This window comes from Gambusia affinis, linkage group LG12 (genome assembly GCF_019740435.1).
Source record: "Gambusia affinis linkage group LG12, SWU_Gaff_1.0, whole genome shotgun sequence".
NCBI classification, from domain to species: Eukaryota; Metazoa; Chordata; class Actinopteri; order Cyprinodontiformes; family Poeciliidae; genus Gambusia; species Gambusia affinis.
Window position 1 is genome coordinate 6,061,415 of NC_057879.1, and position 573,204 is coordinate 6,634,618.

The following is a 573,204-nucleotide window of genomic DNA, read 5'->3' on the forward strand; positions in this document are numbered from 1 at the left end:
TACTTCACAGAGTTCAGTGTGCGCTGCGCCGGGGCTTCTGGGGTTGAGGTTTAAAGATGCTGAGGAATGTCTGTCAGAGTTTGCAGCACACCAGGTGCCAGAGTTTATTAAGCCGTCGGCCGGTCGGTTGGTCGGTCGGTTGGCCGTGCGCCCTGAAGCAGGTTCCCTGTTTTCAAGGTGCTTTGCTTACACAAGGTCATCCTAATGCTCCACAGGACCTTCCAGCAATGGGATTTATTTCACCACAGTCAGCGTTTGTACTTTCAGAAGAGGGAGGAAATGGCTTCGGTGTTTAGCATAAGGAATTCAAAAAGCACATGTAGGGGCAGAGGAGCAAATTAAATTACCTTATTTTCTTCTGTTCGTTTGAAGTCCGTGAGGAGGAGTTGAGACTGGAAGGCAAAAAGGAGGGTGAGGATGAATGCAGGGAACAATAGAGCAGAGAGGCATTACCTCAACGCTGCCTCTAACTCCCTTACCAACTCAACGTTTCCACCTACTGGCGGCTTCGTGTCACGGCAGGTTACACGACTGGCATTGCTGACTTGACAACATGGAAGTCGGTTCATAAAATGTCTGTTGCGGTGTAATAAATGTTTACTGTTAAAATAAGTAAATAAAATGTATCCCTGAAAAACATATTTCCAAGCGGAGCAGTTTGGCAGCTCAGAACCACCGGTGTTTAAAATTCATACAATTTGAAAGACGGAGCGGTTCTGAATATTTGATGGGCTGGGCTGCTGCCTGGGCCGAGTGCAGTGCTTTTCTTTCATGTTGGGATAAAATGATAGTTTGATTAGTTCTGTTCTCCAAAGATAACTCTTAAACTGGCCAGTTAGACATGGAGCCGTTGCCAGATGAGGAATAAAGCTGAAAAGAAGGGAGAAACCCTCAGTATACCATCCTATACAGATGTTCTATGTGAAAACAAAAAAATACTACTTAGAACTGGTTATTTTACATTATGAATGAATCAAGTGGCCTGAATATTACAGCTCCTTGTCTCTTACATAAGACATTTGATTCTTGTCCTCTCGAAGCTTTCGCTTTCGCTCTCATTTTTTCCCCCTCATTTTTCAAACATCCGAGTGTATTTTCACTTGTATGTTTCAGATCTTCAAACCAACTTTTCCCATAAGAGGATAAACCTCAGTAAATACAAATAAAGCAGTTTCCGAATGATGATTTCATTTGTCAAAGGGTTTAAAAAAAGTTGTCAAAACTAACCTTGTGTGAAAAATAAACTTTTCATGCATTTGCAGTAGCTGACAATCAATCTTTGTGAAAATGTTGAGGAACTCTGACCCACTTTTCTTGGCAGAATTGCTGAAAATCATTGAAGTACTTCTGGGCATAAATGTTTAAGGTCTTGCATGGTAGTTCAGACTTTAATTCTGCCTCCCTTTCATTTTATCCATCAATCCATCTATTTTCTATACACCCTTTGTCCCTAATGGGGTCGGGAGGGTTGCTGGTTCCTATCCCCAGCTAACGTTCCGGGCGAGAGGTGGGGTCACCCTGGACAGGTCACCAGTCTGTCGCAGGGCAACACAGAAAACAGACAGCTGGAGAACCCGGAGAGAACCCACCATGCACAGGGAGAACATGCAAACTCCATGCAGAAAGACCCCGGGCCGGGAATCGAACCCAGGACCTTCTTACTGCAAGGCAACAGCTCTACCAACTGCGCCACTGTGCAGCCTTCTTTCATTTTAAGTTAGTTAAAAAAAATTTAAAGTTCCTTAGAGGTGAACTTGCTTGATCTTAAGCCAGGATTATCCGAAGTGCAGCTAGGGGCCCGTTAGTGGCCCTTGGACTGATTCTGTGTGGTCCCCAAATGCAGTTCAAGAATGATACACATCTGGTCTGTCCGGCACAAGTAGTAGATGGAGAAGGAGACTTTTTATTTTTGGAAATGTTAAGTACAGCACAAAGTATTTGTCTTTGTAGAACCACGTCTACTCAGAGACTTTTTTCTGAAAAGCTGACTTTGCTGTGACCAAATCAGCTTTTACTGAATTTATTAAACTTTTGAAAGAAAGTGACCTAAATTCTGTTTCTATAACTGAGAATAAATTTGTTCAGTTGAACCTCCATGAATTCAAAAACTAGATGAGTGTCTTTTAACCCCCCTCGCGATGCTCAGAAGGAGTGCGACAGATGTCACGGTCGGACAGCGGGGAAACGTGGCAGAGGGAAGACGGGTTGTCCTGTCAGACCGTCAGTTCCCGAACCCACATATGATAAAAGAAACTCATAAAAGCTCACACGGGTTCTGTGCAACCCCACCTCTTAAGACTGCAGGAGGCTTAATACAGGAAATGTGCAAAGTCTATTTCAAGTTTGGATCTTCAAGGAGTAACAACCCTTTTCTACACAAACAAATAAAAGAGAATTGGACTACTTTATCTGCTTTGTTTTATTTATTTATCTATCTTTTTGGCCCACATGACAAAAAGTTTGGACACCCCTGGCTAAAGTTCAAGTTTGATGGCTCTCTCTGTTGCCGTTTGAGATCTTTAGCCTACTTCATGTTAACCAACTGGTTCTATCGGAGAAATTTGTCCATTTACCAGGTCATACAGTAATCAGGTCTGGATAGAGAAATTAAAAAAGAATGTGGTAATAAAAGTTCATTCACAATTCAACACAGGTGGCAGTTATATTTTCATAGTAATGAATGAAATCAACTTATTTTGCACTTACTCCGGTTGTCTTTGTCTGACGTTGATACTCGTTTTACGACCAAAAAAGGAGTTAAAACATTTTCACTCCAGCGTGAAATCTGTTTTTAAACTAGAATCACATACAGGGAATTTTCCTCCGTGCGTGTTATGACATCTACTCTTTCTTACAGTGGTACCTTTTTTCTGCTTCTGGGTTAACAAATGGTTCACAAAATGTTAAAACGTCCAAATTCTCCTTCCAAAGGCACCGTTTTTTAAACTCCGTCTTCGTGGGTTGATATATTACTCCTCCCGGGGACCTAACATAGGCTCCGACGACTGAGGATGAGATACTCCTCTCCTTTCTGCGACTCTCTCGCATCCTTCTCGTCTTCTCTCCAACTCTTCGGGGACTCCAGGTCTTATCACAGGCATTAGTAGGGGCTTTGGCATAGCGCAACCAGCTGCTCCTGCCTGTAAACAAATCTCCCGTTGGCAGAGTTGCTCATCATAACCCATGTGAAAAAGTGCAAGAGATATCACCAGAACGCCACGCTGCCCAGGGGGGAGGAAGGCTTTTGAAAATCTAAGTTTTAACAGGGGAAGAAAAAAAAAAAAGAAGAAGTAAAAACAGACCCAAAAATACAGTACATTGCAAGGATATTTGTAGCCTTTGAAAAATTCACATTGTTTGTCACTTTACAACTACAAACTTCAAAGTATTTTATTGGGATTTTATGTAGAGGAAGAACACAGAGTGGTAACCTTGTTGTGAAATGTTTGGTTTGGGTGTGGAAAACTATTAAAAGAGGCCAAACGATAAAATGACGTAGTGATGTCACGGTTCAGCAGGAACTGTGAATGTTGACTAATCAGGTTTATTTTGAGGAATTTGAAAATGAGGCCAAATTACCTTTCAGCTAATTGAGATTAGTTTAAGAAAAATTTATGCTAACACTTGTGTACATTGAAATGACTAGTTCACAATGCATAGCAGAAGAGAAGATAATATTATTTTGATAAAGTATGTTTCATTAAAGGGGCAGTGTTATGTATTTTCTTAGACAAATAGTGCCATTTTACTTCACAGTCAAGGAACTTTGCCGTTTTCAGTCGATATAAAATTGTCTTATATGTCAAACATGACCTTAAAGAAATTTGACTTTGCAATTTGGCACCTTGATATAGGGCTTCTGTCTCTTTAAGAAGCTCCTGCTTGTTCCAACGCTCTGCCTTCATCACGTCATCCCAAAAATGTCTTTCCATTATGCAGTTTACAGCTGTTCTTAGGAGAGTTGGACTGAGAAGTGGTTCGTACGATAAGTAGAGCAGACTTGCAGGTCTTGATTGCTGCTGCCACTAGTCTGCAGGAGCTGAGTGGGAGAGTGGCGGGGGATGGCTGCTGTGTAATGCGGACGCTTGGCTGGGGCTTTAGGTGTGTAGGCGGAGCTTTGTGAGAGCAAGCGTTAGGACACTGAATGGTTGTCACAGGAGATTAAAAGACTTCTTACACATGCATGGAGGAATTAAAGCAACACTCCAGGTCTGTTTTTGATGATGGAATAACATTTCAACATGATATAAAGCTCAAAAATGTTAGACATAACAAGAACCGTACTTTTCGAGCCTTTGGAAAGTGAACTTCCACCCCAATCTCAAATCTTCGCCTCCAGGCCTTTTTTGTTTTTACCTTAATTCAGTTTCCGTCCTCGGCAGGTCGCCTATCCTGCTGAATAAAATCGTCCCCACAGCATGTTGCCACCTCTACCATGTTTCGCTGTGGGAATGGTAAGGTTGCTTCTCCTTCACATATAGGCATGTGAAAAACATTCAATTCTGCTCTCATCCGACCAGAACAACTTCTTCCTCATGTTTTTGGTCTGTATCCTCCATCGCTTGTGGCAAAGCGCTTCTTATGCTCATTTATTTCCACAGACACATCAATAAGCTAATAGTAGGCGGTAGTAGCATGTTCCTACAGCAGCTCCCTTCAGTGGTAGCCAGCAGTCCGGCCCTTTAGAGCGGGCGCCATCTGTAAGCCCAGGACCCCACGCCAACCTGTTAGACCGAGTGCATCTGGTACCAGCACCAGCTGCTGGGCCACAGCCTCATGTTTATTCATCAGATATGAGCCCAGTAGCTGTATTTTCTCCTGATTCTGGGCAGGATCGTGGTTTGTGAGGCCTTCCATCATTACGGCGCTGCATTAAACCAAGGCAGACAGGTATTACTGAAGCCGTCGGCTGTGAGAAATAAACTACTCCTCTGACTGTGATAGAGTACAGTCCAGCTTGTTCAGCATTAGGATTGGGCTTCTTCTACATCTTCTTTTTTTTTTTTTGTATTAATGAGAATTTTGTTATTCACAGGCAGCTTTGGAAATGTGTGTGTGTGTGTGTGCACTGGCTGAGATTTAATATGTACATGTGTGTGTTTTCTCTCTCTCTCTGTAAAAACACACACATGCAAACCTTCACACACGCCCAGGTCTTAACCAGCCTGATATATATAAATATATATATATTTTTTTCCTTCTTTATCCAAGCTCAGAGAAATACATTGATAAGCAAGTGCATGCACACACCGCAGTGTGAAATTGGGTCAGCGGTGGAGAGTGGGCTTTAATGCTGAGCACATACGCTCTCTAAAACTGATCTGCATATTCATGTGGGTGGCTATCAGAATGACACACACGCGCAGCTACAAGCGCGCACATAAATAAGTACACGCTGGCGCGAAACTTATCCATCCCACACACGTGCCCCTCTCTCTCTCTTCCTCTCTCTCTCCCTCTCTTGCTCTCTCTTTCACTTACATGTAAAACGCACGCGCACGTCGACAGCAGGGGCACAAAGAAAACGCTGAATCTCATGGATATTGTAGCTGTCAGGGAGCTACAGGGGGCATTTATGTTCCACTCATTCTAATTCTCTGGCTAAAAAATGAGCTTCTTCCTCTCCCAGCGGTGCTATGCCAATCATTTTTCCTCCTTTTTTTTTTTTTTCCCCCACTTCCCTGCCTCCACTTACGGGGTTGCTAAGCAGTCTGGGAAAGTTTAGGAAGGTCTGGAAGAAAACAGCAAAAGGAAAAGAAAGTAGAGTATAGAGAAATGTTTTTATTTTATTTTATTTATTTCTCTTTTTCTGTCCATTGTCTCCATCTTCTTCTCGTCTTCATTCCCTCCTTTCTTGCGTCCTTCTCTAGCGCCTTGATTCCCTCCTTCTACTTTCCTTTCTTGAGTCTTATATTTCTTCCCCCCTGCTTTTTTGTTGTTAATATAATGCTGTATATATCAAACATAACTTTAAAAAAATTTGACTTTGTAGTTTAATGCCTTGAAATTGTGCCTTTCTCTTTCACCCGGTGTGCTTTCTCATCCAGCTGTTTGCTAATTGCTGCTGGCTAGTCTGAAGGAGCGCTGCTCTGTGAGACGGAAGCACGGTGGCTTGGAAACTGCAGCTCTGAGGAGGAGCTGCGTCTCGAAGGCGGGGCTAGGTCAAAAAGTTGCAGCGAATTTTTTATTTTTTTATTTCTTGCATCGAGTCACGTGATCAACAATCTGGATGTTGCCACTGCCGAAAACTTGAAAGAAGAAGTAGGCAGGAAGTCATTGGAGGATGTTGGCATGGCATGTGTTTATGTGTTTTAGTGACTTGTCACGTGAACAAACTTATTCATGTGTGATTTTAATTGTTTTTTTTGTTTGTTGGTTTTTTTTATGGAGACATTGCAATTGCAAAATTGTGCTTTTTGACAAAGTTTTGCGCACATTTATAATGGAAATGTTGCTACATTGTCCTTCCTTCTTTAAGTTCTTACATTTCTATTCCTCTCTTTACTTCCCAGCTTCCTACTTCCCTGTGTTTTTCCTTCTTTGTTTACTTCCTTGTGTTTCTTAAATCCCTCATACTTTTTTCATCCCTTTTAGTTTTCCTAAGTCCTTCCTTCCTTCACTCCTTCTTTCCCTGCCATATTCCTTTCTCCCGTGTGTCCTGCCTTCCATCTTTTTGCTTCTTTGTGTCCTTTTCCCCTTCACTCCTTCCTCCCATTCTTCCCTGCGCTCTTCCTTTCTGTCAACTTCTGTATTTTCCCGTTTCCGTGTCTTTATGCAGAAATAAACGCAGTGAGTCCAGACTGAATTGTTATTTTGTGGATTCACAGAGCACCGAGAACTGTGGAAATTAGAGTCTGAGAAAGTGTGAAACTTTCTCATCAAAAACTTGAAGGTCCCCTCTTTTCTCCCTTTATATTCCACCCTCCGCCCGCCCCCCAAGGCAAATCGTGGCGGCCATCTTTCAGAGGGAAAGCACGGTCCGGCTGACGCCGCCCGTCCGTGCAGAACGGCTCTCATTACCGGAGAATTTGGGAGTGAGCAGCAACATTGTCAGAAGTCTTAGAAGTGTTCACACTTCCCTCCCAACTAAAAAGATATTCACACTCTGAAAAGTGGAGAAAAGGAATAATAATCACCATTCGGCTGTAGACTGATTGTGCCGCTGAGCTGTGAAGAGAGTTGGAGAATGGCAGAAGCAGAGTGAAAGGGAGGAGGTGAGAGAGAGAGAGAGAGAGAGAGAGAGAGAGATATGCAGCCAAATAAGAGGTCTTCTCCCTGCGGATATGCTTGTCAAAATTCCCATACTTTGCGCTTCTGACTTTTTTTTGTGTTTTTTTTTTGCAATGAACAACAGTTTTTTTCTGACAAAGCATTTTCCTCACTTATTTGCAGACGGAGGGGAGGAGAAGGAGCTCAAGTCGAAACGTGAGAAGCTGAAAGGATGCAACAAAGGATTCGGAGCCCAGTAAGCAGATAGCTCAGAAGGCCGCTGGGGGCCAAAAAACAGAGAGAGAGAGAAAGAGAGAGGAGAGAGGAGGTGTGGATGGGAGCGGAGGGGGTGCTTGGTGGTGTCTTTTGAAGATGGAGATGGAAGGAGAAAGAGGAAGGAGGAGACGCGGAGAATGAGACAGAGAGCGCGTGTCTCCTGTGGATGTGTTAGGGGACCAACGCGGCGAGGCCTGAGCATGTGATTTATTTCAGAATACTAATGTCCCTTTGATCTCTGCTGCTAAAAAAGAAAAGAAATGCCCTTCCGGGATTGTGGGCACACACTGGAGCGCAAACACACTCTCACTCTCAACACAGGCAGATGCATGCATGTACCGCACACGCACCTACATCCTCGCAGTCGCATTAATATTGTTGCGTCCCCTCGACTGACTGCTGAATAGGGCTCATTTATGCACACACACACACACACACACACACACTCCAGGGTGTCTAATCTACTTTAACTATCATCAAATCCTCAGAGATCCAATTACAAAGATAGAGGGATATTTGTTTTTCTCTGTACACCCTAAAAGACTAATTAAATTTTCATGTAAAGATGAAATTATTTGATACAACACAAATGTCTTTTCATTTTCATAATCGTAACGTAATACGTTTTAATTAGGAGTCCTGTCACCGCTTCTGCTTGTACAAGCTGTTTTTTTTCCCCTCCTGGCCCACTTAACCTGAAGGAGAGGCAGAAACAATATACGGGTGTAAACCCAATCTGTTCCCAACGCGTTGTTCTGAGTCAGGGCTCGGAGAGGTCAGAGGTCATGCGGGTGATAGTCGGGACCCGGACTGAAGACGCCCGTAGACGATGAAGGTTTGGCTGCGAGCAGGAAAAACGGCTCGGACCCTGGCCGCCTTTCGTTTCTGCATTTCCTCCGACGAAGCGCCCGGAGAGCGGCGTATTGACATTTTGTAAATGTCAGGTTGTTTATTGTGAGGTGCTTTCAGTAGGGGACGTAATGACAGTATAAAAATGTTCAAACCTTTGAAGGGAGCGAGAGAAACAATCACAGTGGCAGCTGTAACTAAGTGAAGCCAGAGCATTCTTCTTCCACCATCCCATTTCTCAAAATTACTGTAACATCACAACCGCAAGCTTCAGCTTTGTTGACATTTTATTTGATCAACGCAAAGTAGAACCTAATTGAGAAGTGGAAGGAAAATTACACTTTTTCTCTCTCCAGTTTTAAAAAATACTCGAGAGCAACTACGGCTGCTCTCAGTTGTGAAAATCCACCTTTCTCTGAGTTGTTACCATAACATAAAATGTACACAACTGACTTTGTATATACTGTAAAACTGTTTCCCGGCATGTTTGTTGTACGATATCGGGAATCCTGTGTATGAAAGCTCATAGTTTGCGTTTTGGTCTCAATCCCCAGCTGATCAGCGCCGACGTTAAGCCTCCTGAAGCCTGGCTCTTCTGACGCCCTCTCCCAGTTTAAACACAGCTTCTCCTTTCCACCGTAGCAGGCTAGCCTGCTGCTAGCCTGTGCGCGCTCGAGCTGAAGGACCGAATCAAAGCAGAGGTTTAATGAAAACAGTGCGCTGCCTTAGGCAAAGCAAGCCAAAATAAGGCAAGGAAGCAAAACAAGACGTATACGCTGGAGAGGACAAAGGAGACCAACGTACAAAAGACAAAGTCAAAGGATGAACTCAAAACCTAGCAGACACATTCACAGTAAGGGCTGAATTTGTCTAAGTTGTGTTATTCTCTGGTCTGGTGTAGCGCTGCCACGAATCCTTAACCCCAACCCAGACTGAGTCAAACTCCAAGATGGCATTTTGGTGCAAACTTGACAAAACCTGAAATATTAACTCGATGCGAAATGTTCATCATAGTAGTGAAGCTTCAAAGTAATCGTTCAAGTTCTGACTGACATAATTCAGTTTGAATTTCCAGTTCTGGGTCCTCAGTGATCTCCTGTTTCGGTGTAAGATTTCCCCCACGTCAGGCTTGATGAATCTCTTTTAATAGCCATCAACGCAAGAGCCTGCGGTATTAAATGTACAGCCGGTGCTTTGATTTTCAATCTATAAAAAACAAAACATCCTAGAGGAGTGTAATTCAATATAAATTGTAATCCGTGGGCCGATGCTTCTGTTCCTTTAGACTCAGAAGTTCCGGGTTGCTGGGAAATTGCAGCACCGAGAAACCCGCTGCGTCAGGAGAGACGCCGCGGACAGCGTTCCGGGTTTGGACGGTTGTCGACAACAGTCGCGCCCCGGATATGGAAGTGGAAGGTTGTTTTTTCTTTATATATATTAATATATAACATTATATATTAATATATTCGGTTGTTGCTTTTGACATTCGCGAGACGTCTCTCCGCTCGGCTCAGGCTCGAAATAGCAAGAGGGTTAGTCGCTGCTATTCCTCCGGCGAGCCACTATGGTCTCGGTTGATGCATGGTATCTGTCAGCCGGTCCCCGATGTACGCCTTCAGCGGCGGCGTGCTGCCGCAGCTGCCGGCCGGCCTCCTCTGGGTGTTCAACTCTGCTTTTCACTGCAGGCGGCAGGTGTAGCAGCTTGGTGATGCCACCTCTCATGAGGGGCACCGCCTCCACTCGGATCGGGAGGCAGATGTGGTCCCACGGCACAGAGAGCTAGAGAAGACCCATCTCTGGAACTTCCTGAAGCGTTACTGTTAATATAAATAATTCAAACTAAAAACTGGCTGGAGTAACACTTCACCGTTTCGAATTAACATTTTACAGCAATGCCAACTTTTGTCACTTCTTATGAAACACGGTCCAAGGTATTCCTATTACACTATTCTTCCAAAAGTAAGAACACACGCCCCTGACTTAGAGGTGTCTGGAATCATAATTTATGGAATCCCAAAGCCAGCAAAATGCACCTGGGAGTCCAATTAAACATATACAATCAACCTGATCCAAACTACTCTCTTGCTTTCCAGGTCCCTAGAGTGCGACCTATTTGATCGAGTGCGTGACGAAAAATCTTTTCAGAGTAATTTTTTTTTTCTTCTCCCCAGGTTTCACTGGCGTGTTGAATATTTGATGTCTTTTCCCTTTCCGCGGGTCTATCTGTGTTTGCTCACCTTCGTAGAAACAAGTTAAGGTCTGAGCCAATCAAACAATAAAGCAGATTGCATTTCTGTGAAGATCCAATCTTTTGATTGGCCCTCGCTTTTCGGATAGATTATGGACGTGCTTGATGTTGCGCCTTGTTTTGACTCGGTTAATTATGAATCATATGCCAAAGCATTGAACAGAATAAAAACGGAGGTCAATGTGTTCTTGTGAAATACCTTGCTGCCCCGTGCTCTCTCATCCCCCTAACCATGAGGTTACTCTACCACAGGCCATCTCTCTCCACCCCTGGCATAACGCAGAGATTACATTTGGCCCAGATTAAACAATTTGGCCCAGATTAAATTCAAATAAAACAAATGTTTATCTGCAACTTCTTCCTTGCAACAACCATTCACATGTCAATCAGGGCAAATCAATGGACCAATGGATCTGACACGTATATTTTTGGGTTGTAGCAGGAAGCCAGCTGTTCTACCTTGTGGTCTTAATTTAACCTAACTAAACTGAACTCAAATTTAATGCAATAAAATAAAATAGATAGCTAAATAATTCAGCTGGTGACTCGTTTGAGTACCTTCGCTTGACAAAAATCACAGATTAGACAAGGGAGGAAGTGGGACGTTAGACAACAGAAGAATGGACAGCATAAAACGCCTTTGTAATTCTGAGAATATGAAGGTGTTTTGTTTTGCTCACTTTTAGTTTCTTCCACATTGTTTCTAGTTCATACTACATGTGGAATAGCTAAGAGCTACTTTACATACTGAGAAGTTGACAACCCTACAGGAATCTGAGAGCCCCCTGCCCCCAATTTGGCTCACTCTCTTCTTCTGACTCTGCAACATGTGAGAAAAGCCTGCACATGTCAGATAACTTCCAACTATATTGATGAAGGTACAGACCTCATGTCATATTACCTGAATTACTTAGACACTCAGTTGTGTTGGCCCTATTGCTAACAAGCTGAAAGGGGGCACATCGCCCCCTATCATTATGGAGTCAGACATACTTGAGGCGAAATGGATTCCCATGAAATGATTTAATGCTCATTCAAGGTCAGCAGTCCAATTAAATGAAGTTGAGCTGAAGCCATAGCTCAGCTGTGCATGCAAATGTTCTCCTTTTCAGTGTTTCTGTAGGGAAGTAGCACCTTGATGCTAGTTTTCAGCAGGTAGACTGTTAGCTAGCATGGCTGTAGCTGTACTATTTCCATTGGCCTTGTTTACTTTTCTAATAAATGAACAGTAAATAACCTTTAGGTGAAACAATATTCAAGACTTAGCTCATGTTTCTTACAGTGTTTATGTTGCTAACTCTACGCTAAGCTAATACCTGCTCGTTTTAGCTAGCACACCTAGCAGGCTTCTTTTGACAGCCAATATTTATAATTTGGGAGAGGTGTATCTTTTGACAGTGTAGTGGAAACATTGGCTCACTCTCAAAACCTATTTGGAACTTTCTATCTTTAGCATTATATTTCAGCTCTGGTTAAGTTATTTTGAGTGGATCTTCAGAAATTATTGAGTAAAGCAAAGAAGAGGAAGAGGAAGCTGGCATATTTGCTCAAAAGGTACATTCAGCATCTCCACTGATTCAGTAGAAACTTTCGGATGTGCTAAGGTCATTTATAAATATGGGTACCTATAGTTAATCCAATCATAATTCAATTTCTCGACATAAAGGTATCAAATTGGATTGCAAAGCCGGGTCAAGTTAATTGTGCCTTTTGCGCATGTGCTGTCAGAATTGCCATCAGGTGCTTTCACTTCGTATTAATGGTTTTCTTTGACAATTTTCCTCATTTAAATTCAGAGCCGAGCAGAAGCAGGGGAGGCGATGAGAGGAGCAGAGCGGGAGAAGGTTGGAGGGCAGTTGGAGGAAGAGCGAGGAAGTCGAGCAGCTTGGGGAGGAGCGGGGAGCAGCCAGGGAGGAATTACCTGACGCCTAAAATAAAAATCAATTTAAATATTTCAGCAAGGCTTTCACCAGAACCCAAATTCCCATGGTTAAAAGTGAAATTTGTCTCCCGAATCAATCAGTTACATTGAGGCGATGGAAATAGGAAAACTTTAAGGAGAGGTAGAACTGGCAGGCTCAGATAACAATTTGCAAACTGAAATAGGAAAAAAACGTCCTGATGACTGCAGTGAACTTTGCAAGTAATACATAGAACAACATGCGTTCCTCCTCTTGAAATAGGAACTGTCCATGCACGTTACAACAAAGTGATGCTCTGCTCGGCACGTTCCTCTAAGGCAGGCACTGGATTTGCTTCTTCGGTCCCGGCCTGTCCAGAAAGAATATGAAGACACAGAAATGCAAAAGCTGCTAGCTGTAGCTTCACATGCAGAGACAGCTCATTTGAAACAAGGTTTCAGTCCTCGTTTTAGATCTTCCTAACCAGAGAACGCGTCCTCAGATGGAGTCACGACTGAACTGCTGAACAGCTTGCTGAACGTGGCCTAATTATGCTACCCTTAAAGTAAGTCTTGTGGGATTCTGTGCGGATGAAACGCTGGGTTGGAATTGTCTTAATCAGATGCGCCAAGCTTTTCAGAGACCAAGCCGCCTCACAGGTTTTCTTTACAGGTTTTTACTGTCAGGAACATCAGTCACCGAAACGAGGTGATGTAGGCTCTCAAGTAGGTGTATGTTTGAGAGGGATTGGTTTAGACATAGGGATAAGGTGGGAGGCTTAATCTTTGAGTGAACGCTGCATGTTGCTCTCCACAGAGCTATGAATAAAAATATGTTCAAGCAAAATTGGAGTGAAAGACAGATCTGTGAGAGACCTAGTTTTTCACCACAACACAAAATCCGAAGAAAGGGAAGCAAGTGAAATGAATGCATATCTATAATTATTGGACAGATGCATGTTTGGCTATTTTCATGTCCGTTGTATATATATGTATATATATATATATTGGTCTTTTTCTCAACTGTTCAACAACTGTCATAATTGCATTCAACTGTCATACATACAAGAAGTCAATGGTGGTGAGATTAGACCTTAATCGACTCAAACTGATGACCGTTCATTCTCCTCCAGGATTTTCTGCGGAAGAGAGCAGAATTTATGGTCTCAAAAATGACAGAAAGTCATCCAGGTTCTAAACAAAAGCATGATGTACTTTCTCTGAAATGGTGAGTTAGGATTCATCATTCACCAGAATATTTCCTCTACGGTCTTATTGGTCATCAAGATGTATTCATCATATGTTACATGGGCCTTTGTGGTTTAATCACCTTAGAAATCTAGATGCCATTTTTGCCCTGCCTGTTTCTCACTGTTAAATCATGAATAGTGGCTCTGACCGAGGGACGTGAATAATAAATGTGCTCTGTATAGTTTTGGTAGGCTGGTCACTTCAGAGGTTCCCCAGTATTCTGTTTTGTCCATACACCATGCTCCAAATTATTATGCTAGTGATATTTTCTCAGATTTTCTTAAATGGTTAATGCAAATGTAACATTTTCAAGTCATGAACTATTACAGTATAAATAAAATTTTACTGAACAAAGCTCCCCATGAGAACAATATATTTTTCAAAAATAAAAAAATCAAAATAAACTGTTCCAGATTATTATGCACAGCAGATTATCTAAACATTTTATGGATTATATAAACTGCAAACGGTCCTTCTTTGAATGTGCAGCATTAAGTGGTCACATGTACTAAAATCAAAAGCTGTTTCAATCAAAAACATCTTAACAAACGAGTTACACGTTAACATAGAACCTTCTTTGGTATCAATTCTTGATCCATTGAACTTGTGAGTTTGTGGAAAGTTTCTGCTTGAATTTCTTTGCAGGATGTCAGAATATCTTCCCAGAGCTGCTGTTTGATATGAACTGCATTAGACCCTCAGATCTTCAGATTGAGGAAACTCCAAAGGTTCTCAATAGGGTTGAGGTCAGAGGTCAGAGGAGGATGGTGACCACACCATGAGTTTCTCCTCTTTCATGCCCATAGCAGCCAATGACACAGTGGTATTCCTTGCAGCATGAGATGGTTCATTGTCATGATGAAGATGATTTTGCTACTGAAGGTTCATCTCTTCTTTTTGAACCATGAAACAAAGTGATCAGTCAGAAAGTCCATATATTTGCTGAGGTCATTTTCAGACCTTCATGGACTCTGAAGGGTCGACCAATGATTCTCTCCCCATGATTTGGCCCATAGCATGACTCCACCACCTCCTTACTGACGTCACAGCCGTGTTGGGATGTGGTGACCATAAACCAACAATCCACTACTGGATCCATCTGGACCATCCAGGGTTGCACAGCAGTCATCAGTGAACAAATCTGTTTGAAAATTAATCTTCATGTCCAGCTGGACCCACTGAGACCGGTTCTGCTTGTGAGCTCTGGTTAGGGGCCCAATAATACACAACAAGCCTCTGGAGGATCCTCCACCTTGAGGTTCCAGAGGCACCAGCAGCTTCAAATAACTGTTTGCTGCTTTGTAAGAGCATTTTAACAGTTAATCCAATGAATTAGTCTAACAGAACCTTCTTCATGATGCCTTTATCTGTACAAACCATCTTTGTTCTGAATCAGCCACAAATCTCTTCACAGTACAACAACGCTTCAGTTTTCATTAAATATCTAATATTTTCATACCTTGTCATACAGCACTACACTGTCTGATGATTTTCATCAGCAGAGATTCTTTCTCTTTCCCAGATTGCTTGAAACCTGTGGCCTGTTTAATAATGTGGAACATCCTTCTTAAGTAGATTTCCTTTAACTGAGGTCATCAGACAAACTAACCAACCAGCTCTCTGAAATTAACTATAGTGATTCAAAGAGCCCTGACACACAATACCATCTATAAATTCAATAGCACAACAAAGAATTTAATCTTTATGACTCTCGAATCCAATTTGCATAATAATTTGGAACACCGTATATGTTCTGTAGTTCACTGGATCCCCAAGTCCTTTAAAAATGGTTTTGTTCTGCTTTTTACACATTGTTTCTAACCTGTTCTTTTCTGTACAAGTATTTTTTATTTCTTTTGTTGCTCTTGTGGCCTTTATTTGACAGTGAATTGTCAGAAAATTGGGTAGTGAAAGAGAGGAAGACATTCTGCAAAGGTCAATGCACCGGGGCAGGAGCCTGTGATGGGCACATAGTGGACTAAGGCCTCCATACGTGTGTCTTGCGCCACCGCTGCATCCCCGTTTCTAACCTGTTCTTGAATCTCGACACCAGGATTTGACGTGTTACTTCTCCTTAAGTGATTTATTGATTCTGCAGGTCTGGGGTTAATCAGACACTAAGACACTACGTTTTTGCCAGATATCAAGGTTTCTGATGAATTATCCGAAACAACTGTAAACCCACAATCTAAGAAAGTTGAAAGCTGTACTGGGGCAATCAGTTTTGTAGTTCAGCCTTCTAATAGAATAACTACTTGATCAAATCTTTGTCGAATATATTGTACTCAATTAGCGAATTCTCTTGAACCGTGGAATATGTAAAGGAAAACTTTAGTAAGAGCAGTGCAGAGAACATGAGAGAATTTCAGCAACTGAGTCAGGAGTGAAAACTGTGAATCTCTTTGTTTCAACATCAACTAAAATGGTCGGACCACTAGGGAGGGCACAGATTCTCTTAAGAAGTGGATAACTACCAGAGGGCCTGTAGACTAGAGACAAAAAAACAGCGTTTGTATAAAAATAATACCTTTATTGAAAGTCTGCATATTTTCACCAGCTGAAGACTGCACCACCTACTGCATTAGCTTTTCTTTCAGCAGACGTGGAATACTCCCTCTGTTTTTGTACATGATTGACGTCAGGATAGGACAGTAGATGGGTATGCGATCTGTCATGGAGTATAAAGCTGAGCAAAATGGGCAGCTCTTGATTTACTGATTCATCTCTCTTGAGATGGATCATGATCAAAAGAAGGAGAGAGAAACAGCTGAGAGGAAAGTCTTCTGTTTCATGGCTGGATTTGGCATTGGAGATACGGTGAGAAACTTTGCATCAAGGAAGACTCAGAGCCTCCTCTACCACTTTGAAAGAAATCAACTGAGGTATTTCGAGCATATTTATGCAATGCTTCCCATACCCTAGTTCCTTGTACAATTTGCTTCGTACAGAGTGGCCATTGAAAAACGATTGCTTCCTGGAAGCCCAGTCTCTGTTGAAGTCTTAAATTGTACCTTATTGCTAATGTTTGGCTGTGTCGTGTGTAATGCACCAGTTCAAGGCAGTGAAGCTTACCGGAAATTTTCTGCACTGTAAACAACCATCCTCTACTGTGGAGAGTAAAGTGACGAGCAAAACAACATGGCTGTTAATGTTAATTCAGCATTTGGAAATGAGACCAACACGGACTGAACAGCTCTATTCACTTCCTCCGCTGCCATTGCCAAAGCTACAGACAGACTGCAATTATAAAAAATGTGATGCCATCATTCACAATTTCTCCTTCAGTTCCCTGGTTGACCCTGTTGAAATTCTACCAGAGACAATCCACTTCAATTGGAAAAGAACCAGTGAAGAGAGATTCGACTGGAGCAGTACTGCATAGAAAGGCAATGACCCGGCTAACTTGGGGGAGAACCCTGGCCAGATCCAAAACTTGCTGGAAGGGCTGCATAGATTTGTTGGAGACACTTCAGGGCTACATGAAAACACCTTTAAACCCATGTTTTTGTGAGAAGCTACAACTGCAAAGATACTTTCACTTTTGAATTTTAATGCTGGCTTTAGGACAGTAAAGCAATCCCAACCGTGGCAACCCGGTGGTGGTGACACGTGGACGTAAAAGTCTAGTAACGTATGCAGAAACATTACCATAAAGAACCTTATGGGTGCACACGAGAACCTTGATCCTGGTCCTGTGCTGAACTGGTAGTTAATGAAGAGTAATGCATTGGACCCCATATGGAAGTCAAAAATATTGCAGAACTTTCACCGAGAAAAGGTAATGAATGAAATGCAATAATCAATACAAGAACAGATGAATACATGAATCACATTTCCATCTGAGCGTTAGAAATGATACACCTGAGTTTGCCAGTGTTCCTCCAGTGAAAAAAGAAAGAATAAATAACATCTTTCACATATTGTTAAAACAATACAGGACCATCAAAAAATGTATTTTTAATAGGAACCGAACTCAAGTGGTCAGAAAATGAAGGAACCAAGTTGTCTGGGGCAAAGATAAGAACCTGTGTTTATTCTTCATTCAACTGGAGAAAATCATTTTTCAACCTTCATTTGCTTGATTTCATATACCATTGTATAACAGATAGCTTGGAAATTGAATGGGGTTTAAAAGTAATTAAAACCTGAGTATCATCAGCGTAGTAATGATAAGAGATTTCATTAAAAGATTTTAAAAGACTGCATAAAGGAAGTAGACAAAGACAAATAAATTAGGCCCAAAAACAGAAACACGGTAGAAGCAGACCTTGAGTAAAAATTGGACTGGGCAATACAAATATTTCTGAAAGACTCAGTTTCCCAAGCATTACTGAGTGATCCCTGATACTAAAGGGCTGAACATAAATCTGAGATTTACGTCCAGCTAACACCAAAGACTCTCATTTCCACATCATCAAACCGTTAGTCACTCTAAGGAATCCTGACTGTTGAATACGCTCTTCAAAAACCAGACTGAAATATGGCTGAAATATTAAAATCATCAGAATCCCACGGTCATTCTGTATAATTTTGGCCAGGAAAGAAAGTTTTGAGAAAACCCTATAAGTATTAGGACAGAATGAATCTAAAGTGGAGACTTTTTAAGAAGAGGAGAAATACACCATTTTTGAATGATGAAACTTGACCAAAATTTAGGGGGTAGCTAATAGATTCTACAGTACAAGGAAAAAGGGCTTTAAATAGTGATGCTGGAATAATACCTATAGCAGAAGATGTTGAAATCATTCTGTCCTCACATTTGAAGAAATGACTTAGAGAAATTGAACTTTTTTTATATACAGTGGGCTAGTTGTGGGAAATCAAAACCTTTTTCAAATGCAGGAGGCTAGTTGGCTTCCACAAACATCCAGTCTTCCTACATAGCTGCTTCATAGAGCCAATCTGGTTTTTCCCTTCAAGGTACAGACTTGATAAAGAAATTTTCATCTAGAATTTCCCCAAAATGTTTGCTAAAAACATTAGCTAGACAATCAACATCGTAACTGCCGTGTCAAGAAAAATCAAAACCTTTCAGCAAAAGTGAACTAAATTACAAGAGCCAATGAAACGATGAGTTTTAGATAATTTCATGCTTAAAGACAAATCAAAAAGGATATCAGTGATCTGAAATAAAAAATATCCTCTATATAAATATTTGAGATTTTAAGTCTCGCTAGTATTGACAGATTCCAAGTTGTCTCTGGTGACCTCCCTGGTCCTGCAGGTGATGACACGAGGTTATTATATGTTTCAGCTTCAGATAAAAATATTTCATAACCAGGTTTCTCCAATTTGTCAGAGTTCTCTGCCACACATACTCCCTTATGTCATAAACTACCTTATTTCACACATAAAGTTGTCTCCCTCGACCAGCCCACCTGGTTTTCCCTCCCCGGCATTATTTAGCTACGGTAACATACCGCCATCTGGTGGCCGCCGTGCTGAACTGCAGCCAGTGGGCTGAGCTGGACACGTGGCCTGAACATTGCCCTGCCCCTTTGTTGTGTTTCACTTTATGAGGAAATAGAGCTGAGATGGTCCGCGAGGAGTTGACGTTCCGTCTGAACGACGAGGAGTACAAGAACTGGCTGAAAGCGGGACGCTGCCTGCTCATCCTGAAGGACGGCCTCCTTCCGTTCACCGACCAGCAGCTGAGAGCTTTCCACGGAGATTTGCTCAACCACTATCCTCCCCTGCGGAGACCTTGCGAGACCTCTTCCTGTAAACCCAGAGGAAATACGGTAGGATCTGACCATTTATTCCCGTCAACGTACTCCATTTATTACTTCCCACAGTCAGTGTGTTTCATTGGGTTTCCGTACTGGTAGCTTGTCTCGGTATGCAGGGTGTGTTCAGAGTGGCAGAGAGTTATCCTGAAACACCACAGACAGCCAGATGGCACAATCCACTGGACAAACTGTTTTCCCCGTTACTGGAGGACGGACCACTGGGAGCTGGCCAAGGTAGACCACACATCACTCCATCCACTCGCAAAACGTCGCAGAAACGTATGCTGAATCAAACTGCTGAACTTCTTCATTTTCATGCCAGTCTCACCTTTGATGGTCAAATTAACGCACCGCGTCACAGTTGTGGGAGGGACTCCAAAGTTGCTTCCCAAACTTTATTCCTCCACTTCTTGTGCTGACAATTTGTGTTGTCAATAGATGATTGTTGAGCATAAAATGACTCATTTATTGCAAAAATATCTCCCCGAAAAGATCTGAATCTTCACCATCGCATGGAATTAACTTAGCTTTAGCATAGTGAAACTTAGAGGGTTTGGTTAGAGTGAAGATGTCTCCATGATGTTCGTCACACACTCCTATTGAGGAGTGTGTGACTGCTGCCAGTGCACAATAACAAATTTTGCTGGATGATAAATTATAATTTCAGGTGCACAGTCACTCTTGTTGGAAGGTTGGATGGATTTTATTTTATTTTTTCTGGGATGGAAAACAAAATTTTGAAAAAGCATTTAGATTCCAATCGAATGACAATGAAAGCAGATCTAAAACATATTACTTAAAATCAAATTATAAAAATTGCCGGATACAAACAGCCAAACACCTTCATTTGCTATATTCATATTTAAAAACATTTGTTAGTTCTGTATTATTTTCAGCCAAAATGATTAAGAGGCATCTGAAGAGCCACTTGTAGCAGCAGACTCCTGAGCTGTACACATAGAGGCTTATTATACTGCAAAGTTCCGCTAGATGGCAGTATTGCTTTTATCTGAAATAAAAAACACGCGCAATGTACTGTAATACCTATTATAATTTTTTTTTTTTTTTAAGCGCCACAGCTATTTCATTGTTTTAGTTTTCTAGAGGTTCTGCTAAACTAAGGTAGAAATTATTAATTGTGATGAATCCGTTATTGGAATGATTAACTATTTTAGTAATTAAGTGTTAAATCCTCAAGTGGTATTATTAAAAAAATATATACTCACCCAGTTCAAAGTCACAAAAGGAATCCTATTATACTGCATTTTAAGCAATAAAATGTCTAGTTTCTTATTTAAAGAAGGAATCTAATGAATTATTTATTTGCCTATTTTAATATATTTCTTAGATTGTGTAAAAAATGTTTAAATGTTCAACAAAAAATCTGTAGAATCTGCAAAACGGATAACTACTTTTTCATACCACAGGAAGTTGCATAAAATATCAGCACAACCCCCCCAAACATATTTACATCCATTCTGAGATAAGAAGAGTACAAATGTAAAACACACGTTTCAGATTTTTCAGAATCGCGTGTGTGTGTGTGTGTGTGTGTGATTTTTTGCTCCACTTCAACACACCGGTAAGCACATAGCAGAAATCACTGCCTGGACTCAGAGGACGTGAAAACAAACCCGAGACAAGACGCTAAGCACAACGTAAACAAACATCTCTGACAGGATCAGGACTCATCACTGCTGAAGACACGGAAACCACGGCGACGGGACGCGTTCTGGAGCAAAGAGAAGAAAAAAATAAACGCCTTGTTTCAGCTCGACGTCAAACCACCTCGAGTCCATCAGGAAGGTTTGGACTTTGTGTTCCACGTGTCGGGTTCCCACGCTCCTGCTGCTCTTGTGTGTCTCCAGGCGTACATGCCACGAGGTCAGACTAAGGTGAACCGCGCCGACGAGTTCGACGCCTCGGCTCTGCTCAACCTGATCAACTACTGCGACTGTTTCAGCTCCGTGGATCCAAAGCTGGTGAGACAGGTGAGCAGTGGAGCAAAAAAAAATAAATAAGACTTGCAATGCGGCTTCATGTCAGGAGTAAAACCGCGTCTGCTTCTGCTTCCAGGTGATTCAGTGCAGGAACGAGCTGATGCACTCTTGCGAGTTTCGGGTGACGGACGACTGGATGAGGCACTACAGGACGGCTCTGAGGCACTTTGTGCAGCAGCTGAGCTTCGTGCCCCACATGCTGACCGTCGGGAGGCAAATCGAAGACGTGAGTTTGCTTGGAAAACAGCGCCAGCTCCACCTTTACAGCTGCGCTGCCATCGCAAACGTGCGCCAAACTGTTGAAAATGTCAGGAAAACGCAATTTAGCGATTGTTGTGTTTCCAAGAAAGCTGCAGTTTGTAACTTCTCTAAAAAAATAAAATAAAAAAAGTCCACTGACCATTTGGTTCGGAGAAAACATTCCAGTTCCTGTTTTGAGTTCCCCTGCCTTCCCGCTCAGCTCAGACCCTCGACTGGCCCTGACCGCTAACACAGTCTGAGAATCACATATCACGATGCTTCACACAATGAATGATTGCTTCAGTTACAATTCTACATATGCGGTACGATCCTCGTAAATCATCAAACATAATCGCCTTTCTGATTTTATTCTTCAAACGCAACTTCTTTTAATAATCGTCTGCGTTTAATGCTATCCACCATTTTATTCATCACGTTATTCATTTCTTGATCTGCTTTTTATTACATCAACTCTTTGCATAATCATCGATAAATCAAGATACAAGATTACTTATGTGTCTCGGGTTTGTGTGATCTGTTTTCTGCGTTAACCTGGAAAATCTCACCACTCTATGCCAGTTTTCACAACACTATATATATATTTATATATTTTGTGATCCAGATGCTGACCGTAGATCTTTCGATACGTGTGTTTGGTGTCGACCGACTGGACTCCGCTGGCCCGTCAGCCGACTCGGACCCTGACTCGCCAGAGTCCGGCGCCGAGTCGGTCAGCCGGTGGGAAGCCGAGCTGCTGCGGGAGATGCTGCGGGAGTGTCTGCATGCTGCCAACGAGGAAGACGAGGACGCAAAGGCGCATGTAGGCGGAACAAAAACCATCTGTTTTTTCTCTCTTTTTTTGTTGTTGTTGTTTTTGAAGAAGACGTAACGAACGCGTGACACACGTTTCCCCCCCGACTCTCTGTCTGCTCCTCAGGACGCGGAGCAGCTGAAACGGCTGCGGGGCTTCCTCCAGGCAAACAAAGATCTAGGAGAGGAGTTCTCCTCCGAGCTTCAAGCTATCGACTCTCTGGAGGCAAAAGGAGGAGAAGAGGGTTAAAAGAGAACCAGAGAATGAAATACACTCTATGTGGACTTATTGCTATGAACAAGTTGGAGTACATAGTTTATTGTTTCGACTGTATGCACTTATTAAAACGGGAGGCAAATTCTAAATGTAAAATTTTTTTTTAAGAAAGAACTTTAGCTACCAATAATATCAACGGTCTGTTTGTACAGCTAGCAAAAATATCCAAAGATAACGTTTTTGTTTCTTTATATAATTTACTGTTTTAATATCAAATGGGGCTTGACTTAAAGGGCTTTTTTTTTTATATGTTTTATGTTGGAGAAGGCTATTAGTTTATTAGTTTATAGTTTTTCTCCATCTTTAACTACAATAATCCTCCATTACGACATTTATGTCTGTGGTTTTAGCAGTGATTTGATTCACAGCTTTGAGTGTTCAAACAAGGTCAAAATCCAACATTCAGGTTCAAATAAAACGTAGAAAAATGAAATGTTTGGTCCGTTGTTTCTTCGCTGTGGTCGTGGTTCTCGGCAATAAACCTGATCCTGTTGGGAAAAACCTTAAATCAGGGTATATATATATTTATATTCATGGTCTGAACCTGACCCGAAATTCAGGCCAAAATGAATGGCTTTGTGGTCGGATCGGGCCTCTGCGGCTGGTTCATTGACAGAGCGCACAATGTGTTAATCTATTTGTAGTCTTAAGTAGAGGAGAAAAGAAATAAAGGTTGAGAAGTTTATTAGGCTGTAACAAGTGCTGCACAGCCACTGCTCTGACCAATCACACATCTCAGGAGATGGAGCAGGAAGACGTCAAAGAAAAACTAAAAAACAGGACAAGTTACACGAATCACAGCCTAAAAACAAACGTGGAAATAGATTAATTTAAATAATATGTCAGGTTTACTTCAGGCCCGCGTCTATAAATACAGTTAATTAGTTTTGGTCAGATTGGAGACGATGCTGATGGGCTTGGGTTGGGTCAGGTTAAATTTTTATTTTTTACATTTTTTTATTCATGATATAATTGGAGTTCCTGCCAAGAAGAGTAGTCAAACATGCAGCCAGTATTAAGATGGGAGCTTGTTGAAGATGTCGTGACATGACATCTTCAGAAGGTTGACGTGACGAAACACCAACATGAGCGAGTCTTTATGAATATCTATGAAGCTTCATTTGGTAAATAATGACACTTTTATTGTAAAGTTGCATTAAAAGTCCATTAAAAGTGCCAACTTTGCATTCTTTTGTGAATAATGACACTTTAATACAAAAGTTATCACTTCTAACGGACTTTCAGTGCAACTTTTAAAGTCATTATTTGTCTTTATTTATGGAATGACACTTCATGGCAACATTCATAAAGTCTCCTTCGTGTTCATGACAGTGTCATGTCAGTCTTATGCGCATTCCCGTCAAATAAAGTGCTACCACGCTAATAATCTCTAGTTGCAGACCTACAGTTCGTATTTATGCCGCAAAATTTCTTCATCCAGGTTCCTTAGAGACGGAGGAACTTTTGATCAATGTAGAATATGTGAAGTTACACAGCAAAATGACACGGCACCTTATAAAAAGAACCCAATACACAAGAGCACAATCCCAGAGCGTTGTGCTCTGGGTTTTTTTACTCAGATAGAATTAGGGTTTTTGTGAAGCAATCATAAATCATAAAAAGCTCCGAATATCAGCCAGTTTTGACCAAAACGGTTCAGATGTCCTCTGGAAAAATATTTCATCCTTCAGCATCATGGCGAGTCAAAGCATGCTTTCAAAGTGGGGGGAAAAAAACAAGGAAAAAAAAAAAACAACTTGTCAACTTTGTCTTTGTTGGAGGATAATTCATATTTTTGGAATGAAGAACTAAAGGTTTCAGAATACAAAAAATAGTGATGGATTTTGGAGAAGCCTTTGTTGAGGTCAAGATGTGTGTTGGCTGTCAAACTCCGACCAAAGACTATAAAAAACTGAAAACACAGGAAAGGAGAAAAAAAGAGCTTCAACAAACCATGAGATAAAAAGTGTGAAAACTAGAATACTTTTAACACACTTTGTTTTGTTTTTTTGTGTTTTTTTTTTTTTATCTGAACTGAATCGGTGTGAGTTTCTTTCCAGACACAGTCCTGCTGTCATCATGTTACATGGTAGCAAACGTCCGTTTCAACCGGTGCGAGTTCACTTTGGCACGACTCTAAATTTAATGCTTCATTTTGAGTTTTGAGTTTTTTTTATTTTTTTATTATTGGTTACAAACGCAACGACATGGAAGTGGATTTTATGGTTCGGACCGATTCTAGATCGATCTTTATACTCCGTTCCATCCTGTTGTTGCTGTTTGTCGTGCCTCAGAGGGCCGACCTTTTTTCAGGTGAAAAGTTGTTTTGTTTTTTAACTTTAAAGCGTGTGAGCAGGCCTGAGGCGTTCAAATGAAACCACAGTTACTATTGATGTTGTGAAGCCGCGGGCGTTGGGTGGAGCGTGGGGGTTGCTGGTTGTTTGTCCGCTTCGGTGTCTCGTTCTGTTCGCCTGAATCCTCTCCTCTCTGTCTGAGATGCACATAAAACATGCCGCTAAATCATTGCGTTTTATCCACATGTTTAAAACACAAATCAAAGACAGATTGGGTAAAAAAAATTCTTTTTTAAATCAATTAAATTTGATAGAATGATTAAGTTTTTTTTTTTTCTATTTTTTTTTACAAAATATTCACTTAAGCCTCCAAAAGAGAAAAAGCAAAAACAAAAACGAGAGTAATTGTTTTTCTGCTCCACCCCGTGAACTCCTTATTGTGGTTATATAAAAAAAAAAAAAAATCATCACATGCATGCTGCAGTTTTGTGTCTGCATGACAGAAAAGTGTGAAAACCAGAAAAGCTTTTCCTGCCTCTATAACCTTTCGCACACTATCAGTCTCTCTCTCTCTCTCTCTCTCTCTCTGGTTGTGCAGCAGAGTGCCTTCACCTCCACCTGCAGAGAGCGCGGCAGATGGGCACCTGGCTCTGAGGGCGCCATGGAGACGGAGGGCGCCGCCGTTCGCTCCATCTACTACGGCCGTATCGGGAGCAAAGTCACCGAGAAGCTGCTGGAGAAGTTCGGACGCGACGGCAGCTTTATGCTGAGGGACAGCGAGACGGTGCCCGGGGCCTACTGTCTGTGCGTGAGGTGACGTCTCACTTTTCACTTTTCACCTTACAATGTTGGAGGGGTGTTTTTTTTTTTTTGTTTCTTTTATTGGTTTTGATCTAAATGTACAAACCAGACAGACTTTTGCTGATTTTTGCCTGGCGTTTTGCTCTTGGCAGCGTTTTCTCTGTTGGTTCCACAGATGCAGCTTAAGACTCTGCCTTCACGGCTTTTTTCTTTTTTTTCTTTTTCTTTTTTTTTTTTTTTTGCCGTTTCTCGATTTCAACAGTTTTCTCGCATGTTTCCGATACAAGATGCTTAGCAGAAATGAAACGTGTGTCCGTGGAAGCTCTCGCTTCGCAGCTTGGCGCCCAGACTCGAGAAATAAACATAAGGAACGGAACAACAAAAGTTCCCAGGATGCAGGCAGAAATGACTGACGGCCAACGAAAGCCTTCTCGCCAGCCGTGATCTCGCCGTTTTCATTTTTTGTCTACGACAGCACCGTCTCTGCCAAACCGCTTCGTTACTTAAGAACGGCTCAGTTTTCTGTAACTGGAAGCACTGAGAATATTTTTAGAGGTTATGTAACAGTGGCAGCAAAACTCTCTGAGAACAGGCGGCACAACAACAACAAAAAATCTAAGTCCTTTTTTTATTAATACATCAGGCTTCGTGTTTTTTTTAATTTAGTCAAATCAAATTCCTCTGACGAGACCTTCCTGGCTCATGGTCTTCGGGTGTGACGACGTGAAGCGCTTTAAAGTAAAATGAGGCTTTTTATGTGTAATTATAGGTAGCATGACCGGAACGTCCCCAACAACGGAGCTGTGAAAAGAAATGGGCGAGTCTCTGACTAATATTATAATAAAAAATAAAATCTCTTCAGCTGCACTGCCAAAAAACAAAAAGCACCATAAACATATTTCTTCTTTTTTTTTTTTTTTTTTTTTTACTTCTTTTTAACATCCAACTTACACATAAGCCCCCAAAATTGATTCATATCTCTATCAGATTTAGGTTTAAGATCATCTTTTTTTTTTTTTTTTTTTTTTAGCGACATGTTTTCTTCTGGCTGGCAGTAATTTTTACGTCTCGGAGCGACCCAGACACAATCTCGACTTCAATCTTGTTCCGTATCTGCGGAGGGAATCAGATAAACTCTCAAAGTCCCCGCAGAGATTACGACTCATGAGAAAGCGTTTGAAAGTTTTGATGCCAAAAAAAAACCCATCTTTCCAATGATCATTAAAATCATTTTCAATGTAGAATTAAAAAGTATACTTGTTAAAAATACAAAAAGACTCATTACCGTTTTGGTTGAAAGTACGGAAGTTTGAAATCCAAATCTGTCTAATTTCACATCTAAAGTATCCTGAATAATTTTGGTGAATTGACTGTAAATCTTTCAGCTCTTTAAATAGATTCCAATATACTACCTAAAAAAAATACAAAAGTAATAAGTAATCAGCCTCTAAGCCTGATTGTTTGTTGTGCTTCTTGGTTATGAATCTTTGATGTCGACATGGGGGAATTTTGTCTAAATGTTTTGCAGAATAGTTGTATTTTTATTATTATTATTATTATTATTATTATTATTATTAGTAGTAGTAGTAGTAGTATTAATTGTAGTGCGCCCATCCGGCCGTATGGCAATCAAAACTATTGTCTGTGGATTTATCACGTTCCCTTCGTGACGTGTCTTTGGTTTACTTCAGTCTCAACGAAGATGGGAAAAACGAAAAGCTAGACCCGCCGAGAGAGGGAAAAAATGAAAACAGAGCAGAGAGCTGTGAAACCACATGCGACAAACAACATGTGCACATGTCACAACAAGGCCTCTCCAGGAGATCCTTTTTGCGTATTTTTGCTCTTTGCCCTGCTGCATAACTCTCGATTGTTCCTGACGGGCGAAATCCGTCCACAGAGCATGATACTGCCGCCACCATGTTTGATTGTTGGTAAAAATGTGATTTTTCTTAGATGTTGTGCTAATTTCGCATCAAAAGTTTCACGTTTGTTAGTTTGCTGGATACTTTTCCAAAAGAAAAAGAAAAAAAAAGATCCTGGGATGCATGGAGATGTTTACTAGCCGCTGTGAAACGGGTCTTTGCGTCCTTTATGGCCTCGAACTTCTCTTTGTTGTTTTCAAATCGTGAAATATAACCAGTCCAGGAGAGCTCTGCAGCGTTTCAGATGCTCCTGGTTGAATCATCAACCCTCCGTTGAAGTCACGCCGGCAGGTCAACCACTTCCTCGACGTTCCCGGTTCTTTCTTGTGGATGCCGTCTCTCACTGTGGTTTACTGAAGAACCAAACGCTTAGAAATGACCTTTTGACCTTTCCCCGACCGATAGGTGGTAGTGAGTTTGGTTTTCGTCTGTTCTTGGATTTCTTTCGGGAGGTGTTGCGTTTTTAGACACGTGTCAGTGTGCCGCACGCGTCCGTTCTGATTTCTTGACTCGACATCGACGTGGTTTTCCTCAGTTACTGCTTTATCTGAGGCCAGGCTGGTTTCCATGGCTTCTTTTCATTCACATTTGAAATCAGTACTCTAAAACTGCTCTTTGCATCAGATGTCTTTACTTGTCTTCAACATTTAAATTTGACAAAAACTGAAAAGAGGAAAAAAAATCTGGACGAGCAAATACTGGTGTAAAGGGAAAAACATTCTGAATACGTTTCTAGACGAACAAAAAAAAAAATCAATGTTCAGAAAATGTGAGCAATAAATGACTCCAGTTTCAAATCACATGCCGCTGCTCCTTTATGCAAATATCACTAAATCACTTAGACTGGTGTATCACAGATTAGCCATGTTTTAAATCACAATGTTACGCTTCAAAAAGACTCTCCGTTAGTTTATTTCTCAGCACTCGTTTCTGTCTTAGGCGACGACGCGTCACTCGGGGATTTATGAAAAAAATCCCCCAGAGTTATTACTAGAATCAAAGTTTAAATTTAACACAAGTTGTACTATTAACTATTTCGGGTCAGAAGATACTTCCTGATGAGAAATGTCAGCACCAAACCGGACAAAAAAACAAAAACAGAACCAAATCGGACATAATTCGCTTCTAATGATCTGGATCTGAAACACTTTTGAGCGACGAACCGAGAGCATCTCATCGGTCGATAAGGTGAAGCTCTATGAGCTTCAGGGCGTTTTGAGACGTTTTATCTCTGCTCACGCTAAACGATGAGATGGATGCCGTCCATATAAAACCCTCCAAAGAGGCTGAATGGCGCTCGATGTCCTCAAAGCTCACCGTTATCGATAATATGAGCAACTCCACCAGAGACACAGAGGACGTCTGTCTAAAAATCTTTCTCACCTCAAACAAATAAATACGTCGCCACTTTCCTAAAACAATGGCCTACGTTTTTTTTTTGTTTTTTTTGGTCTAAACTAATTTTGGTCAAATCTTTTGCCTTGGTCAAACCTGCAGAACCAACCCACTGATTTCTGACTGTCGAGTTTAATCAGCGTTCAGTCCGTCCCGCCTCTAATGGGTGTTCACGGGTCGGACCAGGAACCAGAAACTGTTTTGTTTGCTTGTTTGTTTTTTCCGACTCATTGCCTGGCTCTTCGCAGAATCCCAATAAAACCCTAAAGAAAAACGATTGTTTTCTACACTAGGAAAATATTCACAGTCAAATCACAGAGATTAAGTAGAAATTAAAATAATGTTAACGTATGTGAATCTGCTCATTTAGGAGCTGCAGCCAGGTCTCGTTTCTGAAGAAATCGACCACACAAAAAGACAAAAAGAAACTGAAACCCCCTCAACCCCCCCCCCCAAAAAAAAGTGTTGAAAGCACTGATTAAAATTAAAAAATATTGCGGTAAAAAGAGAATGTTTCAGGCGAAAGCGACAGGGCTGAGCAGAGCGACTGATGTCTGTTTTCACAGTGAGTGTGCCCCGAACATCAGTGAGTCACCGTCGGCCTCAGATCCAGATAACGTGCTAGTTTCAGACGTTTTCTTATTTCGGTTTCGCAGAAGTGGTCTGAAAGCAGTTTCTGTTTCACAGGAAGGCGCCCTTCGTACACACCTACAGGCTGGAGCGCGGCGGCGGCGGCGGCGGCGGCGGCGGCGGCTGGTACCTCCAGGTGGGTGAAGATCAGAGGAGCAGGTGACACATGTACAGACTCTGAAACACCGACCAGGAAGTCAGTCGCTGTTTCCACTGATGTACACAAACGCTGCTAAAAAAAAAAAAAAGAAAGAAAGAAAAGACAGCTTGTTTCTCTAAAGATTTCTTCTGGGTTTTTTTGTTCAAAAAATAAAATCACAGAAAATTAACTTCCATAAATAAAATGGAACCAGAACTGATTTAATGAGCCATTCGCAGTTTCACTGTACTGGCCTTGTTGCACTTAGACTTTCATGGCTTAGTCTTTGAGACCAGCATATCTTATTCAATTTAAGGTATTTGCCAAATTAATCCGACCTTATGTGGAAGGGTAACCCTTGGCAACGGCCGCCATCAAGCCTGTGTGATAACTGGAGACGAGTTATTTACGTCGCTGTGGAGGAATTTTGACCTGTGTATGCTCATGGTGCTGCATTTAACTCAAGATTAAAGTCCTTACTTTGACTAGACCACTCCAAATTCTTCATAAAGTCTGTGCTTTGATCCACTGCCGGTGTGCTTTGGGTCATTGTCCTGCTGTGTAATCCCAGGGAGATTGGGCTTAAAGGACCAGTATAAAATTGACTTTTATTGAGATCTACATGATGATGTAATGATCATCAAAAACACTCCTTTCATGCATGTTTGAGAAATCCTTTTATCTCCATGGCAACCAGTCAGCTGTGCAAAACGCCTGGGTGGACCGTGCGCCAACTTTGAGACGCAGTGTCCAAGTTTACAAGCTTCCGCTTCACAGAAAGCAGTGACTTCCCCTCTCAGCTCCCCCAGACTAGCCAGCAGCAATTAGCAAACACCTGGTGGAGCTGCTGCGCTGAGCTCATTAAAGGAGCTATGCTTCGGTGCAACGCTGGTAAAAACGTTGTTAAAGGGTTAAAAGTGGGGCTAGATTGTGATGACTTCCTGAAGGCGGAGTTTCAGAAAAAGCAGGAGCTTCTGAAAGAGACAGAGCCCCAATTTCAAGACGTTAAAAAACAAAGTCAAATTTCTTTTGTCATATTTGATATATACTCCTTTCTATTGACAACTGAAGGTAACATAGTTGATTGCGGTATAAAATGTCAGTATGTGGCTGGAAAACACATAATGCTGCACCTTTAAAGATACAAACTGAACATTCTGCATAAGTAACACAAAGGCTTCTGGGAACTCAGCAATCATCTGTGTTCCCACATGATTGGGAACATAGATGATTGCTGTGAAACCTGTTGCATCTGGTTTCACACCAGATTCAACAGGATGCACATAGCTTCACACATAGTTTCTCTTCTTGGTCGTTTTGTGTTTTCCCGGATGAGTTGTTGATGCTCGTTTGGAGTCATTTTGATAGTCTGGCCACTCCTGGGAAGCTTCTCCAAATCCTTAGAAATGTCATCTATCAGTCTTTCTGTACCGATAGATTTCAGTGACTTTGTTCCTCAGTCTGAATCTCCTTCAGATTGTGGCATGAGGTGTTGCTTCTTGAGATCTTTTAGCCTACTTCATGTTGTCAGGCAGGATTTGTTCAACCAACCTTCATATGTAGCACTGATCTGGGTGGATGTATAGAAATACACAGCAAACACACAAAATCTCACCAAGGACTGTTGGTATAGACTCAAATGTCTTTATTATACTTGAATTAAGACAAAGCCAACTTACAAGTAGCTTCTTAGCAAGATAGGAGTTTTTAAAGTAAATGATCCCATAATATTTTATATCCAAAAAGTTCTAGTTTCACTGGCAGATAATTACACTTAACATGGGAAAAAAATTTTGTTATAAGTGCCAGAGGAAGTAGTACTTTTTCATCACTATTAAGGAATTACTGACTTATGAAAAAGCTATTTATCGCTGAAAAGTTCCTTGTTAGTTAGTTTAGTCACATTTAATGTGTCCTCAGATATTTGCACAACAAAAATTTCTTGGTAAGATTTTGTGTTTTTTCACTGCAGTCTGGCCCGGATGTGTTTGAGGATTTGAAACATTCAAATTAAGTGCGACAAAAAAAAAAAAAACACGACAAGTCTGAAAGGGAACCAAAAAGATTTTCACAACAGTTTGAATATGTGTGTGTGTGTGTGTGTGTGTGTGTGTGTGTGTGTGTGTGTGTGTGTGTGTGTGCGTGTTTAACAGGATACAAGAGGAAGACTGCTGAGGTTTGGGACTATTGAGTCGCTGATCGATCACTACAGAAGCCACCCGACTTCCCATCAAGGCGTAGCTCCCCTCATCCTTCCTCTGGAACGAGCGACGGTACCGAGCAACTGGATTCAAGGTGCGAAGCTAAACAGATTTGAAAGCAAAAAAAAAAAACAAAAAAAAAACCCACCTCCACTCACTACTGCATGCTATTGTTGGTGCAGACTGACTCCCATGCATGATCGATATGAGTCAGAGATTTCTAATGGTTTTGATTTACAAGAGAAGAAGAGATAGCATCTGCCTCACGTCCTCCTGATCTCTTCCACCATTTCCTTCACCGCAGGACTCGTCTACATGGAGATGAACGGCGGCCAGTCTGGCCAGTGAGACCCCGTCGCCACGCCGACCGCTCTCGGATCATCTTCTTCCATCTGTTGCTTCAGCTGAAACCTTTCCATATTTATTTTTGTATTTTCTGATATACATTTTGAAATAAATGTAAATGTTCTGGGAAGATCTCTGAAGAGTGTATGTTTTTTTGCTGGTGTGTGTGGTGAAGTTGTTTCTGCCTTGAATTAATGCAGCGTAATTACGGGGCGTAATCCTTTTGTCTGATCTCCTGTGGTTTCCTCTCTGCAGACCTGCGTTCTTTATCTGAGCTCCATCGCTGCCTGTCTGCGCGAGGCGGCTTCGGCTCGCATCCCCGACGCTTTTCTTCAGATTTCACAGCAAAGGGATTTCCTGTGTGCTTTAGCTAATGGCTCTGTTTTGAACCTCTTTATGTCTGCGGTTCACTCTCCTCCATCTTATCTGAAGGCATCAGAAAGGCTACAGCAGTGAAGGAAGCGGAGGAGCGCACGGCGGGTGCACGCGCGCGTGCGAGCTGCGGGACAAGCTGTTTCACCGCAAGAGTTTTAATTGTTCGTTTGTGCACCACAAGCCTCCACTCGCTTGTGGTATCAGGTAAAACAAAACAAAACAAAAAAATTTGAAGCTTTTGCATTGGACTGCTCGTTTGCAGGGCATGTGTGGTTTTATTTACTTCCTTTTTGTTATATGAACAAATTAATTATCGAGGTGTTGAATTTGTCACCTAAACTTTTAGCTTTTGCTGCATGCAACTGGCATTTAATACAGTAAAGAATTTCACCGGACTTTTTCCCTTTTGTTTTTTTCCTTGTAAAGTCCCTTGAGACATTTTATTTTCCAGAAGCATAAACATGTCAGAAGTCTCCAAATGGTTCAAATTTGGGGTGAAGAATTTGCAATAAAATGTTGTGCCGTTGTGTTACCCCACACCACTTTCAGTTTGTTGATTTTGGCCCCCGGTCTGTGTAAACATTTTGGACACCACTGCTTATTTTGGACACCATTTTGGACACTAAGAGCTTATTTACATCAATAGCTTTTCAAAAAGAATAGTCTAATATTTTTTAAATAAAGCCTTTTCTGTTTTATTGAACATTGTAAGGAGTACAAGTTTTGCAGAACATCAAAATAAACACTGGAACAATCTCAGCTTAGAACACACGTGCAAAAATCAAACGACAAAACACTCAAAACATGTGCAAACAAACAATATCCGATATGTAACAGAGTTTGTACAACTCCAGGTCAGTATTTAGTTCCAGTTTATTTTGCCATCGCAGCCCTTCTCTGTTGGCTTCTCAGTAAAAGACGTAAAACCTCCACTGAACTACAAAAAAATCCTCCACCATGTTTCACAAATTGCTTGTGTACCGGTGGCCTCTGTGTGTTGACAAGGGTTTAAATTACAATGTTCTAAAGTAATAGACAAACCCAGAAGTACTGCGCCCGATCGTTTTAACTGAGCGTATTGTTTTATTTCAGATCATCTCAGTCATTTCTCCTTGTGGAGTTTTTCAAAATTAACCTCTAGCCAACAGGTTACTTTAAAATTGTTTTTTTTTTTTTTTTCCCCTTGAGGAATAATCTACTAAAAGAGTGTCAGGTTTGATACGTCTCTACGGGTTTGGTTACGTCAAACATTTAAACATGCGTCTAAAACTAAACCCTTAAAATGTCTTGAATTCATTTTAAATAATGTACATTGGCCTTAAATACACTGTTGTTGTGGAAGGATGCTTTTATCTCATATTCTATGTAGTTTATTTCTCTAGTGAGACTTTTCTGTCAGGCAAAAGTTTGACTTCTTTATTGCACTCTGTGACTCGAGGCTACCGCTAACTAGCTGCTAATAAACCATTGATAGCTAGTTAGCTAGCTCTCTTGCGTCTACCATTGGTAAGTGTAAATTAAAGTCAGTTTGCCAGATTATATTTGCCACTGGCTCACTTCTGTTGCCAACCCGTAAGAGGCTGCAAGCATCATGTGCTAAAAAAAAGAAGAAAAAGAAGGCCTAGCGCTATTATATAAAATATTCAGTCTCCTTTTGTACATTTCTTTGGAGATGCAGGTCTTAAATTTCATTCATAGTGGTCTTAAAACATCTTCACTTTTCACAATTTCAGTCTGTAAATAACTAATTTTTTGCTGCAAAATTCACAATCTTGCATGTCGTTTTTCAGATTCAATTAAAAATCTGAATTATTGACGGGATTTTAGCCCAAGCGTCACAGAAGAGGATTATGAATGTATTTAAATACAGTTTCTGCATAAGCTGTTATATATCTGCAGCATTATGTGCCCTCTACATACGTGTGCTGGCTCATCAATGTAAGTATGATACAGAATGACTGGCAGTCAATACACGCCTTCTCCCTGAACTGTTTTAATGGGTTGTTGCAGGCGGCTGCTCTGCGTCCTCCACCTCAGTGATTTCTTCCTCGGCCTTAGTTGTTGGAACAGGATGGAAGAACTGCAAACACAAGAAGAAGAAGAAGAAAAACATCAGAACCAAGACACTAATGCTTATACAAAGTGGGCTGCATATTTGGAGCTGGGAGGAAAATCACAAATGGTTCCCAAAATAGTTTGCAAATTAAATTCAGAAACGTGTGATATGATATCTTTTATTCTGATATGCTTAAATATAGTCCAGGGCAATAAAACTAAGGATATAACTTAAGGATTTGTAGTATACACACAATAAGAAAGAGCTGTTGTATTTAAATTCCTGTAAAACTTTGGAATAAGTTAAATAAGTGAAAACAAAGTCAAACTTGAACACAATTTAAAAGGAAATACAAGGAGGTAATTTTCACAAGATATAGACGTATGGGTGAGAGTTAGCACAAATGTGCATATATAAATTGAGGCTAATGTGTTTGAGTGTGTGGGTATGGATGTGTATGGTTAGACATGTAAAAAAAAAGAAGGAAAATTAAATAACCTATGTTCATTTTATTTTTAATTTGATTTACCGTAATAAGAAGGGTCCATCTGAAATTGTGTGGGTTTATGGGGTAGGAGTTCATAAGTTTCCTACTTCTTCCTACCCCTTTTGGAGAATGTCAAGATTATTGTGGTACAAAAATGTGTGTTTTTACATTCCTTGTACATGTGTGTGATTTTATACTTCTATCATTCTAGAAATAAATAAATGAACTTTATGTCAACTTTATATTTCTAGGTGTTTTCACACCTGATAGACTCGGTTCGACTGGGGATCAAAGTTACAACAAGTTACATTTTTCTTCTGGTGCGTTTCGCTTTCACACTGCATTGTGTGAAAAACCTTTGAAAAACTGTTCTCCACATCGCCTGTGGTGGCGCTGCACCCACGACGACACGAAAACATCAGAAGAAGACACAAACTTTCTCATTTGGAAAATGTAAACAGAAATAGAATAGTGTCACATCTTAGTGGTTGTAGAATGTCTTCTGTTTTGTCTGAAGACCACAAACCATTTCTCCAGATAGCGCTAAACAAATGCGTTTGATTTGGTTGTATTTACCCACAATGCCCTGCGGTATAGTTCGCTGCCTGCTTTTTGTAGCGGTCTGTGAAGGCAGCAGTGCCGTGGCGCGTTCAAACCGCGCCAGAGTTTGTTTAATTTATTTTTGTTAAATATTCAGAAGACCTGCTATCTGTCAGGAAATGGGTTGGCGAAGACGAGGAAGGACGCAGACGGACCCAGGGTGAGGTGGAGAAATAAGTTTAATGAAGTCCAACAAGAACATAAAGCCAGGAACCACAGGTGAGTGACGAGACACGAACAAGAACTGCGGTAAATAATCAATAACATGACAAAGACAAGGATGCAGTGGGGAGCAAGAGACAGCTGGAGGTGGTAATGCATCTAAAAGTTGTTTTGCCAACCGCCATAAAAAAGGGAAGAAGAAGAGACAGCTAGAGCTAATAAGGGGCAGACGACGACAAAGGGACTAAATTAACTGATAACACACACACACAACCCCACACGTTCCTTTTTCTAACTCAACACAATCATACTTTTTTTTGGTGCCTCACTGTCTATCACATAAAATCCTCATTTTAAAAAAAGCATTTTCAAGTTTGATTTTGTGAAAATAAAAATAAGTAAATAAATATTTAACCTTTTCACACGGGTGTGAAAAACCTTTGCAAAGTATGAGCGTGTGTGTGTGTGTGTGTACAGTATGAGGACGTGCTTACATTGAGCGGATCGGTCTTTTCCAGGAAATGTTTGTACTTGGCGGGGGGACGAGGAATCGGAGGAAACAGAACTTTGACCAGCCTGAGAGACACAAGGTACGCTTTAGGAAGATTTTGAATCCATATTTCAAAGTCACTTTATACCAACTTTGTTATGACATGGAAAGCTGACACATTTAATGCTGAAGAAAGAAAAAAAAAAAACACCAAGGCTTTCTTTATTACTTAATGAACTCGTTCTCCTTTAACTTCCTTCCTCTTATTGGCTACTTCTGAACATCTCAAGCGTACGTTTTATGAGGAAAAAAAACAGTCTGGTGAAGGCTCTGGCCTGTGGTTTTCTCACTTAAAAAGACATTACTCACATCCTTCTTACTCTTCTTTGAAAGAAACTTCACAGCTTCTGCAAACTTAAAGGCTACCTCTGTTTTTTTTTTTTTGCTTCATAATTATGAGAAGTCATGAGTCAGCTCGGAATTAGTTGAACAACAAGGAGATGAAAAACGGCTACAACGGGTCATCGGTCTACCTCTGATGGCGCAATATCAACAGCACGGCCAGGAGGATCATGGGGATTCCGAGCGAAATCAAGGCGATTACGAGAGGATCGAGTCTGTACGTTGGCTGCTCCACCGCTGCATATGCACACAAACACACACACACACACACACACACGGTGATGAGTTATTTCACTGGAGACGTCGCTGCACTTCAGCTTGAAGTCGTCAGAGTGAAAACAGGGATGAATCGACAGTCAGATTGTTCAATTTGAGAAAATAAAAAAATAAAACTTACTGACTGTGGGGCTCCACTCGCTCCACTGGGTGCACCAAAAGCAGTTGGTCGATATCTTCGTCCTCATCCTCACCCTGTAGGTGGGAGCGGCAGCATTTGGCTCTACGTATTGCCGCTTAGCTGAAAATTTTCTCGGTTTTTCCTGTTTTGAGAAGATTATTTTTCGTTTCAGGTGGTTGATTCAGGTTGAGTTACACTGTGGCTGGTGTGCAATTTACAGTGATGTGAAAAGTTTTTGCCCCCTTTACTGATTTCCTATGTTTTTCCATCTTTGTTGCACAACATCAGACCAATTTAAACAGTGAAAAACACCAATAAATAAAGAATGCAGATCTTAAATTATTAAACATGACCGATTATACTTCCTTAAACGAGTTAGGATAAATCAATGTGCTACAAAAATGTTCTTTACATTTTTTTTTTTGCACAAAATCATTCTTGGATAAGATTTTAGTTTCACAGTTCTCCCTAATTTGAGTTTCTTTAAGATCGAATAGCTTTAGGGTCTTTGTCACTTTAAATCCTTTCAATGAAAGAAGCTGCTGCTGGCCACGCCCACCAACTCATCGTTTGCGCCCATGTGTGAAAATGGGTGCACAATTATACAACTGTGAAAGTTGAATAGTAGCGTTTGAAAAGCAGAACTGGAGCCTCCTGCACAATCAACAAGAGTGCAGCAAGTGGTTTCTGGAAGTGAAATCAATAACTCAACACTTTCCTTTTCCAGCAGCCGTTGTACAACACATACAGCGGTAAAACCAGCTGACCAAACAAACTGAAACTCAACTTGGGTTGTCAGTTGATGGGCTGGCCTTGGTTAGGGTTGCCACGTGAGTGGAAGCAACTGCTGATTTGTGGCATTACATTATTACTCATTTTCCAGACCCCAAAAATTTTAACTTGTTGCCAAAAAAAACAGCCCATGTTTTTAAAGTACATGGGCTGTTTTTAGAAACGGTGGAAACCGAAGTGGAAGTACTAAAAAAAAGTGCAAAATGTGAATTTTGCATAATAGCTCTCCTTTAAGAGAGAGAATAGTCCAAACCTGCATGGCCCTGTGAGAAAAATGATTGCCCCCTGCTGCTAAACCATAACTAAACTGTGGTTTGTCTGACACACACTGCCTCTAGCCCAGTGCTTCTCAATTCCAGTCCTCATGCCCCCCCTGCCCTGCATGTTTTAGGTGTTTCCCTGCTGCCACACGCCTGGATTGAATCCATGGGTGATTAACAGGCTTCTGCAGAAGAAGGCCATACAATCATTTGGATCAGCTGTTCTGAAATAGAGGCACATGTAAAACATCCAGAGCAGGGGGTCCTGAGGCCTGGAATTGAGAAGCCCTGCTCTAGCCACACCCAGCTGATTACTGCCGCACCTGTTCCCAACCAAGACATCAGTTAGGACCTCCCTGATGAAGGGAAGAACACCAAGCGATCCTCAACATCCACACATGATGCTGAGGAGGAAAGAACGTCAAGAACAAATGAGGGAAAAAAAAAACAGTAACTAAACATGGGACCGTGGCGAAGCTTCCCAGGCAGGCCAACCAAAATTACCCCGAGAGAGCAGTGAGGGTAAGTGAGAAAATAAATTTAATTTATCTAGAACCTTTTTCAGACAGCTGTCACACAATGCTTCGTGACAAAAATAGTAAAAAAAAAAAAAAAAAAAACAGTAAAACCAATGAATACACAAAGAAAGAATCAACACTGAGACACCAAAGTGTGACAAACATGAAAAGATATATTCAATTAGAAAGCAGGCAAACACTCTTTCATACCACTCTGTAGACACTTTGAGACAGACATACCTGGTCGCCGAAGTCCAGCTGGTAATCAAAACAATGTGATAGTAAATTATTGCTTGGCACATCCCAGTTTACGTGAAGGTTCCCGTCCCGGATCGATGCATCAACGTTTGCAGGAGGATCCGGGAAATCTGCGGCCAAACCCAAATAACCAGACGTTAGCGTCGAGCCCGAAATGACTCAAAACGGGAAATTTGTTTCCAAGAAAAACGATGTGAAAAGATAATCGGGTTTAAAAGAACAGTCAAACATAGGCATTTCACTCCAAACTTGCATGACAGTAATCTGATTTATTTATGGGACTCAGTCCCTTCTAATAGCTGCCCAGCCGTCTGAGGGTCATTATAGATGGAAAAGCGGGTGGGGAGTGGAGTACAATTTGTGTCAAAAAACTCAGAGCTTTCGAGATTGAGCTCAGTAATTTTCTATGACAAAAAACAAGGAAGTTTGAAAAGTTAAACTTCTTTGGAACTTGGAAATGTTTTTGACTTTGGCAAGTCGAAAATGTCTGACCTTTTCTAGAAAATTTCTGGGTTTAATGTAAAACTTTGAGGTTTTTTTCTAGCACATTTTTGTCTTTTGAAACTCAAGTTTTCATGTTTTTCTTTTTTTTTTTTTTTTTTTGTCCTAGAAGATTCCTGAGATTTTCGGGGGCTGAAATGTATTCCTCTTTATGGCCCTAATAGACCATAGACCGTTGTATGGAAGAACATTAGGGCCACAGGGGAAAAAAAAAATTTTGGTCTCAATTTTTTTTCCAATTGACCTAATATTCTTCTTTATCATGAAGGGTGGGTAATTATTAAACATATTTATGGTTGTGTATTTTGACTTAACGCAGAAACAACTCTCCATGATGATGGGGGGGAAAAAAGTATCAGTGTTTTTTTTCTCTGTTTTTCCCACCATAGATACAGCAATACATGTTAATATTTTTTTAAAATGTGATTAAATGCTGTCATTGTGATCTGCTTGGGGATAAAACTGCTCCACTTCAACTTTAGAATGAGTCTCATCAGTTAGTTTTGATTTTATTTGCTTTTTTGAGCAGTATTTTGTGTTTATGGGGCTTTGACTGCAGTTGGGAACAGTAATCAGAGAATCTATTGCCAAAAAGAGTGAAATGAACTTAAATTTTCATATTTAACATCTCTTTTATCATCTCAGTGCATCACTGTGCAGCCACTATATAATTTTGACCAGACAAAAATGTGTCATTGCAGCTCTCAGATGCTTTCATATTCAAAGTAAGTAAAGTTTTGAAATAACAAAAAAAAAATTATAAAACTGCGTCAACATGAAGCAGAACCAACCAGAAATAACTCCTTTGCATAGACAAGCATACACAGGAAGAGCTTTTCTACTTCTTCAAAATCTGGAGGTTTTAACAGGAAGGTGTTGCTCCATCAGCAGGGCGTCACAAGACGAAAGCTTTTATGTTCCTAAAGCCCAAATAAGTTCTGATCTCTGACATTACGCCCCGGGTTGTTAATAAAGTGCCTGGTACAGTCCAAAACTGTCAAGTTTTATTCAGGTTACAGTGTCAACACTTTAATCTGATCATTTCCTGTGAAAGACGACTCATGTTTTCAACTAGACAAAACAATGAGGTGCTATTTTTAGCTGTGGGACTCTACCGTCTGGTGTGGAGTAAAAATTTAGCAGAAGTGGAGTTATTAATGACACTAAAGGTGTGGCTCAGGTATGATGGGTGCTTTCCTTTCTTAAAATTCTCAATTCGGGTTTTAAATTCTCCTTTTTAAAACCCCTGTCATCAGTCCTACGATTGCTTTTCTTAATGGTTTTTTTTTATGTCTCAGAAAACAAACACAGATGGATTTGGACTCATCATATTTTCATCAACATAATCTTATTATCTTGTTTCAGGTTATTCAAATCTGTGCTTTCAGTACTTTGCAATACTCTGCCAATAAAAGAGCTGAGTGACACAGACAGGAAGTGGAGAATGAGTCTGCTGCTGGCACTAACTTTAAGGACTTTGTAAAAGCAGGTTTGGACGTTGAAGTTTTCCTCAATGAAACTACAAATGTTGGTGTCTTTCATTGGGATCTTATGTGACTGACCAACACAAAGTAGTGCATAGCTATGAAGCGGAAAGTGAAGGATGAACGGTTTAGAAAGTCTCTTCAAGGATGTACGGAAGAGGAATGGGGCCACTGGGGGGAGAATTCTGAGATTAAAGTCAGAATTTTCCGAAAAACTTATATTTGTTTTTGTTTTTTATTTGGTCAGTGGCACCTGTTCTCTTCCGTAGGTATCTCTCCATCTGCTTCACGCATTTAAAAACTGATGTTTTTAAATTATTATTTATTCTAAACTTTCCTCAAGCTCAATCAGATTGGAACCCACAGAATGTGCAAATGGTTATTTTCAAGTCTTCTATCAGACTATCAATTGGATTTTGGTCTGGACTTTGACTGGGCCAATCCAAGGCGTGAATAGGCTTTGAACTATTCTGTTGTTGCTCTGGCTACAGGGCTCAAGGTCGTCCTGCTGGAAGGTGATCATCCAACAGGTTTCCTTCCCCATCTTTTTTTTTTCCCCCACCAGGGGGTCCTTTTTGTGGGCTCTAGTGTCCCTTTTTTTTTTTACATTAGGCTGACAGGAAAGGGGGAAGCAGAGGGGGGAAGACATGCGGCAAATGTCGTTGGGTCCGGGAATCGAACCCGCGACGGCTGCGTCGAGGACTGAAGGCCTCCAAACGTGGGGCGCGCTACCCTCTACGCCACGCCCCACCATCCCCATCTTTACTCGCATCAATCTTTCTGTCAACCAGTTTCCATGGAGATGGGCCATTCAAGGACTGAACTGTTAGATATTCAAATATATCGCTTTCTCTCAACTCCTGAGCTGCCTGCCTGAGATTCCTGATCTTCACGGTGCTGTTTGTTGTCAAAGAAATAATTTTACAGTGTACTCGGTCAGAACAGTGTGTGAATTTGAAGATTACTCAATATATCCTCGTCGAACTCGGCGGTGTAACGCGTCCTGGCGCCACGCTGGATCACGTCAAAGTCGACGACTACAGACTTATTCTGGCCGCCATCGATTGTCCAGGATATGAAGCCAATGGCGTTCGCTGAGCTTTGGTTCCGAGAATCGACCAAGCGCTTATTCTCAAAGAGCCTGTAAAGAAACAAACAAAATCAGCCTCACAGTCGCGTTTCACGCGTTTCTAAGTTCAGGGGAGTCTTAATGTTTTCTGTTTGGAGCGGATTACAGTGCCTGGGATTACCTGACAGAAACGGACAGCTGAGCGCCCGTCTCCAGAGCGCGGAGCGACCAGGAACAGTTGAGTTTGTTCGCTCGGGACATCGTACAGACGACAGACGCCCCCTCCAACTCTTCTTCTCCGTCATCGACTAAATCCTTCTCGTCCTGCAAATGAATGGAAGAGGAGGAGATTTAGGAGAAACTAAAACGTTATTAGAAACTAAAATGTCGCATGTTAAAAGCCACAAGGGGATTTTGAATATGAAAGAAAATTTTGGTGTTCTTACAGAACAGGTGTCGACGTCTGGATCATAGTCCGCGAGCTCTGGTAGAAGAAAATAACATAAATCCAGATTTAGAACAAGCGCGAGAACGTTCTTCATTACGTTCACTGGAGGTTCACGTAGCTCATCATCATGTCGGTTCATGTCTAGTTTCTAGAAACATCTTGGTACACTTGAAATGAGACAAAACTAACTTACAAGCAACTTTTCAGCAAGATATAGGAGCTTGTTTTAAGACAATAATTCCTTAATACTGATGAAAAAGTTCTAGTTCCACTGGCAGGTTGTCACTTTTAAAAATGTCTTGTTATAAATGGAAATGATTGTCTTTTTTTCAAATTAATATAAAGGAATAATTCACTTAAAAGTTTTACATCTTAATGAAAAGTTAAGTTTTGTTTTAATTCAAGTGTATTAAGCTATGCACTTGAGTTAAGTGCATATTTTAATTCAATTTTTGGTCTCTAAACAAGACCAAAAATATTTGGTAAGATTTTTAATTTTTTTTTGCAGTGAAGCAAGTTTGATTCAATGTGCCATTCTGAATTCATCAGCTCTGTGTTATATCTTTAAATCCTCGTTCTTTGGAGTGTCAAAAGGAAACAAAATTCTGTGATTCCCTCCTATAGTCACGCATATTTAGTTATAATTGCGAGTAAGTTGGAATGTGTAAGAAGACACCCACCACTCTGTGAGACCCGCAGCAGCAGGAGAAAGCTGTACCACAGTACTGGAAGAGCAGGAGAGAGCTTCATAGTCGGTACAAAACTGCCAAAACACAGATATCAGATTCACACGACAGATGTAAGGAATCCTCATCGATATTAGACACTTTTACCTTTTCGTGAGTAAGCGAATACCTGGTTATGTCCATCCAGACATGAGTTTCAGCCTCAGATTTTGGGGAGTCGTTGGACCACAAGCAGCAAAGAAGCGACTGACTGAGTTTATTGCGGGTAATTTCCTGGCTATTTAGACTTCCCCTTTTTAGCTTCCCTCATACACAGCCTGACTTCTTGTAAGCCACCTCAGAGTGGGCGCAAACGGATTTAAAGAAACTGCTTTTCTGGTTTCTGTACTGGTTCTCTACACGATGCCTTCAAGGTTTCAGAAACTCCGTTTTCAAGCACAATTAAGAGACACAAAGAGTTATCTGGGCTCCACTGCGTTTACACACACAGCTACTTCAAGAAATGGACACAGCTGTGACCTCTTACTGTACATATCAGCTCATACCTTAGTAGAAAAACTTAACAGAGCCTTCTGCCTGTTAAGCTACAGAAAAACGATTAGATAAAGAGTTAATAGAGTGTCATTACCTCCTTCTGTGTCTCTACGATGCCGCTGAATGCATTTCTCTTTCTGCCAGGAGACAACGAGACGATTTTGGGGAAATACGAAACATGACGTCACCTACTGTACAAAGCTTCAGGAAACCAAAAGCAGGTTTTCTTTTTCTTTTTTCTTCCCCTCATCACTTTGTTTTTTTTGTCACATTGCTCACTGTGTACGCTGCGCACATCTTAGTACTGGCACACAGTTTTACAGCTTGAAATGTGAACATTTCGTGGAAAATGCTCTAGAAGAGCAAAATGTACATATTTGGGTTTTAATAAATTAGAATTTTTTTTATGTATTTAATACAACTGATATTGTGAAGATATTTTTTTTAAATGTTTGTATTTTGATTAACAATCAAACCCCAAAATTCTGTTTCTCGTAATATGTAAGTATTGCAATAGATTTTTATTATATTTATTTTTTTATATAAAAAAAATTTTTTGCTAAAAAAAATTAATAAAATGCGGTGTACTGTATATGCATTTAGCACATAGTTGGGACTCCTCCAGCGGTGTGGCCCGGAGGTCAACAGCCCACTTTTTCTCATCTTCCTGTTTCACAAAACCCCACAGACTCTAACCAGGTCAGGCCAGTTTGCTGGTCAATCAACCTGAGTGTTTGGCGAACGGTTGCCAAGTCTTGTTGGAAGATAAAATCTGTGTCACCATAAAGCTTTTCAGCACAGGGAAGCGTGGCGTGCTCTATAACTTTGAGGTAAGACTTTGGACTGGGGGGAAACTCGGCTTCATTTCTCTTCAAATCACTGCTGGACTTCAAGCAACGTGGATCCACTTATCCACTCTTCCTCTGGCCTGACCTTGGTTTAGAAATTAAATAAAAACTTTACCATCATAATCTGAAACGTGTGACTTCGGTATACCGAGGAACACTCCATTTATAGCTTTCCCACTTTGTTACACTTTTGCACAGAACTCTGAGGACAGACCAGCATCTCTCCCATTGACCTTTGGTGACCCTCTGACGGACAACTATCCAGTCAGCAGTCTTCTACAGGTCTCTGTTGGCTGTAACATTTCTATGTTCAAAATCGACTATATTTGGGACTTGAGAAATTTTTATATTTTCTGAAAAAAAATTATTTTTTTGGATGGGGAGAGGATTTATTAGCTGTAACCCATAATCATCTAAATTAACTAAGTAAATGCTGATTGAATTTATATAGATGAATCTTTTAGTCTGAGATTATTATTTTTTGAATGAGAAGACTTGAATCATTTGCATTTTTCAAAATATTTTAATTTATTAACATGCACCAGTGTATGTTTCTGAAACTAATTTTAATTCTGACTTTAACAACAATAGCAATAGTTCTCAGTAGGCTTTAAGCCATGGCATTTTAAGCAAGCTAAGCTGAAGTTCCTAATATTGAAAACACTTCAGAATTGTTTTTATTGTATTCCTCTTAAAGTTTCAGAGGTAAAACTCCACTCAATGCCATCGTCAACACTATTTGGATCCTAGTAAAACAATTCAAACTGTGCTGCCGTGTAGTTTTGCAGTTTTGTTCATCGTTCACCAGATTGAGGGTCTAGTTTCTCTTTACATCACACATTTAACCGCTGTCTTTTTTTACTCGGTTGGAGTAAAAAACAGAGTGTAGGAGGCATAGTTAAAAGGTAGCTGAAGGAAATAGTTTTGGGCCAAGTGCAGTAAAATGTGGCTTGCCATTGGTCCAAATCTGGGACATTCAGTTGGTTTCCACTTCGGCTAAGCTGTCACAAAAAATGTCAAAAACAAAAAGATCAAATGAAGTTCAGCGCTGCTACGGAAAGTTAAAACTTGCTGATTGCTGACCTTTTATATTATGTTCCCAAACAGTAAAGTTAGGACGCGGTTTATGTGTTGCTTTAATCCTACCATAGACTTACCACACGTTGCTGGATCAAAACTCTTGAGCTAAAACACGAGTTTGCTGCTCTTATTGCATTACTTTCCTGTTTTTTAACCACGAGAAGAACTTTAAATTTATGCCTGTCAATAAACCTTTTTAATCGCTGTTTTTCTCCGTCTGAGTCTCTCCAGATTGAAATCTCGGATCTCTATTGAACACTAAGCAGAGGGAAACTGCAGCCCATTTCCTTGCAGATCTCTCACGAGCTCAGATGATTAGCTCTGACATCTTGCTTATTGCTCATGTAAGCTAGACGTATTTTAATATCACAGCCAGGTGGCATGTCTGAGAAATATGGACGTAAGAGACTTTCTTAGAAAAAGTAACTGTAAGTTAGTCAAAGGAAAATCTTCTGCTCACGAGTTAAGGTGACGGGTGCAAAGTGACCAGGTAGAGATAGAGGGATGAGACTCACAAATGAAATAAAGGGAGTAAATTTGTCTCGTTGAACTCCACTGAAAATGTGCAGTTCAGTTTTGTTGTAATTGTATTAGACTAAATAGTGTGTAAATGCTTTATGAATGTGCTTTTTATGGACTATGCAAAAATAACATCTACTGTAGAAGAACCGGAAGACACAGTAAACTGAGAGTTTTTCTTTTATTAAAACTTACTCTTTTTTTTAAGCTCACCAGTGTTACTTTACTTACATGTGAAAATGACAGCCTCCTGTTTCCTCTTGAGGAAATGACCAATTATTGCATTTTAGTCCATTTCTGTTGAAACCTCAGGTTTCTCTGACAACCCATTCCACAAACAGGAACCATAATACTGGTGAATAATAAATGACTAAAACTATATGATCATGCAAAAGGTTAAAATAAGATTCATAAATACAAATGTATGAAAAAAACAAGGGAAACAGCAAAACAAAATGCTGTTTTTCTCCGTGCCAGAAGAAAAACAACGAGTGACTGAGGGTCATTGCGCGTAACACAAACCCTGTCAATTCTAGACACTAACAGGTCCCATAAAATTGCAAAAAAATCCTTGGGGGACAGCGGAGTACCTGTTCGAAATTCTGTGAAAGAGTTGTACGGAGCCTGGTGCTGGAAGCCCATTGAAAGGCTGGTTTTAAACTGTGTGATTGTGAGCGTGAGTGGGAATAAAAATACTAGTAGGTAATTCATTCCATATAACACAGTAGGAGTGTAACCGGTAAACCTTTTATGGATGCAAACTCGACTACAAACCAACCTGTTTAGGATTGTATTTAAAACATATCAAATACAAATTTATTGATGGAACTTGACGTACTGTCGTCTTTTGATTGTTGATTCTATGTTGCATTGTGTTTCTGTGTTTGATTTGATGTAAAGCACTTTGAAATACCTTGATGCTGAAATGTGCTAGACAAATAAAATTTGACTGATTGAAGCCCTAAAGTGGAAGTTTCAAATGGAGCATTTGCTAAATGCTATAGGACTGTGGCGCATGCTAACGAAGACGGATATGCTAACTCCGGACGCTAGAACACAAGCTCAGGCAGAATTCGATAGACGGAGAGAAAGAGCATTTTCCATGTAGGCCTGTCACGATAAGAATTTTTTTTTTTTTTTTTCCCCCACCAGGGGGTCCTTTTTGTGGGCTCTAGTGTCCCTTTTTTCATAGTAGGCTGACAGGAGAGGGGGGAAGACATGCGGCAAATGTCGTCGGGTCCGGGAATCGAACCCGCGACGGCCGCGTCGAGGACTGAAGGCCTCCAAACGTGGGGCGCGCTAACCTCTACGCCACCGGAGCACGCCCCACGATAATAAATTTTGCTGAGCGATTAATTGTCTCAAAAATTATTGCAATAAACAATAATATTGTTTGAAGAGCTTTGTACACTGATTTAATGGAAATGACGTAATAATGCAATAGATACACTTTATTTTCAAAAGAACACTTAACACTAGGACTGATAAACAAAACAACCAAAGACTAAAATAAAATGGATTCTCAGTCTCCATTAACAAAAAATGCACTTGAATAAAAACTAAACAACATAAAGCCAAAGTGGAAATAAATACTGCATTCAACCAAAAGAGTGCAGATTATGAAGTCTGTATGCCATATTGCTCTTCAGTAATCATTAGATGTAAATAGAGAAAATGGGCACATTGACTACCTGATGCAATAGTTCACACTACATGTTAGTTCACACACCTACATTTTCCCCTTAAGACAATCTTAGAGTGTCAGTCGTTCTCGATGCAATTTGGTAACAGATCATCCTGTACTGTGTGGTGTGTTACGGTAGATCGTTGTGGCCGCTCCGATCTAAATCAGGGGTTTTCCTCACTGGGAGCTTAACGCAGCCTGTTGAATGTGACAGGCAGCCAATCAGAAAGCACGGATTCTCCTCCATGTTTTCTGAGGGGAAATTAGGAGCGGAATCTGCATCCCGAAGTCCAGCGGGTTGCGGTTTAGTAACCATGATTTGTGGAAACAACATTAATGTTTATAAAACATTTCGTGTTGATGAACCCGGCAACTTTTCAGCTGTTCTTTGTTAACGTGACATAAATAAGTTATAATGATTTTCATTCAGTCAGGACGTTACGCTGACACTAGAGCCACATGTATTGCAGGTAGATTGTAGTAAAGAATTGATTAATGCCTGGTTTTAAAATCAGTAAACTGGACTTGGAGCCATTATTTTGTGCTCGTTGTTGGACACCACACGGCACGATGGAACCGTTATACCTAGGATTTCTGTCTCGGGTAATGTGTGATCTCTCAGGTTTTGAAAATGGGCCAACAATCGGCCGACAGCTCTAAGATGGTGTAGTGTGAACTGAGCATTAAACTAAGGAAATGAGGAAGGGAGGGTCAGTGGAGAGTTGAGCCTTTTTTCATTTAGTGTCATCAACAGAAAGAGAAAATGGCCGGATGAGACGATGAAGCCGATAATTAAAATGAGGTCGATAGTTTTAATTTACGATTAATTGATTTATCGTTTATCGCGACAGGCCTTTTTCCATGTTAGTGCTAAATGTGAGTACACCCCAGTTGTATTTAACAACAAGCTGTCAAACTCCAAAAGAGGCTTGGGACATGCTAAAAGGACATTTTGAGAGAGACACTTTAGCAAATAAACTGTTCTTGAAGAACAAATATTTTAGTTGTGAAATGAAAGAAAACGAAAAAATGTGCAGTTCAGTTTTATTGTAATTGTACTAAATTATATAGTGTGTAAATGCTTTATGAATGCGCTTATTATGGACTATGCAAAAATAACATCTAGAACAGGGGTGGGCACGCCTGGTCCTAAAGGTCTGGTGTCCTGCAACCTTTAGATGTATCTCCACTTCAACACACCTGAGTCAAATAACGAGGTCATTAGCAGGACTCTGGAGAACCTGACTACACTAGGGAGGCGATTCAGCTGTTGGATTCTGGTGTGTTGGACCAGGGAGACATCTAAGAGTTGCAGGACACCGGCCCTCCAGGACCAGGATTGCCCACCTCTGATCTAGAAGAACAGGAAGACACAGTAAGCTGAGAGTTTCTCTTTTATTAAAGCTTACTTATTTTTTTTAAGCTTACCAGTGTTACTTTACTTACATGTGAAAATGACAGCCTCCTTTTTCCTCTAGAGAAAATGCCATTGAATAGCTTTGTGTAGTTTTTACCATGTGGGGGCAGCACACTCCACACTTTGATTAAAGATACTCTACTAGTAAAGTAACAAAGGACTTCTTTCTCCTTATCCGTGGCGGGAGACTCACTTCCTTGAAAGGTCCATGCGACAACATTATAGCTTTTAGACTTCAACCCAGTTTTGCACCATCTAAATCGTGTGACAATAGAAGTTCAGCTGACTGCTTCTGGCTCGTAAGTTGTTAACCTGTTTCTACTTGCTTTCTTTGAGAAATCCTGCTTCAAACGACATAACACAAAGCAACGACATCAAGATATTCAAGATTTCAGACGGTTGAAGTTTAGTATAGTGCAGCACCAGTGTATGTAATTATCGCAGTAATGGCCGCCAAGGAGATCCTGACGTGCAATAAAACAAAACTCATCGATGTTTTATGTGGAGATTACCAATTTATCCTCAACAAAGTTCAGGAGAAGAAGCTGATAACTTTGAGGGAATACAACAATCTCAAGAGCATCAACAAAGAGCATGTGGAGGGCCACGTTGTAGAGATGGTGGACAAGGTCATGAATAAAGGAGAAAAAACCTGCCAAAACTTTCTGGAGCTTCTGCAAACCGACGACATTGCTGAAACCTATCCTGACCTGGAGAACATGAAGCTCCATGATGTTTTACTCAAGCCGGTCCAAGCTACTTCACCTCACAGTGGTAATAAAAAATGCTGGTGTTGCATTATATAGTGTGTAAAATACAGTATAAATATACTGTTATAGGGGTTGAGTAAAGAGATTTAATTCGTACGGTTTTGCATTCACTCTTAGCAGACAGGGTGCCTGAGACTGAAAGGTTGAAAAAGGTGAGTTTCTTGTGTGGAAACGGCACAAAGCTGTGACTAAGCAGGCTAGTTTTACCCTGGATTTATTAAAGATAAGAGGTTTACCTGCATTCATTCAGGTAACTGATGATCTGTGGGTTGAAATGAATTAACTCATTGATGTCATAATTCATCCATTGACATCTCAAGATAATGGGGTTTTTAAATAGTTATAACATGAAAACAACCCTGATTTCCCAATTTTTTATTTTTTTTTTAGTTTTATCATTTGTCATTTCCTTTCCTTTAATCGGGCCGTACCGATATTGCTGATATATTGTTCAGCCTTAATTAAAACTGTCCTGATTATGCCGGACCATAAAATACCGTACTAAACCGCACCAATACATCCTGTGCTGTTCAATAGAAACAAAGCAGTTGATGTGTTTTGTGTGTGATGTCGTCAACTCCCATTATTTAACTTTTTTACAATATTCAAGTTTTCTGGAATGTACCTGGATATATTAAAGAGGTTTACAAACTCAGAATAGTATAGAAATTTTGATTAGAACCTTTTTTTTTTTGCTATAAATTATACATTTGAATGTGTCACATTGTCTCTTGTTTTAGGATGAGGTTTATGAACTCAAAAGCGAGCCTGTTGGTCTCTGCCTGATCATAAACAATGAGAATTTCCACAGCCTCAAACAGAGAAGGGGGACATACAAAGATGCCGGTACGTTCTTTTCAGTTTGTTTTTCAAAATGTAACTATTGTCATGTCTGGTCAGTTTTATTTCCTCTGTTTAAAAAAAATCCTGCAGAGAGTCTAGCAGAGGTGTTCAGCTGGCTGGGCTTCAAGGTGCTGATGTGTAAAGACCAAACCAGGGACAAGATGGAACAGATACTGAAGGTAGTTGCCTCTTCGTGATGAGGAGAAGCAACTCCAGCTACTGGAGTTGGATGTTCAGGAATGGCGGTCGGCTGCCTCTGCTCCCCAGCAGCCGGTTGGGCAGCCTGCTGCATTCTGAGCCACGGTCATTAGGAAAAGTTTATGGGGTCGACTCACAGCCTCTTGCCATTAAAGAAATTAAAAGACATTTCTAAGCTGCCAGCCCTCACTGGGAAACCCAAAGTGTTCCTGATTCAGGCCTGCCAACACGAGAAGAATGTACAACAAGGTGTTGCTGAAAGATGTGGAGGAGGATAGTGCAATCTCCATTCCTGAGGAATCCGATTTTCTAGCCATTTCCACTGTTGAAGACTACGTATCTTTTAGACACCCAATAGATGGAAGCTGGTTTATCCAGTCGGTGTGTAAGCAGCTGAAGCTGCACTGCCCTAGGTAACTCATTATGTCTACTAGACAAATGTTTTCCGTTTTGTACTACTAACAGTATAACCATTGACCTCTATGTGTTTGATGTAGGATCTTTTTCTGTTCTAGTCCATATCCAGTTACGGTGACAATTTCCCTAATTTCAGTGGTGAAGACTTTACTTCCATCCTGCATCGAGTAAACCACATGGTGGGCCAGCAGGAGGGCTCCGTCTGTGTTGGCCTGAAAAAACAGGTTCCTGAAGTGAAATTCACTCTGAGGAAGAAACTCGTTCTGTCGCCACGTTGCACTTGAAGTCCGACAGCGCCTGCAGAAGAGTGTGGCTTTAAGAACATTCTTTATCTAAATGCATGTATAGTGATGTATTTTTCACTATACATCTAAAAAAATTATATGTGTGTAATTTTCTTAGGATACTGGATTTTCCAATCTAATATTAAGTCTCAACTTTTGTTTTCCTCTACCAAATTTAAAAGAGTCAAAGTCAAAAGTGTGGCCGGTGATGGTGGATGTCTGTTTTTATTTTTTTCTGCTGTCTCCTTTATTAAATACATATAAATACACATGCCAAATAAACAACTGATCTAAATATCAAATTCTGGCACACAGCTAAATTTTCAATTTTAACATATTCATCATGTTGTGAATATGTATTATAAGCCTACATGTATAGATTTAAGTTACATAACATGAAATCCCAATAATAAACCCAATGTTGCTCAAGTGCCTAAATATAATTTGCAAACAATAACAGAAATAACATAACTTTTATTACCGTCTTCAAATTTAAAAGAAACGTAACCAATTTAGAAAAGCTTTTGATTTTCATTAATTTTATTAATTTACAAATATTTGGCTGTAGGAAGGCTCACCTGTGGAGGTGCAAACCAGACTTACACAAGTTCTGTCAGGAGCAATGGGACCACAAAGAAAGCAGACCAAAGTCAGACTGCTTAACCTTCAAAATACAAGAGAGGGGAAAAGAAACTGGTGGGGGAAAGCTGAGAAATGTCCAGTTGTGGCCAAATGCACGGTTTGTCTGAACTTTGATCAACTAATGGCTCTCCAAACCTCCTTTGTTTTTGCATGGATTTTGGTACCAGCAAATGGTCAAATCCCGCACTGCAGATGTATTGGATCGCAACAGCATAATTACAGTATTCATATCACAAAGTTAATTTTAATAGGTGGATATACCTTGCCCAACACAATTTTTGTAACATATCATATTCATTTACTCTCATTTTCTAACAGAAATGTTTATTTTTAGAGCTCTCTGTGTCTCGCCGTTACTTTTACACCAGTTCCTTGCTTTTCCTAATTCATTTTAATTAGGAATAATACATTTTTAGCATCTACATATATATATATATATATTAGAAGAAAAAATATATATGTAAATGCTTTATTAATGTTTAACTAAAAACACACAAGCAAAAAAAAAAAATTTCTTGTCCTTTAATTGACCTAATACATGAAAAACTCGGCTTATCATACTGTATATCCGGATTCTACTGCGGCTGCGCGCTGACAAACGGCGTCATTACCATGACAACCCAAATTTGCCTCAGAACAGAAGCTGGAGAGGACGACGCAACTCAACCGTTGTTCGTGAGGAGTTTGTAAAACTGCTGGAGGGAGAAAGGGCGATAAAATAAAACTGCGTCAATAATGGAGGAGGACGATGTTCCTACAGAGTCCCAACCGGAAGAAGAGTTGAAAGCTTCAGATAAGGCAGCCGCTGAAGAGTCTAAAAGTGACGACGAGTCAAAAGCTTCAGACCAGGTTGTCCCTGAAGAGTTCAAATATGAAGGGTCAAAAGCTTCAGAGGAAGCTGTCGCTGAAGAGTTCAAAGTTTCAGACGAGGCTGTCGCTGACGAGTTCAAATATGAAGAGTTCAGACGAGGCTGTTTCTGGAGTGTCCAAACCTGAAGAAGAGTTAAAAGTTTCAGAAGAGTCTGTCACTGACGAGTCCAAACCTGAAGAAGAATTAAAAGCTTCAGGAGAGGCTGTCGCTGAAGAGTCCAAACCTGAAGAAGAGTTAAAAGCTTCAAAAGAGACTGTCACTAACGAGTCCAAACCCGAAGAAATGTTAAACGCTTCAGAAGAGGCTGTCAATTTCTTGACCTCCATAGGTAAGTTTGACATTCAAACGTCCAGTTCTGTTAAAAAACAGCAAACACGGGTTGGGAAAAACATTACAAGAGGTGTTTGGTGGTGTCAGCTGTGGCTTGTGTGTTCTGCCAGAGCCCGAGGAGCTGCAGAAGTGTGTGTTTTCAGAGTCTCTGTTGGTGATGTCTGATTGTGGCGGAGTCCTGGGGGAGTTCAGTGTGTCTGTGGAGTTAACACACAGAGCCCTGGAGCCCTGCGTGATTCTGCATGCTCGGAGCCACGGAGCTATCGACGGCTCTCCCTGTGGAACAACGGTGACCGGTGAGATCAGTTATCCATCAGGTGATCACTGATGGTTCCAGGTGTGCTTTGTTGCATATCACTGTATGTCTTCTCTTCTACTATTGACTTTTAAGCTTACTTAACCGCTGACCTGGAGGTCTTGGAGGAAGACTACAATGAGTATGTCAAGGTGAGCCCTTTAAACAGCACCTCCTTTCAGGGACGACCCAATCCTCTTTGGGGCCCTATGCAGATTTTCATTTGTGGGTCCCCCCACAAACCATACAAACAACATGGGAACTTGGTTCAACAACAGATGCTCCATCATTCACATGTCAGCCTGTGTATCAATTATTAGTGCTGTTTGTAATTAACTTTCATGGTACCAGTGTTGTTATAAAAGTTGTTTGAATTTTGAAATCCAAGGTGGTATTTAAATGTGCCACATTTAGTTTTAAATACTTAAAACTAAAACATTTCCCAAACTGTGGAAGAAATTAGCCTATGTGTGATAGCATTTAGTTTGCATTATTCTTTTTTTTTTTTTTAAATCAAGCTTGCTTTTTGCTCTTGGGGGCCCCCTGGTGATGTGGAGGCCTTAAGCAGCCACTTAACTTAAATGTGCCTACTTTTAAGAATTAACCTAAATGTTTATAGCAAAGTTTATTGTTTTAACAGTTTGCTTATCCTCTCTAAAAACTTATTTAGCTCGACAGTTACAATGTTGAGAAGAGGAGTCACATGGTGCAACGTGACAAACAGATGGTGATCAACAAATTCACTGCCATGGGAGAGGTAAAAATGAACAATGTCGCTTCTCATGTTTTCAGTGCCTTTGGAAAACTATCCATACAGTTAAACCTTTGCACATTTTGTCATGTTAAAACCATAATTTTCAAAACATTTCTTCTGTTTTATAAAACAGAAGAAATGCCAAGTGTTATAAATAGTTTTGAAAACATTTTTAGCATCAACCCGTCTTTGCGGTGACACCTGGCAGACAATAGGATGCCTTCGGTTGTCAGATTCCCTTTGCCTGCATTTTTTCTTGGTGTGCGTGTGAATGAATGAATGAATGTGAGCGAAGGACGTGACCGAGGAGGAGTGCGTGTCTTATCCCATGTCTGTCCTGCGCGGCCTGGTCACCGAGGGATCCAGCATGCTATTGATGCGTCTCATGGCTCTGAGGAAGAAGGTTCCAGAGAACATGGTCTTCATCATCTTGGACCAAAGTTTACGTATAAATCAGACCACTTTCGTAAGTAACTACAGCTGTGACCGTGCGCCAGGAGAACGTTAGCATGTCGGGGTAAACTGTGATGTTTTGTTGCGTTTTGGTGCGCAATCAGAGTGAGCTGGACATGAAGAAAATACAGGTTCACCGTGAGACCGTAGAGGTGTTTGGGCTTGAGAGGATGGTTGGTTCCGCTGATGCCGACCATTCCACATGGCACTGCTACTTCCTTGATAACGGGTGAGTTCACGATGGTGATTAGGACGAGTACCGTATTTTCCACACTATAAGGCGCACCTGAAAACCTTCAATTTTCTCAAAAGCCGACAGTGCGCCTTATAATCCGGTGCGCCTTATGTATGAAAAAAGTTTTAAAATAGGGCATTCATTGAATTTGTGAACATACACGGAGTCAACTGCAACCCCTGAAGTCGCCGTGTCGCTTGACGCTGAAAAGGCTTTTGATCGGGTGGAGTGGGACTACTTATTTTACATATTAAATAAATTTGGATTTGGCCCTAAATTCATCTCTTGGGTTCGGGTACTGTACTCCTCACCTATGGCGTGTGTTCGAACAAATTCATTATATTCCTGTTACTTCCCACTCCATCGCAGGACAAGACAGGGGTGCCCTTTATCCCCTCTTTTATTTGCGTTAGCAATTGAACCGTTGGCGATTAAGCTGCGAGCAGAAGATGAGGTTAAGGGTATCTACAGAGCTAATCAGGAGTACAAATTATCTTTATATGCTGATGACCTCCTGCTGTATATATCAGACCCTTTGGGTTCCCTTCCCCATGCTCTTACCATACTTGAACAATTTGGCACTATTTCGGGTTATAAATTAAATTTACATAAAAGTAAATTATTTAGTATAAACTCTAAAGCCAGGAAGATTTCAATTGTAAAGTTTCCTTTTAAAGTTAGATCAGATTACGTGACCTATTTGGGGGTCAAAGTTACTCGCAAATATAAAGATCTTTTTAAAAAGAATTTTGTACCACTTCTTGAAAATACTAAACTAGATTTCCAAAGGTGGAGTGATCTGCCACTATCGTTAATGGGCCGTGTCAACTCTATAAAAATGAACATATTGCCCAAGTTCCTTTATTTATTTCAGTGTATTCCATGTTACATCCCAAAGGAATTCTTTGTGACACTAGATAAACACGTTTCAGCTTTTATTTGGAATAGTAAATCCCCCAGAATTCGTAAAGATTTTATGCAGAGACCTAGACCTATGGGCGGATTAGCTTTGCCAAATTTCCAGTCTTATTACTGGGCAGCAAATATACGAAACATGCTATATTGGATGAGTGACTTTTCTACAGAAACCCCGTCTTGGCTTCAGATTGAGTCATCTAATTGTGGCCAGACTAGCTTAGCTGCTTTGTTGACCTCTGCTCTCCCGTTAGAGGTTTGTACCTATAAATGCAACCCTCTGCTATATAATTCCCTGAGAATCTGGGTGCAGTGTAGGAAAAGATTGGGACAACATTTTATGTCGATTAAAACTCCTATCTGTTCAAATCATATGTTCCCACCTTCTATGTCTGATTCTGCCTTTAAAATTTGGAAAAGAAATGGACTAAGTGAAGTTAAACACCTTTTCATTGATGGGATTTTTGCTTCGTTCACACAACTCATGGAACAGTTTAATATTCCACATACACACTTTTTCCGCTATTTACAACTGCGGCATTTTGTGAAAAATAGATATCCCACATTTCCTGAACTGCCTGAAGAAACAGCTCTGGATAAAATCATAGGTATAAATATCCATCAAAGGGGGGCGATTAAAAAGATTTATACCATACTGCTAGATCTACAATCTCCTTCTTTCTCCATTATTAAGTCGGATTGGGAGACAGATCTTGCAGTTACATTAACAGATGAGCTCTGGCAATCCATTCTTCACAGGGTTCACTCTTCTTCAATATGCGCTAGACATGGACTCCTTCAGTTCAAAGTCCTGCACCGGTTGCATATCTCTAATGAAAAGCTAGCTAAGTTTTATACAGGGACTGATCCCTTATGTAATCGATGCAGGTCAGAGGTCGGCTCCCTTATTCACGCTTTCTGGGCATGTTCCAAACTTCACACCTATTGGACATCTATATTCAATACATTCTCAGAAATATACAATGTTACATTTGAACCTTCTGCTCTAACTGCAGTTTTTGGAATCATACCCCCGAATATTTTCCTCTCCAAGTATAATTCAAATACAGTAGCTTTTGCTACGTTGATTGCGAGACGTTTGATACTGTTGAGGTGGAAACAGAAGGCCCCGCCCACACATGAACAGTGGCTTTCAGAGCTCATGAGGTTTTTGCATTTAGAAAAGATGAGGTGTACACTGGCAGGTTCAACTGCTAAATTTATCAAAACATGGCAGCCATTTTTACAATACATGAAAACATTCAAGATGAGTATCTTATCATAACCAAACTACTGCTATATTCTTTTAGTCAGCTATGAACAGATTTTTGGGTTTTCATTTGTCTTTATTTATTTTATTTTATTTATTTTTTTTGTGTGTATGTGTTTTTTAAGCTTTTACTTTATTTATTTTTTTTTGTGTGTGTGTGTTTTGTGTAAGGACAGCGCTGTATAAAACCTGAATGCTGTAAAGAATATGCTGTGAAAATTGATAAATAAAATTTAAAAAAAAAAGTAAAAATGTGCAGTTCAGTTTTATTGTAATTGTACTAAATTATATAGTGTCTAAATGCTTTATGAATGCGCTTATTATGGACTATGCAAAAATAACATCTAGAACGGGTGGGCACGCCTGGTCCTAAAGGGCTGGTGTCCTGCAACCTTTAGATGTATCGCCACTTCAACACACCTGAGTCAAATAACGAGGTCATTAGCAGGACTCTGGAGAATCTGACTGCACCAGGGAAGTGATTCAGCTGTTGGATTCTGGTGTGTTGGACCAGGGAGACATCTGAGAGTTGCAGGACACCGGCCCTCCAGGACCAGGAGTGTCCACCTCTGATCTAGAAGAACCGGAAGACACAGTAAACTGAGAGTTTTTCTTTTATTAAAACTTACCTTTTTTTATTTTTATTTTTTTTAAGCTTACCAGTGTTACTTTACTTACATGTGAAAATGACAGCCTCCTGTTTCCTCTTGAGGAAATGCCATTGAATGTATAGGTTTTTTACCATGTGGGGGCAGCAAACTCCACACTTTGATTAAAGATACTCTACTAGTAAAGTAACAAAGGACTTCTTTCTCCTTATCCGTGGCGGGAGACTCACTTCCTTGAAAGGTCCATGCGACAACATTATAGCTTTTAGGCTTTAACCCATTTTTGCACCATATAAATCGTGTGACAATAGAAGTTCAGCTGACTGCTTCTGGCTCGTAAGTTGTTGTTGACCTGCTAACCTGTTACTACTTGCTTTCTTTGAGAAACTCTGCTTCAAAGGACATAAGACAAAGCAACAACATTACGATATTCAGGGTTCAGACGGTTGAAGTTTCATATACCAGCGTGTGTAATTATCGCAGTAATGTCCGCCAAGGAGACCCTGAAGCGTAATAAAACAAAACTCATCGATGTTTTATGTGGAGATTACCAATTTATCCTCAACAAAGTTCAGGAGAAGAAGCTGATAACTTCGAGGGAATACAACAATCTCGAGGGCATCAACAAAGAGTCTGTGGAGTACCACGTTACAAAGCTTGTGGACAAGGTCATGAATAAAGGAGAAAAAACTTGCCAAAACTTTCTGGAGCTTCTGCAAACCGACGACATTGCTGAAACCTATCCTGACCTGGAGAACATGAAGCTACATGACGATTTACTCAAGCCGGTCCAAGCTACCTCACCTCACAGTGGTAATAAAAAATGCTGGTGTTGCATATTTATACTGTTATAGGGGTTGAGGAAAGAGATTTAATTCGTATGGTTTTGCATTCACTCCTAGCAGACATGGTGCCTGAGACTGAAAGGATGAAAAAGGTGAGTTCCTTGTGTGGAAACGGTAGAAAGCTGTGACTAAGCAGGCTAGCTTTACCCTGGATTTATTAAAGATAAGAGATTTACCTGCATTCATTCAGGTAACTCAAGAATAATTTAGATTAAAATATTGTTATTGTTGATTTCCCAATATTTTTTAGAAAATAGAATAATGTAGCTTGCTACAACAACTAACTGGAACTATTGCTTTATGAACATGCAGGTACTTCTAAGTAAACCAGAATATCACCAAAATGTCAGTTTAATTTGGTAATTTTGTTTAAAAAAAGTGAAGGTCATAACATTATCCTTGAATTTTAAGTTAGGTTTGCCATGCTGATTTTTTTTTTTTTTAGTTTTATCATTTGTCATTTCCTTTCCTTTAATCGGGCCGTACCGATATTGCTGATATATTGTTCAGCCTTAATTGAAACTGTCCTGATTATGCCGGACCATAAAATACCGTACTAAACCGCACCAATACATCCTGTGCTGTTCAATAGAAACAAAGCAGTTGATGTGTTTTGTGTGTGATGTCGTCAACTCCCAATATTTAACTTTTTTACCATATTCAAGTTTTCTGGAATGTACCTGGATATATTAAAGAGGTTTACAAACTCAGAATAGTATAGAAATTTTGATTAGGACTTCTTTTTTTTTTTTTGCTATAAATTATACATTTGAATGTGTCACATTGTCTCTTGTTTTAGGATGAGGTTTATGAACTCAAAAGCGAGCCTGTTGGTCTCTGCCTGATCATAAACAATGAGAATTTCCACAGCCTCAAACAGAGAAGGGGGACAGACAAAGATGCCGGTACGTTCTTTTCAGTTTTTTTTTAAAAATGTAACTTTTGTCATGTCTGGTCAATTTTATTTCCTCTGTTTAAAAAAAAACCCTGCAGAGAGTCTAGCAAAGGTGTTCAGCTGGCTGGGCTTCAAGGTGCTGATGTGTAAAGACCAAACCAGGGACAAGATGGAACAGATACTGAAGGTAGTTGCCTCTCTTCATGATAAGGAGAACCAACTCCAGCTACTGGAGTTGGATGTTCAGGAATGGCGTGTCGGCTGCCTCTCTGCTCCCCAGCAGCCGGTTGGGCACGGCGACGCCTTCGTCTGCTGCATTCTGAGCCACGGGTCATTAGGAAAAGTTTATGGGGTCGACTCACAGCCTCTTGCCATTAAAGAAATTAAAAGACATTTTGTGGCCACTAAGCTGCCAGCCCTCACTGGGAAACCCAAAGTGTTCCTGATTCAGGCCTGCCAACACGAGAAGGATGTACAACAAGGGGTGTTGCCGAAAGATGTGGAGGAGGATAGTGCACCGTCCATTCCTGAGGAATCAGATTTTCTCGTCGCCATTTCCACTGTTGAAGACTACGTATCTTTTAGACACCCAATAGATGGAAGCTGGTTTATCCAGTCGGTGTGTGAGCAGCTGAAGCTGCACTGCCCTAGGTAACTCATTATGTCTACTAGACAAATGTTTTCCGTTTTGTACTACTAACAGTATAACCATTGACCTCTATGTGTTTGATGTAGGATCTTTTTCTGTTCTAGTCCATATCCAGTTACGGTGACATGGTTTTTTTATTTCTCCTAATTTTAGTGGTGAAGACTTTACTTCCATCCTGCATCGAGTAAACCACATGGTGGGCCAGCAGGAGGGCTCCGTCTGTGTTGGCCTGAAAAAACAGGTTCCTGAAGTGAAATTCACTCTGAGGAAGAAACTCGTTCTGTCGCCACATTGCACTTGAAGTCCGACAGCGCCTGCAGAAGAGTGTGGCTTTAAGAACATTCTTTATCTAAATGCATGTATAGTGATGTATTTTTCACTATACGTCTAAAAAAATTATATGTGTGTAATTTTCTTAGGATACTGGATTTTCCAATCTAATTTTAAGTCTCAACTTTTGTTTTCCTCTACCAAATTTAAAAGAGTCAAAGTCAAAAGTGTGGCCAGTGATGGTGGATGTCTGTTTTTATTTTTTTCTGCTGTCTCCTTTATTAAATACATATAAATACACATGCCAAATATACAACTGATCTAAATATCAAATTCTGGCACACAGCTAAATTTTCAATTTTAACATATTCATCATGTTGTGAATATGTATTATAAGCCTACATGTATAGATTTAAGTTGCATAACATGAAATCCCAATAATAAACCCAATGTTGCTCAAGTGCCTAAATATAATTTGCAAACAATAACAGAAATAACATAACTTTTATTACCGTCTTCAAATTTAGAAGAAACGTAACCAATTTAGAAAAGCTTTTGATTTTCATTAATTTTATTAATTTACAAATATTTGGCTGTAGGAAGGCTCACCTGCGGAGGTGCAAACCAGACTGCACGGTTTGTCTGAACTTTGATCAACTAATAGCTCTCCAAACCTCCTTTGTTTTTGCATGAATTTTGGTACCAGCAAATGGTCAAATCCCGCACTGCAGTTTGTTAGATGTATTGGATCGCAACAGCATAATTACAGTATTCATATCACAAAGTTAATTTTAATAGGTGGATATACCTTGCCCAACACAATTTTTGTAACATATATTAATTTACTCTCATTTTCTAACAGAAATGTTTATTTTTAGAGCTCTCTGTGTCTCGCCGTTACTTTTACACCAGTTCCTTGCTTTTCCTAATTCATTTTAATTAGGAATAATACATTTTTAGCATCTACATATATATATATATATATATATATATATATATATATATATATATATATATATATATATACCTTAGAAGAAAAAATATATATGTAAATGCTTTATTAATGTTTAACTAAAAACACACAAGCAAAAAAAAAATAATTCTTGTCCTTTAGTTTAATTGACCTAATACATGAAAAACTCGGCTTATCATACTGTATATCCGGATTCTACTGCGGCTGCGCGCTGACAAACGGCGTCATTACCATGACAACCCAAATTTGCCTCAGAACAGAAGCTGGAGAGGACGACGCAACTCAACCGTTGTTCGTGAGGAGTTTGTAAAACTGCTGGAGGGAGAAAGGGCGATAAAATAAAACTGCGTCAATAATGGAGGAGGACGATGTTCCTACAGAGTCCCAACCGGAAGAAGAGTTGAAAGCTTCAGATGAGGCAGCCGCTGAAGAGTCTAAAAGTGACGACGAGTCAAAAGCTTCAGACCAGGTTGTCCCTGAAGAGTTCAAATATGAAGGGTCAAAAGCTTCAGAGGAAGCTGTCGCTGAAGAGTTCAAAGTTTCAGGCGAGGCTGTCGCTGACGAGTTCAAATATGAAGAGTTAAAAGTTTCAGACGAGGCTGTTTCTGGAGTGTCCAAACCTGAAGAAGAGTTAAAAGCTTCAGAAGAGGCTGTCGCTGACGAGTCCAAACCTGAAGAAGAGTTAAAAATTTCAGAAGAGACTGTCACTGACGAGTCCAAACCTGAAGAAGAATTAAAAGTTTCAGAAGAGACTGTCACTAACGAGTCCAAACCCGAAGAAATGTTAAACGCTTCAGAAGAGGCTGTCAATTTCTTGACCTCCATAGGTAAGTTTGACATTCAAACGTCCAGTTCTGTGTTAAAAAACAGCAAACACGGGTTGGGAAAAACATTACAAGAGGTGTTTGGTGGTGTCAGCTGTGGCTTGTGTGTTCTGCCAGAGCCCGAGGAGCTGCAGAAGTGTGTGTTTTCAGAGTCTCTGTTGGTGATGTCTGATTGTGGCGGAGTCCTGGGGGAGTTCAGTGTGTCTGTGGAGTTAACACACAGAGCCCTGGAGCCCTGCGTGATTCTGCATGCTCGGAGCCACGGAGCTATCGACGGCTCTCCCTGTGGAACAACGGTGACCGGTGAGATCAGTTATCCATCAGGTGATCACTGATGGTTCCAGGTGTGCTTTGTTGCATATCACTGTATGTCTTCTCTTCTACTATTGACTTTTAAGCTTACTTAACCGCTGACCTGGAGGTCTTGGAGGAAGACTACAATGAGTATGTCAAGGTGAGCCCTTTAAACAGCACCTCCTTTCAAGGACGACCCAATCCTCTTTGGGGCCCTATGCAGATTTTTCATTTGTGGGTCCCCCCACAAACCATACAAACAACATGGGAACTTGGTTCAACAACAGATGCTCCATCATTCACATGTCAGCCTGTGTATCAATTATTAGTGCTGTTTGTAATTAACTTTCATGGTACCAGTGTTGTTATAAAAGTTGTTTGAATTTTGAAATCCAAGGTGTTATTTAAATGTGCCACATTTACTTTTAAATACTTAAAACTAAAACATTTCCCAAACTGTGGAAGAAATTAGCCTATGTGTGATAGCATTTAGTTTGCATTATTCTTTTCTTTTTTTTTTTTTATCAAGCTTGCTTTTTGCTCTTGGGGGCCCCCTGGTGATGTGGAGGCCTTAACCAGCCACTTAACTTAAATGTGCCTACTTTTAAGAATTAACCTAAATGTTTATAGCAAAGTTTATTGTTTTAACAGTTTGCTTATCCTCTCTAAAAACTTATTTAGCTCGACAGTTACAATGTTGAGAAGAGGAGTCACATGGTGCAACGTGACAAACAGATGGTGATCAACAAATTCACCGCCATGGGAGAGGTAAAAATGAACAATGTCGCTTCTCATGTTTTCAGTGCCTTTGGAAAACTATCCATACAGTTAAACCTTTGCACATTTTGTCATGTTAAAACCATAATTTTCAAAACATTTCTTCTGTTTTATAAAACAGAAGAAATGCCAAGTGTTATAAATAGTTTTGAAAACATTTTTAGCATCAACCCGTCTTTGCGGTGACACCTGGCAGACAATAGGATGCCTTCGGTTGTCAGATTCCCTTTGCCTGCATTTTTTCTTGGTGTGCGTGTGAATGAATGTGAGCGAAGGACGTGACAGAGGAGGAGTGCGTGTCTTATCCCATGTCTGTCCTGCGCGGCCTGGTCACCGAGGGATCCAGCATGCTATTGATGCGTCTCATGGCTCTGAGGAAGAAGGTTCCAGAGAACATGGTCTTCATCATCTTGGACCAAAGTTTACGTATAAATCAGACCACTTTCGTAAGTAACTACAGCTGTGAGCGTGCGCCAGGAGAACGTTAGCATGTCGGGGTAAACTGTGATGTTTTGTTGCGTTTTGGTGCGCAATCAGAGTGAGCTGGACGTGAAGAAAATACAGGTTCACGGTGAGATCGTAGAGGTGTTTGGGCTTGAGAGGATGGTTGGTTCCGCTGATGCCGACCATTCCACGTGGCACTGCTACTTCCTTGATAACGGGTGAGTTCACGTTGGTGATTAGGACGAGTACCGTATTTTCCACACTATAAGGCGCACCTGAAAACCTTCAATTTTCTCAAAAGCCGACAGTGCGCCTTATAATCCAGTGCGCCTTATATATGAAAAAAGTTTTAAAATAGGGCATTCATTGAAGGTGCGCCTTATAGTATAAATACAGTAGATGAAATTTTACTTGCAATAAATAGGTTCCACATGTAAAAACTACTGTTAGAAATCATTTTGGAAAATGATCTAATTGAGGTTTTAGTTTACTTGAAATGTGTTTTTTTATTATTATTATTATTAGTCACTTGGCCAGCAGAAAACAGGTGGGATCTCCAGTCACAATGAAGGTTATACAGGAGCTTTCAAAGAAAGGCAGAGGTAAATACTTAAAGTTCTGACACCTTCTACACGACCTCTTCCATTGCTTTAAAGAGCTAATGATCCGTTCTTCACAGGATGTTTTCATGTATGCTTTGTCAGGTGATAAAAGAAAATAATTTTCCAAGTCTTCTGAAAGGATATTTGGTTATGTGATTCTGAATAAGAGATCTTTCAACAAGAGCCCTCTCAGCTATTTTAGTTTGTCGTCATATCTCAATTTTATCAGATTCCCGTTGTTCTATGCTGGTATCAGAACCACAATCAACAGAAACAAGGTGTAAAAAAAAAAAAGACTTCTTAATAATACACAATTATGTAAATTACGTCACTATTCATTCTATTTATGATTATCTCATAATGCATGAAAATACAGTGTACTCCTGCCCATTTGTGATTCTATATTTGTGGATCTGCAGATTTTTCTATGAACTTCAAGTTATGTGCAGAAAATTTGCCTGTGAACATTTTTAACATATTCACATATTATTCACATATTCTGCGAATATGTAAAAAATAAAAATAATGGCCTAAGTAATTTTTTTGCCAAAAGTCATTTTTGGGGAAAAAATAAAAACCCACCTTTTTCCTTGCAAAATATGTTTCAGGCAAAAAAAAAAGATATAATAATAAAATAAGAATAGTAATAATAATAATAAATACTTTGAGTCATTTAAGTTTGTTTTCACTCTGTGTCAGGTCATATAAAGATCCCGCTGGCCTGGCAGGAAGACATGCAGTTGTACTCTCTGTATTTGGATAAAAAGGTAACCCGTGATGTTTCTACAAAACAAAAACTCATTATCGGACGCTTATTTATTTAAAGTCGGCCGAGGTAATCAGAAACCTTCCCGAAGAACAGAAGAGTATTAATTGTATCCCTGTTTCCCACTGTGGCAGGACTTTCTGAAGGTAGAACACAATTCATACCTGAGGCAGCACCCAGAGCTCCGAGCCCTCCTGTCCGATTTCATACAGGACTTGCTGATTGTGAAACCGGACAACATCTTCCAGTTTGCTCGCGAATACTTCCCTCCTTATTCCACCTACCATTCCCCGGAGTCTAACCTGAAAACCCCCTCACCATGACGCACTTCAGCAGGAACATCGCCCACACCTAAGAACATTACTTTCTTGCTCGACGCCTGTCAATGCTTTTATGTACTTCATTGTAATTTTTAAGTGGTTTACCTTATTTATTCATGCCATGTTGCATATTTAATGTACGAAGGGAAACTTTAAAATTGTAGACTTGGTAATCTAGGGGATCTAAATGAAGAGATTTGTTTTAAATAGAACTGAGTTCTTCTGAGTTCATGAGTTCTGGGTTAACTATACGGAGGAAGTTTCTCCATACCAATAGAATAGACTATTCTATGGAGTATTCTGGATTATTCTGGCTTGGTTTTTTTTGCTGTAAAAATGAGTCAGCTATGTTGTGCATGACATGTTTTCCTAGGGAACCTGAATTTTCTGAATAAATTGACATGCACCTAATCTGAATACATTTTTCATCGACAAAGTAATCATTATTTTTCATACAAGTGATGTGACCTTTGAGACGAAACGCAAACAACACATCCGAATAAAAATAAAGCAGTACAACTGATATGAAATACTGTGTATTTAAAATGCACTTAAGATGACGTCTGTTCATTTCTAAAACTAAACTAAACCGCATGTTAAAATACAGTTTTTAGAGTAAAAAATTCTACTGTATTTGAGACATTTTGTCAAAGTACTTTCTAAATTGCAGAATATAAAACCCTTAATTGTGAAAGCACAATTTCTAATCTATTTTGGACGGCATATATGCATATCTATGAATAGTCCAATTAGATATTCATACTCCAGGCAGATTTTAATCTAAAATTATTTTTCATTCAAGAGGTTGTTGTGTAAGACAGGGAATGTCATTGGCATCTAACAAAAGATGAGACAATGTGCAGAGGGTATTGCTTTTAAAAATATTTCTGTTTATTTCCTTTTTAATAAAAAATTGCTTGTCAAAAATAATTTATGCTCTACTCGGTTGTTATTGAGTATTATTGGCATAACAGCAATCAAATCCTTCCTGCAATTGTTGACCAACGTTTTGGATGTTACCACTGGCATTATGAAATGTTGTCTTTGGTGATGAGGTCCAAGTCTTTTACTTTGAAATGCTTCTTTTCTGTCACCCTGGTCTTTATGTCTCCTCACAGAATCTCCCTGAGATTCAAGGCAAGAGTCAGACTGGTACACTATTAATCCCAGTCAAAAGCTTTAATCACAATAAAATGATTTTTATGCTGTTTGTCACCTTTGGAATTAGATTCGAAATATTCTCAGTGTTGAGACACTTTCTTCTCTTCATATTTAAGGATTTCTGTAAAACAACTCTAAAGAAATATTCAATTTAGCTATTCATTAGTAATGAATTGTGTTGATTTCAGTTTGTATAAATTGAAATATTTGTCTTTTTAATATAGCAATAAATTAAAGATTGGTTTCTGCCTATTCTCTTTTTTCCTCATTTCTGATTTTATTTTCACTTAAGATGTAGATCTAGAAAACTTTTTACCCATTTAAAAAAGTTTCTACTAAGATGTACCTCAAATATTACACACTTTCTTGATAACAAAATGTTGAACCTATTTTTCCTTTATCTATGATGCCACCTTGATAATCGCAATAAGACCATTCTGATATCGAAAAATTTTAATACTATTTTTGTTTTTACTTCAGACAGCATGAACTAAATACGTTTCTCTTTTTTAAAAGGAGTTTTTAAATTTACATCCCAAGCAAATGCCACTCACAACATGGCGGCGACCTTGACGTACTTTCTGGACGTTTCTACGTCTTCTGACCCTCTGATTTCACAACGCAGAAAAGGAAACGCAGAGCGTGCCTTTATCATTAAAAAGCCTGCAGTGTTTCGGTGAATATTATGAACGTTTACCAAGCATTCTAAACTAAGTTGTCGTAGACTAATTTTCTAAAAACAAATAAATCAAAAAGAGAGAAAAGATTGAAAGAAAACGTCACGTAATTTGAAGAAAGCGCGGCAGGAATCGCAGCGTTGGATGATAATGACGTTCTGCTTACAGCTCAGTCGAAACGTTCGCTCATTTCCTCTGAAAGTGAAACAAACCCATTTCACTCAACGAGAAGCTGCTTAAAGTACCACCACCCAGTTTGAAACTTTGTGTTTTTGTTTCAAGAAGAAATCCCCCCCACCAAGTTATCAACTTCTGAAGAGACTTTTCTTCTTTTCGACGCTTTTATTTGACCCTGTCAGCCGTCGGCTTCAGTGAGTATATTGGACTTCGTTGGTTTCAAACTTCGCCACCGTAGCTCTCCTGAGGTAACAAAGTTTTTAAAAAAATTAGGTAATGAGAGGCAATGATAGCTGGTGCAGTGTGAAAATGTTTTCGGTCATTGAAATAGTTTATTTTTTTAGTAAGGGCAATTTAAAGTTTATTTGTTTCAGTGACGACATTACGACGTAAGCTGAATTGTTATATGTGTAATATTAATGTAAAACATTAAATGTTTTATTGATTTAAATTAGCAAACTACTTTTTGTTCAGGATAGAACTATAGTTTTTGTTGCCCTTTACTTACAGACGCACTAACAGTAGTACAAAAATAATCAAGTTACATACGAAAAAAACAAAAATCCATAGCGGCCTCTGTCTGTTATGATGGAGTTAATTGTCTTGATGCGGAAGTAATCCTGTTTTTCTTTCCAGTTTCGCTGTGCTGTATTTTCATGTTATTTCTCTAGGAGCATACCAAATATTTAGTTCAAGTCAGAAGTTACTAAAAAAAAATCTAAAATTAATTCATCACAGAAAAGGGGAGTCAGTAGAGTTCTCACTTGCTGGAATTTATCACTCTGATGGAAAATAAAGAGACATATCCTGTTGGGACCTTTTCACAGACTCTGATTATGTTTTTTTTATTATTATTATTTCTTTTTTAATCTTTATCCCCAGCAGCTCTAGCTCTAACGACGGAGATGGACAGGACACTGCTGAACAAAATTGACGAGGGACTGGAGTCCACAGAGGTAGAGGAGCTGTGCTTCCTGTGTAGCGACATCATCAAGAGAAGGCAACTTGAGGACGTAAGCGGCACATGTTTGGAGTTCTTAAGTGTGTCTGAAGTTTCTCTCCTCAGCATCTGTGTGTGTGTGTTTTTTTTTTTTTTTTTGTTGTTCTTCATCCCGCAGATCAAGTTTGCAAGGGACTTGTTCCTGAAACTGGAGGAGAAAGATTTCTTGAACAGTGCATTCCTCGCTGAGCTGCTCCGCACCATCCAACGAGAAGATCTCTTCAACCAGCTGAAGAGCGACAGCAGTGAAAGGGAGGAAACGGACGCCTCTCCTGCTTACCTGTCTGAATACAGGTAACAAGAGCACCAATGATCAAGTCGTACTTGATTTTTTAATGGTTACAGTACAAAAACCCCCAAAACATTAGTAATTTGTGTGGTCCACTATTGTCTGGAAAACTCTTAAGAAGGATTTAAAACCCCCAGCCTCCAGGTTGTGCGTTACGGCCCTGTGTTTGGTGTCACAGTGCAGCGCACAGAGCTCCTCCTGCAGCTCCACAATTCAGATGTTCTGCTGCACAGATTTGTGACATTTATCTTAATATTAATAATTATAATGCCGTTTAGCTGCACAACTTCACGGACTCATTCATTCGTGGCTGTTTTCATGTTTATTGCTCTGTTCATATTAGTCTTGATGTTTCCAATGTTCTGGATAGCTTGATGTACTTCACAGGTAATATATTAACTTGACATTAACAAAGACGTAGCGGGACGGATCATCCGGGAAATGATGGACAGGGAGAGACTGATTAAAACTAATTGGAGGTCAGACACATTCTGGGTTTTATGTCTGCTTATTTTCAAGCCCAAATGCCAGCGACTATAAGAAAAAAAAAGCCCATAGCTGCTTATAATAATCGGACTTGGCGACAGAAATTCAAAGTTGTTATACGCATCTCCCTCCATTGTTTACATTTCTGTCGCATAAAAACGGCGATCACTCGATAAGACGCGTAGAGGAAATAAAATAAAATTCCAAAAGAAAATAGTAACACACAGTAACGCAAAATGATTTTGATAAGTAACTGTAGTCTGAGTACTGTATTTGAAATAGCAACGCGTTATATTACTCGTTACTGAAAAAAGTGGTCCGACGTCAGTAAGGCGTTACTAAGTAAGGAAGGGAGGAGGAACAACACTTAGACTGTCTGAAGATGCTAAGTCATATATATTTAGCAATAAAGTGTTAGTCATACATTTATTTATACATTTATAGACACGCCTGTGATATTTCTGTGTGTTCCGGTGGCCATGCGACAATATTTTGTTGCCTATTTCATTGTTGTTGCATAAAGGCACAACAAGTCTAAGTTTTACGATAAACAGCAAAGTTACACAAGGAAGAAAACGGACACAAAGAAAGGAAAGTCAGAAAGATTCAAGAAAGGACAAGAAAGATAGAAAAGGCACAGTAAAGGAGGACATAACAGGAGGATGGAAGGAACTAAAGTCAAGAGAAAAACTACAAAATGAAGAACACAAGAAAAAGGGAAAGAAAAGCAGACACAGAGACCTAGAAAGAAAATACTGAAATCTAATTCTACACATTAGAGCAGAACTGAATAAGTTTCGACTTGTTTTATTTGAACTTGTATGCTCTCACCCCAAGGTTGATGCTGTATAAATTACACATGGATTTGACCAACAACTATGTGGAGAAGATGAAGTTTCTACTCGGCGATCACATTGCCAAACGACAACTGGACACCTGCAAAGTGAGGAACACACCCACACGCTTTGGACGTCAACTTGCCACGCTTGTCATTCAGGATAGCAAACAACTACCTCAAATCACCACTTAAGCAATAAATCAGTTATTTGATTAATCGGATGATAAATTAATTTGAGCTCCCATCATTTTGAATCGCATGATTTATTGTTTGTCTCCATTCTCTCTCTCTTTCTACCAAAAACTGGATGACAAAAGTCTCCAGTCGGCCTCAACCTTTATTGACTCTTGTTTTAAAGAGCTTTGTTTTGTTTACAGACTCCACAGTTCATTATATTTAATGTCTAGTTTACTGATTTTGGATATTTAAAATGTAAAGCTCCACTGTTAAATGGCCAGTAGAATTGAAAGGCGCCTGTCCTTATAGAATGTGTCCTTGCATTATTTATACACTTGAAAACGGTCTCAAAACAACAATATGATCGTTTATCGCAATAACGTCTAAGATGATTTATTGTCCAGCTAAATTTTCTGTTGTGACAGTCTTGTTGGTGGAAGGGGTTTAGTAGTTTTCATGAAATTTGTAAAAATCTTAAATAAAAATAAAAAAAAACCTTCCTCTCTCTGAATATTTCAGACGGCTTTAAACGTGTTTGCTGAAATGGAGAAGGCAGGTATGATCACTAAAAACAACGTCGATAAACTCCACAAGCTCATGATCGACATTGAGAATAAACCGCTGGAACATACTGTCAAAAGGTTCAAAGACAGGCTCCCTCCAACAGGTAAACATCAGCACTGTGACACAAGTTTTGTGATGAAGATTGTTAGCCTTAATGTAAAATCGGTCCATGTGGTTTTCAAAACCAATCTGACAATACGCTCTTTCTGTGCAATAAGATGTTCATTTTAAAAGAGAAATCTGGAGATATTTACTTTTTTTTTTCCTGGATTATTTCTAAAAAAGAAACAAATGAACATGTCATTTAAGGATTATGATAAGAGAAATAGTAGTTTAATGATAAAAATCAAATATATTATGAATCAGCTGACATTTAGGTACTGTTTATTAAGATTAAAAAGAGACTAAATATAAGCTAAATCTACAGACTACCGTACTTATCAATGCAAGGGTATGAATTCATTTTAAGAGCTTTGGTAAGTAAAGCTGATTCAGAATCTAAAAGTTATCAAAAGTTGCCAAAGAAATCGATTGAAAAACCTACAGCTATATTTGGATCTGTTTTGCTAAAAGGAGAAAAAGAAACATGGTGGCAACAGATGAAAGCAAGAGTTTCAGAACGTCCAAGCCTGTCAGCGTTATTTATCACAGCAAAATTGGAAATACAGCCCCTTGTTCTGTCATTTGGACCCTAACCAATGCATCCATCTCTCCAGCCTCCGGGGAGCGTTTAGCTCTGACATGCAGACAGTCTTCCAACGTTTCCATTAATGGGCTGAAAGGTGACAGTTCCCTTCTGCCACCAGGGCTTTGGGGTTCAAGAGATTCCCAACTTGACTCTGATTGCATCCAAATTACTGATGAACAACCTCAATGCTCCACTGTGGTGTTTGAGGAACCCTCCAGAAGCTCTACCCTTGGAATTCAAATGTATTGTACTTTGCAGATGGAAAAAAAAAACAGTTTACCAAAGTAAGAGGCTAATTGGCAATTTGATCATTTCAGAAGGAATAACCCTCTCTTCATGGTCAAAAGGTTCTTGCTGTCAGATTCTCTGTCACTCAACTCACCTATGAGAGCCAAAGACAGAGATGGCACGCGTGACTTTATGACCCAAACCAAAGAAGACTTTTAGTGTAACGGGTAAAAACAAGTTGCTAAAATCCGGAACATATTGCCAAATTAGGACTTTCTACATGGTATTGTAGAAATTGAACACATCCAGCTGTACTTAATCACATTATTGGCGTAGGCAATTTGGTGCAAAAGTCAGGAAAACCTTCATTGCTTTGGAAACGCATCGTTTTGTGAAAGCCATTCTAATAACTAAACCAAACATTTATTTAAGCTACTAAATCTTAGAAAACAGAGTGCTTGTATGCGAAGGACCAAAGTACAAAGATGTATTTCTGCTGCTGTATTTAAAATACATGAATACAACGTATATCGGTTTGTCTTTCAGGTGCAGAAGGAGGTGTTAACAATCATAACGGACAACAGGCGAAGGCGCCACCCGAAGACGTAATTGACTTGAATAATCCGAGTTGGTTCTTCTACCATTTGTTTGTTCATTTCAGGCCTTTGTCTCAGCTGGCTCTGTGCTTGTGTCCTGTAGACAGACGAGTTCTACAGTCTGACACAGGATCCTCGAGGTTTGTGTGTGATCATCAACAACGAGGACTTCAAAGGACCTAAATACAAAAAACGTCTTGGAAGCAAAAAGGATAACGGTAGGTTTTTCTAGTTTTTAAATAGCTTTCGGTCTTGATTTACGTATTTATTTTAAGTTTTATGTGTTGCATTTAATGGCCTGTTGCAGTCATGGATCTAAATGTGCTTTGGTTTGGATTTTTCTCCTATGTGATGCAGAAAATCTGAGCAATCTGTTCAAACGCTTCGGCTTTGTTCCGGAAATACACGAAGACCTGACAGCCGATAAGATTACAGAGACGCTCAAAGAGCTGTGCAAGAGGGACTTTTCTAAAGACGATGCTTTGGTAAGGGATTTAAAAAAAAAGATTTTCTATTTATGTGTTTTAAATAGTGTAAATCACATACACTCACATTTACCAGCTAACTTTAGTAGCTACCTAGACCACCTTCTTTGGAACTGCCTTTAATGTCCATTATGTAAGTTTTATTTTTTTTAAATATGTTTTTTTTTACATATTTCTTTAAACTGCCACCATGTCGTTACAATACTGATAATCTGTGAAAAGATTGGTTTCCTACATCTCCTCCCTAAACAACCAATCAGAGCTAAGGGGAGGCTCTTGGCTCACTTGGATTGGTTGTTTCTAGTCAGCACTGAGAAGGTAGAGGAGTTCAATTTTTTCACAGATTATCTGACTCATATCATACTGTAATGACAAAGTGGCAGTTTCAACAACTATGGAAAAAAAGGAATAAAAGAAAACTTCTTTATTTTTATATAAAATTTGCATACTGCAACTTTAATTCCTTGTACGTAGATTAAACAAGAAACATTCCTGAGAGATTTTTGCTCCATTTTGACTTGATAGCATCACACAGTTGCTGCTGATTTGTTAGCTGGATGTTACCATCTCAAATCCACTAGGTTTATTTGATTAGTTGTTGCAGTTTAAGCTAAATTTATCTAAATCCAAGTCAAACTAGGAGATGATACACCTTGGAGTCATCCCCCGCCCCCGTCTTCTTCCTTATCCTCTGTAAGGTGGTGTGTCTGCTATCCCACGGAGAAAAAGGTGCCATCATCGGCATCGATGAAAAGGATGTGATGCTGGAACAAATATTTGAGTCGTTCAAGAATGTTTCCACCTTGTTTGGGAAGCCCAAGCTCTTCTTCATTCAGGCATGTCAGCAGGAGGTGTCTCAAAGGACAAACCGGGAAGAGCCATCCAAAGAGACGCCATCCAATTCTGTCTACTCGGATGCAAGTCGTCCTTCTACGGATGGAGACATTTTGATTGGCATGGCCACAGTGCCTAACAGCATCGCTTTTCGGCACACGGAAAATGGCTCCATATACATCCAGGTACTCTGCCAGGAGCTGAAAAATGCAGCTGAAAGGTGAGACGTGTTTTTTTTTTGTGGCACAGTGTTCACTCCAGTAAACACAAAGGCCCGGTATAATTTTTGAGTGATTTTAAGCAACTTAAGCCAGGTTGAATTTGTCATTTGTTGTGATTTTATTGTTTTTTTATGGAGTAGTCCGTGGAAAAATTAAGAAAGGGAAAAAAAACAAAAAAAGTGTGTGTGTGTGTGTATATATACAAAAATCAATCAAAATATCCAGAAAAATCAACTTGAAAATGTTTCCAGTCTTCCTGTTTTGGAGCAACCTTGGTCTTCTTTACTCTGTTTTGGTGTTGTGTTGCCAAGTTGTACAAATCAAGTTGCGTAATTTTATTTTTCCCCACCTTGGGGTCTTTTTTGTGGGCTCTAGTGTCCCCTATATGACAGTAGGCTGACAGGAAACAGGGAAGGAAAGGGGGGAAGACACGCGGAAAATGTCTGTCGGGTCCGGGAATCGAACCCACGACGGCCGCGTAGAGGACCCAAGGCCTCCAAATGTGGGCTGCGCTATCCCCTACGCCACCACTGCACGCCCAGATTGCGTAATTTTTTAATTTGTTTTCTTTTTCTTGTTTTATTCACAGCCCGGAGAGAGATGACATACACACCGTCTTAACGCGTGTGAACAGGAAGGTCCACAGCCATTTTCAGATACCTAGTAGGCAGATGCCAGAGCCCAAATACACTCTCACCAAGAGGCTCGTCTTGAGATTTGTTTGAACTGTCTGGAACCGTGACTACGTATTCGATGATCTGATATGCGCTGGATTCTAGTTTACAAGTGTGTATGGGTATGAGTCTTTGAGTTTCTGAATGGTTCTGTTTGTTAGGTAAATTTTTGCATTTTGGTAAATCAAACATAAAAGTTGTCATAGAATCACATATTTTGAAATTTAATGAAATAAATCGAAAAGGAAATGAAAAAAGGTCCATCTGTGTTACTTGTTTCATTTTCATGGAAGAACTGCAGTGCTGGTCACTGATCGAACACAGTGTAGCAATGGCAAAGATCTTCCAATTCACTGTGTTTATACTTTAATACAGTGGTGTCAAATCACAGCGCCAGAGGATTTGTAAAAAGAGTTTGTGGAACAAAGTCTCAGGAATGATCAAAAATGATGTGTTTAGCATTTTAGATTAAAGATATAAAAAATGTTTTGATCACATCCATTCATGAGTGAGATTTCACTTTTTGTTCCATGTTGCACAGCATTCTGAGGGAAACCAAGAATTTACAGGAGGCACTGTGATGTCACAGTGACGCTGCGTTGTCACGGTGTTTCTGTCACGTCACAGTGTCTCTGTGATGTCACAGTGGCTTTTGTGATGTCATTGTGCAGTGTCACAGTGTCTTTGTGATGTCACAGTGTCTCTGTGATGTCACAGTGTCTTTGTGATGTCACAGTGTCTCTGTGATGTCACAGTGTCTTTGTGATGTCACAGTGTCTGTGATGTCACAGTGCCTCTGTGATGTCACAGTGTCTTTGTGATGTCACAGTGTCTTTGTGATGTCACAGTGTCTCTGTGATGTCACAGTGTCTTTGTGATGTCACAGTGTCTCTGATGTCACAGTGCCTCTGTGATGTCACAGTGCCTCTGTGATGTCATGGTGTCACCTTCTGATGTCACAGATCCAATAATTTGAATGTAAACCTCAGATTCTAAACAGGGAGAAAAACAATGCATAAACTGCTGAAATACGTGCATTTCTCTTTACATTAATTATAAAGAGATTAATGGAAAATGTCGCACTTGGATTTTGCGACTTCATTTGCTTAAGAAACTGAAACGAGCTTGTCATATTCCCACATACAGAGCCACATCTCAGTTTTAGACATATGTAGGGTAAAAGTTTGATAAATCACAACTGTGTTTTCAATCACTTTGTGATCAAACAATTTATCCCAGGTTGGTCTTTAAATTATGTTTTTATCAGGTCTGTCTTAATCCAAAGTTATTTAAAAGCCAGTCCAAAACTTTAACCTTTTCAGCTACAGATGATCAAATGTAAACAATGTTATGTATATGTGTAGAATCAAGTGCCATGTGGATTCTGCAAATCAGATACTGATTTCAGTATCCTAAAATGCTACAGTCGCATAATAAGAGCCTGTTTGGGGAGAGGTTGTGCCGCCCCCTAGTGGAATTGTACCCTGGATGGAGAGGAGTCAAAAAAACCATATCCAGAAGCCTAAATGTGTATTTGATGGATTTTAAGCCCAAGTACAACATGGGATAAACTACAGAGTAATAACAGATTCACTGGTTTATACTTAAAATGGCTCAAATCGAAGCGCAAAGTAAAAAGAAATCAAAGTCAAGAATATTGTTACTGCTGTCGGAGGTAAAAGAAGGAATAAACCAGGGTGGGCTGCTCTGAACCAACCCTGCTAATGTTAATGTAGCTGACCCTGGGGCGAACATGAGGCCCTGTTGCTCCCTCTGCGGGTGTGTGTTGGGTGTGTTTCACAGATTCCTCCGGACTCCACCCAGCAGCCGTCCTCTCTCCACAGTTCGTGGAAAACCTTGTCGCAGCTGCTACACATCGGGCCCGACTGCTTCTCTCTCTCGAGGACTTAAAAGCGACCAGTCTTTTCTTGTTAAGGGACCGGAAGTGACCACCCGGAGGGAGATAACCGTTGGAATATAAGAAGCAGCTGGACGCTTCATAATTTGGTAAGTTGAACCTCATAGTTTCCATGGCAGCTGATGGGGCCTTATTGGGCTGCATGTTCACGGTGGAGTCAGTTTTGATATTATGGTGTCGGTGAGTTTTCTGAGCGAACAGCGCCTCAGTGATTCACCTGAAAGGCTCGTTTGTTACTTCGGGTTTGGCTCTCGGAATCAGGGTGGAGGAGGACGCTCGAGCCTTCCGACTCAAACTTTTATCAGCCATGTTTTTGAGCCACGGTTCAGTCGAAAATAAAAGTCACTTAAGAAGTTATTCCTTTGACAGCAGCTGTTTAGTCTCCTTTCCTGACACCGTTGTGAAATAGGCAAAATTGTTTATTTGATAGATTTAATAGCTTCATTTTTGCTTCTCGTGTGAATCTATCTGTTTTCCACCTTCTTCAACTCAACGTTTTCCCCTTTTGTTTTTGGCACACGTTTGGACTCATAGCTGGGGACAGAACTGTTTTTTGTGAAAACAATAGGGCTGGTTTCCTGAAGAGCCACAGTCAGTCATGACATCACGACTCTGAACCTGTTTGCTGATCTGTCTTAGATTAGACAACACCTAAGCAGAGTATCTTCATTTCTGAAAGCATTATTAGCAAACAAATATAAGCTGAGTAAATACAACATATAATTTTCATTAATTATAAAAAAAAACCTCTCCAAACCTCACTTTGAAAAGGTAACCACCCACCATGTTAAACCATGAATTATCTGAGATTAAAAACAGTATTTTGAAAGATGAGTATGGTTTCTCTAGCTGCACCCAGTCCTGATCATTACCCTTACCTAATCTGTAGGAAAATATATATATAAGTAGATCTAACAGTGTTAAACAGGCTGAATGAAATTACAAATAAAGGCTTACAGAGCCATTATCGTCAAAACATGGAGGAGTGGTGAATATCTTAGACCTCGCTCACCTTTCAGTATTATTATGAGAGCACATTGGTAACTCATCCAGGGATTCACTAAAGAACCTGTGACCACTAAGGAACCACAAGTCCACTTGCCTGAGTTGAGGGAGAATATAGCATCTATTTATATAATCCTGAAGGTGAATGTCCATTCATCAGTTTCTGACCCTAAGCTGTGTACAGCAGGACAATTATTCAAAAGATGCCAGCAAATCCACCTATGACTGGCTTAAAAAAAAGAAAATAAAGGAAACTTAGTTGGTTCACTCCATAAAGGACACGGAGGTGGGTAGAGTACCCAAAAACTGTACACAAATAAGAGAAGAACTACTTTAACTTATTTTCACTCAAGTAAAAGTAAAAAGTAGCCGACCAAGAAATTACTGTTTTACCCGAGTACGGAGAAACTGACCGATACATCAGTTATTTAATGTTTACAAATTACACCGTCGAAGAGACCAAAATATAAAATTATGTACAGTAAAGACCAAACGTTTGGACACACCTTCTCATTGAATTCAATGAGAAGGTGTGTCCAAACTTTTGATCTGTACTGTAGAAATCTTGGTATTTCAAAGGCCAAACTGATGATAATTTAGATAAATAACATGATTACAAAATCATAATGTAAGACACAAGAAGCCTTTTTCCACACTCATTTCTTTCAATACGAGACATCAACAAAAACTGCGTGTGTGTGTCTAACTGGTGATACTCTAGTTTTTTTGTTTGTTTGTTTTTTAAACAAGCTTGTTCTTTATTCAGTGAAGTTACTCACAGTGGGTAGAGTATCCAGAAAGTTTACTCAAGTAAAAGTAAGATTACTTCTAAAAGTTCTTTTTTTTTTTTTTTTCCCCACTCAGCCATTTGTAGCTATATGCTATCCGAATCTTTTCATAGCTGCTGGTATTTATTATGCCGGATTTCCCTCTGCTAATATAATAAGGAGTCCAACACTATAAGAACTAAACTAAATTTCCAATGGGGAAACTATGGCGTTGTCCTTATCAGTTTAATCCTCAGTTATGTACATTGCAGCTTCATGGACATCAATCTTCCTCTACAAGAGAAAAGACACTCCAGTCTAGTTTCACCAATCTATCCTCCCCCGTCCCCAATATGCAGTCCCAGACAACACAGTAGCTGCATATCCTTTGACCATATAATTGCGCAATTTCACAAAACTGCAAAGGAAACACTTTTTTTTTTTTTTTTTTCACTCCACACAAGTCGCATGATCAACATCCAGATGTTGTCACTGGCTCAAACCACAAAGATGAAGTAGACGACAGGAAGTAGTTTGAGGACCATGGTGGGGCATATTTTTTAAATGATTTATTAGGTGAACAAAAGTATTTACGTATGATTTAAATTTGAGTTTCTTAATGGAAATAACCTTGTGAACTATATCTCAAAGAAACTTTATCTGAGTCTGTAGACAAACGTGTAACGAGAACAATCATAATCCTACCTTCTTGTAGTCGATTAGAAAATTATTTCTGTATATTTTCTTAAATTAAACACAGCTTTAGCAATTATCCCATACCCGAATGATCATTTCTATGCGGCATTGTATTACAGTAGCCTTAAAGATTATTGTTTTGACTGGATATTTTAATAATCTTAGGAAACATGGCTGATCGTTTTAAAAAAAATGATATTTAATCAGATTGAGGAAATGGATTTTATTCCGCGGGAAGTAGGAGAGTTTTCTATTAAAAGTTGCACATTCGTTTGTTCCTGAGTCATCGTGACTCAGAACCGCATGACTTCGTCTTATCGCGGTGCTTTTATTTAAAAACGACAACAACAAACAGAAAACCCTCATGAAAACTGACGGATATTGTTTTCAACGAGCTCGAAGCTCCACCCTGCTGCTAAGACACGCCGCGAAACCTGACGCTCCTCTCCGTCCGATTGCAACAACCAAGGAGCGATCCTGGGTTCCAGCTCCGCAGCTTGTTCTGTGACCGCGCTTTTCCAGTTCCAGCGACTGTTTTGTGTCCGATGGTTGCCTGGGAGCGCACCATGTGACGTCACGACACCTGTGTGTGTGTGTGTGTGTGTGTGTGTGTGTGTGTGTGTGTGTGTGTGTGTGTGTGTGTGTGTGTTGTGTGTATTTTCCCCCTAAAAGCCCTGTTAAAAACGAAACCATGATGCATTTAGACGGCAACATGTAAGTAGGAAAACCACCCACTAATGTGTCTTTTTTATTCGGTGGCTCTGCTTGTTAGTTTAAATGATATTTCAGGCTTTGCAAAAATAAAAAATAAAATTCCTCCCCTTTTTTTTTTTTCTTTTAGGAGATTTATTGGAGTGTCCATGTGTTTTTAATTAACCACATGCTTATTCGAATCCACATCCTTTACGATGTTTCCCAGCGTGTTGGAAGTGTTAAATAAAATATTTACACACACAGTCGCACACAGCTGGGTTTGAGTTGGACTCTGTTTTTTATAAGTTGTTTATATTTAAATATTTGGATTAATTTTGTCTGTAGGGAAAAGCAAGGACCATACCGGTTTATATTAAGAGTGTCATAATAATACAGCAGGGTCTCATGGGGGGAAATCCACTGCTGGGAATGGCTGATGGGTTCCAGGTTTTCCCGGTAAGGCCAAACTTTGTTCTGCTTTCCTCTGAAGAAGAGAGGGGCGAGGAACGAAGCGTGACGTAACGCACAGAGTCTGCTTCTAGTTACACATGAATGTCAGCCAGAAAGGAACATTTCTATACATAAAGAGTCTATTTTCAGTTGCTGTGTATGCGAGCTCCCACTCCTGATAGTGTCCATGAGAGGAAGAGGGGTGGAAGATGTGATCATGGTAAAGGAAGAGAGTAATGTGCTAAATTTGGGTTGATCAATATCAACATTATCATTGCAATACCATATTTTCATAGTATCGCGCAGGTCTAGAACTGGACGATAAATTGGTTTTAATGACTTTGAGGAATTTTAGTTTTTTTGAAGATTTAATATTTTGGATTTTTTCACAGGTTTTTATATTAGCGCACTTTTGGGTTTTCATATTTCAGAGTGATGTCAACAAGACCGCCATCTTGTTTGACAAGCGTGTTTTAACAACGTCTGTTCATTTGGACTTTGAATTCAGATCAACTCTATAACTCAGCGAGTGACCAAGGGTCATTGCGCGTAACACAAACCCTGTAAATTCTAGAGACTAACAGGAACCATAGAATTGCACAAAAATCCTTGAGGGACGGCGGAGTCCCTACTCGAAATTCAATGAAAGAGTTGTAGGGAGCCTGGTGCCGGAAGCCCAGTTTGAAAGGCTGTTTACATTGTTTTAAACTGTGTGATTGTGAGCGTGAGTGGGAATAAAAATAGCAACAGGTATTTTGTTCCATATAACACAGTAGGAGTGTAACAGGTAAACATTTTATGGATGCAATTCGACTAAAAACCAACCTGTTTAGGATTGTATTTGAAACGTAATCAATTACAAATTTACTGATGGAACTTGACTTAATGTTCTGCTTTGATTGTTGATTCTATGTTGCAATGTGTTTCTGTGTTTAATTTGATGTAAAGCACTTTGAAATGTCTTGATGCTGAAATGTGCTAAACAAATAAAATTTGATTGATTGATTGAACTCTGACTCTATTACAGCCAGGCCAAGACTTTTTTTTCAAAATCACAAGAATAGAATTTTATGAGAACTTATTTATTTATTTTCCCAGGTCAGACCGGGGCTACCCACCTCAGGAGGGGCTACCCACCTCCACCTTCTTACGGCTTCTGGCGGTCCTCAGCCGGGTCAGCCTTGGCTCCCTATCCAAGCGGCCCAAATGCCCCTCTTCCCGGGCCAGCCAGCGGGGTATCCTGCCGCTCCGCACTCCAGGACAGCTCCTGCAGCTGAGGACCTCCGGGATCGGGCTACCCACCACCAATGCCTCCAGTCATGCCCCCCACCATCCCATCAGGAGTTCTGAGCTCAGGTAAGAGGCCGTTTATTTTTACTGTTATCCGGCAGAACATGCAAAGCATTTTAGTTCTTGGAAATTGTTCACATTTTATCAACAACACAAAGCAGTGACGTTGTTGAAACGGTGTCCTTTAAAGTCTTAAAATGTCTTCAATTTATGAAACAAAATAGAACTTTAATCACAGGTGTTTTATATTAATATACACTTGTAAATGTTTAGTTTTTTTCCCCCCAGGACTTTAAAGTTTTGAGTTGCAAGCACATAACTTAATTGCAATCTGTGACTTTAGCCAACCGCTAACTAGCTGCTAATCTACCGTTGCTAACAGACTAGCTAGCTTTTTGTGTCTATCATTGGTAACGGTGTCGACAGGGAACAGAAAGTGATTGCCACTCGAGCTGAAACCCGACACTCGACAGCCACAAATAGGTCAACATTTTTCGACTTTCTCGTGTCGAATAGCAACCGCCAAACAAAATTTCAGATGCACGAACGTCATTGGTCACTTGGCTACGATAGCATATTAGGGATATTGTAGATAGAAAAAAAAGAGGAGTAGATTTCTGGCAAAAAAAAGAAAAAGAATCTGAAATTTTCTAGAAAAACAGATTGATCTCAGAAATGTTCTGTAAAAAAAACATGGAGATTTCTGAGTTTCAAAATTTCCAAAAGTCTGAAATTCGTTTACTAGCATGTTTTGTTTTGTTTTTCCTAGAAAATTTCTGAGATTATTATCAAAAGTTTAACATTTTTCTTGCAAGTTTTTTTCAACTTTCAAATTCAGAAATCTCATTGTTCTAGAAAAATTCTAATTTTTTTTAGTGTGGAAATTTGCACTTTTTCTTTTCTATCTGCAATGGCCCTAATATGCCATCAGACTTTGGCTGGAGGACATCGTAGAGGCCCCATTGGAAATAAACAGAGGGGAACCGACATCGCTTTCCGTGTGTGAAGCTGGGCCGTTGTAGCGCACGAATGTGCTATGTGCTCAATATTTCTCTTGTGAGATTGATCTCAGAAATTTTCTGTAAAAAAACATGGAGATTTCTGAGTTTGTATTCCGCTGTACTCGGCTGCGTCGCATGTTTTGTTGGCATCTGATCCAAATGCATTTCCTTCATCTCTGATTTTAGTGGCCTTATTTTGCTTTCTATTTCTTCTTCTTTTCATGAATAAAACAGACGAGGAGTTCGCGGCGAGGGGCAGCAACTGGGACGACATGAGCATTCGGCATGCCTTCATCAGAAAGGTAAAGAATGGGTGAGAAAGGCCAGGCCTGGCTCTCTGACGAGCCACAGCTGTTTCTGTTTTACGCAAACATGCTGTTTCGTAGGCGCAGCGTTTTCAACACAGCTGCTCTCCAGCTCCAGACGAAATAGTAACACTTACTTTGCTTCTCTTTCAGTCCCATGTAAATCTAGGTTTATCAGATGCTTGTCTTTAAATGGAGTGCATTTCTTTATGAGGGTTTTTTTCCTTTATACTCCCTTTGGCAGGAGGCCTGGAAACTTGGCTCATTTATAAGATGATATTGCATTGGAGAGACGCAAGAAAGTCCAGCACTGACTCAAATTTTATGTTGTTTTTTTTAGATTTTTTTTTTTTTCTGTTTCAATCAAGAATGAGTATAGAAGAAATAAAAAATCCTGTTGCCTGTTGAACTCTCTTTAACCTTTCCTTGCTGCGAGTGAGTCTTGTTTTGTTGGACTTCCAGATAAGGTGAAAACTCTTCTAACTGTTGAGTTACATCTAGGAGAAACTTCCTGCTTTATGTCTAAAGCAAAATAAGAACTGCTACTTCTACTCCAGTATTCTAATTAGATTTATTTACGTTAGATTTTTAGGTAATATATGTGGCCCCTATTCAAAAATACAAATTTATTTATTTTTGTTATCAGACTAAAATGAGCTAAGCCCAGTGGTAGAGATGCTAGGCCATGTCTTTGAATTAAAAATAGTTTAAAGCTGACATAAAATTTGAAAATATAATGTTTTTGGAAGACATTATTAACAATACACAGACACCAACTATATAGTCTAAAAAAAGGAAAACATAAAAAAATCCAATTAAATTAAATATGATTTTTTTGTACTGTAGTGGTTTCATCCTGATGAAAGTCTGGGTTATTGAGTTTGTGTGAATAACAAAATAAAAGAAACACCCTTTCACCAAAGAGACTTTTTAACTTGTCCTTGTTATCACTGTTATGGGTTTATGTATATAAAACAATCTGTAATAAATCTATGATATAATTTAAGCCTGGTGACCCACCAGGCATATAATACACCAGGAGAAACCCTAAAGTTGTCAACTTTTCTTTCTTCTGGACTGCTAATGTTGTAGAGTTTCATGTCAAAACTGAAGATGATAACATGAAAAGCTGATGAACAGTGGTCATACCACAGGCACTGAGTTACAGTAACGTACACTAAGTGCTTTAAGTGCATCAGCAAACCATTAACAGGACGTTATATTATTCATATTTCTTTATGGATGACACTAAGTGGCGTTTTTCATGTTGTCAGATGAACATCATTGTACATCCCTCCAATGTTATTTTTTCTCACAAATTACAACTTGCGAATCATTTTCACGCAAACTTTTACTTCGTTTTTTTTTTTTTTCCTGTAAAACAAATCGTGACCTCTTCTGATTGGCTCCTCTTCCAGCCTGCAGTAGAACGACTTCCCTCTGTGTGTTTCAGGTTTACATGATCCTGGCCTCCCAGCTCCTCGTCACCACGGCCATCGTTGCCATATTCACCTTCGTGTGAGTACGCAGTTGCAGTTTTTGTTCATCGCCGCCTGTTGCTAACCGCCTGTTGCTAACCGCCTGTTGCTAACCGCCTGTTGCTAACCGCCTGTTGCTAACCGCCTGTTGCTAACCGCCTCCGTTTCCCCGCAGTTCACCGGTCCGAGATTTTGTTCGGAAAAACCAGGCTGTGTACTGGGCATCATAGTAAGTCTTCCTCTTTATTTTTATATGCTTTAAAGCAATACGTTGGACGAAAAGTGACTATTAATTATTGTTTGTTTCATTTAAAGTGCTGTATATATCATCACCCACCTTGTGTTGGTTTGCTGTAAAGGCCCACGGTGAGTTTTATAGGAAAATAAACATTTGTGCAAATAATCTCCACTAAGTACTAAAGCCGCCCTGTTTGTGCTTTACTCCTTCAGGAGGAAGTTCCCATGGAACATTATTCTGCTGCTGCTCTTTGTGAGTTCATCTTCTCACAGTTTGTCATCTGAAACAGGAAGTAGCTTCTTGGACTCGCCTAGAGTTTTTTTTTTTTCAGATTCAACCATTGAAGCGCTCTACTTAATAGTTTCCAGGTTCATGCTGGAGGTTTAGCCGTGACTCAGCGGCAGCCTCCCTGCTGACAGTTTGAGTGTTGCAATGTTACTTCGTTATCTCTGTTTTATCTACTCAACCGGCGAAACGATGCAGCTTTTTCACATCTTGTCACTTTACTACAGAGATCGTCTGGCGACAAGAGAAAAAGAAAAAAAAAAAAAAAAACTCGTCACCCCAACTTGTTACAATTAAGTTGCGGTCATGAATTAAAGCAAGTCGTTCCCACAAGTTATTAAGTCGCGGTCACATTTTTTTCCTTTCTTTTCTCCCATGTATGTTGCTTTGCATGTGGATGCATGGGTTTTGTGTTTTTTAGAATTGAGTGTAATAGGACAAAACTAAATTGCACGTTCTTGTTCGGGAAGTGGAATAAAACATATTCATGACTGTGAATGCAATCTGAAGGCCATATTTGCCCTCAATGCAGCAAAGCAGCACTCGTTTAGAGATGCAAATGTTACATAACTTTTTAAAAAAAATGTATATAAAGGTTGAATTTTTATAAATATCTGCTTCAGGAAATTTGATGTCATTTTTAAAGAATCCAATTTTCTGTGTGTTTTCAGAGGATGATGTGGCAATTTGTGGAAAATCGGGGGTGGAAAGCACATAGTTTCCAGTTTAGCGTAAAAAAAAGAGAAATTGATGTAAAAATAGCATTACTTGTATTTTTAGAATTGCTTAGACATTATTAAATGTATTAAAAAAACCCTGATAAAACCAGCATTTGTTATTAAATTTCTATTTAAAGCTGTAAGTTCTTGTCAGAGTTCAGAAACTATGGTGTTCAGATTCTAACCTCCTGAGTTTCTGGACAGAACAGCCAAAGGTTTCAATGTCTAGATGTTCAAAACAGAGCAGCAATATACTAAAAACATAACGCATTCAGATTATATTATTACAAAAAAAAGAAAAGTCAAACTGTCTTGAACTTCTCTTCCACTTCACAACCGTGTACAACTTTGTGTTTGTTGAAAATAGAAAAAAATCTTAAAGAACTAAGTTGAAGGTTGTTGTAAAGTGACAATAATGTTTTAGTTTTATGATCGGTTAGATTCTTCAGCGTTTATTAAAAACTTTGTTGTTCATGCTTTTATTTTTTTTCCCCCCTGATCTCAGACTCTGGCTCTGTCTTACATGACTGGAACCATCTCCAGGTATGAAAGAAAAAAAACAAACAGTTAAAGCCTGTTTTTATCCTGAGTACTGATCCAGTTTCTTTCCTTTTGTAGTTATTACAACACAAAAGCTGTGTTTCTGGCTCTCGGGATCACTGCTGTTGTGTGCATCGCTGTCACAGTCTTCTGTTTCCAGACAAAGGTGTGTTTGTGGGTGTGTGTGCGTGTGTTTTTCTGCTTTACGAAACTGGTTCAGGAACACATTTCTAACCGGCCGGTTTCTGGTTTCACCGTCCAGGTGGATTTCACAAAGTGCCAGGGCCTCTTCTGTGTCCTGGGGATTGTGATGTTTGTGACCGGCATCATTACGGCCATCGTGCTTTCCTTCAAATATGTGAGTCTGAGCATAACGTCAGGGTAAAAAAAAAATAATAATAAAAAAAAAATAATCAAAAATTCAAAAGCAGAACTTAACGACGTTTGTCTTGCAGATTTATTGGCTTCACATGCTGTACGCGGCGATAGGCGCCATAGTGTTCACTCTGGTGAGTGTTTTGTTTTTTCTTTCCTGTTAAATAATTCCTTCTCTCCCTTCCTGCTCTTCTGCTGTTAATGCATCTGTGTGTGTGTTTGTAGTTCCTGGCATATCACACTCAGCTCCTGATAGGAAACAGGAAGCACTCCATCAGTCCGGAGGAGTACGTCTTCGCCGCTCTGTCCCTCTACGTTGACATCGTCCAGATCTTCCTGTTCCTGCTGCAGATTATCGGCTCCGTCACCAAATGAGGCCGAGCGTTCCGGATGGCTGCTGGAAAGCAACGCGTTGCTTTTTTTTCTCTGTTACAACTTTTACTTTTTTTTTTTTTTGTTTGTTTTTTTTGGATAAAAAAAAAAAATCATAGCATAACATTTATTAAGCTATTGAACCAATGCAGGGATAGAATCAAGTGGCTCAATCTGATTTTTGTTACCATGTATGGAGATACGAAAACTACTTTTATACTTGTAATATACATATTTATACTATGCACTCGTCATCTAGTGATGATAAACACCTCTGTTTAAATTCCACAGTTATATCGAGGGAAGCATTATTGATTCATTTAAAAAACTTTTCCTTCCTTTTTAATAAGCCGTATGTCGAGAATTCAGTTAAACAAAATAAAAATATTAAAAAATTATAAAACATAATGTAACTGCCGTCATAGTTCAGTGTTGTCTACAGATCTGTTACATGTTCTCTAGATCTATCCTGGGATAATTTATAATGTGTTTACAGAGGCACTGGCCCAGGGCTACAGTTTTTGAGGGCGCCTCCCAATTTATTTTATTATTTTTTTAATGAATGGATGTTTTGCAATTATTTGTTACATAAAACGTAAGCTGGCCCAAATTTGGGGTTTCTATGAGTATAAACAATAGTCACGTCTCGGATAAGTTATAGTCGATGTGTTTGGGAAAAATGTTTAGTTATTATTGGATTGAAGTTTCCTTATGAGGCATTTTGTCTTCCAGTTGAATCTCACAGGGTATGTCGTGCCTCGAAAAAAATCATCAGCTCATTTTTTTCTGTCATAACTCTGGGTGTGTTTACGTGACATTCACTGTAAATAGCTGCTGTCTTTATTTTATTAAATTTTTTTCTTTGCAACAACTTACTGACCTGAACGTGCCATTATAAGCAACATCGCCTGTATCCATGGCAAAAAAATTTTTCCCCCTAAAACTACTTCATTACGTAAGGTGTTGTAACTCAGTCTGAGTGAGCAGGGTGGAGTTCCCCCCCCGCCCCCCCCCCCAAACAACCGGTGAAATGTTTCAGCTGGAGAAAAAAAAAAAAACACTCCTGATTTACCCGACCGCACCCAGCTGCTGCTCCGGGCCAGAGCTGCATGTAATTCTTTTATTAAAGCAACAGAGTCAAACACTCCGCATGTAAAGACCACATAGTTGGTGTAAATACACCTTTCCTGAAGATAATGTGTTTGCATTTTCATATGAAATAAACTGTTTCCTTTTGTTTTACACCAGGTAGTGCTTATTTTCATGATATAGATCAGTTTTTCTCCACTGCGGCTTAAGGCAGAAGTTCTCGCGTCTCCCGGGGCGTGACGGGGTTTACACGTCACCGGTCCAGCTTGGAGTGCTGGCGATATCGACTCCCGTCGTATTCGCCCTCGTTGGATCGTCTCATCCTCTGCCTGATCTTCAGCTGCTTCAGGCGGTTTTTGTCCACTTGTCTCTTGGCCAGAATGAAGCCGATGATCCCCGCGGGGAGCCCGATCATCCTGGAGGAGAGGGGGAGATATTTTCGGTCAAGCCGAGGAGGTCTGCTATCGTCAAATTCACCAGAAACTACCATTTCTGTACAATTACCTACTTCCTGTCCGCCACTTCGTTTCTTTAAAGCTACCACGCAGATCAAATCCAACTTTTACATATAGTTTGTCGACTGTAAAACTACATGTCAGGGTACATTTTCAAATTGGTTTTGTCGAAAAGTGTTGCTTTGTTGAGATGAAACCCTTTGCGATTAAAAGCGCATGATTTCGTGCTCGAGTGAATCTGGTGACATCACAAGATTGCCGCCGGGCCTGCCTTCCACCAATGTTGAACTTTTCCCCCCCTTTTTTCATTTTAATGTCATTATTGTAAAAGTCTCATTTGAAGCTACTGTGATAATCTGGGATTTCAGACAGTTGTGATGATGTGTAAACGTGGAAACAAAGTATTGCTTTTTCAACTGAAAGCAGCTGATTAGTAGGCCAGCAGCCATTAGCAATAAATTAATTAATTGCTTGATAAATTAAAACGAGCTTAGAAATTTCCATTTGCATGATTTATTGTTTTTCTCTTGTCACCAAAAACTGGTTGACTTCAGTCTGTTGTACTGGCCTCAACCAGCCCTTTAACCCTTTTCTTGAAGGATAATTTTGTTCAAAGAGACTTAATCCATTTAAGAAATGTATCTTTGTTTTATTTTGTAACGTATTGTTGCATTGCCATGCCATTATCATCCTAATACTAGAAAATTATCTCAAAACAACAATATTGTCGTTTACCTCAACAACTTCAGGGACAATTTGCCGGCCAACAAAATTTCTTATTGTGACATCATCTTTCTCTCTCTCTGCCCCGCTTTTTATCCGTACGGCCAGATAGAGAGGAGAGTGAGCTGGATTAGCATACTGATACGTGACAGAAAAATGGACACATAGTTCTACTAATGATGAACGAACTGCAATTTCTTCATTTCTCAGTAATATATTTGGGGAAAATAATCAAGTCTTTACGTAGAGTAAAGAAGTGCCGCAGGCTCACCAAGCATATCCTAACTTCATCATAGGGTTCTTGGCCTTCCTCCTGGGGATATACTCCGGCTCTTCCTGCCCGAGTCTGTCTGCAACCTTGTCGGCCACATCGGAGCTCTGTGTCGGCTCGGTCCTGGAGCTGGACAGCCCGGCGGTGGGGGTGGCATGAAGCCGCAAACGGTGGCACAATATCGGGGTCAGACGACCGAGGAGCCACCGGCAGGAATCTCCGTGAAAAGCTGGAAGACGAATCCAGGTTTTAAACTTTGCGCAAAATCTATTATCACGGTTTCTTCAGCAAAATATATTATTTTACAGCAGGAACAGGAATTAAATCAGTTAAAAACAATACAAACAAGCTGCATAACTAATACATGATAATACATGATGTTACCCTGGCAACATCTAGTCCTAATACAAAAAAGTATACTGTCTGTCCTGAATGTACCCCAGTTAAGGACGAAAAGGTTTTACCTGTCAGAGATGCCCTGAGTGCCGTCAGACAGGAGGCAGACATGTTTGTTGAATAACAAATAGAAGAAGACACGCATGCGCTTTTCTGTCCAAACGTGGACTTACCCCACCTGGTGGACAATCATCATAAATTCATCCTTTATCGAGGAAAACCTTTTAAGAAATTCAATTCAAAATCAGAGCCATTAATTTTATGGACTTATCATACACAAAATGATACTTTTAAGTAGTTACTGCAGTTTACAGCTTATTCCTCAGTATAATACAAAATGGAAAGAATTCAGTTGTTTTTTTTTTTTAAGGAAAAACACACTTTCTAAGTTTGCAAAGCCAAAAATTTGCTAGAAAAAAACAAACCTGAAATTTTCCAGAAGAAAACAAATCAATTTAAGTGTGAAAAGTTGAAAATCGGCTAGAAAAAACTCAGGGTGCAGAATAAAGTAAAATAGGATTAAGCTAAAAAGAATAAAATAAAAATAGAACACATTAAAAATGGGATAAAAAGTACAGATGCATAAAGGAAAATACATGTATAAAACTAAAGATGAAACTAAGTTTCAATCACCCAACTCTAACGCCTGGATAAAGTATCACTCTTAATGAATATATGAATTATATTTAAATATTACTGCACTTTTATCAACAAATTTTTTTGTCAATTTTTTTTTATTTCAAATTTTCCAGAGGTCGACACTTTGCTCGACAAAACTAAAATTTTAGTAGAAAAAAATGTTTTCTTTTTATTTAATTTAAAAAATTCTCAAAATTTAAAGTTTTTCTATAAAAAAAAAAAATTTGGACACAAAACGTTTGAGGAGTCGAAATTTCTAAATCAGAGGTCAAAAATTTGCTTGAAAAATCTGAGGAATTTGTTAGAAAAAAATTTTCTAAAAAAAATTTGTCCAAAAAGGGGAATAAAAAAAAAATCACAGTAAAAAAAAAATCTAAATTTCAAGCATCCAAAGTGATCAAATATGCTTCGGGTTCATTCTCCAAAAAAATGGACATGGAACTTACTTTTCACTTCTAAAAGTTATGAATGTCGACGCTCTCCAGAAGAGACACGAGCCTCAAAAAGTGACTGTTGATTAAAGTGCTGTATCTACATATATTGATAGAAAGTTGAATGGAAGGATGAAAAAAATGGATTAAGAAGTCTGCTAAAGGACCACAACATGCAAATGCATCTATATATGTGATTGCATTCCAACTTATTAAGAAGCAAGATTTCTACTAAACAACAGAGTCACTGCTTACAAAAAAGAAACAAACCAAAAAAATAAAAAATCACGACACTTTATTTAGAGAGCACCAGAAGGTACGTACAAGAAAGTCAAGTTTTTGTTTCAACAGAAGATACAATCAGACAGTAGAACAACTAACAGTCAAGTTTACAGGCAGAACATTTCAATCAAAGCGTGGTGAGCAGATTAGCAGTCATTTAGTGTGCTTCATTAAAAAAAGAGAAAAAGAAAAAGACGTCTACAGTATTACAAAAAAAACAACAGGACAATGTCAACAAACACGTACATGTTTCAACTTCAAACAGCAACATGTGAATGCATACTAGCTACGTTTTCCTAGGACTTACTACTGTATAAATAGAAGAAAATCACAAATGTTTTTTTTTTTTTTTTCTAATAGGTGAACTAATAGAGATGTTGGCAAATTTAGACGAACATCCATTTTATCGTAGCCGTTTCCTTATTCTGGGAAGATCAACAGTCCAGTGGGATGTTCTACTGTCTTTCCTATTTTGAATAGCGGAATGGGTCAAACTAATGACCCTTTTCTAGTCAGCAGTCAATCTGAAAATGTTATTACAAAAAATTATTCTGTTGCAATTAGAACGCCAATAGTTGCAGTACATCAATCTGCTTGAAAAATCTGTGAAGTTGATTTGACAAAGAATTTTTGATGAGCAAATTTCTAGAAGTCGAACATTTGATCTAATTTTTTTCTAGACAAACTTTTTTTCTTTTAGCAAAAGTAAAAATAAAAAAAACTTTTCGAAATTGATCTTTTATTTTTAGAAAATCTTTTTTCTAAAACTTTTGAAAAATAGTGTTGGAAAAAAAAACTTACATATTTTGCAGATGTTTTTGTTTAATTTTTTTCCTAATCTGTGAGATTATGCTACTGCAATAGAAGCAGTATATTGTATGACTTTTTTCTTCTTCTTCTTTTTTTTATTTTTTTTTACGCGTGGCGTCGTAAATGAGTATTCTCTTTTTGTCCGATATCGCTGCAGGTCTCGTCAGACCTTCCTTAAGATGCGAAACTTCACTTTAGTGTGAAAACAGGAAAAAGGAGACTTTGTCTTCAGACCAGGCCAGTGACTTTGTGGTTTAATGTACAGCAGTTCTGCTCCGTTTCTCTACTAGTTTGTCTGTCTGCCTGTAGAGCAGGAAAATAAACAAGCCCCAGAAACGTCGTAAAGCTGGCAGCTCTCAAACACTGACAATGGTTTTTTTTGTACTTATTATTATTTATTTTATTTTTTTACTCTGTTAGAGACAACAAAAATAACTGAGCTCTAGACATGGACGGACATGTTGAGTTGCCGTCTCACGCCGCCTTTCAGGTGGGAACTAAACACAACAATAAAACAATAACAACATGTATCTATGCGTGTGTGTGTGTGTGTGTGTGTGTGTGTGTGTGTGTTTCATGTGCCTAAATGGGTTTTTCCCCCAATCCTATTTCCCACTTTCAACATGCCTGCATGTGTGTTAACATGTGTGTGTGTTTCTTCAGGTTCTCCTTTGGGGTGTGTTTCCCACGTATGTGTTCTCTATACACAGCACTGCGTAGAGGTTGGAGCAGGAGCGCGGGTGTTGTCCCAGCAGCCGACCCGTCTGCAGCAGCGCCGCCTGGCCCGTCACCGCCACGTCGCCCGTCCGCCACGCCTCGCAGTAGTTGGCGGTCAGGCGGGTGCCCGCCGCGCTGGAGCCGTGCCACACCAGCTTCTCCGGCCTGCAGGGGGCAGAAGGGCGAGGATTGTCAGCGTCAGAACCGCTTCAGGGAAGAGCTAGCAGGTTCTTCCCTGAAATGCTCTCCCTCTTACGTTTTCATCAGCAGGACTGCTAACAATATTTGAACGGATTATATTCACTGTGGGATTTCTAAAGAAAAAAAATTTCCTCACTATATTTTAGTGAGGAAACTAAAAATAATTCACCTTTAGCTCAAAGAAACAAAAAATCACTCTATTCTCTTGTTATTAAATGTAACTTATTTAATAAGTTGCCTGTTTTGTTTTTTATTAATTATATACTTGCTGTATTTTCTTATTTACTAAGTCAGTTATTTACTTGCCCAACTTATTTATTTGTTTACGTTTGTATTTACCTGCCCTACATACAGTTTCTGTTCAGTTTGTTGCTTTTTTTCTTCACTTATGAAGAAAAAAGTGGCACATATGTTACCTACATTTTTTAATCTTCTCCATTCCTTACTCATTTAGTTCCATATCTATTTACTCACTAACTTGCCTTTTACCCTTCTACTTATGAACTGGCATAATGACTATACTAGCAGTGCACTAATTGCAATTTTCTGGCCAAACGCAGATTACAGATTTTTAAAAAGACTGACTTGCCAATACCAAATTATTTTAGTCTGAAATGTTGCTAAACATAGCAAGAAAGTTGCTGACTTGGTAACAGTGGGAGGACTATTGTTAACTGAAAATGTGCAGACAAGACCTGGTGGGCCGGTCTGAAAAGGACAGTGGGTCTTTAGTGAGATATATAAGATTGGTGGATAAGATCAGCTTCACATGTATTGACCGATCGTCAATCACGAAATGAAAGAAATCGGCCCAACAGATCGACTGCTTGATAAATCAGCACACCCTTAGACCATACTATGTTTTTCATGCAATTTTCTATAACTTTAGCTTTGGAAAAACTTAATTTTTTCTCACTATTATGCTTCAGTTCAATAATCTGGAGTTAAAAAATGTTGGTAATAAAAATGACTAGTCTGGACAGTTGATGTCTTTAATCTTCCACATATACTACCTCACATTTTCTCTGCCTCTGGTTTTCCATTGGCAGCATCTCCCTGGTTGCTAATGCTAACATCCACTCACCATGCCGGGTCAGTCATTATGTTGCGTCCATCGAAAGAATAAATGGGTGTCAAAGGATTGAACATGCCCGCATTCTCAGAGAATATGGAGGTCCAAGTGCTGAACAATATTTGCCCCTGAGAGAAGTGGGAAAAAAAATACATTTGAAAATACAATGAACTTAAAGCAGTCATTTTAAAAATATATTGTACAAGAAACCAAAAATCCCCAAAAAAAAAAAAAAAAAAAAAACCTGGACTAAGGAGAGCATTTCCTCACCCTCAGATTAACCACCGGCAGGTTGTTGCGGTCAGCCTTCCGTACTATGGTCGCCAAGTCCTGTAGGTGTGATGACAGGAAAGCCCTGTAGGTGGCGGTAAGCCCCACGGAGCGCGCCTGCTGGTAGCACTGGAAGTCTGCCCCGCGGATGCCGCGCATGTCGCCTTTGAGCGGAGCATTCAGCGCCACTAGATGGAGCTAGATTCAGACAGGGAGGCAAAGAGGAGGGGAGGTAAGCGGTAGAAAAAGGCGATGACGACTCACCGCGGCATTTGTTCCACTCACTCCAGGTAAGGACTCAATGGTCTGTGGCAAGATGTTGTAGCTGGGCTGGTATCCCCTACTGCCCTCCTGCAGTTCCTGATCGACAGAAACAACAAAAACAGTTGGTTTACGCAGCCTGACGTCACACCTGCAAGGTCCCGCCCCCATCTTCCTGCTGGAGCGCAATAAGCTGCTCCCCATCAACTACCAAAGCTTAATTTAGCTGTTAAGTTGACAACATAACACGTTAAACCTTAAATGTAGGCTTCACACACACACACACACACACATATATATAAAGCTACGCAGTGTTTTTGCCACACTATGACAACTAAATAACAAGGTCAGTAAAACGTTTTAATTAAGAAAAAGGAATAGTAAGAGAGATGGAAGTAGTTCAGTTATTCTAACTTGACTTTGACAACAGTAACACGTAGATGTGACGTGGAATTCGGTGTGTTTTGGTTCAGGTGTTTAAATGAGCTAATCCACCTCAGCTGTGTTAGATTAGCTAATAGCAGCGGTAGCTGATCTACCACTACGGTCACTTATTATTAATCGCAAAATAAACAACCCTATAAACATAACACTGTAACGGACTTAATGTTTGTTTGTTTTTTTGGTGTTGAATCAATTGCCATGGCAACGAGTCTGCGCGTAGCCGATACAGAGAGCAAGAAAAAAGTGGTTCTGAAGAATTTTTAATGGTTCTATGGTGCCATTTGTCCCCTTCCTGTGACTCACTGAACTAAATTAATAATATCTACATCTCCAGATTGATTTTAGTTAAAAAAAATTTCTACCACAGCAGCGCGGCTATGGGTAGCATGTAAAAGAATCGTCCTTTTGCCCTCCAGCGTTGTGCGCATGTGCAAAAGTTTCAGATAAAAACAAAGAACACGCACTGGGTCCGCAGAGAGTGTGTGTACGTGTGTGTTGGTATGTACCTGGCTGTGAACTCTTTGTGGTCTGCTCCAATCTCCCGCTCTGCTCAGAGCCTGAGACGCTTCTGATGAGGAAGCTTCATTTTGAATCAGCTCTCCAAGCTAAAAAACAAAACAAACACATCAAATGTGAGGATGTTTATCATTTTTTGAGCAAAGTGTTTTGTATCATCACAAACAGACAGAAGCTATTAGCAGCCACTGTCATTGTGAAATTATGGGAGAATTATTGAACTTATCTAGCAAAATCCCAAATGCACATTCAGTCTCACAAAGAATGGAGGATAAATGACTAAAGCCACAATCTTAACAAAATAATGTATTTTATGAGACCAACACCAATTATTGGATGACTGGGGAGGGAATAAAAACACAGGGTATTTATCATTTTTTTCAGAATTAAAGTCTGAAAGTTTTACATTTGACTTTTGATGCGACTAATGGGTAAAACCCAACAGCGGCATTTTTTCAGCTGTAACTCGCCAGCTAATGCCAAGCGTACAGATAAGACTGCAGCTCAGAGGATGGTAAATCTGCGGCACAAACCTGGATTTTGCGCCACCCGTTGCGCGCCCTGACGTACAGCTCCCCCCCTCTCTCGGACACGTACACCAGCGTTCCCTCAGCGACTCTCTGGTCTCTGGTTTCTCTGGTGAGAGCCTTGACGGTCTTGAAGGTCGTCACCTGACCACACACCGTCACAACATCACTGCCAGCGCTTTCCGGTGCTTTCCGGCTCTTTGGATTAGCCATCTTACCAGGTTAGCGTAGCCTGGAGATCCTGGTGGACCGGGAGGACCGGGAGGACCAGGGACACTGACGTCTGAAGAGAAGATATGCAGCATGATTACAGACGTAGTCCTCAGTTCCTCCTAAATCTCTTTGTGTCAAACTAACCGGATCCATATTCGGGGGCCGGTCCCGGGGGCCCAGCAGGGCCAGGCGGCCCTCGGGGCCCAGGTCGTCCGAGCCCGGGAGCTCCGGGTTGACCAGGGGAACCAGCCGGACCTGGTGGACCTACAACAGACTCCCCCTTTGGACCCTGAAGGACGATACATCGGCACCAACATTGGTATCGGAAGATATTAAGCATTTGTTAACACATCGGTATTGGCCCAATAAATACAGCTGGGCCAATACGAACAACCGATATTTATTTCCATCTTGTTGCTGTCTTTTTTTTTTCCCTCAAAGGTGTCAAAATAGTTGAGAAATACATAGAATATCAGTAAATATTGGTTACCCAACCAAAACAGCAACATTAATATTGGATATCGATATCGGCCCAAATTTTGCGTCTCCAGTTTTGGATAAGCAGCTGCTTCGATGTACACCCTGCTCAGGTTCATCGTCATTTTTCAAATGGCACAAATGTTTTGAAATTTGGTGTTAAGAATGGAATGAAATATTTCTCCATACAGTTCGATCATCGGAACGCTCCGCAAGTTCTGGCGACTGGCGTAACCAGGGAACAAAACCGAAGTTTGATTTGTTTTCCGATTCAAAGCTGAACCCACCACAAGTCCAGATTTTCCTGGAAGTCCTGGAGGACCGGGCAGGCCCGAGTCGCCCTTTTCTCCTTTTTCACCTTTGACCCCCAGATCGCCTTGAGCTCCCTGAGCGACAGAAAACAGTCGTGCAAAACTAAAACAACGTTTTAACAAGATTTTATGCTCAAATCAAACGTTGGATGTTCTAATTTGTTTTTACTGCAATAAAAGAAGAATTTATTTGAAAGTGTTTTGATAACATCCTTACTGGGTGGATGCGATCATAACAGCGGACTGTGATGTACGCTTAGCACATGGAGCTAACAGGCTCGCTGTTTGTCTTCCACATTCTGATCACCTGAAGTTGCTAAACTTTGTCTAAAGCAAATCTCAACTCGTTTTCTTTGCGTGTTGCTCTGAACAGGAACATCAAAAACGTGACGGCAACAGATTCTCCTCCACTGTTTCATCTGATCATATCTGTTGGAGGTGTGCGAGACGGGCTTCCACTCACCTCTACCGCATCAGGTAACGGGGGTTCTGCCGTGAACAACAAAGAAAGCAACAAGATGAAGGGATGCAGATTCAGAGGCTGCTGCTGCAGGAAAGAGACGGGTCTTACCGGGCGTTCCCGGCTCACCAGGCATCCCTTCGTCGCCTTTGGCTCCTTTACGTCCCACAGAGTCTCTCGTTGTCACCGACTCCTACACACACACACACAAATATACATAGACACATCAATAACCGAATTGCTCAGGTTGTGTGCATGTGTTAAACATACTGCTGGACGTTAAACAGGGTAAAAAGGGTGTCGATAACGTTGCTGCCAGCCCTGAGAAAGAAACTGATTAAATCCAAGAGACACATGCTCAGTTATTGAGGTTAACGCACGGGGGGATGAAGCACAAAGGTTTTACAGCGCAGGTCGAGTTAAAAACGGTTTGGAGCTAGATCTGCTCCGGGGTTTTCCTCAGAGAATATGAGCTGCCACTTTGATCTCAGAAATGTTCCTTTCAAATGTAACACTGGTTTTACGTTACTTTATTAAAGAGACACAACGTCTTACAGCATTTGGTTATCAACATATGGATCCAGTCGCAGTGTTTCTCTGCTCGTCAGGCTTTGTGGATATGCCATTCGGCCCGCTACGTTTTTCACAAAGAATCCCTTTCCGAGATGCTAAAACGGTTAAAAAAACCAACCAAACAAACAAACCCCGACACCAGGAAGAAACCTTATGTATCTACCCAACAGTAAGTAAATCAGAGATGGAGCTCCATCGTTTTTGCAACAACCTAAACAGATTATTACATGTCATGCAGTTTCACTCTTTCAGCGACTGATCAAAAACGAGACGATGAACCAACTCTGATTTACATAAAACACAAGATATGTTCCTTCCCTTCATTCCTCGTCCTTGAGCTTTTGAGGAGGAAAAGAGCAGATGAGCTACGTAGTGACCAGCATGCCCCCCGAAACACCTCGCATTAACATTTGTCTTTAATGACTGGACCCGGCTCAACCATCCACAGTTATGCAGGAATTGATCTTTCTGGTTATGTTTTGGACTAAAAAAAAAAAAAAAAAGTTTTCATATTGCAGGGAATCTGTGCAAGACAAATGTTAAAGCCTGATGCCATCACACCACGGCTACATTCACGTGGCTTTATCAGACACTGTTAGGAGAACAGGAATGGAAGGCGACAAGGAGGGAAGGAGGCACCAGAGAGGTTTCATGCTTTATTACAAAAACAAAACAAACAGAAGCCCACACACCACCAGAACCACCAGATGGTCCCACTTCCAACAGGAAGGAACCATTCAGACGGTCCGGCTCAGACTTACTCGTCCCAGTTTGCAGTGCGGTCTGGGGCGCACCGGGAACACTGTCTTTTGGGTTCAAAGGAGAGCAGTGTGAGCAGAGTTTCATTTCAATGAAGCTTGAAGAGTTTCAACCGAAAATCCAGAAATCTAAACACTCTGCATTGTTAAAACACTCGTTCATTTTCTGTTCAGTCGGGCATTTAAATGCTCAGGCATGTGAATTTAAACTAATGTAGCATCCTGCAAGGGTAAGTAACTAATTGAACTGGCAATAACAACCGGTCTGTATATTATTTCTTTGCTGTTAAGATTTGAGGAAGCACTTTTACTTTGGTGCAACAAAATTTTTCGTTCTGAAATAAAACGGAAGAAAAATAAGTTTTCATTTCAGGTGAAACTGTGCAATACGAAAATATTGGGAACTTTTTCAAAAGTTATGTTGCAATATTAGACATTATATTTACCCAACAGATAAATGAGAAACGTATTCAGTGTTTTACTTTTCCTCCAGTTCAATGATAGGAATTCTTTGGTTTCAGTAAAATCAGTGTCATAAGCTAACACGTACTAACCTACAATTACATTTAAACAAAAAAACAACAAAACAGAATGAAACAAAACTAAAGAAATGCAGAATAACTATCACGTTTGATCATAAATTGATTTGCAGTAAACTCTTGCTAAGTAATAAAAAGTAAATACAGCACCCTCAGCATTTCTGGAAACGCCTGCAAAATAAGTAGAATTTTTTTATTTTTTTTTATTGAAATCTTACACTAAAAGGAAAGAAAAAGTTCATTTTATTCCAGTACGGAAAAAGAGAGCCCCCAAAAAATCCACATTTTATTTTGGGGTAATTGTGAAATCTCAATTATTTGCACAGCTTACAGTTCCTACATAATAAATGTAACTGTGGAAACTTTTAACGTCATAGTTTGCTTTTTTCACGAGTTGATCACAACATCAGGGACATTTATTTGTAATGTTTATCGTCCTATTTTCCTAAACTAGACAGACATTATTGTACAAAAGTATTTGCCTCGTCACCGAAAAGAGTCTCTTCTCACAGTGTGAAGTTAAATCAGTGATCTCTGAAGGTTTGGAGGGCTTTCATGCATCAACACCCTCTTTCATCTGATTTTATCAATCAGATTTAGGCCAGAAACGGCAGGATTGACGTCCAGTCGCATAACTCAAGAGCTCTCAAAGTTTATATCAGTCCTACACACAGCGCAGAAGATGGTAAAGGAGGTAAAATTAAAGTTATGTATGTAACTTCGGTTCTATGAATCCCGGCTGACCGCCAGAGGTTCTCCGTCACTCAGAATCCTTGCATTTTGCGAGAAGATTCTGTAGGAACAAAGCCTCGGCTGACGTCATGCTACATGGCCTCCGATTGATCATCCGTCTCTGATTGATCATCCGTCTCTGATTGATCACAGGTGTGACTCTGTTGATATTACTGCTCAAACGGCACATGCCTGCATGGAACATTCGGTGCTTTCAGCACCGCCCCCTGGTGGTCAGTAGGAATGAAACAGAACTCCAAACTACACACACCAGGAACGTCAGTAACCTGTTTTTTGGTGTAAAGTTACAATACTATGATACTTACTGCGCTTCGTAATGCAAGAAGAGGCAGATAGAATAATAAAGAAGAAATCATTATGTAACATGTTCCTTTAATCATAAAACTTTCACATAAGCCGTGATCACTGCATACTCACTCCATTTAGACCGAGAATTCTCCCTGGTGGACCAGGAGGACCCGGAGGACCCGGAGGACCCTAAAAAAAAGAAAAAGAAAAAGAAATATTGTTTCTGCATTTGTTTTAAAGCAAATCGGTCCTTAAATCTTTGAATTGCTCTGAGTTTACGCTAACCATATATTATTATTAATCTCTGCTTGAGTGTTCCTCCTTACCGGCAGGCTGACAGATTCTCCTCGGTCGCCTTTCCTCCCCACCATACCGGGTCGCCCCTACAACAAGAGACAGCAGCGTTTACCCGTCGGCTCGAAAAACAAATGTAGGAGCAGATTGTAGTTTTCACAGTGCCGCTGTCCGCGCCGTACGGTCAGCAGGTGTGTGATTATATAAAACCACTCACTGGGCGTCCAGGGAAACCATATTCTCCTTTTTGACCAGGATGTCCCATCGGTCCCTGGAATGAAAGGCCCTCTGTTAGACAACGTTAGAGTCAGGATTGTCAACTTCTTCTTACAATGACATTTTAGGAGTGTAACCCCGGTAAACTTTTAAAATATTAAACTTATTATAACCTCACCACAGGTCCTATGGGTCCTGGGAAGCCTCGGTCGCCCTGGGAGACCACAAAGCAGTACAATAAAACATGAAATTATGGAGTAAAAACAAAAAAGTACATTGATTTATATGTATATTTATATGATTAGCATTTATATATGTGTATATATACCTTGTAACATGGCACAGATGAGACAATTTTTTCAAAAAGGTTTTTTATTTTAATGTTCAGAAACGTTTCATCACAATCTGGTATCCATCATAACTTACGTTGCTTTTCTTCTCATTTTCTTCCTTGAATATTTACATTTCTACTTTAAATGTATTTCGATCAGCTGATTAGAATGACCAACATTCAATGAAGTGTTGTAATTTTATTCTATTCTAACAACAGAAGTGACGGCAGTTCTGAAAGAAATTCATCTCGATAAAGCATGAACATAAACAAGTTGCTTAAGTTGTTGTTTTAAAATACCTTTGGGCCCTTTGGCCCCTGAGGGCCTCTTGGTCCAGACAAAATAGATCCATCTGCAGCAATTGTCACTCCAGGTTCGCCCTTTTCTCCCTGTAGAAACAAATAAAAAGCAAAAAAAACAATAAAAATAATACAAAAATCGCAATATTTTCAAAAATATTTACGACCGATACTCAAAGAAATTGTAATATTTCATGCATGATTGGTGTTGCTCAGCAGACACCCAGCTGGAATCTCAAATATCCTACAAACAAAGAGCTATGACGTTGCACTGACAACAACACTCTTCAGTGTGGACTGCTGAGGGAAGGAGGCAGAATCATGGCGATTCTCACAATCAGTAAGATGCTTCAAAAGGAAGTGAGAGAAAACACAAACGGCTATATTTTCCAGAACCTGTCAGGATGTTCATTCAGGATGTAAAATCTTGTTGCTAACCTTCTCTCCTGTAGCTCCATCAATACCTTCAGGGCCTCTGTCTCCTTTTGGACCTCTAGGGCCCTGGGAAAGGGAAGAAAATCACTAAATTGTATAATCTAAAAAAAAACACAAAGGTCTTGAGAGAAATAGCAAGAATGAAACAAGTATAAAAACATCCAGGGAATTAGCTAAAAACATTTCTATGCAGCAATGTCTTCAGCTGCTTTTGAAAAGAGCTAATGTAGTCTGTGCAACCCGAGGACATCGGGACGAAGTTATTGACCGTCTTGAGTTTGAAGGTTCAGGAAGGACGACCATAAAACTGGAAGTTCGGCCATTTTGGAAATTCTACTGCATGTAGCCTAAATGAAATGTATGAAGTAAATTCTTGTCAAGTTAAGCAGCTGGTTTACTGAAAAAGATACGGATGTAGATTTACTGATGTAGCAAACGGACTTTCATGCAGTCAGTGAGCCAGAGAGTCGGTCGGGCCAACAGGCTCAGCACACAGTGGAGTCGCAAAAGGTCACTTACTGGAAATCCGGCTTGTCCTGGCAAACCTTCAGGGCCCTGGAGCAAGACAAACACACACAAATACACACTCATGTCCGTACAGGAAAGGCAGCGGGTCTCGGTTATTTATCTATTCTGACAAAGCCGTAGCATTAAACTAAACACCAACGGCAGCAGTCTGGTTACGCTTTCATAGTTCTGAAAAAAAAAAAAATTTTAATTAATTGATTATTTCCATTGCTTATAGCTGCTGCAAAAACATGGAGTACTTTTTTTGATGTTGCAAAACCCTCACTGCATAACGGTTACCACTGTTTACATGTGTAGCCAGAGAGCACGCACCCTGGGCCCCGGGGGTCCTCTGAACTCTGTGACGTTTAACATCCCATCTGCAGCGTTCTGGAGCAGCTGCAGGCAGAACACATGATCAAAAACACAAAGCATCTTTTAACGGCTTCACCAACAATATGACAAACGTATTACAGCAAAAGTAGTACATTTAATTAATTTATTTTACTTTATTTATGTTTTTTCAAATTTGTGCTTTAAACTGACGGCATCCAAACACAAAATGTTGTCAGAAGAATTTGAGTTGAACTTCGACCCTTGTAAATTAGTCATACTTCTTTGGAGTTTAAGTGACATTTCATTTAAATAAGAAGACCGGGTGTGTTTGTGTGAACGCCTACTTCCTGCAGGTTTGCAGCAGGTCCTGGAGGTCCGGGAGGCCCCGGCGGTCCTACGATACTGAACCCGTCAGCACCTGGATCGCCCTGCAGCGCCAATATTTACATTTATTAAAACTGTGCCTGAGAGCAAAATGCTTACTTCCAACAGGCTTTTATATTTTTATCAGACTGCAGAATTTGACTTGTGCTGCATAAAGCATTTATAATTGTATCTAATCTTCCTACCTTTGGTCCTGGGCTGCCTTTTTCTCCTTTGGACCCCTGTTTGAAAGAAGAAAGAAGTATCTTATTCTACTTAACATCAACTAGAATGTTTTGGCAACAACCACAGTACAACTACTAGTCTGACTAATGGCAAGGCTTTGTGCAAACAGATCAGTAGAGATTAGCTGGAATCCCTGGTAAGGATGTGTAAAACACCACAAAGTAACCTAAATTTCCCTTTGGGTTTGTTCAGAGAGAAAAATCAAAGAAATTCTTACAAAATCTCCTCTTGGATTCCCTTCTTGTCAACAAGCACTTTGTAAAACTTCCAGGAAGGCACGTTTTCTAATTCCATAAAGTTTCACAAGATTGGGACACAGATTGGGGGACACACACACACACACACACCCGCACACGCACACACACAGACACCTTCTTGAAATCTAACGAGATTAGTCTCAAATGTTTGTGCTACCTTTGTATTAGTTTGTGCGGCTGTCATTTTAAAGATATTAAGAAATGTTTCCAGAGGTCATGAAAGGTCACCAAGCCCCCCAAACTCGCTTCAAATCAGGTAAAATTCACCTCGCGCCGGTTCGTGCAGCAAAAATGTTTCGTTTGTGCCAGTATTGTTTTAGTGATAATAATAAACATGCATCCAGAGAAGTTTGATTTTGAATCTACTACGTCTGCATTGATGAGTCCGTATGTTTTGGATGTCCTCTGTGAAACTGGCTGATGAAACATTTTCAGTTCCTTTTTCAGTTCCCACCGTACCTCCGTTGTAAAAAACATTCAGAAAACCAGTTAGTCGAACAAAGACCTCAGAGCGTTGGGAAGGGGAAACAGAGCCACACCACATTTAGGTTGTTTTCACATATTCTTTATATTTTTCATCCCAAATCCAACTGGAGCCTCTGTTACTGAAAATATTGGTCTCATTTCACAGAAACATCAGATCCCAATTCTAATGCCTTCATCAGATCACGTCTGATAGTTGCCATGGAGACTTGACGACTCCAAGATTCATCACTGTGGTTTATCTAACAAAGTGTTTCAACATTTTGATTTTTTTTTTTAACCTCACTTCCCATTCCGCTGCCTGTGAATGGCGACCAGTACGAGTCACGTCCTTTTTCTGGCCGAAGCAAATAATAGCTTGAGGTTAACTAAACATAAGTTCCTAGAAAGTCTGATCAACTCAAAAACATTAAGTAGAAGAGTAAAAAAAAAAAAAAAAAAAAAAATTGTTTCAGTTGATATTTTTAAGGGAATTTAATAGTTTTTATAGTGTGAGACTTTGCACCAGCAACCAAAGACACATTTACTTACATTTACTTTTACGTATCTTTAACAGGGCGATCCAATATCAAAACATTGCTTTTACTGCCGATAGCTGGTATTTTATGTATATTTTCCACCGGGTCGACAGCAGACATCGCCTCTCTGCGTCAGTACAACGACCCAGAATCCTGCGTGGCATCAATATCATGTTCAACGTGCCAACCCAAAACACACACAAAAACGGCAACAACGTGGAAACTAATATCATACGTCAACGTCTGCCCAGTTTTACTCATCATACAGACGCCGTGTTAACGCGGATACGCCGCGCACGCCCACATCGCCATGTTACTGCTGATGCTTACTCTGGCACCTGGCAGTCCTGCAACGCCCTGCAGGCCGTCTGGTCCTCGTTTCCCCGGTTCCCCCTGCAATGACAGAAGTTACAGAGTGCAACATCCAGTGAATGTTATGCATTTACCTGTTTGCCTGATGCAGCAAAAATAATACGCATATCTTTTGTAGACAATGTTCCAGTTCAGCTTGATGAGCTGCCATTTGTTCGTAAGTGGAAGTGATGCGGCTTTAAAGGGATTTTCTTCAGCTTGGATAATTTGGTACACCAATTATTATGGCACGGAATTCACTTGATATAATGTCTGAAGCCCACTGAACAGCTGAGGGAGAGCAAATTGTTTACAAAAGAAATGTGATCCATTCAGGTTCAGAATGGCCCCACCTTGACGAAAATCCCAGGAACTCCGGGTGCGCCATCCTCACCCTGAAGGCACCACAAGAACACCGTCACCAAAGCAGCAAATCATTTCCCCAGCCACAAACTGGATTTTATTGAGATTTTCTCTAACATAGAATTGTGCATAATTGTGACGTGGAAATGAAGGGGGGGTGTGGTCTCCATCTTTTCACAGTAGAACGTGGGACAGATTTGTGACCCGCCGCGGTGAACGCATGAACAAGTCGGCGGAGCGGAAACGGAGAGAAATGATCAAATCCGCCAGTTTCTGAGAAAATTTGGACTTTAGCTAATTTTTTTTTTTTTTTGTAAAATATGCTAGTTCAAATCGTGAAGAAACCATGGCATTCTTTAAATATCAGTTTCAGAGGTTTTGTGTGTAAATTGAGCTTGTTTACAGAGTAAATCTGAGCCGAAGCTGATTAACATACCGGGCTTTATCGGCTATTCACAATGTTTTTGTTTCTGTTTTGGCCAACAAGCTGCAAGTTTGAAGCAAACGCATCACTCAACCCACAATGGTGATGGGCATTAGAAAAGAAAGAGGCTTTGGAGGTGACATCCACTGTAAAAAAGAAAAGAAAACAACACAGAACTACTTATAAGAGGAAATTTATGTTTGCAGGGATATTCTTCATCTTCCCAGGATAAGTTGCAAGGTTAGGGAGAAACTATCAGAATCTTGTTTAATGGGTACCAATAAATGGTCACATCTTCTTCATTTTGATTTTGTTTTTTGACATCCATTTATTTGACATTATTGAAAAGCTTTGAATAACTCAAAACGCCCCTGAGAAGACTTGCTCAAGGTTTTGACGTGGCCTGTCACGTTTGCATTCAGTCGTATTTTTGCCCTGATGTTCCTAAATGAAATTCAATGCAGTCGATCGCCTCGCGAAAGCAATCGGCTGCTTTCACAAGGCAGGCTGTTCTTTAACAGGTGAGAGCTGATCCTTCGCCGCCGTGTCAGTAATGATGCAAAAGCTAAAGTCGCACTGCTGCAACATTTTCTCATTTCAACAGCCTCAAACTGCATTTTTGTTTAATTTTTCCCCTCCAGGGGGTCTTTTTGTGGGCTCTAGTGTCCCAGTAGGCTGGCAGGAAAGGGGGGAATGAGAGGGGGGAAGACATGTGACAAACGTCACCGGGTCCGGGAATCGAACCCGCGACGGCTGCGTCGAGGACTCAAGGCCTCCAAATATGGGTTGCGCTACCCTCTACGCCACCACAGCACGCCCCAACAAACTGTGTTTTATTGAGATTTTCTCTTACACTACAATGTGCAACTCCTTATCAGCCTGTTTGTATTGATCCCTGGAATTTATGTCTGTTGTTAATAAAATTGTGTCGGCAACATGTTGAAAGTGCGAAAAAGTCGAGGCGGTGCACATATGAAGAGATTACCGGTGGTCCAGGGGGTCCTGGTACGCCAGGAGGGCCCTTGAAAAACAAAAAGAAAAGATTTACCACATCGTATTAAGGACGCACACACACAAACATACAGATGATTTACACTGACCTGCGGTCCTCTCACTCCTGTCCTGATTAACAAGTCGCTCTTTCCAGATCCTTCCATATCCTTTGAAAAAGAAACAAAGAAAACAGTCTTGTTTATAAAATGCTCTAATGTTGTGAATGAAGAACCCACTCTTCTTTTCTAATGTACCCTTATGTTCATCCAGGTCTCAGTTCATTTCATTCCTTATGCTAGCAGTTGTTTATATGGTCTGTGTTTGACATAAACTACGATCACCTCTTCGAGGACTTTGGTTCCTGGAGGGCCAGGTGGGCCAGGGGGTCCTGGTGGGCCTGCAGGTCCCTTTCTTCCTGGTCGACCATTGGGCCCTCGGAGTCCAGGAGATCCTGGTGGGCCCGCATCTCCACTTTCACCCTAAGGAGACAAAAGGCACACAGATCACGAAGGCTGACACATTCAACAGAACAGCTGTTTTGTTACTCACCCAACAATGCATTTGGGGGGAAATCAACACAGTTTATTCACGTGAATCACGTCCTGTAACTGTTTGAAGTTAATTCATTACCTTTGGTCCAGGTGGTCCGGGTATCCCTTGGTCACCCTGAAGGTATAAAAATACAACATGAACAAACTAAACCAAACAAACAAACAGACATTCCTTTGTGGTGACGGTCAACATCTCTTCCATCTGCCTTGTTTACTGACGGCCAAAAAAAAAGAAAAGCAAATCAAAACGGTCTAGAAAACAGTCAAATCTATTGTGTGCTGTTATCAATTTCACAAAGACGACCGTACCTTTGGTCCAGCACCCCCTGGTGGGCCCGGGGAGCCATCTGCCCCTGCAGGACCCTGGATGCAAAAACACAACCAGCCACAAAATAAATGGCTGCTAAGGAACAACGAGAAAGTGAAAAGTAGCACAGCGCATGCTAACATGGAGACAAAGCTCTCTGTTGATCCCTCAGGCTTCCCAGCTGGGATCAACACCGAGTTTCACAGAGAACAGAGGAAGGGAATAACGACAGTAGCTTTTATGGAGACATGAAATCATCCATGGGATTGTTACACTGAACCACATGCAAATCTAGACCGCTACATGACTTAGCTACATGTAGCATGACGGTAGCGGTGTTAGCAACTGGAGGGGCGTGGATAAGTTCTTCATCTATCTAGTATTCAGCCATGTTTGTCTACTGTTTAATGCAATCCGCCCACCTGTCCATGCAAAGGGTGACATGCGCATCCCTGAAGGTGCCATTAACGGCAAAAGTTTCAAAGGTTTTCGAGTAGAATGTGCTGCTCCGGGTAGTTATTAGGACACGAGTTGTTCATTTCACAACAATATTGACGTTAAACAATATTCCTCCATTATTCAAGCAACATGACAGTGTAGGAAAATTATTCGGATGCTAATCTGCCCTGCCAGCAGTTCATCTATACCAGATAAGACTTATCTAGGTAGGGTTCAAACTGTGCCAGCGTTAGCATAGCCACTGTTTGTTCTTTCAATTGTTCATGAACAAAAAACAGGAATAGTGGATCTTATTTGCTCTTCAATATGACGCATCACAATAAAAACAACGTTTTCATGCTTCCTGTTTTACGTTGAGATCAAATGTGCAAAATAAAAAAAAAAAAAAAAATGAACCACAGGAATCAGTTTGATTTGAACATAAAACTGAAGTTTACCTGAAAGTTGTTTCAGGTAAACTTCCACTGGGCCCAGATCTCCACCAAGAGACGCAGCCACTGAAATCAGCCAGTTCTTATTCATAGAAATTGTTTGAACTTCACATCTTGGGGTAAGCCCCTCCGTTACTCAGAGGCTTTTATCTCATATGACCAATCCTGATTGGCTGTCGATTGTGGTGCCTGATGTGCCCATTTTATAGTGACAAAAAGTCAGAATGGATGCATGTCCAGTCAGCAGTTAAAGTCAGCACAGACGGATTGCAGTAAAGACAATGAGTGTCGACAATGTTAAGTCATTATCGCTTGACATTTGAAGCAGTGACACTAAAGGGCAAATATCATCATATTTTAGAACCGCAAAGGTAATCTTGAAACTGTGAAACGAAACTAAATTACAGAACGCCCAACGTGAAGAAAGTTTTTGATGTGAAATCTACATCGCGATTCTCCTTGGAGAATGCTGAAATGACTAAAATTATGACCCCGTTTTATGGAAGAATTGTGAAATGTTTCTGTTCGGCGATCACTCAAATGTTCAGCAAGAATATTTTCTGAGGCACAATGCAACAAGAATGCAAAGGACAGGGGACTAGACCTCTCTGTAGACGTCAGAAAGCCACTGATCAGTGAGGGAAAAGAGACTTTAATCGAGTTTTTGAAGAATAGAAAGAGATTGTGTGATCTGATACATCCAGATGGACCCTGTTACAAAGTGATCTGCGCATCACTGTCAGTCAAGTCTTGGTTCCGGACGATTAGGTACCCAAAGAATGAGTTCACCAACTACCTGAATGCAAAATAGCACAATGTTCTTCCATCAGTGGGTATTGGGTATCATTGGGGGAGCGCCTAGAAATAGTTTGTGCTGAGGTCTGAAGGGATCTTCTTTCATATGACACCAACCATGTTTAACTCTCTCCAAGGTGTTGACCTTTTTCCTGACTTCCTCACTGGACAAACCACTACATTAATCTCTGTTGTATGAACTGACGTTCAAACCGGCAACATTACTATCACTGCTTTACCTTTAGGCTTTGTGTCCTGCACAAACCTCCATTGTTCTTGGGAAATGTTTGACTGCATATTTGGCTGCCGTTCTTGACTTCAGAAAGGAAAATGAACACAGCTCAGTCGCTGCAATCCCAAAAAACGAAGAGCTGTAAAAAATGATGATACAGGCCCCCCGAGAGTTTGAATTTGAAAATCAAGCAGAGGCATTCAGCAGGAATTTCATCACTGCGACAAATGTGTCGTCTTCATTACGTCTTTACGGAGTTGGGGCACGCTACTCATGCACTGGATTGCACCTCTGTCATTCATTGTTCCCTTATTCCTGGATGAAACCAGGCCAGTATACCTCGCCCGAGCCCCAGCCAGACTCAAGCCCAGAACCCGAACCGACACCGGAGGCGGAACTAAAATCAGAACCGGAACCAGTGGCAAGTTTTGTATTGAGAACTGACGGCAGCTCTGGACTCAGAGCTGAACCAGCAGGCCCAGAGCCACTTGAGTCATCCTCAAATATCTGCAAGAAAGTAGAGCAGACAGAGAAACGGCAAGAGTGTAGGAGATGGATGGACAGGAAACATGAAGTTACAATAGGATGGGGTGACAGTAAAACATGGATACCACAGAGATGACAGAGACAAATGTAGATATAGAGGTTATACACAGAATCAAACGTCAACGTGGTGGCAGAACCTGTATCTTGATTGGAAATACAATGAGTGAACCATTTTTAGATTTACAGTCTGATAGATATAAAACATGGATGACTGAACGCAGTAGTATAGACATACACAATTTATGTTTTTCTACTCGTATCTAAATGCATCGTAAGTTGACAGGTGACCTACTGGGATGCCCTGTTCGCCTGGAGGTCCATCACTGCCAGGTGCACCCAGGGGTCCATTATAGCTGGGGATCAGTTCTGATGACAGTTGGGGTGCAGGAGGCCCGGGTGGTCCCGGAGGCCCCGGAGGACCTGCTGGCCCCTGGAAATCCAACAGAAATGAAATCATCTCAAATCATCGTAAACGTTTATTCGTCTTTGGCTCTTACCCTGATGAAAATACTGTCGGTGTCCAGATCCTCAAAGCCAGAACCAAGGGCATCTGGTCCATACTAAAACACAAATACGATGTTTGCTTTAATTAAAAATATGAAGGTCATTTTACAAACCATTTGTAAAATGTAATCATTGTCTGCTCACTGGGACATTGCGGGATCTGGGAGGTCCTGGGGGTCCCGGGAGACCGGGGGGGCCCGGCAAACCAACGCCTGGGTCGCCCTGTCAACAGAGAAGACATAATCCAAACATTTACTTTTCCTGTCTTTTATCTTGTTAAATTTTAATTAGGAGACTTAACATTTTTTGGTTAATGCCATTAATCTTTTTTAGATGAAATGCTTTGCTAAGAATTAAATCTAAAACCTAATCAATGCCAGAACAGAAACAACCTTTAAGTTCTCCACTTATAGTAGTTTAGGTGTTCTTTTTATCTTTGCTAACTTTGAAAAATATTGCAGATTTCAAATTAAACATGTGTTATGTACAGTCTATAAAAAGTGCAGCTGGTTATTCCACTCCTTAATCATTTCACACCTTTAATGCTGGTTGCTCAGTCTTTAAGGTAAAGAAATTCTGCTTCTACTGCTGGACATTTCTGGCCAACCATGTGCAGAGTTGGGTATTAACTAGCTAAATTTACTCAATTACATTTACCTGAGTCAAATTTTATTTTTATTTTTTTTGAAAAAATTCCCTTTTAGGAGTATTCTTACTTTATTTATAATTGACTAATGTTATTATAAAGTATTACTTCTCTTACTTGAGTAAGTAACCTACTACCCACTGAATGAAGAACAAATATGCTTTCATCAAACATTCCCTAAAGACACATACTTGCAGTTTTTGTTAAAGTTTCATAAGTTGTTTTTTTTTTGAAGAAATTGATTTGGAAAAATTTTCTTCTGCCTAATTTTGTTATTTTTTTGTTACTTCTATCAATTATTGACATTTTCGTCTTCAAAAAAAAAACAAAAAAAAAAACAACTAAATTTCCACTTTATATTTTTGGCCATCTGATGTAATTTTTAAATATTAAGGGATTGATCACTTGATCAGTTACTCAGTACTCCAGTAGACTTTTTACCAAATGGTGTTTTTTTTACTCTCACCTGAGTAATTTCTTGGATGGCTACTTTTTACTTTTGCTTGAGTACTAATATTTTGAAGTAGTGCTACTCTAACTTGAGTACATTTTTTGGGTACTTTCTACCGACCTCTGGAAAATGGTGGTACAAACTGGTGTGGGGCAAATGGACTCTAAAACCATCACTGATGTGATTTCTGGACAGTACGAAATGATCATATTGGGCCAGTCTGGAACATATGCAAACAGTACTGAAAACACATGCAAATGTTGCAGTAAGCCTGGGATCATTTGTAGATGCACCTTGTCTCCTTTAGCTCCAGCCTCTCCGCTCAAACCTGGAAATCCCTGTTGTCCTTTTTGACCCTGACGGGAGAATCGTATCTCCGTTACTCAAACGTCCTAAACAACAGCAGTGCAAACACAAATAAAGCAGAATTCCAAGTATTAAGATACTCACCACTTCACCTTTTTCACCTTTTCCTCCCTGCAAAAGGCGAAAGTGAAAGATTCGGAAGGTTAGGAAAAAAATGGCCAAACAACAAACAACAAAACTCTTATAATTGTTTGAGACTTGCAAACTGTTCTGAAACCAGTTAACACACAAGACTACAGTATTTTGTGTATGTACTGCGACAAAGGGTGCTGCATTAAATACTCTAAATTACGGAACAACTGAGAATTTAGGGATGAAACTTCAATACGAATTCTGCTCTGTTCAGCCGCACAAAGTGAACGACTCTTCATCAGCGCAAACAAAGCATCTGCATAGCAAAGCACAACATTAAGTCAAGTTATGCATACATATGAAATATATATTTCAGAGTTGTGATGCTTTCAGGAAAGGCTCTGTGGCAATGTGATGTACCTGCTGCTCAAATGGTGTGAGATGTTTGGGAAGCCGAAGGTATTTACTTAAAGCAGCAGATCTTCTTGCGCAGCTGAAATGCGAGTTAGTGAAACAAACGAAACCTTCTGTCCATCGCTGCCTGGTGTTCCCGGGGCTCCAAGAGGCCCTTGTGGCCCAGGTTTCCCACGGCCCTCTTTGTGTACGTAGCGAGGTCCCGGAGAGCCAGGAGGCCCAGGAGGCCCCGGCGGTCCACGGTCTCCTGGTTCCCCTTTCAAGCCAGGCCTGATGAGAACCTGTACATTTCAAGTCTTTAGAGCCTAAGTTTATATTGGCTAAACTGGAATTCAGTCTGTATGTGTTTTTATATGATTGAGACAAATAGGTCACTGACAGAATAAATAATTAAAAAAAATTCAAAAGTAATTCAGTGGGTATTTTCTAATAGCAAAACGATGTGTGTGCTCACGTGTCCAGGTCGCTCTCCTGCCTCTTCTGTTTGATGAGACTCTGGACACACAACATGGTGTATGCGCATAATAATTCACACATCATAAATAAATCAGCAAAGAAATAAAGAAATGAATAATAAATGAAAGTCCAGCTGCTGATTTTTCAGACATTATAAAATGAGGCCTAAAGTGAACAGCTTGTAAGTCTTTCTTTGCAGTACTTTTACTTATGGGTAAAATTAACGATGCCGAGCAAAAGTTTTCACATTTTATCACATCGTAAAAGTTCCAGATAGTCTGAAAAGTGAACTTTTAAAAAAATATGCCACAACTTGTGAGACCAACATTTTTGCAACAGTCACAGAGACAAGTCATTTGAGTTATTATGACTCTACCAGGGTTTCCTATCTAGAGATTGCAACATTTGCCCTCAAGTCCAACTAGATGGGGAGTGACTAGATAGACTTGAAACAGCTGATTTCATAAGTTAGATTTAGGTCCTAACCTTTTGTGGAGTATTCCAACACTTGAATATGTTTTAGCTCGTCTCCCTCGTTTGTGCTGGTTTCAGTGGTTTTGAATCGCCTGACAGGTTTACCATCAATCCGTCTTCCCATAAAATACAACCAGCTGCTGCTAGAAGTGTCTCCACCTCCATGTTTCACTGTGGGGATGGTGTGTTCAGGGTGCGGTGCAGTGGTTGTTTTCTGCCACAACGATTTTTTTAAATATGCCAAAAACCACGACTATTTCCTCCTCTGAGCAATGCACCTTCTTTGAGTGTTTGCCACGGCGCCGAATGGCAATTAGGATTTTGTTTATGGCTTTCCTCCAGCTATTTTTCGCTTCTTTCTGCCCTTCTTCTGTGAAGCCCAGATTTCTGGAGTGAAGAACGAATAATTCAGTGTTAGAGTTCTCCTGCCTGAGCTGCGGTTTTCTGCATCTCCTCCAGAGTGGCCACGTTGCTCTTGGCTGCTTCTATGGTTGACGCTCTCCGTTACGATGGACAACTACGTCTCGGAAGGCTTGCAATCGTGCCTTACTCCTTCCGTTTTCAGGTGTCGAATTGAACAGTACTTTTTGGGATCTTGAAATCTTAAAATATTGGTTTCAAACGAGGAAGATGACTTCCACTTGCAACTAAAGTAAAGTGAACTAAAACCAAATGTGACTCACATTCTTTAGATTTTTGTTGTGAAACACTTTAAAAACCATGTGCCATTTTCTTTCCAATTCACAATTGTACGTTACCGTGGGCTGTCAACCAAATCTCGACAAAATTCACTAACGTTTGCAATGTGACATAATGTGGAAAATCTCTGGCATAAATTCTTTAACGAGGCGGCCTATTAAGAAAGTGAGGCTCCCATGTTAGAAAATAAATCATTTCCACTGGTAACATTAAGAAGTCTCTTTCTCACCTGTTATCAGCAGATCCCCATTGGCTGCTGTTGGAGTCATGTGACCAGAATACCCATCAAGCTCCACCTCTGGTAAAACAGTGGGCGGAGCTTCAACAGGGGAGCTGCCCTCAGCCTCCGGAGAGACGACCTTGAACAGAGAAGATCGTTAAAAGTGGATTGTTGTTGGTGAGCTCAGAGGTTCTTCCTGTAGGAAGCAATAAATAAATAAATAATAATGGTAGTGAGAGAAGTGACTATCCAACTACATTACACATGATTTCAGTTAAGACAGTGTCAGATATTACCAGGTTTCTTATATGAATGTTCATAAATTCTTTCCTACATCTGTTTACAAACAACAACAACAAAAAACCTTCAGAAATAAGGAATCTGCTGGGAGTTAGGAGATCTAAAGTGTAGATTAACTACTGCAAATGTTTAAAACCTCCTTAATATGTAGAAGCTACTATTCTGCTTTAGAAAGAAAGTTTCCTTTGAAGATTCACCCTTTATAGTTGATTCTGGGTTTGTTTTGGGTCAAACTGACTTCCTGCCTGTGGGAGAAGCAAAGAACAAACATGGAGAGAAGAGAGCCACCTACTGGCCGTTTGACGCCATCTCCCCTTTTTCTGGAGTCCACCTCTGTCTCTCTGTCATCCAGAGGATCGTCTCCGCTCGCATACCCCGAGGCCTGTGTTCAGCAGAAATTTAACGTTTGTTGAAAAAGGTAAATGTTGTAGCGTACCCCTCAGAATGAAGGTTTGAGGCTTTACTGATGAACAGTGAGGTTTATTGGAAATAAACCCTTAGTTTCACTGTAAGAGCTCGTGCCTTTGTCAAGCGGGCTGCAAATAACAAGACACATTTTAACGACACTGTTGAAACTAAAGCTGCCGTTCTGTGATACAGTATACACAGGGGAAGTTGTCTTTTCAAAATAAACGCCTCAAATCCAAAACCAGGAGTCAACAATGTAAATAAAACGAAGTAAAGGCAATAAGAGAATACAGCAAATAAAGAATTGAATTTGGTGTTATTTTCAGATGTCATGTCGAGAAACAATTAAACTATCGCTATGCAAAAAGACTTTAGATATGCCTCATTTTTTGGATTTTGCATAAAAGATTGCCGAAAGTTAAACAATTGTTGCACAAACAACATATCTGCAGATAATTGTAATCACTGATCCAATTTTCAGCCTTTGCGTACGACCATTTTCACTCCTTTGCAACAGTTGTATTGGCAAATAACAGACGTTGGCAAATAGTTGTATAGTTGCGATTGGTCAGTTTCAGCAAGGTACACAATCACGCAATAATACTCTGACTGAGAATAGCTAATAAAGTATGAGAATTTAATATCAAAACATCAAAATATCTATTGTCAAAGTAAAAGCTTAAAAGAACTCATATTTCTTTGTGTGCAAAGCGTAAAGAAATCGTCCTTGCTCGTAATTTTGCCCTGCATTTGGTTTTTTTCCACTTACTGATTTTTTGATTTTTTTTTACTTTTCAAAAATCACACAACATCAATAGTTCTTGAACAGAAAAACAAAAATAATATCAACAACTTCCCGGTAAATTGTTGATCCACTAGAGGGCGCTCCAGCCTTACATGCCCGCTGGTTCTAGCCCATATATCTGCTGTGTTTGAGTGACTCACATACAGATCGTCCTCCTCACACTGCTCCTCTGCTGCTCTGGGATCATCCCTTATGATCATCTGCTGAACAGAACCCTGAAGATGGAAATACATAGAAAATAAGACAAAGCTACTGTTGTCACACCAGCTACTGACTTGCGTAAAAAAAAAAAAAAAAGGAGAAAAATGCCATCGCTTCCTTACGGTGATCCCTATCTAATGAGGGAAAATTATTTGGATTCGATTTCTCATTTGGATTATGATTTACCTTCACAAACATGAATTTGACAAGGAAACCTGTAATTAGTAATTATTTGTTGGGCTCCTGTAAGTGACTTCTGTTTCAGAAAAATTGTGCACTTCTTTTTTTTTTTTATTAACGGTTAAACATTGGGTTCTTTGGTAACAGAACCAGGAGGGAGACTCAGACGCTTTATTCTGGAGAACCCCGAAGCACTTCCAGGTCAGAGGGTAAACAGTTCTGGGTCTGCCGGCAGCAGAGGCAGAACTGCTGCTTTACTGTACTCCAAAATGACAAAAATTTGTATTTTACGATCGCATTTGCTTATGTAAAATGTGCTTCCAGTAAGGTTTGCTAATCTATTTTTGACTTTTTTTTTATATGTGTTCAAAGTATGATTACATTGCAAAGAAGTTACATAACATTTCCTGTTGTAAAGACGTGACTTTGCACAGATAGCACCTGATTTATGCACAGCCAGTGAGATTCATAGACGGCTGCTGTAAAACTGGTCTTCCATTGTTTCAACTTTTAAATCCCGCCTCATCAATAAAGTAAAAGCAAAAGAATATATAGCAAAATGTATACTAGTTTCACATATTTTCAGAGATATTGTTTTTGAAGTTTGATATTTTGATTTTCTTCTGTTTAGAAACTGCATTTTGAAATTTCCATTCGTCTGTTCCCACTGCTAGAGAACTAAAGAAAAAGAACTGAGTACAATGTGGTTTAAGGCCATGTACAGATGAAATAATTCAAGAAGTTAGATATATTTACATGTCCATGAAGCCTGTAAGTGTCTTATATTCTTAAATGTAAGAAATTCCTTTTCTTAAAGTGTCATAAAGAACATAAATACTGTATCACATAACCGACTGCTTTTCTCTTGTTTTGGTCAGTAGATTGCATAAGTGGCGGTGCATTTTGTGAGAAAAACGCAGAAAAGCCATAGGTTCCTTTCATCATTAATCATCACATTTACGGTGCCCCAGTCCATAAACGCGCTGACTGGAAAAGGACGCCATGCCACACGGTACCGGTCCACAGCACCGAGAACAAACCCGCTCTGTGACCTAGATAGAGCCGAGTTGACAAACTGCTGCTGAGTGGGCTCACATTCTGCCTCTCATGCTTCATGTAGCCCATTGAGGAAGTCAGGCCACTTTGAACAAATGCTAAATGAAGTGATAATGACTACACTGGCTCACCACGGCAACAGGAATGGATCACGTTCAATTGGTAGCCAAGTTGGTGTAATATCATGGCTAGGGCTTTAAAAACCCGCCTATTCTAAATAATGGATTCACACGCGTTGTTGGCCATTTCACAATCTAAACAATCTTGTTATGAAATCAAATATGTTTTTTTTCCTTTGTGGAAAACTACTTAGGGGTTACCCTAACTGGCATAATCCAAGCCCTTGACTGGACCACAACTAAGACATGCTGACATTTTGGACTTCCTCGTCTGTTATCGGTTTACTCCCCCGTGGTTCTTTGCTGTCCTCTCCTGCCTCTCCCCGCTCTTCCGTCCTCCGCCTGTTTTTATTTTTCCCCTCTCATCTTGCCCTCTCCCCGTCTCTGATCTTCTGAAACATGCAGGACAGAACGGGCAGCAGAGGCAGTCCCACCGGGTGCATGGGAATCTGTGGAATGCCGTTCCCGGTTTTCGGAAAAACTTAGCAGTTAAATTGACTGTTTGTAAAAAAAATTTTTTTTTCAAAGAAATGGCGATGTTATTGGTTAATAAGGTGCGTAAGACCTGTAATGTCTTTGACTGTATTTAAAGTGCCAGTTCCAGCGGCAGCTGGAAATATATAGGATGGATCTTACATACATCTATGTCTACATAAAATATTTAGATAACTATTACTAGAAAACCATTAAACTGATCAAATTCAACGGCTATTCCTCTGAAGGCAGGAAACAGGCTGAAATTTCCATATTGCTAAACATTCAGATGCGCCTTTTGAGACGACTTTCATTTGATATCCACAATAACGAAAGGCATCACTTTCTGTCTCCGCGTCCAGGATGGCGGATGAATTAAAGCCAGAACAGAGACGGGTTAATTGGACCGAATGCTGGAACATTTCCAGAGGAGAGAGACGAAGTTTCAGCTCTGCAGCATGATAATGAGAGGCCCATGGGCACACAAACAGTGACACGTTCGCTATCTTTATTTAGAAAAAAAAACATTTTTGTAACCATTCAGCAGATATATAAAAGCAGAGAAAAACACACCAGCTGTATGGATAATGTGTTTTACTCACCTCAAACTTATCGAGGCCTGTGCTTCCTGCGTTTGCGACAAAAATGCCAGAGTTTTGTGAAAAGGTGAGTTTCTCTGGCCTGCGATGGAAAGTCGTCCTCTCAGCCTCACCGCAGTCCATATAAAGACGCACCTGGTTATCCTCCACCGCCAACTGCGGCACAGGAAACGCTATTTAATACAAATATATTTTACTGTTTGTGTTCTTTTTCTTTCTAATCCACTCATACATTCAGTGTTTTCTATGTGTCATAAAATTCAACAGCTAAAGGTCTCTGGCTACTTCTTTATCTTTGTTGTGTGCCACATCCAAAAATAACAAAGTGTCATCTCCATTTAAAATTAATATTAAGCTAATTTTGAGCTTAACCCCCCCTAAGAACAATTATCTAGTAATCCTAACCCTAGATTTTATTATCGTAAGAGAAGTGGCTGTGGACTGCCTGCTCTGTGTCGGTGTAGTAAAACCAGAAGAAAATGAAAAAATATCTATCTCTGTTACTTATTTCACTCAAGTCTAATCAAACATCTTTCATAGAAGACCTGCAGTGCTGGTCACTGATCGTCACATGGAGGATAAAAAATTGACTAGTTAGTACAAAAAAGGATTTCCCATTACTTAAAAATGCTGCTTTGTGCGGCCATCTTGGACTCTTTAATACAGTGGTGTTGCTACAGGCCAGACGCCAGGCAGAGGATTTGATACAAAGAGTTTGTGGAACATGTCAAAGTATCAGGAATGTACTCATCAAAGGTTAAAGATAAATGTTTTGATCACATCCATTCATGAGTGAGATTTCACTTTTTGTTCCATGCTGCACAGCATTCTGAGGGAAACCAAGAATTTACAGGAGGAACTGTGATGTCACAGTCACACTCTGACGTCACGCTGCCGCTCTGAGACGTCAGAGTGCGAAACTGTGACATCAGAGTGTTGCACTGTGACGTCACAGTACCACTGTGACGTCACAGTACCACTGTGATGACACAGTGTCTCTGTGATGTCACAGTACCTCTGTGATGTCACAGTACCACTGTGATGTCACAGTACCTCTGTGATGTCACAGTACCTCTGTGATGTCACAGTACCTCTGTGATGTCACAGTACCTCTGTGATGTCACAGTACCACTGTGATGTCACAGTACCTCTGTGATGTCACAGTACCACTGTGATGTCACAGTACCACTGTGATGTCACAGTACCTCTGTGATGTCACAGTACCTCTGTGATGTCACAGTACCACTGTGATGTCACAGTACCTCTGTGATGTCACAGTACCTTTGTGATGTCACAGTACCACTGTGATGTCATAGTGCCACTGTGATGTCATAGTGTCTCTGTGATGTCACAGTGTCTCTGTGATGTCACAGTACCGCTGTGATGTCACAGTGCAATGTGGTTGTCTTCACAACATGAAGTTCTTAAAGGGCCAGTCCTTTTGCCAAGTTCCACCATTGTGGTTTTGCTTGTTTGAGAACAAATTGATCCATTTTGACCTGGGATGTTTCACACCAACAATGTGTCAATCCACTCCTTCCAGTGCTTTTCCCTCCAAGTGGGGGGACTGTGTTCTGACTGTGTTCTGACTGTGTTCTGACTGTGTTCTGACTGTGTTCTGACTGTGTTCTGACTGTGTTCTGACTGTGTTCTGACGAGTTCAGGGTCTAAAGCAGAACTTGTTCAACAAAGAGTGCATAAACTCCTGTAATTTGTTGGGTGATCTAATGAAAGCAGCAGAATATACTTTCTGGATTTTGACACTAAATGTTGTCAATTCGTCTGATTTAAAAAAAAAATGTATTTGTTATAAAATTATTTTGCTATTTTTTTTAATCACTTTTGTCAGACAAAATTGGTGTCAATCAACTCGACCATGTTTGTGCTGGTTTGTGCAACAACTCTTTTGGTTTGTGCTGCTTTGGTTTTGAAGATTTGGATGGAATTTGAAAGGTCACTCTGATGTCATAAGAAGTGACATCAGAATGGCCATGGGAAGTCTGCACCGTGTCAGTGTTTGTCAGTCTGTCAGCGCCAAAAGGTCACTGGACGACCTTTTGACCTTTAAACTTTCATGAATATCTTCAAAGCCACAGCAGCACAAATAAAAAAATTTGCTGCTCAAACCAGCACAAATGTAACTCAAATGTTTGACAGCATTTTTGTCTGATTTAAAGAAGGTGGGGGGGCAACTTCACTCAGTTAAGTTAGATTTTATTATCTTAAAAGAAGAGTATTTATGTATGTCAGAAAGAAACTGGTAAAAAAAAAAAAAGAAATTCATACAACACGAGCAACTAAAAACAACTGACAGGGATTTAAAAAATGAAGACGACTATTTTCTTTAGCGGCCCACCGTGAACCGTGTCCACTGGTCTGTCATGTCTGGGACGCTGAAGGCAGCAGCTTTGTGGCTCTGGGACGCCTGCTCCGTGTCGGTGTAGTACAGAACGATTCGCTGGAGGCCTCCGTGGACCGGCGTAAGGGCCAAACCCAGCTCCACTACCTTCTGATGGGCGTCTGTGATGGCAAACAGGACGCCTCCTCTCTGGGAGGTCGGACGCACCTGAAGGGGACGGAAAGAACAGGGACATCAGGGACGCTGGATGACATATTCATTTTACATACATGAAGATTTTAAGCTCAAAAGCACTTAATAAAGGAGGGACACTGTTTAAAATCAGTACCCTGCTGACTCCATCCAATAACAGAACGGAGTTAGAAAGTGTCTCGGCTTCGAATCGGTACCGTGACAATGATGGCAAAGTCCCTGTAGAAAGGCCCGGGCACAAATGTCCGCGTGAGTCGGCCGACGTTGGCGTTGCTTCCGAAGCTGTACGCTGGAAACCCCTGGAAGCCGTTAGTGAAGAAGACGGCGGGAGGCAGAGGGATGCCAATCAGATCCATCAGGTCCAGACGACTTCCTGAAGCTTTCTCTGACGGAGACAACGCAAAGGTGAAAAGGTCAACGACACAGAGCAACTCTGGGCGAAAACCCGATGATCCATCACCAACTGCTCAGTTAGGGAAAGGAGGCGTTGACGTTTTTACTTCAGATGCAGACACTGACGCCTCGTGTTGTGTCGAAGACATTTCTAACAGCTGTGCAGATCTGTCTGCTGCCTTGCTAATTCATCCCGGAACGTGGGACTAAAAGAGCAGAAGTACGCGCGAATCGCTCCGACGCGGCTTTAATTTGGGCTGACCTGATCAGGAGGACCACGCATCGCTGCCCTGCCTCACACAGACATAATCCCTCCAAACAGAAAAGCACGCACTGTGTGTGTAGTAATTAGAGTATTCTCGGTGTGTGTGTGTGTGCGTGTGTGTGTGTGTGCGCGCATCCCCTCTTTGTCCCCTTCCCAAGGAGCCCGTCTCCCATAGCAACAAGATCAGCATTCTGGACAGGCTAGCCCCTTCATCCTATGTTTCTGTCACGTGCACAAACACACACACACACACATGGAAAACTCACACTCTAGAACACACACAAAAACCAGACCAGACCAGACAGGCCAGCATTCGCTTGTCTCTAATTCATCGGTCCTAACGAGTGGAAACCAGTTTGATTAGAGGTTTGTGTGCTTGCGTGTGTGTGTGCTTGCGTGTGTGTGTGGGCGTACTGCTGCGCATCACTCACACAACTACATGTTTAAAAGTTTATTATTGCCAACAGAGGTGGAAAGAGGTGCAGACAAAGTCCACGTGCATAAACTAAAACTCTCCTAAGACCTCACACCTCCAGTCCAGATGTGCAGGCCTGGAGCTTCTGCAATGGCCAAAAAGAGCAGATGAACTCCGAGAGACCTGAGGTTTTTGACCAGCCTGACCAGCGAATAGTTCAGTTTTGCTCCTGTGCTGTGAGGTCATTATTTTATTTATTTTTTATTTTTTCCCCACCAGGGGGTCCTTTTTGTGGGCTCTAGTGTCCCTTATACCACAGTAGGCTGACAGGAAAGCGGAAAAGAGAGCGGGGAAAACACAAGTCTATAAAGATCACGTTCCCTACGTTTGTGTCATCATCAGATTCCAGCAGAGTTCAGTAGTAACCATGGTCACATTTACTCAATTACATTTACTTGAGTAACTTATTTTTAAAAAATTCACTTTCAGGAGTGTTTATACTGTGCTGTACTTTTTACTTTTACTTGATTAAAAGTATGTTGTATTAGTGCCACTCCTACTTGAGTCCAATTTTTGGATACTCTACCCACCTCTGGGTTCTGGCAAATCAAGATCCAGTGGTTGAAACGAGGAGTTTTAGCTGTTTACTACTCTGGTTAAAACAACGCCAAAAAGGAGAGGCAACAGCAACAACCAAGCATGTCAACACAAACATGCCACTGTCAAGCAAAGTGAAGGATGATGGGCTGCAGTGCCATTGAAACTCCTCAGTATAACGTACTTGAATATCTTCAAATGGTAAAGCTTGATTAAATCTGAGTGATAAAACCAAACAAACCCCCATCAAATCCATGAAAGAATGGCTAGAAGAACAAGAATCAAGGGCGATCCAGAGTGAAATCTGGACTTCAACCTGATTGAATTGCTGCAGTGGATCATTGGGAGAGTTGGGCAGGAATTGAGATCTGTAAACCTCAGTGAGTGAAAGAAAAGCTTAAAAAATCTTATTGTGGGCGTCCTGCGGTGGCGATAGCACAACCCGCGTGTGGAAGCACGCGGGTTGAGTACTCGATGCGGCCGTCGCGGGTTCGATTCCCGGACCTGACGACGTTTGCCGCATGTCTTCCCCCCTCTCCTGTCAGCCTACTGTCATATAAGGGACACTAGAGCCCACAAAAAGACCCCCTGGTGGGAAAAAAATAAAAATCTTATTGTGAATAAAATTAAACATTTCCAACTCTGTAAAACTCCAAAACTGTGCCTTGTTATGTTCAGCATCTAAGCATTTAGTTTCAACTGTAAATATCAATATAAAAGGTTTTATTTATTTGTTTTAATTCCTTCCTTGTAGTTTTCATATTTTCTTTGAGGCTGGAAAAATCTAGCCTCGATTTTATCCTGGGGCTTCTTCATTTCTACACTTATCCATACTTATAAATAAAACTCCACACTTTTACAGATTTTTTTAAAGGACTATCTATCAAGACAAACCGTTTCTACCACCAACTATTAGAGCTTCTTTGATTTAAGCATCAGCCATACTCATAGCTCCATTGTGTGTACAAACCTCTGAGCTATTTCTGATTATTCGTTTTGTCGTTGCCAGTAAATATCTAACGCTCACCCATCCCCAATGCTCCATCCCTTTCACCATTGATTCAGCTTCATTCTCTGGTTTCCAAACACCAAGCAACCGGATCTGTCACTTGTCTAATTACAAATCTGGGGTCATGTTCTACCCTTGTCACAGTCCCTCCTCCTGTAGCTAATCCCTGTCATGTTGACCACATGAAAGCTTCCATCAGCTTGTTGAGTCTTGTAAAAACCAAAAATCACTGACTCCCTCAGTGTGGCCGTCTATAACCTTTTAATCCCTCTTCGACCCTGGCTGCCACATAAAAGCGTCCAGCTGCCTGAGCCACTCTCTCAAGTTTTCTTTTTTTGAGTCCGCAGATTTAGCTCGGACCACTTCATGGTCGACGTGTGTCACATACCTCGAATGCTCCCAGATCACCAAACACACTGGGAACATCGTCATTCTAAAAAAATATATATCAGCACACAACCTACAGATTCAGGACTACTTGGTGTGATGCTACTGGATATCTGACTCGATGCGAGCTAACTTGTAAATAAAAGGCTAGGCGGACAGACAAAATCAAGAATGTTAAACTGGCCATACATATACAGTTATTTAAATGTATGGTCCAGATTTTCTGGAGAATCTTTCTTGGAAGTTGTTGGCAATGGCCAATGAGGAAACTCAAGGAAATCTTAAACGTCAGTCAGATGAGGGCCCCGTTTCCAGCTGAGCTTAAGTGACAATGCTCGTATATGTGGGTTATGACACTGCTACCAATACATATTTGTACGATCAATGCTTTTTAAAGTTGTCCCTATGTTATGCTACAGTTATAAATGGCGGAACATGATGGCTGTATCAGCCCCTTACTGATTTCTGCTATTAAATATTTCAGATCGCTAAACAAGTTTAAATATCATAAAAATCTTGATTTTCCAAATCAAAGGTTGCCCACCTCACTTAATTTTCCCAAATCATATTGCTGCAACAGTACAGTCAAACCTTGTAGCATTATGAAATGTCTCATCACACAACCTGACATAGGCTAGAAGATCTCAAATTGCAACTCATCAAGCTTAGATGTAAAGAAATTCAAGAGCAGATGAGAAACTACATCGTTAACATGCATCGGTCTGGGAAGGGGTTACACTGCAAAAACACAAAACCTTACCAAGCATGTTTGGTCTAGTTTCAAGTGTAAATATTTCAGTACACTTGAAATAAGACAAAACTAGCTTACAAGTACATTTTAGCAAGCTATCTGAGTTTGTTTTAAATCAAGCTGCTTAATATTGATGAAGAAGTTCTAGTTCCACTGGCAGATTGTTTCACTTACAGGAAAAAAGTCTTAATATAAGTGAAATATAGCACTATGGAACTAGTGCTTTAAAAATCAATACCAAGGAAATATTTACTTAAAATAAGCTCATATATCTTGCTGATGATATAGTGTTTTTGCAGTGTACAGAGCCATTTTTTTGCCTTTGGGGCTCCAGCGAACCGTCAACAGTGAACCTTTCCAGGAGGAAGAAACCTGCTTCAAAAGTGAACTCAGTAAGAGCCTAGAACATCATTTAAAGCACCGCATATCCCACTTTACTGATGGTCAGTGTTTATGATTTAATTACTGGGCAATGGTGGCCACTACTTGAGAGTGCCAAAACCAAAATCCCAGTTGACCAAAAAGATGATGAAGGCTTGTCTCATATTTCTCACAAACACCACCAACGTCTTCTTTAGGCATGGAGGTCCAAAACTGCAGGACCCCCCCCCCCCCCAAAAGATCATTGGGTCATTTGATCAGTGGGATGACTTTGCCAGTGTCTTACTGACTTTACCTTTGGTTCATGAGACTGAACTGTTCAGAAACGTTTCACTGGGCACAAAAGCCATTCACAATCACTCACCACTCTTCCATTGTTTCAGTGGTTTGTTCTCGGACCTGCCTTTGGCGATTCCACCTGAGTTCGCCCTAGAAGACGATGTCAACGTTTTCTTATTGTTGTGGGAAACTAAATCCCCCGAGGTGTGTGGAGCAGAGGACGGCGTAGTCCACCCTGTCCCGGTGTCCTCCACATGGTTCGCTGTCACCGCGTCCTCCTTTGTCCGCTCTCCCCACTCCGACGGAGTCCCCTGGGTGGTGGAAGGCTCCTGGGGGGAGCTGGTCGGAGAGGAGAGGGGAGGAAGAAGAGTGGTGGTTTTTGGCTTCGCCCAGAAAAAGTCCCACCACTGTGCACACACCGGAGAGGCCAGGAGAGCCAGCGCAAGACAGAGGTGAACAGCTCCCATCCTCTTATCCGTGGTGAGATTGAAGGCAGTCCGATCGGTGACACACCGTGTTATTTTGACATCTGCAACAGGTGAACGCAGGATTCAGAGGGAAGTGAAAATCCAGGAGAAGATGTCCACAAAAAAAAAAAGAAGAAAAAAATTTCCAAAATGTAATTGACTGAGTTCCAACTCCTTGTTTCCTAGTTTCTCTTCTCTCTTCCCTTTATCCTTTCTTCTTCCTGTCTTTTTAATGACTTATTTTTCTGCTGCAGCCTCTTGCTCCAACTCTCTGAGGTCTCCTCCCTTCCACACCTCCGCACGTCTTTCTCCCAGTGTAATTTTCCTGTCGACTCCTCTAGAGGGGGGCAACGCCACGACTGACTTGCTTGGCTCTTTTATCTCAGATAAAAAATAAAAAAAAAGATCTGCAAACTGATCTATAAAAATTAAAACCAGGATTTAAATGTGTGAGAATAAGAATCAGGGGCCAGAAAAAAGAATGACAGACAATAACTGTGTCCTTTTGTCAAATCTGCACGAAATACATGAACCGAGACGTGTGAACAATTGAATTAGAAACAAAATTGCATTCTCAAAAGAATCTGCAGCTTAGGGTTGAGTGTCATCCAGCAATCTGGCATTTTTGTTGGGTATCATGTATCTGCATTCTTTTGGAAAAAAAATAATAATTAAAAGGCATCTACTGCATTTTATCTTGGCTTTGATAAAAGTCAAATTTATCAGTCATTTCATGAAACCTTATAGATGGATCCTATGTCAAAATAGACTAAACCCCACAACACTAATGCAGCTATAAGAAATGCATTGCCTAGAATATTCAAAAAATATGGCAAACGATGACATTAGAAGTAAACACATTGGTTTCTGTTCCTTCAGAAACAAAAGCTTGAGTGGAATTATCTATAAACTACAACCTCTCTCTCTGTGGCGGAGCTTAAAGATTACGCAGCAAATACAGGGGCCCCACGCTTCCCGATTATGACAAAGAGACGCTTGTTCGGTCGCATTGTGCTTCCGTAAATGTTTGGCGAGATCCGAGATGAGGGTCCGCAGCGCTGCTGAACGTTTGACACAGAGTGGAAGCGTTTGCTGAGGCTCAGGTCTGATTGAGTGTCATTGTCAGACCACTGTGGGGGAAAAAAAAAACACCTGGTGGCAACATGGAGTAGGTTTAAAGGGAAAGTCGATTTAAATGCTGATGACGATTGTGTGTTGCTCTTTCAATTCAGTTGGATCTCAGCTTAAATGGGGAAGACTGTGTGTGTGTGTGTGTGTGTGTGTAATTCCTTAAACATAGTTCAATGAAAAATTATTTAGAATTATTAGAATGCAAAGCGCAGTCATTCATTGACTTTTGCTAAGCATATCAGCACAATCTAAAAACACAAAGCAGGTATTTACTAGAAGGAATCTCCCTCATTATGTGTCCCCTCTTCTTCTTCGTCTTCTTTTTTTTTTTTTTTTACACTTTGACCCTATTAAAAGGACTTCTGGATTCCTGAAGGAGTAACCCCCTTCACCCTTCACCTTTCATTTACTGACTGGTTTACCTAGCAACCACCTCACAAAAAACTCTAATTGGTTTAGTGTCACAGCCAATCCAACAAAGGATGGGGGCGGGGGGAACTCTGGAAAATAACATAATGTCAGAGGAGAAAAGGGGAAAAAACTAAGAATATATCTTACAGATAGAGAATAAAATAAACAACGATAACAATAAAGTAAGAATAAATTACATCTTTTCAAACATAACAAGTCAAGGGAGAGCAAACATCTTTCAAACCTCATTTTTCTGACCATAGAGTCTTCAAATAGCCAGACTTATCAAGCACTAGTGTGTAGTGCAGAATATAACAATATAAATTTCAGTTAAGCCTCAAATTTAAGTCTTTAACTTTTAAACGGGAAAAAAGTGTATGTTTGCAAACCTGAGAACATGCCACTCATATATGTAGAAGTTTTGTAACAGAAGGAACATCCACTTACAAAAAATGGTATAATGATGAAAGGACCTTTTGTGGAGCTGTTAAAACAAATATCTTGAGACGTCAGCCACAAAGTTAAAACGTGGGAGTCAAAGGATTCTTCTAACTGGAAAATGACCCCAATCATGATGCATAATTAAGGAAAACAAAGTCAGTGTTTTGCAGTGAAAAAAACAAACTGAAGCTACTCACTTTATCGCAACACTGAAGGTGTTGTTCACGTGTTCTAAATCTCTGCTGCCACCGTGTGGACAAAATCAGCAAAACAGTCATAAATGAAAACTCGTCTGAGAGCTTCTGTCATAGTTACAGTGTTTAATTTTGTTGCAGAAATTGTTAAATATTTAAAGATTTGATGTAAAACTTGTCGCTGTTACTCTGATGACTGAGCAGAATCAGTAAAACCTACCTGTACAGAGAGTTTAGAGGCTTGAAAGTTAAGTGCAAGTAAAAATCACGTGTGAAAAAAAAATGCATATAAACACCTCTTATGAGTATATATGGTCAGCAAACTCCAGTGCTAACAAAAATATAAATAATAAACATCCAGTCTAATAGAAATGATCAATTCTGGCCCAGAACATAATTTATAAAGCAACTCAAGTGAAAATTATGTTTTTTTCATTAGCTTTCTATCGCGAGGATTTATTTTTGAAGAACTAAATACGACTCTGAGGATTTTATTTGACAGAAATGAGTTTTCCTAAAATTGTTTCTGCTATTTTAAGAGTGGAGAAAACCCGTGATTAAGACATGTGTTTGCTGTGTTTCGATCTCTGTGTTGTTGTGCATGTCTCACGTCAGCCCAGGTTGGCTGGACAGACCATGTGGGCCAGTCCTCTGACTGCAGGGTGGCGTGCACAGGTTAACAGAGGCGGCCTGTTCTCACACTTGGGTCAATGAAGCCTGTGTTGCCACTCTGTTTTCTCTGAGATTTCTTCCTCCTTCCTCCAGCTATCCTTCCTCCCGAGCTGTTTTCGAATCGAGAAAATTTGTGAACAATATTTTAAACGACTGGCCAAGACAGTCCAACCGCACCAGATAGCATTAAAAAAAAAACCCAAAAAACCTAAAAAAGAAAAAAATAACAACAGTGTTCTGTTGAAGTTGTTCTCTACAAATACTTTATTTAGATTTTTTTTTTTTATGATACCAAAATGGCAGCACAAAATAGAAAATTGAAAAGAAGCAGAGATTACAAATACAAATCTGAAAGATTTTGGGGAGATCATGTAGTCAAACCCCCTTAACTGTGATAGGGGTTAAGCCCACCCACATACGGAGGCTTTAGTCCTTTGACGCGGCCGTCGCAGGTTCGATTCCCAGCCTGGTGACTTTTGCCGCATGTCTTCCCCCTTCTCTCAATACCCTCTCTCCTGTCAATTCACTGTCAAATAAAGGCCACTAAGGCCAATAAAACCTTTAAAAAAAACAACCTCTGATGCTCCTGAGTAAAATGATGCTAACGGGATTTGGCAATGATCTAATTTGTAATCAGATGATTTCTGACTACATCTCAGGACGGACCCACCTGTTTTCTGAAGGATTCAGAGGTTTGTTGGAGAGCAAGTTTGTGGAAAAAGCTTTTACGTCACATGAGCTCAGCACCGAACTTTTTGGCTTTCACCTAAAATCTCGCAGGGGGAGGGGGGTCGGAAAACAAATTTGCTATCAACATGGTGACGCATGGTCGCATTATGATGTAGGCATGCTTTCTTTCTTCTTCCACATCACAGTTTGTCATTATTCTGTGTTGGCCTGTCATTAAAAAAAAAAAAAAAATCCAAATAGCATTTATTGATGTTTTTAGTTGAAAACATGAGGTTGAAATACTCCTGCTAACCACCGCATCAGTCAGAATCAGAGTTACGATCTCAACTTACAGGAAAGTCCTGCATTTGTCAGATGTGCTGAAATGAATTGTTTGTATATATCTAACAAAATGTTAAGAGTTTAACTTGTCTGACTTGTAAGTTAAGGCTCAATCCCTGAGAGGCGGTACTGGAGCCGTCAGTTTGGGTTCAGTGGTGACTGTAGGAGAAGGTCGGCATCTGACTGTTTGATCAATTCTCCTTTGTGTCTCGGACAGCAGGTGGCAGACAGAGTATCTGTGGAATGTGGCAGATGATAATAGACGTGCACACACACACACACACACACACACACACACACACACACACACACGTTTGCACGCAGGCAGACATTTCCCACCATCTTCCAAGAACCTTCAACCAACTTCTTGGGAAAAAGAAAATAGTTTCAAATCTAGCAGAGGTGTGGACCATTTCAAGGCTCAACCGCATCTCATTTCCTCTATGTGCACTTAGCGAACGCGGAATCAGATTTAGTGAAAATTACACAGGGAGCGCCACAAGTTTCTGTACTGGAGACACAAGTGTTTATGTTCTTCATGAACTTGTACTGAAGACGGTTAAAACATCTGGATGGAGGCAATAAGAGCTAAAAAAAAACAAACAAAAAAAACCAAAAAAACGTCCCAAATAGACTGTAAATAAACTATGATTTAAAAAAGTAAAATTATGTTTTCTAAGGTACATATTACATAATCTAGAAGCACCGATAAGAATTAAAAATCTTTATGATGCAGCAAATGCACATGAATTTTAACAAGTTCTCATAGATTCATGTATTACATAATGTCCTGACGTTTGGGAAATACATTTTAAAACAATCTCAAAACCAATTTTCATAATGACACAATAAGTTTGATAACAGAGCAGCCATTTTGTCTAAACGTATTAAAACAAATACTTTGAAGTTTTCAGGGATAATCTCTTTTCACGTTTCTCGAATAATGTTTATGGTTAAAAAAGCGATATTCCTCCAAAGTTTGGTGCCTAAACGATGTTCCAAATCAGGCCAAATATTGATCAAAACAAAAAAATGTGAACTAATTTCAGTAAGAGCTTTAGATATCTTTTAACACTTTCAGCTAGAAATGTAAATCTCTGGAATTTGATGAAGGGCTGATAAAAGATAAAAAACTGATAAAAACACAGTCATTTTTGGCAAAGGTCGGACATAAAGGACATTAATTTATGCTATTGGTTCGTAATAATGATAAAATACAAATGGCTTTCAATATTTGCAGGAATACATAATGTCTTGATAACACAGTGCAGCACCCAAGAACTCCGTGAACGTCCGGCGAGGACTGCATTGCTTGTTGGGAAAATTTGACAGAAAATCTCTGAGCAGTTTAGTAAAAACCATATTTCCATTCCTGGGTCAGTCGTTTTGTAGGGAGCTTTTTAGTTTATTTGGAAAGACTAGCGGAGGCAAAAGAACAGGAAGGATTAGAGAGAAAAAAGAGGAAATGGTGAGAATAAAAAAGTGAACGTCACAAAAGGTCATCATAGGAAGAGTGTGACCCCAGGGTGGCATTAACTCAAACCCCTGATCTGCCCACCCACACATAACTGATCCAGCAGCTGCTGACAGACGTTTAGTCATTTCTCAGTTGTCTACTTTTTACTTTTACTAGAGTAACAATATGTTGAAGTAATGCTACTTTTACTAGAGTAACAATATGTTGAAGTATTGCTACTTTTACTAGAGTAACAATATGTTGAAGTATTGTTACTTTTACTAGAGTAACAATATGTTGAAGTATTGCTACTTTTACTAGAGTAACAATATGTTGAAGTATTGCTACTTTTACTAGAGTAACAATATGTTGAAGTAATGCTACTTTTACTAGAGTAACAATATGTTGAAGTAATGCTACTTTTACTAGAGTAACAATATGTTGAAGTATTGCTACTTTTATTAGAGTAACAATATGTTGAAGTAATGCTACTTTTATCAGAGTAACAATATGTTGAAGTAATGCTACTTTTATCAGAGTAACAATATGTTGACGTATTGCTACTTTTACTAGAGTGCAATTCTTGGCTGCTCCTCTGAAAATGACGATATGACTTTGGCCTGCAAAGACTGTCGTCGTCAAGACAATAACGAACGACTGAGCTAATCCAACAAATGAACTTCTGACTTCGGCCCACACAGCTGCCATACAGACACAGTTGCACTCAGTGACTCACTGTAAGGCCCACTGCTTAATGCTAATGGATGAGGGCAGTGTTTGGAGTCAGCGGGAGGTCAGGAGCGGACATCTGCTGAGAGACGTTTTCCATTAGATCAAGTGTCGGCGTTTGCTGCCTCTGGCCTCGCCATCCAAACGTCCCTCATCCTCTCACTGTTGAATTCTTGTCGCTTTATTTCATTAAAAGTTTTCACGCACTGCTCCTGTGCAGGTGGCAAAGGTCAGGAAATGTTTCAAGTCTAGATATAATGGATTATGAAAATTAAAATCTAGAAAGTGATCAGCAGTTTTAGATTTTATTTCCTGATTCAGTGGGCAAATGTGTTCTTCCTTTCTCTCTTGTGTCAATCTTTTGTTTCTCCTCTACTTCCTTCCACACTTCCTCAGTCTCTCCTTTTTCTTCTTCTATTCTTTTCCCCCTCAAGGATTTGGGAAACATTTATGCCTCCTTTCCTTCCTCCATTAATGGATTCTTGCTTCCATTTCTTTTATGTGTACTTCTGTCCTTTCTTCACTCCTGGTCTTTGTTTCTCTTCCTCTGTTTGTTAGCCTTCACTTCTATCTGTCTTTGTGTTTCTTTTGCCTTCCTTCTGTCCTTTCTACCTTTAATATTTTGTTTCTTCATTCATTCGCTCCTTTCTTTTCTTCTTTCCTGTATGTTCGCTTCCTTTTTTCGTTGTGACATTGTTTTTCTTCATTCCTCCTCTTTGTCTCTCCTTCATTGTGTTTGCCATTTCTTTGAAGTTTCCTTCTTCCTCTTCCTTTTTTTTTCTTTATCATATCCTTTATTCCTCCTTTCCCTGTCATGTGTCCCTTGTTCCCTGCCTCCCTTCCTTCTGTCAGTGGTTTTTACAAATCCTGCCCGCTACACCTACATCTGCCATAAAATACCTCTATAGTTTTGAATACTATATTTTAATTTGACTATAACCGACTAAAAAGTCTTAATGTTAAGATTTGAAAAGTATGTACACGTACAATCACACAAGTAAAATGCAAACAATCACTTTCAATGTAAATGAAGATTACGGCAAAAATATTTTTACTACTTCTTATCTGCAAATGAACAAGAGTTCCTGTTAATCCTATAAATCTTTTTGATATGCAATAATATAACACCGTGTACACGTGCAATCATTTAAAGTGGCTTTAAACTCGGCTGTAAACAAATTCATTTTGACTGATTTACGTTTTCCCTTCACACATCAGGCACTGGATTCTTCCACCGCAGCTCTCAGCGTGTGTTTGTGCGCTGTGTGATGTTTGATCAGCTGTTAGGAGTTGATCAGCCTTTTCATCCTCTCCTCCTCCTCCGGCACGAATTGTAACGAAGTTGTTAAAAGCTTCGTTCAGGCCACGCAGAACATGCATCCTTAACCACGGCCGTGAAATGGCGTGGGAATCCCACGAGGAAATAACAATAAACACAAACGTTTTGCGCCATTCTCCGTTTCTCCTCGTCGGCGCTCCGTATTGTAATTTTGTGTCGTAACCTCGGAACGGGAAGTGGGTGAGTGGGGAGGCAATGAAAGGCAACCTTTGCAGAAATGTGGCAGGAAAACATTAGCTCATGCTTGTTCCACAGTCCCGCTGGCAGACGTCCATCTATTGACCACAACAGGAACGAAACCACAAAATGCCGCATTGTTGTTGAGAGCCGGAAGTAGAGTGTCGCACACGCTGCTGTGCCGCCTTCCTGTCTGCGGACTGAAGGCACGCGCAGGTGACTGAACACTGACTAAATCAGCATAGGATCTGTTTATATACAGAGAAAGACTAAGTATTCCTGTTAGCTAAACACGTTACATTCCTGTAGCTCAGTGATAGGTTTTATGAATGCTCAGTTTATAACACTGCAGCGAAATGTTGACAGTCGGTTAAGGACGCGGTATTTACAATGTTTATGACTGGAAAGAGGGCGACGCACACTTGATAGAAAACACAAGACTGTAACTACACCATGTCGTTTACTACATAAAAAGAAATATGAGCTGTTCAATGCGAGGGATTATTCTCAAATTTATTCCACAGGACTTTATCTGACCCGTCTGTCTTCATAATGTTTGTTCTTTAAAACTTAAAGGTGTTCACACAAACAGCAGCATTTATACTGAGATTTAATTTAAAATATATATAGACATAATAGTCCTAAAAGTAACGCCACATCATATTTAGGATTATCCAGTTGATTTTGGTGGAACTCATATCTGCAGCAAAATGCTCCGGATTCATTTTATGAACACGAATCAAAAACCATTTATTACTTTTCCTCACCTCCTAGTCCATGTGTGTGTGTGTGTTTCCCTTTGTGTAAAACTGACTGAATGTCACAGCAGAGCTTTTTCTAAAACAACGTAGGTATTTCTTTTTAAAATTGCCAATAGGAATATGAATCAAAATTTGACTTTAATCTGATTTTAATTCCCTGAACATTCAGTGGATTAAAACGTGACGCTCTCTCATCTCGTCTTACAACCAAACATAAACAGATTCTCTGAAGTGTTTTTCTCGTGAACGTCCTTCTACCGCGAGGGAAAACGTTTCGAGTCAGTTTTTCCCAGGAAAACTTCCTTCCCTCTGTAATGACTTGCCGTTTGGCTCTTTATGATGAGTCTGAGATCGCCTGGCGGAGTGCTGGTGTGACTTTACAAGGAATGGTGTCAAACACATTTGTATAATTCTTATTAAAAAATAATATAAAATGAAATAAAGTCACTCTGCATTCTCATCTTTTCCAGCTTTGAATCTCAATCAAATTATGCACCTGTACCGTTCAAAATTTCCAGTTCTCTGAAAGGACACTTGGTGAAATCTGGGCAGATTAGAACAAAACAGCAGGATATTTTCAACTCCCATCATCACGTTGCACAAAGGAGTGAAAGGCGGGTTTGATCAAAACTTCAGTCAGTAAAGAATCTTTTCTCACGATTTGATTAAATCTGGCATAATTCAGATTTGCTGCCGAGCTTTGGATCGCTGTGCAGCTGCATCACCCTAACACACCTCGCAGTTTAAAAACCGATTCCGGAACGTTCTCCTTCAGGATCGTTTGATGGAGAGTTAGAGCAACTCTACCGTCATGTCTGGCTGTCGGTGTGACGTTCTGCATCTCAAAGGCTGTGTTAGTTTTACGCCTGACGTCATCGGGTGCACAACTTCCACAAAGTTAAGACCGCTGTTTCTCCAGTCCAAAGAAGAACCAAAGTTTTTGTGCATCATCGAGAGTTTCATGTGAGCTACGTCTGTATTGTTTTTCACTGGCTTTGGATGTTACACAGACGCCATGTTTGCCTAGACATGTTTAATTATGAGCTGAACATAACTGAGTCAGGGGAGGCCTGCGGTGCCTCAGATGTTTTTTTTTGTAGGGTTTGTTTTTGGTGACCTCCTGATTTATTGATGCGTTGTTGGAGTAATTTTGGTAGACCAGCCAATCCTAGGAAGATTCCTCTCTGCTTCTTGTTTTTTTGTTCTTCATTTGTGGACGACAGCCACTGCAGTTCCCCGTGAGCCTTTTCAGGCTGTCCATCTTCTTCGCCTGTTCCTGAATTTTCTCAGACAGAGTGATGAAGTGAGTTTATGGTTAATGAGTTGATTCATGATTAACATAGAGCTAGCTTGGTTTGGATAGTTTTTCTACTTTAAATAAACTAAATCACAATTAGAACTGTAAGGTTTTTTCATATTTACTTCAGTTTTTTATTTTATTTAATCTTTTATTTGGAAAGGCAAGTTACAATTACATTGTACCATTCAACTTCCAACACAGTAGAAGTATGAGAAGGAATAACATAAGCTGATCCAGGTTTTTACTTCAGTTATTTGTGTTTGGTATTAACATTTCTTTGATTATCTGAAATATTTATGTGTGAATATGAAACGAGTGTAAAAATTCCCACTTTATCAAAATGTAAGAAAAGCGGGAGACACATCTAAGAAACTTGTTTATGTGTTGTTTACACAAGAAAGGTGAATCTCAGATCCCATCACACAAACGGAACAAGCACTATTTCAAACAATTAAAGAATATTTTAAAGGCTTAAAGTTGCTGCGAGGCCGTCTTTGCTGAAGCATCGAGAGCAGCGAAGGCGTTCCCACTGATGACGATTCATACACAACTCTTCAGAAGGAAACCATGGAAACAGCACAGACAAACAAAAACAGACAACCACTAGCATCACCGGTGGCGTTTGCTGTGCTTCGATAACATTTCAAAGCGGCTGTCTTCATAACACAATTAGGTCAGCCAATAAACGACGATGGTTTTCACTAGCATCGTTTTTATTTTCACCCCAGGTGCACAGCGGTTTCCCCTGAATGCTAGTAGCTGGAGAACTCCGCGATCTCTACGGGGGATCACGTCATGGAAAGTATGAAGGAGAGCAGCAACACAAAAAGAGACTTTATTTTCTTCCTTCCAGAGAGAGAGAGAGAAAATGACTTTCTGTTTTCACGTCACATTGAGTTATACGTTGTTCCCCATAAAGCAAGGACACCTCTTACAGTTGACCCATTGTGTCGAAACGTGTTCAAACCAAAGTGGGTTTGGACGAATGAGCGCATTCCAGACTGAACGGCATCGCAGTGTGGGTGTTCGGTACGCTGAGGATTTTTTGGTGAAGGTTTCTTCCATGTAACTCTATGAAACGGTCGTCTGCCAGGTTACTCAGTCGTAAAACGCTGAAGGGAGCTTAGAGGGGTTTCTCTTCCTGCGACATCAGAGACCAAACAAGGTTGGCGGAGAGAAGGAGAAAATGTAACTGCTGCCTTGATCCAAAGGAACACTAACAGCAGTGAAATACTTTGCAGGAAGAATAATTGGGTTTTTTTCCCCTTACTGTACAGGGGCCAAAACAGATGCCTGCTGGGCTCACCTTAGAATCAGTTGTATCGGCTAAACACGAAATCCATTCAGAGCAACTCAACCGACTGTAAATAGAAAGTGAAGGTGCCTACATCCAGACAAAAGGGTTTCCTCTCTGTTCTCTTAAGACGGAGATCAAGAGTGAAGCCAGACGCGTCGAAAAACCCAAATATTAAAATTCCGCTCTCGGCCCAAATCATGCCACAGGTTTCAGAAGAAGCGACATTTAAGGTACGAATCAGAGAAAATGTACATCTGTTCACGCGAAAGCACGTTTCCTGATTGTTTCGTTAAAAGCTGCCCAGTCTATGTAATGAAAACACTACATTTTAACCAAATAATTTTGGTTAAAGTGCAAATATCTTAGTGCACTTGAAATAAGACAAAACTAACTCACAACTGAGTGTTCAGCAAGATTTAGGAGCTTGCTTTAAGTAAATAATTCCTCAATATTGATGAAAAAATGCTAGTTCAATTGGCAAATCGTTTCACTTACAACATGGGAAAATTGTCTTGCTATCAGTGAAATAATCTGTCAATGAAACTAGCAGATTCTTTAATCAATATTAAGGAATTGCTGACTAAAAATAAGCTCTTGCATCTTGCTGAAAAGTTACCTACGAGTTAATTTTGTTTTATTTCAAGTGTACCGAGATGTTTGGGCTAGAAGTTAGAGCACAAAAACGTTTGTGTTTTTGCAGTGTTCTTTTGTTCATGGCAGGGTGATACCATACACATTCCTTCAACAAGAACTGGTTGCACAAGTTTTAATTTGTGCATAAAATTAAGTATAAATTTAATAGGCCTAGTATTAAATGAAGTTTTACGGTAGGTCAAAATTATAACTTCCAAATTTTACCAATAAAGTTACACGAAAGCTTAGTAAATCTTCCTTAGCACATTTTAACCCAAGGAAATGTTTGTTGTTGTCATGAGCGAAGATTTGGCGTAATTCTGGCTGGATTTTTAGACGCTCTCCTTTGCTAAATGATCAGAGTAAATTCAAATGTATTAGTTTTCAGACTCAACTTTTAAGAATAGTTCACAAATTTTAGGTCACGGATTTTCAGAAATGTTCTAACGTGGGATTGTGGGTAAAACATCCAGCTGTTGATTGGAGATTAAACTGAAGCTTTTGGACTAACATGTCTTTTATCGTCGTCTCCAAATAATTTAATGGTTTTCTTGCCCAGTCATGAAACATTTCTCCAGCAGTCATTAGGCTGCAGATCGCACCAGAGCAGGGCCTTTTTGGATCCTCACTCTACTAGGAGTCTGTGTGAACTGGCTTCACTGAGATGAATGATGCAAACTTTGACACGATTAGTTAATAAGGACAATGATAAATAGATAAAGCGAGGAAACTTATACGTTTTTGGAAAGCTCATGTATGCGGAGCATCTGTGCCATATGCAAAAAGCCCAAGCCCAGCCAGAGATCTACACACTCAAACGATCTCTGCTCTTTCTACCAAGAAGAGAGGACGAATAACATCCAGAGTTACAATAAAAACCCTGGATAGTTAAAGAAACAGTGCAAACAAGACACTTTAAATGATCAAATACCCAAACATTTTAAGTTGATTTTTAAAAGAAAAAAAAAGGATGATCACAAACTATGAAAAAGGAAAAGTTTAAATAAATAATACCAAATTGAAAGGAAATTCAAGCGGCTATGTCATCTAGTAGCATTCTCTAACTTTTGAATGTCAAAACATAAGAGAAACTTTTATTCTTGAGCTAGATTTAACTCTGCTGAACATCTCAAAGTTGCCAAAGTGGTAAAGGAAATTGACAGTGACATTTTTAGTGGCCGTCATTTTACATTTTTTAAAACCACTAGACTTTTCGTACGCTGCATGCAAACAGTTTCAAGGCTTTGACTACGTCTAAACTTCTGGTAACGCATTACTCTCCACCGTTGCAGGAATGGCGGTCATGAGGTGCGGTGTGAGGTGGTGAGGCAGACCCAGGTACAAAATGAGTAAAAGATGATTTAATGATGAATTCAGAAAAAAAAAAAACAATCCAAAGTCCAGGCAGGACAGATAAAGAGCAGAAGGCTAAGGCTCAAAAAAACTGGTAGCAGCTGGAACCTCAATGGACGGCAGTAAGAGACGTTAACCAGACGGTATGACAAGGACCCGACGAGGAACAATGAACACAGGTGGGATTAAGTACACAGAGGGTAATCAAGGAACGAGACACAGTTGGGAACAATCAAGAGTAGACAAGACGACATGGAAACCTAAATAAACACACAGAAAAAACCAAATCCTTACAATGGCAGAATCTGTGCATATTAAATTAACATTCTGTCGCCTTCACCTGTGTATGGATAAGCAATGCTGTAAAGAACAATAAATTTAATACAATGACTAATTTTGTGAGGCATACAATACTCAATCATCTCCATCCCTCTAATCTTTTTTTTGTTGCCTCCCCACAGATAAACTGAAGTCTTTCATAACGAAAACATGATATTTGAAACAAGGATGGAGAGAATCGCAGAGAAACAGTTTCAAACGCTAAAATCTAAACTCGTCTTTTGATGATGCGGCATCAGTTGTTTGAGGCTCCAGTGATTTACTGGTTATTATTATTATTATGATGATGATGAACCTTCTCTGTGGTTTCGAATGACTTTTCTGGATCGAACTCATGATTTGCAAGTCACAAGGTAACAATGAGTTTCTTTAAGCAGGTTGTCGAGCTCAGGCAATGAAGAAAACTATTCCTGCCTGCACATGTGAATAAATCTCAAGTACTTAAGTGGAACCCTCTTTTTTTCTGAACAGGTTCAGATGCTTTCTACGTAAGCCTGTCACAATAACTCATTTTACTGGACGATAAATTGTCCCAGACGTCACTGCAATAAACGATGACATTGTTGTTTCAAGATCAAGCAATACAACGGTAATGGCAAAAACCTTTTCAGAAAGGTTAATAAACTTTAAATTCTAATGAACATCTAACACCGGAACTGGAAGACATTTCAAATATCCAAAATAAATAAACAGAACAATAAATAAAATGAATTGTGAAGTCTTGGCCAACAAAATTATCCTTCAAAAAAGGGTCTAGTTGAGCCCAAAACACCAGACTGAAGAATTTTACCATCCAGTTTTTGGTAGAAAGAGACAAGAGAAAAAACGATAAATCATGCAGATGAAAATGACTGAGCTCATTTTAATTTACCAGGTGACTGATTGATTTATTGCTTATTGTGACAGGCCTGTTTCTACAGAAGGAGTCTGAATTGCTATGTCCTGGATGACCGAGAATCTAGGCTGGATATTCGTCTGAATCAGTACGGAGCCATTACCAACATCTAGAAAACTTTCTTCATCCTTCAAAAGGCAATATTGGTCATCAGCAAATCAACAGATGTTTCTTAGTTGGTGGTGGTGGGAAAAACCAAACCGTTTGCCATAAAAGTTCTTTAATGCAGGGATTACGTGCAAACCCATTAGTTCCATTTAAAGCACTGAATGTGTTTGGACCGTCTTCAGAAAGAGAGTTATGGCAAATATAAGTTACATTTCCAATGCACGTCTTCTGCATATCGATCAGTTAGTTATGCACCATCTCTTTGGTTCTGAAAATCCAAGGTGGAGAACCTGACCGCTTGTATGATGTGAATGACAAGTGTAATCTGTAGTGTTTCCTGAAGGTGTGTTCATTGAGATTTGAAGTGATCTTACAGGCTTATAAAGTCAAATTTACATTATAAAGTTATCTAACTTTACCAGCTCTGCCAGCAATTGTGGCTGCAAGAAAGCCAGTGAGAATTGTTTACTCTTGTGCTCAGCAACCATGCTAGCTACTTTTTTTTGCTGATCTTTCAATTACAAACATTATATTACAATGAATTGTTTTTGTCACTTCATAGCTTGGTTTGAAGTGACACAAACAGCAGCGCAGTAAAAAGGGGGTAACTCCGAACGGCGTTAGCTTACGAGCCAAACACTTCACCTCCCACCCTGGTGTAGTGTTTGCCTTGTCTGCCACTTCCAGCTACCCCACGGGAGACACACACACACACACGAACACACGCACCCATGCACACAAATAAGACAAAGGAGATTAGAGGAAAGAAGGCCCATGGCCAAACAAACAAACTATCACTCTCCCGCGGATCTGTAGAAGAGGAGCACCACAGTATAGGGTGGAGGGACGGTAGGGGGCCACTGAATGATCACTCAACACACAGTGGTGAGTTATATCACTGATATTATTATGGAAGTGTGAGAAGATTGTTACTCAAGGGCAAGAATTATTGGAACCTTACCCCTGTCAATTTAACAAACAGAAAAGAAAAAAAAAAACCCTGCACTTTAACAATCAGTGTTATCGCCTGGAAGTAGATTTTCTGCTGATTTCAGTGGGATTCTTGCTTAGACAGCCTTTAAAAGACACTTTATGGAGATTAAAAATAACTTTTTAACAAGTCATAGTAAAATATGCTAGTTAGCAATGAGAATAGAGCTAACAAGCTAATGAAGATGTCCATGGATTCTTGGAAAAGAAATTTAAGATAAATTTTAATCTGTCGCTGTACAATTTTTTTTCTTATACAAGCTTTTTATTTGTATTTTTTATTTTTATTCATTCAATTACAATTTAAAATGAACATGTCACAAGTCAACACAAACAAAAGTTTTGAATGAAAGGGAGAAGACTCTTATATTTTCTACTTCTTCTCCAAACGTCAACCACCACAATCAACCAAGGATCAATCAGTTTAATAATCTGTGAACCATGAATAATCTCCTCACACATTTGTTACAGCTGATACGCTTTCAAAACGGAGAGAGCATTTCCTACATTCGCTGACGTACATCAAAGATCGTCAGCGTAAGGAGTAACATTTCACGCACCCGCTAATTTTCCACTTAGGCACTTGCTGATGTAGAGAGATGATGTAAAGAAAGAAGAAGTGGCAGGAAACTCACCCTCCATGAGCTGCTGGGCTGCAACCATCCTGCACAGCAGGGCGAGAAGAAGGGCAGGAGGCCACCTGTGGAGATGCAGCAGACACACACCATGAGGGTTGGGGTTATACTTCAAGGTAAATTTAAAACACCAAAACCAAAGGAAAAGTCAATGTTCTTGATTCGAAGTGGCTTTTCGTGGGCTGCGATTGAAACTGACGCATACAAATCAAAATACGCTAATAATCCCAAGAGGGTTCTGAAGTGTTGTAGCCATACAAAAACTTTCTTAAAGTCGTTACACTGAAGAACCTCACACGCCTTACAATAAAAAACAAAGGATGTCTTCTTACCCTTGACACATTTTGCAGAGTAAAACACAAAAATGCTGCTTTGGCAGGCAATTCCAGCTACATGTGTGTGATGAAAGTGCGGCAAACTCTGTGCTCCCTCTGTTCGTGCAGACCTGAAGTCTCACTGCAACCTCTCTCTCTCTCTCTCTCTCTCTCTCTCTCCTCCTCTCTTTCTCTCTCTCTGCACAAAGACTCTCTCAGTTTGGAGCAGAGTGACTCCCAGGAACCATGGACTAGGGAAATCTGAGTCTTAAAAAAAAAAAATCACCCCCCCTGTATTTCTTCAACACGCTCAGTAGACCCTTTCTCCTAACCTTCTGCTTTAGATCATTTTATGGCCGTTTGAGATTATATCATGTAAACTTTTGGTGATTGAAACTTATTGCTGTAACTTTCTTTGTTGTCTTTACTTGTTTAAACATCCATTGACTTAGGTAAGGAAAAGTTTGGTGAATCCTAATGTTAAGAAAAATTAATGCGTTAAAGTAAAAATTAGGGTCGACCTTACTGTTTGGTAGCTCTAATGGACAGATTTTGTCTTGGTAACCTAATCCCCAACTTCATTGTGTATTCAACCAGTTATTGATCATCCATGACCACAGGGAAAACAATGACTTTCCCAACTTTGTCTTAAAAGGGCTCATTTTATCTTTACTTTGGTGAAACAGCTGGACCAAGACAAACTCAGTAATTTGTGCAAACTGCGTTCTATAGATATTAAAAAGGATGGTTTGGGGTTTTGAAGTAAAAATCTAGTAAAAAGTAATTTATCCTACCTGCAGTAGAGATCAGTCTTTGCATTTTCTTTTTTATGTGAATGTGGATTAGATGGTCCCGGAGGCTAAAGCTATCTGCTAATCTGTCGGGTACCAAAACCAAAATGGTCTTCTGCCATTTAGAAACAACTTTAAAATCCCACTCTGATTTATGGGAACACTATTTTATTAACATTTGAACCATTCTTTCATTTGCATTGAATGTTTATTTACAAAGGAGAGACAAAACTTTGAAGTGAGATGAAGGCCGGAACCAGTGCGCCAGCAATTGTCTTCCTGTGTGAAACACGTGCCGATAAGGGAACATGTTAAATATTTATACATAAAACAATGTCGCAAAAATAAAGACAAAGGGATTTGTTTATTTTTGCAATCTCATACTTTGCTCTGAGTGAAAATGTTTTCTATGTTCACCTTTCTATACGAGTTTCCCACAGACCCATCATTTATTGCATATTACGGATTGCCCACATTTCTCAACTTTCACAGTCAATGGCTATGGCTGTTCAATGCAAATGTAGCAGATCGGTTCATAAAAAAGGTGTTAGTTCAAATACACTGCTGTAATATTTTTGAACTTGGAGATGAAGTCTACTTTGTTTTCAGACTAGTCATGAGCCCCAGCCTCCAGGACCAAAGAATCTGGATCTACACTAAATGGAGAGACTTTAAATAGAATCACACTTAAAAACAACTCGACCCATTTTCCTTGTTTACAATGAATAATGTAACAATTCCCCATGTAAAAACATGCAAACTGGAAAAGGTGAAGCTTGTACATTCAAAGTAACTATTTGTTAATTTTGCTGTAACGTTTTCTAAAAGATAAATTGAAAACTAACATTGTTAGTTTATTTTTTATGGTGCCTGCTGTCTGGCAGTTCTCTTGACCTTAACATATTCTGTTGTGTTGTCGGTAATTTAGAAAAACAAGTGCAAGATTTTTTATTTTTTTTGGATCAGCAGTTTTTCTATTCGTATTCCACCAACTCTTCTTGACTTTTTCAGATTAGAATCACTGCACGTGTAACCAAAACATAAATTTAGGCTGGATTACGGTACGTCTCATATGTACTTCACCGCTCAGGATATCCAACAGGGTCTAAGCTTAAGATGTTTAAACGTTCCCAATCATTTCCTAATCAGCTCTATCTGTTTAATGCTGTACTGAAAGGTTACTTGTTTACATGTATGATTTTTTTTTTTTAGCTGAAAATTGAATCAATGGAGGGTTTGAATCTGTCAACTGTGGAGTTGACCGGTAGGAAAGCTTAGTTGGGTTTCATTGTCCAGAATAAGTGTTTTTAATCCCTATACAAAAGGAAGTTTGAATAGGTGAGTGTGGCACCTGTATAAATTATATCCTAAGTCTTTCACAAAAAACAAGGTATTCAGAGGTCCACAAGGTCAGCGGGGAATCTGAGAAATAATCCATCTCGGTTCACGCCTCACTTTTAGAACAATGCTGGAATGATAGAGGCTCAGAAAAAGAGAGGATCCCACTGCCCTCTTTTCTCCCTGCAGCTCTGTCTGAGGGGAAGTTTTATTTTGCATCCAGCTCAGAGGCGGGCGGAGACACCAAGAATTACTTGGAGGTTTACTCCGAGGTCGGTGGAGACTGTGGGAGAAAGAAAAGAAGCCGTGGTAGACACAAGACATTGTCCTGCCCTTTACCGAATACTGTGCTGTCCTTGTTCGTAACTTTTCTCCTTAGCTTGGAGACAAAGCCAAAAGTAAAACATGTTCCAAATTTATTTTGGAATTTTTTTCCTGTTGATCGTTTCTGCAAAACCCACCATCTTGTGGAGCTTACCATCACTGTGAGAGCTGGTAAGGATTCACGGTTTTCTAGTTGTATTTACCAAACGAGTTGATGTTCGCCTTCTTGACAATTTCTACACACACACAGAAACAATAACAAACAAAAAAACCCTAGTCTGGGTTAATGTTGGGAAAGAATATTGTGACCCAGTTTGCTCTGTTTTTTTTACACTTATTGGCAAACAACAGAGCAGTATGTTTATATATTTATAATATAGTCTGTCTCACTTATTCATTTGATTTTCCACAACAATCTAATTTATCAAAAATCCATCTGAGCCGTAATTATCCTCTACTTAAGCGAAACCTACTTGCATACTGTAGAATTAGTTTGGTGAAGAAACGTCAACGTAAACAATTTCATTTGGACTCCACACAGAAAATTCCTAAATGGATTAAAATTGAACATTGAGAGTATTGCTAGCTGATCAAGATTTGTGTCCACATGTCTCATACATGCATACATACATAATTTTAATTCTAATTACCAGTTTTAAATCTGAGGAAAAGATCGAAGAAAGGAGGAAAATATTTGAGGCCTGGCAGATTCTGGTACCAGAATACAATCACTCATATTCCGAAACAAACGAGCGTTGGTGTTTTTACTTTCTTTGGATTTAAGAATCAAATCGGTAAAAGAAGGCAGGCAAAACCAACAAAGGAGACCGATAAAGAATCCCACATGATCTTTAGGCGTTTATCTTCACAGTAACTTGCCAAAGTATCCATACTCATTTTATGCTGCCTTCAATTTTGCATGTTACATTAAGAAATGAGCAGTATATTTCATATAGTGCTCATTATAGTCATGAAATAAAACAACGTATATGTTTTATGCTGTACAATGGGAAATGGTTTTCTATCATTTTAATAAAATTGCCACTACACTTTTTTTCTTTCTACACTTCTGTTTTGGTGGTTGAAGTTACAAAACAAAAGCAACAAGCAGGAATGCTCGGGTTCATAAAACCTTTTCCATTCACAAGCCAGTGTTCAGAGAAGCCATCTTTTTACCGCTTTCGTTTTTCACGAGACACAAACTCCGTTTTACTTCATGCCTGTTGTGCCTTTTCTGGTTTCATAGGCCAACATCTTCAACGGCACAAGAACACAAGTGTCAAACTTTAGTTTCTCTCGTGAACCTTCGCCACGGATCTGCGGTTTAACAGACAAGCTGTCGGGCTGTGATTGAGACGGCGATCACGGCATGTGGCTGTGTAGGTTTGCTATTGTCGCTTTGTGCGTGCTGACCCAGCTGATCGCTCTCTGAGGCAAACAGGAAGCCATTTATCCCCGGACCATATCTGCTGCCAGCTCTGACGTTTTCCCTCTGCTCCTTTGTGATCCAAACAAACAATAATTATTTTAGGATTAAATTGATTTTCGGAGACTGAGCCCAGGCCGGTTACGTAAAGACTTGACCACCATCCAGCTCTTGTCCCGGCGGGATCAGGCCACCTGCTGGAAATGGCAGAAAATGTTGCGAAAAAGTCTCAAAATGTCACAGGAAACGTGTTGCGGTTTAAAACTTTATACATAAAAACGTAGACTTCACTAAGACTGACATTACATTTTAAAATTGTAATTATTTTTGATTAAAATCATAAAATGCACCCATTACAGAAAAACTTCAGGTTTAGGGAAAAAAAACCCAAAAAAAACAATTGAATAAAATTAACTTAAAACATGAAGAGTAACTACTAACGAGACAAGTGGCTTTCTAACAAAAATACATCGAAAAGATTTGCTAATATACAGGAGAGGAAATGCATATGCTGCATTCTCATTTTGCCACTTAGTCATAAAGATAACAGTCAGAAAAGGCAGCAAAAACCTCAGCGAAGAATTGACAAATCCAAACTATTGATTAGCTCATCGTCAATACTTTTGCATGCATTCTCTGTAACGAAAACCTTTTGTGAGATTAATCATTTTTTGAGAAACTCTATGGTCTGAATACAGTTCCAAATACACCTGGAACTGGCTCTTAAATAAATAAGAAGTTTAGTTTAGTCTCCATCTCACTGTGAACTTATAGTAGCTAATGGTGGACGCAGACAGCAGGATGTTCTTCTCCAGGAAAACGGTCGTTGCTGGATCAGACACCGTCGATGTGAAATGTCAGTTCTTTCAGAAATCATACAAGATGGGGTTTTTTTTTCCCCCCAGTGTGGCCACATGATGGCGGAGCGAAAACAGCAGCAAAGTGAGGAGCGATGGAGAGTCCCTCCCCTTACAGCAGGACTGCAGCACTAAAACAGCGGCTGGATCTTGTTTTTCCGTCTGCGACGGTGTGGCAGGAGAGATCTGTCCCAGCATTAAAGCCGTGCAGTTTGTCAACCTCCAGCCTGGTTTCCGACTGCGCCGCCATGTTTTCTCCAGATGTGAAATGAATGAAAGCTACTAGGCGCTAAGAGTAGATGGTAATGACCTCCCGGCCTCCTCCACGAACCAGCAGCACCCGGTCCAGGCCTTCCATTACAACCTCCAAGAACTCCATGTCTGAGAAACGCAGCGTGGTTAAGGACAAATCGTACACATCAGCTGGTTTATCCAATTTCTAATCAGCTTCTATGCACCACAAACCTGGAACAAACTTCCAGAAAATTGTAAAACAGCTGAAACACCGAGTTTCTTTAAACCTAGACTAAAGACCCACCTGTTTAAAGTTGCTTCTGCACTATAATAAGTGACACAGCAACAACATTTTGGTGTCATGTTTCAGTTGTTGATTGTTGCGTTTTCATGATATAAAGCACTTCGAACTGCCTTGCAGCTGAATCGTGCCAAACAATATTTGATTTTATTTTGAAGGTTACACTCATGCTTCCACACATTATCAAATACATTTTCATATTAAATGACAGACTGACAACGCAAAAACATGACTTCTAGGTTAATAATCTCTAAGTTGCCCCGTTGTGCGGGTACAAGTCTAGTTATTTGTCTAGTGTGTCTCTGTGTGGCCCTACGATGGACTGGCAACCTGTGCAGGGTGTACTCCGCCTCTCGCCCAATGGCTGCTGGAGATGCGCACCAGATGTGGTAAACGACACGGACGTCATAATTAAAAAGGATACAGTTCTCATCGCCTTTCTTGTTCTTCGGTGGGCCCGGCATGTTGAGCAGGACCAACTCGGAGTCTTTGGATTTCTTCTTCACCACCTCGTTCAGCTTCACAGCTGTGTGCATCCGCCGCACATTCGCCTGGTTGCTGCAGCGAAATCGCATTAATAACCGTGTCGCTAGGTAAAATTTTGGGCTAAGAGGCTACGATGCTGTAAAGCTGGCACCGGCGTCAAGCGAAGCGTGCATGGCCACAATTCTGAATATACTGTTTTGTTTTTTTTTTTACCTGAAGTGAGTTTTTAAAGCTACCATCATGCACCGCTCCCTCCCTTTGAGGCGAACTGAATTACACAGGCATGCATGCAACAGTTTCAGCGCATGCAACCAAAAAAAAACAGAAAGACGGGACAACTTACAGATTCTCCCACTCACTGGGGGAAAGGAGCCAAAAAAAAAAAAAAAAAAAGGAAAAGCACAATCATTCAAAATTGTTACCAAACTATTATTCTTTCACAAATATTTGAAACTGGAAAACTATAAATATATTGAAAAGGCAGTCCTTGTTAATGTTAGAGGTTCAATGGACTGAAAAACAAAACGGTCAAAATCCAGTTAAAAGGTTCATTAAGACGCTAAACATGGGAGCTGAACCGCTTCTATCTGGGGAGCGATAAGGGATTTACATTTTTTTTTTTTTTACATCATGTTCTGCTGGTTCTACTTACGGTTTCATGTTGAACATGTCCTTAACTGCCATGCCTTCTCTGTGCTTGTTCCTCTCGTTCAGCAGCTTGTCTTTGGTCCACGTCATGTGGACGTGCTCGGGCGTGGCGCCGGCCGCTTTGTCGCTGCTCGCAGAATGAGATGCCGTGTTGCGGTCGTGAATCAGCTGGGCCTAAGAGACACGCGGGAAATAGAAATTTGTGTCCCTGGAATAATTAATCAAGGCATCAAGTGGTAAGTAAATACAAATACGGAGAGAGAAAAAAAGACCATCTCTGTATGTGTGTAGAGTCTGTTATGGGAGGAGTCATAGCGAAGCAGGTTTGATGAAGACAGACAAAAGTTGTTGAGAGTACATTGATCAACGTTGATTGCTGTAAAGAAGGGAGAAGTTCGGTCAAATAGGCCCCCGTAAATTAGCTGCAGAGCTAACAGGAGATTCAAAGTGCTGAACCGCACAGATTTACAACGTTCACCCCGAAACAGAGCACACGGCATCCACAGACCCCGTGTATTTTGTGAGAATGGAGATGAACGGTCAGATTTTCTGTGCACCATTTCTCCATTATTTTGCAGATGCTTTAAAAATATCAACAGAAGTCTAAGCTTATACGTGTGGGCGGAGCGTATTTTTGGAGGAGCGCTGCCAGACTCGACGGCCACTGTAACTACAGTACAATTACGCAGTTATTTATTGCAGTTAAACCTCCAACTCCAGAGCCTTTACAGAAAATCTTACTGACTTTTACTGTTCAAAAAATGACAACGATTGAATTAAAGTTGCTATATTGGCTGTCAAGAAGTATTTCAGTAGCAATAGCTGTGTAGAAATTAAACGACTGCCACCAATCAATAGTGTTAATATAGCTCTTTTACAAACCAATGGTTGCCAAGCGACAGGAGGCATGTTTACAGTGCGACGCACTAATTATGCAAGATCAGCACGTTTGGCTGCAGCAGGATGAACAAAAATGGAAAATATTTTGCTCAATAAGCATTTTTCCTTTAATGCTACAGCTAGAATTAAATAGTAACAGCCAACAGAAAGAATAACTACAGCTGGGATAGTTGTCCCTGTTTAAAGTTGCTTGATGGGAGCTTTGTCCCCCTCTAGTGGCAGCTTTTTGTTTTAGCTAGCAGTGGATCCCAAACCTTCTAGTCCAAGCAACCCGTGTGGAAGGTTTACTTTAAAAAATAAATCAGCTCAAAAATATCATTTTAAAATCACTTAGGTTTTTGTTGTGTCAAAAATCTCAAGTTTTTGTGGTTGTTTTTTTTTTTTTCTTCTTTTTGAGGTGAGCAAATGAATTAAGCATCGAACAGAAACTGCGCTTTCTTAAAACAAAGTAAAAGAAGTCGGCATCTCCGAGGGTCCCAAAAAGAAAAAGCAGAAGTAAAGCAAAATGTTATTTTTTTTTTAAGAACAATAAGCTTAATTTAAATTAAAAAATCCAGATAACACTACCGAAACTCAATGTTTCTAAATTATCTGCATGAAATCAAACTTCAGATTCACACTGCCACTCATCCTGTCACCAAGGAAACGCTGATGTATTGACAATATTACCAAAACACTGGGTTGTATCGCTAAACAATACCAGGTCTTGAGCCCCCTCTGTCATAACATCTGGCCTCTTTTAGTGGGTCTGTGAGTGACCCACAGTTTAACCCCTTAACTGTCATGATGACACCGGTTTACTAGTCGGCTCACATGGAAAACACATAAACGGACGAGAGAAAGCCGATATAGAACGATCATTTTTGGATAAGAAGATCACCCAAAACCAGCAGGAACCTGAAACTGCTGACACACGCTTGTCGAAGCCCTGCAGCTGGAATGACTGGATTATGTTGGCGAGGAAGAACGGGATGAGAAAAGTGTGGAAGGAGGACACTGTGGATGGTTGCGACAAGCTGTTTAGTTAGCTTGGCTACCTCATCCCCTGGAATGCTCTGAGTATTGTGATGTTGTTTTGTTTAACTTTATGTAGCTTTGTAACTGTAACAATAATAATGGTGACCTTTGCAAATCTGTTTTAATTTCTTTTTATTCAACCTTTTCTATACCTGCAGTTCCAGTTAGACACTAAGTCCCATTCCAAACACAGACCTGTTTTAGATTTTTAAAAAACAGAAGAAAATAAATATTACTTCTGATACGTACGGTATTTTTTACTTTTCAACGCAAAAATAATCATGATGCACCATTTACCGTTTCTACATTACATTTACATTAAAGTGTAACAAACTGTTCGGAGTAGTTCTGATGCAGTGATACGCTGTGTTGGTGTTTTGAGATGAAAGCTTTAGGCAAACCACTGAAACCAGTAGAAAAAGCAAGTCTGGAGGCCTGAGATACTACAGTGTATAAAAGATGCATCAGATATATTTATGATGATGATTCACTTTGGTAGACTTTAGCAGTTTTACTGCCTGTGCGATCGTACCTCCCTCTCTCTCTCGGTGCGGGACAGCTGCATCTCTTTCAGCATTTGGGACCTCTGCTCCATCTTCAGAGTCTTTTCGTACGTGAAAGCCGAGATGTCGCTGTCGTGCTGCGGAAACATACAGAGCACCTTCAGATTCAGGATGCAAGGCAACTAGCGGTATTAAACTGTTGCTATGCTGAGTTGACTAAAGGAGCGACTGGGGCGGCACCACGTTGTCTCACCATCTCCACCACCTCCACCTCTGCGTCCAGGCGCAGCTGGTACAGAAACACCTGCAGGTCCTTTTTCATCTGGATGGAGTTGTCCTTCATCTGCGCCACCGTGAAGATTCGCATTTTGCATTTCCTCCACACCTACGAAAACACCTGCAGTGAGAAGCTGCTGATGGCGTTTGGGCGTCCTGCAGGTGAATGGGTCACAAAAGACACACGACCTGTGGCGAGAACGCACCTTGTGCTGCATCAGCAGGAAGGGCAGCAGCATGAGAAGCCCGCCGTCGTGGACGATCCACCACACGTCAATAGCGCCCCCCTTCAGACGATCGTGGTTGCTGGGGAAACGGTCGATGTTCTTCGCAACCAGCAGAGCCTGGTGGGCTTCTGTCGTCTCTCTCACCGTCTCTGGAGGTAGAGGAATATTTTTAAATCAGCCTAAATATCTAAACAAGTTTAGATATTTAGCTGCTAAACGGCTAAATATCTACTGCACTCATTTCATAAACCGAAGCGCCTGCTGTTGATGAATGGTTCAGAAATTGTACAGGACAATTAGGCTGTCTTCACACTGCAGAAGACAGCCTAATTGTCTTCAAATGTGACCTGAAGCTGAACAGCCAGGTCTCATTCATCCGACCTGAACGTCACTGAGACTCGACAAACTTTACCATTCTGTCCTGATACGTGCAAGCGGGAAGAAAAACAACAACCATGGCGGACCATGATGAGGATTAAGTTGTTCAAGTGCTGCTCCGGTTGGACAACAACTTCAAAATCACAAGCTGTGCTCCACCGTTAGCATCCGTGTTTACTTCCACAAACACTGAGCATGCTCGCCACGTGTGACGCTATTGTGCCCCCTACTGCGCATGCGGGACACTTTCAGATCGTTTGCAGTTCAGTAGATATAGGCGATCACTTAGAGGTCGCATATATTTTGCAACGAAATCCAATTTGACAAAAAAAATTGGATGTGGATCACTTCCGATTTGAACAGCAAACGTCGATGTATTTTATCAGTACTTGTGAACTGATAAAATACATTTTATCTAGTATTGTACCAATCTAGTATTGGTAGGAATAACAGCTCGCGGAGAGAAGGCAGACAAAATATATTTTTACAGTTTTAACACAAAAACGATAACTTCTCAATTCTAGAGAAGTTATCGTTTTTGCGTTAAAGGCCGAAGGGGATCTTTTTTTAGTATCTGGTCAAACTGGACGAAAATGTAAAACCACTCATCTCCATGGAGCAAAATATGTCTGTCACATAAAAATACCATCATGTTTCAGAATGTGTCCCGACTTCGATGCTGGCAAACGTACACTCTTCAGTGTGTTTTTCTCCAAACACAAACAGAACGGGTCTGTAATACTTCCTTCTCCAAATTAAAAAATGTGAAAATAAAGCAAACTGCACGTCTGCGTGGTTTTTAACCTATGAAGTTCCTTTGAGCCAGGGAGTCTCTGGCCTGCTTCCAGCCTGCGGGCCAAGCCAGGAGGACGGCGTTGTGTTTCATTCCCCCCAGTCCCGCTGACTGGATCAGAATGGAGAAACCGTCTCGCAGGCTGGACGACACAATCACGTGGGAGAAGCCCTTGGTCCGCTCCGTAGCCATGGCCGCTTTCATGTTCTGCGGGAGAAAATAAAATCCAGGTCAAGGATGGAGTGATCATCTGTGAGCATTATTTGTTACAGTACTTTTGCCAAGTATAACAATTACCTTTACTTATTTGTACTGAAATCGTTAAACACATTTCACACAGCGTGCTGAGTCTCTAAACTCAGAAACGTCAGCTCACCTTTCCACCCTAAGAGCAGACTATTAGCCATGATATTCAAAAGACAGAATGGATGCGTCTCTTCTTGCTCACTGTTGCCATGCGGATGAGGCAGAGTGGTGAATCGGGTTGAATTTAATGCAGGATTTGCATTCTGCCAGAATGCAAATTTCCCACTGCATTCACACGCAACATCTGTCACACATTTCCTCAAAACTGCATGTTGGGGTTAATGAGAGTAAGACTGAGGAGGAGGAAGTTTTTGGCCTCATTTAGTGGCTAAAAAAACAAACATGCTTTTGTACTTCGCTCTATTTCTAATTGACTTGGACGTGGAGTAGTTTTTGACAGATTGTTTACTGCTACAGGGAATGATAGAAGTACACATTTTCCTTGTTTTCCACATTTTTTCATATCACAACCCATCCATCCATCTTCTTACATAGTATGGTTGGGAGGGGTGCTGGCGCCGATCTCCAGGGAGACATTTTGGGCGAGAGGCGGGAGGTCACCTTGGACAGGTCGCCAGTGCATTGCAGTGATATTACAACTTCAATGTTTCAACGTTTTTTGTTTTTTTTTTAACAGCATTTTATACAAGAGACCAACAGAGAATAATTATGTAAAAACTTCAACTTTTTTTACAACAAAGAATCTGAACGATATATGAATTTGTATTCAGAACCATCTTTCCTGCAAACTGCCGTTTTAAGTGCTTTAAAGCTTGTAATTTTCTATTTGTCTTCCTTGCACTAAACTTCCTATTGTTTAACTTGTCACAGCACTAATAACTGCAGAAGCAAAGGGTGTTCTGTTTTTGTTTTGTTTTTTTTGTATATAATATGCACTTTCCAGAAGTTTCTCTTTCACTGTGCCAGTGTTTAGACTTTGGTTAATGTTTACAACTGCAATCTGTAACAATGACAGTAAACCCTGACCCTTCTGGTGGGATGCCATTTGTTCACCAATGTTCTCTAAACAAAAAGGCCGTCGCAGCACAGCTGATTTAGAATCGGACGAAATTATTTACTGGCAGGCAGTTTGTGAATAAGGCAACATCTGAAGACTCGTAGGTGTTCTTGATTTTATTTAGGGGTATCAGATTAAAAGGGGAATGGATACATTTCAGTTTTTAATGTTCATTAATAAAATATTCCAATCGAGCATGTCGATGCTTTGGGTTGTGATGTGACGAAATGTGGAGAAGTTCAAGGAGTTGGAATGGATTAGCAATTCAGTGTTACTTGCGTATAAAAAATAAAAAAAGGTCCAAATGGATACAAAAAAAATAAATAAATAAAAGTTTTTACATAAGAAGCCACAGCAAGCCAAACAGAAGAGGCACACCTGCTCTCCAGCGATGGCGTCCGCCTTGCGCGTTATGTACGTTCCCTCCAGGACCGAGCCGACGATGGTGAGTCCTTTACCGGCTTTAAGTTGTGAGGTGAAGGACAGGAGACGGGGATGCTTCACCTTCAGGTCAGAGTTCAGTTTGCACAACACCAACAGCTGTGGTCTGCAAGAAAAAAAAAAAGAAAAGAAATTTGTTGAGTAGAAGAGAAACACCGTAAACACATCTGTGCATTAAAGTTGGAGTGACTCCGTGTAGACGTAAGGAACGGCCACCTCCAGTTTTTGGTGTGCAGCGGCACTTCCTCCAGGCGAATGAGAGCATAGCGTGCTGCGTTTAAGGACAGCCCTCTGATCCCGTCGCCCCACTCCTTCACAGCCCTGCATTAAACAGGAAAGAATCAGCTCTCCACTCAAATGTTCATCTCTAAATTATTTTGATGTTGTAATGAACTGCACTTCACTAACTGCAGGACAATCTTAAATCTTAAAGACCCAAAATAAAGTGAAGGTCTATATTTTTATCCTGTCTTTTCAGGATATGTTCAGTCGGGCCTTAAAGAGGAAAAGGCTTCATTGTCAGAACAAAGCTCTCCCCGTCGTCCACTGGGACATCAAAAGTCATCACTGAATCCTTGGTTATAGCCATTTTAAAATAACATCTTGGTCTTGAACTTCTGAACTCACCCTCTGTATTCGATGTATTTGTAAATAAGGCCAGCGATCAAAATGGCACCTATGGCGTAATACCAGGAACAGATGAACATGAGGGAAAGACAGAGACTCATGCCTAAGAAGGACAAAGTCCTGCAAGAAAAAAAAAGTCAAAATTTATTACTTTCATAACGTTATGTCCTTTGCACTCTTTTTAATGTCAAAATCCTGAAGTTAACCGTGTGTTTAAGACAGATTTATCTACAGTTGTTTGGCTGTCAATATGACAAATCCAAAAAAACAAACAAACCTGAAACTAGAAGGTAAGAAAGGAAGAGGGCTCAGAGGATAAAGAAATGATTAGGGGAAACAAAGGATGGAACAAAACACATGTGAAATGCAAAAAGGAAGAATGACAGGAAGGGAAGGAAGCAGGAAAAAGGAGAAAAGGAAATACAAGAGTTGTACATAAATGGTGCATAAGAGGGAAAGGAGGAAATGAGAACACAATGGAAAAATGAAAGAAAGGAAACAATAAAGGCACAAGAGAAGGAAAGACGACGGAAGGGGGGAAGGAAACAAGAAGAGAAAGACAAGAAAAAATGCAACAGAGAAGAAAAGGAGACGATAAGCAGAAAGGAAGATTTGAGACAAAAAATATGGGGAGTAAAAGGAAGGAAAGACAAGAGGGGAGAAAAGAACTAAGATCTTTAGGAAGAAAGGATGTGAGGAAAGATGGCATTCAAAATGTTTTCCCACTGGGTGGAAACCCAGAACTCTGAGTTACTTCGTCTCTCACCAGTGGTAGAACTTAAAGCGCGGTCTCCAGTTGGGAGTCCGGAGCAGCGTCTGAACGGCACAGGCCAGGTTGACAAACAGGTAGCACATGAGAAAAAACCTAAAAGCACAAACCACACGGAGAGTTTAGTGATGCAAAGTACAGTGAGCAACACGGAAGGGAAGGTGGGGAGACTTCCAGCAGCGCACATGGAGAGGATGGGGGCCACACTGTCCAGAGAGGCAATGAGGATCCCAATCTCACAAATCCCAACCGTGAGCAGAAGAGCCCAGGTGGGCTCTCCGTTTCTCTTCCCATGACCAAAGACCTGAGAGAGACAGAAACACAGAAGACAAGAGATCTGATGAGGTTCCTAACAAAGTACTCTGTTGCTTCCAGGTCAAGGCTCTGTGGTATTGTGGAACATTTACTATTATTGGTGAACCAATTGCAGTTTTCTGGCCAATCAGTGATTACCAATCTTTAAAAACCCTGACCTGCAGATTTACATTTTGGCTGGTACCGATTTCTTTTGTACACAAGCGAGAAACGAGTACCAGTAACTTTCTAAAACAAGAGAGTTAGTGGGTTGGTAAGAGTGGGTGATTTTTTTAAATTTGATTTTATTTTTTTTAAACAAAAACACAGTGAGCTGCTGGTGGACGGTGCTGGCGTCCCTTCCATAGGACCTCTGGGGAAACCCTGTATCCATTTCTCAAGCAAAAACATATTTCTTGCAGCAGTTGATCATCGTCTCTGATGTATGACAGAAACTGAAAGCCGAATAGCATTTAAAAAAAAAATTTAAAAAGTACAAGGTATCTTCCTATCTCCAGATGGCCGGGCGGCATCAGGACTTTCCTAAGAAATCTGAGAGATTTGGTTGGTCAGCAATGTAGAATCAATTATGTGAAATAAATTTTAAAAAAATACGTGAAGATAGGGTTGGGGTTCTGGATCATCAACTACGAAAATCCTGCTAGGTGGAAAACTTGTAACCTTTATCAGAATCAGAATCTCTTCAAGTAAAACTCACACATCACCTACCTGCAGGAAGGGGATGATGCCGTCACGGGCGATGGCCTGCAGCAGACGGGGGGCGCCAGTCAAGCTCTGCAGCCCCGCGCCGCAGCAAGAGAAAAACGAGCCAATCACAATCACCCACGGGGACGGCCAGGCGAGAACACCAATCACTGGCATCGTTTTCACTGAGAAACCAAACCTGGAAGAAACCAGAACGTACTTTTGAGGTTTGCCTGGTCTTCATATTTTCTAATAGCACAACTGGATTTTAGCAAGGCAACCAACCTATAATAAATACTGCTTTGTACACTGGTTGCCTTTAACTTTTCCCTTTTCAAATCTACAAAAAGCACCAAATACATGCTGCAGCCAACACCATTTTTTCTGCACAATAGGATAAGGGTTATCTAAACGTTGTCTTACTTGTCTCTCAGCACCACTCCTTCGATACAGGCTCCAAACAAAAGAACAAAGGAGATATCTTATAGCGACATTAAGGAACTGTTACTGCCTGGTGGCTAACATATGGGCTCCACAGAACAAATGAGAATTACAGCAACGTCGAACGCAATCCATCAACATCAGCAGCAGAAACTCATGCAGAGGATACAGAGGAAAGACGTGGTGAGAATTGCCAAAATAGTTCCCACTGGGATGGATCGCTGAGCGTCTCTAAGATCACCAGATCGGTTTGAACCAGCCATGATCCCTAAAAGGAGGACATAATAAATGTACATGTATCAGAAGAAAGTCCATTTGAATGATTCTACATTCAAGATATCATATTTCCCTTATTAATTATCCTTTTCGACAACTGAGCCTGAACTGATACCTGTGACAGAAGGGAAGTAAATCCCGACTAACAACGTGAAGTATGTGGTGATGTCGTTGATGACATAGTACTGATCTTTGCTTCCAGCTTTGACTGAAGGCGATCTGGGGGAGACTTTCTTCTCTATGATCATGTTGGCGTCATCATAGTTGCTCCACAAGTTCTCTAATGAGCAAGCAAAGAGAAGAACAATCAGTAGCACTGAAAACTTCAGCCGATATTATTTATTATTTGGTATCGACAATCAGATAAGAGAATATTTGGTTTTTTAGTCTCTCTTTCTCACCTTTGATGACGTCACTCCGAAGCCCAGGTATGGCCACAATTTCACTCATGTTGTTGGATTCAAAGAAATCGCAGGTCGAGTTGAGGCCGCAGAAAAGGTTCGTCACCAGTTCCGTCTTTTCGCATTTATCAAACATTTCGTTTTTCAGAGCGCGATTCCCCAACATACAAACGCTGCGAAGAAGAAATGGCAGATTGTAGTGCAGCCGATGGAGCCCGGGTTCTTGATGTCAGGAATCTTTCTATGTCAAGCCAGCTTTTAACAAAACACTGGCTTTGAAAGGTTTTAGGAGAAGCACAATCTCAATAAGTACCAGTTAGTGTTACCACGTTGTATTGCACTTGTAATAATTTATATCTCCTTTAATCTTTTGCACACACAGTGCTATCAATATTTAGTAAGGTATTTGCTATAGTGAATGCATAACATGCTTACATACATTTTGTTATTGAAGCTTAGGAGCATAAGCGCTTGGTGAAGTCATAATAAATATCTTTCCCAGAGTCAGAATCAGACTTTGTATGCAAATGAAAATCCAGCCAATAGTATCCGTTATTGGTTTCTTGCGTTTGTCTTGCAAATAATTAGTGCCAACATTTCTGTGAGGACCAGTAAAACAATAAGTCGTTTAACTGACATTTTTACATTGACAAGCTCACATCTGGTCAGCGAAAGAGATTTCTCACAACCAGCACACAATTTACAAGTACAATCGTTTCCATTTTTATTCTTTGGGGCACTCACTTAAACGCTGGTGGCTCGATCAACGTCTTGGCGGCTCCCGCATACGTGGCCATGATGGAGAGGGCCACGCAGGAAAGAAACACTAAAGCCAGTTTGTTCACATAGCTGCAGACAGAAAAGAACAAGTGCTGAAAAAGTGCCCTTGGATGATCGTTTCCGTGCTTTTACGGCCGCGGACACTCACTTCACCCCAACAAACACGACTAGAGCCATCAGGAGGAGGCAGCACGTCCCGTAGATACGCATGTCGTTTTCGTCTAACACTTTCATCGCATCAAAAGGAACGATGTACATCTGGGAGCAGACGAGGGGGGAAAAACAAACAAAAAACAGAGCCAATGAATCGCAAAGCCGCAGCTGATGACTGCAGATGAAGCTGCCACTGCGGGCGGATCTACCAGCAGGATCTCTATGGTGCCCAGTATGTACAGTGATCCAGCGAAGGTGGTTCCCAAGTAGAAACAAAGACCCACTGCTCCTCCGAATTCTGGTCCCAGCGACCTGGAGATCATGTAGTACGAGCCGCCAGCTACAAAGAGACGAAATTCACAGATATGTTTATGATAGTCGGCAAAAAAAAAGACGATGGAGGTAAAATTGTTTTAAAAATGCTCCCTTGATCGGACCGTCTGTCACAGACACGTTGTCATGATCGGTGTCTGATGGCGCGTGTGTGCGCTAGCTAATGCTAATTTAAGAGTCACAGAATGATGAGCTGTACTTTATTTTGTTCTCCAAGCCTGTTTTAAAGCTTAAACAGGTAATTAGAATTGATTTTAAAAAAAATGTAAAAGCATTTTCAAAAACTTGGCGCTCTAACCGGCTGATACTGTAAACCCGCTTTCTCAGTTACATTTTCTTATTTCATGTTTGATAAGTGATGTAACGTTTTCTTCTCAACTTCCATTTCTCAAATAATCGATTAGTTATTGATTCTGGTAGAGAATAGATCCAGTACTCCAATTTCAGTTCTGTAAATCTGAAATCTTTTATCCAATTAAAGTTAAAGAATTGAGGCTTCAAATAAATATTCATGAAGGCAGATTAATTTTATTCAATGATTTTAAGAATGTTAATAAAAAAATTTGAATAGACTAATCAATTAACACCGGATGTTTCCTTATATCCCATCAGCTACCCAGAAAGAAACATCCCAAATAGAAATATTTTCAAAAATACCACCCTAATTTATTATCCAACATATCTCGAATCACTATATTCGAATCGTTTCAGTGACTGCTACAACAAATGTTTCGCTATGTGACTTAAGTATCATGTATTTGCAGTGTTTTTTTTACACTTCAAGATTTATATTATCCTTACGTATTCCAAAAGCCACAAATGTAAATAATTTTCAGTGTAGCTGCAAATCCCAGAAATTGATCGTGGCAGAAAAGGATGTAATATCAAATGTCTGAAAAAGACGTGGATTCAATCTACCTGGTACAACTCCGTTAGTTGCTATGGCACTCATTGAGATGGCGGTGAGTAAAGTCTGAAGGACAGAAGACAGATGTTTAGATGTAAACAAAACAAAAATATGATCAAGTTCACCAGTAACTCAAGGTCAGACATTTTACCACCATATGCAGAACAGAAATGTGACAAGAACAGCTAAGGATTTAAATTAAGAGTACTGTTGATGCTGATAAGAAGACAAGATGAGCTTTACTAACATATTTACGCGATTCCAGAGATGAGCAGAACCGACATGTTCTTCTATAATTGCAGAGGCAAGTTATAACTGTAAAAAGCTGCTTTCATCAATTCACAGCATTAAGCCTGTCACAATAAGCAATTAATCAATCAACTGATCACATGATAAATAAATTGATTTAAGCTTGTTTTTTTAACTTCGGTTTGAGTTTTAGTCTTTTCGTTATTGTGGGGTTTGTTGGGTGGTATTTAAAAGATCTTTCAGCTCCAGTGTTGTATTCTTTACAAATTAAAATGTAATGGTCTTTGAGAAGGCAGACTTGTATTATTATGGCATTATTGATATAAAGACTTAAAAATGATCTCAAAACAACACAATTTATTGTCCAGCAAAATCTGTTGCACAATTATACACATAAAGTTACTGCCTGGGTGAGTGTGAGCTAAACGCATGTCTCTTTGATGTAAATCTTTAAAAAATTGGACTAAGAACTCCAAATTTTTAATTCCATCCTCAGATCATAATTAAGAATGGCATAAAAGTCACGTTGCAATAGAAATAAAAACAAAACATTTGGGGTGATTTAGAGTTTCTTCAGTTTTAGACAACACATGCCCCCCCTCTTTGGAAGTGGCTGATTTTTTATACATGTTATTACTTTTAAAATGTGGTCACATCAAAGAAGTGTACATTAACCATGCTTTAAAGCTTAGTGACTATCCTTGATGTGCCAAAAGCAGCTCCGCTGATTTAAGGAAGCATCAGAAGCATGGGGTGTTTATACTGATGTTGTGTTCACATTGCATCACGAGTCCCGCTCAAGTTTATTTCACACTTTTCAAACACTCAGTGCTCTGTTTGGCCATCTGCAGCTGCTGGATTACAGGACTTTAAAAAAAGAAAAAGAAAAAAACCCCACAAACTTTCTGTACTCTTTGTGAGGAATTCTTCTGAGCCCAGCCGTGAACTCAACGCAGGCGTTCGGTGTACATGAGGCTTGGCCTCAAACACGTGACGGTCAGCGAGTTGGACTTTATGGAATGATGCAAGCGGGGCACCCCAAAAAAGGATTCTGAGAAACTCACACAGACGCAGCACATGGAAACGATGGCTAACGATTCTAGGATCCCTGCTGTGCCTACGATCCAGGTCAGGCGGAGGAAGAGGATGACGCCTAAAATGTTCTGCATGCAGGGGAGATAGACCCCAATGAAAGTGCCCATCTGAGGAACCTGGAGACAGAAACACATACAAACACGGGAATGTCATGATTGCACTAAAGATACTCATCTGGTTCCTTCATTATACTGGATTCTCCATGGCATGGATTTATCGATTTGGGAGCTTTTTCCCGTGGTACCGACATGAACGGTCCTCTATTCAAATTCAAATTCAGAAATACTTTATTGATCCCACATCGTAGCGAGTTATTTCTTGGGGAGTTACCTCATTTGAACATCTGCCGAGTAAATCAGACCCAGAATATGGACGCCGTGACAACAATGTCCATATTCACACCATTGACACATTTTGGGAAGCGATTTGGAAAACTGTTCCTGGCCCTTAAGGTAGTCATTAAAAAGGGCAGCTAAACTCATTGCAAACTATATTTCACTAGAAGACTGATTCCTGTATTTGTAAATATTGGGTATTGGCCAACAGGTAGACAGTAAGTCTTATAAGTAAATATGGGCTCAGTGGAGGTTCCCTGGTCTGAGTTTAATCATTTAATTCCAACAGGTTCGCCGTGAGAGGGTGAGTAATCTATGATCTTTAGTTTACTAATATTTTTTTTAAAGCTAATCTTTTAAAGTAGAAGAAACAGTTTTCAAATCCCAAAGTAGAGCAAGAGTACAAGGATCGGTAAACTTTATATCAAGGAAAATTCTCTGAAGTAGAACCGTTTGTCTTTCTGCAGTGCAGCCAACTTTACTCTGTTCTGAAGGACGTTTATCCATTAACTACAAGACCTTCCAGGGTCATAGCACATTTCCTCCAAGCCATCTTTCAACACTTCTGTATTCTCTCTTCATCAAAGCAATAAACTTGGTTTGACATATTTAAGCATTTTTTGTGTTCTAATCCAAAAGCTACTTGCACAGCGGCTAAAAAAACCAAAACATAAAAAGTTTATTCATGACAGGTTTGGGATGAGCAGCACATCATCTGTGATTATGGTGCAACACTGGACCACTATACATTGCATAAAACCTAATGTTTTAATAGACGTCAACCAAAATTTTACTTTAAATTTGAATTATAAAAAAAGCTCTCAAATCTATTTAATGCGTTTTATTTTTTTTGTTTCCAGTTCCTTTCTGGTTATTGATATTTTCATCAGCTTCTTCACTCAATAACTTAAAAGTGACATTACTGCAAGCTAAATGAATGAGTGATTAAACACACAAATTACAACAGTAAAGACCTTTTAAAAATCAATTCCCTTTAAATCTGTGGGATCGCTGTAAGGCACCAGTTTCTCTCACAGACAGGGAATTTCTCACAGGAGTAGCTTCTTAAATTCAAACTACATAAAAAAATAAAAATAAAGTTAGTCGATGCTCGTAAACACTCACAGCATGAAAAATAAAAAAAGCTCAGGAGGATGACTTTTGTGCTCCAACAAGTAAAATATAACCTTTTGGCAATGCGTTTATGACAAGTCTTATGAAGTGAAAGGCTACCATAAAAGAACACACCTCGTTCCTTTAGCACAACTCCATTAGTTCCTTTTGGTTATGGTTCTGTGTTGTAATGAAGCCAGATCAAAGTCTACTCCTGACAGAAACAGACGGTAAGATGCAATTCTAGAATCACTTGGAAGCAAGACTTCATGTTTATACTGTTGGGTGGGTATGACCGGGTCCACTGTAATCTAAATGTGACTTTACTGGGTTAGCAACTCGTTCACTTTAACGACGGAAACTTCTCGGTACTAAGAATCTCCGTACCATGACAGCAACCCTCCTGACCCCATCTTCAGCCTCCTCGTGCTCACGTACGCCCTGGGTGAGGTTGGTGTAGTTGGCCAACTTGTTGAGAAGAGACGCCACCATGGGGGTGCTGTCCATTTCCTCCTGAAGGCGAACAGATCAACGTGTGAGAGCAGAGCTGAAACAAATCCAACCTCTGAGAAATCAAACGCCAGAGCATCGGTTACCTCGTACAGGGCCATGTTTTTGCCTTCATAGCTGCAGTCCTCGTTACTGCTTGAGTTAAGGAATGGAGTGGACTCTTGGTGACTTTCATCTATCAGAAACATTCAAAAAGAAAAAGAAAAAAAACAGCATGAGACGCTGACAAACTAACAAGAAGCAAGACAGGCAACAGAAGAACAAGCTGTAAGTTGTGTCCTACTTACATTGGTACCTGTATTGGCATTGACATTGGTTGTGGTATATCTATTGATTTTCAGCTCTGAGTGGCAATCTTTACCTACACTTCTCTATATATCTCAGTTCTTGGAATCTTGTTTTTTCTATTTACGCGTTTCCCTGTTGCTTGTGTGTTCTGATCTCATCTTTTTGGTCTGGATCTTGATCCATTATTATGCTGGGCTGCATCCCTGGTTTGCTTACATTTCTGTTTGCTTGATTCCCAGGTTGTCTTACATTATGTCAGCCATTTTGGTCCCTCACAGCTGCAGCCAGTTCAGCAACTAACTCTCCAGCTCAGATCTTTCAGTCGGTGTCTGTGTCAGAAACCTTCAGCATGTCCACTTGGGCCTTGTGCTTTTTTTTTCTTGAATAAAAGATGACATTTTCCAACCGCATCTCTCTTGTCTCTTCTTTGCATTTGTGTCCTATTCTACACTGTTTTACGAATTTTTCTGACCTAGAATAAATGTAAAAAAAAAAACAGGATTAGGGTACTATGGACCCATGCACGGATACTCTTACGGCCATTACAAGTTCGAGTTGACCTTTGCTGCATGTCTTACTCCACTATTCAACCAACTTTCCTATCAACTCACTGTCAAAGGCACTCTGGGTCCAAAAGAATCCTTTAAAATACGGAATAAAAAAAAAATATCAGACTAAAGCAGTGCCTGCATTGCAACAGAAGAATCATAATCCTTCCATCTCCTATTTTCATCCCACCATTACTTGTGAATAAGACACAAAGATATTCAGGTTTCTTTCCTGTTACACAGAAAATTGTTACAACCTTTTCTTTTGCAAGCTAGTGCAAAAACTAGAATGGCCCCTTTGCTTAATGGGAGACTTTTAATAAGATCTGACAAAAAAACAATGATAAATTTGGTTATCATTGGTTTATCACTTTAGCGTTCTAAAACACTAAAGTAACATTTCAAAGACAAAAAACAACCAAACTGTTTTAAATTGTCATGTTTTTAGTATCCTGGGTGATAGAAAAGGTTAACCAAAAGAGTAAATACAATTACAGTAATCCATCTTTAAACATTGATCTATATCCATGACAGTGTAAAATAGCAGTTCAAAAGCAATTTTAAACACTGCATTTGATGGATCTCAGTGTCAGTAATTTGCAATTACATGGTGTGCGACTATCTGAAGAGCTTCTGGCGCCAGATTTCTTCAAAACAGCACAGCTTCATCTTTTGTCTCTTGTTCCAGCGGTCTCACACTGTTCAATTTGGTAAATTATCTGGGTCACACTGTCACCAGTTCTTCTTTATGCATCCATGCAGCTCTTCATTATAGATCAGGGACTGAAAACCGAGCCGTGAACAAAAACCTGTCCTGGTGATTTCTGAGAGACCCTGCTGGATGCAGTAATAAGACAAATAAGAGTGTTTTTGTTTTTTTCAATTATTGCTACATTTTTATTTTTTTATTTTTATTTTTTTTTACTCTAGTCTGGTCAAATGTTACTGAGGTTTGTGCATTTTTCTGCTACTTTTATTTGATCCATACCACAACTATCCTAGATTAAAGTTTTTAGGTGATTTCTCAGGTCTGAAATTCTCACCAGGTGATTTTTTTTATGTGCACTGAGATTTCTACAGTGAAGCTCCTTTCTTTATATATACATATATATTTTTATTTTTTTATTTTCCATAAATATGCTTTCCAACACTACACTGTGCTTATTGCATCTTCTTTCCTTTATAATAAGCAGCATGCTTACTTCTGCCGTATATGTTACGCAACATGTAAGAAACATGCTACTTACGTAAGTAACATATTGCGAATTTAGAAATAACTTCTAAATATTTACGTATTTAGAAAATTGTGTTCTATGTTTAGTATTAGGCATCTAATCTTACCTTAAAGAGACTTTAATAAAGAAAAAGAAAAAAAGCTAACAAGATATTGGGTATAAAATTTAGAAACTAAAAATAACTCAAGGAACACGGGCCAAATCACCTCTAGGTTTATACAAAAACTATTAAATGCTTTCACATAACTTATTTAACCTATATAGCAAATAATTTAAAACAAGGTCAATTATAGTCACTCAGTCACTCGCCGTTTTTCACTGCGCGTAACGGAAACCCTGTAAATTCTAGACACTAACAGGAACCATAGAATTGCACAAAAATCCTTGAGGGACGGCGGAGTCCCTACTCGAAATTCAATGAAAGAGTTGTACGGGGCCTGGTGCCGGAAGCCCTTTGAAAGGCTGTTTACATCGTTTTAAACTGTGTGATTGTGAGCGTGAGTGGGAATAAAAATAGCAACAGGTATTTTGTTCCATATAACACAGTAGGAGTGTAACAGGTAAACATTTTATGGATGCAAAAGCAAGAACCCCCCCCAACTTGATGACTTTGTGTTTCTGTGTTTAAATTAATGTAAAGCACTTTGAAACGCCTTGCTGCTGAAATGTGCTATACTAATAAAATTTGAGTAGATTTTATAGTCACTACATGTTAATATTTCCACATGACCAACTGCAGGTTATTTATACAATCAATTCATCAAGTTCACGTACAATGCAGGATTCCCTTAAAGTCAACTGTTTAGTATTGTAACCATCCTTGGATGTAGCATCCTCTACGCTGGCTTTTTCCTTTTGTATTCCGCTTCCAGAAAATGAAATGACTGAATCGGTAGATCTGGAAACCAGAAGTCATTTAAATGTACAAAACATACAAGCCTTAAATTTCAGTAAAAGAAACACACAATGTTTTTGTATACAACCAAACCGAAATTTCCCATAGGCTCGGAGAACTTTTCTAAATCTAAAACTCCAGTAAAGGACAAACATAGATTGATTTTCTAATGTCAGCAGATTGCAGTGAATTAAATGGGAGGAGAAAAAATAACCCTATAGTTTGTGGCTGTGTGCCTATTGTGGAGCCATGATGTGAAATACGCTGGAGTCACACAGGTGTAAGTGTGAATGTAGCAAAGGAATGGCAGGAAGGAGGCGGGGCCAAAGAGGTTGGCGACATGTTACAGTCATAACAATAACTGAGCAATAAATCCGTCGTAACCTTCTGAACCGTAATCAAATCAATTTCAGTACCTCAAACACACTCCATGAGTGAGGAGGTTCAATATGTCTAAAACCTTCATTGACATCCTGATTTCTTTCCCCTCTCTCTTTAGACTAAGCGTTGGAGTTTATGTAAATAGACTTCCATCCATCCATCCATCCATTTTCTTACACCCTTCTTCCCTAATGGGGTCAGGAGGGTTGCTGGTTCCAATCTCCAGCTACGTCCCGGGCGAGAGGCGGGTTCACCCTGGACAGGTCGCCAGTCTGTCGCAGGGCAACACAAAGACATACAAGACAAACAACACACTCACACCTAGGGAGAATTTAGAGAAACCAATTAACCTGACAGTCATTGTTTTTGGACTGTGGGAGGAACCCGGAGAACCCGGAGAGAACCCACCATGCGCAGGGAGAACATGCAAACTCCATGTAGAAAGACCCTGGGCCGGGAATCGAACCCAGGACCTTCTTGCTGCAAGGCAACAGCTCTACCAACTGCGCCACTGTGCAGCCCGTAAATAGACTTTAAGAGAACAAATCTTCTCTAAACATTGCATCAATTTCCAGTCACTTGGTAGAACAGGCAGAAAGTGGGTCAGAACGAAACCTGATCTAAGCAGTACCCTGTTAGAAAATGATGGTGCTGAGATGGTGTTTATACAGTTAGCATCTTGCCTAATCAGCACTTGGCACTGGAGACTGAGGGTGTGAATGTTAGTGCACAGGCTGAGACTTCTTCCCCCACCAGCATGGCATGCAGTAGAAAGTAAGAACCACATCCCATGAGTCAAGAAAATCACTAGCTTTTGATTGGACCAAATTCTAAATTATCCTTCAAAAAAAAAAAAAAATTTATTTGGATTTTTTTTTTTAAAGTGTCATAATCCTCTGATTTCATGATGAAATTTAGATTACAAGTATATGTATTTTATATTTCCACTTGAGAATTTGAGTGTTTAAAATCAACTCGGTCGTCTGTTTTGTTTAAAAACCTTTGGTTATGCATTGTTAGTGCATATTTTTTTGCTTTGGTGACAAAAGATTGATTACTTTGTTCTACTATGTATACTGCAATTTCTACTCTTTTTTTATTTTTTTTAGGAACTTGCATTCATCAGCTGCTGAAACAGGTGCAGCAAGAAAACAAAGTTGGTCTTTTGTTTTCAGTCAACATAATACAGAACAAAACAAAATGGCTGTATTAGACATGCAGTCCCAGACAAGATGGAAAAATTAATTAATGTCATAGTCCTATTTTCTTTTAATAACGAGGATCCATCTAAAAATATAGTATGAGTTTAAAGAGTAGGAGTTCATAAGTTTCTTACTTATCGTTGTCCAAAAATATGTGTATTTTGCGTTCCATGTTAAAGTGTGATTTTGTACTTCTATCATGTTCGAAATAAATAAAAATAGTTTTGAAATTGTGTCTAATAGCATTTTGCTGATTCGTACACACCCTGAAACATGGACACGAATGACAGAGGAGCTGCCAGGCAAGCTAGTCAGCATAAAACAATGAGCAGAGAACAACTCAGTCTGTCACTTGACCTCCACTGACTGGTAATACCAGTTTCCTTTATTCTGTGGACTTCTTGAATGACAGTTTCAGTGTTACAGTGCCTTGTGGTGACATTCATGTCCCCTGAACTTCACATATTTTGAAACTGCAGCCACTTTATTACCTCCAGCAGAACCCTCCCACCATGTTTTTGTTGTTGTTGCAGCTTTCTACCAGGATCTCTCTATATTGACCTCTATCTTCACATCAACCTTGACTAATTGCCCCTAAAAATATTGAAAAGATTCCCTACGGAACTATAGTGTGACATTTCCACTATCTATATCATTTTGCTTTTTAACCCATCCATCCATGCCCACTTCACTGTTGCAGGGAGATGGTACCTGTTGTTAGCAGTCAATGAGTGAGAGGCCGGGTGCAGCCTGGATAGGTTCCCATACATACTGCCTGCAGCTGAGGAGGTTTATTTTTGATCTCATCTTATCGGAGCACCTTCATTGCTCCAAAGCTTGAGATATTGTTTTATAACATATCCCTGCGGGCTGCACAGTGGCGCAGTTGGTAGAGCTGTTGCCTTGCAGAAAGAAGGTCCTGGGTTCGATTCCCGGTCCGGGGTCTTTCTGCATGGAGTTTGCATGTTCTCCCTGTGCATCGTGGGTTCTCTCCGGGTTCTCCGGCTTCCTCCCACAGTCCAAAAACATGACTGTCAGGTTAACTGGTCTCTCTAAACTCTCCCTATGTGTGAGTGTGTGTGTGCATGGTTGTGTGTCCTGTATGTCTCTGTGTTGCCCTGCGACAGACTGGCGACCTGTCCAGGGTGAACCCGCCTCTCGCTCGGAACGTAGCTGGAGTGGAACCAGCAACCCTCCTGACCCCATTAGGGACAAGGGGTGAATAGAAAATGAATGAATGAATGAATGAATGAATGAATGAATGGATGGATGGATGGATGGATGGATGGATGGATGGATGGACGGACGGACATATCTCTAACAGATCCCCAGCTGGACCCTTGAATGCATTTGCTTCCAATAGATTTCATTTATGGATGTCAGTGTAAAGGGGGGGATGAAAGCAAAAACAATGCAGGCTAGACTTTTCATATTTATATTTGCAAGCAACATGCACGATTTGCCTTGCACTACATTATGTTGGCCTATGGACATCCCAATAAAATACACTGAAGTTCATGGTTCGTGACAAACTGCACATGTTCTCATGTTGGGTTACATTCTCTGGGGATCTAATCATTTCGGCTTTTGTCAGGTTATTTGTTTACACGACAGGAAGTTTTGTAGCAAACTCTGTTGTACAGGAAAAGCATTTGAAGCTCATGAACGGAGAAAAAAAAAGATCTACGTAGGTTAAACGTGTTTTATGAAAATTGCTTATGAAACTTCTTTCATGAAACTTTCATGGTAGTTTAAAGCTTGTGACAAAGCTAAAACAATCACTTAGGACTGCAATAACCAAACACATGGGCCCTCCGCACAGCCACATCATCCAAGCTCAGCGCAAGTTCCAGCTGGTTGAGCTCTTTAAACTCTTTCCTCTGTGTGTAAAGCATGTGCATGTTATGGCTTGTGTTCGCCAATGTCGGAGGCTTTCCGTTTGTTTATCCTAACTCACAGAATCACTCTCTAACTTTATCATACGTGCACATTTTGTCTTTTCTTATCTCGGCACATCCTGGGAGGGATGACTCTTCTGTTTCAGCAGAACCATCTTTCAGTTTAGTTTAACACCAAGCAGGTATGTCGTCATACCAGGAAGATAGAGCACATGACACCAGTTTTAAAGTCCCTCCACTGGCTCCCTGTCGCTCAAAGAATAGACTTTAAAATACTGTTGTTAGTTTATAAATCACTGAATGGTTTAGCACCACAATACATTAAAGATTTGCTGAACTCTCAGGTTCTGGTTCTGGTTCTGCTCTGCCTCCAGAACCAGAACCAAACGAGGAGAAGCAGCATTCAGCTTCTATGCACCAAAAATCTGGAACAAACTTCCAGAAAACTGTAAAACAGCTGAAACACTGACTTCCTTTAAATCTCGACTAAAAACCCACTTGTTTAGAGTTGTATTCGAAACGTAATCAATTGCAAATTTATTGACAGAATCTGACTTAATGTTGTGTTTTTATTGTTGATTCTATGTTGCATTGTGTTTGATTTGATGTAAAGCACTTTGAAATGCCTTGCTGCTGAAATCTGCTATACAAATAAAATTTGATTTGATTTTTGATTTTTACCTGGCTCGGGCTCCGGGGAGTTAACATCCCCCGCTTCCTGGAAGACGTTGTCCAGGCTGATTGGCCTGCTGTTTCCAGCTGCAGCTCCACTGTTGCTGCCGTCCCCCACGTCCTCAACTTTTACCACAGTGAAGTTTGTGGGCATCGTGGTTCCTCTGTCAGGTGTCCGAGGATTACAAAAAAAAAAAGAAAGAAAAAAAAGAAGAAGAAGAAAGGAAGTGGGCAGAGGCTTGATGGAAGACACCTCTGCCACAAAGGATGATTTCCAAAGAGAGTCCAGAACCCTTCCGGGGAGCCGGTGAAAAGAGTTAAATCTCCAGTGTCACCACAACATGGCAAATATTCCAAAACCTTCTATTTGGAAACGTCCTCTAAACTAGGAGGCGAAAGTCTTGCTTCCTGCCCATCAGACAGACCAAAGTCCTCCACTGTAGTGTCGTAACTCCTTGTTGTTTTCCCTCCCTTTTCCCCCCGCTCCCTGAAGACCTAAAATTGCCCCATGTGACCATCTATTTACCATTTGAACAGCGCCCTGACATGCAGAGAGCACTGGAGCTCCTCCCTCCACTCCAGCCGTCTTCTCTCTGTCTCTCACACCTTTGGAATGCCAAAAACCACAAAGTCTGACTCCACTGTGACTCTATAAGAGCCAAACAAGTCAACAGTTCATAGGAGAGTGACAGAAATCCCTCTCAGAGAGAAAAAACACAAGTGAAAACGTTGCTTCTCCAATCCAGATGCTTTGCTTTATACGTTTTTCCTCTACCTTCGGACTAACAAATTTCTTCTTGACTTCTGTCTTGTTGGGGAAAAAAAAGAAAAAAAAAAGAAAAATGGGTGTTAACTTTTCCAGTGCATTCTGGGTAATAGTGAAGAGCTACTGTTCACCGTAGAGAGACTTTCTCATGCCAATGCACAACTATAGCCTTAAAGGAAACACCTTGAGAGGAACAAGAACCTTTCTTTGCATTAATAGCACCGGTGTAGATTACAATGGACAAGCCACGAGGGAAAATGAGGTTGAGAAACAATGGACAACAGTAAACATGAAGTATTTTTACTTTGTGAGACTCATCTCTGCAGTGGCACTTTTTTTCCCTTGCAGCTTACGTATTTTGTCGTGCTGGACACAGTGTTATTTAGAGCAACGAGGGCATTAAAAAGTGATCATGACTTACATAACAAAGCTTGTACTTTCCACTCTAGAAAAAAAAATCCTCATTTGGCTTTTTTTGTTGTTTTTTTGTAATGTGTTTTACAAAATCGTCTAATAAAAGAGAATTGTTTTTGTTTTTTTTGTTTTTTGTTTAAAACAGTGTTTAGTTGCCACATATGCTTTATTTCTGTGGCGTTCATTTTAATCTTTTGATTACTTGGACTCCCTGGAAGATTAACTTGATATTGTTTATCACACACTGCAAAGAAAAGTCTAACCAAGTCTTTTTTTTTTGTCAAGTTTCTATTGGGAATATCTTAAAAACTTGAAATATGACAAAACAAACTTATAAGTACCTTTTCCGCAAGAAACAGGCAATTGGTTTAAGTCAATTATTTTATATTGTTGAAAAAAGAGCTAGTTCTATTGGCAAATATTTTCACTTGTAACAAGGCATTTTTACCAGAAAATAAGTAAAATAATCTGCCAGTGAATGTAGTACTTTTTCATCAATATTAATAAATTATTTACTATATTATTTACAAGTTTCTATGTCTGAAAGTTATTTGTAAGTTAGAAAACTTGAAATAAGACAAAACTAAGACATTTCCACTAGAAACTTGACAAAAATACTTGATAAGACAGTTTGGGTTTTTTTTTTGGAGTGTATTCTTGCATTAATTTACATAATGAATTGGACATTCTTTCCATTGCAATTCAACAGAAAACCATAACTCTGCAATGTTGCAGCAGATGTGTGTGCAGCCTGGATGATGCACACTAAAACTGAAACTAAACTGCAAAATCTGTCTGTATAATTCAATAACATAAGCTATATTAGCCCCAGTGTCACCTTATTCACGTCATCATTCGGTGTCTATAGATCAAATGTTTGTATCTCTTATTACCTGTAACTAATCAGTAAAATTAAGGAGAAGAAGGTTAAACAATTTGGCCAGGACAGAAATGGAAAATCTCCTTTTCACTCTTATTATCATTACCCTTGACTATCCATCCATTGACTACATAAGCAAGGTCATAGCAGGGGCTGGAGCCTAACTCCAGAGGTCATTTGGTGGTGGTACGGGAGCCGCCAGACTTGCCGGTCCATCACAGTATCCGAAAATGTTTTACTGAATGGATTTCATTTTTCTGTCTCCCCATCTTGTAGCTGCCTTGCGTTTCAGTCAGGTGTTGGTTTGGAGGTTTTAAACAAGGTTCCAAGTTATTAGTAGTAGTTCACTTACCTTTTTTAGAAAGACACCATGCCACCACGAGCTTGTTGAAAATGTCAACATGGCCTGAGGTGGCGGAAACTAAAAGCTAGTTTGAGCTACTTCTGTGTTTCCACTCGGCGTTACTATTGGCTAAGCCTGCTGGGATAATTGTTAACTACAAAACTCTTGATGCTGCTGCACAACTAAGAGACCTTAGTTACCTAAACAAGAATCACAAAACAGAAGCAAAGAATTGGAAAATTCATTGTGAATTAATGTATTAAGCAAAATATTAGATTTATGGGATTCCCTCTCAGTTTGCCTGAGTTTAATTTTATGTAATGTAGTTTACGTAGCCTGCAGACGAAATGTCTGTCAACGGAAAAATGAAAACCGATTGTCTCAAATATCTGGACACAAAGGAGCTTTATAATGGTATGAGGAACTTCAACAAAAGGTTCCCATTTTCAACAGGAACTACGTGGTTATAGATGACTTCCTTTAGTTGTTTTACACTCAAAACATCTGTTTTGACACAAAACGTCAAAACTCCTGCAGTTTTTCCCACTTTTCTGTAGGTTTTTGCGAAAGCAGTCTCCAATGTGGCCTTTTAGTTATGTATATATCATAAATCTTTAAGGTCAGTCAAATAACTGCTCGGTTATCAACAGCAGAGGGAGCTGTCCATCTACAGCAGCCAAACTTGATTAAATTAAAACACCAGAAACCAAACAGATGCCAGATAAATGTCAAATTTACAGCAAACTATATTAAAAACCTAGAATCAAAGGGTAGAAGAATGAATGCAAATAAGCTTTACTTAAATCAGAAGGTAAGAAGTAACAAAGTCTTCTCTCCAGGGTAGAAACAGTTTTAGCTCAAAATACAAGAATGTGTGCCGTCTAAAGATGTGTGTTTTGAAAGCAGCAGAAGTTCATATATCTTTGCTTTGCTGAAAAATACCAAACATTCCTCCACCTCATTAGCGTTTTATCACTTGGCCCACGACTGAAATACCACAACTTCTCATTCCTGGACAAAACTGCCATTTTATCCTCCTCAGGTGGCTTTAGAGTGAATCTTAGAAAAAAAGAAGAAAAAAGTAAAAAGGAGCGAGGTGGAGGTGAAATCAAATCCCTTTAGCAAACAGCAAAAAGGTCAGTGCTGACGCAGGCCGGGGAACAGGGCGCCCTCCCTCCAGACTGTATTCTTAAGTGGCTATAGATGCTATTTGTAGCATTTTACCTGTTTACCGACTCCCCCCACTCCAAAACCAGGTAGCTGCGCAAACACGCTGGAGGGTTTGGACGACGTCTCGTGTCATCACTCCTGGGATAAATTTCAACTGAGTCGCTGCTGTGCCAGACCGCAAAACGCAATATCGGGAGCACCAAGTCTCCTGTGCATCAGGGCATGTTTATTTCAGGGCGTTCAAGGAGATTTAAAGCAGGAATCCGTTAAGCAATGCATCACTTCTACAATGGCCAAACTCTCTTAAAGGTTTGTTCGCTAGAAAAATGTTACCCTGGACATCTCCAGATATTTTATCAATGGCTACTTTATCAAGTATGTCAGTTCAATTACTTGCTGAGTAATTGAACTAGGAAGTAGTCCTGCAAGGACTAGCAGCTGTGGGAAACTGCTTTACCTATTTAAATGACATGCTTTATTTAATAGGGAGGAAAACATAATGATAAATGTGAAGGATGTGGAGAGAAAGAAAATGTTGAACACGTATTGATGAACTGTAAAACATTTGGACCTGAAAGGGAGAAATTGAGAAGAATGGTTGGAAGGACAGGTCAAGAACAGAGACTTAAAGGAACATTGGGAAATGAAGGAAACATAATGGATATTTACAGATTAAGGAAAGCATCATTTATTTACCTTCAGAATACAAAATTAAAAATAGAATTTGATAGATGTAAAGTAATGTTGCTACACACCCGTGTACAGTAGATGGCGGGATGCACCTTAAAGTTGCTTGCGATCCGCTAGTGACGGCCAAATGAAGTCTTGTGAAGCAGTGAAGCTTCCCAGCCCATTGCTTTGCCCAAAGGTTCATTACTCAATGCTTCAGTCATTTCTCACTAGTAACATCAGCTGTTGAAACTGTGGCGGCCTTGTCACTCAGATAGACACACTTAAAAAAATTTAGTAAATGCAATATTGTCACAAAGTTTTAGTCCAACTTACTCGTTACTTTTTTAGTAACAGGAGAGTCAATTAAATCCTATTTAACTAATCTTTTTTAGTTATTAAAATTATTTGTAGCCATTCCTGATATATGTTGACTGTCAGTGGCTGTTTTCTTCCGTCATTGACTGATTTGACAACAGACATTTGTTTTAGCGCAGGGGTGTCAAACTCCAGTCCTCAAGGGCCGCTGTCCTGCAACTTTTAGATATGCCTCCGCTGCACCACACCTGAATAGGATAATTAGGTCATTAGCAAGGCTCTGGAGAACTGATCTACACAAGGAGGAGGTAATTAAGCCATTTCATTCCAGTGTTTTGTACCTGTGGCACATCTAAAAACTGCAGGACATCGGCCCTTGAGGACTGGAGCTTGACACCCCTGTTTTAGCGTATTCAGAGTGTGGTGCTTGTTGGGGCAGACAGTTTTCTTTGAGTTTTGATTTGCCTCCTGAAAAACTAAAATTCTTCTAAAATTCTTTTTCTTGGATTTCTAGTTGGCTCTGATCCCTTATATTTTTACTCATCAGCCAGAATTTTACTCTTCCGGCAGCTTTAAGTCTTTTTCTGCTGTGCAAGACTGATATATTGTTGCAGAACAATTTCAAGAAGGTGAGGATGTTGGAGGTGAAGGGGTTAATTATTTTTATTTAAGAATCTTGTGAGCGATCATCTCGAAGTCTTCCCAGATGTCATATTTTTTCTTCTTGGTGGCTCCATTTCAATCAAGTTTATTTGTGTAACACTTTTCAGGAACAATGCAGTATCAATAACATACATAATAAAAAACAATATAATATAGAAGGACCTTGAGTTGAAGCTTCCATGTAGCAATCATTTAGTGTATTTGAATAAATTGTAAATAGTGCCAGAAAGAGTTTAGTTTTCAAACCATACTCCTGCTAAGAATTGACTTTATTTTATTGATAATTTAATAGTATTTCTCTTTCTAAATCCCACTGACTGCCAGTTTTTCTCACCAACACTCACAACTAAAACTGCTCTCTTCATTAAGGGGAAAAAAAATAAATAATAATGTATACATTGTGTACCTAATGAAACTTTGTTTGTACTCAGTCTACCGTAACCAAGCAGTCTGAAAACTGGCCTGCAGTCTGAAAACTATTCTTGGTCTGAGTGGAAAATTTTGTTCCTTAGGTGGATCAACAGCGAAGGATCTGAGTGGAAGAAGCAAGAATATGAATCTTGTGGCGCTGTGGGAGCCAGTGACCCTCTGCCACGCTCTGCTGGCACTGAAAGTCTCCCTGTGGGTTACCAATAAAACAGGAGGAGAGGGATGCCGAGCCCATAATATCAGTTTGGGACCGGTAAGTGAGTGTCAGTGTGTTTGTTGTGTGGGCGGTAAGTGCCGATTCAGCCAGAATTAATATTTCTCAAAATACATTTAAACTGCAAAACAAGAAAAAATAAATAAAAAATGTAAAAAAAGCCTTGCAGTGCAACCTGAAACGGTTGAAATCAAACTGTCAGCAGTTTGAAATGAGACAAACATGGCAGGTCACTCAACAAGTAATAAACACTGTGGAGGTAGAGGAAATCTACTGGTTAAAACAAGACGCAAGTGGAGGATAGAGTTTGACAAGAACAAATTAGAAACTGAAGTGATGCCTCAAATTTAATTTCTGAGTAGGTTACCTGGTAAACAATAACAGCTAACTTTTAGCCAAGTTGGTAGATTGTTAAGGCTCTCCCATATTTCATCTAATGTGTCAAAATCGACTCTCATGGCGTAGCTGAGTCACAAAAATTGGGTGATCTCGTTAACAGGAAGTCATTCATTTCCCCTTCTTGACACCAAACCCAGGTCGCGCTGTTTGGCACAGAGGTCTGTGTGAGGTGTTCTGTGATTGGTTAGAAGTCTGCCGGGGTGTTTTATTTTTTTATTTGACATTTTGTTGACATTGTGTTTCAACTAGTCCTGTTTTGACAACTTTTAGGGTGCGTTTATCTTTTGCAGCGAGGAATTACATTCATTTGTACGATTTCAGACAAAATACCTACGAAGATGATCGAGCCGATGGAAATTGAAACGTTGGTGCTCACGGAGGAGGTTGAGGCACTATCCACATGACTGTTTCGTGACATGAATGTGGCGTGACCTACCCTGAATAGCTGGAGGGGAGTCCCCAGGTGGTCTACGCCATGTTTGAAAAGTGTGTGTGAATACGAACGTTTCGCAAACCACCTGACCACTCATCGGCCATTCAGTTACGCTTAAAGTTTAGGAGAACCTTCAAGATTTGTTTCCAAAAATAAAACACACACTGTAAGTTTATGTTCTTATTCTCTTTATCCAATGTCTACAATTATTGTATATACTCAAAAGGTTTCAGAGAGCAGGTGGTGCCTTTCTGTAGCATTCATTGGGCAAGAGCCAGGCTGCCAGTCCAACACAAGGAAACACAGAACAACCATCCATATTCACACGCACACAGGCACCTAAATGAGTTATTAATCTGTTAGATCTAGATGAGACTAAGACAGATTTTGTTTTAGCAACGTCCCAGATGGGTTTGGCGTGAAACGAATAATGAAAATATGGAACAGCATCTCATCCTAGTAGCTAGAGGCTGTCCAAAGACCCTGGGAACATTGTTAGAACGCAGTTGGCTTTGAAAGCGTGGTTTTACTTTTAGGACGGACGTTGCATGACAAGAAATATTGTTTAAAAACGCTCGAGCCATGTCAAACAAACAGAGAAGGAATTGTCCGTATCAAAAGCCTCTATTAGAGCAAGTGGAGTGACACAACGACTAACCAGGGTTGACTTTGAGAAGCTTCCAGGTCGGTTTCTTGTCATGAGAAAGTGGAGCGAAACAGTCCCCAGATATAAATACACCTCCACCATCAGAGATGTCCGTGGTGGGAAAATGAATACTGTGTTTCGCCACCAAAAACACAGCTGCTAAGTATGTTAAAATAATAACATCATCTATATCTGTGAGTGGTGGAGAGCGGAGAGGAGGTAGTCCAACCACACGTTCTCTCACACACTCACCATAGCCATTGTTGGCCCACGTACATGGTGTGTGTCCGCCCTAACGTTAACCGCCGGCTCAGCCGACAGCAAAGCGTGAGCGTGATTGCCCGAGACATATTTAGAAAAGGACTGCCCAGAACACATGCACAATTATGCATTAGTCCGCAGAGGTGTATGTGCACATAAACACGTGCACGTCTACACATGCACGATGGTGTGCTTCAAGCCTGACCAGCTGCGCTCAAATTTAAACCATATCTCAACCCCCCTGCCACCCTCCACGCAACATAATTGCCACGTCTTTTGGACATTTCTGTGTTTTAGTGGCCAACACACACAATCAAAAAGACTTTATCGCTAAAACTGGGTACATGGGGGTATGTTGTTAGCCCTATGCAAACACGAGGAAGCCGTGTTTATTCACTTTCTGTGGAAAGAACATACATTTTAGAGCTATAAGCTGTAGGCTTCGCGTAAGCAGGTTCAACATGCAAAGATTCAACGAAGGGTCCCAAAGATACACGTCATTCCTTTTATTTAGCTTCAAATAATGAAATGTTCAAGGGATGATGATGTATAATTTCAAACTCTTGCCATATAAAGAAACTTAAAAGGTTGTCTGAGAGATTTAAGTACAGTGCAACATTTGGTTCCAATTTCTAAGTAGATGCAAATACTGTGTTTTCACTTCCTTTTTTAAAGGCTACCTTTAAGCTGTAACAGTATTTTCTGAGTTTATTAACTATCAAAGAAATTTACCATCAGTGTTTTTAAAGTAGATTGAATTCAATGTGAAGAAACAAAATCACAGAAAAATTTGAATTACAAACGCATTACAATGTAATGTTACCAGGTTGCAGTGTGTTGCAAAAGTGTTTTGTCCTCTTCAAATTTTCACATTTTGCCACATTACAACTGTAATCTTCTATGTATTTTCTTGAGGATTTTACATCATAGACATAAGTAACTCTTAGCTGTTAAAAGGAACGATAAGTATACATCCATAAGAGTGAAAATCTGAAAAGCATGTGTAAATTATTGGCTATTCTAGTCCTGTTTTAAAACTGTACCTCAGCACCTCTGAGTAGGGTTGCCACCCATCCTGTAAAATACGGAGTCGTCCCATATTTGGCCACTAAATGTGCGTCTCGTATTGAACCGATAACTGTCCGATAGAAACGCCTATCATGCACACATCAACACTAAGTTTAACAATAATGACCAAAATAAAACACAGGAAATATTAAGGTCAGCTAAATTGTCGTGGCGGTAGCTAACAGGATCCCTTGAACGCTGCGGACCAACCGACGCTACCGTTATGGTAACAAAGAGACGGACACTGCGCAGCCGCGGTGAGCTGCTATCAACCCGCGTCTTTTTAAATTACCACCCGCCACTCCACCGTCCTCTATTTAATTTTGTATGTGAATGTCTGTAAATAAGCAGTAACGTTTAGAATAATGCACTGATGAATAACTTCTCTTGGGCCTTCTCCCTGCTGGGGGCTAAGCACCCCTAAAGGTCAGATCCTAGAATCGCCCCTGGTGTAAATGAAACACAAAACAGGCATCCGTACTGTCAAGGATTTGTTTTGGTCTTCCAAACGGCTATCTTTTTTTTTTTTTTATTTTGCTATCAATTTCTCAGTTTCTTCAGAAGATTTAGCTACTTCGTCCTTGGCGAGTTCAGCATCCTTTAAAATCCCTCAGCATCCACATCCTATGTCTAACATATTCCAACTCAGCCTTTTCTCTTACAGAGAATCACAAGCATTACCCTACATGTACACTGTAGCCTTATAAAACTAACTGTAGCCCACTAAAGGAGACTTGATATCCTTCCTCTTAAACAAGTTAATATAATTAACAAGATATGCTACTTACATGTTCTGTGCAAAATAATCCTCAGATAAATGAGTTTTTACCAGCTCAGTTCTGCCTATTTTGAGCTCATCTCAGAATGAGCATTTTTTTGGGCTCTGTCACTTTTATGCAAATGAGCTGTTATTGGTCCCACCCCTCCACCCCAGCTCCATGTTTACACATTTGAAAATGGCTACAAAGAGATGCGAACAGCCGTACATCTTTGTGACTTTATGATCGGGAGGATTTTGGAATGACTCGTTTTCTGATAAAAACTAGAAATAATAACTGAAAATGGCTGGATATTTTTTTTTATTCTTTATTTTTTGGAAAAAATACAAAAATCTGATATTTAGAAAACAGACAGTTTAGTTTAATTGATGAATTAATTGATTTAATCGATTTACATTCGCTTGACCGGTCACCCACTTGCCTGATAATGCGCCATTTTCTTTCTTTATTATATAACACTGGTAGTCTCTGTTGCTACTTTTCTAAGCAGATTTGTTACCTTTCTGTTGAATGGAGACGTGACGAACGTGAGCATCTAAATAAGCCTGTGTCTGACGAATGGAAACGCTAATTGAAAGGTTGGTTGAAATGGATCCGTTTTGATTGATGAGTTGGGCAACTGACCAGAGGGGTCCTTGTGCCAGTGGCTGCCCCTGCAACAGGGTCTTGTGAATTTTAGCAGGGCTGCGCTGCTCCCTCCTCCAGGAAAACCTGGCCCATGACCAGTCAGCACATTTTATTCTAGATTTCTTTACGCGATATCCTTCACATTCAGTGGGAGGCCACGTCCACTTCAAGCAGGCTTGTGTTACTGTTGCAACAGCTGTACTTGTCTTTCTTTTTTTTAACGCAATCTCCTCAATGTCATACACACTTACCCGCATGGATCATTTTATAGTTTTGCAGAGTGATTTTGTTTGGGGTGCTTGCCATCTGTCCTGTGTTGGAGAGCTCCATCTGCAACAAAAGTTGATCAAAGGAAGATTTGTGAGCCAAGACCTCAACACATCTGAGCCAGAGGAAGGAGAGGAAATGCGTCCCGGGACGATAAGAGAGCCTCAGCGATAGGATCCTCAAAACACAAAGTTGGTCTTTGTGCATGTCGGCTACTGCCACAGCGAGGGGAGGGGGGATGAATGCTTTTACATCTCTTCACTCGCAGGGCCGAGATCAAACGTCGCCCGCTCTATAAGCAGAGGCGATAAGAAGCGGCGCAGGAAGATGAAACCTTTAGTGTAGAGTTGTGATTTTCGTCTTAATGGACCCCTTAACTGTGACACTATAAATTGTATTTGAGACTTTAAATATTTTTGAAATCCGAACAGCTTAGGCGTGTTTTGATTGGTGATGTTGGGTGCTTTAAAAAAGCCTCCAAAACAAACATTTTTGCACTCTGCTTCAAACACACAAAAGCAGCTAAAAGATAAGATCTCCCCCTTGGCCCTGGAGCAGCCGGCTTTCTTTACCTCTGCGGTTCCCCTCAGTTCCTGGAAATACACAGAGTTCTCCACAATTTGGTCTGCAGCTGAGCTTGACACTTCTGAACCTTATACCAGGCAAACTAAACGGTGGGACGGACAGATGTTGGTGTGATATGATTGCACATTTAAAGTTTTACATATACAAAAAAGAAAAAAATAATACACAACTGTAATATACACTAAGAAGTGAAGTGATCTATTCGCCTTTCATTTGGGGTTAGGAGGATGTAGCCTTGCAAAAGCATTTATACCCATTCAGGTTCTTTCTTTTTTGATCACATTAAATGTAAAAACAAATTTGATTAGGCTTTTATATATATATATATATATATATATATATATATATATATATATATATATATATATATATATATATATATATATATATATATATATATATATATATATATATATATATATATATATATATATATATATATATATATATATATATATATATATATATATAAATTTTATTTTATTTTACAGGATATACTGAAATAAAGGAGAACACGAAAGTAAGGTGGAAGAATAAGGATATAATGAATATTTAATAGATAAAATGCTGGAGTCCTGAGTTGTTTTGGAGTTTGATTTATTGATTCTGTGAGTGAGTGATACGCCTGGTCTTTTTGAATATGATCATTTCCAGGGAAGTTAAATATTTTGCATCAAACAGAAAAGTTTATTGATTGATTGATTGATTGATTCGGTGAGACTGATGAAACATAAAATAATGTAATTTTACCAAGATTTTAATTCACATCTCTACTAATAATCTGGTAACTTCAGGAAGTCATTTGTTGTTGTTGTTGTTTTGTTTTTTTTTACAGTAAAAGAGGATACATATAAGTGCGAAACGAAACCATTTATGGCTTTATTTTTTTTTCATTTTTATTTATTTCGAATATGATAGAAGTGTAAAAATCGCACATGAACAAAGAAAGCAAAAGACACACATTTTTGAACCACACCAACCTTAACATGCTCGAAAAGGAGTACGTGAATATCCTACCCCTTAAACTCAGGCAACACTTTCAGATGGACGCTCGTTGTTAAATAGTAAACTTCGTCACTACAGACTTCATGTCAGTGTATCTTACAAACTTCCATTCATCCTTTTTTATTATATGTTATACTAGATTTTAACCCTCACTTTACACAAAGTTAAACGGATCTGTCGGTGAGTATCTGAACTATGAAAAGAAGTGACACAAAGAGGTTTGAACTCTTTTAATCGTGACTCTGCCATGCACGTTCCTGGCCAGCCAGGATTAAGCAGAAGCTGAAAAAAATATAGTGAAAAACATCAAATATGTTACAATTTTTATACAAAACTGACATTAGGGTAGATTTCTCGATTTATGAAAAGAAATGTGTTCGTTGCAAATATATATATCGTTGCATGCAGGTTGTTTGACTTTCATGATTTAGTACTTTTTTTTTGTACAGCCTCCAAAAATTTGAAAAAGAAATTAGACAGAAATAGACAATAGCAAGCATGTTTTAAGCATTATGTACAACAACACTATGTACAAAATATACAATGTGCCTTTTAGCCCATGTTATGTTTCCGTTCAGAAGTCAATCACTGTAACCTGTTTAGTTATAAGTGGACAATGAATAACTGAACATAATGAGAAGTAACTAAAAGTGGAACTTCTAAAGATAAAACTGACATGTATTTCCTTCATATATCCTCGCAGTCAGAAGTTTACATATACTCAATAATGACATGAATTTTACACTAATTTAAGACTTCTGACGATTTATTTGAAGCTTTTCTCCAGCAAGGCTAAAATGTATTTATACACCCCACTTTATATTTGGATAAAGATTCCTCTATACAACTTGTATAGTTTGTTTATGTTGCTCTCCTGTCATGAGCTTGGATTTAATTTGATTGATCAAGAGTTTAAAACGCCGTTATGCGTCTACATTTCGTTGGCCCTGGGGGGCTAATTCATCTTCACTGTTGTAGTAGAAAAGGTACAGTATCATGCAACCACCGTGCTTAACACATGCATCTGCAACACCATCTTTGTCTTGTCTGACCATAGAAGCATCCAGCTTGTCCGTTTGGCCAGCCGAACAGTGAATTTAGGCTCCAAGGTGTCGACTTTGGAGCAAAACTTTCTTTCTTGCTTGTGGGCCGAGTTGAAAATAAACTTAGCTCACTGTGAACAGCGATGCTGGTGTTCCAGGAGGCACTTGAGCCTTGGCAATTGGTGATTTCCGGGTTGGTACTGGAAATCTTTAAGACATTTCCTTTCATCCGAAGGCGACACTTTGAGTCAGATGTTTGAGGCTTGGAGACACCTGAGTGTTGCGTCTGATTTAGGAAGGATTTCAATTAGAGTTTCCTGAGTCTATGCCAGGAAACGAACCAATTTAAAACTGAACTAAAACTCTTCTAAAACAGAGGAGCGGTTGAACGTCCAGTCGGAAAACAATGCAACTTGCTAAGGATTCTTGTGACCAAATAAGAACGAGGAATCTGTGTATTAGAGGCTGAATGCATAATGTTAACCCAGTGGACTAGATTCTTGTTTGGACATTTCAAATAAATCTTTAACTCCTCAAAGTTAATAAGTAATTCATGCCACTGGTGATCAGAAATGCATAAACTGTGTTTAAGTTTCAAAAACCAGTCCTACACTAATGGAAAAAGGTATGCGTATCTGCACATTTTGATTATCTCAAACTTTAATTTTAGATAGCTTGTGTAACAATGCTTCCTCCTTTACTGCTAGTTGAGTCATCCCCCCCCCCTTATTTAGTTGCTGCATGTCGAAAAAGGCTTAAGGAGCTCTGAAATGATCTGACTTAAAGTGACATCAGGCTTTAACCTAAACGCCTAAAATTACATGCTGGAATGGTGAAGCTATCTGGTTGCGTAATAGTTATTTTTAAGTGTTAAAAAGCATGATGTCACAATATCACGGCAGCCACAAGTGCATTGTGGGCACACGTGTATTCTGTGGCTAACTCTGAAGGTTCAGACCAGAAGACTTTGAAAAACTATAATTCTAGAAAATCCTTCGCCACAGGCTGACTGGAAAGCAGTTCACTGATGACCTAAGAAACAAGCGAATCCTTACGGAAAAACACACGTAGAACTTCAAGCGTTTGAGTCAAACACTTGGAGCGTTATTTACTCCGGGGCAAAATTATCGGTTTTCAATTTCACGCTGGGTGGGCTTCTCAGATACGATCGCCGGTACTTTGTCCTTTCTGGTCTTTTTCCTCAGATGACTGCAAAAACTCTGAAGGCTTTTCCTCCTGTGGGGTTCAGTAAGCTGAAAGCACACGAGTCAGAGAGTAAAAAAGACATTCTGTCGTGACACATAACAATGTGAATGTTATGCACTTGAACAAAGTACAAATGTTGTTATTAATCAACAAATGCAACTGAAAAATGTAATTGATGGCCACTCTAAAAAGACTGGCAATACCGTTCTTAGGTTTCTTTGTAACGGACTTGGCAGTATGCCATTTCAGCTAAAGTTAAACTTTTTGCTCAGTGTCTTAAAATTGATTGCCAATATTTTGGGAAGTTCACCAACACAATGCTGCATCCCTCGAGGATGATGTTTTCAGGCTACCAAGCGAACCTCTTTCCAATTTCTTTGAATTTCTTGCTTCTTCCTCTCAGATTGGGCTTTCAGTCCATGTTAGCAAAAGACTTATTTCATATTTCTCACCAAAACACATCCATCCAAAACACAACTTGGTACATGTTTCCTTCCTGAATGGTATTATTACTAAATATTTGCCCACTTGCACATAATTGTTTGAACAGATGATTGTAAGTTAAAGTCATTTTACTTATATAGCACTTTGAACAAGTCAGTTCAAAGTGCTATACATAAATTAGAAAGAAATACGAACAAAGCAACAAAACCAAAAGAAAGACAAAAAGGTAAAAGTATAAAACTACATATATTGGTTCCCCATGTAAGAATAAGAATAAATCGTCCATTAGTTATAATCTATTAGGGGTTTCTCTGGATTCTTGCTCTGATAAAACTAAATGTTGGTTCTCCATGTTTGACTCTATTAGTAATGTTGAGAATAAATAGATCTGTGTTTTCCTTCTATCTCTTTTAGCTAGTTGCTAAGCTAACCCTATAGGAAATGACGTGAGGAAATGCAAATGAGAGCTAAGGTTAGAGGAAATGACACACTAGGAAACTGTAGCTTAGATAGAGGCTAACGAAGGAGATCACAAACTATTCTTGATTGCCATTTTGTTTTGCTAGCTCCTAAAGGTAGCATGTCAGAATTCACCGGCTGTATTTTGTTACTTTTTGATATTTTGCTAAGTAACGTCTGTTTCTACGGTGTCTGCAAGTATCTAGTTTCAACGGTACGGTCGTTAGCTTCATATCCCGTTCACGTGAGTCCCTGGAGATCTGAAGATGACCTACCTCTCTGAGTTGATCCCGTTCTGGTAACTGCCACTGTACTGCCGCCGTGTGTCCACTGGCATCACATCAAGGTAGCCGCCTGACTCACTCCGGATTACTCCTGCGTGGATGGCTGCTCTGCAGATACTAGATTTCTTCACAACATATTATAAAGCAAATTACTAACCGTTCTGTAAAAGGTAAAAAAGGAGAAAACAATAACAATGAACAGGAGTTACTGATGATGGAAACACTTACATCTGTGTAGTACTTTGTTCCAATGACTCGAGCTCCACTATCATGCAAACAGTTCTTGGGGCAATACAACCTGGAAAAAGGTATAGTCGTAGGACATTTCCTGATGTTTTTACAACTGACAGCAAGAAAGTAGAGTGAGTGAATTAATAATCACCTATGTAAGAAGTTGCACTTATTTTCCCATTTCTATTTTGTTTTCCTTTTCCTACTATCTAGACGGAAAAGGGGGGAACGAAAAGGACACTGATTTCTCCACAGTAGCTTCATAGCAAACCTCAACTTTGACCATTTGGCTGTCGCCATCATAGTTTTTCTCCATGTGGTCCCACCTCAAAGAATGTGATGAAAGATTCAGGGATTTTTTTTTTTTCCCTCCCATGGAAAGCACTCCCGACGTCTGAGCTCAACTGCGTCTCTTTCCTGAACCGAGCTATTGCTGCCCTTAGCGCCTCATGGTTTTTCTTTCCAGCTGAAGTTACTGTTGTCCCGGTGGTTTAATTGTGTGTCTTTCTAGAAGACAAATTGTGACTCTGTCTGCTCTTTATTTTCCTTCCCAATAAAGGTTGTCGTTCGCTGTTTCTGTGTCCTGATCTGTGGCTCCTCCACTCTGTCCTCACATGCTTGCTAAGGATGAGGGGTTGCTGCAAGGTCAATTACTCTGTAATCCGCCACCACTCATTTTTTCTTTTTAGACATTTGGAACCTGGATTTGACTGCATATAATGCAATTTTATTTTGACTTTATGATGGGATTATATTGCAATGAATTGGACTGATTTGAGTTTAAGTTCAACTCTATGAAACTGAACCTGTTATGTCATTTAATGGCATACATTTTTTTAATGGGAGCAATATAAATACATTTTATTGTAAACAAGACGTCTGCCAGTGTGAAAGTGATGGCTAGAAAACAACATGCAATTGATATAAAAGAGTCGTACCTGGGACAGTGTCGAACGGGTTTCTTGAAAGGACAGAAAAGTGACACTGTTGTATCGCATCTTATTGCTTTTACTGGAAAACAAAGCAGATGCTGCTAAAAATAGTTCTGCAGTATGTCCTTATGCAAATAACAGCAAAAAATTTTTTAAATAAATCATTCTTACCAGGTACTGATTCCACTTTGAAGGAATTGGCACTTCTATTTTTCCTGCAAAGATGATTAAAGGCTAGTGACCGGTGAGCAGGATGGTACTTAAACAAATACAGGATAAGAGATTTCGTAGACGTCCATATGGGCACGACGTTAAATTTCTTACCCAATGGATTGGACACCGTTCTTGTATGATTTGGTGAAAAGTTGTTTTCTACCCAGTCGGGTCACATCCAGCCATCCCCCGTCATTGTCAATGACCCCAGAGTGTAGCCCAGCTCCACACACACTGGATTGCTGAAAGACGAGTCAAAGACTATTTTAGTCTTTACAAACGAGGTGTTATAACACACAGCAATGGTATTGGTGGTTGTCTCCAAGTGAAAATTCAGAGTTTTTATTGGGATTCTAGTAGCAGTTAACAGCAACTGGTGACTCTTCTCTCATCTTTTGGCATAAATGTAAGCTAATTGATCCTGGAAGATAAAGCTAATAAGACCACAATGTACTTCTAGCAGCTTAAAGTAGAAACTCGAAAGTATGGCAGCAGTTTGTATAAGAGATATTTTAGGAACCTCTCAACTCTGATATTGTTTCCCTTATGTAGTCATTTCCAAAGAATGAAATTATAATTTACAGAGGAAATATATTCTGGAGGCGGTGTACCACCAATGTTCTTCCTGTGTGAAACGTGCTGAAAATGCAACATATATCCATCCATCCATCCATTTTCTATACACTTTGTCCCTAATGGGGTCAGGAGGGTTGCTGGTTCCTCTCCAGCTAACGTCCCGGGTGAGAGGCGGGGTTCACCCTGGACAGGTCACCAGTCTGTCGCAGGGCAACACAGAGACATACAGGACAAACAACCATTCACACACACACTCACACCTAGGGAGAATTTAGAGAGACCAATTAACCTGACAGTCATGTTTTTGGACTGTGGGAGGAAGCCGGAGAACCCGGAGAGAACCCACCATGCACAGGGAGAACATGCAAACTCCATGCAGAAAGACCCCGGGCCGAGAATCGAACCAAGGACCTTCTTGCTGCAAGGCAACAGCTCTACCAACTGCGCCGCTGTGCAGCCCGCAACATATATATTTATATATTTTTTCTAAGAGCATCTGTCTAGCAAAAAAATTTAAAATAATTAAAAGACTATTCTGTACTTTTCGCTTTTAACACACTTTATATTTATACCAGTTACTGTGAGAGGAAAAGCGCTTTCACATTCTCTTCTTTTCACACACCAAGATCACTGGTGGCAAGCTGCCTCTCACCTCCATATCCTGTGCATATAATCATCAGTAAACTGCTGTGACTTAGTGGAGATTATTTCAGAACAGCAGAGGTTGGCTTTGGTGTTCGTCCCTCTCACACAACCTGCTGACTTCAGCTTCTGGGTACCAATTAATCTGGATTTACTTTTCTAGATTTGAAGACACCAACAGAGTCATCTACTGTACCTAAGGTCAACTGGTTACAACCTTTCGACAGAACTTCACTCCAAAATACATGAACTATCTCAGCTTAAGTGACCACTCACCATGTCGTAGTAAGAAGTCCCAACTACTTTTCCAGGCCGCTCAAAGCAACCAGGTGGGCATTCATATCTGTGGACAGAGGCCGCATGTGGGTCAACATACCCGCAGCACTGATGTTACGCGAACATGGCAAAACGATTCAGGTGTGCGCACTGAAACGGATATTCTTTCAGTTGACGTTTTACCTGTTACAGGTTGTTCCCTTGCATTGATCTCTCAGCTTGGTCTCACACTCAACCTGTTGGGCTTGTGAGACAACGAAGAATCACTTTAGTTACGAGTCGAAATGAATACACATGTATCGGTAAAGAAGGTTTTATTAAAGAGGGACGTGCATACACATCTGCTCTGTACTGGCAACTTGGTTTCCCTCTGTGTTTTCATTAGGTGATGGGTCTGCTGTTCGGACCCTCGGTTGGGGCTCTCTGTCTCTTACTGGTTCTGGTTCAATGTAGTTGTCTTCCTCCGTTTCAGGAGCTGGACGCCGTTCAACGCCACCGTCTAGAAACAATGCGATGTCATTCAAGTGTTGTGCTGCATCTTATTACATTGTATTTCTTCGTTTAAGCTGCATTGAGCAACGGTTTTCACAAATGAGAATAAAAAGGTTAACCTGCTTAGATAAGAGTATTTCGAGGTCAAAATTGCATTACAATGTGAAACGACCTACTGGGACAGAAAATGCGATGCCCTTTGGCAGAGTTGGGTAGTAGCTAGTGACATGTATTCAATTAGATTTCAATGAATAACGTTTTGGAAAAAAATTACTTTTAGGAGTATTTTTATTACACTGTACTTTTTACTCTTGCTTTGGTAATGTTATTATGAAGTGTCACTTCTCTTATGTGAGTAAAATTGAAAGAAACTGATTCTGAAAAATGCTCTGATTGCCTGATTTTGTCATTTTGGCCTTTAAAACACCACATTTTCCACTTAACTGTATATTTTTGGTCCGTTTGATGATGTAGTTTTTAAATATTAAAGGATTGAAAATTTGATTAGTTACTCAGTACTTGAGAAGACTTTTTACCAAACACTTTTTTAATCTTACTTGAGCAGTTTCCTGGACGGCTACTTTTTACATCTTCGTGAATAAAAATATGTTGCAGCTGAGTAAAATGTTTGGGTACTGTGCCCACCTCTGCCCTTCGGTGATCGTCTGCCAGTACGAAGGTCTGCCCTACCTTTGTAGCATAAGTTGTTTCGGCAGCCTCCACCGTAGCTGGCTGGACAAGCAGAACAAGGTGTGCCGTATTTGTATGGCGCATGGCCCCACCAGTTTCCCCTGAGAAAACAACATTTGAATATTTTCTATCAAACTACAAAAAAGGCCTAAACCACTTCTACCTTCAATTGCACTTTGTCCACGGACTTACGGAGGGGAGTAGTTGCAGACCAGATAAACTGCTTTGGTCCAGATCATTCCCCAAACATTCATGTTGTAACACGTGTTGATGGCACAGCCGATGCGATTGCTGGTGGCCCACACCAGCTGAAAAGGAAGATGTTTAAACATTGCAAGCTGCTTGAAGGTGAACTAAACACACTGAACACTTCTGTTGTCACACTTGGCATCCTCATTTCACTCAATCACCCTTAAACACACTTAAAAAAAAAAAATCATACACCAACATGCAGATTCATATAGAGCGCTTGGCTTTAAATGTATTTCCCAATGAGACTTCAACATGGGATGGGTGAAGGTGGAATCAAACTCCCAACCTTCCAATTCCTAGACTATTCATACCAAAAGGCACAGAGTCAGTCTGCTACTTTACTTTAATGTGGAGTAGCTGAAATGTAGCATAATATTGGATTATCGATGGAATAGATTTAAATATGTTGCACAATTAAAGAATGATCTCTATGTCTGTCTTATGATAAGCTTTTGAACTCAATGTCTTTTTGACAAGCTTTGGTCAGTTAAGATCGTCTCCTAATCACGTTCAATAACTTGATGGAAAAAAAGATTGATAAATTCTCGTCCAGCTTCTGAGAAAAGCGACATGATGGTTCCTACCTGAGTGTAGTGCGTGCAAACCGGCCCCGAACATCTGAACGGACAGTGTGGATTACACTCCTGGGAGTACGGGTAACTGTAGTACCTCACCTCATCATACCAGGCCTGTACATGGTAGGTCGGGGGTCTGTCTCTAAAGTTCAAGAATTATGCATTTTCAAACATAAAGAATGCCACAGACAAGGACTACAATATACATGATCAAGTATTTCATCTCCATACGGTTGATTTCTATGAGATAGGGAACAGAAACAGAGAACATTGTTATGAACGGACCATTTAAATACAATTCGGTGTTTATGACTTGGAAACACTGAAATGCGTGTTGTTTAGAACACACAATTCAGTTGAAACAACTGGTTCAATGGAGTTCTGGTTCAGCTACATTGAACCAGAACCAGTAAGAGACAGAGAGCCCCAGTTGATACATTCTGTTTTCCATCAAATATATTCGTCTGCCATAGAAACCACAAATGAACTGCTGAGGGTCGAGGTGATTTTTCTTTTTTTTTTTGAAGATCAGGTTTTATTTAAGTGATACTATCACAGAGGATATACCTCCTTGCCAAAACTCTTTCAGGCATTCCAGCCACTTTCATATCCACCGCTGAATGAAATCATGCAGATTTCATCTACAAAGATTTGTTATTATTATTATTATTATTATTATTAGTTGCAGTCAGGAGTTCTGGAAGTTACAGCATGGTACGATCATGTGATGGCACCAGTGCAACACGTCCTAGTTGTGACATTTTCTCACTGGTAAATATTGCCGGAGCAAGAAAAGGTGGAGCCGACTGGGACAGGAGCTCAGCCATGAGTTGCTGAGCTCCTGTCCCAAATCATGGATCACTAACTACAAGAACTGATCCAATTCTACAAAAACAGATTTAGTTTTACGTAGCTGATGGCAGCTACTGAAGGCACCAGTAAAGCGGCAACATTATTTCTCAATGTGTGCTTTTTTTGTCCCTCTTCTCTCAATAAAAAAAAAAAATGTTTTAAGTAACAGTGGGATTTCTCAAAAGTGCGCTGCGATCGCTGTAGAAGACGGATTCACGTTGAAGCTTTCTACCCCAATACGGAAGTATCACTCCACTTTGAGTGAAGATATCAGCTTTGCGTCCTGCAACTTCTGCAGTAAAAACAAACTTTAGAAAGTATCGGTTCACACACACACACACACCTGCCCCAGTGCGTTCCAAGGTTTTGGCCTATTTGTGTCAGCATGTGGCTCGGCCCGTGCTCCCATCGGCAGGCGTGCGCCCAGTACTCTGCGCTCCTCTCCAACTCGTAATCCCATAACTGGAAAACAAAAGCACACAAGAGCACGCAGATCGGCGGACGACGTTCACAGAGGTGAATTATTTTCACAAGGAAAGGTAAACTCAGGTCAGCGTCAGCACCAGTAAGGGGCTGGGAGCGTCAGCTTGTTGCTGGGAAAAAGTTTGATCTGAAATAAAACAAAATAAAATAAGATGTTGTCATCTAGGGGAACCTCAAACTCCCTGCTGATTTAATTCGGCTAACTGGCCACTTACATTACTTGTGGATTTAAGTGCTACTCATAACAACTTGTTCGAACGTTTCATCATTCTGGTCAAGGACACCGAACCAAAACCAGCTTGGCTCTAACCGTACACACATGAGGCAGGCTGAACCCGAAGGAGGAATCCGCTCTCTACTCTCAGTTCAAAGGCCCCCCCTTCTTTTTTCTTTTTTTCGCGATTTTAACACCAGGCAGTAAGAACTAGGCCTCTCCTTGTCAACACACACGTTCGCCTCCTTTCACGCAGACACGTACATGCGAGACCACCAGATCAGCTTGCAGCTGTGTGCTACTATTCGGTGTGGTTGTTTCATAGCTTGCTTCCAGTAACTGATCTTAAAAAAAAACAAAAAAAAAACAAAAACAAACAAAAAACAAGTAACACAGAAAGTCTCTGTTTTGCTACTTGATGCCATCTTAAATGTAAGAACCGAACAAAACTGAGGTGAATTCAAGCCAACATACCTGAATGGAGTTCACTCACATCTTGTTCAGAAGCAAACAGAAGAAAAATAAAAGTAGACTGTGCGTAGGGGGTTGAGCAATTTAAATGCCATGACGAAATTAATGCATTGTTGACTCTGTTGGGGAGGGCAAAGAATAGATGCAGTGTGCACTGTTGTTGGCCTCCCATTTAGCTGCATTATGCCTATCTTGTGTCAACAGTAATAGGATAATGCTTAACTGTGGACCACCATAATGCTTACCATATGTTCCACATAAAACCAACACACCAGTGCCAAGGTTTATGAAGGGAAACCTTATACCGTTTACTCCTTTTATTCTGGCACAAAAAGATGCCTAAAAAAATAAAGTTAAGGGTTAAAATGATGCTGAGACACATCATGCATCATGTATTCATTTGTTCCTCCCAATTTTGAAGATATTGTTGTACGTTTTCTATTGTGCAACAATAGAAAAGTAGCAGAGGACTTTGGGTTCTCTGCTACATAGACGATGATCACAAGTCGACTTTTAAATCCATCCCTTGTGTTATTAGGGTTTCGTGAGGGTTTTTAAGTCGCCAATCTTTTCTAATGAACCTCTGAGGAAGTCTAGAAAATCTCTCACCTAGATTTGTACTGGAGAATATACTAATGCTGCGTCTATCCGTTGCCTCATCAACCGTCTCATCCACCTTTGCATTGTCTTCCTCTGCTATGTCCATGACACAGCAAGTTGTCTGGCAGCTCCCATGTCCAACATCTTATCTGTCTATCTTTTCTCAGAACATGTCTAAACCATCTCAGCCTTCCCTCTCTGTTCCTCTGCTCTCGTCCATGCTGGTCGCGCCCAGTGAAAATGTCTGCATCTTCTACTCCGTCACTCCTGTCTCCTGGCGGTGCCACTGCTGGTTATGCCACGTCGTTCAAAATTACGACCCAGAAGGAAAAGCTCTCCACACTTACCTTGGTTTGTTCAGGGATCATGACTGATCACATTTTGGGGGCAATCAGTAAATCCTGACTGCCCCCAAAATGTGAAAAAGAATGTGAGGTTTTGGCATTTTGTACTTATTTACAGTACAGACCAAAGGTTTGGACACACAGTCGTGTCCAAACTTTTGGTCTGTACTGTACGTGCATAAAAATTGACCAGCTACCAAGTGAAGAAAACAAGCAGGAAATGGAGGTAAGTGGAAACAATATGACACAGCATATAATGTACCTCTTTCACTTTATTGCGCATTTATCCTTCATTTTTATGTTTCTAGAGGACATGATGTCATCAGAAAACACAACACAGTTTTATCACCACATAAACCTGCCAGAGCTACATATGTCTTAGAGTTTATTTGTGCTTATACTCAGAAGAACTCACTCTCAGAGTAAAACTAATTACAGCTTGTGAACTCAATTGGTTGCACTGAATTTCATTCATTCATTCATCCCTGCCAAAGTAAATCATGTTCTTTCTACTGTACTGTTTTGCATTGGTCTCTCTTTCACATAAAGGATATGATATTTTCCTAAGGCACTGTGTGTGCAGCAGAGCTGGTACTGTATGCTCTCTTTTTTCTTTCCTACACGTAAACAGTGGCAGAGATTGTTTCTTTTAACTTTGCTGGCAGATTAAGAGCTCAATGAACCTCGTTCATTTGAAGAACTGGAAACCCCAAGTCTGCCCTCACTCCCTAGTTATTAATCATCGCTACATACAAAAAATAAAGCAAAAAAAAAAAATAAATTAAATGAAGTCTTAACTTTGCTGCAGTTTCTAATGATCCCTGACGTCACGGTGTGTTCATGTCTGTCTTATTCTTCAAACAGCTCAATTATCCAGCTTAGGAGAAAATGGACACCACAAATCCTCCTGGCGAGAGGTTTGCGGAAAATTACCGTTTTTTTTTTTTGTTTTGTTTTTTTGCTTTCCAAGGAACAGAACTTTTCAAAATACAGACACACGTCCAAGTAAAAGTGTCGCTGTAAAAATTAGTAGGAGGACAAGAATACAATCTAGATGAATATAATAAATCATGCTTTGCTTGAATATTTCTCTATCTATCTAGTTAGTTTTTCCTCAAGGCAGTACCTTAAAAGGATGCGATGATGGACATTTCTGATCGTTTCTTAATTATCAAGAGAGTCTGCTGAGGGGGAACTGGCATGATTCGGCTCAATGAAACCACTTTCCGGGCATCTTCTCCCGTGCGAGTTGAGATGAGGGCGCGTCAGAAACCCGTATTCTTTTGGCTCCAATCTGGCCACACGCCAGCGAGGTCTACCTCGTCTGAAACAAGTTCCCCAATGTTGCGTCCAAAATTAGAGACATCGGGGGGGGGGATCAGAGAAAGCACAGCGTTGGTTTGAGTGAGCCGTGATGGATAGGGAGAGATGTGGCCCGGGGTTAGAGAGAAAGCGAGAAACGGTGAAGAAATGCGTGCAGAATAGCCAGTGAGTGAGGCAGAAGATTGAGCAAGTAAAGCATAAAAAAAAATAAAAAAAAAATCAACATGGAGAGAAATGGAATGATGGAGTGAGGGTAGGCAGGGCAGGAAGCGGAGGCCGATGGGCAGGGTGGTTGAGGTGGAGGACAGGACAACACTGCGGGGGTGAAAGCTGGACCTGGGCCAGGGTCAGTGAGGGCGTCCAAGAAGGAGGCATGACTTCGGGGCGAGCCAGACAGTAGCTCAGGCTCGCAGAGCTCAGTTTTATTATTCCCTGCTCTGTGCAGTCAGGAAATTACTTTGTTCTCGGGAAGCTTTCTCAATGAAACCAGAATTGGGCTTCAGCGAGAACCAATTGGCATGCGCTAAATTAGACTGTCTTACATTACATGTAAAATCAGATGGTATTCGACTGTATTTGCATGAATTATCTTTAGAGCAGTGGTGTAGTAGGTAGTACTGTTGCCTCGCAGCAAGAAGATCCTTGGTTCGAATCTCTCTGCATGGAGCTTGCACGTTCTTCCTGTGCATGTGCAGGTTCTCTCAGGGTACTCCGACTTCCTGCCACAGTCCTAAACCATGACTGTAAAATTGATTGGTCTCTCTAAATTGTAAAGTGTCTTGGGATTACCTACATTGCGAATCATTGCTATTTATATAAATATACAGGTAGATTTAAACTGAAACTAATTCAATTTAGTATGCAGTCAATTGATTTTAAGTGCCTCATATTTGGTAGAAAACCAGAAATTTGGTTGATTCAAATAATCACACCTTGACACATCTGAATGCATATTTGATATTAAATACACACATTTTTTTTTTTTATATGAATATCTCCAACAGTGGAGATTGGCAGTACTGAAGCCTCTGTGGCCCAAAACACATGAACAACATGGTGCGTGGATATGTTATGCAGTATTACACAATGTAAATAGGACTAAAGCAATGACGTGTTTTGGTTGTGAGTTCATATTCAGAAAAATCAACATGAATATCCCGTGATTCCCACTAACTCCCACCACAAAATCCAATATGGGTCCCTTAAAACGTACAACAAAAAAAAAGAGTCTTGCACATAGCATTGTACAAACATTTAGTGAACATGTTGCTCTGTTGCTTAGATGCTCATGTGTAGGGATAAATGTTTCAACTTGTGTTGGTAAAGTGGTCTTGAGACCTCACCTCAACAGCATAAAAATAAGACGTCCTGTGATCAGTTATCAAGTATTTGTGTCCGTACGGCAAAGCAGTGAAGTATAGGTGCCAGTAATTATGATGGCACTGGAACATGGTGCTGACATTTTTAAGTTTGACATTCTGTTGCCTCTATGTTTGTGACTGTTTTGAAGTAAAAAGTGAGAAGTTTTTTTAACTTTTAACTAAAGGCAATGGTTATGTTTTTAACCATTGCCTTCTTGTGCCATCCCACTCGGAAAAAAAATTCTCGCTTACAGCACAGTCTGGGTTTTCTACCCTTGACTTGGATTGTCTCTGATAGATTTTTTTTTTTCCTTTTTCTTTTTTTTTACTTGGCCAATCAGCGAACAGAAGTAGAAGTTGTGAACGAAGACACCGATTTTCAGTTTTGCAACCGTAGTCTGCCTGTAGTTTTGGCGATGGCAGCGGAGGAACAGAACAGTCCGTGTTGGTCACGCTTCAAAGTACTGAATCAACATTAGCAGTGGTCTCGTTCAGCTCAACACTTCCCTTTCCAGTAAGCCTCTTGTTTGCCTGTGACACATGCAATGCATGAGTTTGCCACTAAGCAACTGAGTAACATTTTTTAAAACTTCAATACAGTCCACGCCTCCAGGAAGTAATCGTTTCTCAATACATCTCTAGATGAAGCGATGGCGTAGGACAACGAGCTGGTTTTTACCCTAACGTGTTGATAGAACTGGAAACTAAAGGCTTTCTGAAAACACTGGGTTAAACATGCTTTGAAGAAGGTTTAAGATGTTTAATTGGCAGCACTTTGTGTCCTCAGTAGAAAAATAAATTGTTACAGACAAAATATGAGTTTTAAACACTATGAAAATACCTCTATAACTGCTGACAAAACAACTCTATAACTCCTGTCAGTGCTAAACTAAAGGCTATTTCACAGTTTTTTGGGATGCGTTTGATTATGTCTCACTTTTAGTCTTATTATTAGTTCTACACTGGGCAGAACTTTTTTAAACGATAAAAAAATATCTATGAAGATCAGGTATTTTTAATGCTTTTTTAGCCACTAGGAGTAGTAAGACCTGAACTGGATTTCTCTACACTGACTACAGATTCTTTAGAACACAGCAGAGTGTGAAATCTTTCTTCAACTTTACTTGTGAAGAACACAGCTTTCCATGGATTGCGCCCTTCCTCCTCAACCTAACCAATTATTTTGAGTTTCAGAGACGGAACTGCAGTTCAATCCTCCACAAGGCACACAATCAACCGAGGGGTGGCAACTCAACATAACCGGAGGCGTCAACTTCCCATGGACTGAGCATGAATTAAAGCAACGGTGAACATGTTCAGGAAGCAACTGAAAGTGAATGTCATTTTTCATTAGCTGACACTTGTGCACCTCCAACCAAACCTTCTTCACCACCTCATTGTTTCGGTAACTCAAGCTTGGTGAAACAAATACAAATCTTCTTATAACTGTAGCAATGATCCTTTACAAACAGTGAATTAAAAGTCAGAAAACCCTAGTATCCACAATGTGACTTAACAAAAAGCCATCTTTTTTCCCAAATGGCAAGATTGTTCTTTTATGTAATTAGGTTGAGAAACACCGCAGCACAGACAGCTTGCTCTAAACTTACCATGTACTCCATGTTGGAAGCCGGAGGGTAGACCTGTCCCCGCAGCTTGTTGTGCAGGTCGAGGATCAGGTGCTTGTCTTCCTCGCTGATGGCCCTCTTCGCCCTCGACCTCGCCCTCCACCACTCTCCGTCCCTGCCCTTGTACTTGTCCAGGATGGAGTCGAGCCGAGTGGAGTTTGAGAGGAACACGGCCACAGCGCTCTGGCTCAGGCAGAGCATCAGGCCCGCTGCCCTGACCCAGCAAGATAAGGGAAGAGACCTCCTCATGATGAAGGGGCAACGGACGTTGGATTTCACTGCACAACACAGGAAGTTGGTTTTAATTTACCTTTTCAGCATTTTTACCAATCGGCTCGATTTCATCTGACGCCAAACCTTGCATTTTTCTCCACACAGTTTTTTTTAATTAATTAATTTTTTTATGAAACTGATATCTACTCTAATGCTTGAAGCAGCTTAATGAAAACAGTGTCATCTTGGATTTACTTTCAGCCCCACTTTAATAATTCTTTAAGTAGGAGGGAGAAAACTTCAAAACAGTGAGCCTAACACACCTTCAGCGCTCTGAGTGCATCTGCAGGTCACTGCATCAGTACACACAGTAGGACCAGTGTAAACACAGCGTTCACACGACATGTTATACAGCAAAGCTTCACTGCGCATGCTTAATTAATTAAAGATTGAGTAAAGTCTTACTAATTAGCAAATACTATTATTATGACACCTAAATGGAATTTAGCAACCAAAGCAAAAAAATATAATCTTTATACTTACAAGCAGCAAGAAGTTTTTCTTTCTCCTAAAGTGTTCTTGATTTTCTGCCAGATTTAATCTTCCAGATGCGCAACCGTCGTGAGATCAGCGCGGACTGGCAGAGAGCACTTCAATCCATCCATTAGACATGGTGAGCTCGGACTGCAGCCGGGGTCTCTTTCAAGCTCCACATCCACGCTGCAGCAGCACAGAGAGGCGCTGAATGCCTGTCGGTACCTGCTGAATTCCTCAGGTCTCTCAGGACGCCGCAGGCTGAGTGGGATCGCCGGTCATTTTTGCACTTATATACAAATTTGCGCTTGGCAACGCGGGCGCGAGGCTGCGGCCGCGCCCCCTGACAACGCGCGCTCTCCCCCTTTTCGCAGTGTGCGCGCGAGCACACACACAGACACACACACACAGAGGCCGATGGTGAAAGGTCTGAGAGCCCCGGTTTATCTATTTAAGGAAGAACAGGTTCCCACTAGAAGTGACGTGGTGAGAGTAAGTGAATGACGCCTTTTTCATACGGCAAGCTTTGCTGGTTCAAGGCTTTTAATTTTGACAGGTAGACAAAATCAACACTTGGGTTGGAGTAGGAAAAACAAGAGTTGTAAAGAGGGTGCAAGAGGTGAAAATAACATAAAACTTTGGCAACCTCTCATTCAAAAACAATTAGAGAGAGACAGCCATAGAGTGAGTGAGTCAGTCATTTAGCTAGCTAGTTATATTATTCAATTAGTTCATTCTTTGTGCCATACACCATAAAAGTATATTCAAAGTAAATTCAACTAAAAATATGCATATACCTATATATGCATATTTAGTGTGTGTGTGTATGTGCGCGCAAATATATGTATATATACTCATATATAGGTATAGACAGACAGAAAGATGCTATTAGCATGTAATCAATTGCATCTTTTTTTCTGGACTCTGCTGCCCCCTGCTGGCTACATAGGAACTCTTCAAAAACCACGCAGACTACATTATTTACATTACTTGGAGCAAAAACATGTCAGGCCTTGACTTCCAGTTGAAATCATTTATCAATCATTTAGAATTTAAGTTAAAATATTGACCAGAAGTATATGCACTGTACCAGCAAATAGTGTGCTTGTTAAAAATTAAACTCTTTGTTTAACAGTATGAACTCCAACTTAGTCATGACTGCAAAACATGAACATACATCCAGCCTTGGTCCATTGTCAAATATTAACCATCTTCTGATTCTACTTGGGCTGCTCAGACAGACTGTCACAAGACTCAGAATAAAGCAAAGTCATGTAGTTTCATATTTGTTACTTGTCAAGCTTCTGACTGACCATTAAAATGACAACAGCAAACCTCCAAACGGGTCTCAAGATGACTTGTTAAGGCTTTCTGACAGCACAATCCCGCATGCTTCCTGTTGCTTGTTTGTATTTCAGTGGAAACCAGCGCCCCCACGTGGTGCTGGCTGAAGTTGCTAAACTTCAATTTGGCAACTTATGATTTGGTACCAAGTCAGTGTTTTTTTAAGGATTTGCAGTAACAATTAAAAATCTATATTTTATAAAGTTAAAGCTCAAACTCATAATATATATATTTTTTAAGAACAATGTATGATTTGCGAATCATGTACTTTATTTGTATAAACGCAACAAAAATCACATTTTGAATGCTTTTAGGCACTTGGGGTCACGTTACAATGAGACAACAGTGAACAGGCACAACGTAGAAGTGTCAAATCTGGTCTCAGTTATTCTACAAACATCCAAAAAAACAGATTATATGTGTAAAATTTCCATGAAAAAATTGTTTTATTGTTTTTTTCTAAAAAATAAAAACAATTCAGTCCCCTATACCTATCCTTTAACCGTCCATCCCCCCAACCATCAAACCAACAACCAGAACTTTTAAATAATAATAATAATAATAATAATAATAATAATAATAATAATAATAATAATAATAATAATAATAATAATAATAATAATAAATAAAATGTTGCATTTGTCTTATTTAATATGAATACATTTTCTGGCAATACTTCTTTGTAATCCGGTATGAAAATATAAATGTGGATCCTAATGTGCGATTTGATTGCTAGATGTCAAAAGAACGTAATAATCGTACATTCTTACGTGACGTGAAAAAATGAATAAAGAACTGCAAAATTCATAACATGAAGAAATTTGCAACAAAACGTGCATATGCTACATAAATAACCTTTTTTGTATACATGTCTGAAGCTCAGTAAAACGGCCTGTAGAGGTGGTGGCACAGAAGAAGGAGGGTAAAAAGTGAAGGTTTGTGTCAGAGAAGTTAATCCTTAAAGCTGCCAGGAGAAAAAGGGGAGGGTTGGGTGGGTGGATGGACAAGTGTCCGCTGCCTGCTGCTTTGGCGCATATTATGCATGGTAAGCTGAAAGGCGCAACGGTATGTTGCATCGCGCAGAGACCGATGAGAGGCGACGCGCTCGCACCGGGCAGCAGTTTTATGGAGCCATTTGAGAGAGATCTGCGCGTCTTCGGGACTCTGTTATGGCACACAAACTTCTGCTGCCCATCGGTGAGTCCGCTGAATGAGAACGTATAACCTCTCAGAGAAAAAAAATAAATAAATCAAGTGCAAACCATCTACTGCTGCTCACTTCCTTTTCCCCCCTTGCTTCTCTTATTTCTCCTTCTTTCTCTCTCTTCTGGCTCCCCAGCTATAGCGGCGAGTCTCATCCCACCTGAGCTGTGTGGTTCAACAGCAAACACGAAAAAAGCTCAAGGTATAACCTAGCACAAGTATGCAAATGATTACAGTTTGATGTAATACGTTTGATTCCTCATTTAGCCTCATTCAAAGAAAGGATTTCTCGATTAGTGCTCATGTTAAACGCACTTCCTTGAAAAAGAATGTCTTCCTACTTTTTTTATTCAGATAATTGAATGATATACCCCCAATGTATGCTCGTGTTGTAAGTCGGGGGGCATAAAGGGGTTTACAAGGGTTGTGGTTTTAATCCTGTTCAGTTCAAAATGAAACATACTTCATCCTAAAGGGAAATTAAATCATCCACATATGTTGAAAGAGTCATTGTGAATTGTGATGATGTGGTGCAAGATGAATCTCCGACAGCAGTCAGTCTTGCAACGGATTTAAATGGCTCTCTGACTGAAGTTAAGTTTTGTTACCTTTAGGAATAATCGCTTAGATTATGTTTACATTTTTTGCCTTGAATAAGTTTAAATACCTTAAAAAAAAGACCGTAAATATGTACTCTCGAAGAAATCCACGAGAATCTCACAGCAGCCACTCCTACTTTTTTGTAGCAATCTGTCTTTTTTGTTGTTGTTGTTGTAAATTAGAATATTTATACGAATAAAAACTAAAATAAAAGTAAACACGAGGCAAACACATGTGGAAAAAAACGACAAAACCCAATTCGATTAAAAAACAAACAAACAACCTAATTCTTATTTTTTTGTTAGTGGAAAACAACTCAGGTGTGACCCCTGCTGGACAGTGTGGAACATGGGTGAAGGAGCCCAGTGGAGGGTGCTTCACCTCTCCAAACTACCCTGAGAAATACCCACCTGAGAGGGAATGTGTCTACATCATAGAAGGTGAGACACAACGACTGTCCCATCCTGCTGCAGATCTCCCCTCCCACTTCTTAATCGGTCCCTCTCCTGCAGCCTCGCCTCGACAATGCATCGACCTGTTCTTCGACGAGAAATACTCCATTGAGCCGTCCTGGGAGTGCCGGTTTGACCACATCGAAATCCGCGACGGGCCCTTCGCATTCTCTCCGATCATTGGCCGCTACTGCGGGCAGGAGAGTCCTGCCTATGTCCGCTCTAGCGGCCGGTACCTCTACATCAAGTTCGTGGCTGACGGCGAACTGGAGGCCATCGGGTTTTCAGCCCGCTATAACTTCACGCAAGGTGAGCAAGAGCTGGAGATGGTTTGAGGTTGCACTTTCGCAATGTGAGCTTAAGCCTACATTTAGGATCGACTACTGTAGGTTTGGGCACAATCAAACCCATTGTTAGAGAGTATAGTGACCTTAAAGCCCCAATCTTAATCGTATTCTATTGTGTTTTGTTGCATAGACCAACTCACGAAGCAATACACCACCGTGTATTCAGATCCCTGAGTCTTACAATGTAGAACCACTTATACTGAAAATGCTACTTTAAGTCTTTTGAGTTATGTCTGCCATATTTGAGGTAGTTCCTCTCCAGTCAGACTAGCTAGAAAGCATTAAGATCAATTTTAAAGCTTCTTACTGTCCAGTTGCGAACAGGCGATTTAGGGTGTTTCCACACTTATAGTTCGGTAGACTCAGTTTGATTAGGCACCAAATTTGCGACATTTTACTAAATTTTCAGCTGGTGTGATTCAAGTGTTAAACAAACAAACAAACAAACCTTTGGGGAAAAAAACTGCTTACCTCCTCACCTCCACTGCAGCAAGAACTACTGAAGAAAATGACATGAAAACCTCTGAAGGAGACACAACTTAAGAAGATTAAAATATGTATTACATATACATACATATAGAGAGAGAGTGGCATCAGATTTAAGCGGTTGTAGAGTTTCTATTTTGTCTTTGGCAAAAGACCATGAGCCATTTTTTCCGCTAGCGTTAGTCAGGAGCATTTGTTTTGATTGAAATTACCCAGAATTCCTTGTGCTACAGTCCACCTCCTGCTATTGCTGGGTTTCAGACACGTGACCAGGATGACGTACAAAATTCAGATGGAGGGCCGGAAGGGGATTTCTTCGGTTCAAAGCAAGAACGCTAATGCCCTAAATAGGCTGAAACAGACGAGGCTTCTTGAAAAAATACCCTTACATTTAGGATATGATCTGTATTAACTCTGTAAAAAAGACTTCTCTTGTAATCTTGAGGATTTACCCACATCGAGGCGATCTACATAACTATCTACAGCTGCAGACCTCATATTAGACCATGAGCCAGAAAGTTTTCAAAAGCCAGTAGAATACAATCATTTAGTTTCATTTTCGGTCAACCATTTAGGATCAAAAGAAGCATTAAATGGCTGTCTCTTGTTTCTGCCGTAATTAGTCTACGATAACAATGCTATTGCTAACAACAAACTAACCCATGTCATTTCTATGAGCTTGGATCTCCTGGTAAAACATTTATTTAGCTTCTGTAAACCCAAATGCATACTGGAGTTGTTTGTTAATGTTGAGCCGTTGTAGGACGCCGGATTCAGGTCCAATGTAGATCAACGATTAGCAGCGATCTACAAAAACCTCATGTTTGTGGGAAGTGTGGGAATAGTCACAGCTCACTGTGACTGGATGGCTGGGTAGGTTGTATCTAATTCATTTAGCTTTTTTTTTTGGCATGAACGTCCATCTGAGCAAACATTGTATTTTCTGTCCGGGACTCAGCACTGAGCTAGCTGCTAACAACATTAGCACCCTGAGGACAACCATGCTAGGGCATAAAAATAATATATCTTACCTTACGTATGAATGCTCGTCTTTCTAAGTAACTGTCCAATAAAATATCTAAAAATACAATTTAAACGATGCAATCGCTACCTGTTAGAAAGTGGGCCCTGCAAACTCTGGCAACCCTCCTGTTTTTAGCTGTAGGTTGTTGATCCCCTTTTCTCCTCTTTTTTCAATAAGATTTTAAAATTTAACTCCCTTGTGACCAACTACTTTCTAAACACGAAAATAACGTTTATCTTTTTATCTATCAGAACGGTTGGAACAACCGTACTGGACACAGACTATAGACATTTTGATGCTGGATTAACAGAAATAAGTGGGCTGCATTTACTTCCGGCCCTCCATTTGCATTGGGTGACGTCGATGCTGCGTGATCTGAAGCCCAGCAATTGGACTGGTCTCTGGTCTCCTTACATTTGCATGTAGCATTCTAACTGCGCCAGAACTGCACCAACCCCAAACTAACCGGACTTTGTAGGCAGATGAACTGGAGTCCTATTAAACCCTCCTTCGAATTTGTCTGCACCCATCTGCCATTTCCCCCTCCTCAACTAGATAATGCACAATTACTTAAAAATACACACCTTCAGAACATTATTTTGAGTCTTTGAAGTTATTTTGGCTGTGGAAATCGTAATCGGCAAGAATAAAAACGCTCCTGCCTGTAGGATGTTGTGCTCTCCGTTTTGTTGTGCAGGCACAGCAGCTGCAGCTGACAAGAGCACACAAGCACACACACACACACCCGCATACACACGCACACACACACCCACACACACACACACACACACACACACACACACACACATACACACACACACACACAAGTTAATGAAAGCTTGTCTTCAGGGAATGCGGCTTGTCAGCTCTGAGCCGCGGTAGCAGCTTAAGGGTGTCCGAGGCAGAGGCTTTATTAACCACAGAGTTTATGGGCCACCTACACCGACAAGGGGCAGAGATTAATCCGCATCCCTCTGTCCGTCCACCAGACTATCTGTTTTTAAACTCTTTTTAAGCATTAAAATGTCTCTGCTACTGTTTTTGTTCCTTCAAGGGACTACTACAGCTAGAGTTTCCTCAGGCAGTCCTGAAGAATTTGGTCATACGTGTCATGGAGAAGAGTTGAATATATATATATATATATATATATATATTATAAAATCACTATCATTTTGGTGACTCTTACATATTTTGAAAATTAAGAAATACATGTTAGGAATTCCCTGACATGATTTGTTCCTTTGAGAGGACTTTTTTTTTTTTTTTTGGTCTTTGGTTTGGGGTTGTGGAGTGGGGAGAAGGAAAGACTGGGTTTTATGCATCTGCATCACATGTAATTAATTGTTCAAGTCAAAAGTTAATCTCATCCCTAATTCCGGCCATCTCATGAGGCCGGAGGGAATTTGGCCACAGGCCTGCGTGCTTCATATTGAAGATTGAAAGAAAGTGTTTAAGTTGTTTGTTTAGCGACTGACAGTATTCTTTAAAGTACTTTTGTGAGGAGTGCAAGCCGTGTAAAATGTTTGTGAATAATGATGACGTTGTGCTGGAGACGTGGTAGGAATGTGGTCAAAGCTAAGCCCTTACAAACGATTGGTAAGCGTTACCATGGTACCATCACCACAGTTTTTTTTTTTTTTATATGATGTGTTTTCATGTGTCATATGAGACACTTTGGGGGAAAAAAAGGGCATCTCAATATTCTATCCCGACTGTATTACTAGATCAGTGTGTGTGTGTGTGTGTGTTTTATTATTTCTTACCTTCTAAGTTCCATCTTTCCAGCTACTACGTTGAGCAGACCCACTGCGCCTGATGGGGCCCAAAGCCCAGAGCTGATCAAACTTGAACTGGGATTTTCCACACTGAGAACAGAAGCTTTAAAAAAACTATTTAAATCAGGGAGATTTTCCCCATGTCCATAAAAAATAGTTTTATCCATCCGTCCATCCATCCATCCGTCCGTCCATCTGTCCACCCATCCATCCATCCACCCATCCATCCATCCATTCTAGTTTTAACATTTTGCATTCTTATATATATTAATTTAACATTCTCTACCTTTATTCTACCTTATTCTTGTTTTTATTTCAGCCTTACAGTTTTGCTCTTCTTTTTGGCATAAATCCTCTGAGCATAAATTGTTGCGTCTCACACAGATGCCCACACACACACATAGACTCGCAGGAGTAAATGTGAATAATCTGGCCTGGCCTGGAGCAGAAAGGTTAAGAAACAGAGAGGATTAATGAGAGTCTTGGTTGTTTTAAACCTCTCAGTCCACCATGTTACCGTCTTGCTTTATAAACTCTGTTTCTTTGGGGGGGGGTTGCGCTTTAGGTGGCAAAAGATGTGAAAAGTCATTCTCCTTTCTCTAAACAGTTCTGTTACAGCACACAGCCTCTTACATAAACATAAGAGATGTTTTTTCTTTCTTTTTCTTTTTTTTTTCAAATGAAACATTTCATAAGAGAAGCCACAAGTACCAGCGATGTTTTTTTTTTTATTTTTATTTTTTTTTTATCATCAGTTTGGTAGAAACCACCGGAACCTAATCTGTTCTCGACTAAGCTGGTCTGTTGAGATTTTTAATGCACGTCAGCACAAAGGGTTCAGGACACAATATGTGTTCCCTTTGTGTGATTTTTTCTCTCTCTCTTTTTTTTTTTTTTTTTTAGGAAGAGCATCAGGGTTTTTGAGTGTCTAAATGAGGCCAGCAGAACTGTGCCGCAGCGTCAGTATTAAACCTTGGGCCAGCTGTGTGTTTCATATGCCTTTCAATATGCCTGGAGTATCGTTGTTTTTGCTTCTTGGTTTTTTGTTTTTTTTTCCTCTTTGCTTTTTAATCTTCGGTCAGTGATTTTGTTTCAATCGCAATTCACTGCTTTACACAGCACTAAACAACAGATGCTGTACCTTTCTGAAGTTGACTGCACAATGAAGTCTGTCATTGCAGTTGCAATGTGCAGAGCAGCGTACAACTTGAAGAGAAATGAAACATATAGATAGCTAGATAAGCTGAACTGAATTGAAAAGGTCAAGTGACAGTTACAATTTTCTATGAATAAAAATCTGAAAAGTGCGGCCTTACCCCCGAGTGAATGTTTTGTAGAAGCAACAGCTACTATATTTTCGCTCTGCGTTGTTGAACTGGAAACTGATATTTTTTTCCCCACATTCCCGTTTTTTTTTATTTGTTTGTTAGCTCTTTTCCACAGAGAGTCACAGTTAGCAGGATGGTTGTTGCTAAGGAAACGCGTTGTTTTACCTTTTGCAAGATAAAACTTGAAAATTACCTGCAAGTAGTTTAGGTTTGTCAAAACTGCCTAATCTAATCTACTAGCAGATTAGATTTCATTCAATAAAAATTAAAAATGCAACGTATTGTCATTTTTTTCCTTCCAGTTTTTTGTTTGTTTGTTTGTTTTTTGTAGTTTGGACTGCATGAAAGTTTTGCTTTAAATGAAATTAGTAAGATCCAACGGATGAAAAGGGCTTTAGATTATTGCCTCAATAAAACAGAAACAGCATTTTTGTTTACCCAACTTTTTCAGGGGGTAATCAGTTGTTTTCTATTTTGTCAACCAATCTTTTTTTTTTTACCACCCATGACTTGTGGTGAGGGGGCCAAACAAAATCCTTCCAAGAGCCACAAATGGCTCCCAGGCACCCCCACATCCCACACTATCACAGGCAGTGCATCAAAGCATTAAAGCCAGATGTTCTCCGGGCAAGAGAAATGAAAAATAAAAAGGACAACAACTAAATTAAACATAGATAGACATAAATAAATCCAGAAGTATCCTGAGAGATTTATAAGGCAGTAACAGCGGTTCGAGGTTTTAAAGAATATCTGGATTCTTCATGTGTATACAGTTTCCCCCCCCCTCTCAATTATTGCCTTCAATTTCAGATCCCGAGTTTGAAGAAATCGGAGAATTGCCGGCTCTACCAGGTGAGTATTCATTTTACTGGCCACATTTTACCATCCAGGCGAATACGAACAAAATCCAACTTTCTGACGCTGGAGTATTTTTATTACTCAGCTTCGTAGGAGATAAAGATCTGCGTGGATTTGATTTTTTTTTTCTTTTGCTACTGCTATTTGCTATCCAGCTGCTTATCTTACTTTTCAAGCGCCTTGTCAGATGAGCAATGATACGTGGCTCTGAGAACAAACCCACCTTTTGACATGCAGCATCATTGTCCTCTAAATTTTTGACTAGCAAACTTTGTGTTATTTGACCATGGGATCAATCAGTTTGCATGATTTAACGGATTAGTGAGACTTGGGATAAAGTGCTCATGTTAAGAAATTTCATGCATTTTTTTTTTTAAGCTTGAAGAGAAAATCTGCTTGAAGCTTTCCGATTAAACTGGATTAAAACAAGATAAAGATAATCCAACATATTCTGAAACATGTTGATTTGCTTTTTGTTCGGTGATTCTTTTTGGGATTGGAGAATTTTTCTTTCTTACATTTTTTTTTGGTTGTTTTTGTCAAGTTTGTCCCTGTTTAAAAGCTTCAGATAAATTTGCCACTTAGTGTTTGTGCAGCTGCGGTTTTCTGCTGACCTCTTTTTTTCTTTTCTTTTTTTGGCAAATTTCGAACTGGTTAGGCGCAGACTATTCCACATGCACCAACATAAAAACACTACAACGGATCTATAATAGCTCCACGTTAGTTTATGGAGGCTTAAATCCCGACATGCTGAGAGCTTTCAGATCAGTAAACAAAGATGTTATTGCTAGATGGACAAAAGAAATACCACGAATTTCTTTTTTTGACACAGCTTGTGATTTTGAGCTGAGCGGTCCGGAGGGCTTCGTGGAATCCACACAGATAGCCAAAGAGGGAAAGGCGCAGCTGACTGAAGCAGTGGACTGCAGGTGGTACATCAGAGCTCCACCCAGAGCAAAGGTAGACACGCTCCAGAGTATGCTCATTCATTGTAAAAAATGATAAGAGTAAAAAAAAGGGGGGGGGGGGAAGATGTTTGGTAACACTTTACTTGAAAGTGTGTGCATAAGACTGACTCAACATCTGTCGCGAACAGGAAGGAGTCTTCATGAGTGTTTATGACCGCTGTCGTGAAGTCTCATTCGGTGGATAATGACACTTTTAATGCAAAGTTGACACTTTCAATGGACGTTTAATGCAAATTCTAATAGAACTTTGCATTAAAAGGGTTATTATAGACCAAATAATACAACATCTACACTTTCAGTCGACTTTTAATGCAAATTTCAGTGCAACTTCGCATTAACAGTGTCGTTATTTACCGAATGACACGTCACGACAACCGTTGCAAACATTCATGAAGACTCCTTCATGTTTATGACAGTGTCATTCACAACCCATCAAATAAAGTGTTACCAAATGGGTGTTATTATACCATGCAATAATATATATTGGTTACAAATAAATGTACCAAGTGTCCTTTGAAACTGATTAATGTTTCTAAAGATATTTGCCTTTACAAGGGCGTAAACAGGTCTGCAACATTTTTACTGTGGGTGGACTGTGATGTCTGACATGCAATAGTTACAGCTCAAAAGATTGTTCTATGGCTCTGTCTTAGAAGTGCTGCTTTTTTTTTTTTTTTACCTTCAGCTGGATGCTGGGCCACCAAAAAATATAGTTTTTGCCATAAAAAAATAAAACACAGGCAAAGGAATATTGGCGAATTGACAGTTATAGATATGTTGGTTTCCCATCGACCACACGTGCAATTAGGAGGCGTGCGTGTTGGATTTCTATCCTCTGAGCTCAGTCTGTGTGTTGGGCTTCTGTTGTGCGTGTGTGTGCCTTGGAGAGTTTCAGCTCGTTGGTGTGCCTTTTGCCCAATCCCCCCCGGCCCCTCCTCCCGCAGATCTACATGCGTTTTTTAGAGTACGAAATGCACAACTCAAACGAGTGCAAGCGCAACTTCGTCGCCATCTACGACGGGAGCAGCGGAGTGGAACACCTGAAAAACAAGTTTTGCTCCACGGTGGCCAACGACGTCATGCTGGTGACCTCTGTGGGCGTGGTGAGGCTCTGGGCAGACGAAGGCAGCAGGAAGAGCAGATTCAAGATCCTCTTTACCACTTTCCATGAACGTGAGTGAACGTCAATACGTGCACGAGGACAAAATGCAGTTGCGTGTGCTACAGCTACATTTTGCGTTCTATTTGCTTCTTTGATGAGAAAAAAAAATAAATAACAGGCATGTGTTCTTTGACACAATGCGTGTTTGTTGAAGTCAATGAACCGTTCCCACAAAAACCAAAATCTTTTGATAACATTTTCATGGTCTTTTCTTGCTTAAGCGTGATCATGTCTCTCTTTAAGAAGACATTAAAGGAGTTGATCAATGTGGGGAATATCATAGCAATTTACTCTATCAATTGTTTTTGTGGTCTTATGCTAGTATGATGCCAAAAGTCCTGTTCAACCAATCACAGGGACTATAAGAGGGCTTCTTTCTTGTTCACTTTTTGACAGTGCTGTACACTGCAAAACATTTAAAGGTGTCTTAACTTGAAAATAAATGTCCACCTGCTGGCTTGAAAATGCAACAGGTGGACAAGAAAACTGGTTTGGGTTTAACTCAGAAATTAAAGTTTGTGAAGTTGACATGAGACAAGTTGTCTAAACATCGTTTTATTTTTTTAAGTTCATTAATCTGAATGGTGAGTTTTGACCATGTCGTTCTTTTACTATATGCAAGAGAAAAAACTGCCCTCATCTAGTTAAAGAGCAAACATTTCTGTATTATTTACATTCACAATATCAAGTTAAAATGACTTGTTTAATTTTAGAATAATTTAAATTGTTGGTTTATATTGCATGAACAGAGTAATGAGTTTCATTAAGCATCATAATGAGTTCTGTTCAAAAATATTTATTGTGAACAGAACATTCCATCCATCCATCCATTTTCTGAACACCCTTCTTCCCTAATGGGGTCGGGAGGGTTGCTGGTGCCCATCTCCAGCTGCGTCCCGGGCGAGAGGCGGGTTCACCCTGGACAGGTCGCCAGTCTGTCGCAGGGCAACACAGAGACATACAAGACACACAACCATTCACACACACTCACACCTAGGGAGAATTTAGAGAAACCAATTAACCTGACAGTCATGTTTTTGGACTGCGGGGGGAAGCCGGAGAAGCCGGAGAACCCGGAGAGAACCCACGCATGCACAGGAGAGAACATGCAAACTCCATGCAGAAAGACCCCAGCCAGGAATCGAACCCAGGACCTTCTTGCTGCAAGGCAACAGCTCTACCAACTGTGCCACTGTGCAGCCCTGAACAGAACATTATTCTCAAGAAAATGTGCACTCTAAGACATATCAATGTAACGCACTTCTATTTCACTCACGGTGCCACACAGGATACAAAAATATGCCGCTAATCGCACTGGGAATTAGTTCTCACTCCTGTCTCTTTCTTTTTTCAGTTTTCATTTTTAGGTGCTAACCTAAGAACCCTTGTTTATTCAACTCTTGGAGGTTTGACAAAATGAACAAAAAGTTAACACAGCGTGCCGCTGTAAGTTTATCTTCCCACACATTTAGGTTGAAAATCTAAAACTCCCAAGTTTTATTTGACTTAAAGAGCAGAAGGTAGTAGACGCAACTAAATGTTTTGCAGTTCATATGCTCCTCCTTTCATAAGAGTCTGCTCTAAACTCAGTAAAAAGGAACTAATTTGTGTTCACAGTTCACCGCCTAGGTTTCACACTTCAAATTTGTCATTTAAATAACAAATAATAAACAATCAGTTTAAAGTTCTCTAAAAAGTGAGCTCCTCTAGCTTTCATATGAACATGTTTGTGTGCAGTGGTATTTTTTTTAAAGATCTGTAATGGTGAGAAATAACAGAGTGAATCCCTGAAATAGTCTGCTTAAATAGTTTGCCTTAAACTTTGACCGCTGCACGTCAATCGTCTTTTGTCTTAGCTCCATGTGAAGGCGACACCTTCTTCTGCCACAGCAACATGTGCATCAACAACACCCTCGTCTGCAACGGCGTGCAGAACTGTGTTTACCCGTGGGATGAGAATCGCTGCAAGGGTACGCTGACGGTTTGCACTTGCAACGTCTTTCTTTCTTTTTCTTTTCTTTTTGGGGTTTTTTTTGTTTCCGTCTGCTGAGCCGTGGTTGTCGTCCACTTTACAGAGAAGAGAAAAGCCAGCATCCTGGACACGCTGGACAACACCAACCTCACCATCATCGGAGTCACGTGCAGCCTGGTCGTCATCCTGCTCGTCATTTCCGTCATCATTCAAGTCAAGCAACCTCGCAAGAAGTACGTCATCCGCAGGTGAGGGATGAAAACCCCGTGTAGTGCCATTTTCTACCGACGTGTTTACCGCTAATAGCTTGCTGTGATGTGGAAATAACAAGCTAATCCAGAGGTGGGTAGTAACTACTCACATTTACTGAATTACATTTACTGGAGTTAGTTTTTTGGGGGGGAAATAATACTTTTATGAGTTTGTTTGTTTGTTTGTTTTTTTACTGTGCTTTACTTTTTACTTTTAGTTGAGTAATTTTATTATGAAGTATTTCTACTCTTACTTGAGTAAAATTTCTGGATTTTCTACCCACTGAATGGCAAAACAAACATGTTTTAAACAAAAAAATTCTTATTTGTTAAAACTGTCATTATGTTGTGACAGTATGATATGAGAGATCATTTGTGAAAAATCTATTTCCTCTGCTTTCTCCCAGTGCTACCTAGAAACAACCAGTCAGTGGCAGGAGAGTTTTAGTGCTGTCAATCACTATTTCATGTGACTGCTCATCCTTCCTCCGCTCGCTCTGTGCTATGCTGCAGCTAGCATAGCCTGTTGAGAAAGCTTAGTCTAGTTACCATTGCTACTAGTGACGGCAGATAGACAATTTTCCCGTAATGATATATTGTTTCTCCACCATTAGCACATTTAGCAGTGAGTGAATGGAGTTGATTGGCAGCACTAAGACCCTCCTCCTGGTTCTGATTGGTTGTTTTGGTCGGAACGCTGCACTACTTTAGCCAGTAATAGCAGCTCAGGGAGGAGATTGACTGTTTTCACAGATTATCTGTCTCATAACAAATTGTCACGACATAGTGACAGCTTTAACAAATATGAAGAAAGCATATTTTTTTATTAAAGTTTTATACTGCAGCTTGAAAAAAAATGCAACTACATAGCATTTTTTGAGAAGTCCGGATTGCTTCATGTATATTTTGCATCTTGCTTTTGACTGTTGCTGGTGGGGAGAGACATTTCAGTAAGTTAAAACTAACAGAAAACATTTAAGCAACCTACTTGAACACTGTATGTCAACTGTTGGATGTAAAATTCATAAGAAGTAAATTTTGTGCTAGTTATCAGTATTGGACCAAAGAAAGCAAGGCAGTGTCAAGCCTTTAAAATTGTGATGCTTTTGATGGGTCAGATACACTCAATTGTAACAGCAACTGCGTGGGGAGGGGGGGCAATTTTATTTTTTGTCAGGGGGCCCGAGATTCTTGGCAGCGCCCCTGAATTTGAATACGTAAAAGAAACACCAGGCGCCCACCTTCTTCCAAATCCAACCCGGACTGTACCTATCCTAAATGTTTTCTTGTTATTTTCCTTTTGCATCCTAAGAGATGACTTTGACCCAGCACTGCTCCACCCTGGTTTTGAGCCGCCACACTACGAACTCTGCACCCTGCGCCGCGCCCCTTCTGGCGACCTCACAGACGGCGCCCTGGCAGACGACTTCGACAAGTTCCACAAGCTCAGGCGCTCGGAGAGCAAGTGCATCCGCGACCACCACTGCGGCTCGCACCAGGGAAGCATCCACGGCAGCCGCAGCAACCTCAGCCTGAGGGACGCCACCATCGCGCCCGACGGAGGGGCCGCTGTGCCCCCGATGTCGCCGAGGTTGGCGAAGCAGATGTCTCCGCACCTCTCTCACCACAACACGCCGGCGGGTCGGAGGAGCATCCTGGTGATGAAGCACAGCTACTCGCAGGACGGGGCGGAGGCGTACAGGGCGGAGGACGAGGACGAGGATTTGATGATGGACGTCGGCCCCACCACCAGCCAGCACTACATGCACCACCACCACATCCACCACAGCACCCCAGGGTTGGACCGTACGCTGTCCAACGACTTCTAATTTATTGCAAGTTCGAAAATCGGGTCATCTGCAATTGGTTGGCATTGAAATCGATGAGAGATGTTCACAGGGGAAGGTAGTTTGGGACTTATTGGCCCTCTTTCTTCTCAATGGGGGCTGAAAATTCTGGAGTTTTTAAAACTTAGTAGATTCCTTTGAGTGTGTCTTCCTGACGTCCATGTTTGACATTCAGCGAACAGAAAGAGCATTTAAAGATAGTTTTAATATATGTTCCCTGAAGCCAAAGAATTAAGTACGGTATTAAATACCATGCTGCTTATGGCACAAATGACATAAAAAGGGAAGAAAGTAAATTGCAACAAAGTTGGGTCAGAAGTCCTACTGGATCCCAGCTCCCTTTTTTGTTCCTGCATTTCTGCCCTGTTTATCTAATGTATAGGTATATACTGTCCTATTTATTATTTTATGAATTGACATTTTTCCACCACCAAAGCAAAAACAAATGTTTTATTGAGTGCTAGATACTGTACCATGTATGTTTTCACCCAATTGTTAATTGATTAGATTAAATATTTTTTGTTGTTTGTTTTCCCTGAAAGCTAACATGGCATTGTTCTTTTAATTTCACACTCCTTTTAATTGTGAAAGTATGTTTTTTGTTCTTGATTTTCTTCCACTTAAACATTCCGACATTTTATTAAAATAATAAATGTTTTACAATGGGATTCAATGTGATGAACGGAAATTAGTGATTTATCATGAAGTGGAAGGAAAATGATATAATTCACCTCAGATATTTTTACTATATATATATATATATATATATATATATATATATATATAAAGAATTAATGTGATTGGAAAAGTGAGATTGTGAATAGTCGTACACTTAGATGTGAGAAAGAGATTGTACTGGACTTTTTATGCAAATACGTCATACATCTGAAGGACGTTTGAATTTGACGCATTATGTTTTTCAAGAGAAAAAGTTTTTTTAAAAAGTAGTTTATAGAAGGGTCTTATTGTAGTGGAATCATTAAATTAACCAACAAAAATTGATGTCAGTGGAGACGTTAAAGGCTTAACAATTGCGAAACCTATTCCAAACCAGCAGGTGGCAGTCATGTACCACTCAGCTTGCAATCACAGCCTAAACAAATCCCCAAGAAAAAAAACTCGACTTAATTCAGTCCTTATCGGTTGTGGAAGGACATTAAAAGTGGCCGATGGTTGATAAATATCTACTTTTGAATTTTTACGTGGAGGAATTTTGAAACATCTACTAAAATTTTAGTAAAAACCCCTCTGTTTGGAGGTTAGCTAACGCTAGCTGACTTTTAGCTTGGGAGAGGTAGCATCATGTCACAAAAAATTATTTAATAAAATATGGAAAGACGGATCGATACCAAATAGTTGGAAAAGGGCAATAATTTTACCATTTAATAAACCAGGTAAAGATCCTACCTGTCCAAATAATTATAGACCAATAGCTCTTACTTCTTATTTAAGTAAATGGATGGAGAAAATAATGGTTAATAGATTAGGATACTTCCTTGAGAAGAATAATCTAATTAATGGATACCAATGTGGTTTCAGAACAGGAAAATCAACAATGGATGCTCTAACTAGAGTCAGTAATGACATAGAGAAAGCTTTAAAAATGAAGGAAATAATGATTATAGTATTTTTTGACATAGAAAAAGCATATGACTCACTATGGAAAGAAGGATTACTTATAAAAATGAAACAGATGGGAATAGGTGGGAGAATGTATAATTGGATAGCAAATTTTCTGCTAGATAGAAAAATAAGAGTAAAAATTGGGAATGACTATTCAAATGAATTTAATGTTGAAAATGGAATACCTCAAGGTAGTGTAATTAGTCCAATTTTGTTTAATATTATGATCAATGATATTTTCTATGATACTGGTAATGTATAAAATCTGCACTATATGCAGATGATGGGGCCATATGGATGAAAGGGAAAAATATTAAACATGTGGTAGAAAATATTAAAAAGCAATTAGTAAAGTAGAAAATGGTCTTATGAATGGGGTTTTAAATTATCAGCAAGCAAGTCTTGTTATATGGTTGTCACAAAGAAGAGAAATATTAATATAGAAACAATAACATTATATGGACAGACTTTAGAAAGAGTAACAGAATATAAATATCTAGGTTTATGGTTGGACAGTTCTTACTCATGGAAAACACATATAGATAAATTAGAAACCAAGTGTAAAAAGTTATTAATCTATTAAAGGCTGTGGCTGGAAATAATTGGGGGGCAGATAGACAGTCATTATTAAGCATATACAGGGCTCTCATGAGAGCAATAATAGATTATGGCAGTATTATATATGGAGCAGCAGCTAAAACGTCATTACAAAGAATAGAAAGATTACAGTGTAGAGCTTTACGTATATGTATAGGAGCAATAAAAACAACACCTATTAATGCTCTCTTAATTGAAACTGGGGAAACTCCTCTGGAAATAGAGAATTAAACACTAGCTTTAGCATATTGGATGAAAATTAAAAGTAATATAGATGATAATGTGAATTCAATTATCTTACAAAATTGTTGGGAATATGTGAAGTTCCAAAGTAATGGATTTGGATGGATGGTTAGGAAATGGATTAAAATGTATGGATTGGAGGACAAGGAAATAGCTCAGTTTAATCCAACTAGCGTTATTCCTCCATGGTTAATACCAGAGGTTAATGTAGATTTGAAAATTAGCATAATGAAAAATGATTGGAATTTAAATGAAATAGGGATAAAGACTGATATTTATTTAAGAAATACATATAATAATTATCTTAAAATTTATACAGATGGTTCTAAGAATTTAAAAGGATATGTGGGAGTAGGAATATATATTCCAGAGTTTAAAAAATGTATTTCTAAAAGAATATCAGATCAATTGTCGGTTTTTACAGCAGAAATGGTGGCAGTTATATTAAGCTTACAGTGGGTGGAGGAGATTCGACCAGACAGGGTGGTGGTGTGCACAGATTCCAAAGCAGTAGTAGAAAGTATCAAGGGAGAAGGAAATAATAGAAAAGATCTGGTATTAGAAATTCATCATATTTTATTTAGATTATATAGGGGCATTGATGTTTGGTTTTGTTGGGTGCCAGCACATGAAGGAGTAAAAGGCAATGAAAAGGCAGATAAATTAGCTAAAAGGGCTTTAGAGGAGAAATAGCAATGTTAATTCCTTTTGGGAAAGGGAAGGAAATCACTTATTAAAAGTAAAGAACTGGAGGAATGGCAAAAAATGTGGAATGAAGATAAGAAAGGAAGAAGATTATATGAAGTACAAAAGTCAGTTCAAATTCGAAGCATTAATGAAAGAAACAGAAGAGAAGAAATAATAATAAGTAGATTAAGAATAGGTCATACCTACTTAAATGACATACTTTATTTAATAGGGAGGAAAAATAATGATAAATGTGAGAGATGTGGAGAGAAAGAAAATGTAGAACACATACTGATGAACTGTAAGTCATATGAACACAAAAGGAAAGAATTAAAGAGAATAGTTAGAAGTATAGGGCATGAATGGAATCTTAAAGGTATATTAGGAAATGAAGGAAACATAACAGATATTCACAAATTAAGGAAAGCATTGTTTATTTATCTTAAGAATACAAAATTAAAAAATAGAATTTAATAGATGTGAAGTAATGCAGCTACACACTCATGTACAGTAGGTGGCGGTATGCACCTTAAAGTTGCTTGTGATCCGCCATAATAGAAAAGAAGAAGAAGAAGAAGAATCATGTCACAACATGAACTGGTTCTGGACACTGGACAGGGCAACGCAGCTTTCAGCGAGGGGAGACGGAGAAGAAGTCGACTCGGGCTGGTCGTCACCGGGGTTGTTGGAGGGTCGCTGGTCGCTCTTTACGCGGTGGCCGCTCCGTTTGTTGCCCCTGCCCTCAGAAGAGTCTGCCTCCCGTTTGTTCCAGCCACCACGGCTCAGGTGGAGAACGTCCTCAGGGTGCTGCGGACCAGAACGGGAACTCTGGTGGACATCGGAAGCGGAGATGGACGGATAGTAAGTGGAGATTGGCCACCACACACATCATTAAAACTCGTACAAAATAGGTATTTTATTATTATTATTATTATTATTATTATTATTATTATTATTATTATTATTATTATTATTATTATTATTATTATTATTATTATAGTCTAAAACAGTCACCATGCAATTTCCCATGAATGCTCTACAAATCCATTTGGACTTGTAATAGTCAGTTTATTGATATTTTCTCAGTTTTAAACAGTGAAAGAGAATATCACCATTCTTCTTCAAAGTACATGTTAAGATCCTGAGAGTAAATTAATTGTAGATTATATCCATATAATCTGATCATTTTGCCTCCTGTAGCAAAAAATTAATAACAAATGATATTCTAAAAACTTTAACCTTAAGTTGTAAACCCACAGAAATCTATTCCAGGTTTTTTTATGGTGACAATAAAAAAAAAAATGGCTGTGGAGAAATTACAACTTCCCTGATTACATGCTGTTTAACTTGTTTATGAACTGATTTTTTTAAATTTAATTTGTCCTTGGAATTAATAAAGTAGTTTTGAATTGAATTATTGAATTAGATGCACGTAATCTTAATGTATTTGCACTACATTGAAAAAAATATACAATAATATTGGTGATTTCAGTGAGAAATACATGCGCTTAGTAAACAAATGATCTAAAATCTGATAGATCTGTCTCAACTGCTCATTTTTATTGATAGAAATAACGTTTTTGAATGGTGTCTGCTGTTTTTGGAATTAAAACAACTTACTTGTAATTTTCACCCGTTTACCTTCTAATACCTTTTTACCCTGCATTAAGCAACATGTGTAACCAAATATAGTGCAAGCATAGCAGCCCTGAATGCTAAATGCTAAATAGCTTATTCTAATCATTTGATTTTATTTCAATATCCATTACTGTAGTACAGTAATGTACTACAGTACATTACTAGGAAGTTTTCCTGAGATGAAAAATTAACAGAGGACTTCGATCAGACAAAGTACTTTGTAATTTATCCCAAAGTACTTTTTAATTTGAACTTGAAATAGCCAGTTCAAGCAATTTTACTCGGTCTGGAATTTTTTCTTTTTTTTCAGTTCTTGAATCCATTAGTTAGCTTCTGTTAATTTCGTCAAGCCTGTTAAAGAATAAAATTGCAGACAGGTGGAAACCGATGGCTCACTTAATTTGTTTTCAGAATTTGAAGTCTCACCAGTAAGTTATTTAATTCGTGAATACAGTATGTGAATCTGCAGAACATGACCATCACCCATAGTGAAGTCAGATCCCTCTAATCTCATCCTGCCAGAAAATGGTTTCTCCCTTGTTAGGAAATTAAAACCAAAAAATTTAATGGCTGTCCTTAATTATCTTCAGTATTGCTACATTCTGTCCTGCGGGAAGCCGACAGCAGCTGAAAAGTTCACTTATGTCTCACGATGGCTTTATTCCATTTCCTACTATGACTTATTAAAGCAACAAAATTAGCTCACTTCTATCTTTGCTGTCTCCTCTCTCCCTCTCTCTCTTTTTTTTTTTTTTGCAGGTGATAGCAGCTGCAAAGTGTGGATTTCAGGCTTCTGGTTTGGAGCTGAACCCTTGGTTGGTTTGGTATTCTCGCTACAAAGCCTGGAGAGAAGGCGTCCACCGCTCCACCTCCTTTCACATCTCAGATTTGTGGAAGGTTGGTGGCTCCCGATTAGTGGAGCGCATACAAGTGTTCGTTTAGTGTGACAAATAAACAGTAAGACTATTTAATTCTACTCTCTAAAACCCAAATGTTTTTGTCCTTTTTGACAGGCTAGCTTTGCTCAGTATTCCAATGTTGTTATTTTTGGAGTTCCTCAAATGGTGAGTTTGTAACTCTGGGATAAAGTCTTGCTTGGTGAAATTGCTGTACAAGTTAAATAAGATGTTGCTTGTGTTTAGTATTCAAAATCCCTAATATGTATTGTGTTTTTTTTTTCCATGACTGCAGATGGATCAGCTAGAGGTCAAGCTGGCAAATGAGCTGCCAAGTTCAGCCAAGGTGGTCGCCTGCCGCTTCCCCTTTCCCACATGGGTCCCGGAAAGCACTGAGGGGGAAGGCATAGACACCGTGTGGGTGTATGACGCCAAAATATTTCACTCAGATCTGCACAGAAAAACAGACAAAACGTTGTTAGAACAAAAAAAATCACATCCACACTCATGAGATCAGTGGTTCCTAAAGCTCCCAGATTGAATTTTTTATTTATTTTTTTTGTTATTTGCAAAAATATGCTTTAAATTAGCTGCCCACGGCTTCCCTATCCTAAATTGCTCTGAAAATAAAAATTGGATGACATGAGTAATTTTGTATGTATTTTTGAAATGAATTATTTTGCGTTCAAAACGAGACTCTAAATCAAACATAGTGATGGTAAGTTGAGAAAGCTGTATTTCTCACAGCAACAGAGTGCTACTCTCATTAATGCTTGTATAATTAGTTGGTTTTGTGTGTATTTAATAAAAACGAATGTAATGTTAAAAAAAAAAAGTGTCTCATTGCTCTGTGGTGCCATCTAGTGGTGAATAAACCGTACTATCATGTGCTGTCGCTTTTGAGTATGTAGTGCCTGCTAGTTGAATAACTATCAAGAAGCGTACGGATTTTTTTTTAAACACATGTTATTCTGGCCATTTGAAAGTAAACACGGTGCCAAAATGTTTACTCAGAGATAGCTGACGGCTGTCTCTTTTCCACCCCACCGTCGGGCTGCATGTGTGGAGCTTAGCAGCCAGCCAAGATGGATACCGCAGAAGAAGGTAGCTAATGTTCAAATTTAAAATTCTAATTTTGTGTTGCAACTTATTATGCCGCTGGTGTTGAAGCTACGCGCGTCATTGGTTTGTGTAGGTCTGAACCAACGACAGAGTCAAAGGAGGGCTTTATGCGTTCTGTAGGGATGGACAGTGTTGAGTGAAATTTAAGAAACCGTTAGCCAATTAGTGTTAGCTCCGCAGCTAACGGGTATTAGCTTCCATCTGTTAGCCCAGAGCTGAAAATACAAACAGCTGTGTTAGGTTGCTGCGGTTTGGCATTTAGAGACATGATATGAAATACCGAAAGGTTCCACTTGAAACCCCTCAAATAGTTACGAACTACAAATGGGCTCTTGTATAACCCCGAGCAAAGTTTCTCAATGGTTTTTCATGATAACGTTGATTAAGTTGCACCGTTATCAGACGGTTACGTACAATAAGAAGCTAGCCACGCATACGATTCATTTGGTAACACTGTATTGTATTGTTTCTGTACTTGTTACAGTTGAAAATGCTACATTTCCAGATTTATGCCGATTTCTAATCACTCTCCTCGGGTATTACATATATGCTACATTGGATATTGCATGATTATGTAATCTTTAAAAACGCCCGACTTGCTTCCCTTAGGCCTGACTTGTAATAAATTGACATTCACGCTGGTAGTCGATAGCGGATAACCACCCAGGGCATTGTAAATGCCATCACACGGCAGCGTCACCGGCTAATTATAGGTATTTTATTTTGGTCCCTGAAGTACAAAGGGTAATCCAAGGATTATAGTTTGGCGCTGTTGCCCTGTCCTCTTCACCTGCCAATATTACAGCACATATATTTAAATTTGTTAGGCTTCAAGATTTTTGTTTTCAGGTAATACGGAGTTTCTAAAAAGTCTTGGCAAAGTATGCGAGTTGCTGATATCATTTTCAAGCTGCGGACAAGAAAATGTTTGATTCTCCAATGTTTTCCTTCCATTTTCCCCTCCCAAAGTTCAGAAGTCTAATAAATAATAGCAATGATAATAGTAACAACTTGACAGTTAAGATAACTAGTAATAACACTATACATATGTGCAAAAGGTGGCATACTGTGTCTTTGATTTGCAAAGTCAGTCTTGAATATCAGACTTTTTTTTATGTTAGTAGTTTTGTTCATGGAGGGGGAAAAAAAAGAAACTGAAATACTTTTATAGTCTCCAGACAACTTCAGTGTCAGAAAGAACTGAACCTGTGGAACGTAAAGTAGCTCTAAAATTCAGAATCATTTATAGTTTTATTTTGTTCAAGACATTTATGTGTTTACTATACAAAAAAAAAAGTTCAATAAAGCCACTCAAGAATTTATTGAACTTCTGCTGATTGTAGATGATCTGCCAGAGAGAAATGCTGTGTCAGAGTAATTTTGACAAAAATATTCGAAACTTTCCTGATTTGTGTTTTATGTATGCCTTTTGCAGCGGACATTTGTCGAGTGTGTCGCTCGGAGGGCACCCAGGAAAAGCCTCTCTACCACCCTTGTGTTTGCACTGGCAGCATTAAGTTTATCCACCAGGAATGGTACGAGTGTGAAAACATTTATACACTCTGATAAAGGTGCATTCAGCTCTATTTTCTGTTGCTCTCGATGTCAAGCCGTTGCTTCAAATACGCACAAGTCATATTAAGCGTCAAACTCAAAGATGGAACAGATAATGCTGTTGAACTCATCCTGTTGTGTTTTGTCTTCACAGCCTACTGCAGTGGCTGAAACACAGTCGGAAAGAATACTGTGAATTATGCAAACACAGGTTTGCATTTACACCAAGTGAGTCGTTCTGTAAATAAAGGAGGAAAAAAAACAAAACACTGCCATGCAGAACAAGTCGCACCCCTTTAACTTTTTCACATTTTGACAGATACAAATTTATAAAACTCAAGTTGTTTAGATCGAGGCTATGTTTATGTGTTTGAATGGCCCAGTCAAAGTCCAGCCCTAAAGCCACATGAAAAGACCTTCTTAATTCGTGTTCCTAACCTGACTGAGCTCGAGTTGTTTTGCAAATAAAATTGCGATAGATACACTTGGTAAAATGTCAATGTCAAATTTGTTTATATAGCACTTTAAAAGCAGGTTTAAAACTTCACCAAAGTGCTGTACAAAAATTATTATAAAATAAGTTGATCAAAAGAAAAGAAAAATAATACAACAAAAAATATACTTACAATGTTAAAATAATAAGAGTAATGATAAGTAAATAAAACAAAACCAAAAAAAAGCATCACAACAGAAGAGCTACAGTATCAGGCCTCAATTAAATGTCAGAGAATAAAAAGGAGTTTTAAGGAGAAATTTAAAATGATCCAGGCTGTGGGCAGATCTAATCTGGAGAGGTAGATTATTCTGCATAATAAGAGCAGCAACGGAGAAGGCTCCATCTCCTTTTCTCTTAAGTCGAGTCCGAGGGACATTCAGAAAGCAGCTGATTATTTGATCTTAACGTTCTGGACACAGAATGAAGTTGCAAAAGATCCTGAAGATAAGGAGGGGCTAACCAATTTAAAACTTTACAAGTTGTTAAAAGAATCTTAAAATCTGGTTGATATGAAACAGGCAGCCAGTGCAAGGAGGCCAATATTTGAATTGCATCCGTACTTGGAACTCAAAATACAGCAAAAGGTGGATGGATAAAAATGCACGCAGCACGTTTTAGATTTTTATTTGTCTCAAAAAAAAAAACCCAAAACGAAACATTAATTTCCACTTTATTTTTATATGCTAATTTGTGAATACAGTATGTGAATCTGCAGAATATGACCATCACATATGATAAAACAAATCAGTCTGTCACGGCAAAAACCAAAAAAAAAGAAGAAAAGTTGTGGTTGTAACATGTCCGAATGTGAAAAGGTTAATCAGCATTGGAGACATTTAACTATCTGTTATAAATATTTGTTCTTCGGTTGTTTTTTTTCCTCCAGTCTATTCTCCAGACATGCCGTCCCGTCTACCTGTCCAAGACATCTTTTCAGGGCTGGTCACCAGTATCGGGACGGCCATCAGATACTGGTGCCACTACACTCTGGTGGCCTTTGCCTGGCTAGGTGTTGTGCCTCTCACCGCATGTGAGTCCCAGAAGCAAACAAAAAGCAACTCAAAACAAACAGAAGAGCCGAGAACAGGCTTTTACCGCGCTGTTTTTACCGACGCTTTGTGTCTTCCTGCCAGGTCGCATCTACAAGTGTTTGTTTACCGGCTCCGTGAGCTCTCTTCTTACCCTGCCATTAGATATGCTTTCCACGTAAGTGTCTGTCCTTGAGTTTGTCTTCCCGTTTGTGGTTTTTGCAGCTCTTCACTGACCGTCGTGTTGTTGAGCTTTCTAAAACAAGTGATGAAATTCATTCCTCCATTCTTTAAAGAAACTAAGACAGTTTTTGATCAGACGGTTTTAAGGCAGTGGGCAATGGTGCTGCAGAGTGTAGTGGAACCAGTATCAGGAATGGTTCCCCGGGCATGCCCCACCTCCTGCCACCCTCAACTAATTAAAACACAAGCAATTATCAGATTTTGCCTTTCTTTCAGCAGAAACCAAGTATTGTAGACTTCCAGTACTCAGCAGCAATTAGGAGAAACTTAACATTAATTTCTCTTTTTCAACTATTCATTTCCCTTTGGGATCAATAAAGTATTTCCGTTTGAATTACTCCACTGCACAGACGTATAATTGGCAGCAAACTTGTTCCGAGTAGAGCTAACAGATATTTTATTTTCCAGTTTTTGGGCGACCCATTCCTTTCTAATGCCGCCCTGGGCATCTGCCCGTATCAAAAACCACCCGCTGGCTATCAGCACTGGAAATCTTACTGAAGAATGAACGGAGTGTTTTTAATACTCTGTTTTTTTCTGTTCTCAGTTTTATAAATCATTTGACTAAAAGAATACATTTATAAAAGAAGTTATTTTCTCTTAGTTTTATAATAAGTCTGGAATTCTTAGGTGAATATGTATAGAAACCCCTCTGCTCCGTTGTCCCAACCGACTACCAGTTTTCCCTCTAATTGCTTATTTCACCAGTGTTTTCATCTTCCCACCACTTTTAGTTATTCCTCTCCCTTCATTAGACGGATCATGGAGCACATTTCGACATTTTCTGTACTTTGCAGGCAGAACCTGCTTGCCGACTGCCTCCAGGGCTGTTTCGTGGTCACCTGCACGCTGTGTGCCTTTATCAGCCTGGTGTGGCTCAGAGAGCAGATTGTCCACGGTGGAGCCCCACAGTGGCTGGAGCCGAATCAACCCCCTCTGGTTCCAAACCAGCCCAACCGTCCCGCACAAGCTAACGAGGTGAGCGCCATCCATGCTGCAGGTCGGCTACTTTTTTTTGATTTTCCTGCACATGGGGATTGTCATGTGGATGGGTTCAACTAATTCCCCGTTTTTCCTATGTGAACGTAGCAAACCCATCTGAAAAATGTGCACCATGTGTTCTGAATGATAGGAAAACTGTTGGTAAAATAGCCACCCCACCCCCCCAAAGGAAAAAAAAAAATTGTCGTTATTGGAATTGAGGTTACATTAAAGTGGAGCTCTTCTAAACCATTCCAGGCCTTGTTGAAGCGGGTTTCGAATTGTTAAATCGAAACCCACCACTGGGAAATCTGAAAGTGAGGCCGGCGGATGTGGAAATAGGAAGCTGAATATTTTCTGTATGCAAATACACTACAAACAAAATCAAGATCCTAACAAGTATTTTACAAAACTTGAAATAAGACGAAACTAACTTACAAATAACGTTTCCGCAAGATATAGGAGCTTGTTTTAAATCAATAATTCCTTTAATATTAATGGAAAAAGTGCTAACTGCATTTGGAAGATTATTTCACATATTACATGGGAAAAATGTCTTGTTTTAATTAAAATAATCTACCTATGGAACTAGCACTTTTTCATCAACATTAAGGAACAAAACAAGCTCCTATTTCTTGCTTAAAAGTTACTTGTAAGGTTGTTTTTCCGTATTTCAAGTTTTCTAAGATATTTACTGTAGAAACTTGACAAAAAGACTTGGAAAGAGTTAGATTTTTTTGCAGTGTAGGATGAATCCATCTGCTGCATAGTCCCAACCATGACTCATCCGTTTATTTTATTTATTTTTTAACATTCCACGATTGTGCAGAATCCGGCTGATAACGGCGCAGCAGCCGATGTCCCGGCTGCCGCAGATGAGGCAGGGCGCCCCGGAGAGCACGGCCCCGACGAGCCGGACCGGGCCAATCAGCAGGAAGCCGGCGACGAAGCGGAACTGGACAACATCGATGGAGAGGACGAGGATGAAGACGGGGAAGAAGATGAAGAGGAAGACGAGGAAGAGGGGAGGGAGGAGGACGCCGCTGATGCCAACAATCCAGGGCATGGTGAGGAAAGATTCCATTTATTTTGCTTTTTTGCTTGCTCCATAAAAAAACTGTTTTGTGATGCTTTTGTTTCAGCGCTCAAACACATTTTTTTTTTAAATAATTCTTGCTCATTGGGATTTTACTGCACTGCTGTAAATGTTGGGAAAGTGATGACAAGTTGGGTATATGGCTAATTGGGATTAGCTGAATTTAGCACAAAGGAGATCTGAGATTTACCTTTGGATAAATTGTCAGTACTTCCTGTTTCTTTAAGCATCTTCCTTCTTTTCAAAAGATTTGAACTGGAACGCCCTGGAATGGGACCGAGCAGCAGAGGAGCTGACCTGGGAAAGAGTAGGAATCTTTATTTCCCTTTTTATTGCTGCCCTTGATTTCATTTTATTTGAAGTTTTTTTTTTTTTATTGCGCAGAAAAAGCCTCCATTACTAGTGGAAATGCAGAGATCAGAGATTCTGTGGCCAATTTCCGAGCTGTGCTTGTTGTTTTAGCTAATCTCTTGAAAAATTATAATGGATGTTTTTTGTTCTCTGCTTGCTCTTGTGAAAAGTCATCATTATCCGCCTTAAGAGCAGAGGCGCTATAACATGATAGCTTAAAATAAGGTTTTTATCATCTTTGAAAACTAAGGCAACAATTTCAGAACTGACATCTTAAACCATCTTTAGCGTCTTAGCATGTTAGAAAAACAGCAGCCTCTATCTAGAAAAAGAAGAGTAGCAACTGTGAACTTTCGTTAAGGCTGCCAATGTTTCTAAATCCAACATGTTCTCCGATAGAGGTTGAAAGGTCAAATGGATGGAACTGCTTCTTTCTGTAAGGCTTGCTTTCTCCTGCTCTCTGGCAGCCGGAACGAACTGTACACACGTCTTGACAGACATATTGTTTTAGTTTGGCTAAGTTTTAGTGTTGTTCTCCATTTGTTTCACAGATGCTTGGACTAGATGGTTCCCTTGTTTTCTTGGTAGGTGCATTGCTTTTCTTGCACTTGTTCTTCACACATATAAAATCTTAAATTAGATCAATATGCAGCTTTAAAGGGCCCAAATAAAAGGCTTCCATGAGAACGTCAGTGCTGAATTAAGCCGTGTAAATTATATTAAATGTGAACCTTGTTGTGTGTCCGTTTCCAGGAACACGTCTTCTGGGTGGTGTCTCTCAACACACTCTTCATCTTGGTGTTTGGTGAGTTCAGTCAGTCTTTATACGGAGTCACCAGGCTTTGACAAACATTTGTCTCTCTTAATGACATGAGAACCTTTCTGCATTTTCTTCCAGCTTTCTGCCCGTACCACATTGGCCATTTTTCAGTTGTCGGGCTGGGCTTTGAAGACTATGTAAGTCCACCAGAATACACATTGAGGAACTTCTGCCTAGACTGGACTGTCAAAAATGATTATTTTTTTCTATCCGCAGGTCAAGGCCTCACATTTCGACGGCCTCATCACCACAGTAGTGGGGTACATCCTCCTGGCTGTTGCTCTCGTAGTCTGCCATGTATCCTATTCATGCTGCACTATTCTTTTTTTTAACTTTTTTATTTATTTTTTTTGTGGAAATGATTGTCACAAAATCTTGAAATCTTGAACATTTATCCAAAAGAATTGCAGTTCGAGTCAGTGCTCCTGTCCTACAATGTCTTTCAAGTATTTGCATCCCTTGGATACATTTTGTCATATGACAACCACAAACTCTAGTGTGTTTTATTGGGGATTTTATTGAATTGACCAACACGCAGAAGCTTATGCTCTGTGTGCTTTTACTTGTGAAGTGCAAGTAACAGCATGGAGAGTTTTCAAACATTGTCAAATCCAGGTTTCTCTTGTCCATTTGTATACGTCCTTAATTGAGGCTGCTGCAGGCTTTGGCTTCCCTCTTCAAGCTCCAGCGGCCCAGGCGCCTGCTGGGTGTCTGCTACATTGTTGTCAAGGTAAAGAAACACTGGAAACACTTGCTCTCCATCCCTCTCTACACACACACACACACACACACACACACTTACTTTTATATCTAGCAAAGCTTTCAATTTCAAAGGCAATTTGGATAATTTTAATGATATGAAAACAAAGTTTAATTGCGAGACTATTTTTTATTATTATTTTTTCCCCCCCCTCTCTCAGGTTTCCCTTCTGGTTGTCATGGAGATCGGCTTGTTCCCTCTCATTTGCGGCTGGTGGCTCGACGTTTGTTCGCTGGTAAAGCAACCGAGGGGCGAGAAAACGTTGTTGTCTTGTTGCTTCAGTTGCGTCCCGGGCAACGTGAAACGTTTTGTTAAAATGACGCCGTTTCAATGTTAAGCCATTTAGCCTAAATCCTTATAATTACTAAAAAGTAATTATTTTCATTACAGGAAATGTTCGATGCGACGCTGAAGGACAGAGAGCAGAGTTTCGACTCCGCTCCAGGTACAACAATGTTCCTCCACTGGCTGGTCGGCATGGTGTACGTCTTTTACTTCGCTTCCTTCATCCTTCTGCTCAGAGAGGTGAGCCACACCCACCCACGCGTGTGAAGAGTTGCGTTTGTGAAAGGCGTCCTCCAAGACACATTTTTGGTTTGTGCGTGAGCAGGTTCTTCGCCCAGGTGTGCTGTGGTTCCTGCGGAACCTGAACGACCCGGACTTCAACCCAGTGCAGGAGATGATTCACCTCCCAATCTACAGACACCTCCGGAGATTCACACTCTCAGTGGTAAGTTAAAAAAAAAAGAAGAAAAAGTCCAACAAACAGTTGTTTTTCTCAAAAAATACATTTTAGACATCTAAAGTATATTTTGGAAGCGAATGTTTTTACCTTCAAGGGCAATGTTCATATTTTATTCTTTTCACAAAACAAAAATAATACTATTTCTACTAGACGAATTCTTTGTCTGCTTACAACTTTTAAAATGTTTTATTATTTTGCACAACAACATCATCGTTTATCGCAATAACTTCTGGGACAATTTATCGTCCAGCTAAATTTGCTATTGTGACTTGCCTGTTTACAACCAATCCCACAAAAAGGCCACCTGCTTGTGATTTAATGTCTGCATAAATGCTGCTGCGCTGGTTTAGACTCAAAACTGTCCTTTGGTGGCGATCAGACCTCTCTCTCTCTCTCTCTCTCTCTCTCTCTCTCTCTCTCTGTCTCTCTCTCTCTTTATCTCTATCTTGTGCTAACCTCGTCACGCCTCGGGTGTGTGTGTTTTACCAAACAGCCTGCGCTTCAGACTTGAGGGTGACGGCTGAAGCACCTTCGCCCATCAGTACTCACATTCGACTGTGTGTGTGTGTGTGCGCGTGTGTGTGTGTGTGTACACGCTCCCTCCAGGTTGTGTTCGGCTCAATCGTCCTGCTGATGCTGTGGCTCCCAATCAGGATCATTAAGCTGCTCTCCCCAGCCTTCCTTCCCTACAACGTCATGCTGTACAGGTGCGGCAAATTCAGTCTGAGCCTCATTTGGCGGTCCACGCATAGGTAAAGTGAAAAACGATTGGCTATCAACAGTGATATTACCATTATGTAGTGAATGGGAGACTTGGTGGGTGTGTGGCTTCCACAGTGATGCGCCGGTCAGCGAGCTGTCGCTGGAGCTGCTGCTGCTTCAGGTGGTCCTGCCCGCCTTACTGGAGCAGGGTCACACCCGGCAGTGGCTCAAACGTCTCGTCCACGCCTGGACCTTCACGGCTGGATATGTGCTGTAGGTCTGACACACAAGCTACGCTTTTATCTTTGTAGAACAAGTTATTGAGTTTAAATGAAAGTCTTAGTTAGAAAATTGCTTTCGTTTTTGTTGAAAATTGCTTTCAAGAGGACAAGAGTGTGCTTCTCTTGTCCTCTTGTCGTAGGATTAGATATATAAAGTAGTAAATAAGGTTTATTTGTATAACCTGTCATCACTAAGGCAGCTCAGAGTGCTTTACACTGTAAACACATAATCCAGTGACCAATTTTGAAACAAGCAATAAACATTGCATTTTGGCAAATTCTGTCATCATCAGGCAAATATACATCAAATATTTCAAACCAGGTTGGGTTTTTAGCCTTGATTTAAAGGAGTTCAGTGTTTCGGCATCTTTGCAGTTCTCTGGAAGTTTGCTCCAGATTCGTGGTGCATAAAAACTGAACGCTGCTTCTCCGTGTTTGGGCAATAAACATCCTGCCAACAGTGACCTTCACTCGTACCTCCTGGGGGACCACGAAGACTACGCCAACCAACCAAACAACGCGCCCAATCAATTGAACAACAACCGCAACCTGAGGCTCGGGGAGGGCCTTCACGCCGCCCACCAAGCCATCCTGCAGCAGGTCGGTCCTCTGGCGTTCCAGCCCTACCACCGACCCCCCAACTTCCTCCTCAAGGTGCCTTTTCACAGACGACCTCAACAAATCCACGTCAGTTGTGTCGCTCTGATTTTTGAAGGTTTTCTTTCATATGTTCTTGTTCAGATCGTTCTGCTGGTGGTCTTCATGTGTGTCACTCTTTTACTCGCGAGTCTAATCTGTCTTACACTCCCAGGTAAGCACTGGAATTAGAGCAACCACAAATAACTTAGGCTAATAAAACGTACATTTTGGTACCCTAAGTATATTTAATTAAGTTTACAAATACATGTCATTGTCCACTGTAGGCCATTTTTAAATAATTTATTTTACTTTTCAATGTGGCCAGGGCTGGGCCAAGATTTTATACGGCCTTAGGTATAATATATTTTAGCCCCTCCTCAACACCATCCATACGGATTTGGTGGAATCTGAGAATGGGACCAAGTTTAATTGGTTATTATTATTATTATTATTATTATTATTATTATTATTATTATCTATCCTTCCTGCTTCGTTCCTCCTCTCAGTGTTCGTGGGTCGCTGGCTCATGTCTCTGTGGATGGGCAGCGCAGTGGTCCATGAGCTGTACACGACAGCCAGCGGCCTGTACGTCTGCTGGGTGTCCGTCCGGGCCGCCACCGTGCTGCTGTCCTGGATGCCGCAGGGCAGGACGGTCATCATGGTCAAAGTTCAAGAGTGGACGCTCATGGTAACGTCCCGTCTCTGCTGCGGCCGACGACGAAAACCTCCAGCGAGTGAAATTTGGATTGTTTTTCTTTGGCTGTTTTTGGTGGCCGCAGATCTTTAAGACGGTGGTGGTAGCCGTGATGTTAGCCGGGGTCATCCCTCTGCTGCTGGGCCTGCTGTTTGACCTGGTCGTCGTTGCTCCTCTCAGAGTCCCAATGGACCAGACGCCTCTCTTCTACCCTTGGCAGGTAGGAATATACAGTAAAATACACGGTGGGATCACAGTGTGTAACCATTTTTAATCATTTTATTTCAGTTTCTTTTGCCTCATTTGGTCATTTTCACATAACTTGTCAGTTTTTGTTGAATTTTAATGCAGGTTTTTTTGGAACTGTAAAAGAGCTTAACATGAATTTCTCCTGATAGTTACTGCCTAGCATAATTTTTCCTTCTTGTTTCCTGAGAGACTAGTTGTCCACTTTACCAGGTTTTAGGCTTATAAAATGTGGGTGATAAATTTGAACTTTTCTACAGCTGCTTCCTAACTGATGCCAGAAAAGAACTGGCTCGGTTTTCTGCAACCTCTAGAAGCAACTCTAGTTTTTCCTCCAGTTAGTACTAAAGCACTTTTTTTTTTTTTTTGTAAGGATAACGGTACAAGAATAAAGCTTACTTTCACTAATTAGAATATTTATCTCAGAATCCCATCAAAATAAAATCCTGATATCAACAACTGCATTTCTGAATGTTGTTTGAGAATGCTTCATAATCCCAGTCAGATAATCTCTCATCTGCACCAGCAGTGCTGGAAAGTAGGAATTATTAATCTTAATAACTCCGCCTGGTGATATTAAAATGTGTAATTAAAAAGCGAGAAGGAACTCATCTTTATGGATTTTTTTAGTTTTTTTGTGGAAAATATGAGCTCTACGTGTTTGACCTACTGAAGCTCTGTGAAGCACTAATTCAGTGTTTTATTAGTGTCTTTTTTTACAGCTTCTATTGTCTTAAATTAAACAGACCTAAAGCAAACTAACTCCAGAGTTTTAAACATCCAAGCCTCCCACCAGTTTCTTTTCTTTTTAATGGTCTGTAGAAAAATCATCATGTTTACACACCAGAGAACTGGAATAAAGTTAAAAATATTTTTTTAATAATGTATTTTTTAAATTTTACTGTAAAAAAAAAAAAAAAAAAAAGTTTACAAACTGCAAAATCTTACCAAGTATTTTTGTTGTAGTTTCTGATGTAAATATCTTAGTACACTAGAAATAAGAGAAAACTAACTCATAGATAGCCATTCAGCAAAACATAGGAGCCTGTTTTAAGTCAATAGTTCCTTAATATCGATGAAAAAGTACTACTTCCTTTGGCAGATTATTTCACTTATAACTTGGAAAAGTACCTTGTTTAAGGAATCACTGACTTAAAACAAGTTTATATTTTTGGCTAAAAATTTACTTCTAAGTTGGTTTTTGTCTTATTTCAATCGTACAAAAAAATGTGAACTAGAAACTAGATTAAAATGACTTAAGATATTGTTTTCTTGCATTGCAGTTACTTATTACTCAGTCTAAGTGTGACTTTTTTCACTTGGGCGCAATAGTGAGGCATGATTGCATATGTTGATGCGTTTCTGGTTTTGGTTTGAAATCTGTTTGGCTTCTAATCGCTTGAAAACAAGTTTTCAGCGTTGAATTTGTTAAAAACGAAGCAACTACAAACATTTGCGACTATCTCGGTGTAACCAGAAAGGCTTCTTGTTGTGCTGCAGGACTGGGCCCTGGGAGTCCTTCATGCAAAAATCATCGCTGCCATAACACTGATGGGCCCCCAGTGGCGGCTCAAAGCGGTCATAGAGCAGGTCAGTCTCACTTTCTGCCAAGTTCCTGCCAATCAGAAAAGAGAAAACAGGAACAGGGATGTTTGAATACTCGGTGCAAGATGCCAGAAACGTTTGAAGCCTCTTGTTTAGAGACGTGCTTTAGAACTAAGCACCCTGTGTTATCTGCATCAACAGGCATTGATGATTAGCCTCTGATTTCTTTACTGTGTGGTGATTTGACAACTGTTTAAACTGTATTTGAAACATCGCTCTCCAGGAAGTTAAGAATGACTATCGGTTAAAATATCGGCTGCCAGCCAACTTGAATTTTCAGTTTGCGGTATTTGCTGTGGAATCCTGCAAAAAGACGCAAGCTTCCTGGAATTTCTTCCAATTTATTTTGATTGCCCCAAATTATCCTCGCTTATTTGTCTGTAAAAAGAAAGCTTTGGAATCCCGTAAGCATTTGCTCGCTCCTCCTTGCAGGTGTACGCCAACGGCATCAGAAACATCGACCTTCACTTCATCGTGCGGCGGTTGGCCGCCCCCATCATTTGCCTCCTGCTGCTGTTGCTCTGTGTTCCCTACATCATCTCTAAGGGCCTCACACCGCTGCTGGGTAAGGACCGCTCTGGATGTTTATCTTTCATCTCTTACCATTTCAACAGATTTCTCTACAATGGTTTTTGAGGACATTATAGAGATGTCAGGAAGCGTTGTCGACTTACAGAAAAATAAGTAAATGAAAAATATTCAGATTGCATTTTGGGACGATTTTTGATGATTGAGTTTGGCCCCTACTTTGCTTGATGCTTCATTAAGATAACTGCTCTCATCATTTCTGCACGTACTCCAGTCATTTCCATTGCTCGTTCTCTGTTTTTTTTGTTTTCCAGGAGTGCAGCCGAAGATGCAGATACTAGTGGAGAGGAAGATCTACCCGTTTCTGCTGATGGTGGTCATACTGCTGGCCTTTCTGTCCTTTCAGATTCGCCAGTTCAAGAGACTTTACGAACACATCAAAAACGACAAGTCAGTAAATTCTAATATCAGTTTCACTACTTTCAGCTTACAGATCCTTGCGAAAGGACGCTAGGGCAGCAATTAACAGGTATTTTAGTAATCGATTATTCTGACAATTAATCAATCAGATAAAACAAACAATTGACAGATTATGCAGATTTCTCGTTGAACCACTGTGCACGATCCCACAGGTTGAAACTGATACCGCATGTGTTTTGACAAGGCTTTTTTGTTGTTGTTGCGTGGTTTTGGGAACTGACGGTGTGACGGTACAACTCCCTTGCTGTCCTTTTTGTTTTTTTATAAAATGTTAGAAATAGATTAAAAAATACAAATAAACAATTTATTTTCTTTTTAAAATAAGAAAACAAACACTGTATTGCCTAAAATGCAACACCGTGGCATTCTGTTAGTGAATTCAAACCTGGTGAAGCTAAAAGGGCCACTTTGGAAGTTTTGGCTTTTTATAGATAAAGTAGAGTTCTGTTTTGTTTTTAGTTACAGCCAAAATATTTTATTTGTCAACAAATGGCCTTCCTTTTTTTTTTTTCTCCTCTCCAGGGGGTCTTTTTGTGGGCTCTAGTGTCCCTTATATGACAGTAGGCTGACAGGAAAGGGGGAGGGAGAGGAGGGAAGACATACGGCAAATGTTGGTCAGGTCCGGGAATCGAACCTGCGATGGCCGCGTCGAGGACTCAAGGCCTCCAAACGTGGGTTGCGCTATCCCCTACGCCACCACAGCACGCCCCAACAAATGGCCTTTTTAAAAAATAATCTTTTTTGACTATTAGTTTAGAAATTATTTAACTATTATTCCAAAAGTCGATTCATCGCGATTAATCCGATTGATTGTTTCTAAACTTTTTCACATTTTCTCTCCATAGACTTGAGCTGTATTAGAATGTGAATAACAAATTAAAGGATTCACGGTTTTCTACTTCTACTACAATTTTTTTTTTTTTTTTGCACAGTTTTATTTCCCCGTTGCGAGATGATGTTGTATTTTGTAAGTAACATCCTTTTGCATTTCCTATTTCTCACTTCTCCACCAGATACCTGGTAGGACAGCGACTGGTGAACTACGAGCGGAAGACGGGCCGGAGCTCCTCCACCCCTCACCCCGCCTCCTCATAAGTCTGACACTGCGGCAGCTCCTCACCTCCCGTCTTCAAACACTGCATATAAAACCTCTGACTGCAGCCTCATCCCTTTCTTTTCCAGAATTCTCCCACCGTAGAGGTCGGGGGAAGCAAAGCCGATGACGAGCAAAGGCAAAAACTCTGCCTTAAAGTCTTTAATCGTGTTTAGCGCTCAGTTTGAGTCGAACTTTGGGATTACAAAATCCAGTCGCTGGTCCTTCCGTAGTAGTCGCCTGCTCAGGTGTTTTTTTTTCAGGGGTGGGGGGTTTAATCCCTGGAAGTTTGCTTCAAAATTAAGGTCAGATGAGCATAGCTTTTACCTCAGATTGAGCTTCCTTTGATCATATTGTAGAATAAACGTGTGCACCGTTTTATATATATATATATATATATATATACTTAGAGCTGTGAAGGAGATGTTTGGACTTTAGTTGATGTACTTTTGGTACTCAGATGATCTTTAAGGTAAGGATGGAGTTGGATACTGATTGGTCGATAATAAGACAATCCTCAGAGAGAGAGAGAGGCGGGGGGAGGGGAAAGTTGTATCGAAAAAATGTGAAGAACATGTTTTTAGTTTTCTGATGTCACTGAGTTTTAGCGGTATGCATCTCTATAGTTTTTTAGACATTTTAAAACTGAATCGTTTTAGATGTGGGCAAAGACACAAAGCATCCTTTCCAGTGCTCTGAAAAAAATTGAACCTTCTTAACACAGAATTTGCACTGAGTTCAGCTCATCATCCAGCGTTTACCCTGTGAAGAGTACTTTGGAAAATGCTAAAACTAAACCAGAGCCTGGAAACCCTCAAAAGACAACAGGTAAAAAAAAAAAAAAACAGTCTAAACGAAAACGCTGAGGAATTTAACCAGCATCTAAAACATGTCAATGCTCTGAGAATGTTTGTTTCACAGATCAAAAACAACTATGTTCCACTCAGCTGCTGTTAGTTCTCCATTTTTACTAGACGCTTATTTGAATGTTTTGTTAAAGTCATTTGCTAGCTTTACTAATTTGAACAGGTGAGTAAAATCCGCATGTCATCCCGGTAAAATTAGAGACCTGTGGCCGTCATGTGACGAAAAACAATTTGAAAAGTTTAGTAAACCTGAGCCGCTCTGCTCATCTTTCAGTAGATTGAGAGCTGCGCAACTGAACGACGTCAAGCGTGCAAACTGCCGCTCCCAGCTTTACCGTGCAGTTCTTCGTGGATCCATAAAGTTTGCACAGTAAAGCTGGGAAGTGATCAGTGAGCTCCAGAGTTTTCTTGATGGACAGAAAGTTGTTTGCTGCTTGGAGTCCCCCCCCCCCTGGGTCAGTTCTTTGGCCTTATGTTTTTTTGTGTGTGTGTTTTTTTGTTTAATCCAACTGGCGTAACTTAAGCTGCATGTCTTCATAATGGCAACACAGCAACAAATCAGAGATAGCTGCTCCCCAGTGGGTGGTCTGTTGGTCAGACAGGCCAAACCTCATGCAAAGGGCAGCTAAACACTTTTATGTTCTTGTGTACGCGGGTGGTCACACTTCACACATGACGGAATCATAAAATGATCCACGCGCATCTGTAAACCGATGAATCAGCTGCGACAACAAAACAAGGTCCTGAGATAATCACTGAAAGCCTGCATGGCAGTTTTGTGTTTTTCTTTCTTTTTTTTTTTTTAATTGTTTAATTTTATTAAGATTATGTGTTTTTCATTTCAAACGTGTGAATATGAAATCGAACTGGACGTCATTCGCTGAGCTTCTCACTTGTGTGACCAAGTTCTCTGGGTTTCTCTGCTGTCCCCATTTTTTTCTAACCACTGACAGCTGAGATGCTTTAAAAGTGTTCAGGTGTTTTTCAAGGCAAAAGAGAAAAGAAAAAGGCCTAACCCTTCTCTGAATTCTTACCGCTGCCGTTTGAGAAAATCCCATTTTTTGCTGTTTTCTATAATCTTAGAGAGACATTTAATTGAATTTATTTGTTCCGGATCAGTAATGGTCACAAAGAGTTAAAAGCTTTTTATTCCCCCACGTGTTTCACTGTGTCGCACTTTATGTTTCGGTTGCAATCATTTCAGTCTGTTGTGACGACACCAACATGGCTGGATTTGTGAATTTTTAATTTTTTTGTGTTTTTGTTTTTTTGAGACGGACGCCAAGAGACGGAGGCAATTTTTACCTAAAGGACAAAGTGACTTGCATCTGTTCTTTGTAATGAATTTTACATTTTAGCTGGTATTTACTACTATTCCGTCGAGGCGGATTGTGAATTTTACTTTCTTCCCAGCACCCCGTAGCTCTGCTGCTGTGTGGAACGCTCATATTTTAGAAAGATGCTATAAAGTGACCTTTTTAGTACCTTTGAACTGAGCTGGCCACCATGAATTTTAATGTTAAATTTCAATTTCTAGAAGCAAATAATCTCTATTTTTTTATATGTGCAAAAAAAAAAAAAAAAAAAAAAAAGGCAGTGGCATGTACGGTAGCATAAAGGTAAAGAGAACAATCTTAAAGTTCAATTGATTGTTGATTCTGTGATATAAACAATAAACAGATGTTAAGAATGGATGACTTTATTTTATTTTTTCAGATAAATACCAATGTTAGCTTGACAAACGTATTTTGGAATTCCATATTTTTGCAAAATTTAAACCGGCCACTGCAACGGCAAGTTATAAAAGTATTGTAATGTATTGGACAGTTTTTAGGATTTTTTTATAGGTGACAAAATATTGAAACTTATACTAAATCAAACTTCTGGTGTATCTAGCATCACTTTCAATGTTTTCTGGTTTTACATAAACGCCAGGGTTTAAAGGGTCTAAATATATTGATTACCAATAGATGGTCAAGAATTAAGAAACTTGGACTTAAAACATACGTGCAACACATTTTGTAAAACTTTAGCAAAATATACAAAGACCAGTGGTCCAAGAATGTTGCCCTGAGGGATCCCCAAAGATTTGATCTGATTCCAACAACTTAAGTAGAAATTGTTCTGTAGGAAGCCCTATTCAGAAGAAGGAATATTTAAATTGTATATCCTTGCTGCAGATTACATTTTCCCTCTAATGTTTTCGGAAACTACTTCAAAAAATCTTTTGGGAGAAAAGAGAAGCTTTTAATTCTGCTGCTACATCTGTGCCACAGGGATATACGAGCATTGCGATGCTTTCTGTCAAGTTTTTCGTCATCAAGTAAAACACACTGTGATTTTACATGTTTAATAAAAGCCTGGCTCTTAACGGGCAGTCAATTCTGCTGCAGCTCCAGGAAACAACTCCAGTATGTGGAGTTATTTCTCTTGAATCCAATTACCGTGGAGCCAAAGCACAGTCTCAACAGATAGTCCAAGCACAGATTAGGAGCATATGCAGCTAACGTCAGCGTTCCCATGCCATGCCAGACCAAATGTTTTCCCTCCCGTTCTCTGTTTTTCAGGAGCACAAACGGGATCTGTGTTGTCATGACGATCAAATCGTGGAGTAAGCATCTGTGTCTCCTTAAGGAGCTCTGGACAGATTAGCGGGGTGTCGAGAAGAGTTTCTCCTGCTATAAAAAACCAGGGTTAGCACATGTAATATGGATTCATTACATATTATGTGACTAGTTATACTAAACCTTAACAGCAACTTAATATCACATCATATGTTGGGCATATAACATAAAAGTTAAACTTTTCTCATGTATTATTTTTAACTCATTCATCTCACTTCCTTCTCTACTTCGCACAGCCATTTAGGGACCGTTACAACTCACAGACTAAGTTCCCTTTTCGCATCATATTAAATTAAAGGGATTGTTCCACATTTTAGAGAGGGGGTTCTGTTATAAGGTTAAAACCATATCTTATCTTCGAAGGCACCAATCAGGGCTCAATAATTGGCGAGATGCAGTGGTGTGCAGAGTGCCTAGAGTCGTGAATTGTGTTATTCTGCCCCTTTGTAGACCCTATAGTTGCTGTTTTTCTTGTGCATTGTGAGATAATTATGTGCTGCTCCCTCTTCCACCTGTTTATGACTGTTTTGTCACTCTTCAGTCATGCTCCATTTAGTTATTTTCTTCTGTGTTCCACTTCCCCTGTATTTCATTTCACTCATGGTTTTACCAGCTTGCTGCTTTTCCTCTGGCTGCAGCCTAATGTCATCCAGTAGTCACCACCCCACTCTTTTTGGAAGCCATTTCTTTTCCCATTCCTTGCCAGTTCCTCCTGTTATGGTGCTCAACGCTTTTTCAGTTGTTGTTTTTGTTTTCTCTGTTGGGCTTATTCTCCCCTTGTTGGATTTTCATTTAAAGGTTCATCGCTTCCTCCATTTTAGTCCCTCATCACAACCTGCTGTCATGACAGGTCTGGATTTGTTTGGGACCTTTATTTGACCAGAAAGCTAAATATGCCACATGTGTCTTTCTGATCGTTTCTGATACTTATCCTCTTTGTCAAGAATCTCTTTCATTTACTAAGTGGCAGAGGTGAATTTGACTCAAAAGTCATTTTTTGAAAAAGATGGCATGGCTAAAGTTTGGATTGCTCCCAGGTTTTCCACTGTAGCCTATATACCAATGAGGTCACGTGGGTTGGAAATCCAATTTAAGATGGTTGTGTTAAGTGCAGAAGGAGATGAAAAAAAGAGGGGGTTGAGTCAGCTTAGTTAAACTAATGACAATTCACTGATAGGCATATTTGTGTCAAACCAAGATGGCAAATGTTAAAAAAAACAAAACGTATCTTTTAACAAGAGTTCCCTTTAGGCACTGTCGTGAAAAAAGATTTCTGCCAAAATGTCTCCGAATTCAAGAGTTTTGTTTTTTTTATTATTATTTCAACCTTGTGTTTGACTCAGTCAGTTTTAGGTCAGAGAGAGAGAGAGAGACTAAATGGATTATCAAGAAGCAGTTCAACAGAATCCCTTTCATCCCATTGCTGGCCATCAGACAGCCAAGTGCTCCCCTACAGGGAAACACGGGATTAGTTGCTTAGCATCGTCGGCTTCTTCTCATTCGAGTTTTGGAGGTGTACTACAAGAATCTAGGAATTTTTCCAGTCCGAGGATCGAAGAATGTGAAAGACGAGACTTACAGAGACTGTCAAAAGTCACACGGAGGACAGCCGTGGCTTGTCTGTATTCTGAAACCCATGGATAATCTTCGACCTTTGAAGCTTCATTTATTTCAAAAATTTGTCATTGATAAGTCATTAGGGAAGAACGGCAAGTACACTTTGTTGTCATTGGCTCTTTTTGGCCACTAATGGGCTACCCACAGTGACTGCCTCAGATCATGCATATGATCAAACCTTTTCCAATGAGTCGCAAAGTTCCGTTGAATCCTGATTTCACAGGAATTATGATAAGATGTTGGAGGATTCTCGATGGAGTGCCAAGTTCCCCGTGGTTTTTTCTCACTTCTTTTAGTTCTTTGTGAGACTTTTAGAAGTCAGCTTTTAGAGCGTGCTTTCACAGGATGAGAAACTACGATGCCGTGGTCTGTTGGATGTAAACTCTGGGTTCTATAAAGGTTTTTGTTGGCGTCCCAAACGAATTTCAAAAGGTAAGCGCGGCTTGGGGATGCTTTAAATGGTGTTAATAACAGAGGAACAAGGTAAAGAGTCAAAGGTCAAAGAGAATGGATTTGCTGGAGGAGTTGCCCTTGGCAAGACTAAGAGTAAAGCCATCATCTTGGCTGGGGAGGCACCCCTTATGTCCATCTGCAAGGTCGATGAAGATGGAGTTGAGTGTGTGGTTTCAGAAGATGATGCTAATGAAGAGGCTGAAGTTGATTACACACGAAACTACTGGGAAGATGAGGACGATATCTATCAAGAGTTTGAGGAACTGGACTTCGACTCCCTACCGGATCGTTCAGATACCCACAGCATCACCACGGAAGACTCCTTCTATCCTCTAGACGATTCAGTTATCTCCCAAATTAACCGCTCCCTCTACCAACTGGAAACCCCCGAACCAATCTCCTTCTTTAAGGCCTGCTGCAACAACAACGCCATCATAGTAAAGATTATGATCAGACAAGGAGTGACTGAAGAAGAGGTAAAGGAGACCGACCGGAACAGAAGAGTAGGTGTCTGGGTTCAGTGCCCTTTACATTTTTTTATTTTCTGCTAACTCTAGTCCTTAAGAGTTATTGTTCTGGACTTTTAGACCAATCTCTGTTTCAACATGCCTCAGTCAAATCAGCATACCATCAAGGGATGCAGGGATGCATCTCAAAATTGTAGGACAGTAGCTCTTGAGGACTGGAGTTGGAGGCCTCCTGTGTAGACTGTTAGACATTAAGATTATGTCACTTTAACCCTTTTCAGAAAGGAACCAGAATGCTCTTTTGGTCTAATAGATTTTTCACTTCTCAAGCTAAAGCTTCCTCAGATTAAACTGTTTGAGGATTGACATTATATCAGTAACTCAGACAGCCACATACCACCCAAGTTATTAAATAAACCAACTACAGCCTTAATGTTTCTCCTTGACCTAATTATCTCACTTTGGGATCTTCGAGTTCACGTGGTCTAAAAAAAACAAACATGTATTGAGCATCATGTTGATGTCAGAGGGAAATGGAAAGACTGATAGGGTTGACTTCAGTTTGAGTTTGACCTCATTGAACGTACCGGATTAAAAGAATAAAAGTTAAAGTATATTTAGATGTTCAAAAAAGTGGGTAGAAGTACAATCTTCATCATCCAATAAATTACTATCCATATAAACATAGTTTTAAACCTTAGTAATTTTCTGTAACTAAATCTATAACTAGTACAGTGCATTCATAATTGCATGCCATTATGAGCAAGCATTTTTTTTTTCTAAATAAATATACTATAATGCGGTTATTGTTACAACCTCATTAAGTAGTAACAATAACAATGATAATAAATATTAATAATAACTGGTAATTATTTCTCATATTGTGATAGTGATGACCAGCTTCTTAAATGACGTGCTGAACTCATCCCACAGCTTCACCCCACATACTCACATACACAAGCTTTCTCTTGTGGTTCTGAATTTTACAATTTTGAATTAACATTTTTATTTAAAATTATAAAGCCCTTCCTTTTTCCAAGAAGCGCTTTTGAATGTTTCCCAGTAATAAGTTAACTGTGGCTTTAAAGAAGATAAATGTTTGTTACTCCACTATGTCAGTAAATTTGAACATTTAGATTTTTTGTTTGTAACTAGTCCATTTGTATGATCATCCATCTCTGAATGAACAACATACTGAATCATACTGGGTGTCTTCTCTGTCAGCTAAAAACAAGAAATTCAAGCTAGCATATATATATATATATCTATATATATGTATATAGATATATATACACAGACATATATATATATATATATCTTAAATCGCGTTCTCTGGCTCACTCCAGAAGTTTATAGAAGGGCTACACAATACTGCAAAATCTTCTAATGGCAATAATATTTGTAAATACAGTTTTTGTGATTAGTTGCAACATATATTGTTTACACCGGATGCAAATGACATTGCCCAAAATGCTACAAACCACAGATTGAAGGAAGCAAAAATGAAAAGGAGAGGGGAAAATAAACCAGACATATATGCTTTAGCATTTTGTGCAAACTCTCTTGTCTCTGCTGACCTTTTCCTCACACTTCAAGCATTAAGCGGCTGTAGAAAAATTGATGGAAGTATTATAAATTTTAAACCAGCCTCAAAGAAAGAAACTTGATCTTTTTCAGCAGATTTAGATAGATAGATATAAGTGATGCAAGTTATAAGTTCAATTCACAGACCGTAAAAGTGATTGAATGTTTTGATACGTGATGAAAGAGTAGAAAACCCCCAGTGACTGTGGGATGAGGTTTAACCGAGAGCCAAACAGAGGGAGGGTGATCCATAGCAAAACCGCAGAAAGCCGATTCTGGAGAGAGGCCTTTATGCCTTCTGGACAGATGGAGAGCGTAAACTGCTCGGTGTCAACGTAAAGAAACAGCTTGCATCGAGGGCTCAGCTTTTAAAGAGCTCACTGAAGACACTGATCTTGGTGCCGGGTAAAAGACGTTGTATGCTGATGACAGGGACAGAAAGACGCTTGCAGTGACCTTAGGGCTGTGGGAAGATTTGGCAGACCCAGGTTTGTACCGATTATCTTCAAGTGTTAAAATAAGTCTTCTGTGGGCTCATTTTACTCCAGATGTGGTCGCAGAACTCTGGCTTTTTATGTAAAGGCAGAGTTATCAAATACTAATTTTATAAAATATTTTTTTCATTTTGTAATTGATGGCAAACTAGATGCCATCTGCTGTCTTTCTTTTATCACAGCCAGATGGACCTCCTGGGTGTCCAACATTAGTTCTTTTTTAACAATGTCAGTTTTGATTAGCAGCCTCCAGCTGTTTTATTATTTATTTACTTTAGCCAAAAACAAAACTGTATGATTTATAGACCTCTGTGTTGGGTTTCTCTTTTCCAGTACAAACAGAAATAATTGATGAAAATATGTTTGTCTACACTTTTTCTGTTTTCATTACTCACAATATGAGAATGGGGTCTATTTGGGGGGGGGGAAACCCAACACTTATTTTTTACAGTATGTAAACCATGATTTGGTCATATGGTTTGCCGCCCAGGACAGTAGAACTTAACAAAGTTTGATCGCCAAACAAAAGCAATGAAAGTAGGAGAAGAAGGTATTTCTTTCACATTTTAACTATTTTATTTACATGTCCAGTCCAGTTTGGAATCAGCGCAGATCTGTGTACTGAAGTATGAATATTATGACCACTGTAACAGGAGTCTGAGTGAGGAACTGTGGGAAAATGTACAATAAGTCCTATTTTTTATATCAGTTGTTACATCATCATTAAAAAAAACAAAACTATTTCTGGTCTCCAACTTGGCTATTTCTCTTTTTTTCAAATAAAGCCGTAAAATGGTGTGGAGGTTAGTCAGTTTAACTATTTTTTTTGTTTTGTTTTGCCAGCATTGGAAAATAGTTTTCATAAAAGTCAGAAAACTTGCGGGGCTTACGTTCCGCCTCAGCAAACCACATGGATATTTTTAAAGATCCTAATTGAAAGAAGAAAACAAATCAGTCTCCTGCTCTTTATTTTGTGTGTGTGTGTGTGTTACAGTCTGGCCTCATTGCTGCGTGCTACCATGGTTACGTGGACGTGGTCATGGCCCTCTCTCAGTGTCCCCACCTGGATGTGAACTGGCAGGACAACGAGGGCAACACTGCCCTTATTATTGCAGCTCAAGCAGGTAAACACGGCTCAGCCCGCCCGCTGGTTATCACACAGAGCGTTGTTTCATTTCCGTCTAACACTGTTCTCTTAGAACTATACCTACTTTTTGTATACTTTTGGGGGAGAAAAGTTTGTGTTTGTAGTCGGACCTTAGATGCCATTAGTTTTACACAGAATTATTTTACTTGAGCAGTAAATTGACCAGGATTGGATGATTGTACAACACAAAACCTAAAGGTTTGTTAAAAAAAGGTTACATAAATCGCCCGGTTCTGTACTCTTATTTGTTTAAAATATAGGAATATGTTGTCCCTTGATGCTAACAATGCTGACGTGAGTTCTTTTGGTCACACGTCTGCCATTTTGGATGACAAGCTAAACACAGATGAGCATCAGATGGAAGGGATGTAGAGGCTAAAGGAAACTGGTTTCACTTTGGATAAATGTTTCAGTTTGAAATATATATATATATATTATTATTTTTTTTTTTTACTTAAGTGCTCTTCTGTTCTGCAAGATTAAAACCTGGAACCAGGAATTCCTTCAACATTCTCACCATGGGATTCTACTAACAGCTTGAGGCCACCAAGTATTTTTATTTTATTTTTGTTTTCCCTTTAAGCAGATTTGTTTATTTTTCTGGGTGGAACAAGTTTTGAGAGGAAATTTCATGGTCTTATTTTTGCATCACCAAAATCTGGACTCTCACCAAGACTCACTTTTTACACCCACCGTGGCTGCGTTGATTAATGGTTGCCAATAAATGAATAGAAGACTTCCAATGACACAAAAAGTGGAAAAATATTAAGCAGTGATCATTTTAACCTTTGTAGTATTACTGTAAAGTAAGTGTCTCACAAATAGGTACAGTAGCTGTTCCCAGGGTTGCTGCACTTGATGTACAAAACAAATTACGAGATAGCCTACGATTTAAATGGTAGTATTCCAGTATATGTGAGCATAGTGACCAGCAGTCAGACTGAAGTGTTCAGATTATGCAATATTCAGTGTTATTATACTTGAAAAAGTGGTCAATAAACACATCTTAGTGCATTTTTCAGCTTTGAAAGCCAACTTCAACTTTCTAACACTGTAGCTGCTATCCGATTTGTATTAACTTAAAAGTTATGGAAAACTGTTTAAGAATAATTTACAGTAGCAGACAATGACGATAATGTGTTGTCATTAGCCGTATGCCCAGTTTAAAACCTCGTGGAAGGTTATGAGGCTTATTGCCTCAAAGAGTGTTGTCATAACAGAGGAGCATCATCTGTAATTTCATAGTGACTCAGCCAGATGTGGCAGACACGGCGCCCCGGCGCCTCTTATCACCTAATGATGACAAATAGCTTTCTGGAGACGGTGATAAATAGTCGAGGACTTGTTTTTCATTTTCTGCTTCGTTAGAAGAAGTATTGATTCCCTTTCATAAAAAAAAAAAAACAGAAAGAAAGAAAAGAAGAAGAAGAAAAAAAATACTCTCAACACCAAACGCTCCATCATGCTGCAAGAGAAGACTGCCAAAAAAGAAGTATACAGTTTCCAGATATAGCATGGGATTTCAGCTCAGGGCCATGATGAAGTTCAAGCATCATTAGTCTTCCAATCAGCTTTGCCAATAAATTCGTGTGGCATGCTTTAAAAATTTTTGTGCTTTTTTTAAAGAAAAAAATAAAGAATGAATAGGTTCTACCTTGACTTTAGCCTTGTGATCTTGACTGGTTGAAACATTGTTCATGATAAATATATCCAAGCCTGGGTCTGTTTTTGCTACCAGTGAACGTTTCCCTGGGAAGTGGCAAGCTTTTCTGACGGTTGAGTGACACAAATCATATCACAACTCAATAATACCCTTGTTGGTTAAAAAAAAAGAAATAAAGAGAAATCAGTAACAAACCGCTTTAACAATTTAGCAATGCTCTGGTCATGTACCTTTTGATTCGGTTCCCACTCTGCATCTTCTTCACCTTGACTTTCTTCCCCAAACAATTTTACAGGAGTTCTTGAAGTCGATCCAAATTCAGTATCTCCTCTCAAAAACAGTCCAACTTTGACTCCACAAGTTTTGGCCGACACCACTTCAAAACTGATCTTTTTTTATGGGGAAGCAATTCTGTTGTTGAACTTTAGGTATGCTAAGAATTTTAAGTTTTGACAAAAAAATAAAATAAAATAAAAAAATTAAATCTCTCTTTATTTTTAACTCCCTAGAAGACTCACATTCTAACATATAAAAATCCTTCAATGGGTATTCTGGCTGTACTGTTTGGCTAGCTAGCTGTTCTCCTTAAAGAATACAAGCCCCAGTCTCTGCTTGGTTTTTCTCTAGATTTTGCCTTGTGCTTCCAGAAAAGCTTGAGACCATTCTTACACCTGACAAAATTAGATTTAAAATTATTTCTTTCAACTAATACTTTGTTGCAAACCCATGCGGTTTCACAGACCAGCCATGGTAACTTCTAAGGCAGTTGGTGTCACTTGATTTTGGTTAGGGTACCAAAGTGAGTTAAGCACAAATGAAAACCACCATTTGTAGTTTTCAAAACCTTGTATTATTTTACTCTCATTCTACAATAAGCATTATTTTATGATGATAATTCCAATACCATATTACGTGGACCGATGCTTGGGAAAACTAGCACAGCGCTTCGTAATGCACAGTGTGTTTCTTTCTCTGTGGTTCACAGGTCACGTGTTTATCTCCAACTACCTGCTGAACTATTTCCCCGGTTTGGATATCGAGAGGAGGAACTGTCACGGTTTCACGGCGTTGATGAAAGCTGCAATGCAGGGGAGGCTTGAGTGTGTCAGAGCCCTTATGCTGGCAGGCAAGTTATGAAGTTATCACTTCGCGATGAATCCGATTTTCATGTGGTCTGTTAGGAAACACGATCATAGGGTCGTGTAGACTGAATTCATTTGTTTGTGTAGAGGATATGTCAATCTGTGCCTTAGTCAGACACCTGAAATCACCAATATATGTCTACATAGGAAGTGATATCCAGGCTCGGGACTATGGACGGAGAATGACTCCCAGAGAGTGGGCTCTCTTCACCGGTCGATACGAGACGGCAGATTTGATGCTTCGGCTTATATCAAAGCCTTGCGCCGAGCAGTTCTGCGACACCTTCCCGCTAGAGTGGCCATTGTTAGAGGTTAATGCATCACAATTGATTTAAGTTCGAGTATCAAATGCACTTGTTCGAACATTTTCTCAAAATTAAAAAAAATTTCTTTTGCAGGAACTCGTGTGGAAGGCACAAAATCCACAGACATTCTGTCAGCGCTTGATGAAACTCATCTCCAGCTGCCCCTATAGGTTCTTCTTCAACAACAAGGTAAACCCTGTGAACGATGGTGTCCTTGAACACATGGTGAGGATAACCACGGGCATCTCCAGCCCCTTCATGGCCACAGCGTGCCACACCGTCTGCCCGGGCAGCCCGCCGTGCGTTGGAAAGCGCCGGCACGCCGTGCAGGAGATTCTGAGGCGGCAACGGGTGGCGGAGCTCAAACGCCTGGGTCCCGACAGGTTGAACAACTACAAGAAGCTTTTCCAGAACTCAAGGGTCCTCCTCATCCCCAAAATGAGGGACCGACGGGCGAGCCTGCAGCCCCCGCTGCTCAGCGACATGGCGGCAGCGTCCACGGTGGCCATCAGACGAGCCAGCCTCCTGCCGCTCAACATGCTGAGGAGAAGCAGCGTGCGGCCAGGCATCGTGGTGCCAAAGGTCACTCTCTGCAAAGCCCCGCCTCCTTGCTTCGTACCGGAAAAGTCCAGGAGGAATGGCAACGACAACCATCTCCAGATCCCCAAATGGGATTACAAGATGAAGAAAATAGAGAGGAGGCAGGAAAAGGAGAGGCAACAAATGCTATCTGCTCTAAGAAGGAGGTGAAGGATCGAAGGAGGACATGAAAAGTGTCTTGTGGCAAAGCGAGCACGAAGCACAGAGTCCAGGCCTTAGCAAATCTGAACCTTTAATGTGAATTTAACTGCAAGTTGTTGTTTGTGCTTGTTCAGATCACTGATGCTGCTTTGCCTTGTTTCTACTTGAATTTGCACACTTCCCTTGAGAGGTGTAATTTGTAATGGGAAAAGGTAGATGAGGGAGAAGAACAAAAAATAAATAAACATGTGACTTAGGGGAATCAGAAATTTTTGGAGATATCAGACAACTTCTTTCCCTACATTTGCGACAACTTTTTAAATTTTTTTTATTTCTCTACATTTGTGATGCTTACGTGGAAAGTCTTGAGTGGCAAACAACAGCAAAATGACTAGTGCTAATAAAAAAACTATTTGGTAGAGTCAGTTTTCACTTGGGTATGGAGACAAAAGTCTAGAGAAATAGGCTCACAAGTAAGAAGTAATCTTACAATCGGCCAGATAGATAAAAGATGGTGAGAATTTTGAACACAACCTAATGAAATAAAGGAAGTTGAGACTATGGAGCAGGACGACAAAACTAGACAAAAGATCCTTCGTCACTGCTGTTTAAGGACGAGGAGCAGCTAAGCAGCGTTTTAGAGTTGAGTTGAAGAGCTAGCTCACAGCGGCTTTGTTAGGGCTTTGTGAAGAAGCTGAAAGGCAGAGCCAAAAATAAACAGCTTAGTTCTTCACCCTGACATGCTGACGTTTAAAGGTATCACGGTACAGTTTCCTGTCTGCAGGCTACCGGCTCTGTGAGTTGTGCCATATTAAAGCTATCGTTAGCCGTTTTTGCTTCGAAGGAGCTAAACTGGGGAAAATGAAGCGAGCATAGAGGTGTCAATGAAAAATGAGTATTGCCTCATTTCAAAACATTGTAGTTCCAGGACTGTATGTATGTTTTAGGCTCACCACTTTAAATACAGCGAAATTATTTATTTATTTTTATGGGTTTTTTTTTTGGTTTTTAAATGATAGTTAGCATCTAAGCTAACGTTGCAGTTTAAACTAGACATGCTATTCCAGCAAGCTAGCAATAGCAGTAAAGGTCAGCAGTTCACCTTTGTCAATTTGTTTCTGTTTTGTTACAAAGTACTGCTAAGACCAAAACGCCTTTAGCTTTCAAATTGATGGGGCAAAAAACAGTTACATTAATCAGTAAAAAGTAGCTATGGTACAAAAAAGTTTTTTTTTATTTTTCTAGAAGTGCCCATTTAATTTGCAATTAATTTTGATAATGAAAATATAATGCTTTTAACAAAAACAACCCTGAGCTAAAAAAAGACAGCATACAAATCAACCTGCATATAGTGTATACCTGTAACATACACTAAGCTAACACTAGCTTCAACACTAGACTGAGAGCTTCTTGTTAATTTTCTTTGGGTTTTACTATTGAATTCCTATTTTCAGGTTTCAGAATGCTGGTGTGTATCAGGGGGTTTCTAAGTCATATTAATAAGTTGTGGAAAATAATGGTACAAGTCATTACAGTTCTACAAAATTTCTTAGAAATGCCCATTTACTGAAACAGTTTTTCAATTACTTATTTTATACAGTACACGTTACCATTTTTTAAGCTGAGTTTTGTTCATTAAGAAGACAGCATCCAAGTTAGCGGTGCAGTTAATGTCAGTTTGGCCAAACAGTTATGCTAAATATGTGGCATCATTACTAAAAACCGATGCTGTTTTTGTCTTGGAAATCAGAGCTCAAGCTTGAGAGAAAAAGAAAGCTTGATGGCACTGAATGTAAACAAAACAAGAATAGCCAGAGACTTACTTCACATGCTAAAATCAATATATAACTTTCACTTATGTTACAGTCCCTTGCCTTATCATATACTTATTATCCTAGTTGTTGCGTTTTTATACCTTTTGAGTTTGTCTCTGAATATACAATTCCTTCAGAATATCAACAAATCATATAAGAACTAATAATAAAAACCAGTGAAAGTGGATGACGGGCGCATCTTTTTTGTGTTTCTAAGACAATTAAGTTTTAGCACTTAGCTCTTTTGTTTCTCGTGTCACAAGATATTTTAATATTAATGCACCATTCTAAACTTTTGCTGTCATATTATTGACAGTTTTCGACTTTAAAAATGTCTTTTTAATGGTTATAGTGAACGTTGACACTGCAAACTGTGGCAGGCTGCTGCAATGTTTAATAACCACGTCAAATATCCTTTTATTTATGTATCAAACTAAAAATCTGCAGGAGTTTTAAAATCAATATTTTGTGTGAGAGGTTCAGTCCTCCAACTAGCCAGCTATGTACCTTGGGCAAAGCAGCAGACATAACACACAGTAAGGACTTGCCTATAGATACAATTAACTTCTTTGTTGTTTTTAATGATAAACTTTTTATTTCTCTTTTTTAAACAATTATTTTTAGCACAAAAACCATGAAAAAGAGGAGTCGAGAGTCCAATCTAAAGTACACGAAAGAGGACAGTATGTTTAAAACGTCTCAGATTTAGTCTGCATTGATAGAAAGTGTTTTTTAACTTTGACTAGAAAGAAATGAAATGGGAAAAACTTAAGAATCTGGTAATCGTGCGTGCTTCAAACAAAGCAGCAGCAGCGATATCGTAACAGACTGGTTCTGCAGTGCCATCTGGGAAGAGTCAGGCAGAATGGACCTGCGAGACTAAAATGGCTGCCATCCTGACCTGTAGTGCAGTTTCCCTCACGGCCACCAGAGAGCAGTCATGACCCTTTACAGGTCAGAAGTCTGGTTGCCAGCAGGACTGAGATAAGCTAGCCACAAACGCCATAATTAGAAATGAACTCATTTCAACTCAAACGACAAATCTTTTATTATTTTTCATCTGCTAGCGATTAGTTTCTTGCATTATGGACGCTTCAGGTCAGGAGTGGTGTTTAATAAAACCAACTTAGAGGTTTAAAGTTAATTGAACAACAACAACAACAAAAAAACTAACACAAAAAAATAAATACAGCCAAAACAAAAAGTTCAAAGATTGTTGGAGAATCCAGTTCGACAACAAAGCTCAGAAAATTCTCTTTTATGCGTTTGGATGATCATTTCTGTGTATTTGCCGGATTCACGCGCACGTCATCTGTGATAGCAGATTGTAAAAGGGCCACGTACTGCCGCCATGGGATTGGCTGATTGGATTATTGCAAGAGAAGGTAGTCGAACAATTAAATTCTTAGCAGTGGCGCTTTTTTTTTTCTTTTTTCTTAAAAGGAATTGTCAGCGCGCCAGCGTACACTGGTTTTAAAAGTCCATATCCTGTTTTGGACCCATTTACCGGAACTGTCACCACGCCCAGAGGGAAACACGAGCCAGACTGTGCCTGAGTGAAGGCGATCGATACAAGCCAGGAGGTGTTTCTGACTGCTGCCAATCAGCGCCACATCTGCAGTTATCAGCCTCACCGACAGGGAGGACGTCTGACTCAACCCTCAAATATGATTTCAAACAACAAAGAAGCACTTTTGCTACAGAAAAAAAAAGTAAAAAAAACAAAACAACAACAACAAAAAAACAACTCGGAACAATCACAGGTTCTTCAATGGTCCATTTATATTTTTTGGGGGGAGCAGTTGCAATCTGTTTGAGGCAATAGAAAGATTCACAATTGTCTTTTTAAAACACATTTGGTCTAGCAACAAAAAAGAGAGAGAGAAAAAAAAAGGTCACTGACATTGCATCTCCGTTATAAGTCAAGTTTTCTGCCTAAGGATCACAAACGACATACATAACGTTGTCAGTTTCCAGATGCTCACTAACAAATACGGCACATCTGTTGATCATCCAGTGTGTGTGTGTGTGTGTGTCTGTAGGGGGGGGGAACAGCTTTGTGGCGTTTTAAGCATTGGAAGATGACCTCTAGGACTTCTAAAACATCAGTGGGTAGGGCGGGGCCAGGGTCTGCCGGTCAGCTGATTCAACGCAGCCTTTTGTCACTTGATAACAAATAAAATATACTCAAGCATTCATGGGATGCAAGTTTTCCACTTTAACATGAGGAGGTCAACTTATACAAAGTGCATTGTTAGAGTACTCATCTACAATGACTATTTTTTATTTTTTTTTGCAAAATTTTTTAGCATACAACTACAAGCCCCACTTTGCTTTGATTAACCCTAAATCAAATCCTGCTCTGGTCAGAGAAATTGAAGCAGGACTGAATGTTTTGGTAAATAAGTAAAAAAAATAAATAAATAAAAAAAAAAAAAACCCGAAAAAAAAAGACTGCATGAAACACGGTGGTGACACATCATGCCTTCACCTTCCAGCGATGCAACAATCCTTCAAATACAACTTGTTTCAGTTCAACCCAGCTTTTTTTCTTCTTCTTTTTAATAACAAAGAGAAACCATGAATGGTTTCACATTTTCATGTATTAACATGGCCCAGTCAAAGTCCAGACGTAAAACCAATCAAGTATATGTGGCAAAACCTGAAAATTGCTGTTCACAGATGATTTCCATCTCTGACTTTTGTTAAGTGTGGATGCTGTTGGGTTTGACGGCGTTGTCAGACCAGCTCTTTTGCAAATAATGAGCAAAACTTCCAGTGTCTAAATGGCAAAAGCTGGTAGAGACGGCTTTCCTACAAAATGCAGTGGAAAAGAATCAAAGTCTTACCAAGTACTTTTTGTCAAGTTGCTAGTGCGATAGCCTAGAAAACTTGAAATATGGCAAAGCAACCTTACAAGTAACTTCTCAGAAAGAAATTAGAAGCTTGTTTTAAGTCAATATTGATGAAAAAGTGCTAGTTCCACAGATAGATCTTTTCACTTACAACAGACCCACAGCATCACAGACCTAACTTAAGAATTCTTTAATATGGATGAAGAAAAGGGCGTTTCTCCCTCCCCTACCTGTAACAAGACACGTTCCCATGTAATAAGTAAAATAATCTGCCAGAAGAACTAGTACTTTTTAAAAATCAATATTAAGGGATTTTTGACTTAAAACAAGCTTCTATGTCTTGCTGAAAAGTTACTTGTAATGTTTATTTGCCGGATGTCAACTTTTCTAAGATATTTCCACAAGAAACCAGGCAAAAAAAAAAAAACAACAAAAAAAAACACTTGGTAAAATGTTGTCGTTTTTATTTTGCAGTGTGTCGACTGTTGGGGGGCTAAATGCAAATGTCTGCCACACTTTCCAGAATTCATTTAAGTAAAAAAAAATAATAATAATAATACAAACAAAAAAAACCAAGATGGATTTCTTTCCTTCTCACTCACAACCCATCTATCCAGTGGAATCCAATTCAAGTCCTTTGGAGTTTGTGTTGCGCAGCACAACAAGTATTAAAGAAAAGTCCAAGCAGTGTGAATACTCTAGCAAGGCCGTGTAGATACCCAGAGTGATCCGGAGATGGTGTGTGCACTGTTAAAACACCGACACGCTGGTAATACTCAACAAATGTAGCACCTTGTTGGCTTGAATCAGCGACAACGTAGATCCCTGGCGCCTGGGCTACGCTACTCCACATAGCAACAACGTTACTACACAAAGCTGACAATTTAGTGTGTTGACAAGAAAAGAAGACGTGAACAAAATGCCTACATGTAGCTGTTTTTTTTTTGTTTTGTTTGTTTGTTTTAACAAGTCTTTTCCCGTTACTGTTGCTGCTATAAGTGACATCCACATCTGCACATAAAAAGTATATATTTGCATTTATATAATATATATCCGTACTCTATTAACAGATTTGTCTACCATGAAATTAGAACTGCCACCCGTCTCTCAGAAAAGTTTTTTTTTTTTCTTCTTCGTTTTGTACTTCAAACATTGACTATTTTACAACACGGAAACCAACTTAATTTTGTACATCGGAGCGAGTGAAGCTCTGCCGGGGCCCCACTGTCCCTCAGTGGGAATTTACTTTTTTTTTTTTTTTTTTTTTAACTTTTTTTTAATGTGTGTGTGGGTGGGTTTTTCTTCTTGTTGGTGCAAGTTAGACAATTTTCATTTCAGTATAACACAGGTTTTTTTTAAAAACAAAAACAAAACAAAGCATGTACAAACTAGCATCGTCTGAGCAGAGAGGCTGTTCAGCTGAACTTGGACCCTTTGACGCACTCCGTTAAGCCGAGGGGACGTTATCACGCTTGTTTGGCACGGTTATATACAACAGGTAACGAGTCATTTTGAGGAAGGCTCTTCCCCTAAACGACAAACAGCAGATTTGCGACGTCGAAGCGCAAAAGCTAGCCTAGAAAAGCGAAAGCGAGCAGAGAAGGAATGGCGTGTCAGTCTCTCTCTCTCTCTCTCTCCGGCTATTCCTGGCAGCGGTATCGTCTGCTAACAGCAGGGCAGTGAAAGGAGCACCGTGACCCAGCTGTTCATCTCCAGTGTTTCACATTAGCGACAAACAGACGACTGTGGTGTGAGATTTGAAGTGCGGCTATTCCGTGTGATGCCAGGTTATCAGGTGAGGCTGACCCAGTGGCAAAAAAGTAAAACAAAACAACAACAAACTAAAAAGGCCAGAAAAGAACATGAGCAATAGTGCAATGTACAGTACACAATGCATCTGCGTCAACGTACAGTGGGGCATCAAATACTATACACGGGAATTTAAAAAAGTAGAAAAAAATGGACAAAACAACAAAAACCATCAAAACTTTTCCCGTTCTTCAGCCCAGAGAAGGAGACACCTCGCTGAAACCCAAACTAAAAGTACAAGTGACGTACTAAACGTCTGACAGCTCTGCCTCTTGTGCTTCACGATACTACTAGCCGTGTTGCTATAGCACATATTTACAGACGACCACTTTCACTGTGTCCCCCTCTCTTTCACCGTGTCCCCCTCTCGCCGTCGTCCTTCCGATCCCCAAAGCAATCGCCAACCCAAACCTTCCTCCCTTTCCCTTCTCCCTCCCTGTACCCTGTACATTCAGACTCTCTCCCCACATCTGTCCCCTCAGGGGTCTGAGGTCTTCCTGCCGAGCTGAGCACTCTTTGAAAACACTTGTTGATCAGAAATGCAACACATGAACAAAATGTGTCCAATTGGTGGTGTGCATGCACATGCGTGGCAGCTCTTTTTCCATCGGCCCCCTCTCGTGCCGTCCTCAGATGTCTCTGAAAGGAGTGTCTTGTCCCATTGTCTCCGTTCTACTACTCCATCCTCCTCTTCCTCCTCCTTTGTCCTGCTATCTATAAGGCTACTCAGAAACTACAGGGGAGAGGGAGAGGAGGGAGGCAAAATGTCCTCTCAGCTCGAACTCCAAACTTCAACCGTCCCCCCTTCTCCCTGTCATTCGTCTTGTCCTCCTCCGTTCCTCGTGTCCATTCAGACCCAAGAGTCCGGTGAGGCTGGGTAGTGGCTGGTCTCATAGTTGAGCTCGCTGTAGGGTCTGGAGGCCGAGTAGAAGTCTACATAGTTGCCAGTGGACTTTAGTCCCTGTAGGTGCATGTTAAGGTCGCCCTGCGGGGGACGGCCTCCTGGGTGGACCTGGCTGTCGTAGAAGGCCTGGTCCTCATAGTTACTGCTGTCCGGTGGTGGGGGGTTCTGGAAAGGAGGATAGGGTTCTGATGGTAAGCCTTGGGAAGAGACCTGGAAAGAAACAAAAGGTCATTCGTGAGAGGAAGCAGTTTGTCCTGCAAACAGAGGTTCCTGTTGCTCTCTTCTTGGCACTCTTCCGTACAGGAAAAGATTGTGGCGCACAGAACTGTTGATGATGCCTTCCCAAAATATGATCCAATCTGATGGAGGTTCTCTTTACCTGTTAGCTTAAGCAGACTCTAGTGATTAGTTCTCTTCCAGTTGGTTATCAGAGTATAGAGGGTGAATCTAAATGGACTGAAGTTTTTCAGATTTGCATTTGAATAAAACCTCCAAACCACACATCGTTGTGCTTCTGTTTCACTATTATGCTTTAGTTTTTGTTGAGCTATAACATAAAACTCCAGTCAATACATCAAATCTTTAAGATGTTGCATGATGACAAAAGATCGACGGGCACTAGTGCTCTTGCACACTTTGTGGCTTTGATCCAGATTTCCTTAAGCAAACTAACATAAAACAAAAAAAAAATTCCTAATGACAACTTTTCTTTCATTTCTTTACTGCTAGCAAACAAATTAAACTTGACTCAATGAGAAGCAATTGAAAAGAAACTGCTGCAAACTGCAGTCCTATAAAGAGTCACGGTAATGAGTAATGTTGCCTCTTTATAGTGTAGGGCTGATAAAGTAAGAGAAAGAATTAGAAACTCTTGAGGACCGCAGTACGCAACCTTGGCTTGAAGACAACTGTTTATCCACTGGCTTGTTAATGTTCTGGCACATAACTTTGAGCAACCGAAGCTGATAAGCAAGATAAAGTTAACACTGCATCACCATCACCACGCTTCATGGTTAAATAAATCATCATATCCCAACAGTTTGGTTTTTCATGAGAGGAAGTGCTCTGCTTACAACAAATCATACCTAATTTTTGTATTGTGCTGTCGAATTGTCAAAAGCTTCCGAAATAAAAAGACTCGTCTTACCTGGTTGTACTTCAGATCATCAGTAGGGGACACATAGGCTCCTCTGTGCAGGGTTGAAGATCCACCTGTGATCTGACCTGGAGGCACCAGGGGGAGATGTTTGAGCAACAATGGCACAAAACAAATAAGAAATCTTGATTTTAAAGTTCTTATATTTGGTTTTGTTGTTGTCACTCTGGACTTATGGAGAACCCTCCAGGCCGTCACCCATTCACCCATCCGGGGATGGAAGAACAGGGTTTCTGCTGGTTTCCCCAACTCAATTTTAAGATGTTTAGACCATTACAAATGGAATTTACAACCCATATCTCCACAGGAATGTCAAACTTCATCCAGCCAACTAGAGATAAACAGGAACTTAGCAGGTTAGGTAGCTACTGCATCTAGCTAGCAAGGCTGGTTCAGTAGCTAGTTAGCAGTAGCCTCACCCGTCCAAAGTCGCATTTAATGTAGATGTCCACATTTTGACTGAGAGAATAGTCCGTAGAGGGAAAAAAAAGACAAATAGTTCTGTCAAAACAAACGTAAGACTTGTAATTAATGTATTTCAGGCCAACTTACTTTAAAAAAAATGAATTTAAGACATTGTATAGCCTTGACTTTACATACTTGAATTTAAGGCTTTTTAAGGATGCATGGCCACCCTGTAGAAAGACTTTGAAATGCCAGATGTGTTTTAGAACGTGCTGTACACACAGGTTCCACCTGTTTGTCTTCTCCTCAGAGGGGATTTTCCTGAGCGAATCCTTAGAGACTTTGTTCCCTCGACAAACAACCAGGAAACCTAGCTCAGCTCGACTCTAACCCAAGCCACCGTCAAGGGCCACGAGTCGAGGCTCCTTCAACCGAGAGCTGAAGCGCTGAGGCTGTTACACTGTCTGCTTGCCGTGGCCCTGTAATCCTGAGTGTGTATGAGAGAGAAACTCCCCGGTTTACTCAGATGGGAGAGATCCTTTGTGATGCCTGCAGTGAAAGCCGACGTGACCGTGTGTCCAGAGAGTGAACTCAAGGTCCTTTTCTTCAGGAAAGGTCTCATGATCATGGATAACAGAACTTAATCAGTTCAATAATAATATTGCAGAATCAATCAATCAGCAGAAGCATCTTCCCCATTTGTAGTCTTTATGTTTGTTCATAATTTGGTTTGTGTATATCTTACCAGTGTTTGATTGTGCATTGCTGATCAATTATGCTTGTAGTTTAAAGTCATTTGCTATGAACCTTTAGATGCTCTAATCAATGGTTGAAAATCGAAACATAAAGAAAACATCTGGTTGTTTTTTAAATGTGCGGCAAGAATTCGGCCAGTCATAATAAACAATAGCTCAATTATTTGCATGATGAACTAAAACAAGCTCAATCATTTCCATTTGCATGATTTTTTGTTTTTCTCTTTTTTCTCTTTCTACCAAAAACTGGATGACAAAAGTCTTTGGTCTGTTGCTTTGGTCTCACCTAGCCCTTTGCTTGAAGGACAAGTTTGTTTACACACTTCATAAATCGTTTTACTTGTCGTTTCTGGTTTTATTTTTAAATTATTTTGGTTATTTAAAATGTCTTCCAGTTGTAGTGTCAAGTGTTCATCAGAATTTAAGGTTTACTGATCTTTGAAAATGTGTTCTTGCCTTATTACGCAGTTACCATTACATTACTTGAAAATGGTCTCAAAACAACAATATTATCGTTTATCGCAATAATTTCTGGGACAATTTATTGTCCAGGTAGATTTGTTGTCGTGACAGGCCCAGCAAGAATCATTCAGGTAACGAATGGAAGAAAGACTGAAATAGATGGCTCTATATGACAATATAGAGCCAATATTTTACACAATATTATCATGTTACTCTCTCAAAGATAAGTTTCAGTTTGGAGTCCAAATGATTTCACTGTGTCGATGTAAAGAAAAGACGTCTTTGCAGAAAGCTTAGCTCAGCTCGCCCTCCTTTGCCTGGAGCTTCAGTCAGAGCACAGAGGTATAGTCAGAGCTGATTCTCCAACCTGTTGGTTTCAAAACCAGTCACCCGAAAATTGCTAAAGCTTTGCTGCATACAGGCAAACCGACAGACACATGTAGTCCGACTTTCTTCCTAAAGCCTTTAACCCCACGGGGGAAACAGTGACAGATATACAAGATGGGATCCCTACCCGTCATGGCGTCCTTCCGGGACGTGTGCTCGCCCTTGTTGCCATGGAAACTGGCATTGCCGGTAGACTCGTAATCTGCCTTCCTCTCCTTCAATGCCATCATCTCTCTGGGGGACGCAGGAGCACTCGCTACGCACAAAAAAAAAAAAAAAAATCAACACATGCACACACAGAATATATTCACTCTTTTATTTCAATATACATGAGGAGGCGAGAACAAAGGAAGCAACATGAAACATTCAGGAGACCTCTCACGACTCGCACTTCTTCCTTTCTTTGTAAGATTGGCCACTTGGATTTATTCATAAGTAAAGAAAATTCTCAACCGTTCATTTGAGTACGTATATTTGTCTTCTGATCGAAAACATCATCATCACCCGATGCAAAATTATTGATCCTCTCTAACAATTCCTTTAGGATTACAGTAGCAAAATATGTTTTGAGTCATGCATTACTTTGTTGAATTAAATTAAGTTTCTAGCAGCTTCTAAAACAACATACAGATGTAGACAGAGATGTGTTGAACACCTTTAAAAGATTCATTTTTCATGGCAAAAAAAAAAAGCATCATCCGGCAATGAAAGTTTTTGAAAGAATACAAACTTTAACTTAAGTACATTTGAATTCATTGAGTACAGCTTATCCAGTGTGAGGACAATGTTGTGCTATTGGATAAAATGTTTTCCACAAAGTAACTAGCGGTACAGTCACTGGTCGAACAGTTCGAGCAGATCTTCCAGAGTTGTACATTTTTTTCTTTTTCGTTCGCCGGATTCTGATGCTCTATAAAATTTGGATTTAAGACGGTCATGGATTTTGTGTCTGCTGAACCATTTCAATCTGGAATTAACCATTACGTTTTGTATCTCTGTCTACACTGAGGAACCATCTACAAACTTTTTTTTTTTAACCAAGTTCACAATGTCATACAATCCAGGAGGGTCTCCAAGTTCCTTTGGAACAGAAACTTGTCAATAATTCCTTAATATGGATGAAAAAAAGGCAGTTTTTCTTTTTTGTTTGTTTTTTTCCCCCCACTTATAACAAGACACGTTCCCATGGATTAAGTGAAATAATTTGCCAGTGGAACTAGTACTTTGTCATTAATACTAAGGAATTATTGACTTAAAACAAGCTCCTGAATCTTGCTGAAAAGTTATTTGTAAGTTTGTCTTATTACAAGTTTTATAAAATATTTCCACTAGAAACTAGACAAAAAAAACAACAAAAAAAAACCTTTTTTTTCCCCCACGGACAGAAGTTAATTATAAATATAAATGAAAAGTTGAATTAAACATCGGACTTCTTTTCAGTGTGACATTATGTTGATGTAATAAAAGATGATTCTCCCCTCACCCCTCTAAATCTTTACACAATTCCTCGTAGCCTGTATGTCAGCTTGTTGTCACTAATATCACCCATATTTTTTGGATCCCAGCTATGTAAACACCGAGTCGTCTCTTCCATCTTTGTCAAACTTTATTGTTCCACTGTATGGCGAGGACACATAGAAAAACATCCATCGGTTCAGAGCCACTCATGGTTTGGTCTCCGCCGTCAGCAGCTTTGCACATCAAAGCAGCTTCACTTTATCCCACTTTACGTCTTCAGCATGCATTAATACGGTTAACCATATGCTCAGACGCAGCACGACTGTCGGTCTCTGCAGTTGGAGCGCTCTCTCTTTCCTAAAGCTGCCGACACACAAAGACACACTCGTAGCTTTCTGAGAGATCGGAGGACCATCTGCGGCAGCTTGCAAACCGAGACAAAAAAACATAGAAGATCAAATTAGCTTCCAGATCACAAAGTCTCACTCATTGTGTCACTTTATTGCTCGACAGGCTCAGATTAATGCACAATGTCTCTAAATATAGATCGACTAATGATGACTTAAAAATAATCGATTTTAGCAGCAACTCTGCTTTTCTCTACAGGTGAGCGATTTCACTTTTCACGCCTGCGTGACGTCAGCGACGGTGCACCCGGTGCCTTCATACAACTCGATCGTTTTGTGGCATCCCAGCCGCAAACCTCGTCCGTCGTTATGGAGATTTTACAACAGACTGCAAAATGCTGCATCATCGTGAAGAGCGGATATTTTTTGCACAGAAAAACCTGGAAGGTGTGACGTGGATTTGAACTCCGCCTCAGTTTTTCCTTCCTATCAGGAGAGAATCAACTTGAATTTATTTTCAGATCAAAACAAAATTCGTTTAAAGTTAGATTTCCCTCGATGACAATCATTCATCCTACGTACGCAGCGGCATGCCTTTTCTCATCTCTCTACATGGTCTCCTTTTCTTTCTACGTGTCAAAATGTGATTGTTGTCGTCTTTGATTTTCACTCTCATGACTAAAGACATTATTTTGACGAGTGGTTTGTTCCATATGTGGTTTAATTCTTGCACATCTGGTGAAGCAACAGACAAGATATTTGAAAACAATCGAATGTTTTACCTGTCACTTTAAATTTAGGTCAGTGCTTGAGATTAAAGTAGAATTTAATCCTTCATGCATAGAAAGTGTCAAAATTCATTCATTCGGTAAATAATGACAATTTTTAACACTTTATGTCCAAAGTTTAAAATGTCCGCCTGGATATTTTTGCTCATCTTAATGTTACGTAGTTCTTTAAATGTCCTATGAGTAAATATATTTGCCCATTTATCCATATCAACTGGAACTTTCAATATCTAACAAGTTATTTCCGCAATTTACCGTTTGTTAGGAGTGGCCCTCGGATTAATTTCGCTCCCTGCTACGGCGGGGATGAAATTACCGTAATAACCCGATGTAGGCTGGAAAGCTCAACATCTCCCCTTTGAGAAACCGCTGGGATTTTTCACATACAGCAAAGTACGGAGGAATTACAGCACCACAAATTTGGCTGGATTGGTTAGAACACCAGAGCTCCATTTAGGACTTACAGGGTTAAAGCAAAGTTGCATTAAAAGTGTCATTATTTACCAAATTACTCTCGACGACAGCAGTCAGAAAAACCTTCCTGAAGACTCCTTCATGTTTATGACAGTTATCATTCTTATGCACACCCCTTCAAATAAAGTTTTACCAGAAGCTTTGTAGATTTTAATCTTGTACAAAAACAAAAACAACAACAACAAAAAAATAACAACAAAACCCTTCACATAATTTTCCTTTCAAATCCAATAAAATGATTCGAGATTTGTGGCTGTAGCAAAACAAAATGTCCAGTCTCAGGGGTACGGATTGTGTCTGCAAGCCTCGTTTCCAGGGCGAATTTAGCCCACAGAAACACTTTAAACCTGAAGTTTAAAGTGTTTCACAGCCGTCATCACTGTGGCAGCCTGAGAGCAGTCTGAAAAGATCAGAGATGATGAACATTGTCAGGAGCTGTCACCATCACCACCACCACCACCATCATCATCATCATCAACCCAAGTTCTGTGAGACTCCGGCGGCTCGTGTTATTCAAACCCTTCCACTGACAACGCAAGGACGGGGAAGCGTCCTTAATGGACACGAAGCACAGATTTCACTCGACAGCGGAGTAATTTGTCGGCAGCCGCCGTGCTGTGAAGACTCGGGCTGTGATGGAGCGGCGCTTTTCTGACCGGCGGGAAGAAGGATGAGGGGCTTCGAGAGGGAGGACGCAAAAGAAAGGGAGGCGTGGAGACACCCACCTGACCGGTTGTTCGGGGAAGTCCGCACCGGAGAGATGGACGGCGTGCGAGAGGAGGAATACGGCCGCTGTCTGTCCCGCTCTATCGTGGAGGAGGAGCCCACGAAATGGTACTGCGAATAGCCGTCCTGAAAAGAAAAGACGGGACGGGAAGGGAAAGGAAGGCGGTTTGCAGTTTTATTTTCAGTGTTTCAGTGTGTCGGTATTCATCACAAACAATAAAAACAAAACAAAACCAAACAAAAAAACAAAAACAAAAACCCAACAACTTCCAGAGACAAAATGGCCGCACCTTCTTGTAAAGACTCCGGAGGTCTCTGTACTGCCACATGCTGTTGAGGACTTGCGATGCCGCTTTCACCACTTTGGGACTATGTCTGGGAATTCAGCAGAAAGCAAAAAGACACAGCGTAAAGCTCGACTGTGTTTTTGTTACAGATGAAAACGATTCAGAAATATCAGCCAGACAAACAAACAAACAAACAAAAAAGCCTTAGCACCTTCAAAACAAAGACGTGCTTTCCGTCTCTGTTGTGTCCTCACTCTGAACCGACACGCTGACAGCGTGACTTTTGTGATTGATTAATTGGCCAGCATTTCCATCTGCTTTTCTTGTAGGTTTTCACTCAGCTGACTAATGGCTCGGAGTTTAATTGGCTCGTGTGGCCTTATCAGAGTCTGCGAAATTAAACTCCATTTCTCCGAGACATTTCAGTCGGCGTTATTGTTTTGGGTTTACGTGAGAGAAAACCATTTATCAGAGAGAGACAGAGAGAGGAAAAAACAAACACATGAAACCCGGTAAAAATCACCTTTATGTTCTGAGAGTATCTCTAAAGCATTGTTTTTAGTTATAAAACAACGTATGGTGTTTATTAAAGTTGGTGTTTTCTTCATATGTCCTTATTTTAGTTGTCCTTATGGTTAAAATGATCATTGTTCTGGGCTTCACTGAACATATTTTTCCTCTACAGTAGTTTTCCACTTTTTTTGTGTGTTCTAAGCACAACCATGAATGTATCTCATTGAGAAAGCGGTAAGAAGACCCTGTAGCACGTAGATGGCAAAGCAAGCATATGGAAGTTGGTTTGCTCACGGAACAACAACAACGAAAACAAATGAGAACTTTCTGGCCAACATGCAAAGTGTTATGTGAGGTGAAACACGGTGGAGGCAGCATCAGGCTGTGGGAAACAGGAAAACTGGTCACAGTGAATGTTTTAGATCAAAACACATGGATGCATGTCAGTGTGATGACAAACCGCAATGTGAGCATCTTGAACAGTTAGCATTCTGTTTGGTTTTACAGATTCGTGCGTAAGTTTATAAAAAATAACCTTTGTGAAATTAAGGGAATTTAGGGAAATTAAGCTACTGTCTAATCCTCAAGGTTCAAAATCACTTTAATAATTATTGTTCTCTCGTTACTTTAATCAATTTGACCATAAATAACGTAGATTTATCAGACTGTGAGGAAAAAAAGAAGCTCTCAAAAGATCACAATCTAGAGACCTTGTGTTCTCAACAGTTTTTTTTTTTTTGTAAAGCACGGTGCCAACCTGCCTTTTTATTAGTTTGACATTTAGTTCTTTTGAAACAAAACCGGATTTGTTCTCTTTCAATCCACGTCAGACTTCGCAACTGTTAGGAAACCCCTAACCCCGCTTCGTTCAGCCGCCACCGCCGCCACCGCCGTCACCGCCGCCACCTTCCCGTTCGGCTTACTTGTCTCCCTTGCTGCGCGCGATGCCGATGAGCTTCTCGATGCCGCCGGCGTCCCTCAGGGCTTTGGTGTTCTCCATGTTCTTGGTGATGACCTCGTGCAGCGCGCAGCAGATCGCAGTGATGGTGTCGTCCGACATGGTCTTCCCCCCCAGGATGCTGCTGTTGATGCTGCCGCCTCCTCCTCCTCCTCCTCCTCCTCCTCCTCCGCCGCTGGTGTTGTTGTTGTTGCTGCCTCCGGGTAAGCGATGCACCAAATCCCTCATGGCGTATTTGCCTGGTCGAAGGTGATGGACAGAGTGGGGGGAAAAAAAAACAAACAAAAAAAAAAGGTTTAGCGGGAGGCTGCAGATGAGTTTTTAGAGGCTGAAAGGAATGAGAAACAAGATATGAAATAAATACTGTAATTCATGAGAGTATCTTCAGGCAGAGCTGCAGGAGACATCTTTTTAAAGTAACTTTTCCCCCCCTCAAAACTCTCTATGGAAGAGTTCTATCTAAAGATTATACAAGTTTGAAGAGGAGCTTTGAAGTTTGATCAAAATCAACACCACCCGAGGCCGCACGACCTCGGAAAGCTTAGGATTTTTTCCGGAAAACCCCTTTGCTTCACTTTAAAAAGAAAAAAACCCTGAAAAAAACCTTAAAAAAATAAATAAGGAGTAAACTTGTAGGAGGTTAGGTTTGCTGTACCAATATGATAACATTTGTGATCCTACGTTGTTATGTATGTCTTAATTATTATTGAGATGTTGAAAATTAAGAATTCACATAAAGTAAAAAAATCTATAATCAACATAGAAAGTTCCGGCAGGAGATGAATCGTTTTATTGTGCTTTTCCATGACGGTAGAGATGATTAAACACAGTTGAGATCCACAGAGAGAAAACAAACATGCATTTAAGTCCCAATACGAAGCCGGCAAACAGTTCAAACTTTAGCATCATTAGCGGCTAATCGTTTGCTCGTTGCCATTTCTTCGCAGTGCTCATCAATCGTTTGGATTCACTCTGTCAGTGCTTATCGTTTCTGTACTGGCTGCCTAAATTGTTGCTGGACAAATTATTTAGAAGTTATAGAAACTTCCGCCATCTGGACAAGAAGCTATTGTAAGCTAGCTCTGTCCACATGAAGAGGCCACACAAGAAAGTCTCCCTTTTGTACTTCAAAATAAACACAAGGTGTCGAGCTTAAATCAGTCGCCTTCGCACGAGGGGATGTTATAAATAGCTTAGACTTCCCTTTGTGTTTTGTGTTTTCTTCTCTCTGTCTAGAAATAGCTATAATTAACTAACTCATCTTGGTTGCACATGCAAATATATATACATCAATGAAGCCAAGGCTTTAATGTTGCCGTCTAAAGAAGCCTTTTCAAATAATCTGAACTAAGGTGTTGCAAACACTTCCCAGGCTTATCAAATCCAACACAGATGTAAATGTTCTACAAACATTTGATGAAAAAATGTGTGGTGTTGAAGATTATGAGTTAGGCTCTGCTTCCGGATACAAAGACATTTTGGACGACTTAATGCTCTCAACTTTGTGTGAACAGTTCGGGGACGGTCCCCAAACTGTTCCAATGATACTGCACAGCGGTGCACAAGACCAGCCTAGATTAGCATGGTGGAAGTCCTGACAGAACACTTCCTGGATGGATTAGAACCGAGACTGCGATCCAAAGCGTCTCATCCAACATCAGTGTGTAACCTCACAAATGCAAGTTTGAAAGAACGGTCAGAAATGACCACAAACACACCGAAACTGTGTGGCTGAAGCATAAGAGCTGAAGGATAAGTGGTTTGTTCCTTGAGTTCATATATTCACTTTTACCTACAGTCAGACAAACAAATCATTTTGGCATTATAGTCAAAGAAAAACTAGAAAAAAGTATTTAAAAAAATTTAATCCCAAGAAAAACAAATATCCTCTCTCGGCGTTTATGCTGGTCAGTCACATTCCCTGACACAGACGGACTACGTTTCCCATGACACCTATGTGATTCTGTCAGGGCATCGTGTTCTCTCTGCCCCGTGGCTCTCGTCCTGATTGGGTCACCCTCGCCCCGCACAGGCGTTGAGGGCCGGGGTCCCGTCACGGCTTCCTGACAGCTCACTTCCAGACCGCGTGCGACTTCCTGTCGTAAAACTTCCACTTTCGCCGCCGTGCGCGCTCCAAACAGCGAAGCCCTTCGTCACGTTTGTATTGCCGGAGTGATAAAACAACAGTCGGCTCACAAGCAGAGCCGCCAGTGCTGACAGTATTGATATTTGCAGCTGAGAGCGCCGCGAACCTGACCACACAATATGCTGTGCAGCTCAAGCAATTTGGTTGCGTTCCAACCAAGAGGAGGACAATGTGTTCCCTGAAAACACGGCCGCATGCACCGGGGTCAGCACAAAGGAAAATTTGACGTCGCGGCCTACGTCCGGCGAGGAAGCGGATGACCGCATTCACCGACCGAGACGTCACGCGGTTTAGCTCAAAGGCGAAAGCATCGAACAGAGCAAATAGAAAGAGACATGCGGCTGTTGCCATGGGGACCAACAGAAAAGCGGAGTTTATTAAAGACATCAGTCAGTCTCTAGCAAGAAAGAAAGAAAGAAAAAAAATCTAGTATCAGGTGTTCAGCTGTGCGTCGGACAGAAAGGAGCGATCTGCAAAGCAGAGAGATTAATATTCCAAAATGCTTTTCGAATTCTTTGTTTTCATTTTGAAGATTAATTTTAAATTCAAACAGTAATCCGTTCCACGAGTTATATGTGCAAATGGATCTGCTAAGATACCGCTGCAGTGCAAATTCTCTTTGCTGCAATCTGCTTCCATTATGGCAAAATTAGGCTTCGTTTGTAGCAGTTGAGTGACAGCTGATGCTAGTGATTTGGTTTTGAAGTAAACAAAAGCGGCTCAAACAAAAAGTCATATGTTAGACTAAATGATATTTCAACAACAATGTCCTTATTTTTGGCATACATTTAAATGTTCATATCCCAGGAGTGCATTCATCCTTTCACCTCATGATGCAAGATGTAGCAGCAGATCGGATTTAAAGAAAATGAGACAAAAAGAGATTCTAGTAATATTCTGGAGTTTTTTTTGTCACAAATTTTTTTTACCGCCATAGGCTATAATAACTGGCTAAACTTCCTCCACATGAAAAGATTCCCATTTTGTATATCACGTCTTAAGACATTCTTTTCTTCAGATTCTTGACATACGGTTGACCTCTGGTATTTGGGGATCACAGTTTTAAAATCTGCAAATACTTGAGGCCTCCTCTGAAAAATGCTTCCAACTACCTATTTGAATTTTCCGTACACCAAACATACCTCAATATGCATTGACATGCACAGCGGAAACCGTCTTCGAATATCGTAAACGCTAATATCTACAGCCAATGAGAAAATAAATGGCATTCCTGAAGTGGCTGCTGTGCAGAAGCCAGACAATAGCATGTCAAACTGGTAGCTGTTTCAGCTCCCTAGGCTGTGTTTTCTTTCAAATATTTTCGACGTGTTTCATTCCATTCTACGGAAAAGAAATGGCAGATTGTCCGCGAGTCATTTCTGCATCCCAGAAAAAAACCCAACAACCATGAATGGGTGAATCTGCAGACCTTGAACTGCAAATTAAAATGAGGTCCGCCTTACACCTTTATCTCGGCCAAACCCCCTACATGTGCTGCGCTTGGCCGGCTTACCGATAAGCTCCTTGTTCCGAATGTCCAGAGCCATGTTCCTCAAGGCCGTAGCCACGGCGCAGACCACCCGGTCGTTGTCTATCCTCAGTAGCTCCACCAGGATGGGCAGGCCCTTCTCTTTGCGCACTGCGGCTCGGATGTAGACGGACCACTGGACGACGGGACGAGGAAAAGACGTGGACAGAAACAGAATCAAACATTCGCGACACTTTCATTTGGTGCCAGTTGTTATAGAACAAGTGTTATCCACTCAGACCATTGTTGGCATTTACAGGTAACCACTGTGAAATGCTTACAATTAACCCTTCAACTGCCATGAGGACGCCGGTGTCCGATTGACCCATTGACCTGCATGTGACAGTATTTGGGGTGACAGTTAAAGGGTTAACAAAAGAATATCGCATTATCATCACTTTCCCCTCCCCCCGTTAGCTTTGATGAAAACCGTCGAGGTTTCTTTCATTTGAAAACGACGTGGACTTTTTCCTCTCTACTAGAACTGCGATCTCCTGTCCTCTCCTCTCGCAGATGCTGCTCGGTACGACAATGACGGCTCTCACCTTCCAGCTGCCGGCGGCCAGGTTCTGCAGAGCCCCAGCTGCTCCCTCCAGGGTGTCCGGGTTGGAGCACTCAGACAGCAGCGTGAGGTAGGGCTTGACGATGGTGGGGTGCCACAACATCTGGATGCCCTTCGGAGGCTCAGCCAAGTCCGGGAAGGGCCCGACGCCGTCCCACTGCGGAACGACAAGGCAACGGCTCAGAACGGAGGAGCAGCCGTGAGTCCTCGCGGATTTGAGGCGCCCGGCAGCGCTCCCCGCGGGCAAAAGCAGCAAACGAGAAGGAAAGGTTTCCTTGTTTCATAAGGCGCCGATCAACGAAGCTGAGCTCATCCGCTGCTTGAATTGGATATACTCTCAAGCGTCCATGACGTACCTCGGAAAATGTTGGCGAGAGGCTAGAAAAACATGGATGTCCCGATACTGTGCATACACTAAACCAAGTACCGTAGTAAGTGCATAAGAAGCCGTAACCTGCCGCGTTTTTAATGAGGGAGAGATGAAGCTGTTGTATCTGTCTTGGCTGTAAGTTGCACGGTTCTCCTTTGTGCAGTGTGAGGGAGACACGCTTAAAATACAATAAATATGGGGCGTGCTGTGGTGGCGTAGGGAATAGCGCAACCCACATTTGGAGGCCTTTAGTCCTCGACGTGGCCGTCGCGGGTTCGATTCCCGGACCTGGCGACGTTTGCCGCATGTCTTCCCTCCTCTTCTTCCCCCTTTCCTGTCAGCCTACTGTCATATAAGGGACACTAGAGCCCACAAAAAGACCCCCTGGTGGGGGAAAAAAATAAATAAATAAATATGAATCTGAAAAGTGTGGCATGGATTTCTATCCAGTTACCATAAATCAATAAATATAAAACCAACAAAAGTTGCTATCAATTGTGGTGCATCTCTCTGCACACCTAAGTATCTTTTTCTTTTCTTTTTACAAAAGAAATCTACTGGATAGTTAGTGTCCATATTACTGTTACTCTAGTGGATTTGTATATGAACTTTGACTGGGCCATTCTAACAATAATTTTTTTTTTTACATTTTTTTTATCTGGAGTGAGTTTAGGGAAACGTCCAACCTGGTCTCAAATCCTCGGCACCCTAAAAAAAGTTTTCTTACGTAGTTGATTTGTGAGTCAAACTTTATTAATGTGGCACCTGTCAAGATGACAATAAACAAAATAACAAAATCGCAAAACAAATCCAAGCACATTAATTTCACACATTCTCAAAGATCAATTATGAAAAGTCTGCAAACAAAATTGTGCTCCGATTTTGCACCAAAGCACCAGACTGAGTACTTTTGTCATCCAGCTTTTGGTGGACAAAGAGAGAGAAAAGAGAAAAAAGATCAATTATGCCAATGGAAATGATTGAGCTTGTTTTCATTTCTCACACAATTAATTGATTTACGGGTTAATGCGACAGGCCAAGTAGTTATTTGTTAAAACTAGACAAAAATTCAGATTTTTCTCCCAGTTTACTAGTACGCACTCATTTGTGCTGCTCTCGCACTAATGCGGAAACAACACTGACGGCGTCAACCTGCACTATCCGGCTCGAACAATCTCGCAAATTTGATCTTGCATTCATTTTCTGCAGATTTACCTTAAGTTATTGTGCAAGTTTAGTATGTTTTCTTGTCGCCCTCTAGTGAACGTTCAGATGTCCCTGTCTCTCTGTCCACTGATGCAACACGATATCAACCCATCTTATTTTCATGTGACTAACGTGCGATAGCATCTGCAGCCCTGCCAAAGAGCTGCTGTCCGTCTTTAGCTCCTCCTCGCGCCTTTTAATCTGATTTCGCCGCTACACTTTCTTTATCGTCTCCTGTCCTCTCCTCCGCTTCCTTTCCCTTCCTCTCCTCTAATTGCCCCGTTGGAGTTTTGTCCTCTTCGGCACACACACTCCCTAATCGCTGCTTCATGGTAATCGCCTGCAGCTGCACTGGAGTGGCGGCGACGCACAGACAGAAGGGAGAGAGAGCGATTAAAAAAAATAAAAAATTTTGAAGAGGTTATGATCTGTTCCTACTTCAATGTGATCATTAGGACCCGTCGTCCTCCCCACAAGCAGAAAAAAAGACACTTGCATGGAGAAAATCCGGCAAACAGAAGGTAATAAAACCCAAAACCGATTTCATAAATCTCAGCCAGATTCAGAAATGATTGGCAGAGGTGAGAAAAAAAAGAAAAAAATCCTCAGGGAGGATGAGCACCGGAAACGCTGTGTTTTCAGTTCCCACAGCCACACTGGAAGTGGTTAAGAAAAGAAAAAGAAAAAAAATGTCCTCCACCCGATTAGAATGATACTGTTTGCTCATTTGCATGACAAGAGGGCGGAGCTCGTCGGTCTCCTGCTTCTGGCCCTCAGCAGCCTGGAGGATAACGCTGGAGGAATCCAGAGAGAGGAAGGCAGAAATCAAAGCGCGGGCGCCGAGCGGACTAAACCAAAACACTTAGACGACGCAGAGCCTTGAAAAAAGTAAGAATAGTCTTTATAAGAACAACAACAAAAAAGAGGCCCACACTCACGTCATGCTGGGTGAGTGAGTGACGCGATTCGCCGTTTTGTGAGACGGACAGAAACAAGTGTAGTGTGTGACTGTGAAGCGGAGAGGAAGCGAGGCGAACGTTTACACGTTCACTTGTCAAACAGGAAAACCAGCTGTTTTCAAATTCAAATTCAAAATAACGTATTGATCCCAAAGGGGGAATTAAATGCTTTTGTAAATCAAAGCCTTCAGAGAGTTGTTGTGGACAGTGATGCCAGTTAGCAGGAAAGATCTATTCTAGATCCTGAGATCTACAATAACCAGAACCTGTTTATCCAGTTTGATGTTGGTCTATCATACGAAATTTGAACGAAACATTAAAGTTTTGCGGCTGTACGGTGAGAGAAATCTGCAAAAGAAAATTCAGCAGGAGTGAATATATTTTTTTAAAGCCGCTCTATATTCATTCCATCCTGATTGCGCTGTGGAATAACAATATAATTATACTGTAACACGTCATAACTCTGGCCCCAAATAATGCAGAATATACTAAATGAGTCCGATGTAAGCGGTGAAAAGAATAGAGGCTCAAACTACATCATTTCAAAATAACAGAATTAAGTAAAAATCTATTTATGATACCAAAACCAAACAAAAAATAAAACAAGAATCCCTGATGAACTGAACAAATACTGCTGAGACATCACAGAAGAACTCTGAGCTATACTGAGATATTTACAGAGGAAAGTAATAATATAAAAAAAAAAAACAAGCTGCGATGAGTCCCAGTTTGCAACAAAAGCATCATCATAAAAACTTGATGGGCTTGAAGAGCAAAAAGAACATTTAATGTGTCGTTAAAAAGTTAGCGTCACAGTTCAACTTCGACGATGTTTGATGTTAATGGGGAGCAGATACCGGCGCCGTGGCGGTCAGCAACAAGCCCAGAAGGCACCGCAGCAATCAGGGCACAATAAAAGAGTTTCCCAAAATGGAAAATGTGTTTTGGTTTCTGTTTTTCAAATTATTATTATTTTTAACATGCACACTCATCAATAAATTCAGCTGTCGGGGGGCCGTGCTGATGTATATTTAAAGTAGAGCATTGCTGCAGTCCGTATCAGTTGTCGTCTTTCTGTAAGCAGCTCTAAGATCATTTTTTAAAGAGCCTATTAAAATTGAATAGTTGAAATTCCAGCTACACCTTTTTATCATTCTTTATGACATTGTTGTTATTTGCTTTGTTTGTACATTCGAACCTAGAAGTTAAAACCTTTGCGCTGTAAAGCAGAGTTCTGGTTCTACATGGCGGCTAAAACACACTGAGAGTTGCTAAATTGCTCTTTGCAGTTTGAATTTTATTTGAAGATACGTGGATCCACTACTTTTGCACATTTTCTTTCCCTTGAGTTTATTTTATTTAAAGGCTTTGCCTGAAGTGAAATATGTCATGATCTGCTTGTGTTACTAATAGGAGGTATTAGAGGTTTTTTCATAGATTGTTTTATGATGCATTGCTACTGTCACTTGAGTAAAATTTCTGGATAATCCACCCGAATGTTAGTCTCTGACGTTGTACCTTGAAAAAGAAGCAATAATCTGTGTGCTTATAGAGCTAGTAAGGGTTGTGTGTTAACCTCTGACCTGCATTGTTTTTACCAGTTACGGATGACTCTTCAAAAATCCATTTTTGTTTTTTTGTTTTTTCTGCTGGAGTCATTTGTTTGAGGTCTTTTTAAATAAATTAACTAATCTCTCGCGTTGAATGCCTGACGCCCAAAGCAAGCCGATATGGACTTGCTACTTGCTTTTTCTCCCCCTTCAGCTTTGGAGAGAAAATATATCATGATCAGCGAGAAACCCTCGGTTTTGCAATAAATAGTAAAAAACCCCCCCAAAAAACAAAAAAAACTTGAATATGTCTGGAGGAACTCAGAGGACAGTCATGAATAAATAAAAACGCGTGCGCAGCAGCCTCCGCGCCGAACAGGGAGAGGAACGTGCTTCAAACCAAAGCCACTTCTAACGCGCGTCCTGCGTTATCTCCTCACCTGGTCGTGGCCCTTCTTTTTCTTCTTCTTCTTCCCCCAGCACCCAGAACTCTCCGCGTCCTTGCCACCGGTGTCGCACAACAGGCCGTCCAGCTCCTCGGAGCCGCCCTGCTGGCTGTGCGACGTCTCCGCAGCCAGACGGTAGGACAGGTTCCTCAGGATGCACACGCAGTTCTCCACAGTCTGGAGGAGGAAAGGTTGGACGGGAGCGGAAAGGGAGGAGGAGACGGAGATGAAGGAGGCGCGGGAAAACACGGTGAGACACGCCGCAGAGATCACACACACACACACACACACTGATCCTATTGTTGAGAGTGGCAGAGCAGTCAGCAGTCGCAGACTTTGATCTTGTGGGAGGATTTAAAAAAACATAAAAGTCATCCAGAGAAGAGGTGACTCAGGGAACACACAGGGAGGCATCAAGTAACCAACGATGTTTCTGTGTCAGAGTTGGGGCTGAGTGATGTAACAAAACGGAAAGCAGTTTAATTTCCAAGCTAAGACTTCTCACGTCTAATGTGTTTTATAATGTGGATATTTATAAAATATTTTCCCTCTCTAGATTACACAAATGTCTGGGGGAGAGAGAAAAACAAAAAGTAAAACGCATTACGCAGCGGTTCACAAACAGCTCCTTCATGGTGATGGTGTGCAAGAACAGTGATGGAAATCACGACAAACCCATCAGAGCCAGCGGGAGGGTCTTGATGCTGTCAGTCACCCTCACGTACACGCTGCCCACACTCTCCCCCTTGTTCTCTGCTATGCTAACGCTAGTTACCCCACAATGGACGACGGCTGGATAAAGACTTTTCCTGTAGCAATAAGTTGTTTTGTCGCCATTTGCACAGCTGCAGCGCATACACGAGAATGATCGGCAGCATGAAGACCCTCCCCCTGGCTCTGATTGGACGTTTCTGAAATGGCAAACGTTTCTGATCGAGCACATGGCTGTAGGACCACAGGAAGAAGAAAGAGGAATTAGATTTTTTTTTTAAATTTTTTACTGTAATAATATTGTGACAGTTTTAAGAAATCTATAAAAAACATATGGAGATTTTTTTTTCTTTTACAAAAGTTGCGTACTGCAGGTTTAAGTCTCAAGTCCTGCATATAAAAACAACCGCAGCCTGATGCTGCTACCACCATATTACACTGTCGAGACACTGCTGATTTCCTACTTCTCACTTTTTATGTCATCTGAGTATGGCATGCACTTATATTTGTTTTTTTTTCCTTTCCTTTAAGCTATTTGCCTATTTGTCATTCAAATGCCAGTTTTAAACAGCACACAGTATTCTACTCACGCAGGTATGAGCCAGATTATTAATAGCATGCGGAGTGTGTGCGCGCGCCCCGCCGTGTGTTTCTGCATCACCTTGCTGTCTATCTCGCTGCTCCCCAGAGCGATCTGGATGACGTAAAGCAGGGCATCAGTGAGGCCTTCGCACTCCCTCATCCTCCTCCGCGCTTCCTCCCCGGCAGAGCTCACGTTCCTGTTTCACACAGAGACACAGACGGACACAAGTTCACGGCCTGCCGCTGTGGACGATGTACACAAAAGAAGGCAAGGCTCTTCACGGCGACGCGAACGGGGTCGGAAATGTTTGTTTCCCAATATTTTGTATCCGTGATGTACTCAAGTAACAGAAAAAATTAGCCATCCAAAAATGACTCAAGAGAAAAAAAAAGTGTTAAAAAGACCCAAGTGCAGAGTAAATTATCAATCATTTAATGTTTCAAAATGACATAATCAGATGGACAAAAAATATGAATTTAATTGGAAATTTGGGCCTTTTAAGGAGCAACATAACAGTTCATATAAGTACGGTAGCAGAAAATAACAAAATCAGACCAAATCAAACGTTTCCAAATCCGTTTCTTTCAATAAAAAGCTTAAGAAACTTTAACAAAAATTGCAGGTGTGAAATTTTACTCAAGTAAGAGAAGTGACACTTCAAAATAAAGTGACTCAAGTAAAAGTAAAAAGTACAAAGCAGTAAAAAATATTCCTAAAAGTAACTCCCCCCCCAAAAAAAGTTACTCAAGTAAGTATAATTGAGTAAATGTAACTACAGTTACTATCCGACTTTAGTTGGGGCTCATAGACGGTGGTGTTTACTAAAGTTTGGGCTAGCTTAGCAACCGACCCAAGTTATCTGTCAACTTCCTACATAACTGGCTACAAAAAAAAAAAAAAAGAAAATCAAATTGATGTAAAATAATTGTCAAGCATGTATGGTGACCATAGCAAAACCGTCAGGCTTCCTACACACTGGATCGGATTTCCAAGAGGAAGGAAAGGAGGAGGGAAGCCTGACGGATGTCAATTCTGGAATAATCCAATGAGAGAAACTTTTAAGCAATTCTAAGGCAAACATTTGGTCTGCAGTTATTCAACATCTTAGGAAACAGAAGACAGGAAGAATGAAAGTAATCCTGCTTTTTTCCCCCCCTCATTCCTTCTCCAGTGGAACCAGGACCGATAATAGTCTGTACACGTTCCTCTTTTTACCCAAATCTAGCAGCATCAGAAAAGTGAGGACTCACCTGCTGATCCAAAACCAGCGGACATCTGTATGCAGACGTCTGTATGCAGACGACAGACTCATGAGAAGTCTGACTGCGTCAGTGGAAAACCAAGTGGGAAATGTGAAGGTGTTGTAGCGTTCTCTTTAAGTGAGGTAGCTGCTTTTGATCCTGACAACCTCAGTTTATTTTCTAGAGTCAAATAACTGCCTAAAAATTATATATATATATATATATATATATATATATATATTTAAAGGAGGCAGAGGACTAGTGAGTGTGAGAACCACTATCCAAGACGAGACATCCAAGATCCATAGATACATCAGGGACAAAGCCTCAACAGACAATGTGCTCAGTGAATGTCTCAAACAATGGGGAACAGAAGCTGAGGTGCCGGAGGAACCATCATGGGAGGACAAGCCCCTGCATGGGATGTACCACCGGCAACAAACAAGTGGCTGACATCAGAAAGTCCTACCAATGGCTGGAAAAAGCTGGACTGAAGGACAGCACAGAGGCCCTCATCATGGCCGCCCAGGAACAGGCCCTAAACACCAGAGCAATTGAGGCCCAGATCTACCACACCAGCAGAATATGGACTGGAACCCCCAAGATCAAAGTGGGAAACACCCCCGAAGGTAGTGGAGAATGACCGAGCTAAGATCCTGTGGGACTTCCAGATCCAGACAGACAAAATGGTGAGGGCGAACCAACCAGACATAGTCGTGGTGGATAAACAACAGAGGAAAGCCGTCGTGGTGGATGTGGCAATACCAAGTGACTGCAACATCAGGAAAAAGGAGCATGAGAAACTAGAGAAATACCAGGGCCTAAGGGAGGAACTGGAGAGGGCCTGGAAGGTGAAGACCACAGTGGTGCCTGTGGTCATCGGGACCCTCGGGGCAGTCACCCCCAAACTGGAACAGTGGCTACAACAGATCCCAGGAACAACATCAGACATCTCAGTCCAGAAATGTGCAGTCCTAGGCACAGCCAAGATACTGCGCAGAACCCTCAAGCTCCCAGGCCTCTGGTAGAGGACCCGAGCTAAGAGGAAGAAGAATCACCACCCGCGGTGGGTGAGAAGGGAATTTTTATATATATATATATAGATATATATATATATATATCTATATATATATATATATCAAGGTTGTTGACAAACTGTACTCCTCTGAGTCTGCATCCCCCCAAGCTGTTATTTGCTTCGAGTCGTGATGCAAGTTCACCAGAACACACACACACACACGCACACGCACACACACACACACACCCACGCAGCAGGATACTGTCAGAGAGCTGCATAACCTGTTCAGTGAACAACATGACAAAATCAGAATAAACAGCCACCTGAAACATCCAAATTGTAACAAACAAGATCCACTTTCAACCGGCTTTAAGCATATGATTTCTCCAATATTAGATTTGGCCTCCTGTCTATTAATAGGCTGAAATTAATTACCCTCAGTTGGTTAGAGGTAATGAATTCCACTGAAGTGATTCCTTTGCAATGCAGCCGAGCTGCAAGATTATCTCTCATTATTTGATCTTTAAGCGTAGAGGATCAAAATAACAAGGCAGATAAGAAATTACACCCAACAGATAACGCCGTGGCTAAAAGTGAGCTTCTTTTCACTCACATCAAAATGGGATTTAACTCCTAACGTACTGCTGCCACAAAAAAAAGAAAAATCTCTCCATCCATTTTGAATAACTGTGCAAAGTGGAGGCCTAACATGGTGGAATTTGCTTAAAATGAGATTTTACAGTAGGAAATGCTGCATTTTCCTTGCAGTGAAAGGCTGTACAGGTTCAGAAGGAAACCTGGTGCCGTTTCGTTTCGAGGGGTCATTCCTGGATGTTTGTCAGCAGTCTTAGTCCGTGAAACACAAATCCCCCACAGGCAGCATTCTGCGAGGACCCTTGCTGCCATGTTGTGGTCTCAGTTTTGACTAGACTAGAACTGGTGCTGATTCAGAGCTGGGATGGTTAAGTCTGGGAGATTTCTCTGTAAGCGATAACAGGAAAAGGCCTCCAGGGTTTTCCTTTTTATTGCATCTGACTTTGCGGCTCATTTTTAAACAGACACATTTAACTCCTAGAAGTATGTTTGTGAAAAGACATTTGCGAGAACAGAAGACATTGATGTGTCTGATATCTATGTTTACATCTCAGTTAGTACTAGTCCTGCGTACCTGAACAACAAAGTCCAACGAAGAGCATCGTGTGGCCAAACAGAATTTAAGTTTTGCCGATTGTTAAAAATGATAACACTGTTGTGATCGCTGGCTCTCACGCATCATATCTTGATCATTCACGCTGAACTGTCCAACTCAAAAATATATTTTAACTTCCTTTTTATCACGTTTTTGCCCTCAACATACAATCGAAACACAATAAAAATAAATAAATAAACGGATGAATGAATATTCAAACCGCTATAAAATTACAAAACAGTTTTTACAGGTTGTTAAAAGCTTCAAAGTTTCACTTCTAGAGGTGTGGAAGCCGGGATTTAGCTTTTTTTTTTAATTTATTTATTTTTTTTAAAGAGTACAAACTCATTGAATAATTCGGTGAAAAGTAAGGTTCTGCATCCCGGTCCATACGCCACAGAGAGAAAACCTCACGCCGAAATGAAAGCGGGCAGCGCATTAAAGATTCAAGGTCGGCGTTCCAATACGTGATCTACGTGTTAGTTTACCTAAGGGCTGGAAAATGACGCGCAAACTGTTGCAGTGGGAATCGGGCTAATAAAGACAGCAATTTGTTGCACTTTTAATAACAGAGAGCCCTTTAATCTGCCTAAGCAGCGAGTTAAAAAGGCCTGATGATTCCTAGAGGGGTGAAAGCCTCCAAAAGCTCAAAGTAAATGGGTTAATATGCTCTTTATTAGCCGCCGTGACGTTTGCGTCGTATCTGCCCCTGTTCTCTGCGCAAAACTCCCGATTTTCTTGTTAGCCGACACAACAGGAGAGAGGCAGTGGGAAAACGGATAGAAGAGGGCAAAATACGGTGGAGAAGGAAGTATCGGGATAATGTGACGAGAGAGAGAGACCAAAGAGGGGGTAAACAGAGAGAGGGGAAAATGAGAAATTGCGGACGATAATAGGAGACGGAACGAGCGAGGAAAAAGAGAGAGCAGGTGGCCGGCGATAGACCAAACCCGCCATGAAATATTCAATCTTTAATCAGACTCCCAGCATTCCCTAACGAGGCGTGAGGAGGATGAATTAGGCCTTCGAGTTTGGGGAGGCGAGCGGCTCAAAGTTATCTGGCACTGACACGCTCGCCAACAGACCCAATATCACACACGCACCACTGTACCAGATGTGTCCTGTTTTCTCCCCCCGCAAGTGTACAGTGACAGAGAGACAAACAGAAAACACACACACACACACACACACAAACACGCACGCAGTTAGAGTCCTGCTGTGTGTGTTTGTGTGTGGAGAATGAGACGGAGTCTCGCTCAAGCCACTATTTTCACCCAAATTCTGCCCCGTTTGTATCCGGAAATATGCAGAAAAACTCTCCGTCAGGGTTCCTGCACATTTTTTACATATTTTTCAGCCTAAACATGAAAGAAATTCTTTTCAACAGGAAGTAATGGGGCATATCTTTTTCTTTTTCTTTTTTTCACAGGTGGTCAGGGTTTTAATGTAGCCTGCACAAAACCACAGACAAGAATGAAGGATAAAGAAAAAGGATGGATGGATGGATGGAAGAATGGTTGGATTTAAAAGCGCTTTTTTTTTTTTTTTTTTTAACTAAATATTGTTTCGTGACGATGTCTCACCAGAAAACCTGTCAGAAAATACAGGCTAATCAGTGTGGCATCGTGGAGTTTCATATTTAAGATGAACAAAGATGAATGAAGACATTTTAGAGAGCTAAATGGATGCTTCCTCATTTAAGAGTGGGCTGTCACACTTAAAGTGGTTGCAGAACTTGTTGTTGTTGTTGTTCAGAGCACAATTCAAGTCTTTCTAAAAAGCACAGGAAGGCAGCTTTGATGTTATGTGGCGTTGTATATTTTAAAAGTGGAGATACTCTCAACCTAAAGGCTAAAACATTAGTTTTGCTGTTTCTAAAAAAAAAAAAACGAACTTGTTTTCTTTGCACTGTTTGAGGTCTGAAAGCTCTGCATCGTTTTTGGTTTTTTGACCGCTTCTCATTTTCTGCAAATAAATACTACATTTACATGTTGTCAGGAGTTCATAGAATAAAAGAACAAAGTTTATTCGACTCAAACAAACACCTACAAAACACAAAATCAGAGTGGGATCATTTTAAATGGCCTCTTAATTTTTGTCTAGAGCTGTATAATCAGTTCAGTTTGTATATTTAGTTAGAGCATTATAAACGGTGGTAGAACCCATAAAAATTGGGCTTGGGTAAAAGTTGCGGTGTTTCGACATATTTTCACTGAAGTAGAATGAAAAAAAGTATTTGGTGAAAAGTTTATTCAAGCACTGAGAAACTGATAAAAAAAAACAAAAAAACATTTGATTTGACATTTTTAAATAATATCAGACGTACAAAATTCTAAATTTATGTGCAAATTCTAGTAACCCAAACAAAACACACACACACAAAAAAAAATAAAAAAAATAACATGAATTCAACACACTAGCATATTTAAAACCGAGCATTAAAATAAGACGTCTCACGCTGATGTAAAGCTGCAGGTTTGTGTCTATCTGCTGCATTTCTGGTTAAAACGTGTTTGCTCTTCGCTCGCTTAAGTTACTCAGCATCTCCAGACATTTCACTCAAGTAAGAGTGGCGATGCCACTCAAGTAAAACTGAGAAGCAACGTGCGTAGCCATAACTCCTAAAATCATTTTTTGCACAAGTAAATGTGCCTGAGTGGCTGTAACCAGTAGCTGCCCACTGACAGTCTGTATCAGCCCCACGTTTTCCAAAACTGCCAACGAGAAACCGAGCAGCTACACTGGTGAGTCATCAGAAATGAAGCAAAGCCTTTCAGTTTTCTGAGTGTTGACTGGTAAAAATAATAAATAAAATAAATAACACTGGATGTTTTCTAAAAATATATGACTGTGTTATATATAGTCTGACAGATTCTTTTCTGTTTGGGTGCTTAACAAGAGAGGAAAGAAGAAGAAGAAGAAGAAGAAGAAGAAGTGTACAACAAAACAAGCTCTGCAAAGTGTCCACTAGAAATCTGAGGTACAGGACGGAGACAAAAGAAGAAAAAAAAAAAGGAAAGAAAGAAGAAAACCAAGAACTGACCGGAGGCAGCCTGTGGCGTTGCGGAGGACCTGGGAGGAGTGCAGGTGAAGCTTGCGGTCCTCCTGGGTGTGGGGGGACGTGTCCCAGCCCGAGTGCGGGATGATCACGGCGTTGGTCAGCACGGCCAGGGCGTCCTGGATGATGGGCATCTTCAGGGCGTCGCATGACGACAGGTTCCACAGCACGCCTGCGGACGAACCAGAGCAGAGATGGAGGAGAACGGAGAACATGCAGAAAGTCGACCTGGAACCTTTGAAAGACCTTAGTGTGGACTTTGACCTAGTGTTCATGTCTACTACCGGTTTAGTATAGAGATCAACATCAGAGCCATATTGGCATTAAAAAAAATTTCCAATACAACAAACATTTAACACTTGTAAGAGCAGATTATGACGATGGCTCAAATCGGGTAAGAATCAATTTCCCAGTTGGAAACTTTCAATCAGGGGTTGAGCACACAAAAGTCTAGAAATATGGCCCATAAAGAATAAGAATGATGTGAATACAGACAGACATGCAGTTCAGCTTGACACCATCCATATATTATTAGTGCAAAGCTTTAATTATTGTTCCTTTTCAAAATGGAAGGACGTTCTGTGGAATAAGAGCTTGGAAACTACAACTGCGTTTCCAGAGTGTTTACCTTACAGATTTTAGGGATTGGCTGGCAACTGGGATACAAAATAATGGAAGTATAGGAATATTATGCTATATTGCATGGCATGATGCAATGACCAAGAGTCTCAAAAGAAAAAAAAACACAGAGGCCCAACAAAGAAAAGTAGAAAATTTTTCGCAGCTTTTGACCTTTTTCTTCCGTGGGACATGCTAGGTTTTAGAAATGCTAGCAGCCATTTCAAAATCTCTCCAGTATGTTCTGCAGGAAATCAATGAACACATTTTTTTTTTTTTTTTTTTTACAACAGATGTTGCTGCAATAAGAATAGTTTTTACTTTTCTGTTTTAAGGAGAATTTTTTTAAAAATTATTTTACAATGTTTTAACTGTGCAAATACCATTAACTTGTTAAAATTGGGAATGCATGATAACGGATGTTTGGTCGATATCCGATACGCCGATACACTAAATCTCATTTGGCCGATAACCAATACCAATATCAGTATTGTTTTCCTATAGATAGTTACTGAAACTATAAGGTTTTTTCTACTGTGGATTAAAATACTGCATCATCTTTGTCAGTTTAGCCTGCTACCAAATGCAAACACTAAAAAGGTAAGAAAGAGGTTGAAAATGTAACACTTTTAACTTGCATTATGTTTAATGTCAAATTTATTCATGACATTTACTCTCTCTAAGACCATGATGACACTCAAACATTGAGCTGTTCTGCAGGCTTTATTGTCTCATTAAAAAAAATAGCTTTTATTTCCGTGAGTTATTTTGATGTCTGATATTACATTTAACTGCTAATACTGGCCGATACCGATACCGTGCTGATAATATTGTGCACCCTTAGTTAAAATATTGCCCATGTCTGTTGCTCTGCACCTTTTTGAATGTCGCCACCCAAACGCAATTCTGAACACCATTTCTTTAAACCACACAAATGGTATGTGTAAGGAAAAGTGAAGACAGTAAATCCACTCAACGAAGAACCGCTGCAGCTCTCCTCATCCCTCCCCCTAATTCTCTCCTGAATTCACCGGGTAGCGACCAGCCAACCAAGAAAGTGGAGTTTTTCTCCTGCCTACCAATTACCAATTACCCTCACCGCCAGCCGCCAGAAACTACAAAACACTTTTGACCAGAACGGACAAAAGGGCCTCCTTTCTCTGGAGAATACCTCTCTTGTTGTTTGGAACAAGCATGCTAAAGGTTTTAGAAAATAAAAAAGGGGTGAGAGAGTGGGGGAAAGAGGGAAATCACCGTATTTTACTATGAACCACTGACTTCCTGAGTGTCATAAATGCGTACACAAACGACCAGAACGCTGATGCAGCACATCGTCGCTCTCGTTGACCTTTCTCTTACAATCTGTGTATTGGTGTAATTATATGTTTTTCCTTTTCAGTGTCAGCCCGTAGTCATATCTGTACATTATCGGCCCCGTTCCGTTTTATGACAGTAATTACAGCCGTGGTGGCGATGCATCCTTTCTATCTGTGAGCGTTTAACGCGTCTGGAGCCAGGCGTCCTGCTCTTCAGGCCTCTTGCTGTTCACCCTCGGTTCAACAGTGCCTGTGCAATTACAGCTCTTATCTGTAAATAGGATTTTTTATTTTTTTTTACTTGATCGTGTGTGCGTTCATTTTTTATTTTAAAGTGTGTGTTGCATCTAAGCCCCTTGACAAATCAAAGCTGACCCCATCAGCACTTTGGACTTTTTTTTTTTCTTTAAGGCGGACGGCTTCTGTTTGGTGGGTCAAACACATTTGCAAAATTACTTTTGGCTCCGTCGTTTAGAGAGTTCAGCTTCTCGTGGCGATCGGGACAAAACGGATCTCCTGCTGGTGCAGCTAAATTTTAGATCCTTTTCTGAAGGATCCTACTTTTATTTTTCTTAAGACATTCATTAGATAGATACTTTTTTAAAAAAAATCATGTAGCCATAAAATAAATATCTGAACTTGAAGTAGGGTTGATTTTTTTCTGAGGGAATCGTCATTCTTGGCTGCACAGAAATTCAGGTGAAGGTGTTTGCTTGAGTGGTTGGGTTAAACATAAAGCTTTACATTAATTAAAAACATTCAAAATGTCAAACTTTGGTAGACTGCTTTTCTTTTGGGTAAGAAATGTATATATTTGTGTGTGTGTGTGTGTGTGTGATGCAAAAAAGGTGGCACACACTCCTACTCCCTTATTAAATGCTGCTATTGTTCCTTCCTATCCACGTGGTTTTTTACTCACTAAATGTCTCTTTGTGCTTTAATGATGAAACTGAAATCAGATTCCTTGTTTGGACCCACAAACGTGGCGAATAAAGTTGATTCTGAAATATGTATTACATGCAGGGCAGCACCGGATATGTCGGTGTTTTTCCTCGGAAACAGATGTTCTGGCAATTGAACATAGAGGGCTTTAAATATTTTGTTTCCTCCCAACTTTCTCCGCTTCAGTTACTGCTGTGTTGTCGGTTTTGGTCTGATAATTGCACACACCACTCAGTACGTGCAATTATCATAAAAAAATTGTATGTGCCGAGCATTTTTTCTGTGGCATCTATCTGTGAAGTGTGCAGATTGGAGAGTTTTTCTGCTATCTTGATGAAAAAAACGACATTTGATTTTGTCCATAATTATGCAGAACATGTCTTCACTGCTCAAAGCAAGTGTTTTGCACGGTGTAGTTTAAAGAAATGTTTCTACAGAAACTCTGTATTGTAGCGTTTGACAGAGTTTTATTCCAACAAAACCCTCAGTCATGTGATTGCACGTCTGTTTTGACGACCGGAGGGCTCAGCGAGACGATCGCACGGATCTCACAGTTCTGTTCTCTGAAGTTTAAGTGTATAACTTTTAAAATCTTTCCACCAGAGAGACGTCACCTTCTGCGCGTAGTCTTGCGTGTATTTTCCGGTGTCTGTGAGAGGACGTTTAAAGCGTAGAACGAACAAAACAAAACAAAACAGAAAAGACATTTAATGAGAAAGAAAAATAATAAAATCTCCCTCTGAGCCCCGCTTTGGTAGGTAATAACTACGTTTTGTGTAATTAGAAATGCAATGCATGATGTCATGGCTGCAGCTGCGAAGGCAGATTCTTGACTATCTGGGGGAAGTTCAGCTGTTTGCCAGTGTCGCCACTCGCTGTGCAGAGAATGACATCATCTCTCCGAGGTGAAAGGCAACAGGATTTTAGATTTGATCAGAAACGCGCGCACTCACAAACCCGCCGACCGCTTCAACGGACGGCGCTGCAAACAGACATGCGGCGAGGGGCACACACACACACACACACAGAAAGAGAGAGAGAGAGCAATGAGTGTCTGACAGATGAAGGAGGTTAATTGCCAGAGCCTTACATCATGAGTGGCAACAGGAGGCAGCGGACGCGCCGCTACCGAGAGGGAGGGGAAATGAATATGTCGACTATCGCTCTTCATCTCCGGAGCCATTTCCCATTTGATTTGCAGTTTGCTTGGATTCGTCGTCCTGTCACGGTTCTCTGTTTTCGTGGCGTTGTGCGTCTTTGGCTCTCCCAGACTACCCCCTGTTTCACCTCTTATTGTTCCGACTGAAATTCTCAAGCATTTTTAGGCGCTTGACGTGAGGCAACAGTTTTCGTCATAGTGAAAACTGTTGCCTCACGTACAGAATCTAATCAACGTCTCTCTGGTTACTTCAATCCTTCAACTGCCATGAGGACGCCGGTGTCCCCATTGACCCATTCACCTGCACATGACAGTATTTGGCGTGACAGTTAAAGGGTTAAGGTCGAGAAACATTTAAAAAAAGGATCTTTGGAGGCTCAGCAGCAGCGTTTTGTGAACCCTTTAGCAAGGCACTGTATGTACAGTTTAGCTTTATATGCTAGTGACGTCTTTTAGCGGCCCCAGGATGACAGCTGGTCTTCATGACGAATGAGAAAACCCTCCAATGACAGACACATCTTCGTGCATTGTCTGAGGATGACTTTTTCTTTTTTTTTTTTGTTTGGCTTTAAATAAAACGTAGAAAGTAGAAAAATGTTGACGGCACTCTGAGTCGTCAGCTCTCTTCCTTTTTATCCAAAAATGTTCACAATGTAAATAAAAAATATTACATTAACAGATTCAATTGGTTACAGATATTTAGTATAAATAAAGTGCTGCTTCATTTAAAAAAAAAACAAACATTTTCTAAGATACGGAACACTTCTCGTTTCTTAAAGTTTCATCTTTTAATCCATGATTCCAGGTCTAAACGAAGCCATTATACATCTATGTTTCTATTGACTATCCAACTCGTTTTACTCAGTTTATCCAAGATTTATCTGTTGTTTTTTTTCCACTCGGGTACTCCCAGCAATGTCAGGTCCAGTCCACCGCTCCCCTTTCAGCTACGGGTCAGCCAATCAGAAGGCCGCTCAGGCGTGAGATACACTCTCACAGCTGGAACGGCTCCAGAGTGGTGATGGTGTGTCATAAACGGTGTGAGAGGCGATTTTCCTCCGGTGTCAGCAAATCTTTGTTTGGGAAAAAGAAATAAATACAAAAAATCCCACAATATGTATTAAAGTGGAGAAGGGAAGAAATGTAAATCGTTGGATGAGTTCGGGAAAACATTTAAAAATAAAAATTGATGGGCGTGCTGTGGTGGCGTAGGGGAAAGCGCGACCCACATTTGGGGGCCTTCAGTCCTCGACGTGGCGGTCGAGGGTTCGATTCCCGGACCCGGCCGGCGTTTGCCGCATGCCTTCCCACCTCTCCTTCCCTTTTCCTGTCAGCCTACTTTCAAATAAGGGACACCAGAGCCCACAAAATACCCCCTGGTGGGGAAAAAATTAAATTAAATAAAAAAATAAAAATTTATCATGAGTTCCTAATCTAATAGCCAGCAGAACCACGACGTTTCAGAGGAATTGGGAGTCAGGGAAGGACAGGCCACTCTGGCGGACGCCTTATGTTGCGACAAGTCCTGAAGTTCAACCAGAGAGCCGGTAAAGTAGTCGATGGGTCTCCTTTGAATTCAGGGCAGGTTTCCAGAAACTCTCTGCCACGGTGTGGACAGCAGGCCTGCTGCTAACCCAACTGGAATCCTGTCCACAGATTTAGCCTCCAGAACAGAAGCACTCTCCGCTTAGAGGCGTCCTCCGACAACATCGGCTGGATTAAGCACAACTATGGACATCCGTCTATTTTTAGTTTGTATAGACAAATTACTACCATCATCTCCAACATGCTAGGTTTGGGTCTCTGTAGAGTCTGAGATGTGACTGATAGGGCTTTTACAATTTGTCTCAGAACTTGCGCTTTTCCACATGTCGGACACAAACGTTTTCACACACATCTCCAGACCTTCAAATGGCCAAAGCCAGACTTTGACTAATGACCACTTAGAGCAAAAACAATTATTTTCTCATATATTTGGTCTGAAAAAGAAATCTTAATGGATATATATCCATTAAGATTAATGATCCATTAAGTGCTAATATTAGCACTTCAAAGCTTAACAAAAAACAGAAACTGGCCACAAATTACTGCTAGGTGCTCCTCTTCCAGAGAAGAGTTCAGCTGAAACGTTTAGACACTTTTTAAAAATTATTATTATTGCTGGAACTAATATATAAATAGTACAAAAGTGAACAAGCTTAGAAAGAAATTTAGTAGTAGCTCGGGAAAAACGTGAAAACATCCACGTAATGACGAGACGCAAAACTCATTAGAAGTAGAAAGCTTGCTCGTTTTAATGAGGTTAAAGAAACTTGTTATAACGAGATGCACAGCTCATTAGAACCAAAATATCTTCTCTTTTAAATAAGAAAGGTGGTAAACAGCAACAAGTTGGGATTTTTAGATCTCCCTTCACCTCTTTCTAACAACTTGTGATCTGTCAGAGGAGAATATTTTACGTCTCATTTAAACAAAACGATCTCCTTAAAAAATAAAACTCTCGCTTTATCTTGTTATAACGAGAACGGTTTCTTGTTATAACCACAATGTAAAAATGATCTCACAACAAGACGCTTTCTGTTTTAATGAGTCCTGCTACAGCATCCTGCTGTGACGGGAAAGTTGTCGCGTTCCAGCGAGAAACTTCCTCCGTATGAAGAAACGCTGAACCCTGAATCTGCTCCCAAGCTCTGGCGGTTCGATGCTTCCGTAAAATTGCAAGTGTGTATTTTCCTTTTCGCGCGTGTGCAGCTGTTGCATTTTGTAAGGTAAGAGATGAAGGTAAAAGATCTTGTCCTCGTCTGTCTTTGGATTCCACACACGCCGACTGCGGATCGCAATTATTCTGTGCAGAACGTTAAACCTGGGCTTAACAAACAGAAAGGAGTCTTCTGAGTCTAAAGAACGCGTCCAAGAGGCGGTACAGTTCAAGTTCGAACATCCACATTGAATATGTATGTAATATTTACTCTGCAGGATGAAAAATCGGATTTGTTATTCCACCCACGTGATTTTTTTTTATAGAGGAAACAGTAACTACACTGAAGCAAAAGGAGAGGGACTGAACGGCAGAGACTGTTTGTCACACACGACTGTGTGATTACGAGTAGGTCGGAGCGCGTGTGCGTGTGTGTGTGTGTGTGTGTGTGTGTGCGTGTGTGCGTGGGCGTGCGTGTGTGCGTGCGTGTGTGGCCAACGAGGCAGGTACCTGGACTTCCTGCTGTGATTCTGATTCAAAATGCTCACCAGACAACGAGAAGCAAACAGATGAGGCTGCTGATACCGAGGAGTGGCGAAAGGCTAAAAAGAAAAAAGGACAACGGAGAGACGGGCGGGAAAAAAATCCCCCCAAAAAGACAGGCCAGTTTAAAAAAATAAAAATAAAAAATGTAATTGGAGGGAAAGCGACAGAAGGAAAAGAGTCACTGAAGAGCGACCGCACGCAGAGCGACCGGACGTTCTGCGTGCGTCCGGTCGGTCATTGAGCTGATTCATTTGTGACAGAGGGGATTTCTGTGCTCCTGGCCAGGAATCGCAGCTCTAATTTATATGGTAATCTTCTTTAACACTCTCGCTGCATACAAAACTCTTTGTATTCCCCTTTTCTCTTTTTTTTGCGGAAAGACTGACACCCCGCCGAGGCTCACAAACACGTCAGACGATGTACAGAAACGTAACACGTGGCTCGCGCTCTGTGGGGAGAGGGACAGGAGACGAAGCCTCTCGCTGTCCCGTTAGCGCTGCCTCACGTCACGCCGGTCGGCGCGATCGATGCTCCGCGCGTCTGTCCCCCGGCCGGAATCCCGCGGCGCGAAGTGAGCGACCCGAAGGACGGCTGCAGTCGGCTTTTGGTTCAGGAGGGTTTGCAAGGACACGCGAGTCAAAGATGGAAAATATCAGAGTTTTTAAAAAAAGCATATAAACAAACACCTACTGGAAGCTATAGATGCTGTATTTAAAAATAGTTTTGCTTTCATTTTACACAGAAATGACTAAGTTGAGATAAAAAAAAAAATAAATAAATCCCCAATATTTGCTAGAACTTTGTATGGGGTCTCTGACTTATGGGGAGTATTTGCAAAGACTGGGGAAATCTGATGACTTCCTTTTCAGCAGCATACTAAGAACATCTTCAAATAAACAAGTTATAAAAAACATTATTGAGTCTCTACATTTTACAAAACAAAGAGCATTTTTTCTGGAATTGCTCCTTAGTATTTTTGTATTTGTAAGCCTTGAAGATTCCAACCTTTTACCACAGGACGCCCAAAAGTTACAAATTTCATCAGGATTTTATGTGACAAACCAACACCAAGGATTGTCTCAGTGTGAAGTTTAGCTTTTTGTTTTTTTTGGCAACAGTTAGGAACAGGTGTGGCATCTCCTAAAGGGCAAAATACGGTGGTGGCAGCATCATGTTGAGGGGTTTTGGAGCTGGTTTGAGTAGATGGGAATTGAATAAACGAACCAGGGGCAACCAAAGACTTGAGATCTGGGTGGAGGTTTGTCCTTCAGTGGAATGGCTTAGATCAAAACCTATCCCTGTCATAAAGTGGCCCAGTCAAAACCCAGACCTGAGTCCAGGTGAGAACATGTGACAGGAGGTGGTATTTATAGATCCTCTCCACCCGGTCTGACTGTGCTTTAGCTATTTTTCCAGACAAAAATGAACAAAAATGGTTGTTTCTAAAGTGGTGTGTGCTGCATATAAAAAGCTGTCCACATTTTGACACAACAGTAGCGATTTTCTAGCTGGGGTTTCCCAGGTGAAATCTGTATCTGCAGGCTACACGTCAGGTTTCAGACGTCTGGGACCTCAGCAAGACGTTTTCAGAAAATGTGGATGCCACAAAGAGAAATCAATAATTTCCTCATTTAGTCCTGGGATTGGAATCACCCACCCTCCAAAACCACACACACATGCACACACATGCACACACACCTCCTCCTCTCCCTCCTCCTCTGGGGACTTCCTGTGAAGATCAGCTTTAAGAACTGAGTCATATTCCTCTTTTAGAGCTGTCATTTCTGATATATATATATATATAGATCTATATAGATATAGATACACACAATAGGTGTAAAATCTAAATGTAGCAACGTGACGGAAACATTAGCAAAGCATTGATTGATGACTCTGTATTTACATCCCACACTCAGCTGAAATTAATGAACCATAAATCCATATTTCATAACTTGTTCGTGTGCAGTGGCAGCTCTGGCAGCCACAGTAGTGACTGTAGCCTCACGTTTCCTCACAATCTCTTTGTGCGAGTGCGTGTGTGTGTATGCGTGTGTGTGGGGGGGATCTTTTGGAGCTCCTCTCAGAGTGCAGCAAGGTGTACCGCGAGTAAATTACATGTTTGCAAGTAACATGCGAAGGATCATTCCGAGTTCAAACGCAAACAAAAACCCCATTAGGAGGAGGAACAAGCACACTTCAGCTATTGAGATCCAGGTCCAAGTAGAAAGAGCAGCAGCTTTTTGTTCCAGTTCACAGTTAAATGCTGAGACGACAGGTGTGTTGTACCTGTGAGCAGCTCCCTGATCTCCAGGTCGGTGGTCTTCCTCAGTAATCGGACCAGAGCGGGTATCCCTCCGCAGTTCTTCAAGGCGATCTTGTTGTCGTCGTTGGCTTTGCCGTACACCAGGTTCCTCAGGGCTCCGCAGGCGCTGCGGTGAACATCTGTCAACCGGTGATCCAACAGGTCCACCAGCAGCTGGATGCCGCCCTGTCGGCGAATCTGCACACAAAGGAAAGAGCAAAGAGCTGCACACGTCGGAGCTTGTACAAAAAAACGGGTTTCAGAATGTTTTATCCATCAAAACTGGAAAATAATATACCAGTAACGGACTTACATATAGGGCTGTAGCAATACACTAATCTCACAACACAATACGATACGCAATATTCTGTTCATGTACAATATATATCACAATATTCAATACATTTTTAAGATTTTCTGAAAGATTTTGGAGGGACAGAGTGATTTTGTGACAGTTCTATAGACTTGGATTGAATTAATATAACTGATGGTGCAATACTGGTGTAATAAATGTTTTTGTTATACATTTGTTATGCATTTGCTTTGTTTAAATGTTAATCGTGTGGCTTTGTATATTTGGCTATGCAGAAAACTAACCTTCTTTCTCTTATTCACTTATGTTAGATAATGTAATTGATCTATTTCACTTCATTAATTAATTAATTGTAACTGGTTGTTTCATTACATGTCAAATGTCACGTGTGTCAGCTGTCATTTCATTCATGTGAATTTGACATAAAACTCAAAGTAGGATTTAATGTATCGATACTCGTAGATGAAAAATCAATACTATGAGAAAAAATATCGATAAATATGGCAGAATCGATACAATTACACGGCCCTACTTACAAATGCCTCAAATTTTAAGGCCCCTTCTACATCAGCTGTGTTTGCATGTGTGCGTGTGTGTCCAGCCCACACCACTTTCCTTCATTTCGACAATAAAAATGCTGGGCAGACTGGCTGCTCTCCATGAACAGTAGTTTTTAGCTCTTAACAGAAAAAGAGGAGCTGTGCAGGGTTGACACTCGTTCCAAATAAAAGGTAAAAACTGTGAGAGGCCTTAGATTGTAACTCTTCTACTGAACGTACATTGTTCAAACATTAATGCAAACATCATTCAAGTGAAGTATGTGTGAGTTTTATCACACAAAAATTGCAACACAACCCTATTTCAAACCAAAACTACCACCTGCAGCTTCATCCGATCCGATACTGGTAATCGTCTTAAGGTTTGATTTCTCATACAGGATTCTGACTTGTAGAGAGGTTACATTTTCTCGCTCTACAACAACATCATGAGTAACTTTTTGCCACTATGTGTGAAATCATGGCCTGAAAAGCAGATGTCTCTGCAGAATGGTGGCGTCAAAGGACAACGCTGCTCTTTATGGCTGACAGCTGACGGGCATTTTGATCCTCTGTGATCATTTTGATGTGAACCAAAAGTGAAAAGCAGCACATACGACGTGTCAACAGCGCGAGGAGAATCTGTTCTCCAGCGGCTATACGTGTCAGATTCAGTGGTGCCTCAGAACTATGAATTCTGTGTGTAAAGTAAATTATGTAACAGACATATTAATGTACCATGGCTAATGATTTTAGTTCAATAGGTTGGAGATCTAAAGAGAGATAGATTTTTTTTTTTACCTATAACTATTCAATGCAGCTGGGAGGTAAAAAACCATCTCAAGATATGCAGCCTTTAACAGCTATTCTTCCAGAATCGACTTCCACTCACTGTCGCTGCCCCGGCTGAAGAAAATCACATTGACAGAGTGAGCCGGCAAACACCATGTTTTAAGAAAGTGGTGGTACATTCAGTATCTGTCTATTTAAGAAAATGTACATTTTCTAGGGCACAGGTGTCAAACTCCAGTCCTTAAGGGCCGCTGTCCTGCAGTTTTTAGATGTGCCACAGGTACAAAACACTGGAATGAAATGGCTTAATCACCTCCTCCTTGTGTAGATCAGTTCTCCAGTGTATTTTAAATGACCTAATTATTCTATTCAGGTGTGGTGCAGCAAGGGCACATCTAAAAGTTGGAGGACACCGGCCCTTGAGGACTGGAGTTTGACACCCCTGTTCTAGGGGTTCCTCCTAAACAACAACTTAAGAAGGAATGTCATTTTCTGATGGTTTCTTGCTAGCTAGCTAGCTACATTATTCTGTTTTTAAAGAGCTAGCTAGCTACACATCTAGGTTTCAGGCAAAACCTAGCTAGCTCTGTAGCTAACTATTCTCTAGCTTCACAGCTAGAGAATAGTTAGCTAGTTACTGTTTTTGCTGTTGTTGTCCAATAGTGAGCTCTGGCATTGTTTTGATCTGATCTGCCTTAACATACGTATGGCTCTGCGAGTCGACAAGTCAAATTTGGGTCCTGGTCCAGCCTACTGTATGGCCGTCTAATGCAGAGCGAAGCAGCAAGCCATACAGAGACACACGAGCCAAATGGAGCGCCCTTCCAACGGAGACTAATCGCCTCACCTGCAGGCAAAGCACTAAATAACAATTTTATGCATTTGCACGTCTCGGTGTTACAGATAACGGCAGGATAACAATAAAGTACATTGGCAGTCGTCAGATTTACAACCTGCCGTTATAGCATCTGGGCACTGTGCTATGAAGTTGTGTTGTCGCACAGGAATAATTTATATTGAAGCAGTGTGATAAATATAACAGTGGCCAGGATATTAGCAATCTCAGCTTGACAAAAATCTTCTTGATATTTTTTATTTTTATTTATTTGGATGCATCAACACAAAGTACTATTCATTTGTGAAGAAGAATGAAAATACTACATGGTTTTTAAACCTTTTTTTTTTTTTTACAAATGAAAATCTGAAAAATTCGGGTGAATTTGTATTTACCCCTTTTCCTGTAATTATAGCTACGACTTCGTTCCCCTCCTCCCCTTCTGAGATAAACAATTGTCGAAATGAACATGCAGAGGCAGATCTTTCCACATTCTCATCTGCAAAACAGCTCAAACTCAGACACATTGCACGGAGAAAGTCTGTGAGGAACGCTTCGCCACGGATTCTGTCAGTACCGGACTTTGACCGGGCCGTGCGCACAAACGTTTTTCACACCATCTAACCGGTTTTCCTCTCGGGTTGCGCTGGATTTAGCTCCATCCATCTTCCCTTCAACGCTGATCCTGGTGCAGAAAATCGTCCTCACAGTCTGATGCTGCCACCACCACATTTCGACGTGGTGGTCATCTGCCACGCAGTGTGATTAATGTAGGTTAGAAAGTTCAGGTTTGGCCTCCAAGCTGATAGAAACCACATCGACATATTTGGGAGTGTGAGCAACTATTTGTCAGGATTAATACGAACAAGATGAGTTTCCGCGGCTCAGGATTTGAAGACTCTCAGCTACATATTATTATTCACATATTTAGATTAAAAGTTATTTTTTTTATCTAACCAAACAGTGTAATTCTGGAAATGACACAGCTGTCTTCCAGAAGATAATAAAACAAAGGTAGCCCATAACCTCGATTACCAATAGCCAATAATTGAGGTTATCGATTTTATCGATAACCTCAACTTTATGTACATTTGAACAAAAAAGGACAAATCAAAAGTCTTATTTATCTAGATTGACTATGGTATCAAATTATTTTTTTCTACACTTGGTAATCACTCAAAGGGCTTTATTGGCTAGCTCTTTACTTATTTACTTTTTTTTTTTTTTGCAATGAGACCTTAACGTTGGAAGACCTCCTTGCCATCACCCTAATCTTCAGCTCCCTTGACTGTCAGAATGTAGTTTCGGACTTCGATTAGCGATTGAGTTTGACGATCTTGGTTTAGGATTAATCTTTATGTTAATTAAATGACTTCTGAAGACAAATGGTGGCACTGAACTTTATTAAGCGGCATCATAAAAAAAAAAAAAAAAGATCCAGAGGACCTATTCTTATTCTGCTTAGCAACCCAGAACAGAAACGTTTAGTTTATATTTATATAGAGCAGGAATACGAACAAACTTAGCATCCAGAGAAACTCCTATGAGTTTATCTAGAGAAACTACTCATTACCTCAGATCAACATTTATGATCATCTACTTTATAAACTCAAAGCAGGAGAACCAAGATGTAGTTTTAGTTTTTATCAGATCAAGAATCCAGAGAAACTCCTATGAGTTTATAAATTCTTATTCTTATTAAACACGCGGGACCAATAAACGTTTTGTAAACTTTTTATGCTTTCACTTTTCTCTTGTTCTGTTTGCGTGTCCTCTAATTCATCGTGAAGCACTTTGAACTGCCTGGTTGCTGAAAATGTGCCACGCAAATAAAATGACCTTCCTTTAAATGGAATCTGAAAACAATGGCACACTTAAAAGTTAAACAGAATTTACAAGCAATTGAAGAGCATGTCATTTTACTTTCCCTTAACGATTACTCACTAAAACAAATTTGTTATACCACAAAAAACTGACGTTTGTGACACAGTGCAGACAAATGTGTAACAGGTGAGCCTGTGGGGTGTCATTACTATATGTGGTGTTTTAAATTGGAATGTTTTAGCATTTATGTCAAGAATCTACACAAATATATGTGAGGCCGCTCGGTTCTGGTTACTTGTTGACAACGGACGTATTGATTCCTGTTTGTTTTGATTACATTTAATCAGTGAAACCAGTTCAAAGCAGCCGCTGCGCTGCATTGTCAGGCAACACGATTCTCCAGACAGAAACATCTGCATATAAAGTGTCCCCCGTTGTGTGTTTTCTCCATGCTTCTGTTTTGACACCAACAGAAGGTACAGACTGAGGAATAACGAAAGCGCAGCATATTTGATTTGATTTATTTCTTTTTCCCTCCCCGCAGGCTCCAGATCATTATCCGTCTTCCTATTTCAGCTCTATCGCGAACGCAAACAGCTGTGCTGCAGAAGTCCGCGTGCTTCCACGGAGCAGAGGCAGAACCACGACTGACGCCGAGAGAAACGGGCTTTCAAAGAGACGCCCGAGTTCAGGCAGACATGACTTTGAAATTAAAAAAAAAAAAAAAAAAAAAGGCTCCGGCAATGTTATTGGAAAGTTTGATGAAGGTAAAGGTAATTTTATTGATATAGCACATTTTCAGCAACACAAAGTGCTTTACAGGAATTAAAAGGAAATAACAAAATAACAAACCAAAAGAAAGAGCAAGAGAAGAAAAAGCTAATAATGTTGATGCAAAGTAAATAAACTAAATATTCCTATTCAGGGTTGGTAGATAAAGTATAAGTAAGAATCCTCTGGTCTGATTCCTTTTCTGGGTTGGGAGAATAGGAGTCTAAAAAGTAGATGCTGACGTAGTTTTTCTGGATCCTACGTTTGTTCTAATCCCTGTTCTGGGTTGCTAAATAAGTGTAAGTAAGTAAGTAAGTATCCTCTGGACTTTCTAAGTGTGCTCTAAATTTGTAAAAGTGAATTGACATTTTGCCTCAAAAGAAGTAAGGGTGGGATGGAAAATAAAAAGTGGTGAAAATCTGTGGTGATTCAAAGGTGAAGCGAGTGAAACCAAACACAGTTTTGTCCTGTGGCGACGTTGTTGATGCATCGTGTTATTAGAGTCACTGGTAGTGAGATTCACACATGTACACACAGTCACGCGCGTTCTTATTGCATTTTCAGCCTGGATTCTGACTGTGTGTACTTATTTTGGGAAAACTGTGGCTTTCAATAGGAGTTAAACATTATTTGACACAATCTAGTGTAAATAATAACGGGAGTTTCCCGTTGGTTCATGACGTTAGGCCTTAATGAGGTTTAACGCATTTCCACAACCAAAACAACAACAACGACGACGATCTAAATCCCCGGCAGATTTACACTCCAAGTTATATTTGAATTTTACCAACACGTTTCTTCTCGATGGAAGTAACACGAACACTTTGGAGAAGTTCGACTGGAGGCTGAAATGCAGATGCATGGACTTCATGTACAAATAAAGGGAAGATCTCACGTGAGTTTCAGTTAAATAAAAAAAAAAAAAAAAGACAAGAGAGATTAGGCAAATGCAAACATTAAAAGTAAAAAAAGAAGAGAGAGAAAAAATACATGTCTTGCCATTGTACTGTAGAACGGCATGGGATGGCTTACAGCATAGTTCAACGTTTTTAAAACAACTACATTGTTTACTTAAGGCCAAAAGGGAAATACAAGTTTCTATTTTAGCTTCTCTATATTTGTACATCTTCAGTCACAAACCCTCTCTGCGCGTCACTTTACTGTTACTACTACCAATAATAATAACAATTTACATATTTTACAACAAAATTGGCATTGCTGAAAATTATTTATACCCTTTCCTTCCTTTCCCTCCTATTATATGAGGCAATGAAGCGCTCATAGTTGCTGAAAGGCTTTTTTGAATATTTTCACTGGCTTTTTTTTTTTTTTAAAAGTGTCGCACTAAATCAGACGTTTTGTCGTAAGCTACAATGTTTTGTTTAAGTTGGAAGGCCTCCTTGACACCACCCTAATCGTTAGCTCCCTCCAGAAGTACTGCATCAGGCTCAGATCGATCAGAACTCAGGCTGGGTCGCTCTAGACCACAGGGGTCAAACTCCAGTCCTCGAGGGGTCGCTGTCCTGCAGGTTTTTAGATGTGCCACAGGTACAAAACACTGGAATGAAACGGCTTAATCACCTCCTCCTTGTGTAGATCAGTTCTCCAGAGCCTTAATGACCTGATTATTCTACTCAGGTGGTGCAGCAGAGGCACAACTAAAAGGGCAGTGGCCCTCCAGGACTGGAGTTTGACACCTGTGCTCTAGACTGTTACTATTACTTTAAAGCTGGCTAGATTAACACATCTAAATCTACCAGGACTATGAATAACTAGAATTTCAGGAACTTATTTCCCAATGAACTCCCAAACTCCCTGTTTGGTTCAAATAACCTGGAACCTGAAGGTACAGCAGCTCAAAAATGTCTCCTCCTAAGACAGAGTGTTCCTGAGCTGCTCCCCCGTTCAGAGTTCAGAGTTCAGTACCTCAGATTTGATCTTGTTGTCGCCAAAGCAGAGGTGCTGGAGGTAGGCTGCAGCGTTGGACTGGACCGACGGGAACTGATGCTGCAACATCTGGATCACCTCTGGCAGCTCTGGATCCCTCCAGCCAAACTCCCTGCAGACACACACACACACACACACACGCACACAACACAAATGTTACATGTTACGAAGCAGTTTGGTTTTGTACCGTGATCCTATTAAAGCACACAGGAGGAAACTGGGGGATTAACGGAAAACGTGGGCCACAAACACAGGCTGAAGATGAACCGCAAACAAGGAGGAAAAGAAAATACGAGATGTGCTTAAACAACACTTCACACTGGCAATGTGCCAACAACTTGAGAAGGTGTGTTTCGTTTTATTCAACCCTCACCACACGACAGCTGCCATGTGAAGCAGCACTTATAACTTTGTCATGATGTTCAGGAAACCTAAATCTTTTCTACACACCCTTGGACTCCAGCGAATGCATGGCAACATTTCAGGAAGACAGAAATAAAACTTCATAGTTTTTCCACTGGGTATGTGCATATTTAAGCCCTATTCTGAGTATGCTTTCCACTAACACAACACCAAAACATAAAAAAATAGGAACAAACAGTTAAAAACACCAAGTTTGTGTAAATGTGGGATTGTGGAAGAGCAAATGATGTCAAACACTTCAGAAATGGGATGAATGAAGGTGTAGTGAGATTTTGTGGTACATATTTGCTAATGTTAAATAACATTATATATATATATATTTGTTTTAACTGAAGTAAAATTTGTCTCACAAATCCCCGTCTGGTTTCCGAATGTGTTTGATATCGACCGGTGAATTTTTGCTCTTATTGAAAACTCCTCATTTGAAAAATGACTATTTTTGACATAAACAAGGAATTAACTCCTCAGTTTCTCTGCTGTGTTGACAAAGTCCTCGGATTCAGACTCATCTCCAGCTATGCTACACTGTGGACAAATGTAACTAAAATATCCACCATTTCAAAATCCTTTCTGCATCAGAACTGTCTGCATTTGGTAAAAAAGAAAAAGAAGAAAAATACTGTGACTCTTAGCCAGACGCGGTGAGGAAGGAACAACCTTCTAAATAGCAAATACTCAAACCTGTAATGGATAACTTTGCAATGATTACTAAACTTAAAAGTGCTGTTTTGTTTGATTTCCAAGAACAACAAACTGGGATGATACAGCTTACCTAAAAATCTAACAAAACAAAATCTAGCTTCAGCTCTTTCTAATGAACTAGAGATCTCGTTCCGTCTTGTTTTGTTAGTGGAAAGGAACAAAACTTTCAAAGATGACTCGCTCAAATATGAGTACGGCAGTTCTTGACTTTTCTTTGCGTGTACAAACTTGAACTGATTTGGTGGCTTTGACACACAAAATACTCCCCCCTTTATGCCCTACAGTTATTCTCCACCTGACTGCACATCATTTTGTACCCAAGATAAGCATTTAAAAGAAAAAAAAAGCTACGCAACAATGGGGGAAAAAAGTCTTAAAAAGGCTCAAATTCTATTTAATATGCCCAATTTCTTTTTAAAATGTTACATTTATTCTGGTTTGCATCCGTGTTTGGACCAGCAGGTATCTTGTGAAATGTGACTAATGACGAGTATAACTACACAAATTTCTGCTGGTAGATATGATTCATTGAATCAAAATTCAACCACATTGAGATACCGAACAGATACTACGTGACTAGTTTATCATTGGTTACCAAAGCAGGTGCAAAACATACCTTTAATGTCCTGCTATAGACGGCACCAAGTTGAGCACAAACCAACCAAGACTACTAAGATATGAGGATTTTAAAAAGGGCCAAATTCCCAGCCAGCTCCGAAGCAGTCAGTAATTACGATTGTTTTGCAGAATAGAATGAAGATTAGAGCTTCAGCCAGTGTGGGGTCTTCCTCCCGCTGTGATGTTTGGCCGCGGCTTCAAAATGCCCCAGCTGCTCCGGTTTTAGCACCTTAGCAGGGGTCTACAGCGATGCACCCTGGGGGATGTTCTTCTGGCATTAAGACACGCCAAGATACGCGCGTTATGTCTCACCATACGCACGTGTGAGCTTTTGTGTACGGGCGGGGGGCGGAAGAAGAAATATGGACTGATGTGAAAAAGAAGCAAAACGGAGAGAAAGAGGTCTGGGTGGGAGACGATCAATAATCGTCAATAATCCCCATCATCTGTGGGACCGACCGAGCCTGCTACCGGATCGGTGAAAAGTTTCATTCCCATACTCGGTCCCCCCCTTCCATCCCCGACTCCTGATGCTGCCTGGGTGCTAATTCAGCAGCACAATTGTTTTACTACGCTCTGCTACGTTTAAGCATTCTCCATGTGCGTCGTCTCCGTTCCGTCCGAGCTTCCTCCCACTTTGATTTAAATCTCTCTGACAGTGCAGGAGAAGTTTGGGCTCGGCACAGATACTCCATTTGCTCGGTTCTCGTGTGGAGCTCGTTTCTCTTTGATGTCTCTTCTTCTGGATGCAAAGAACAGCCTAGCATCCCCATGGAGATGATTTCTGTTGGGTCTAATCTAAAATAAACACATGGACACACACGCACGCCTTCACGCATTCACGCAGTGCCGTAGGTCAGCGTGCCGCTTTGAAAACTATTAGCCATCACACACACACACAGTTTTGTGTCCTACTATAGGAGCCAACAAACACTCGTTGGCTTTGCACACACAGTCAGCCATCAAAGGGTGAACAAAGGAGTCAGGATTAGAAAGCTTTTGTCTCTAAGTTTTATAATGGCTGATGTTATAAACCCAGTGCTTGGGGAAAAAAAAAACGGAATAGAATGATTTCAAAGCCTATTTCCTCCTCTCTCTCTCTCTCTTTTCTTTTTTAAACAATTCTCTATTTTTGAAAATCTCTTGTCTCAACGCCTTCCGTTCATCACCGGCTCGCCTCAAGGCACATTCCCACATCAACCTCCGCATCCATTTACTGCTCCGCGCAGGCACAGAAGCATGTGGCCCAATGGGACGTTATTAAAGATGACAAACCCTCGTGTAGGTCATCTCTCGGGTTAACAAGCTGATAAGACATCTGATGCTACGCCCGAGCGAGCTAATACGAGTTTATCTACGTGTTTACGTCTATTTTTTGCCATGTACTAACAAGAAAGCTGAAAACCAGTCACAAACCGGAGCGTCTGTAGCACACATTACTCGTGATGGCTTGTTTTTAGATGAAGCTAGGCTAAGCCCCGCCGGCTAATTAGCTGTTAGATAGCTTGATTAAAGTGGAAAACGTAGAACACGACTATGTACTGTTATTATTTTTTCCCCCCTGTTTTTCCTCTATGATTTTAGTTTTGTAATTTTTTAAAAATTTTTTTTAGCTTTCTTCAAGTATTCAAATATTTTCCAAACGAATGATGATGTCATGGCTTAGCAAGCTTTTAATCGAGGATGTATTTTAAAGCTTCCTTGTGTGACATCAGGGAAAATAACTCAATCAGCAGAAATATCAGGAAGAAAGTTGTTGACCTCCACAAATCTAGTTAACCTTCGGGTCCAATTTCCAGAGTAACTGTTCAACTGTAGTGTGTTAACCTGTTGCACGTAAAACCATGCAAGCCTTTTGGTTTATTGAGTTTGGATAGGAGTTGCTATAGGTAGACACAAAATCCCACAATGACTTGTATCTGTATATGGGGACACAAAATCTTTACCAGCATAAGCAGAAACTAAAGGCATTTTCCATCCAATAGTAATACTGGTTAGTGATCTGCCCAAACAAATTCACTGATTAAAATGGTTTTTGTGCATCATCCTCAATAAGTTATTTTCTTCAGCTGGTTTACGACTGGACAGACACAATACTGCAAAAACACAAACTCTTACCAAGTAAGAGTTTTGGTCTAGCTTTTAGTGCAAATGTAACGGTACAGTTGAAATGAGACAAAACTACCAGAAAAGTAACTTTTTGAACTAGATATAGGAACTTGATTTAGGGCAATAAATCCTTCACGTTGATGAAAAAGTACTAGTTCCACTGGCAGATTATTTCACTTATAACAAGGCATTTTCCCCATGTTATAAGTGTAGCCTGTCTTATTTCAAGTGTGATAAGATATTTGCACTAAAACGTTTCAGCAGCAAAGTACAAGTACACTTCACAAATATTTGCATTACTTCAGAAAGTGAAACTCAGTCTATAAAGACATTAAAGTACGTAAAATGCTTCTACCTCCAGTCTCAGTGCAGTGAAGCTCTCCCCGACTCCCCTTTGAGTGGATTGACAATCCTCTCAATCATCTCTATGTCTGAAGCACCTTTTTCCTTCCACTGAACTTCCTACAAATACACAGCTCTGTACAAACAGCTTTTAAGCAACGCCCTCACTCATCTTACAGCCTGGCTGTCCTCTGGTCGTCTGTCCGGTCAGCAGTCCTCCCTGTGAGTCTGCAGCCTTCTGACCCAGACCGAGACACTTTAGAGGGTCAGGAGACCTTCACATGGGTTTTGAGTTAATTCGCTGATTAGGGTGTGACACCATGTGATCCCAATATGTCACTTTTTCAACAATATTCACTGGATTCTTGGTTTTTGTCTTCGCTAAGCCTCCATCACCAAAGCTAAAAGAAACAAAAAGCCTAAAACATGCCCCTCTACCTACAATGGGGCTAAACAATATCATTAGTTTCACTATAAGAAATGATATTCACATTTTCTTAAACTGTATCTGTACCTGAATGCCAGCACACAGATGGATCAGAGACATAAGCAGAGGTTTGAGGGTTGACAGTAAGTCCACATTGCTTATCCGAATCTTTCATTTGATTGTTGAGTTGTGCAGAAAACGTGTAAGTTATGGATCAGATCATCTGAAACTTTTCTTTCTTTTTTTTTTTGATGTACTGCTGTTGCAGGTTTTCCTTCCATACCTCCTATACCCTTCTACATGTGACCGACAAATGACCATGACAGCATTGACAAGTCCTGTGGACATGAAGGTGGATGTGCAGAAGATTGAAGCTTTAAATTTATAGTGACAGACAGTCACATTATAACAAAAAAAAAAAAGACAGCTAAAGACAAATTACTTGTCAAGGCTGTTGGCAGGGCAGAAAATGGGTCTGTTCTGGAGCAGCAGGCTTTAAATGGGGTGTGTTTGTATCCTTTGGGCCCCTGCCCAGGGCCCCTTATCACACCTAAGTAACTGGTAAGCAGTGATGATGTGAGCTGTGCTACAATGTTTGATTAAGAATCCTTAAATTTCCATTTCAACTTTGTTCATATGGCACTTTCAGCAATTCAATGTTCTTTACAAAAACAATGTATAATATAATACAATATATAAACAACAAAAAAAGGGATTACATTGCAGAGGTAAGATAAAGAGAAGTTATGAAAAGTTGCGGTCCCGACTGAAACTAATAATATTCCAATTATTGGTAACTAAATGTGGTTTTTGTCTTGATTTAAAGGAACTCAATGTTTCCGCATTTTTGCACTTTTCTGAACGATTGTTCCATATTAAGAGCGGATTAGATACATCTGAACAATGGCGCAAATAGTTTTTTAGGTGTTTAAAGGCAAATACATACTTGTAGGAATTATTTTACAACATAAAAAGTCGAGTCAGATCAGGACATTTTCTTCTACGTACTCAAGTGTGGAACTCTTAGAAAGTTTCCTTAGGGCCCTCCTACCAACACATTTATGTAAAAGTTGTCAGAAACTACACAATGAAAAAGGTTTTCTACAGACTATGCATCAAGAGCAAGAGCTCTCTGGCTGAATGTCACCGTTCAGCCATAGTTAGAAAATGTCATTCACTGGAGAGTTCCTGGGTAAAAACCACTGCTGATTCAAAAACGCCACAACTGCACATTAATCATTTCCCAAAAGAAACGGACTGACAATGGAAAAACAGACAACGCTTCCAGGAATCATTTGAGCCTACAAACCTCTGGTTATACGGAACGATATAACCAGTTTTTACAGTTTTTAAAGAATCCCAAAGCCTCATGCTTCCCTCGCCGAGCTTCAGGGTTAAAAGGTGATGTTTGCACCCAAATTCCCTGACTCTCCATTGTGGCTGAGGGTCTCCACTTATAGAGACTTGACTTTTCATTTGAAAAATTCTGATCCCTAATCAGACCAAAATAACCCAAAGGGATAACCACGTATACCTACGAGTGACTATGAGTAATAACTAGAACATTATTTTAAACCATTGCTTGCTAGAGTATGAAATATCCCACAGTAGATGGTAGATTTTCACCTGGAAGGAAATACTGCAGAGCTGCTTGTTTTATGATCACATGTGCCAATTTAACAAATTGCATTCAGCTAGCTGCAACTGGCTGTTACTTTCACCCATTAAGTCCAAAGGGAGCAGCAAGTGTCCTTTGCCTTGTTTTCACACCTTTTTGAGTTTCAATAAATTGCGTAACAGCAAATGAGTGTAAAGGACTAAAATCAAAGTTTACTAATTCTACAGTCACACTACAACACTAATAGTTAGAAATGTGTTACCTGTTCTGATGTTTATGCCACTACTGTTGTTTAGATGTCAAGTCTATTTAAGGACAAGTTCAGTGTTTCACTAGCGATTGCTCTTTGGTAAAGATGAAAATAATAATAATAATAATAATAATAATAATAATAATAATAATAATAATAATAATAATAATAATAATAATAAAATCAAAGTCAGGAGCTGAAATTAGAACTAGCCAGCCAAATGAGCACAGCCAACACAAGTCACCTGAACAGACAATGACGACACAATGAGTGACGAAACCGACCAGTAGATAAACGGATGGCATGATGAATGGGTAGACGAGAAGCCAAAGGAGAAAATGAGGATTGCTGAGTCGCCCAAAACAAAACAAAACAAAACAAAGGTGCCCAAACTGACAACTACTGTCAGTCTGCGCGGCTGTCGGTAGGCTGCGCAGTCTGACAGCGTAGCCTATTTACTTGAATTTTTTTTTTTTTATACCTAATTTAAAATCCAGTTTATTCAGACATAATGAGCGATCCCAGTTCAATGAGCCACTAAATGGGTGACAGTAACAAATGTGAAATGCTGCCATATTAGTGCCATGTAGAGATGATGGAGAGATCCGGTGGATGAGACAAAAGGTCAGATAGACAAAAATGCACATTACGTAAGAATAAATAGTTGGATTACTTTGTCATTCTTTGCTCGGCTTGATTTTGATTCCACACAAGGAATTCGGGGTCGTACCTATCGAGGGGGGACAGGCAGAGAGAAACAAGAGAGTTGTAGACGTTGGGTGTCTTGCAAGAAGTTGTTCAGGTAATTGTCAAAAAATGATGATGATTAGTAAATAGATATCAAGACGCAATCGCTAGACTCATCTTTCTCTCTCAACATTTAGTTATCAGGCAATGGGTGGAGGAGGTCCGGGTGGAGGGCATGCATGCTGGGTGAGTGGAGGGAAGATGGTGAGCATGACAGGTAAAGAGAGGGTCGGTCTTGTTTTCATTTTTCTATACCTCCAGGGTTAACTTCTGTAGAGATGTATGTCTACTTGAGGTTTTATGTGGCTTGTGAGTCAACTTATCAGGTGACTAATGGTCTGGAAAACACAAACATCATCATTCATGTGAGGACATTGTTTTCTAGTGCTTAAAGTGATCGCGAATCGAATCAGAGTTGCGATGTAATGAGTAACGTTTTGCGAATACCGTTTTCGCATCACTCACTTAGAGTGTAATTAAGAACTTACTTTTAAGAATTATTGGACGGCTACTTCGGCAATGTCCTCATCATAAGCATGTTTACATCTAATAAAGTAATTTTCTTGAGTGTTTGAAGGTAAGATTTTACCAGAATGTATTTTCCTGGCCCACACGTTTAGCGATCACCAGTGGTAACGACGTAAACACTAAAGACCTCAGCTGACATCCTGGTTAGGCTTGCAAAAGTCATACTTCTGATTATTCCATACTCTTCTTTTTGTCAGTAAATCCCACAAAAAAACGGAAAATGATAATGTCTCCAAATGATAAACTATAGCTCGAGCTGCTGTTTTCTAGACAGTTGGGTGACTCAATGTGGGAAAATAACGTAGCAGTTTAAGTTTTATAAAATCTTAGATTTTATGACGTTTTGGGCTCTTGTGATTGATAGTATTTTATTACATAAAATGACACTGTTTGTAACTGGGTGTAAATATGAATCTGAATTTGAAAAAGTGGGAACGTTTTGTTTAAGAATATTTTAACCCCAATTTGCTAGATCAACAAAAGCTACTCTGCAGTCCACACATTGCCCTACAATTCTTTTAAGGTTGTATCGGATTCCACACAACGAAGTCGCAGTCTTACAAAAACCCAAGGGGTACAGACAATATCTTCACACAGAGCAGTTTACTGTAGCGCTAGGTGACGTTAGCGTACGCCCTCTGTTTGGATATGTCTCTTCTGTTAATTTGGTTTTGCAACATAATTCAACGTAGTTGGACAAAACTTACAGAAACGCATCACAAAATTCAATTTCTAATGTTTCAGCTGCTTTCTGTGCACCGTGAGAAGAGTCGTCACGGAGTGAGGAGGCTGCAGCAGCCAATACAATCTCTGTCTTACCATGAACTTCCTTGTTAAGGAACCCAAGATCAGCAACAAAACATACCCATTAGGGAAACATGTTTCTGACAAGTCAGGATGCTATTTGTTTTCTTTTGTTAGGGTTCAATTCTGCTGAATGCACTCGGTACGCATGTATGCTGCATTTTTTTTTTAATCACTATTATTATATCACAGAAAGTTAGCAAACAATTTGGGTTTATTCATATACCGAATGAAGGCCCAAAACCCAGGATTGGATCTAGATATCTTGCATTGAAATCATAACAATCAGGCTAAATTTTATATATATACAGTATATATATATAGAGGCAAGAACTGCACCCATTTATTTCAAATTTTCTAACCCTAACCCATTTATTTTCGGGAGGTGCTTTGAAAGCACATTTTGTTGTGGGAGACGGACTAAGCTGAACTGAATCAAAGTGAAGTAAAGGGATTTTGTTGACAGAGAGACGCAGATGTATTATTGTTTTATTTGTGTTATTATTTATTTTATGAGTGTAGTTTTGGGGAGTGGGGGGAGAAGAGGGGACCCTCACGTTAATGGAGGAGCTAGGCATGGCTAGCTCTGATCCTGAGAGCGCATGCACATTAAGCAAAGATGCTATGGGTTGGCAAGTCTGCTTATTCGATGAAGCAGGGCAGATGTGTTGAGGGCACAAAACAATGATGCCGGAGCAAAAGAGTGAGCAAACAGACACGGCGGGTGCAATGTGCACAGAGAAATAACCACTTGGACGATGGGTGAAGAAAAGAGCAATGAAAACCGCAGGAACAGTTTTGAGAAGTAAAAGTACACATTTAATTTTTTTGACTGTTCCCAGATCAGCGTGACACTCTGATGGCGCAAAACGTGAGCTGAAATGCCAAAGTGAGAGACTTGAGCTCGATTCAAACTGTTTCTGTTGTTCACATCAGCTAGTACAGAGAAGGGAAATAAATAATCTAAAACACATTCAGATTCTAGTTTTAGCACCTGAGTAGTGCTAAAGAGGGAAGAAACAGCCTTTATAACAGCTATTAAGCTTACTGTCTTTTATGCACATCTCTCTTGCTGGTCCTTTTTATTAGTTTTTTTTTTTATCTCACCCTCACGCAGAGCTCTGCTTCTCTAGAAGCAAATTTCCTGCAGGTTTTTCCACCTCAAGGGTTTCTCCCGGACGCACCGAATGTAGCCGATTGATGCCGACGGAGAGGAATGTCACACCTAACCGTGATGGTGAGGTTTAAAACTGGCTCTAGTGGTGCTGCGCAGGCATTCAAACAGCCGAGTGAGCGAGCTTTAACACTGGTCAAACCGGAGGGGACGGTGAAAGATGTGGCATGACGTGCGCCTCATACTAAAGCCCAGATTCAGCCAACCTTTTGTCTACCAAAACCGTCAAACCCCGACAGTCAATTGTCCGCTGCCGCAGACTTTTGTAGCAGCACTTGTCTTTGGCACCCAGTTGTTGTTGCACTTCTAGATGCTGTCGGTATCAATATTTCTCCTCAATGCTCGAAACAAAACCAAAAACGGAAAAAAATAAATAAATAAATAAAAGTTTTCTTTGGTGAATCTGGCCCTCAGTAAGTTTTGTGAAAGTGGAAAGGAAGCAGAGCAAAGGGCTTCATCAACAAGTCAGAGCATTAATGTCTTTTTTTAGTTTTTCCTCACCTTGGGTCCTTTTGGATGCTGTCCACCGATGGAGACCTGCCCAGAGCAGGCTCAGGGGGAAGGGCCGGGCCCGACTTGCTGTAAGGGGACTCGGTGGAGGGACAGAACTGCAGAGTGCGGTACGGATTGGCGTAGTCGGCCGCCCCGCCTCCCGTGGCGAAGCTGCCTCTCTGGAAGGTGCCGGCGGCGCTCTGGCTTCCCGTTCGCTGCAAGGGGATTGGGTCAACACCGGGGGAGGACGGGGCTAGAGCGGGAAGAGGAGCGTAAGGATGAAACAGATAGTTGAGGACCTCTTGGTACAGCTGGTTCACCACTGGGGGGGGTTTAAGGCAGGCGGGGAAAAAAGGGGAAGGAGAAGCAAAGCACAGGCAAACACGAGCCCCCCGCCCCGCCGCCAAACCCGAGGATCCACGCACGGGAAGCAGGAGCAGTAGAAAGCAACGACACCGGAGGGAAAAGTAAAACAAAAGCACACATCATGAGACAAATACAGACAACTTCAGCTGGACAAGTGGGACATCAGATGAAAGTATTAATTTGAAAAGTGTAGAGACAAGCATAAAAACGTGACAATTACAGTGGATTGTTGTTCTACGTTGGACACACTGTGTTGGCTTACGGTTGTATGAATGTGGAGAAGTTAAAGGAGTATGAATATATTCTCAAACTGATTCCCGTCTCTTAGTGGACTTTTGAACTGTTCTTTTTTGCAAAGCTACATTTACTTCCACTTAAAATTTCCAAACTTTATACAAGAAAGTCACAAAATAAGACATTAACATCACATTAACAAATACATAAAACAGGTTTCTTATTTGCCCATAAACGTTCACTGAAGTTTTATACTTTTCTTAATTTCTACTGTGTTGCTAGGCTAACGCTAGTTGGATCACACAAACCAAATGTGCTTCCAGTCTCCCCAACAATCAATAACATTTAAATGAGGTTTGGGAAAAACATCGAGGACCCTCCTATGAAATTTAGTATTCAGAGTCTCACAAAGCTCCTGACATGTCAAGATGCTATTTGTTTTCTTTTGTCAGGGTCCAACTCTGCTGAATGCCCTCGGTTTACCATGGGAAGCAAGCCTTTTATAAACTCCTGTTTCCTGGCTAATGTCACTTTGTTGTAAAGATGTGGGACTGCTGATGGAAAAAAAAAAAAGAAAAAGGTCATTTTCAAACTGTAGCTCAGACAAAACCGGATCGTAAAACAGTCCAGGATAATGTAATCAACGCTTTGGGCATTTCTGTGGGAGTCGAGTTGGGTCATCTTTCGTATACGTTGCCAGATAACTACAGGACCCCCTGCAGAGGCGTAGTGGTGCTTCTATGGTATTCTCCTTGGAAAATCTGCAAATATTCAACATAACATTTTTTTTTTGTTTATCCTGACAATTTACCTCCTTTCACGTTAGCTTATGAAGAAAGGAGGCCTGAAAAAACACAGTAAAGGAAGGGACGGAGGGCATTTTGATAGAAAGCCATTTATTTAACACATCTAAGTCTCATATGTTTGTCTAAATCAGTAATCTGGACTCTGAAATATGAATCAATATGAAAATCAATAAGCAATTTCCCAGCGAAAACGTCCACCTCTTTTACCATCTCACCTGTAAAATTAGAATGAAAATTATTTTAACCATTTAAGACAGGAAGCTGATGTAAATGATTGTTTTCCACAAGGAAACAAAAACAAAACAAAAAAATCCTTAACTGTTGAAATAAAACTAACTTTTTTTGTGAAGGATATGAAATGGACATTAAATGACTTTTGCCATTTCCCAAACCAGATTTAACGATAGCCTAGCAAAGCTGTGGTCATGGTTTAATGTTTTACGTATGTCTGAGTGACACATAGAGGTGACATAAGTTGAATCATTCAAAGACGTCTGTTGCTCTCTCCTGGCACTGATCGGCATGCTGTGGATGAATTTTCACTGGTGCAGACAGAGTGCCTGCATAGCAAATAATGAGCACTGTATGGCTACAATTGTGAAGCACACGTGTAAAGTGCAATATTGTTTAATAGTGACTGAGTCGCATTGCGTATGCCACAGAGCTTTTGACCAAAAAGAAATAAAAGAATGCAGGCCAACTTTTGGGAAAACATTATTTACGCTACGATATCAAGTGCACAAGATTGGAATTGACTTTACCTCCACAGTGTGTAGTAACTAGTTAGATTTATTCACTCACATTTTCTTGGGTAACTTTTTTTTGAAAAACATTCCTTATTGGAGTATTTTTACTGCGCTGTACTTTTGACTTTTACTTGAGTAAGTTCATAATAAATGTTGCTAGTAGTAAAATTTCTCTACCCACTGAATGGAAAAACAAACATGTTTTAACAAGAAACAATCAACAGACACACATGCCTCCAGGTTTCGTTGAAGCTTCATAACTTTTATGTTGAATAAATTGATTTGGAAAGATTCTTTTGCCTGATTTTGTTATTTTTTGTTACCTATATAAATTGTCATTTTAAATTTCCACTTAGCTTTAGATTTTTGGTCCGTCTAATGATGTAACTTCCAAATATTAAATGGGTCGATAATTTGATCAGTTATTCTTTTTTACTCTTACTTGAGTAATTTCTTGGATGGCTACTTTTTACTTCTTCTTGGGCAAAAATTTGCTACTCTTAGTCGAGTCCAACATTTTTGGGTACTCTGTTTATTTCTCACGGCAGCCGATCAAAACACCAACGCCATTTCTACACTCTGCATTTTGCTTGTGGATAGTTGCAGAACAGCTCTGATGCCATCCCTGTGTATCGTTTCAGTGCAGCTCTGTTTCACCTCTGGCTCTATCTCCTGTTCGATGTGTTGACTCTCTGCTTAGCCTCCATCTGTCAAACCTCCTGTCTGCACACCCCCAACCCCTCCCCCTCTCCTGTCTTGTGGGATTTTGCTTAATAGACCTCAGTACTTGTAGACATCCCCCTATATGCCCCAAACACACAACCTCTGTCAATATATGTCCGCTCACCTTGTCCTCTAAGGTTGGGCTTGGTGTAGACTCTGTCCTCGTAGATGGGATCAATGTGGTGCTCGGGGGACTGCAGGGGCCGCAGTTCGGAGCCCAGGTGACTGTGCTGGCTGCTGTACGAACCCCTGGAGCCTGGAGGACACGACATGATTGACTTTAGACAAACACGTCCCTGTTGAGTGGAAATATAGTTGATGACTATCACCAAATAGCCTTGTGTTGTGTTAAAAGCCATGTCAGACATGCTGAAGGAGAGGATGGATGATGTAAAAGTATTTTTGTTTGATTCCATATTTTCTGACAATCTTTGTGAAGATGTGTAATAATAAAAATCTTAAAATAAATGTGTCTTTATTTAAACTTGCACAGTCACACTAGAAATTATGGAGAAAAAAAATCGAGACTTTAATTAGAATACATTTATTCAGAGTGGACAAAAATCCATTTTCCATTTTAGAAAATAACCTTTTGAACCAAAGCCTTGTTGATAACCCCCAAAAAACCCTTTTAAAATAAATAAAGGTGATTTTTCTTTAAATGCCAGTATTTATTTTATACACTTTTACTCATAATTCATACTTTTTAATTGATTAGTCTCTAGGATGCTCTAGAAACCATCACTCTCAGCTACCCTGGGGTTTACAAGTCATTTCAGCCACTGGCCACTAGGGAGACCCTGTGAGAACCTGTATGTATCCTCCCTTCCTCCACAATGAGAAGAGTGAAAAAAAAAATATCCAAATCTCACTCTTTTGAGAGCCACAGCAACAAGAAACATCTTGACATCACCATGTCTCCATAACAACCGTTAGTTGTTGAGAGTGGTGTCACAAAAAACCCCACAAACTCTTTTCCGCTTTTTCGTCTGAGACGTGAATCTGCGGCGTTTGCAGAGAACCTTCCAGTTGGGTTTGATGTTAAATTTTTCAGCCGAGTGGAAGATCTGTGATGCTGCAATCTGCCGGTTTCTTTCATAAAACGTCTCGTTAGAGTGCGTAGCACTATAAAACCTTTACGCTGGAAATGTGGTGACCTCTGCCACAAAAACTATAAATCGTGTAATTACGGAGCTTTTTAGGAACACGACGACGCAAAGAAATAAGCGGAAATCAACACAGACAGGGCACTCCAGACACAAACTCAAACTTCTTCCATGGTCATCTGAGTTTCCAGACTGAAATCTGAAAAACAAAAAAAACAACAAAACAAAACCTGTGGGATAAGCTGAAGAGAAGAAATTATGAGCAATGATCTGGGATAATCTAGAGAGATTGTGAAAAGAGGAATGGCCAAACATGTCTCCATCTGCTCCAACCTTGGGAAATGTCAAAGAGTGCAGGCCCCAAACGACTGAAGGCGACTGAATGTACTGATAGCCATGCTTAAAACAAGCGGGATTTTTCCCAGTGTTAGGTTGTGGTGCTGCAAAAAAATACAAATAATAATAATTTTAAAAAAATTATTTTAAGGATTTTTACACATCGTTACCAGAGGTGAGACTGCTACAGTACGGATTTTGAAAAGCTGAGAAAGATGAAACCCTGAAATGGTTTGAAAAAAACAAAAACAAAAACATACAACAAAATTATCTGGAGTATAAGCAACATATCTCATCCATACCTTTTTTTAAAAAATATCTAATGGATTCTGAATAGAATATGAAGCCGGTTATATCACACATTAGGTGGCATGTGTTTTCTATCATAACTTTGTCCCCAAGCTTCTGAACGTTAATCACACATGAACGGACATCGGGCTCATGTCACATTGACTAGCATCCACAAAAATTAAAGAAAGCCCTCAAGAGAACCCACCAATCTGATGAGATCGTTGGTGAAAAGGAATCGCAATAAAACAGAAACGGAGTTTGCAGCAGACGAGGGACACGGAAGCCACAAAAAAACCCCCAAAACAAATTAAAAAAACAACTAATGAAACAACGAGCTGCGAACGTTTTCACGTGATGTGACCAGCACGCACATTCGAAAAGAAGTAATGAAATTGCCTTGACCTCTACCTGCCAGGCTCCCAGGCCTTTGCAGGGTTGCGTTGGCGTAAAGCTCGTGGGAGATCTTGTAGCTGTCCGCTCCGATGTGATGCAGCATGCGCTTGGTGGGCGACAGGGTGGCGTAGCTTCCCACGGCCGAGCTGAGCTGGTGGATGGGCAATGAGGTGTGGTTCCCACCGGGGGAGGTGGCCATGGGGAGCGGGGAGGAGGAACCGGCCGCCATATTGATGGGCGATGAAGTGCTGCAGGGAAGGGAGGAGCAGGTGTTTTATCGCTTTTGTGTTTCGGCACTTCATAACAGCAGGTCTGAACAAAAACATTCCATCTAGTGACGGTCTCCTTTGTAGAGTTCTTCTTCTTCTTGAAATAAATGTGTCTTAAAATAAATAAAAGCCTGGGGAAATGTGTCTTTACATTGGACCAAAATTGGATAATTTTCAAGCTAAATTGGCCAGGCGTAGACAAAAAAATAAAAAAATAAAAATAAATAAAATCAAACTAACTGCGAGCAGGTTGAGTTAGCAACACTCTTCATTGCGGAAGCAGTCGCTAAAAGAAGCTAAGGGAAGAAGTTAGGTTTTGTACCTATCTTAGCTATTTTCAGTTTCATTGAGATGTTTTATGTGTAGAGGAAGCACAAAGATGTAATTCTGTCAACATTTCTGAAAACAGGAGTGTCCAAAGTGCGGTCCAGGAGCCATCTGGGCCCCTAAACAGATTTTGTGCGTCCCCCAACTGCAGTTCAAAAATGAAGCGAGTTTGGCCCGTCGATGCAGGTGGAGACTTTTAATTTGTAATCAGGGTAAAAATTGTCACAAGCATAATTTTCTTGTAGAGGAAAATGTAAAGTACGACACAAAGTATTTGCCTCTTTATAACAAAGTTTTAACAAAAGGTAAAACCAAGTTTATCCAGAAACGCCAACTCTGCTGCACCCAGATCAGCTTTTATTCTTCATTAAATGTCGCTAATTATAGCAAAATTTTGAAAGAAAGTGACCCAGGTCTTGTTCTTATTATTGAAGATAAATGAATTCAAATGAGCCCAAAAGAAACTCAAAGCCAGATGCTTTCATTTCAATACTGCAAAAATGCTAAATCTGCTGCAGCATATTAAGGCCATTGCCGAAAAAACTCACATTTTTAGATTCACATCATAAATTTTCTTCAAAACACTTGGAGGTTTCTATCTTTCAAATGTCAAAATCTTTCTTGAACTATTCCAAGTTTTCTCGAAAACGCATGAGATTAATCACAACATTTCTGAGTTTTTAGCAAATATTTACTCCTTTTTTCCCAGCAATAAACACCCGAATACACCGTCATGAAAATACCTTTCAAGTTTTGGATGTACGATAAATATATTCCTTGATTTTACGTTGTTGTTTTGGCCTGCCACTACTTTTTAGTCTACGATGTTTGGACCCACCTGACCTAAAAAGTACATTTTCGTGTTGTACTTGTACCGATAGATCAGAATCAGATAATGTAGCCATTGGCAGGTCAAACCTTCGTATTGAAGACCAGAATGTAGCCATAAGATCCTGATTGTTGAACTGGAGTCTATTTTTCTTAAACCAGCAATTTAGTAAAGCCCATGCATTAGATCTTGAATGAGAAATTAAAATGATCACATTTTGACTCAATTCGCCTGGATTGAAAATATTAGACTGGATGCAACTTGGAAGAGAAGGAGGTTTTTGCACAGACCATTTTTGGACTAAATGTACAGAAGGACTCATATTTTATATTGTATATTTCACATGTCAATAAAAACAGTTAATTATTTGAACTGTTTAAATCATTTCTAAAATTTCAATATTTCTGGGGCCTCTACAGGCTGGTGATGAAGATTGAAAGAGGCAGAGTGCACCTTTAACGGTTCTGTCTGTTTTAGAAGAGCCAAAAAACCGGGAATTAAAATTTTAATCCGCCACACTGGTAAATTAAAGTTCTGAAGCGTATTTTAAACCCCTTCACTTTGGTCCAGCTGACGGCTCTCTTGCTTGGGCCGCGTTTCCGCACAATTAGCTCTGTACAACAGCTTGTTAGCATGTGGAAACACGTTATTTAACAGCAAGCTCATTCGCATAGTCAGGTCGTGGTATATTTTAGTGTTGGAAAAGCAAATCACAAGACATAATCAAAGCGGCGTACCGACAAAGCTGTCTGCGTGTCGTTTTCTGTCGTTTTTATTTCCTCAACAAAATCAAACTACAGAATCAGACACGGGCCCCTTGCTGCTATCAAGGTATTTATACTGCAAACTTCTGGCAACTACAGCTGCTGGTACTTCACTGTAAAAGTAGAGACATTTCTTTTACAGTGTGTGCCAAATTTGTAAGAAGTTACCGTTCTAAAAGTACTGGAAAATTTTGGTAGCTAAAGAAAAATCCCTCGCCGACAACAGGGAAAGCCGCGTAAACGAAGCAGTTCTAATGAATTTCGACCGACCTGTAGGATTTTGCGAGTCGGCTCGGCGACTGTTTGGGTGAAGACACTCTCTGCAGCGTGGCGTAGCTCGGCATGTCGGCGGAGGCTGAGCCCAGGCGCTGCAGCTTGGTGGGGGATCCCACCGCCTGCAGAGGGGAGCTGACACGCTGCAGTCCAGGGAAAGAAAAATTAAAAATTAGATTAAATCATTTGGACATCATTAAGAGGGAAGGATAGTCCACTTCAAAAGGTTTCCCGGGTCTTCGGTTTTCAAAAATTTTTTTTTTTTTTTTTTTTTTAAGTCTGTGAACATAAACAAACAAACGAAGAGCTCCGAGACAAAAAAAACCTCTGATTGATGACGAGCAGAGAGTTGACATGAAGAGCTGGACAAGTTGGAAGGATTTGACTTAGACAAAAAAAGCAACCGTGAGCAAACGTCTAAAAACCAGGTTCACTCGTCATTTTTATTCAGCAACAATTTTTGCTAAATGAATGGGATGATGAAACCCTCCAGTTGAATTGTAGAAAGAAAAAAACAACAACAACAACACAGCACCAGACCGAGCACGGATCGTCCATTATCTACACAGGATTAGTTCTTTAGACACAATTAAAATGACAACATGTGCACAGAGAACGACAAACCAATCTATTTCAGTTCAAACGCACAGGAAACTTGACTATTTTCATGCAAAAACAGGAGAAGCAAACTCGTGTTTTTCTGCAAATCTTCAGCAACGAAGTTTCTACACTACGTGCGATCCGGCAGACTTGACTAAACTACAGCGAATCAAAGTACAATCATAACAACAAAGTGACTTTTTACAGGAGCATCCTACCAAACACTTAATTACTGCTGTTGTTTTTGTCTGACCTTTCAAAATGAGATCAGATAATATTGGTAAATAATGACACTAAGATGTCTTCTGTTGCTTTTGTTACGTTACAGCCTAAAAGGCCTAAATGCTACAAAATGCAAAATTAAAATGCTAAAAAAAAAAAAAAGACATTGCTTACGAGGCTTAGCAATTGCACCATAAAATTGTTTATTGTTTTATCTATTGTCACGCTGTATAACTAAATATCAAAAGTTAAATTTTTCATATCAGGACTTGGTGAGGAAAGACATTTGGGCTCAATCTCTATTTCCTTGCTGTGTTCAATGTCAATACATTTTACATAAAGCAGAGTTATGTTATGAATAATAGGACCGTCTAACAGAATCCGGTCCAATCCATCCGTAAAAAACACAGACGTGAAACTGAAACCCGCTCCAAGAACCAGAAAATCACTAATAAATTTAAGCTTCAGGTTATAATGGAGAAAAAACAACAACAATAAAAAGACATGGTATATGAATTCTTTTTGCAGTGCTCTGTAATCAAAAACAGTTTGCTGGGCGTGCTCCGGTGGCGTAGGGGATAGCGCGACCCACATTTGGAGGCCTTCAGTCCTCAACGCCGGCCGTCGCAGGTTCGATTCCCGGACCCGGCGACATTTTCCGCATGTCTTTCCCACTCTCCTTCCCCTTTTCCTGTCAGCCTATTGTCATATAAGAGACACTAGAGCCCAAAACACCCCCTGAAGGGGAAAAAAACCACTAAAAAACAGTTTGCTAAAAATGAGCAAAGTAGAAATATAAAAAATAAAATATAAAATTCAGCTTTGACTTGATAGTTCTGCCACATTTATCTCCATATTGGATTTGTTTTCTCAGTTACAAATTTATAGGAGTTAATTGAACTGCAACCTCTGCAAAAAAAATCAACAACAACAACAACAACAAAACACGGCAGCTGCAGCGTTTCCAGAACTTTGTTTCAACCGTATGGGACGATTATTCGATGGTCCTTCAATACACAACGTCAACGTAACCGAGTACCTGAGCAGGCAAAGTGGCACAGGAGTAATACATGGACGGTCCGGCAGGTGGGGGTCCGCCCTCGGTGGACATGTGTAAGGCGCTGCCGAGGACCTGCTGGGCAAACGGGTCTCTCTGGGACTGAGAGGGCGAGTCTGTGGCCACCAACTGGGCGGCTGCACGGTTGGAAGTCACCTGGACAGATGTGGGTGGTGGGGGGGGGAAACCCAGGTTCAGCGAGAGCGTCGGCGGTGGGTCGGGAGGAGAGACGAAGAGACATTCACCTGGTTGTAGCTGTGAACCGCGCCTCCGACCTGCCCGCCGCGCGCCGCCACCGTTTCCCCGAGCGTCAGCCCTTGGTTGCTATGGTAACCGGCAGCCGCATAGGCATCCTGGCTGTTGAGCTGCAAAGCGCTCTGAGAGAGCAGTCCTTGTCCTGTTAGGGAATCGAAAGAGAGGACTTAAAATAACCGAAAGTGGAAGCATGATAATGATAAAGGAACTTTATCATTATTTCTTTAATAATCAACCCACGGTAATGTTTTGCTTCTTTGAGTGTGTGGTCGCTACTAGGAACCTGATACAAACATGTTAAATCTGGAGATATTTTGCAAAAAAATTAAAGATATATGTCAAGTGCTCGCTTTGTAGAGAAGACATAGAAAACTTGTCTTCTTGACAGAAGACAATAACGAAACCACGACCGACCCGCCCCGACAAACGGAGCCGCCGAGAAAAGGAGCGTGAGAAGCACTTTAGCGAGGAATGACACCAGGTTACGTCACCGACTGGAGCAAACGTCTGTCGAAAAGCCACCTCAAACCTCCGTCTCACTTCTGTCGAATCGTTTTTATGTAACTATTTTCAGATTCTCCTCTCTCTCTCTCCCTGGCAGCAGTCGATCTTTGTGGAAAGACTTATTCTCTCTGCGGCCTTGAAGGCATTTTGCAACCTAGTTTACATCCCACGTGTTACACAACGTACTACTTTATTATTACTTTTTTATTTTTTTTTTTTGCATGGGTTTGAAAAAGCGGCAGGTTTGTAACGAGCCTTGAAGTGAAAACGATGAGAGAAGGGCAGAGACTGCGGGATGACAGCTGAGGTACACACAGCTAAAGATGCACCTTTTCTAGTTTTAAGAGACAAATTTGCTTTTTCTTCACTTCTCTGGCTTCTTCTTAGTGTTTTCCTCTCATGCTCTGTGACCCTTGAACCTCTCCGTTCCTGCTCTCTCTTCTACGTGGCTTTTGTTTTGCACACTGCAATGCAGAAGTGTTTGGAAACAGGACAACTTCACAAAGTAGGAGTTGATTATTTTCCCCAAAAACCTTCAGATTTTTTTGTGCTTTTTGTTCTTTCTCGAGGATTAGTTCTGCTTCTTTGCACTACTGTAGCATTTTTAAATGGTGAAACTGTGCCGACCAAGATTAATTGCCTTGAACTGAAGGAGTCTGATGAGCGACTTTTTGGGGAAGGTAAAGCAATTAACCTAAAGCTTTCCGAGACGATCGCAGCGCCCCGTCACGGCTACGGCGACGTGCAAATTTAAATCATCTGCAAGCCGCGCCGACCTTTGTGGGAGCTCAAAATCAGACAGTTTAAAGTTTGAGGCAGCCATGTTCAAATGTCCGGAAAAAAATACAATAATTTAAAAAAATTAATAAATTAAAAAAACCTTGCAGACAGGAGGGAAAAGTCAAACTATTCTTGTAGACAAATGTTCCATCTTAACCCCTTTTTAGGTTACAAAACTAACAAATTGATTGCGCAAAAAATGTTCAGTGCGCACAATGCCGAGGCAAATTTAGACGTACTGGCCCGCGATTCAGAAGAACGTCCAAAAATGCATATCAAACGCTCTGACGACGGTATTTAGATCAAATGTTTACCATCTTAAAATTCCCCGGGGATTTTATCCTATGAGAGTCGATCATTTTCAAATGGGAAGAGAGGAAACGCTGAAGACCAAGGATTACTGTAAGTGCTGCAGCTGCAACATATTACCATTCGATGGACAAATTGTGTTTTGGTCATGAAATTGTATTTAGCATATTTTTGACGTTTTGACTCTAATTTCGGGATGATTGCACATTTTTTTTACGTAGAGTTGAATTGTTCTCTTCTAACACGCCAACAGACGGTTCGGAAAGGATCTACAAACGATTTGAGCTCATGGTGTTCCTCAGGGATTGGTTCTGGGTCGCCCCCTCTTTTATGTATCCCATTTTCTGTACTTCTGCGTTTGTTCTGGTACACAAACATTTGTAATAGTCAGGTATCATCTTGCATCCTACTCAAAGTGTGAATCACGCCTTCCTCGGACTGTTAAAATGCTTCTAACGTTACTTTCAGAGACAACTGACATAGTGCAGATTGGAAATGAATTCATAAATGGCACAAAAACAAAAGTTTTGTAGTAGTCACTTTTTTCTTTTTTGACAAATGTACTGCAGCGTGTTTCTACCAAACATCCCTTTAAAACATCTGAACTATTCCTTTAACACCTCTCAGCTTGATTTGTTGCCTGTTTCTTCTTTTATTATACATATATGAAGAAAGCTAAAATTATTAACCCCGGTAATGCAGACGAGGGAATCGGTCAACATCCATAATATTTATTGATGATTCATTTCTTTTGTACCAGAACCGTCAGCACCGGCAGGTAAGTCGTCAGATGAGCGTTTTGTAAGAAAGCATGCAGAAGACGCACAGCAGCAGGCAGCCTGAGCGTGACGGCACCAAAACGACGCACAGCGGCTAATTTTAGGTACCGCTTCGTCTGAATTTCAGAAGCTCTTGAAGTGTCACGCGCTGCTGTATCGCTTCTTTGGGGAGGGGGTGCGAACGTTCCAACAAAGTCTGACACAAAGAACATCCAGATGTGAGCGCGCAACATTGAGAAAACAGCATCAACGAAGCGCACTCTCACGCTGTGCCGGAGCTGCAAGGTTGGAATGTGCGCTGATGGTTCCATTAAGTGTAAAGTTGGAGGTTAAATTAATCTTTCTGAGGAGAACTGGAGACTGGGAGCCTTATGAGAACATGCCAAAAAAAAAAAAGGCTCAGACATTAAAATACTGTGTAATTTTTGATAAATCCCAATATTAATCCACTTTTGCTGATCAAAGCACTAATCTGCCCTATAAACAGTCATGAATACAGATGTAAAACTCATTTCTGTTTCTTTTTTTTTTTGATGCATCTTTGCAAAAATGTTGGCTAAGCATGGGTTACCCCAGTGCCTGCATTAATGCAGGCAGTGAGCAGCAGTGCATGTGCAGTACGGTTTGGTCCTGGTGCTGCGTTTTGGAAAACGGCCCACATCACTGCAACACAGACTTCCTGCGTCCGTCGTCAAATCTTGAGCATTTTTCACTTGGAGGACTTTTTGAGCTGTCCGCTTTGACAGAAGTCCAAAGAAAATGGAAAAAAAAAATATATTAAATAGGTATGCAGGTATATTATTGGCACGGTGTCGGCTGATACACTTGTTGCTTGTGAACAGGTTGAATTTAGTTTTGTGACGGTTTACAAATTTACAAGTTTCATTGTTGTCATTGTCTTAGAGAGAGCAAATGTCATGAATAAATTTGACTTTGAACATAATGAAAGTGGAAATTGTTGCATCATTTTCTGCATTTGCATTTGGCAGCAAGTTAAACTGACAAAGATAATGTGTTTTATTTCCACAGCAGAGAAAGCCACATAGGTTGAGTAAGTAGGAAAAAATATCAGTATTGATATTGTTAATCTGCCAAATGAGTTTTAGTGTATCGGCATATTGGATTTTGAAAAAAAAAAATCCAATATTGTGCATCCCTAAAAAAAAAATAAATCAAACCCTGAAATGCACATGAAGACACAAAGAGTCTTTGCATGTTTGCGATGATAAAAGAAGAGCGGGATCCGAGCGAGGCGGTTAGCATCCGCTGCATGGGACAGATTAAGTCAGCCGCCTGGGGCAAAAAGGAGCCTCTCTAGAAGAAGAAGGATGGAAAAATCAAGCTTGGCCGCAGTGGGAAAAAGAGAAGAATGAAAAAATTGCTTTAGATGGAAGCGGGTGACAGAGCAGACGGTGACGGCGGACTATTTAAAACGTGATATCAACCTCGGGGTCTCGTCAAGGCCGCGCGCGCATAAAAACGACAGAAAGTTGAGCGCGCAGAAATCGCACGGCCGACGGAGACCTTTGCACTCGAGGCTTGTTTTTACATGGATTCACGTTCACGCGTGTTTGCACACAGGCCCAAAGCCGGCGGTTATTTTCCCAGAGTTCTTAGGGGTTGTTTTTTTGCTGTTTATTTGTCACTTAAGGTGCGCTTTGTATGTATGGCTCGGGGAGCCTTTTGGGAATCAAAAAAAAAAAAAGAAGCAAGAAAGCCTCATAAATGCATTATCACTCAGATGGCAAAACACAGAAGGCTTCACTGAATCCATTTGAGAAACTGGCGTGCAGCACTGAAGCCAAATGCCCTCCATCTTCACGTCTTTGCAGTTTTATTTATTTATTTATTTTTTTGCCATTCATCCACAGGTTATATTAGAATTAAGTGAGTACACGCTCACAGATGGCTCATGCCTTGTGATCTCACGCATTAGCACACAGCACATCTGCGTACACCTGAAGCATGTAATCGTGTAGATATTCTGACCCGGATAGAGCCACTCGTTTTCTTCTATTCCTTTTACTATTCCTCTCTCTCTCTTTCTCTCTCTCACACACACACACACACACAAAGAAAAAAGGCAAAGTGGTTTTCTTCGTGACCGGAGTCGTCAATGGACGCGTTTTAATATTTCATCCGTTTTCTATTTCAGATAGATATTCTAGACGGCCGTCTGTGGATGTGCTGAGTCGGGAACGCAAGCATTAAAAGAAAAAAAAAAGAAAAAATGGGTGAATGCAGAGGAGACACGCAGATTAACATGCACGCTGGCTAACAGCACCGGCGTGAAGGCTGAAGACGCTCTCAGTAGTCTGCCGCTGTGCCCCACTGATCTGCTGCGCAGCATGAGACAGAGCAGACACTCTGCTTATGCCTCCTGTGAGCAGAGTTCAGTAATAACATTTACTTGAGTGACTTTTTTTTGAAGAAGAAAAGAAGTGTACTTTTTACCATGCTTTGCTTTTTACTTTTACTTGAGTAATTTTATTGCGAAGGCTCGCTACTCTTGCTTGAGTAAAATGTCTGGGTCTTCGGCCCTCGGTGAGTAACTTCACTGAAAGAACAAACACGTTTTCACCCAACAAATTCACCAGGCACAGTTTTTGTTAAAATTTTTATATGGAAAGAAATTTTCATTTGCCTGATTTGTATCTTTTTTTTAATTATTATTATTGTTGCTTATATGGATTTATGTCATATTCATGCTTAAAATATCAAAATATCCCTTTACCTTTATATGTTGGTCCACCAAATGATGCAATCTCTAAACATTAAAAGATCGATCATTTGATCAGTTACTTTGTTCTTGAGTACGGTAGACTTTTTCTTTTTTTTTTTTTTTTTTTTTTACCAAATTCTGCTTTAGTACTTTAATACTGCTAATTCCTTGGATGATTACTTTTTAACTTTTACGCCAGTAAAAGTATGTTGAAATATGTTGTTCCTGACATGGATGACTTGGGCAGCATCTTGTGCAACTTCCACTCTACTGGCGGCAGTTTCTTATGCTTTATATAAGAATGAGAAAAGTTGTATTTTATGCAATTTTCTGTTGCAGTGGATGCAAACTGACTTAATGCAATGTTTTAGATTCTAAAGAAACTTATATTAAAATGGGCTTCATTTTGGTAACTTCTCTGATCATTTTAAGCCATTGGTTGGTAAGAATCACTGTTCTCTGACAAAATCCAGGAGAGAGAGAGAAAAAAAAAGGTAAGGTGCTTTTTAGAATAAAGTTACTTTCTACGGATATACAACTGTTTAGAAATAAAACCTTTATCAACTAACATGTTAAGTTCAACTTGAATACATTGCTTAACAACCGGTTTCCAGCTGGAATGTAAGTACTTGACTTTGTGTACGTCTGTATCTCTACTGGATTTATTTTCCTTACCAAGTAGCCTTGGTTGATATTTGACAGTATATATAAAAACAGTTCATTAAAAAAACGAAACCGAATTGTCAGCTGTTTATGCCGCTACCTTTGAACAGAGACTGGGACTTCAGGAAGGCACAGCAAAGTTCAGTTTCATGTTTTTGAGCTATCCAGCTTCCAACGTTTGTGCTTTATGGACATTTGATTTGTTAGGGTAAGAAACTACATTTTCTAGTCTCATATTGGCAGCTAGTAGAGCTGACTGCACATATTGTGAAAAACTGAAATCACTTTGTACTTGCTTAAAAACGATAGTCACTTCCCGTTTGATGAATAATATTAACTCGTCGTAGCGAAGCACCGCCAGCTAAAATTGGTTTAAAAATGATAATAATATAAAAAAGAAATCGGTCTCAGAACTCTGATCAGGCTGAAGTGAGCAGATGTAAAGTAAAACATTCCTGTTCAGTACCATGTAAACAAAACGTATAGATTAGCGTTTAATCGTGAGCCTCGGTTGGCGCGGCTTGTTTGCTGTTGAAGGAAAATCAGCACTTTAAAAACCTTAAAACTTGCGCTTCATTTCAGAGACGACTCTTATGAGTTGGACAAACTGCTCAGGCATATTTACATCGTTGGTACAAACAAAGCGAAACAACATTTTAGCTCGACTTTGCTTTTTCTTTCTTTCTTTCCCTCCCCATCCATTCACCATCTTTCTGTCTGTACCTTCACTCTCCTTCATCCGTCTTCTACTGGGATAAATCAGGTGGTGAGTTACATAACTGTTATGTGAACATTATAAATATCAAGCAGATTTTCTGGTACCAGTATTTGGTGCGTGGTGATGTACGTATCTAATGGCAACCACTGCATGCAGGACTCTACACCTGTCTGTGGTGCCTTCAGTGCAGAGGTATGCATTTCCCACTGTTAGTGCACACACACGCACACACACCCACACCCACACACACACACAAGGGCACGTCTGTATTTTTTCCCCAGAGCTTCTGCAGAGTACAGTAGCCACATATTTGTGTGTTTGCCTCTCCTCGCCGCTCTGCAAACAGCAGGCCAGCTGACATCTCAGCGAGGATGGATTAGCATATCAAGCTACCGGCACAGCGCTGCGTGTCTTCTGACAGCTACCTCACCCCCACAGGGGTCGAGTGTAGCGAAGACACGGGTATCGTCTCCAGGGCCGAGCGCAGGGAGATCACAGCGGAGCGGGAAGGCGCAGGGAGCGGTTCGGGATCTCAATGAGCGCGTCTGCTTTCAAGACATGGCTGCGCGGCGGATTTACAACGCCCCGTGTTTTTATGACCCACCCCCACGCCTCCCGGCAACTTCTAACGCGGCTTTGCTCAGCTGCAGTTTATCAAGCCACCTTAGTGCAGGAATGTGTGAGAAAATTGCAAAAGAAAATGAATGCTGAAAGTTTTTTTTGCTTTTTAAAAAAAAAAATTTTATAGTCTCTCTGGCTAAAAAGGACAGATGACCGTTTCCTGTTTTCAAGGTGTAAGGAGTGCCAAAATTATTTCTGTTAGCTCAATGTGAGAATCAGCGGTGCGTCGATTGCAGTTTTCTGACTGATCGTCGATGACTGAGATTTAAAAAGCCTGACTTGTCAAGTCCGATTTTGGCCAATATCAATTTTTTGCCCAAAAGGTCACTAAATGTTGGAAAATAAAAATAAATAAAAATCCCCAATGATGCTGCCTATTCAGTGAAGTGACATTACGGAAACCCTCCCCCCCACAATCTCCACACTGAAAAAACAAAAAAATCTTACCAAGTATTTTTGGTCGCAAATATGTTGGTGCACTAGAAATAAGACAAAGCTAACTTAGAAGCAACTTTTCAGCAAGATGTTAAGAGTTTGTTTTAAGTCAATTTCTTAATTTTGTTCCACTGGCAGATAATTTCACTTACAACATGGGAACAATGTCTGCCAGTTCCACTGCTAGCGGAACCAGAACCTTTTTCATCATTATTCAGGAATTATCACCTGAAAACAAGCTCTTCTGTCTTACTTAAAAGTTACCCAGGAGTTAATTTGGCCTTATTTCAAGTGTTTTAGCATATTTGCACTAGAAATTAGACCAGAAGTACTGAGAAAGATTTTGCTTTTGCAGTGCAAACCATTTATCTTACTGTCTCCTGTAGAAGCGTCCTGCGAGTCCAAGATGCCGGACTCTTGCAGCGACCTGATGCACGAGTCTACGAGCTCCAGGCCAGTCGTCAGTTCCTCCTCTATGTCCTTCTGTCCATCTACATGTGCATAAAACAGTGAAAAGACAATAAGTGACCTGTCTTCATCTATGTTAAGATTTCTAAAGATGCAGGATTACAGAAGAACTCCTGGATTTAACCTGAGGTTACTTATTTTTCACCTAGTGTGGGTTGTAAAGCCATGAAATCCCAGGTTATGTTCCAAAAAAGGTCTTAAGGTTTTCATAACAACCAGATGTTAATTTAGTAACCGTGGGTGTGACAATAAATAACCGACTAATAATTTCAACCAAAAAAAAACTAAAGAAGATCAGACACATTTGGATAAAAACACAGAAAAGTCAAATTAATGTTTAAAACTTGTCCAAAATAGTGTAACAATACAGCAGCCTCAAAGAACTTTTCAAGTTTACAACCAGGCAACATGTTGAAGACTTCATATTTCTTTCTTTATTTTATTTTTTTGCAAACAAGGCTTCTATAAAGTAAAAAATATACATATATTTAAAAACAGGTATAGGGCATAGTTTTGAGAACGCATTCAGACAAGTGTTCATTTATAAATAGATTTTTGAAAAAATGTTTAATTCAAAATATCTTAGACCTTTCTCTCAACCAGAATTGAGGCGGTGCAATTGATTATTTTTGTTTTGTTGAAAACACCTGACATAAATGTCACAAAAACCCTTTCTTAAAAAAAAAGAAAAAAAAAAGGAAAGTCAAAGTGATTGGTTGTCACTGCAAATTCTTGACGATCATAATTACTTTTTCCCATAACTGCTACTGTTTTGGGTAGCTCTTTGTCCTTAACAAAGGTAATCACCATTTGACTATGTTAGTATTTTCTAAGGTTATCTTTGTCTGACGGTAAAATGTTGTTTGATCAGATACGTTGACGTTTGGCAAAAGACCAAAAACTGAAGAAATCTGTAAGGGGGAGGGGCGGGGCAACAGAAACTTTTCCTTAACACTGCCATCATAAATCCAGCAGGTCAAGGGTAAAAAGCTGATCATTTAGCAACAAATCTTACGGGACTGAGGTCCGCGTTGTACTGACATATGAGCCGTTTGTCTGTCAGACAGCAGCTGATGGCAGGACCAGTGTTTTCCAGTTAGAGACGGCTGCCAAGGAAGATAAAAGCTTACAAGTGAGTCTTAGCGGCAGCATTAATCTCTTACAGAGATGGAAGGAGAACGCTAATAGTAGTGGCCTTAGTGGGAGGATTTAGGAGGCCTATTTTATTGACTTCAAGTGATGCCTTTGCAGACCGAAGCCTCTGCCACTACTGGCAAAAAAAAAACAAAAAAAAAACACTTTTAGGACTGGCTGCGATGTTTCATTGAACTGAGGCTACAGATTTATTTGTAAGCAACGTGCCTTAAAGGGAGATTAAAAAATGGAGCACAGGTAGAGAAAGTTACATTAAAAATAAAGCAGTCATATACTATAATAAAATTTAAGCTGTACAGAAAGGAATTAAAATTCTAATTGGAAACAAAAGAAAATCGGCACGATACGATACAGTGAGATAAAACATACGATACGATACGATACGATAGTGAAATAATTTTTTTACCTGTTTTTAGTTGTCATTTGAAATCTTTGAACATTTCAGTGTTTGGCTTCGAGAATGCCTTTTCAACCACAACCATTTAGTTCTTTATAGATAAAAATAACACAATATTAAAACATAAGAAAAAACTAATTAGACCAGATATCCCGAGGAACTCCTCCTCCTCGAAGTGGTGCGGTGTAAAACCTGACTGACAGCATTCAAGATGGTTTTTTTATTATAAAAAAAATATTATTTTTGCACAACTAAAAGCATAAAAAGCAGCAGCAGGTGGTGGATTGTAGCTTTATTAAGCTTAATAAGTGTACAGATGATCAGAAATGTCATAACTCTATCCAAACAGATGCATTTTTTTTTCAACTTTTCAATGATTTGTGAGTGATGACACGATTACAGGTCTGATCGGAGTACAGATGGGTTTATTGTGGAACGAACCGAGTCCGTCTCTGGCTGAGTGGTCAAGCTAGAGCACAGCAGGCCGGACAGTGAAAGCCTTCACCACAAAACCTCTGGGATCGTTGTGTTAGCCACCTCTTTGTTGGCAGAGGTCACCCAGTGTGCACTCAGCTAATCAATCTGCTCTCCACATCCTATAGATCTGAGCAAGGCTGACACAGAAGCAGGAAGACTGACCCAAGTGTCAAGCATGTTTCCTTTTTTATTTTTTATTTTTCCTTTTCCAACTAAAACATTGTCAGAAAAGTGGTCAAGCTCGGTGAGGTGTTTTCATTTGACTTTTAAATGATCTGGAGGCCCATTGATTCTGTCTGCCACTTGTGTGACGCACGCTGCATGCGAATAAGGGCCGGGGACCATTTGCTGAGCTTTACTTGGCTTTTACCAGAGGTGAAATGCAGGAAGAAATGTAGGATTTGAAAACGTATATTGCAACATTTTAGATTACCTTGGTTGTTCCAGCGAAACTTCTCATCTGCGGAGCTGCAAGATACAAACAATAAAAACAAAACTGGGTTAGAAATGAGCTCAGCTTTAATTGCTATTGCACTGGATGTCAGTGTGATATCTGCACTGAAATGCTGCAGTATTTAGCTCAGGTAAGTAGCCTTTTAAAATTGCCTGTTTTCATCCAAATCTAATAGGACTACACTGAAATTTCCTAGGAATATTGTTACATTGCCAGAGTAAAGTAAATATTTAAAACCTTCTAAATTAAATTTTTTAAAGTCATGTGAAATGTGCTGCCAATTGGGAATAGCATTTAATATCATGGGCACACTTATTAAAACAATAAAGAGACTGATTAAAATTCATTTTTTTTCTTTTTTATTGAAGCATGTTTGTCTAAGAACAGTGTTGTCTTAGAAAAGGTTTCAGAGGAATGAGAACAAAAGCAGACTAAAAAATGGTAATGGTAGTGGAAAAATATCAGTAGAGGAAACTATAAATACGAGATGTGAAGGAATGTAAACATAAAACATTAAGCACTCAGCTCATAACTCTGTTGATGAATTCTTTCGGTGTCGATAACTACACGCCGTCCTGACAAAGTAAACAGTTCAACGTTGCTTTGAACCGTGTTCAATTTAAAACTTTGCCTAAATATGGAAGATATCCAATTTAAAGGGGTTTTTTTCTGGCACCAGTGGCCTTTAGTGGCCTGAAAGAAAATGATCAGCAAGGGAAGAGGGGAAGACGTACTAGAGTCCTAGAGTCTGGATTAGAACTAATGACCTCCTTAAATGGGCGAAACCATCTCTACGCCATGCAACGCACCAAAGTGTAGCTTCCAAATTTATGCTCCGCAAAAGTTAGCTGCTTGCCAGAATCATCAAATTTTAGCTTTATTGATGAAACCTCAAATGTTTACCAATGAGGGTGGTATCGGATCTACAACAACAATCTTCAGTGCCATCAGTGTGGAAGTCGTAACTGAGTCAAGGCTCAAAAAAGTAAGTATTTCCAGTATTGGTGACATTTTAAAAGGCTATTTTAAAGAAAACTGTCCTGTCAACAATGATTTCACGGGTCACAAGCGCAGGTTTTTATGCATCAAAGCTTCTAGTGGTGAAAACACATAAAAAAGGCGCCTCTTTAGCACTGGAGCTGGTTTAATAATGATGGTAGAGTCTCATCAAACTGAGAACTGAGAAAATGTCTCTAAGACAAAACGTTTTGCGCTGGGACTGGTCAAGTAAGTTAATGCGCGGATTCTTGGACAATTAGGGGATGGTTGGCATGTGAAAAGTATGAGTGTAAAAAAAATGCTCTGTTAGGTCTATGTGATGGGGAATGCCAGATGTGGTAGTCAATATGTGTTGGTTAGAACCCTTTAAGGGAAGGAAATTTTCAATAATTGAGCAGAGATTTCCTCATGATTTTGACAAATACGCCACAAAGACTTTTGGAAAATTGTGGTAAAATTGAAATTCTATTTCCTTTTTTTTTTTTTTTTAGCTACCTCTAACCCATTCCCGCTAAATCTTTCCCTGTGACAAGGGTGTAACACCTTCGAGCAAGAAATTTCAGAATTGCAACGTCGGCAGTCGTGTTTTCTCTCGTCCGTTCTGCTGCCCGACCGAAAAAGAAAGACGTAAAATGACAAACTCCATCGACTAGCCGTAAACGGAGACCAGATGCCGTTAAATCACCCCACTGATTGCCTCCGCTGCGTGTATGCAGAGTGTGACGGACTGCGGCCAGTAGCCGAGCAGCACGTGTTAATGGAGCCCCGAGCCAGCATGGCGGCCCTTCGTTTATCAGACATTGTTATAACCAGAGACGCGCCCTGACGTGTACAAACAGGCGCGCACAAGCTGTGAGGCGGACGCACGGCGCGTTACAGAAACGGCAGAACCCTAACGTCTTTTAGGACGGGAGCGTGTTTACGGCAGACCAACAGAGCCGGCTGGAAGTAGGATTATTATTGCCAGTCTGCTTTCTGCAAGGCAGCTACGCTAACTCTGCGAGAAAGGCCGTTTTCTCAGGCCGGTCCTGTCTGTTGGCTGGTGTCAAAACGTTGCCTCAGTGGTGGTGGTGAGCGCCTGTTGTTTCCCAGCAGCCGGTGGGAGACACGAGCTACGACCGAATGCAACATGAGCGCTCGCGCGGACACCTCGCTGCAAACTGTGAGGAAGGAGGCCAAATGTTGTTAACATCAAGTAGATGCATGTAGAGAGGCGGCTGAAGGTGGGGAACAAAAACAGCCCAGAGGATGTCGGATTACTGTCAGGGGAAAAAAAGGAGAAATAGGAGGAATGTGTTCACACACAGAAGGAAAGATAAGGGGAGCGGAGAGAACAGGAGGGGAAAACCTGAGAGGTTTTTTTTTTCTGGAAAAGGGAGACATGAAGAACACACAATACATCACATTAGTTACAGGTGGTTTCAATCTGGAGTAAAAGTTTCATTTCCAGGTAAAAAACACCACTTCCTTCTATTTATTATTTGGTCCGACCAACTCAGCTTCTGCATTTTCCGTGTAGTTCCACAAGCTTCAGTGTCCTCTATAGGGACCCAATGTACAACAGCACAAAAAAGTCCATAGTTGCGAAGAGCAATAAAAAGAATGCATAGATATTACAATTTTTAACAAATGAGAATCTAAAAGAGTCTGTCCTACTTCGGTATGTAGCTCCAAAGGCAACAATTTGTCAAAGAACCTCTTGCTGCACATACATCGTCTCTTCTTGCTCTTTTGTCTTTTGAAAAGCGCAGATCAGGTTCAGTCAAATCGGATGGAGAGCGTATGTAAAAATCAGGACTCAAAACTGACCCCAAATTCTGTCAGCAACATTGTTGTTGTTGTTGTTGTTGTTGTTGTTTTTTTTTATTGCCACACTTCCATCAAGACCGGACTGATGGAGTTCATGATTACAACGAGGTAAAGGTGATGATATGCATTTTATTTAGTGGTATCTGAATGGATCTTAACACAAATGCATAAAATACTTTTCAAATTTCCTTATATAGAAACATTTTTGAAAACCGTGTTAGTATGGTTTCCTTACACAATGCAGTTATTTATTACTTATGTGGAAAAGCTCAAGAGATGCAAACACTTTTGTGCGGCACAGGTGGACGGATCGATCCAGGATGTCGATAATATCGATACCGAGTCGATATCGGTATCGGATCGATACCAGCGTGCTAAAATCTAAACTTTAGTTTCAGATTCCTTTGTGAAATTTTGAAATGACACACTTTTATTTTTAATGCCAAGTTGACACTTTCAATTGACGTTTTACACAAATTTTTATAGAGCTTTGTATTAAAACTGTCATTATTGACCTAATAATGTACAGTTGAAACTTTTAATGGACTTTTAATGCAACTTTTATTGCAACTTTGCGTTGAAAGTGTCATCATTTACCGAATGACGCTTCATGACAACAGCCATAAACATTCATAAAGACTCCTTCATGTTCACGACAGGTGTTAAATCATCGTTCAGTGTAACGTCAGTCTTATGCACATCCCTTCAGTTTCTCCGCGCTGCCTTGGAGAAGATTTTGCTTCACTTTGCTCCCAAACTACTTTTTTTAGAAAAAATGTGCACAAACCATATTGATATGTGAATAAAGTATTTCGTAGAGACCTGTACCTTTAGGTTTGAACAAAATAATTCAAAGGAAAAACACAAACACACTTTAAAAGTTTTACATCTCAAACCTAAATAAAAAGTATTGAATTCATACCAGAGTGTGCAGTAGCACACCTCTTTACTGCACGGTGTCACAACATAGACCCAGATCTGAGTAAATAGGTCACCCAGAAGCTTCAGGTCTTGGAATTGAAATTCTGCTTTGTGAGTTCAAACAAAGGGAGCATGTGGGACGTCCCACGGAGGGAGATGGGGAAACCTCTACACCCTTTGGAAATCATCCAGCAAGTCAACCTGCCTCACCAAACACCAGTTTGACCCTGGAGAAAAGTCTCACCCCACTGTACACCTAATCAGTCCTCACCAGACTGAAACGACTCACTGACCTATTGGCCACAGAGACACACAGTCAGTTTTCTTTTTTCTGTTTCCTTTTTCTCTCGCTCTCTCTCTCTCCTCCCAACACCTGTGAATCTTTTTGAAGCATCAATAGAGCCTGACAGAGTCATTAGTGGAAAAACAGAGGACTAATTGACAACGTGATCAGTTCTCGTGCTGCAGGTCACTCCAACGCCGCAGCACCTCATCACTGCTAAAGATGTAGTGCAGTTTTGGGGGCAGAGTGTGTGAGTGTGCCTCTGTTTGTGTGCAAAAGGAGAAGGGCGAGTGGGGAAAGAAAACAGAAAAGACGAGAATGACACGAATTTGTTGTGGCCCTTACTGAAAACACTGACACATTGCGTAACAAACGGCACAATAATCTGAAGCGGAAAAAAAAAAAAGGGACAGCATGCTGTTAAACTGCTTGGCAACAATACTGGATTATCCTCAAAATGCCTCCAGCTGTTTTTTTCTTCACTTTTTTCCCCCCGGAGCTGAAGCGACTGACCTTGTTAAAATGGGATGATAACATTGGACAAATCTTCCCTCGAGTGTGAAAGTCACACTAAGAGAAGCTCTGTCCTCATTTCCTAAAAACTGATAAGTAAATTAGGATGAGGTAATTAACTGTTCCTGTCTGTCACTATTCACAGCCACAGTGCTCCGGCAAAGTATTTGGAGAGGACAAGCAGTTTGTTGCATGTGCTTCAACGGACTCAGGAAAACAAAACGAAAGCTTTGATTTAAATTTGTTGAAGCGCAGTAAGACGCTCCAGGGTTCAAATCTGAGTGCTGCCCTGTGATGATGAACAGGCGAACTGTCCAGGGTTTTAACCGCCTCCTGTCAGATGACCACTGGAGGAATGCGTCTTATGGAACCACACAGAGTTTATTATCCCTGGTTCACAAAGCAAGGTTTTAAGATTGCAGGCTTGTAAAACCAGCACTGTTGCCTTGCAGCAAGAAGGTCCTGGGTTCGATTCCCGACCGGGAATCTTTCTGCATGGAGTTTGCATGTTCTCCCTGTGCATGGTGGGTTCTCTCCGGGTTCCCCGGCTTCCTCCCACAGTCCAAAAACATGACTGTCAGGTTAATTGGTCTCTCTAAAATGAATGAATGAATGAATGAATGAATGGATGGATGGATGGATGGATGGATTATCGTAAGAGCCATTCTGACAATCTGGATGTTCTTAAGATTGTCAGAAGGAGAAAAATTGGCATAAAAATCTTTCAGTGTGAACTAGCCTTTAGGAATGTGGTAGAATGAGAGATTCCAATCATTGTTATCAGGCTGACAAAACTAAAGGAGCCACATGAGGCCATCATGTAAACACGCACTAAAACCAAACCCCCTGTTTATTATGTATGAACCTAAATCAGTGGTTGGTGAATCTAACAAATAACTGTGACAAAAGTGGAAAAGAAATCCTGAGACTACTTTTACAAATGCCTTTCATAAGCAACAAAAGCATGCGTCTATATCTGTGGATTCCAATTTTGGCCAGAATCAAATTTTTACCCAAACGGTTGCAGCTCACAAAATTTGGAAAGCGCGTAAAAGCCCCACCTAAATGCCACCTTTCTACAAAATGGCTCCACTAGACTGTGCCGCCTCTGGAGAAAGAGGACACGTTGACGTCAAGAAGCAAATGAGACCCCAATCAAGCATACGAGTAAGGGTAAAAAAAAAAAAAAAGAAACAGTCTCCATTACTGCCCCTGTGCACGTTTACCAACCCCAGTTAAAAGCCCCGCTTGATATTTTTCAGTAGGATAATTGAACGCGTGAAAGAGCCATTCCAAATAATGATAAACTCCCAGTCGGACACTCTGACCTGATGTTTTCAGCTCCACGAAAAAAAGGACACATTTTTATAAATTATCTTTGTGCCATTCTTATTCCATAGGTAACATTACAAATTGAACCCCTGCGCTCCGGCCTGCTCCACTGAAGGGCGACAAAAACAGGAGAGGGGTCAGAGAACGAGAGGGGAGAAATATGACACAGACACAAACAGAACAAAAGAGGCACATAAAGGTAGAGAATGATAGGAGCGGGGTGAGGGACGAGGGTAATATGATATAATAGGGAAAAAAAAGTAAACACTGCAGAGAGGCTGAATATGATGGTCGGAGAGAACAAAAGAGACGAGAGCTCTGCTGAGTCCGACGAGAGTGGCTTAAAAGAGCGAATGCCAGAGATAGCGATGAAAACCCTGTCATTTTATCCACCCAATAAACACATCCCCAACCCCCGTCCGTATAACCCATCTATTTCAATGCCTTCCATATTATCTGTTATCTGCGCTGACCACGAGGGCCGAAACTTCTTGTAGAAAGACGGCGAGAGATAACGGAGCCACCCTGAAAAGGGAAAGCGAGGCCCGTTCTGTCATCCAACGGTGGCTCAGGTTGAGTCAACAGATTCATAAGCTGAAGCACGGCCGGCTAATTTTAACGGCGGTCGTCTTGCAGAGGTTGTGTCGAAAGCAAACGCTCAGAGAAACTTCTGCTGTGAACTAAAATTGTAAATCGTTTTTGCGTGATGTTAATTTGGCACAAATCGCCGGCTGTCAGTAGCAATATTTGTAGTCGGCTCTGTCTCTTGCCTCTTTGATTCACGCCGTCACGGCTACTGATGCTGCACTTTTAAAGCATCTTCGAAGGATGCAAATAAGTCTGAATTAACATGAAAGCAAAAAGAAAAAAGTGTCGATGTTAAAAGACGAAAAGCTCAAAGCTAGTACTTTTCTTTTTATATCCCGAAAACCTCATCGACATTCACTTTTCTCACTTCCTTTGGCCATCAATTACCCCGGCTTTATACATGATGATGAATATTGGCAGCGATGTCTGCTTCTGCTGCCAGAAAACACAGTTCTGCTAACATTGAAAATGAGGTCGGTTGTCAGGCTGCGGTAGGGAAGTCCCACTTCACATTGACACGGGCCAAGGAGGGAGGAATCAACGGACCGAAGATAGGATAACCGGTACGAAAACGGTACGATGTGAGCAAAACGTTTCTTTTTAAAGAACAACAAAGTCTGGTCTGGCTACAGCAGATTAGCACAATGGAGTCGGGATAATAATGTTATAAAGGCAATGAAAGCCTGAACTGGCTCAGCACCTCTCCTTAATACAATCAACAGCTGAGAGCCCGTGTATACGTCTCCTCCTCCGGACTTTACCAAAACCTCTCTGCCTTTACAAGTCGGCCACATGTTGGCTTCCCAACAGACAGTGAGATATTTAACAGCAGTCACTCCAGCAACCTGTAAATGTCTGCTGTGTCAACTGTAATTTCACCTGTGGGGGATTGAAAAAGTTATAGAATATCATATCTTGGCTTAAAGATGTTTTGCTCAATGCCCCCATTTTGCTATTGGCTACTGATCTTAGGCAGGAGTTTGTCCTGTCTGAAATACTTACTGTCTGAAGAACCTTATACCTTCAAATAAGGTTGGCAACTCTTTGTAGATGGATCTTGTAGCCTTTCACTGGCGTATATCTAAATTCATATTTAGGACCTTCTCATACTTTGCTTGTTCTTTGCGTTCCTATGCAATTCCTCTCAATTCTAATGTCCCTTCAGTTCTCCATCTGGGCTTTCTCTCATGTAGATGGATTCCTCTCAGTTCACAACTTCAGACAAAAGAAGACGTTGTGAAGGATGACGTAGATTTAGGTTTTAGACAAAACTGCAGTCTGCCTGCAGTTTTGTCAACGTGAACGAAGCCGTTCTGTCCAGATTCCAATTGTTGAAATATCATTAACATCCATCTCGACCCGTTGAGTGACTGTCTGGCGGATTGTGTTTTTCCTTGTATGTTTTCTTTCTGAAGCATGTTTATTAACATTATTTGTAACTGCTCCAGTTAATTCGTCTAGGATAACTCACTCATTCCTAATCTCCATTAAAGAGTGATTTCGGAGCGATGCATTGCTAACAATTTCTCAGGAACAGAAATGGCTGGTGAAAAGTTTGAAGGCAACTTTGAGACTAATTCGGATTAAACACTATAATGCAAGCATTAGTGTCTCCTTAGGGTTGCTAGCAAATCTGCCCACAAGCATGCAGCTGCATATTAGACAATTATATTTAATCAAATCACTTTTCAGTCGGCGTAAGATGTGAGGACACCAATAACTGTGGAGAAATCATTTATCCTTACTGTAACATATCCTGGCAGGAATTGCATTATCATAATGCTGCACAGCTTTATTCAAACGTAGTCACCTTCATCGTGTGTCCCAGCATTTTTTACCCCCAAATGACCAAACCTGACGCTCCCCATTATTCAGCAGGCGGCATTTCTGCTGGTACATTTCCATGGTGCAGGCCATTATGCGATATTACATTTACAAAAACAGAGATAAGCCAACGCCGTTCGTAAGAAAGCTGAATATGACTGCCAAGTATCTGATAACAGCCTGCATTCTGCTACATTAAAATCCTCCACTGTGTATCTGTGTTGCTGAGGTAAAAGCTGCGGCTTGTTGTTGTTGTTGTTGCAAGCCAGCGGGTGAAGCCTGAACAGGATATGATCCCAAATGTGTGACCTTTAGAGGAGAAGAAGCTGGTGTGAGACCCAGTCTGTGCAGGTCTTACACACTTTTGACTTACAAGGCCAGTTTGCTGCAGCAAGCAGTGTGTAAATGTCACAACTATTTTTTTTTTCTTGGTCCTTTTTATCCCCGGCAATGAAATTGACAGTGTGTCTCCCATAAACGCTGGGAAAACTGCCCTATAACACAACACTAAGTAGCAAGAGTGACAAACCGGAGTCACTTCAGAGACCAACGATTCCCCCTGCAAGCAGTACTACCAGCTTTCTACACTACTAAACTCCTTTGCTCTTGCTATCCAAGAGAGGACCAGCTACTCTTTAATCGCAAACACATTCCAGTTTTAGAAGCCATCTTTGTTTTTTGTTTTTTTTTTAAACAATGCAGGGTGAGATGTTTGGGGATTTCAAGAGACAACTTAATGCAGATATTGTTTTTATTTAGCTTCTTTTAATCTTGTACTCCTTCAGATGCGGTAAACGTACGATATTACTGCACCTGTCTACACTGTTTTAATGTACATGCAATGCTAGCTGATACAGGTGACATAGCCTGGTCCCGGTCAGGGGCTCACTCTGAATTCAATAGGGAATCTTTTCAATAACATCACAAGGTATCACGATTGAAAGCAACTAAAATGGGGCCGCAATCTTCTAACTCAATTATATGATGGAGTGAAGACAAAAAGACGTCTTGTATGAGAAAAAGACTCCACTTCACCTTATTGTAGCAAAAAAAAAAAAAAAAAGCAAATGAAAGACGAAGGGTCGGTTTCTGATCAATTACTTACTATCTACTCCAATTTGCTCCAGCAGAGTTTTTCTAGCCTTAACAAAATGATTAAGTTTTCTTAAGCATTTTGAACTAGACTGGTTCAAAATGGTTAAAGTTTTGAACCATGACCAGAACCTTCCTAAATAGTTTACATATTCATCTTGTGCATGCATTGGTACTCTGCGGTCCTCTTGTAATCCTGAAAAAAAAACCGTTTTCTCCAAACTGTGTCTCTTTTTTTCCTGTTCGATGGACTCAGAACCTCTCTGGTGTGTAGCTGGAGGTCAGACAATAGACACCTGGGTGGCGTCTATTGTCTATAACAACCTCTTATTCCACCGATCTAATAATATAATCGGCAAAATAACAACTGAATCAAACAGCTTCAGAAATGGAAAGACTGAAGTTTTTTCTCCTGTGCATGCTTCATTTTCCCAGAGAAAAATGAAGTTACTCAGACATTGTGCATTATATAATAAGGTCCAGCATGGGGAGTATTAAACATTTTCCTGATGGCTGTAAGTTAATAAACTCAGACATTAGATTGTGTCTACGTTGCGGGAATTTGAGAAACGTAACTTTTTTTTTTTTCTTTTTTTAGAAAAGTAAACTCTGAATAAGTGCTCAGCACTAACTACAGGTTTATTATTAGCTGGGGAAAGAAAAAGAAATAATGAGATTTCTTGAACAAAATCCAGCTCCAATCTCAGCCAATTATTTTGGACTCACTTCAGTTTAATTTAGTTCTTGATTGTGGCCAGTAGCGTCCAGTAATAAGAGCAGAACTTAAGAACTGTCGGTCCGTTTTGCAATATAAGTGCTTCTTAAATCGTCATTAAACTTCTAACACTCCGAGCCCAAACCGCCTTTTTAACTTCTACTCAGAGCTGAGTTTGGAACGACATTTTTTCAACAATGTCAGGAACGCTTCGCATCAGTCTTTTGACATAGTTTTATGGAAATGTCAACTGCCGTCACGTTAAGGTTCAGCTGCGTCGCTAGAAAGGTAGAGGGCGACGGCTCGTTGGGGTCGAATGTCGTCACAGAGGTCGTTCTCAGGTTGCTCGGCGTCGCATGGAAGAGACAACGCCGCAAATAAAGACAGACTCATCATCCTGCAGAGGGAGATATAAGCGGAGTTTATCTCCACCCATGAAATTCCCGTTGCCGAAAGAGGCGACCAAAGCTGGGCACCGGGCATTCAGCGGGGACGGCCGGCGCGGTCCAGACTGCCTATTGTGGACCTCTAATTACCTCCTGAGCAGAAAGATGGCCGATCCCAGTGCGGCGCTGTAGCCACGCATTTTATCTTAGCCACTCAGATTAATTCTACCTAATTACGCTTTATGCGGGAACAATGGCTAAACGTTGCCGCTTTGTACAGGTGCTATCTAACTCGGCCGCATCTCATATCTCGAGAGAGGGCAGAAATGAACGGGTCGAAAATGTCAAAAGCCTCCAGAGACGGCTGAGCAGAATGAGTCAGAGTAGCCGGGCGGTGAGTAATGCGTGGCAGAATGACATAATCGGACAGGGTGAAATTGTTCAACTCAAGGTGGGCTGGAGTATGACCTTCTAGTGTGGCCTTGAGTTATGCACTGGATTTAAGAGCTAAAGACGAACTGAGACAGGAATTAAAGCCAAGGGTTCCTGCTTATGGCTTCTGATTTATAATAACAGCCTCTGAACTTAAGGAAAGAAGCAAAATCTTAAAAGAAAACCTAACCCTTAATTATACTGCTTCTTTTCAGGGCTGTAAAATACCCCAGCAACAATAAAGTTTCATCACTGGTGCCACAAATAACGAGATTCCCTAGAAATTTCTTTAAAATAAGTGAAATATTTGCCCATATTTACAGTCATATAAATAGCTATGAAATTTAAAATTTATGTAAATGTGACCATCAAGATGAGAATGTTAGGAAACACCAGAAAAAAAATCTTTAAAGTTGCACCTTTTTAAAAAAAAATAAATAAAAAATGTGAATAAAGACATGGATTGTGCTGCACCCATTCAAATCAAGCAGTTTGTCCTTGACAAATTACAAACTCCTGATTATTAGGAGGCTACTTGTTTGCAACTTTGTGCCAATTTTCACTAATCATGACAGAATGCTTTGATCACACTTCTATTAAAATTAGGTGGCTGCACCTGTAACACGGATCAGCAGAGTTCCAGGATGAACCGAACACATAAACTTAAAAGTACTGTAGAGGTTAGAGATGCACGTCAAAGGGTGACAAAATTCTAGGTCTGGGGTCTCAAACTCCAGTCCTGGAGGGCCGCTGTCCTGCAACGTTTAGATGTGCCTCTGCTGCATCACCTGAATAGAATAATTAAGGCTCCGGAGAACTGATCTACACAAAGTGTAACCCGCTAAAGATAGTTTTAGCTGTCGATATTACTTTCTTTTGGGGTTTGCTTAAAACGGTAGAAACCTGTTTTATGAGAGTCATTTCTCATTGCCCCCTGCATCAAATATATCAAGGTTGGAGGAAAATGTAACAGCTATAACTTCAGGTAACCCCTTAGCTGTTATAATGACTCCGGTTTCCACGTGGAGCCATTGATTTACATTTAAGTGTTTTTTGGGGGGGTCACAGTTAAGGGTTAAAATCTATCTCCAGATAGAAACTTTAAAAAAAAAAAAAAAAAAAAAAATCCACATAATTCAGATGAGTGCCACTCTAATTCTTGAGCGGTACTGTTATTTATTGTTTTGTTTTGTTTGTTTGTTTTTTTTTTTACATATTTTTGCAAGAATTCAGTTTTAATTTTCCCCCCAAATGCTGAAATTTGCTTATTTCCCCAACGGGTCTCCTACATACAACCATTTTGCTTCCTGGTTCAGTGAAGTCCTTCCTGTTCATTTGAGTTTGTACACTGCAAAAACACAAAATCCTTCCTAGTAATTTTGATCTAATAGTGCAAATATGTTAGTCCATTTGAAATAAGACAAAACTAACTTACAGGTAACTTTTCAGCAAGATATAGGGGATTGCTTTAAGTCAGTATTTCCTTAATATTGATTAAAAAGTACTTGTTCTATTGGCTGATTATTTCATTTATAGTATGGGAAAAATGTCTTGTTATAAGTGAAATAATCTGCCAATTGAACCAGCACTTTTTCATCAATATTAAGGAATTATTGACTTAAAACAACCTCTTATATCTTGCTGAAAATATAGGATTTTGCTTCATTTCAAATGTACTAAAATATTTTTGCACTATCAACTAAACCAAAAATACTCGGTGAGATTTACCCGCAGCGCACGCAGACGCATTTCTACCGAGACACAGGAGAAGCGGGAAAGGAACAGATTACGCCCCCATTTAGGCGCAAGGTAATAAAATAATGCTGCATTCCGGCACTGCAGCGGCAGATTAGGACAGAGGCGGGACAGTGAAGGTGACGGGAGATATCCATCTCGCCTGCTTCTGATGCACGGCCACTGAGGTGAGGAGGAGGAGTGGAGCTCCATTTCTCCCTCCACCACCCCTCCTCCCCCACACACACACACCCGGGGAGGAGGGAGAGAAACACGAGACCCTTTGAAGCAAGTGATTAAAGCGCAGCAGGATGAGGCGCAGCTCGCCATTTCTGCTAGGCCGTCCACATGCCCCAAACAAATGGCTGCGGGGAGAAAAGGAGGAGGAGGTAGAGAGAGAAGCAGAAGTCTCCCACGACCCACTAAATTGGTCAAACTGAGTACCTAGTCTGCCAGTGTGGAAGGCAGCCATTTTGACTCGGGGCCAGCAGTTAAATGAGGGACGAGGAGAGAGTCATGTTGGTTCTCAGTGTGAGATCAGCCGGTATTTCCAGAACCTCTCAGTGATCCGCCCAGAAATGATGGTGCAAGGATTCCTGCATGCAATTGAGTTCAAGCAAAACTCACAGTGAGGAAAGTAGTTTCCAAAAATACAAACACATAAGAACATTAAATTACTAATCGAATAAATAATGACTGAACTGGAGGTAAAATATAGTACGTCGGATTTTTTTTAATATAGACCTAAAAACATAAAGTAGTGCATGATTGAGAGGAGGAGGTAAAATGACAAATTGTTTTTTTGTTAGTACACAGAAATAATGGAAAGCATAGTGTGTGCATTTTTATTTAACACACTGCACCCCTAAAACATGTCCAGTATTTCAGCAGCATTAAAATGGTTCAGATCAAAACGTTTCCATGTGTCAGAACGGCCTAGTCAAAGTGGAAACGTAAGTCCAAGTCAGAAATGATGACAAACTTTAAAAAAACAAAATCATGTTCCCAACCACTTCATCCAGTATGAGAAGAAAAATGAACACTATTTTTCAGTCTGTAGATGTGCAAAGTTTGTAGAGACACAACAAAACATTTGCTGCTGAAACTGCAACAAAAAAAGAGCCTAAAAAGTCGTAACGCAATGGATGAATGTAAATGCTACTTTTTAAGATATTTGCTATAAAAAAAACCCCCAAGTATCTTTTTCTTTTTACTTTAAAGTTACGTGCAACTTTCTGCTGGCGCATCACCTAAAATCCCAGTACAACAGATGGAAAGCGACGGCTGCAAAACTAACAAAATGTGAAAACGACACTGGTTGTTTCAGTGAAGAAAATATCATTGAGGTTTGGCTGCAAAACAGCTGTGTCACACTGGTAAGAGAACATCTGAAAAAGAATCTACCAGAAGAAATTATACATTTCCAGACCAACTATCAAGTCTTTTTTTTCCTTTTTTTTTTTACCCTTCTGGGATCTGAACGAGATCTTCCAGTTATCTGTGTTCGAAATACAGAGCCCGACTTAAGCTATAAATAAGTACAACTGTCAATAGACAAAAAAATAAAAAATAAAAAATTGCCCCTTTGGGATAGCTGTTCAGAAGCCACTTATTAAAGAGACAGCAGAGGCTTTCTCTCTGCACGAACTGAAGATTTGTCTTATAATGGGATGAGCGTGTCAGCTTTGTTCACAGAACGCATTCTGACATGCTCTCATCTGCTGCTCTTCCAAAACAAAAGAGAAGAAGAACGCCATGAGTGACGACGATGCTGCGGCGGTGAAGAACCTCCTCTTCCAGAGAATCTATCACAACTCATCGCTCCACTGGAAAAGCAACGTCTGACCTTTTTTTTGTGTTTTTCTCTCGTAGCAGGACTTCTGATTTTATGCAAATAAAATACACTGAGCACCGAAAAGGTTTTACATGTTATGAACTGAATTCACTCACAGTGGATTCAGAGACAGTTTTTGTTCTGCTGAACTGTTCTGTGCCATTTTCCACTGTGGCACAATGTAAAATGGCAAAAATCACAATCACCATGGACACATCTTTTTTTCTTTATTTTGAAAGAGAATATGTTTCTTATATTGTGTCACACATTCCCCTTTTTACATATCAGTATTTGGGTAGTTGGACAGATGCTAATAGCTCTAAATGCTCATTGTTGGTCACTGGTGTGATGAAGTGATGTTGTTCTGATGAAGTAGGTCCAACCTGGACAAACTTTTGGTTGGAATCATATCACAAATTGTTACCGATTCCCTTGTTTCCAATAAAAAGTAGAGGGTATTAATGTGGTTTTGCCCGTTTCAAAATATGCTGTTTGACGCAAACTAGTTTATTATTATTTATTTTGTTTCGGCCACTTTCTAATGATGAGTAGTCATGAGCCAGTTAAGTTCTTGTGTATTTATCACACACAAACACACAAAAAAAATCTAACGTTTCTCATGTCATGCCTGTTTCTCTTGCAGCTTGTTTATGTTTGGGTCTTATGCAGACTATTTCTTTGTGTTTCCACACTTTCCCGTCAGACGGACAAGCTGAAGCTCTGACCGTCTTCTCTCTGGCTGGAAAGATGTCGGATGAATTTTGCTGGCCTCGGACGCGGCCCGCTGTACGCCGGCTGCCGTTCGTTTGCTTTCACGCTCCGTCTATAGTTTCCGGCAAAGCAACTTTGTTGAAATGGTAAAACTGCCAGTGATAAAGGTAGCACAGATTGGACTGAAAGGTAGTGGGGGCTGTAAACACCACAGAAAAGGTTGTTCGCAAGTTCTGATGAATCTAACGGGAAACATCAAAAAGCTGTAACACTACTTGCTTAAATTATTACAGAAAAGCTGGAAACAGGTGCAGTGGCAACAAAAAGAGAATTTCCAAATGTTGGCATGGAAAAAAAAGATCAGCGAATAACGTAAAAAAAAAATAAAAAATCTCTTAATATAAACGAATAAATAAATGATGCATATTCCAAACAAACAAACCTAAATCTTGCATTTAAGCTGGCGTGTTGCAGACGAGGCTTCTTTCAAGTCACCGTAAATACGTAACTACGTTTGGCAGCATTTATGTGCATTTATGAAGAAGATTGCACTAAATGCAATCTTCTTTGGTGTGTGTGTTCATGTGTGTGTAGAGACTAAGGAGGGAGGATTTTTTTTATTTTCTTTTTAGAGCTTAGCTGTGACAGCCCTGTCTCTGTTCTGCTGACAGATCAATAATACAGTCACCACTGACTGTGAACACCAGGAGCCGGTTAGCACAAGAAACACACACACACCCAGTCGTGTTTTCATGACTTGTGGGGACTTCACATTGACTTCCATTAATTTCTACAACCTAACCCTTACCATTTCCTAACTCTAACCATTACATACCTAAACAATAACCCAAAAACAACAATTTCCCTCATGGGGAACAAGAAAATGTCCCCACAAGGAGCAATGGTCCCCATAAGCCCACATTGTAGACTGAAATAGGTTCCCATTAGGATATAAAAACCTGCCACACACACACACACACACACATAGCTGAGTGTGTCAGATGGGGTTTGTCTGTGACTATGGAGGACATTAGTCTTATTAAGAGCGTCTGGGCTCCAAGTGACTCGTGCTAAATTAGCGCATGTTTGTGAGTGTTAGCGCAGCAGCAGGTGAAGGGGGGCTTATAACAGGAGACTGGACCCCCACCGACACCCCCAGCTTGTCTCGTTTCCCCCTTTCAATCTTTTTTCTCTGTTCTCATCCTGACGTCCCCGTTGTCTTCCTTCTTTTTTTGCATCAGCGAGCATCTCACATGTGAAAGTCTGCATCTTGTTATTTCGCACAGACACAACAGACATTTTAGTTTCACAGATACAAAAGCAAAAAAGTTTTACCTCGTCATGTTTTACGCGATAAAAAGCACCCAGCTGTATAACGAGTGTCAAACGAGATGGCCTGTAGGATAAATTGCCCCTCAAGAGGCGAAATTTTTTTATGTTTTATTCCTTCCTTTGGTAATTAGGGCTAGATGATGCGGCTTAAAAATGTCACATTGTTTAAGCCATAATTTAATTTCTGATTTTTTTTTTCCTGAAGAAATAGAAATGGCAGAATGTCAACCATTTCTTCTGAAAGTTGACATAAATTCAAGGTCAAAATAAATAGAAGCCGTAAAATAAAAATGGTAGTTAACATCATTCAGATTTCCTATCAGATTCGAGTCAAGACTCCAGCTGGGCTGCTGTGAAATATTAATATTGCTCCCAGTCAAGAAAACAAAACAAAACATGATAAGATTGAAATATGACTTTAACCCTAAATCTGGTATGATTCATTTTGGAATAATGACTCAGTTTGGGCTTAACCAATTGGAAAGCATGAAATTTAAAGTGAAATTTCTTTGAGTCTTGTTTGATATGTACTGTACAGTATTTTTAATAACTGTTGAAGGTGACATAGTAACTTGATTGTACTGTAAAATGCCACTATATGCCTGAGGAATACATAATAATTCTTCTTTAACAGTTTTTTTAGACAAAAATGTTAAAATGTACAAAAACAGGTAAGGAGTTAGATGTTAATCACAATTATCTACTACCAGATGATGCAAGAAGAGGGACGTTTCCTAAAGATTATTAAGATTTTAACTCTTCCACGTCCCCATTTGTAATATTTTTAAACGTTTATGTCAATATTGGTGATTTGTTTGGGAACTACATGGCACAGTTTAACACACGAGAGTCGAACATTAAGGTCCTACTAGAGCCGTTCTCTGACAAGCAAGTGCTGGAGCGCTTAGCAAAGCTGCGGAGCGATTCACAGATCTGTGAGTCGGAGCTGGCAGCCGACGGGCCTGACAGCTTCTGGGTAATAGGCCCTCGCTGGGAGCGGCTAGACGGGTCACACTTTACCGGCAGACGACTCGTGGTGGGACTCGCCGGGCGCTGCGCTCGTGGCCAGCTCATACACTCGCAGAAACACGCACACTTTCCACCCAGCAAACAGCCAGACAGGCAAGCACAACCGCGTGAATCTGATTAGCAGACAAGCGATTCAGATGGCGATGATGAGGCGTCGCAATGCTCGCTGAACTAGAGCCAATCCACCAAACTGAATGTTATTTATTTAAAACGAAACAAAAAAATCATTAAGCAAAAGATTTCTTTTTTTAACGTGTTTCATTTGCATTTACCTATTTTGCTGGACTTTTATTAAATGTTGGACAGAATTTCAGGAAGTGTTTGTTTTCATTTCCTCCTACTTTTACATAAGTAGGTAAATAAAGGTTTTAGCTTCAAAACTGAAGCTGAAAACATGACTGGAAGAAATCCATACACCTGCGTCTGGACCTGAAGGACTGCGTGTGGTCTGAAAAGACTTCAACGCAAAATGACGTTAAACGCAAAAACCTTAAAGCAGAGGTCGATTATATAGCCAAATTCCCAACTTTCCACATCTAACAGAGCAATGTTCAATTCATCAACTAAAAGTTTTAATAGCATAGGCACCACTGCAAATCTCCCAAGACTTGGTAATTCATCCATGCTGAAAAAGCTAGCTAGGGTTAGCATCATTCATAGAAGCAGCCATTTTCGCAGAGATGCATGTGAAAGACCTGACTACAGCATAACCATCAGCTGAGGACTTCACAAATCTGGTCTTTATGGAAGAGTTATAAGAGAATATTAGACATTGGAGAGAGAAAATCTAAAAGAAATTCCCCAACGCCGCCAGGCAAATGAGAGCAGAAAGAAATCACTGAAGGAACATTTAAATGAAAAGCAAAGGCAACACTGATCGCATGGAAGCAGCCCATCCTCCGTCGTTTTCATTACATTGTTTTTTTTTTATCACGGAAAACAGCCGAAGCGCTTGGAAATGCCACACGGGCTGTTGTATTTTCTCATAGCGTTGGTCATATCATATTTACGGTGCCTCGGTCCGCGCACTTGTGCCTTTTCTGCGTTTGGAAACAGGAGCTGTCGCTCCATCGAAGAAAAAAAAAAAAAAAAGCAATAAGAGTGCCAAATTTATCAAACCAACACCAACGTGCCCCGCTAGCCAGAGGAGTTCCACAAACGCTGATGTCATTACAGATTAACTGGATTTAGACGGAATCGACTCTCCAGTTCACCGGGTAGCGCAGTGCTTAATTAGTTTTGGGGGAAAGAGAGTGGATTCATTTGGTCATGTTTGGCAATTTAGAGACTGAGACGTCGAGGAGATGAGCTTTTGAGTGAAAATGATACGATCTCATTTGTACCAGTTGTAAAGATGGACACAACCTGACAAAAAAAAAGAAAAGAAAAAAAAGATCAGGGCCTTTCAGGGGGAACAGAGCCAAAAAATATGGTGATGATTAAAACAAAACAAACAAAAAGAAAACTAAAAATCTGTAAAGGGTGGCACCTGTTTGAGTTCAGTCTGCTTGAGTCAATATTTTGTAAATATTGTCTCAAGCAGACTGAACTCAAACTTTGTTTTGATCCAATACCTTCAGCAATGGTTCTGTGCTGCGTCTACAAGATTTGCAGTGTTTGCCTAATATTCTGCAGCTCTGCACTTTGACTGAGCCATTCAATCCCACTGTCTGGACCAGAGGTCTGCAACCTTTACAACCTGAAGAGCCAATTTGATGAAAAGACATCCGAATAAGCCAAACGTCACCTGAATTTTGGAAAACAGACAACATCCCACATTCTTAAGAGGTGGGGTTATTTAGACCCCACAAGATTTTCACTCTATTTTTCGCGGTCTGACTCCCAGTGCTCTTTTAGGAGTTTTTTTTAAAAGTGTGTGTCGTTTTGGGAATTGACGGTCCGGCAACCCCTCTGCTTCTCTGCTGTCTGACTGTGCCATTTGCCACAGAAGGGTTAAAGAACCAGTGTTTTATTCCTATTTGGATCATTTAAAATACAGATGACCATATGAGAGGATGGATTTCTTTTGATAAACCACATAAATTTTAGCCCGATGAAACAGATCTAAAAACATGTGGTAGGTCATTCATTGTGAAAATTCACTGCAAATGTTGCAGCGGAAAAAATAAAAAATGATTAAAACTTGTTATTATCACTGTATTTAAAAACATAAACTGGTTCCTTCTAATTTTTAAGTTTTTAAGAGATATAGTGGAAGGTCTGGAGTGCCTCTTTCGGTTGCAGACCTCTGAACTATGGGACAATTTCTGAACGAAGGTCTAGCCCCATTTTCAGTTCTTCAAGTGCTTCTAATAAGTTTTATTTCAAGACTGCTCTGCATCTCTTTAGCGCCATCCAACCTCCCATCAACTATTTCCAGATTCCCTTTCACTTTAAGAAGTCTCCCCCCCACAGCATGATGCTGCTACCACTATTTTAGTGTGCTCATGTTATGTGCAGCCTTAGCTTTCCTCAACGTATCCATATCGGTTCATTGCAGGGGGGTTCATTGCACGTGAACCCCCCGCTAACCACCTACATGGTGGGCTGCTAACGGCAGGCATTTTATGCCTTCTCTGTTGTTTTGTGGTTAAAATCCAAAACAAGTATGGGGAATTTTGTGGTCAAAATGTGAAAAAAAAATTCAAAAGGTGTGACTTAAGTTTGTGAGCTGCTGTTGTTCAATTCATTCATACTTCAAAAAAGAAAGAAACGAAGACGCAGGACGGTCTGCCGCTCACTAATACCCTGTTTCTAATCGAGTTAGCAAGACAGAAGCTTTAACTCCATCTGGGCAATGTAGAAGAAGAAGACGAAGAAGAAGAAAATGTTCCTTTATGGACTCTCTCTCTCATCCCGTGTTGCTGCTGTTTTAAATTAAAGCTCTGAATGCAACCCCTGTCAAAACACCGACGAGCTAAATACACGCAGCGGCTAATTAGATTGCTGAATGAGTCGGATTTTAGACCATCTTTCTGCTCTTTGTTGGTTCGCTAAACATGGAAATTACAATTCCTATAGAAGCGGCCGCGTAATTAGCTGGAGACGGACAGGATCCCCGCTCACTTAGCCGAATGAAAGAAGACAAAAGATGATGGGGCTGCGCGCATCTATTTGTGAGTCGGAGTACGGTGGTAGGGGTTAGACGGGAACGGAGACCAGGCGCTGTAATCACTTCACACTGTCCTGAGTGGCAGGCTAAGTGTGTTAGCGCCAGCGTGTCGGGGGTGATGATGCAGTCTGGGTTCGGCTCAGAGGAACGATAAGGGTCCAGAATCATTCAGCAGCCAAGAAGTTTGACAGCCTCTTGTTCCTACTGCACAATTTTCTCCGCCTAATCACAAGGAACGAGGCTCTAAACAAAAAGAAAAGGAAAAAAAACACAACAAAATTGCCAATTATGACAGCTACATAGCAGTTTTCTGGGTTTTATTTTTTTCAGCTTTTTTGATTTTCTCATCCCCAATTTCTGTGTGTAATGGTTTGATAAAACACCACAGAATAAAGGAACTTTGCTGTCTTAAAAGTTTGTTTTCTTCCTCAGATGTTTGAGTCCTTTTAAGCTACTATTAGAGACTTGACACAGGATTTTTTTTTTTTAAAGTTCGTACAATTTAGAACACAAGTTATAATCTTGTACTTTAATGTAAGACATAGCCGTCCTAGACATATTTCAAAGTGACAAAATTACATCCTCTTCTGCATTTTCTCTGCATTCTAACTATTGCATAATTATTAAACTCCCTAAGTATGAAATCTGGCAGTGAGGTTGTGACTGGAAACAGCTCGTTTTTCTGAACAGACCACCAGTTGTTCTCTGTCGTTTTCAGCTTTCTATTGACGGCCAGAATATTTCATTTATCTGACAACAACTGTCAAGACGTTAGAGATGATAAGCAGCACATTGTGTTAGAGTGAGGTCGGCTAAAGTCAACACAATGTGATGATTAAAGTGATTTGTTTTGCAAAGACTTTTTCCTGCCTAAAACGCATCAAATTAAATAATAATCATTTTTAAAAAGCCTCAGAAATCTGTCTCAAGATATATTTTTTTCAAAGACAAATAAGCTGGTGCGTTGGCTGAGTAGTACAAACATTAGCGTTAGCACATTTAGAAATCTTCTAAATTTAACCCAAGTATCCCAAATAAAAATATCCTACAGAAATACTTTTTTTCTACCAAAGAATTGAAGGGGAAAAAAAGATGAACTTGTGATTTTTTAAAAGTGAAATAATTTCCCTTCTGAAGCTTTTTACTCAAGCTTGTAAAACGGAAAACATGAGTGCTTCATAAGTTCATTTCGTGAAGAGAACAGGAACAGCAAATAGAATAGCAAAAATAAAAACACGCGCGTTGAAACGTAAAACAGGTGAACCAAATGCTGCAGCGTCACAACCACGCAGTTAAGGAAGCGAGTGGGAACGCAACGGAATAAACAGGATGTGACGCGCTGCCGGGTGACTTCAAAAAAAAAAAAAAAAAAAAAAAATTAAAAACAACTGTTTTTTGAAATGTTAATTCCCAGCGCACAAATCGGGAAGCGCAGCTCCGACGTGACCGAAAAAGCCAGTCACCTGCAAGAGCACAGCCGACACACACACACACACACACACACACACACACACGTAAACACAGAGGAGAGGACGCGGCAGGTGTCAGAACAGCGGCACAACACACACCTGATGCTAGTCATGCTTCCCGTCTCAGAGCCGAGCTTGCATCTCTCCAGCTGACTGGCAACAATCTGTCGTTCGGCTTCCAGCTCCCTGGTCAGACGTTCGAACTGCAGCTCCTGGAGACAGACAGAAGATGTGTCAAAAACAGTCACTGTGTTTATTTACTGTCACATTTACAGCCATCCCGGACCTCATCGGTTCGAACTCGCCGTCCGCGGCACGGTTTTAATTGTCGAGAAAGTGAGTTTGTGACGGGAAGACGGGCCAAGACTTCGTCGTGTCTACCGGTACGCCACTGCCAAACGTCAAGAGATGCAAAAAAAAAGAAAAATAAAGAAAGAAAAGAAAACTGGGACAAGAGGAGAAGAAGAAGGTGGGCTTTCAGGAGGGGAAATGTGTGACTTGAAGTGACAGATTCAGGTGAAAAAAAAAAGAAAAAATAAATCAATACAGTTAGACTGCATGGATTCTTGCTCGGTACTATGGGCTGTACGTTGCTGCAGTAATTGAGAAGGCTGTCGGTTCTTTCTTCGAGTGTAATGACTTGATCAGTGGGTCCATCGCAGCAAACAGTGGAGTGTATGTAAAGCTGATGTGATCTGAATAAAGAGGATCATTTTATATCAGAGAAATTAAACAAAAGAAAAAAGGAATTGGACAGGAATTTGATTCAATTCGAAGGATGTTTGTTTTTATGTCACACCAAAATCTAGGAGAACATTGGCACACCATTCCTAAAACTTCTAAACTAAGGCTCTGTTTACATGACTATGATGCAAGGAAAATGTATTTTCCCCCCCAATTTCTATTAACACATTCACAGGAAGACATTCTAATTGCAATCATTGTTCCGCAGTAACGGTATTAATCGAAAAGGTGTAATGACCTTGCCACGCCTCTAGTTGGTGCTAGGTTCTTCGAAACAAAGTGCCGCATTTGCAAAAAAAAAAAGTTCTGCCTGAAAGCCTATTTGAGAAGAACCTCACTGCAGCAAACAGAAAGGGGCGGGGACGGACCACTGTCAGCCTCATACCTTATTTGGAAATGGGACCATTGCACTCCGGAAGTGAAGGGGGCGCTATTTCCTATATTATCCGCGGCCTTACATTTTTATTTTCTTTTGAAATCTGTGATAAATCTTCACCTTTAGGAAGGATTTCCAATCTCAGCATTTATTTAAAATTCTATATTTTATTTATTTCAGGGCAGCTCACAATGTTTTAGCAAATTCAGTAGTTTTCAGTGTACTTCTAAATCTGCTTCTCAGTCGCATCTTTTCGGGCCTGATACTGCCTCTAGTGGCGTGGGGGTGGTAACACAACTAATATAATTACATTACTAAATCAGAATACCACAACGTCTTTAACGGAACCATTTCTGATGAGGAAACGCGAATCGTTGTAACGCCAGCATTGTTGTCGTCATCTTCTTCTGTGGATTGTAGAAAGCTTTGTGTTTTGCGTCCCTATCTCCCTGCATGAGCGAGGGTTTCCCTGACAGAAAAGATCCACTTATTCTGTTTACAAGACAAACGACTTGCAAAGCATCTGGAAACTCTTCCGATTTGAACCTGGGGAAGTGCAAATAAATATTGAGCGAGGGTTTATATATATATATATATATATATGAATGATTCTAGTTGAATAACTATTTGTGGCTTTTATACTAACATTAGGACATGTCAAATCTAGGTTAAATTTCGAAGGTAAACATAAAAACTTAGCCAAATTGTTCCTCCAAAATTGGGTTGCTCTTGCAGCTCCCCCTCTCACCCCCCACTTAATTAAAAGTGTGACAAATAACCACTAATTACCTGATGCACACAAACAAACAGGCATCCAATTAGAGTGTTTGCGCCTGCGGCTGCAAGATCCTTATCGCTGATTACACGTAACTGATTTGATCTATTTGGGCCAAATTTCTAAATAAATAAAAGCTGGGAAAAAAAGGCAAACAGCAGCAACATCAAATAGTCTTGGGGATGTTTTAAATTGAGCAGAAAATAAGCAGAGTTTTTTTCTTTGGCTTGTTTTTTTCATTCCGGCCTACTGCTGCTTTCTGGTGAATGGTTTGTGTTTGTTTTTTCGTTTCTTTTTTTTCTTTCAGGGCAATTTTTCTGGTTGGTTTACCAAACAAATGTATTGTAATCACCGAAAGAAGACCGCCATGAGTCGTCATGGGAACAGGTGTGCTCAGCTGCTGGGAAAACAACATAATTGAAAGAGATCAAACTACAAACTCCGAATTATCTCGTGAAAAGTCAAAAAGCGAGTAAGACAACACCAGCAGCAAACTTTTTTTTTTTAGCTCTTTGCCCTCCAATCTCATCCCTTGGAGAGCTTGAACTTTGTCAAAAAAAAACAAACAAAAAAAAACAAGCAACAACAAAAAAAACAACATACAAAATCAACCTACAATTTAAAAAAAATTAAGCCCAGATGGGGTTTTTTATGTTTGGCATGAGACTGACCTAATCTGCCAAAGTAAAAATGTAAGACCAGGAAGGGGGGGATGTGTTTATGTGATCAAATATGAAGGGAGTGAAAATGATAATCAAAGGTAAACATCCAAAAGAGCCCATCATTTCTGTGTGATATGTCATTCTGGCAAGATGCATGCAATTGCAAATCCTTTAAAACTTTTCCGCATTTCTTGGCGTTATGAACTTGAATGCATTCAGTATGGATTTCATTTGACGTTGGACACAGAGTGGTACATGATTGTGAAGTGGCAGGAAAAAAATAAATCACATCTTATAAGGTATTTTCTAACAAAAGTCTGAAAGGTTCCCATTAACTCAAGTGGGGAGAGTGTTTTAGAAAGGACAGAAAATGGAGTAGAAAGTAGATCGCAATCGCAGAGAAAAGAAAAAGTCATCAGACATCCTATTAGGAGACAAAGCAGAAGTGTCAGATAAGACCAAAATGTCAACCTTTCAAAATGCGCTAAGCTAAGCTAAGGTAACACCCAGAGCCTCCCGAAAAAACGTGGAGGAAGCGCCGCAATGGAGCAGAGGAGACTGAAAAATGGACGGAGCGAAACAAAGCTTGAGAATTAGTGACAAAAGTTGAAAATTGTTGATCGTGTTGCCTCCAGCCGAGCCCACTTTGCAAAAAAACGTCAACGAGACACACTTTTCAGTTGTTCTGTACCACTCGATCAAATAAAATAAACCAGGAGCAAAAAAGTAATATGAACGACGACGCTCAGACGTGGTTAGAAAAGACTTGAATTGACGTCAACTCAAGATATAAAGGAGATTAGCTCTCAATGTTCATCTTTAATGTTTCTGCTTGCAACCGCTAATGGACTGCACTGTAAAAACCAAGTAACTTTTTTCTAGTTTTTAGCGCAAGCAACTTACTTACAAGTACATTTTCTGCAAGCTATATGGGCTTTTTTTAAAAATCAATAATTCTTGAATATTGACTAAAAGTTAATTCCATCGGTAGATTTCTTTTTTCACTTTTAACCCGGGGGACACCTCTGGTTTTATTTATTTATTTTTTTACTTGTTTTGAGGAGGCCATGTTTTTCGCTGTGAAGCCTAAACCTGAATAACGCTTCAGGCAAACTTCAGGGTTCCCTTCTTTAACGAAACCATTTTATTCTAAAAGACTCGTTCGTGTCGCACCTTCAGGAGTCAATTTGCTAGTTCCACGGTAATTACGCAGCGCATTCCCCTCGTTTACGTGCAGGCTGCGCACTCGCCAGCAGGCACAACTCTCACATAGAACTTGATACATAAATGCACCAGTGTGGCCTCTGAAGTGCAGATAAAATGACACGACTGCCGCTTTGTCAAGTGGTGAGTATTGAAGCTCTCTTGAAAGGGGGGACGAATTGCAATAGCTCAAAAGAAAAGACAAAAAGAAAAGCTGCCAGTCGATAAACTCTGAGGAACCTGCGGAAAAAGACGTTTTATTTTCATTGAAACATTTTGCTGGCGTTGAACGTCTAAAATTGTGTGTGTTGCAACCGAAAAGCCTCTTAAGAGGCGCACAGTTGCATGTCGACATCACCAAAAGATCCTCCCAATCCTCTGCGAGAATAAAAGCCAAGTCGCTGGTAGCAGAGGTACTCTCATTTGCATCTTAAACACCACAGCACGGAAGGGGAAAAAAAAGAAAAAAACAAACAGCACGCTCTCCCCCTGCGAGATCTGACTTTTTACGCTTTCAAATCAATCTAAACTCCCTAATCGACTGATGTTAAGCCCAAGAAGAAGAAAAAGAAAGAAGTCTACTTTCAGGGCAACAGCTATATAACTCAAACACAATCCTTTAAAAAAAAGAAAAAGCCACAATGCAATGGATCGCTCCCTCTCTTTTTTTCCCTCCATGCCCCTCTGATCTCTGCTTCAGAGCTGACGGCCAGACACCTGTTACTGCGGAGCCAGGACCTCATTTGCAATCTCTTGCTTTTCCAAAATTAAAGCAAAACAACAACAACAAAAAAAAGTCTAACACAGAGCAAAACCTACAGAGCGGATCGATTCAAGCTGCACAGACACGTAGCCTACCTTCACATGGACCATACTCCAAAAACAGGCAGAAATTCACAAAGGATCCTGCTGCTGCTTCTCTGAGCTCCCATCTGTGCGCCGCTTCTTCCCCCCGCTCCAAACCCTCATCTATCCCGCGTCGGAACGCAACGAGCGACAGAGGCGGAAAGAAAGAGACTGAGAGACCACAAGTGTCACTTGAGCTGACTGCAGTTCGGCCCCCTCGCCTCCTCTTCGGCCCCCCACCTCCCAGTCTCTGTGTCTCTTTCTCTCTCCTTGCTCAGGGGCCATGAAGCACACAGACACACACACACACACACACACACACACACATGCATGCATGCATACAAAAAAAAAAAAAAGAAGACGGAGACAAAAAAAAAGTGCACATACACACCTACTGTTCAGTCAGCCACAAAGATCCCCATGGCAACGCAGCATTTAGAAGCCCCGTGGCATTATTTATGCAACGTTGCATCACAATAGGCCCTCCCACCGGCCGGTCCCTGCCAAAAAAAAAAAAAAAAAAAGAGCCCGCCGCTCCACAATCACTCCCCTGCCTCTCACACTAGCTCCTTCTCCCCTCTATTCCTCTCTGACCAGACCATCTGCACACACACACACACACACACACACACCTCCACACGCACACACACACGCACTCAGGCGTAATACTCAAAACACTCACGCATTTGCACTGAGTTCTGCATGAGCGAAATTCTACGAGTGGAGATGGGATGTGGGGCAAAAAAAACAAAAAAACAACAGAAATATAACGCAGATTTGCTGCAGGAAGTTACGAGAAAAAGCACGTGCAAACAGAGATACAATTAAGACGGTACGTAGAAAGATAACACTTGGGTACAGAAAATAGCCGTTCCTTCAAAGCCCATTGTGAGGAAATGGAGCCACTGACAGAACTGTTGAGAAATTTGTAGAAATAAACTGTTTATTTCCATTGCTAACCCTTGCTATCTCATTAGACCAATGGCATACCTATTAATGTACAACTTGCGAGCATTTATTTGTGGATAAAATACCCCACCATATAATGATTGGCTTAACTCTGAATTCTGACTTTTAAGGCAAATAAGGGCAACATTATTCTGGAATGAAATTATATTGTATCCCATATATATATAGTTTTACTCTTTTACAGCTCAACTGTTTGGTGATTAAAGCCATAACAATAATGGTTGGCCAGCCTATTTGTGCTAAAACGCAAAACTTTCCAATAAAAAAAAAAACAAACAAAAAAAAACTGGGCGGTCCAAGTGGTCAATAATACAACACAAAAATTCAGAATATGGGAGAAATTTGGTTTAAATATGGCTGCCAAGAAAAAGGTTGCGAGAGTTGCATGACTTAGTTGCATAATCTTTGTTTACATGTTTCACAAGCACCACATGAAGAGAAAACCGTGTGTTGCTGACAGAATTTGCACCGGAGCAGATCGAAAATCCCACTGATTTTGTGAAACCCTTCCAACTAGAACAAGCTCAACTCAAAATTCGGACGTCAGACGGACAGGTCACTGCAGCTGACGGCTGATTGCTAACGGCAAAAATGCTCCTCAGGTTTCTTCGGTCCAAGCAGTCAAACGTCAGGGTTTAATCAAACCAACGGTTCCTGTGAAGCAGGTCACGAGTTCTTCCCCAGGAGCCGAGCTTTCAGATCCACAAGTGCTGGTTTAGCGCTCTGTTGTTCAGGATTATAGACCAGAGTGACTAGACTCGAGTTATTCCTTATTAAAAGGCACATGACGGCTGGCAGCGAGTTTGCTATAAAGGAGCTGAAAGAGTGAGAATGTTTTAATGAAAGTAGCATAATCTGATGAGAGAAAGAATTAGCATGTGAAAGTTTTACATGTGTACGTACGGCGAGCAGCTATGTAGAAAAACAGCAAAAATAATCAGACAGTGTATTTGTAGTGAGCAGAATATCTAGAATATCAGACCATTTGCTACTTAACTATCCTAAAAAAAACAAACCTGAAGCTCCTATGTTTCCATGGAGAAAACATTTTCAGGGAAACTTTTCTCTTGTTTTACGTCAGAGACACTTGGCCTGAATCCAGAGAAACATATTGACAGAGATTAGAAAATCTTTCTGCACTGGTCGACATTAAACCAAGCTACACTGTCAAAGAGAGCTGGAATCTCTTTGAAGAACTATATTCAAGGATTCAATTGAAGATTAAAAAAAAAACCAACCTAATATCACTAATGTGATATTTCAATGGGAAAGTCCAAAGAACTTTGGACCGAGACATTTGAGATTTGAATCACAAAACAAAACATCTTTAGCTCATGGCTGAATCTTAGCATATTGAACGATCAGACGTAGAAAGAAAATCTGAATTTGAGCCATTATTATTATTATTTTAATAACACTTTTAAAGGCAACTGAGGCAGCTTTACATCTGTTTTAAAATGTACTGCAAAAAAAAAAAGCATTAGTGCAACACAGAAAAAAAAAATACACTCAAATTTTCTTACTTTTTGAACTAACTTTATTAAAATGTGCCTCCAAAAAAAAACACAAGCAGTAATGACAGTTCACAGGCAACACAATGACTGAACAAGAGTTCAAAGTCAGAGAGGTAAACGACACACACCGCAGAAGATAAGCAATGCAATAAAGACAGGAATTTATTCTAAAGAAAGTCATGGCAAAAAAAATATGAAGTGCTTCAACAGGCAGGAGGCGGCAAACATCCTGGATCGGGCCAATCACAGGGCAACGCAGAGGACAAACAGGACAAACGACTAAGTACTCACACATCACATACCAAACTAACCAAAGAGGCCAGTCGTGGTCTTTGACTGTGGGAGAAGTGGGAGTACCCAGAGAACATGAAAACTCAATGCAGAAAGACTAATAATAATAATATTATTATTGAAATATGATAATATGACATTTAAATCAGAGGTACATGGAAAGCTTAGCAGACTTTCACACCATAATTAAACTAAATCCTTGATCTGGGCTGCCTCTGCAGGTTTTATGAAGTCACAAAACGGGCCATCATATTTTCTGCCTCTGCCATTGATATTTGTGTTTCCAGCATACCAAAGAAAAATGCTTTGTTAGCAAAATCAGTTTTTGGTCAACGGATGACCAAAAACTGAGTATTGTCAAACGTCAGCAGATTTATCCTAAAAACCAGCATAAACGTCCATTTTCCTACCCAGATGCAGCCTGGCTCGAAATCAGACGCCATGGTGTCCCGACGGGTCCGAACCGATGAACCCAACTTCCCTCCTTTTCTTTTCCTTTAGCTCACTGGTTTGATCTCTCGTTCTCCCTGTGACAATAAAACCACCCACCTGGTGCACTGGTGTGCACCCGGCACATGCAAAACTCAACTTGGCGGTCATTTCTTTATTCAAATTTGACTCGGCTCAGTTTACATAGCTTGTGATCTGCATCTGAAAGACTTTCTGAACAGCGCTGCTGCTGCTTAATGGATTCGGCAGAACTGTGATTGAGTACGGCGACTGCAGTCGGTCCGGGAGAGCGAACGGCAGGAACGAGTGTCCGGGTGGGCAGACCAACGATGAGTGGATTTATTTACTCTGTCTGCAGAATGTGGATGATAACTAAACATTTGACATTTTCTTACAATGAATGCAAGGTGTGTAAAGCTAGTTCTTCCCAAATCCACTGCGCTTTGCAAAATTATTACTATACCATATAATCATTAATTTTAGAAACCACAAGCTTTTTTTTTTTTTTTTTTTTTGGTACAACACAATGAATCACATTAGAAAAAATTATGACTGCTTTTCAAAAATGTTTATTTTTCAAATGCAAATCTTAAAAGCGAACATTTGTATTCAGCCCACTTTATTGTTACACCCCCTAAAATAATTACTTGCAAATAACTGTAATGTTAGATCCACATTTTTCTTTTCTTTTATTTCGTCTCTGTAGTTTAATTTACAGCCATTAAATGTGTCACAACTAAATCTCCTAACTGCTGACATGCACTTTACTCAGTTTTCTGTACAAATTACTTTCTTTTTCTTTTCTTCTTTTTACTACAAATGAATTCCTTAAAAACTAAATAATCAATTTTTTTTAAAAGGTCACAACAGTCATCGGTTTCTAGACGTACTTTAGCCATCAGTTACAATAACGGAGCAAAACCAAGTGCTTTGCTAAAGCGATTGGCATCTAAATATTCTGTTGTTATAACAGATAAAAACCTGCAAAAATTACTAACTGTTTAGCTTCATTGCCAGATTGGCAAAAAAAACAAAACAAAAAAAAACTAAAAAACTAAACCGGTGACATCAGCACAAAGTTTCTCTGACATCCAGAGCTTCTCTGGCCATTAGAAGGGAAGGACAGGAATTAACCTTGGCTCAACAAGAAACTGCTTTAATAAAGTCCTTGTCCACAAATTGCATTACTAAAGATTGTTTCCACCACCATCTCCTACTGGAGACTGATGGAGGAAAGACAGACAGCCATGCTGGCCGGCCCCACCACAAACATCATTACGGACATTACCGAGGAGAAACCAACAATTCTGGGACAGTGGCTCGGACTGCGTACGTGTCCTGTGGCTAAAGCCGTCTCCCTCGTCTCCCCAACGCAAAGCGGTCTAATTGGGCCCCGTGGTGTTCGTATGGCATTTAGAGCCGTCAGATCGGTGGTCCTGGTTTCAAGGGAAAATGTCACAGTGGCTGTACAAGCCAAGACCGCTGCAGCCTGGAAAATTATTAGATACAGTGAGTCCATTTGGTAACAATGCTCTCCCCAAGGCAGAGAGGAAAGAAAAGCAAGTTTGAGAAGGCGAGGACAACAAACCAGCAAAGATGGAAACAAAACACTTCATTTATTGAGTTTGTTGCTCTGGCTGCTCTGAAAAAGACTACAATTTCTTTTTCATCTTGATCAAGTTAATTTGTCCAGAAGGACTTTCAGTTTGTCAGTCTAATAACGTGCTTGCCTCCAACGTTGCACTTCAAGTATAAAGAAGCAAGTTTAAATCAAAGCGGCTAAGACCTGGGATTTATTTTTTTTCACACTTCCTCCTATAAAAACCTGAAAGATTTGTTACTTTTTCAACTTGGTGTCAACCCTGAGCTAAATGCTTGTTTAAGTGGCACTGGTTTTCAGGTGAAGGCATTTCTGGACCTGGCTTGCACCCGTGTTGCTTGAGGCACTTTGTGAGAAGTGAATATGGGATAATTGGGTCGCTTTCAACTCCACGCGGTCCAAACTTGGACTAAGCGAAAGGTGGACTCTGCCCCTCGTCATTGGTCCTGTTTTTAGTGCTTACTGAAGTCATAGAGAGAAGGGCACCTAAGGGCCGCCATACAAGCTGTGAACTTCTCCATGCACTGGAGTGGTTAGCAGCAGAGTTTCAATTCGTCAAGAGGAGTTTGAGGCCATGGTTCACCAGAAAACCGCTGACTGGCCCCCACCATGGCAGGTTTCAGTTTCTTCCTCAAGTCTGGGAGATCTTTGAACTTAATGTCTTGGTGATGAGTGATGGTAGACTGGGAGGGAGGAACAGATGGATCAGGACCTCGACTTTCAGGAGCTTTTGTCAAAGTAAAGCTCCTGAAAGAGCAGCTAAAACTGAAGCCACAAACAACCAGGTGTTGACGTTTAGCTGGGCCACAGTTTACTTATTGCCTCAATAACTAAACATTCTCTTAATTTAGTTAACTTAATCGTGATTTAATTGTATCTCTGAGACACATTTAACCCTTATTTTCAATGTTTAATCTTATCTCGGTTCTCCTCAAATCCACTAAACGAGCCATTGCTGCCACTAACTGAACGTATCTGTTTACCGGCGTTTCCCTCCTAGATGGAGCCACGAAAAGAGCTTCCGCTAGCAAGACCTCTGGGTTTTTTTACCGACTAATTTAATTCCAGAAAAGGGACAACAGGCGAGTAAGCCTGTTGTCTTTAGCGCGCAATGACATAATCAGCATCCACAGATAGACTTATGCTCACGAAACGTCGAGTTTGGTTTCTCGTCTTTTGGACGTGTTAGCAATCTGCTCAGTCCTCTACAGAACACGGCCCACCACAAGACAAAAGACACACTCTGTCAAAGCTCAGTTGCCCAATTATTCCTTTCTGCTGCCAAACGACGCATCAACAGGGAGAATAAATTGCCAAATGAAGGAGCCACTTCGCCCGCCATATTTCACTGCTCTCTCTCCAAGCGCTGCTGTCAGCTTTAAGCTAACGATAACTTACATGAACTCTTAGCCAGATGGAAAAGACACCAGCACACAAACATTCTTGCTTGAAGTAAGTGAGATTGCACCTTCGCTTGGCTTTCACTTCACTGGTCACTGACTAATGTTTTGATGCTCTCTGCTCCTATGTACACTGTCACACTGCCAGCAGTTTTTAAATGAGTTGAATGTGTGTTTAGCTGATAGTTTTGATGCAGTTCAGCATTTGTTCGGCCAGATGTTTGGTCAGATATATTTACTGTTGTCTCGCATTGTGCATTCTTCAACTTTATGAGATTTGTTTTCAACCTGGAGTGGTTAAAAACCGCGTTTTGCTATTGTGCTACGTGGAAAGAAAAATTTAACATGTGTTGCTTTTGTCCTGCTGTTACGAAAAAGGGTCAGAGTCTGACACTTTCACAGCTGCATTGAAAAATGAAGGAGATGACACAACATTTTAATATATATTTGGTATCGCTTTAAATTCAAAACTACAACAAAATATTTATTTTAACCCACATGGCACAGCCCTACTTAAACTTAACAAGCAACTGCTAATAATCGCCATCAGTAACTGGACAAGACCGTTTCTGCCCCCACTGACCTTTGACGAGTTGCTTTAATCCAGCCGTGTTGGAGGGTTTTACAGCGTGAATCAGTGAGTGAACCTTTGGCTTCGACTGGGCCATTCTGAAACCGTTAGTTTGTTCTGTTTTAGCCATTTAAACGTGGATTTGTCATTAAGCTTTAAAGCTTTCATATAACTCAAGTGCGCTTAAGCTGAAGGTCACAAAATAATGGAGCGGCATTTACCTTCGAGACTTTTCGGTAAACAGTCAAATTTATGGCTCATTGAAAAACCCAGACGCTGAAGAAGCATCCCCCATGGATAAAAATTTGCCAAATTTATATATATGACACCAGATCTCTCTCTCTCTCTCTCTCTCTCTCTCTATATATATGTATATATATATATATATAAGATCTTTTTGCCTTCCTCCTCTTGGCATTGTCAGGCAGATTCTATTAAAGTGAATTATCGGGCGTGCTGTGGGGTGGCGTAGGGGATAGCGCGACCCACATTTGGAGGCCTTCAGTCCTCAACGCGATGGTCGCGGGTTCGATTCCTGGACCTGGCCGACGTTTGCTGCATGGCATCCCCCCTCTTCTTCCCCTCTTTCCTGTCAGCCTACTTTCACATAAGGGACACTAGAGCCCACAAAAAGACCCCCTGGAGGGGAAAAAAAAAAGTGAATTATCAAATCAAAATATCTGGCAGTAATTAGGCCAGCGGGTCATGAAGTTGGATTCAGCTTAAAAATGTGATAAATTACAGTTAATTCATGATTTAACAAGGGAAGTAATTACTTTTGATTTTTTTTAAAATGAGACTGGGATTGCTTGAACAGTGGTTTTTTTTTCCTTAATGTAAATATTTACACATTTATAAATGGGTTTGACAATCAGAAACATGTAACGGAATACAACTAGTTTTAACATAGTGCATGATAAGCAGACAAGTAACGTTATATCAGGAAAAACTGACATTAAAACTGGGCTGTCACAGTGAAGTGCAGACATAAAGGAACAAGAGCAGTTCTTCAACACGTTGTAATAAATAAAGAACCGGGGATGGAAAAAACAATTTTTCCCCAAATCCCTCTTTTTTTATTTATTTTTTTTCCGCGTGGCCCCCAGCGCGCGATGTAAAATGAAGCAAACATTTGAATCCCTTTCAGAAAACTTTTTTGTGAATATCTAACTTTGTGCGGAACTTTGAAGAGAACTATATTTAGTAAGTTAATGAGAAAGGCGAAGATGCTAAACAAATCTTAATTAGCTCTCAATAAACAAATGAGTATCGTAGCAGCGAGTGGGAGAAAAATACCATTTGGGAAGGCAGGGACGCCGAGCAAAAAGTGAAGTAAGGAGCCCAATGAATAGTCAAGAGTCTCTATATGTAGCAAAAGTATACCCATCCAATATAGTTTGTGAAAAATACCAACTACAAATGGGTTTGGAGTTTAAGTTTGCATAAAAAAAATATACAAGTTCATAATAATGAATTTAATTTCTGGATGTGTGAGATTTTTTATTTGTAATCACCTTTGTAGGTGCTTGTAAAAACACAGGTCATGTTGGCAGCAAGCAGCAGAGGAAGGTTAAAGCTGGAATTCAGTTTGTTTTTCTGGATAAACTGAACATGTACATGTTTTCTCAAACGGGATAAAAACAGGCTTTTAGTGCATTGTTGCTGGGTAAATTTTATATTTTCTTTTTATCTCTACATGATGACATGTTTCAATAGAGAGGTTTCTACTCAAGACATTATTTTTTTAAATGATCTTTTACATTACATATTTGTATTTGGGGTTGCAGCAACACATCCAGGTTGAGAAATGAAATGAAACAAGAGGAGACTATTCACAAAATTTGTTTGACAAGAATTTATGGGCAACAATCTCCTTTTCTGTTTGCACAACTAACGTTGTCAGTGATCGAAAACTGTTTTAAACAAACTGTAACTAGTGTAGTGTAGCCCAGCCCTCGAGTTGTTACAGATTTCAATTCTTGTCTAATTCTGATGGATCCTGTTTGCCTGACCAGATTCCACCAAACTGAGATTTCTTTACTTTACTACAAACTTCATGATGAGACATCTGTCTGGCGCTCAGAGGAACTGTTGCTGATTATAACCTCAGAGGTTTATTGCTCTGAATCAGAACTAAATATTCCCATGTAGCAAGCAGCGGTCTGGATCGCCATCATGGGACAATCTGCACATGGAAAATATTTCTGAAAGAGCCAATTTTATTTATTTTAGTTAGTTTTTAATCAGAAAACTTTTTTATAAATACGAATACCAAAAAGCATTGAAAATGTCCTCCTTATGTGGTTTTTACAAACAGAATGTTACGAACCCATTACCTTTTTTTTTTTAATCTGATTTTCTGTGCTCTTGTATTTTGAGCAAATTCTTTTGCTTTTCTTATGTTGATCTCTATTTTTACTTATTCTTTTGATCAGTCTGCTTTACTGCGTTACTCCCCTGATTTATTGCTTTGTCTTCATATCTCTGTCTCACAGATCGATTTCCCTCAGTTTCTCTATCCCATTTTGGTACCGAGTTCTGCCCTGAATTTAGCTTTTAGGTTATTCTTTGATTGATTCTCAGATGTGATTAATGCACTTTGTATTGCCTTGTTGCTGAAAATGTGCCTTTACCTTTACCTTAGTGTAAGTATCTCAGAGTTTGAAATATGATCCAGTTCTGTCCAGTCTCGTTATGAAGTAGCCTGTTAGCTTAGCACAGATCGGACCATCTAAATCAGATACCAGCTTCTGAGGTGCTATCTACCATTCTCACAGTGCCTATAAATAGTTTATATCATGTCTTTGACTCACTTTCAAGTATCCAAAATGCTGTCATACAAAAATATTTAAATGCGGGAGAGGCCAGCAGGTGTTGTCAGCTAGCATGACAAGTCCTTTTTAGTCGAATCTGTCAGCGCTAAAGGCAAACCTTTCACCTTTTTTCTTTAAATAAGCTCCGTTTAATTGAGTGACTGCCAAAGTGAGATCTACTTTGTGGTAACTCTAGTTTTCTACGCTATGTGATTCCATAATAATGCTCTGTTTTTGTTGCTAATTTAGTTAGCGTTTCTCACTAAGATAGCTAACTAACAGTTTGAAGACAGCAGCTGTTACTCCACAAACCCGAAAGGGAAAAGAATATTTTTTTGCAGTGATTTTAAAATAACATATGCTACAAAAGCATAACGTGACTAAATGTGAACATTTGTTAGACATCTAAAGCGCTGAGAAACATGTCTACATCTTGTTAAAATTGGTATGAAATGCATTTATATCCCTTGTGGGCATCAGACTTGAGTTTTCTGGCTTGTCAGCTCCTCTCCACTAGACAAAACAGTTACATCTACCTTGCACCAAACTATTGCTTATCAGCAACATGTGCTAAAACACCCAACTATTGACCTCCTTACTCTAAAGTTGTCCCATCCGTTCATTTCCTACTGTGAAAATGACATCGGTTTCCCAGCTATTGCTTACCAATTATAGCAGAACTTACTGTGGGTGGTTTGCAAAGTAATTCTGCTTCGGGTGCATTACATAATATCAGTATGACACGGCTATTATCAATATTTTGTAATACTAGGACTACAAAGGGTAATGTAATTTTTATTTTTATTTTTTTTGATGAAACAGAGTACGTTTCATCAGAGTATGCCAGCCCTAAGGCAGCACGCTGGCCTACCCTTTCTGTGCCGAGCTGCAATTGATTCCTGTGTTGTGTGGACGTATTAATCTTAATTTTTTGAACACAAACAAAACAAAAATAGTAATAAAATACACTCAAAGGCTGACCCTGGCCCGAAGGCTCCCATTGTTTTGTGTTACATCTACGAGACGCCGGTGCTGCTGAAGGGAGAAGAGGGGAAGCAAATACACACAAAAATCCTTTTCAGGAGAGCAAGAGCACTTCAGTAACCAAGACGTTTGGTAACCAAGACTTCTTGAAGTATTTCGAATAATGTAAAAGAAAGAGATCTATAAAGACTCACAAAAGTGTTTTTCTTTTCTATTTCTTGAGATAGATTTTGTCTGTGGATTTCATTTCATTCAGTCGCTAGTTTGTTCATAGATAAATTAGCGACACGCTTGAGTTCAGCCTTCATCAGTAGACATTACAAAATAAGAGTCTGCTTTGCAGAGGAAATTCCAGAAAATTGCTTTATAAAAGTCATTTGTTTTTCACAATTGCACTTTTTAAAATTGTTTCGATTGTTTACATAAAATGAAAAGATACATTTGATTAATTAAATGGTCTTATACATATAAGACCATTTAATTAATTTGGTCTTATATGTGAATGATTATACGAGAATAATTTGTTTTATTCTCGCAAATAACAAAAATTAAACGCATAGTCAGAATCTACTAAGTAGATGTCATCTACTTGGTAAATAATCCTGGCCTGCTGTTTGGATAAAGCCGTTTTGCATGCCATAACATTCACATTTCTACAAGGTCAAATCCCACCAAGCTATGAGGCAAAAGTAGCATATCGGCGGCCAGTCGCATTTTCCCCGGCGTCTGTCGCCTAGTCAGTCAGAGAATGAGTCTGATGTGTCAAATGGAAGAAAGCTCGCTCAGACTCCACACTGAGGCTGCTCCGCTATCAGACTCAGTGACAGCGGCGATGATGAACGACGAGAAGACAAAAGCTGACAGATGTGATGAAGACAATGTTGAATGGCTAATCAATCTCATGTGGGCAGAAGGAAACGGAGAGAAGAAATAAAAAGGAAAAAAGAAGGCAGCGGCAGCAGCAGGGATCTCCTAGTGTGAGTCAGCACAGGAAAGAGAGGCTGATTGGCAACATTTGGAGGCATGCATGTGTCTGCAGACCACATATCTGTGTCTCCGATTGCAATTTAGCCTTTTTTGGGTTCTCATTGTCTTTGTGAGCCAAAATGAATGGTATACTTTATTTTATGCCTGTTTTCTTTAGTGGGCTGATAAGAATAAATACCCCACCCCAAAAACAAACACTGCCATCAACTCAAAATGAAGAAACAATCATTTAAAGCAGTGACAACATTGTAATTACAGCAGACTCTCCTTTTATTCACACATTCCGACCGGAAAGCCATTATCGTGCCCTAGATCATCCGTGAGAGAGTCTGCGTGTCTACATGACCTGCTTATGTGTGTGTGTGTGTGTGGGTGCGTGTGTGTGTGTGTGTGCATACATGTTTAAATCTACATGACCTACTTAGGCTGGAAACGGACCTCAAGAGCAATGTACTAACCACACGTTGATACATGAGGAATCCATTACATTTGCTCCTCTTCAGACTATCGCTTGTTATCTTTATCTGCTGGATATCCTCTCGGTCCAGCTCTGGTGTCATTAGGAAGGAAGACTGCGCTCGTATAGAAAGCCCGGAGCCATGTTGTTTGTCACTATTAAAACCTGGCACTTGCATTACCAGGACTGCAACCTGACGGCCTTCTCTACAGCCGGTGATTCAGATGGATGGCGTTAAAAGAAGCCTTTGGACCACAGGCTAAATAAAGGCTGCCACACTGCAAAAACACAAAACGTCACCAAGTGATTTTGGTCTAGTTTCTACTGCAAATGTCTAAGTACATTTGAAATAAGACAAAGTTAATTTACCATAACTTTTCAGCAAGATGTTGGAGCTCGTTTTAAGTCAATAATTTCTTAATTTTGATGAATAAGTATTAGTTCATCAACTGGCACCTGTAACATGGCGAAAAAATTATCGCTGGAAGTGAAATTATCTGCTGATGGAACTGGTACTTTTTTTTTTCTCCACCAGGGGGTCTTTTGTGGGCTCTAGTGTCCCTTATATGACAGTAGGCTGACAGGAAAGGGGGGAAGACATGTGGCAAATGTCGCCGGGTCCGAGAATCGAACCCGTGACGGCTGCATCAAGGACTGAAGGCCTCCAAATATGGGTTGCCTATCCCCTACGCCACCACAGTACGCCCGGAACTGGTACTTTTTAATCAATATTAAAAGATTATTGACAAAATGACCTCATATCTTGCTGTAAAGTGACCTTTGAGTTGGTTTTGTCTTATTTCAAGTTTACTAAGATATTAGATCTAGAAATTAGACCAGAAATGAAGATTTTGTATTTTTTTTACAGTGCACAGTCTGACTAAAAATGTCTTCATTCCCTCGTTATGCTTGCAGTGCCTTTGAAAAATATTCCCAACCCTCGAACCTTTTCACTTCGCAATATTTGATCCTGATGATTTAATGCGTTCGACCAACACAAAGTTGTCCACAGCCGTAAAAATGCACGTGGTTTACGGCATGCTTTACAGAACAAAAACATCCAACGTCCACCTGTACGTGATAAGGTCTGATATTCGTGATCAACCGGCATCATGGAGGAACTGCAGACTCAACTTCAGGGAAGAAAATCACAGATTTTGTGTTGCTAATTTAGGAATATTTGTAAGGACTTTTCATGATATTTGCGCTAATGTATGATGTAAAATGCAACTTTTTATTGAGTCATGTTTTCACTTCATGCAGCACTAACGTCCAGGGTTTCCCCCAGTGTATTATAAGCCTGGAGGGCCACCAGGCTTTACTTGAGCTCCCACCAGGCTAAGCTTATTTATTTAAGTCTTTTTTTTTAAAGTTGGTGTTCAGGTATTGATCGTCCAATCTTTCAATAACAACATAATTATGAAGTGATATTTTAAAATTTCCTGTCAATTTTAAACAGTTTTTTACTCAAAAACACGACGGGCCGCTGGATGAACGACCGCCCCGGTTCTCTCAGGGGAAACCTTGGTAACATCAACCAAAATACATCAAAGTTTGTGTTCGCAGCATGACAAAATGTCCAAGAGGTAAGAATACTCCTGCAATGCACAGTGCATGTTGTGGGTTTTTTTTTTAGAAAAAAGATAAAATCCAGACTTGTGATTTTACGACCCAACATTGGCTGCGACATGAGGACAACTCAGCCGGTCGGGTCCAGCAGTCGCTCCAAAAACATCCGCAGTAAATGTTGTATCTAAGCACATAACGGGATCTCACACCAACATCACTCCTAATCTGTTTTGATGTTACTGTATGCTGATTAGTGTTCATCCCACCGCAGAGTAAGCTGCTTTTTAAAGTAGTTTAAAATGCAGCAGTGTTGTGGCTCCTGAGGGTGACAATGTTGGCCCATCTGTCCAACATTTCAGTCCAGATTAAAAATAAATAAATAAAAAATCCGCAGACAAACTGCTGAATGGATTAAGATGAACTTTGGTGCCCAAATCCCGCGTTAGTGTTCGAAGCGTAATGATTCGCCGCTAATATTTACGTTGGATTTGGCGAGAGGCGTGTCAAAATTCCCCATCTGTCCAACATGTTTCAAATTTGTGCTTCAGCAAAAATATCTCTGTCGCGCTCGGGACGCCAAAAACACGTCACTTAATCACCTGCGAGAGAAACGAGCCCCGCTCATGAAGACGTAATTAAACAAACAAACAACAACAACAACAACAACAAAAATTGCAGCGGTGTTACGTTTCACGAAGACAGGCGTCCTCATGAGTGACGCTGCCCGTACGCGGAGGAGGTGGGAGGTTATTCAACCCGTGGATCACATCTCTGCCTCAGCGTCTTTCCGCTTTCACATTTTAGAGCCGTCCGCCTGCTTCCCTGGCAGGCTGGTGCGCTCACACACATCTAACACCTGAATTAGTCCACTCTGCTTCGGCGACACATGCGATTAGCCTAAATTAGAAAGTGTTTCCCCCATCGCCCCCACTGCTTTATGTGGGAAATATGTGAGAAATTTCTTAATGACGTTAAATTGGGGTCAGGCTTACAATACCGGCTTACTGCCAGAGATGCTGAATCAAAGCAATAGGGATGCGGTGATCAGGATTTTACTGGCTAATACCTAATATTGTTCTATTCGTAAGTATGCTGTGTAAAATTTTTGTGATTTTATATATTTTTCAGGATTACGACTAATGAAATCTAGCAGACAATTAAGGAATGAAAAGATTATTCAAATGTATGCATGAAATATAGCCCCAATCACAAATAAAAATATCGCAAAGTGTTTTACAGCACTAGAATAAAATGCATTAGGAATTGTTAATAATAATAAAAAAACCCCACAAATATTCAAAAATAAAAACATAAAAATCACTGAAAAAATATACTTTTGATCTAGTTTCTAGTACATCTTTTTCTTTTTACTTGAAATAAGACAAAACTAACTCACAAGTAACTTTTCAGCAAGATATTAGAGCTCGGTCTAAGTCAATAATTTCTCAATATTAATAAGAAAATACTAGATTCACTGGTGCTTTATTTCTCTTTTAACTAGAACTTTTTCATCAATCTTAAGGAATCATTGACCTAAAACAAGCTCCTATATGTTGTTGAAAAGTTCAGTTTGTTTTGTTTCAAGTGTACTAAAATATTTGCACTGGAAACTGCACCAACAATAATTGTAAGGTTTGTGGTTTTGGAGTGTAAGAGGTGTAGGTTTTAATGTTGTAAGGCTAAAAACGCAACAAAACAAGCAAGAGAAAGAAACTCCAGAGTAACACAAGATCTTCTTCTTAAAGGCCTGTTTACTAAGATGCATTTTGAGTAACGGTTCTGAGGCTCAGGGAGAGAAAACTCTGTAGGGCCACAGCAGCAATCCTTTGTTTCCTTTAGTGAATCCTGGAATTAATTGGCAGTCAGAGAAGCTGGAAAAGTAGCAGGCTGAGATGATTGTGTTAAAAGTCTTAGTCCAAAGTCTAGCACAAGCATTTTGAACTGTCTGGAACGCCAAGATAAGTCAAGACAGGAGGAAAACAAGTTGCAGTAGTCCAGACACAACAAACTGAATCCATGAATAACAGTGCCCAGTCTGGACTCAGAGCGTGACACAATGGAACTACAATTTAGCATCTTATCGCTAAGATGCTAAGAGCCAAACAGAGAGCCGACATGAAAATCAAGAAAGAAAAAAAAAAAACATCGCCACGATTCCTAATAGAAGGGAAGGATCTGTGTTGACCGACAGAAACCCGGACTTTAGGAACAATCTGGTCCAGAGCACAGATGAGGATTTCACTTGTTGGACCGGACTATCACCGATTCATCCACTGATTCATCCACCGATTCATCCACCGATTCATCCACCGATTCAGCCTCAATAGCTCCTTGCTGCTTCAGGTCATATTTTGGTGAGTTCTACTCTGGAAGCTTTGGCTTGTAGTCAGGATGTCATTGTACTCTTTGGTTTTAAAAATACATGGCGTTGTCATAAACTGGACATAATCAAAGCAAGATTTGCCAAAAGAGTCTGCATACTAGAGGAGGTAAATATGGAAAATTTTCTTCCTGTTGCAAAATGAGCTGCTCAGCATGGTGTACTGCAGAGTGATTTTAGCACTGTGAGAGAAAATACAGGATTGGTTCAATCTGCCATTTCATATCCTGGACCTTTCTACTTCCAGTTTGTGCCCATGAACAAACCGCTTCATGCTGGTGTATTTTAACCGCTTCTGGATACAGTACAGACCAAAGGTCTAGACACACCTTCTCATTGAATTCATTGAGAAGGTGTGTCCAGACCTTTGGTCTGTACTGTATATGTTAGATATGTCCAGACACCTGCAATTAGATATGAATGCATTCTATCAAATCTGACAACTATGATTGTTACCCATCACCAAAAGATTCACCAAAGAAGGTCTTTCATGTAGTTTTTAATTTTTTTTTTTTTTTTCCACACTGAAAATTATTTGTTGTGGTTCATTTATTGTAGCGAATTGAAAACCTGGAGTGAAAACAGCATTACCTGTTTGGGTGACACTTTCCAGAAACAAGAAAAAAAAAACAGTACTGCTATACCTTTAAGAAGCCCAATTTAAATTTAGTGCAGGTCACAACCAAGCACACCTTCCTCACTCTGGCTGAAAAACGAAAGAGTTGAGAACGTTCAGCCAGCTCTAAGCGCCGTGATTAATATTCTAATCCTCGTAATTTTAAAATGAACATCAAACAGCTTCAGACCTCTAATTCCTAAACGTACCCACGTTGGAAAATAAAACGAAGGTGACTTAGTCTCGTCTCTGTGTTGCCTCATCACATCCAACAAAGCTGCTCAGATTTGATAAAATGTGGGGAAACGATGCTTTCCATCACATTAGGCGAGAAATCGCCGCACGCGGCTGTGGCTCGAGGCCCGCTACATCGAGATGTAGTGGCATATTTGTGACACGCTGGCTTAGTGGGACGCTCCATCATAGGTGTTTACTGTTTACTGTCACCTTGTTCCTCTCTGAAAGGGCCGCGGGACTTATCCACCGTGCTTTCTGGTGTTCATCTTTCATTAATTTTGACAACCTCCTGTGTATTTTGCACAAACACACACGTAGTCAGAGGTGCTTGAACACACACACACAATAAAAAAAGAAAAGACTTCTAACCTGTTCCTTGACGGAGGCGAGGATGGCGGAGGTGGTTTCAGACTCGGAGCCGTCTCCGTTGGAGGCATTGAGGACGGGGCTCAACATGGCGGCGGCGCTGGCACTGTCAGACGCCACCTCAGGCACTGGCATTCCTCCTGGAAAGAAAGAATGCGTCCAGGTCTTATGAAAAGCACTCTCCGGTGTGACGGCGTTCAGACAAGGTCACTTTCACGCGGAAACTTTGACTCGCTTCAGCGTTTTTAGAAAGCGGGCTTAGTTTGTGAGACCAGTTTTAGCCTTCATGACATACTTGCTCATTGTGTCGCGTGGTTACCCTCTTGTAAGTGAACGATGGAGGGTGACAGCAATGATACAGCATGTTATTTACAGGAACAGATTGGCTTTTGTGCAAAACAGATACAGGGCTTAGTCTTAGTGTTTGTGATGGTAGGACTTTCTCATTGTGACACGTAACCAAAATCTTAAACAAACTGTATTGGAACTACTTTAATCGTTGCATCATTGTATCGCTGAAGGAAAAGACAAATCAAAAGTGTTTCTACGTCAATACGTCGTTGAGGATCTCAGGATCATCTTTGCCCATTCTTTGTTACAAAACAACTAAAGCTCAATCAGACTGGAAGGGGAGCATCCGTGAACAGCAGCTTTCAAGGTTTTCCATAGATCTCCAGTAGATTTAGCTCCAGACTTTGACTCTCCCATTCTAACATAAATATGCTTTGTTCTGTACCAATTCATTTCAACTTTAGTAGGGCATTTAGGGTCATTGGACTATATGTTAAGTACTTTACAGCCTCCACTGGCTTTCAATTAACATTTTCCTATCAACTTTGACCATTTCCGTAAACTGCAAATGCTAACAAAAAGCATGATGCTGCCACCACCATGTTTTTGATACTGGGACAGTGTGTTGAAGGTGTTGGTTTTCTGTCTCACATTGGCCTGTGGTCCAGAACTTTGTATTTTGGTTCTTCACATCTTTGACATATTTCCTATCCATCCATTTTCACAAAGACATACAAGACAAACAACACACTCACACTCACACCTAGGGAGAATTTAGAGAGACCAATTAACCTGACAGTCATGTTTTTGGACTGTGGGAGGAAGCCGGAGAACCCGGAGAGAACCCACCATGCACAGGGAGAACATGCAAACTCCATGTAGAAAGACCCCGGGCCGGGAATCGAACCCAGGACCTTCTTGCTGCAAGGCAACAGCTCTACCAACTGTGCCACTGTGCAGCTACATATTTCCTATGTGAGCTACAAACAATATTTCTTACTATTGCCCGCCAGAATGGTAGATTATGGAACAAATAGTCGAGCTTTTGACAGATTCTTTCAATAAAGTTACTATTCTGGGCAGCTTCTATTAATCCTTTCCTTATTTGGTCCGTCACTTTAGAGCGACCGATAATTTCTTGGTAATTTCCATTCCAGTTTTCTGATTTAATTTTTTTTTAATTTACCATTCATCAATATCACTTAAACAATTAGGCATAGGCAGCTCAGTTTCAGAAAAAAAGAAAAAAAAAACAACAAAAACACAGAAACACACATAAAAACCCAAATCTCTCAGCCATGTCATCCTGTATTTGACCGAACGTAGGAGGACACGAGCTCCACATGTGCTATGTAATCCTGAAGCGGCGTAGAGCTGGTGGAACAGCTGCATCAACCAGCGTTACACACTGATATTTATATATATATATTTAGAAAAAGGCTCGCCATGAGGAATCTACACATACACGCATGAAAACCGGCTGCTGGCATGAGGCAACGCCGGCCGTCTGCTGAGGTAAGGAAAGTGGGGCGTGTGAGCAGAGCAGAAGGATGAGAGCGGAAAGAGGAAGGGAGTGACTGAGAAACGGAGCGGGGAGATCAAGAAGAAGGAAGGGAGGTGAGGTGAGGACAACGAGAAAGTAAGTAAAGTTTATTTATAAAGCGCTTTTCACAGACATTAAATCACAAAGCGCTGTACAATGGACCATACAAAACATGACCAGGACTCTTGCTTCGTGCAAGCCGACAATCTCTACCTGACCTGGCTTTTCACTCCTCCTCCTTTTCTCCTCAATCCTTTTGCCATTCTGTGTTTCTGAACTTAAATTTTTCATCACTATCCACCCCGTTACTTACACGCTGTCCTTTTCCCTTCCCTTTTAACGTTGTTTTTCTGCTCCTAAACTTGCTGCCCTCGCTCTCCCTCTTTGCCGACCGACTTCTCTTCACTTGACCCGTTTCACTGTCCTTTTTTTTTTTTTTCCCTTCTCCTGGCAGCTTTCTGCTACACTGCGCCCAAGCTCTTCCATCACCCCACGTCCGTTCTGTACGTGTAGTCATAAACATCACCCAGAGAGTTTAAGGTTGGGCGCAAAATAAGTTTTCTGAATGGACAATGACAGCCAGATAACTTTTTTTCTTTTTGTGTTTTTTTTTAAGTATCTGAAAGACACAGAATGAATTATTGGGAGAGGAAGCCCCATTACCTCAGTCAACACAAGAACACCTCTGTTCTCTTTCTTAACAGCTAAAAACCCCTCAGTCTTTCTATTTGGCCTTTTTGTGAATACCAAGTCATCAGACTTATTCCTCTGTCTTTATTACCATCTAAAACATTTGCTTTGTCAAGTTTGAATGGATTTAAGGATCCACATAAACTGAGACACAATATTTTGTAAAGTCAGTGCTGTAAGCTGCGAGGTACGTACCATATATATGTAATTCCAGCTAAACAGCGACTCCAGTGGTCAAATAACAGTGGTCAGATTACCAAAGATCTGACTTAAAAAAAACAAAAAACAAAAAAAACATTCTTCTGCAAAATAAATCAGTTGAATTGCTTAGCCTGCAAAAATTGCAAAAATATATGTAATACTTCAACAGGACTAGAAGCCATAGAGTTTAAAATGAAGTTTTTTTTTTCTTTTTTTTTTTTTTTTTACATTGCATGAGATGTTATCAGGTAAGAAACTTCATCAAAATAAATACATAATCCTCAAAGCAAAATGATGGAAAATACCACAACGGTAAAAACAACAATATATAGAACAAATATGCCTACATTTACAGACTCGTTATTTAACAACATCGTTTTCTCTCCTCAAAGCCCCTTTTCTCATAAGTGGCAAGTCAAAAAGCCTTGAATTTTTTTTAAAACAGGGTCAATGTGCAGTCTTTAAAAGGCTTTAAAAGCTTGGAAATTGATTTTTATTGTATTTCAAGTCTGGGGAAATATGGAAAAAAAATAAACAAAAATAAGAGCATTAAAATTTTTTATTGCCTGTCCTGCTGCCTAGAACATAAAACTTTAAAGATGTGCTGGCCCAACGGAATACTTTTGCACAGAATTACATCAGGAGAGTTTATTTATTACTTGGATACAGCTATACTGTCAGATTTTCCATTTATTCACCAAATGAGTTTAATATTTTACGCAAAGGGATTCTAGGAACCACAAGTGTCACTTGTATGTCAGAACCTGATTATTGTTTCGTTCACTTTAAGTAACGGTAAAACATTTTTATGTACACACAAACATTTTTATACCAATCGTCCCAGGAAATTTCAATATTCGAGTTTTAAAATGTGTGAATTTTAAAATTTTCTGACAAAACGTCACGACTCTGGCGGCGCTCGCCGCCCTGAGAGATCATCTTAAAAAAACCCCCACATCAACCTGTTCCAGTGTGACAACCTGGAAACTTAAAAAAAAAAAAGAAAGAAAAGAAAACGTAACTTTTTGAGATTGGTGAAGGCATCACTCACAAATGTAGCCAGATTCTCTGATAACAACAGAAGCTGGTACAAAAGGAGGAAGACCCAAAGTCAGAGGAAGCTAGAAAAAAAAAAAAGCTATTTCATAGGAAGCAATATTTTCTAGAGAGCCCTGACGGACGGTCATCCATTGACTTTGGCAGGTTTCGGTCATTTTCCTCCCTTTATCAGGTTGTACTATTGTGTTTTTTTACCAGTAAGAGTCCTGTACGAAAAAGAGCCGTCTACCACGGGACACTGGAACAGCTTTTCGCCAAAGAATGGAGCACGAGAACCTGCGCAGTTCTATCTGCACTTGGAAATGACTGCAACCATTTGGAAACTTCAGAGTTACAGTAAAGGTATACAATAACTTGGTAACAAACGTGACAGCTGATGTTTTACAACCAGTAGTACTAGCTGTGCTAATTTCTACAAATGTCTCACAGTCAGGAAATGTAGATGTTTCCTGACTTTAAAGCTTCTAGGCATTGAGCTCGAAGCCTCCACCAGACAACTGACCAGCCATGTTTGATCAACAGCGCGAATCCCTGCACGTGGAAGGCCGATAAAACTCCAAAAACCTCGCCACGTGTGAATTTTCTCCCAACAGCACTTCAGCCTTTGGAACCGCGCACTTAAAATATTTCACTTGACAGAACGCTCAAGCTCGAACTCCAGCAGGAAGCCGGATAAGAGCAGAGAAAGATGCCCGGGGGACCGGCCCGCCTATAGAAGGAATCGCGGAAGAAGCTCGGGGTTTGGACGGTTCAGACAGGGAAGCTGGCCAAATATAGGTCAGCTCAGCAGACCGTGTCCAAGCTCTCATCTCACAACTGACCGGTACAAAGCAGCTTTCCCCAATAACCGCCATCAGAACTAGGCTACCGAGACCCGCGGGCCGGCCGCAGACAAGACTTTGAATATGGATTAATCCTAAAGGCTTTACTTTACTCGTGTATAATCTTGTATTTTTTATTTTTTTTTTGGAGTATAAATATTCCAGTGGTGTTTAGGTCCACATTTCAAAGCAATAATCTCTGATATTGCTTTTTGTGTACCGTCTGTACAGCCGGCCATGATACGACTGACATGTCTGACATCGGGAATATTGAGGTTAAACTTTTGACCCCGTAAGCCCGTCTGTCAGGTTTGAGACAGGCACCGTGTGGTGAAGACAAAAATCCTCTCAGAGCAAACCAGATGTGCATTGTAAGTATCATTTTATGCCGTCTCACCGTGATTTATAATCGCACGCATAACTTTGCTTGCCTCTTCCTCTGTGTTTTTTTTTTTGTTGGTTTTTTTTTTCTGCGTAAAGACCACTAAGCTATGCTTTTGTGTGAGTGTAAATGTGTCACTGTTTGACAGACAGTCCCATGTTGCCTCATTAAAACTCTCTGCAGTGTTTTGTCTCTCCCAGTCATCTGTCCTTTTGTCTAGGCTGTGTGCCCACGAGTCTGCTTTCAAAATGCTCTTTATCAATGTAATTAGAGCTTTCTGTGTCATGGTGTGGTTCTATTAAACCTCACTGTTTACAGAGGAGAGAGGAGGTGTGTGTGTGTGTGTGTGTGTGTGTTTGCGTGGTTTTCGTCACCTCAAACAGCTACGATCTGTACGTGTTTATTTTTTTATTTCCTTGAACTGCCTACCTAACTAATTAAGCTAAAGTAAATTAAGGGGTAAATGTAGATATTGTGTCTACCTAAACGTTTCTGTGGATGTTGGTGCCATGGAGGCAGCCACACCGGGCGGCGAAACAGTGGTGGATGAGGGCGGGCAGCAGGAAGAGGGGATCTCCCAGGAAGTACCGACAGAGGACTTGCAAAGCTTGAATGCATGAAACAGCTGACCAAAAAGTGCACCCAATGGGTCCTTTACACCTAAACAACGGCAAAAGATTAGGATTCACTAGGTTCTACCTTCATGTTCCTTTGACACATAAAAAGGTCAGCACCTAGTGGATGTTTAATTAGTTTTTAATGTATTCCTATGGACCATGAAGAGCTTGGATTGTCCTCAAATCCAGGCCACAGTGATGATTGTAGTACATTCAACACATCTTGTGTCGTTTTCCACACTTTATGTGTTGTTCAACTTAAACAACTGGACGCACAGAATACGTGTTAAACCATCGACCAATCAGGTCGCATGTTGGACTTCTGGAGATCCTGAACTTTCCACAGGAAAGAAAAGAAAAAGTAAACTGAAGCAGCCGCCATTAGAGGATGAGCGTTCAGTCAATTTGCCATGAATCATATTGCTTTGACATCGGTTAGTAACTGCTAGCTTAGCATGCATTGACAGTTTTTGGCTATAAATGTATTTAAAGACTTGCTTTTCACCTATAAACTCCTAATTTAATCATGATTTTATTACACCGCAGTGGGAACTAATATAACCTGTCTGCACTTTTATATCCACGATTGGTACGGAGGTTTTAGGCTAACAATAGCAAAAATGCACATTTAGCATTTGCCACTCCAATAGCAGGAGCGGGGTGCCGCATTTGGATCTTAGCTTTTTTTGTTTTGTGTTTTAACCATAGTTTTGGCCAGTGGCGATGCTGCTTACTTCGCTATGCAGTCTATGTTAGCAATAAAAGTACAAATATCCCCAATCTGTTCTAATAATACCCCAACATTTGTTTGGATGCGCTCTGACCGGATCATGTCAACGCTATGCTTTACATACACAAAGAAAGGTTTTCACACAACGGCGTTTGTTCCTGGCAGACAATGGCAGATCACTTAATAAGCTTCATGAAGGCTTAATCACCAGTCAGCTAAAGCTTTCTGCGGTAAAGGTCCAAATGCTAATGGACATTTATATGAAGTGGGCACACAGACACTTACAGCACCTACTGCAATGCTGCGATGCAACGTGCATCCCGCAGCTTATCACTTAGGCAGAGCAGCTCTGATAACACATCATTACGAGGCCACTGGCAACAATAAAGACCAATTACTTAATAAACATTATTAATAAACGTATGAGAGCAAAACGTCAAACTACTTCGGGAAACAATTCTGCTTTTGACATCAATTCTCGATGCCTTTTTTTTTCTGCTCCTTGGAAACGGACGCCGGCTCCGTCGATTCTGGTTGTTTTCATTTGCCTGAACAGAGCAGATGTTAACGACAGATGTGCGAAGATGACAGAAGCTCAATGATGTTCTTAAAGGTTTCTCGATCCTTCAGGCTCAACACTCTAACGGCCGTGAAAAATTTGGTCGTCCAGGCTCGGTGATGTTAGCCGAAACACAGAACCGAACTTAACTTTTCAGCAAGTTTCCACAACCGGAAGGAGAAGAGAAGATGAGAGGCACTCCAACACACTGACGTTTATGCTGTTCTGTGTTGCGTCTCCATCGACTGCAGTAAATTACATTCACCAAATTACTTCTTTCCGGAGAGCTGGATGATTTAATCATGGTCAATGTACTGCACATTTCAACAAACACACAAACTCTGAGCCTGATTAAGTTGACACTGCAACCATAAGAATCATAAGAAACCAGTACGGTTACAGCTCGACTCCAAGAGCAAAACAGTGGCAATCAAAACTACAATCAATGCTACAAAACAAGCAAAAAACCCATTTAGAACAGAAACAGACAAAACGCACCAACCTGGCTGCTAGAGATGGACAAGCATCTTGTTAATAATTTGCTTTAAAAAAAAAATAAAAAAAACATTCCAGAAACAATTATTGTGCTTTATCCAAGTGTCTGCATGGAGACCGTTTGAGCAATTCTAAAAATATTTATACTGTTTGTAAAAGATACATACTGCAGTTTTAACAAAGTGAATTTGACAAAAACCCAAAAATTTCATGGGCAACTTAAAATGGACTTTCTTGATTTCTTTTACTTTAATAAAGCTAGTAACTGTATCTAAGGAGCAAAATGAGAGCTGAGATAAGAAAATGGCACGTTGGAAGCTAAAAAGAGCTCAATGTAGACATCTCATCACTTATGATGTCACGGGCTGGCTACTCACTGTTTTTCAGCAAAGCAGAGACACACAAAAAATCTTTCCATCAAAAGATTTTGATTATAGATATATATATATATATATGTGTGTGTGTGTGTGTGTATAGTATGTCTATTAACAGAAAATTCATCTAAAGGTTGAAGCATCTTCAGAGGTTTTGAGAACTTTAAGACATACAGACAGATCACAATGCAACTTCAATCCCACACCTCTCAGATAAAAAAAATCATTTCTAAAAAAGAAAGAAAATCCTTGCTCAATTTACCACTTCAAATAAAGTCCCTCTGTTTTCTCTCTGCAAAACTCTGCAACGGCAAAATAAACCCACAACCTTGGAATTCAATTATCCTGGGTCTGTGATCCAAGACAATTGGTTTAATTAGAAGGGGCACTCCAGAAGCTGGTGTCTCTGCCTTAAACTCATATCCACACTCTCCTCCGCCTACCGCGTCCCCTGCTCCATCTCACCAAGCAGCAGGAAGAATGTCAGAGGACACTACAGACTTCTAGAAGACGGTCTAGTCAAATGAGATGAAACTATCTTTTGACTTATATTCCATCCCCGCTGTGAAATATAGGCATGGCATGCTAAGGGAAATTTTATTTATTTATTTTTTTTCCCGCAGGGACAGGAACAAACACAATTCATTGGTGGAAGTGTACTCAAAAAATGTACTCAAGTAAAAGTAAGAAGCAGCCATCCAAGAAATTGCTCAAGAAAGAGTAAACAAGTTTTTGGTAAAACAAAACAAAAAAAATCTACTGAAGCACTGAGTAACTGAATAAACTATCATTTAATATTTCAAAATTACGTCATCAGATGGTCCAAAATATAAAGTTAAGAGGAAATGTTGGTATTTTAAGGATCAAAATGACAATAATTTATATAAGGAACAAAGAATAACAAAATCAGCCAATAGAACATGTTTCCAAATCAACTTCTTTCAGAAATAAAACTCATGAAACTGTAACAAAACTGTTAACTGGGCTTTTTCTATAAAAGGGTCTGCAATAAAGCTAGTTGATATGAGCCAAAATACCAACCAAATAGATGGTTTCCCAAGAAAGCATCGCCTGGAGCAAAACGTTGCTTCCTTCGGTTTGGTTTCTTTCTGGTTTCTCCTTCTCCTTGGTTTCTTCCGTTCGGTTTAGGGGTCAGCAGGGCACCCTGACTTTTGTGCGGCTTTGTTGGGAGGCAGATAACATGGACACTCCACAAGAACCGCAGTCTTGGACATGCTTTGAGTCAGCTGTCTGGCCCAACACAATTTGCCTTCTCTCATACTCTCTTGAATTCTTATGGTGTGCTAAATTCGCCTTGAGGACAAAACGTTCAGCCATTAACGTGTGAGTGATGAAGAGATGATCAGGTTTAGGCAGTAAGGGCCTAATGGCAGCAAGTTTTTCTCTTATTTACATGCTTTTCACACTTTGCTCTTTCAAATGATTTTTGAGCCAGACACAAGTGGGTGAGGTGTAGGAATAACTCTGCTAATACGTCAAAAACTACTTGGTTAAGATTCGGCTACCAAACTACCTGGCAAGGCGGAGGTACAACTTTTAATTCTGCAAGATTGTTAAACTTTTGTATCTTTGTAATCAGTCAAATACTTTCACTTAATCCTGTCTGGCAACCCCGCGAGGCACAGAAGACGGCTATAAATAAACAACCAGGTGTCTGCGTGCTCAAGATAGACAGAAAGAGTGAGTAATCTTCAGGGAGTGAGGGCAAGCTGGTCTTCCAGTGAGTTCAGACAATCGCAGTGAGATGTAAATGTGGAACCAAAAGTCAAGAGGATGCGGCATCTGGGGAATGGAAAACAGTTACTACACTGTCATTTTTTTTTCTCTCTCTCTCTCAAATGAGGACTATGTTCACTGAATATATAAATACTTTGCTCGGCACATGATGGAGGCAACTAACATACCACGGACTGAGATAGTGTGAGAGCAGGGAAGTGGGTAATGTTGTGTCTCGGTAACAATCTCCCGCATTCACTGTTCGCAAGCAGGTCATTTCTTCGAGCCCGTCAAGCAATCCGCAGGGGCGTCCTCAGAACCAGCACGCCCAACAGGTGGCGCCGTGTGCTCGATTTAAGACCAGCACGTGCCAAATCACAGCAAAGGCAATTACTGAGGTGCTAATCACTGGAAAAACAAATGCGATCACTTGCGGACAGAATCATGTGAAGCGTCGTCGTTGGCAGCGGCCCAATTTTCTGTTCATTTACTCAGGATGCGCCACGGTTTTCACACACACTGACTGGTAGGTTCAGTGACCACCCCATCGGTGACCTTGACTTTACACAGTCATTAAGTGGAGGGATGTTTTAGCTATTAACTAGGGCTGGATTGGGATGGATGTTTCGTGGTAGATTCAAGACAAAAATGCCCACAGTTGGCTGCTTAGACACAAAGTTTACTAAATTCAGCTGTAAAACAGCGTCGCCTTAGTAATGACGGCGGGTGGTGCTTTACCGCATCGTGACTCTGTGTATTTGCCATATTATGTGAAACTGGTAGAAAAAAAAAATTTTGGTCACTCCAGTAATATTTTTATGAGGTTAGTTTGCTTAGATAGTGCTAACTGAACCCTGCCATGTAGACATAAACATCTTTTATTGCCGCTTTAGATGCAAACACCCTCATTAAGCACATAATTAGTAATTCCTTTTCATTAGGGTGGCCTCCATCATCAGCTTCACACCAACCGGTTGGACCGAATCTCTGGTGTCACGTTGACACTCATCTCTGGTTCCAGAAAGCGTGAACCACCTTCAAACGATGATTCCTTGCGTAAACAAGCAGCAGGCGAGGGCTTTTGTATCGTCTTCTTCTAGATCTTTCTGTCGCCATTGTTAGTTTTTCACACAAGTCCTGTTTTTCCGTTTTGTACATTTTTCTGTTTTTTATGAAAACAGATACCGTTTCGAACCCTCGAGGGTTTTTTTTTTTTTAAATATTAACAAGAGGGAGAATAAGAAAAGAAAAACATTTTTTTTTTTTATTTGCTTCTTCGTTATCTAAAGATGGAAATGAAAGGGAGAACAATCCCAAAGCCCTTTCACTTTCTTCTTACTGTTTCTTTGAATTTCTCTTCCTCTGCTTCACATGTGCATACAGGAAGCCTGACCTTGCGTTGCTGTACTCCCGAGGACCGTCCTCTGGAGCACAGCAACGCCGTTAGTATCGCTTTCAAAAAAAAGCTGTAGGCTTTTTGAAAGCGATACTAAACCCAGATCCCTTCTACCGCTGTTCTCGTCTGCACGGCTCCGGTTGGAGACGTAAAAACTGGCTTCATCGCTGCTCATAACACTCGCTTGTGCTCTGCAGCCAAACTGCAGCCATTTTAGTGCAAATCAGCTTCCATTGTGGCGAAGTTGATCCACCTGGTCACTGGCTTGGTGGAAATGTTGGTTTCTCTGCCACACTTTCTGTTCTTCTATCTATATATCGTACAGTAGCCAGGCTTACTGGTTTATTAAATCTGTTTGCATCTCACATGTTTACTTTAATAATCACAGAGCGGTTGTTTCTACTTGTAGGAAATGTGCTGCAACCTACTTGCATTTGTTTTATTGCATTTTTGTCTTTTCTCTCACATACAAATCCATCCATCTATCCATATTTAGGGTGGCCTATCCATATTTCCATTGATCTACACATCCAACCATCAACTTTTAATATTCACCTTATTATCACAAGGTAGAGGATTATGATTTTAAAATTACCAGTCTTTACCCAGAGTTCTCAGTCACTTGGGTTTATTATATAGAAAGAAGAAAGGAAGGAAGGAAGGAAGTAAAGGAGGGGACCATTTAATATTTAGTATTTTGAGTTGCAGAATAATTTATCTTGTGAAATCTGTGTGCTATAACACCAGTAACCTTGTTGCCAGTAAGGCTGAGTGACTTTGTGTAGACCAGAATCTCACTAGGAAATCTGAGTCTTGTAGATTTACTTTAAAAAACTTACACCTGGGCCTGAATCAAGAGACGTAAAACAATCCATAGACTTTAGATACAGTTTTGCAAATACATCTCAAAATTGAATAAATCTGCTCTCTCTTGTAACCAAATTTAAATAAACAAGAACACTCCTGTAGAGATTCCTTGACATAAACGAACATGAAAAGGCGCGTAGCCCCGAGAAATCTCTCCTCAAACACTCCAAGGGGGAAATGTCCAGAAGTAAAAACCAAATGAAAAACAGTTGTTTTTTTTTCCCCACCCCTATATTACAAAATGGCAATTGTTTAACGCTACAACTCTGTTTCCTCACAACGAGCGGCTAAAAATACAACGGGCATCATGAATTAAACATATTTCCGCAGATCCTCCGGCTGAGTTCTGCACACAAGCGTCTCCGTCACATGGTATAATTACAGAGGTTACGACTGCGACAATAAACATGCTGGAAAGACACTTTCAGATTCTCCTCTGCCCACAGAGGAATCCAAGCCGCCTGATCACAGGAGCAAAAGAGGCACCGTGACAGAGCTGCTGGTGAACGAGAGCATTCAGGGAGGAAAGTTACAGACTGGATCACCTCAGAGTCAGCTGTGCTGGTCAAAGTGTGGCTTTTCTCTGCGAAGCGGATGCCAGAGTTTTGTCGGAACCAAACTGGAGGAGGGGCGGGGGTTTGCCGAGAGTTATGTTAGTAGTGGTGGTAAACCAGTTTTTTTTTTGTTTTTTTTTTTTGCGGCCACATCCTCGGTCAAACTGGAGCGATTCCCACGCTTTCCAGAAACAACAAGAAGAAAACACAAGTCTCAAGCTCATCAGCTGGAGTTGGTCTACTTAAATGACAGGAGACACTCGCTGGATGGGAAGCATCTGAGTCGACAAAAAAGCTAATCAGTTCCCATTTGTGTCGTAATGAACGTGGGTTGAAGAGAAAGAAATGGTAGCCTAGTGTCATTAAAAGGATTATGTATGTTTTTAAAAACTGTATGTGACCTCTTTGTAAATTCTTGTGAAATTTAAGTGTGAGTTATTTATATATATATATATATATATATATATATATATATATATATATATATATATATATATATGTATGTATATTTTATTTCACACCAGGAAAGCCCTTTGGTACGGAGCCCCCTAGGGACATGGCGGAAAATGTTTGTTTTTTTTCCTCATTACCTTGCAAAAGTTTTGCAGGTATCGCAAATACATTTAGTATACAGTCACAAATGTGGATTTAAAATTTCAAATATATACACATATAAAGAGCCTCGGTGAAAATGTGTGGACTCTTAACTCTTTGGTGCGAAACACTGGCTGGAAATCGATTTATTCCCGGCATGTTTATGTCTGGTTGTGTCAGGCTGAGATGGACCTGCACATGAAAACGACCCTTTAAACCATTTGGACTACAAACAAAAAGAGGCACAATCAAAACAGTCAGAAATGACTTTATTACCCAATGAAAGTAACTCAGAAATAGTCCAAATAGTAAACAGTCTTTTTTCTTTCTTTCCTTCTTACGGAAAGTTTCTGTTTAGGTCTTAGAAGGGAGGTGGGAAGCCCGAGCTTGGCCTGTTTTGCTTTTGCATTTTGTACATAAGTTAGTGGTGCATTTTTATACTAAAGAAAAAGATATAAAACTTCAGATATCTCACAAACGAGATATTGACATACATTGGAAAAAGTCTTACGAAAACCTTATATTACAGCAGAAAGTACAGTGGCCACAGCAACAAAGACTTTCGGTATTAAAATATGCCGCATGAACTGATCAGGACATTATTACGAGAGAACGAAACAGACAAATTTTTCCCCATGTCCTCCAGGGTGCTCCGTACTTTGCTCCACTTGTTTGGTCTGAAATAAAAGTGGACTTTACTATGTTGCTTGGTGCGTTTCGCTTTCGCATTGTGCTGTTTTTGCAAGCGGACTATAATTAGCAAGGGAAGCCAGGCGGGTGACGATCATTGCCCCCATTGGGTGGTGGGGTTCCTTAGGTTCTAAAAACTTATTTAACCTCACAAACTGACATGTTTGTGAAATACAGGAATGTATGATTAAGCTGAGTTTTAAATTCGTTCTTTAAAATATGTCCGAGCGGAACATTCTGCACATAAATGCACAAAAAAATGGATAAACAGAAATAAAGTAGTCAAAAAGACTTTAGACTTTTAAGTTAAAAGTCTAAAGGACGGCTTATTCTTTCACTATTTGCCAAGATTTCTGAGACCCTCGGTCCAATTAGATGAAAAACATTTTCCCTTCCATACAAAGACCAGAAAATGTGAGTATTTTCTTCGCTTGACACATGGGTCCTGTCAGACGTGGGTGGGAATCAATGTTTTTTCTTCCAGCGTCACAATTACAAAATGGAAACTCTTTGTAAAGGATGTACCGTGAGAAAGACAAAAAAAAGAAATCATTAAGTATCTTGGTTACCAGCATAATTAACTTTGGTGACTTAAGTCTATACAGAGGCAATGTGTTATTCTGTATAATCCACAGATCCCACAAACCCATTAGCTCGTAGACCTTGATTTAAAAGACTTAGCACCCACATTTCAGTCCTTGAGAGTCTGGTTTATGATAGAAGCAGTTGATGAATTAAAACAGAGTTTAAAAACCCCCCCAAAACATCCGCTCATAGAAAAACATAAATGACACATCTGGATTTGTGTTGTTTTGATCTATGAAGGTCAACATTAGAGCTCCAAGCTTCACAGTACATCGAATTAATGTAAGTTCATAGATACATCCGCAGCAGAAAGAGTAATCCATCCACAACTTAAATGGGACATATATTTGCTTGAAGGGGGGGGGGGGAAAAAGAAGAAAAGTTGACCACAGAGGATTTCATCTTGAGTAGAAGCCTTCAGTACAAAGGCTTCCCATAGCTATTCTCAGCGCATTGAACATCACCCATTACCACCCCAGAGCACTGCTGGCTACCTACTGTAGCGCCATGCATAATACATCGGGTCGACTTTGAAGGGCTTTTCTCCGAAGAAATGACATCACAGACGAAATGGCTTATGGAAAGTAGCATCAAAGAGCAGCAGCCGGCTTTTTTTTTTTTCTTTTTTTTTTTGGCTGCTGCTGCCTCGGACCAGACGTCTAAGAGCGAGATCAACGGCGTTACACAGCCAGGACGACGGCGCAACGCCGGTTGGAGCACAGCGAGAAACTGACGATATGTCAGGGGGGGACAAAATAAATAAAGAAATAAAAATAAATCGGTTTCAAAGCATTTAGAAATATGATTTTGTCTCACTTGCAACCAGCTGTACAATTTTTATTATTTTTTTATTTTATTTTTTGGGGAAGGGAGGCGATAAGAACTTCTTGAGAAACGTACCCATTTGCAAATGTGCTTCTTTAGGACACCATACGCATAAAGAAGTGTGATCCGTATCACTAAACTGCACACATATTTTCACACTTATCAATATTTCATAAAAAAAAAAAAAAAAAAAAAACAGTGGAGAAAATTGTCACGACAACACAAACAGGTTTAGGATGTTTTAAACATCATTAACTGGAATTTATTGCGACAACGACAAACCTGAATTCTTTATCACGATAAATGATAAACGATACGACAAATCTCCAGCCCATATTTCCTATCATTTTAATTCATTTAATCTAAAGTCCTGACTGGACCTGATAGCTCCAGTTTACTGTCCAGTTGGGGATGACGCCAACAGAAGTCATCTCACATAGAGGGACGACAGAGCAGCTGATATATGATGACAGCTCTCCAAACAACACTCATCGATTTTTATTAATGGCTGGCCTCATGACTCCCAATAATTTAGCTTAAGCAGTGTCGACTGTTTTTATGGCTTCTGGTCGTGGCAAGGTTCTGAAAGGCAGGTTCTGCTAAAAGGTTTCAAGCACCTGCAATGGAGAACTCTTCTTAAATTTATAGTTTGTGTAAATCTAAATTATTTTAGCAAAACATTCACTTAAACCACAACTACAGTAATGTTTTTTTCTCACACCGCTTTACGTTAACATCAGTTTATCTGACGGAAACATTCGCCGTGTTTCATTCTCACACGTGCAGAAAAATTCATCAGAGGTGTGCCGCCTCCTTTCTCTATTTTCACTATGAATAGTCACCAGGTTTTGTCCAAATAACAGCCTTTTCACAAAATAACATCTGGGTTACTAGCTCTGCTTGGGGATATTTTAAAACTGCAGAAGACGGTTCAGGTGATCCCCGTGGGACTAGCAGGTAACCTCATCCTCAACTACTCTGGATTTGAATTAAATGAAAGATGTCAAACAAAAGTTATCTACAGCAGGTAGGATATCACCTGCTTTAACAGAGCCACGTGTTAAAAAGAAAAAGAAGAAGAACAAAAAAAAACCTTCAGCGATCTTGTTAAGAAACCAGTGAGGATTATCTAAGTGGCAAACCCCGTTTCTCTCTGCTTCTTCTTGGCTTCCTGTCACCATTTCTCCCACAGAGCAGGACATGCTGCTGATTTCCCAGCAGTGCTCTGACATTTTGGGGAGTTTGTTCAAAACTGTTTTGCAGAGTTAGATACAGGTTTAAACTGGCGCGTCAAAAAGAATAAGGCGGCAACTGGTGCAACCTCTCCGAGCGACTGCTTGGCTGAGAGTTTAAAAAAAAGGAAAGTCGGAGGATTATTTAGCCACCTTTCACTGTACCGATGACACATTTGTGCTCACAAATCCAAGCGGACCATCTGAAGCTGCTGCAGAGACATATGCGCATGCTAAAAAAAAAAAGAGAAAAGAAATCGGTCGCAACTCGTCTTTTCCCTCTTAAGCGAATGAAATAATCATGCCAGCTCTGCCCTGAAGTGTAAGTGGTGTGGCCGCTTTATCTTCCCCTTTTCTCTCTGGCAGGGCTATAAATAGTGGAGAGAGCTGCTGTCTCTCATATTTCATGTGTCACTGGCTCCCACAGTCACTGGTGAAGAATGTTCACTGCACACATAAAGCCTCTTGCATCCTTCTGTGCTTCCTTCATTCCCTGTTCTGCCATCTAATAGCCTCTCTCCTGCCGCCTCTTCCCTCCTGAATGCCTTGTCCCAAGAGGCCAGGTCACAGTCACATGTTTTAGGCCGCAATATGCCAATGTAGGCCAGCTCCAACAGAGAATACCAAGTCATGTTTACTTAGCCGCAAAAAGCAGCAACTGTTTCAGAAACTGTTTTTCTCTGTCACATTAGTATTAAAGGCCCGGAACGTATTATGTAAATTAACTTTTTTGAGCTTTCTATCATGTCATAATGTCTCTTCCTCATCAAAAACATATCCATTGCTTTGATATTTTTCATGTATTTTTGAGAAATCCGTCTAATCTCCCGTGGTAGCCATTCAGGGGTGCCTAAACGCTTGCTCACACAATGCTCTGCCCATTTCCACAAAGCTCCGCCTCCATCCGAGCTTCCGCCTTCCCCGCTCGCCTCCTCCAGACTAGCGGCAGCAGCAATCAGCAAACACCTGGCGGAACTGCACATCTGCTCTGCGTACCATACGAACCGTTTCCCCAAGAACGGTTGCAAACGGCAAAACAGAGGAGCACTGTTGCGATGACATAGAGGTCAATTTCAAGGCGTCAATTTGCGGGTGAGATTTCTTTAGTTATTTTAGATATGCAGCGTTTTTACATCAACTGAAGGTTGATTTTGCTATGAAATGGCACTATGTACCTGGAAAGTACATAATACTGCCCCTTTAAAAGTGACCCTACATAAATTCAGAACAGAAAGAAAACTAAAGCCTTAAATATATATTTAGTTATATAGAGTAAACATCTAGTAGATTGTAGAAAACTGAAAATGTTGGGAAATGGATCACATTTACCACATATGCCTCGATAGATGTTACAACAAAGCTGTACTTGATGCTAAAAGCAGAGGTAACAACAGGGGTTGCAATTTGGGTTAATTTTTAATACACATAGAGTGGTTTTCACACACAAAACCAGAGCAACACAAGGCTACAAGCACCAGATAAAGCTTTGCACAGGTGGACTGGTATGCCAGCTTTGGGAAAACATGCGCTGCCATTTGTCCTGCTGATCGTCGCTTTCTCAAGATTGCGGAGGTCAGGCCGGGCCAGCTGATTTCTCCAATTTGTGTCAAATTCTCAGTCGTAATTTGGCCGGATCTGTCCGGACATCATTCACAAAACCGTTCAGCCTTATCTACACTTTTCTTGTATGTCAGCATCTTGGAACCTGGCACGTTATATCGACAACCGAATGTAGAAAATGAGATGTACCCGACTTACTAGTCTGAAATGGCTTGCGGAAAAAAGAGAAAATATTCTGTTTCAATATTTTTGCTGTTTGTTTTGTTCTTGTTCCTGGCAAAATGAGAAAATGGCTTTATAAATATCAAACTGTGGAGAATTTTTTATTACCTTAAGGTCTGATCAGATAAGAAAAACCATTTTGAAATGGCCCTTTAGTTTATCCCCAATAGCTAGCACTGAAGCACATGGAGTCTTTTGTGGCTAACTGTTAGCTGCTGAAAATATTTTTCTTTCTGCCAACAATCTGAAATGTTGCCACACAAACAATTAAAGATTTCTAAAATGTTCTGTAACAAGCGGTATTTTTGACCACTCCATCACAGTTCACTTGAAGAACTACTTTATGTTTAACTTCAAAATAAGAGTTTCAAACATAGATACAACAGGGTGGAAGGCTTAAAGGACTTCCTACAATAATACCACACACTGACTTCAGCAGATGAAGGCACCTGCTGAAGGCAACTGGATAATTCTTTACAAATCAGACTTTACCTTTACAAGAAATATGATGGGGCTTCATCAATTGAAATATTGTGGGAACTCGAGTCCCACAAACAAATAGTTAGCGGTTCTACTGCTAGCAACACGAATTGAGCACAGCTGCAATATGTTTTTACTCTCCTTTTATTAGAGATAAAAACAGATCCTGTCAGATTAGTTATGACCAGGATCAATAGTCCTTTCTAGTGCCAATGAGACTGCATTGCAAAGCTTCTTTCATTTGATCTTCTGATCTTTAACATGCACTATAGCAGTGGTCCCCAACCTTTTTAGTACAGCGGACTGGTCAACCCTTCGTAAATTTTCTGCGGACCGGGGGTTGGGGAGGGGAGGTGTACATGCAGCAGAATGATTTCTTACACATTCTGCTGCATGTTGGCGCACAAGACGTAACCGACAGCATCCGATTTAGGATTTTCAAAATAAAAGCTCCTCCAGACTCAATACATAGAAGGGACATATTTAATTATTTCTATTCTACCAATTGGTCCACGGACCGGTATCGGTCCGCGGCCTGGTGGTTGGGGACCACTGCACTAGAGGAAACCAACAGGTTGAAAAGCCAAATCACATCATAGTAATCGTAAAAGCACGATTCCATGCAACCCACCACATCAGCTGTTGAAGTTATATTTACAAAAATTTTAATCACTTCACATTAATTTCTTCTCAAGTTGAAATTCTATCAAATCAGCAGCCTGGATGGATAAATATAAAGAGAAGTAAATCTGAAAATACAAGTATTCCTATTCTTAGTTTTCTTTTCCAGAGTGCTAAGTCCTAGCCTGGTGAAGAGCAGCCCATTGTTCTATGTTTGAACAATGGGTATGGGCCCTCGGCAATTGAGAAACAAAAATTTATTTTTAATTTAACCCAAATGCTAATGTTTGTCCAGGACGTATGGAATGCACGCTATAAAGCTTACCGGAAATTGCGTGTGCTACAAACAACCATCCTCCACTGCAAAGAGAGAACGGATTGTTCACTTCCACCGCTGCCTTTGCCAAACTACAGGCAAACTACAATTCTAAAACAAACAATCAAACAAAAAAAAAATTATTATTCACTTCTTCTGTTCACTGATTGGCTTGCTTGAAATTCCGAAGGAGAAATCCTCTTCAATGGCAGAAATCCCAGACGGAGCAGTGAAGGGAGATGAGAATCATGCGCTAGTGCTTAGAAAGGCTAAGTGGTTCCATACTCCCATATTTTTTCCAGACCATTTGTAGGAGCCATGTTCAAGACTCGATAAAGACTTCAAAAAGCAATTTCATAAACCTTGTTATCTTTTGCAACTTAAAGATACTAGCAGTGAAATGTGCCTATGGTGAAACATCAACGTAACTCCAGAAAAAAAAAAAAAAAAAACTCCATTAAGCCTATCATAATATAATCAATGGTTTCCATTAATTAAGCTGGAAAGACATTTAGCTCAGGACACAATGTTGTATAACTGCAACAAATCAATGACATTCATTAATTCAGCCTGGCGGCTACAATACATAAGGACACATTTTTTATGTCACAGCAGCAGCTGAGAGAAGCCCAGTGAAGGAATTCCCAGCGCTGGGCTGCAACGCTGAAGCGCATGGAGTATGATATGTTAGCCAGCGGAGGGAAAGCTTCGCAGCGATTTGACCTGCAGCCAAGGAAGTCTCTTAATCACTCAGACATATTGCTTAGTCACCAGCTCAACCTGGCAACTCCTTACAATCCAAAGTTTAAAATGCACTACGTGAAAAAAACCAAAACAAAACGAAACACTTCCTTCAAGTCGTCCTCAGAAGCCAGTTCTGTTTGTCCTCTACCTGGTATGTAGAGAGGGTTAGCCGAATGGATTTCAAGAGAATATCTCCAGGAAAATGACAAAAAGGAAGCTTTATGTGGCAGAGAATTTTTATTTATTTTATTTTTTTCTAACTCTTCGGTTCGGCACAGTTCGGTCTGAAAGCTGTCTCACACCAGCTATAAAAAGCACCTCTGATTTCATTTCACTTTCAACCATTTCCCACGTGAGCATGTCCTCTTATCTGTCTGACACCAAAGCTGTTTAAAATATCATTTTGGTCACTGCACAAAAACAAAAAACAAAAAACAACTTTGCAGAGTCCCAGATAAGCTGATGCCAAAAAAAAAAAAATCCATTTGTAAAATAATAAGTTTCCAGACGCATGAAGGAGGCTTGGGGTTAAATATAATCATGTCACGTGGCAGTAAGTGTGACTCTGATGAAACTCTCTGAGCTCATTCGTTAACAGTGGGTAAGAGGTAGGTTATTGATCGGATCTGTGTTTGTGTATGTCCATGCGGGCGGATCAATGACGACCCTGTGTCCAGTTAATCCCAAACCTGGAGCAGAGACCCAGCAGTGCGGGTGTGGCCTTGTGAGCGGGAGGGAAGGAGGAGGGCTTTGTATCGGAGGCAGCAACTGGAAACAACACCCTCATTATTTGCACCGATTCCTTTGTGCTTAACCATCTCATAACGAGACCTTTCCAGCTAATTGCCTCGGTTAATGTTTCCCACGTACAGCACAGCAACATCAACAATTCCCGGAGGGGGGGAGAAAAAAAGTGAGGCTTTTTTGGGGGGGGGAGTTTATCGTGGATTTATAGGTCAGAAAAAAAAGTTGTTGCAGACAGAAGTACAGATCTTCAGTAGCAAAGATTATTTTTTTTTAATATAATGCTTTGAACGGGTTTTTTTTTGTTACCACAAATATTGATGTATGCTTTGGGATTTCATATATCCATCCATCCATCCATCTTCTTCCGCGGGTCGCGGGGGTAGCAGCTTCAGAAGGGAGGCCCAGACTTTCCTCTACCCAGCCACTTCTTTCAGCTCCTCCAGAGGAATCCCAAGGCGTTTCCAGGCCAGCCAAGAGACATAGTCCCTCCAGCATGTCCTGGGTCTTCCCCGGGGCCTCCTCCCGGTGGGACGTGCCCGGAACACCTCATCAGGGAGGCGTCCAGGAGGCATCCTGACCAGATGCCCGAGCCACCTCAACTGGGCCCTCTCGATGTGAAGGAGCTACTCTTGAGTCCCTCCCGGATGACTGAGCTTCTCACCCTATCTCTAAGGGAGAGCCCAGCCACCCTACGGAGAAAACCCATTTCGGCCGCTTGTATCCGTGATCTCGTTCTTTCGGTCATGACCCAAAGCTCATGACCATAGATGAGGTTGGGAACGTAGATCAACCGGTAAATCGAGAGCTTCGCTTTTTGGCTCAGCTTTCTCTTCACCACAATGGACCGGTACAGCACCCGCTAGACGGCAGATGCTGCACCAATCCGCCTGTCAATCTCCCGCTCCCTTCTTCCCCCATTCGTGAACAAGATCCCGAGATACTTGAACTCCTCCACTTGGGGCAGGACACCCCCCCTGACCCGGAGAAGGCACACTACCCTTTTCCGGCTCGAGACCATGGCCTCGGATTTGGAGGCACTGATTGCCATTTCATATAACTGACCAAAAAAAAATTAGCACAAAATTGTGAAGTGAAACAAAGGGATGCATTTGAAACGCAATATGGAGTACTAACACAAAAGCTTTGATTTAAAACCTTCTCTTATCTCTTGCACCTTTAGAGTCCCTAAAGTGAACCTGCACAAAGTCTTTGGGCCTTTATGATAGGAACATCATGAATATTATGGGGTTTTTCTAAATTTGCCCAGTATTTATATCTATCCATCAAGTTTGGCTTCCCCAGTCAGATTTGTGCTCTGCAAACGTTGGCCTGTATTTCCCCTAAGATCCAAGTCTCCCAACTAATCAACAGCAACACGGCGCCAAAGAATGCAATGATCAAAGCGATTGAAAACATGGAATATGTGCAAAATGAGAAAAACGTCTAACTAAAGCAAAACAAAACGAAAGTCCACCATCCGATAAAAGATGTCACAGTGGCTAATTTATTTCCTTCCCCATACGCTCCTTTTTATATGTAATGGCTGTCTTCAGCTGCAATTGCTCTTATACACACTTAAAGTTATTTTTATGTGACATGTTTTGTCAACATAAAGTAGAACATAGCCATAACATATCTGCAAATAATTCCACAAGAAACCTAAAATGTCAAGCTCTCAGTCGCACAAAAGAATAAGACACGGGTCACAGAGGGCGTTCCATAACAATCAGACCAATACTTTCGTCTGGACATACAAATCAATTTAAGAGCAGAGCTGAAATGTCATAAATGCATACCCTAAAGTATACTAATATCCAGCGACCTATACTGCTCCGCGAAATCTCTGAATGTAACAGCAAAGTGCTGCGCAAACCTTTAAGGTAAAGAGGAGGACTAGCGGGTGTCGGGGCGCTGGCTGGATGCGAGAGCGGTGAATGAAGAGGCATTAAAAGCCAGACAAAGCGAGAAGCACACGGGCCAGCCGCCACTTCCTCTGCCGCGCACGTACAGAGAATCTGCCAGCCAGCAAATGCCTGCAGAAAGGTTTGAAACTAATGAGAGCTGCAGGCACCTAAGAATGCCATTTAAAGGATACAGAATGCTAAAAAAAAAAAAAAAAACATAAAATACAAGTCAAGAAGACTAGATATACCCAGCTTGCCATTGCGAAGAACCTCTCAACCTTCTCGGGGTTTAATCGGTTGAGTGGTCAACTTTCACGCATTTAAGGTTCTGTTTCGGCGAAACGTTACTGCTCAGAAAACAATCAAGGACGCAGCCTGAAGCGAAAAAATCCATAGAAATGATGCAGTTTTCAGCACCAACCGCGCTGATGTGTCGGCAACAACTGAGCCGCAAAAGAGAAACAATGCGAGAAAGTTGCACTCGGCAAAGCCAAGACGCATCTCGCAACGTCCTTGTTCAACGGACAATGGAAGTGGGTTGAAATATAAAGCCAAAAAATAACAATCTAATTTGTGTTAAAGTGGTGAAAAATTGTTTCACCAACACCAAAAAGCGCCCCGCTAACTGTGAAACGTCTTGAAGTGCACCGATGTGGCTTTACACGGCTGATGTCACGTTGAGAATTTTGTCTGATTCTGAAGTTTTGATGAGTTCAGCACTGCGCTGCGTAAATGAGAGAAAATATGCTTCGGGTTAAATAACAGACTTTAAACCCAACTAACTTCAAAAAATTACATAATTATTCACATAAACGCAAAGACATAATGGAGCTGCAGCTCAGTAAATTAGAGGATCATTAAAAAGAAAGTTTATTTCAGTAATTCAATTCAAGGGGTGAAACTCGTTTTCTTGTTATTTTTTGGACCCAAATGATCTATTTGTTCATTTTGACAAATACTGCTTACAAGATCAGAAAATACAACACATTTCCTTCCACTTAACATTCCACTGATTTGGTTGGATAGGACATTTTGTCAAAAGTATTAAAATTTTTGACATGTAGTGACCTTTTGGATCTCAACCTCCTCATCAATGACCGTATGCGGGACAACTGTTAGGTCAGCAGTCTTTCCCCGTGATTTGCGTAGGCCACAAAACAACACTCCTGTATTAAAAGCATTACATAATGTCTGTACTGAAAATAATACTTTGCATTTCCGCCAACTGCAAGCCATAATCGTCCAAATTAACAGAAACAAACACTCTGTTAAGAGAATCCATCACTAAGTGATTAATTTGCATCCAGAATTTGCATAAAGAATATTCTGACTTACTGAGATGCAGCTGTAAGATACCAACCTTGACCTGACTTATAATAACCTAAAGAAAGTCGCTATTGGTTGAAGCCTTTCCAGCCCAAAGATTTTTATGAATTTTCAATGAAAACGAAAATAAGTTATGACATAACCTGCTAGAGCCAATGTGGAGAACATTGGTCCATTGCTTGGTGCATCTCTAGAAATATCTTCCAAAATGAATCTCCTCCTGACAACAGACAACAACTGATAGAGAAGCTTGTTCACCTCAGGGTGACGACGGTAAAATAGTGTAACCAGGGTGCAGTTAATTTCTCTTTTTTTATTTTCTGTTTTATAAGTATTTAGCTCCAAAATCTCCACAGGACAGAATGGCTCTCTCTCTTTCTCTCTCTCTCTCTTTTTTTTTTTTTTACAGCAATATGGATAAGAAGCTCATTTGTAATTATGTAAGGCCCACTAATATTGAAGAGTGAGAACAAAGAACGGCTGTCGGGCTGCAGCTGACGGTCCTCCAACACCCACCAAGTCCGACACACACACACACACACACGCACGCAAGGAAACAAGGGCATGCTGAGCATACATATTACAAGAACCACATGTCATGTCAGGATAATGGAGTGTGCTGGTAAATGTATCTAGAAAGGCTTGTCTGTGTGTCTGACAGAGCAAGCTGCTGGAATTAAGGAGGGTAAATAAAGAGCAGAAGAAGGCAAGGATTTTAAAGCCCATAACAAGCAGATGTTTATTGTGAGGAGTTAACCTTGATGCCTTGTTTAAAGTTGAATAAAGGATCTGCTGCGTTAAATATAAATGAGGTCCAATTGAAAGCTAATTGTCTCACGTTTTGCTGTAGTACTGCAAAATAATCTAAATAGTGATAAAATATAAACACTTTTTGAAATATTCTAGTTCTTTTTTTCCAACATATTGCTCTTTTTTTTTTTTTATTTTATTGGGGGGTAAGAGAATGTTCTCCCAACATATGAATGGGTTTTCTCAGGGTAACCTGGCTTCCTCGCACTGTTCAGAAAGCACAATACAGCATTTACAGTATTTAGTATTTGTACATAAACAAGAAGCAAATTTAGCTCTGAAAGGAGAGGGAAGATGTTCATGTAGATGTAGTGAGTGTGTGCATGCGTCTACCCCGGTTCTCATCCATTTACATTTTACTGGGAGTCTGAGCTACACTCATTTGAACTCCATTAAAAGCAATCAACATAAACCTGTTGCAATAAGCAATTGAAAGTTAAAATTATAATTTCCGTTTTGATTATTAACTCTGTTTACATTTAATTTATGATTTCCGTTGCACACGTTTGTTTTATTTTGGGGTTGTCATATTTTATTTTGCATATTTGAAAAATCCTCCAGCTCAGGTGTTAACTGTTCTTTACAACATTAAAATTTATTGGTCTCTCAGAAGACAAACGTGCTATATTTTTGCCATGATCACTGTACTGTTTGAAAATGACGTCAAAACAACGGTATTATCTGATATCGCAATGACTACTGGGACAATTTATCGTCCAGCAAACATAGTTATCGTGACCAGTCTACATGTGTGGAATAAACTCCGTTGTCAACTGTATGGTGGCAAGACGTACACCACACACACAAGGTGCTCGCGCACGTTAAACATGTCAGATTTACAGCCGCAAACTTGAATGTATTTTGGCGGCATATTGTGAGGAAGTCCAGAAGCAGCCCACTCACCGCCTCGCTGACACACTCCGAGCTGATTGTGAGCCAGCCCTCGCTGACCTCCGCTCACAGACACGAAGAGTCATCGTCATGACAGCGGAGTCCAGCTCATTACGTCCAACGAGGGCCGGTCCTGTTGCGGTCCAAACCGCTGCCGCCACACAACCTGTGCTGACGTCACAGCAAATAAATAAATAAATTGTAGCTCGCGTTTCCCGGGCAACCGCAATTTGGCAAACCACGGCTTGGCAACGCTCGGCTCGCCTCCGTGGGGGATTGATTGGGTGAGCAGTGCGACGAGAGGTGGATTAGGAGGAGTGCTACCGTCTCCCTCAGCGGCGAAGGAACGCGAAGGATGCCGATTCTGCCAGAGACGAGGAGAAAAAAAACAAAAAAAAACGACATGCTGGGTTGGAACAACACAGAGAGCGTGGCGCGTTCACGGCTAAACGAAAGACTCCTGTCAATTAACCATGAATTCACTGATGTGCTGCAGTGATTAAAATAGTTTTGCGACCTTCTGGCTGGGCGGGAGGAGGCCTGCTTTGTGTGTTTATGAAGCCGAACTAAATGTCATTTTACTGCACAGAATGGGACAGATTTTGCTCAAACGTCTGTTTTTATCCACAGCGAAAAAAACGGAAGGCAAACAGATGTCAAGTGATTTTGCAGGAGAATTTGTTTTTGTGTTATTCTGAAAGAATCTATCTTGCAGATACGGTTTAAATTGAAGTTAGTTCATACTCACACTGTCTTGATTTGCCCCTTTATAGATATCACACGTTTCTAATGTTTGTCACATTTACATGTTTGAGAAATGACTAGAGTAGGACTCGCCTGACAACATGACATTTTTCAATGAGCAAAGTGTCATACCAGTTCCAGAAAAGATTAGAAGTCATTGAAATAGGCTATATCAGTCTCCTGTCAATTAAGGGTTAAAAATAGGCATATTTAGAAATCAGTCAACGATCTACCAAAATTACTCCAAGAGCACAACTGACAACTCTTCCATGCGGTCACAAAAGAATCGAGCAAAACATGTAAAGCGCTAAGTGATAGGTGTCAAACTCAAGGTCCGGGGCACCAAATCTGGCCCGGCATAGGGGTCTACGTGGCCCTCTAGACTCCAAATTACATCAATATGTTCCCTTCCAGTTTTTCACAAATCTGAAAAATTCTTACACACTCAACAAATTTTCATATTTCTTTCTGACTTTGCTGCAAATTTTCTCAAAATTGGTCAAAAACATTGAGCTTAAGTGACCGATGCCTCAGTCTTACTTGAAGTTATAGTCCGTAACTGATACGGCGAGTAACAAAAAGTCACATTTAGCGTCGTATATTAGCGCAAATATCGCAAAGATTCCTTACAAATGTTTCTAAATTGGCACCACAAAACCCATTACTGACCAAAACAAAAACAAAAGCCTGTCTCATGTAACCTTCCTGAAGATGTGTGTACTGTTACATCTCAATTAACAGCACTTCAGGACAAAAAAACAAAAAAAACAGCATTACACCAACAAATATGGTGCTCTAGTGCTGGTAACGCTTCGGGGCCTGGACAACCTCCTGTAATTGCTGGAACCAAACTCTGCTCTCCGCTGAAAATCCTGGAGAAGAATGTCAAGCCACCACTTTATGGTCTGAAACTGAAGCACACTTTGGCCCATGCAGCACGAAAGAAACAGAGACAAATTATCTCCAATAACTAGGATTGAGTCATACAATGCAGCATAAACATTTAATGAATATTGCTGAGGCAATTTTTTGGGAGGCGCGTACTTGCTTCTTCACATCCCAGATTGGCTTGGATAGCTCAACAAATAAAATCGTCAAACGAATAGAGAGTTTTATTTGTCTGATACAAAACTGAGCGAGGTGGCAAGTACTATTTCATAGTATTCGTTTTTAAAAGGTTAAGATGTCAAAAAAGGAGTCGGAAAAAAAAAGAAAGTATCATCTGCAAATTTGTCGATCTGCCTTAGTGACTCATGACTGAATCCACATAACTCAAACAAAACGACTTGCTCCTTATAATATTAGTCTGAAGTCCAACTGAAAACAAGTTTGTTTTTGAGAACTAACAAACAGGGTTTCACAGTAACAGCATTTTTAATCATAATGGTGGAAGCAGAAACTCTGCAGGAACCAAACCTTTTACTAAAAATGACACCCACCCCCTTCCTACTTGTCCTCCCTTTTCCACCAACTGTTTTTTTCTCCTTGCAGTGATTTTACAGTTTAAAAAAAAGACATTAAAAAAAATGGACGTTGTCGACCAGGCAAGACATCCCGCCTCACCGATGCAAAGAGGAGAGCCGCATGCTGCGATATGAATCAGGTTCTATCATGACTGGAATACAAAGACCTGGCAACACACAGCCTTCCTGTTCCCCCCGTGTCTCCTTTCCTGAACAAGGTTATCAACAGAGATTATCAGGTTAGACATATGGTTCGCTGGTTCACATAGTGACTGGTTTTGCAACAGAATGGCTCTCAGTTGTACCTCATTGTCGTTTTCTATCACGTTAGACTACGGATGTTCATAAGTTATTTAGCGTTCGCATTAAAAGTAGAGGGAGGAGAACAGCTTCGTGACTTAACAATAATCTAGTGGAAATGAAATACATTATTGGTATTATGTCAGATTTACCAGCGGTGTGGGTGATTATATACCGCCAACGTGAAGAAACACTGAGCTGAAATAGAGTCGAGACTTAGACTTAACGCGTTGTCACAGAAACGTACAGCTAATAAAACTTTATGGATCAGTGAATTATTTGTGGTATATTTTGTGAGACAGACTGAATTTACAGTGAGCACTTATCGCCTCAAAACACTGAATAAAGACAGCGAAAGTTTTTGAAGTTTGTCCACATTACATATGTCCCATCTTAAAACAGATGTGTTAAAAGCAACACACGACGTGTTAAATTCTCACACGCCGAATCAGCTCGGGGACAACACATGTCGCTATTGACATACACATATTAATGTGTATGTCATTGTAACACAACTATTGTGTCATTGAAAAATCAACACAAACGTGTGTTAAAATGTGTCACTTTGACACACACGCACACACGTGTGTAAAATGTGTTTTCATAGATTAGGTCAAATAAAAATGGACATTTTCATATGAGAATATTAAAAAAATGCATACGTTTATTAAAATTAAATACGTGTGTTACAACGATAAGTTTTGCGACAGCTACAATATGTAGTTCATATGTACAAGTAGAATTCAAATCATCAATTAGTTCGCCAGTCAACGAGTTTTTTGTCTTCAAAGTCAAGCTAACAAAATATCAGCCAGTGTGAGGTTGTCAGCTAAAGTTTCGTAGCCATTTCTAATTATATTTATTGTAAATGTTAAAGAATTGTCTGGGTGGGGTTTTATCAAACAAAATTAGGTAAAAAAGTTAAATGTATAATGCATATTAGTTTTGAAGATGAGTACATATACAACGCAGTACAAAAATATTTTATATACATCATTTATAAAGTCATTAACTCCAGCCACAACATAGTAATAATAATAATAATTATTCCATTTTTAGATGAAATAAAAAATTTTCTAAATACTAAACCAAAAAAAAATGTTGAAAACCATTTTAGAAAGAAAATGCTGGAAACTACCACTGAGAGGAATTACACAATCTGATGTCAGCAGGGCGTAAATTCTGCCTGACAAACACAGATTTCCACAAAAATGTGTTGAAATACTCAACACTTTCAGTATGTTATAATGTTGTGCAAACTTTAACACATTGTGTGTTAAAATGAACACAAAACGTGCACTAATGGCAATGACACATTTTTTGTGTTATTTTTTTTAACACATCTGTTTTATGATCACGATCATAAAAGCGTAATGACGTCTGTTCGAGACGAACGGGGGGGGAGGCGAACCTTTTGAAAGGGATGGCAACGTGGCTCCGGAGGGCTTCGCTGAACCACTGGCAGAGCGCATCACTTTTCCAGATTCTCCTCCAGGGAGGCTCCGCGGGTCATTCTACCATCTACCATGAATCCTTGGCAATTAGGGAGAAAAAAGTTTGAGGATGGGGCTGGAAAAGTGTGAGGCGGTGGTGGGGTGGTGTTGGGGGGGTTTTATTCTTGTCCCAGACTAAAAGATGAATGTACTCTAAAGACTTCTGGCTTCCTGTAACCGTGCCTCAGAGTGTTACGGGAACGCAACATTAGGGAAAAGAAGCTCTTTGATCGGTGCAACGTTGTGTGATGAGAACAGCGGCTGGCGGTTTCACCTGTGCGCTTTAACAGCTTCGAGACGTGGCCTACGTAGCTTGAAGCAGCCGGCGAACAAACTGTCTCTTTATGAGCGCTAAATTTAAAAAAAAAACGGTCGCAAAACAAAAGCATAAGAAGCAGTTAATGTTTTAGCGGTAAAGATAGATCTTAAAATGCTAGTTAGTGGTTCCAAACCTAGATAGAGAGATCCTCTGGGGGTTCACAAAAGATATAAGAGACTGTTTGTATATGCCCCTTGATTCTGTTTTAGCACTTCTGCCACACATAAAGCTGAATTCAATTCATTTTGCCAAATTTATTCAAACCAGTACAATAGAACTTCACTGACAACATGAGCTAAAGGAAGAAAAGATGACGGACAGCCAATGACATTTACCAGCATTAAAAGGATTTCTAAGGGTTTTGGACTCTTTTGCTCATGCAAAAGAAGAGCCATTATCAACAAAAGCAACAATAAAACACGCTAGAGTGTCAACCCTTCGCAGGATTGCCCAACCTACCAAAATTACTCCAGAAGCACATCAACAACTAATCCAGGAGGCCACAAAAGAACCAGGAAAAACTTCCACACCTCTATAAGAGAATTAAAAACATGACATCAATGGGAGAGTTCGAGTTCCACAACCAAAAGGAGAACAAAGTACTGTTGCTGTGGCAACCACACAGTCCATTGACCCTCCACATTAAAATTATGCTGCCACAAGAGTTAAAAGAGGTCAAAGAATCTTGACAAAAAATCTTTTTGGTGACTATACAGCTGTGAGCGAGGAGATCTCCTTCTGGATAATGTGCAGCATTTTTCTCCCATCACATTAGAGTCTATTTTTGATCACAAATTGCAATTTCGACTTTGTATTTTTCTAAGCCGTTTAATTCCACAGGGGAAACACTTGCTAAGCTAACCAGTTGCTGTAGTTTACAGCCTAGGAAGTTAGCTATTTGAGTTTGCTACACGGAGAAATAAATGTTGGCATTAAAGTGTTTACTACAAGCACATAATGAAGAATATCCTTTTTTATATAAGGATGCTGACCCTTTTGCCCTTTTCTCAATTTTATATTTTTCTAGTTTTGGGATTAGCAGAGCCGCCTGGAGTCGTCCCCTATTTGGACGTGATGTAAGAAATATTTGTCAGTTTGTACCTGCCTTGGGGACATTTTTGCTTTGACAAGTGTCGATTAACAGTGATTTTTTTTATTGTCTACTTAGAATCTATGTCAAGGCAACATGGTTAAGTAACCCCAATCGATTATCCATAAGCCACCAGAGGTCAGAGGTTACAATATCTCATGTTATATTAAAGTTGACTGCCCCCAACATGGATCAGAACCACAATCAGTGGAAATAGGAGAAAAGTACTACATTTAAAAAAATATATATAGCTAAGATTTGAATGTGTTCAATGAATATGAATCAATGTGAATAAAATATTTAACTAGCAAGAAAAATTAACCGCAATGGTTCAGTACAGGAGTACGAGAGGGTTTGTTAAGAAAATTCCTCTTCATGAATATAAAATCAAGGTATGAACTGTCGAAGGGCAACTTGGTGTGAAGAAAGGAATCCAAAGTAAGTTCCTGCCCAAGGACATCTGAAAGCAAAAATGTATTTTACATTTTAGACAACATACCAAACATTAGATGTCTTTCCTGGCTTTGTATGAAGCATGTTATGTGATCAAATCTGTTGACCATCCACTAGTTTCTGAGCCAAATGGCTAATTAAGGGAAAAGTGGCCTTTAAAGGTAAAGGTTATCATTATTTTACATCTCCAATAAATTAAAATCCTCATCACAAGCTCATAAAAGCAGTGGCTGAAGTTTTAAAAGATCTACAATCAAACAGGATTTCTGTCTGTCTAGGAGTCGGATGTGATTGGAGATTTAACGATCCAGCTCATTAAACGAGACGGTACACACAATATTATTAGAATGAGGCAAGATGAGATTTTCACATTATTTGGGCAATAATTATGAATCCTAAAGTGTTTTTTTTAACAGCTGGAGTAGCACAGTCTATAAAACTTAGACTGTGCTTTAATAATTTTGCAGTCTAAAGTTGTCATTTTGCAACAAAAAAAAACTTTGCAAGCTTAATTTGTGTTTTCATAAGTAATATAAAGACTTTATGACTCGGAAACTGTTTTATAGCATATCTAATATAGATAGCATATCTAATGTAGATAGAATAGCGAAGTATTTTTCAAAAGCAGTCCAGAACCTTTTAATCTAGCACCGATGTGAAGCCCTGAATCTTAATAGACTTCACCTGCTTTTATCTCAGCACAAATACAGATGATCTGCGAAGACTTTAAAGACCAACTGAAGCTCTTTAGTTAAACAGCAAGAATTCAACATTAAGCAATATACCCTTTGTGGAAGTGTGGAAAGATTGTTGGAAAAGCCATCAAAATCCCTATGAACACAAGGAAGACGATGCTCTGGTCAACTGAGGCCAATGTGCAAAACAGCTTTTTGAGTGGTGGAAGACAACCATAACATGCCAATCATAAACGTGGAGGTGGAAGCATCATGCTGCCTTTGTTTGATTTGATGGGGAGATGGTGCTAAACCCAGGAAAATCCTGGTCCACGCAAAGTACCCAACTTAATCCAGTGGAGATTATGTGACAAGGTTGCCGTTTAAATCTGATATCACAAAAAGACAAGCGTCGTTATCTTTGCACTTCACATGTATGCACTTCTTTGTGTTGGTCTAAAATCCTAATCACGGACACTTGTGGAGGTAATATGACCAAAATAATCAACTGTGAATATTTGCAAGCCAGCACATGACCCTTTTTTCCATGCTATGCATCACATTTGCGTCTTATTAGACCCCATTACCCAGTTTACACAGCGTCTGTGTGAGGATCATGATGCAATATATCCAACTGAAAGGCAGAGCTAACCCAGAATACACAAAGAGCCCTCCATGTATACCGACTTACAGACATTAAACAGAGCAAACACGAAGATTTCAAACACAGTCATCTTGGAGACACAATGAGTGGGATACGTTTCTCCAAAATCAGGGAGTTTATGAAAAAAAATAAAAATAAAAAATAACAGCCTGAGACTGATTACAAAGACAACGGAAGTGTGTTTTCTAGTTTATCATCACGGAGCATGCACAGAGGCAGACAGGCAGGCCGGAGCCACAGCGCACAAGCAGCAAAGGTGCACTTTAACCGTGCACATGCTTCATGGCCGATGGAAACATTTCCCAGCGTCCAGGCGTCCCCAATGCAAAGGGCTGCACAAAGGCGTGCAGCCAGCGCGTGCCGGGGTCGCTGTCACGCGTGATAATCTCACAAATATCGCTCATATTTAGGTCAATCACAAAGTAATAGCGTTTTTAGCTGCAGCCATAACATCTCTCCGTCCCCCGACAACCCCCCCCCCCCACTCTCTCTCTCTCTCTCTCTCTCTGTCTCACACACACACACGCACGCACACGCACACACACACCTCGGCCTCGCACGGCAAGCTGAGATGCGATAAGGTGAGGGGGTGGGTGATCAATGCAAACACACCTCTTCTCTTTTAGCACATCATAACAAGACAAGAAAAATTAAAAAAAGCATAATTCGTATCACACCAAAAAAAAAAAAAAAAAAAAAAAAAAAAAAAATCTGGCGTACACTCCGAAGTAGAAATTCAACATCCGGCCATATTCCCAACAGGCTGTCATATTCTAGCGATTCCTCCCCGCCGTCAAGCGTTAGCGTAGACGGGAGGTGCGAGACGAGCGAAAAGAGGAAGCTGGAATGACATTGCGCGTGCTTACTGTAAAATCAAATCTCCCCCGGGGATGGAGAGCCTCCCTTCTTCCTTCTCGACTCTCCTCCTTCCGACGCGCAGAATCACCCCCTCCCGAAAATTCAGACCATGCAAAACAGGTAGTCAGTTATTCCAACCCTGCCAAGGGTTTCCTCCGGTTCGGTGGCGTGAGAGAAGGACAGCCAGCATCAGAAAGGGGGAGAAAGAGCGCGCACGAGAGAGAGAGAGAGAAAGAAAGAAAGAGAGAGACAGCTGTGGAGAGGAAATGAGGAGGGAAGGTAGGAGCGGTCGGGCCGGAGCACTGCGCACAGGAGAGGAGGCAAGGAGAGCGGCAGAGGTGCTTCCCCTCCCTATCTCTCTCACTCTCACTCCTCTCCTCTAGCTTACAATAAAACATCCCCCCCCCGTCCTTACCCCATCCCTGCTAGACAGACTGACTGACGACTCGGGTACCAGTTTCAACAGCGCCACTCACTGGTGACGGAAGGGAATCCTATAAGGAAAGGAAATCAGAGGCACAGAAACAGCTGGGAAACAGGAGTGCTCTGCAGAAGGAGCCTCAGCACTCAACTGGACAGTAAATAATCAAATAAATAAATAAATTAGTCTCATTCAGAGTTCTGGTCTGAAGTTTAGTTGCTGGAAAAGCATATCAAACTCATGTAAATTTGAAACCAAATGATCAAAATAGTGAAAATGTGTGTATGTGTGCGGTGTAGGGGAGGGGGGTGGGGAGAGTTGGTTTAGAATCTCAAAAGAAAACGTCAAAAATATCCGCTGGTTCCGAAAATAATAAAATGACTAGTTTAAGAGTAAACAAGCTGTGATAAAAGACTCCAAAAACCTTTTTAGTCCTATCATAATAACTTATTTTAGATTATATCTATTTATTTCTTTGTCGTCATGGTTCTCTCTTTCTCTCTCTCACTCTCTCAGCAAGAGAGAGAGATTACCAGAGGAACCTCCTGCTGGTTTCTCCAGTAATCCTCATGTACCTGATCCCCCGTTTGTTCCCACTCTCGCTTGTTTATTGCAAGTCATGTTTTATGATATTTTTAAATTAAATTATTCACCCTGGCTTGCCTCCTGTGCCTATTCTACATTGTGGAAAGCATTCATCATTGTCGCTAACGCACATTATTGGAGCTTGTTAACATGGAATGATGTTTAGCTACAACAAGTTGTGTTCCCGACTCGTCTCACCTTTAGCAAATCTCGCGCAAATCTCACTCTGCCACCAAAAGAGAGGAGAGGAACTCCTGTTTCAGTGCTGAAGTGGCTGGGAACAACATAATAAATGCAGACACACATGCCAAATCGGGACAAAGCCTCTAACACGGCGGGGATGGACAACAAAAGGAGGCTGTGAAAAGTTTGTAATCTAGCTGAACGGAGCAAATCAGAGGATATGCAGGTCCTCTTCATCTTATCCAAATCTAGCTCTTTCTATATCCGTTCCTGTCTCTTTCTGTCTGTCTTCTCTCTCTGTTCCCCTTTGTCAAGCAGCTCATTGTTCAGTCAGCTGAAAGCTATTTTCAAATGCCACAGCCAACTGCATCAATGGCAAGCTAAATCTTGAACGCACTGTGCTCATACGCACTGTTTGCTTCATTGAGCAAGAAATGACTGTGGATGTTCCGATTAACCACACGTCTCCTCCAAAATGTCACATTGCGATGCCTCAGAAAGTAGCAATTTTAACACAAACCAAACTGCGAAGTCCTACCAAACATAAAGAGGACGCGTGTACGCTGAAGCAAAGCTCATGTATTTGAATGTACATGCTCCTCTTTATATGTCGTCTCATCCTTTTGTCGCATTCTTTCCTCGCAACACTTCGGTCTTTGCTGCTTTAATGACCTGACGTCTCAGTGGGTGACATTAAAGTTTCATCTGACCTCGTCTGAAAAATGAATTCCCTTAAGCAAGTCACTTGTCTGCTCCAGTGAAGCTGCTTATTGTCCATCAGGAAGGCATCATGACCGTGGAAAGACGCTGCCCGGAGGTTTCATGAAGTCTGCGCTTAATCAGAACTCTGTGCACGCTCCGCTGAAATCCCATATCTACATACACTATATTAAAAACCCCACAGCACAACTCTACTGTTCTCACTGTGTGACATTATAAACTTTTCCTGTTTTAGGTCAGTGAGGATTACCCGAATAAATTATTTCTATTAAATGATTGAATGATAAGAGAAATGACTTCTTTCAATTTTTTTAAACAGAATTTTGTATTACTTTCTTTTCATACAGGAAAATTGCTACAATTTGAGCCATTTGGGAAAGCCCAGATTATGGTTCCACATACTTTGTAAGACACTACTGGGTTTTGGAGTGTTTTTGACATGGTGGCAGACCTGTGGAGGTATTTTTAAGGCAAGACTTCCAACCCGCTCCTTCACTGTGTGGCATCATGGGAAATCAAAGCAAATCAGCCAAGACACCACAAAGAGAATCGTGGATATTTACAAGCATTGCTCATGTTAGGATACAACTTGGTGCCAACTTTATCTGCTCTATTAGAAGCAAATATGAGCATCGTGAAAACATTAAAGACCAGACAAAAGCAGAAGAGCTTGGAACCTGGGTGAAGCTGATACGAGTTTCATTGTCCTGTGTGTTTTCTGAAAGGCCTGACTACAGTTCAGAAATTAAAATTGTTAAATTGAGTTGTTGGGTTTTTTTTTTAAGTGAGCTTTAAAATGTAGGTCCATTTATACCACTTAAGCAAATTCACGTTGCAGTCAGAAATCAGCAAAAATAATCCTGAATTCTACATCATGACTATGTCCTGAACCTTCAGATTGCATCTAATCAGATTAGAGGTTGCTAAATCGCGAAGAGAACAAGAGTAGATAGAGAAGAACTGTTGCCAGCACACATGAAAAGGGAAGCAAGATGCATGCAGGTTGAAAGACTCTGATTCCTCATAATAATACTTGATTGCTTTCTTCTTAATTGTGATGCAGCAACACCAGCACCAATAGAGTTGATTGGTGTTAGAACCGACAACCCCGATTGTGCTAATGAGGGCCTGGAAGACATTCTGTGTTGTTTCTGATCCATGAAAAAACAACACAAAAAAAAACACACAAATGATCTTCTTCGCTAAATGGCAATTAAAGTTGAGCAAAGCGTTCCTCGCTCAAGTTGCAGGGACACATTGGGACATAATGCTTCTCACACGGTGTGGCAGTAAGTTTACATAATCCCAACGTTTACCCCTCCTACTTTAGGGTTTAAGGAGGATTTTCTATAATTAATTACGCATTTTTACGAGAACAGACCCCATAATCCGCTGAAACCGCCTTGCATACATTGTGGCTTTTGCAGTAATAGACCAGCAGGACCAAGAACTGAAGCTGTGCTATTCTAATGGACAGCAGCACCATCCTGTGGCTAAAGAGAATAATAATTAACATTCTCTGTAGGTTTGGGCTAAGATGTAAAATCAGAAGGTATGAGAAATGGTATGAGAAAAAAAAACATTTACATTTGAATATACTCAGTTTATAGAAGTAACTGGCATTATTAATTACGTGCAGCAATTAATTGATCATCAGCAGGTGTGACTGAGTCAAGAAATCTAAAATAAGCTTTGCAGAACTGCAGTTGTCAAGATGGAGAAAGGTTGGAAGACATCAGAAGCGTGGCCCTGAATCAGTACAATAATCATAAAAACAGCAGCAAATCTACAGATTAAAAGAAAATATAGCACTTGTTAAAATGGACTAGTCAAAATTTTGACCCCTATTTGTTTCAGTTTGTTTATATGGGTCCCAATTATCATAAAATGTCATCTTTAGACCCTTTAGAAGACAAACAGGACCAATTCATGATGTATTTCTGAAAACTGAACTAGTTACAACAATATGTAATTTTAAGCATTTTAAAATTAAATTGTATAAAAATATAATAATTGCATCAATCATATTCAGGCCAATACAATCCAATAATTTCAACATATTTAATTACTTCCACTCCAATTTAACTGTGATTATTACGCACAAAGTCAAATGGACTTAGTTCCAGTGGTGTGGAAGACCGCAGAATCATCAGTCCTTATAATAATTACGGTATTACCTCGTTGGCAGCTTTGGCCATATTTATCACTAGTTTTCCTAATCAATTAAAGTGTAATTTTCCTAAATTAACCGATGTAGTCGTGTTACATTATCTTGGAAACACTAGAGTGCACACCGTTTGGCTATTTTCACTCACCGTACTCAATATGAAACGCATTGATTGGCCTAATTGTTTTTTTGTTTTTTTCCCCAACAATGACACTGAACGCACCGTGAGCCTCAGCGCTGCTCTCCGCGCTCTCCTCTCATCCTTTTGTGTGCCGTGTCCAATCAGCGCGCAGACGCGGCTTGCTGCCCGCTAATTGGCTGGAAAGGAGGAAGATGCAGCGTCCTGAGAGGATACGCTGAGGACTTTTTTAAAGCGTCCTTATTGATGTGATTCTGGTCCGAAATGCTGTGACTGCTCGCGTTGCTTAGTGTGTACAGTGCTGGGATTATTACCCCCACCCCAAGGGGCAATTGGTAATCATTGCTTTGGCTGCGTTTTGTTTGTTTATTTGGATCGTTTGATGTGATGTCGGCCGCTCGCGCGCCGTGTCCTGAAATCACGTCCGACAAAATGTAGCTCCGGGTTGTTTGCTGTGGTGGCTTTGTCTGTAAAAGGTAAGACACGTTTCAAGCAGGCCTTGAACGCTGTAAAACCTTCTCCTTCGAGATTTTAATGGGATTTTATTGGCGACCTCCCACAAATATGGCCACTTCCGTCAGTGCAGTTAATTTGAATTTGAGTATTTACCCTTGCTACGCGTTTATGATTCACATTTCACATCATCTCACTTTTTTCCTTTTTAGTTGGTTTCATGCGGACTGTCTGTCATAGGCAAGAGGAAAGAAAAACGATGTTAAAATAAAATAGATAACCTAAAAAATTACTTTTTAAAAATTGATAATAATAATAATAGTTGCCTTCTGATTTCATGCACGTCTTTAGGGGCATGTGTCTCCCAGCTTTGCATGTCGAGTTAAAATTGTGTCTGAAAACAGCTATTTTCCAGTCATTCTGACACATTTATTGGATTTTATTAGAGTTTATTGGATGTTTCCATCTCTAAGAACCTCCAAGAGTCTTGCAGGTTTTCCTCCAGGATTTCCATCCACTCTAACCAGCCTCCCTGTTCATGCACTGCCAAAACACCAAACCTTGAATATCCCCTATTCTACCTACAAATTATTTTCCTTTATAACATGGGAAAAATGGCTTCTTATAAGTGGAACTAATACTTGTTTATATATATCTATATATATATATATATATCAATATTCAATAATTGTTTATTTAAAACAAGCTCCTATAGCTTGGTGAGAAGTTGCTTTTAAGTTAATACAATAATAATTTTTTTTTATTTTTCCCACAACGTCCAATTTCTAAGAACATATTCCTTCATGATTGCAGTGGGTGCCAAGTGAGTGGTTGTTGTCATGGGCAGGTAGCCTACCAGCAGAGAGCGCCTACAAAATAAGAGCAGTTCCCCCCCCAAAACAGTTGGTGGCAGCAGTGATAAATTGCTAGACAGCATTTATTTATAAATATAGGGATCTATTTATTCGCTTCAAGCAAATATTTCTCCATTTAATGAATTGAAAAATAAAGATGTTTTGCTCCGAAGGGATCCCTATATGAACATTTTCTAGATGGTTTTTATTTAGGGGTATCAGAGTAAAAGGTCCTCATAATACAGTAAAGGCGTGTCACAATTTTCAGATTTTTGTTGAATCAAATTTTGAAAATATTGTCATATTTCCTCTCACTCTTCTATATTAAGTTAACTTATGGTGGCCGAAAAACACACGTCATTTTTAAAGCATAATAATTTTAGAAAAAAACAAAAACTGAAATAATTTCACGGGAAGTTACACGACAACAAATTCCTGCTGTTTCTCTGCTGAGCAAAACGCTCTTGCGGTACCCGTGTAGAAGATCCAGGCGGCCTTCTCGGTGTTCCAGGTGTTGCTGTCCGAACGATGCGTGAAGGATGTCTGACGTGGAGAGCACGTATGCGGACTTCATCGCCTCCGGCAGGACGGGCCGCCGGAACGCCATGCACGACATCCTGCAGAGTCCCACCGACCCTGACGGGCGAGAGCTGCCCCTCACCCTGTCTCTGTCCCAGCTGCACATCAACGCTGGAGGAGGCGGTAAATTAATCCACTATGTCTCTGTTTCAATCTAGATCAGACAGACAGACAATAATGTTAAAGGGGCTTTATTTTATATATATATGTATATATATACACAGTACAGTGTACTGTACCTGATTGTGCTATAAAATCTAAGACTTATAATGCTGGCCCTTTAAAATGTTGTTGGTTTTAATTCAGCATATTTTAAAAAATAGACAGTTAGCCCTTTTGAGAAAAGAAAAGATTCAAGTTTTTGATCAAAAAAACCCCCAAAATGTGTCACTGAATCATTAGCCGATGGATGAATTCAGTCAACTTTAGATTACTTCATTAATGAATAACTTGCGTCCCTATGGGATGTCATAGGAACATCGCACAGTCGTGTCATTAACTGAGTTCAGTGGCTTTTCCAAATGGAGGAAGAAAACATAGGAGGCGTAGTTTGCTTGTTCCAGATTGTGAATGTTCTTCACTTTTTCTGCAGATGAAGAAGACGCCGAGGACAGCCACAGCTCCTCCGCCTCGGCCCAGCGAGACGCAGAGCAGAGGAACAGCTAAGCTCCCACGTCCCCCCTCCAGTAGACGGAGCTCCGCGGGACGGATTAAAGTCTCCGTCACAGTGGACCTGTTTGCTCGAAGCGGCCTGGCGGCTGGAGGCTAGGACTATCGCCATGGATACGCCTTCAAGCAGAGCCTTCGCCCCCGCTGAGGTGTCGAGATGCGATCGTTCGGTGCTTCTTGGGAAGTGGAACGACTGATGCTTTTCAGAGTTGGAAGTACACAAGTGGTAGTTTTATGTTTTTTTTTCTTTTCAAACAAGTTTTGCTTTCAGTCTCTGTGGTCCAACACACACACACACACACACACACACCCACACACACGCACACAGGCTGAAGGACTAAAAGGAGAGAGAAAATGGAGCTCTGAAATAGTCAGAGCAGTTTGTAGGACCACCGACACATGCTGGTATAATGGGTCACAGTGGGAGTAGCATGATTGTAGAAGCAGTGGTGCTGGTAGAGGCTTTATATTGCCAGTTAATGGTTTATGATTCCTTTGAGTCGACGATAGAGCAGAGGGATATGGACTCAACTGTAGCCGAATTGAAACACGGAGCTTTGGAAGTTCAAAATGCTCAAGTGTTTCCGCAGAGAACGAGATGTTCCAGATGAAGGGTGACATGACGCGTCCTTTGAAATGCGTCTCTTTATTTTTTACACGTTTACAGTAATAATGCAAGTATTATCGCAGCCTTACATGAGTAGTTTGTCAGGTTCGGAAATGCGTTTATTCAGTTTTGTGTTGCGTTAGAGAAGAAGAAAAGTCTTATTGTTTTCGTCGGATTTTGGAGAAGAATCATGCTCATCGGTTCACAAAAGCATAAAACCCCCACTGCTTTCACATTTGCTTGAATATATCTGGTTACAGGTGTCAAGTGAAGGTTTGGTCTCATTTAATAAAAAAGAAGAAGAAAATCATAATAATAATACAATAAAAAAAATACTTTTTCACTATTTATCATGTTCATCAACCAAAAAAAATATGCTTTTTTTTGCAAAAAATACCGCTATAGTGCACAGAGTCAGAAACACACTTTCAACTTTTGAAAAACTAGTAAGGCCGCTGCTCCTGTGTTACTGAATAGAAATGAGACTCAGGGAAGTCCTTTTGTGTGCTATAAACATCTTAATCCATAAAAAGGGCTAATCTGTGACCTATTAGGTGCTGACGGAAAGTTAATTATGCAGCTATCTGTGGTTGTGGCTTCGCTTTTCAATACATGTTAATTTGGTTAAAGAACTTATTGACAGTCTTAGTTCACAAAGCTAAAAACTGCTTATTAAAAGTGACAAAAGGCCACTGTGGTGTGTAGATTGTGCTTCTGGCCATAAATGGATTAGAGAATAATTTTTGTTTATGCATACTACTCTTGGATTTAATGTCACCCATTAAATCCAAGTGGGGTCAACTCTTCTTTTAGACTTCAATACCGACTGACTTCCGTTTCAACCCAAGGAGTCGCCACCTGCTGGCAGTAAGGAAGAATGCACTTTCAGGCCCGTCTGTACTACTGCCATGTTAAATTAGAAACGTTACCACTATGTTCCTCTTTCATCCTTCGAGTCCTTTCTTTGCATGTTTGTTTTGTTTTCTCTACCGATTTGCACAGTAAAGTTACACATACCCAAACAGCGGCTATAAAAATCAACACTTCCTTATTCCTAATAGGTAATAAAACACAATGTGATTTTTCTTCTGACCTTTGAGATGCAATTCACTTTATTTTCAGGGTGAGTAGTCATATTTACAACCAGATCGTCTTTCCTGGTAGGACACTGTCCACACATTTTGATTGGCCTACAGTGCTTTTCCTTTTTTTCACCTCCTTTCCTATACCACTACCACTGGTAGTTTATGTCCACTTGTTTCCTGGTCCAAAGAGCAACACGTTTAATTTTTATTATTTGTATAGGACAGGTGCAGATGACCTCAGCTGCAGTGGTGTCCCTCTTTTCTTCTTCTTCTTCCTCAGCAGTAAGCGTGGTGGCCCAAAACCGACAAACTACTCCTAAATGTAAATATGCAACAGTCAGCAGATCTTCCAGGAACACTAACTTGTGTGTGCGCGTTTGTGCGAATGTTTGGCTGAATCGCATTCCTGCTCATTTGTATAAAAATGTGATACAAGCTCATTCTTTGTATAAATCAATCTGCATGTGTCCTTCCACCCCCACACACACCACAGACACCTCTGCTTCACTACAGCTTCAACTCTGACTCCTCTACCACGACAATACTGTAGAGAGCAAACATACTGTTGCTCTCATGTTGTCTGATTTGTGAATCATTTCTAATTCTGCTCGTCGTAATTCCACATGTAGAATATTTGCATGGTTTCCTCTTTCTGTCGTACTCTCTGTAAGTATATTTTCTATTTCCTATGTTAAACAAAGTTTAATAAATGATCAATAAAAGAAAAGAGGAGTTTTGGGGAGAACGTTTTTTGTGTTGTCGCAGTTCCAGGGCTCGACCAGCAGGGGACGCTGAGGCAGAATTGATAATAAATATAAAATTCTTATTTTCCCTTTTGACACAGATTGCTGCATGATTATGAAGTGGAAGGAAAAGATTCATGTTTTTCTTTCTTCTTTTTTTTTTACAAATGAAAATTTGAATGGTGCAGCGTGAAAAAAACAAAAGTCACAACACAGTGGCTCTTGAGGACTGGAGTTATGCACCGCTATCAATCCGTTTTCCCCGTTTGATCTGCTTCTCTGTTTAAGCCAAAGAAAGGCATGATGTTGCCCCCACCACTATGTCTGCGCCCTGAGCAGGTGTTATGTTTCCTTTTGATTTCTGCATCTTGCAAAACGTTTAGTCCATCACATGAAGCTCAAACAGAACATATTAAAGTTTTTCTTTGTACTAAAACTTGGAAAAGTTTAAAGGGGGCGGGGACTGAGTACTTTAGCAAGGCATCGAAGAGAAATACTTGGAGGTTTTAAAAAGGTCCTATTTAAAAGCCGGTGTATCGGCAAATGGAAGCTGCTGCTCCAGAACCTGTGAGAAATGCGGTGTGTGTGCATGTATGTCAGTTGCTGATTATGCAAATAATCATTAGACAATTGTACCAGGAAGTTTGGGTAAGATAGAAAAATCCCCAAGCAGCTCCCCTGAGTTCCTCATTCTGCCATAGCAGTCCACGACCGCCATGTGACCCTCTTGTCATGCCGCGTGTGTGTGTGTCAGTGTGTGTCGGGGTGTGTCAGTGCTCGGATGAATAGGACGAAGGGCAATTCTGAGGAATAGGGGGAAAAGAGAGAAAAGTTAAGGAACTTCTACAGACTGGAAAATAACTTTGTCGCTCCATTTCACCAGGGATCCGGAGGTAAGATCTGCTGCGTGTCAAATGTGTCTAAAATCAGTTTGTCGAATTGAAGTTTTTATTTTTTTGCATTAAATAGTTGGACTGCTAGATAAAGTCATGTGTTAACAGATGCCAAGTTTGCAAAAACGATCAGCCTTTTTCTTAAGAGTTTTTGAGTGAAATCTTAAGTTGTTCATCTCGAAGACGCCTGCACGTCGTCCTGTCTTTCCCTGCCTTTCTCACGGGAGTGCTGCTAAAAGCGGGGCTGTGCGTCGGTCACGGTGCGGCACACGGGAGTGTGAGCGCAGGCTCCACATCTCCACTGCCCGGTTTCCGGCTGTTTACTGCCTGTCATGTTAAAAATACAGCAGAGGCACTGAACCAGGAGCATGAAGAAGAAAAAAAAAAACTCACACCAGACCCAGCTGCATGTCTCCCTTCGATTTCAAATACTGTCATTTTCTGTCTTTTTCTTTTATTCTTCTACTTTGCCCACTGCGGTTTTGGTTTCTGAGCTTCCTTCTAATCTTTCTGGCGCTCCACTGTTTGAACATTTTCCCCACTTGTTCTCTTGTTTAAACTCCGGTAATCAGCCGAGCTGAGCTCCGCAAACGTCCATGTGAATATTTCAATGACATCAGTGGACAAAGTCTAACTCTGGGAAGAACAATGATTCTTTTGAGGTAGTCAAAAAAAAGAAGAAGAAGAAGAAGAAGAAAAGAACTTGTTTGATTTTCAATAGATTGGCAGTGAGTTTTGCACAAATATTTGTGGATTTGAAGGAAAGATCTGGAAATGTTACAGACACCTATCAGACATATAGGTATACAGACACTTATCAGTCACTTGTCGGGTCAAAGATTTACCAGATCAGGTGTTTGAGTTTATTACTACACTGAAAAACTGGAAGTGAAACTTAACTTCCTTTAAATGTTAGTTGTTTTTTTTAAATTATTATTTAATTTGGAAGTTTAACACTGTTCTTTTCAATATACTTGAATTTTTTTATTTCGTGTGAATAAAAACCAGTTTGGAGTTTTAACCTGCTGAGTTTACTTCAACGCAATCTAATGTTAGCAGGTATTTGGTGATTGAAAACAGCCAAATGCACTCTGATAAACGAATTCATTAAAGTTTAATAGGCTTCTTAAAAATGACCTTAATTTGGGGCGTGCTCCGGTGGCGTAGGGGATAGCGCGCCCCACGTTTGGAAGCCTTCAGTCCTCGACACGGCCGTCACGGGTTTGATTCCCGGACCCGACGACATTTGCCGCATGTCATCCCCCCTCTCTTTCCCCCTTTCCAGTCAGCCTACTTTCGAATAAGGGACACTAGAGCCCACAAAAAGACCCCCTGGTGGGGAAAAAAAAAAAGACCTTAATTAGATGAAAGGTGAGCATTTAAAATCTTGAACAACAAGACTAGATTTGCTTCCTGTTTAGAGTAGGAACAATGAGACAGACGCACCTTTTATTTTGCTGCTTGTAAATATAAATCAATTACATGAACGACGACCTTCGCCCAATATTGCTGGTACATATGAATTAAACATGGGGGACAAAACTTTATTTTGTCTTGGAAAAAATATCTATGCCTACGTAGTCCTTTGGTCTCTGATGTCACACATTACAGAAACTCTTGTACAGGTTTCTCTTTTTTTTTTTTCTCACCAGGGATTTTTTTGTGGGCTCTAGTGTCCCTTATATGACAGTAGGGTGACAGGAAAGGGGGATGGAGAGGGGGGAAGACATGCGGCAAATGTCACCGGGTCCGGGAATCGAACCCACGACAGCCGCGTCGAGAACTGAAGGCCTCCAAATGTGGGCCGCACTATCCCCCACACCACCACAGCACGCCCACAGGTTGATGTCTCATCCCAAGATTATTAGTTCCCCCCCGCCCCAACACTGTCGTGTGTTAAAAGGTCACACCTGAAATGTTTCAAACTTATCCTGTTGAAAAAGAATTGAACAATATCCACGAAACAACACAAAGTTGATTGAACTGCGTGTGAAATAGAGCTTTCAGATCTAGATGAAAAGTCTACACTCGATGCCCAAATCGCTAACTTAACATTTTAAAAATTAAAACCTGCACAACAGGTGAGACCACATGGACTACTGAGCCTCTTACTAAAACCAAAGTGCGCAGAAGTGTTTTGCTTCCACAAAAATCGCAATGTTTGAGGACAGCTGAGGACAAACCAGGGCCACAACTTGAGTTTTAGGCTTCGCCGTAGAAGCCTGAGACAAAATGTCCAAATGCAGCAGCTTTGTCGCATACAGATGTGGCGTGGCGGTCAGGCGTGTCAGTCAAACCACACTCACAGCACAGAGTAAGGCCGCAGGCTGCAGCTGATTTCCAGAAACTTTGCAGACACAGAAGAGATCGGTGGATCAGAGCGGAGTCACATGTAAGTATGTCACCTCAAATTGAGGAAATAACAGGGATTGATGGGTGCACTCCAACTTTAAATCTCTATAATTTGTTAGAAATGACTATCTACCGTAAAATGCTGTGGACTGCATAACAATAAATTTATTGTATTTTTGGAAAGAGAGGAATGGAAAGTTTGCTTGTAAGACGGTGGACAGACCCATCCAATTATTAACGACATTGGAATGTGGACTGTAGTGCTCTAATATCGTATGTTGAAGCAGGAGTATACCGTAATCGACTTACTTATGGTGAGCAGCTCCATAATCTGAGTCAATGGGGAAAATATAGGTGTTGAGTGCAAGAGGTGCAAAAAGGGAGCCTTGAGGCACCCCGTGTTTGATTTCTTTTGTTGTGGGAATTTAGAGTTGCTGGATGACACAAAAAGTCTGCTAAGTAAGGCCTGAACCAGCTATTAATCACCGTGTCAGGATCTGCTGTGTCAAACACAGTAACTGAGGTCCAACGGCACCGAGACAGAAAACACTACATTGTTTTCAAGATAGACTGAAAACAATGTAGTGGTGTGGTCAGAAACACAACTGAAAGCACTGAAAATATACATACTGCAGAATATTTTTGATTAAATGTGAGTGAATTTGTTCAATCTTTGCCCTAAAAAAAGTGATTACACTTGACTGATGAAGTGGTGTTTTTTTTTTTTTACTCAAACCCGCTTCTCTGTTTTGTTTTGTTTTCTTTTACAAGAAATGTACATTGAAACGTACAAAATGTTGCTTTATGTGATTTTTAAAGTGTTTCCATTTTGTTTTCGCTCGCACCAAAGCATTTCAAGCATATCCTATGCTTAGATGCAACATTCAATGACGCTAAATTTCTCCAGACTCATGGCTGTCAAAGGCTTTCGCTTTGTTAGGCCGGAAGACATAACAACGGTTTAATTGCGGAGGAGAAAAAACCCCAACAAACATAAAGAGCAAAGTTGAATGAATCGCACAAGGAGAACAACAAGTGCAACAATAATCATATTTCTACATTATGGTAAACAGGCTTAATTTATGTTGCGCTTTTGTAGTCATAGCAACTCAAAGTTATTTGCACTCTACAGTCGCTCCATATACAAACTCACCAACTGCTTTGTGGAAGTAGTCCTGGTCATAAATATGTTTATATTACCACGTCTCATTTCCTACTTTCACAAGCTAAAAAGCACCGTCTAATGTTTCTAATTTCACATTCGATGTATTTAAATGTTCATCTATTTCTGGCCGCAGTTGCATGCAGTCATTGTAAACTTCCATTCTCCAACGACTTTCATGACTTTTTGTAGTGCTTCCGTCTCAGAGCACCAACTAAGTGTTGATTAAAGAATTTGGAGGTGGTTTTTCCTCCATTCTCACTGAATATTGGAATAGGACAACTCAGCATGATGCGCCCATCACCATGCTTGATAATTGGCGCAGCGCTTTCGGCTTTCGCAGCCTTAAACCGACTCCTCCAAACACTCCTAATGCGACGATGGCGAAATAACTCATCTGACCGATAACATTTCCCTAAAAGCTTTTTTGACATGTGGTCAGATGTAAGTTTCATTCAAGCCTGAGGGTGTTCACTTCTGAGAAGGCGCTTTCGTTTCCAAGACGGGTTGACAGTCACATTAGTGTTTAAGTTTCTTCATCTTGATTGTCCCTGAGAGCCTGTGTGTTTAGAATGGGGGGGAAAAAAACCTTGCCAAGATTACGCTCTTGGAATACGATGGTGGATTTTTCTCTTTTACTTTCTCTCTCAATACTTTTGCTTTCTCGCACAGTGTTGCAGTTCATGCTTTACTGCTGAAACCTTTTCTTGCAGTGGCCATTGTACTTTCTGCTATAAGGTTTTTGTAAGGGTCTTCCTTGAATGTTAATATTTCATTATTTTTATTTATCTATGTATCTATTTTAATATTTCTGAGATATCTGAGGTTTTACGGCTTTTTCTTGAGGATAAAAATTCACCCCAAACCTACGTACAAAATGCAAAAGCAAAGCAGGTCCAACATGGGCTTTCTGTCGCGTTCATCCCTTCTATGATGTACAAAGGTCACTTCCGTAAGAAAGTTTCTGTTTATTATCCCGCGAGTTAACTCAAAGGAAATTCCCTCCCCCCACCACGTCCACTAGGGGGCTCTGTACTGGTATGCTCCTGACCCAAAGGACGCTCACGCAAAGTGCTCAACTGTGCTGTTTCTGACAGGAAAAATGTTTAAGTATTCCAGCCAGTCTCGTTCCAATACATTCCTGATGGCATGATTTCTAAAAAAAATTTCTGAACTTGCTGAGCATCATTTATCCAGATACTAGTGGGAGTGTATAAATATATATACGAGTGAATTGTTCATCCAATGTCAAAAAAGAACCTCATAAATAAAAAATAAAAATTAATATGACCTTTAGGTGGATGGTGGATACGAAGTGTATGTAAAACTCCTAACAGAGCTGCATTGATGATTTCTTTTGGCCACTGATATGTTTCCTTGTTGTTGTTTATTTTTTTTCCAAACCGGTCTACTGGACATCTGGCTGTTGTTTTCCTGGATAGGAGCAGAAATTGTTTTCCTGCTCCCTTTTAAAAAATATATTATTATTATTAATTATTAGTATTATTGTTATCACCTATATGTTTTCTGACTGACTTTGTTTTGCCCTCCAGAAGTGTTAGGCTTTTTTTCCATCTTGCCGTTTGGTATACTCTACTAATAATTCATCAGGACTTCACGGATTTTTGCAGTAATGTGACTTCTCTCTACTGAAGAAGCTTTGCCTCAATTTAATATTTACTCAGTTGTATCTTGTTTCCTTATGGCCACAGGATATTTGCTGGTGTAAATAATTCTTTCTACATCAAGATAACCCACCATAATAACTTGTGCAAAAATAGCCATATTGCTGCTGCAAGTGGTGGCATGTTCCTTCATTCCAACTCTCGTGACAGAATGTGTCATCCTGACATTCACTAATTCTAAGTGAACGCTAGAATTAGTTGTGTCCAAATATACTTCTTCTTTATACAAGCAGCCAAATAGTCGCTGCATCTGCAATACTGAAGGTCCATGCTAGTAAGTCAGAACAGGAAGCTGTTTTTTTTTTGTTGTTTTTTTTTATGCTTGTGGTTTGCTTTTGAGGTTGCATGTATCTTTGTGTCCATGCCAGCGTAACTATAGCGAGGTATGTGGCAGGTTGCGGCCTCGACGCCGATTAGCAGAAATAGTCCGATCAGAAGCCACATCGATGAAACTAGGGCAGTGAAATCTGCTTCAACTAATCTTTTACTGCTCTGAAATGATTCGAGTGGCCAAGTCCAGACAAAAATAGGAATATTTTTTGTCTTTAGGTTTACCCTATTTGACTCAAGTGTTAATCTTTAAATTAAACTAATAAATTATTGTTTTCTCTTGGCCAAACTCACATACGTTTAGTGAGCAGGATCTGATTCGCACTATACAAGAACCTGATTGAAGCGGAACAGAATATAGTGTGATTTGAGTTGCAATTCGTCTGAAACGATCCGATCCAAAGCGTACACTTTTGGGTTGGATTTTCACCGCAAGAGTTTGCAAAAGACATTTTTTAAGGAATATTTGAGAGAAAAAAAAAAAAGGCACATCTGCTTACAAGTAGAAACGTAGAACAGTCAGGAGTCGGAGACATCGAGTCGGACGAGCGGCTTTCGACTGAATTTGACATCAATTCCGACATATCCAATTCCCACACGCAGAGAGTTTATTATGAGTTGGAGTTCGACTCGGTTACGTTCTTGTGAAAGTTGCAAAATGGTGGTTGTTTGTTTCTTTTGTTGGTTTTAAATTTTGCCTAAAATTCGCAATGTTTGGACTTGCAACTCAGCCTCTTTGCTGAAACCCAACAGAATACAGATTTCGTCTAACAAGTGAAAACACAGCGGACCAGATGAGGAAAAACACAGACGAAGTCATGCAACATCCCCAAATATCCCTAATGCGAGACGGCAGAATCTGTCTTGATAAAATAATAGTAAATAAACCTGCGCACTAAACAAAGAGAAAAAGCACATTTTATCAACGCCAAATTATGTTTTGCATTTGCACGTCTGCATTTTAATGCATGGGCCTGGTACATAACTCAGAACTTCGTCAGAAGTTTTAAGTGTCGCAAGTTCCTCTCTACTCTTTGGTGATGCTATTTATATTCGTTTTGCAACTTTTGTCATACAGTCAGATTCGAGGAAAATGTGGCAATTGATTTTGGCTGCGTGCATCCAGGGTGATGACCTCTGTACGCCGACCCAGAATGCCTTGGGCTTGCATACATTCTTTAGGGGGGATATTTGAAATAATTGAGACCAAGTCACTACAAGAATTAGGCAAAGAGAGGCTCAACCGTTATCGAGCCCAGTATGCTCACAACCTTGTTGAAATGCCAGGTGTTTTGGGAGGTTTCTCCTCACATAAATGTAAGGTTATTAGAAATAATTCCAGAACTTTCTTTTTCCAACTTTAAAGGTGTACGTCCTGTAGAAATCAGCTGCAAAATAAATAAAATAGCAGAGGGAAAATGCCAAAAACAGCAACCTGGTTAAATAAGTTAAATAGCCATTTAACTAAACTTTTACATCTTTAGTGCAAATGTTTAAAAAAAAAAAGGCGGTCTTCTTTAGTGGGAGTCTGTCAGCAGGTCATATCATGACTTGTTGTTTATTTTTGCTATTAGTTAAAATGCACAGTGGTGGGAAATGTCTCAGTGGATTTCATTTTACCTTCATTTTACGTCAAACTGGTTTCAATAACGGCTCTTAATATTCCTGCGTCGACTTATTTATCAAACAGGAATACAAGCAAAAAGCAAAAAAAAAAAAAATAATAAATTAGCAAATTAGAATGATTTTGCAGTGACGCTCTGTTCTGCATCCCAATTTAAACTTCTGATCGGTGTTCCTGCTTTTACGTGTGCGGTGTGGGTTTAAAACTCCCCTGCGACGCTGCATGTTATACAATTCAGGTAACGGTTACATTTTTGCTTCTTTCTGCTTCATCTGCGTCACGTATTCCGTCAATAATTTGCTCTTATGTGTCGTCGATCTAGTTTAGCGTGAAGGGTTTCCACCTGCATCAGCACAGGAAGTGCAGTAATGCGTAATATTATTGCTGCCATTTCTGACCAGGCTGTCAGATTCTGTTTTTTTTTGCTTTGTTTTGTTTTTTTGTCGCAAACTTTATACCTTAACCCTTTAACCCTTTATAGGTTTTAAAAAGAAGAAGAAGAAGAAAAAAAACTTTACCCAAGAGAGCATGAATACAATTTCTTCAGTGGGATGTTGATATTTCCAACCCAGTATCCAGAAAAATAGATTTAAAGACTATTACTGACTACTTTGGTGTCATTTAGTTGTAAAAAAAAATTAAATAAAATTCAATTATTACCTGAAAACAAATGAAAAACTGCTAAAATGTGCATTTGTCCTTATGTTTTCTACTTAAAATCTTTTGTTTGTTCTTTCTCATTTTTAGCCAATATTGTTATGATCCATTAAGGGAGATTAAAAGAGACCCTTATGGTTGCTAAACAAACCAAAAGACACGCAGCATGTGTCCAGTAAAGTGATGAAAAGAAAAAAAAATAAGACTGACTGCGTTTCTGTAAAATAAACTGAATCTTTCGCAGAAAACATCAACCGATTTCTTGCGCAGCCACCACAAAGCGGTAGCTAAATGTCGTAAATATTTCCGTTTGCACAAAATTATTAGTTCTAATCTTAATCATGAAGGCAATTTCGATGTCAAAGTCAGTCTGTGATTTATATAGTTTCCACATGTGGAGCTGGGAACAAGTGGAGGTTATTAAAGTGTTTATGACCTTTATGGCCATGTAGTTCAGGGAAGTCAGAAAATGCAACACGGCAATCTCTGTGGTGATAAGCTGAAAGAAAATGAGTAACTGTGTAACACAACTAATAAAACTTTCCAAACAATTAATTAGAATGTGGCAATACAAGAACTGTAAAAGTAAAAACAGGTCGCGCAAAGGTCACCGCGATGCTTTCGGCCATCTGGAGTCAAAATAAACCCAGACTGTTTACATCACATTCTGCTGAGAATAATCCACTTGTCTTCTCATCAGCTCTGACCAGCTTCCTGCATGACACTCATACCGCCAATGTGCCACAGTTGCAATGGTTTGATGTTTTGCTGAAGCGCACGACTCAACTCATAGTTCTGTCGACTTGAGCTCTGGGTTTCTGCAGCTCCTCCAGAGTTTCCAGTTCGGATCGGAATCACAATTTAATTTTAGGAGGGATTCACGCCGTAAAGAGGGTTCACGACTTCCTGGTTTCATGACTTCTAATGCGTTCCAAAAGTCTGGTGTATGGCCCTGAATGAGAATCTCTACTCAACTTTTTCAGGTTTTTTTTGTTGTTTTTTTTTTTTACCCCCCACCAAAAATAGGAACAAATTGAAATAAAACATCTAGCTGTATCACAACGTCCAGCCCCATCTGACACAAAAATCGCATCAGAAATATTCGGACTTGCGAAGAAGTGGAGGGGAAAAAAACCCAGCAAGTGCCTGCTGGAGAGCTTGTTTTGTTTGGGCTCTGTTGGTTTTAACAGACTGCGCCGCTCTTTCCTTTTCTCACTTCCCCCAGCCTCTCGACCCCAGCAGGCGGGATGGGCTGTCTGAAGTCCACGCTGAGCGGCGGCCTGGCGAGCGGTGTGGAGAGCAAAATCAGACAGCAGGCCGAAAAGCCGGAGCCGGCACACTACGTCAGAGACCCCACCTTCAAAACCAACACAGTGAGTAGAAAGCAGTAGGAATCCCTGTCGGGATCCGCTTGCAGCTCTGAACCCGAACAGATGTGCCACAAGCGCAGCTTAAGCGGTTAAAGAAACATTCACGCCAGCAGAAACTGTTGAATCTCTGTTCTAAACTTAGAAAGTTTCCACCGCTTTGCAATAAGATGACGAGATTGTTCCCCAAGTGGACAGAAGTTCCCGTTCGCAAACGGTGATGATTATTGCTCTGGAAATATGAAATGAACACATTCTGAATGTGTGCAACAGCTGTGTTATATATATATATTTTTTAAATCTAACAAAAATACAATTCAAAATCTCATGTTATGCTTTTCTTTACAGAGTAACTCCCTGCTACCAGGTCAAGTGTTCCAGCAAATGGAAGGTATCCCTTCTACAACCACTGTGTGCTGCTGTGGGACTCTTTATATTTCGTCACATGGTGCTTAAACATCTCAACTTTTGTTTGTTTTTTTTCTGCTTTAGAGAAAGAAGCAACTTTCAAAGTGGTGATTGCTCTTTATCCTTACGAGGCGTTGCATAGAGAAGATTTAGGATTCAAGAAAGGAGAGAAGATGAAAATCCTGGAAGAGTAAGTGGGTTGATTTTGAACTTGGACTAGTGCAGCTCATGCAACGGTTTCTTGGTATTTCTACATTCTGTCAGGAGCGATAAAAGTCAGAGTGACCGTGAGGTCCAAATCCTTCGGTCTTTAGAGCTTGAGGCGGAATCTTTGTTGAGCAGTTCTGAAAATTAGCCTTTGACCAGAGGGCTTATAGACAGAACAACGGTCGCTCTTCACCGTTTTATGTCTTGTTCCTGGACAAATGAGTCTAGATAAACAACAGTACCTTTCACAGTTAAGTCAGAATCTTCAGCATGGAAATAATGTTTCTCCTACACACCAAATTCACAACTGTTGGTTGAACTGGTTTGTCTAAAATGCTTGTAGGTGTGATTGTGCACTTCACTTCAATCTCCAGGAAATGGATGGATGCTGGCGCCAAATCAGAATCCATCATCTCATTTGTGTAAATTAGTCCAGTGACTATACTGTGAAAAGCCTCAGAGCGTCCGCAAAATAATAGGAAACTTTTACTTTTTTGCTTTGGGTGCAGGGGAAAAAGACAAACCTCTTCCAGACTGTGCAAGCTGGGTGGAACTGAATAATTATTATTAGCGCAATATCGTCAGAAAATGTGTTTTGGCTTAAACGTAAGGAAAGGTTTTCCCTGTTTGTTGTCAGACATGGCGATTGGTGGAAAGCAAAGTCTCTAACGTCCAACAAAGAAGGATTCATCCCATCCAATTACGTTGCCCAAGTCGATACCATGGAAACGGAAGAGTGAGTATGATGTTGGATGAAAGTTTCAGCTTTGGCCTTATCAATAACATTACTGCATTGTGAAACCTACTGCATCGCACTGTAAAAATAATTAAATTAAAATCACCCTAAAATCATGGCAGGTGGTTTTTCAAAGACATCACAAGGAAGGATGCGGAGAGGCAGCTGTTGGCTCCCGCAAACAAACCAGGCGCTTACCTTATCAGGGAAAGCGAAACATCCAAAGGTACTAAACTATTTTCCCACAAGATTCCTTCACAATTCAGCACCTGGGATTCAGTGTGAGACTTGTTCCCCGCTCTCCCCACACAGGCAACTTCTCCTTGTCAATCAGAGATGTCGATGCCCAGGGCGTGGATTCGGTGAAACATTATAAAATCAGGAAGTTGGACAACGGCGGCTTCTATGTCTCTCCCAAAATTTCCTTCCCGGACATCACCAGCATGATCAAGCATTACCACAGTGAGTATGGATCGGGAACAGAAGGGGAAAAGCTTGGAATCACAGCTGAGAGTGAGGTCACGGTTTATTGACTCAGACTTGGGTAAACTTCCTAATTCCCACCACAAGAGTAGAAAATACTGGAAAAGTTTGGGAATATTTTCAGAGTGACGGTCAGAAGGAAGCATACAGTAACGAACATTTGGAAATGTTGCAGGATTGTAATCCAACCAAGGAGCAAATTTATTGGTAAATATTGTTCCTCAGTTGTTTGTCATTACAATTAAAGATTTCACATTTACTGCTTCCTTATTCGTTGTTATATCTAGATTAGACCACGGGAATGCTTTTGCGCCAATTTGGGTGCATCTCAGTTTATAAGGAGAAAATGACATCATATGACATTCAAAAGACAAAAGAAATTGCTTGCTAATATGTGCTGAAAATGTATTTTCCTCTTTCCAGATTTCTGAGGATATTGCTCCCTTGTCTTTGGTTCCCAGAAAATAAACAACTTTCTAAATAGTCAAACTTACTTTACTTTCAGTTTTTATGCTTTCCAAGACTAGTGACTCTTTAGCTTCCGGTGTGTAGCGCTTCATGAAAAGAGTGGGGTGGTAAGGTTAAAAAAAAAAAAAAAAACACACAAAAAAATGTGCCTTTGTGCCTCTCAGCCAGGTCAGATGGTCTGTGCCGCAAACTGGACCGTCCGTGTGCGAAACCCAAAGCCCAGCGGCCGTGGGACAAGGACGCCTGGGAGATTTCCAAAGACTCGATAAAGTTTGTGAAGAAACTGGGAGCTGGGCAGTTTGGAGAGGTGTGGATGGGTAAGAAAGAAGCTAAACTTTTAATCAGTCAGACCAATTCATTTCTCTAGAACATTTTTATTAAACCAAGGTGTTCTTGGTTTAACTGAATCTCAAACTCCAGTCCTGCAAAGGGCCTTTGCTGCGCAGAAGGCAAAGCAGTGGTTTAGATTCTGTGGCCGACTGCAATCTTGACGCCTTAGAGAAGTGTTTCCCCAACCCTGGTCCTCAAGACTCACTGCCCTGCATGTTTTAGGTATTTCCTTGCTTCAGTCCAGCTGATTTCAATTGATGACTGATTAACAGACGATTGTTGAACGGCAATCAGTTGAATCAGCCACATTGAAGCAGGGAGGCCTCTAAAACATGCCGGACAGTCTGCCTTGAGGACCAGGGTTGGGAAACACTGGCTTAGAGTACTTCCTATTGTGACGGTTGTGTGTCTAAATAAGCCTGAAAACTAATTAGCTCATCCCTGTACGGCGTTTCATGCTTTGCCTTTAAATAGACTTCTGCTTTGTGTCAGAGAAACATTTCTCTAAAATGTCTCTGCAAAAAGATTCAGAGTCCACAATCTCTTATATTACAGATCTTAACTTGAAAAGACAAATGCCTATGAATTTCACGACTTGGCAGTGATGCGTGTCATTACACCTGGATCATTTGACAATCTACAGAAACAAGTCTATATGTGCTTAGGAGGTGAACTTGTTGTCATAGAAGGAAAAAACTCAAAAACTTATTTGCATTGGAAGTTGAGAGACTGTTAAAGCGGTCCAGAATAATGTTTGAAGAATCTGCAGTATGATATAAATTTTCGCAGTACAGATTACGAGCAAACCTTTCTGTTTCCCTTCTGAAAGTTGTGCAACCACAACAGCTAAGCAACAGATGTGACAATCCTAATATAGTTCGACTTTAATACATTTCTACTCAGATTTGACCTGTAGATTTGAGACGCATTTCACTAAGTTCCCTGATATTTCTTCAGATAACCATTGCAAATTTTTAAGAGAATAACTTGAACCTCAGTTGGATTTTTAGTCAAGCTGACAACAGCTCAGCTGCCCGACAGGTTACAGTAGGGGCTGGATTACCTACTCAGAGACTGAACACGAGATCAACCGGTCATATCAATTTCTTCATCTAAAAATCCTTTTGTTTTGTCTGTTATAAAAGAAAATGAAGCACACTGCACACTTCACCTTCATTCTAAATTGAAGTTTTCAACTATTCCTCAATATGTACTGTACAGTACTGAATGTGGAAGAAGTTGGCCTTATCCAATTGATTAAAGTGTTATTTTGGTACACTGAGAACACAACAAAAACAAATAAACTAACTAAACAACAGATCTGTAACAGTATTCTCTATTCCCCGTTTTCCGTTTTCACGCTGTGTGGTATCAGCTTACTACAACAACGCAACCAAAGTGGCCGTGAAGACCTTGAAGCCTGGCACCATGACCGTCGAAGCGTTCATGGAAGAAGCCAACGTGATGAAGACTCTGCAGCACGACAGACTGGTGCGGCTCTACGCCGTCGTCACCAAGACCGAGCCCATCTACATCATCACTGAATTCATGGCAAACGGTACCAAGCCACGCTTTGTTTTTCTTACCTCCCGCGGACACAGTTCTGAGACGTTTTGATATTGTTCGTCGAGTCAGAGACCCAAATAAACAGAAGAGCTGCTTTGCATTCATACATCTTAGATTGTACGCACTGAATTACTTGAGATAGTCCACTAACAGCAAATATCTCATTATATTAAAGTTAAAAATAGGCTTGCCGTTATGTTCTCATACACAGCTAAAGACTTTGTGTTGTTTCCATTCTGTCCTGTGTTTAGGAAGTCTCCTGGACTTTTTAAAGAGCGATGCAGGAAGCAGACTGAAACTACCAAAGCTCATAGATTTCTCAGCGCAGGTAATCCCCCCCCCTCACCCCCAGCCCTATTTTTGTACTTCTTAAGCTTTCCACTTCTATTACTCCACTTTAGGTGTGATGCAGTATGGAACATTAGTAGCATCATACATAACTGAGTACAATTGCCAGGGTTTTATACAGTATTGCAGTGCTTACATAGCAAAAATATATAATCTGTTAACTTGATTTTAAGACCAAAAAGTTCAAATTAGTCCTACTGTTGCTTTCTAAAGCGCAACACAAGTTATCAGTTGTTTAATTAGCTGAGCTATCTGCACAGGGAGCCAGCCTTCAATCGGTCATACTGGTCTTAGGTGACCATTTGTCATTTCAAAACAGTTACTTGAAAGGGCAATGCAATGAATAGTTCTCCTTTGGGTTTGCACACCACGGCTTTTTGAAACCACAAAGCTAGAATAGCATAGCGTTATTTTTTTCCGGCTGACCAAGGAAAAATACAGTCATTCTGAAACTCTCTCATGCATGTCATTAACTCAACTTAAAACTGTAGAAACTGTATAAGGAAACATTTTTGTTTGTTTTGGTTTTTTTTTTAAATCCGTCTAAAAATCTTTGTATACCTTAATATTAGCATTTAGCTACAAAGCTTCTTAAGTACACACATCAATATTTCTGTCAAGCCAATTTACAGACAATACTTTGTGTTGAAGACTAAATATGATAATGGCATAAGTACCAGCAGCGTTGAAGCCAGGATAGCTACAATTTTAGCTATACCTTGAATCGACTTGCTGCCACACGAATTAACTTCACAAAAATACTTTAGCTACAAAACTACGAGTGTAGTTAAAGTAAACCACCTACAGCTCTAATTAAGCTGTAAAACTGCTAATTTAGGGACTAGGCTAACTCAAAAATAGTCACCTGAACAAGCTAAAATTATCCACGTGCCATAGAGCTACGTTTCTAGTACCTCTAGAAACAAATCTATCATGATTGTTGAACACATAGTACACTTGTTTTCCGTTGGGTTTCAGATTGCAGAGGGCATGGCTTACATAGAGAGGAAGAATTACATTCACAGAGACCTGAGGGCTGCTAACGTGCTCGTGTCCGAGAGCCTGCTTTGCAAAATAGCCGACTTTGGTTTGGCGAGGGTCATAGAGGACAACGAGTACTCCGCACGGGAAGGTAAGCGTTGTGTGGGAAGGAGAGAATGAGCGCGCCTTCCAACTTTTCTGCTGTGCAAGACATTTTTTTTCTTGCCAAACATTAGCCATTTCCTCTATTCCCTGTGATAGACTGAAGGAACAAAAAAAGCCCTCCTTTCGCGGAAAGGTCTATTGTGTTGGGCTACAGGAAAGACACTTTTTGTTTCGCTTTGCAGATAACCACAGGCCTTTTAGAATCTTGTATTAAATACTTACACAAGACATTTATGTCTTGATTTTTTTTTTTTTTTCCCCCCAGTAGTATAGAGAACTGGGGACACATATCCAGGCACTTCAGAAAGCAGATATTTTCCATTCATTTTGTACACAATAAGTTATATTAATACATATTAAAGAAAAACAGATTTTTTCCACTAATTTAAACAAAACAACTTAACACTATCATATGCGAGACTGCAAACACAGTAGAGGAAATCTGGATCAAAATACTAACGAAAAGTATCCGATTGTGTGTAAAAAATCTCCAAATCTGTCGTGCATTTTAGGTGACAGTAAGAGTGAAAAACAAACTGCTGTGGTTAAGTGCACACGAGTGCGAAAACCATTTGTAACCCTTAAATGGAGCCTCGAAACAGTCCTTGTGACTAAAATAAGGAACTATAGGAGCAAGAGTTTGGCTCGCCATGTAATGTTTGAAACGTGGCCTTTCAGAGCAACCAGTACAGAGTGGTTAGCATAGCAAATGTAGCATATTTGCATTTTCCACTTGGAAGAAAAAAAATCAAAACAGAATGTGTGGGGATTTTTAAAGAACAGACGTATTTCTGTCGGTTCTGTTTCATTTATGTTTGGGTGATAAATGAAACTTGTCTGACTATTCACCTGGAACCAGGAATCTATCAATAAACTTGTGGGTCCACAAATAGACTGAAAAACTTTCCACGACACAAAGCACAGGTGTGTCGAGTGGAATTGAGCGGTGCAGTGGATCATTTACTTAGACTAGGCAAAGTATGTGTGAATATAATAGAGTTTGTTGATGAAATTTTATGTGTGTGTGTGTGCCCATCCCCTTCTCTACACGCTCCCAGGTGCCAAATTTCCCATCAAGTGGACCGCTCCAGAGGCCATCAACTACGGCACCTTCACCATCAAATCAGACATGTGGTCTTTCGGAGTGCTTCTCTATGAGATTATCACATATGGAAAAATCCCATATCCAGGTAAGCAAGTGTGTCACTGCAGCTGTGTTCTCCACGACGTGAAACCAATCATCTTAATGAATGTATTTGCAAATCCAGTTTGAAGATTTGGTGCTTTGATTGACTTTAGAAATAAACGCGCTACTATTCCACAAGGTGGAGTTTAGAAGTAAAACATAAATGCAACAAACCAGCCTCATCCTCTGGAATTTGTACGCTTAAATTATTTAATTCAATTAATTGATGTGGTGCAAAATTAGGACCAACTTGGCAAGGACCCAAGTCCAGAGCAAAATGTAAGGTGGAAAATGAGAGTTTTTGATAAAATATCAAACTTACTGAAATGGTAGGAACGCGGAAGCACATGGACAAGTAACCAGAAAAAAAAAAGAAAAAAAAAGTGACGAAGGCTCCAGTAACAATTAAAATTCAGGAACTTAAATCAGATGCAAATGGGAAACAGCTGAGACAGAAAAAAAGACCCAAAGCGCAAAAAGCAACAATAAGCTAAGAAATGAAGTATAAAAAGGGTTGAACTAGATGGCAAGACATTTTGAACAATAATGAATCCAGGGGCCTGAACAGAATGTGGTGCTTGTATTTTAATATAAATATCAAAATACAAGCAAAATTCAAACAGGCCTGGATCATGACAAAAAAACAGAAGAAGCTACAAACGTTGCACGTTTGCTATTTTCTTCCAGTTTGAAAGGCGTTTTTAAGGCTCTGTTATTATTGTCGGCACATTGTCTAGCATTATACTGACACCTACTGCCCTCTGCCTGGATGTCATTTTCACCAAAACTTATTTATGTCTACAGAAACCTTCTCATAAACTGACCTCAATTATTCCTCCTGTCACACGAGCTTCTAACTTGTGTCTGCTCTTGTCTCTAAGGGATGACGAAGGGAGAGGTGATGTCCTCCATACAACGCGGCTACAGGATGTCCCAGCCAGAAAACTGTCCGCCTGAGCTGTACGAGATTATGATGACCTGCTGGAAGGACAAGCCCGAAGACAGACCCACCTTTGACTACATACAGAGCGTCCTGGACGACTACTACACCGCGACAGAGGGACAGTACCAAGATCAGCCGTAGCGTCGCCGAGCCGACAGGACATTCAAGACAATTAACATCCACTCCACTGGTTGTGTGTATTTTTTCAGACTTCTTTGCAGTTTTATTGTATATATCCTACATGTTGATGCCCACGGAATTGTGAAGATTCGATGTAGTTTCACATTAATCTCAATGAAAGACGTTATCTTTCAGGATATTCTGAACAATATGGATTAATTTTGTCTTTGTTTTGTTTTTATAAATGGATGTGAGCTGTATTTAAATGAGATTGTAATGTCATTTACATTACAATCTCATTGTATATTTCTCAAATATATTTGAGAAATATATTTGTATATTTCTCAAATATATTTGAGAAATATATTTGTATATTTCTCAAATATACATTTCTCAAAGTATATTTGAGAAATGTGGTCGAAATGTAAACGTTTTAAATGTGTAATTTGGACTGACTATATGCAGTTGTAATAACGTTTATTATATTAAACGTCATGTTGAGTATCGAATGACTGTACATTTTGTATTAAATTAAAAAAAATACACGTATGCGGATGTCATTTTGTTTAAGTTTCAGTTTTAGAAATTTGTCTGATTTAAAAAATTGGACCTCCATTTGTAATGTACTCGTGGTTTGCTGGGACACCAGTGAACACAATATCTCAGGATTGTCTGTATCACTCTCCCAAGTCGTTGTTATTCGGGTTCTGGTTGAAATGTTTCACTGAGAAATGAGTCACCTCTTTAAGAAACGGATGAATAGGGTTTTCTTGGTAATTCCTTTTTTAAACATAACATGAAGTGCTTGTATGACTCACGTAAACAGCAGAATTCAATAGCTTTCTTAATGAAGAAAGATAAATACCATAATTAAATTCAGGGCGTCAAAATACATAAGACTGAATATTGAAAGGCTTTGTGCCAATTTATTTTAAATGAAGATATGTAATGAATTTGTTCAGTTGTTTTGATTGTATGTTATTATTGTTATTATCATTATTATGTGGCTATAAAAGCAGTCATAATTCTGACATCAAAACACTGAGATACTGTAATTTCCAGACTATAAGCCGTGACTTTTGTCTCAAGCTTTCGACCCTGCGGCTTATACAACGATGCGGCTTATTTATGAAAATTTTCTAACGGCCAGTAGGGGTGCTGGAACAGAAAAGGTAAGCAACCTGGAATATATCTGTAGAGGAAGACTAATGTAACATCGTGCTTTGTGCATGAATAAAATTAGCTTGAACAGACCCTCATCATGGAGAATGCAAGAAGAAATGCATATGATGCAGCTTTCAAGTTAAAAGCAATCGAGCTGGCCGATAAAGAAGGAAACAGACACTGAGGAAGAAGACTTCCTTGGTTTCAGTGCACAGGAGGAAGAGGATGACGGCTCTCCGTGACTTTTAACCGTATGTTATTTAAACCAGCCCTGTTAGTGCTGTTTTGCTATATTGCTGCTGTTCAGAAAGAAAAGCTACGGCATATTATTAAAACTTTAAAAACACCTTCTGTGTACCGTCTTTCTTTGTAAACATCTCATGTTTCAATGTAGGCACATGCGGCTTATACACCGGTGCGGCTTATGTATGTACAAAATGTGTTTCCTTTAAAAATGTAGGGGGTGCGGCTTATAATCAGGTGCGCTCTATAGTCCGGAAATTACGGTACATTGCAGTGGTTAAGCACGTTTTCTGGGGTAAACCTTGTATTTAGAGTCTATGGCAATCTAATGTAACCTGGCTTTATCCCTAAACTTTTTGAACATGTGTTTTTTCTTTTGAACTTAATGGTATTATTGATTCGTTTCATTTGTCTAATTTGTTCCAAAGTTTCTCCCCACATATTGAAACACACTTTCTTTCAAGGTTAAAGCTGCAGCATGACATTTTTTAAAACATTTTTCCACATATTTCAGAGGCAGGCGCCGTCAATCATGCATGTGTACATGCTGTTCACTGTGCTAATGGTAGAGAAACAACTTACCGTCACAGGAACACTTCATCTGCCGTCTGAGGTGAGGTGGACATGCTAACTGGCCTGAGCATTCATGGCAAGCTATGCTGTTATGAAGGAGCTGTAGAGTAACAGAGAAAGGAGGAGTGTGTTTAGCATTACATTTCCAAAAGAAATAAGATTATATACAAGAATATAATTTAATAAAATAGATACTCTGACCCACGTTCCTGACACAGTAAATGCTTAGATGCCGCACACCATACTGAGGCTTAAATGGCCATACAGTAGTTTGAAGTTGACTTACTCTCTAAAACCACAACGTTCTCTGTAATTGTAGTTGATTAAATTAGTAAGTTTCATGCCATTTTTTAAAGAAAAAAACAACACATGATATTATGCTATAATAGATTCGTAACGACTGAAGAAGAGGGGGAAAACATAAAACAAGACAGGAGCTTTTGTTTTGAAACGTCAGTGCGCCCTGGTGACTGGTCACGTGGTCTTCCAACATGGCCGTACCCTCTCGGAGTCAGCAGGGCCAGTTTAAATGACGAGCCGCAGATTCAAACTGACGACTTGAGACGCAGCCAAAGGAGCTTTTAGGTAAAACCTGTCGCTTCTTCAGCCCCGCAGACATGAGCAACAACGACTTTATCCTGTAAGTAACCTACTTCTGCTGTTAGCCCCTTCAAACGCCCTACTTCAGGATTAACCGCTGCGGGTTTTGTAGCAGCTAGCTGCTTAAACAGAAACTTTATGAAACCTTCATGTGTCGTTCTTACGAAAGCATAAACGAGCCCCCTTCTTCATTCATCACGTTTTATCAGAAATGTCCTAAAGACAAACCGGCATGACTAGTGCGTATTTCCTCTTACGGGGCTTATTTACAGGAAAATTTGCTCTTTGAAAAACTTTTAAATGTTTTGTCTTAGTTTATTATTATTATTTTTAAAATTATTTTTACTCATTGAAAGTGCACCCAAGAAAATAGTGAATTCTTTCAGTCTTAATAAAATAAAATAAAAAACAACTATATATACATAAATACGTCATCCTTATCTCAGTCTTATTTTTTAAGAATCATATATGTCGAGTATTACATTTCTCTGACTCTAACACGGTTGGGATCCATCCTCATTCAACCGTTTTCTTCTGCTGCTGGCAGATGATAAGAAAAGAGAAGAGGTTTATCTGTCATTCTCGCTTAGGGCAGGTCAGCTCTGGATTCTCAGTGTCAGAGGGGTTTTTGTGTGTGTTATCTAAAGGTTAGGGTGTTCAACAATTTGGGAATGTACGGTAAGCTCCAAACCAAAGGAAAAGACTGACTGAAAACTGGTAAGTCTGCCTCGATACCCACATGGAAACAAGTCTGGACCAAACACAGGCCATTCCGATGTGAAGAAGCCATTCCTTCAAAAACAAATGGAAAGAGCCAGATTATATTCTAACTGCATTCAAAGTCACGTCTTGGGATCAATCAATCAATCAATCAAATTTTATTTGTATAGCATATTTCAGCAGCAAAGCATTTCAAAATGCTTTACATCAAATTAAACACAGAAACACAATGCAACATAGAATCAACAGTCAAAACACGACATTAGGTCAGGTTCCATCAATAGATTTGTAATTGATTACGTTTTAAATACAATCCTAAACAGGTTGGTTTTTAGTCAAGTTTGCATCCATAAAAGGTTTACCTGTTACACTCCTATTAGATATCTCTTAATGACCGTCCTGACATTTGAAAGAAAAACAGAGAGGCTTCTATACCTTAGAACTTCATCACAGTTGCTTAACACGGTAGTGGCAGCGTCATGTTAAGTGGGTTTTGCGACGGTAAAGAATGCATGAAAATTTTGGAGCAACTCATTAAACCAACTAAATCTAAATGGTTGTGATCTGAGCCATTCAGTTTTAAAATGGAATCCTGTTCTATCTGATGGCAGCAAAATGTATGTAAGCCTCTGGATTTTAATGCCGTCTCCCGTTTTTCTGGGATTTGGCGAATGTAAATAATTTTGGTAATCCTAACTCATCTAAAGCAGGAAAAACAAATAATAATTAAAGGTTAGTCACAGTCGATGCCTCGTGATAAATAGCCCACACACCCATTATGAGTCAGAGGGAATAATAACGATAACCAAACATATATATTAAAAAATAAGAATCCTTCGCATCTCTTACATGTTTATCTTGTAAGAAATGTAAGTTATCCTCTACTGCAGATAAAGGTACATAGACTTGTGTGGAATATTTTTGATTTCCTGTTTTCATAAAGCTTTGACCTTTCAATTAAATTATTTTTTTTTTCAAACTAAATAGAAAAACAAGACCCGTACAAGAATGAAATTAAAAATGTTTTCTAGCTTCACATATGTAATGTAATGACGGCAGGATTGTACTACATATTATCCTGCTGTCATTAAAACGGCAGGATTCTCCACAACCCTCCAATACTGTATTTTCAAACCCAGCATGCTCCATAAGCTCAAAACATTAAAGTAGCTAAATTTGCTCTCAGCCTTCCTGTTATCTCCTCTGTTTTGCCATCTCACAGCCTGTGATATATCAAAATATGGTCAACCCTAACAGAAAAGTATCAGATGCTCAAATGGATAAAGCAGGACACGTTTCCACATTCCATAGCATTAAGTTTTTCCCTTTAAGAAACTTTTTATTGCTTCCTTTGACTTCCTGTTTAAAACAAAACACAAAAAAAGAAGAACGGCAACTTTGAACCCACTTCACTTATAAACTATAATCCAATTGTTTTTTGGTTGTTTTTTTTGTAAGTCTTCATCTGATTAAGCTGAAAATCTGCTGATCTATCCGTTGGTTCTTTGTGCAATTCTAACTGGATATTTCTTCCGTCCAGCCCCAAAGACTTTCCTGAGCTGAAGAATGATACATTCCTGCGAGCGGCGCGAGGAGAAGAACCCGAACACGTCCCGGTCTGGTGCATGAGACAGGCTGGGAGGTATTTACCAGGTACTGATGACCTTTACCCTTCTCACAAAGACACTGAAAGCTCTTGACTATTTGTGAAAACTGTTTGACATCATACATCCCACAATCTTTTTTTTTTCTTTTTTCTTTTCATACTGAATAATTTTGTTTGTCGGTGATCCCTTTCCTACCGTTGAATGCTTGTCTGCAGAGTTCCGCGAGATCAGAGCTGGGAAGGACTTTTTTGACACATGCAGGTCTCCTGAAAACTGCTGTGAGCTCACCCTGCAGGTAAAACTCCAAACATGATTTAGGGGAGAAAAAAAACAAAAGGATTAATTAATAAAGCCATTAATCCAATTCTCCTTGAAATATTCACTTTTCTCCTTCTAGCCTTTGAGGCGTTTTCCCTTCGACGCTTCCATCATCTTCTCTGACATCCTGGTCATCCCACAGGTGGGTCACCTAGCAACAGCCACGGTCGTTAAACGCGTCCATGTGGAAACGGAGGATACGTTCTGACACCACTAGTCTGGTTCTAGTAAAATATATTTGACGAACTGAAAGAAATTTGGTGTATGTTTGCAGTGTGGTTTGTAGAAGGTAAGGTAATTTTATTTATATAGCATATTTTCAGCAAACAACGCAAGTACTTGAATTTTATTTAGTTTGACACCCCGAAATAAAACTCAGTGCAGAATTGACCTAATTTTTTTTCCTTTTTCTGAAACGTGTGCCACGATGACAACTACTGTTTCCGGTTGATAAACTGTTTCAGAAACTATTAATAATGATTTTAATACTCACAAATTAATTTATAATTAATAATAATTATATTATTGTAGTTTTGAGGCCATTTTCAAGTGATATATTGATAATGGCATAACAATGCAAGTTCATCCTGTCAAAGGTTAATACACCTCAGTTTTCTAAAGAACGCTCCACACTGGAACTGGGAGATATTTTAAGTATCCAAAATAAAACGCAACAAACAGAAGTTCTAAGTGAAATCAGAACCACAAATAGAATGGATTATGAAGTCTCTGAACAAAATCGCCCTTTAAGAAATATTACTCCTCAGAAAGGAAATTATCGAGCTCTTCTTAATTTATCATTCAGTTGATTTATTGCTTAATGCAGCGAGAGGATTCAAGGTGTATTCATATTTTGGCGAGGTACGATGTACGATTGGTTATTTTTGGATTTAGATATGAATATCCTCCATATGTTAACTTTTCAGTTTAGCAGCGGTTTTAACATGAGTAACTAATGTATTTATTAAAAAACAAAAAATCTAGTTTTGCAGGGTATTACCGTGAGAATATTAACACACCAGACGATGCACCGAGCTTGTATTTTCAGGTTTCTTCATAAACGTGGAGCCGTTTCTGTCTTTGCTCTTCCATTCAGGCCATGGGAATGGAAGTCCAGATGCTGACCGGCAAAGGTCCGACGTTCACCGACCCACTGAAGGAACCCGAGGACCTGCAGCGCCTCCGGGCCAAGGTGGACGTCAACAAAGAGCTGGACTACGTCTTCAAAGCCATCACTCTGACCAGACACAAGATCGAAGGGAAAGTGCCGCTCATCGGCTTCACGGGCGCGCCGGTGAGAGAGAAACCCAGACCCGCTCAGCGGCCGGGTCCACGTCTAGAAAACCCCAGAAGCGTTTTAACCGTTTTGTCGCGCCACAGTGGACCCTGATGTCGTACATGATCGAAGGCGGCGGCTCCACCACCCACTCCAAAGCCAAGCGCTGGCTGTACCGCCACCCAGACTCCAGCCACATGCTGCTGAAGATGCTGGCCGACGTGATCGTGGAGTACCTGGTGGGACAGGTAGCGGCCGGGGCGCAGGTCAGAACCCCTCCGTTCTCAGAACGCATTTAGAAATGTGTTGCCACTTGAGACGCACTTAACAGGGACACGATTTGCGCTATGCAGGGCAGTGGAGGAGGCCACTTGTGAAGATGAATGTTGATTTGCTCCCACCTACAGTCTACAGGGAGACGGGTTTTCCTTAGCATCAGCAGGATAATACATCTGATTCAGCGTTTTCCTTTTGATTTACTAAAAAACAAAACAAAAAAAACAACACACACCACAAAAGACAGCCCTGAAACAAAAGTTGCCGTGAGTCATTTGGTAGTTGGGTCATTCTTGTAATATACAGTAATTATACTTTTTTTCCTTTAGAAGTGCAAGTGTCTACAGAGGTAGTTACGTCCCTTTAAACTTTTACATTTTGGCCTTTTACAGCCGCACTTCAACATATTTTATTGGGATTTTCTTTATTAGACCGACACAAAGTGAGCATGAACGTAACATTTTATTATTTATAGTTATTTTTTTATTACTTATGTGTTGTGTGAAACTTATGCTTTCTTTTTGCGTTTTCCTTTTCTTCCTCCCACAACTAAGCCTGTCACGATAACAAATTTTGCAGAAGGATAAATTGTCCCAGAAGTTATTGCGATAAACCATAATGTTGCTATTTTGAGACCCTTTAAGTAATATGGTGGTAATGGTGTAATAACGCAAGAACACATTCACAAAGATCAGTAAACTTTTGAATTCTGATGAAGAATTAAACCCTGGGACAGGAAAGCATTTTCAATATCCAAAATAAATAAAATAACAACAAACAACAAATCATAAAGTCACGGTAAGCAAAACTGTCCTCCAAAAACAGACTAGTTGCGACCAATAAACCAGAGCAAAGAGATAATTTCTCATTCGATTATTTGATTTATTGCAACAGCTTTACCTACAACACACTTCACTGTGCTGTGTGTAGCTGTGCGCGTGACAAAATCTAATGTGAATCTAATTTAACACGCATTTCAAAAACGTTCCCCTAAAATAATAAAACTCTTCAGAGTTGTTCTGTGCATTGCTTCCCCCCCCCCCCCCTCAATGTAATGACCCACTCTGTGACTCACATTATATTGCCCTTACTCAACCAGTTGCAACAAGTGTCCTCTCTCTGCCTACATGCTCAGGTCTAATGCACATTGGGAAATTCGCTGGAAGAGAGAGCTGTTGCTCACAAATCATGAGCAGCTTTGACTCGCTACCGAGTGGCAGGATTTACTAACCGGCTAATTTTATCCATCCAGGGTTGTTGGTATTTGCAGGGGGGGAAACAAAAAACGAGATGTGGGGGAACTCGTGAAAAAGCATTTGTTTTGTCAGAGGTTAACTAAGCCTTTTCGTCGGGTTGTCGCTCTGCAGGCCCTGCAGGTGTTCGAGTCGCACGCCGGCATCCTGGGCCCCGTGGAGTTCAGGGAGTTCTCCCTGCCGTACCTGCGGGACATCGCTCGCCGCGTCAAGGACAGACTTAAGGAGAAGGGACAGGATGTTCCGATGGTGAGAGATGCCTCGCACAAAGATGCTTTCACATCAGTCCACGGCATCTGATTTAAGTGCAGATAAGTCACCAGGGGCAGCAGCCCTTCTATAGCCCTGATCCCATTCATTCATTCTCCAGCCTGTGATTTGAGCAAATTTACACCATGTTAGTGTTCCCTTACTGGCATGGTGTTGCTAAAATAACACCTAATCCCTAATGGGATCAATAAAAATGATGCCAAGTGCTGTGGCACACAAATACCTGTAGGTGGCAGCATTTGATCACCTACAGCTGGGCTGTGTCTGCTGTTTGGATGTTCCAGATTGTGTTTGCGAAGGATGCTCACTACGCCTTAGAGGAGCTTTCTGAGTCTCACTACGAAGTGGTGAGCTTGGACTGGACCATTGACCCCCGATCAGCAAGGTAACGCACCCACACACACACACACACACATCCAGTTTCTATAAGCTTCTGCCACTTCTTACTACCCTGTGTGTCTATCCTCCTCTCTTGTGGTTTGATACCTGGGAGGCAGCTAAAAGCCGAAGTGTCTAGTTAAAGCAGCGTTGGTGGGTCTGGTTAACCATTTGCTGTGGACCCGCCCCCGATTCTCTCTCTCCCTCCTGCCAGTTTGTCACTGGGCGCAGGATTTAAGTCAACAAACATCTGCGTTTCCTGCTCCACACAAATACTTAACCTGTTGGTTATAGGATTAACAAGTGTGTGTGTGTGTGTGTGTGTGTGTTCAGGGAACGCACTGGAGGGAAGGTCAGCCTGCAGGGAAACATGGACCCCTGCGCTCTGTATGCGCCAAAGGTAACATGTACATCCTGTTTGCTCAGACTTCCATGTTGACAGATGAACAGCTCTGGTTAATTAAGTAGATTTTTTTTTCATTATTATTTATTAGAAATTGAAAAATGGTGAATATCTTATGCATTTATAGTTTGGATCATTAATAAAAATAAATTTAGTTTAATTTCACCCAAGACTGAAACGATTAATTGTGATGAATTAATATTTGAAATAATAGTCAACTAATTGATTAATCATTAGCTGGAGTGTACGGTCTTAAAAGAAAAGGACATTTGCTGAAAAACTGTGTTTATAAGGAAGCGAATCTGTCATCCGGATGTATTTGCCAAAAGAATTCTTGATCTTTTATGGTACAGCGTCAACTATGGAGCAAGGCAAACGAAAGGTTTCGTAGTTTGGGACTGTTTTGATCTTACGTCAGAAAGTAAGGTATTGGTTATCACTTCGTTGTCGTTTCATCCAGTTCTTTTCAGTTTCTACTTGATATTTATGAATCCATATTCAGCTGAAATTGACTCTTAGTTTACTTTCATATGTTCTGCAGGTTAAGTGTTGCATGTGTTTCTACTTTTAAATCATACATTTCATAATTTGTTCTTAAATTACCCTCCATATATAAAAAATCTATAAAAAAGACAGAAAAAAGAAAAATAAAGACAACCCCTCTATAAATAAATAAAAAAAGACATTTCTAGCAAAACACATCCATAAAGATCTACGTACAAAATAAATATAAAAGAAAAAAATTCAACTTATATGAACAATATATAGTGTCGCTAAAATCTGTCTTATTTAAATGAATCCACCTCCTCAATGCTGAGGCATTATAGGGCATCAGAATGAAGTCCACTTAGGATAAATGCAGGTACACAGCCATCCTACAAATTACTGTTGCTTTTTATAAATTATTTCATATAAATTTATTGTTTACTTCATTTTTTTTCCCTACAGCAGATGTAGTTGTGTCAAAAAGGCGCAAGACTAAATTTCAAAATGTTGGATAAACGTTTTTGTTTTTATGAAAATTTGTGGAAAAAAAAAAAAACCCAGTCCACAAGCATCCTCGTTCCAAACACGTTCACTTAAATTTTCATCACTTGGTACGTTAGCATTATTTATTGGCTGTATCAAAGGATATAAAATTTACTTTGAGATTAACTGAAGATATGACATAACACAATATATAATATACAATAAAATGCAATGACTTAAATAAATCTTATTGCATAGACTAAGTCATCAAATCAGTCTGTCAACTATGTTGCCTGTAGGGATTTTTAATGTCCAGCAGGTGTCAGTATTCAGTGACAGTATCAATACAGTTTTGCTATGGGTCAAAAGGCTTCATGACGCCTCAGTTACCCATCACTAGCGGTGGCAGCAGGGAAAATTCCTACAGCATGTTAAATCAGCATTATTTTAAGACAAATTAGGAGTCACTAAATATGTTTTCAGTTCGTATTGGTAAAAACATTTTCACGATTACGCACTGCTTTGTTCTGGCCTTTCGAACTAAATCCTAACAGAATACGGTTTGATTTTGTGGTTATAATGCGGGGGAGAAACGTATAAGGGGTGTAAATACTTTGCCGATGTGACTGCAAGTGTAAGCAATCCCCTCTTAGAAGTAATCCCCTGTAAAGCTCAACTCGTCGCTCTGGTTCAGGAACAGATTTCGGACGTGGTGAGGAAGATGCTGGAGGGTTTCGGAACCAGGGGCTACATCGCCAACCTCGGCCACGGCCTGTACCCCGACATGGACCCGGAGAACGTCGGCGCCTTCGTCGACGCCGTGCACCAGCACTCTAAGCTTCTAATCAAACAAAAATGAAGACAGGAATAGAGGATGTATATTGCTGATGATGTAGAAAAGAATGCATTATTTTATTGAAAATCATGTATGTGTTTTTGAATACAGATTATCGCCCGAAACGACTTTGTCTGTTTTACATTGGGATAGAGAAACAACTAAAAAACAAAAAAAAAAAAACACCACATTCCCATTTAGTGCAGCTTTTTATGATAAACATGCTGCTTCTCTAAGATGAGCTGTTTTTCTCTTCAGCTGTGATGTGTTGATCTGACCAGGAGTGGATTATGTGTTTTGGATTGAAACGCAATCGCATGATTTTTAGCAAGCAGACGTGCATGTAGAGCTCATCTTAAGTGCTGCAGGCATCATATTAGCGATCGCATTCGATCTGTTTGGCAGGTATAAAGCAGCTCGGATGATGAGTATTAAGATTTTAGTCTAGTGCTTACAAATACATTCATAAAAAAAAAAAAAAGATATCTAAATACAATCAGAATCTATAACGTAGCTTGTCGTCAGGCAACGTGGTTCCGTTTGAAAAGCTGATAAAGGGAAGAAAAACAAACGGGGATTTAAAAACGGGTGATTTGCTTAAAAGGAAAATTGTACATTTTTGGGGGGGTGGGCGGAAAATGCAGCACAGCAGATGTCGACTGCTACCCAACACCCTGTCTCTACAAATTTTCCCGTTGAATATTAACAAGTACATTTAAAAAAAAAAAGTGATAAGTTTTATTAGATGTTTGTTGCAGTACAAGATGGTGCTTAAGGATATAAGGATGGTTCATCCTTGTAATCGACTCATTTCCCAGAAAAATTGCATTTTATTACATTACTCCACGTTAATCTAATGTGAAAATCCAACATATGCCACCAATAAGCAAGTTTATTAGTTTTGAATTGCCTTTAATCCACACAGATACAAAATAAAACGTCGAGGCTCAAATATAGTGTTGTGAAATGGTGTTTAAGTCCTTATTCATGTGTTGCATTTTTCACCACTGCGTCAAAACCAATACCAAATTGTATCACCAATACCAAAACTCTTGGTATTGGCGACACATTTTTAGACAAGCTGATGGGAGAGAGAGGATGCACTTAAACCAATTCATGTACTAGTGAAAGACAACACAGGTAAACACAAAATGCAGTGGTCATATCAATATGTCTACTATTATGGGAGGGGAAATCTGCATTTTGTTAAAACATGTCTTTCATCACTAATCACTTTTTCATAACCATGTTGGTTTCATTTTTTTCTCCCTGAATAACCCCCTTTATGTAAATGTCCCATATTTTTTTATTTACTTGTGTTGTCTGAGTAACATTTAAGTTGGCTTGACGTTCTGAAACACTTTATAAGTATAAAAATCAGGAAGCGGGACAAACACTTTTTCACACCACTGTTCGTATGCAGTCCTTTAGAAAGTGTTGGAGGAAAAAAACTCAGCACAGAAGTGGTAGAGCTCATTTCCACTGGTTGGTTTCTCAACATGCACCCAACTTTTATTTGATCATTTCATTTCATAACAGCCAACCACCTGAGCCAAACCATTCACATCCGATGAAAGGAAGTTGGCGAAGGTGTTAAAAACATCCCAGGGACCAACAAGGCTTTAAGCCCATCGCAGCCTGGATGATGGGGGGTGTGAGTTTTAAAACATGCAGGATACCGGCCCCTAAGAGCCACAATCGGCTTTCTATCATTAGGGTTTAGCATGGCTTAAAAGATGTTTGTGTTTGAAAACCAACCAACTTAAAGGAGTTTCGTGCTTTCCGCCGAATAGAGCGATCAAACATGAAGCTAAGAGACATTTCATCAAACAACAATTTGAACTTTAATTTATCATTTCGATTTTGTGTGTGTGAAAAGAGAAGATTGCCCACTGCCTTGGAGGCAAATGAAGCACATTCCATAGTTGGGATGAAAAAGGAAAGAATAACAAAAAAAAAGAAAAAGCTTGATTGATTATGTGTAATTCAATACTGAGGCCTGGTTAAGAAAATGGGGCAGAGGCGCGACAGTCGCTGCGATCAAAACTGGGACAGGGAGTGAGACGGTGTCCTGCCGGAAGGTGTGGGAGTCTGTTTTTAAACGGCGAGTCCCCGACTCCTCTGAGAAACATTTAAAATGAAGCGGCCGAAGAAATAAACAGCTCAAGTAGTGCGTCACAGATTCACGGTTTTTTAAAGAACGCTTTGGAGGGGGAGGGGGAAAGTAGACTTATTAATGATGCGAGACAGAGCTTCATTTTCTATTGGCCTCTTGCCACAAGGCTAGACAAGGACCTAAAACAAACCGGTGGAGAACTGTAGCAAAAAGGGGCTATTTTGCTGTCACCAAGTTTCCATGGCAACCCTTGAGCCAATCTCTACCAGCCAGTTGTTTTGGGATGCCTGCCAGGAAAGGCTGTTTCTGTTCTACCATCACAAACATAACCAGGCCAAGAAATTTGTTTCCTTTACAACTATTTCGTGCAGCTTACAGCAAAGAATGGTGCAGATTTAGCTTGCCAGCTAAAGGTGGGTCAAACTATTTGCTTTACGGCGCTAGGACGCACAAACAAAATGCAGGCAAATTCAAATGTTCTTAAAATAGAAAATATGATGGACTAAGCTAAGTATTCATCTCTTAATAACCGTGTTTCAATTTAATTTCACAGTAATTAGGGCCACAAGCATGCAGTGACTTTTACTCCAGAGTGGATTGAGACAGAACCAGTCATTAAATTGGGCTACATGGCAAGAAGAAAGGCAGACACTGGGCTTGTTCTTACCCTGAAAATGTTTACAGATTGGAAAAAAATGTAGCATAGTTTGGTTCTTTATGAGGAAAACTGCGTAGAAGGATTCGCAAATTCTGTTTCTGCAACGATCTGACAAGTTTGTTTGGCAACAAAAATGTTGCCTGGTTAGTTTATTGTTGAGTAGATTATAATAAGTAAAAAAATAAATAAAATGTAAAAAGAATATATATATATATATATATATATATTTAAATATACTTATCTTTAAGATATGAAAGTGTGCCCAATGATCCTGTGGGCCTCTACTGAAAATCTCTCTTGACCAGGATTAGATTTGGATTAATTCTAGTTGACAGTTTTGAAAAGTGGCGTTTGTTCATTTTTAGTAGATTTTTGTGTTATTCCTCGTCTGTCCAAGGGCCACATTTAAAACCTTCTTTTCTTTTAGTAGATATACAGTCTTTAAGTTGATCGGTTCGGGGTTGTTTTTTTTTTTTTTTTCAAATTCATTGTAATATTATCAAATTCATCATTATATCTTGCGTTATTGACTTCTCTGCCTGATTTTGGGGAAGAAAAAAAAAACAAAAACAACCTTGAACCACATCTTTTGTCGCAGCCAAACAGTAAAACCCCTTTGCATTTATTCAATGTGTTAGACATAAAGTTTGTCACACTGAAAATAGGTCGCCCCTCTAGAGCTTCAAATAAAGCCTGAAATCCTGATTTATCACTAAGTCCGTCACGATAACTAATTTTGCTCGACAATAAATTGTCCCAGAACAAATTGGAATACATGATCATATTGTTGTTTTGAGGCCGTTTCCAAGTAATGCAACAGCAATAATGGCACAATAATGCTAGAACACACTATAAACTTTAAATTCTAATGAACATTTAAACACTGGAACGAAAGACATCTTAAAAATCTAAAAGCAAACAAACAAAACATCAGAAACAACAAATATCATAAATTATGAAGATTGCAAACAAAATTACCTTTCAAAAAAAGGGTCTAGTTGAGACTAAAGCACCAGACTGAAGACTTTTATCATTCAGTTTTTGGTAGAAAGAGAAAAAGGATAAATCAAGTAAATGAAAATGATTGAGTTTCTGATTGAGCAATTAATTGATTTATTGTGAAAGTCCTATTTATTTCCCCAAACAATACTTTTTAGAGCCAGGATTGAGGAAGTTGGGTCCATAAATTCCATCTCTTAAGTCTTAGACACAATCCATGGAGATCGTTAACCATGTCTCAAAATCTCCAGATTCTAAGTGAAGACATCACTGCTAATGTGGCAATTCAAGGTTTGCATAACTGGAAAGAACAGGTCAAACTGGTGGAGAAATTAAACTTCCAGTCAAAAAGGAAACAAACACGATGGAAAACAATCAAAGGTAATCAATAAGAATCAACGGTGTTTACTGCTGAGGATGGGACTGCAGCGACGCCCTCCCCTCCCCTCCCCCCCGACCGGTGACGTGATGCTCCCCAGATTTGTCCAAAAAAATAATAATAAAAAAAAAAAAAAATCAGCAGCCGCACATAAACAAACAGATTTAAAGGAATCTGCTTATCTGTTGTTCTTAGCTGCGTCCCGGAGCCAAACTGAATTTTGGATTAACTGATCTCTTCGCTGAGCCTCTGTTCTGATTACAGTAATGAAGCGCACCGTTTCTAACAACATGTGGCTTTGTGTTTACGCCGAATTTCTCAGTCGTCCAATCTGGCAGGGATAGGAAAAAAATATAAACAGGTATTGGGCCTGAAAGATAGCCAGTTCGCTTTCAGCATATTATCTGAGTTTTTAACCAAATTTGAACCATTTAAAGTTATTTTATGTATATATAATCTTCTTTTTTTTCCCCAGGTTAATTTGTAAGCGCTTGTAATTACCAGACATACATGCAAGCCTATGAACATCAGTGCTCATGGAGTCATTTTAAGTCCAAGTTTGGCCTGTATTCCTGTCAAATCCACATCCAGAGCATCTCTCCAGATCCTCCAGAGTCCTGGGTCCTCTGATTTTAGGTCTGGTGACTGACTGGTTGGTTTTGAGACTTTATCCTGCTCAGACACAATAAATGACCCATTTCCAAGTTTCTGGCTGCATCCAAAAGTTTTCTTTATTTAAGCATGTATTATATAAAGTTACAATGTTGTCCAACAAGGTTCCCATGGCCTTGAAAGGGAAACAGGCCCACTGCATGACTGATCCTTTACCGTACGTCTATTGGACATGCTGGGCTAAAACACTCAAACTGAGTCTTCTCTGGCTAAAGCACACGGTTCTCATTCAAGTTCCAGTCGATCGGTGGTGGCCTTAACTTGTCTAATCAAAGGCAACTCAGTTCAACCCAATACAGTTTAACTATTAACCAAAACTCGAAGTGTCTGTGTGATGGCCAGTGCCTCAGGCGGAGAGTCCACCGATCCTTTTCGAACCTGAAGCATCAGCACTTCTGGTAAAACTACACACACTTCAAAAGAGATGAATTCAGTGTGTGTTACAGGTACCAATGCAGCACCCCTGATGTGAGCTCACACCAGTAATCGTTAGATGTAGAGTATACGTGGGGGCAGTCTTTCTGGTTTATTTATAGCCCTACTGACTGTTGGGGAAATTCTGATGTGTTCAAATGGAGCTCACGTCTAGTGCACCATTGTGGCTTTCAACCCAATGGTTAAATTAAGGGGTCCTTATTTCTAAGTAACCACAGTCGTCAAGCAGCAAAACTTAGTGGCCCCAATGCTGTACCTGTAGTCTACTGTAGGGGAATTGTTGCTGCTTTATCACACAAAGCACAGCAGACAGCAGTTGCGTTTCCACTGACCATATAGTTGCGCAAACATGGCAAATATGAAAAAATAAAATAAAATAAAAACTTGTGTTTTTTTGCTAGGATGAGGTGGTTTTCCAGCTGTATTGAGACGAGTGCATTACACAAAACTGCAATGGAAACACTTTTCTTTTTTTTCTTTTGTTTTTTTGCATCACACAAATTGTGCGATCAACAACCAGATGTCGCTACTGGCGGAGAAGATGGAAGGAGATGACAGGAAGTGGTGGGAGGAGGTTGGCACGGCGTGGTTTTGTGATTCATCACGGGATTGTAATTGCGGTTCTATTTGATGGAAACGTTGCAATTACAAACTTCTACATTTCCGACATTAGCGGAATATTGCTAACGTTTTGCGCACAGTCGTAATGGGAGCGCAGCTGCAGTGAGCTGTAAATCTGACGCGTTTACAGACACAGTGGGTGGATCAAAATACACTTTTTGATCCTTTGTTTGTGTCGTTGCTGAGCCCACTTTGGCGTAAAATGGAAACGTAGAAATCCAGCCCTCCACATATTAAAAAGACTGCACCGCAGTGAGTGTTATTAATATTTACGAAACTACACAAAGCTCAAAGCAGCCAAAGAGAAGAATAAAAAAAACAAAGCAAAACAAAGCAAAAAAAAAAACTGAGCGGTGTTTTTATTCATCCTTGTCCTTTGTGTGTTGTAGTACAATAAACAAGTACACACTCGCTCAAACACGCCTACACAAACTGAACACACAAAGCTTTTGTTGTGGGCACATAAATAGCGAAGACAAATGAACAAAAATCACCGCTGATTGGCGACAGGTAAGACTGAAGAGGCTACGGCTGTGTGTCAGTGGGCCATCTGGGAATAAAGTGACAGTCTGCATGTGTGTGTGTGTGTGTATGTGTGTGTGCGCGCGCGCGCCTGCGAGACAGGAAGAGAGACAGTGAGAAGGTTGTAACAATGAATCTGTGCTCTTTAGAAATGGAGATCAATTTCCACATGGTTGCCTTTAAAGGCTTTGGCAGGAGAATAATATATAAGTGTGTGTGTTTTCGGTGTGCGTTTCTGCTCGTGTTTGTGGCTCTGGATGTCTACATGTGTACAAATCATCTCATTGTGTGCATTAGCGTCATTGTGTGTGGGCTTTTATGTGCTTAGTCTGTGCACAGGGAATGAACAGGTGGATGTGTGTGTGTGTGTGTGTGTGTGGGTGTCTTTGAAGGAGGTCCAGGCTCCATCTCTCAGCAAATCAGCAAGCCTGAAAATCCAATCTGCCTGGAGAGGCAGCAAGCTGTACATCATCTGTCATGGATGGACACTATCAGCGCTTTATCAGTGACCACCCCCTCCAAACACACACATACACACACACACACACACAGCATGTCTTTCAATGACCACATGCATGAACGAACGTACACAGCCCACAGTGACAGAGACTGATAGGCATTATTAACTGTGGTGGTTGTGTGGAGGAGAGCAGTGGGGTGGGCAGAAGCAGTCAGTGAAACTCTGGCTTCAGTCTAAGCTGGACCCTGAGATGCTTCGCACCGATTCGGATCCTGACAGCTGTGACCGGCCTTCTTTGCCGACGATGCCTTCCTATTCCCGGCAAGTCTGCCATGTTGCCTCAAACGACAGCTTGTCACCTGCAAGCCTGCAAATGGTTAGCAGCTTGAATAATAGCGCCTAGCTGGGACTGCGCTGGAGCATTGGCGAGGCTGTGGCGTCAGCGTCGCAGTGCTGCCGTCAGTACTGGCACACCAGCTAGTTCACTCTCTTCACTCTCTTCACTACTTGGACAGTGTGCCCATGCAAGGCAGAAGATCAGTCATATGGAAAAACACAGACCAGACGTAACAGTGTGGCCACTGGCAGGTGAAGCACTAGCGTCAGGGCAGATGTTGGTGGAATGTACTGGGAAGCAGGTGAGCGTTCCGTCCTCAGAACTGATGTAGAAGCGGTAAAAAGGGAAGAGGATGCCGACCTGAACGGAGCCAAACCAGGCTTCGAAGATGCCTTGACTCCCGAGTCAAGAGTCAAGGTTCATTGAGGTTCTTGTGGATTGAACGGAATGGTCATGCGGTCTGATGGAGAGGAGAGGAGCTGCTGTCGCTGAAATTTCTGAGGAAGATCATGTTGTTCCCAATAGAAAGATGTCAGAACACACGGTGTATCAACATTTGTGGCATATGGGGGAAGCAGAGCTGGAGAACAGTCAGGATACCGATGCATCAATCAGTGAAGTTACACACAGTGGTAGTGTTCAGGAATTTTACTCGGGTAAGAGTAGCTATACTTCATAATAAAGTTACTCAAGTAAAACATACAGAGTAGTAAAAATATTACCATAAGTACATCCTTTTCAAAAGGTTATTCAAGTACGGTAAATGTAACTGGGTATAACTCAACTCTGACAAGGATTCCTTAACTTAGTCCTCCACTGTCTAATACGTGGTCAGTTTAAGATCCAGAAATGCACAAAAAACTCTAATAAACAGAAGATGACCAGCCTACCACCGTACCTGGTCCTCCTAAAGAACACGCTAAATAATTCAGGAGTATCAGTAATAGACAGTGGCTGCCTGCCACACCATGTACCTGTTATGAGTGTTTTGGTCACAGATATCCTCAATCAGTTCAAAAAGAAAGATTGTGTATAATTTACTAGCGCGTGCAAACTATCAGCATGAAAGTCAAGCTAATAGTCGAGTAAATACTCATAATTTGAAATATATTGAAGACCGGGTTGTGGTTTGTTAATATTGGTGGGATTTTTTGCAGCTCACATGACATGTCTGGTGGAAGGGATTGCCACAGTGTTGAGTTCGAGTCCAAAAGTACACAAAAGCATGAGGGATGTTTCAGCAAAGGACAAGAAGACGTTGCTGAAAACTCCCCAGTCTCTCGCTTTACATAGTTTGCAGGTGTGTATGTGTGTGTTTGAGAGAGAGAGAGTCCTTAGTGGTTTTGTCTGCACAAGCTGAAGAAGGAGAGAGGTGGGGGCAGATTGGGGGAGAAAAAGATTGAGCACATAGCAATCAGTCCTCCATCTATCTGTCTGGATAATTAATATAAATCTGCTCATTTATCATCAGCCAATCAATCTAGATTTACAATCCAACACACAAGCACTCTTTGCACTTTTTGATAGCCTGATTGTCTGGTTAGATGGTTCTGCAGAAATCTGTAATGAATGAGAATGAAGCGGTGAAGGAGGGCATAGAGGAAAAATATTCTGATTAGAGACAAATGAGTGAGAGATTGATGGAGCTATATAAGGCGGCACAAGCTTCATTTATCACTAATTCTGGGCTGGTTGGATGGGCAGAAATGCAAAGAGGAGACCACCTCGGCCTAGAAGCGAAATACATTTCTATCAGAACGACTAATACTGGACTGATAGACAAAAACAGCCTGGACTTATCGGCTTTTAATAGGCGTGTAAGTCGCGGTAAACTAAGTACGGACACGGCAAAAACAAAAAGGGCTGTGGGACAATCTAGTTGTCACCATTAGTTAGTAGCGCCACCCTGTGCACACTAAAGGTTTAGGTAGAGTCTGAATGACTCAAAAACCAAAATGAAGGGTTTGGAGTGGCCTAGTCCAAGGGTCTGAAATCTGTGACTCCTTTAAAATCAAGTAAGAATGGCTTTTAATTACGGAAGGTAACAAGACAGGGTGCTTTTAGCATATTTAATATAGCATAAAATATCTACAACGGAGTGGCACCAATGGCACAAGGCTTTCACCAGAGTTCAGCTAGCTTCATGCTACAATGCAGTTCATTTCCTGTTATAAAAACATTCAAAATAAAAGGTAAAATATTAAATTTTTTATTATTATTTAGCTTTATATTGTGTTATTATGTTATTCCATCATCAAAAACATACCTGGGGTGTTGCCTTGATTCTTTCATGCATGTTTGAGAAATCCTTGAATCTCCCGTGGCAACCATTCACAGATGGGGAAAACGCCCGGGTGGACCTGGCACCGGAGTTTCCGAGCTTCCATGTCTCACTGCAGCCACTCCTCCCTCTCAGCTCCTTCACACTAATCAGCAGCAATTAGAAACACCTGACGGATCTGCGCAACAGCTAACCCCATTATGCTAGCTACCTAGCGCAACGCTGGTTAAACGGCTAACAGAGGAGCCATATTGTGACGACTTCCGGGAGGCGGAGTTTCAGAAAGAGACGGAGACCCAATTTCAATTCGTTCATTTCTTTTAAGACATATTTGATAAATGCAGGATTCCTATAACAACCGGAGGTAACAGTTACTTGACAGTGCTATAAAATGGCACTATGTGGCTGGAAAATACATAATACTGCCCGTTTGATTTCAGATTTTTCCTAATACCTTCCTGTCTTATTAATAGTACATTTACACATTCCTAGGGTCAGTTTAGTGATCAGAACAGGAACTACATCCAGGTGTAACTTTGCTGCATCTTAAATAATGTAACGATAGAACAGTAATAATTGCACAGAATGTTGTAATAAAGTTCCAACGCTCTGTTTCATAATACAAATAAAACTTGTCTGCAGCCAGACGGAAAAATGTCAATATTATACCAAATTGCATCAAATCCACTTTAACATCTAATCTGCTAAACATAACAGCTAGCTTGACAGCTAAACCAAATGTTATTTTTCAAATAATTGTGAATAAATTCAGGCTAAAGGCCTACTCTAGAATTAGGGTTTCATTTTGTGCTCAATTTCTTAACAAAATTCCAACCACTGTCATGTGTTTCACACTTTATTCATAGAAAAGCACTGAGATCTCAACACAAATCAATATAAAATGGTAGTAGCGTTACATAAATAGTAATAAAATCTTGCTTTATAGACAGTAGCTCAAAAAGTCGCGCACACACACAAAAAAAAGGTACAAAAAAAGTGATGATAAGCTATGATACTTCTGTGGCAACAAATACTGGAAAAAGCTTTTCAAAAATCAGTAGCACAGAGGCAACAAACACTTTCAATTATCCCTTAAGTTAAGAATGGATCTGAAACGAAAACAAAACAGGGAGGTGAACTATATCTTCTACTAACAAACAGTAATCTCCTACAAACAAAAGAAAAGACGAGGGTGGGGGGTAAAACTTAAACAGAACCCTCAGGAATTAGTTTCGGGTTATGCAGTTGGTGAATTGGTGTCGCCTTTGGACCTTTTTCAAAAATCCGTCAATGTTACGATGTCGAAGCCTCGCATCTTTTAGTTTTGCATAAGTTAGCCGTGCGTGCATATGTGTGCGTGAGCTGCAGGACGACGGAGGGAAAACGCTGCGACGCACAGCTTCACAACCTAGATCGACAGAAGAGACGTCCAACCGCATGGGGACAAAAACAAGTAAACGACGGTAATGTAAAAAAAAAAAAAAGTCAACTCTGAGGAGAAAATGTTTTCTTTTGTTATATAAATGGTATTATGAATGAAACAGGCCATCAGGTACTGTTGCCAACACAAATGTTTGTGTTATTCCGTCTCACTGCAGAGTAACCACACAAGAAGACACCGAAGGCTCCGGTCTTGATAATAAAGGACAGAAAAAAAGTAAAAAACAAAACAAAGACGCACAAAAAAAAAGAAAGAACTTTGTACATTGATCGGTCAGAAAGGCATTTTCTACCATTGGTTAATTTTTTTTTTTCCTCCTTCGCCTCAACCTCAAGAAGTTGCAGCAGATGTAACATCGACCCAACGCAAGCTCTCTTCCTCTTTCCTCCATTCCTTTCTCCTTCTACTACTTTTTCTTCTTCTTTCTGATAGTGGTTCGGCCCACCAGGTCTCGCCCTCCGCATCCCCTCAATTTTTCACTCCCGGACGAGACCCTCAAAGTGGTTCTGCATAGTCAGGTTTAGTACAAATCAGTTTACAAATGTATGCCTCCCTCAATCTTCCCAACTGTTAAAAAAAAAAAACTTGCTTTCTTTTAGGAAAACAGATTTTTTGTTTCTTTTTTTGTCATTGCAAACTGAATAAAGATTAATTTTTTTTAGCAAAAAAAAAAATGATAAAACCGAAACAAAAGTACACAGGAGCACCTGAGAAATGCCTTGAAATCTTTGCTCTTACAAAAGAAACGGCGTCAAATTTCCCCCACGCAGAACAGTTCAAGTACACCCCGCCGAAAATAAACAACGACAAAAAAAACCCACATAACATATTCATTATAAATAATTAGAACTTTACAATTTTCTCAATTGACACTTTATTATTTACAATATCTTAAATGCTTAATGCTACTACTTTTTGTTTTTGTTTCTTTAAGTGATGTCCCTGAGAACTGAGTTTAGCCTTTTTAGCCTTTTCCTCTTTCTCTCCTCCCCATCCTCAGTTTTTCCCCACCCATTCCTCTATCTGCATTTCTCCTGATCTGAAAAAGGCGCAGTTATCATGACCGACTTACCCGGGTACAGTTCGTGAAAAGTTTGCTCTCGTGGAATGTCGAAGCAGATAGGAAATAAAAAAAATTAAACAAAAATGTCCCTCTGTTCCAGAACCCTTCAACTCATGTAGCCTCTTTTATTTAAATACAGTGTGGTTCTTATTCTGTGTGTCTGCCATTTCAAACTCAGTGAATAGAAAAAAAAAATAATAATCATTTTTAAAAAGTCAAAAAACAATCAATAAATAAATGCTGAAGCAGGCAAGAACGTAGTGAAGAGGTAACTGTGTGAAGTGCTTGTACATTTAGTCTGATCAGTTAAAGACTTAAGCTCTTGTTTAGAGATGACATTTTGCCACCGGGTGAGACAGCGGACCATGGAGAAGGAAACCTCCCGTGCCGAGCCACGCGGCCTCGAATACTTACGATGAACGCATCACGTTGCGACAAAATGCAGTAATTTTTGTGTGGTTCACTGTGCATCTCTGAAACCTTTGGGGGGGGGGGGGGGAAAGGCCACTCGTCTTCACAGTAGAGAATGATACAAACCAGTAGTATTCACAGGAAGGTTCACAGAGTTTTCCATCACAAGAACAAAAAAAATTAAAAATGTAGGGTTATTTAGCCTTAATAATTTCACACAGCCATCTGTGAAAAGTGTCGAAACAAAAGGTTGAGGAATTTTTTTTCCAGCATATATATATATATGCCATATTGGCCGTCTACCAAAAGGTAGATTTAATTCATGCCCTTTTTTGGGTCAATTTTCAAAAATTAAGTTCTGACACTGGCTTGCCACATAAAGTTTGTTAGCTAATGTAACGTAGCAAAACTATACTAATTAATTTTTTTTTCTTTAAAAGAATGATCTTGGAGGAATCTTAGCATTTACTTTCAGATGTTCACTTGCTACTTTAAAAAAAAAAAAAAAATCTTTTGAAAAACCAAAAGTAAAAAATAAAAAACCCTAGCAAATGATCCATTTTGGCGGGAAAACGGGTAGCAGACACTTTGTAAGTGCACAATCAATTTTAGGGGTTATATATTTATATCACTGTAAATACACAATAACTGATTAAAACAATTTTGTTAATTTTGTGAGCCAGCAAATAATTATTTCAAGTGGTTAATGTACGAGGGCTAACTAGAGGTAAAGGATTTAGCTCATTGCTACTAGTAGCATTAAAAAGATGCTAACAGTAGAATGAGCTGACTGCTCCTCAAACAATAGAGTGCTCGAAGATTTTGCTGTTTTCAGCCACATTAATGCCCCCGTGAAACTATAGTGAAAACTGGATAACAACTTAAGCAGTTCTACTTGGCAGCAAATTTTCTTAATATGTCCAGCGGCTATGCTTAAACAACACAAATGGGTACAATTCTCAGTTTTAGCCAGTGTTCTTGTGATGGAAAAGGGATTCAGGTGACAAACTGATGTACGACCAAGTTCCAGGTCCAAAATTGTTGTCAAAGTTTCGCAACGAAACACAAAGATCGCCAGGTTAATGCCACCGAGTGATGAAACTAAAAGACATACCTGAATTAAATCGTTGACTGAATGCTGATGTTAGCGGTGACGCTTTACGCTTTTGAAAGCTTTGGCCACAAACAGCAGAGTTAGCAGTGAAGTGGCATCTCAGGACATGAGGAACGCCTTCACCTCATCAAACATGGCATCTTGTGTCGCTAACAGGATGACACGAAGCATACAGTGTATACAAGAATATGCTGATGTACACGTGAAGGCTAAACTAGGAACGAAAGCAGCCAGAAGGTCACCCTCAAAACATGCACTCTGTATAGCGTCACCCTCACCATGCAGCAGGTGAAGGTATTTAAATGTTCAACTAGTGAGAACAGGTAGCTGTGTTATCCGTCCTCTCCGCTCTAAGAAGCCCTGAATGAAATGAGAGGCGATTCCTAACAGAGGAGTTAAAGCCGACAGTCGAGGTATGACCTTAACACTGTGCATTTTCAACCGCTGTGTGTTCTTTATGACGTTCCCTTCACTTTGAGAGGCCAAATCTTCTTAACCTCTACAAAGACTACACACACCCAATCCAAAACGGCCGCAAGCAGGCAGGAAGCAAGTATTTCTTTTGCTTTTATAATAACATTCTTTTAATGTTCTGATCATTTCAAAAATATGAATTGGTTGAGTTTGATTCTTTGTTACTTCTGCGACACTTTAGGTCCTGTGTTTCGAAGCAACGGTTAACGTAGAGCGAGTACGGCGAACACTTTTTGGTTCACATTCAAGAAACGAAACGCAACGAAAACTTAAGACTTGGTCAAGAAATGGCTCAACATATAAAAGTAAAAATCCAAAAGCAAAATAATAATTACAAAAAAAATTAAATAAACCAATAAGTTTTAACTACTTCCCAAAAAGGAGGTCTCTGAGGCAGGGTGAAGGTCAGCCGAAGCGCTCCCTGACCAACATCATCAGTTTCTTTTTGCCCTTGTAGATCTGTTTCAGGTTGTCTATGAACTGGGCGAACTGAATATGGCCGTCCTGTGCCAAAAGGAAAGTTTCCCGTGCTTTGCTGAGGAACTCTATGAACTCCCCGTAGTGCCGCGGACTGATGTGCGTCAGTCGAGAGTGCGTGGTGTTGATGTACGCCGAGATGGTGGCGTCCAGAAGCTGTCGCAGCGGCGCCTTGTCCGTTGACATGAGCTTCCCAGAGTTCCTTCGTCCGGGGATGCCGGCCAGTCCCGGCGCCGTCATGGTGCACCGCCGCAAGATGTCGGACAGCACCGTGGCACAGTGCACGCTCTTCACCACCAGCGGGATGATGGCTGCGAGTTCGTTTTTCCCCAAGGAGTGGCTGAGCGCGCAGGCCCAGAGCACGTCGTTAATGGCCGGGTGTGTGTCCTGGTTGTAGGCCAGGTTGAGGTGAGTCATGGCGAGAGACGCCAGCTTGAACGACCGGAGCGGATATCCTCGGTGCTCCATGTAGCGCGCGATGGTGAACAGTTGCGAGTACGTCATGCCCGTGGAGGCGGCGTCGATCACAATCTGGTAGGCCGTCTCGAAGGCGATGTGGTCCTTCTCGCAGAGCGTCAGAGCCGACAGGGCGCAGTTCTGAGGGTCTTTCATGGCGCACTGCAGCGCCAACGTCCTCGCACAGCTGGCCAGCTCCTCCCGCTGCGGGTAGTCCAGGCTGAGGCGCAAGATGGTGTTGTGGGACATGACGGTGGCCGCCACGATGCTGGTGGCCTCGGTTGGCGTGAACAGAGTGTACCAGCTCTGCAAGATGCTCACTAATGCACGCAGACCTGTCGGGAGAGACAGATGGGATTGGACACGCTGTGCTTTGCCAGTTCTTCAAAGATGGCAAGGGAAGGAAAACAGACACGATGACTTAATCACTGTTTAGCGTGAACCTTTATGCAGAATCCTTGCCACTAATAATTTTACCACCAGAATTATTCGCAAACATCCAAATAAGAGCTTTTTGCTAACTGGTATTTATTTGCTGAAATTTGTCAATTTCACACTTAAGACACAGAAAAAGCAATCCAGATTTCTTTAGGGTCTCCCCCAGCGGGCCACCAGGTTTTACTTGTGCCCCCACCAGGCTGAGCATTGTCTTATTTTAGCACTGGATGATCGCCCTAGCTAACCCAGGCTTAGCAGGTTTTCTTGGGAAAAACGTTGTATCTTGATCAACTTTCATCCATTTTTGTAACATGCACAGTAAAGCAGTATAAATTTAACCCTCATTTCTAGAACGGACAGACATTAAATATCTTGTAAAAATTCTTGAGCATACGAATTCAAGTTTTACACAGTTTGACCAAACTTACGGGGCGGGTTACTGGTTTCTCAGAGAGTCACCATTGCTAAAGCTGCCAGCTTTGTTTCACCCAATAAGTCAGATTGTGTCAACTTATAACCATACTCTGCACTTTTTCAGTCATGTTTCTTTATCCTCGCGTCGCTCTAATCTTTTCATAGCACTTCTGGCAGTTTCTTTAAAATCTCTGCATAAATTTTGTCAACCAGCAGAGTTACAGCTCGCTCTGTCTCTCTCTCTCTCTCCTGCACTATCATCAAAATATTAAATACCTTATGGAAAACTGATGTTTATCCCTGCATGTGGTGAACCAAGCATATGTTTGATTATCTCTCTCACTCGTTTTTTTTATTTTTTTTATTAAAGTCAAAGTCGGCCTTAAAGCTGAAAATCGAGACAGACCGTAGGGACTGTAATTAGAGATGGAATCCTGTTTTGCTTGCTGCGTCTCAATGGGGCGCCAAAAAAAAAAAAAAAAAAAAGGAAAAAAAGGTGAAACATACCGACTTCAGTGGCGCATGTTACCAGCCAGCGGACCATCTCTCTCCTTCTCCAATTCAGAGTGGACAGTGTCATTCTCATCACCTGCAAAAACCCACAGAAAGAGTACGAACAAAGTGGGCGGCAGCCGGAAAATATCAAATAACTATTTTTAAAATACACATCGTAAACCTTTGCTCTCAACTTTAGATAGTAAAAACCTTTATATCTAAGGTGTAAATTACAACATGATGAACAAGACGCAGTGTAGTAAGTAAATAAATGAGTGTTAAACGTTTTAGTGAAAGAAATGCTTTCGTGTTGATCATTTCAGCCGAGAGTGTCACGGTGACGTTGCAGCCAGTAAATGTCTCGCAAAGGTTACCGTTATTTTCCAAAGCCTTTAACAGAACTTTTTATCCACTTTCTTTCAGCATCTTTTCTGCCACTGACTTAAAAGACAGTTGTTGAAAACACCAACTTTGCAACAGGAATTTTAGTTTAAAAAAAAACAAACAAAAACAAACAAAAAAAAAAAAACTTTTATTACGTAAAAGTCCATGGTGTTGAAGTGCCTTCAGATTTTCATGTTTTACTGTTTTCAATAGGTGAAGATATTTCCGCTTTTGAGTCAATCTGTGATTTTTAATATATATGATTTGCAGGGAGGGGAGTGATGGAGATATCAGAAGATCTGTGCAAAAAAACAAAACAAAAAAAACGACCAGAACCAGATAATAACCCTGCAATAATCCAAATTTGCATGTATGGGATAAAAATAACAAAAAGACAAAAAAAAAAAGAAGATCCTGTAAAAAAAAAATTGAATAAAATAAGCAATCATCAAATTTTTTATTTCTTTGTATGTGGAAAAAAAACCCAGCTTCTTTTAAATCCTTATCAGGCATCTAAACATTTTGATTCATAACATTACACCACAAAAATAATGCTTCAATAATCCGTAATGTAGGTCACTTTAAAACATATTTACAGGTTATTATTAAACATGCACTATGATTTTGTTCATAGCAGCTTCTGGGACACTGAGAAAATAGCTCAACACCTCTTAGCTCAATATTTCAAGTTTACTTTTTGCTGGTTCTTGCTTCATTGAGGTTATTTTTAATTTCTCCTTTGATTAATGTTTCAGCTGTACAGGACATTTTTAATGCGGCAGGATGCTAATCTGTCGCATTTCTCTGTGGTTCTTCTAGTCAACAGCGTTAACAATTTGTAGGGTAGAGTTTTGAAAGTCTGTTAAAAGGAAACCCTAGCTGCGGCAAAAGTTTCTGTGGTGAAACTGTGATGATTGCAACCTCCCTTTCTCACACACACACACACACACACACACACGCGCTCTGTACCTGCAGCCCCAACTCCAACGCCACATTGAGCAGGGTGATATCTGGTGGACTGTCTGCGGGCGTGGCGATCTTAAAGGCATCCTGGGCCAGTTTGAAGATGAGGGAAGAAGAGTGGATGTTTTTCTGAATGGCGTCCAGCACCGTCCGCAATCTCAACATGTCCCCTTGGGGATAAGTGGGGAAAAAGACGAAGAGGAGGAGGAGGAGGAGGAGAAGGAGATGTTAACAACTGGTTTGCTTTAGTAAAATCTTTTCTGCTGGCAAAGGAGAAAACCGAGATTCAGATTTCAAATATTTCTGTAACCACAGAAAACTTCCTCATTTGAAGGATTCCAACATGTCCGCCCAAAGTAGGAACTTGATATTGTTGCCACAATTACAGGGAAGAATGTATGTTTGTTAGACATTGTACTATTGGTACCAAATATTGAAAATGGTTAAAAACGTTCATCAAGTGTGGGTTATGTAAAGGAACACAAAGTTTGTAATCGTGGGAATTTCCAGACACTAGAAAGCAAATATGGTTTGGAAAACTCTGACTTTCTTTGTTGTTGTTGTTCTTTTTTAAATCCCTTCAGGCCAGTTGTCATATAAATAGTTCTCAAGTGCTTATCATACAAAAATCATTTCCAGAGCCTATAAACAAAGTTCAGCACAGCAAACATCACACATAAATGAAAGACAAAAACTGCACGGAGCGTTTGAGAGAATCTGTGGAGAAATTCTTGTGCTTTAAAATGGAGAACATCAAGTCGGACACTGTGACTGCGGCAGAGAGGAAGTCGGACATTTTCATATTTGTCTTTCTTGCCCCAGAGCTTCGACTTCAAGACAAAATTGGGATATTAGTTGTGATAAATTTACAATTTAATGAGGGAGAGCTCAATTAGCGGCTCGTCCTACTTGTCAAACGTGATTAATAAAACAAAACACCTGCTTGGAGGATTAATCACTGCAGCCAGAAAAGCAGTTACAAAAAAAAATAAAAAATGGCTCAAGACAGAAGCACCGGAAAATGATTCAGTTTCATCATCATATCTATATCTGCAACTACATTTGTGGGAATTTTATATTATAACAAAATGGCCTGCTGTTGTTCTTCAGCTGCTTTTGTTTCTACTGATCTTTATTTATTTTAGGTTTTTTTACCTTTAGCAGCAGTTAGCATGGTGGAGGCTAGCTCACACTGCTGCGACTCCAGGTGGCCGAGAGTGAACCAGCGCGGGTATCTGCTGGGAACAATGGAGATGCCGTGGTGAGGGTGGCCCACGTCCCCGGAGCCTGCCGACGACTCCAGGACTGGAAGCCTGGGGGGGACGAGAAGAGACCGCGGTCTAATGTGGAACACGCTTCACGGAGATGAACATTAAAACACGGAGCTTTGCCGGGTTACTGGTTTAAAAAGCTAAATCTAGAAGCGCAGATGTTTTTCCCCCATTCTACGATTTAAAGTTTGCTCGTCTAGATGCCACGGAAAGCGTCGGAGAGAATATTCACACGAGGTTTCCCCTCCTCCGCCTGTTGCTGCCAGGGTTCGCGCACTTTCCCGCGCTGTGAAATTCGAGCGCTTTTTCAAGATTTTCCGGCACGACACTTTGGAAATTGAAAAAAACATAAACAAACAAAAAAAACAATACAAATGAATTAAAGAAGACAGTTTCAATTCAGAATGATTTTGGCATCATTTATTCCTTTTAATAATGTCTTCTGATTGTTTTCTACATAGCAGGGGCAGTGAAAGTTTGTATTTACACCTCAACAAAATACCAATCTGTAAAAAACATTTCCCTCCATTTCAAAAACTTTGCTTAATCTCTAAAATATAAAAATACATTTTTTATTTTCATTACCCAGATCAAAACTGTGAGGTTTGAATATCAGGCACATTGCACAGAAATCAAGCACTTCCCAAGTCTCAAAAATGGCGAATCAAAGTGCAAGCTCTTTCAAGGATTCTAAGAAATGTATTTGAAAATCTTGCTTTATCAATATTTCAATATTTTTTTGGTTCATAATTGTTTGTTGTTGTTTTTTTTTTTTTACTTAAACAGCAGTGTGGGAAATAATTGTTTCTTTAACAGCACATTTACTAACTTTTGCTTAAAATCTGCGTAAATACTTTCCTTGAGAATCATTTAACCCACATATTTCAAAAATGGGAGTTGCATTTATTTGTTTTTTCTTTATGTGCCATTGAAAGAATATCTCACCTCATGGCCCGGAGAGCCACCTTGTAAGCCAGGTCTGCGTCGTGCGGCAGCAGAGCCGAGAAGAGGTATTTGGCAAAGGTGTGCATGGGAACGCTTTCTCTGTGGATGACTTCTCCGAGGCCGCTGAACGGACCGGCTGAAACCGAGAGGGACACAGAGGGAAGAGCGGGTCACGTTTCGTCCAACACGTGCGCGAGGCGCCGACGAGCGGCGGGCGGCGTACCTTCCAGCAGCTGGACGGCCTGCTTCCGCAGCGTCTGGACCAGCAGGTCGTCCAGGTCCAGCTCCTGCAGTTTGGAGACGATCTGCTCTTCGTTACGACACACCTGCACCACGGCGAGAAGACAAAGTGTGATCAAAATGTTATCTGGAAATCAACGGATTCACACTCAGCGGGGAACTTCAACGCTTCTCCCCACACTGTGTGACAGACGGGGTTCGATTCCAGCCAATGATCGACAGAGGTCCTTTCGCGCATTTGACTGGGTTTTAAACGCAATTCTGGTCCAAAACGTTAATATTGTCGCTAATTCCGATGACATCAAGAAAGGTCTGCGGCGGCAGACGTCGAACCCTCGAAAGCAGATTTCCATGCGCACAAAGAAACGCTCCCCGGATTTCTTCCAGTGAGCCGAGAACTTAAGTGCTGCGACTTTCTGCTTGTTTTTCAAGAAAAGAAAAATGCCCTGACCTTTTCTATGCTTTCTTTTTTGTTTTTTTTGAGCCTGACATTTACTTCCAGCTGATGTTAAATTATAGTGATTTGCTATCAGGGAAACACTGTCCTCAACAGGATTTTTTTTACTTCCTTAAATATGCAGAGAATATATTTTTAATAAAGCAAAACCAATATGAATACGAAAATGAAGCCAAAAATGCAAAAGTAGTTATATTGCCGTTGATGCATTTCACATTTTGTCATGCTGCAATACCAAATTTTGCTGGACGATAAATTGTCCAGGTGATTATTGCGATAAACAATAATATTGTAGCTTGGAGGTCATTTTCTCGTAATATACATAAAAAATGGCATAATATCGCAAGCTTGCCCTCTCAAAAACTAATAAACTCTCATTATGTAAAGAACACTTACCACCGGAACTGGAAGATATTTTAAATATCCAACATAGAGAATGGTAACCAAAAACAATAATTAAATAAATAAGAAAAGCGAAACCATAAATAAAATGGATTGTGAAGCCTCTGCAAACAAATTAAAAAAATATGACTCATCAGAATGGAAATTATAAAGCTTCTTTTAGATACGCCTGCAAACTTCTGTGTAGTTAAACAGAATTCGATGTGACATACCAACACAGTAAAAATATCAAAATGGATTTTTTTTTTAAATATGAATTTGGTAAAAAAAACTAACACCGGAAATCTCCCAGCTCTCGTGCTAAGAACAACACTTTTCAGGACGACGTCTACAATATTCAATACGCTGAAGTATATGGCTGCAATTTGGCAAAACCGTGGTAACGCTCAAGAGGTTTTGAATACTTTTACGGAGAGCGCTGTGCATTTATAGCTAACAGACGCAAAAATCACCTTGTCCTGGGCGTACAATCCCTCTGGCATGATCCTCTGCTGGCCCATGCCCATCAGGGCCACTTCCAAGGCTAGGGTCAGGTAGGACTCCCCCACATCTGGACACCCCCACACTGGCACATGGTGGTAGACCGGAGGTCTGGGATCGCCTTCTTGGAGAAAACAGGGACAGGTCCGAACATCCACATGAGTAACCAGTGAGAAAAATCAGAGGAGTGCATATTTGAAACGCTAAAACGCGTATGGCGCTTTTGTTCTACTCAAGCTCTGTCAATGTTCAGTGTGTTAATTTTATTATATATATATATATATATATATATACAAATTATTCAGCTCTCTAAAACCCAAAAATACAACATGCTTTACCAGTTATTAGTTTCAATTAAACATCATAGAAATAATACAAAGGAAGCTGCTGAGACAGAAGGAGTCACACAAAGCCCACCTGAACTCAAACCTGAGTGCTTGTAGTAGACCAGTCACACGCTTTGGCGTTACGGAGTAATTACTTATAACAAAATATGTGTATATCTTTTAATTACACGGGGAATCAAACACTGTTTGTAACTTCGTTTGAGCTCGTTTGCTGAAAAGGCTGCTTACCCAGCACTGCTGCTTTACAAAGTACAAGTGAGAACAGATGCCCTGGGAGCCTCAGCTGTTGATTTGTTTTCTCCTGCTCCCCCACCGACCCCCTCCGCTCTTCCCCATCATTCAGCTTAAATCCCCTCTGAGCAACAGATCCCCCTAAATCCTGTTTATTCCAGGGATATGTGGGTAGGGAGCCTGTGCTGGGAGTGCGCGCATGTGTTGAGTTAGAGTGGGGAAAAAAAGCGGAAACAGATTTTACAGACTTTCCCCCTCTGGTACGGTCAATTTGTTTCCTCCTAATCAGCGGCTCAATAAGTTGATTTGATAAAGCTGAGGGGAGGAGCGGGGTGGCGGTGGTTTTTGATTGGACGACACCAGAGGCCGAGTCTAGCCGGCGTATGAACAGATGTTTCCAGCTGTTCTCAGTGGGTTATGAAAATATGACCACGGAGCTGAAAATGAAACTAATTCGCTTCGTATTCCACACGCAGCGGGTTACCAGTGGTCAGGTAGTATTGTTACGCAAAGCTTTTTGACAATTAAAAATAAAAAATAAGAAAAAAAGGCAATGGCTGCTGGTGCAAAGAGGAGAATTTGGGAAACTCAAATGGGGGAGGGTTTTATACACTCAAACTACAGGGGTGTGTTCAGTTCAGCCCACTCAGTTTCTATCACTTTATGGCTGCATTCACAACCTTATAGCAAACAGTCGTTAAGCGCGTTTCCACTTTAGGAAACTCTTCACGGAACTAGAGGAGTTTTCTGGTGTCGTTATTTATGCCTTTTTTTGTTTCCATAGCCTGTAGTAGAGCCAAAAAACAACAAAACAAAAGACAACAACAGATTACCCAGATAAAAATGTGCTCTATAAAACTACTATGGAAAGGCAGGAAGGTTCTTATTTTGATTTTACCCAAAGCCTTGTGGGTGGTGGGGGGTGGGGGGGGGCACTGTTCCCATTATATATATCAATAACCTAAAATAATTCAGTGTACATTTTTTTAAACCTCTCTTTAAGAAGGCAGAGAGTCAAGGTTGCTTTTTCCAAGACAGACGCCAAATGTTTAAGAGTTCGACTAATATTTCAGGACACCATTTTTATCGTCCACTACAAAATGAATGAAATAATAGTTAATTACTTAACCAAAACGACACACTCCAAAGCTAAGACCCAGCCCAAGAGCAGGAGAGAACCCCCCCCCAAAAAAACCTTGAGACCGGTCTGGAGCCCTCCGTCCGGGCCCTAAAATTCACAATCAGTACTGAAGAAGAACAACTCTTAGAATCAATGGGTTTAATTTATCCTCACTGCAACCGCAGCAGAAACACACCTCAGATAGTCCAGGACAAAATTAGGATTCACTGAAATTATGTTTCAGCAGACAAAGTTTCAGGACAGCATTAAAGCCAATGTATAAACCAAAGGCTGAGGAGAGACACATTCTGGTGGTACATTCTTGAACTTTGGAGGCTCAAATGGGATACACGCAGTACTTTAGCTGAAGTGAATGTTAGCCAGGATTATTTAGCGGAACGGCTAAAAACGCAGTACCTAGGTAGTTTCAAGCCAAATAAGTGAATGTAAATTCTAGGAATATGTTGAAAGTTTTGAAGCATTAAGCATGAATTTCCCACTGTGGGACAATAAAAGTTAGTTAAAAGAGCTAGCTAGCTCTTGAATCTTTACATTGGCGACGGCTAGCTAGCTAGCTCTTTTAACTAACTCTCTCACTCTTTTAGCTAGCCGTATTCCTGCCAAGGCAAAATGAGGAAAACCAAACCATAAAGTTTTTTTTAATACCTCCAGTGTCCATAGAGTTATCGTCATCCATGCGGCAAGTTTCCGTGAGGGTGATGAATAGACAACCGATTGGGTCTAATGGATGACCCACCCAGCCTTCCAGGTTGGTGGTGGAGGTAACATTTCTCTGGAGAAGCTCTAAAATCAGAGAGGCAAAAAACAACAAAAAAAACAGTAAATATTAAAAAGTGCTGCAACAATGCTCCCGATCTGGAAAATCAACTGTGCTCCCTACAGCGTTTCCAATGTTCGAACCTTTCTTTTGGTGCTTGTAGATGTCCATCTGTCTCTGCTGCTGGAGGCGAAGCGTGTTGATGATGGCGACGGCCAAGCGCAGCGCCTCTCTCGTGTAGCCGTGCGAACGCAGGGCGTCGACGCGGGCGCACGCCGTCGGGACGTGGTCTGCGCGTCGCGAGAGAGAAACGAGGTGAGGTCAGGACAGCTTCGCGGAGTCAGGCGGCGCATACACATACACACACACACACACACACACACACACACGGTGCGGTCTCAGCAGAAAGCCGGTGTGTGTCTGATAGGTGGCTTAAGTTGCAGAATCTGACAGATCTGAGCTGGAAAGCTGCTTACTGCAGATACTGGCGCGAATATCAGCAGAATTACTGTGCGCGCGAGGGGGTGCGAGTGTTCTGGGTCAGCTCTCAGCGAAAGTAAAGAAAATGGGTGGAACGATCACAGAGGTGCTGTCATTCGGGGAAAATACGTTTTTATTTGGCTCCCTAAATGGCAAATTGAAACTGAGATTCTCAGCATAAAGAGGAAATGAATACATAATAACTCTACGCAACCCCCTCCCCCCCAAAAAAAAACAGAAAAAACACAGTTTCAATGGGAATATGGACTGAAATAGCACCTAGCCAGAGCGGCAGCCCTTGAGGGTTGAACAGCAAGCTCTCCCCTTCCCTCTGGTAGGACGGAGACATGTAGTAGTCGCTGCTGATGATCCTCTGGAGGTGGCTGTCCTGCCAGTGGAGGTCACACGCCTCAACGGCGCGGCTGAACACCGTCCGCCTCGGTCTGGACAGAGAGTCTGACACAAACACCGGCAGCGATGAGCAATCGTAACCGTGGAGAGCGGGGACGAGAGGAGCGGCCTGAAAAGCGGAGCTGTAAGGTAAAGGAGGCGTGCGCGTTCGTGCAGACCTTGAGCGAGGTTGCTCTGCGGCAGGGCGTTGGTGATGTTCGGAAGCTCGCTGCCGTAGTTTCCGTCCTCCAGCGGGCAGACGTCCATGTCTCCCCACTTCTTCAGCTGCTTCAGCCAGCCGCTCTTTTCCTCGCTTTTACAGTGCGGATTCAGCACCACGCACACCCACAGCGCACCTGGGGGAGCAGGAGAGGAGGAAGGGGGTCAGGTGTTTGGACCCAAAGGAAATGGAAGCTCTGGAATGCGATTTCAATCACAATAACATGTTTGAGTTTGTGGTTATAACGTGGCAAAGTGAGAAAGATCTCAGGAGACAGGAATAGTGTCGTAGTTTACAAAGACGAAGAAAAAACTTTCTTTAGTTCAAATTTGATTTGGGGTTACTTTTAAGACATTATGATCAAAGCAACAACAACAACAAAAAAAGATGATCAGTATTTGTATTATGCACAGACACTCCCCCAGCTGTGCCAGCTGTCAGACGCCTGCATCCCAGAGAAAAATGATCTGACCGTCTGGCTGTTATTTCTGTCTGTGTCATGATCTCACTCGCTCACTCGGGAAGTGTTCTTATTGACCTCCTAAATGCTGAGATTGATTGCAGAGAAGTTGAGCAGCGCTATTGATCCGTAAGCCTTTATCGTTCGCCGCATGCCGAGAGCAAGAGGAGAAGCTTGGGAGGAAGAGCGTGAACAGCGGTCCACTGGAAAGAAAAAACAAAAAAAACCTCCTGCATGGTAACCAAACTGGGTGAATCCATATCTGTCCCAGCTGAAGGATTCTGCCTGACCTGCAGTGACCTGTAAACCCACGATCAAGTCGCCTAAAAGGATGTAAAGAAAAAATATAAATTTGCCTTCCTGGTAGTTTGTAGCCTCTTACCCAGTTCATCCCAGAGCTGCCGGCACTTGTCCGTCATCCCTGTGCCTTGCTGTCTCCACAGTGACAGTCGAGGGTCCGCCATGAATTGCTCCGTTATCAACGTTAGCATTCGAGCGCCGTTGGAGTCCCGCATTCGGAGCATTTCCCGTACCTGAAAAGATCAGCAGCTTGTGAGGAATTGACCGGGTCTGGAACAAAGTCTGCACTGTAACACGCTCTACGTTCTTCTAAACGGTAAAGTCAAACTAGCTGTTTAAGAGCAGATGGAGGCCAAAAGCTAAACAGGAAGGCAGACATATTCACTTTTCGTTCTTTGGTTTCAAACTATTTTCTGTTTAATTAGGCAAGCATTTTACTATGCTTGCCTAATCTTCACTGGACGTCAGACTGCGTAGGAAACCCGACCACTGACTGAAGAAACCTTTAGTTCCTTTAAAGAAGTGAAAACGTTGAGAACTGTTTGGCAGAAAACATGTTTAGTATTAAAAGAGATAAAAAAAAAAAAACGTTTAATAAGGATTGGCGAGTCTCCAATAGGAGCACAATTGAAAGGTGGATGGAAATTGTATGTTAAGATGAGAATGAATGGAAAACACAAAACTAAGCATGTAAGATTGTAGAAAATCTAACTTTTATTGGATACGACAGAAAAGAAGTAGATTAGCACACAAACGGAGAGTCCAGTGTTACACAAGTATTTTGGATGTAGACACAGGCCAGTGTAAGATTCTCATTTTACAATAACTTTGAGTAAATCTGCTCTTGCACCATTTCCCATCTTGTCATACTGAAAAATGTATGTTATGTAGGTCTGTAAGTGAGGAAATTGAACAGATTTTGTGTAATATATGTAGGCTGGAGATGCTACAGTTAAATGTACTTAAGAGAGAATAACCCTCCACCATTAAAATGCCTGGCAGAAATGCAATAGTGTGACGGTAGCATAAAATACCAGGGTTTCAAGACTACACAAAATTTAAAAACATGATCTAATTAAAAATATTATGCGACAGTTTACATGACTCCTCAGTTTTGCAAATAATGTGTCAGCGTGTATTTGTATTAAACAAACCACGAGAAAACAAGAGTTAGTCAATGCTAAAACAAGCAAACATTAGCATGTTGCTACACAGTACAAACATGACCAATTAAGCATGTTAAGAAATTACTCACATTGGCCTATAAGTCAGTATTAGATGACAGCCTACATATAAAATGTCAGCAAACAGCAGCGGACACTAACTGCTATGCTAGTAGCCTACATGCTAAATAACTCAATAGCTAAAATACTAACACTGGCAAACATGCTAACGTTAGCATATTACTATCGACTGCACACATTGTTAAACTGAAGCTAGTTATAATGTTCACATGAACCAACACACTGCTTTTAGGTCACAAGTCAAATGCTAACATTAGCATAGCAACAATCATCTGCTGTGGTAAACTTAGTTATGCAAGTATTACAATTTGATTTCAAGTAAACAATAGAAATATATAACGGCATATATGCACTAGTTTTCCTCTGACCTGCAGTAAATTTTAACGTTTTAAAGACTTTAAAAGACATGGTTTTTAAAAAATGTTAGGATACTGTGATGACTGGTTAGCAGCCCATGATAGTCATTAGTGGTTGCTTCCCTCTCAAATCTCACATTCAGCCAGAAAAGATATTTTAGAAAAAATAATCAAACATACTCAAGTTGACAAAAGCTAGATGAAATTTACGCCACACAATATCCAAAGGACCCTTGTTGCTACGTTTACCTTCAAGTTTTCAAGTGCAAACAATCAATCTGACACTGCGAACTACATGTTAAATCCCATTCTAATCCACACATATGATTTGGTCACGCGAACCTTTGCAAACATGGAGTTGAGCTGCTTTCCGGAGCCGTAGTATCCTCCCTGCGACAAAAACTGTTTGACCTGCTCCCTGACTTGATCCTCGTCCAGATGCCAGCAGTTATCATCGTCAATGCTGGCGCCTGCAGTCGGGTCTGGAGCACCTGAGAAGATGAACAAGGACAGTGAATGACAACTGCAGAAATGTGGAAGTGCAGTGTGAAGCGCTGTCTTAAAGCTGGTGTTAGTAGAATAAAGCATATATTTTACATGGATGTGTTCTGTTCTTAATTCCAAGATCAAATTGACCAAAGGAGCCGTTTACGGCATGAAGACACTGGACTCGTAAATCTTCAACTTAATACAGACACTTCTTTCGAGATGCAATCGCACAACGCTAATGAAAAGCCTCAACTCTGCGTTTCTTTTCACTCTTTTTTGAAAACCTTACAATGCACCTACATTCCAGATAAGAAAGGCTGCTTGACTCGGGGCCAAGTTTATTTTTTCTTCTGGCTGTGTGTGTCTCTGTGTGTCTGAGTAACACTGCGGAGAAATGGAGATGTGCTCCGGTGGGGGGAGGATGCTTTGATCTCGCCGGAAGCGAGTTGAGGGAAACCCAGAGACGGGTTTCCAAACCCAACTCCAACCCCCGTCATCCCTCTTGTCAAACACCGGACAGGAAGCGCAGCGTGGGGCTTCCTGGACACAAGCGTTGGAGAATGTCAACATTTAGCGAGCAGGATGAAATAGAGACGGAGATCAAGACTTTTGTTTGGTGAAAGGATGCGTCTGGTTTGTTGTCGTTCCCGAGACGCGGCGCTGCTACGGCTCTCAGCTTCTGTTTAATCTCAATCCTTTCTCCAACCCTTTCATCTTTCCTCTCCCCTCATCTGCTTTCTCCCGTTTCCCAGAAAGCTTTTCCCTCCGTCTCTATCACCGCCGTCAGCATCCCCTTCCTTCTTCCCACGTCTTTGCCTGTGTCGTCTCCAGCGTCCATTTCATCAATCAAGTCCCTTTCCCTCTGATTTATCCAACCATCCTCTGTCGGTAGGAGGGGGCGGACGGGGTGGTGGCGGCTGCGAAGATGAAACTGAGAAATCAAATGAGGCATTTGAAGCCCCGGCTTGCTGGCCGGCAGAGTAATCAGGTGCCTGGACGTGTGGCAGACCGTGGGCTAGCAAGAAGCATTCCCCCCCCCCGCCAAGTCGGACATCTTTCATGTCAGGCCTGTAACTGTGAAGATACCTCTTCAGAGAAGATGGTTTGGATGGCCACAGAGGAACTACTACATTGCAAAGATTTGGAAAAGCGTTGCACGTTTGCGCCGGCTGTCGCCCGACGGATTGGATCCGAGGGCGAGACGGCGAAGAAGTTGTCCAAAGAGACGACTTCAGTTGGAGATTGAAATGAGGCAGCTGGGGAGTCTCACCGTGAACCTGGTTGATCTCGGAGTTGGAGGAGAGGATCTCATCGGCCAGTTTCTGTGCCGTGGGCAGAACCTCAGTGTGGTGGGCAGTGATCAGATACTGGACCAGCTTCTGCAGCTGATCTCTGTTCATCTGGAACAGAGTTTCTGATATGGGCAACCGGAGCTTCACCTGCAAAACAAAACAAACAAACAAAAAAAAGCACAGAAAAGTCAAAAGGGATGACATAAAATTATGTTTTTGTTTTTTTTATGTGATAAACCAAGACGACGGAGTGTACAGTGAAAGAATAAATAAATAGAGCTGAATAGAAATGATATCTTTCCCCCTTTAAAATTTTCATCCACTTTGTATCGATCAATCAAATTAAACAAATTTAACTTTGGGGTCACGAGGGATACTTTGGTAAGTCACCGTCCGTCCGCGCTCCTACATCCTCAACTTCTTACCTGCTCAGGCTTGCGGATCCGGTAGAGAGAGAGCGCAACCACATGCGCGCAGTAGAAAATGTCTCGGTTCCCGCAGCCACAGGTGACCGAGGTGATCTTGCATCGATCAAAGCTGATTGCCACCTTGTGGGTCACCTCTGGTTCCGAGGCTGTAGCCGGCTCGGTCACAGTGCCGCTCAGGTGAAACCCTAGGAGACACAGGGAGGAGGCAAAGGTGAACCGTGAGACACTTGTCCTACTTTCCATCATGCAGACAATTGAAAGCCCAAAAGAAGGCAAGATAAAAAATATCACAGGGTAATCCGAGATCTACAACCAAGGAGCATCAAGAGAAACTTTGTGAAGACGCTTTGCCAACAAGGCGCTGTGCCGATACCGTTTGACTCGTCTCTGACGCAGCATTTGTGCCCTTTAGAGAAAAGGGCTTCAAAAGGGTGGGGTGAGTTTTAAATCACACATTCAGTTCCCTGGTGGGTAACGATGGCCGACTAAATAAATTTACTTTAATTCTGTTTTGCACAGTTAATCTTTAGGGCCGCCTCTCACACCAAGCTGACCATTTACTCTAGTCCTCTGCTGGGCTCCTCTTCCGCAGCTAATGGACAGTGTTTCACAACACTTTGCGTAAATCAGACATAATTGGTTGTACTTAACCAGCTGTTTGGCCAATTTCAAAAACAGCTGTATGGAGATGTTTTCCTACTGAATTTTTTTTGCCTTTTATCCAGCCAGTCTCCCAGCTCAGTTCCAGTGATCGTCTAAGAAAATGTAACTCTGAAGTGATGTAAAATGCACGATTGAGTAATATTTTATTATCTGAAATATATATATATATATATAAAGGTTTAACCTTCTTGGACGCTCATGTTTAGCAAACTTGATAATCCGAGATCTGCATATCGTGGAAAAGGCGAACTGTGGAGTACAACAGTTCGCTCTGACCTCGGGTTCTACCAATTCAAGATTATCTGCAACACATTTTAAAATCACAACACTTGCTTCCACCATCAACATATCTTCCTGCAACTTTAAAGACAAAAGGATATCAGGCAGACTGCATCAGACTGCATGCAGAAATGTGCCTCATTGTCTGGTGACAATATTTGGAACTCATTGGCATTTGATGACAAATTTTGAAGAAAAATGAGAAAAAAAACCCCAACTTGTACCACCTACTAAGCTGACCTTTTATAGCTCTAGTTCTAAAAGGGATTATTGTGACAAGAAAGGACAAACTGAGCAAAGAATACAGTACAGAATGAAACACAAAGCAGGCAGGAAAAGAAGTGTGAATGAAGGAATGGAGGATGAAGCGGGATAAGATGGGAGGACAAACAGAGGAGCACAAAGGAGGAATTGAGGAGAGGAGTAAAAGAATCAGTTATGCCATGTCATCCAACAGTGACGGGTCAATTATTTACAAGACGAGGAGTGTGTGCGACAAAATAGATTACAGAATCCAACCTAAAACCCAAGCTCACTACTGCTTCCCCAGCTAAAAAAGAGAAGTTAAGTCGATCAAGACCACTGAAAAGCAAACATAAGTGCGTCTTAGGCAAAAGAAAGGCGCAGATCTAGAGTCCTGCTGAAGCACCAAACACTGACTTAGTCCCACATGCTCTGACACAGTCATTAATACGTCAACTCTCTTGTGTTCTGTGCTTGCATGGAAGGGCTGCCTAATAAGCGTGTTTCAATCCATCTCCAAAGCAGAATCCAAAAACAAAATATTTTTTAGAGCATGAGCATAAACCGCAGGGTCCATTCTACAGCAAACTGCTTTGAATTATACAAAAACGTCCGAGAGATCAGATTATTCAGGAGATCTGTTGGCAAAGTCGATCCCAACTCCAAAGATTCTGCCCACATGTGTGTCATAGTGAGAAATTTTCACATGCAAGTGATTAGGCGCAGAGGAACGGGCGTCTGCAGCGCGCAGGAAACAGGACGTGATTCAGCACGGCGTGGCGCGGTGCCGCAAGCACGAGCGAAGAAACAAGTGGATCAGCAGAAATGAGCCTTTGGAGTTCCTGGATTGCATTTCACTGCATGTTTGTGCCTTTTCAGTATTTTCCACAAAGGTCTATTTTTAAGTGTAAAACCATCTGACCAGACGAGCGCCTCGACATGCCAACTCAGCACGGAAACCACATACATGCCAGTGAGTGATCTGTGGGTTGACATACTAACACAATGACCTGCCACAAACCTCTAGGTCGCTCTTAAAAGTGACACTCCTTGTGACGTTTGATATACCTTCACGAAAGGTTTCTAAACTTTTTGTGTTTCGGACTGAAGTTTCCAGAGTTCTTGCCCTATTTAATTAAAGAAAAAACATCTAATTGAAAACATCTAGACCCTTACTTTGACTGTAATTCTCAAATGGCTGCCAATAGTTCAAAATTCCCCACGATCATGAGGTTGAAAGCTTAAACAGAAAGTCTAGACCAACACCGCAAATGTAAAAGCAGCGACCTGAGTGATCCCCGGATATATCTCCATACCTCTAGTGGTTACCGATACTGGATATGGCAAGCCTAGACTCTTTCCACAGTAACAACTTCCACACCAAAGAGGAATCTGACCTAGTAGCGAAAACATGTCTAGTCTTGTGTTTGCTCTCCAAAAGAGCATGGTTTCTAATGTTTCTCACCTGACCATAAACCACCACTACAGCTAAAAGAAAAAAGAAACAAATAACCCAGTCCGGGTCACTGGACAATGTCTGCCGTGAATCTATACCCAACGTCAATACTTTTGACAAACCAAGAAACCCCTCGTTTTGAACAACTGTACGCTGCTGACCAAGACAATTTGTCTTTTGCACCCAACAAGACATCTGAGCGTGACAGGATGGATAAGGAACAGACTGCAAACGGGAGAAAGAGAGGCTGGTGCGTCTGCCGGTGATAGACACACGAGGAGTCCTCCAAAAGTGCTACAATCTCCCACTGAGTCCTCCTGCTCAAACACTCTGTGTTGCAGCACAGTAAAATGTCAGACATGGCTTTCCAGGTCTCCTGCTTTTTGATATGCGCACTCTCAGAGCCAGTTTGTGCTAACCATTAGCCCAAAGTTTCCCCAAATTTGATCTCACTCAAATCAGCGCAGTGGAGAGCCGAAGAGGAAGCAGAAATCAAGAGGGTGCATTCTTAAAAGCACGCAGGAGGCATTTGAAAACTGCCACCTTCGCTCACAGCAGTCTGAATTACATCCTGACAGCCTTCAGCCACTTTCTGCACTCGTCTAAAATCCCCTGCTTCCGCCCCCCCAGCGGGGGAATTTGTGAAATTTGGCTGTCCAGGTGATGGTCAGCAGCATCAGAGAAATTCCTGCAGCTGACGGCGCCCCGCACTCACGCGCCTTCGGACCCGTCTCCTAGGTTAACGCCCATTGTTGCTCAGGCCACCGGGATGAATGCGATGGTGACACCGCTGCTCTTTTCACTTTCAATCAAGTCTAAAATGGCTCACTCACAGTTCACAGTCCGTCTGTCTGGCACCCCTCCCCTCTGGCTCACCCGCTTCTCCACATAAAAAGAAACCGCATCCCTGCAGGGTTTAATTAGCCGGGTTAGTTAGCGGTTTCGGGGGATTCGCACCTCAGCAGAGACGGCGAGACCAATCCTGGCAGATCATAAGATGCTCGTAAACCTTGATCGCTTTGCGGTTTTTTTTTCTTAAAAAAATTCTGATATACTTGTTTGTTAAAATTGGCAGGTTGCAGTTTTCTTTTGGGTCCTGGAAGTCATCAGGGAGCTCTGGTTTTAGAGCTGGGCGTCTTGTATCAACTACTGTTCTTCTGATTGGCAGGTTGCGCCGTTTTAGCAGCAGCCACCTACCCGGAGTTTCATTTATAGCACAAATACGCGAGGAGAAACAAACTGCTCATCAGGAGTCAGGCAAGAAATCAAAACGCACTTCCTGTCATCTTTTGGCCTTCATCACAGGCTAAAAGACTTTCAAAGCTAGAGGGATGTGATTAGCCTAATTATTTATATATAAATATAAAATAATATTAGCAGAGTACTCCAATCTCTGTTGCTGTGATTATGACCCATAAGAGAAGGGCTGTATCTCTTAACCTTGTGTTATTCCTTTCATCGAACGCAGCTCTTGTGTGCTTCCTCGTGTGTGTGTGTCAAGGCAGAGGAAGACAGCGTGTCTTCAGCAGATGGGGAAGCAATGACACTTGATAATAAAAGACGCGGCATCAGACAGTCTGAGAGAACACACACACAGGCATACACACGCTGCACAAAAATAAAAAAAAATAAAAAACACGATAAACAAAACAACCTTTTCAAGAGCCTGTCTGCTTTTGTTCTTAATGCCACAGCAAACATAAAGAAGGGACGATGCCGACTGTAGTCAGTGATATTCACAGTAGATAGCGCTAATCTCTCTCTCTCTCTCTCTCACACACACACACACACACATTTTGGTTGTGCAAAACAGATGAATTTCTAACAAAGATGAATTAGGGGTGTGATGTGTGCAAACTGGGAGGGATGCCAAGTACAACGAACTGGCCTAATCCTTAGGGAAGAGAAACAGAAAGAGGAGGGGAAAAAACACACACACACACACACACAGGGCCCTTTGGTGTGTTTGTGTGTTTAATCTGCTCTGAATACAGGTAGGCAGGCCACCCTTGCAAAAACCACACACACACACGCAATCTGCCACCGGCGCTGACATTGTCTATACTGACAACAGGGGTGTGCATGCGCGTGGCGTTTGTGGTCGCTCGTGCTCTTTATATTTAGAGCAGCCTGAATTCAGAGCAAATCCACATTCTGATGTGTTTTATTGAAAGCGGAAACAAAGAACCGCGGCGGTTTCTCGTGTGTCAAATAAGCAAAGTGTGATTTTTTCACATCGGACAGAGTGATTGGTGCGTGGGAGAAACCAACAACGAGCTTCGAGTTACAGGACAGGCAGCTATTGTGCATCCTTCTATTGTAATTAAATACATATACACATGCATACGGGCTCCTGTCTCCTTCCTCTCCGTTTGTACGCCATCTGTCACTCGCCGACAACTCCGCCCACACAGAAGCTCCCGCCGGCCAATCAGGGGGAGGAGGAGAGCTCCCCACGCTCGTAGACCATTAACCCCTAATCAGCTGGGGGAGAAAGAGCTGGGCGGCGAGCCAGAGCTCGTGTGCACGCTCGCACACAAAGACCATCTATGGCTTCTCTTATCCAACCAAAAGCTTAAACCCAAGCAGACAGGCAAACCCCGCCCCCTCTGGACTTTAATGCTATGTGAGAGAGTGGCTCTGATTCAATTCAACTAATTTTCACCCAGCTCCGTGCCCACACTTGCTCCCGAAAGCCTATCCTTTAGTTTTGGTGCCCACACGGGAATCGCTTTATTCCCTCCCGCCTCCCATTTAATAGACGGCGCGCTCATCCGTAAAGAGCCGACGCCAAATGGTATAGTTTAGCACTTCAGGGCGTCCTACTGATTCTTGCTTGTAAAGGATCAGATGCAAAATGCTGCTAAAAGCACTAATGTGTGTCAGGTTTTGTGCCTACAGAAGCCAAAATATGCCATTAAAAGTCAGTTTTCTGAAACTACAGTATCATCTGCATATAAAGATATCCTCCACCACTCTTTTTCACGTTGGTCGGCATTGCGCTGCACATATTCAACCTAAATCTTTTCTTACTAAATGTACTTCATCTCATCAATGTTAATCTGTAGTACAAGACTTTATTTTCCCTAAACAAAACCTGGAATATGATGAGGAGGTACCAGAGTAGCACACTATGGCAATCTGTGAAATATCACAATCAAAAATGTCTGCTTGGACTGTATTATTTCAAGTGTTATGCACTCAAGGTCTGCATGCCAATAACATATCTGGGCAAATGGATGGAACTTAACTGCCCTTCATATCTGTATCAGATGTACTTTGATGGTTTCAATGCTAAACCTTGAGAAGAACTGTGTGGACAGCGTGATAAAAGGAAAGAAATATGAGAGGCAGGAATATTCAGATCGATTGTAATCAATACTGACATCACAAGTTTCAGCAAAAGCACGTTTTACTGACATGAAGTATCCTGGACGATTCTGATGTCCGGCTTTCTTTTAGGTTAGATTCTCAGATTCCAACAGAGGTTGCAGTTTTGAAGCCAAGAGAAAATGAAGGAAACACAAGATCATCTCCATTTACTAAAGCATTTTTATTAAACTAAAAGAAAGAAATGGATAAAACTCTTAAGCTTTTTGAAGATGGTGAGATTTATTAGTTTAGATTAAATTACTGACCACTGAATAGGGACCATTGTAAGTAAGCGATACTTAGTTTGTCTGAAATGGGTTTTTTTCTTTCCTCAAACCTTCTTAGTTGCATGCAACTGCACGAAAACTGCGCATTCAGTCGGCGATACAAAGAGAGACGTAAGCGCCAACAATCTTCCACTGCCACCCACAAACCCATCGCCACTTCACGCCAACGGCCCCCCTGTGGTCTGAACATTTCTCACCCGGCTCCGCCATCCAGCCTGCGACACACCACACACACTGCCGCTTGTACTTCTACGAACAATCTGCATCTCAGCAGAAATACAACTGGCAAAAAAAAAAAACAAGAAAAAAAACTCGCTGTCGATTTCTTTTCCTCCTTAATCTCACTTCCTCCTTTCCAAAAAGCAGCCGAGGCTTCATCCTCCTCCAGCAGCCAACACATCCCTCGCAGCCTGTGGCCCTTCCCATCTCCCATCTGTTCTGACAGCTCCAAGGTTAACACAGCAACCCCCTACACACACACACACACACACACACACACACCCACACACACCCTTTGCACCCACAGACAACCACTTGGCCCTGTATTCAATCAGCCGTCTATCTCGGCGCAGCAGACACTGCATGTGCACACACACACACAAAGTGCACTGACTCTTCTCCCCTCTGCCTATCCATCCGTCCGTCCGTCCGTCCTTCCAGCGGTGTTTGCTGATGCGATAACAGCTGATTGATTCATTCGTGATTTCCCAGCAGCTCTGTCCCAAACACAAACACACTGACGACAACAAATAAATAAATAAATAAAGGAAAACGAAATCCTTGGAAACCGCCGGGACTCATTTGTCATGATTACACTGAATCGATTCCCTGATTTGCTCCATTCTCTGCGAACGGCGAGGGGAGAAAGGAACGAGACGGCGAAAGAGGAAGCGCGAGAAACGGCAGAGGGAGGAAGGTTTAATCAAGTCCCTTTCAGCTGATGTGTCACTGTGAAAACAACGAGAAGCAAGAAAAAGAAAAGGGGAAAAAAAAAAAGAAAGAAAATCAAACTGACGGAGCTGGCGCAGGTGAAAAATCAGCTGACGCGTCTCGAATCTTTGACCCGATTGAGCAAATGGGTTCGGGGATAGAGGGGTGGACGTCCAGAAAAACTCAAGAATTGAGCAAAACGCATTTAAGTAATTCAGAGAGGAAAGGAAACTGTTTGATTGCTCCAAAAGAACGTTTCAGCTCATTAAAAAATGACAAAGAAAGGTAAAGATGGAGCAAGAACCAACAAAATAATCAGAATGAGGAAGGACACGGTACAGTTCTTGAAAACCCTCTTACACAAACAAAAAGCATCTTTGTCCTGGGATACGGCTGTATTCATGGATGGCATCCTTTGCTGAACAGCCTTAAAATTCAAACTTTATCTGTTAAATCTAAAATCTGAAAGAAACCCCTGTTAAAGTTTTGTCTACATATTGCTTTTCTGCCAAAACTGCTCTGGCTCATGCATGCCTTTGTGGGATTTGTGCAACACTAGAACGAAGGTTACCCTTTGAGCAGAGGAAGAAAAATAGAAAAGCCACAATTTTTACCTGAAAGGTAAAAATTGAGAGAGAGAACCAAAAGCTTCTTGAAAAATGCCAAGAGCAGAAGTATTCATACAGGAACACAAATAAAAGCCCTCGCCGCTTTGTGCAGGATGCAAAGTTGAAGTGGACCTCGGGTGAATCAGACTTGAAGGACCTTGGCGTGTGTGGGTGTGTATGTGTGTGTGTGTGAGCTATACACAGAAGCTGTCCTTCTCCTGAGAATGTGTGAGCTGTGTTCACACAGAGCTAAATTGGACATAAGAAGGCCAGGGTGTGTGTGTGTTTTGTTGTTGTTGTTGTTGTTTGTTTTTTTTTTGTTCCAGTCGGTTCTTTGCTGTGTTTTCAGTGTCTTGGCGTTATTGTTCTGCGGCCTTGTCTGGCCACATTTACAAAGGGCCGAGCAGAAGCAATTTACCACGCTGCAAACATTCGGAGAGAGACTCGTGTCACTCCCTTCTGTACGCGATAAAGCCTCCCATTCATTAAAAACCTGGACTTCCAGTTTTGACTTCTCTTTCTCCCCCCTTTCAGCTTTCAGCACATGCAAAAGCATAAGAAGTGCAAAGGCAGGAAAAAAAAAAAAAAGAGAAACCTTTCATTTATTGTCCTTTCTTTGTGAATGGCAGCACACTCATAACCAACAATGGCACTGATGTAAACCTTCTCAGCGAGAACGAAGACACCCAAATTTCCTAACAACCGATCAAAACTGAATGTATAAAATAATTCAGCACGTTTCACACCAAGAAGATATAGAAAATATAATGTGGCTACTGTATTATGTTATGTGCAAGCTGCTTGTGAACGGCTTAGTAAGTAAAATATTACATTGTTACATTCGTTGGTGGAATTTTGAAAGTAGCTTCTCTTTATTCGTTTGTCTAACCTGAAAAAAGTCTGTACTTTGCCGCTGCGGTTCGGTTCACGTGAACCCAGTTGGATTTTCGCCCTGCTGGAAGTTGGGGTTTAGAAACGAGGATGAAGATCTTCTCTGTTTTCAAGGTTTCGAAGGTCTTGTCAACATCCTAAGAGTTACAATGCTGCTGATCCGAGCCAGAAATTTTGGTGCCCAGACTCCTTGTGAGAAATCTCCAGTGTAAGAAGGTGGTGACGCTCTGACTAGTTGGATCAGGACGGACAGAGCAGACACTGGGCTGATCACAATCGTCTGCTTGTTTTTATCTGTACAGCAATAAATAAAGTGCTGTTTGTGTGAAAATCACATAACTTAGAAACGCTTTTCCTTCATTTTATATTTTTTCCCTTTTAGCCCTTGAGTATTTTCAGCTTTTGAGACTTATTACAGTTAATATTTAGACAGAATAAATTCTTCAGCCTCCGAGCAACGTTAGCCGTTCAGCCTTAGCGCAACGATAGCCTTTGAGCGAACAATGTTAGCCTGTCAACCTCCTAGCCTCAGAGGCTAAGAAGCAGAACTTCTTAGCCTCTGAGGCTAGGGGGTTGACATTCCTAGGAATAACATTCCTAAGCTAACAATCCAAGCAATGTTAGCCTGTCAGGCCCAGTGTAATGTTAGCAGTTAGCTAACATTTTAGAGGCTAAATGAGTAGACCTTAGGTTCAATTTTTAGCCTTGGAAAACGAATATCAGCTTTTCAGTAATATTTGTTGCATTAGCTATGATCTAAAAAGTGTCAGAAGCACCAATTTTAGCCAAAAGTGCAACTAACAACCTCAAAAGCCAGTTTATTATTACGTTTCATTGCTAAAAACCCAGGTAATAGCGTGATTTAGACACACAGATGAGACAAAGCAACATACCAGATGGATTGTTATGCAGAACCATCTGTGGTCCTCTGTAGAAGCCATTTAGAGAAAGGGCATGCAGTCTCAGAAATTACCGGCAAGGGACAGAAGCATCACTCCGTCGCTGACAGCAAACCAACTTCAAACATTTAGATCAACGAAGCGGTGCGAGTTGGTTGTCACGCTTGTAAAAACGGCCACAGCTCTTGGAATGCGAGGAGCAAACCTTTGTGTTTTCACGCACACATGAACCAATTGAAGAGCGGCAATGTGGATTCGCCGGAGGTTTGGACTTCTCGAGTATCGGCTGCTTTTGAAAGTGACTAACAAGAAACACCCGAATGCAATTCAAGCGCTGTTAAAAAGGTCACTGGGTTCATTGTCTAATTACCAACAATGATCAGCCTCTGGGACACAGACAACCCAGTGAAGCCAGGTTTGCGTCACACGTTGCAGCACACAGCACGTATAACATCTGCAACGTAATGTGAACAGACTTGATCTGGCTAAAGCAAACATGGAAGAGTTTGTGCAAGTTCTGTATGGAAACGTAATTCCGTTATGCACACATTTGGATACCCTTCTTGTGCACAAATGCCCAGCATGTTGTCCTCATCTCTGCCTTTGTTGCTCTTTTGTCTCTTCCTTCTCTGTCTCTCTCGCACTTTGCCCTTTTCCTAAACCAGCCGTGGCCTTAGCCATGGTTCTTGTTTAATATGGCGGCATGCAAAGCAAAAGGAGCAACCATCTGCCATACGCATACAGCCGCGGCCTTTAGGAACAAGGGCTGGCATCACAATACCTCTTTAGTTAGTGTTTGTGCAATGTGTGTGTGTGTGTGCTTGTGTGTGTATACGTGTGTACGCGTTTGTTCTTCAAGCGCGGTCTGCAGGGCAAGATAAGTATGCATTTAAGAGGCTTATATTTCATTTCAGGAACTGAAGGAGACAAAATGGCTCCATTCTGGGTTGGCGAGCACAACATAAGAAACGGCGAGGTAGCAACACAAGCGGAATAGGAAAAAGAAAAAAGAGGGTTGCTGTGATGCCATTTGTATACACACACACACACACACACACGAAGAAAGAGGCACAGAGCCGAGCATTTGTAGCTCTTGCAAAGAAAAACAAAAAACAACACAATTGAGCACAAAGGAGAACAGTTGAAATACAAATCCAGCTTTATTAATCGCCGCTTTCTAGTTCTGTTTTGTACTGTACATCTGAAAGCCAATGTGTGATGAAAGCTGGCAGAAACTTTAAAGTAGTGAAGAACGACCCAAACTTGTCAATGTGGCACAACGTAGTCGGACTATCGAGACAAATGCTGCCAAACAGGCTTAAAAAATTAGCAAAAATACACACACTACCGATGATAAAACGACTACTTGATGTTTCACTGCGTCTAAATATGGCACGAGAGCAGGATGTCGAATGTATTTCACGGGAGAAACTCGTGTGTGTTCTTGCTTTATTTTTCAGACAAGCGCGCAGACACACTGACTCACTCCTACTACTTTTACAAGCAATAAACCCAATTAATTTTAGCCGTTAAAATTTACGGACTGGATCGCGGCTGAGATCCCACCAAGCCCAGCGAAATAAAAGTAACTGCCGCGGGTTTATAGGTTAATCTGGTTACCCCGTTCGCCGTTGTGTAACAGCCAGTCCCACCGAGCTTCATAACGAAAACAAGACACGCGAGACCGAGACTCATTAACATCCCTGAAATCTTATTCAGAGATCCGCAGAGAAATTGGCTGGTGAATGGACTATATGGGTTTTTGGCGCGGTGAGCCCTTAACACTCTTCAGTGTGGAAGTTCTTGGTGAAGAAACGCTTAAATCTAAGTCAATTTCAGCCCATGGAAAGGCACATTTAATATTATAATAATTTCAAAATGTTACTTAAGTTGTTTTTTTCCCCATTTCATAGTTAATGTAAGGGTATAAATTGTCGAGAAATATAAAAGCAGACTGGCAATTTAGTGACGTTAACCACATATATTTCTTTGCTCAAAAATAGCAACAATTTAGCAACTCTGCCAATCATGTTTCTGGTCATATTACAATTTGAAATCAGATAAAGTCGCTATTGTTGGGTCAAAAACCAGCCATAGAATAATAATTGGTGCATTCTTTACTTTAAGCCCATGCATCATTTCTTCCTGTATGTTCTTTCAAGGGATTTTAAAGAACATGTAGTTTTAAAAACGATTCCGTTTTAATTTGTTCTCCATTTCTGACTCGAATGTCGCCCCTGTCCTGATTAGCCCCGACCCCAATAACGCCGATCACTGCTCCTCCTGCACGACCATGCATGAAACATGAATAATGAAATATAATTAAAAACAGCTTGCAAAGCTACTATACAAGCTGGCGACTCACACATGCCCCTTCTCCGTGAATCTCTCACACGTACACAATAGCTGGGCAAGGGTGAAACTCTCATTTATCCATTAGCTTGAAAAGCAAATCACACACATAAGCACACCAAAACACACACACACACACACACACACTCACACACACACATAGGGCTGGGGAGCTTCTGGTTGACTTCATAAAGCTCTCATCAAGCCAAGCTACCATATGGGGATGGGGCCCAAAACAGAGGGGGACTGGATTGTGTGTGTGCATGAGTGCGTTGTACACAGAGCACCCCGCATCCCCAAATGCAAACGTAACACAAAGGACGCATGCATCACCAAATCAGCTTTGTCTTGCATGCATTATGACGCGACTGCTGCCCCATTAAGGGGAACCCCAGCAACACACCCCGAAGGTGCGCTGAGCTAAGAGCGCCGAAGCGATTCAGAGAGCAGGGACACACTCCTGTTAGCGCCAAAGAGGCATATCTTAAAAAAAATCCCAGCCCACACCTTGCCTGTTTTCTCACACTTGGTGTACAGAGACCAGATTGCTGGTGCAGTCAGTCACATATATTGAATTTTAATCTGGATGTGACCTGTTTTTTTTGTTTTGGTTTTTTTGTGTGTGGGGCTTCCCTCCCCTTCTTTCTGCCTTTCACTGCTGATCACACCCTTTTTTTCCCCCCCCCAAAGCGCCACCTATCCCTGCCACCCCCATCAAGGTCCAGGCTGCAGGCCTCGAGGCTGGGACCTCGCCTGCCATTGTTAGCCCACAATGGGTGAGAGGCGGCTGGCTGGCAGGCAGCTAGCAGCCAGGATCCGCTGTGGAGGAGGCCACAGGAGAGAGAAAGAAAGGAGGAGAGGGACAAATAGTACAAACTGCACTGTTGAGACAATTTTTTACTAAAAAATGGCGACATTAAGTTTCATAAACGGAACTTATCTTGTGAAAAGTTAAATAACAGGGAAAGCGTCAACAGAAATACAAGAATAAAACCTGTGAAAGGACACAAGCCGTCTTTTCCACTGCATTTGCCATCGAAGCTCAGATCAAGCATAAAGTGAACTTTATTCTCCAAGGATTTTATACATTTCTGACACAGTGGACGTCATGTATTCGCAAGGGTTTGGGGATAGGTTTTATTCGCCAGTGAACGAATAAAACCTATCAATACTTGAGACCCTCTCTAAAAAACGCTTGTAACTGCCTATTTTAATAGTTCAAATCCCAAACATGCCTTAAAATCCGAATCGTCTTAGCACTGCTGCAGAAGCTAATATCTACAGGTTTCTTTACTTCTGCAATAGCGGGTACAGTCAGTCAATCAGTAGAGCCATCTTTCTTGTGTCTCTAAACCGAGTGAATGAGCCTTGTTTTTCCACCCTGATTGTATATCAGTCATTTAACTTCCCTGCACTATCATGCATGTGCAGCTCAAGAGACATCATAGGACCAAATAAAATGGCTGACTGGCAGAGCTTCTTATGACAGATGGTACCTTAAGAATTTTGTGTCGACAGCTACGTTACTGATACCCAGTAAACCCTCGGGGGTGTTGGAAGTGGACCGATTCTGTGCAGAAAAGTGAGACTTTCAGCTACTTCCATTCACTGTTGATAAGGTCTATACAAACACAGAGCCATACTGAAATGTACGGCTTTCTGGTGACACAGTTAATTAGGGAGAAACAGAATGGTGACACCTGTTTGCAAAAGCTTAAAGGTCCTGGATAGGGATGCACCGAGTTTTTGGCCAGCCGATTTATTGGCGCAGACTTCCTTAATTTTGGGAGATCTGTAATCAGCCAATACCAAAATGTGAAGCCGATCTTATCCATCATTCGTGTCTAACTCAGCAAAGGTCTAAAAAATCAACCACTGTCCTCTTCTGCTCTTCCGGAAGAGAGGTTTGGCGGACGGCCCGGCCCACCAGGTCATGTCTGCAGGTTTGGAGTTAAGTTGCCAACTCTGTACCGTAAGTCTCTTGCGATATTTAGCAACAATTCAGACAAAAAAAAAATTGGTAGTGACCAAAATCAGCAGGTCAGGCTTTTTAAAGATCAGTAATTGTAATCTGTGCACTCCTAGTTCTGGTCAGAAGCCAAACAGACAAGACAAGACAAGTTTTCCTTTTTAAGCTGGAATTGTGTCATGAGCGGCAGATTCCCCTCTATAGTGAATTTAAAGCAGACCCATTTCTCATAATTTTCAAAGGGATTTGGTGAGTTTTATTGCCTCTGTGATAAATGAGGCTTTTGCTTGACCAAAAGAAGTCACGCAACAACAACCTTATTCAGTAAAGGCTCAGATCTCATCAGAGGAATTTGAAGCAAAACAAAAAAACCAAAAAAAAAACCTGACCGTCCTGCCGTGTGAGAAGCTGCCAGCTTCAGTTAGCTTGACTCGGTCAATCACATGTTGAATGACGACGTGACAAAGAGGGCAACTCTTACAGGCTTTACATCACTGTGATGTCAAACCGCGAGCCGTGTTTGAATGGAAAACAAGCGCATGTGCGCACAAGCATTCTAATGCCAGCTGTCTCACACACACACACACACACACACACACACTAAGCATGCAGCTGGACGCGGACAAACACACACCGGCACACAATGGTGGCAATCCAATAATGTCAGCTGTCATATACATAACCCCACACAGCCTTGCGTGTGCGTGTGTGTGCGAGCTCACACAAAGACGAGTGTTGGGAGCAATCAACTGATAATGTCAACTGTCACGCACATTGAATACACATCTACACACACACACACACACACACAAAGAGAGAGAGAGAGAGGTACAACCAGTCCAGGAAAGGACTGGTAAACAATGCTCCACAATGCTCTCTGGCAGAGGCTTGAGTTTACAAAAGAAAAGAAGGTTTCCAATCACTAGACATTTATTCACTCTCTCGCTCACAGACACACAGCAGGGGGTGAGAGTGAGGGAGAGAGACCTTTAAGACATGCACTGAGGGGACGCACAAAGCCAGGCAACCATTCTCCCACTGACTCAATTCACTTATTCAATTGCTCCTTTATCCCCCACCCCTTGTTCCTCTTTCTAAATCAGAGCAATGCCAAATAAAAACCATTTTCCTCAACGTCTTTTCTGTCCTCAACATGAGGATAGTAATGGTTTTTCACCAAGTTGCTTGAACTAAGGACAGCAGGGATGGACGGACGGGCACACACCGGCCTGGCTCAGTGTATTGTATTGCGCACACACGCACACACACACACCCACACACAAACAAACTGGCTAACAAATCAACAGCCATGACAATAGGCTGGATTCTCACAGTGAAGGGACGGCTTAAGGTTGAACCAACAGTGATGCAAGCCTTTCACTGGCCTCCATGTGGACAATGAGGGTTTAGTACCAGCAACTCTGGAAAACAGCACGGATAATGAGTTATTGTTAAATGTTTTCTTTTTTTTTTTTCCAGAATCTGTTTTTGGCTGGTGCTAGCACCCATTTCCACCCCTTCTCCATACAGCAGGTAGAACTGGAAGAAGTAGGTTCAGAGAAGGGGGGAAGACCTGCGGGAAAATTACCACAGTCGGGAGTCAAACCTGGGACAATGTCCTGTACCAGCTGTGCCACATGACGCCCCGAAATGTAGGTACATTTTATGAACCGACCAACCCCAGAACTAAAGAAAAGTGCTCAACTTGCTCATCTGACCTGTTGGGGGCGCTAATCCGGTTGAGTTGCCGATGCCAAAATCTGCAGAAGAAGTGAACAGCAAGACAACTTTGGTTGTGGGTTAATTTGGTCCTTCGTCAATTCCTTTTGGTGATTTTTTTAACCTATTGCTTTGTGATGAAGCATTTTCACCAATTATGGTGCCATTTATTTCTCAAAAACGTTTCATTACAAGTCATTTCCATTTATTTTGACTCGTATGTGCACCTTGACCAACTGATTATGATCAAATATGGGTAGACTATGACCCTTGATCAAACAAATCTCACAGTTTGACCTGCTAGTAGACATGATTAAGTTATTTAGACTTAAACACACAAGCATCTTTCTGCAGGCGAGTGTTTTGTACTTAGCAAGCTGATTGTTTAAGCTTAATTTTTGACTATCTACTCATGCCCACTGTACGGAAATGTGTCCATGTGACTCGATTGAACAACATCAGAAGGAAGTCAACCAAAATAGTTCTGGTCTGGTCTGATCAGGAGTCATCAAAGGGAAATGAAGTTTGTTACAATGGATAAACGAAAAAGTTGGGAATGATTTATTTCTGTGTATGAAATTGAAATGGCAGCATGTGAGTACAAAACGGGGACAGGTTTCAGTGACCGTGCCATTGGTAAAAAAACAAAAAACAAAAAAAAAAAACGTCCGCCAGTCATTTTCAGTTATTTTGACACGTCTCAGGACCAATTGATTATGATGAAATATGGTGTAAACTATGACCTTTGATCGAATAAATATAACATATGTGTATCAGCACACAAGCAGGGAATATTGTTTCTGCTGGTTTTACAGTGGAGTTGTGTTTTGGGGTTTTGTTTTTAACTTTCTGTAGGTCCAAGTTTGCATTTCCTGACTTCACATATGAAAAAGAATCAGTTTCACCAAGCAGTGAGCCTCAATCCAGACCAAACTGGGCCAAAAACAGGACTATCAGCAAGGCTGTGGAGTTTTTTTTTTCTTTTTTTTCCTGTTCCATGAAACAAAGAGGCTAACAAAAATTGGCTCAGCTCTAATCCTCCACCCTCTGATCTGACCCTGAACCAGCATTCAGCCTGTCGACAGAAGGAGGCACCAGCATCCCTCAGCTATTCTCAACTTGCTGGTATGTTCCCTCTGGCACTAGAAGCTGCTATTGTGAAACCCCTTAAAGACAAGCAACCTGGACTTGCATTCTTTTACGCCTCAGCGATTTCTTTCAGGGGAAAAAACAGCAAAAAAAACGCTGAAAGACAAGTACAACTTGGCAGGATTTTACCTGCGCTTTGCTAAAGATGAATGTACAAATGGCTTTATGTTTCCTCAGGCGCCCGGTGTAAGACTTTTATGACCATAAAAAAATATATACATATTTTTAAAAAAATGATAAGTTTGACTTTTGGCACTTTTACGCAATTTCCTTTTACTGCTGCTGAATCCTGTGTCCCTTAAGGGGCCCATTTTTAGTTCTGTGTAGTTTATAATGTACTGTTCATGCTGCCTCTGGGAGTTTCATACACACAAATACATTTCTGCAGCTTGTGATATGAGCAGACTGAAACTGGATAAAAATAACATTAAAAAAAAAAAATACTGTGTGGGACACAACTTTATATCACAAGAGAAAAAGTTTTTGTTTTTTTCTCCCCCTAACATAATATGTTGTGCAGGAAAAAAAAAAAAAACAAGTTCCAAAATTGATGAAGGTTTGATGTCAGTTTGTGATCCAGATACGACTTTCTGGCAAGTGGTTTGCTGAATACATGCTTGATCATAAAGCTCTATGTAATTGCACATAATTTCTAGCTTTTATTTCCATGCATATGCCAGAGTTTCATCTCTGTAATGTACCGAGATGAAAAGGGCTTGATGAGCATGTATTTAGGCCTCCAATCTAAAGGTTTCCAGAGAGCTGCACAACCTTCAGTCATGACTTTATGACTGACAGGGTAGCGAAGACAGGAATCTCCAGGACCCGATCATCCCGACTGATCAACATTTACTATAAGAAGGAAAAAAATTTTGCATATTTTCTGAATTATTCTGGGAAAATTTTAAATACTATAAAACAGAAAAAGTATTCATATATTTATGGGGATTTTTTTTATGTCTTTTATTTTAAATAAAAAAGACAAAACCACAAATGACCAACAAAGATTGGATACTGGAGTCCAAAGCCAAAAGAAAAAAACCTCAGGCTGGCTTAAAAGTCTGACAGTCAGTCAGTAGATGGTCAAACTGATACTTACTAGCATTAAACAAATTCTGAATAATCCATATACTAACACGTTGCAGATTGGTAAAAGATTAAAAGGAACTAGAGAACTACTGATCACAACTTTGAAGACAAGTTTCTGCGCTCTAATTTTTGTACTCTAAATCGAAAAGTCGCGAAAGGTTTGAGAAGATCTTTACATTTCAAAAGACATCAAAACAGCGTTCAAAATGGAGGTTTTTCCAGCCTTCCTACTGTGAGTAGTCTATTTATTTATTCCAACTCCTATTTATTCCAGGAGCAGAAGTCACCTCAAGCCATCTGTAAAAGTGAGGAGTTGAAATAACAAAGGCCCATTAGATCGGGTTTAGCTTCCTGAAGTAGACCTTAGCATGTTTAGCATTGTTAGCGTTACAGAATAAAACTCTATGCTACGCTGAGAGGTTGCTAACATTTCCAAATCCAGCTTGTTCCATAACAGGGAGGTCAAAACCTACAAAACCAACAAACTTCTTCACAGTAAAACATTTAACTTTTCTCTTACCTGCTAAAGATCTTGCTCTCTTACACGCTGTACAAACGACGTGCCTCAAATATCACTTACTTTGAACAACCTCCTACATCTCTCTGCTTCCTCTGACTTCACCTCACTGATGCTACATTTAGCTAATTTTGTCTTCTGACTGCAACACTTCCACACCACAGAGCTGTGTTGTTAGCACAGCCTGTTAGCACTTAAGTTAACAGAGAGGGGAGAAATGTGAAAGCTGAAGATTTCCGACCAACTCAGTCGGTCAGTTCAGCAATTTGAACAGACTTCTCACTGCATCTCAAAATAAAACCCTTTAAAACAAATAAGTCTGATTATTAAATCAATGTTTTATATGGATGAATAATCTGAAGTCTTCATACCTTTAAGAAATGACGCAAACATTTCTGTTTCCATGAACACTCGGATGTGGACATCATCATTTAGTGTAAATTAACACAAAGTCAATGGGAGCCAACCAGGAATCGCTTGCCGAACACTGAAAAGGCAGATCGAGAAAAAATAAGAACATCAAGATAAACTGCAGATGAACCCCCAGCGAACAAAGACTCCGGCTGTCCTGATGTCTGCCACCAGATAAAGCACTCAAACATGTGGGAAGATGGTTAGAAAGGGAGTCATGGCGCCTTAAGTAGAATAGTGATCTCTGAACGTCAAACTGCTTTCAGAAAATAATTTTTTGGCTGACCAACATCTCAACTGGACAGATGGCTTTGCTTTAGTAGGCCGCGATTCAAAGAGTTGACCGATTTCTTCCAGTCTTTCTGGCTAAATATCACACATTACCTCTGTGTGACTTTCTTTTTTTTTCCTCATTTAGTCACCTGTCTTTCCTCTTGCATGTATCACCGTCTCACCATCTCTTACACACACACACACACACACACACACACAATGAGAGCCTGATTAATAAGTGTGCCTGTCCCTCGTTTCCGGAAAGTGTTACAACAGGGAAGGCCATCTGAAAGGCACTTCAAACTCAAATTATGTAGATTTTAAAACAGCTTTTGACACATGGGGCAGCAGGCGGGAGGTGGCAGGGTAGACGCGGGGCGGTGGGATTGTATTCTGCTCATGCATATTGATGAAAAGGCCCTTCCAACATATCCTCTTGGAGGGTCGCCGCATGGGGAGAACCAGCCAATCGTCTTTCTCCGAGACGTTCTTTCTGCTAATGCGACTCAGGTTTGTCAAGTTCGGCTGTTTTCTTAGCAACAGTGTTAAAATGAAAAGAGCTAGAAAAACATATTGCGGTTGAAGGAGAACAATGCTGATAATACACTTATTGTATCTAGCAATCAGCCAGAGAGTCACTGTAAAAGGCTGATAAAGCCTTAACTTTTTACACAAGATTACAGATGAACCAGTCCCACAGTTTTGGAGCCAATTTTCCATCTGATTTTTATTTCTCCAGAGTTCCAAATATTTACTTGTACCAAATGTCAGGGGTTTACTATTAATTATCCATATTAATAGTAAAAGCAACATCACACGGTGTGAATGATAGCATAGTTACTGTAAAACAGGGTTTTAACTAGGGATGCACCAGTGAGTAAAAATTTGGACCGATGTTGATATCAAATAACATTGCTCTTGTGGTTCATAATGGCTATTTACCAATATTGTAGATTTCTCTCTACCCTCCCCTTTTGACAATGAAAAACTGGCCACGTCATTACACTGCCACTCCGACTCAGTTAACACAACCATCACCATCATGCACCCAAACAAATACCACACAACCAGTTCCCTCCCACTCCCAAAACATAGACACAAACAGCAGTAAGATGCAAATAAATACCAGTTATAACTATGAGCACATCTCTACTTGTTGCACCGATACCAGCATGTTAAAAAAAAAGGCAGATCCCAATGTTAAAGCCAATCATGCATCCCTAGTTTTAAAAATATTTTAAACAAAGACAACAGTTATTTCAAATTGTCTAAACTATCTACTCAAGTTTGCACATTATTATTATTGCAAACTGAAAACAGTAGCCTTGATCTGCAACCGCTAACACAAGCGTAGCCTGTAAACTAATATGCAAGAGCCTTTCTGTGTTATCTGCCGAAGTCTCACTCTTTTTCAAAGTAACTTCCCACATGGTTTGAATGTCGTCTGATTCCACCAGTCTAGCCTCACTGTCGTTGAACCCTGCTAAGTTTAAGTCCGCTTCGTTTCACAGTGGGCGACTGTATGGTGGAGTAGTCGTCTTGCAATCGGAAGGTTGTAGGTTCGATTCCAGCTTCCTCCTGACACATGTCAATGGGCAAGGCACTTAACCCCAAATTGCCTACCGATCTGTGTATCGGTGTATGAATGTGTGTGTGTTTGTGAGTGCGATTGGGTGAGTGTAAAGCGCTTTGAGTGGTCAAAATGACTGGAAAAGCGCTATATAAGTTCAGTCCATTCACCATTTACCATCCCGGTGAACTCGTTTAATCCTTATAGGAGTGAACGCTTTATGTTTGTGTTCCCGCAACCCGGAAAACGCCTCTGAAACAAACTGATGAGGCCTCGTTGTGCGGCTACGGAGCAGTGATGGTGGACAACAGCTGTCTGAAAGAAACCACAGCGGTGGCCTGTGCATGTCTATGCTGTTGTCCACAGACGAAAACCACAAACGTGCCCAAAGTCCAACACCGCAGACAGTTAAGGAGGTAATTACAAGCAGCAGGGTTTAATTTCTAATTCTCTCTCTCAGCCCACTTGTGTTTCTGGTTTTCTTGCAGCATCAAGGTCACTGTCACACAAAAGCACAGACATACAAACAGACACACAAAGGCAGCAAAGGGGGGTGGAAGGGTGACTGACTGAAAGACTCTTCACAACAATGTGTGTTGCAGCCTGAATACAGAGCACTGCACAAAACAAAAGCCTGAACGACAGCCAGTTGGCTTAGCACCACTTGGCACTGGACAGGCTTGCTTGTCCTTGGCATGGCAATGAAACACACTCTTGCAAACATGCATGATTTCCATTCTCCCCCCACCGCCTTCTTCTCAGGTATAAAGAAAACGGTACCCTTAGAGTTGTGATCATCGGGTACAAGAGAAAACCGACAGAATGGAGCCAAACACAAAAACCTCCAAACAACTTTCATTCAATGGACCGGGATAAGAAATAACTTCAACAACCGTAAGACTACGATACAGGGGGTGGGCCGGTCATTAACAAAAGGCCCTTCTTGTCCTGTGTTGGTCAGAAAGCTGCTTTGACGGTGTGAATAAACGCTTGACAAGTTTTAATCTAATCAAGACAAGCATAAGCCAGAAATACCTTTTTGTGGGATTCCTCAGGATACAGGCTCAGGTAAATCCTGCAATTATCCAACTAACTTGCCTGTAGGTTGTAGTTTTAAAGCTAAAACTTAAGAGGTGCCAGTAGTTTCCACACTTATGTCTGTCAGTGTGTTTCCTGATTGGAAAGTCCTTCAAGCAGAATAACTTGTCTGTCTCTTAAGATGACAGAAAACTACAGCCAGGTAATCTGTCCCTTGTAATGTTGAGGCATTACAAGGGACAGACCTGAACCATAAAAAAGTAGCTACAGACATCAAATGAGTTAAGCCATAGGTACTGAGATTGTAACATCTAGTAACTGGCCTTGATGGGACAATGCTACACTGAAGGAGAGAAAAACAAGGAATTACCATTGTCTGCCTTACTTTTCACGAGCTGCAAATATAGTTATTATCTATATCATTTACATGGGAGTAGCTATTGTACAGAAAGAGCTGCTAGACAACTATCCTGTTGACTCAAACATCTTTTGGTTTTCATATCCCATAATCAGGTGTATGCTTGGTGGATCCTGACCCTGCTATTCTTTGCACATTTTGCTCATCCTAAGCCTCCTAAGCTTCCCTCCCGTTTCATGAGGGCAGCCAAAGACAATTAAGAGCTGAATCACAAAAAGGCCATTGGGCAACTGCATATAGTACCTTCCATTGTGAAACAACCATCGTGGGCTTAAAGCTAAAAGCGGCATCATGAATCCTTGCACCCCACCTCTCTTTCTTATTTGTTGAGACATTACTGCCGACAGGAGAATAAGACATGACTAATAGCCAAGGTTTAAGTTGGCACATCCAGTTACGACGTGTCAATTCGAAAGCACGCAGCAGGACTTAGCAGCGCGGCGATATAGCTGACGGCAACTTCGGGGAGGCGGGGGGATTTGATAGGACGCAGGCTGGCTTCGGGAAACGGGGAGAGAATGGAAGTGCCTGGGGTTTGCTTACACACTGTGGGTTGAGAACTTGCAAGAAAGAAAGAAAAAGAAACAAAATAGAGAAACGAGACAAAAATGAGCCTACGGTGTGGACAGGGAGGGGAATGGGGTGCTAAAAGCAGCAGGAGAGGCAAAAAGAGACAGAGCAAGAGGGGAAAGAGGGAGGGTTTCCTTACTCAGCAGGAGATGTCTGCCAAAGTTGGAGTCAGGCAGGGGGCGAGTGCATGTTCTCCGTGTGTTTATACGAGTGTGTGTGTAACTTGGGGACGGATAGTGGCCACGTGCCAAATACAATGACCAGCGAAGCTGGCAGGGTTGGTTGGGAGAATGTGTGTATGGGTGTGTGTAAGAATGCGATGTGTGCTTGCATTCCTGGGATGCGTGCTCCCAGTTTCTCTACAGTGACAGGGAGAAGAGGCAATTGAGTCCGTCTCAACTGAGACAGGGAAGGGCTGGGGGAGCGGTGTGGGGTTAGGGGGGAAAGGGGAGAGTCCTGCAGCAAGACGGAAGAAATCCAAGAGAAAACCAGAAGATGGAACATTTCTAGAACATACAATAGTTATTCTTACGTTGTCTTATTTACCATTTCCTGCCTAACCAGGAAATGGTAAGGTACTTAAAGTGCCAATGACAGCTTCTGACTGGTTTAAGACTGTAGGCATTGGTCGATGTGTAATCCAGAAAGCATATTATAAATTCACAAACTAAGACTTGTTTACATGCATGGTCTTGAATAAAAAATGTAAAAGAATCCCTACTTAATTATAGGATAGTAGTTTTCAAGTAAATATTGTTGTTAAGTAAAACGTTACACCTTTTCATTGCCTGTTTCTGAATTACCAGAGAAATTGTGAAAAGAAATCAAATAAGCTGCAACTGGTATTGGCAGCTCTACAAATAAACAGATTTGAAAAAAAAAATAATAATAAATTTACTACAGAAACATGTTCCTGTGGCGGGATCTTAAAAGTTTACCCAAAAACAAGACTTAAAAGACGTGTTTGGTTAAAAATCGCCGCTGTGCTCGGTTTTGGCAACAGCGCCGTCAGAACCCAACACACTAGAAGACGGGGGGGAAAAAAGAGACTACATGATTGGCCACCAACCAAAAAGAAGAAAGATGAGAGCTTGAGAGTTTGAAGAGGCACTGGCCCCATCTGGCAAGGACACAAACACACACAATCACAAAGTCACAATCACGTGCACACACAGAGCCATTGTCTGCGGGAGGGAGGGGGTTAAAGGGTCCCCCGTCCTCCCTGCTGACTCCTGGATGGTTGGAGGACTAATCCTGTTATCTCTGTCCCAATAAGAAATGAATTAATGAATAGAGCTTGGAGAGACGGAGCAGAATCCTCTGCGACAGCACTGCATGTGGGCCTGTGAGCTCTTATGTTTCTGCCTGGTCTGCTTCAATTAGTGGAAAACTCGCATGAAGTTTTGATCTGATTTTAAAAAATGAAACAATGTTAAACACACTTCTGGAATAAAGGAGGGGGAAAAAAATTAGGTTGTTTAAAAAAAAAAACACCAAAAAAACTCCCAACATTAAAATCTACAAACTGCCAATTGAAAAGTAGCTCAAGGTCCAGGGTAAGTTTGATCAGAGCCAATTTTCTTGCCAAGGGCACTTAGGTTTGATCTAATCAGTCGCTTAACAGATAATACAGGAAGCTTTCAGACAGTAAAAGGACAGAGATGACTATTTCTCCTGTGGTGTTCAGCACTTTTCTATGTTTTCGTCTAGGGAACAAGTCTGCTTTGAGCCATTCTCAAGAATTTTCTAAGATCACAGAGACATATTTAGCTTTTTTACTTTTTATTGTGACCAACAAGAGCTGTTAAAAGTAAAGACACTTTTAAAGAGCAAAAACATGCTCTACTGGAAGCCATCATTTCCAGAAAACTTTGAGGGGAGAAAAGATTGTTGAGCTATATACGCTATAAAACGAGTACAAAACGCTACAAAAAACATTGTTTGTAAATGCAGTAAGAGACAAAACAATCCGCTTTTGGAGAAGCAATCTGCAGCCCGAAACAGCCACAGTTGAATCTTCTAACATTTGGAGGGACGATGTTTGGGGGTCCCTCCCACTATGACATATGGGGTTAGCAGCATCATTAGGTCTTGGTGTTTTTCATCATGAAGAAAGAACAATTTATGGAAACACAGAAGCAACATTCAGAAATATTAACCGGTCAGTTCAAGCTTGGGTCTTCCAAATGGATAAATACCCTAAATATATCAACAATTTAGTCACAAAGTGGCTTCATGATAACAAAGTCAATGTTTTGAGGTGGTTATGACAAAAGTGCAAAAGTGAGGTGGTTAAGACCAAGGCAGCATTCAAACCCGACTCTGTCGAACCAGATCTCTCAGGAAGAACGGGCCAACAATCCAAAAAGACCATGGTCCCAAGCAAAAGGAAGACCACCAAAAACTACCAGAATTTCCAGGCTATAAGCGGCTACTTTTTTTCACACGCTTTTCGAACACGGTGGTGTGGCTTTTTACCAAAAGGTTTCGAAAGGCCAAACAGCTGTGTGATGAGGAGGACAGCACAAGCTCAAGGACGAATTTGCCTCGAGACGAAAGTGACATTGAGAGCCACAACAAAAGACAGACTGAGGAGCTGTGCTTGAGATAGTTCAAGTTCGACACTGAAGAAGACGACGACTCTGGTGGTTTTACTATGCAGAAAGGTGAAGACAGTTTACCTGTTCTGAAACAGCATACGATACATCTTTCATTAAAGTTTTAAACAACCTTTGTAAGTATCTCGTGTTAGAATGTGGACATCTAGACATGTGCGGCCTGCGCAGTTTACCGTTTCCTTTTCTAAGTTAGTGGGTGTGGCTTTCGTTAGGGTGCGTTCAATAGTCCGGAAATTACAGTAACTCAGGTTATACTGTTTGAAAATAACTTCAACAAATAGGAAGAAAAGTCGAAAGAGATATATTTCTTCTAACATTTAGAAAATAGAAGTATTTTTTTTTCATAACTAAACAAGTTTAGTTTGATTCCACACTATGAAAAAAATGTGTCCCTTTGTACATTGTATGTAAATATCTGGTTTCATCTGTATGTTGAGATGGTGGAATTTTAATGTAATAGGATTTTGAAACTCAAATGTCTTGTCTTATATTTTTATTAAAACGAATAGAAGAAAGAAACAACATAATGTAGAGCTGGAACTTGGAGTGGTTTACAAGTCCATGCTGGAATAACATAAAACACAAAACAAGCTCTGAGTTTTCGAGCTTCAGGGCGAGGAGTACACCAGGTCAGTATGTATTTATGCGTAGGCATAAACACTACCTATTTATGCTTCAAACTAAACAAAAAGATGAGTTATAGCAGTTTATCCACGGAAGTTCACTCACATTCACAGTTTGACATAAGAAGAGGTCATTTTAAATATAGGACCTAAGGGAGAAGAGACTCTGATGAACAAGGGAACTTCCCCTTTAGTTAGCAGACAACCTTGACACAATGCACTGGGGAACAGAAACAGATCTGACTACAAGGACGGAAAGGGGCCAAAAGGAGGTAAGAATATGCCTGTGTATAGCATGGAGCACTTAGATGCTACTCGGGATGAAGCTGACATATGCACGCACTTCTTATGCATCTTTTGTGTGTATCAACTTAAAGTGAATCGGATAATCTTTAATAGTGATACAATTCTGAGCTTCGAAGGATATTTTTTTTTTTTTATAAAAGTACAATCTCTTCTTGCTAATGTACTGTGGTCTATATCAGACCAAAGTGACAATGGCGGCTAAATGTGCCATTACATCAGCTGGAGTTTAGGGTTGAGTTGTCGGCGTAAACAATTACACAAAATCAGAACTTAAAGCAATTCAACAACAAAGAAAAAGACAAAAGATTTTCAGTGCTTCACTGGATCACTAGGTGATTAAAACTCTGGATTCTATTAGCCCTTTGTTCCTCAACCATCCCTAATCACCCATTGCTTCTGACACTGTGTGAAATGTGTAACGCACAATGAACAATGTGGTGAACCAAGTAGCATCAGGCCCCAATTTAATACCTACCTGACTAATTTCACTTTAAGGAAAAAAAAAAACAGCTTTGGGGTGTTTTTATTAGTTTTTGATGAAACATAATACATTTACTACTAATCAGTGCTTGTAATTCTGCTTTAGTGTCTGTGGCGCTTCTGTTTTCTTTACAAAAGGAACAGTCAAGATTATCAATGTTAATTGTAGCCTCAACATTTCCTGCGACCATAGGTCTTTTAAAGTTAAGAGCCTCGCAGCTCAGGTTTCTTCCACAAGAGGATATCAACCCCTTTGTTCCTCGGTCTGGATGGCTGGAAGGGTCGCACCTCAGGATTTCAAAAGAACATCGCTAATTTGAGAGATTCATTTCTGTATCTTGTTGCCATGGGAAATGTGGCTCCCCTTAATGATAAAGCAGCAGCTTTTCACCAAGTGTCAGCAGCATTAAAGCCGCTCCTAGCAGGCCTTCTGTGGCCTTTCTTGGCTTTTTGGAAAACGACTCCAGCCTGGCTTCATGGGTTTTTGATGTCAAAGGCATTATTCACCCTTCAGCTCACTATTGCCTTGTCGTCTATTGAGCCAGCTGAGTCACCTGGCAACACAGTAAAAAAAAAAAAAAAAAAAAGTGCCTGGTTTCACCTCGGCGATTCAATACGAGGATGCGGACCTCCCTAAAAAGCAGGAATAGCAAACTCTATTGAAAACGGGCAGAGTGGGTTGCTTTTATTTTTATGTGTTGCCTTACACAAAATGATTCGGCAGAAGTGAAACACTGGCTCTCGAGGAGAATCGTTTTTGACAGTCCAGCCAGTGAAACTGAAGGACATTGTAATGCGACTTTGTTTTTACCTGAAAGTGAAAAGACGGGAATTGAAAGAGTGAGATGTGAACAGTTGGTTTTCCTTAGGCTACTGGGATGAAAGAGTCTTTGTACATGCTAAGGTGTGCCAGTATCACCTGGGGGCCGGGTCGCTTGGTGTCGTATAATTGTGATTGTGCGGTCGGTTTGTGTGCGGGTTTGGGAGGTAAGATGTATTTGAACTGATGTTTGGACGCTGTGGTACGTACAGGTAGACATGAACGTAGACAAATGTCTCCATGTCCTGTCCATTTCAGTGGCAACAGTGACGCAAAGTCTTCATAGACGAAAAGCAATAGAAAAACCAAGGAACCATTGAGAGCCTTCTAGTCTTTCCCTTCTAATCTGCTGACTTGTCAACCCAAGAACATTTTTAAAAAACAAGGACAAAGACAATGGAACAGTTCAATTGGTCAATCAGCAGACATGGCAGCTCATTTAAAAGCACTTTACGTGGCTTTGAGCAATGCTAGCAGTACAGACATGTTTGACAGTGAGCGCTTCACATTCATTTTGACGGAAAGCTTCGCTCTCCATAGCAATTCAATTGATTAAACATACTTCACAATATAGTAGAAAATAGTTCAAATAAAACTCATACCTCATATGAGCCATCTATCAGAGACCGCCGCTGTGGTCAAATAGAGACGGGCTTTGAAATCGTAGGAAAGTGAAAACCCTTTAATTTCTTTAATGTCAGGCCATGGTGGACAGAGGAAGACGAAAAAATGAACAAGGGAGGAATTCATCAAAAAGGGGTCAATTATGGCTAAACAGCAGCTCTGATGGTAAAAACTGCTAGAGAGGTTGGACACCAAATCAAAGAGTAATCACAAAAAATGGTGGTTAATCCCAAAGCAGTCCTCTCATTCGTCTCCTTCTTCTACGACTCATTTATTCAATATACTTAAAAGGTCAAGCAGTTGCAAAATTATCTGTCAAGTGGATCTCCTCAGTTACGAACGTTCAATGTGGCCTCCACTGTTACTTACTCAAGCCACAGTATAAAGAACAAAATTCCACCAAGAATAGAAAAATATTTGTTGGTCTCGACAGAGATCCTGAGGATCTACGAAGGGACATACAAACTAAAACATTCACCCAGAAATCTGATTTTTGCATACATAATTTACATTTTAGTACTTCAAAAGGGAAAAATCCACTTTGCAAACCCTGAAAGTACGATACATAGAAGCATTGGTACTTGTTTGGACTTGTATCATTGAATTTTAGATAACAAAAGAACTTGCGTAATCTTCCTGGTTGCAAGCTGACTCATTTGTACGAGCGATTGGTATGGGGCAGTTGCATTGATCTGCCACTTGTACCTTTTTGCCCAACATCTAGATTAGTGGTTGCCCTGGGAAACTCTTCCAGAAAAAATAAAAAATAAAAGGTCTTGTGGGTTTTGTTTATAAATGTCAGAGAAAGCGCAAACGGAATATAATTGGGTTTACCGAAGCTCTATTTAAGTAAAGTCTGTGCAGTGAATGAACTGCCCTAAACAACAGCGAAAAGGACAACGGTTAAAAACGACTAAAACTGCTTACCAATATGAAAATATGCCAAGACTTTATAGAGTCACAGTTTCAAAACCACTAAAAGTTTCTATCATATCGTTCCAACATTTTCAGCACTTTTAAATTAAGAATTAGAGAGATTGGCAGGGTGACCAGAGTTTTCTCAGACTTCCTCCACACCTGTTGCTGGACACCGCTAGTCATTTAGCTAAAAGAAGACTCCAGCACCTTTATGTCTGTGTACAACAAAAATTGCACAAGAAATTGCTGGTTGCTGAAAACATAATTTTAAAAGTTAAAAATTAAAGGAAGCACCAGCCATTGCAATAATAAGATCACAGTTGGTAAAGAGACAACCCACATGTCTATTAAAGACCTGTATTAAAACAAAATATATATTTGTTTAGTAGAAATAGGAATTTAGTTTTTGCTTTAAAACATTTTTTTATTGTGTTGCTCTTTTTTGTTGTTGTTGTTTAATTTGGTGAATAAGTTCCATTGCCATTTCTACTCCAGGTTATTATACCAGGAGAATCTCACGTTAGCAGCCTGTGTGTATAGATAACAAAACCACAGAGATACAGCGGTGGTTTTTTGGCATCCACAAATTCGTCTGCAGGAACTTGCAGGCGACTCAAAAAAAAAAAGGAAAAAAGAAAAAAGAAGACGTATAGGACTAAACTTAAAAATTATGAAAGTGCTTTTTGCCGTTAAAAGCAGATGAGATAAGATAGCATTTAATTGCTTCTTTCATAAGTGCAGCTTTAATCCTATTGTTACAGTGGTGGTGTTTCATCCTACTGATAAGACAATACTTTGAACATTGATTTATGCAAACACAGTATATAGTCCTCAGTACTTACACAAAGAAAGGCTGGGTTTCTGCTGCTGTGGCAGAAAAAGTGCTTAGCACGCCTTGTGCTTTCTTTTTTTTTTTTTTTTGTGAGGCGATATTTAACTATGTGAAAAGTCGCTTTCAAAATCAAAACAAGGCTAAATCTAATCAGGCAACTTGGTGAAGACTTTTGGACCTTGGCTGGTGTTTTCCCAACAGAAGAAGACGCAAAGTGAAAACTGAAGCCCATTCCTGCAGGAAAATTGTAGCCACAGAAACATTCAGAGTTGGTGGGCACATAGGGACACACATGGTGAAGGCGGCCTTTGCTCCTCCTTAGGAAAAACAGGAGGGCCTCAAGAGAAACCTCCACCGATGGGCCCCTGCACACACCAACACAATAGGAATGTTGTGTAAGGCAATAGTGAAGGCCCCTAATCCTTTTACACCATGACAACTACCAGAAAAAAACTACATCCACTGGCAAATACGCACATTTGACCAACAGCGCACATACACACACTCTGAAGCATGCAACAGAGGAAGTACAGCATATCATCTTATGAGTAGTAACTTCTTCATCCTTCCTATTTTCTGTGAATGGAAGCAACTTCAAACAGCTCAAAACTTTACATAACAGAGCAGGTATCTTTCCTAGCAAGAAAAATTAGTCCCAGTTATTTTGGTTTTTTTCCCTTTCTGTGCCGGGTTAGCCTGGCCATCGCCTTCCTTCGCAATTACGCTCGTTTGTAATCTCCCTTCATTTGGGGTTTCTCCCACTGAGTTGGATTGCTCAGCCAGAATTCCCTCCGGACCAATCAGCGAACAGGAGGTGTGATGATGATGATGTTGATTTTCTGCTGCGTTTTAAAATTGTAGCCTGCAATGGCAGCGGAGGAAGTGAATGAAGCCGTTTAGCCCATGTTGGCCGCTCTTACAAATATTGATTTAATACTAACATCCATCTCATTTGGCTCTGCTCTTCTCTCTTCGCAGTGGAACGTGGTTGTTCACAGTGGAGGCAATTTCCGGTAAGCTTCATAGCGCAATAACTCTTACATCACCACCAAATGTCAGCGACTGTGTAAAAATTTTTAACTTCAACAGTACGCAATTTTTTCTGAATAGCCAAGGGCCCAGACTCTCTGCACAAAGCAAAGCGCAAGACAAGGAGCTGTTTTTTTTTTATCAGGCTAATACTGGGTATAGACTAATTAAGACATTGCTCAATTTTATGCCAATCAGGCCCTAAAGGCTAATTGTGGGAAACCAAATATCCAATCCTCTTTCCAATCAGTGAATGCACCACACAAGACGTCACACTGACAACAACACTCTTTAGTCCAGAAGTTTCTATTGATGTAAGAACACTTCTTTAGCCATTTTCAAAGTCTGTAAGGTTCAAATGAGTTCATAGGTCAACAGAGTGTAAAACAGCACATTTCACAGGTTCGTTCTGTTTCTACTAACTACTGAACCCACATAACCTCTCCCGTGTGGCAGACCTGCCTCCGCCATCTTTGTTTGGGTGCGAGGAGACCAAAGATGGCTGACTGTGTGAGTGGGGAAGCCAGAAGAGTGTGTGTGTGTGTGCGAGCACGTAAGAGGGTGAGAGGTCTCAGCCAGACTGATCCTCACGGCTGTTGACCACATTAATCATGTTGCTGTGAGAGAGAGGTTGAGAGTGTGTGGTGGGAGCTGGTCCCTTATGTCCCTCTGAGAGCATACGTGTGTGTGTGGGTGTGTGTGTGGGTTGCTGCACTTGACTGCTCCTATCAATTCAATTTCATTTCTCCCTCAACTCCCCTCTTTTCTGCAGGCATCCCCCATCCCCCTACCACGGAGCTCGGTAGGCTCTCTTCCCTGTGTGTGTGATGGACTGCTGAGAGCCTAATGAGGTCCCTCCCACCCCTTTGGCTTTTGGTGACTGTGAAGTGTGTGTGTGTACGCAGGGGGAAGGGAGAGCCAGAGGTGACAGGTTGGTTATGTACTTCTTACATTTTGCCTCTCAGCTATCCTCTTTCCTCCCTCCTGTCACGTCTTCCTTACTTCACACATCCTCTCGCCCCGCCCTCTCCCTCCAGTCCCTCACATCCTCCCCTCCGTCTCCTTTTGCTTCCTCTTCTCACCCATCCCATCCCATCTCCTTCCTTTCTTTTTTTTTTCATCCTCACCTCCTGTTTTCCTATCCCTCTTCCCTCCGCAGTCATCTTACCATTCATTTGGCGGTGAGACGCCAGCCTAATGGGCCATAGCAGGCCTTCTCCACTAGACAAACCACACAGAGTGCTGTTATTAGCAGCGAGGGAGAGGCAGGGAGGACGAGCAAACGGGAAAAGGGACGCGAATCGTGGAAAACGCAGCACAACGCTGTGCCCTGAAATGAGAAACTGGAGCTATTTGTTTCAAAGTTCATGATCCGATCCAATGAGATTAGCTATATCTCTACTGTACCAATTGCAGCCACGATGGCTTCTGGTAGAAGAAGCCGTCAATAGAGCAGCATGACCCAGCAGGCCCTCTTAGGATAGATAGGTGAGTCAGAATGAGTGGAAAGCCTACGCATCACATGAAATCCAAGAAAAATAAATTGCTGTGCTGTGACTGATTTAAGGAGGTACAATCAAACATTCGAGATGCCTAAACAGCACTCAGAAAAATAAAAATCTCAATCGTAGTTTGAACAAGCTGTTAAGAGCTCTAACCTTTAGCTACAATAAATATTCACCTTGGTCTAATGATAAATCAGAATTGAGGATAAGGGGGACAAAAGAATTTCGTTGTCAACGGTAAACACAAGAAAGAGAAAAAATTTTTTGACAGATATCTGGAATAGCAATATGTCCAGCTCAGGAGACAGGACAAGACAACGCATGATGTTAAGGAACAAGTAGAACTACAATGTTTTTGGGAAAGGTGAGGATTCACAGTCGTTTCATTTGGTTTTACATAAGAGAGAACAAGCCTCACAAATTACGACAGGGTGTAAAATGCTCCAGCTCAGGTTTAACCAGGCAATACAGCGCCATTTTGACACTTCTCATACTCAAAGGTGGTCCAAGTGATAGAAAAGAGATCAAAATGTTTAGCTTAAGTGTATTTTTATTTTTTCACAAAATAGAAATATAGCAGTCTGGAATCACCCATTTGAAGTTTGATTAACACAAGTTCAAACTCAAAGAGTTTGTATGTTAGCCCTCTACAGCTTAATGAAACTAAGAAACTATGAAACAGATGCTAGCAGCTAAACGTTAGCCAGCTCTGGTACTCTCAGGGTTTACACCACTTTTTTTGTGATCTTGTTACCAATTACCGAAAATCTTACAGAAGTCTGAATTAGCCAATTCTCTCAACATGAAATAGCAACTCAAGAACTTCCTTCTTTGACTTCAAAAAAAGGATCTCAAACAAAAAACACAGACAGTTCAGCTAAAAGCACACATCTTTATGTTCCCAGCCCATGATGTGGCTTACATTACCCGACGAAACAATCAAGTAGCACTTCACAGGCCAGACCTCGCTTTTGAGGAGGGCATGAGCTCTACGCTACGCTCTCCGACTGTGGTGTTTCTACTACTTGCTTGATACATCTAAAATGCTCGACTGATAAATAAATTTAAAAATCCAACTCAAGTTTCCCTTCCCCCGTCAACATGACTGTCCAAAAACGCTCGAGAAATATGAGCAACTCTGCACCTGTAACAGAAAGAACAGCAATACTTCAGGGCACAATAGAACATTAGCGGCTATTCAATGTGTGCCTATAGCAATTGACTGAGTCGTAATGACCACTTCCGTAAAGAAAAATGGGAATGGCTTAGACGTTTAAGGACATTTGATGATGGGGGGGGGGATTAAATATGTGCTCTGGTCACGTTTCAGTCTCACACAAAGGAGGACTTTGAATTATTCAGCCACACAGAACTACCAGGCCCATTTGCTAATGCACATTGACAGACTGAATCACTATAATAGGCAACTTGGTCTCCAATTGATATGATTATTCATACTTTTAGCACTAAGTGCTTCCTTTTAAACCTTTATTCACACATTTGGGGAGAGAGGATGGCAGAGATGAAGAGAGGCAACCAGCGCCAGAAAGAGAAGAACCTCCGCCACCTGGAAATTCACTTCACTTTGAGAGGTCCCCATTGGGAAATCTCACCTTTTTTTTTCTTCTTTTTAACACTTGAATACAACATTAAATGTCAGCACAATAAAAAAAAATCTACATAATGACATAGATTATTATTCTATAAAGAGAGAAAAACATTAATCATTTTATGCATTTCCTGAGATCAAACTCAAGTAAAAGGTATGGAAATGGTTTCTAGACCAGATATAATCCATATTTCACTCCTCATCAGTTTCGCTCTGTCGTGAAGGCCTCTCTCGGTGCTGCTCAGATTTAGAAAAAGACTCCAATGTGTTGCACACACTCGCTGCAACACACAACCCCTGTGCGTATTTGTACAGACGGGGAACAAAAAGAGTGGCGACTATCTGTGCCTGAAATCTGTGATCTGTGACTGCCCATTCGAATGCAAGACGAAAAGCACCAAATTAAAGCACCACATTTACACCGGTCAGAGGAACGACGGAAAGCATTAGCATATGGATCAACATCCAACCCGGATGGGCCGACAAAGTGCAGCTCGCTCAGGGAGGACTTAAGGAGCGTTCAAGGTTGGACCATGTTATCATCTTTACAATGGCGGCGGGTTTTCGTAACGACATCCAAGATGAAGGAAAGAAAGACTTGAAAATGTATAAATGGCATCATTTTACCAATTTCTTCTCAATGTTTCATGGAAAAAGCCATACTGAGTATTGACTTTTGTGTCGCACTAGAGATAAGGATTATATTTTCACTGCATTTATTTTTAAAGAATGGGTATTTACTGATACAAAGTGATAATCTAACTCTGCCCTCCTTGCTTTTCTTGATATCTGGTCACAGTTTCTGTAGAACAGTGTCAATAAGCGCCTTTAGTATGGGGTTACCAGAGGACTATGCACAGTGAAGCTTAATACAAAACTTGTATTATGTTATTACTCTTTAAGTTGCCAATATCAAAGGCAACTTTGATATTGCTATTTTTGTACAATATACAAAAATAGCATTTTGTGAACTGTTCGAATGGACGTGATTCAGTTTGTACAAGTTGCTCTACATTTGCAGTTAATTCCTAGAAATATCAAAGGAAGTTTTTCAATTTTGTATATTAAAAAAAAAGAAAAAAAAAGTTTAATTTTTGGAAAATTCAGTTTATCAACTATAATATTTTATCAAGAAACTAAAACACACAGCTCAGACAGCTAAACATTAATAAAACAACTATTTCCTCTTCTTTTTAAGTATTTAATTCCCAACTTTTAGAGCATCTTCAGGCTCCCCTAGTGCAGACCAGGGCGTGCTTTCATATTTTAAACTGTTCACAATGAAATCTGGCATTTTAAAGTTTGCATTTCTCGTCGGCCTCTGCTTTAGTTGAGTTTTGCATTTCAAATGGCGCCCTCTTTCCCTGCACGGCTGCTAATTTTTCTTCTTTCTCCCAACATTTGTTAGGCAATCATAACCAAATCGGCGCATAATACGCCGGTCTGAAAGCCTGTCCCCTTTCCAATCCGGCCTCTCTCTAAAAGACTTTTGGGCTAACTGTGGATATGTGTGTGTGTATGTGTGTGTGACAAAAACAACTGAACTGAAGGCGTACAACAAACACGGTATACACACACTCACACACTCAAAAAGCTAATAAAAGACAGGTGTGGAGCAGGGCAATAACTGAACACAGGAGGCTGTCGGCTTCAAGAGCTAAAAGAACAAGGACACCATTGATCTCTGCTGATAATTGCACAAACACAGGAGATAGGTAGGCCAAAGAAACATGAAAGGTGGAGTAAAACTGTATTTGTTTGCTCTGGGTTTGTCTTTCATACACACTTTGGGGGTGAAAAGATGCTGAGCTGTAGAGCGCTGAGCAAACTGTACCAGCGGCAGGAGAGGAAACTGCACTTTTTTCTTGCTGCAGCAAACAAGGCTGAGACGGCAACTGTGGCTGAAACACCTGAGGTCAGGTCTAAAACAAAGAGCACAAACAGCAGAGAGAAGCCTGTGTGTGGAAGAGGACGGATCGAGTCACAGTGTATCAAGGCATAAAGTTCTTAGAGTCAAAAAGCGTAATTATACTGACTTCTCTGTAGTGACGGCGGTGGGAAGTGCACGCGCAAAAAAACAGAAGCGAGTAAAAGCAGGACGAGCAAAGTTAAAAACCAGATCCAAGAGAAAACGAAACTACGACGGATGACTCCTGTTTTCTTTGCTGCGCTAAAGCAACTTTGGCGTCCAAACTTTTTTGCCATGCGTGGCCAGAAGGATAACCAGAAGCCAGGAAACACGGGAGAGGGAAAACGTGCGTGTTTTTGGAATGAGGTTTATTTTTACTTGCCCAGAAATAAACCAACAGCCAAATTTTAAAAGAAAAACCCAACAATGTAGTTTTAAGTACTAGTTGCTAAAGGATCAACACAGTAATTTAGTCCACATTTTTTGGGCTAACTCTTTGATGCCTACTCATGCAGGACAATTGTTTTGTCATTTAGCAAGGAACATTTTGACACGTAATGATTTAATATATTCACATATTCTGTTCAAGAAAGTTTGGTGACAGGACCCCAAAAATTACCTTTCAACTGATAGTTCTCTAATTTTATTTTTGTTTAATCAGTGGTCAAATAAATGTGAATAATAACTACTTAAATGGAAGAAGGGGTAATTTAAAGATAAAATTATTTGGACCTTTTTGACCACTCATAGTTGTAAATAATCAAAAATATTCAACAAGAGAAATACAACAATATACTGGGTTTCCTCCAGAAAACTTGCTAAGTTAAGTTGACAGGAAATGTACAAATATTACCGGCCAATTCTGTTACTGGAAGACATTGTCAACAATTCCTAAACCCACAACGATAGAATCTAAAAACAAATATGTATCGCTTTTATTAAATGTGATGCGAGAGGGAAGGGTGAAATGTCGATGTAAAAAAAAAACAGAAAAAAAGGAAAGAAGAGTGAATTACAAAAGCAAAATATACACAAAACAAAAGGAGAACCTGTTGAGCTCTTTTTTTCTTCCACACCAGCAGAAAAATGTTCAAATTCTTGCTCTGATAAATCAAGGTTATGTCAAAGCTGCAGTTTCACATCTTGGGAATCTCACCGTTTAACCGTCAGTAAAAATCAAGCGGCAGCAACAATGAGAATGAAAGGACTGCCTTTGTGCTTTGTGTGTTTTGCGCGAGCGAGTGTGGTCGATAAACAAAAATGTTGGATTAATGATTTTACATAATAAGGAAATTGTGCACTCCCGTGTTTGTGTGCGTGCAGGTGCGACCGCCGTTGAAGAGCTTAAAAAACATTTTAAAAATTTTAAAAAAAACAATCAGCGCTTCCTCCTAATGGCCTCATCTCTCACAGGCCTCTGAGAGCTAATAAGAATGCAGGGATGATTTGTTTCACCGATTGCCTCTTTTTGAGCTCGGCCGGCATGGAATTAATTATGCTGATTAAATATCTGTTCCCCACCACCTCCCCGTCCCAGTTCTGTGAGTCGGAGAGCAGCTGACCGGTAGAGTGTGGCTGAGAGCTAAGTGGGTAAAATGCAGACACCGACATGTTAGTGAACAAACGGAGTCTTCAGGAGAACGTCACCGTTTGGTACCGAGTTACAGTTACAAGTGTGACGCCTAAAGCTCTGGTCAGTTCAAAGACTGCCCTTAAAAAGCGTTCAGTCCTTTTTTTCTTGCTTTTGCAAATGAATCAGGCTCAACAAAATGTGGATTTATCCAAAAAAATCAAAAGGATCAAAACAACCTTACAAGTGAAAACTGATTTCTGACAAATGGAAATATTTCCCATAAAATAAATGTTTGCATAACCAGGTCTGTCAGGTTGAGTCCTGCCACAAGTTCTCTATCAGACTGAAATCTGGGCTTTGACTAGCCCACTCCGGAACATCCACCCTGTTGACTGCAGATGGAGGATTTTCCTACATTTTGCTGCATTCGTTTTACCTTCTGCCTTTACAAGCTTTCCGGGGCCTGCTGACGAGAAGCATCCCCACACCATGATACCACCACCACCATGCTTCACAGTGCGGGACGGTGTGTTTGGTGTCCACTAAACATCTTGTCTGATGGCCAAAATGCTCAATTTGTGTCTCATCAAAAAGAAATAATAATAATAACTTTCTTGGGAGACCAAGGAGTCTCCCACATGCCTTTTGGTAAACTCATCTGAGTTGCTGAAACATGCAACTCCACCGCAGTCATGGTGACCTGGTCTCCTTCTTGTGCGGTCACTGGGTTAGTAAGGAAAGCCTGATTATATTCTTTCCATTTCCAGATGATGGATTTAACATCAACTCCAGGGGATGTTCAGTACCTTAGAGATTTTTTTTTTTGCATCCATCTCCTGACTTATGCTTTTCAATAACATTCTCTCTGGTTTGCTCAGAATCTTCCTTTGTCTTTTATGCTTTAATAGTAGCCAGAAACACTCATTAACCAGTGAATGAACCTTACACACACACAGGCGTCTTTACACTCCAACCACATGAGACACACTCTGAACTCAGCTGCAGCTCGATTTCACAAAGTGTGAGACTACAAGCACCAGTTGGCTGGACCTTTATCAAATTAGGTCAAACATTGCAAATTTATCAGCATTACGCATTTTTTTTCTTTTTTTTTTGCAGAAATAAGTTTTCACTTGCTTCATAGGTCCAATATTATTGCAACTTCATCATTCTCAGACACAAGGTTCATCCCAGAATACGCGTCAAGAACAAGAGGTCCCAGACAAAGACCGCGAGAACAAAATATGTTGATGTTGTCCTGGTACAAATCTAAATTGTTGTATACTTTTGTCCAGTTCGGAAAATCTATGATTTGGTTGGGAAAATGAGTAGCATGTTGAGGCTGAAAGCTCAAATGCTTGAAGGTATTCAGAAATTAGAAACTTCTCTCGACTGTAGACACTTGTGTTACATTATTAGTGATTGGAGATTTCATCTCAATGTATTGTAGTATAAGCAACTCTTTAAAAAAATTAAGACAAAAAAAAAAATCAATTTTTGGCTTAAATTATTAAAAATAATGCATGAACATGCAGAGACGACCGAAGGCGAGGTTTGGCGGACGGGAAATCAAAACGTTCTGAATCCCCCAGGCAACGCTTTGTCAACTTTAAACTGAAGTTACCCACCGTTACCCAGAAGCGCATGAGCCAACATCCCGACAGTGTGGAAACACTGCCGGGTTGCAGCCAGCAACCGCTCGACCTCAGTCATGACTGATTATTCCCAGCTTCCCCCTGTTAAAAAAAAAACCCACTATGACAAACTGAACCAGAAGGCAGAAACACAGAGGAAACCTCTTAATAAGGTGCCATTCAAAAAAAAAAAAACTAACAAGCCTTCACAGCAAAATTGCTCAAGGACGCAATCAGATCTAAGTCTGAGCGGTTAGTGATGCCGAGTAGGAGAAGCAAACATCCAAGAGACGAGCAGATAAAAAAAATAAATAAAATACAGAGACACAAATTTTGTAAGAAAAGACAAAGTTTGCAAAGCTGAGATGAAAAGTAAACAGTGTTATTCAGGAGTGGAGACTCCAGAGAGGAGGAACGAAGGGAGATGAGGCAACCGAGGATGAGCTCTCTGCCTTCAGTCTGGGTCTAATCACAAGATGCTCTTAAAAACCCCCCCAAAAAAACCCAAAGGGCAGACGAACACCAGAGGTTTGGAAGACTTTCTGCAAACGAGGAACCCCGCGGCCATCCTGCCAGGATATTATTACATCCCGGCAAATGCTGGCAAGACAGGCCGGCTCTCCAAACGCCTCATCAAACCGAAAAACAAAAAAACATGTCGAAAAAACCCCCCAAAACTTCCCTCTTTCTAACGAGGGTTTAGCAGTGAACAATAACCTCGACCTTTTAAGGTTTGGAGACAGTTTTGTGAGCGTCTTTTTGCACTTTGCAACTTCGGCATTTAGGCATTACGCCTCACTACGTCGGAGGCGCCGAGGTTTCAGAAAGCGTCAGTAGACACCCGGAACAGCATTAACGTCTGAGACGGCGACAAGCGCATACACCCGATGACCCCCGACGCGCTCCCCCCACCGCTCCCCTATCTGTCTGTGAACAAGGGGTTTTTCTACAGCTGGGTAACAAAGCATGACCCAATAATCCTAACGCTTGACTCAAAGCTGAGGAACCCCTCCAGCCCCACCCTCACGCCAGTTATATCCCTTCCTCCTGCTCTCTGAGGACTTTATAAGAGTTCTGGTAAAGGGGGGGAGACGGCGGGGGAACTGTGGATATGTGTGTGTGTGACAAAAACAATCACGCTTTGCTTTGATTATTCTAATTATGACTTGGGGGTAGGACTGGATTATTAAGAACACATGGGCCAACGAGTCGCTGATGGGCTTACGTTCCTCCGATCCGTCTCTATCGGGGTTGAAAGAGGCCGACGTATGGAGACCTTTGCCCGGAATGCGAGCGAGGGCGGAGGGCAGCAATAAGAAACATGCTCAGCCAAATCATTTCTGTACGGCTGACGCATACAAAGACGCCTTTGATGATAAAGACGCGCTTATGTGGCTCGTTTTGATTTCATTATTACTCATCTGGGCTAAGGTGCCGACTTTAAAAGCCAACAGAGTCGAGCTGCTGGAGACAACCGAGCGGCTAACTGCCATCCCCAGAGTTTGTTTTAAGTGCTACATCTGTTTTTTTGTTGGGGTTTTTTTTGTTTTTTTTTGGTGAAACCTGCTAAAAAGAATAAAATAAAATCTAAACAGACTGTAGAATCTGGCTTGAGGCTCTGCAGTTCTGAGAAACCGGAGCAAAAGGCTAGTCAAAAGATGAGCATGGGTTTGCAGGGAACTGGAGCTCCTGCTTTGCTTGTGATAGCTGTGAGGAGCGACGGAAAAATAACCCATGGTAGACAACCCTGTGGGCTCCTGAGAGGGAAATCAAGACGAGTCAAAATCTTCCGTAAACATATCGGACGTCTAGTTTTAAATGGAGCCATGTCTACAACAATAAAGAAGCAAACCATTAGCTTTAACGGACGAATATCCGTCTTCTTCAGTGTGTTTTCTTTCTCGTATGTCATCATACGAGAAATATTCACAGCAAAGAATATTTCCCAAGCACCCTAAAAGCTACACAAAGCCTAACAATTAATAATAATTTTGTATCCACTTGTTACAACCTTAACGCTTCAGTTTGTACATGCAAACAAACTATTTTTACACAAATGCACTTGAATTAACATCAGATATAGAGGGCAGGTAGGTAACTTGATCACCAATTGAGAAAAACCTTTATAAAAATCTTAACATTTCAAATTTTTTTTACTATATACACTATGTTTCCATTCATTTTAGTCTCCGTTTTGACCGGCTGACCTGTGAAATCTTCCAAATAAACCTCAAATGAAACCAAACTGACGTTCCTCCAACAGGCACATGTCACTTATTATATTTTGCACAAGGAAACTTTGGTTAGAGTATGGAAAAGCAAGTACGAAACAACTTCACGTTGCATGTCAAATATCCTCTGGCACACCATTTCTTTTCATAGTTAAAAAAGGCTGGGTGCGAAATGACCAAAACGCCAAACAATCCAAATGAACGCCAACTGATTTGATGCCTGTATTGTTCTGAAAACAAGATTTGCCTCTATTGACTTTATGCTTTCTCGGCTGAAGCGCCCTCAGAAGTTTGATTTAAAGCCATGAAAACATAGTTAATTGGTGGAGAGTGCAGCCTGCTTAGTCAGACCAAAATAAACTAAAACAAACATTGTGCAATACCACCAGCACTTCCCACCTTGATGTCACATACAGACAGACTGCAAAACCTACACTGAAAAGAGCAAACTTTCTGTTGTGGTCTGGGAACGAGATGATCTAAGCTTCTCATTCTCACAGTTCTACATCTAAACTAATTTGGATAACATGTTTTAACCATTTTTTTTAAAAAACAAACAAACAAAAGCAACAATTATTCCTCCTGCAGCTAACTAAAGCTATTAGAATAACAATAAAATATCACATCTGTTATGGGTATTTTCATCTTAAGCAGTAACAACCTTTCAAATAAAGTTTTTAGTATTAAATTTAACTGCTTATTTTGCAAAATCTACTCACTTTTTTCCCAGTATGCTGCCTGTGGAGCGAGACAACAACAAGCTAGCTTTTCAGGTAGCAACCTTGCAGTCTGCTTCTTAACAGATGTTTCTTGGAGCTTACCAGCTCTAGTTTAAAAAGAAAAGAGCGAGCTATGGCTTTTTTTTTTCCAAGTACCAACACTGTTACTGTCTGTAATTGTAGCAAGCAAAAGAAATGGCTAAAAACAAGTGAAAACGTTGCTCTCTGAATGTTTCAGCCAGCTGACAGACGAGTGTAGCAACAGCTAGCAGAGGGGAAACTCTGCATTACTCCATAATGCTAACATGCTAACACTTTACTGACGTTAAGCTGAAAGTACCTCCGCACATACTTAACTTGCTGCTACTACACCTAAATTTCCCTTCTGTATCACTGTAAAGATATCTCTAGGTTATTCGTTGCATAACCTAAGTTTTCTTTTCCTTTTATTTATTTTTGTGTGTGGTTTGGGAAGTGGTAACATTTTAAATAACTGAAAAAACCCTAACATGTCGCTAGTAATTTGCTGACAGGAACAATTAAAGTATCACAAATCATCATAGGAGCGGATATAATTTTGATGTAGAGCTTTTTGATGTAGATTCGTCCAAGCTGCCTCACCTGCTTCAGGCACAGGAAGTGGTTATGTAAGAAATTAACTACGGGCAACCTTAGCTTTGCTCCACTCCAAAACTCTTGCACAACACTGGAAAAGGATCAAACTTGCAATAACCAACGAGATCAAGCCAGACCACATTCCAAAGCAAACCTCAAGTTAATATTCTTAAGTCGCTGTTTCGTGTTCCCCTATAAGCCCCCCCCCCCTCTATGGGGCTGAAATCAATGAGCATCTTAAGATGCAATTCGATCCAGCATTTGTAGAGAAGGCAGCGGGTACAGCTCTGATACCTCAGAGCAACATGAAACCCCCAGAAAAGCTCCAGCGACTCTCTCGCCATATGGCCAGAGCAGAAAAAGAAGGGGGAGCTAAAAGAAAATCCTCCTGGTAACCATATAGACCGTTTCTGACTATCCGTCGGTTTCATGCCACCAATTTCCCTGATGTCTGGGGTTTCAGTTTGTTTGTTGCTGAGCATGAAGAAGAGGTGGAGGTGGAGGGGGAGAGGAAGGAGCCGAAGCTTTGCGGAATTGCCCTTTGTTTGAAAGCAGCCTCTCTCCCTCTCTCTCTCCCTCTCTCTCTCTCTCTCTCTCTCTCTCTCTCTGCAGCGCTGGAAATGCGAGACGCTTATCGATCATTTCAACTGGAAAGCCTTTGTGCTGCGCGCGGCTCGGAGCGCTGCGGGCGAGCGCACCGATTAGGAAATATAGATGTAATACCGCAACAACTGGGTTAGCTTTAATTATAGCACCAGAATAACTTCCAATGAAGGTGGTGGGTTTTTGTTGTTGTTGTTTGTTTTTGTTACAAGCTGGCGACGAAGCGCTCTTTGTCCATCCAGCAAATAAGCAAAAGCCGGGGGAAAAGAAAAATCTGAGGGGGGGATTTTTTTTTTTTCTCGGATTAACCCTGGATTAATCATAATAAGGGGGACCCGATAACAGCCTTTGTTTCCATCCTAATCCACTCTCAACCGAAGTCGAGCTGAGAAAAAGTAATTTGCGAAACTAAAAAAATAAAATAAAGCCCCGACGCTCTTACGTCGGTTGCTTTTGTATCCGCGTCTGTCAGCTCTCCTCCTCCCTTTCCCCCCCGCCTCCCCCCTCCTCATCGCCGGGGTTACGGCTCCGGACAGCTCCGGTCGAGGACACCCGAAGAGGAAGAGAGGCGAAAAAAGAACACCTTCCGCTGCTGGAAAAGCAAGCCCTTTGGATGCCAAAAAAAAAAAAAAAAAAAAAAACAGCAAAAGTGGACAAAAAACACCAAAGTGAGCAGGATACCTATAGGATATAAAGGTAGCCTACAATAGGAAGCCCCTTTAATTTTTAAACAGCAGCTGGTCGGCTAAGCTAGCGAGCAGCTGTATCTTCGTTTCATTTCCCCCCCATTCTTGGCTAGTGTTAGCTCAAACTTCGACCATAGTTGTCTCGTTTTATGTCTGCTAAGCGAGAACCATAACACGAAGCATGTGTGGTCCGAAACGCGTTCAAAGTTGACGCTTTGCATACTTTCTGCGATAGCGGAAAAACTTCCATCAATCATGAGCAGATCCAGCGGCAGGAACTCGGAAACACTCCTCGGTTTGTGTGCCAACAAATTTTTGTTTTTGTGTTAAATACTTTACACTCCACTTACCGACTTGCAAAACATTTTCCACACAGCCGTTTTCCAGCAGCCTAATTCCCCGTCGGAAAGGGAGTCCGTCTCCCGTGCCCACTACTCCGGCCGCCCCCACGGCAGCCGCTGCACCAGCGGTAGATCCTGCGCCGCCACCGGCGTTTGTAGCTCCGGACCCTGTCCCCACAGTTCCAGCGGCGGCCGCCAACGGACCTTCCTCGCCGGCCACCCTGCACTGAAACGAAGAGTACATGCATATCTCCTTTTCGTTGCGTGGGAAAGACCAATAGACGATACGGCGCTGGACGGGCTCCGGAATCCGCTCGAAGCGCTCCTCCACTCTCTCAAAGGCCCACTTTTCCGCTACCGCTTTAGCGGCGCAGTCCAGGAGAGACTCCGGGGAGCGATACCGGGAGCCGGGCGAGCCGCTGCCGTGCCCTGGCCCCGGCCCGGGACCTCTGGGTGCGGGGCGGAGGCAGGGTCGCTTGCTTGCTGGTGGTACGGAGAGAGGAGGATGAGGCGGTTGTTCTCTGCGTCCTTCCGCCATGGTGAGCCGATCTACACTGACGAGACGGACGGTGTGCGGACGCCGCGCAGGAAGCCGAAACACACGCTCTCAAACGACACACACACACACACCACACACACACACACACACACACACACCGAGCGTTTCACTGTACGACCAAAGCAGGGTTTTCAGAGGGACTTCCGTTCGCAGCCTTCAAAATAAAACAAAGATTCTGTTTCTATCTAGAAAAAAAGTGCATCTTTTATTATTTCCTTTTTACGTTTTGTCACGTAAACAACCAAAAACTTTAAAGTATTTCAATGAGATTTTGTGTGATTGGCAAAGACAAAGTAACATAAGTTGTAACTAAATAAATTGTTTGAGAAGTTTTGCAGATTTAGACGCATTGAATACTCAATCTGCCTTGCAAAATAGGCCAAGTTCTGTCAGAGAGAACGGAGAGATGAGGGAACTCATTTAGGTTAATTTGTTTAGGGTCTTAACCTTTTTGTTTTCTTCGTGGATACTCATATTTAGTTCCGTCCACAGCCGGCACAAGCCTTTTTTGGGGCCCTACGCAATAGGCTACATTATACCTGTATCATACCTACTGCTATTAGTGTCATTTGTGATTAGCTTACACTTTGAAAACACAAAATCTTAAGTATTTTTAGTCTAGCTTTTAGTGCTAATGTCTTATGGCACTTGAAACAAGACAAAATTGACCTTCAGGTAATTTTTAGCAAGACACAGGAGCTTGTTTTAAGTCAGTAATTACTTTTAAAAAATTTTTTAGTTTTTAAAAAAAAAACTATTTCCACTGCCAGATTACTTCACTTCTCCAATTAATTAGCATTTTGAAATTCAGAGTAGCATTTACTGTAAGTGTGGCATTATTCATTTAACTACTTGAAAGTAACATCTGCAGACAGAGACAGAATCTACAGCAAACAAGTGGAAAAGTGTAGTATCTTTTGTTTTTGACATTTGTAACAGAAAGTGTAGACGGTGTAAAACTATCACTGCAAATACAAGCAAATGTCGCTCTTGGTGACCCCCTAGTGGTGGTGGTGGGGCCCTAAGCAGATGCTTAACTCGCATGTACATATGCCTGGGGCCAGCTCTGGTTCCGTCCATCTCCTTAGCAACTCTACCTACCCTGTCCCCGCTGAATAAAACTCTCCCCGAAGCATGACGCTGCCTCCACCTTGCTTTACTGTGGGGATGGTCCAATATCAGTTTTCCACTCCACATACATTTTTATTTCATTTTTGTTTTTCGCATTTGGGTCAAAAGGTTCAATTCTGGTCTTCCAATAAACCTACTATTCCACCCTACATAGCTCAAAGCTCACTGGAAACAAGACTTGCGTTCGTAAGAGACGCTAACACATGTAGTGAATTGTGCTAAATGCTCTTAGTTTAGATTCAAATCGAACATGTAGATGTCCGGTTTCCTCCACTGAACAGAAACTACATTTCTAACAGAGAAACACATCACTTTTGACCACAGGTTTTTTATAGAAAAAAAAAAACAACAACTTCAGTGCCACCCATAATTATCCCATTCCTGTAAAAGACAGATATCTCTGAATATTGTTTACATATTACTTTTTATCTTTTATTTTAAAATGCTGATGTCTGTATTTCCTGTCCTCCTGCCTTCGTGCCTGTGGCTTAATTGCATTGAGCAGACAGAGAGAGAGAGAGAGACTGGGGCTCTGTGGACTGGAGGGAGGTTAAGAACGATGCTTGACACTGACCGACACAATAACAAACCTCTTCATACTCCAATCAGCGTCTCGTGCACGTCATGTAAACTCAAATGTTCCCCTTCTCCCCATGTTTGTTTTTGTTTTTTTAACAGTAACGGCTTTTGGGGAGAAGTATCGCGCAGTGCGCTACAGCCGAATCTAAGGAAAACCAGTAATAATGCATCCGAGTGAGTTTTCGCTGAATTTTTATTTTTTATTTTTCCTGTAAAACATGTCTCATAGCGAGAGTCTGCAGCTCTCGTGTTTAAAATAAATGAAAAAAAAACAACAACAACAACAACAACAAAAAAACACCTCTCGCTTATCTCCTCTTTCTTGGCACGAGCAAAAGCACTAATGGGCTGAGTTTGTCTCATGAATGACAAAGTTATTGTTTTGTTAATTTGATTCACACCATTATGTGGCCTATAAATATCAATTACTTCAACTCAGCAAATACGCACGGTCTTGAATGGCGGCAGCATGCAGTTTTAAGTCTGCTTCCCACAGCAGGACACAGAGGGTTTAATCTAATACCCAGGCTAGAGCTTCACCCCCCACCCCCCACACACTCACCCTCTACATCAGACTGCAAGCCACAGCTCATTTACCTGAGGCTAGCTCTGAATGTTAAAGACTTTTAATCTAATTAAGCAGTTTTGTGGTGCAAAGGTCAAAAAGCAAGCGGGTTTACAGAAGTGCTCTGCAAATCAATGCATCACTTTCATTGAACCGAAGCAAAGTAATCTTTTTAATTTTTTTTACCCATGACTTGAGCTAAAGTTGTTGGTCCGGCGACTCAATAAGACAACAGAAAAGGAACGGTACCCGACAATCCGCGTTTAAAGTGAGAATAGTAGAGACTGGAACACAAATCCTGCTTGATTTATTATCCACCCACATAAATAAAACTAGTTAACAGCTTCGGCTGTGCGACAACTGTGCCAAAAGACATTTCTGGTCAGCAGTATTATGTGTGATATGGCTCCCCCCTCAGGGCGTCCTTCCATCGAGGGATGGCACAAGCACTCCAGGGGGAAAGAGAAAAGCCTCCTCTTCGGTCTGTGTGTGCAACGTTTTTAACGTTCCTCCGCGTTTTCAGAGTAAAATAAAAAATTATGCCTATGCAATATGGCATCACAGCTTTTCTTTTATCCAGGTATCCAAGCAAACATTAGCAGATCTAGAATAGTCCTCAAGGTACCAGACAATTAGGTGTAAAGTTTTTTAGATTATTTTATTTTGCACTAAGTATTCTAAATGTTTCCTTGCTGCTGCCTATCTACCTTGAATGCACTAGTAGGTGGCTAGCACCACAACGTCTCTGGTTTACAAGTTGATGTAAACAAGTTTAACTTTTTTTGTTTCCTTGGTTGTTTTGTTGCTTTTTTTTGTCTTACGTCTTTCTCTTTTTTTGTTTTTGGTTGTTGTTTTTTTTTAAACCTTACGACAACAAACTGAACTCAGCTTATTAAAGCTGAAAATGTAATTTCAATACTAAAGTCTTTTTTTATCTTTTGTGTTTGTTTTTAGTGCGTTTTATACAATCAAATAGAAAGAGGTATAGAAAAGAATAGAAAAACGATTTACTGTCCCACAAAGTGGAAATAAAGTCAGCTGTAACACCATAAAATATGTATTTTCACACAAAGTGCTCTTAAAGGATTAAAATGAAAATGAAAACAAGATTAAGTGAAACAAAAAACAACTAAAATAATATTACTATGAATATTATTATAGTTGTTTAATATTAATATTAATAACAAGTAATAAGCTGCAAAGAACCTAAAACGTCAGCATGTTTTGTAGTATTGCTGTTTTCTTTTTGTTTTTGTTTTGGTTATTCTTGTTGATGTTGTTTATTATGTTTGTGGTCTAAGTTTTCTTTTTTTCTTTTTAGAATGGACAATAGCTGAAACACCCCATGTTTTTTTCTCTTCTTTTTTTGTCAGTGTCTTTTAATCGATTTGCTCTTCTCTCGTGTTTTTCTTCTCAGGCTTTTTGAACATTTAATACGAGCACAGAATCAACAATGAACTGCAAGCCATAAATAAAATAAAATGAACATAACAGCTAAAACAAAGATGTTTATACCTTTAATTCATGTCCCAATGACTAATTAATTTTCCAGCAAGTCACAATAAAAACAAAACAACAACAGCAACAACAAAAACACCAACAAGAGGGTGGAGCACAAACCAATAACAGGTCTAAAACATTTAAGTGCTCGCTTTTTTGGGTTGTTTTCCTTTTATTTATCTATTTGCTTGTCTGGTTGTTTATTTATTTGTTAGTTAGCTTTTTTCTTTATTTATTTTTTGTGTATTTTTAAGCTTTGAACAATTAGACAAATGACAGAGGCAACAACAACGCGTCAACATTTCCACACAAAAGACCCCAAATTTATTAAAACAGCTGAGTTTAGAGCTCCTTGGATATTTTCTCAATCTCTTCCAGTTTCTGGAGGAGAATATCTGCGATTTCTACAGCCTCTTGCTTGTCTGCCTCCGTTTGAGCTCGAAGTTTCTGTTCCTTCTTCAGCTTCTGGTCCATCTCTTCAAACAACGCTTGGAACCGCTCGATCTTTTCCATCTCTGCCTGGACCATGAGTCGCTTCGCCTCTTGGAGCTGGACTTCAGATATGGGGCTCTCGCGACCATCCGCCTTGATCACGGGTGAATGCGCCTTAGACGAGTTTTCGATTTCCTCCAGTTTCTTGAGGAGGATCTCGGCGATCTCCACAGCCTCCTTCTTCCCTGCCTTCGAGTGGGCCAACGTGTCTCGCACTCTGTTGATTTCCCGGTTGATTTCCTTGCAGAAGACGCTGATGGACTTGACGTGATCGCTGATCTCGGCTTCGGCCTGGAGCCGCAGCTTTCTCTCTTCTCGCAGCATGCCTTCCAGCTGCTGGACGCCGTCTTTAACTTTCTCACTGTTGTCCTCTCTGCCCTCCGTTGGCGTCTTCTGGATCTCTTCCAGTTTCTGGAGGGCAATCTCTGCAATTTCCACAGCCTCTAGTTTGTCTGCCTCTGCTTGGGCCCTGAGGTCTCGCTCTCTAATAATTTCTTGGTCCATCTCTTCGGACCGAACCCTCAGAGCTTGAAGCTGCTTGTTGCTTTCAGTTTCTGCCCGGGCCCTTAGCTCTCTTTCTTTTTCAAGCATTTTCTGCAGCTCCGCGACTTCAGGTGCTTCACGATCCACTGCGGGCCCTTTGGACATCTTCTCCAAATGTTTGTCTTTGTCCTGAAGCACCCCTCCGTTTTCCACAGCTTCCTGTTTCTCATTCTCACCTTGCTGTCTGAGGTTTTTTTCCTCCTGGAGCTCTATCTGGACTTGCTCCAGCTTCAGCTCCGCCAGCTGCAGCTCGAACTTGTGGCTGGCATCGAGGCGGCAAATGACGTCCTCGTGTTTCTTCTTCAGGCTGCTCAGCTCCTGTTGGTGCTCCTGCATTACATGGCAACAGGCTGAACCTTTCGGGTTCTTGGCTTCGGCCTGCTGAAGCTTGTCCTTCAGCTCCTGGACTTTCTGCTTCAAGGCCTCGTTCTCCTGGGTCAGCACCCTGTTCCACTTTTGGAAGATGTTAGAAGATTGAGGAGCTCCAGTCCCTTCCATCGTCTTGAGTTTAGCAAGTTTTCGCTTGGCGCAAATGTTCTCTCGCACAGTTCACTGGGAAAGTGACCTATTCTAAAGCGGACCTCTAGAGCATGTTACATCTACGACTCCCCACATGTGACTTGTCTAGAGCAGGTCACATGTTCTAGACATGTGACTTGTCTTGAACTTGTGACTTGTTCTAGACAACATGCCAAGGTCGCCATGACGTCCAAGATATGATGTCACGTGTGACGTCATGTCGTCATGACGTCACATGTGGCGACAGTTCCGGGTTCCAGATCCAACAAACTATGGAGGTCCATGAACAAGATTTGAAATTCTCATCACTTTCAGTAGACTGAACACAAAACAAGCGTTGAATAATGGCTTATCAGAAGAAAAATCATTATGAGAAGAGACACAATGCAGGTCATAAGAGCCATTATGAACAGCTGCTCTTTTCGTAACCCCATCTTTAAAATTAGACCATAAAATCAGATTCTACTTGTTTCTTTGTAGGTTGTTTTCTTTTCCCACACAATAACAACTCCCAAAAAATAGTTTTTCCCATTTTACCTCCACACATTGAACCTTTACATCCTACAAGATACACAAAATAGAAGTATTATATGTATTTACTAACTAGATAACTGGGGGAAATTGGTTGCACTGGATTTTATTTAGTGGGTCGGAGTGAATGAGGCTGAAAAAGAAATCATGTACACAACAGACTTGTGTTTTGAATAATGACGTAACATCTCGTTTACCATCTCGTTGGGCGACTGTGGGTATAGTAGTTAGTCATCTTGTGATCGGAAGGTTGTATGTTCAATATCAGCTTCCTCCTGGGAAAGGCACTTAATCCCACGTTGCCTACCAATCTGTGTATCTGTGTATAAATGTGTGTGTGAATGGGTGAATGTGACTCTAGTGCAAAGTGCTTTGAGTGGTCAGAAATGATTGGAAAAGCGCTTTTTCTCAGTCCATTTCCCTTCACACACAAAATCCCCTCTCCAAACATCAGAACAGCATTGCGCGTTTAATGCGAACGGTTCTAAAAAAAGTGTCTCATCACAGATTTGGGAAGAGTTCCAGTTGTGAACAGAAGGAAAAACCCATCCTAACAGAGTTTTTCTGCGGTCTTGGCTCCTTATTTGTTCCCCCAAAAAATAAAAAAATATAAAGAGTTCTTATGCTTTGCTGAGCTTGGATTAACCGTTGTCATCTTCCATTTACAAAATAATTGACATCCTCAAGGGCCACAAAGATGCTTCATCAGCCCAGGATGAAGCCAATCCGCACATAATGGCCAATAAAGTGGCTGATGAATGAACGGCACGGTTTAAAATTAAGCTCTGAATCATCTTTGAAGTTGACTCTTTGGAGATGCGGGAGAGACATTAGTTGCCGGGACAATATCCAAATCTCTGCTGCCCCACTCACCCCCTATTTTTTTTTTTTTTTCTCCCTCCTAAAGACTGCTGTTTGGTGTGCAATTATATTTAACAATAGGCCAAAGCCAGTGGAGGATGCAACCCGTTTCCATGGAAATGATTATGATGGATTTGTGGATAGACAGAGCAGGTAATTGGAAAAAGATTGATGGGTGACAGAGTGAAAGAGCGAGACAGAAAGAGATAGAGAGAGGAATGGATGAATTACCGGGACGCAGCAGTGGGAGGAAAGAAAGTCCTATTACACCCCATCTTTGTGGGATTTACAATTATTAAATGATGCATCCTTTCTCATTCAGTCAACAGGCAATCACTCTTTCTTGCTCTTGTAGTGACTCTCCCTAGTATTTTTCCCCCCCACATGTATTAGCCCCCATCTTTTCAACCAACATCCTGTTTTCTCCGTTTTCTCGCCCTACTCGCTATTTCTCCCCACTGACTCCAAAGAGAAAAGTGGGTCCATTGTGTAAAATTCCTCTCATTATCACTCGGCGCGGAGAAGTGCTGCCGAGGTCCGGATACACCCCTGTGCCGAAGCTCTTCTGCAGACACATCAGCAGAAGTAGCGAACGGGGAACGTGAGAGACGCGGCGTCTCCTAATGACATGTTTTTTCGCTTATTGCGGAGGAGCCTTAAGGTTGGAGAGGCTTTCTGATGAGCGGTAAGTCACCGAAGAGGAGGCGCCGATTAGAAATGATAGATAATAAAAAGGAGGCGGGGGGATATACTGTCAGTCTGAGGAGGACGCAGAGAAAAAAGTGCGCACTGTACACAGGAAAGCTACCACGCTGCCATTGCGGGGTGACGAATCGGTGTGCGTTTTCAACACGTCCAATGAAAGTTATCCGATTTATTAATCATTTTCTATTCATTTTACAATTCATCTCTTAAATCATAACAAAATACGTGGAAGTTTAGTGGGTTACTACATGGCAAAGATGTCGAAGAAGAAGTATGAATAGGGTTATGATGAATACTTTAGCAGCGCACGTGCAAATCTACGGCTAACATCACCGCTGAAGCTAACTTCAACGTGTTTTACCGCGTTTTATTACGGAGTTGGGGCAACTGTGTTGAAAAATGGCCACTCTTTATTTGCAACCAAAAACTTTTCGGAAAAAAAAAAAATAAAAAATTGTGAAAATTTTAAAAATATATATATTTTTGGTCTACTTTCAAGTACAAATAGCTACGTTAGTACACTTGAATTAACGCAAAAGTCAGATATAGGAGCTTGTTTTAGTCAATAAAACCTTAATACTGAGGAAAAGGTGCTAGTTTCACCAGCAGATTATTTCATTTACGTGGGAAAAATAGTGAAATAATCTGCCAACGGAAATAGTGCTTCTTAAAATCAATATTAAGAATTTATTTACTTAAAAACCCTTCCGTTGTGTTTTATGTCAAGTGTACTGACATATTTGCACTTGAAACTAGATCAAAACTATTTTGGGTTTGCAGTGTGTGTGTGTGTGTCTTCACATGTCACCATTCTGTTGGGACCCAACATTTTAAACGTGCGCACGCTTTATGAAAGTTCGCACATTGAAAATTGTATCTGGGTGAATGTGGCTCCTTAGTGAAACTGTTTTGACTAGTAGGTGTGACCAGAAAAGCGCTCGCTGCACGCCTTCATGCATAACTGTTGAGTTTAAGGAAAATAAATGGATTTTGAGCATTTCTTATGAATAAAAATAAAAAATGTGTGTGTTACACATATGTTCATGCATCTTCACATGCTACGCCATAGAACCTGGTCTGGTCGCAGTTCCAGCATCAAATGGTTCAGTGAGTTCCTCTTCTAGCTTTGTTTAAGTAGAGCCAGATTCTTAGTCAGTTCTATGCAAAGTAGGCTATTCTCCGACTGAGTGGGAAGCAATTATGAACGTAACTTTTATCAAGAGATAAGTGCAATATAACTAATTATTTATAACAATTCTTTTTAAGCGAGGCAGATGGATGGACGCTGTTTTTATCAGGAGAACTGCGTCAAAGTTTTATTGTTAAAATGAGAATAAAGATTCTATTCTAATTAAACAGAAATATGCTCAACACAAATACTAGAAGGACAAGCATGTAAAAGAAATACCGTTGTCTTCTATGTAAACCAGGCAAAACAGCGTGTAGGCTATTCAGTGATAAACCATATAAATGAAGCAAACAGGAAGCACAATCAAAAGTTAACCCAAATTCAACACCATATTGCTCTATTATAGAAAAGAATGTGAAAGGAAAAGCATTATAAGCAGAGATCAATGTAAATATGACTAACCAGCGTTGACTTAAAACACTAATAAGAGTACAGGGTCACTTGGAATAAAACGGAGAGAAAGTCAGAAGGGATGGAAGGTAGACGGGAGAGAGGAAGAGGACCTTAAGAACGCTTATGAAACACAAGAAAGCAAAAATAAAGTTTTAACGGGAGAAGTCAGCTTTACGTGTAGCATTGAAATGAAATCCGGGGTACCGAACGGGAAAAATATCAAAACTAATGAAAACTAATCCCCTCTAATAATAACAATAGTATATAATGGTTCATCCGCAGACCCGGCAGTAAGTTGTCTACATGCCATCCTCACCCTGCGTCCGGTCCTCCAGTGACAGGAAAACAGAAGTGGGACTTCTGGCGAGAAACACACAGCTTCACCTCAACGTGAGACACTGAGGTGAAGACATTCGTTAGACAGAGCGTGTGCTGCTGGCCTTGGCACCTACACATAAACACACACGCACACACACCTTTTGTCTGGCTTACCAAGGCCCTGACAGCTCAGCGGCATGCTATGCTTGCTATAGACACTTTCTCTTCTGTGTTTCATCACTTTGAGGTGGGGGGGGAGAGAGAAAAGGTGGGGGGCAATGGAGCAAAAAATGTCAACCTCTTTATTCGTCCCTCGTTCTATTTTTCTTCCATTCTCCACAATGACAACTGCGATCATTTCTATTTATTTCCCGACAATAGTGTTTTTTTGTCCACCGGAGCCACACAGCGTTCAGATAAAAACGGCGACTTAAAAGGATGGGAGCAGGTGAGAGCGTCTCCTCCACGTTGCCACGTTTGATCACTAGCAAGAGCGATATGAGCGTCAGAGTCAACCAGACTGGAGACGTCGCCGACAATGCAGAGGGCTGTTCTCAGATAACGTGACTTTTGAGCAGGAAATGTGAACTATAAAAAATAAACTGTTTGCTGTTTTGCCACATTATAAGTGAAATAATCTGTCTTTTTCACCAATAGTAAGGAATTATTGACTTAAATCAAGCTCCTATATCTTGCTTAAAACTGAGTTGGTGGAGACGTTTGAACGGAAGAACCCGACGCAGCAAGAGAAGCAACGAACTCAACACTTTACAAAGGGACGGCGCTCTGGGAGTTACAAATTAGTAATTTTTGCGCGTCACTTAGTGTTTCATCAGGGAGATTGCAGATGAGTATCCAAACGTTTATGCACATATAGTTGCGATGGGTTTACAGATCACTGCGTTACCTGCACTGCCTCTGAAGTGAGAATTTGCGCTGTGAAGATTTGCCCCCACCATCGCCATGAACATTCCCCTGGTTTCTGACGTTAACTCTCAACTGCCCTCTATCGGAAATGACGCCAAACAGCCGACTTAACAAATACCTCGTAAGCATGAGGGGCAGTGAGGATGCACTCATGTCTCAACAGCTCTTTATGGGTACATAACGGCGGGGTGTCAGATTATTTCACACATTATGATCTTTATTTATTGCTCTCTTTTGTTCTTGCTTTTGTACAGAATACCAAACTTTTCTTCTTGTTCCAAGTTTTCCTTTGCTCCCCCTGTCAGGCCTGGAACGGCCGGTCTTGCTTTCACCTCGCATTTTTGGAAATTGAGTTGCTGCCGAAAGCCCTCTTTAATCTGGTTCCCTAAGTGGATGTAAGTGCAGCGCGTGCAGTGCCAGGGGCCGGTTCGGATCAGACCGGATCACTTTGTCAGCCTGATACCGAGGTGACAATTGGGGCCGAAGCGTCAACATGCGGTCACACCGTCCAGACGGCGTGCGCGGTTTGTGTGTGTCTCTGTCATTGCGTTTGGCTCACAGTGTGCAATCTCTCAACCAGAGAGGAACTTCTGAGACCGATGTTTGATCCTGAAAACACTTCCTCTCCAAACAGCACACACACACACGCAGAGCACGCACCGAGACAATCAGCTGATGAGATGTTTTCTGAAGGGCTCCTCCTCCAGTGGAGGTGGCACAAGCCTTTTAACAGCTACTTATGACCCTCCATCCCCTACAATACACACTCGCTCACAGGCTCCAGGCAACCGGCCCGCTCCCTCCCTCGCCTCTTTTATTCAAAAGCTTGATTTCCTTTCATCAAATCTGTCTCTTCTCCACCTTTCCACTCAGCTGGATGCCTCTTTGTCTCAAATCCTTATCCCTCCTTCTCTCCAGGGCTCCTTTTCCAGCTCTGCTCTTCTTCTTCTCATCTTTGTCTGGTCCCCATTATTCTCTCTCCTCCGTTTTCTTGTTCCACCGCTTTCGCCACACACTGTCTCCCGCTTTTATTTGCCTCCTTTTCTCAATGTCCTCGGTCTTCCCCTCGCTCTTTCTCTCTCTCCACCTCCATTCTCTGCCATCTTTACGGCTTTCCTCTCTGCTCGCTCTCTTCTCTTAAGTGACCTCTCACCCTCTGTTTTCTCCTAGCTGTCCTCTCGCTCTCTTTCTCACCGTCTCTCTTTTCTCAGCTCTTTCTCCTTTACTTCTTTGGCGTCAGGTCTTTGTGAAGGCCCGGCTCCTGGTGGGACATCTACCAGGAGAAAGGCCTGGAAAACAAACTGGGGGATGTAGGAGGTTGGGGAGCCGCACGAAAGGATTGTAAAGAAGAAGACATCTGCGAGTAGATGTGCTAAAACGCACATCCCCATGCAAAAGAAAGCTGATTTTTATCAACTTTATGCCTAATTTTGCTCCACAGCGGAGATTTTGCTTGAAAACTTGAGGTTTTGTTTGTAGGTCGACGTCGGGGACGGGGAACGTGACTTTAAAGGTGCTACGTCCGGCTCGGTAAGATGTGAGTCGGTTTTCGACAGAATTTACAGCAAAAGCATATTAACAATTTTTAAAGATGTTTATGGCTACCACCAGAGTTGCTCTCTTCTCAAACAAAGATGTATGAGGATAGAGCTCATGTTGCTACAACACATTGTGATCACAATGGCGGGGGAAGCAGAAATCACAGTACACAGTGGCATCTTGGGGTCACCGAGCATCTAAAACAACCGGCTTCTATTAAAAGGTTTGAAATGGAGCTAAACACACAGTTCCTGGTGATGCCACTTGGTGTTATTTGTCTCTTTATTAAGTGGTATTTATGTAACTCATACAAGTATAACACTATAAATATTACATTGTGACCACTTTGGTGTTTCTACCATGCTGTGAGATTGTTCCACTTTAAAGTCCCGTCAAACTTTGTTCCTAATTCAGTCTTCCCAGTCTTCTAAACCGTCCACAAAAGATAACGTGACACAAATATCACCATCTGGCCCCACCCTCCACTAGGCCGGTGGTCTCAATGAGTGCCTGCCCGGATCTTGGCGAAACCCGTTGGATGTAAGGCAGGGGACAAGAATGAACTCATTCAAAGATTCGACACCCAAGACAGAGCAGATGAAGGACGCTCAAGGTCAACAAAGTTTGTTTTAAAGAAATACAGTAAGGAGAGATCTGCAGTTTATCCAGTTTGAATCATCAAACTGTCAGAGATAGCAAGGATTTAAGCTGCAATAATATTTTGGAGAATATTTTATTTTTTTTCTCTACTCTTCTTCTTTGTCTCTTCCAATAAGATTGGTGTGTAAAACCACGGCTTTATCGCCCCCTGGTGCTGTGGTCTCCTGGTGCTGTGGCTACACGTTTGTTAGTGTGGCCATCTCAACGGTACTGAAAAGTTTTTCACCTCTAAGAAAATCTACTCAAGCTAAAATCTGAATTTAAACAACGTCACAGGATTCTAGCTTTGTGGTCTAAATGACTTACAAGTGAATTCTTGTTGAATTGCTTCACCTAGTTTAGTCAGCGGATGTTAAAGATATATATTCTTTTGTTTCAAGCTTCAAGTTGTTGAATAAGTGAAGATTAACATATTTAGCAGCACAATCATCTTGTCTTCAGTGCATTGTTGTTATCAGCTGTATCAATCAACCTACAGGAAGACTGCATGCAATCCAAACTCTACGAAAATAGATTTTCCTGACAGAAATATTACGTTTGCAATCCTTTTTGTTTAAATGTTTATAGAATCGTGGGAAGAAATTGGTAAAACTGTCTTAAAATTGAGAGATACAGAATGTGTTGTTGTGGCTAAGAGTTGAAAGCCAAAGTCTTCTCCGTTTTTCTGTCTGCTTCCAACTCCCCCTCGCTTTCCCCAGTCTTTTTTATGCCCATTTTGTTCTCTGCATGGGCTCATTGCATCCTGATTGGAGTGTGTATCTGTGTGCGTGTGTGTGTGGATGATTTGAACAGTGCCCGCATGCAAGTGTGTCTGTCAGGACATTATTTCACACCCCATCGCCGTGTGGCCTCATCAGCCACCATTTCAGCCAAATGGCTTGTGTGAGCTGAAGACGCCGCATGTGAGGTGGTTGTTAGTGTGGCCATGTCCCCGTGTGTGTGTGTGTGTGTGTGTCTGGCTTGTTTTGCATGCCTGCGGGTGTTGTTTCTGGTCGTCTTATTTGCATGATCAAGCAAAATGTGTGTGTATTGATTGAACTGCCAATAAACAGTTCAGCGACAGAAGATATATTGGGCAGATTAGCACCAAAGGACTGAAAGTGACAGGGTTGTGACTCCAGTTGTAGAACCAAAATGTCTGCCTTATGGCCAGAAGTGAAATGTTCTTTCAGAGCCTGATTTCTTTTCTTTCTCCAGGGACAAGTAACATCTAAAACATTTCTGACGTTTCCTTTTTCGTTGCTTTAAGCTCCTGCGTGCAGATGCGCAGTCAATTTGTTAATGCGGAGGAGAATCTGTCAAACTAGGATCCTTCAGAATAGACTATTGAATCTCGGGGTGTAGTAGGGTAGACTCGTTTCGATTTGGGACCAAAAATGCAACAACTGTGACAGTTTCAGCTTATTGAAAAACCCTGTTCACCTCCTCCCCTGTGGTGGCGCTGCAACAAGAACTACTGAAGAAAAACAAAAAAAAAATTTCAGAAGAAGACATGAGTTCAACAAAATACAAACAAAAATGGAGTAACGTCACATCTTAGCGGGCTGTAGTATTTCTCTTTTGTTTTTGTCGAAAGCCCACGAACCATTTCTCCTGCTGGCACTGGACTTGCTTGCTTTGATTTGGTTTTATTTACCCAGAATGCCCTGTGCGAAAGTATACTTCCTGCTTTTGGAGCAGTTTCCGGTCTGCTTGCATCCACGTGCTCTTTTCCTGGAGTTCATGTCAACTGAACGGAGATATTGAATCACTGTTAGGCGAACATGAGTCCACTTTATTGATCTGCACCAGAGTTCGATTACGCGTTCACATCTCCCCAAACTTAACCGGACTTTCTTGGCAAACAAACTGGAGTTGGATTAAAGAGGACTAAACAGTGCTGGTATTCTTTTTTTACGTCCACTGTGCCATTTGGAGACGTTTCTTTGTAGAAAGACCTAGAGATATAACAACAGAAAGGGTGTTATATCTCTAAGTCTTTCCTAGTGTCTCCACCATCCTTAAACAGCTGGAGATGTTACCAGACATAAAATATTTTATATTGATCTTACATAACATTCTAGTTTTGGGAGGCACCGAAAACTAGAATGTTTTGAATATTATATGAAAACCAAATCCTAGATTTTCATCACCTGTCAGCAACTATATTATTTTACAAATGGACCTTTTGCTGCAAGGCAGACAGATCGTCCACCTATGCACAACAGGTGATTCGTGTGAATATTGAGAATTCACAGCTGCATCATCGGTTTTCATCATTTATTTCTTTATTCGTGTGTAACTGCACAAACTTCACACTTTTCTTTTACACAATAAAATAAGTGCAACAAATATAAATCTACAACTTGTTCTTTGCAGCAATTATGTGCGCGCGCGTGCGCTAGAATAATTACAATGATTTAAAGCTTCATTTCAATGCCCTTCCGAATATATAATGGCATAAAAACTGCAACGTGTCACATTGATTCTTCCAGCCAGAGAATCGATTCAACCAACACTTGGTCGTCTCAGTCAAACTTGTTCAGCACCACGCCGCTGCATTTCCTGACCTCCGTTCACATCACCGAATTATGTTTCTGGGGAAATGACACCTCATCCCTTCTGGCTGACGCGGTATGAATTAGATTTGAACACACAGCTTTCTTTCCCCACCCAAATCTTCCCCCTGGTCGGATTGTCTTCGAGAGGATCGGCTCCATTCGTTCAAGAGGTGTCGCGCTGTAATATCACAGTGGTTGGAAAAAATATTTATTCTCCTTGGAGATTTTTTTCACTTTTTTGTGTGGTGGCATTAAAACTAGTAGTGAATAATTGTGACGTGGAAAGAAAATTGTTTCCAGAGCGAAACATGGTGGAGGTTGCAACATGCTATGGGGATGTGCTGTTTCTTTTCTTTTGTTTGTTTTGTTTGTTTGCTATCTGAGTTGATTGGAACATTAACAGAACAGAATACTGGAAGAAAACCGGCTAAAAAAAAAAAAAAAAACAGAAGCTAAAAACAAAACCCTGCGGATGATTTTACGGCTTGACAGGGAGCACCGGCGCCCTGCTGTGCCAGCCCAAAGGGACGTGACCTCGAGGCCTGTCAGCCATGATAGCTCTGCAGGATTCAGTCTTAATTAGTTCTGGGTGAAAGTTGCCCACCGCAGGCGCTGTGGAACTACTGGCCGTCCTCCTGCCTCTGGGTTTTCTAGCACAGAGGGAGAATCTGTCACCTGAGAGGCCTCCAGCCATTGCTGTGAGGGAGGCTCCATCCCTTTGGATTCCTCGCACTGTTTCGCTGTCGATCCCACGCTGCCCTTTCTTAGGGTCAGATATGAAGTCCTCCTGTGCTGGCCGGGAGCTCAGCGAAAGGAGAACGCTGTTTTAGGCCGAACCACAAAAACTCTACTATACCGTTCAATCACACGCTTCATTGTCAGATAATGGACGGTTCACGTATTGTGTTTTATTTTCTTTGAGAGTGCTTTCACCGCAAAAACACAACATCTTACCACGTATCTTTGCTCCAGTTTCCAGTGCAAATATCTTAGTACACTAGAAATTAGAGAAAAACTAACTTACACGTGACTTTTCAGTGGGAAACATGAGGTTGTTGTTAAGTCAATAATTCCTTAATATTGATGGAAAAAGTACTAGTTCCTTTAGCAGATTATTTCACAAATAGCAAGACATTTTTCCCAGGTTAAAAGTGAAATAATCTGCCAATGGAACTAGTGTTTCTTCATCATTATTAAGGACTTATTAAATCACTGGTTCCCACAGATTTTCTTTCGGGTCCCCCAATGGATTACAATAAAATCCCCCCCCAAAAAAGAAAAAAAGAAATCAACTGGGCACACATCGTTCAGCCAGACATAAACCTGTACACATATTTCATTTTCAAACTCCACTGAAGTTTATTTCACACTTCAGGTTGCAACGAAACACACTACAAACCGTCTTTACAGTGAAACACTTTTGTGTGACTGTTTTTTTTTGTTGTTGTTGTTGTTGTTTTTTAGTTCTGCACTTTAGAAGAGTTATTTCTTTGCTGTCTTTGCTATTTCTTTTTTTTTTTTTATTTGTAACAATGTTCAACTTTGCTATCATCAATACATAAAGAAAAAAAAAAAAAGCCTCTGTGCAAAATGGGGTGAAAACATGAACAGCACCCCGAGAGAGAAAGGAATTAAAATAAAGGTTCGTTGTGCAAAAATTACTTTAATCCTCCCATCTTTTCCGTGGCTGCTTGTTGCTGCAGATCTTCTCAAATCTGGGTTGGAGTTGTGACACTACAACCCGGTGATACAACGTTTAGGGAGCCCCGTCAAAACCTGTCCATTATGATTAGTCAGGCACCGTTTCTTTTTTTTTATTCATCCATACCGCTACCCGATCCCTCCCCCCTGACCCCTGCCATGCCACACTTTGGGAACCGCTGACTTAAAACAAGCTCCTACATCTCACTTAAAAGTTTCGTCTTATTTCAAGCGTACTAAGATATTTGCACTAGAAACTGGACCAAAAATACTTGGCGAAGTTTAGCGCTTTTGCAGTGTCGAGCTTAACTCTTTTGCAAAAATGTTCTTTCAAAAACTCCACTAAAACCCAAACCTCTAAAAAAATAAATAGACACATTACTTGAAAGGATCGGGGCGCATATTTCCAGTTTAAAGCACCACTCGTTCTCCACTGGGCTCCTCCATCTTCCACATTACTTTACGTCCACAAGCAGGGCAGGCGACGCAGAAATCCCATCCGTCTTCGCGCTCAGCCGTCTACGGTGTTTACAGCTCGACGTGCTTGTTTGGCGTTTGCCCACATTTGGACTATATTAAGTGCTTTTGTTGGATGTACGAGTATGAAATGAAGTGTGAAATAAGCCTCTCTGATTCTGCAGCGCCGCGGTGGGAGGTCCTTTCCTTCAACTTGTTACACGCGTTTAGCGTATCGTTCCTCCGTGCGTCCTCCCACGCTGAAACCGAAGCCTCCATTTGATAGGGACCTAAAGTGTGTAATGTATCTCACTCATGTGTAGGCTAAGTACAGACTTGAGGCTTTTAAAGGGGAATGTAAATGTTTTTTCTTTAAATGTAGTCTGGTTGAGGGCACTACATCCTCCTTTATATAACTTTCCCTTTTCAGTTGCGTTCAGGCGTGCGGTTCAAGGCGAAAATACAGAAAGAAAAGTGAAAGAGAGGGAATCGAGAATTCAGCCAAGAATCGCCAGAGTGGCAATGTTGCATATTAGCACTGAACCTGGGCATTATTGCATAAAATAACTGCCACCCAGGACATCAGCATTGATGGTAAAGTCTCCAGTTCAATGGGTTTTAAGGTAGCTTGGAGACCTATCATACCAGCACCCCGCCCAGGGATTTAGGAGATTATTTTCCACAGTGGGAAAATTCAGTGAATGTAACTCACAGTGAGAGATTCAAGAAGAAGTTGCGAGAGGAAAAGAAAAAATAAAACCCACAAATTTCAGAGAAAATTTAGATTTTTTTTTTTTCCCAGAAAGTATACCAGTTGAAGTTCTGACGAAACTTCCCCATGCTTCAACTAGCAGTTTCCAATGTTTTAAAATGGTAAACTTTGTGCTTGAATTCAGATGGCTTTCAGTGTGTCTCTGAAAACACTTGGCTACTTTACATCGCCGCCTCCACCCCAACTGTTGGACAGGGATGGGGAGGGACTTGATTTGTCCGTTTTTGAGCAAGAAAATGTGTCAAAATTGGATTTTTTATCCCACATTATGTGAAAACATTGTTCAAACATAAAATCAAACAGAAAACATAAAGAGTAGACCATAAGAAACGACCCATCCACCAGAACCACCGCACCTTCTCCGTCTGCTTACTTCCACAAATCTCACCTTCCATTCCTGAGTAACAGGATCTGTGGGTAAAGTAAGAGCGCTCACTCCGTTCCTTTTTCTGTTTTGCCACCAAGTGTCCACACACCCATTCTTTGTGTTGCCTTTTAAATATATAATAGATATACTTTAGTCATAGGAACAATCTCTTCTTTCTGTTTACACCAGTCTTCTGTCGCTGTTCCCGATGACACGTCGTCGTCAACATAATTAAATGGATTCCCGTTTTAAAAAGCTCTACTTTCCAACACCTCTTTTTGTTTCAAATTTTGAAGATCTTTTAAGTTTTCAGTCTCTTAACCATACTTTCTTTCTGCTTAATATTATGCCAAATAAATAGATATGATTGTAAAAAGCCCTCTTCCCCCCCCTCTCAGTCATCTGTGTGGTAACATGAGCCAGCCTTTACCTCCAAGGTTAGGGTCCCGGCCCCAAACGCATATCCCACAGAGGACCTCGACACAGCCTCAAGGCTCTGCTCCGCTTTTTCTTTTCTTAGCAAAGGCAGGACAAAGACAGCAGAAAATACGAAACCAGTGACAACTCAACACAGCTGATGGTGAAGCCGTGTGAGAGAGACAGCAAACGCACGGCGGACCACCTCTCATTTCAATCTTTATATAAAAATGTCTACAATTCTGCAGGGTAAATATTACCTGCCAGATCGCCCACGCCTGCCTGTCTCTCTTTCTCTCTCTCTCTTTTTTAATGTTTTTTGTTCTCTTAGGCAAGTGCCACCCTCTCTCCCAGCCAGATTTTGGATGCTTGTGAACGCAGCTTGTAAATGGAGTCACACGGCCACAAATTATTAACCTCCCCTCTCCAGCATGCCACGTAAAGTCAGTCTGCCTGCTGCTAAATTTATCAACATCAAACACAGCAGATTTTACATCCTGGTGACTCACTTTTCTTCTTGTCTTTGTTTTCTTGCCACTGCTGGATCTACTCCCCCCACCCCTCCTTCACCAGCCGTCCCCTCGTTTCTCCTCTCTCCTTGCATCTCCTCCTCCTGCTTTTTCCTCTCCAGCTGTTAAACCAATTAAATCCTCATAGAGGGTAGACTGCCCACTCTCCTGTTGAGAAAAATACATGCAATAAAAGCCGGCTCTGTGTGTTGAGCCATTGTGCGACAGCGTGGCCGCCATCTTTAATTATGGCCTACGCCTCCACCCTTCTTATGGCTGAAAAGGAGTGGGCTGTAGGTAGAGACAGCCCCTGGCGCTGGATCAGGGTTTCTTCTTCTTCTTTTTTTTTTAGCGCTGTGTTTTTGTGTTCAAGCGAGTGGCTGAAAAGAGGTGAGCCTAGTGGATGGTGCTGATCCTGGATCGGCTCAGGGGTCGGGTTGCATCACAGAAGGTGTATTCACCTTGACAAGCTGTTTTTTCATTGCAAAGGTTGGCTACACACACACACACACACTGTTTCCTTTGCGCTGGTCAGGCTAGGCCAGATCATTTGAAAAAATTATTTATAAAAGAAACAATTAATCGCGATGAATCGATTATCGAAATAATTGTCAACTAATCTAGTAATCGATTAATCGTTAATATACAGACTAAAAGAACGTATTCAGAGGAGTAATTAAGCCAGAACTGTACAATATATGTATACATTTTTCATTTAAGTTGAAATAATGACGAAAACTTTGAAAATGTGTTCTACCCAAAACTCGAGTGACCTAGTTTTAGCTTCCAAATTAAATTATTAAACAGTCAATCCAAAACATATCCCACAGATTAGCCCTACGCTGTTTTGATGTTGAGTCGAGTAGAAATGGCTGAGCTTTTCACATTTTGACATTGGACATTCTTATTTTGCTCCAGATGCTCCAAATCACCAGGCGCATGCTAAACGAATGCTGCAAAAAGTAGATTTTCCTGTTTAAAAAAGGAACTGAGTTGTGCATTTGCAAATTTTTAATGTTTCTAATACTGTATAAGAAAGGTTTAACTGAAAAATCAGCAAAATATGCCAATTTTTTTATTCGATTAATCGATCGATCATCAAAAACTACTGGTAGATTAATCGATAACTAGAATAATCATTCGGTCGCAGCCCTGTAAGAAGATACATTTGAGCAAAAACAGAGGGACTAAGCCCCGGCGGTGGCTCAAAGCGACTGGATGTAGGGGAAACACAGGACCACAGACTATAATGCCAAAAAAAAAAGAGAGAAGGCCATCAGTGGTCAGAGAAAAAAGCCTTCACAAAAAAAATAAATAAAAAAATCAAAGATGTTATGATGGTTGTGGAGTCTGACAGAGTGATAATATAGGAAAAGGAAAGGGGAAACAAGGACGAGCAGAGACCCCTGCCCCTCCTACTGGCCTGTGCCTGGAGGGGGGACCCAGGGCAGGTCTAGGGAATGTAAGGCATGAGGAGGGGGAACAAAGCGGACTACTGTCCCCCAGAGAGAGGCCTTGTTCTGGACCGGAGGGGGGTACATGGAGTCAGCCGCTCGGTGTATGAATGGATGAATGGATGGCTGACTGGGTGCACGGATGGAAGCTGGTTTCTTGACTGGAAGGCCGGTCGGGCTCCTTGCCCACAGAGCGGCGATGTAAGGGAACCAGGGCAGGTCTGGGGAATGTGAGGCATGATACGGAAACAAAGCTGGCTACTGTCCCCCAAGGAGAGGCCCTGTCCAGGGCTACAGGGCACGAGGAGCGAGGCTTTATAGATGAAGGGACGGATGAATGGCTTGTTTACTGCTGGGCATTGTTAACATGCAGGATTGCGCTGGGGTCCCTTTAACTGGCTATTTAATTGTCACCGGTTAATAAGGCTTCTGAAATGTACAAATCAAAGAAAACCAACCAGCACCCATTCCCCTCATACAAATCCACTTTCTACATTCCTTAAAGAGAAACATCCATTATTGACAGTGATAGGTTGCAGGATTTAAATAAAAGGGTGCGTCACTTTTTCACAAATTTTAAGGTAGTCCTGAACATGAACATATTTATATCACAACCTGATATGTTTCTTCATTCTTGGGTTAAGAAGCTGGAACCCAACATGACAAAAGTAGCTCTTAAAAGTATACACAACCCTGTTGAAATGTTCTTTTATTAGTATACGGCTAATGCTAGCATGTTTACATGTTGTTTTGAAATGACTTGTTGATAATTCTGTAGTAACAAATTTATAATTTACAATAGTGTAACAATAATAAATAAAAAAAATAATAAGAAATCCAATAATTAAAAAAGCCTACTATGACTAGAACAGATATCAGACAGTGGCGTGCACAGACATTTTGGGGGGGGCCAGCTGCTCAAGCTCCAAAATAGTTAGACGTAACGGAAGATTTCAGAGTGCTCCCTCTTTATCTTGTCTTAATCTCACTGTCAATTTGCATACACTCACTGCTATGTTGTGATATTGCATGGAAAGGACACAAGGGGGAGCTCTGATTGTGCATGTTAAAAAGATGCTGTATGTGAAGAAGAAGGGAGAATGAAGAGAAGTAAAGCGAGTAACTGAAGCCGATCTAAGTCTGATGTCTGCTTATTGCCACTGTTTAATCTAGCAACACCACAGCACACACACAAAAAGTAAAATTTTACAAAACTCTTAGTATCAACAAAATGACAATATTGTTATAGATTTCCATAGCGGTCATTTAAGCCGAATGGTTGTCATGTTGGGCAAAATTACAAAAACGTGGGACAATGGCAATGTAGGCTATTACATTCAGAAATGTTACCTTGAGCCACACACAATACGATTCAAGAAAACAACAACAAAAAATCAAAACAAAAATAATTATTTCAAAAGGGCACTTTTTTTCTCCAGTAGAGAACAGGCAAGTGCTCTGGCACCACCTAGTGTTTACCTGTGCACATCCTTGATATCAGGAATCAAGTTTCATCTGAGAATTGAAGACTTAATCATTTAAAAATGCCATGATCAGTGCCAAGGATCCACTTCAGGGTCAAAATGGCAAAAGGCTGAACTGAGCAGATCCCATCTGAGCGCTGTAATAGTTCTCCCTAGAGAGTTCACACCTTAACTTTCTGCTTGTTGTCCATGATTCAGATTCATTTTTTTAAATTTTTTTTAACACAGCCTGACACACCTAAGTAATTTGCTGTTGTATTGAAAATACAATTGCAACAAAAACCAGACGTTCCTTCAATCAATAACACCGAAAGCAGTGTGTTTGTATTTTTTTCAAAGGATAAAAATAAGTGCGCAGTCAAGTTGAGGTCACTGCCACGAGAATGCCGTTCAGCCTCGCGTCTTACAGGATTCGGCTACAGAAAAGCGTGAGTATGAGCAGGAGGCCTTCAGTCATCTATGGAGCTCTGTCTCCACTCCTCCATACAGCAGACCTCTGCACCAGTCTGTAGGCTTTCACGTATTTGTCTTCTGACGCAATTTTGACAGAGAGCAGATTAATTTTGGGGGGTGAGTCTGTAAAAGCAGATGATAGGAGATGCATTTATGGTCATGTCTAAAAAAAAAAAAATGAGGATGTTGCTATTTAAGTAAAACGTGGGCAAAACGTAGATTATTCTGTCCAATTATGGTAAACGAAAACAATTTATTGATCTGGAACCTCGTCTCGTTCCTCAGATAAAAGAGGCTCCATCAGATAATTGTTACGTCACATTCAAATCTTACACTTTTGTACTTCAAAAGTGAGCAAAGTGGCCATTTTCCTTATTCGAAGTACGACGTGTTCCGGTAGAGACCAAAAAAAAATCAAAGACAATCTGGTGAGAGCTGGCGTTGCTGAGTTGCGTCCGGGAAGATAACATAAATCTCTTTCAGTCTATTCTCTAAGTAGAGAGATGGGCGGCAGCTGATGCGGATCTCCTGCAGGCTTTGACTGGGAGGCGGGGGGAACCCTGGACAGGTCGCCGGCCCATCAAAACATCAGCAGATTTTCACTCAAAAGAGCACTACATTAACTCTACATTAACGAGAACAGCAGACACGTGTCACAAACACCGAGGTTTCTCACAAGAGATTTAAAAAGTAGTACATTTCTGCCGCGGATCTGCTTCATCGCAACTATCAGGATGTTGACAAGACCTTGGAAACCTCATGAACAGAGGAGAGCTTCCTCTGTTCCTTTCCAGAGACTCCCTGTTTGCTGGACGGGGAATTAAACACAGTGTAACACATAAGCTTGGCCGGGTGGAGTGAATGCTTTTTTCAGGATATCCTAAATATTAGATTGACCCCTGCTTTACGAAAATTCCACTAAGAATCAGCTAGTTATTGTCGCAGTCCCAACATTTTTTTGGCAGAAATCATGGATTCTGACGCTGTTTTTTGTCGCATTTTTGGAGCTTTACGACAAAATCACGCTAGCAGTTCGTCTGAATTACGTTGACCCACATGCATGGTCCTCGGCACTAATGCGCTTCTGCTTGGTTTTCTGCATTCAATAGGAGGAACTGCTCTTCGCCAAGATAGAAGTGATTTAAGCAAATTGCCAGAGTTCCCATTGTTGTTTCAGGTAATTCCAGGTTATTAATGCCAGTCACACTGTTGTATGTCACCCTTTCATTATCATCCCTCTGAGCACTTACTTTCTCTCGCCCTTACTGGGTTATTTTATTTTTATTTTTTTCCCTTCTCGTGTCAACCTCGTCCTCGTTCCTGTCGTCCTTTAGGCGTAAAGCACAACAAATTAGAGAAAACCCAACAACAACAAAGTTAATTGTGTCTATACTTTTTGTCTCCTCCAGGGTTTTCCTTTTTTAGGTGTCATTTTGTAAAAATTTCAATACTGTCATGTTGGGTTTCAGTAAGTATGACGCACGGCGTTATGTTCTGTTTGGAACGACTGTGATCAGAGCTGATATTGAATCTGTGTAAATTCAGCTCCCGTTAGAGAAAAATGTGTTTTTTTCTAGTCTGTCAAGTATTTTTTTTTTTTTTTTTTAGCCAATTAAAGAAACTCTCTGACAACATTGAGTTTTGCGTCTATGTGACGAAACCATTGCAATTCAACAAAGTACACAGCCAAAAACAAAAAAATAAAATCAGGGCTGCCACCACCACGCACACACACAAAGAAATCTATTGGAATCTTTTGTAAATCGACTAACTACTAGCTGTTTGGTATTTGCAGATTCAGCCAGTCGAGGAAAAATGATCGGTGCCCCTGGATTGGCTGCGTTGCAAACCCCAGCCAATACCACGTCAAGTAGAATTGCGGTAAATGACTTCAGCATTTTATGTCAAATATTTAAATTATGTTCAACAAAAAAAAAATCCCCAAAAAAACAAAAAAAAACAACAACATGCAAACAATTTGGAGTCATGTCCCACATGAAAATTCACAAATACTAAATCCTGAACCGCCAGTGATGTTCAGTTGTCCACTAAACGTCACTGCAGAAGTGAATGTATGACATTTCAGATCTGGAATCCAAGTCGATTTCTCCGTTAAAAACAAATCTGTGCATGCATTAAATAACAACGTTCCTTCAGCAGTACATATTTTGAACTACTGTTTCCGATTTTCCAAGGCCTATATGGAGCTACAACATGTGTTAACTGTGCTAAAACTTTTCTAGCAGCCTGAATTACTTCATCATGGCCCTTGACAAAATGTAATGTTTCAATCATTGACTGGTTTCTATGACTATGTATTTTTGTGCTTTTATGATGTAAAGTGCTTTGAAATGCCTTGTTGCTGAAAAATGCTACAGAAATAAAATTTGACTTTTTTTTTTTACCATCGCTTTCAAAAGACAAATCTGATTCAGCACATATACCTGCAGACAGTCTTCCACAATCACATTTTTCTCCAGCTGGAAATGTTTTGACACAGAGCAGATTGTTAAAACAGCCAGCTGCAGTCTTTATTTTGATCTGACTTGTTGATAAGTCCCACATTAGTCACTTTGCAAACTGACAGGATTTCTGACGATTCCTCCCCGCAAAAGCTTGACTTTCTTTCTTCTGCGCTTCTCTTCAGAACTCCGCTCACGACAGTTTTACGTCAGAATTGGGCATAGTGGCCGTTAACGCCGTTGTCCCAGTCGGGTTCAAATCCCTCCTCTGCCTTCTGATTTTAGTTTTCAACGTCACCACCTTTTTTAGTTCCTCTCCTGTTTCTCCAGCTTCCCCCCACCAACCAAAGCGATTGCGTGCTACGTTACTGAGATATTCCAAATTGCCCTACGGAGTGAGAGTGTGTGGGCATGGTTATTTGTCCTGTGTGTGTGTGTGTGTGTGTGTGGGCTGCTGGTAGTCAATGCCTCTAGCCCACTGATGATAATCATCAGCCTCCTGAAACTCTGCAAGGAGAAAGTTGGCACAGGAGTGGATGGATGGATGAACTGATGGATCTCCTGTCGAAGTCCAATGTGCAGTTTGTTTCTATTCATTATTTTTGTCGCAGAGGCCATTTTTCCTTTTATAGCAGAAATCAACCTGAAGGTTTGCATCAAATACACATATTTTTTCCTGAAAGAAATTGGTTGACTGTCACAAAACCCAAGCGGCTTCCTGTCTGGAATTTGTCCAGGTTGCCGCTGAGGCTTCGGCTCCAAAGTTCTCCCGAAATGCGGCACGGGGAAACCCAATCCGGAGACGTTAACAAGCCATTTTCTCCCACTTGTGCTCGCAGTGACGGAGGCCAATCAGAAAGAGGCAGCACGGCCAATCAGAAGCAGTAGCCTCGGCAATAGCCAATTAGGCCTGCTTGTCTGCGAGGACAAAGGAAGTGATATTGCGGCGTGATTGCACCAGCGGCAGGCTACACAAACACGCTCAAATGACACCTTGCTCGTTGCCTTTCCAACCCTAATTTCGGAGGAGTGTGGGATCTTGATTGCGTCTGTGCCGGCAAGAGAGGACGGCTCATTATTACACCAAAACAATCGCCACCTCAGAGGCAAGAAAAAACCCCCAGAGATTTTGTTTTCATTAGGGAGCAATTGAGTCACCAGCTCCAGAGTCAAGGCCAACACACACGCACACAAACACTCGCAAGGTTTCAATCTGGCAATTTTATTCCAAAAGATTTCTCCTTTACTCCAGACCACTTAATGGAGCCGTAAATTTAGAGACGTGAGGGCCTTCGCAGCGCTCCTCTGAGAGCTGCGACAATGATCCTGGGACTGAGCTGGTTAATTAACTGATTGTTTGCTTGGCTGGGAGCCACCGAGGAAGAGGGTAGATGTAGAGAAAGACAAAAAGCGGGTGTGTTGTGGGTTGGGGGTGGGGACGGAGAAGAAAGGGCATAAGAGGAGATGACAGAACAAAGTCTTGAAAAGAGGGTTAAAAAAAAAGATATTAAAGAATGGGAAGAAGTCAGAACTGGTTTAAATTAGATGAAAAGCAAAACTAACTTTTGTTATGTAGCTTCCCAGATGACAGACATCGGGCTTGTTACCGGCTCGGCGTGAATGAGCAAAGACTGCGTGATGCGATCAGCAGGTGGGAGTGTGGCCTGCAGCGGACACGGCTGCGCTGACAGGAAGCACAAGTTTGTGGAAAGAGACCCAAACAAATGTTTAATCTGTTAGGAAATGGGTGCAGGAGCCTGGGGCTTCTCGTTGATCTTATCCTTTTGGCCGAACACGACTTTCAAAAAAAAAAATTTTTTTTTTTATTCTGCAATAATCAACAACGCCTTTTGAAAAACAGGCCCGGGCATCTGTAATTGTAATAATTTCTCTGTAGGAGAAAGTTTTTAAGTCAGCAGGACTTAGAGTTAATTCAAGTCTCATGTAGTTTGTGCAAGTTATGAGCAGATTCAACTTAACATGATGTTCTGAAGCCTACTCATAGTCTGCGTTAAGGATCTACCATGAAGAGTTATCTGCACATCTAACTCGACAGTTTGTTTTATTAAATTGCCATATTTGCATCAATTTATTTACATTTAATATATTAGTAATTATGTCGTCACTCTGAAACCCACAGTGAGTATGGACTGTGTAGTTGAGAAGAAAATGTAATTTTCCAGAAAACTTCACCGACTTGTAAATTGACTTTTACAAAATTTTTGCCCTCTACCCACACACACAGTTATTTTTACATATTTTATTTTGGAAAGAGTCTGTGCGTTCTTTTCTACAGTGCCTCACGTTAATCCCATGTGAAAATGTACCACCTTGCTTATCATGATAGAAAGTAATAAAGGCTGGATTCAGTCAAGAGAAAGTGAACAAATTCAACATTTTAGTGCAGTTTTTTTAGATTATGTTTGTTGAGACTGAATCAGAAGTCCAGGAATGCTCTCGTTCACTCTGATTGGTTAATCATTTTGTGACCATGATGGCATCAGGAGGCGTAAATTCTACGTAGTGTCTGTTTTAGTGGTCATTAAGTTAACCAAGGACAACTCGTATAGTCACATGACGCGCAGGGTGTTCCATGAGAGTTAAGAAACTTTTACACTTATACTGCATAAGTACAATATATTCTAAGCTTAACTGCTTCTGCTGAGTTTTTATTCTGAGATGGATCTGTTCCTAAGAATAAAATAAAGGAAACAAAAGTGAGGATGTTTCTCACTCCGACATTATTACCTGTTTTTATTATATATACAGTACAGACCAAAAGTTTGGACAGAACCTTCTCATTGAATTCAATTAGAAAGTGTGTCCAAAAATTTGGTCTGTACTGTATATATATATATATGTATATATATATATATATATTCTCCCAACTCACAAGTTAGTTCTTGTAGTGTTACAAAAGTTCTGGCAGATGTGTTTTGTTGTGAAAATTATTATTATTTTTTTTAAATCACACACCGAAGCAGACTCTTAAGACTCTTAATTTATTGCTCGTTTTGACAGCTTTCAGCTCCATCTCAACTGTACTAAATGTTAAGTCGGTTGGGGTTCAGATCTTCTTGCTGATTCTCTTCAGGACCACAGAGCCAGCGGTGGAGGTCTGCAAGACAGAGAAGAAGGCATCATGTTCCAACAGCTGATTGGGAAATTGCAATAAATCCCATCAAAATGCACGGCGTAAAGAAAATACCTATAATTCATTGGAGTTATCGCAGTAATTATAAAGTGCATTTCTGCAATATCCCCTTCTCAAGTTCACTTAATACCATTATTGCATGAAAACAAGAAGTGTAAAAAGAGAGCTGTTTCCCATTAACACAGGTGGAAAGGTTAACGGCGAGACTAAATTGCTTGTTAACGTTGCATTCGGCGGCGTTGCCACACGTCTCGGTTTTCTCGTTAGCTTGAGCCACTTCCCAAGCCGCAGCCCCGTATAACTTTTCACTAATGGTCCCCGCGGGAAGCCGAGTGTAATAACGGCTGTCATTGCACAACTCTCTCCGCGTTAAAAGCCCGAGGGAGTTTGTTTACCTCGATGAGCTTGTCCCCGCTGACCTCATTGACTTGGTGGTAGTTGGGGAAGCTCACGGTCAGCTTGCCTCCATCCATGTTCACGGTGGCCTGGAAACACAGAGAGGACGATAGCAGTCGGTGAGGCAACCGTTCAAACACCGGATACGCATTGTCGACCTTTAAGGCTATCTAAGGGTTGGCAAGTCATTTCCCTTAACCCTTTGGCCCACTTGTTCAACACCATACACTTTCCAATCGCATTCAGACATCCGTAGACGTCTTGTCAGACAGAAGAGGGCATCGTCTTTCCTATGTCTGTCCAATATTCCAGAAATGTGATTTTCCTACCTTGAAGCTCTTTCCTCCGATGGTGTGCATGTCGCACTCCTTGCCAATGGTAAAGTTGTTGGTGACCTTGGCGTTGGAAGGGTAATGCTGCGTCCAGGTGAAGTCATTCCCGCTCTGGACGACCTCAGTCACCGTCTTGAAGTCGCGGCCCTTCTGGATGATGTCGTCAGGAATACCTGAAGCAGCGTAGACAAGGAGGAACGTGAGCTCCTCAAGAGAGAAATAAAGAATAAATCTGAGAAAGAATCTGCTGCGTTTATTCTTACCAACCAACTTGCAGAATGCATCGTATCCCTCCTGGGACTCAAGTTCCCATTTTCCGGAGAAGGCCATTTTCTGGTGGTGTCGGTTGTTTTTTTTCCGGAGAGGCGAGAGAAGAGATGCTGAGGCAAGCTGAGAGAGGTTGCGAGGTACTGGGACCCGGGGGCCGATCTACCTTTTTATACAGTAAAAGCCTCCAGCCACCTCCTTCCTCTGCATGTGATCACACAAGAGGGCAGTAATAACCGAAGATGATGAGTACAACGAGCTACAAGGGAGAGGGCAATAAACTCCGTGAATGGTCGTTTGTGGAGTTCACACGCAGTGAGTAAAACGCTGACGGCTCACCGGGATAATCCGTTAAATCACCTTGCGGCCAGTGAACTCTCCTGCAATTGTTTTACGGTCATAGCCTTCGGTTTTACTAGGGCTGATTGCAAAAGAATCAAACCCAAAGTTTTGTTTTAAAACTCTAACCTTCTATTTGCATTTGTTATCTCGGTGGAGGAAATGGCTCGTAATAAGATAATCAAGTTCTTATTCAAGGTTTTTATTCATGGTCTGGACCTGAAAAAGCTCAGGAGGAATATGATTGGAGTCATTTTAGCGGGCATTCATTTGTCAAAGGGGATACATAATTATCTTGTTAGTAGGTAGAAAAGCTGAGCAAAAGCACTTATGCGAAGCTTGATTATGAACTGTGCTTTTGTTCTCTCCGTGCTCCTTTTCCTTTCTCCTTTCTCTGTTGATCACTTGTAAAATAATGCACGGTAATCAAAAATGCATTTAATGCAGTTGTGTCATTTTGGAGAGAGGCTCTTGAATAAATAACTAGGGTTTAATGCCACGTGTTGTTGAAACATTCAAATTCAATAAGACCAAATTTTTTTCCATTTAACCATTTACGCTCTCTAAATTCTCCTCAACGTCTCTGAAAACATACAGAAAGTTGGGCTAAAATTGCCAATGATTCTATGAGATGTCTTTGAGATTGATTCACCAATGTCTCAATCACCCGAACCGCGCGCATTATACAGGGAGGGAAAACTTTCTTCAATCTAACAATTACAAATTTAGAAAGCAAACGTCCTGATTCGTCAACAGCAGCGAAAATCTGCAAAGGGCGACCTAAAAGCTTTTCCACGGGCCCCCCTGAAAACCTCTTGATCCTTCCGGCAGAAGATTTAATTAGAAAATTCCCCAAAAGCACCAAAACACTTGGCCGGATAAAGAGGGCTTGACGACCATACATTTCATTTTGGTTTGTTTTTCTTCTTCTTCTGTAGAACCCATTGACACAGATTGTAATCTTTTTAAATGTTCAACAGCATTTTTCTAGTATTAAGTTTATTCAATTTGTTCATTTGAACTGGGGACTGCATAATAATCAATTTTACAAAGTAACCATTGTCCTGCACGTAGGCTTTCTAGATAGCGGCTAATTTGTAGACGCACCACCTGGTTGGACTTTCTATTATTTATCATATATGCTTGGACAGCATCTGTTGCAGCAACAAAATAAGTTTATAGACTGTAGATAACATATCTAGTGTAGAAGATAATTGTGACTAAATAATTTTTTTGGGGGGGGTCCCAAATGTGTGTTTGCATGTAGCATGTAGGTATGACTTGTGAATTTTGTCTCAACAGTCAAGATGTGGAAATTAATATACGATACCCATCATGGTATGGAGATGTTTTAGTGGTAACCCCCCCACCCCCCAAAAAAGCTGCTAAAAGCTGTAAAAGACTTGAGAATGGGGGGGAAAAAAAATTAAAATCTGTTTCTACATGTGCAAAACGGCGACATATCCATAAAGTAAAACACACTTCTACTACCAAGTCAGTAATGCTGAATATAACAGCACACTTTCCTATTTAAAATTTTTATTTGTAAAATTTCAATTGTAATTTCCTATATTTTTACGCATTTTTAAAAATTTGTAAAAAAAATAATCTTTTTTTTACACTTTTATTTGTAAGAATTTTGCAACTTCTCTATTATGCGCTCTCATGTAGGTCTACCAAAAAGAAAAAGCTTAAACTGCACTAACATTGGTGTTTGTGTGTAGCAGGAGGTGTGAATACTTTTACAAAGCACCGTCCATAATTTGATATCTCTCAATGTAATATTGCGTTTTTTAAAAATATTCCCATCCACGTTTTCTGTTATGAGACAGACAGTAACGTAACCAAAGAAGCATCTTTTTTTTTTCATTTGACAAATTTATCGCCTCGACACAGAAAGTCTTCTGACACGTGGGCGGCAACTAAGTAGATACAGCAGACTCCGACAAAAATTCAACCGCTTCTTAAAAGTAAATTCATGAGCACGCCATTCACCCAATTACAATGAAATGGTGTGGGTGCAGCACACTGCAGAGGAAAACTCTCCATCAATAAGACGACTATTTGACTGAAGCACCTCAGGCTTTCAGGTCTGACTGACTGTGAATAGGTAAAAGCTTCTGATGTGTTGCACTTAAACATCGATCTTACACGTTGCAGCCATTTCCAGATCGCTGATAGCATTTCTGGACCAGGGAAAGTCAACATGGCCTTGGAGCTCTTTATTGATGCATAAAACATCAGATTGGCCAACAGCCTATAAAAAAATAAATAAATAAAAAAGACACCCACTATCTCTTTCTCTGCTTTTTACAGCGTCTCTCTGGCTTTCCTTCCTCCGTTTTGTTCACGCTCACGAAACAGATCAGTGTCACCGAGTGCACTTGCACAACTCGAAAAGAGACAAACACATCCCTGATCCGATTCATCAGGCGCAGCGGCAGATTGGTGATCATTTTTGCATTGGCTCTGCCTTGCGAGCGAGCGCCTAAAAACGGTTAAGCTAGCAAGCTAGCTAATGTCCCCAACTGTGGCAACATTTTGCGCGGGGGTCAACTGGGGTGAACATCTTTGGTGAGGACATTTTTCAGAAAGCCATTGTCAGCACGTCTTCTTGATGAGAGGAAATATTTTTCTCGTCGGTACGACAAAGGAGGTGTTGCTAACCGTCATTCCCATTTGGTCCGACATATTTGTTTAGTGCATCGTTTCTATTTGAAGCTTAGTCCGCTGTCATATAGTATAGTATTAGCTTTACTAGCGAATGACATAACGGCCTGACACCTTTTTATTGAATTTCTTGAAAATCCTTGAATACCATGCAGTCACTGAGAACGAGGTTGGGAGAACGTGGAAGAGATTGATTGGCGACAATTGCGCTCCATATTTATGATCACAGGCTTCAGTGTATTTCACTGGGATTTTATGTGATAAACACAACACAAAAAGTAGTACATCCTGATAAGGGTCAGCGTTAAGGTTCCCACATACTCGGGTGTACTGGGTTTTATTCTGTGAGCCGCCCCGAGTTTTCATCGCCAAGTGAGACGACCCAGTTCATTTCTCGTGACAAATCAAATTATTTCACTTCCTACAGTCCGAACTGCGGCGAGCAAGGCTGAATTGTGTACATTTAGATCGTTTAAAAGTGATGCATGTATTGGTGTTCGATAGGGTCACTACTTTTTTTAACCAAATAATCATGGAGGGCGTTTCTGTCAACTTTCCTCCTCTAGAAAACGAATATGTTGCCCATTCTTCTTTCCGAAATAAAGGGTAAAATAAAATAAAAAAAAATCAGAAGGAGTGCATTTATAAATTTTGCCTCGGATTCTCAGTTAGGTTTAGTTCTGGACTTATACTTGGCTTTAAACGTAGTGAGCCTCTCAGTCAGTCTCCAGTCATTTGTAGCCTCTAACAAGTGTTGTTCAGGCTTGAGTTTAACGTCGTTTATCTTCTGTGAGCTCTGACCAGCTTGTTTGCTACAGTTATATGTTTCGCATTTAGGCAAAATAAAAATAATAAAAATGCAATTTTACAGTTCCACTATCTTCTGATCAGATCACTTTCTTTGACGTGTTTCCTTTGCCCGCTGCATGGCTTTCAGGAAACTTAAAAGCCAGAATAGTTTTCCCGTAGGATCGTTTACCAGGAGCCTGTTGACTGTGTCTTCGATTTGTGCTTGTCAGCTTAAACGGGCAGCCATGTTTCTAGACCTGCTGTAACGTATCAATTTGGAGATTTTGGATTCAGCTTCATTTCTTTCCAGGCTGCTGTATTCGTTGATTTCTGTTTGTTCATGAATGCTCTCTAACAAGCCTACGCCTAGATGTCATGGCAACAAACCGAATGTCTGTGTCATTCCATAGACACTCGAGAAAAAGCAAAGGATGCATGCAAAACCGTGAATTTAACACAAAAAAAAAATTCATTATCTATAGAACGTTCAAATACAACAATGACAATACAAAATCAGTTACACAATTCCTTTTCTTTCGTTCCAACAAAATACACGGTCAGAAATCGTGTATCTCCGTGTCCATGCAATCCTTCTGCCATCTGTGATTTTTCTAAATATTTTATAAGGCACAACAGGAAGTAAGCTTTTCAAAATAAAACGAAATTTTACAATAAAACTGGCCTGAACAAATATCAACCTTCTTTACTAAATATGACAAAATTGAAAAAATAAAGCATTGTACAAATAATTTAAATATTTCTTATGTATGGCTCTAACACTAGATATAGATGGATTTGCACTGATGTCAAATAGCACAGAGACAAACTATTTACTAATTAAGTGACTTGTGGAGGTCGGTTGCACCGGATTTTATTTAAGGGGATCTGAATAAAGAGTAAAAAGGAAAAAAAAATCTGTTCAGTTATTACAATTATGTTTGTTATTCTAAAATTTGAAAAAAACTGAGGGGTTGTGAATTTATTTGTGAGCCACTGCCTACGAAAAATGATCATGATGTCAATATAGAATATATAGAATACGTGAATAATGAGTCTAAAAATGGGAGGAAAAGAGTTCGTACTCTGCTTTAGGAATATTTGATTTCAGTTCATTTAATGTCACAAAAAAAAAGAAAAAAAGATGAAGGGACTTTGTGGTATCGCATGCAGATCTTAAAATGAGTTCCAGTGTTCGGTTCATGTTGTAGTGAGTCATCTCAGACCAGAGAGCTGGTACATCATAGCTGTAATCCAAAGAAAATTTCTCTTATCAGCCGACAGAAAATATTTTTATACACTTCAACTTCAATTGAAATAGATTTTTATATTTGCCTCAAGGCTAAACTTAATCCCAATTTACAGGGAATAGTGAACAAAGTACAACTTTCCGTCGCGTTTTATTGTTGGTGCTGTAAAGCGGTCGTTACACTTTAATAGTTCTGTGCAATTTAAAGGTTTTGCTGAAAGGTTGGGTTTTTTTTTCTTTTTGCGCGAATAAAGCCTGAACAATAAGTAACCAGGATTGCCGGACTTGACCTCTCGTCCAAAGGCGCGGCGAGACGAGGTCGCGCTTTGCTATTCGCCTCTCCCTTTGTTTTTACACGGCGAACGTCGCTCTATTCACACCGACGACGAATCCGAACAGAAGAGACAAAAACCCGAACAAACGAACAAGTGGTTAGAGAAGAACAGGAGGATGGGAGGGAGGAAAAAGATTCCAGAGAAAGATACATACGTTGTGCATAGATTGGTTCCTTTTATCTGCGGCTATAGAAAGGGGGGGATTTGAGATGGAGGAATTAAAAGTAGGGAGGCCTTGATATGCAAATGGAGCTGGTGCTAATCAAAGCAATAAGATTACCCTTCCAAATTGAGATGAAGAAAGGCTGCATTATCTGGGCCGAGTGTCATGTTTAATAACGCGGAACGGCATGGTAATTCAGCACTGATGCAACGGCAGACGGAAAGAGAGAGAGAGAGAGTATGTTACGTGAAAAAAAAAAAAAGAAAACTCCAATGGGATTTTTGAATGAAAAACATAGAAATAATTAAATATATCAAAGAGAAAGTATGACCTTGCCCATATGTGTGTGATCCAGGGTGAGTGTACATGTCTGAGAAAGAAGAAATGTTGGGAAAGAAGCGAAAGGCTGGTTCCCACGAGAAACCCAAAAGGTGTGCCTCCGTGTGATTTAGACAAATTCCACGTTCTTATCTTCCACACATCACCTGATCACCTGGTTTGCTTTTTGAATCAAAACAATTCCTGAAAGCGCCACCGTTCCCCACATTCCCAACAATCCAACATGCTAACGGGACGACGTTAGCTTGACTTTGTATCAGTTCTTTCTTAGCTAGTAGTTGGGACTGTGCTGCTTTTTTTGTTGTTGTTGTTAATCGTGGTTTAAATAATTAATAGCCATTTTGCTTTAAGAACAAACAAAACTAACTCTTAAATTATGATAATGCACACTGCTTCACATACATCTTAAGTCTTAAGATGTTCAATGTTCAATTCCTACTTATGTTATTTATTTTAAAGTTTTTTTCAGGTCGCAACAAAAAATTTCAATGTAAAAGTGAAAGGAGAGGAATTCATGCTTTTCCAAAATCTTCGCAAATTAAAATCTGAAATGAGTGTCGTGCTCATCTTTTCAGCCCCTTTACTTAGACACCCCAAAATAAAAATCTACTGTCTCTCACCTAAATGAAGACCAAAAAAAAAGAAAAGCAATGTGGAAAAAAAATCATCCACTGATGTTTAGTAGTTGTGCAGTTGCAAAACATATTTAAAAATATTTGAATTAATTGAACAACCTTTTCCAGAAACAGCACGGAGTTTATATGTTCAGTTTATATGAGTGCAGAAAAGAATTGAAACAATCTTGCAGTATGCTTACTAGAGCTGTATGATTGTAAAATAATAAGTACGTACTACACGGAGCAGATAAAAACTGTCACCAAGGAAACAAATCATGCGGCCATGTTGGATTTTGAGGGTCATAGTTGGTGAGAAACGTCTGGCGTTTTCATTGAGGATTCGCTATTGTGTTGACACTTATATTAGATGTTTCCACCTAAAAGCCTGGAGATTTAATCTTCCAAGTTAAAACAGAGCATTTTTTTTACTGATTTAAAGAGACGCACCTAAATCAATGCTCTCTGGCAGGATGCCGATACTCAGACAATGTGGTTTTTACGAATTCCTTCAAATGTAGTCTAAAAACCTCACCTGCTTAGAGTTGCTTTTGAACCATAATGAATGAAACACAAGGCAACATTTTGAGGTGAAATGACGACACTTGGCAGAATGAAATGTTTGAACTGTGGACTGTCTATTCTATGACTTTGCACTTTTGAGATTTTATGACGTAGAGCACTTTGACTTTGAGCTGCCTCCTTGCTGAAATGTGCCATACAAATAAGCTTGCTTGCTTGATTGATTGATCAATCGATCAGTTACAAAGACGGTTGTTGTTTTTGAAGATTTCAGACCCATAAAACAATAACTGCAGTCAGGCATTGCTTGAAGGGAAAAGAAAAAAATCTGTGAAAGCGATGCGTCTACCGGAGTAGCGCATGAATTGTTCAACAGCACATCAGAACGTGTCGACAGCTTGCTGCACTGTGAAAGCATCAAGATGTCACGTATCGCATAACGCATAACGTAACCCTTATGCAAATATGATAACATAAAAGTCCTGCGTTATTGGCCAAATGTGTAGAAGGGCTGCTGTGCTTGATTGAACCAGATATAATTTACTTCATGCTGCTGCCTTGTCCTTTCAGACGTAATAAATCACCGCAGTGATGTCATAACCACATACGGGATTACGCATGTTGCCGTGGAAGTGATGCAAACACACAGGAGGCTCCGATAGAGCGAATGTGAGCGGAAAGAGAGCTAGCAGAGACTGCCAATTGTTTCGTGGTAATTATACCAGTCTATCACAACTAATTTAAGCATGACCACTGATGGTTGGAAAATGCCGCGCGAGGCACCTTAAACTCAGAGCTGCTTCAGTAACTTGGGCAATGAGCCAGTGGAGCCATTAAACACCAAGACAGAAATAGGCCACAGAAGCCGCCAACAGTAAGCATTCTGTTGTTGTTATCTTTACTGTTTCTCAATCCTTCCTGACAGCCTTACCGTCCTTCGGGGGAAGGAAACGGCAGTCACTGGTGATTAGAAAGAGCCCACCACCCCTCACAGCCCCCGACAACCACCTCCGCCCCTCGTCCAGGGAGCCGAATTATGCCTGCATTAATATTTCATATTACACAGGAGGAACCACATGTGTGCTCAGCCCTCTTTGTCTTTTACGTCAAATGAAATGTGCTCAGCAATCATCGGGGGGTGAGGCGGGGCGGCGGAGGAAGGGGCGGGGAGAGAAAGGAGTGTTGGAGGCGGGAGGAGGGCGACGAGTCAAGACTGGAGAGAGAAAAGGAGGGAAAGAATATGCTAAAGTAATGATGGGGAAAAAGGGAAGGAGAAGGAATGTGACTGTGATGCTTTAATTGACAGAGGCAAAAATCCGTGCACGGCAGAGATGATGGGGAGTCTTCAATACACTTCACAATCACTCCAAAATAAAAATGAAGAAGACGATCACATTCTTTTAGGTTTTGAAGCAAGAAGACTTTTGCCTGAGCGTTGACGTTCGACAATTAGAATCAACTGCAGGCGTACCAAAGCTGTCAACTTTGAGGAAGTGATGAAGTTGCTGTGGGGGATTTCTCCGAGGCTGTGTGAAACAAAAACTGATTCGTAAACTTTTCTTTTTTTCTTTCCGGAAGAGGTTCAGAATGAAAATGTTCCCCTTGCGTATTCACGTGGGTAGCTAAAACACAGCTAAACACATCAGACGTAACAACAACAATGGCGCCATACCTGTTCATTATTGTTCCGCATCAACAAAGGTTTTTTTTCAGCAGTTACAGCACGAAATACTCTACCTGCTTTCTGCTAACCAGGTGTGGAGACTTTAGCCACATGTCCCATACTTGGTGCTTAGCGCCACTTACAGGCCTGGAGGAGTAAAAAAAAAAAAAAGCTTTTTGGGCCATTCTTGTTTTGTATTTGCAGAGGCAGATCAAATACTCAAACAAAAGTGGTTGTTACATGTATATCTTTATACATGATATTTACACATTGACACATGGGCTGAAGATCCTTATACATAGAGCGATTCCAACACTGGCTAGTCAGACCATGAAGACAACAAAGAATGTCTCAAAAGGACCCTGTTGTCTAATACACTTTTAAACCGATCTAAATAAGTCACGGCTGGGAAAGCACTCTGAAATGAAAACATCATGAGCATTTTTTCCTCTATGGAATAAAAAAAGGCTTTTTAAAATTCTAAATAGCTTAATTCCTCAAAGCACATTATATGTAGTTTTTATTGTGATTTTCAGTGATTTTACTTCATCATTTACTTTTCTTTTTTTTTTTTTTTTATCAGTGCGTTTTAGATTTACTACGTCATCTGTTTTGGTTCCCGACGAGGTCTCTGTGGTAGGATGTAAAGGTCGCTCGTTTTTTTATTTGTGCGTGCTGCAAAACAGGTCTTTTTTTCCCCCTTTTTTTAAATGCTCCGCTTTTGTTGGCCGTGTTCACTTCTTAAAAATAGCTGTGTTAAATTCAGAAGCGCTAAGTGAATAAATGGTTTATTTTGAGGTTGAAAAGATGTGATTAGAGGGTAAAAAAATCACAGCCAGGGTGGAGAGATTGGTTTAGTGATTGTTTGAGGGTTTTTTTGAAACTGAATTGCTTTTTTTCCAAATTTATTATTATTTGTTTTTATCTTTGAGATTTTTACTTGAGCATTTGGAAACATGAGATCGAAGCCACCTGTATTTGCCACTAACGTGTGATTGTTGTGGTTGTGGTTGCTGTTTTGCCCCGGGCCCAACATATTTTTGAGCATCGTAAGTGAAACAACCGACAGCATAAAGCAATACGTTAATTTGCAGACATTGTGTTATAAATTTCAACAGTCTAGACTGAAAAAAACAGACTTATTCCTTGTCTTGGTGTCTAAATATATATATTTTTTCCACTTCTGCTCCTCCGGGTGCACAGTCCTTTTAGTGTCTCCATGTCTCCACACACCTGACTTGAATAAACAGGCTTTGGCAGGATTTGGTGGCAAGCAATCATTTGATTCAGGTGTGCTGGAGCAGACACACATCTAACACATAAAGTACACAGAGTCCAGCTCTGAACAGACAAGCATGGGTGTAAATGATGTCCTTACTTTTCTTTCCTCCTCCATTCTGTCCCTTTTGTCCCTCCCTCTTTCCTTCTTTTCTGTCTTCTTTTCTTCTTATTGCTGTTTTCATCTTTCTGTCCTACTCCTTGATTTCTTCATTTTCTCCTTTATTTAGTCCTCTTTCTTGTTTATTCCTTTGGTAATGTATTTTATTTTTGTCTGTCATCAGTTCCCTGTCACCTACCAGTCTTGCCTTCCTTCCTTCCTTGTTTCCTGCCAGCTTTTCTTCATAGCTTTCTTCCTTCCTGTTTCTGTTTCATAAAGGCCCCCACTGTAAAAACTGACCACTGTAAAATATCCTCCAAGGAAATTTAGTAGGAAATCATATTTTAGAAGACTTAAAATGTTTATATGACACATAATAATAGGTCAAGTTTTCACTCACCGGTCAACATATTTATTCATTCACAACAATTTACACAAATGGTCTTTTAAATCTCCAAATTGTAGTCGGTTAACCAAAAGACTTGCTGTTATGTTTCTGTCCTGGGAATTCAGACTTTTTTTTTTTTGCTTAACAGTGTTCATCAATCTCAGCTAAATATACACAAATTATGCTATAAAGTTGCTTCATGATGGCTCTGTTTAAAGTTAATCTGCTCAGGTTGTTTAGGTCTCGTTGTTGTTTTATTATAGCAATCTTTATATTTTTCTAACCCAATCTTCCAGACCAGTGTTTCCCAGCAAAAATCAGGGCATGATTTAGAGGTTTTCCCAAAGGTTGCAGTTCAACAAAAGCCATCAATTGAAATCTGGGAAAAATCTGAAACATGCAGGGCAGTGTGAGCTAAAGACCAGGGTTGGGTCACAAAGAATCATGGCATCTACCATCCTCTGCCGCTGGATGGTTGATGCCATGATTCTTTGTACCCACTTTTAGAACCTTTTTGTCTCCTTTTTAATTTCATAACCCATGATTAAAAATTATTTTGTGCAATCTACTCATTGTCTAATGCAGTGGATCCCAAAGTGGGGGGCGCGACCCCTACGGAGGGCGTGGGAACCAGTATGGATGAATGAAATAAAATAACAGTTACACAAAAGTGTTTCACTGTAAAAACGGTTTGTAGTGTGTTTTGTTGCAACCTGAAGTGTGAAATAAACTTCAGTGGAGTTTGAAAACAAAATATGTGTACAGGTTTACGTCTGGTTGAACGATGTGTTTTCCCAGGGATTTTATTGTAATCAATAGGGGGCCCAGAAAATCTTTGGGAATCACTGGGGGGGTCCAGAAGAAAATCTTTGGGAATGGTCTAATGTCGAGGAGTCCCAATCTCATGTACTTCACAAGTGAATAAGCCCAAATGAGGATAAGAATAACTGGGTGTGTCACATAAACTTGTCTGAAAACAGTATGCAATCAAATCAAATAATCTGTGAGAAAGGAGGGTGTGTGTGATTGCTTTATCTCAGTGACTTATCTCCCAAAATACAGAAATTCTTTGATGCTAACGGAAATAAAGCATGTTTAAGTTTATGAGTGCCAAAGGGTTTGATTGTCACAATAAAAGGTAAAGAGTTCAGGACTACTTCGCCATGAGACATGGAGCCACTTTATTTACCTTTAGATAAGCAAAGATAGATGCTGATCTCAAAGGTCATGCAGGGAGAATAAGATGTAGTGAAGACATTTTTGCTCAGCATTTCCCATATAAACTCAACTAGATTGAGAATTTGGGACTCTGGAGGTCAACTCCAACTTACTGTGCTCTTTCTGCCATTGCTGAGCCATTTTGTTAACCTTCTGTTTTTATGCTAAAAGTGGCCATGGCCGCTGGCGATTGTAGCAGTGAACGATGGCTGCATAGACTCCACCACTGTTCTGGAACTATCCAGTCCCACATAGTGTATTCTGAAACATTTCCTTCAGAACAAGGCTTAACTTCTTCATCACTAACTCATCTCTTGTCTGTCCTGTGTGTCTCGGGGTGGCCCTGACAAGAGTGAGGATCTGTCCGTGTGCACCGCTCTCTGAAGAGGGTCCCCGTCAACCAATGAATATAAAGCAATGAACAGAGAGGTTGTGTGCTTGATTGTACAATAAAATCACACTATGTGTTTTTAATCTTAAAAACAAAATGAAAGTGTTTAACCTGACCTTTCCTTTAGGCGTAAATGTAACATTAAACCAAAGGTACTTCTCAAAAGAAGCTTCTGAATGGGAAACGGAGTAAGTATTTCTGCCATTTTGCTCAAGTACGCCACAGTTACAGCGTCACGTCCATTCAAATCAAATCACAGAACACCCCCTTGGGCCAGTGTCCTTTGGAAACAATCGCCTTTATGCGTATGATCGTTTGTCCCACAACAAATAATAAAAGCCATAAATCAACCTGTCTGGCTGTCAGGATAAATGGCACATCCCCCATGAAGCAGAGATAACGCAGATACAGGTGGTGCTGGGTTCATCCCATTGTCTGGAAATAGGGCTGGTGTCACCAGCAGATGGGGTTTCTCTTGTGGATCACCGAGACAAACGTTCACGACCAAATGACTGATTGGTGATCTTTACAGGATAAGATTCGTCCTCGAGGTTTTAAATAGACAGAATACCTCCTCGAAAAGTGGAGTTGTTCAAGCTTCTTGGTTGTTAATTACACTTACAGGCTGGTTTGCTGATTAACGCTCGGTTTTCCAGTGGATGAGAGAGTGTTCCCATCACACTGAGATTGCTGCAGCCTCTTGTTAACCTTCATTGTTTGAAACAACCCCATAACTCACCTTCAAGCACACTTATCAGCCTCTTTGTCCCAAAGCTCTCTCACTGTCAACAATTATATCTCTGTTTGCCAGCGTGTGTGTGCATGTGTGTGTGTGTATCTCTGTCCATCTCACCGGCTGTGAGGTTAGCAAAAGCACTTCAATATCCTCTCACTCTAACCTGATTATTAATTACAGTGTGCCTCGAGCTGACCGCGGCCCAAACACCGTCTGGCACAGTTTCCAAGGAGACCGACACAAAGTCATTCCCAAACAAGATTCAGCTAGAAAAAAAAAAAAACAGGAAAAAAAAGCAGAAAAAGAAAAAAAAACTGAAGCACCTTCATCAGCATAAATCTTTTCGTGACTTTATCGGCGGCGACGCTAAAACAATTTTAATCACCGCGCGCGCCGCTCAAAACTTACTCAAGCGTGTCACGTGCCAGTAAAAAAAAAAAAAAAAAAAAAAAAAAAAAAGCATTAACGGCTGGGTGACGCCTCTCGCTAGCTTGGCATTGTGTGAAAAGCTTTATAACTTGCTAAGAAGTCAAGATGAAGCCCGTCATCCGGAAGCAAAATTATAAGTTGATCAAAGTGACGGCGAGCCAGAGAGTCGGTTCTGCCTGAGCAGAACAGCACTCAGCAGTAATGAACCTGGAGCCGTGCCTGCAGTGAAGCGGAGGGACATCAGGCTCTGAATGGGCGTCTGGCAGCCAGCTGTATGTATGCGTGCGTGTGTGTGTGTGTGTTTGCTGGTAACACACTTGTGTTAAGACGGAGGGTAGATTAAGTACTTGCCAGCAGCAAAATATGGTTTTTAATGCCACACAAGTGAGTTATTTTAGAAGTTGCCAAACTGTGATGTGAAGCTTTGGAGGTACACAATTTGCCAAAAATACTCACATGATAAAGTTCCCTCTCAATTTTTTTTTTTTTTTTACTGATGTAATTTACACTGGAGATCAGCATTTTAGAATAATATCAGGAACACTTGATCTTTTTTCAGAAAGAAGCTAATCTTTTTTTTCCCCCTCAGCATTGGAACATTTTTGAACATTTGAAATTGCCATCTGCTACTTAGAACAGAGTTTTGACAAAAACAAAAACAAAGGCATTTCAGCAAATAAAACTTACATTTACAGAAGGTTACAACAGTTAGCAATTCATGATTTTAGTACATCTGGAATGTGGTTTTCTCCACAGGTCAAATACTAACACTTGCATCAGTGAATGTTAAAAAGTATATTCTGTACTGCAGGTGCTGAAGTTAGCCAACCAAAGATGTAGAAACACTCAAGTCATGTGACAAACCTGAAGAACATTACTTTAAATATCGATTACTAAGTACACTATTATGTTGTTTTTCAGAAACTTGAAGAAACCCTAGATCAGTGGTCCCCAACCACCGGGCCGTGGACCAGTAGGTACCGGGCAAGAAATAATTAAATATGTCTGTTGTATGTACTGAGTCTAGAGGACCTTTTATTTTGAAAATCCTAAACCGGATGTTGTCGGCGCGCCAACATGCAGCAGAATGTGAGTAGGAAACAACGGCATCAGTCTCGATCTTTACGGCGAAATTTACAAAGGGTTGACCGGTCCGCTGTACTAAAAAGGTTGGGGACCACTGCCCTAGATCACGGGTGACCAAAGTATGGCTCGAGGGCCATTTGTGGCCCTTGGAGTCATTTTGTGCGGCCCCACAAATTTGGCCTGTCCAGCATGCAGATACAGATGGAGACTTTTTATTTTTAATCAGGATAAAATTATTACCAACACAATTCTCTTACCGTGGAAAATACGAAGTATTTGCCTTTTTATAACCAATTTTAACGAGAAACTTTTCTATCCAGAGATTTTGCCTGGAAAGTCAACTTTGCTGCATTCAAATCACCTTTTGTTTAAAACCCTTTTGTCCCCTAAAAGGAACCAAATGTAGTGTCAGTAGCATTGGTTCCAAGAGAATCTGTTGGTTGAAAGTGTTTTGAGAGAAAGTGACCCAAATCTTGTTCCTCAATCTGAGAATAAGTTAGTGTAATAGAGTTCAAAGGAATTTGAAAAGTATTATATTTAGTATTTTTTCAAAATAAAATATTTATCCCCAATGTCATTTGGCATCAATATTTAGCACACAATCACAATCAAGTGCACAGGCCAGTTTAAACAACGGGAGCCAATAAAAAAGTCAGAAATACTACTGAGTAGTTTCACTTAAACATAGACCATATGTTTAAACACATCAAACATTAGATGTCATGTAAGCTACATAACCTGAAAATATTACCTCTGTATGTCCAACAAAGGATTGTTTTTTGGGGGGTAATTTTTCCAAAGATCAAAGGTGAGTCTTGAACTTTTACTAGAAAGCTGCTTCCATTTGTTGCCCAGTGATTACCATATTCAAAATATAGCATCAGAGTAGGACACAGAACTCTGTATCAACATCCAGTCTGTGTGGTCTCAAGCTTCGGCCATAGCCGACCGTTGGCTCTTCTGGCACGTTCTCTTGGTTCAAGACAGTTTCTTTTCTCTTTGACTTGCTTGTTTGCATCCCTTGCGTCTCTAAGTGCTTTTGGTCTTCTTTGTGAGGTAGCTTTGGTAGTAAAAGTTACTGAAGAGAACAATGAGGCTGAGCGAATAGGCCAACACGACAGCGTTCATGGAGTCGGGGAAGTTGCAGTCGGCAAGCAGGTTGTAGGCGGTGTGCATGGTGACGATGAAAAACTGCAGCTGATCAGAGAGACAAGAAGATGGCAAATGACTACAATATGCATTCAGGAGACATCATCAACACAAAGCATATTTATATTAAACTTAGTCAGTGGAGAAATCACAAGCAAATAGTTCAGCTGTGCGGAGCAGAGAAGCACATTTACCTTAATAACACAGAACTGAGCAAAAGTTTTGATCTTCTAATCAAATGATTCGGTTATTAGGAAAAATAAGTTGATTAAAAAGAAAACTTGTTTTGCTTCTCATCTATTAAAATTTCTTTGTTTTCTATAAATCTTTTTATTATGTCTTGAAAGGTTCTTTGTTTTCCAACTACAATAGTAGAACACTTTAAATAATTTGATATGTTCTAACAAAGGAATCTTGTTCAAAGCATCAAGTTTGATTGTCTTATTTCTTGTGTTCTGACCCCAAATTAAAGGAAAAGTTCAGCTTTTTTTTTTTTTTAAAGTTAGGCATTGCAAGGTTTTTTATCAGTAATAGCTCACCTACATGTGGTAGAAAGAGTTTGTAGAAAAGTAAATAGAATCTTGAGAGAAAAGGAACGCCATCTGTTAGCCAGTTGAACCCCCAGATTTAGGTAATATCATTTTAAAACAAAATGAAAATCTTGATATCCGGACCAACATGTTTCTCTACTGTTTCCTGCAAAAGTGACCAGATTGTGGTATGACGCCAGGGAACTATAACTAATGATAATTTCACAGATCCTAACCCACAATGATCAACATTTCCTCTAGCAGAGAATTGTTAAAGTTTGATGGGCAGCCTCCAACGTCTAATTGGGTCTTTGTTTTGAAAACCATGGAGACCACCAGCACACATTTTATGCTATTTTATAAGCAAACATAGGGTTAAAAAATGGTACAGGTGAAAAACACTTATTCAAAGACTTGTACCGATGTATCTTCTCTGACGTTAGCGTCCGTTCTTACCAGCTGCAGAGAAGTGAGGTATCGTTTCCACCACAGGTACTTATTCATGTGTGGCCCTAGAGCGGCGAGCCCGTAGTACAAATACATGACTATGTGGACCAGGCTGTTGATCAGACCGATCAGAAAAGCTATAGACAAATACACAAGATGGGTTATTTACAGAGCTGGGTAGTAACTATTTAACATTTATTCAAATGCATTTACTTGAGTAATTTTTTTGGGGAAAAAAAAGAGAGAACCTTTAGTAGTAGTTTTACGATGATGTACTTTTTACTTTTACTTAAGTAATTTTATCATGAAGTATCGCTACTCTTCCTTGAATAAAAGGTCTGGATGCTCTAGCCACTGAGTGACGAACAAACAAGTTTGAATCAAAAAAAAATCACCAGGCACAGACACACACCTTTTGTTAAAGTTTCATAAATTTCATATTGAAAGAAATTGATTTGGAAAAAATACATGTATTTTGTCTGATTTTGTTACTTATATAAAATATCATTTTGGTCCTTAAAATGCCATTTTTATTTTATTTTTTTACTCTTACTTGAGTAATTTCTTGGATCCCTACTTTTTACTTTTCCTTGCAGTAAAAATCCTTTTTCCTTGAAGTAGAAGATAATCTTACTTGACTACAATTTGTGGGTACTCTGACCACCTCTGTTTGTTGATTGTCATCTTATTCATGGTGCAGTCCTTGTGGATTCTGCTAACACAAAGTGAAACGTACTCACACTGACCCCCGGCTACATATTTAACCCCAGCCCACCAGTTAAAGATCATGGTCGCATGGTGATAGACGTGGAGGAATGTCAGCTGGCTGTTCTTCTTCCGCAGAATGAAAAATATCTGCAAAACACAAACAGACTAAATGAACAAGAACAAAACATTTAAGGCCATGCGGTAGTATACTCCTGGTTATATTTTTAAATGGACACCTGATGCATATTTTACTGCAGCATAATTTTGTATTAACTCATACAAGTGTCTCTTAACTTACTCTTATGGATGGTTTTTTTAATGCTAAAAAGAGACATTTTTTCTTTATTGAACTGATTCTGAAATAACCAAGTAAAGAATCTGACTGAACAAAATGCTGCAGGTCCAGATTTGATGCGCTTTCATGTTTTGACCAGCGGAGGGCAGTCTTTCTTTAGCTTGACCTTGTCAAAACAATATGCGGTGACACCAAATTAAAACCTGTGTTAAAATGTCCAGAAGAAGCATTAACTCATGTTACAGTTGTATAACTGAGTGCAGCTCCGGTGTGTGTACTCACAGTGTCACTGAGCTCTACAACTTTAGAGAAGTAAAACCACCAGCAGACTCTGGCCATCTGTCCAACACAACACAATGAGACATCAACACTCTCATTTCAGCTGTTCAATCCGATAAATTAAAAGAAACCAAAAAAAAAAAAAAAAAAACTCTAATTTTATTCAAATTTGAAAATACTTTATTGATTACAAAGGGAAATTAAAAAGAGTTATTGTAAAACCTAAAAGATTAGAAAAATGTGAAAGATTAGAATTCATCTGGTTAATTGTAGTCTACTATAAGGCCCATACCTACATTTGAACTATGGAAAGTACGTTGCATAGTAGAAATTAGCTAAACTGTTTTAATTATAGAGGCTAATATAACAGGACATATAAAAAATATGTTCTCTGCTCCCAGCTGTTACCATGGCTGGCAAATTCCAACTTTTGCAAAAAATTCCAAACTTTTTCAGACTCGGTTTTCCCAAATTTTTAGTCCTTTCCTTTGTTTTGAAGTCTAAAACACTAGAGTTCATTTGGCATTGGTACTCGAAAACGAGACTGTAGCACAGAAAGTCCAGAGTTCAAAATGTTATGAAAAAAATAAAATAAAATAAATCCAAAAGCGAACCAGGAAGGCAAAAAAAAACAAAAACCCAAAAACAACAGGACGGACTTACAGCAGCATGGAGGAATGTTAAACAGACTGGCACTGAGAAGATGAACGAGTGAAGAACAATGAAAACCAGCGAACTTATATAGTGAAGGAAGAGTGGAGAATGACAGTAAATGTAGGCGAATTAATCAAGGGAAGAGAACAAACAGGCCGACTGAGTTATGGCGAATAATGACAAGAAGGAAGCCGAACAGAATGAACTTAAGACTCAGTGAAGCACGGCTAAAAGAAAAGACAATGGAGGACACAGAAGGAAGTAAGGATGGAAAGAAGAAACACAATCCTTAAATTATTAAACTACAAATATTTTTTTTATTTTATTTACCCGTAGAGCCAATGGATTGTTGCTGTAGTCGACTGGCTGGCACAACAAACTGTAACCGGCCAACCAAGATGACGCCGTGAACTAGAAATGCGGAAAAACATTGCATTTAAATAATTGGGTTCCAGTGGTGCTACCTTAACTTTACGTCAACAACTTCCTGCCGGTTATTTTAACATTAAAATCCATGGAAACCCTAAAGAAAATTATTATTATTTTTTTTTTCAGAAAATATCTCAGTTACGTTGAGTTCCTTTGTTTGTGTCCAGAGTCTACCTCGTAGAACATGTAGGCAGACAGGCAGACCATGGCAAAATTGTAAACAACCAGGACGGGTTTGAGGTTGACGGGCCGCCTGTTCGCCATCAGCTTTGGCCCCGTCCATACAGAGATCAGGTAGCACAGGAATATACAGGTAATTGGCACAGGGGAGTACACCAGCAGCCAATTGTCTGTCCTTTTGTCTGTTCAGTGAAATATGAGAGGAAAGTTACAGCACAAAATACAGCCAAACTATGCAAGGTTCTGTACGGTAACGAGCTGAAAAATATAATCTTACCTCCATTTTCCAGAATGCCTTGGTAGAATAATTGGAGTTTCTGCCACTTGGTGACAGCATTGCTACCCTGAAATGAGCACAGGAGCATAATGCAGTTTTTTTTGTTTGTTTTAATTGCCATACCTAGCTTAAGAGCTTGAACTGAAGAAGGCAAATTCGAGAAATAGCTCGAAAGATAAATTTCTCAATGGCAGAAACAATCCACAGATGTTACAGGTTCCATTACAGAGTGAATTTGTAAGGACTCTTTGATAAATGGTGACCTATGGAGCTACATAGATCCAGAGTTTGATCTGACAGGACCAGCATTGGTCCGCAAATTTTACCTCTTGGTTATGTAACTAAGGTACTCTAAGAAGAACCCAAAACTTTTTCGCCCAAAATGCTTTGAGCGGTGAAAAACCCTGAACACAGCATCCCCACCAACTACAACTTAATAGTTTGTTGCTGAACATTTTGAGGCAATCACTGCAGTCAAAGTGATTTCTGTAACTACCAATGAGACTTCCGCGCCCGTCCACACGTATGTTGTGATTTCCGTGTGTGTACATATTAGACATTTCTACTGACGCTCTAGAATCATGTTAGTTCTGGGTCGACGCATTCCATTTACCTCCCACGCTTAGGAGGACCTGCGATCTCTTCAAAGTGAAGGCTTTATCTTTGACGACCGAGACGTAAACCCCGATGTGTTCACAGATCCAACCCCGGTCAACGGCTTTATCAAAGAAAGAAACCTCCCACTGCAAACTTGATTGAGCCACCTAGTGATGAGCTGGGTTTTAGGATGAGGATTATGTTGGCTAATCTCCTGATGATGGATAATAACTAATAATCCTCTTTGAACGACTGCCTCCTGTTGAAGACAGGGCGATGAACCTTCAGATATCTGTAACAGTGCTGCCATCTAGTGTCGGAAAGCAAACTCAAATTCACATAGTCCTTCAAATTGTTTTTTAATTTTTTAAGTGTTGCATACTTTCGTTTGTTGTATTTATTTCCTCTTTTTTGAGTTGTTTTGCTTTTCAGGACTCTATGCTATTATTATATTAATGACTAAATTTCAGATGCATAATTTATGACAATTTAGAGACCTGTCTTGTTCTTCTACGCATAATTTAGCAACCTGTGAAAAATAAACTCATCCCCAAAGTAGCTTGTGTTTTGCTTAATCAAAGAGAATATGCAGTTGAGCCCAGATAATTACACAGACTTTATTAAAATGAATAAAAACTTTTTTTCTGGCATTAAAACAGACTCATCATCACACGTTTTGAGTCACTTCAGCTTACCTAAAACATTTTTACCATCTAAATCCGAGAATGATCTGGAAAATAGTGATGATTTCTTTACAGCTTTTTTGAATTCTGTACTATTTGGTTTCTGCCTTTTGTCAAGTCCAGTAGATTTTGGTGTCTTTCCACCAATTTCTCACCAAAGTTTTTCTGGAATCTTGGCTCCTTCTCCTGACAGAACTGGTGTAACATAGAGTCAGGTTTATAAGCTGCACCAAGGAGTATCACGGTTCTCCCTGTGGATGCTCTGTACTCCAGTTTCTTCCCACAGCTCAAATAAACATGACTGTTAGGTTAACTTCCCTTTAGACGTGGGTGAAAATTGCAATCTGGCTCCTTTTGTTGCTTTTTGAGTAATGTCCTCTTCTTTTCCATTTTTTTTTTGTTGAAATATACAATGTATTTAGATATTGGACTTCAACTGTATCTTACTCTGTCAATCCAATAGGCTTATAAACTAGTAGTGGAAAATATGGTGTGTTTTTTCTGTTCACCGCAGCTGAAAGTGACTTGCTTGCAGTATGAACTGTGCCGCCTTACAGAACATGCAGTTTAGAGAAAGCTAAGCGGTTAAGCCTCACCTGTAGCCTCCCAAGAAAAATCCCTCCCAAGATCCGAATCCCTCAAACCGACTTCAGCTTTATTTAGAATATTATAAATGGATGCATTATGTTATGTATATCGATGCAGAAAAGCTGAGCAGTCAGCCCCCCTGCCCTCATTCAGAAGTAGCTGAAGTTGCGACCCGCTCTGCGCCAGAAAAAGCCTGGACTCCTAATGCACTGATGGTGAAGGACTCCTGTAAGCAGCTTCTGCCAGTTCTATGTCAATGGCTACTAAACAAAGCAATCAGCAATATATATACATATATCTATATGTAGATATAGATATGTCTGTAGAGCAGCTGTCTGGTGTTGGAGCATGATCCGTGCTAAAAAGGATCAAATTGTTACTTTACCGTCATTTTGATGGTCTAGCAGAGTGTGTTTTCTGCCCAGTGTTGCATCTCAGCCAAGACTTAAGCTGCTCTGAGGTAGTCGACCTGTATCCGCTGTGTGTATAAGTGTGTGTGTGTGCGTGTGTGTGTGTGTGTGTGTGCTTTCGGCTTGGCATATGGCTCACCAGCTAAATCCACCTTGTAAGTGTTGGGGTGTACAAAATTGTACAAACGAGGGAATAATGTGCCATTAAATCACCATAAAATATTAAGTATTTTTCTCCAGTGTTATTTATTTAAGGTACAGAAAACAAGCTGTAATTAGATTCCGAGTTGGGTTTTTTTTTATTTTTTTTATTAATTACACAGAAATGCGTTATTACAGGGAATTTTCTATGTTATTGCAGCTCATGTTACGAAGCAACAGTTTCTAATCACTCAGTCTACCATGTAGTTCCGCCTTAATCTGGAGAAAAACAAAATAAGTTTAATTTATGATGAGAAATTGTAAGAGGAAATTATAAGTGCACAATAAACAGCATCTAAAATAAGTCATTAAGTCATGTGTGTGTAAGATGTTATTCCTGTTCTCTGAACATTGTAATCCTCACATCTTCTCAAGCAGGAAGCAAATCGGGACGAATCGGCTTTAAAAAGACAATCTGACTGAGTGAGACCAGCCGGGCAGCGTCGTTGCACCTCGTCGATTGCTTCTGTCTGGATACGGTAGCGGTCAGAGTCCCTCCTTTCTCTCCCCCTGGTCATCCGTCCACAGCCCCCTGCAGGCAGGCTTTACGCTCTGGACTTCATTAATGGGAGAACTCGGAGAGTCCTGGCTACTCTTTTCCAAAAACAGAAGCACCAAGCTGCACTTTTTAAAGCAGGTTCGGCGCATTGTACAGTGAAGCAGAACGTATAAACGTTTCAGAAAAATAAGAGAAAAATGGGCTTTAATTCTAAAAAGAACAAAAACAAAAACCCTGAAAATCTCTGAACACTGATTTACTTGTGGCGGCGGTGGAAGTGGAGATTGTGCTGATAGTGCGGATCTGGGAACCAAACGGACCTATCTCGGTCCTGGTCCTGGGGCATTTTTGGAGGAGGGGGCTGATGATGGAAGAAGCTGGAAGGATGGTGATAGTGGTGAGGGATCGGCTGAGTCATCTCGGTGGGGTCGACCCCTTCGTCCGGTGGCTCGACGGTCCCCTGAGTTGAAACGGTCTGTGAAAGACAAACGCGTTGGTTTCATCGTGTTGCAAAGTGGTGTCTCTAAATTTTGAATACAAAACAATGAATGGACAACCAATAAACGGATAAATAGATTTAAGGCAAAGTGACGCTATCATCAGGTCGACAATCAATTTGTGAAACATCTTTTCATTTGTGTTTCAGGTTATAGACCATGAAAAAATAGTGGATAATTGTGAAATGAAGAAAAAAATAAGCCAAAAAAAAGAAAAGTGAATATAATCTATAAAAATCCTCAAAAATCTACTGTGCATATGTATTAAGTCTCTACATTTGATTGGAACAAGAGCTGGAATTATTCCAACTGGCTTAGCATATCTAGAGTCTGATCTTTTTCAAATTACCTCAATATCACCTAGAAGAAAAAACAAACGCTGATAGAAAATGGTTGTTGTTGTTTTTTTATCAAGGGTATCAGAATAAAGTGGGAAGAGCACAAAAGAACTCTACATTTTTTGGGTTTATCTTTGCAAAATAAAAAAAAGGTAAAACTAAGATACTTTATGGTGATCTATCACACCAAACCCCAACAAAACAGATTGAAATTTGAAGTAATGCAGCTGACTTTTGTTTTAAATTTTTTTTTACCTCTAAAACGATATTGCTTCAAAAAAAAAAAAAAAATTGTACTGAACTATCACGAGGAATCAAGTGTGACAACTTGAACATTTGAGCGGTTCTTTTTCCCGCCCGTTTGGGTTCGCCCGTGCGCCTCCCCAAAGGTCGGGTCACTCACAGAGCAGTTACAGATGTCTCCCACGTAGGTGGCTCTGATCGCGGCCTCCACGTACGGGGTGTGCAGGAAACTGTACGGCAGCACGACGTGGAAAGTCAGGAGGCCACACCTGGAAAGGCGGAGGAAAAGAAAAACGGCATTCTTGGGAGCGACTTCCAATTTAGCACTCTGGTCGGCGACGGAGGCGTCTTTTCACCTGTCGTAGATCAGGAAGTCGTCTTTGTCGCCGTCCAGCACCTCCCACACGTCGGTCTGATTAGCCTCCTGCTGATACACTGGGACACCGGTGGGAGCTCTTTTCTTCAGCGTCCAGTACAGGGCTCTGGAGACGGCATTTTGCTCATTGACGATCATGAAGGACACGTCGGTTATGTTGCTGCGCCTCAGTTTGGTGCGCAGGCGTCCGATGCTGCAGATATTCAGACGAGTGAAGAACTAGAGCTGAGATTGTGTGTTTTTTAACTATTTAAACTGGGGATGCAGGATATATCGCAATCAACATCGGCATACGTTCGTCATTTTTTAACATATCGGTATCGGTCTGACAAATAAAACTGGATCGATATTAAAAATTTATATTTATTTCTATCTTGTTGGAATCTGTTTCTTGTAGTTTATTTCCCCCAAAGGTGTCAAAAAACCCCCCCCAGAAAAATATGTATAATGTTGGTAAATATCAGTTATCGGCCTAAACGGTGATATTGATATCGGATATATCAGTTCATCCTTTTTTATATGTATATATTAAGAAGGAAAAGATCTGACAGTGTGTCAACTTATTTTAATAAAAAGAGTCTAAAAAAAGTCTAATGATATGCTGAGATGCAGCCCTGTGAATATACAAGTACATCATGTTTATTCCTGCTTCATAAACAGAGTCAAATTAAAAGTTGGAATTTTCTAAGAATGAGAGAAATAAATAATAACAATAATAATAATTAAAAAAAAACATACATACTTATTCTAATAGTTTTTAGATATCCTTTAACCATCAGTTTTAATCAAAGCAGTGATCTGTGTCAAACTGTGGCTGAAAAAATATACAGGGTGATCAAAATTCACCTTCAAGTTTGATTCGGACATTTGTTATTTTCCCCACTCACCGGGACGCCTGATGGAGACAGACGGGTCAGCTGGCCTTCAGCAGAGCCACCACCACCACATTTCCGAGCAGTTCCTGCACCGGCGAGCGGCCCTTGATCTCCCAGCGCGGGGCGGGTCTGCAGATCCTGGAGGCATTTTTGTCGCCCTCCACCAGGAGAGTAGAGTGGGAGGCCCACAGCACGCCCAGCAGGGCTGCACTCTGAC

General features: G+C 40.5%; 26 protein-coding genes and 2 long non-coding RNA genes across 66 annotated transcripts in view; 16 read left to right on the forward strand and 12 right to left on the reverse strand.

The window, feature by feature from the left end:
- The window catches only part of LOC122840695, a 3,208-nt gene extending 62 nt beyond the window's left edge, over positions 1-3,146 (reverse strand). The window contains exons 1-3 of the long non-coding RNA XR_006372276.1: positions 2,707-3,146; positions 348-392; positions 1-260 (exon numbers count right to left, since the gene is read on the reverse strand). The exon at positions 1-260 is cut by the window's left edge and continues 62 nt beyond it. This is a non-coding gene — a long non-coding RNA (uncharacterized LOC122840695). The remainder of the gene's footprint in view (positions 261-347; positions 393-2,706) is intronic.
- The window catches only part of LOC122840685 (uncharacterized protein CXorf38-like), a 24,363-nt gene extending 1,141 nt beyond the window's left edge, over positions 1-23,222 (forward strand). The window contains exons 2-8 of one of the 3 annotated variants that reach the window (XM_044133254.1): positions 7,393-7,465; positions 19,261-19,474; positions 19,562-19,696; positions 21,331-21,453; positions 21,539-21,688; positions 22,325-22,522; positions 22,640-23,222. In XM_044133254.1, the coding sequence (XP_043989189.1) occupies positions 7,393-7,465; positions 19,261-19,474; positions 19,562-19,696; positions 21,331-21,453; positions 21,539-21,688; positions 22,325-22,522; positions 22,640-22,762 (1,016 nt within the window). In that variant the 3' untranslated portion in view covers positions 22,763-23,222. Of the gene's footprint in view, positions 1-7,392; positions 7,466-9,141; positions 9,188-19,253; positions 19,475-19,561; positions 19,697-21,330; positions 21,454-21,538; positions 21,689-22,324; positions 22,523-22,639 lie in introns of those variants that run through there. The other 2 variants (XM_044133256.1, XM_044133255.1) reach the window with 2 other exon arrangements.
- Positions 22,642-34,089, forward strand: LOC122840692 (SH2 domain-containing protein 1A-like). 2 transcript variants are annotated; one of them, XM_044133267.1, is made up of 5 exons: positions 22,642-22,774; positions 25,685-25,896; positions 29,892-29,970; positions 32,127-32,268; positions 32,479-34,089. In XM_044133267.1, exons 2-5 carry the CDS (start codon positions 25,745-25,747, stop codon positions 32,520-32,522), a joined length of 417 nt encoding a protein of 138 aa, XP_043989202.1. In that variant the 5' UTR covers positions 22,642-22,774; positions 25,685-25,744; the 3' UTR covers positions 32,523-34,089. The 2 variants fall into 2 exon arrangements, with proteins under 2 accessions (XP_043989202.1, XP_043989201.1); XM_044133266.1 differs by having other exon boundaries at positions 22,644-22,774; positions 25,682-25,896.
- Positions 34,090-34,650: 561 nt separating this feature from the next.
- Positions 34,651-44,221, reverse strand: LOC122840688 (interleukin-5 receptor subunit alpha-like). Of its 3 annotated transcripts, none has more exons than XM_044133261.1 (10): positions 44,133-44,221; positions 43,499-43,581; positions 42,817-42,854; positions 42,552-42,694; positions 42,267-42,442; positions 39,299-39,426; positions 37,489-37,630; positions 37,223-37,328; positions 36,694-36,775; positions 34,651-34,974 (listed from the first exon to the last, which is right to left on the reverse strand). In XM_044133261.1, exons 2-10 carry the CDS (start codon positions 43,566-43,568, stop codon positions 34,888-34,890), a joined length of 972 nt encoding a protein of 323 aa, XP_043989196.1. In that variant the 5' UTR covers positions 43,569-43,581; positions 44,133-44,221; the 3' UTR covers positions 34,651-34,887. The 3 variants fall into 3 exon arrangements, with proteins under 3 accessions (XP_043989196.1, XP_043989194.1, XP_043989197.1); XM_044133259.1 differs by lacking the exon at positions 44,133-44,221 and adding an exon at positions 43,674-43,943; XM_044133262.1 differs by lacking the exon at positions 44,133-44,221 and adding an exon at positions 43,652-43,768.
- Positions 36,206-44,256, forward strand: LOC122840693. The gene is made up of 3 exons (XR_006372275.1): positions 36,206-36,256; positions 36,718-36,789; positions 44,183-44,256. It is a non-coding gene; the product is annotated as an uncharacterized LOC122840693 (long non-coding RNA).
- Positions 44,257-49,854: 5,598 nt separating this feature from the next.
- LOC122841345 (caspase-8-like) lies at positions 49,855-52,400 on the forward strand. The gene is made up of 6 exons (XM_044134601.1): positions 49,855-50,360; positions 50,474-50,508; positions 51,097-51,202; positions 51,290-51,392; positions 51,616-51,810; positions 51,951-52,400. The coding sequence occupies exons 1-6, from the start codon at positions 50,033-50,035 to the stop codon at positions 52,096-52,098; spliced, it is 915 nt and encodes a 304-aa protein (XP_043990536.1). The 5' UTR covers positions 49,855-50,032; the 3' UTR covers positions 52,099-52,400.
- A 1,211-nt stretch (positions 52,401-53,611) lies between these two features.
- Positions 53,612-55,691, forward strand: LOC122841346 (ciliogenesis-associated TTC17-interacting protein-like). The gene is made up of 6 exons (XM_044134602.1): positions 53,612-53,939; positions 54,052-54,237; positions 54,333-54,388; positions 54,907-54,993; positions 55,286-55,456; positions 55,548-55,691. The coding sequence occupies exons 1-6, from the start codon at positions 53,612-53,614 to the stop codon at positions 55,674-55,676; spliced, it is 957 nt and encodes a 318-aa protein (XP_043990537.1). The 3' UTR covers positions 55,677-55,691.
- Positions 55,692-58,380: 2,689 nt separating this feature from the next.
- LOC122840687 (caspase-8-like) lies at positions 58,381-61,761 on the forward strand. 2 transcript variants are annotated; one of them, XM_044133257.1, is made up of 5 exons: positions 58,381-59,284; positions 59,374-59,408; positions 60,116-60,221; positions 60,310-60,862; positions 61,014-61,761. In XM_044133257.1, exons 1-5 carry the CDS (start codon positions 58,957-58,959, stop codon positions 61,159-61,161), a joined length of 1,170 nt encoding a protein of 389 aa, XP_043989192.1. In that variant the 5' UTR covers positions 58,381-58,956; the 3' UTR covers positions 61,162-61,761. The 2 variants fall into 2 exon arrangements, with proteins under 2 accessions (XP_043989192.1, XP_043989193.1); XM_044133258.1 differs by having other exon boundaries at positions 58,537-59,284; positions 59,377-59,408; positions 61,014-61,584.
- Positions 61,762-62,277: 516 nt separating this feature from the next.
- LOC122840683 (ciliogenesis-associated TTC17-interacting protein-like) lies at positions 62,278-67,060 on the forward strand. 2 transcript variants are annotated; one of them, XR_006372274.1, is made up of 10 exons: positions 62,278-62,930; positions 63,045-63,230; positions 63,326-63,381; positions 63,903-63,989; positions 64,274-64,444; positions 64,536-64,660; positions 64,968-65,044; positions 65,744-65,811; positions 65,945-66,267; positions 66,899-66,910. XR_006372274.1 is itself a non-coding variant. In XM_044133250.1 (9 exons), the coding sequence occupies exons 1-9, from the start codon at positions 62,459-62,461 to the stop codon at positions 66,131-66,133; spliced, it is 1,431 nt and encodes a 476-aa protein (XP_043989185.1). In that variant the 5' UTR covers positions 62,278-62,458; the 3' UTR covers positions 66,134-67,060. The 2 variants fall into 2 exon arrangements, 1 of the variants encoding a protein (XP_043989185.1); XM_044133250.1 differs by having other exon boundaries at positions 65,945-67,060.
- An 873-nt stretch (positions 67,061-67,933) lies between these two features.
- LOC122840684 (caspase-8-like) lies at positions 67,934-75,485 on the forward strand. Of its 3 annotated transcripts, none has more exons than XM_044133251.1 (10): positions 67,934-68,339; positions 69,028-69,158; positions 69,264-69,439; positions 70,758-70,863; positions 71,455-71,602; positions 72,962-73,020; positions 73,115-73,229; positions 73,369-73,496; positions 74,195-74,550; positions 75,141-75,485. In XM_044133251.1, exons 2-10 carry the CDS (start codon positions 69,051-69,053, stop codon positions 75,274-75,276), a joined length of 1,332 nt encoding a protein of 443 aa, XP_043989186.1. In that variant the 5' UTR covers positions 67,934-68,339; positions 69,028-69,050; the 3' UTR covers positions 75,277-75,485. The 3 variants fall into 3 exon arrangements, with proteins under 3 accessions (XP_043989186.1, XP_043989187.1, XP_043989188.1); XM_044133252.1 differs by having other exon boundaries at positions 67,935-68,339; positions 69,031-69,158; XM_044133253.1 differs by having other exon boundaries at positions 67,967-68,393.
- Positions 75,486-81,818: 6,333 nt separating this feature from the next.
- LOC122840689 (protein lifeguard 3-like) lies at positions 81,819-88,599 on the forward strand. Its single transcript, XM_044133263.1, has 11 exons — positions 81,819-82,110; positions 83,280-83,347; positions 84,804-84,868; positions 85,004-85,057; positions 85,144-85,194; positions 85,279-85,318; positions 86,576-86,613; positions 86,689-86,776; positions 86,873-86,968; positions 87,066-87,119; positions 87,211-88,599. Exons 1-11 carry the CDS (start codon positions 82,062-82,064, stop codon positions 87,358-87,360), a joined length of 753 nt encoding a protein of 250 aa, XP_043989198.1. The 5' UTR covers positions 81,819-82,061; the 3' UTR covers positions 87,361-88,599.
- si:ch73-71c20.5 (DUF4748 domain-containing protein) lies at positions 88,419-90,464 on the reverse strand. The gene is made up of 3 exons (XM_044133265.1): positions 90,360-90,464; positions 89,896-90,124; positions 88,419-88,862 (listed from the first exon to the last, which is right to left on the reverse strand). Exons 1-3 carry the CDS (start codon positions 90,400-90,402, stop codon positions 88,700-88,702), a joined length of 435 nt encoding a protein of 144 aa, XP_043989200.1. The 5' UTR covers positions 90,403-90,464; the 3' UTR covers positions 88,419-88,699.
- A 1,175-nt stretch (positions 90,465-91,639) lies between these two features.
- On the reverse strand, positions 91,640-143,704 carry col15a1b (collagen, type XV, alpha 1b). Of its 6 annotated transcripts, none has more exons than XM_044133249.1 (44): positions 143,491-143,704; positions 142,383-142,447; positions 121,764-121,951; positions 121,372-121,581; positions 119,019-119,171; positions 116,527-116,601; positions 115,466-115,555; positions 114,883-115,012; positions 113,479-113,519; positions 113,135-113,305; positions 112,623-112,649; positions 112,466-112,528; positions 111,220-111,297; positions 111,069-111,131; positions 110,864-111,001; positions 108,111-108,164; positions 107,881-107,916; positions 107,592-107,729; positions 107,358-107,417; positions 107,243-107,278; positions 105,824-105,865; positions 105,450-105,512; positions 103,822-103,857; positions 103,597-103,680; positions 103,250-103,315; positions 102,929-102,964; positions 102,413-102,475; positions 101,975-102,064; positions 101,522-101,557; positions 101,345-101,398; positions 101,160-101,216; positions 100,963-101,022; positions 99,257-99,301; positions 98,034-98,115; positions 97,926-97,951; positions 97,439-97,537; positions 96,819-96,963; positions 96,680-96,744; positions 96,468-96,605; positions 95,925-96,023; positions 94,999-95,073; positions 94,714-94,911; positions 94,456-94,571; positions 91,640-93,335 (listed from the first exon to the last, which is right to left on the reverse strand). In XM_044133249.1, exons 2-44 carry the CDS (start codon positions 142,408-142,410, stop codon positions 93,113-93,115), a joined length of 3,777 nt encoding a protein of 1,258 aa, XP_043989184.1. In that variant the 5' UTR covers positions 142,411-142,447; positions 143,491-143,704; the 3' UTR covers positions 91,640-93,112. The 6 variants fall into 6 exon arrangements, with proteins under 6 accessions (XP_043989184.1, XP_043989183.1, XP_043989178.1 ...); XM_044133248.1 differs by lacking the exon at positions 143,491-143,704 and adding an exon at positions 142,715-142,824; XM_044133243.1 differs by lacking the exons at positions 142,383-142,447; positions 143,491-143,704 and adding an exon at positions 126,129-126,806.
- Positions 143,705-146,826: 3,122 nt separating this feature from the next.
- LOC122841167 (solute carrier family 12 member 7-like) lies at positions 146,827-171,905 on the reverse strand. Of its 2 annotated transcripts, XM_044134241.1 has the most exons (26): positions 171,077-171,905; positions 164,035-164,123; positions 163,826-163,951; positions 161,960-162,106; positions 160,658-160,712; positions 159,616-159,746; positions 159,402-159,511; positions 159,218-159,322; positions 158,474-158,646; positions 158,188-158,352; positions 157,966-158,064; positions 157,779-157,836; positions 157,380-157,554; positions 156,542-156,660; positions 156,354-156,452; positions 155,588-155,707; positions 155,177-155,281; positions 154,898-155,066; positions 153,207-153,402; positions 152,004-152,173; positions 151,775-151,906; positions 151,551-151,658; positions 149,106-149,275; positions 148,797-148,811; positions 148,392-148,525; positions 146,827-147,813 (listed from the first exon to the last, which is right to left on the reverse strand). In XM_044134241.1, exons 1-26 carry the CDS (start codon positions 171,219-171,221, stop codon positions 147,722-147,724), a joined length of 3,207 nt encoding a protein of 1,068 aa, XP_043990176.1. In that variant the 5' UTR covers positions 171,222-171,905; the 3' UTR covers positions 146,827-147,721. The 2 variants fall into 2 exon arrangements, with proteins under 2 accessions (XP_043990176.1, XP_043990177.1); XM_044134242.1 differs by lacking the exon at positions 148,797-148,811.
- A 10,933-nt stretch (positions 171,906-182,838) lies between these two features.
- Positions 182,839-200,705, reverse strand: crispld1b (cysteine-rich secretory protein LCCL domain containing 1b). Of its 2 annotated transcripts, XM_044134926.1 has the most exons (16): positions 200,655-200,705; positions 199,351-199,527; positions 198,577-198,872; positions 192,514-192,632; positions 191,328-191,460; positions 190,684-190,799; positions 190,492-190,592; positions 189,647-189,808; positions 189,493-189,553; positions 189,310-189,376; positions 187,927-188,057; positions 187,774-187,817; positions 187,609-187,681; positions 186,668-186,737; positions 186,431-186,564; positions 182,839-185,299 (listed from the first exon to the last, which is right to left on the reverse strand). In XM_044134926.1, exons 3-16 carry the CDS (start codon positions 198,841-198,843, stop codon positions 185,248-185,250), a joined length of 1,530 nt encoding a protein of 509 aa, XP_043990861.1. In that variant the 5' UTR covers positions 198,844-198,872; positions 199,351-199,527; positions 200,655-200,705; the 3' UTR covers positions 182,839-185,247. The 2 variants fall into 2 exon arrangements, with proteins under 2 accessions (XP_043990861.1, XP_043990860.1); XM_044134925.1 differs by lacking the exon at positions 200,655-200,705 and having other exon boundaries at positions 199,351-199,612.
- Positions 200,706-201,779: 1,074 nt separating this feature from the next.
- LOC122841039 (neuropilin and tolloid-like protein 1) lies at positions 201,780-215,360 on the forward strand. Of its 2 annotated transcripts, none has more exons than XM_044133966.1 (10): positions 201,780-201,882; positions 202,025-202,090; positions 202,794-202,928; positions 203,001-203,249; positions 208,711-208,752; positions 209,591-209,718; positions 210,671-210,899; positions 212,745-212,858; positions 212,964-213,093; positions 214,424-215,360. In XM_044133966.1, the coding sequence occupies exons 1-10, from the start codon at positions 201,855-201,857 to the stop codon at positions 214,938-214,940; spliced, it is 1,638 nt and encodes a 545-aa protein (XP_043989901.1). In that variant the 5' UTR covers positions 201,780-201,854; the 3' UTR covers positions 214,941-215,360. The 2 variants fall into 2 exon arrangements, with proteins under 2 accessions (XP_043989901.1, XP_043989900.1); XM_044133965.1 differs by having other exon boundaries at positions 201,782-201,882; positions 212,964-213,108.
- A 3,307-nt stretch (positions 215,361-218,667) lies between these two features.
- Positions 218,668-221,473, forward strand: atpsckmt (fATP synthase c subunit lysine N-methyltransferase). The gene is made up of 4 exons (XM_044134891.1): positions 218,668-218,969; positions 220,506-220,643; positions 220,760-220,810; positions 220,938-221,473. The coding sequence occupies exons 1-4, from the start codon at positions 218,691-218,693 to the stop codon at positions 221,151-221,153; spliced, it is 684 nt and encodes a 227-aa protein (XP_043990826.1). The 5' UTR covers positions 218,668-218,690; the 3' UTR covers positions 221,154-221,473.
- A 36-nt stretch (positions 221,474-221,509) lies between these two features.
- LOC122841528 (E3 ubiquitin-protein ligase MARCHF6-like) lies at positions 221,510-236,173 on the forward strand. 3 transcript variants are annotated; one of them, XM_044134888.1, is made up of 26 exons: positions 221,510-221,746; positions 223,200-223,299; positions 223,473-223,546; positions 224,701-224,844; positions 224,948-225,020; positions 225,883-226,063; positions 226,896-227,133; positions 227,411-227,469; positions 228,065-228,097; positions 228,267-228,318; positions 228,412-228,470; positions 228,550-228,630; positions 228,995-229,063; positions 229,254-229,328; positions 229,484-229,618; positions 229,704-229,823; positions 230,445-230,590; positions 230,676-230,813; positions 231,283-231,475; positions 231,563-231,632; positions 231,967-232,148; positions 232,240-232,374; positions 233,901-233,990; positions 234,438-234,570; positions 234,848-234,983; positions 236,027-236,173. In XM_044134888.1, exons 1-26 carry the CDS (start codon positions 221,728-221,730, stop codon positions 236,106-236,108), a joined length of 2,817 nt encoding a protein of 938 aa, XP_043990823.1. In that variant the 5' UTR covers positions 221,510-221,727; the 3' UTR covers positions 236,109-236,173. The 3 variants fall into 3 exon arrangements, with proteins under 3 accessions (XP_043990823.1, XP_043990824.1, XP_043990825.1); XM_044134889.1 differs by having other exon boundaries at positions 230,445-230,545; positions 230,640-230,813; XM_044134890.1 differs by having other exon boundaries at positions 230,445-230,545.
- Positions 236,174-238,808: 2,635 nt separating this feature from the next.
- ankrd33bb (ankyrin repeat domain 33Bb) lies at positions 238,809-251,294 on the forward strand. Its single transcript, XM_044134892.1, has 5 exons — positions 238,809-242,169; positions 245,206-245,335; positions 248,007-248,147; positions 248,311-248,474; positions 248,562-251,294. Exons 1-5 carry the CDS (start codon positions 241,672-241,674, stop codon positions 249,216-249,218), a joined length of 1,590 nt encoding a protein of 529 aa, XP_043990827.1. The 5' UTR covers positions 238,809-241,671; the 3' UTR covers positions 249,219-251,294.
- A 1,989-nt stretch (positions 251,295-253,283) lies between these two features.
- ctnnd2b (catenin (cadherin-associated protein), delta 2b) lies at positions 253,284-438,965 on the reverse strand. Of its 18 annotated transcripts, none has more exons than XM_044134898.1 (26): positions 438,951-438,965; positions 435,838-435,928; positions 372,715-372,851; positions 351,001-351,113; positions 328,766-328,800; positions 326,210-326,326; positions 318,295-318,446; positions 318,032-318,205; positions 316,168-316,313; positions 313,718-313,956; positions 311,707-311,838; positions 308,717-308,960; positions 305,636-305,692; positions 298,453-298,585; positions 291,440-291,653; positions 281,860-282,046; positions 275,447-275,564; positions 274,069-274,251; positions 269,527-269,700; positions 268,967-269,117; positions 265,273-265,546; positions 263,840-263,933; positions 263,549-263,675; positions 259,884-260,012; positions 257,739-257,815; positions 253,284-256,801 (listed from the first exon to the last, which is right to left on the reverse strand). In XM_044134898.1, the coding sequence occupies exons 2-26, from the start codon at positions 435,854-435,856 to the stop codon at positions 256,538-256,540; spliced, it is 3,690 nt and encodes a 1,229-aa protein (XP_043990833.1). In that variant the 5' UTR covers positions 435,857-435,928; positions 438,951-438,965; the 3' UTR covers positions 253,284-256,537. The 18 variants fall into 18 exon arrangements, with proteins under 18 accessions (XP_043990833.1, XP_043990844.1, XP_043990829.1 ...); XM_044134909.1 differs by lacking the exon at positions 438,951-438,965 and adding an exon at positions 437,168-437,220 and having other exon boundaries at positions 263,840-263,924; positions 313,724-313,956; XM_044134894.1 differs by lacking the exon at positions 438,951-438,965 and adding an exon at positions 437,168-437,220 and having other exon boundaries at positions 313,724-313,956.
- On the forward strand, positions 411,038-415,823 carry LOC122841536 (cAMP-dependent protein kinase inhibitor alpha-like). The gene is made up of 3 exons (XM_044134917.1): positions 411,038-411,323; positions 412,666-412,856; positions 413,326-415,823. Exons 2-3 carry the CDS (start codon positions 412,694-412,696, stop codon positions 413,397-413,399), a joined length of 237 nt encoding a protein of 78 aa, XP_043990852.1. The 5' UTR covers positions 411,038-411,323; positions 412,666-412,693; the 3' UTR covers positions 413,400-415,823.
- Positions 416,542-434,804, forward strand: lyn (LYN proto-oncogene, Src family tyrosine kinase). The gene is made up of 13 exons (XM_044134915.1): positions 416,542-416,730; positions 425,766-425,913; positions 426,256-426,298; positions 426,400-426,505; positions 427,160-427,258; positions 427,381-427,484; positions 427,571-427,720; positions 428,374-428,526; positions 429,915-430,097; positions 430,357-430,433; positions 431,432-431,585; positions 432,658-432,789; positions 433,667-434,804. Exons 2-13 carry the CDS (start codon positions 425,788-425,790, stop codon positions 433,867-433,869), a joined length of 1,530 nt encoding a protein of 509 aa, XP_043990850.1. The 5' UTR covers positions 416,542-416,730; positions 425,766-425,787; the 3' UTR covers positions 433,870-434,804.
- Positions 436,295-444,858, forward strand: urod (uroporphyrinogen decarboxylase). The gene is made up of 10 exons (XM_044134916.1): positions 436,295-436,468; positions 438,689-438,801; positions 438,971-439,050; positions 439,153-439,215; positions 440,170-440,367; positions 440,454-440,615; positions 441,993-442,127; positions 442,433-442,533; positions 442,860-442,926; positions 444,593-444,858. The coding sequence occupies exons 1-10, from the start codon at positions 436,446-436,448 to the stop codon at positions 444,755-444,757; spliced, it is 1,107 nt and encodes a 368-aa protein (XP_043990851.1). The 5' UTR covers positions 436,295-436,445; the 3' UTR covers positions 444,758-444,858.
- A 10,198-nt stretch (positions 444,859-455,056) lies between these two features.
- zswim5 (zinc finger, SWIM-type containing 5) lies at positions 455,057-519,362 on the reverse strand. Of its 2 annotated transcripts, none has more exons than XM_044134914.1 (16): positions 518,661-519,362; positions 474,271-474,458; positions 473,824-473,992; positions 472,407-472,555; positions 470,547-470,697; positions 469,664-469,840; positions 469,374-469,550; positions 468,758-468,904; positions 468,503-468,640; positions 466,111-466,259; positions 464,783-464,885; positions 464,560-464,695; positions 463,499-463,656; positions 462,350-462,513; positions 461,009-461,090; positions 455,057-459,984 (listed from the first exon to the last, which is right to left on the reverse strand). In XM_044134914.1, the coding sequence occupies exons 1-16, from the start codon at positions 519,187-519,189 to the stop codon at positions 459,122-459,124; spliced, it is 3,480 nt and encodes a 1,159-aa protein (XP_043990849.1). In that variant the 5' UTR covers positions 519,190-519,362; the 3' UTR covers positions 455,057-459,121. The 2 variants fall into 2 exon arrangements, with proteins under 2 accessions (XP_043990849.1, XP_043990848.1); XM_044134913.1 differs by having other exon boundaries at positions 466,111-466,262.
- Positions 519,363-523,282: 3,920 nt separating this feature from the next.
- On the reverse strand, positions 523,283-524,707 carry LOC122841537 (tropomyosin-like). The gene has a single exon (XM_044134918.1). The coding sequence runs from the start codon at positions 524,516-524,518 to the stop codon at positions 523,328-523,330; it is 1,191 nt and encodes a 396-aa protein (XP_043990853.1). The 5' UTR covers positions 524,519-524,707; the 3' UTR covers positions 523,283-523,327.
- A 22,556-nt stretch (positions 524,708-547,263) lies between these two features.
- On the reverse strand, positions 547,264-548,588 carry LOC122841153 (gastrotropin-like). Its single transcript, XM_044134227.1, has 4 exons — positions 548,423-548,588; positions 548,157-548,332; positions 547,827-547,916; positions 547,264-547,395 (listed from the first exon to the last, which is right to left on the reverse strand). Exons 1-4 carry the CDS (start codon positions 548,487-548,489, stop codon positions 547,345-547,347), a joined length of 384 nt encoding a protein of 127 aa, XP_043990162.1. The 5' UTR covers positions 548,490-548,588; the 3' UTR covers positions 547,264-547,344.
- Positions 548,589-563,295: 14,707 nt separating this feature from the next.
- Positions 563,296-570,677, reverse strand: elovl8a (ELOVL fatty acid elongase 8a). The gene is made up of 8 exons (XM_044134603.1): positions 570,612-570,677; positions 567,681-567,747; positions 567,398-567,585; positions 567,125-567,205; positions 566,144-566,200; positions 565,599-565,713; positions 564,868-564,995; positions 563,296-563,929 (listed from the first exon to the last, which is right to left on the reverse strand). The coding sequence occupies exons 1-8, from the start codon at positions 570,675-570,677 to the stop codon at positions 563,762-563,764; spliced, it is 870 nt and encodes a 289-aa protein (XP_043990538.1). The 3' UTR covers positions 563,296-563,761.
- Positions 570,239-573,204, reverse strand: part of selenop2 (selenoprotein P2) — a 4,607-nt gene continuing 1,641 nt past the window's right edge. For both annotated transcript variants that reach the window (XM_044135455.1, XM_044135454.1), the window contains exons 2-5: positions 573,000-573,204; positions 572,093-572,305; positions 571,897-572,005; positions 570,239-571,133 (exon numbers count right to left, since the gene is read on the reverse strand). The exon at positions 573,000-573,204 is cut by the window's right edge and continues 44 nt beyond it. In XM_044135455.1, coding sequence (XP_043991390.1) covers positions 570,915-571,133; positions 571,897-572,005; positions 572,093-572,305; positions 573,000-573,204 — 746 coding nt within the window. In that variant the 3' untranslated portion in view covers positions 570,239-570,914. The remainder of the gene's footprint in view (positions 571,134-571,896; positions 572,006-572,092; positions 572,306-572,999) is intronic.

What these genes read in the sequence shown, in the direction of transcription:
- LOC122840692 (XM_044133267.1), top strand. Translation starts at nt 25,745, where the DNA reads ATGGAGACGGAGGGCGCCGCCGTTCGCTCCATCTACTACGGCCGTATC. An exon ending in GCGGCGGCTGGTACCTCCAG is followed by an intron (nt 29,971 to 32,126) that starts GTGGGTGAAGAT and finishes CGTGTTTAACAG; the next exon opens with GATACAAGAGGAAGACTGCT. An exon ending in ACCGAGCAACTGGATTCAAG is followed by an intron (nt 32,269 to 32,478) that starts GTGCGAAGCTAA and finishes CCTTCACCGCAG; the next exon opens with GACTCGTCTACATGGAGATG.
- LOC122840688 (XM_044133259.1), bottom strand. An exon ending in CAGACGTCGACACCTGTTCT is followed by an intron (nt 42,695 to 42,816) that starts GTAAGAACACCA and finishes ATTCATTTGCAG; the next exon opens with GACGAGAAGGATTTAGTCGA. An exon ending in AGCTGGACTTCGGCGACCAG is followed by an intron (nt 37,631 to 39,298) that starts GTATGTCTGTCT and finishes TTCTCAAAACAG; the next exon opens with GAAAAACCGAGAAAATTTTC.
- LOC122841345 (XM_044134601.1), top strand. Translation starts at nt 50,033, where the DNA reads ATGGCCGCCAAGGAGATCCTGACGTGCAATAAAACAAAACTCATCGAT. An exon ending in AGACTGAAAGGTTGAAAAAG is followed by an intron (nt 50,509 to 51,096) that starts GTGAGTTTCTTG and finishes CTCTTGTTTTAG; the next exon opens with GATGAGGTTTATGAACTCAA. An exon ending in CTGAAGCTGCACTGCCCTAG is followed by an intron (nt 51,811 to 51,950) that starts GTAACTCATTAT and finishes CCCTAATTTCAG; the next exon opens with TGGTGAAGACTTTACTTCCA.
- LOC122841346 (XM_044134602.1), top strand. Translation starts at nt 53,612, where the DNA reads ATGAAGGGTCAAAAGCTTCAGAGGAAGCTGTCGCTGAAGAGTTCAAAG. An exon ending in CAATTTCTTGACCTCCATAG is followed by an intron (nt 53,940 to 54,051) that starts GTAAGTTTGACA and finishes GTGTTCTGCCAG; the next exon opens with AGCCCGAGGAGCTGCAGAAG. An exon ending in GTATAAATCAGACCACTTTC is followed by an intron (nt 55,457 to 55,547) that starts GTAAGTAACTAC and finishes GTGCGCAATCAG; the next exon opens with AGTGAGCTGGACATGAAGAA.
- LOC122840687 (XM_044133257.1), top strand. Translation starts at nt 58,957, where the DNA reads ATGTCCGCCAAGGAGACCCTGAAGCGTAATAAAACAAAACTCATCGAT. An exon ending in AGACTGAAAGGATGAAAAAG is followed by an intron (nt 59,409 to 60,115) that starts GTGAGTTCCTTG and finishes CTCTTGTTTTAG; the next exon opens with GATGAGGTTTATGAACTCAA. An exon ending in GGGGACAGACAAAGATGCCG is followed by an intron (nt 60,222 to 60,309) that starts GTACGTTCTTTT and finishes AAAACCCTGCAG; the next exon opens with AGAGTCTAGCAAAGGTGTTC.
- LOC122840683 (XM_044133250.1), top strand. Translation starts at nt 62,459, where the DNA reads ATGGAGGAGGACGATGTTCCTACAGAGTCCCAACCGGAAGAAGAGTTG. An exon ending in CTGTGGAACAACGGTGACCG is followed by an intron (nt 63,231 to 63,325) that starts GTGAGATCAGTT and finishes TTGACTTTTAAG; the next exon opens with CTTACTTAACCGCTGACCTG. An exon ending in GTATAAATCAGACCACTTTC is followed by an intron (nt 64,445 to 64,535) that starts GTAAGTAACTAC and finishes GTGCGCAATCAG; the next exon opens with AGTGAGCTGGACGTGAAGAA.
- LOC122840684 (XM_044133251.1), top strand. Translation starts at nt 69,051, where the DNA reads ATGGACAGGACACTGCTGAACAAAATTGACGAGGGACTGGAGTCCACA. An exon ending in TGGAAGCAAAAAGGATAACG is followed by an intron (nt 73,230 to 73,368) that starts GTAGGTTTTTCT and finishes TATGTGATGCAG; the next exon opens with AAAATCTGAGCAATCTGTTC. An exon ending in TTTCTAAAGACGATGCTTTG is followed by an intron (nt 73,497 to 74,194) that starts GTAAGGGATTTA and finishes ATCCTCTGTAAG; the next exon opens with GTGGTGTGTCTGCTATCCCA.
- LOC122840689 (XM_044133263.1), top strand. Translation starts at nt 82,062, where the DNA reads ATGCCTCCAGTCATGCCCCCCACCATCCCATCAGGAGTTCTGAGCTCA. An exon ending in ATCAGGAGTTCTGAGCTCAG is followed by an intron (nt 82,111 to 83,279) that starts GTAAGAGGCCGT and finishes TGAATAAAACAG; the next exon opens with ACGAGGAGTTCGCGGCGAGG. An exon ending in ATGACTGGAACCATCTCCAG is followed by an intron (nt 86,614 to 86,688) that starts GTATGAAAGAAA and finishes TTCCTTTTGTAG; the next exon opens with TTATTACAACACAAAAGCTG.
- si:ch73-71c20.5 (XM_044133265.1), bottom strand. Translation starts at nt 90,402, where the DNA reads ATGTCTGCCTCCTGTCTGACGGCACTCAGGGCATCTCTGACAG. An exon ending in ACTCAGGGCATCTCTGACAG is followed by an intron (nt 90,125 to 90,359) that starts GTAAAACCTTTT and finishes TTCGTCTTCCAG; the next exon opens with CTTTTCACGGAGATTCCTGC. An exon ending in ATGAAGTTAGGATATGCTTG is followed by an intron (nt 88,863 to 89,895) that starts GTGAGCCTGCGG and finishes CCTCTCCTCCAG; the next exon opens with GATGATCGGGCTCCCCGCGG.
- col15a1b (XM_044133243.1), bottom strand. Translation starts at nt 126,510, where the DNA reads ATGGGAGCTGTTCACCTCTGTCTTGCGCTGGCTCTCCTGGCCTCTCCG. An exon ending in CAGGACCCCCTGGACCACCG is followed by an intron (nt 105,866 to 107,242) that starts GTAATCTCTTCA and finishes TGGTGCCTTCAG; the next exon opens with GGTGAGGATGGCGCACCCGG. An exon ending in GAGAATCTGTCAGCCTGCCG is followed by an intron (nt 101,023 to 101,159) that starts GTAAGGAGGAAC and finishes TCTTTTTTTTAG; the next exon opens with GGTCCTCCGGGTCCTCCGGG.
- LOC122841167 (XM_044134241.1), bottom strand. Translation starts at nt 171,221, where the DNA reads ATGCCCACAAACTTCACTGTGGTAAAAGTTGAGGACGTGGGGGACGGC. An exon ending in TCAGGAGGGTTGCTGTCATG is followed by an intron (nt 162,107 to 163,825) that starts GTACGGAGATTC and finishes TTCTGTCTCCAG; the next exon opens with GTTCCTCAGATGGGCACTTT. An exon ending in CTGCACACCAAAAACTGGAG is followed by an intron (nt 155,067 to 155,176) that starts GTGGCCGTTCCT and finishes TTTTTCTTGCAG; the next exon opens with ACCACAGCTGTTGGTGTTGT.
- crispld1b (XM_044134926.1), bottom strand. Translation starts at nt 198,843, where the DNA reads ATGAGGAGGTCTCTTCCCTTATCTTGCTGGGTCAGGGCAGCGGGCCTG. An exon ending in TGCCAGTACAGAGCAGATGT is followed by an intron (nt 189,554 to 189,646) that starts GTATGCACGTCC and finishes TTGTCTCACAAG; the next exon opens with CCCAACAGGTTGAGTGTGAG. An exon ending in AAGGGAACAACCTGTAACAG is followed by an intron (nt 189,377 to 189,492) that starts GTAAAACGTCAA and finishes CTCTGTCCACAG; the next exon opens with ATATGAATGCCCACCTGGTT.
- LOC122841039 (XM_044133965.1), top strand. Translation starts at nt 201,855, where the DNA reads ATGGCACACAAACTTCTGCTGCCCATCG. An exon ending in AAACACGAAAAAAGCTCAAG is followed by an intron (nt 202,091 to 202,793) that starts GTATAACCTAGC and finishes TTTTTTTGTTAG; the next exon opens with TGGAAAACAACTCAGGTGTG. An exon ending in GGATGAGAATCGCTGCAAGG is followed by an intron (nt 212,859 to 212,963) that starts GTACGCTGACGG and finishes TCCACTTTACAG; the next exon opens with AGAAGAGAAAAGCCAGCATC.
- atpsckmt (XM_044134891.1), top strand. Translation starts at nt 218,691, where the DNA reads ATGTCACAACATGAACTGGTTCTGGACACTGGACAGGGCAACGCAGCT. An exon ending in ACATCTCAGATTTGTGGAAG is followed by an intron (nt 220,644 to 220,759) that starts GTTGGTGGCTCC and finishes CCTTTTTGACAG; the next exon opens with GCTAGCTTTGCTCAGTATTC. An exon ending in TTTTTGGAGTTCCTCAAATG is followed by an intron (nt 220,811 to 220,937) that starts GTGAGTTTGTAA and finishes CCATGACTGCAG; the next exon opens with ATGGATCAGCTAGAGGTCAA.
- LOC122841528 (XM_044134888.1), top strand. An exon ending in TCTGCTACATTGTTGTCAAG is followed by an intron (nt 229,064 to 229,253) that starts GTAAAGAAACAC and finishes CCCCTCTCTCAG; the next exon opens with GTTTCCCTTCTGGTTGTCAT. An exon ending in TTCAAGAGTGGACGCTCATG is followed by an intron (nt 232,149 to 232,239) that starts GTAACGTCCCGT and finishes TGGTGGCCGCAG; the next exon opens with ATCTTTAAGACGGTGGTGGT.
- ankrd33bb (XM_044134892.1), top strand. Translation starts at nt 241,672, where the DNA reads ATGGTGTTAATAACAGAGGAACAAGGTAAAGAGTCAAAGGTCAAAGAG. An exon ending in TATTATTGCAGCTCAAGCAG is followed by an intron (nt 245,336 to 248,006) that starts GTAAACACGGCT and finishes TGTGGTTCACAG; the next exon opens with GTCACGTGTTTATCTCCAAC. An exon ending in TAGAGTGGCCATTGTTAGAG is followed by an intron (nt 248,475 to 248,561) that starts GTTAATGCATCA and finishes TTTCTTTTGCAG; the next exon opens with GAACTCGTGTGGAAGGCACA.
- LOC122841536 (XM_044134917.1), top strand. Translation starts at nt 412,694, where the DNA reads ATGTCTGACGTGGAGAGCACGTATGCGGACTTCATCGCCTCCGGCAGG. An exon ending in CATCAACGCTGGAGGAGGCG is followed by an intron (nt 412,857 to 413,325) that starts GTAAATTAATCC and finishes CTTTTTCTGCAG; the next exon opens with ATGAAGAAGACGCCGAGGAC.
- lyn (XM_044134915.1), top strand. Translation starts at nt 425,788, where the DNA reads ATGGGCTGTCTGAAGTCCACGCTGAGCGGCGGCCTGGCGAGCGGTGTG. An exon ending in GATACCATGGAAACGGAAGA is followed by an intron (nt 427,259 to 427,380) that starts GTGAGTATGATG and finishes AAATCATGGCAG; the next exon opens with GTGGTTTTTCAAAGACATCA. An exon ending in TCATAGATTTCTCAGCGCAG is followed by an intron (nt 430,434 to 431,431) that starts GTAATCCCCCCC and finishes GTTGGGTTTCAG; the next exon opens with ATTGCAGAGGGCATGGCTTA.
- urod (XM_044134916.1), top strand. Translation starts at nt 436,446, where the DNA reads ATGAGCAACAACGACTTTATCCT. An exon ending in AGCAACAACGACTTTATCCT is followed by an intron (nt 436,469 to 438,688) that starts GTAAGTAACCTA and finishes TCTTCCGTCCAG; the next exon opens with CCCCAAAGACTTTCCTGAGC. An exon ending in GGCTGGGAGGTATTTACCAG is followed by an intron (nt 438,802 to 438,970) that starts GTACTGATGACC and finishes GCTTGTCTGCAG; the next exon opens with AGTTCCGCGAGATCAGAGCT.
- ctnnd2b (XM_044134893.1), bottom strand. Translation starts at nt 437,218, where the DNA reads ATGGCTTCTTCACATCGGAATGGCCTGTGTTTGGTCCAGACTTGTTTC. An exon ending in AACGCCACAGGCTGCCTCCG is followed by an intron (nt 275,565 to 281,859) that starts GTCAGTTCTTGG and finishes TGTGTGAAACAG; the next exon opens with GAACGTGAGCTCTGCCGGGG. An exon ending in TCGGAACAAGGAGCTTATCG is followed by an intron (nt 265,547 to 268,966) that starts GTAAGCCGGCCA and finishes ACCTTCGACCAG; the next exon opens with GCAAATACGCCATGAGGGAT.
- zswim5 (XM_044134913.1), bottom strand. Translation starts at nt 519,189, where the DNA reads ATGGCGGAAGGACGCAGAGAACAACCGCCTCATCCTCCTCTCTCCGTA. An exon ending in GGAAAATGTTTTGCAAGTCG is followed by an intron (nt 474,459 to 518,660) that starts GTAAGTGGAGTG and finishes TGTGTCTCCTAG; the next exon opens with GGTTTCACCTGAGCGGCACT. An exon ending in GATTGTACGCCCAGGACAAG is followed by an intron (nt 464,886 to 466,110) that starts GTGATTTTTGCG and finishes GCCGTGGTGCAG; the next exon opens with GTGTGTCGTAACGAAGAGCA.
- LOC122841537 (XM_044134918.1), bottom strand. Translation starts at nt 524,518, where the DNA reads ATGGAAGGGACTGGAGCTCCTCAATCTTCTAACATCTTCCAAAAGTGG.
- LOC122841153 (XM_044134227.1), bottom strand. Translation starts at nt 548,489, where the DNA reads ATGGCCTTCTCCGGAAAATGGGAACTTGAGTCCCAGGAGGGATACGAT. An exon ending in TCGGAGGAAAGAGCTTCAAG is followed by an intron (nt 547,917 to 548,156) that starts GTAGGAAAATCA and finishes CTGTGTTTCCAG; the next exon opens with GCCACCGTGAACATGGATGG. An exon ending in GCGGGGACAAGCTCATCGAG is followed by an intron (nt 547,396 to 547,826) that starts GTAAACAAACTC and finishes TCTGTCTTGCAG; the next exon opens with ACCTCCACCGCTGGCTCTGT.
- elovl8a (XM_044134603.1), bottom strand. Translation starts at nt 570,677, where the DNA reads ATGACCAGGGGGAGAGAAAGGAGGGACTCTGACCGCTACCGTATCCAG. An exon ending in AGGCATTCTGGAAAATGGAG is followed by an intron (nt 567,586 to 567,680) that starts GTAAGATTATAT and finishes TTCACTGAACAG; the next exon opens with ACAAAAGGACAGACAATTGG. An exon ending in ACAATCCATTGGCTCTACGG is followed by an intron (nt 566,201 to 567,124) that starts GTAAATAAAATA and finishes TGTGTTGGACAG; the next exon opens with ATGGCCAGAGTCTGCTGGTG.